The 576,716-nt window shown below is 48.7% G+C and overlaps 2 protein-coding genes across 12 annotated transcripts; both read right to left on the bottom strand.

The window, feature by feature from the left end:
* Nucleotides 1–123,802: 123,802 nt before the first annotated feature.
* LOC143824183 (uncharacterized) lies at nucleotides 123,803–388,225 on the bottom strand. 5 transcript variants are annotated; one of them, XR_013226721.1, is made up of 9 exons: nucleotides 388,008–388,225; nucleotides 373,792–373,934; nucleotides 359,062–359,265; nucleotides 234,374–234,498; nucleotides 183,568–183,711; nucleotides 179,401–179,513; nucleotides 144,905–145,058; nucleotides 141,396–143,535; nucleotides 123,837–123,920 (listed from the first exon to the last, which is right to left on the bottom strand). XR_013226721.1 is itself a non-coding variant. In XM_077311141.1 (2 exons), the coding sequence occupies exon 1, from the start codon at nucleotides 128,833–128,835 to the stop codon at nucleotides 127,075–127,077; it is 1,761 nt and encodes a 586-aa protein (XP_077167256.1). In that variant the 5' UTR covers nucleotides 128,836–128,888; the 3' UTR covers nucleotides 123,803–123,920; nucleotides 127,034–127,074. The 5 variants fall into 5 exon arrangements, 1 of the variants encoding a protein (XP_077167256.1); XR_013226722.1 differs by lacking the exon at nucleotides 388,008–388,225 and having other exon boundaries at nucleotides 373,792–373,935; XR_013226724.1 differs by lacking the exons at nucleotides 359,062–359,265; nucleotides 373,792–373,934; nucleotides 388,008–388,225 and adding an exon at nucleotides 327,555–327,752.
* Nucleotides 388,226–467,500: 79,275 nt separating this feature from the next.
* Nucleotides 467,501–576,417, bottom strand: WSCD1 (WSC domain containing 1). Of its 7 annotated transcripts, none has more exons than XM_077311079.1 (9): nucleotides 576,286–576,417; nucleotides 533,138–533,821; nucleotides 514,865–514,979; nucleotides 512,710–512,894; nucleotides 486,910–487,031; nucleotides 479,604–479,781; nucleotides 472,492–472,656; nucleotides 469,363–469,563; nucleotides 467,501–468,323 (listed from the first exon to the last, which is right to left on the bottom strand). In XM_077311079.1, the coding sequence occupies exons 2-9, from the start codon at nucleotides 533,556–533,558 to the stop codon at nucleotides 467,971–467,973; spliced, it is 1,740 nt and encodes a 579-aa protein (XP_077167194.1). In that variant the 5' UTR covers nucleotides 533,559–533,821; nucleotides 576,286–576,417; the 3' UTR covers nucleotides 467,501–467,970. The 7 variants fall into 7 exon arrangements, with proteins under 7 accessions (XP_077167194.1, XP_077167193.1, XP_077167195.1 ...); XM_077311078.1 differs by lacking the exon at nucleotides 576,286–576,417 and adding an exon at nucleotides 575,912–576,070; XM_077311080.1 differs by lacking the exons at nucleotides 469,363–469,563; nucleotides 576,286–576,417 and adding an exon at nucleotides 575,912–576,070.
* Between the last annotated feature and the right edge of the window lie 299 nt (nucleotides 576,418–576,716).

The following is a 576,716-nucleotide window of genomic DNA, read 5'->3' as shown; positions in this document are numbered from 1 at the left end:
AACTCCTTCGCTTGCCTCTCTGCCCCTCCTGGTCCCCAGTGGGTGGGTTGTCAAGGAGGGCTTGTGACCTGTATGCCAGCAACGGGGAAGGCAGTGTCTGGGAGAGCTAAACCTTTCGGCTCACTGTGTGCTCTTTCGGGAAGTGGGAAGGGGAGCGGGCTGAGGTGGAAGGGGCCCTGAGTTCTCAGACTGGCCTTGTAGACTTGTTGTCTGTTTCTTCAGCAGACTGAGGAAGCTTGCAGATCGAGGCCATCCAAAGAGGAGGAGAGCTGATCGGGAGAGGAGGGCCACGTGCGAAGAGACGGGGGAGCATCCAGAAGGCAAGTTCTTCCGCGGAAGCGGAAGGGCTTGCTAAGCAGGGGGCACCAGGCGACCCGAAGCCTGGCGTGATGCCACGCCTGAAGCTCCTGATGACGTTGGCTGGCAGAAGCTGGCGGCAGTCGGCCGGGGGGTGGGGGTGGGCATCAGTGGCAGGTAGCTGGGGGGAGGGGGTTGCGTAGGGATGCAGAGTGAGAGTGTGAGTGAGCGAGTGAGTGAGTGCAACCCTGCGTGCCCATCCGTTCCGACGGACAGGGACCAAACGCCCATTCGTTTCGACGGACAGGGCTTGAGTGCCCATCTGCTGCGGCGGACAGGGCTTGAGCGCTCCTCTGTCTGGACGGACAGGGCTTGCGAGCCCATCCGTTCGCAGGGACAGAGTTTGAGTGCCAGTCCACACAGATGAACGGAGCACAGTGCCCGACCCTTCAGATGGCCGGAGCACGGGTGCACGTCCCCTGAAGTGGACGCAGCTGGGGTGCCCGTCCCTTCGCAGGGACGGAGCCGGGGGCCTCGTCCCTTCGTGTGGACTGAGGTGGGGTGCCCGTTCTTTCTGGTGGACAGAACGTGTGTGTGTGTGTGTGTGTCAGTGTGTGTGTGTGTGTGTGTGGACGGAGAGTGAATGCGAGGGGTAGGCATGGGCACCAAGCGGCTCACCAACTGAAGTTCATGACGATTTTTAGCCTGCCGTCACAAACTTCCATGAACTTTTCAAGAATTGGTGGCGGTTCGTGTTTTGAGCAGAGAGCAGGGCTTTAAAGGCACTCAGGGCCGTCCCCTTAAACCTCTGCTTTCTTTTTTTGTCCCGTGCCGCTGTTTTTCGCGGCCTCCCCGGGGACGGGAACGCAGGGGCCGAAAGGGACTCCGAGACGTTTCTTTTTTTACTGGACCGTTTTGGTTCAGTAAAGAGAGAAATGCTACAGCTTGCATATTACAGGACTACTATTCCAAGATAGGGAAAAAACAACAAAACACACACACATCAGGCTGCCATTTCCCTATGCTTCTCTTCTTCTTGTACATCTCCCTAACGCCGTAGATGACATACTGATGCTTCTTCCCCCCAGGCTTACATAGCCAGTCTGAAAGTCCAGGATTTCTCTCCACCTCCTTCCCCCCCGCCCCAATCTGATCTCCTATGGGACTCCGCTTTCTTCTGGATTGCAAAGTTCTTGCCTTTTGCTTCAAGAACGCAAGTGTTGCTGGTGTCCCGTATTCTAACGCTTTGTCTAATCAGTCAGTAGTAGCTGGTCAGGATTCTGTTTTCCATCTTGTTGCATGAAGGATCCTAGCAGCTGCTTTTGCCATGGATTGAACAAAGTAGCTAGACGTGTGGAGGAGTTTTCTTGTTCTGTTTCCTTATGTCCATATTGTATACTGTGCTAATTGCCCTTTCAATCTCTTTTGCCTCTCCTCATGAATCATATTCCAGCATTCCCAGGCTTTCTAGCAAGTCCTCCAGATGCGAAAAAACCATGCATCTGTCTCCTGCCGTTCCCAGCATTGGCTGATAGGAGTTCTTGCCATTCCTGCTCTACCTTGGGAAGCAGCAAGCTACCTAAAAAGCATCTTATCCCCGTTTTCTGTTAACATCTGACATTCAGTGTCCCCACAATGACTCCCACTGGGCCAGGCTTCTCTTCTTTCCAAGGGTTCAAGCCCATTGTGGCGCGCAGTCTTTAACTTGTCAACTTCTGGAGTCACCCTGCAATAACGATATGTTTTGAATGGCCCGCTAGCAAATGAGAATAAGCAGGCCTCCTACAGTCACTGGTTATTCCCTTGTAGAGCCTGCTGGAGGTTAAATTAGCCAAGCTACAGTCTTCCCTTCAGCCTTAATAATTTGCCGTTCCTTCCCCTCTCCAAAATTACACTGTCTCATTCTGTTTTTTTTCTTTTGAAGTTTGCGTATCGAAGGCATTGGCCAAAGCGATGGGCTTGGTCTCTTTTGACACTGAAACGATATGTTTAGCAAGCAGTCTCAAGCTTTACTCTTTATTTTTCCTCTGGATCATTCTCAGCAGTTTTTTTTTTAAAATCCTCAGTCCTTATGAATGGCTTCCTTAGGGTCCATTCTCTCTGTTTTCACACTGCTACCTTCCTTGAGGGTCCGGAATCCAGTCCGTACTCTCAACCGGTGCTGCCGCTGGTTTGTAGGACTTCATATGCGAAGCTGCAAGGCAACTCCTAGTCCTCTTCGGCCCCTTATTTCTCCTCCCGACGCACCGTTCGGATTGCGGTTCCGTCCCTAGTTCAGCCAGGAACCTAACCGCATATCCCTGGTTGGTGCCCATGCCTAGGGGTGGTTTGAGTGGGGCAGGGAGTGGTGTGAATGGAGTGGTGTGTGTGTGTGTGTGTGTGTGTGTGTGAGGAGGGGCTCCCTTAGTTAAGGTATGAAGGGGAGGTAGTGCACAGGTTGAAATAGATGTACTCGGGCTTGCAGCCACCAGTTGATGCTGGCCAACCGAAGGCAGTGGAGGAGCCTGGAGGATGCCGGTGGAGGGAAGGGCAGGAGCCGTCCCTGCTTACCACGGGTTTTCCTTGTAGGGATACCCCGGGGGAGTTTTGATGAGGTTCTCCTGCAAGCCCTCAAGGGAGTCGTGGCCACTGAAAGAGGTGAGCGATGTTCCCCAACTCCTTCGCTTGCCTCTCTGCCCCTCCTGGTCCCCAGTGGGTGGGTTGGGCAAGGAGGGCTTGTGACCTGTATGCCAGCAACGGGGAAGGCAGTGTCTGGGAGAGCTAAACCTTTCGGCTCACTGTGTGCTCTTTCGGGAAGTGGGAAGGGGAGCGGGCTGAGGTGGAAGGGGCCCTGAGTTCTCAGACTGGCCTTGTAGACTTGTTGTCTGTTTCTTCAGCAGACTGAGGAAGCTTGCAGATCGAGGCCATCCAAAGAGGAGGAGAGCTGATCGGGAGAGGAGGGCCACGTGCGAAGAGACGGGGGAGCATCCAGAAGGCAAGTTCTTCCGCGGAAGCGGAAGGGCTTGCTAAGCAGGGGGCACCAGGCGACCCGAAGCCTGGCGTGATGCCACGCCTGAAGCTCCTGATGACGTTGGCTGGCAGAAGCTGGCGGCAGTCGGCCGGGGGGTGGGGGTGGGCATCAGTGGCAGGTAGCTGGGGGGAGGGGGTTGCGTAGGGATGCAGAGTGAGAGTGTGAGTGAGCGAGTGAGTGAGTGCAACCCTGCGTGCCCATCCGTTCCGACGGACAGGGACCAAACGCCCATTCGTTTCGACGGACAGGGCTTGAGTGCCCATCTGCTGCGGCGGACAGGGCTTGAGCGCTCCTCTGTCTGGACGGACAGGGCTTGCGAGCCCATCCGTTCGCAGGGACAGAGTTTGAGTGCCAGTCCACACAGATGAACGGAGCACAGTGCCCGACCCTTCAGATGGCCGGAGCACGGGTGCACGTCCCCTGAAGTGGACGCAGCTGGGGTGCCCGTCCCTTCGCAGGGACGGAGCCGGGGGCCTCGTCCCTTCGTGTGGACTGAGGTGGGGTGCCCGTTCTTTCTGGTGGACAGAACGTGTGTGTGTGTGTGTGTCAGTGTGTGTGTGTGTGTGGACGGAGAGTGAATGCGAGGGGTAGGCATGGGCACCAAGCGGCTCACCAACTGAAGTTCATGACGATTTTTAGCCTGCCGTCACAAACTTCCATGAACTTTTCAAGAATTGGTGGCGGTTCGTGTTTTGAGCAGAGAGCAGGGCTTTAAAGGCACTCAGGGCCGTCCCCTTAAACCTCTGCTTTCTTTTTTTGTCCCGTGCCGCTGTTTTTCGCGGCCTCCCCGGGGACGGGAACGCAGGGGCCGAAAGGGACTCTGAGCCCTTTTCTTTTTTTACTGGACCGTTTTGGTTCAGTAAAGAGAGAAATGCTACAGCTTGCATATTACAGGACTACTATTCCAAGATAATGAGCCTCTTGTGGCGCAGAGTGGTAAGGCAGCCGTCTGAAAGCTTTGCCCATTGAGGCTGGGAGTTCGATCCCAGCAGCCGGCTCAAGGTTGACTCAGCCTTCCATCCTTCCGAGGTCGGTAAAATGAGTACCCAGCTTGCTGGGGGGTAAATGGTAATGAGTGGGGAAGGCACTGGCAAACCACCCCGTATTGAGTCTGCCATGAAAACGCTGGAGGGCGTCACCCCAAGGGTCAGACATGACTCAGTGCTTGCACAGGGGATACCTTTACCTTTTTTTACTATTCCAAGATAGGGAAAAAACAACAAAACACACACACATCAGGCTGCCATTTCCCTATGCTTCTCTTCTTCTTGTACATCTCCCTAACGCCGTAGATGACATACTGATGCTTCTTCCCCCCAGGCTTACATAGCCAGTCTGAAAGTCCAGGATTTCTCTCCACCTCCTTCCCCCCCGCCCCAATCTGATCTCCTATGGGACTCCGCTTTCTTCTGGATTGCAAAGTTCTTGCCTTTTGCTTCAAGAACGCAAGTGTTGCTGGTGTCCCGTATTCTAACGCTTTGTCTAATCAGTCAGTAGTAGCTGGTCAGGATTCTGTTTTCCATCTTGTTGCATGAAGGATCCTAGCAGCTGCTTTTGCCATGGATTGAACAAAGTAGCTAGACGTGTGGAGGAGTTTTCTTGTTCTGTTTCCTTATGTCCATATTGTATACTGTGCTAATTGCCCTTTCAATCTCTTTTGCCTCTCCTCATGAATCATATTCCAGCATTCCCAGGCTTTCTAGCAAGTCCTCCAGATGCGAAAAAACCATGCATCTGTCTCCTGCCGTTCCCAGCATTGGCTGATAGGAGTTCTTGCCATTCCTGCTCTACCTTGGGAAGCAGCAAGCTACCTAAAAAGCATCTTATCCCCGTTTTCTGTTAACATCTGACATTCAGTGTCCCCACAATGACTCCCACTGGGCCAGGCTTCTCTTCTTTCCAAGGGTTCAAGCCCATTGTGGCGCGCAGTCTTTAACTTGTCAACTTCTGGAGTCACCCTGCAATAACGATATGTTTTGAATGGCCCGCTAGCAAATGAGAATAAGCAGGCCTCCTACAGTCACTGGTTATTCCCTTGTAGAGCCTGCTGGAGGTTAAATTAGCCAAGCTACAGTCTTCCCTTCAGCCTTAATAATTTGCCGTTCCTTCCCCTCTCCAAAATTACACTGTCTCATTCTGTTTTTTTTCTTTTGAAGTTTGCGTATCGAAGGCATTGGCCAAAGCGATGGGCTTGGTCTCTTTTGACACTGAAACGATATGTTTAGCAAGCAGTCTCAAGCTTTACTCTTTATTTTTCCTCTGGATCATTCTCAGCAGTTTTTTTTTTTTAAATCCTCAGTCCTTATGAATGGCTTCCTTAGGGTCCATTCTCTCTGTTTTCACACTGCTACCTTCCTTGAGGGTCCGGAATCCAGTCCGTACTCTCAACCGGTGCTGCCGCTGGTTTGTAGGACTTCATATGCGAAGCTGCAAGGCAACTCCTAGTCCTCTTCGGCCCCTTATTTCTCCTCCCGACGCACCGTTCGGATTGCGGTTCCGTCCCTAGTTCAGCCAGGAACCTAACCGCATATCCCTGGTTGGTGCCCATGCCTAGGGGTGGTTTGAGTGGGGCAGGGAGTGGTGTGAATGGAGTGGTGTGTGTGTGTGTGTGTGTGTGTGTGTGTGAGGAGGGGCTCCCTTAGTTAAGGTATGAAGGGGAGGTAGTGCACAGGTTGAAATAGATGTACTCGGGCTTGCAGCCACCAGTTGATGCTGGCCAACCGAAGGCAGTGGAGGAGCCTGGAGGATGCCGGTGGAGGGAAGGGCAGGAGCCGTCCCTGCTTACCACGGGTTTTCCTTGTAGGGATACCCCGGGGGAGTTTTGATGAGGTTCTCCTGCAAGCCCTCAAGGGAGTCGTGGCCACTGAAAGAGGTGAGCGATGTTCCCCAACTCCTTCGCTTGCCTCTCTGCCCCTCCTGGTCCCCAGTGGGTGGGTTGGGCAAGGAGGGCTTGTGACCTGTATGCCAGCAACGGGGAAGGCAGTGTCTGGGAGAGCTAAACCTTTCGGCTCACTGTGTGCTCTTTCGGGAAGTGGGAAGGGGAGCGGGCTGAGGTGGAAGGGGCCCTGAGTTCTCAGACTGGCCTTGTAGACTTGTTGTCTGTTTCTTCAGCAGACTGAGGAAGCTTGCAGATCGAGGCCATCCAAAGAGGAGGAGAGCTGATCGGGAGAGGAGGGCCACGTGCGAAGAGACGGGGGAGCATCCAGAAGGCAAGTTCTTCCGCGGAAGCGGAAGGGCTTGCTAAGCAGGGGGCACCAGGCGACCCGAAGCCTGGCGTGATGCCACGCCTGAAGCTCCTGATGACGTTGGCTGGCAGAAGCTGGCGGCAGTCGGCCGGGGGGTGGGGGTGGGCATCAGTGGCAGGTAGCTGGGGGGAGGGGGTTGCGTAGGGATGCAGAGTGAGAGTGTGAGTGAGCGAGTGAGTGAGTGCAACCCTGCGTGCCCATCCGTTCCGACGGACAGGGACCAAACGCCCATTCGTTTCGACGGACAGGGCTTGAGTGCCCATCTGCTGCGGCGGACAGGGCTTGAGCGCTCCTCTGTCTGGACGGACAGGGCTTGCGAGCCCATCCGTTCGCAGGGACAGAGTTTGAGTGCCAGTCCACACAGATGAACGGAGCACAGTGCCCGACCCTTCAGATGGCCGGAGCACGGGTGCACGTCCCCTGAAGTGGACGCAGCTGGGGTGCCCGTCCCTTCGCAGGGACGGAGCCGGGGGCCTCGTCCCTTCGTGTGGACTGAGGTGGGGTGCCCGTTCTTTCTGGTGGACAGAACGTGTGTGTGTGTGTGTGTCAGTGTGTGTGTGTGTGTGGACGGAGAGTGAATGCGAGGGGTAGGCATGGGCACCAAGCGGCTCACCAACTGAAGTTCATGACGATTTTTAGCCTGCCGTCACAAACTTCCATGAACTTTTCAAGAATTGGTGGCGGTTCGTGTTTTGAGCAGAGAGCAGGGCTTTAAAGGCACTCAGGGCCGTCCCCTTAAACCTCTGCTTTCTTTTTTTGTCCCGTGCCGCTGTTTTTCGCGGCCTCCCCGGGGACGGGAACGCAGGGGCCGAAAGGGACTCCGAGCCCTTTTCTTTTTTTACTGGACCGTTTTGGTTCAGTAAAGAGAGAAATGCTACAGCTTGCATATTACAGGACTACTATTCCAAGATAATGAGCCTCTTGTGGCGCAGAGTGGTAAGGCAGCCGTCTGAAAGCTTTGCCCATTGAGGCTGGGAGTTCGATCCCAGCAGCCGGCTCAAGGTTGACTCAGCCTTCCATCCTTCCGAGGTCGGTAAAATGAGTACCCAGCTTGCTGGGGGGTAAATGGTAATGAGTGGGGAAGGCACTGGCAAACCACCCCGTATTGAGTCTGCCATGAAAACGCTGGAGGGCGTCACCCCAAGGGTCAGACATGACTCAGTGCTTGCACAGGGGATACCTTTACCTTTTTTTACTATTCCAAGATAGGGAAAAAACAACAAAACACACACACATCAGGCTGCCATTTCCCTATGCTTCTCTTCTTCTTGTACATCTCCCTAACGCCGTAGATGACATACTGATGCTTCTTCCCCCCAGGCTTACATAGCCAGTCTGAAAGTCCAGGATTTCTCTCCACCTCCTTCCCCCCCGCCCCAATCTGATCTCCTATGGGACTCCGCTTTCTTCTGGATTGCAAAGTTCTTGCCTTTTGCTTCAAGAACGCAAGTGTTGCTGGTGTCCCGTATTCTAACGCTTTGTCTAATCAGTCAGTAGTAGCTGGTCAGGATTCTGTTTTCCATCTTGTTGCATGAAGGATCCTAGCAGCTGCTTTTGCCATGGATTGAACAAAGTAGCTAGACGTGTGGAGGAGTTTTCTTGTTCTGTTTCCTTATGTCCATATTGTATACTGTGCTAATTGCCCTTTCAATCTCTTTTGCCTCTCCTCATGAATCATATTCCAGCATTCCCAGGCTTTCTAGCAAGTCCTCCAGATGCGAAAAAACCATGCATCTGTCTCCTGCCGTTCCCAGCATTGGCTGATAGGAGTTCTTGCCATTCCTGCTCTACCTTGGGAAGCAGCAAGCTACCTAAAAAGCATCTTATCCCCGTTTTCTGTTAACATCTGACATTCAGTGTCCCCACAATGACTCCCACTGGGCCAGGCTTCTCTTCTTTCCAAGGGTTCAAGCCCATTGTGGCGCGCAGTCTTTAACTTGTCAACTTCTGGAGTCACCCTGCAATAACGATATGTTTTGAATGGCCCGCTAGCAAATGAGAATAAGCAGGCCTCCTACAGTCACTGGTTATTCCCTTGTAGAGCCTGCTGGAGGTTAAATTAGCCAAGCTACAGTCTTCCCTTCAGCCTTAATAATTTGCCGTTCCTTCCCCTCTCCAAAATTACACTGTCTCATTCTGTTTTTTTTCTTTTGAAGTTTGCGTATCGAAGGCATTGGCCAAAGCGATGGGCTTGGTCTCTTTTGACACTGAAACGATATGTTTAGCAAGCAGTCTCAAGCTTTACTCTTTATTTTTCCTCTGGATCATTCTCAGCAGTTTTTTTTTTTAAATCCTCAGTCCTTATGAATGGCTTCCTTAGGGTCCATTCTCTCTGTTTTCACACTGCTACCTTCCTTGAGGGTCCGGAATCCAGTCCGTACTCTCAACCGGTGCTGCCGCTGGTTTGTAGGACTTCATATGCGAAGCTGCAAGGCAACTCCTAGTCCTCTTCGGCCCCTTATTTCTCCTCCCGACGCACCGTTCGGATTGCGGTTCCGTCCCTAGTTCAGCCAGGAACCTAACCGCATATCCCTGGTTGGTGCCCATGCCTAGGGGTGGTTTGAGTGGGGCAGGGAGTGGTGTGAATGGAGTGGTGTGTGTGTGTGTGTGTGTGTGTGTGTGAGGAGGGGCTCCCTTAGTTAAGGTATGAAGGGGAGGTAGTGCACAGGTTGAAATAGATGTACTCGGGCTTGCAGCCACCAGTTGATGCTGGCCAACCGAAGGCAGTGGAGGAGCCTGGAGGATGCCGGTGGAGGGAAGGGCAGGAGCCGTCCCTGCTTACCACGGGTTTTCCTTGTAGGGATACCCCGGGGGAGTTTTGATGAGGTTCTCCTGCAAGCCCTCAAGGGAGTCGTGGCCACTGAAAGAGGTGAGCGATGTTCCCCAACTCCTTCGCTTGCCTCTCTGCCCCTCCTGGTCCCCAGTGGGTGGGTTGGGCAAGGAGGGCTTGTGACCTGTATGCCAGCAACGGGGAAGGCAGTGTCTGGGAGAGCTAAACCTTTCGGCTCACTGTGTGCTCTTTCGGGAAGTGGGAAGGGGAGCGGGCTGAGGTGGAAGGGGCCCTGAGTTCTCAGACTGGCCTTGTAGACTTGTTGTCTGTTTCTTCAGCAGACTGAGGAAGCTTGCAGATCGAGGCCATCCAAAGAGGAGGAGAGCTGATCGGGAGAGGAGGGCCACGTGCGAAGAGACGGGGGAGCATCCAGAAGGCAAGTTCTTCCGCGGAAGCGGAAGGGCTTGCTAAGCAGGGGGCACCAGGCGACCCGAAGCCTGGCGTGATGCCACGCCTGAAGCTCCTGATGACGTTGGCTGGCAGAAGCTGGCGGCAGTCGGCCGGGGGGTGGGGGTGGGCATCAGTGGCAGGTAGCTGGGGGGAGGGGGTTGCGTAGGGATGCAGAGTGAGAGTGTGAGTGAGCGAGTGAGTGAGTGCAACCCTGCGTGCCCATCCGTTCCGACGGACAGGGACCAAACGCCCATTCGTTTCGACGGACAGGGCTTGAGTGCCCATCTGCTGCGGCGGACAGGGCTTGAGCGCTCCTCTGTCTGGACGGACAGGGCTTGCGAGCCCATCCGTTCGCAGGGACAGAGTTTGAGTGCCAGTCCACACAGATGAACGGAGCACAGTGCCCGACCCTTCAGATGGCCGGAGCACGGGTGCACGTCCCCTGAAGTGGACGCAGCTGGGGTGCCCGTCCCTTCGCAGGGACGGAGCCGGGGGCCTCGTCCCTTCGTGTGGACTGAGGTGGGGTGCCCGTTCTTTCTGGTGGACAGAACGTGTGTGTGTGTGTGTGTCAGTGTGTGTGTGTGTGTGGACGGAGAGTGAATGCGAGGGGTAGGCATGGGCACCAAGCGGCTCACCAACTGAAGTTCATGACGATTTTTAGCCTGCCGTCACAAACTTCCATGAACTTTTCAAGAATTGGTGGCGGTTCGTGTTTTGAGCAGAGAGCAGGGCTTTAAAGGCACTCAGGGCCGTCCCCTTAAACCTCTGCTTTCTTTTTTTGTCCCGTGCCGCTGTTTTTCGCGGCCTCCCCGGGGACGGGAACGCAGGGGCCGAAAGGGACTCCGAGCCCTTTTCTTTTTTTACTGGACCGTTTTGGTTCAGTAAAGAGAGAAATGCTACAGCTTGCATATTACAGGACTACTATTCCAAGATAATGAGCCTCTTGTGGCGCAGAGTGGTAAGGCAGCCGTCTGAAAGCTTTGCCCATTGAGGCTGGGAGTTCGATCCCAGCAGCCGGCTCAAGGTTGACTCAGCCTTCCATCCTTCCGAGGTCGGTAAAATGAGTACCCAGCTTGCTGGGGGGTAAATGGTAATGAGTGGGGAAGGCACTGGCAAACCACCCCGTATTGAGTCTGCCATGAAAACGCTGGAGGGCGTCACCCCAAGGGTCAGACATGACTCAGTGCTTGCACAGGGGATACCTTTACCTTTTTTTACTATTCCAAGATAGGGAAAAAACAACAAAACACACACACATCAGGCTGCCATTTCCCTATGCTTCTCTTCTTCTTGTACATCTCCCTAACGCCGTAGATGACATACTGATGCTTCTTCCCCCCAGGCTTACATAGCCAGTCTGAAAGTCCAGGATTTCTCTCCACCTCCTTCCCCCCCGCCCCAATCTGATCTCCTATGGGACTCCGCTTTCTTCTGGATTGCAAAGTTCTTGCCTTTTGCTTCAAGAACGCAAGTGTTGCTGGTGTCCCGTATTCTAACGCTTTGTCTAATCAGTCAGTAGTAGCTGGTCAGGATTCTGTTTTCCATCTTGTTGCATGAAGGATCCTAGCAGCTGCTTTTGCCATGGATTGAACAAAGTAGCTAGACGTGTGGAGGAGTTTTCTTGTTCTGTTTCCTTATGTCCATATTGTATACTGTGCTAATTGCCCTTTCAATCTCTTTTGCCTCTCCTCATGAATCATATTCCAGCATTCCCAGGCTTTCTAGCAAGTCCTCCAGATGCGAAAAAACCATGCATCTGTCTCCTGCCGTTCCCAGCATTGGCTGATAGGAGTTCTTGCCATTCCTGCTCTACCTTGGGAAGCAGCAAGCTACCTAAAAAGCATCTTATCCCCGTTTTCTGTTAACATCTGACATTCAGTGTCCCCACAATGACTCCCACTGGGCCAGGCTTCTCTTCTTTCCAAGGCTTCAAGCCCATTGTGGCGCGCAGTCTTTAACTTGTCAACTTCTGGAGTCACCCTGCAATAACGATATGTTTTGAATGGCCCGCTAGCAAATGAGAATAAGCAGGCCTCCTACAGTCACTGGTTATTCCCTTGTAGAGCCTGCTGGAGGTTAAATTAGCCAAGCTAGTCTTCCCTTCAGCCTTAATAATTTGCCGTTCCTTCCCCTCTCCAAAATTACACTGTCTCATTCTGTTTTTTTTCTTTTGAAGTTTGCGTATCGAAGGCATTGGCCAAAGCGATGGGCTTGGTCTCTTTTGACACTGAAACGATATGTTTAGCAAGCAGTCTCAAGCTTTACTCTTGATCTTTCCTCTGGATCATTCTCAGCAGTTTTTTTTTTTAAATCCTCAGTCCTTATGAATGGCTTCCTTAGGGTCCATTCTCTCTGTTTTCACACTGCTTCCTTCCTTGAGGGTCCGGAATCCAGTCCGTACTCTCAACCGGTGCTGCCGCTGGTTTGTAGGACTTCATATGCGAAGCTGCAAGGCAACTCCTAGTCCTCTTCGGCCCCTTATTTCTCCTCCCGACGCACCGTTCGGATTGCGGTTCCGTCCCTAGTTCAGACAGGAACCTAACCGCATATCCCTGGTTGGTGCCCATGCCTAGGGGATGGTTTGAGTGGGGCAGGGAGTGGTGTGTGTGTGTGTGTGTGTGTGAGGAGGGGCTCCCTTAGTTAAGGTATGAAGGGGAGGTAGTGCACAGGTTGAAATAGATGTACTCGGGCTTGCAGCCGCCAGTTGATGCTGGCCAACCGAAGGCAGTGGAGGAGCCTGGAGGATGCCGGTGGAGGGAAGGGCAGGAGCCGTCCCTGCTTACCACGGGTTTTCCTTGTAGGGATACCCCGGGGGAGTTTTGATGAGGTTCTCCTGCAAGCCCTCAAGGGAGTCGTGGCCACTGAAAGAGGTGAGCGATGTTCCCCAACTCCTTCGCTTGCCTCTCTGCCCCTCCTGGTCCCCAGTGGGTGGGTTGGGCAAGGAGGGCTTGTGACCTGTATGCCAGCAACGGGGAAGGCAGTGTCTGGGAGAGCTAAACCTTTCGGCTCACTGTGTGCTCTTTCGGGAAGTGGGAAGGGGAGCGGGCTGAGGTGGAAGGGGCCCTGAGTTCTCAGACTGGCCTTGTAGACTTGTTGTCTGTTTCTTCAGCAGACTGAGGAAGCTTGCAGATCGAGGCCATCCAAAGAGGAGGAGAGCTGATCGGGAGAGGAGGGCCACGTGCGAAGAGACGGGGGAGCATCCAGAAGGCAAGTTCTTCCGCGGAAGCGGAAGGGCTTGCTAAGCAGGGGGCACCAGGCGACCCGAAGCCTGGCGTGATGCCACGCCTGAAGCTCCTGATGACGTTGGCTGGCAGAAGCTGGCGGCAGTCGGCCGGGGGGTGGGGGTGGGCATCAGTGGCAGGTAGCTGGGGGGAGGGGGTTGCGTAGGGATGCAGAGTGAGAGTGTGAGTGAGCGAGTGAGTGAGTGCAACCCTGCGTGCCCATCCGTTCCGACGGACAGGGACCAAACGCCCATTCGTTTCGACGGACAGGGCTTGAGTGCCCATCTGCTGCGGCGGACAGGGCTTGAGCGCTCCTCTGTCTGGACGGACAGGGCTTGCGAGCCCATCCGTTCGCAGGGACAGAGTTTGAGTGCCAGTCCACACAGATGAACGGAGCACAGTGCCCGACCCTTCAGATGGCCGGAGCACGGGTGCACGTCCCCTGAAGTGGACGCAGCTGGGGTGCCCGTCCCTTCGCAGGGACGGAGCCGGGGGCCTCGTCCCTTCGTGTGGACTGAGGTGGGGTGCCCGTTCTTTCTGGTGGACAGAACGTGTGTGTGTGTGTGTGTCAGTGTGTGTGTGTGTGTGGACGGAGAGTGAATGCGAGGGGTAGGCATGGGCACCAAGCGGCTCACCAACTGAAGTTCATGACGATTTTTAGCCTGCCGTCACAAACTTCCATGAACTTTTCAAGAATTGGTGGCGGTTCGTGTTTTGAGCAGAGAGCAGGGCTTTAAAGGCACTCAGGGCCGTCCCCTTAAACCTCTGCTTTCTTTTTTTGTCCCGTGCCGCTGTTTTTCGCGGCCTCCCCGGGGACGGGAACGCAGGGGCCGAAAGGGACTCCGAGCCCTTTTCTTTTTTTACTGGTCCGTTTTGGTTCAGTAAAGAGAGAAATGCTACAGCTTGCATATTACAGGACTACTATTCCAAGATAGGGAAAAAACAACAAAACACACACACATCAGGCTGCCATTTCCCTATGCTTCTCTTCTTCTTGTACATCTCCCTAACGCCGTAGATGACATACTGATGCTTCTTCCCCCCAGGCTTACATAGCCAGTCTGAAAGTCCAGGATTTCTCTCCACCTCCTTCCCCCCCGCCCCAATCTGATCTCCTATGGGACTCCGCTTTCTTCTGGATTGCAAAGTTCTTGCCTTTTGCTTCAAGAACGCAAGTGTTGCTGGTGTCCCGTATTCTAACGCTTTGTCTAATCAGTCAGTAGTAGCTGGTCAGGATTCTGTTTTCCATCTTGTTGCATGAAGGATCCTAGCAGCTGCTTTTGCCATGGATTGAACAAAGTAGCTAGACGTGTGGAGGAGTTTTCTTGTTCTGTTTCCTTATGTCCATATTGTATACTGTGCTAATTGCCCTTTCAATCTCTTTTGCCTCTCCTCATGAATCATATTCCAGCATTCCCAGGCTTTCTAGCAAGTCCTCCAGATGCGAAAAAACCATGCATCTGTCTCCTGCCGTTCCCAGCATTGGCTGATAGGAGTTCTTGCCATTCCTGCTCTACCTTGGGAAGCAGCAAGCTACCTAAAAAGCATCTTATCCCCGTTTTCTGTTAACATCTGACATTCAGTGTCCCCACAATGACTCCCACTGGGCCAGGCTTCTCTTCTTTCCAAGGCTTCAAGCCCATTGTGGCGCGCAGTCTTTAACTTGTCAACTTCTGGAGTCACCCTGCAATAACGATATGTTTTGAATGGCCCGCTAGCAAATGAGAATAAGCAGGCCTCCTACAGTCACTGGTTATTCCCTTATAGAGCCTGCTGGAGGTTGAATTAGCCAAGCTACAGTCTTCCCTTCAGCCTTAATAATTTGCCGTTCCTTCCCCTCTCCAAAATTACACTGTCTCATTCTGTTTTTTTTCTTTTGAAGTTTGCGTATCGAAGGCATTGGCCAAAGCGATGGGCTTGGTCTCTTTTGACACTGAAACGATATGTTTAGCAAGCAGTCTCAAGCTTTACTCTTGATCTTTCCTCTGGATCATTCTCAGCAGTTTTTTTTTTTAAATCCTCAGTCCTTATGAATGGCTTCCTTAGGGTCCATTCTCTCTGTTTTCACACTGCTTCCTTCCTTGAGGGTCCGGAATCCAGTCCGTACTCTCAACCGGTGCTGCCGCTGGTTTGTAGGACTTCATATGCGAAGCTGCAAGGCAACTCCTAGTCCTCTTCGGCCCCTTATTTCTCCTCCCGACGCGCCGTTCGGATTGCGGTTCCGTCCCTAGTTCAGCCAGGAACCTAACCGCATATCCCTGGTTGGTGCCCATGCCTAGGGGATGGTTTGAGTGGGGCAGGGAGTGGTGTGTGTGTGTGTGTGTGTGTGTGAGGAGGGGCTCCCTTAGTTAAGGTATGAAGGGGAGGTAGTGCACAGGTTGAAATAGATGTACTCGGGTGTGCAGCCGCCAGTTGATGCTGGCCAACCGAAGGCAGTGGAGGAGCCTGGAGGATGCCGGTGGAGGGAAGGGCAGGAGCCGTCCCTGCTTACCACGGGTTTTCCTTGTAGGGATACCCCGGGGGAGTTTTGATGAGGTTCTCCTGCAAGCCCTCAAGGGAGTCGTGGCCACTGAAAGAGGTGAGCGATGTTCCCCAACTCCTTCGCTTGCCTCTCTGCCCCTCTCGGTCCCCAGTGGGTGGGTTGGGCAAGGAGGGCTTGTGACCTGTATGCCAGCAACGGGGAAGTCAGGCTGTATACTGTCGATTTTGAGCCTGCTGTCACCAATTTAAAGGTATTCAAGCTGAAGCATTTCTCACCGGTTGCCGGTGGAGGGAAGGGCAGGAGCCGTCCCTGCTTACCACATGTTTTCCTTGTAGGGATCTCCCGGGGGAGTTTTGATGAAGTGAGCCCACAAGTCCTCAAGGGAGTCTTGACCGTGAAAAGAGGTGAGCGGCGTTCCCCCAACTCCTGTGCTTGCATCTCTGCCGCTTCTGATCCCCCTTGGGTTGGTTGGCCAAGGAGGGCTTGTGACCTGCGAGCTCTGCATCCCAGGCATGGGGAAGGAAGTTATCTGGGATAGCCACACATTGGGCTCACTGTGTGCTCTTTCGGGCAGTTTGAAGGGAAGTGGTCCAGGATGGAGTTCTCAGACTGGCCTTTTGCACTTGTTCTCTGTTTCTTCAGCAGACTGAGGAACCTTGCCGACCCAGTGGAGGAGCCTGGGGGATGCCGGTGGAGGGCAGGGTAGGGGCCGTCCCTGCTTATGGCCAGTTTTCCTTGCAGAGATTTCCTGGGGTGCGTTTTGATGAAGTGCACCTGCAAGCCTTCAAGGGAGTCGTGACCGTGAAAAGAGGACAAGGCTTGATTGCTCCTCTGCGACTTCCATGAACTTTCCAGGAATTGGTGGTGGTTCATATTTATAGCAGAGAGCAGAGGTTGAAAGGCACTCAGGGACGTCCTCTTAAACCTCGGCTTTGTTTTTTGCCCTGTTCCACTGCTTACAGAGCCAGTCTGTCATTTGAGCATTTCTCTCTATCTTCTCCCCCCCTAACACGGCCCATCTGATTTCCTGTTGGAATCCACTTCCTGATTGCTAAATTGTTATATTTGGCTTTACGTATGCGAGTGTTTCCAGCGTCCCATATTCCAATACTTTGTCTAACCCATCAGAATTACCTGGCCAGGCTTCTGTTTTCCATCTTGTTGCATGAAGGACCCTAGAATAGATGCTTTTGAATTATGGTGGTGGAGACGAATGCTGCAACTACCATGGACAGCCAAAGTCTCCAACAAGGTCGTTTTGGAGAGGAGCAGGTCAACTGTGTCCTTGGAAGGGAACATATTATGGTTATATCTCACTTACTTTGGACACCTCATGCGATCAGAGTCGCTGGAAAAATCACTAATGCTCGGCATGTGCGGGTGGCAAAAGGAAATGTGGTCGCCAAAGGATCTTCTGGCTCGCCTTTTTGCCATCCAGTCTGGCACCCCCGGTGCGTGCATCCCCCGCAACCAATAAGTCTTATCCCGGACCCCCACTTCTGATTCGTCCTCAGAAGAAGAAAACTCAACCACCAAGAGATCCCCTGCCTGCTGAGAAGGTGCGCGCGCTCGCTTTTTCCCGCGCGGCTGGCGCGATGCATATTTGACGAGTTGTCTAAGGCCTTCCACCACAGCCTCCACACCCGACGGTTGTCTCTCTCCACGAGCCACCTGGCCCTCCTCTGATGCCGCCACCGAGCTTGCTGTTCCCGCGTCCAGAGCCGCCCCTGCAGTATCGGGAAGATTCGCCTGGCCTGCCTGTGCCAGCCCAGCCAGCAGAGCCGCCCCGGCCACCAGGGTCGGTTCCGCAGCCGCAGAGCTCCCCAATGGAGTGCGGCCTGAGCCCCCGGACCCCCCCGGGTCACTAGCGGGGGGCAGCGACATGAAGGGGTGCCCCCCGAGCGTGAGAGCAGACTGTCTGCCAACTGCCCCGCCAGCCGCTGGACCCTCCAGCCCAGCCGCCGGGCACCCATACGATGGTGCACCCACTGACTGACCGAAGGGGCCCACCGGGCCGGTGAATGGCAAAGCAGCAGTGGACTCCCCATACCCTGCGGCCCATCCGCTGCTGCCACACACTGGGCCCCCCCCCCGTGGAACCCCTGTACTGCCCCGTTCATGAGCCCCATGGGTGCTCCCTGGAATTGATAAGCCATGGCCGGGGGCATATGCACCCCCCCGTAAGGGGAAAATGCTCCTGTAAATAGCGCCGGCGAGGGCCAGTAAGCATTACCTTGCCCTGGCCATGTGGCGAACTGCTGTGGGGCCGTTCCTTGACCGAGTCTCCCCAGCCCAAAATTCCCAACCCAAGCAGGTTGTGCTGCGGTCCCAACCTGTGCCAGACCTGTTGAACCCGCTGCTGGACTCTGCCACCCCAGAGAACCAGGGGCCCGGGCCGATGTCCCTGCCAGGGCGGGGCCCTGTAAAGGAGGAAATGCACCATCCCCCCCAGCCTGGGCCCGGGCCTCTGGCCCAGCAAGATTAGAAGAGCCTGGTGATGGCAGAGAACTCCCCTCCCTCGCCTCTGGCTGGGAAGTACCCACAGCCGTTTCCCTCTCCCCCCAGCGCCGCTGGCCTTGAGCCCAGCTCCACTGGATGGCCCGGGCACGTTCCTGGAGGCCCCTTGTAGAGCGCGGGCCCGGTGAACTGCCCCCTGTGTGGCGTGTCCCCCGACTCCCGCCTCCCCCGAAAGGGGGGAGGGGTTGCCAGGTGCAGCTGCCGGCTCAACTGAGGGAAGGTTCGGAGCCCGACGAGCTGCCACGGTGTTACGCCGCTTCCTCGCCGGCGCCATTCCACTTGCGCGAGAGAGGGAGAGATGAGAAATGAGGCAAAAACAAAAACTCGCCCGAGTACAGTGACTAACCTCCTCGGCGCACAGACCCTCCGCGTCTTCCGGGTTGGGTGTCGCGGAAAAATGCCGCCTCAACAGCGACCCGAAAGTGAAGCTCCCGTTCGCTCACAGCCGCAGCCCTCCAGCCGTCCGCCTTCATCCGTGCCGCCGTTAAGCAAGCGAGCTGCCGCTAAAAGACTCCGCTGAAGCGCGCCAGATGCCGAGCTCGAGCAGTCAGGAGAGAGAAAACTGTGTGAGAGTCCAAGGAGCCGAGCGCCAAAGAGGAAGGTCCGACCAGCGGCTCCCTGTTAAATAGGCCTAGGCCCCGCCCTTCCCCCGCAGGTACCCCACTCCTGCCAAGGGCGGGATGGGGGGCGAGGCAGGCCCAGCTGAGTCAGCACCACGTGGCCCGGTCCGGCCGCTGCGTTAATGCCGGGCTGCCGGCAAACCAGCAGCCTTCCTTTTACTTAAATGTAATGAATGCAATGCTCCACTAGGAGTAAAGCCAAAGCAGCCATGGGAATGTGCAAGTAGAACAGGCTCATCAAAGGAGAAAGGTGTTGCAAAGTCACTCTGTGATATTCTGAGCTCAAGTTGTTTAGAAGACCCATAGCCCTGTTGGGGTGACTCTTGACTAAGCTTTATTATAGTTTAAACCCTAACTGGGAGATTAGAGTTGATGGCCAGTTGTTTTAATTGAGAGCCCTAGTATTCTGCCCTAGCTGTCCATGCCCAGTGGCAGCTGTGCCGGAGGAGCCGGGGCTGCAAAGCCTAGCCGGAACAAAGTCAAGTCCAGTCCGTGTTGCAAGGATTTAGATAAGCACAGTGCAGGGCAATACAGAGAGCAGTTGAAACAGAGCCAAGGTCAAAGTCTAGACAGCAGATATTCAAACAAAGCCAGTCCATATGCGTCGTCAAAACCAGTGCCGGGAGTCAGAGGAACCAAGAGAAGCCAGAGATAGTCAGTCCAATTTCCCAGAAGAGTAGTCCAGCCAATGCCAGGAGTCACAGGAGCCGAAGGGAGTCAGACGAAATGCAGGAATTCAAAACCGGTCTGGAGGGTGTCTGCATAAATTGCATCCACACAGAAGTCTGTTGCTGTTTCTCTTAAATGCAGCCCAGCTAATTCACTGCACCTGGGCAATGACTCACTTCGTTCTCCCCCAAAGTGCTTCCAGCTGGGTCCCATCTACATTGACAGCTCGCCTGCAGCCTCCGGCTCTTTCAGCGTTCTGCCAACCCCACCCTATGGCATTGCCTGAGTCGTTCGGGCGATTCTTCGGAGTCTGATGCAGACTACTGCTGCTGTGTCAGGGTCCACGATCTCTCCTGAGCCGGTCCCAGCTGATTGGAGCAGCCCTCCCCAGCGTCCGCATCAGACTCCCCTGATTCTTAAGCCCGATCAGAGTCAGCTGCTGGGTCCTGTTGCTCTGGCCACTCGCGAGGTGGCAGCGGGGCCGTGACACCTAGAGGTTTTCACACCTATTTGGAACTTTTCTGTTTTTGTCTAACTGGTCCAAGTGTGGCATGGAGCAAGTCTCTGGCTTGAGGATAATCCCCACAGGCAGTTCACAGCCCAGTGGGAACAGTCTTTGGATGGAACTTCCCCATCCCTTGGAGCTAGAGGCCAGTAGATATATATTGTTCAAACTGAAGTGAAGAACAAGAGGGAAGAGGTTATTACTAAGGGTTAATGTTTTCAAATGGCCATAGATTTATGAGTGCTAAAATGGTGTTATTTTAGATCATATAATTATGGAAGGACTATATCCTCAGCATATACCAGTTGGTAAGACTTGATCCTCTAGTATTTTTATCTTGACCATTAAAAAGCAAGCTTTTGTTCAGTTCAGTTAGTTTTATTACGGTCATACACCAGCACAAGATGATACAAAAACATCCACTAAAACCAGGAATTAAAACATCTTAAAACCTAACGATACAAAATAGAATAATAATAATAAGGTACGTAAATACAGCTGTCCAGTTCCCTTGAAACAGACCATTCTATTATGAATTTTGATCGCTGGAGCACAGAACTTGGCAACTCTATAGGTTGTATCATTATCTATATCTGTAAGCAGCAGAGAAATATAAAATTCTCCTGAACGTCCTGGGAATCTGCCTAGCAGTGGAAGAATTAGACTAATTTGAATGTCATTATAAAATCGACATTGAATGAGAACATGTCCCATGGTTTCTATATGTCCAGAGCTCAGGTACATTTCCTTTCGGTATAGGGTATTTTCCTAAATGGTGTTATTTTAGATGATATAATTAGTGAAGGACTAGATAATCAGCATATACCAGTTGGTAAGACTTGGTCCTTTAGTATTTTTATCTTGACCGTTAAAAAGCAAGCTTTTGATTTATACTCATATTTTAATTTGTAGGATATCTAAAGGAATACCATTTGATGACTTTATGTCTTTATGCCCATTAAATAGTTATAGGAAGTATGTAATGTTTCAAATTGGAATAACCATTTTGTAAAGAAAAATATTTCTGTAAAGAATTAATTGGTGATAGGAATGCTAATAAGAAACAACCACTGATGAAAATGCCACACTGAAAATGGTACAAATCTGGAGGCCATTTTGGTTGTTTGTTTACGATTAAATAAGAGATAAGATAAATTGTATTTTTATTTTGATTCATTGTTAAATTGTTCAACTGTTAATTATAGCCTAGGGTAGTTTCTTTCTTCTCCTGTTTTATCAATGGGCAGGCATAAATAAATGAATAAAAGCATACATAAAATACAGGAAGAGACATGTTAAATATACCGTTGGCTCCTTGACGTACAGGGATATAATATGTTAACTATGTAGGACACTGAAGACCTTAATCGATTCTATGGACCAGAAGGCCAGATGAAATTCTTGGAGGCCTCTTGTGTTTTCAAAGCAGGCCCTGGTCCAGAGGAGCCCTTACAGCGTCCAGGGAGGGTCCAAAGGGACCCCGGCCTTTCTCCAAAGGAGTCCTCTACATAAGGCCTGAAGGGAGGAGGGGTGCAGAATCCTGAGCAAAAGCAGCCATTGGTCCCAGAGGAGGGGAGATTCCACCAATAGAAGTCCTTGGAACCTTCTGTATGAATCAACTTTCTATGTATATAGATGCATTTCTTTAAGGGGAGATTATGCACAGTAGTACTGGGAACTCCTAGGGTTTCCAAACATTCATTTATACCCTTCCTGTCTCCCCAGAAGAGACCCCCAGAGGCATTCATCATTCTCTTTTCCTCCATTTCACCTTCACAACAACCCTGTGAGGCAAGTTGGGCTAAGTGAGTAGGCCTGACTCAAGATGACCCAGCCAGTTCCTATGGCATTCTGGGGATTTGAACCTGCGATTCTCAGGTCCTAGGCCAACACTCTCACCACTGGCCAGAGCAGAAAATATTCTTTTTTGTTGAGTGCTACCGGCTCAAGTGATTTGTTGAGTGGCATCAATGTTGTGTTTGTAGGAAGAGTTTAAATATGCAGAGAGCACCAGGCTACTAAAAAGAAGGAAATAGTTTATTGCGAAGAGAAGCAACTTTGTAAAGAAACACAAGAGTCCTATGTCTAACTGATCGCTTTGTCTACAACCATTCTGTCCCTTCTTTTCTGGAGGCAAGCAGAGAGCAAGTGTGCTCAAGGTGCTTAAGTTTGCACTGACTGCTTCAGTGACTCCGTCCAGCCACCTCATTCTCTGTCGTCCGCTTCTTCTTTTGCCTTCAATCGCTCCCAGCATTAGGCTCTTCTCCAGGGAGTCCTTCCTTCTCATGAGGTGGCCAAAGTATTTGAGTTTCATCTTCAGGATCTGGCCTTCTAAGGAGCAGTCAGGGCTGATCTCCTCTAGGACTGACCGGTTTGTTCTCGTTGCAGTCCAAGGGACTCGCAAGAGTCTTCTCCAGCACCAGAGTTCAAAAGCCTCAATTCTTTGATGCTCGGCCTTCCTTATGGTCCAACTTTTGCAGCCATACATTGCAACTGGGAAGACCATAGCCTTGACTAGACGCACTTTTGTTGGCAGGGTGATGTCTCTGCGCTAGAAAAAGGTTTATCTGAAACAATGATTGAACAAATATTCGTTGCAACTGGTGTGTTTGTGTTTTAAAAATACAGTTCTTAAAGGGAAAGGGGCTTTTCGGAAGCACAAACACAACAGTCCATTGGCTGTCCTGTTTGATTGACGGCCAGGGGCGGGAAGAAGCGCAGAAAAATATTGCTTCCTTTGTTGCGATTGCAGTGAGACTGGAAACCTGTGGGGAATGAATACAACGCTACTGGGACTTCAATATTCCACTAAAATTAAAGGTATGAGGAATGACAAAATTCTACTATTAAATCTAGCGTTTCTGCATACTGAAAACATTTGGCAACATTGGCCCTTGTGCAGAAAGCCCCCAGGTTTTCACAAAAGGACAGGTGCTGAGGTTGGAGACACGGGCAGCTGACTGAACCTCCACCGTATTGTTTTTAATGGGAACTCGCTCGATGCCTCTCCTTTTGGAACAGAGCTGGCTCACCAGTAAGGGTGCCGTGGGTTCCTGCAGTCTAGGGAGCCATGAGGGGGAAGGAGGTCTGCACCTTTAAAGGGAACAACCCTTTAGGGACTCTATCAGCTGATCATGATAGCCACGCGGCCACTCCTCCAGTTTGGGGAAGAATTCAGAGGGAGCATCAGCGCAGCTCTCATTACGAACTATCAGCTGCCCTTGCCACTCCCTGTCAATCCCTCCCCTATGCACCCCTTCACAGGAGGCTTCACTTGCTTTGCTTTGTTCAGCTCCCGGGCTGCTCCCTGGAAATCACTCCCCCCCACCTTTGAAGTCAGCTTTGTGAAGGTGGGTGGGAGGGATTAAAGGGGACCGGCTGGCGGCTGAACGTCTGATAATAGGGTTAGGGATGTTCCCTTAAAGTAGGTAGGGTAGGGAATAAAATCAATTGGGAGGGGGAGCTGTCATTACCAGCTGTTTGGCATGCACTCTTCCCTCCCGCCTTATCAGTTACTGTCCAGGAAAGTGAGGGCAGTTATATGGCCTATTTGAAGCTGAATCGCTGAATCTGGATTCGGCCCCCCTGTTTTGGATCTTTCGGGTGCAGAGTGTTGTCCGTTTGGCAAGGCCGAACCAAAAAGTACCCCAGTCGGCATTGATTCAGGAACTTCTTAGGTTGTCCGAGCTGGGGTTGGTCGTTTACTCCCACCTTGGGGCTGGTAGTTTAACAGCCACTTCTGTTTCTTAGGGCTGGGAGGGGCATAATTCCTGAACCCCAGCAGTAAAAGCAGAAGCTGGATCTGCGGCGCCATTCTTTCTCCTCCTGAGAGAGGCATGGGCACATTTCCCCAACCTGCATGGCCTCCCTGGTTCCTCTGGGGCATTATCCAGCGATGGGTTGGGGAGGGAGGCTGGAAACGGAGCCTGCCTCCCCATGTGACCCCGTCCACCTATCCAGGCACACTTCCTGTCTTCTAAGCAGACCTCCTGTCTCAAGCAGGGGCCGGTCAGGGAATGCAGGGAAGCAGGGTCCTCCTCCATGTCGGCTTCCTCCGGAAACTCCCGTCCCCAGGAGGTCAGCCAGGCTCCCTGGTAAAGCCAAATGGGCAGGAGGAGTCTGGGCTGAAGACTGCCAAGGTGGATTTGTCTGGGTGGGCAGGGGTCTGCAGGGCACCTGAGGCCTGGAGAGAATCTCCACTCCACTGTCCGCTGGGCACCAGGTGGTGGTGGGGGGCTCTTGCCCCCTCTTGCCAGGGAAGGTGGAGGGACCGGAGAAGGTCTGACACACCCTTTCCCTCCCCTGACGTGGAGCTAAGTGTGCAGTCAGCCTTATTACTTGGAGAAGTGCAGCCCGTCCCATGGATCGCTTGGGGATCGTGTCCTGGGGTGAGGTGGGGACAAAATAACAAGGGGAACAAAATCTAGATGCGCAACTTACTTTTTAAGATGCTGGGCAGCCATCAGATGCAAAATATATACAAATATACAAATAAATAAATATACAAATAAATAAACAATTATTATTGTTGTTGTTGTTGTTGTTGTATCCCACCTCCCCCCGAAGGCTCGAGGCGGCTTACATAACCCCATCCCCTAAAAAACATAAAATAACAATAAGTTCCAATAAATTTACAGTAGTTGGTAACCAATTGGTCACAGTGGCAACAATGATGGCTTAATCTTACTCATTTAGTCTCCGCATCCTCAACTACGGGAGGGGGGGTGACACTCTCTACGGCCAGTTTGTGAGGGGGGGCTGATCTTCTTACCACCCGGCCTCAACTATAAGCCTGGCGGAAGAGCTCCGTCTTGCAGGCCCTGCGGAATGATGACAATTCTCACAGGGCCCTCAGCTCTTCCGAGAGCTCATTCCACCAGGTTGGGGCCAGGACCGAGAAGGCCCTGGCCCTGGTCGAGGCCAGGCGGGCTTCCTTGGGGCCGGGAACGACCAGTAGGTTAGCCCCCGCAGAGAGTAAATCCCTGCTGGGGGCGTAGGGCGATAGGTGGTCCCTCATATATGCTGGGCCTAAACCACGGATGGCCTTGAAGGTCAAAACCAAAACCTTGAACCTGATCCGGAAGGCGACCGGTAACCAGTGCAGCTGCCTCAGAACTGGCTGGATGTGAGCCCTCCATGGTGTAGCTGTGAGCACCCTAGCAGCCGCATTTTGGACGAGTTGCAGTTTCCGGATCAAGCCCAGAGGCAGGCCAGTGTAGAGCGAGTTACAGAAATCTAGTCCGGAGGTGACAAACAAATACAAACAAATACAAATATATATAAATATATACAAATACACACAAATAAATATAAGGATAAAATAAATAAATATTTAAAAATAAATAAAAAGAATAAATAACTAACTAAATAATTAATTAATAAAATAAAGAAATTAAAGAAATGGATACATTTAAATAAGAACGAAATAAATGATAAACAAACAAAAAACATATTTTTCCGCAATCTTTCTTCAGCCTCCACAACACTCCTCCAAGGCTCCTCCAACAACCCACCAAGCCCCCTCCGGGGGGCTGCAGCCCAGGGCACCAGCAGGGGGTGACGTCACAAAGGAGACCTTGTCCCCACCAGTCCCCCAGGTCACAATGGTCCCCACCCTCAGGTCAGGGTCCACACCCTCTGATGCCCTTGAGGAGAGACGGCAGGGAAGAAGAGCAGATGAAGGAAAACATTTTTCGCTCTTGAAAAGCTCATGTTTTTAAAGCCGCTGCACCATGTTTTCAAAACAGAGCAAAAAATGTTAAATGGGCACGGCCAATTTTGTGAGCAAAAAAGTCACCATCCAGAGCAAGACGAGAATCCACCGATCCAAATCCAAATCATTTCTTGGCATATGAAAACTGTGTTACAGGTGGAAGTGGAATAAATGGACAGAAAAGCAAAATTAAGTAAAAGACACAGTGAATACATAAAGCCCTCCTAGGAATTGATAAGAATACAATAAAATTGTCCTGAAAAGCAGTCGGGATGGAGTTTAATGGCGCCTCGCAAAAATCTGGCGTTATTCCTCTGATGATGTTCTACAGAAGGAGAGAAAACTTTAGATGGCCGGGAGGTCCTTGCTTATGGGTCAAATTGGGCTCAAACATTTTCTAGGAAGCTGCAACTATGTCCTCTCTTTCCAGACCCAAATATTGTTGAAGGGGCAGGGAGCGAAGAAACACAACTTTGACTTTTTCAAGAATAGAACTTTATTAACAATGAGGTTCTTCTTAAATAAAAGGGGATTCAATGGCTTGTTGTGAGGCAGACATTCATTCATTCATTCATTCATTCATTCATTCATTCATTCATTCATTTATCTATCGCCCTCCCCGGGGGCTCAGGGCAGTTTACATAATAACATAAGAACAATACATGGAACAGTCTATAAAACATTTGGGTAACTGTACAATAATAACTGATAATTGTAAACATATAACATTATAATTGTATAACCAATAAACAATACAACGTTGCAACATACAAACAGGTCCAGAGTGTATAGGTGGTGTCCTGAGGGGGGGTGGGGAGCAGGGGCCCTTTGGTCGCTGTTGGTTATATATATCTGGTCTCAACCGAATGCCTGGCAGAAGAGCTCCTCCTTGCAGGCCCTGCAGAACTGTTTAAGGGCCCTGATCTCCCCTGGGAGCTCGTTCCACCAGGTGGGGGCCAGAACAGAGAATGCTCTGGCCCTGGTTGAGACCAGGCGGACTTCTTTAGGGCCAGAGACCTTTAGCTGGTTGGTAGCAGTGGACCTCAGGGCTCTTTTGGGGGCGTAGGCAGGGACGCTGGGTACACTGGGTACACTGGGCCTGACCGCGTATGGCCTTGAAGGTAATTACCAGAATCTTTAGTCTGATCCGGAATTCAACTGACAACCATTGCAGTTGTTGGAGAATGGGCCAGATGTGGGACCTCCACGGTGTTGCAGTGAGGATCCTGGCCGCTGCATTTTGAACCAGCTGGGTCAAGACTAAGGGCAGGCTTGCGGAGAGTGAGTTACAAAAGTCCAGTCTAGAGGTGACCGTCGCATGGATCACTGTGGCTAGGTGTTCTGGGGCCAGGTAGGGCACTAGTAGCTTGGCTTGGCGGAGGTGGTAGAAAGCCAGCCGCGCTACCTTTGTGATCTGGGCTTCCATTGTGAGGGAAGTATCCAGAATCACACCTAGGTTCCTGGCGGAGTCAGCCATAGAGAGATGCACACCATCCAGGGCAGGCAGGCGCGCTTCCTCGCATGGTCCCTTCCTACCCAGCCACAGGACCTCCGTCTTTGAAGGATTGAGCTTCAGACGACTCTGCTTGAGCCATCTCGTCACTGCTTCTAGACAACTGGCTAATGCTTCTGGGGGAAGCATTTCCACACAGAACGTCATCCTTTTTCCTCTGGGAAAGCCTCACAGCCTTGATCTGGAGGAGAAAAATAGGAGGAATAAGAAATGTGCAGTTTTTAGTTGGGAGACCTCTAAGGATTTGGGGACGAGTTCCTCCAAAATGCATCAGGGGGTCAGGACACAGAGGCAGACAATGGCAAATGGCCGCCCAAGGCCCCCTGCCTGGCTGCCAGACCATCTCAGTTTCTTGGAACCAAAGGAGGGCCAACCTTTGTATGGGAGACCTCCAAAGACCTGGGTGCGAGTTCCTCCCAAATGCATCAGGGGGTCAGGACACGGAGGCAGACAATGGCAAATGGCCGCCCAAGGACCCTTGCCTGGCTGCCAGACAATATGAGTATCTTAGAAGCCAATCACGACCAACCCTGGTGTGCATTTCGACAGTAGACCTCCAAGGATTTGGGTGCAAGTTCCTCCCACATACGGTATCATGAATTGGAGGCAGACAATGGCAAATCACCGCTCAAGGTCCCTTGCCTGCCTGCCAGAAAGCCTCACAGCCTTGATCTGGAGGAGGAAAATGGGAGGAAGAAATGTGCAGAATGCAGAAACAGGATGCAAACTGGAGGGGCTTCAGTTCAGTGATAACCAGAATCAGAAGAGGCCTTAGTCGTTCAAAAGCAGTGGAGAAAAATGTGGTGAATCAGGAGTGTCTGCAGAAGAGCCCCATCAGGCTTATCGCAAGAAGGCGGGGCACCTCCTGAGGGTGTCCGACTGGACGGGCCAAAGGGGGGCAACAGTGGGAGGGCTCTGGGCCTCCTGATGGCCCCTGGGTTTTGGCCACTCTAGGACACAGAGAGTTAGACTAGCCTCCCCCATGGAGGCTGGCATCCCTCCTCAGAAGAGCCCTAGAAGTCTCCTGGGGCCAGACAGAGAGCTGGGTCTCACTCTGCCATCGCAGAACCGCAAACTTGCAGGGGGGAAATATGAGGGAAGGAATATGTCATGGAATCCAAACTCCCGAAAGAACAGAAACACACCTGTCACGTTAAGGAGGCCACTGGATTCTGTGGCTGTTGGGGTGTCCCTTGGGAACTACAGCGATACTCCCGAACTTTCGAGGCCTTGATTTGTGGAAAGCTGTGGGAGGGAGGGAGGGCAGACGTGGACTGGGGGGGGGCAAGCCAGTGTTATGGACCATGCAGTGTAAAATTTACAAGACCACAACAAAGACAGCTAAGCTGCAAGAGGATTTTATTTATGTTTGCAAGCATGGAGAGAAAGCTAATTGGTGCATTCTCTGAAGTCTGCATCAGTGCAGCTCATTTTTAAGACCTTGATACGTCATCATGAGGTATCCTGACGCTCACTCCCTCACTGTCCCTTTGACCAATCAGGTCAACGACGAAGGGAGTACAATCTGACCTATCACGGATGGCTATATATCTTATTACAATTTTCTCACTCTTTGTTTCAAAGAATACATTCCTTTATATGGAGGGATGCTACTTTCAGGAGCTATCTGCTTTTGACAAACTCAAGGTTACTTTGAGAGACAAAGAAATAACTATACACATAGTGCCACAATGAACTCAAGATACATTCTGACTGACCTAAAAATAAACTATAGACAGACTGTGTCTAAAGTGTGTTCCACAAATCTGTATTTGTGTTCTCAATTGTGTTCCACAAATCTATATAACCTATATCACCAGCCCCAAAAGGCCCCTCCCTCCCTTTAATCCCCCGAAAAAGGAGGACCATGCAACGAAATGCCCAGGAGCCACTTCTGGAGAACCACGAGCAAGAATATTGAGCGTGACTTAGCTGCGGTGGCTACAGAGCCTTAGGCCTCAGCTGGTGGCACCAGCAGCAGCCACCCCCTACCGGGACCTGTCAGGACCTGGTGACAACATGCAACAGCGCCAGACTTTTCACGGGGAGAGCACAAGAGAGAGAGGGAAGGGGAGAAGCTCAAGACAGACAAACAGGGCAAGGAAGGCAGGCTAGGAGTGGGAAGAAGGAGAAAAAGAAAGGGGTGAGGGCGCAATCTGAAACATTTTTAGGCTTTATTACGTTGCTAATGTTCTCTTTTGATAATATTCTGTTTACATTGGAAGCTTCCTTGAGTTCCCTGAGGCAGAAAGGTGGCTCACAAATGTTTTAAATCCTTATCCATGTTTCCTCTATATATTTGTGAAACAGCCTGGGAGGTGGAAAGTCTCCAGCAGTCCGAGTTGGAGTATGGCCAATCAGGGTGCAGCCAGCAATGCATGCTCCACCCTGACTGGCCCTGTCCCTACAGCTCTTGGCCTCCCTCCCTGGACGCTAGCCACGTTCCTCTCAGCTGCGCCAGAGACAGAGGCAGACATACAGAGCCCTGCCAGACCGAACATGAGCCAGCCCTGCTTCTCTCCTAAGCATGAGCCCTGATTACCTGCAGTGAGAGGGGGAGAGAGACACACTCGTCCAAAATAGCACAATGGTTACAAATTGAAATCGCTACAGTTTTGCCATTATGCACAACGTCGTTGACAATCTGCAACACTTCTGAAAACAATCCGCAAAAAGCGCTTCGTTGTAGTGATCTCAGGGAAATCCCAAAAAGTGGATTCACCCTCCGGAAAGCACTACACTCCTGCAACCAATCTGCAACACTAGCGGGAAAGTTCTGTGCGTTACCATTGTTGCGGTTTCTGCAAAGTCCCTCCCCCTGGCTCTCTCCTCTGATCTTCCGGCGAAGCGATCGCCATTTTTTTTCTCTGAGCGAGCGGAGATCATCGCACCGGCAAGCCTTCGTTTACCCAGCGAGGCTTCCCCGGCTGCAGTCCCTCTGTTTAAAGTCACCAAGCACAGACAACACAGAGGCCCGTTTGCTGGTTTATTTTCCCTTTATTTTTCACACTATTTTCGGCCGAAAATCGCGCCCGTGAGGGGGGGTATTTTTTTTTCACTCGGGGGGAGAGTGGCAATGATGAAATGGCAGCTCAAACACCACCTGCTAGCTGGATGGGTCTCTGTTGCAACGAATCAACGCAGATTCGTTGCAACATGTGTGTGTTTTTTTTTTAAACCTTCCTTAAAGGGAAAGGGGCTGTTTGGGAGCATGATAACGGCCGCCCATTGGCTGCTTGACGGCCAGGGGCGGGACACAGCTCGGCAGTATCTCTTCCTGGCTAGCGATTTTTGCCGAGACCGGAAACCTGTGGGAAACGATAGAAACGCAACTGGATTCCACTACAAAGGCAGGTATGCATAATGACGAATTCCACTATTTACAGTAGCGATTTTTCATTCCGCAAACAATTTGCAACATGGATTCCGGTGCGGAATGGCCCACAGAAAGAGGTCTGCACCTCCCGGTGCCCCCTGGGTCCTAGCGCCCTTTGCATTCCTGGTTGAAATGGCCGTTCTTGCTAGTCAAATAATGAAATGGGGGCAGTCCAGGATCCATAGAGTGGAAGCAGCAGGGAAGGAGGATACAGTGTCAAACGGGAGGATGGGGTTGCATCTGTGTCAAAACCTGAAAGTTGAAGCCCAGGAAGTTCAGCTCATCTCCAGGCAGTTGAGCTAAAGGGAAAGCTCTTCCCCCTCATAAGGAATACAGGCAGCCAGAGATACCCCTCTGCTAGCACGGTGGTGTCTGCATTTCTGAGGCCAGAGGTCTGCTGCTGGTGACTGAAGTCCCTGTTGTTGTCTGCAAGGCCAAGTCATTGCCTCATAAAAGTGGATCCCTAGTTCCCCCTGAAGTCTCACTACCTACTCTCCTGTAATGATAACTGTACTTGAAATTCTGGGCCACTTATGCCTTTGATTTGGTAGGATCTTCCTGGAAAATCCTGATTTTTATTTACCAGGCCAAGCTTGAGAAAAGTCACTTCAGTTCCTATGTCTCTCCAGCCATTTACGTTTCACCTTTGACAGTTTCAGAATGTAAATATTCTTTACTTAGATCTCCCTGCACTTTCCAGACTCGCAGGAACCATGCTGCTTTGTCTGTCTTTCTGTCCATGCCCCAAAATACAAACAGTTGCTGGGAAGGGCTGGCCAAAGCCCATAACCCAGGCGGGACCCACCCGCATCACTCCGCCTGCAAACCTCTACCATTGTCTCTACTCTCGCTGCTCATCTCCAGATGATAATGATCAGCTCGGCAGGCAAAAATGGCTACTTGGGAGGGTGGATTCTGAGGCATCGTACCATTTTAAGGCCCTCCTCCAAATCTCTAGGAATATTTCCAATCCAGGGGTAGCTAACCTCCAGGTGAGGCCTAGAGAGCTCCTGGAATTGCTGCTCATCTCCAGATGATAAAGATCAGATTCCCAGATATAAATGGCTGCTTGGGTGGGCGGACAGGGTTGTTGTGCAGAAGAAACATCTAAGGACTCCCACACAGGTTGTTGTGGAGATGAAACCCTTGAGGCCTACTGCACAGGGTTGTTGTGCAGATGAAACAGGAGGGGAAAGAACATCTGCAACAGCATCCGGTTTCATCTGCACAACAACCTTGCACAGAGAGTTGTGGAGAAGAGACATGCACGGCTTGGCTGCATCTGCCCTTGAGCGTCGAGGGGGGCCACAGCAGTATTTTAAGTGAGAAGGAGCTTTTCTGTGGCCTCCCTGTCAGCCATCGGTTAGGCAGGAGGGGAAAGCTTTTGCCCCTCAAAGCCAGTTCTCTAGATTAGAGGCTGCCGCTGTTACCCACGACACCACGCTGGCTGTGCAGGACCCCAGCTGACAGAGTGGGAAATGCCAGCCTTAAATCCCCTGTGTAGCTTATGAGTTTCGAAAAAGCAGGATGGGAAGAGATGAGGTTTTTGGGGAAACCAACAGTATCTCCCTGCTTCTTCTTCAACCTTGCACTTGAGAGCCAGCTTGGTGTCGTGGTTAGGAGTGCGGACTTCTAGTCTGGCAAGCCGGCTTTGATTCCCTGCTCCCTCCCAAGCGACCTTGGGATTGCCACAGCACTGATAAGGCTTTTCTGACCAAGCAGGAATATCCGGGCTCTCTCAGCCTCACCCTCCTCACAGGGTGTCTGTTGTGGAGAGAGGAAAGGGAAGGCGACTGGAAGCCGCTGTGAGACTCCTTTGGGTAGAGAAAAGCGGCATCTAAGAATCAAGTCTTCTTCTTCTTCAGTAATCTCAGGGCTCTCTCATCCTCACCAGGCACGAACTGGGGTGATAAGACCAGGATGCTCCTCCCCCTCAAATGGCTGCTCCCCCTCTGTTCTTGACAATCTTTTGACATTCCTCTGTCATTTATGAGGTCGATGTCAGCAGCGCTTTTATGCAGTGTTCTTATGAGATCAAGGCTCAGTGGATGTCATCAGATAGTATTTGCACCGCCATTGGATTCAAATCTTTATTATTAGAATGTTTTTCTTGAATCTATATGTATGGTTTTTTGGCCTTAAAGTAGCCCACCTAGCCTCAACCAGGGCCAGAGCCTTCTTGGTCGTGGCTCCCACCTGGTGGAATGAGCTCCCGGAGGAGTTCAGGGCCCTGACAGAGCTAAAACAGTTCCGCAGGGCCTGCAAAAGGGTGCTGTTCCTCCAGGCATCTTGTTGAGACCAGGCGTAACCAACAACATCTGCAGGGGCCCTGCTCCCTCCCTCCCTCCTAAATAGTCCACCCACGCGTTCTGCTCTGGACCTGTCCACATTGTTATAGTTTGCACCTGTGTTACAGTTTAATGTTCGTATTATTACTGTTGTACATAAGTTGTTATGAAAACTATGGTCTCTGTACCGTTTCTATGTTTTATGTAAACCGCCCTGAGCCTCAGGGGAGGGCGGTATATAAATATAAATAAATAGAATTAAATAAACCACCACAACCCAGTATTTCTGGGAGTAACGGTATATGTGATTATAAATAAATACCAATAATACTACTACTAATAAACACAGGCAGGGAGACGCCGGCGAAATGGGGAACAAGTTAGTCCTTTGTTGCTGCAGCCTAGTTCTTGCCTAGCAAAGAGGTAGAGACCTTTCTGGTGAGTCGAGGCGTTCCAAGACCCTCGGACCCTCTCCATTGGAGCATGATAAGCACCTGATCCCCATGGCTTGCACACTTCACCAGAGCATTGAACGTCCTCAAGGCAGACCTGCGCCAAAAGCCAAACCTTCTGTTCACGAGACCCTTGGGTGTGTTGCAGGGAGCTGCAGGGGCTTCACCAGTGTGCTGCAGGGAGATACAGAGGCCAGGCATTCTGCCAGGGGATGAAGGCCTGAAAGTTCTGCTCTATTGCACACATTGGCATAGGATGCTGAGTCTGGTGAGGGATAATTGGGGAAACGCCCCATGAGAGATGCTAGAAACCTTAGAAACTGGAGGGGAAGAGACACTGAAGAGAAGACGGCATTTGGGAACCTTTATACAGAATCAGTTCAACTCCTGGAAGGGGCAGAGAAGGCAGGGCAAATAAAGGAAGAGGCAGGGAGCGCAGGGCAAGTAATGGAAGAGGCAGAGGAGGCAGTGAGGGGTGGGTTGCCTGGAAGGGAAGAGCTCGAGGCCCGCTCTGAGCACATGAATGGGACCAAAATCGCCCAAAATCCAAACGGAAATCGCATTCTGTGTAGAGGGCAGGGACTGAATCGATCTGGGGTTGGAATAAAAGCTCCGTGCAGTTTACACCTAGGTGGTCCAGAGCACCAGCCCCCTGGTTATATGGAAAACTCAAGTTTCTTGAGCTATTTACAACCAGACAGATCAATGCACACTCCCTCCAGCCCACCCCGTGGACTCCAGCCACAGCAGGAACTTAAAGGGACGAGTCAACTCTCTCCCTCCACTGCCTGCTGAAGAGGGCAGAGGCTCCTGGGGACCCCTGCCTGCCTGCCTGCCAGGCTCCCTGCCCACCGGCTTGGTGGCTGCTTCTCCTGGGGTCAGGCCAGGCCCTGTCCCTCTGCCCTCTCTGCAGAGCAGATCTGCCCCCTTCTCCCTTGGGGACCCTGTAGAGACTGCCCCCCCCCTCCCAGGAGGTCTGGAGCCTAAATACCCACAGGCTCCTCCCCCTGGTGGAGCCTGATTCCTCCCTTCCCATTGGGGCATGTGACCCTCTCCCTTCCCTGAGGCTCCTGGGAAGTGTAGGCAATCACAGCCTATCTCCCCCCCCCCCCGCCCAGCACCCTTTTGAACCTGCAGACCCAGGGCAGCCATTTTAGGGCACCCATCCCCCTCCAGGCCTCCTTTGGCCCAATGGTGCTTCCTTTAGGAAGAGCGTCTGCACTGCAAAGCCCACCCCTGCAAGGAAGCCTTGCTGGTCTTCCAGGGGCCTGATGGGACTCCATTTTGCCCAGCATGGTGGCTGTTATGCAGCAGATCCACGTTGGGGCCTTCTGTGTGAGACGGAAGGAAAGGCGTTTCTTCTCAAGGCTTTCGGGAGCCAGACTGCCCACTTCTCTCCCGGTAGTCTCCTGCCTTGTCCTGTCTCAGCCTCTCTGCCCTGTGGCTGGCCATGCAGAGGAACTTTCTGGGCCCTGTAGAAGGGGAAACTGGACTGGAGGGAACTTCCCTGGCCTACCCAGCAGGGCTGATACTCTTATGAAGGCCTTGGCCTCTCTGCCCTGTGGCTGGCCCTGCAGAGGAACTGGCTGGCTCCTGGGTGAGACGGGAGGCTGGACTGGAGGGACCCTCCCTGGCCTGACCCAGCAGGGCTCTTCTGAGGGTCTCCTCAGGGGAAGGCCTCGGCCTCTCTGCCCTGTGGCTGGCCCTGCAGAGGAACTGGCTGGCCCCTGGGTGAGACGGGAGGCTGGACAGGAGGGACCCTCCCTGGCCTGACCCAGCAGGGCTCTCCTGATGGCCTTATGAAGCCCTCAGCCTCTCTGCCCTGTGGCCGGCCCTGAGGAGGAACTGGCTGGCCCCTGTGTGAGATGAGAGGCTGGACTGGAGGTACCCTCCATGGCCTGACCCAGCAGGGCTCTTCTGAGGGTCTTCTCAGGGGAAGGCCTCGGCCTCTCTGCCCTGTGGCTGGCCCTGCAGAGGAACAGGCTGGCCCCTGGGTGAGATGGGAGGCTGGACTGGAGGGGCCCTCCCTGGCCTGACCCAGCAGGGCTCTTCTGAGGGTCTCCTCAAGGGAAGGCCTCGGCCTCTCTGCCCTGTGGCTGGCCCTGCAGAGGAACTGGCTGGCCCCTGGGTGAGACGGGAGGCTGGACTGGAGGGACCCTCCCTTGCCTGACCCAGCAGGGCTCTCCTGATGGCCTTATGAAGCCCTCAGCCTCTCTGCCCTGTGGCCGGCCCTGAGGAGGAACTGGCTGGCCCCTGTGTGAGATGAGAGGCTGGACTGGAGAGACCCTCCCTGGCCTGACCCAGCAGGTCTCTTCTGCGGGTCTTCTCAATGCCCTGTGGTTGGCCCTGCAGAGAAACTGGCTGGCCCCTGGGTGAGACGGGAGGCTGGACTGGAGGGATCCTCCCTGGCCTGACCTAGCAGGGCTCTTCTGAAGGTCTCAGGGGAAGGCCTTGGCCTCTCTGCCCTGTGGCTGGCCCTGCAGAGGAACTGGCTGTCCCCAGGGGAGAGGGAAGGCTGGACTGGAGGGACCCTCCCTTGCCTGACCCAGCAGGGCTCTCCTGATGGCCTTATGAAGCCCTCAGCCTCTCTGCCCTGTGGCCGGCCCTGAGGAGGAACTGGCTGGCCCCTGTGTGAGATGAGAGGCTGGACTGGAGAGACCCTCCCTGGCCTGACCCAGCAGGGCTCTTCTGCGGGTCTTCTCAGGGGGAGGCCTTGGCCTCCCTGCCCTGTGGCTGGCCCTGCAGAGGAACTGGCTGGCCCCTGGGTGAGACGGGAGGCTGGACTGGAGGGACCCTCCCTGGCCTGACCCAGCAGGGCTCTTCTGAGGGTCTTCTCAGGGGAAGGCCTCGGCCTCTCTGCCCTGTGGCTGGCCCTGCAGAGGAACTGGCTGTCCCCTGGGGGAGAGGGAAGGCTGGACTGGAGGGACCCTCCCTTGCCTGACCCAGCAGGACTCTCCTGATGGCCTTATGAAGCCCTCGGCCTCTCTGCCCTGTGGCCGGCCCTGAGGAGGAACTGGCTGGCCCCTGTGTGAGATGAGAGGCTGGACTGGAGAGACCCTCCCTGGCCTGACCCAGCAGGTCTCTTCTGCGGGTCTTCTCAATGCCCTGTGGTTGGCCCTGCAGAGAAACTGGCTGGCCCCTGGGTGAGACGGGAGGCTGGACTGGAGGGATCCTCCCTGGCCTGACCTAGCAGGGCTCTTCTGAAGGTCTCAGGGGAAGGCCTTGGCCTCTCTGCCCTGTGGCTGGCCCTGCAGAGGAACTGGCTGTCCCCAGGGGAGAGGGAAGGCTGGACTGGAGGGACCCTCCCTTGCCTGACCCAGCAGGACTCTCCTGATGGCTTTATGAAGCCCTCGGCCTCTCTGCCCTGTGGCCGGCCCTGAGGAGGAACTGGCTGGCCCCTGTGTGAGATGAGAGGCTGGACTGGAGACACCCTCCCTGGCCTGACTCAGCAGGGCTCTTCTGCGGGTCTTCTCAGGGGGAGGCCTTGGCCTCTCTGCCCTGTGGCTGGCCCTGCAGAGGAACTGGCTGGCCCCTGGGGATGAGGGGAGGCTGGACTGGAGGGACCCTCCCTGGCCTGACCCAGCAGGGCTCTTCTGAAGGTCTTCTCAGGGGAAAGCCTCGGCCTCTCTGCCCTGTGGCTGGCCCTGCAGAGGAACTGGCTGTCCCCTGGGGGAGAGGGAAGGCTGGACTGGAGGGACCCTCCCTTGCCTGACCCAGCAGGACTCTCCTGATGGCCTTATGAAGCCCTCGGCCTCTCTGCCCTGTGGCCGGCCCTGAGGAGGAACTAGCTGGCCCCTGTGTGAGATGAGAGGCTGGACTGGAGAGACCCTCCCTGGCCTGACCCAGCAGGGCTCTTCTGCGGGTCTTCTCAGGGGGAGGCCTTGGCCCTGCAGAGGAACTGGTTGGCCCCTGGGTGAGACGGGAGGCTGGACTGGAGGGACCGTCCCTCGCCTGACCCAGCAGGGCTCTCCTGATGGCCGTATGAAGGCCTCGGCCTCTCTGCCCTGTGGCTGGCCCTGCAGAGGAACTGGCTGGCCCCTGGGTGAGACGGGAGGCTGGACTGGAGGGACCCTCCCCTGGCCTGACCCAGCAGGGCTCTTCTGAGGGTCTTCTCAGGGGAAGGCCTCGGCCTCTCTGCCCTGTGGCTCGCCCTGCAGAGGAACTGGCTGGCCCCTGGGTGAGACGGGAGGCTGGACTGGAGGGACCGTCCCTCGCCTGACCCAGCAGGGCTCTTCTGAGGGTCTTCTCAGGGGAAGGCCTCGGCCTCTCTGCCCTGTGGCTGGCCCTGCAGAGGAACTGGCTGGCCCCTGGGTGAGACGGGAGGCTGGACTGGAGGGACCGTCCCTCGCCTGACCCAGCAGGGCTCTTCTGAGGGTCTTCTCAGGGGAAGGCCTCGGCCTCTCTGCCCTGTGGCTGGCCCTATGGAGGAACTGGCTGGCCCCTGGGTGAGACGGGAGGCTGGACTGGAGGGACCCTTCCTGGTCTGACCCAGCAGGACTCTCCTGATGGCCGTATGAAGGCCTCGGCCTCTCTGCACTGTGTCTGGCCCTGCAGAGGAACTGGCTGGCCCCTGGGTGAGATGGGAGGCTGGACTGGAGAGACCCTCCCCTGGCCTGACCCAGCAGGGCTCTTCTGAGGGTCTTCTCAGGGGAAGGCCTCGGCCTCTCTGCCCTGTGGCTGGCCCTGCAGAGGAACTGGCTGGCCCCTGGGTGAGACGGGAGGCTGGACTGGAGGGACCCTTCCTGGTCTGACCCAGCAGGGCTCTTCTGAGGGTCTTCTCAGGGGAAGGCCTCGGCCTCTCTGCCCTGTGGCTGGCCCTGCAGAGGAGCTGGCTGGCCCCTGGGTGAGACGGGAGGCTGGACTGGAGGGACCCTTCTTGGTCAGACCCAGCAGGGCTCTTCTGAGGGTCTTCTCAATGCCCTGTGGTTGGCCCTGCAGAGAAACTGGCTGGCCCCTGGGTGAGACGGGAGGCTGGACTGGAGGGATCCTCCCTGGCCTGACCTAGCAGGGCTCTTCTGAAGGTCTCAGGGGAAGGCCTTGGCCTCTCTGCCCTGTGGCTGGCCCTGCAGAGGAACTGGCTGTCCCCAGGGGAGAGGGAAGGCTGGACTGGAGGGACCCTCCCTTGCCTGACCCAGCAGGACTCTCCTGATGGCTTTATGAAGCCCTCGGCCTCTCTGCCCTGTGGCCGGCCCTGAGGAGGAACTGGCTGGCCCCTGTGTGAGATGAGAGGCTGGACTGGAGACACCCTCCCTGGCCTGACTCAGCAGGGCTCTTCTGCGGGTCTTCTCAGGGGGAGGCCTTGGCCTCTCTGCCCTGTGGCTGGCCCTGCAGAGGAACTGGCTGGCCCCTGGGGATGAGGGGAGGCTGGACTGGAGGGACCCTCCCTGGCCTGACCCAGCAGGGCTCTTCTGAAGGTCTTCTCAGGGGAAAGCCTCGGCCTCTCTGCCCTGTGGCTGGCCCTGCAGAGGAACTGGCTGTCCCCTGGGGGAGAGGGAAGGCTGGACTGGAGGGACCCTCCCTTGCCTGACCCAGCAGGACTCTCCTGATGGCCTTATGAAGCCCTCGGCCTCTCTGCCCTGTGGCCGGCCCTGAGGAGGAACTAGCTGGCCCCTGTGTGAGATGAGAGGCTGGACTGGAGAGACCCTCCCTGGCCTGACCCAGCAGGGCTCTTCTGCGGGTCTTCTCAGGGGGAGGCCTTGGCCCTGCAGAGGAACTGGTTGGCCCCTGGGTGAGACGGGAGGCTGGACTGGAGGGACCGTCCCTCGCCTGACCCAGCAGGGCTCTCCTGATGGCCGTATGAAGGCCTCGGCCTCTCTGCCCTGTGGCTGGCCCTGCAGAGGAACTGGCTGGCCCCTGGGTGAGACGGGAGGCTGGACTGGAGGGACCCTCCCCTGGCCTGACCCAGCAGGGCTCTTCTGAGGGTCTTCTCAGGGGAAGGCCTCGGCCTCTCTGCCCTGTGGCTCGCCCTGCAGAGGAACTGGCTGGCCCCTGGGTGAGACGGGAGGCTGGACTGGAGGGACCGTCCCTCGCCTGACCCAGCAGGGCTCTTCTGAGGGTCTTCTCAGGGGAAGGCCTCGGCCTCTCTGCCCTGTGGCTGGCCCTGCAGAGGAACTGGCTGGCCCCTGGGTGAGACGGGAGGCTGGACTGGAGGGACCGTCCCTCGCCTGACCCAGCAGGGCTCTTCTGAGGGTCTTCTCAGGGGAAGGCCTCGGCCTCTCTGCCCTGTGGCTGGCCCTATGGAGGAACTGGCTGGCCCCTGGGTGAGACGGGAGGCTGGACTGGAGGGACCCTTCCTGGTCTGACCCAGCAGGACTCTCCTGATGGCCGTATGAAGGCCTCGGCCTCTCTGCACTGTGTCTGGCCCTGCAGAGGAACTGGCTGGCCCCTGGGTGAGATGGGAGGCTGGACTGGAGAGACCCTCCCCTGGCCTGACCCAGCAGGGCTCTTCTGAGGGTCTTCTCAGGGGAAGGCCTCGGCCTCTCTGCCCTGTGGCTGGCCCTGCAGAGGAACTGGCTGGCCCCTGGGTGAGACGGGAGGCTGGACTGGAGGGACCCTTCCTGGTCTGACCCAGCAGGGCTCTTCTGAGGGTCTTCTCAGGGGAAGGCCTCGGCCTCTCTGCCCTGTGGCTGGCCCTGCAGAGGAGCTGGCTGGCCCCTGGGTGAGACGGGAGGCTGGACTGGAGGGACCCTTCTTGGTCAGACCCAGCAGGGCTCTTCTGAGGGTCTTCTCAGGGGAAGGCCTCAGCCTCTCTGCCCTGTAGCTGGCCCTATGGAGGAACTGGCTGGCCCCTGGGTGAGACGGGAGGCTGGACTGGAGGGACCCTTCCTGGTCTGACCCAGCAGGACTCTCCTGATGGCCGTATGAAGGCCTCGGCCTCTCTTCCCTGTGGCTGGCCCTGCAGAGGAACTGGCTGGCCCCTGGGTGAGATGGGAGGCTGGACTGGAGGGACCCTTCCTGGTCAGACCCAGCAGGGCTCTTCTGAGGGTCTTCTCAGGGGAAGGCCTCGGCCTCTCTGCCCTGTGGCTGGCCCTGCAGAGGAACTAGTTGGCCCCTGGGTGAGACGGGAGTCTGGACTGGAGGGACCCTCCCCTGGCCTGACCCAGCAGGGCTCTTCTGAGGGTCTTCTCAGGGGAAGGCCTCGGCCTCTCTGCCCTGTGGCTGGCCCTGCAGAGGAACTGGCTGGCCCCTGTGTGAGACAGGAGGTTGGAGTGGAGGGACCCTCTCTGCCATTACCCAGCAGGGCTCTTCTGAGCTCCTTCTCAGGGGAAGTCCTCTGTCCCTTTGTAACAAAATCATGTCTTCCTTTTCCTGCTTTCCAGGAGTGCCAGGATCTAAGCATCCCCTTCCACCTGCTCACCGGGGCCGACAAAGATGTCTTGTCCCCCTTTGTGGCCAGGCACAGAATTGGCGGGGTAGTGACCGATTTTGCCCGTGTTCCCAGGCAGTGGCTGCAAGATGTCAGCAACAGGCTCCCAACAGATTTACCATTGGTTCAGGTAGGAGAAGGAGGACAAAAAGACCTGTTTTTTCATACCCTGGCTTTCTCAACCCGAAGGAGTCTCAAAACAGCTTGCAAGCCCCTTTCCCTGCCTCTCCCTGCAACAGACACCTTGTGAGGGAGGTGGGGCTGAGAGAGCCCTAGGAGAACAATGCCTAGCCCAGCTCGCTGCAGAACAGAACTGGTGCAGTGGGATTGCCACTGTATGAACATTTTGTTAAATTTTTTCTTACCACCCATTGTTCACTGCTGTGCATATATCACCTGACATGTCCACTCTTAGCTTCATGCATCTAAAGATTCCCGTAAGACTCACTTGTTGTTGTTAGGTGCGAAGTCGTGACCGACCCATCGCAACCCCATGGACAATGATCCTCCAGGCCTTCCTGTCCTCTACCATTCCCCGGAGTCCATTTAAGTTTGCACCTACTGCTTCAGTGACTCCATCTTTTCTTTGGACTTGTCTAGCGGCTGGTAATGGACTCAATTATCTGTACAGGCTGTCTTCTGATAACTATAGCGAGGAGCATTGGGATATATATTGCCTGCTACCTGTCAAGCGTTGTAAGAACTCACAACAAGCTTCTTTATTAAAGAAAGCGTTTATTGAGAAGTTACTTCATACACCTAAGCTAAAAAAGTCAAATCTGCCTGAGGACAGATTTGCCTTCCCTTATCAAGGCAGTTCTCCCGCCTAAAACCTGAAAGTTCCCAAGGGAGGGGGAAAGGAGTCAACAGGTGCCATAAAACACAGTGTTACAATTCGCACGTCCTTGGTCTTCTCCGGAGACAAGATAAGATGTTATAGTTACAAAAGGCAGACCCGGCCAAGAGGTTCAAAAGACAAATAATTCACAGCTCTCTGAGATAACAGGGCGCACAACATAGTTTCAGTTTCAAGCAAGCATGCATGCATAATATATGGGCCTGGGGCCTAAAGTACAAAGCAAGGAAAAGGTTAAACAAATAATCATGGAGAGACTCATGCTAACTCATGGCAGGATTCAGCAGCAATCCTGACATTCCTCCCCATTAAAATTAGCCCCCACCCCTCACCCCGCATCAACAGGTCGAGGGCACAGCGGGAAGGCTCGATGGAAAGCACGAAGCAAGCAAGGGGCTTTTACATCATTTGCCTCCACCCACTCCCGTTCCCTCGAGGGGAAATCCTTCCAGTCCACTAGGTATTGAAGCCGCCCTTTATGAATGCGGGAGTCCAAGATTTGGTTGACCTCGTAGTGGATGTCTTTGTCAATAAAGACTGGAACAGGCTTTGAGTGCGGAGGGTGCCAGGCGTCCGGCAGGGGGGCTCGTTGCAGCAAGCTGGAATGAAAAACCGGATGCACATTCCTGTAAGTTTTGGGTAGCTCCAATTCAACAGTTACAGCATTGATCACTCTGGTAACAGGGAAAGGTCCCACGAATTTGGGTCCCAATTTGTGGGATTTTTGCTGACAACGCAGGAGAGGTAGACCTGGTCTACCTTTTTGTGGAGAGGTAGACCTGGTCACCCACAACCCATGCTGGAGCGGGAGCACGGCGTTTGTCTGCATGGGATTTATAAGAACGTTTAGCCTCTTCCAGGCTGGAGACAATCGACGGCCAGGCTTCACAAATGTCTTTAGCCCATTTAGTCACATCAGGGGCCTGGGGGGAAACTAGCTCCCAGGTGGGAGCCGCGAGTAAGTCCGTTCCATAGACCACCTTGAACGGGGACACCCCAGTGGACGCATGAACCCCGTTATTATAGGCAAACTCAGCCAAAGGCAGGAGGGAGACCCAATCGTTCTGCTGATGGTTAATAAAGCAGCGCAAGTACTGTTCCAGTATTTGATTCACTCGTTCAGTCTGCCCATTGGATTCTGGATGGTAGCCTGAAGTAAGGGCCTGCTCCACGCCCAGCAATCGCAAAAACTCCCGCCAGAACATAGCAACGAACTGGGGGCCCCGATCCGAGAGCAATCTCCTAGGGATACCATGTAGTCTAAAAACGTGTGTAATGAACATGGAGGCAAGTTTGGATGCTGAGGGCAATCCTACGCAGGGGATGAAGTGAGCCTGTTTCGAAAAACATCCACCACGACCCAAATCACGCTTTTTCCCTGGCTTAGGGGCAAATCTGTTATAAAATCCATTGTCACGTCGGACCAGGGACAGGAGGGGGTGGGCAGGGGCTGCAGTAACCCCCGTTTTCTGCCCCCCAACGGTTTGGAAGCGAGGCAGGTGGGGCACCCTTGCACATATTTCTCTACTCCCCCCTCAGGGATGGCCACCAGTAGTGTCTCCTGACCAAGTGCAGAGTTTTCACAAAACCAAAGTGCCCTGCGGTCTTTGCATCGTGGCACAACTTCAAAACCTCCCCCCGCACCGCGGCGGGGACGTAAAGGCGCTCGTCTTTGAAAAACAGGCCCCCCTTGTCGACCAGAGTGGGCCGAAGCAAGGTAAACTCCCCGTCCTATAGAACCTCCTTCTGGACCCACCCACCAGGTACTGAACTGCCCCTTTTTGTTTGGCTGCGAGTTACGGCAGCCAACCCCAATTGAGCGGGCATGAACACCGTGTCCACCAATGGGTCTCGTTTGCTGTTGTACTGCGGCAAGCGCGAAAGGGCGTCTGCTAAGAAGTTCAGTTTGCCAGGCAGATGCTTGAGGGAGAAGTTGAACCGGGAGAAAAACTCTGCCCACCACATCTGTTTCGCGGACAAGGAGCGGGGTTGTTTGAGTGCTTGCAGGTTTTTGTGATCCGTCCAAACCACGAACGGAACCGGAGACCCCTCCAGCCAATGCCTCCAGGTAGCGAGGGCCAGTTTTACCGTCGCTGCTTCCTTTTCCCAAATCGCCCAGTTGCGTTCGGGACCCGAAAACTTCTTAGATAAATAGGCAAGCGGGTGCAATTTCCCGTCCTCCCCTTCCTGGAGGATCACGGCCCCCATGGCTACATCCAAAGAGTCTACTTGCACCGTAAATTGCTTGGCTGGGTCAGGGTGGGCTAGCACCGGTTCAGACGTAAACAGGCGCTTCAGTTTCTCAAACGCCTCCTGGCAGAGCGGAGACCACTAGAGTGGGGTGCTCGGCCGACCCGCCGCTTTTCCCCCTTCCTTGGTTTTTAACAAGTCCGTTAGGGGCAGGGCCACTTTGGCAAAGTTGGGGATGAATGTTCTGTAAAAATTGGCGAACCCCAAGAAACTCTGGAGTTGTCTCCGAGTCTTGGGCGGCAACCAGGCCAATAGATCCCTTACTTTCCCCAGGTCAATTTCAATCCCTGCCTTGGAGACTCTGAACCCCAGGAACTCCACTGCCTCCCGATGGAACTCACATTTCGACAGTTTGGCAAACAACTGGTGCTTCCGCAACCGACTGAGCACCTCCTGGACTAATTTCACGTGCTCAGCAGGCTTGTCTGAATACACCAAAATGTCATCAATGTACACCAACACCCCCTGGTACAGCAAATCATGCATAATTTCATTTATCATATTCATGAACACGCCCGGAGCGCCGGCGAGGCCGAACGGCATGATAGTGTACTCAAATTGGCCCAGGGGGGTGTTGAACGCCGTCAGGTACTCGTGCCCCCTCTTTATACGGACCCGGTAGTAAGCTTCCCTCAGGTCTAATTTTGTAAAAATCCTCGCCTTTCCCAAGTGCCCCAGCAAGTCTTTGATGAGCGGCAAGGGGTAGGCGTTGCAGGTGGAAACGGCATTCAACCCACGATAGTCCGTACAAAGGCGGAGGGAACCGTCCTTCTTTTTCACAAAGAGGACCGGGGCCGCCAAGGAGGAGGTGGCCGGCTGAATGAAACCTCTAGCCAGGTTTTTGTCCAAGAAATCCCTGAGCTCCTTCATCTCCCGTGGGCTCATGGAGTACAATTGGGCTTTGGGCAAGGGCTCTCCCTTTTTTAGTTCGACTGCACAGTCTGTCTTGCGATGGGGAGGCAGCTGATTACATTCCGCTTCCGCGAAAACATCCTCAAACCCTCGATACTCCTTAGGGAGCGTTGGCACTCCAGCCCCCGCCACCGCCGCCATGACCAGCCCGTCCGGGCCCGTTAGGGGCCATTGGTGCTGTTTGCATCCCGGAGAAGAAAATTTTACGATCCCTTTCTTCCATTTCACTGTGGGGTCATGCTCCCTTAGCCAGTCCAGACCCAACACGCAGGGAAAAGCGGAGTGGGGGGCTACCAAGGGCTGAATCTGCTCCCAATGTTTGTCAATGTCCAAGTCCATGGGGAGCGTTTTTACTGTCGCCTCCCCTCCCGGGGCGCACTCCCCATCCAGCTGGGTAATGGGTAGGGGCTCCCTCAAAGGCACCTTCCCCACCCCCAAAATCTCGGCCAACACGGGGCTTACCAAGGTTTTGGTGCAGCCCGAGTCCACAATACAGCGCACCCCCACCTGTTTCCCCAAGTTGGGTTCCGTGAGGGTGGCAGGCAAAAGAACCAAAGGAGAGTCACTCACCGAGCGTTTGCCCCTGCCTGGGACCTGCTGGCGAGGCGCCTTTACAGCAGGTCATCTTCGTTTCCCGACGGCTCCTCAGATTGCTGTCCTTCTTCCTGGCTGCTGTCTCCGGAGTCTCCTGCAGCAGGCACCCCTCCGGCCGGGGCCAGAAGAGACTTGACGGACTTCTTAGGAGCCGGTTTCTTTGTGGCTGATCCCCGAGCAGGTGCGCTACTCGCCGGCTTGGTCTCGGTCGGACTGGTGCTTCCTCCCTTCGTGGGGCACTTGGCGAGGAAATGGCCTGTCTGGCCGCAGCCCAGGCACAATCCTTTCTCGAAACGGCGGGTCCGTTTGCTGGGATCCACTCTGGGTTTAGGCTTGGTCTTCTTGGGGGTTGAGGTCTTTGCTCCCGCCTTTTCCTTGCCTCCGCTGAACTCCACCGCATGGAGCAGCCGGCTTTCCATCTCTCCAGCCAGGTGCATCCATCCCATCACGGTCGCTGGGTTGTCTATCAGGAGGCACTTGCTAGCCAGGTTCCCGGAGAGTCCCCCCACAAAGGCGTTCACCCTCTGTGGTTCCGTCCAGTCTGGAACTGCTGCAGACAGCTTCCGGAACTCCCGCGCGTACTCCGCTACCGTCTTCGACCCTTGTTTGAGTGCCTTGAGTTCCTTTTCGGACATTTCTTTCTCGAACGGCTCCACGTACATCAGGCGCATGGTTCTGATGAAATGGTTGTAGTTACGCACTGCTCTCGGGTTGTAACGGTAAAGATCCATGAACCACTTGGCTGCTTCTCCTTCCAAGCATTCACCCACGAACCTGATGCGCTCTGCGTCATCTTGGAACGTGAAACCCGTGTCCATCATATAGGCTTGCAGGTGGACCAGGAATCCTGGGAAGGCCGTCGAGTCGCCAGAGAAACGAGCCTTGAATTTGTAAGTGCTCCGCATTTCCACTCCGCGGAGGTGCGGGGGTAGACGGCCAGGGCCCCAATCCCCCAGCGCTCTCGCATCTCGGGGACGCGGGCGCATCCCGCGCCTGACGCCCGCAGCCGCTCCAGCCGCCACTGCTCCTCCCGCAGCACCCGCCGCCGCGGCTCCACTGGCTGCCACCACTGCTCCAGCCACCGCCGCTGCTCTTGCTGCTCCAGCTCCCTCTGCTCTCGCCGCGGCCTCTCCTCGAGCCTTCGCCTAGAGCGCCTCTCTCCTGGCGGCTGCGGCGGCTTCCAAGTCGCCGTAGTCTTCCTCCTCGTCCAGGAGGTGCGCAGCTGCTTCTGCGGCCGCCAGCACCACAATTTCGGCCTCGGCCCCGGCGCCCTCAGCTGTCGCCATGCGTTCTTGCAGGGTTGGAAGTCCCGCCGACCGTGGCCGCTCACCCCTCGGGGCTCCACCTGCATCTCTCGCAAGAGGCGTCGCGCTTCACGCTGTGATTCCGGCGCCAGTTCTCCCGACACCGCCTGCAACCAGTCGGTCATCCGGCTGATCCGTTGCTGCAGCTCCTGCACCTCTAGGGTCGCCACCATCCCTCGGTCTGGGACCCCCGCGGGCAGCTTGTCTGGCCACAGCTCGTCCCCGGTCAAGCGGTCATATTTCGACAACCGTCTGCGCTCAGTGATGTGCCTCTCCAGGAAATCTGAAGCCCCCGGGGTTGCTTCGCCCAGAGCTCTGGCCATCCCCGAGCCAAAAGAGCCAGATGCACCCAGCTCGTCCTGGGCGTAGTCTCCGTACAGGTCCTCGTCCTGCTCACCATAATTGTTGCCTTCGTCCTGCATTTGGGCAAGTGAAAGGTGTTGTGAGATTTGACTTAATGTCAAGCGTTGTAAGAACTCACAACAAGCTTCTTTATTAAAGAAAGCGTTTATTGAGAAGTTACTTCATACACCTAAGCTAAAAAAGTCTAATCTGCCTGAGGACAGATTTGCCTTCCCTTATCAAGGCAGTTCTCCCGCCTAAAACTTGAAAGTTCCCAAGGGAGGGGGAAAGGAGTCAACAGGTGCCATAAAACACAGTGTTACAATTCGCACGTCCTTGGTCTTCTCCGGAGACAAGATAAGATGTTATGGTTACAAAAGGCAGACCCGGCCAAGAGGTTCAAAAGACAAATAATTCACAGCTCTCTGAGATAACAGGGCGCACAACATAGTTTCAGTTTCAAGCAAGCATGCAAGCATAATATATGGGTCTGGGGCCTCAAGAACAAAGAAGGAAAAAAGGTTAAACAAATAATCATGGAGGGACTCATGCTAACTCATGGCAGGATTCAGCAGCAATCCTGACATTGCCTGGTGACCTGCTTGAACTTTATGCATGAGGATGCTCCAGGCCTGGCACAAGCTGTATGCTCAGCTAGCCCAAGTGGGCATACAGCTTGCTGTAAGGAGTTGGGTATTCATGCATAGAAAGCGGTCTTTGGGACGCAGCTTGATTTTCTTTTTGCTGACGTCTGTAACTTGCATAAAGCAGATTGCACGAGGGAAGTTGTTTCTCTGAAAGCAAAAATCTGTTTCTATATGCAGAAGCAGTACTTTGGTTCTTTGCCCATTAAGTCAGTTCGAAAAAAATACTAAAGAGATAGTACAATCTGTACTGAACCTGAACATCACTTTAGACAGAATATGCTGCTGTAGTCACACCTTGATTCTAAGGAACATAAATCTATGTTATTGAAGTCTCTGGTTACTTCAAGCATGCATATTCAGGATGCAGGATTTAGGCAAATCTAGCTCAGGGAAGCTGGGTTTCCAGAAGTCTGTCCCAGATGGAGCACAAATAAATGCTTCCTTCCACACTAATAGATGAAGAAACTGGCAGTGTCTTTATTTTTAAAGATATCTATTGCAAACAAGCATTTTTGGGAGGGGAACAGATTTCCGCTTTGAAATAGCTGAAGGTGGACAAACCAATCCATATTTCAAAGTTTATTGAATGTGATGGGGGAAATAAAATCCAATCTGTAAATGTGGTTTCTGGAAAACTAGTGGATTTAATGGGCTTAGTATTATATTAAAGGAAGAACAGAACTCTGATCTTTTCACCCCATGCATTTTTGGAGTGATACCCAGAAACATATATATTTTTTGCTCATATAAAGAACATGATTAAAAGCATCTGTACTTGTAGAGGTTCTGTCCTGATTTGGCCCTGGAAGTCCAAAATTCTGAACTTGACTTTCTCTCATGCAGATGAGAACATCAGAAATTTTATGTTAGACATATCATTGAGCATAGATCGTGCACATTTGGGATCAATGTTGCCAGTGTTGCCAGATTCTTTTAGGAGAGCTTGGGAGAGGTGGAGTAAACGGTTGCGTGAGCTTCTTCAAGGGAAAGTGTGAAGTCAGAGAAAAGGACTACACCATTGTTGTCAATGGTGTTTCATCAGACTGGAGGGAGGTGAGTAGTGGGGTACCTCAGGGCTCGGTGCTCAGTCCGGTACTTTTTAACATATTTATTAATGATCTAGATGAGGGGGTGGAAGGACTACTCATCAAGTTTGCAGATGACACCAAATTGGGAGGACTGGCAAATACTCCAGAAGATAGAGACAGAGTTCAATGAGATCTGAATACAATGGAAAAATGGGCAAATGAGAACAAGATGCAATTTAATAAAGATAAGTGTAGGGTTCTGCATCTGGGTCAGAAAAATGAAAAGCATGCCTACTGGATGGGGGATACGCTTCTAGGTAACACTGTGTGTGAACGAGACCTTGGGGTACTTGTGGACTGTAAACTAAACATGAGCAGGCAGTGTGATGCAGCGGTAAAAAAGGCAAATGCCATTTTGGGCTGTATCAACAGGGGCATCACATCAAAATCACAAGATGTCATAGTCCCGTTGTATACGGCACTGGTCAGACCACACCTGGAGTACTGTGTGCAGTTCTGGAGGCCTCACTTCAAGAAGGACATAGATAAAATTGAAAGGGTACAGAGGAGAGCGACGAGGATGATCTGGGGCCAAGGGACCAAGCCTTATGAAGATAGGTTGAGGGACTTGGAAATGTTCAGCCTGGAGAAAAGGAGGTTGAGAGGGGATATGATAGCCCTCCTTAAGTATTTGAAAGGTTGTCACTTGGAGGAGGACAGGATGCTGTTCCCATTGGCTGCAGAGGAAAGGACATGCAGTAATGGGTTTAAATTACAAGTACAACGATATAGGCTAGATATCAGGAAAAATAATTTCAGTCAGAGTAGTTCAGCAGTGGAATAGGCTGCCTAAGGAGGTGGTGAGCTCCCCCTCACTGGCAGTCTTCAAGCAAAGGTTGGATACACACTTCTCTTGGATGCTTTAGGATGCTTTGGGCTGATCCTGCATTGGGCAGGGGGTTGGACTAGATGGCCTGTATGGCCCCTTCCAACTCTATGATTCTATGATTCTAATCTGTCTCTGATCCCTGAACCTTTAGCAGACATTGCCCCCTTATGTTCAAGCTGTCAGTTTCTCAGACAACAAAATTTATTTAATTTTGGATATAAGCTTTCATAGGCATGCACACTTTATCACGCTTCCTTACACACTAAAATTATTAGTGAACAAAAGTGCAGTTGGTTTACTTCATAATAAAGGACATCCAAATTTGGGATCTGTAAAGAAATGTTGGAGGGGAGAAACATCTCATAATCCAGATATTCCTCTTCACCAATTATAAATTCTCAAAAGTCTAAAGCAGATAATACTCTGCCAATACCTATTTAATTAATTCTTTAAGTGTCTTCAATGTTCTGTGTTCCCTGGAACATATTGAGTCCTCCGGAGCTTTTATTTTTGCTTAATTCCTCCCCTCCCCCCTCCTTGCTGCCTATTGATTAATTTACAAATTAACATTTCTTGGGATTCCAAGGGACTAACCCTGAGCATGTAAAACTTCCTGCCTTATCTGTGGGTCATCTGGTCATGTTGCTTCTATTATTCGGTTAGGGAACTGGTCACCTTACTATTAGGAGTGGTGGCCACATCAGCTTGCAGGTAAATTGTTTCATGTAACGGAAACGAAAAAACTGCAATAGTGGAAGGAAACAGTCACCTGTTATATATTGCCTGAGGATCAAGAGTGCTATGAGTAACATTAATTTTCCTTTTTTCAGTCAAACCGGCCACCTGCTAACTGAATCTACTCGCCAAGTTAAAACAAACGCAGAAGACAAGAAATCATTTGACCTAGTCTCACGCATGTTGTGTTTTAAAATCAGTTAGCATTTTACTTAACGTAGTCATCGAATCGGTCTTCCAAAGGTTATTACGAAGTGGGCATTAAGACCTTGAATGCTAGTGCCAACAGCTGGTGTACAAAATAAATCACATATTTACTTTGTGATGATCCCCACCTAAATACGTTTACAAGAAACTTTGGTCGCTAACATTCTTGAAGCGATTAAAACATTTCCTGCTGAAAATAGCGATTGGGTGGCTTCACTGATTCATTTCAACATATGTCCACAGTCATTCATTCATTCATTCATTCATTCATTCACTCATTCATTCAGATTTCTATACCGCCTATTTCTTTGCAGCTCTGGGCGGTTTACATTGAACATTATATAACTTACGAGGAACATTATACAGATTGTAACATCAAAACAACTTTCATAAACCATCAAAGATTACAAAACCATATAATATAAACAACAATTAACAGTAACATTGGAAGGTTAATTCAGTCATGGGCGGGCGTCTGGGGGGACCAGCAGGTGTTCAGAGTCGGTCGGCCTCAAGCGAATGCCTGGTGGAAGAGCTCCCTCTTGCAGGCCCTGCGGAACCGTGGAAGTTCAGGCAGGGCCCTGATCTCTTTGGGGAGCTCGTTCCACCAGGTGGGGGCCGGGACCAAGAAGCCCGATGCACTTCTCTGGGGACAGGGATCCACAGCCAGTTGGAGGTGGCGGAGCATAAGACTCTTTTGGGGTATAGGCAGGGAGGCAGTCTCTCAAATACACTGTTAGTAAGTAGGTTGAATAATCAAGGTTTTGAGACCTGTAAAACCACTTAATATAGAAATATATGTTCAGTATTTTGACGATTGTGTGCTTGTGTTCCAGATAACAAAATGTACCACTTTCAGGCAGAGGATGAGCAAGAATACATTGCTTAAGTGTATTTAATATGGTCCTGAAAGTAGAATGAGGATATCGTCCTTCTTCTTGGGAGTAGAACTGCTTAGTGAGTTGCCTGGGAGACTAAAATAACCAGGAAGAAAAGCACTCATTTCAATGCTAGACCGTTTCTGCACTGGAGGCTTTGTGCCGGGCTGCAGGCTGGAGTTTGTTTGGGGGCAGGTTGACCCGCCTGTTCCTGCTCCCGCATAGGGGAGAAATTGTCCCAGTGGGCCTTCTCCGCCCCAGGGTTGAGCTTCCACATGAGAGCCGGGGCAGCAAAATTCCCAGTATGGAAATGGTCCCAGTGTTTTTGACTGCATGTAGATCTGGTGGTTTTCCTGTTTTCTTGCCCAGTTGTAGCCTCCCATTCCACTTGCAGTGCTGCCGGTCTTCAGTAGTCTTTTCACAGTTTTGGAGGACTGTCACCAGAAGAAGGAGAGCACTGGAAAGTGACAGACCAACCGTCTTCTTTGCAGTATGCTTGATTTTGATGTCAGACCAGTGGTCTATCTAGAGCTGATTCCGCATGGCAGCAGCCACACTGGGCTGCAACCAGTGCGGTGCTTCAGAGCATTATTCTCTGCAGCTTTCTGCGTCCCCATGGGGGACACATTTCAGCGCAGGGTCTGTTCCAGCGCTGAAATGTATCCTCCCAAGAAACACAGTGGTGGCGGATAGGTTCCTCCATGCAGGGGGGTGGTTCACTGGGGAGGGAGGTTGCAGAAAGGTTTCCACCAAAATAAAAAAAATGAATGCCCCTACACCCACTGCACAGTGAAATGCTGCGAAGCTGACCATGGCATTCCCCTCCCCCAAGCCGCCATAGGATGGGGAGGAGCTGGGCCTGGAAGCCACGTGGGCTTGCCCTGTTGGCCTCCCACATTCCCTTGGTCTGGGGCAAATGAAGGCCCAATCCACAGCAGGCCTGGGAGGGGGCCAGACCAGCAGCTGTGTCCTGTGGAAGTGAGGATTAGCCCTGCTTGCATATGAGTGCCCTTTTGGCCTTTTCTGCCTGTGCGGAATCAGCCTAGTCCAGCATCCTCACACAGTGGCCAAAACCTTCCACTAGAGGTCCAACAGAGCACAGAGGCCAGGTCCTTCCCATGATTAGAAGGTAAGAAGAGTCCAGCATCCTGTATCACACAGTAGCCAATTTGTTCCTCTGGCTAAGACCTTCGCCTGATGTTGCCTCCTGGCTCTGAGGTTGAGAGGCTTTGAATGTAGAGGTTCCCCTTGGACACCATAGCAAATAGCCGTTGATAGACTTATCCTCCATGAATCTATCTAATGCACTTTTAAAGCTGTCTATGTCTTTGCCATCATAAGGACATAATAAGAGAGCTGCTGGATCGGACCATTGGTCCATCTAGTCTAGCATCCTGTCTTGCACAGTGGCCTCCAGTTCCTCTGGAGGGAAAACAACAGGGCATAAAAGCCAAACCCTTCCCTTGATGTTACCTCCTGGCTCTGGAATTCAGTGGTATAAGGACTCTGAATGTGGAGGTTCCCATCAGTCACCATGTCTTGTAGCCATTGATAGACTTAGATACAAGTTGTTGGTCTTTATTGTTATAACGATTTCTGTGAGGAATGGGTTAATGTCCTTGCAAGTGAGGACTGGATAAGGGTTATTCAATAGATTTTCTTTCTTTCCCACATCCCTTTGGCCTGATAGTAGAGTGGTTAAGAGTGGTGGCTTCTAATCTGGCAAGCCAGATTGGGTTCCCCGCTCCTCTACATTCAGCCAGTTGGGTGACCTTGGGCTCATTACAGCCCTGATAGTGCTGTTCTGACTGAGCAGTCCTTTCAGGGCTCTCTCAGGCCCATGATGCACGGAGGGGTGGAATGGCGTCCCCTAAAATCACCGATCACGCACGGCGCCAGCTGCAACCGGCCGCAGATTCGGCGCATGCCGCTGAAAAAGCCGCGTGAGCAAAACGCATAATAAAGCGGAGCTTCCGGGTGACCAGGGTGCAACCAGAAGCAGCGCCGGGGTCGCCGCGTGCATAATCGGTTACTCTGGCTTTTGCCGCCGTTGCATCCCATTCCGTGCGTAAGCGGTTTGCTTCGCTTCTTCCCCCTCCACGTTTTCCATGTGACTCGAAATCGCCGTTTCGGCGGCCGTGCATAATGGGCCTCAGTCTCACCTCCCTCACAGAGAGTCTGTTGTGGGGAGAGGAAGAGAAGGCATTTTTAACCTGCTTTGAGATATATATAAATCAACTCTTCTTCTTCTGATATATTGATCAGTGTATGTAGTTTTTGCTGTTGTGGGGAAACATTCATCTGAGGCCAGAGGTCACAATAGATCGCATTATGTACTTTGCCCTTCAGAATTTAGTACTGGCTACCCAGACTTTGGATGAGAAGGGTCTTGTACAGCTGAAGGCTTGCCCCCCCCCCAAAAAAAAACTGTTTCTGAGTCGTACCAAGTTCTTCTCCTTATACTAGTCAATCAGCAATGTATTATATAAAACATGAATCATGGAGCTCAAACATACTTGCAGTAGATCTTTTTTATTTTTCTTGTTAAAAATCATGTTCTTTCTTGGCTTAGTGTGAAATGAGTCATGCCTCTTCTTGTGATTTGTAGGCATAATTTGATCAGCGGTTCAGTTCTGGCAGGATAATTTCTGCCCGCTTATTGAAGTTGATTTAATTGATTAATTGATAGGCTGCTCCTCTCCAAGAGTGGCTCAATCATTAATATTAAATATTAATCATTGAATATTTTACAAAATGTATAGTCTGCCTTTTTGCCATCACAAGGGCCACAAAGTCAGCTCACAAATCACGGAATAATTTACAGAACAAATTACAGAATAAAGAAGAAAATTGCATTTTAAAGCAATTAAAAGTTAATCACCCACAAAAATGATCCTTAAAACAATTAAAAACAGAGCGAAAATACATATGACCAAATAAAAACAGCAATTAGTTCATGGTTCAGGAAGGACGGGTCACTAAAAGAACGCCAAACAAAACAAAAAAAATCTTCAGACATTGGCAGAAGATGGCACAGGAGACAAATGTATCTCCTTGGGGAGAGAGTTCCACAGCTTTGATGCCATGACTGACAAGGCCTTCTTCTTAGTCACCACCTGCTTAACCTCAGGTTTAGGCCAGGTTTCTAAGAGAATAGGTGGGTGTTCAGGGATGTTAGTCCCAGACCATATATAGCTCTGAAGATCAATCCCAGCACCTCCAGGTGTGTCCGGAAATAAATTGGAAGCCAGTGTCACTGACCACCCTTGTGTTAGAATCTTCCTAGGCAGGTACCTGGAGAATTAGCTTGACATTGTAACACCTGGCTACTGCTTCTTCCTTTGCCTTTACTCTTCTCTCTTATAGTTCTTCTCCATAATAATAGGACATAAAAATAGGTCTTCACACGGTGGGATGCCTTGGGTGATTTCCTCTCCATGTCCCTTTGCTCTGAAGGCAAAACCAGTCTTGAAAGAACAGTTTTGTCCCTTCTAAACAGTTCACTGTCATACAGAGAGCGGGGGCTGCAATAATTTATCTTGCCTGCAGTAAGCTTGTCCATCCTTCGCTCCCAGGCAGGTTTCATGTATGAGCGGTCCTGCACATTATGACCGTGCTAAACAGAAGGCCTTATCTGCTTGCCCCAGCCCCTGGATACTGAACAAACATGGATAGATGTGGGAGATTCTGAGCACTTTATGCATTTCTCATACAGCTCGGGAGCAGCATAGTCTTGTGGTGGAGGCAGGGAGTGGCAGTTCCTTCTCCCGTTAGCTGCAGCACGAGAAAACTCAGTAATGCTGCTTGGCTTCAGTGCTGGGTGTAAACTGCACGGAGCTTTTATTCCAACCCCAGATCGATTCAGTCCCTGCCCTCTACACAGAAGTCGATTTCAGTTTGGATTTTGGGCGATTTTAATTTTCCTTCTGCAGCAAGAAGGATTGATCCGGAGTGACCCTACCTTTATTGAGCAATATCTTGGAGTGCTGAAAATCCTGAATAAAGAAAGCTCCGTGGTAGAGAACCTCTGATAGGCTACACCTGGTCATGTGACACGCTTGCCTTAAAGGAGACGCCCCTAACTTCTCTCAACTTCTGTCTGTCCTGGATTTTTCCTCCTTCCTCTGCCTTTTTCGATCCTCTCCCCCCCCCCCCCCCAAGAAAAGAAAGAGGCTCCCTGCCTGGCTCCTCTCCCCCCCACTTCAAGAAAAGAAAGAAAGAGCCCCCGCCCACCTTCTGAGCCTCCCTAACCACGTGCAGAAGACTTTCCTGTTTCAAAGGGGAGGAGGGGGAAGAGGAAGACCTGAGTTCAAAGCGATCTGAATTCAGCAGGATTGACAATGGAATAAACAAAGTAAGTGCAGACTCTGCCCTGCTTAGAACATTGTTTAATGCTGTCAGATACTCAATTGGATTCCTTAAGCTTGCAAACAGAACTGTGATGCCTGCTATAAATTAATGAAAACTAATGACACTTTTCCCATCGTAGAAGTTTGAACAAGCATTACAAATTGTGGCAGTGCTGTTCGTTCAAATGCATTTTTTGTTTCAAGCAATTACTTACAGATTAATCTTATAGCATCTTGTATCTCTATGAGACGTTGTTAATTTGGTTTGCTGTGTACTTGATATATTGGCTGGCAACAAACGTCTCTATCACCGTTCTAAACATGTCAGGATCGGCCTCATAAAGTAATACACTAGCTGAAGAGTAGATATTAAAATAAAATATATGTTTGCTTGGCTGACTCACCAGATTCTTAGTAATAAATCTTAATCACATTTGCAGATGCTGTTTTAAGGATCAAGTCTCAGTCCTCTGTGTACAAAGTGGGCAAACGGTCATCTAGTCAGAAGTTGCCGTCTGCTGTTTGATTATTTCTAAGGAAATAGTCTAAAAGAAAATTTCAGTTATAGGATTTGAGCTCAAATTCAAAAGGATATTTTCTTACGAGTCCCACTGTGCCTGTGAAAGTTTGTTTACCAGTTTCCTTCCGAAGGCTTTCTCTGTGTGTCAAACACCCGACAAATGTGACCTTTTTACTGCTTTTTGCAGTATTCCAGTAATGTGGATAGTGGGTAGGCATGTTTCCTCGCTTGGACCCTTCTCGCCCAGCCACAGGACCTCCATCTTCAGAGGGTGGAACTTCAGACCACTCTGCTTCCAGACAGCTGGCTAATACTTCAGGGGGGGAATCAGGATGGCCATCCATCAGGAGGAAGAGCTGGGTGCCATCAGCATATTGATGATATCCCAGTCCAAACGTGTGCACCAGTTGGGCAAGAGGGCACATAAAGATGTTGAATAAAATTGGAGAGAGAATGGCTCCCTGAGGGACTCCACAAGCCAGTTGGTGGTGGCTCGATGATCTCTCTTCAATAGCTACTCTCTGTCTACGATCCTGGAGAACGGAGATCAGCCACTGAAGGGCTGCCCCTCATATTCCAGCATCAGTGAGGCTGATCAGGGGATCTGATAGCCATCTTCAAGTATTTAAAAGGGTGCCATATAGAGGATGGAGCAGAGTTTTTCTCTCTGTCCCTGGAGGGACGGACCAGAACCAATGGGATGAAATTAATTAAAAAGAGATTCCATCTAAACACCCAGAAGAAGTTCCTGACAGTTAGAACAATTTCTCAGTAGAACAGGCTTCCTCAGGAGGTGATTGGTTGTCCATCTTCGGACAGTTTTTAAACAAAGGCTGGATAGCCATCTGGCAGAGAGGCTGATTCTGTGAAGGTTCAAGGGGGAGGCAGATGACTGTGGATGAGCAATAAGGGTTGTGAGTGTCCTGCATAGTGCATGGGGTTGGACTAGATGACCCAGGAGGTCCTTTCCAACTCTATGATTCTATGGTGAGCCTACAGCCATGGTGGATTCCACTGGTACAGAGGAAACTGGTGTAGGAGATGTAAAAGAGAGAAGGGCATGGAAAACAGGGCAGGGAAGGAGGGAGGCCCACAGCTGTCCTTCATTTCCCTTTTGCTCACCCACAGGTACCATTTTGCAGGTCCTGTGGGATTTGACTCTTGTCACCTCTCTTGAGGACGTCTGTAAAGCTGCAGAACGGGTATCATTTCCAGGCCTTTTAAGTTCATTGTCCCAAGTCTTTATTATCAGCACACCCCCTCTTATCCTGCTGCAGCTCCCTCCGACCCTTGTCTTTCCTAGACTGCAGTATTGGGGACATAACCATACATCTAAAACCTTTGTATTTTTATACCAGATGGGTATCCGTATTGACAAACAGCAAAGGAGAAGCTTTAAGCATGGCTTTACGTGGAGAGGAAAGTGTGGGCGAAAATAGTTTAAAGGACCTTACAAAAACTATTATCGATGACATACACAGATTACCTGGAAATGACAGTTGCTGTGATTGTGGATCATCAGGTATTTATGTACATTCAGTGTCTTTTAGGGCAGGGGTAGTCAACCTGTGGTCCTCCAGATGTTCACGGACGACAATTCCCATGAGCAAACGCTGGCAAGGGCTCATGGGAATTGTAGTCCATGGACATCTGGAGGACCACAGGTTGACTACCCCTGTTTTAGGGGACACCATTGCCAAGAGTTTTCACATAGATTCAGTATAATAGGACGCCTTACTCGGACTGGGGGCATGTGGGTTCAAATCCCCATTCTGCCATGAAGTTTAACAGAAATGAACATGTGAATCTGCCTTTTAATGAATCAATCCACTGGAGAACTTGGGTTAGTCACTCTCTGTGAGCCTATTCTACCTCGCAGGGTTGCTTTGAGGTTAAAATGGCAGAGTGGCAAACCAGATATTCTATTCTGAGCTTGCTGGGAGAAGAGCAGGATAAAATTAGATTGGTGGTATCAATAGTTATTTGGGCACAACGAAATAGCCACCCAAGCAATTATTTTAAAATAGTACATTCTTTTTTATCCTCTGCTTTCCCCCCACTCTTCAGATCCAACATGGCTTTCAACTAACTTGGGCATTTTAACCTGTATAGAGTGTTCTGCAATTCACAGAGAAATGGGTGTTCGTATTTCTCGAATCCAGTCTTTAGAGCTAGAGAAATTTGGAACATCTGAACTTTCGGTAAGCAATACTTTAAAATGGCTATATTTAGAACACAAGTTCTGTCTGTTACCACTAATGGTAATAATAGTGTCTTTTTTCCAGTATCAATTTGCGTGCTTTTTAAAAGGATCTTGATTCCATGGTTGTCTAATGTGAAGTTATTAGCAACATTACATTGCATTTCTTAAGAAAAGGGTGTTTCACGAGTCTCTTGCAGTTCTGTGGGTCGGCCTGTATCATAAGACGTTAAACAGGCATTAAGTTTCAGAATGCGGCTTTAAAAATCCTGTACCAAAAGCAAGCTCCTAATGACGCCATCTTTTGTCTCTTTCACAGCTGGCTATGAATATAGGAATCTTTAGTTTTAATTTAATTATGGAGTCGAATTTACCAACTCCTTCTCCAAAACCTATTCCATCAAGTAACATGTGCGTAACAAGATAAACATTACTCAGTAAAAGCTTTGTTACTCATCAGTCATGTGGGGTGGATGTTACCTGCTAATCAGGTGTTCTGGATCCTTGAGAAGAAGAACAACAACAACATGCTGATGAAGACTAAACAAAGCAGTCTTTATTGAAGCTCCAGTGTACAACCAGGGACTATGGAGCCAAAACAAACCCCGATACTATGCTCGTTTTCCAAGAAGAGCTCTTCATCAGTGGCTCTAAATATCAGTCAGTCAATAACCTTTTATTGGCATAAAATATGTATAAGACATATAAAAATAGGGTTTAAAATTTCAACAAAATAGTAAAATGGGGTTACATAACCAAACAGATCTTAAAATGATTAAATAAACTATAAAAGATAACATAAAAGGTAGGCAGCATATTATAAAAGCATCTTAGTTAAAACTCTGGCAACTAAAATGGTTACCTCTGGGTCTTTGTCAGAGAGCAGAAATTGCAAGGTCATAGCTTTACTTACAGAAGGCTTCTTTCCCAGCAAAGCAACAAAGCTGTCATCCCGACACTGCTCATATAAGGGGCAATCTAACAAAATGTGTGAGACAGATTCTGGTTTCGAGAGGAAGAGATGTATTTCGGAGCCAGGAATGGCGACGAAGGGCAATAGCAGAGGCCATGGATTGGGCCGCAATATCTGCCGCATGCTTGCCTGATACCCTGTTTGGAAGTTTTGATTGCCTCGGCTTGGATCATGCAGGCGAGACTTTGTTGCTCTTCGGGAATCAGCTCGATATACTTCGAGAAACTCTCCCACAGGCAAAGCTGATAGGCGCCTATGATGGCCTGGTAATTGGCTATACGAAAACTGAGCACCAAGGAAGAATAGACCTTCCGTCCCAACGTATCCAAGCACCTGCTTTCTCTATCTATCGGGGAGGAATGCTAGCCAGGCTTGCGTTTCAACTGCATATCATCTATAATGGAAGACGTGGCAGACGGATGGATGGAAAGATATTCTGAAGAGTCGGGCTTCACCCTGTACAAGGATTCAATTTTCTTTGGTGCTGGTTGTACCGAAGCAGGTTTGTCCCAGATAGGGACCGTCAGATCTTTGAAACCCTGGATAATAGGCAGGGCAATATTCGACAGGGTATTAGAATAGAGTCTGCTCAGGATCTTGTCCAGGTCAAGGGCTTTGGCTATTCTTAGGAGCTGCTCTCCATACATTCTGTAGTCCTCAGTAGGCGAAGCTGAGGTAGGGTCTGCCAAGGCTTCGTCGGGGGACGGATCCGACGTGGAGTCTGGGCTGGTGGGAATCGGAATGGACTGGGGCCCAAACGAACCCGACAGAACAGCCAACATCATGGCCGAAGCACTGTCAGGGAAGTCCAAAACAGGATCCTCCTCCTCGGCCATAGGCTGGTCCCATTGGCCGACATATACCGGTGAATGCCCCACAGGGACCTGGGTCAACGGTCTCCATTGAGCTGGGGGAGCAGAGACTGATTGAGGCAACGCAACCAAGGATCCATTGTCCTGCACATCCAAGGAATAGGACTGTGTTAAAGGCTCTCGCAACGGAGGCGTAGAGGACCGACGAACGGAACCCATGGATCCGTGTTTCGGAACCGAAGGCTTGTCCTTATGCTTAGACTTTTTTGCCTTTTTAACAGGGGGATCGGCCGAGGCGCCCCGTTCCGAAGGTGGTAAAGCCAGTGCCGAAGCTACATTAGGAACCTCAGACGCCACTGGGGGTCTCTTAGGAGGTTTTGGGCAGCCTCTTGACGGCTCCATGGCAGAACGGACAGAGGAAGGTCTGGATCCAAGGACGGATGGCACCTTCGATGGTGCCCGAGATGGAGTCGGCTCAGACTGGGTCCGTACAGGAGGGTCTGCCAAAAGGGTCTTCTCCCAAAGCGCCGCCTTGAGCCTCGCAGCTCTGTCAGAGCGGGCCTTCGGAGTAAACTTCTGACAAATTGTACACGAAGGTACGGAGTGGCCCTCACCCAGACAAATAAGGCAATGGTCGTGCTTGTCCGTTACCGGCATCTTCACAGCACACTGGCTGCACTTCTTAAAAATAGCCTTAGAAGCCATTCTGAAGAAAAAAATCGCTGACGCAGTAAGAAAAAGATGAGGAGACTAGCAAAGGACGTCCACTAATCGCGGCGGCGAAAAGAGAACTGAGGAGGGTGTCCTCGTGATCGGTGCGCGGGAAACCCGCCGCATACGTGGTAGCGTTGCGGAGTGCCCTCTTTGGAGACTTTTAGCTAGGGAAAGTTCCGAGCGGCAGGCCTGCGCGTGCACAGTCCCAATGTGGGACAGCACTTGTTGTTGTTGTTATGTGCGAAGTCGTGTCCGACCCATCGCGACCCCATGGACAATGATCCTCCAGGCCTTCCTGTCCTCTACCATTCCCCGGAGTCCATTTAAATTTGCACCTACTGCTTCAGTTACTCCATCCAGCCACCTCATTCTCTGTCGTCCCCTTCTTCTTTTGCCCTCGATCGCTCCCAGCATTAGGCTCTTCTCCAGGGAGTCCTTCCTTCTCATGAGATGGCCAAAGTATTTGAGTTTCATCTTCAGGATCTGGCCTTCTAAAGAGCAGTCAGGGTTGATCTCCTCTAGGACTGACCGGTTTGTTCGCCTTGCAGTCCAAGGGACTCGCAGGAGTCTTCTCCAGCACCAGAGTTCAAAAGCCTCAATTCTTTGACGCTCGGCCTTCCTTATGGTCCAACTTTTGCAGGCATACATTGCAACTGGGAAGACCATAGCCTTGACTAAACGCACTTTTGTTGGCAGGGTGATGTCTCTGCTTTTTAGGATGCTGTCTAGATTTGCCATAGCTTTCCTCCCCAGGAACAAGCGTCTTTTAATTTCTTTGCTGCAGTCCCCATCTGCAGTGATCTTGGAGCCCAGGAAAATAAAATCTGTCACTATCTCCATTTCTTCCCCATCTATTTGCCAGGAATTGAGAGGGACAGCACTACAAGATGGAAAATGAACTGGTTGGTCACTCTGAGGCAGGGTGGTATAGACGTTGAAGAATGAATGAATGAATGAATGAATGAATGAATGTATGTCTCAGAGGACTCAGAGGCTCATAAAAGCTACTGCTACTGCCTTGTTACCTGACCATCCATGCATTTTATCCAGCCCTTCCCCGAAGGCTCAGAGTGGGTAACAACATATGCAATTCACAATATTAAAATTTTACAATCTAAATAAAAAGCTCAGTTTAAATCATCAAAATACAAATGCCTAAAAATACAAAATAGGATCAAAGCCATAGTACTGGTGGTGTCTTTTCTTCTCATAGAATCATAGAGTTGGAAGGGGCCATACAGGCCATCTAGTCCAACCCCCTGCTCAACGCAGGATCAGCCCAGAGCATCCTAAAGCATCCAAGAAAAGTGTGTATCCAACCTTTGCTTGAAGACTGCCAGTGAGGGGGAGCTCACCACCTCCTTAGGTAGCCTATTCCACTGCTGAACTAGGAAATAGAGAGAGAGAGACGGGGGGAGAGAGAGAGAGAGAGAGAGAGAGAGAGAGAGAGACGGAAACACTATAAATATAATTCATCAGGTGATGTTTCAAGTGGATCAACCAATGCAGAGATGATATAAATATGATAATAAATAAATTATCTGTCATGGCGGACTAATACTGTTTTCCCGCTTTGATTCTAGTGGTAACTTGGGTAAACAGACAGTGTTGGGAAATACTGTTCTGCACTACTGCAGTATCTATAATCAGCCTGAATGTTTGAAGCTGCTTTTGAAGGGCAAGCCAAGTATTGATATAGGTGAGCAAATTGGCTTCTATGGGATGTTTTTGATTTTTTTAATGCAATACAGGACGTTTCTTAAAGGGACATTGACTTTCAGTGGGCACTGTAGAGCAGGGGTAGTCAACCTGTGGTCCTCCAGATGTCCATGGACTACAATTCCCATGAGCCCCTGCCAGCAAATGGGAATTGTAGTCCATGGACATCTGGGGGACCACAGGTCGACTACCCCTGCTGTAGAGCTCATTGCAGAAGCCATGTCATCCAAAAGAAACATTTTCAGGTTGGATCACAAGCTTGAAGCACTTAAAAATCTCTCTCGGGTATTAATAAATACCTTCTTCCTTTGGGCAAATCTCTTGGTGATCTCTGATCTCCATTTTTTCATATTTAAAAATTCAGCTTTGATGATACAGAGCCACTAGTTTGTCTTTGATGTTAGCTTGTTAAAACGATCCCCATTTTACTCTCACTTTCCCAGGAAGTGAAAATCCAGGGCAGCCTCTGCAAGGTCGATTTTATTTGTACATGTTTTTTTTTAAAAGGGGTTTCAAATGTCCCCCTGAAAATCCAGACATTTGCAGATTTACACACAGAGGAACGGTCCGCAGTGCCTCAGGACAGAATCAGCACTGTTCCCAAATACATGATTCTCAGAACACTCCATTGGCACTGGTCAGACCACACCTGGAGTACTGTGTGCAGTTCTGGAGGCCTCACTTCAAGAAGGACGTAGATAAAATTGAAAGGGTACAGAGGAGAGCGACGAAGATGATCTGGGGCCAAGGGACCAAGCCCTATGAAGATAGGTTGAGGGACTTGGGAATGTTCAGCCTGGAGAAAAGGAGGTTGAGAGGGGACATGATAGCCCTCTTTAAGTATTTGAAAGGTTGTCACTTGGAGGAGGGCAGGATGCTGTTTCTGTTGGCTGCAGAGGAGAGGACACGCAGTAATGGTTTTAAACTACAAGTATACAACGATACAGGCTAGATATCAGGAAATTTTTTTTCACAGTCAGAGTAGTTCAGCAGTGGAATAGGCTGCCTAAGGTGGTGGTGAGCTCCCCCTCACTGGCAGTCTTCAAGCAAAGGTTGGATACACACTTTCCTTGGATGCTTTAGGATGCTTAGGGCTGATCCTGCGTTGAGCAGGGGGTTGGACTAGATGGCCTGTATGGCCCCTTCCAACTCTATGATTCTATGATTTCTCCCCCCCCCCATCCCTACTCGTCTACATGCCCCAGAAGACAAATCTCGTATTGTATGCTGCTCCTAAACATGTGCACCTACCATCCTTGATTTCCTTTTTTGGCCATCCCAAAGGAGTGTTCTTTGTCTTTTGAAAACATCATTTTAAATTATGGTCAATTCACAACATTTGCATTCCTCTTGTTGATCGGTAGTTTTAATTTCTGAATACGTTGGAGCTGCAAAGAATCAGATAATACAACCAAATTATTCTGGGGAAACATTGGCCTGTGGTTAACCATAGTTGGACCTTCCTTTCATCTTATTCCTTTTCGTTAGCTTTTCAGACTATTGCATTCCGTTAGCATTTTGCAGCACAGTTTGAATAACCGTTTTAACTTACTTAAATGTACTAGTAAGCCGAACTGGAGAGACAGCCCTGGATGTGGCTAAGCAACTGAAAGCAACCAAGTGTGAAGACTTGGTAAGAAAAAACAGCATTGTACTCCTTTGTTATCTGTGCTGCATGATTCATTTTACGGTTCTTGTGTTTTCAGATGTCAGATTTTCTGGCTGGCCATTTGATTTATGACTGGTTTGGAAATGCTGTTGTGTGTGTCATTTTTGATTTTTGATTTTGTATTTCTTTTTTGTTGACGTTGGAAGCTGCCTTATGAATCCACGTGGGCTTAGAGAGCAGGATATCAGTTGATTCTGGATACCCAAGTCAATGGCACACAGGATGCTGTTGGGGAGCTGTGTGCTCCCCTACTTCCCACAGCGTGGTGGCTCTGTCGTGTGCCCTCTGCGTCTCCTTCAATTTTCCTTGCTGCCGTGTTCTAAGAAAAGCTGGGGGGGGGGGGTTACCGTCTGGGCAGTCTTCATATCAGTGCCGTTTCTTCTGCCCCAGGCCCCAAGGCAGCCATTTTAGAAGAGAAGATTTTTAAAAAGAAGGCTTTTTAAAATGGACAGTTCACCTATTGGTATAGCTGTCTACTAGTTCCTCTGAACTGCCGCTATTGCGAAAAAGAACCCATTTCTTTGTGGCGATAATGCCTTTCCACCTATATCTCCACAACAACAGAGTTCTTTGCTTAAATCCTGGGTGGGAATTCAGAGGGCCTAGCAAAAAAATCATTAGAATGATATGTCACTTGCCAGTGTAAAAGAAAGGAAATAAGAAGACCTCGGTGATGTGGGGCATCTGCCCTGGGGGGCCTGGGGCAGGAACAAATGAGGAATCAGCCATCTGGAAGCTCCGTTGCCGTTGTGCTGCGTCAACAACGGCAATGGCAGTAGGGAAAGCTCTCAAGCCCATCCCCACATAGAAACCATGTTAGGTTATGGTTGTGGAATTAAGGTGATATACAGATAGCTCGTCTGCAGGGCAATTCAGCATCGGTTCTGTATTCCTGCACTATTCCCAGGGGCCCCCTCACCCCTCCCAGCTGCATTTCAGGAAGCAAAGCAGGCTGTAATAGGAAGGGGGAGGGAGGGAGGGGGGGAGGGAGGCTTCATGCCATCAGGGCAGCTCTGCTCCCAGCGCTTAGGATTCAGACTGGTATATCTAGCCCCTTAAACACATAATTCTGAAGCTTCATTTGTGAAGGAGTATGAGGACCATTAGGTAATGGCCACCTGCCATGTATTAGTTCCCCAGCAGCTTAGCAGCTCTTATAATACTCACCCCAGTGGTCTGGCAGCACAGAACCTTCCCAAAATGAGAAGCTAGCTTTCCGTGCTCTTTAGAAGTTTTAGAGGTTGAGCTATGTTTCAGCGTAAGGTTCCTGATTTATTCATAGGATTACCTGGGTGGACCCTCTAGGCCTCTTGTGTACAGCCAGGCGACCCATACATTAAATGTGGAAAAAGAAAGTAGTTGGTACCGTGACTAGTTGGTACCGTGACTCTCGAGTCTGTCGTTGTTTAACTTGTAAAATGGTTCTGGCCGGGAGTCCCATGAGATGAGAGCCTCCTGCCCCTCCCCTCCCCATTTTCAAGAGCTGAAACATTGAAAGGGATTTTAAAAGTTTGTACAAGGCTCTAAACCGGCGCCATATACCCATGGTGGACTCGGGGACACGGTATTGTCTAGTTTTCCTGTAGGATGTAATTAGCGATAGACGAGTTCCCCAATGCTCTGATCGTCATGAATGGCAGTAGGCGACACGCATGCACTTGTGGCTGAATGTCTTCAAATGCCTGTCAGTAGAACAGATGATCAGTGCTAAGTGGTGGGATGGGCTAATGGGGCACAAGAAGAATGTTTAAAAGCAGGGATGGATCTTTAAAAATGTAAGGATTGGATTTAAGGCATCAAAACAGCTAGAGTCTTTAAAGCACCATCCTAATAACTCGGGCTAAGCAGCTCCGTGTGCCTAATGGTGTCAAATGTTATTGTTTCTTGGTGTTTATACATCGGTGAGTCATGTTAATGTTTTTGTTCCAGAGAGCCTTTCAATAACGAAATGGAAGGATGAGTCCCAGTGCACCTTGGAAGTGTTTGTTTTGACGCTATGCCATGTTGCTGTGTGGTTTTGTGGATTGTAAACCGTTATAGTGGCTGAGTTAAGTAGTACGGTGATGCATCAATAAACTAATGGATGTGTCATCCTTCTTGAGCCCCTGTGAGAAAGGCGGACTCTAAATAAAGTCCAAATAGTCTGTTCTACTCTCCTTCCTCATGTGAATCCATGCCACCATTAGAATCTTCATTAGAAGAAATGGTGAAGGAAACGGTTCCCTCCACTATTTTTGCTCCAGTCCAAGACATTCTTCTAAGTACTCCAACTACTCCTAATCTCCTAGACAACGTGAACGTTGGTGTTCCTGACAATAGGTTTCAACTTATGCAACTTCAACAGGACATAGAACTGGATTCTCACACTTTGCACAAACTATACTTAGAGAGGGACGTTCAAACTCAGGACCACTCAAAACACCTAGCACAAGAAATCTATGAAATAGGAATACAGGACACTGCCTCACAAGAACTGACCAGAGCACAACATCCTAGTGCAAATGAAAGCATGGCAGCAGTCCCCTCAGAGGATCTCAGCCTTCAGCCTCTAGAATCCGCGTCTATGTGACACCAGGATAGTTTATCCAATCCGAGACCATGTCCTGTTGACACCATTCTGAATCTAATCTCTTGGAACATTGCGGGGTGGAACCATAAACTGGGTGATTCAGACTCTCTTCTTCTTCCAAAAATATGATTTGGTTTTTCTGCAAGAAACTTGGTCCGAGGTCAAACCCTCACTCCCCGGCTATGCTTCTTTTCACCTTCCGGCTGAAAAAGCCATCCAGGGCAGAAACAAGGCGGGTCTTGTAACATTTGTCAAATTGAACCTTCTTGGATCCATAACCCTTCTTAGGGCCTGTCCACCACTAGCCCAGGCTTTGCTGTTAAGAACTGATCCCCCCTCAATATTGATAAACGCATACATTTCGCCAGCCAAAAATCCAGAAGGACTCTTGAAGAGGGAACATTTAATAAACTATCCTGCTTCTAACTTTATACTGGTGGGTGACTTTAATGCACGCATAGGTCACAAATCTCTTGCTGTTCCCCCTATTACGTTTATTGATTCTAGCTCAAATAGCGCCTCCGGACCATTCCTGGATCTCTGTAGTAAATTCAACTTAAAAATTCTAAACGGGTTGGTCAGGTTTCCTAGCTTAAACTATTACACTCATTATTCTAGTTTAGGGCATAGTGTTATTGACTACGTGTGCGCCTCCAAGGAATTTGTAAATAATATATTCAACTTAGAAGTCGGTTACAGGACAGAAAGCGATCACATGCCCTTGTTGTTATCTTTCCGGGCTAAGCTTTCCCTAGTACCACTCATCGCTATACCATCCACTGCTAAAGACTACAGTCTGCTGAAAAAAATTTTCTGGTCCCCAAAGGTTGTCTTACAGATCAAATCTTTTTTAAAGAATCCATCTATTAGTTCAATAAGGGATCAAATATGTAAAACAAACGTCTCTGATTTCTCTATTCATCTCTATGATGATATAATAGATTCACTGACCCAATTTGGGAAAGTATCTACTAAGCCTTCAAACTTTCCATCCTCATGGTTTGACAAAGATTGTCTATTGAAAAAAAGAGAAGGGCTCTTTTCAAAGTAGCGGTCAACTCAGGGCTAAAGAAAGACTGCTCAGTTCTCCGCTAACAAAACTACGTACCAAACTGTACTTAAAGCAAAAAAAGAACCTTTCTTCCAAAAACGTTGGTTAACACTCCATAACGCACTGAATTCTCCTAATAGTCGACTATTTTGGAAAACGATAGCCAAGTTTTTGGGCAACAAATCCCCCACAGCCCCGCTGATTTCACCCCATATCTGGGAAGAGCATTTTCTAAATGTATTTTCTCCTCCCCTCCAGCCTGATAACCAGTCCTCTTCTATCGATTTTTCCTCTCTACCTCACTGGGCACCGGTTGAAGTGGAAGAGACCTATGAGTTGATAAGATCTCTAAAGCCCCATAAATCACCCGGGCCTGATGGCATCCCGCCAGAGCTCATCAATGATAATGCTCACTGGTGGGCCCCTATCCTGGCAAAGGTATTTTCTGCAACTGACTCTACTGGTCAAATTAGCAAATCATGGTTAAACTCCATCATTTTGCTGTTTTACAAAAAAGGAGAAGTTACCCGGCCTACGAATTACCGCCCTATACGCTTACTCTCTATAATTGGTAAACTCTACAGTAAGCACCTGTCCTTGAAACTATCTAACTGGGTACTCAGCAAGAACATTATAGGGCCTGAGCAAATTGGCATTAAAAAAGGCTGTTCAACATTAGACCATTGCGCTGTCCTATCCTTTTTATGTGACAAGTATATAAAGCCTCCAAGAGGCAAACTATTTGTAGCATTCATAGATTTGAAGATGGCATTTGGCTCTATCCTTAGATCGTCTTTGTGGAGCAAACTTGCCAGTCTCAATATTGACCCTCGCCTCTTATTTCTGCTAAAGAGTTTGCACTCTAATAACTTTTGTCAAATAAAATTTTCCCAACAGGGTAATCTAACAAATAAAATACCTGTAAGAATGGGTGTCAAGCAGGGCTGTATTTTGGCACCTCAGTTATTTAATCTATTCCTACATTACCTCCCTGTGTATCTGGAGGTGAATGGTCATCCGCCAATGTTAGGGTCAAGACCTACCCCCTACTATTGTATGCTGATGACACAGTGTTATTATCCAGAACAAGAATTGGTCTTAAGCGCTATCTTAACAAATTTACTGAGTACTGTCGGGAAAACAATTTAAAAATTAACTTTGAAAAGACCAAAATAATGGTTTTTTCAAAAAGGCACTATAAATATTCATGGATAATTGGCGGAAATAACATCGAACAGGTCTATCAGTTTAAATACCTTGGAATCACGTTAAATTTCAACAACAAATGGCTCATGCACAAGAAGAAAGTTAGGAGTTCCATGAAAGGCCCGTTGGCTCTATTAACAAAATTTTACTCTCAAAAGGGCAATCACGACCTCTATGCAGCGCTGAAAGTATATAAGGCTAAAATGGTTCCACAGCTGCTCTACGGGATACCAATCTGGATCGAAGCATTTAATCATGATCTAGAAACACTTCCTGCCTCCTTCCTCAGGTCATTATTCCAAGTCCCTAGAAATGTGGCTAATGACATCTTAATTGCTGAACTGGGCCAACAGAGACTTGAAACCAGAGCCTGGTCTCTTACCTTTAGGTACTGGATCAGTTTTCATTTTAAGGCTCATTCAAATAATCTTTTAGCTGCCCTGCTAAGCGATCCCCATAACTCCAATTGGTCTCATAGACTCTCTAACAAACTCCTCTCATTGGGCTTAGACATACATTCTTTGATGGACCATGAGGAGAAAAGTATTTATAAGTGTATAGTAAGGAGACTAGAGGACAGTGAATATCAATCCTTACTGTCATTTACTTCTCCATCTTGCTCTCCCCGTGTATGGAATATTGTCCGGCTATATAAAGTTATCCCCCCTACCTGACTATCATTGAAGCCTTCTCTGACAGGAAAGCACTCTTATTTGCTTGGCTGAACTCTTTCCCCTCTAATGTTCTTTTAGGAAGGTTTAACCGCATTCATTTAGTGGAGAGACTATGTTTTCGCGGCTGTATGGTCCCTGATCTCCTTCCGCATATTATGTTCTGCCCTAAATTTTCTCTATACCGCCAGGGGGTATCCGACATTCTATCTTCCTTTCAATTCCATAGTAACAAACCGGCTGCGATCAATAAATTACTTGATAGCAAGGATCCTGAGCAGATCGCCCGCATTGCAAAATTTTTAGCAAAGGTTTTTAGAATTAATTCCTTTTTTTTAACAAAATTGAGTAACTCTGTCTGATTCTTATAATTGTACTATTTTGTATCTCCATACCTGTATTGTTCTTTATGCCAATAAAGGCTTTTGTATCTCTGCAAAGTCCAAATATCCATTCAGGGACTTCAGGGAAATGGTGAGAGCAAACGATAAATGGTATTAATTTACCAGGTGCTACTTGAAGTCTTGAGAAATTTATATGCAGGTCAAGAAGCAACAGTGAGAATTGAACATGGAATCACGGATTGGTTCAAAATTGAGAAAGGAGTTCGGCAAGGCTGTATACTGTCGCCTTGCCTATTTAACTTGTATGCGGAGCACATCATGAGAAAGGCAGGATTAGAGGAGTCACAAATTGGGATCAAGATTGCAGGGAGAAATATCAACAACCTCAGATATGCAGATGATACCACTCTAATGGCAGAAAGTGAAGAGGAACTAAAGAGCCTGTTGATGCGGGTGAAGGAGGAGAGTGCAAAAGTTGGCTTGAAACTCAACATCAAGAAAACAAAGATCATGGCAGCCGGCCCTCTCAATTCCTGGCAAATAGATGGGGAAGAAATGGAGATAGTGACAGATTTTATTTTCCTCGGCTCCAAGATCACTGCAGATGGGGACTGCAGCAAAGAAATTAAAAGACGCTTGCTCCTAGGGAGGAAAGCTATGGCAAATCTAGACAGCATCCTAAAAAGCAGAGACATCACCCTACCAACAAAAGTGCGTTTAGTCAAGGCTATGGTATTCCCAGTTGCAATGTATGGCTGCGAAAGTTGGACCATAAGGAAGGCCGAGCGTCAAAGAATTGAGGCTTTTGAACTCTGGTGCTGGAGAAGACTCTTGCGAGTCCCTTGGACTGCAAGGCGAACAAACCGGTCAGTCCTAGAGGAGATCAGCCCTGACTGCTCTTTAGAAGGCCAGATCCTGAAGATGAAACTCAAATACTTTGGCCACCTCATGAGAAGGAAGGACTCCCTGGAGAAGAGCCTAATGCTGGGAGTGATCGAGGGCAAAAGAAGAAGGGGACGACAGAGAATGAGGTGGATGGATGGAGTCACTGAAGCAGTAGGTGCAAACTTAAAAGGACTCCAGGGAATGGTAGAGGACAGGAAGGCCTGGAGGATCATTGTCCATGGGGTCGCGATGGGTCGGACACGACTTCGCACATAACAACAACAACAACAACTTGAAGTCCTGCTGTTTGCAAACTGGCATGTGCACTGAATAAGAGCATGACATATTATTCAGGTTTTCTGAATTTCGATTGTTCCGTGGGCACCGATGGTTTTATAAAACACACAGAGGACAAATTTTGTAATTTTGTTTACTGGCAACTAATTACCGGGCCCTGACCTGGCTAGGCTGATCTCATCAGATCTGGGAAGGTCAGTAGGCTCAGTCCCGGCTAGTCTATGGATGGGAAACCACCAAGGGATATCAGGGTCATGTCACGGAGCCGGCCTTTTAGAATTCTATCCCTGCCTTTAGAACTGTCTTTCTCAGATGTGGTAATGCCACTCTGGGCAGCTTCATAGCCTGGTCATCTCTACGCATCCATCTCAGGAATTGGGAATCTTAATAAAACAGCACCAGTGCCATTTTTATTAAGAACTTTGGGGAGCACTTGGCAGGAGAATAAGGGGGTGGGGGTGGGGGTGGTACTTAACCTCCACAGAACTCTTTACATATTTTGGACCATAGCTAGGAAAAGCTTTTTCTCTAGTCTTTCTCCTGCAGCCTCAGACTTCATCCCCACAAAGTGTGTGGTAGCTGAATACTGAAGGGAATTGTCTTTTGTGCCTTAAGATGGCCTGCGACTGACAATACGCTGACCCATAGACTGCAGAATCTCCCCGATTCATTTTGCTGCTACTATTAGATTTGCACATGTATTGCAAAGCTATTTCCGCCATTGGACAACAAAGTTCTTGAGTACTCCAAAGGCATATGTATCAGTTTGGCGTGTGCGTTAATACGATTTTCCAAATAGGACCGTTTCCTCTTTGAATAGCTGTGAGGATACTACCAAGCTCAAAGGCAGAATGTTTTCTCTGAAAGAAGAGATTTTCATCACAAATTTTCCCTCCCATTCTACTTGAGGAAGTCCTGTATAGCAGTGTTCCGCTACCTTTTTATCACCGGGGACCACTCAACGCCGGGGACCGCTCAGCGGGGACCACTCAACACCTTTTACTGAGGCCTGGGGGGGGGGTAGTTTACTCCTCTACTCTCAACCACTGCCCTAACGCTCTCTGATCGCTATGGTAATGTTTAAACATCCCTTCAAAATAAGATACAGACACGCCACAACAATGAAGTGTGTTGTAAAGGGCTGGGGAGGATGAAGTAAAGGGCCGGGGAGGGGGGGAGAAGGCATCCTTCGGGGCCCAACCCCAATTAGTCGAAGGACCACATGTGGTCCGCGGCCCACAGGTTGGGGATCGCTACTGTATAGTAGGGGTAGTCAACCTGTGGTCCTCCAGATGTCCATGGACTGCAATTCCCATGAGCCCCTGCCAGCAAATGCTGTATAGGACACAATCCAAAATTACTTATTAATGTTTATTAATTACTTATTAATGCAATAAGAACATTATTGGTTGGAGCTTGGCTATTCCAAGCCTGGAGGGGTCAGCCTACCATGATCCCAGAAGGCTTGCTAATTTGCATTACCCTGCAAGGAACAGTAGGAGGCGTGACCTAACCAGTGTGGAGGACTTCACCCCACTGAAGAGAAGAAACCTTCAGGTAGGTCAATGTTTCATTCCCTCAGTCAAGCTCTGGGCCTTCTCTCTCCTGCTGAGGGCCAGACTGATTGAGGTGGGGCTTTCGCAACTAATAAAATGGGAGCAATTTACTGCTCATACTGGGTAACCGGCCTAAATCCTATACTGTTTAATGGCAATTCTTAAAACAAAAGAAGGACATGGGTTACATGAGCTGTTTGTGGCTTCCCTTTAAAAAAGAGATACACACCAAGGCTTCGCCGAGCTCTGTCTCCCCCCACTGCCTCTCTGTGACTCCCTGTGGTTTGGTCTCCCTTGGAAACCCGAGTAATCACCTGCCTAAGGGAGGGAGGGAGGGAGGGAAGGGAAGGTGCTTGCGTTTTATATATGCCAACACCTGTGTGCAACTTCAGTTCTGCCTATGGCTTTGTTGGATGTCTACGCTTCTGAATTAAGAGACTTTCTGAAATAGAAGTTTGCTTGTCTGGAAGTCAAGCACTCTGACATCATTACTTTAAAGAAATCTAAGAAAGCTTTGAAAGATTATTTATTTGTTTATTTATTTATTTATTTGTTTATTTATTTTTATTTTTATGCTGTTCTTCCCTGTGGCTCTGGGCGGTTTATTTATTTCCTATTGTGGGGCGAGGAAAGGAAAGGAGAATTTCCTCTCCCCTATAAGTACGCCCCATTGTTTAATGTGCCTTTGTCTCTGCCAAGATGATTGCTCAATGAGTCTTGGCCCACTTTAGGTTCTGTAGTATTTCTGTTCAATAAAGGACGGAAAGTTGATGATAAGGGGGCTGCCAAAAGGAGAGAAACAATAAATAGTGTGGGGAGGGGGATAGAGGGCAAAAGAAGAGTCCCATGCAAGTGATGGCTGGTTGCCTATTATGCAAGTAGACATGGCCCAGTGGCCATTACCTCACAGTCCCCCCCCCCAAAAAATCTTCCAGGTGGAGGAAAAGAAGGAAAACTGAAGACAGAGCAGATAAACGTACATTGGATGGTGATTAGGAAAAAAGGCTGTCATTTTCCAATCCTGTGGCCACTGTTGAGTTTACCAAATTTGCTGGCATATTGAGTGTAGCACTTTTACTGCATCGTCTTTTAATATTTTGAATAGTTCAACTGGAATGCTGTCACCTCCACTAGCTTTATTGTTGCTCAGACTTCCTAAGGCCCATTAGACTTCACATTCCAGGATGTTTGGCTCCAGGTCAGTGACTACCGCCTCGTGGTTATCAGGGATGTTAAGCTCGCTCTTGTATAGTTCTTCTGTATAATTTTGCCACCTTTTATAAATCTCTTATGCTTCTGTTAGGTCCCTACCATTTTGGTCCTTTATCATACCCATCTTTGCATGAAATGTTCTCTTCATATCTCCAATTTCTCTGGTCCTCCCTATTCTATTGTTTTCTTCTATTTGTTTGCACTGTTCATTTAAGAAGGCATTCTTATTTCTTCTAGCCATTCTCTGGAATTCAGCATTCAGTTGGGTGTATCTTTCTCTTTCTCCCTTGCCTTTCACTTCCCTTCTCTCCTCAACTATCTGTAAAGCTTCCTCAGCCATTTTGCTTTCTTGCATTTCTTTTTCTTTAGGATGGTTTTAGTTGCTACCTCTTGTTGTGCACCTCCATCCATAGTTCTTCGGGCACTCTATTTGTCACCTCTACTGTATATTCGTCAGGGTTATGATTTAGTTCAAAACTGAGTGGCCTAGTGCTTTTCCCTGCTTTCTTCAATTTGAGCCTAAATTTTGCAACAAGAAGCTGATGATCTGAACCACAATCAGCTCCTGGTCTTGTTTTCACTGACTGTATAGAACTTCTCCATCTTAGGCTGCAGATCACATGGTCAATCTGATTTTTGTGTTGACCGTCTGGTAATGTCCATGTGTAGAGTCGTCTCTTAGGCTGTTGTAAAAGAGTGTTTGCTATGACCACTGTATTCTCTTGACAAAATTCTACCAGCCTGTGCCCTGCTTCATTTTGTACTCCAAGGCCAAAATTGCCTGTTATCTCGGTAATCTTTTGGCTTCCTACTTTAGCGTTCCAATCCAGTCAGTCAGTCAGTCAGTCAGTAACCTTTTATTGGCATAAAATGTATAAGACATATAAAAATAGGGTTTAAAATTTCAACAAAATAGTAAAATGGGGTTACATAACCAAACAGATCTTAAAATGATTAAATAAACTATAAAAGATAAAATACAAGGTAGGCAGCATATTATAAAAGCATCTTAGTTAAAACTCTGGCAACTAAAATGGTTATCTCTGGGTCTTTGTCAGAGAGCAGAAATTGCAAGGTCATAGATTTACTTACAGAAGGCTTGTTTCCCAGCAAGGCAACAAAGCTGTCATCCCGACACTGCTCATATAAGGGGCAATCTAACAAAATGTGTGAGACAGAGTCAGGGCAACCAGAACCACACGGACAGAGTCTCTTTCTCCATCTTAGCGGACCATCTAATCCGTTTCAAACAAGATTCAGTGGGAACTGCTGGTAGAGATTCACTGGGACTGCAAACATCTATCCCAGTATGATCCCAGTTTAGAGTCAGTGGAAGGTGGTCACTCTCAGTACGTGACTCTATAGAGAAAGAAGAAATATTTTGGAAGCAGTTAAAAGTGCATAATCCATAATCAATCACACTCTGTCCTCGAGGGGACGTGAATGTGAAATCTGAAGATGTGGGAAACTTGCTTTGACCATTTAATATCAGAAAATTGTGCTCTATACAGAATTCAGTTAATTTGATCCCTGCCTCGTTAATGACACTGTCCTTAGAGTTCCTCAAAGGCCAAATGGAGGGTAGTAAGTCCTCATCATCTTCCCCAAACCCCAACCTTGCAAAGATATCATTATTATTAGTGCCAATTCGAGCATTAAAATCTCCTAAAATAATGAATTGTGCTGAGGAGTGGTCCTTATATATTGAAAATATAAAATTAGAAAATTTGGCCCAGTTTTGGTTGAGAGTCAAATAATTCTGGGCAGGAGGGAGGTAAACATTAATTATTATTAGTGAGGAATTATTCCAATGCAATAGGATGGCCATAGCTAAATTTTGGCAGCAGCCTAAAATAGAAGGGTTAGCAACAGAGTCAATCTTCAGCAAGGTGGAAATGCCCGCTTTGTAACGTCCCTTGGGCTCATTTTATAGGCTGGTAAGTTAAATGATGTAAATCCCTTGAGATGAATTTTTTCTTGAAACCAAGTTTCCTGGAGGAGAATACAATCAAAGGAGGTTAAGAATTCTGCAAAATCAGAGTCTCCGGATTTGTTTTTCCATCCAGCGATGTTCCAGGATGTTATCCGAAGTCTAGGATGGGAATGGTCTCCAAATAGTCAATCATTTCTTGCAGCTGGTTCTTCAGGTTGCGTCCACTGGGGAGAAGGATCAGAGTTGGTCTGAGTGAGCTCCTCCCCTTCTGGGGTCTTATGATCTTCCTGGAGAGATTTTGCTTGTGGAGATTTTCCTTCCATGTTTGCATTAGTCTTTGGCGTATTATGGGATGAGGTGGAAGGTGAAGAATCTAACAACAGCTTCTTTTCTTCACTCATCTTATGAAGTTCCCTGGATGCAACGTGTGGTGTTTTATTTACTAATTCTGAAAATTCCTGGGCCAGAGATTTAGTATTGGATTGGTTGTTTTGTCTTTGGCTCAGCAAAGTACTAAGAATTATTCGTGAGTCCAACTCAAAATCTTCTCTGTGATCTGTTGGCTGTGATGAGGCCATGGGTCTTTCTATTCTCTTTCCTTGAGGATTTGCTTCAAGTTCATCTCTTGACCCCCTCGGTTTATTTTTTTCTTCCATTTCCGGGCCTTTAAATGGGTCTGGTTTCCTCAGACTCACCTCCATTGCTGAACAGAAGGTGGATTCTAAAGCTGGCATTGAGTCAGGAGTTACTGGTCTCCCTTCACTTGTGTTTAGGGAGAGATCTAAGTCTATTTGGCTTTCTTTGTAGCTGCTATTCTTTGCTCTTAAAGTCTGAATAGTCTGTACAGGTGATAGGCTTAAATTCCTTGAACTTTTACTTAGATTTATTCTTGTACTCCGTTGATTTGTCAGCTTTGACTTCTTTAGATTTCCTTTTTGTAGGGAGGTTATTACTCCTTTCCTCCTACATATGTTGCTATTTGGTAGCATTTTAGAAGTAGATAGTTCCTTCTCTCCTGTCTTCAGTGCTGCAGGCCTTGTGTTCATGCCTCTTAGTTGTTTTTGAGGATCCTTCAGCTTACACAATGGGGGGCATTCACTGTCTGCAAAGACCCTTGTAGGAGTGATTTGGAAGTTCTTTAGATGCCCTCGCCTTCTCAAGAGTAGAGAGGGGAAGTTATTAGATGTAAAAGTGATGATTAGCCTCTTGAGGAAGTCATTACTTGGAAGCCAATGAATGTTTACAATCTCCTGTTTAACACGATTGTTGTTCAAAAGTTGGATAAGGGAGCGTTCTACAGTTGCTCTGCTGTCCCATCTGCCAGCATTTACTCTTAATTTGCCAATGAGCAGGGCCACCTTTCTTAGTTGAAGGCTGCGAGTATTTTTGTTGTTCTGCTTGCCAAGTATAGCAGGAGAATGCTTCAGCTCAGAGATACATTTTCCCAGGTGAGTTTCCTTTATAGTAGTTTTTGATGTTTTATTAAGCATTACTGAGCAATTACTGTCCCGAGTGGATAGTCTTGCTTTTGACTCTCCTGGGGAGTGAATCAGCATTTTTTCAGTGAGAAAGGTCAGAGTTGTTTTAACCTTCTCAAGATTTATATTTATCAAATCCAATTTTATATACAAGTTTACCAACGTCTCTGAGACTAAGGTAGTTTGTTTGGCTAACAGTTCCAAGTCACTTGTTTTTTCCACCGGACTTGTTAGCTTCAATATTTCTCCGGGTGTTGTAAGTGGCTCTAAAGGAGTCGTCTCTCCCCTTCCGTGCTCCTTTCCCTGACGAGTGCATTCTTGGTCTTTTCCTTGCCTAGGACTCAAGACAATCCCCCATGATGGGAATAGTTTTATTTAATCGCCATAATTATGACAGTTATTTTCTAAGGAGTTTTAATGGGGAATTTTAATGGTTTTAATGTGTTGATTTGTATTGAAACATTGTAAACCGCTGCTAGCCAGTTTCTGAAAGCGGCGGTCATACAAATCGAATAAATGATGATGCTGATGATGATAATATGTTTTTCTCTACCTGAAGGAGTCTCAAAGCAGCTTACATTTGCCTTCCCTTTCCTCTCCCCACAACAGACACCCTGTGAGGTGGGTGAGGCTGAGAGATCCCTGACATTACTGAAGAAGAAGAACAGTTGGTTCTTATATGCCGCTTTTCTCTACCTGAAGGAGTTTCAAAGCGCCTTACAGTCGCCGTCCCTTCCTCTCCCCACAACAGACACCCTGTGAGGTGGGTGAGGCTGAGAGAGACCTGGTGGTACCGCTTAGTCAGAACAGGTTTCTCAGTCCTGTGGCGAGCTCAAGGTCACCCAGCTGGTGTCTCAGAGTGGCTTACAATCGCCTTCCCTTTCCTCTCCCCACAGCAGATACCTTGTGAGGGAGGTGAGGCTGAGAGAGCTCTGACAGGACTGCTCTGTGAGAACAACTCTAACAGGGCTCTAGCCCAAGGTCACCCAAATGCCTGCATGGGGAGGGGCAGGGAATCCAACCTGGCTTGCCAGATTAGCAGCTGCTGCTCTTAACCACTTCATCAAGCTGGCTCAATACCTTAGAACCAGAGTTATAGAGAAACACACTTGAATGTTCACAGGCCATTGAGAAGGCTACAGTGAAATCTCCTACACAATCACAACGTCAATCGGCCATCCTTGTGGTGAAACTTTTTGTGTCTCGTGACTAGTGGGGTGAGTGTCTCCCTGAGACCACCAGAGGGCGCAGAAGAGTCGGGGACTTCCTAATAAGGAAGAAAAGGCGCACTTTCCCCAGGCCCGAGGTGGCTGGCCGGGAGAAGCCCTTTCCCCTCAGGAGAGGCAGCCCTCTTGGCCTAAGAACTGGGCCTGGGAATGTAGCTTAGGGGAGGCATCCTGCCACTCATGGCGTCCTTTGGCCTCCCTCAGGGGAATGGGAAGATGCCAGAGACCCCAGCAGGAGCAGCAGCCCACTTGGCCTAAGAACTGGGGCTGGGAATGTAGCTGAGGGGAGGCATCCTGCTGCTCATGGCGTCCTTTGGCCTCCCTCAGGGGAATGGGAAGATGCCAGAGACCCCAACAGGAGCAGCAGCCCTCTTGGCCTAAGAACTGGGCCTGGGAATGTAGCTGAGGGGAGGCATCCTGCTGCTCATGGCGTCCTTTGGCCTCCCTCTGGAGAATGGGAAGTTGCCAGGGACCCCAGCAAGAGCCGCAGCCCTCTTGGCCTAAGAACTGGGGCTGGGAATGTAGCTGAGGGGAGGCATCCTGCCACTCATGGCGTCCTTTAGCCTCCCTCAGGGGAATGGGAAGATGCCAGAGACCCCAGCAGGAGCAGCAGCCCACTTGGCCTAAGAACTGGGGCTGGGAATGTAGCTGAGGGGAGGCATCCTGCTGCTCATGGCGTCCTTTGGCCTCCCTCAGGGGAATGGGAAGATGCCAGAGACCCCAACAGGAGCAGCAGCCCTCTTGGCCTAAGAACTGGGCCTGGGAATGTAGCTGAGGGGAGGCATCCTGCTGCTCATGGCGTCCTTTGGCCTCCCTCTGGAGAATGGGAAGTTGCCAGGGACCCCAGCAAGAGCCGCAGCCCTCTTGGCCTAAGAACTGGGGCTGGGAATGTAGCTGAGGGGAGGCATCCTGCCGCTCATGGCGTCCTTTGGCCTCCCTCAGGGGAATGGGAAGATGCCAGAGACCCCAACAGGAGCAGCAGCCCTCTTGGCCTAAGAACTGGGCCTGGGAATGTAGCTGAGGGGCGGCATCCTGCCGCTCATGGCGTCCTTTGGCCTCCCTCTGGAGAATGGGAAGATGCCAGAGACCCCAGCAGGAGCAGCAGCCCTCTTGGCCTAAGAACTGGGCCTGGGAATGTAGCTGAGGGGAGGCATCCTGCTGCTCATGGCATCCTTTGGCCTCCCTCAGGGGAATGGGAAGATGCCAGAGACCCCAGCAGGAGCAGCAGCCCTCTTGGCCTAAGAACTGGGCCTAGGAATGTAGCTGAGGGGAGGCATCCTGCTGCTCATGGCGTCCTTTGGCCTCCCTCTGGAGAATGGGAAGATGCCAGAGACCCCAGCAGGAGCAGCAGCCCTCTTGGCCTAAGAACTGGGCCTGCGAATGTAGCTGAGGGGAGGCATCCTGCCGCTCATGGCGTCCTTTGGCCTCCCTCAGGGGAATGGGAAGATGCCAGAGACCCCAGCAGGAGCAGCAGCCCTCTTGGCCTAAGAACTGGGCCTGGGAATGTAGCTGAGGGGAGGCATCCTGCTGCTCATGGTGTCCTTTGGCCAACCTCAGGGGAATGGGAAGATGCCAGAGACCCCAGCAGGAGCAGCAGCCCTCTTGGCCTAAGAACTGGGCCTGGGAATGTAGCTGAGGGGAGGCATCCTGCCGCTCATGGAGTCCTTTGGCCACCCTCAGGGGAATGGGAAGATGCCAGAGACCCCAGCAGGAGCAGCAGCCCTCTTGGCCTAAGAACTGGGCCTGGGAATGTAGCTGAGGGGAGGCATCCTGCCGCTCAGGGCGTCCTTTGGCCTCCCTCTGGAGAATGGGAAGTTGCCAGGTACCCCAGCAGGAGCAGCAGCCCGCTTGGCCTAAGAACTGGGCCTGGGAATGTAGCTGAGGGGAGTCTTCCTGCTGCTCATGGCGTCCTTTGGCGTCCCTCTGGAGAATGGGAAGACGCCAGAGACCCCAGCAGGAGCAGCAGCCCTCTTGGCCTAAGAACTGGGCCTGGGAATGTAGCTGAGGGGAGGCATCCTGCCGCTCATGGCGTCCTTTGGCCTCCCTCTGGAGAATGGGAAGATGCCAGAGACCCCAGCAGGAGCAGCAGCCCTCTTGGCCTAAGAACTGGGCCTGGGAATGTAGCTTAGGGGAGGCATCCTGCCGCTCATGGCGTCCTTTGGCCTCCCTCAGGGGAATGGGAAGATGCCAGAGACCCCAGCAGGAGCAGCAGCCCTCTTGGCCTAAGAACTGCTCCTGGGAATGTAGCTGAGGGGAGGCATCCTGCCGCTCATGGAGTCCTTTGGCCACCCTCAGGGGAATGGGAAGATGCCAGAGACCCCAGCAGGAGCAGCAGCCCTCTTGGCCTAAGAACTGGGCCTGGGAATGTTGCTGAGGGGAGGCATCCTGCCGCTCAGGGCGTCCTTTGGCCTCCCTCTGGAGAATGGGAAGTTGCCAGGTACCCCAGCAGGAGCAGCAGCCCGCTTGGCCTAAGAACTGGGCCTGGGAATGTAGCTGAGGGGAGTCTTCCTGCTGCTCATGGCGTCCTTTGGCCTCCCTCTGGAGAATGGGAAGATGCCAGAGACCCCAGCAGGAGCAGCAGCCCTCTTGGCCTAAGAACTGGGCCTGGGAAATGTAGCTGAGGGGAGGCATCCTGCCGCTCATGGCGTCCTTTGGCCTCCCTCTGGAGAATGGGAAGATGCCAGAGACCCCAGCAGGAGCAGCAGCCCTCTTGGCCTAAGAACTGGGCCTGGGAATGTAGCTGAGGGGAGGCATCCTGCTGCTCATGGCGTCCTTTGGCCTCCCTCAGGGGAATGGGAAGATGCCAGAGACCCCAGCAGGAGTAGCAGCCCTCTTGGCCTAAGAACTGGGCCTGGGAATGTAGCTTAGGGGAGGCATCCTGCCGCTCATGGCGTCCTTTGGCCTCCCTCTGGAGAATGGAACGATGCCAGAGACCCCAGCAGGAGCAGCAGCCCTCTTGGCCTAAGAACTGGGGCTGGGAATGTAGCTGAGGGGCGGCATCCTACCGCTCATGGCGTCCTTTGGCCTCCCTCAGGGGAATGGGAAGATGCCAGAGACCCCAGCAGGAGCAGCAGCCCTCTTGGCCTAAGAACTGGGGCTGGGAAAGTAGCTGAGGGGAGGCATCCTGCCGCTCATGGCGTCCTTTGGCGTCCCTCTGGAGAATGGGAAGATGCCAGAGACCCCAGCAGGAGCAGCAGCCCTCTTGGCCTAAGAACTGGGACTGGGAATGTAGCTGAGGGGAGGCATCCTGCCGCTCATGGCGTCCTTTGGCCTCCCTCTGGAGAATGGGAAGATGCCAGAGACCCCAGCAGGAGCAGCAGCCCTCTTGGCCTAAGAACTGGGCCTGCGAATGTAGCTGAGGGGAGGCATCCTGCCGCTCATGGCGTCCTTTGGCCTCCCTCAGGGGAATGGGAAGATGCCAGAGACCCCAGCAGGAGCAGCAGCCCTCTTGGCCTAAGAACTGGGCCTGGGAATGTAGCTGAGGGGAGGCATCCTGCTGCTCATGGTGTCCTTTGGCCAACCTCAGGGGAATGGGAAGATGCCAGAGACCCCAACAGGAGCAGCAGCCCTCTTGGCCTAAGAACTGGGGCTGGGAATGTAGCTTAAGGGAGGCATCCTGCTGCTCATGGCGTCCTTTGGCGTCCCTCTGGAGAATGGGAAGATGCCAGAGACCCCAGCAGGAGCAGCAGCCCTCTTGGCCTAAGAATTGGGCCTGGGAATGTAGCTGAGGGGAGGCATCCTGCCGCTCATGGCGTCCTTTGGCCTCCCTCTGGAGAATGGGAAGATGCCAGAGACCCCAGCAGGAGCAGCAGCCCTCTTGGCCTAAGAACTGGGCCTGGGAATGTAGCTTAGGGGAGGCATCCTGCCGCTCATGGCGTCCTTTGGCCTCCGTCAGGGGAATGGGAAGATGCCAGAGACCCCAGCAGGAGCAGCAGCCCTCTTGGCCTAAGAACTGCTCTTGGGAATGTAGCTGAGGGGAGGCATCCTGCCGCTCATGGAGTCCTTTGGCCACCCTCAGGGGAATGGGAAGATGCCAGAGACCCCAGCAGGAGCAGCAGCCCTCTTGGCCTAAGAACTGGGCCTGGGAATGTAGCTGAGGGGAGGCATCCTGCCGCTCAGGGCGTCCTTTGGCCTCCCTCTGGAGAATGTGAAGTTGCCAGGTACCCCAGCAGGAGCAGCAGCCCGCTTGGCCTAAGAACTGGGCCTGGGAATGTAGCTGAGGGGAGTCTTCCTGCTGCTCATGGCGTCCTTTGGCGTCCCTCTGGAGAATGGGAAGATGCCAGAGACCCCAGCAGGAGCAGCAGCCCTCTTGGCCTAAGAACTGGGCCTGGGAATGTAGCTGAGGGGAGGCATCCTGCCGCTCATGGCGTCCTTTGGCCTCCCTCTGGAGAATGGGAAGATGCCAGAGACCCCAGCAGGAGCAGCAGCCCTCTTGGCCTAAGAACTGGGCCTGGGAATGTAGCTTAGGGGAGGCATCCTGCCGCTCATGGCGTCCTTTGGCCTCCCTCAGGGGAATGGGAAGATGCCAGAGACCCCAGCAGGAGCAGCAGCCCTCTTGGCCTAAGAACTGGGCCTGGGAATGTAGCTGAGGGGAGGCATCCTGCCGCTCAGGGCGTCCTTTGGCCTCCCTCTGGAGAATGGGAAGTTGCCAGGTACCCCAGCAGGAGCAGCAGCCCGCTTGGCCTAAGAACTGGGCCTGGGAATGTAGCTGAGGGGAGTCTTCCTGCTGCTCATGGCGTCCTTTGGCCTCCCTCTGGAGAATGGGAAGATGCCAGAGACCCCAGCAGGAGCAGCAGCCCTCTTGGCCTAAGAACTGGGCCTGGGAAATGTAGCTGAGGGGAGGCATGCTGCCGCTCATGGCGTCCTTTGGCCTCCCTCTGGAGAATGGGAAGATGCCAGAGACCCCAGCAGGAGCAGCAGCCCTCTTGGCCTAAGAACTGGGCCTGGGAATGTAGCTGAGGGGAGGCATCCTGCTGCTCATGGCGTCCTTTGGCCTCCCTCAGGGGAATGGGAAGATGCCAGAGACCCCAGCAGGAGTAGCAGCCCTCTTGGCCTAAGAACTGGGGCTGGGAATGTAGCTGAGGGGAGGCATCCTGCCGCTCATGGCGTCCTTTGGCCTCCCTCTGGAGAATGGGAAGATGCCAGAGACCCCAGCAGGAGCACCAGCCCTCTTGGCCTAAGAACTGAGCCTGCGAATGTAGCAGAGGGGAGGCATCCTGCCGCTCATGGCGTCCTTTGGCCTCCCTCTGGAGAATGGGAAGATGCCAGAGACCCCAGCAGGAGCAGCAGCCCTCTTGGCCTAAGAACTGGGCCTGGGAATGTAGCTGAGGGGAGGCATCCTGCCGCTCATGGCGTCCTTTGGCCTCCCTCAGGGGAATGGGAAGATGCTAGAGACCCCAGCAGGAGCAGCAGCCCTCTTGGCCTAAGAACTGGGCCTGCGAATGTAGCTGAGGGGAGGCATCCTGCCGCTCATGGCGTCCTTTGGCCTCCCTCAGGGGAATGGGAAGATGCCAGAGACCCCAGCAGGAGCAGCAGCCCTCTTGGCCTAAGAACTGGGCCTGGGAATGTAGCTGAGGGGAGGCATCCTGCTGCTCATGGTGTCCTTTGGCCAACCTCAGGGGAATGGGAAGATGCCAGAGACCCCAACAGGAGCAGCAGCCCTCTTGGCCTAAGAACTGGGGCTGGGAATGTAGCTTAAGGGAGGCATCCTGCTGCTCATGGCGTCCTTTGGCGTCCCTCTGGAGAATGGGAAGATGCCAGAGACCCCAGCAGGAGCAGCAGCCCTCTTGGCCTAAGAACTGGGCCTGGGAATGTAGCTGAGGGGAGGCATCCTGCCGCTCATGGCGTCCTTTGGCCTCCCTCTGGAGAATGGGAAGATGCCAGAGACCCCAGCAGGAGCAGCAGCCCTCTTGGCCTAAGAACTGGGCCTGGGAATGTAGCTGAGGGGAGGCGTCCTGCCGCTCATGGCGTCCTTTGGCCTCCCTCAGGGGAATGGGAAGATGCCAGAGACCCCAGCAGGAGCAGCAGCCCTCTTGGCCTAAGAACTGGGCCTGGGAATGTAGCTGAGGGGAGGCATCCTGCCGCTCAGGGCGTCCTTTGGCCTCCCTCTGGAGAATGGGAAGTTGCCAGGTACCCCAGCAGGAGCAGCAGCCCGCTTGGCCTAAGAACTGGGCCTGGGAATGTAGCTGAGGGGAGTCTTCCTGCTGCTCATGGCGTCCTTTGGCCTCCCTCTGGAGAATGGGAAGATGCCAGAGACCCCAGCAGGAGCAGCAGCCCTCTTGGCCTAAGAACTGGGCCTGGGAATGTAGCTGAGGGGAGGCATCCTGCCGCTCATGGCGTCCTTTGGCCTCCCTCTGGAGAATGGGAAGATGCCAGAGACCCCAGCAGGAGCAGCAGCCCTCTTGGCCTAAGAACTGGGCCTGGGAATTTAGCTGAGGGGAGGCATCCTGCCGCTCATGGTGTCCTTTGGCCTCCCTCAGGGGAATGGGAAGATGCCAGAGACCCCAGCAGGAGCAGCAGCCCTCTTGGCCTAAGAACTGGGCCTGGGAATGTAGCTGAGGGGAGGCATCCTGCCGCTCATGGCGTCCTTTGGCCTCCCTCTGGAGAATGGGAAGATGCCAGAGACCCCAGCAGGAGCAGCAGCCCTCTTGGCCTAAGAACTGGGCCTGGGAATGTAGCTGAGGGGAGGCATCCTGCTGCTCATGGCGTCCTTTGGCCTCCCTCAGGGGAATGGGAAGATGCCAGAGACCCCAGCAGGAGTAGCAGCCCTCTTGGCCTAAGAACTGGGGCTGGGAATGCAGCTGAGGGGAGGCATCCTGCCGCTCATGGCGTCCTTTGGCCTCCCTCTGGAGAATGGGAAGATGCCAGAGACCCCAGCAGGAGCACCAGCCCTCTTGGCCTAAGAACTGAGCCTGCGAATGTAGCAGAGGGGAGGCATCCTGCCGCTCATGGCGTCCTTTGGCCTCCCTCTGGAGAATGGGAAGATGCCAGAGACCCCAGCAGGAGCAGCAGCCCTCTTGGCCTAAGAACTGGGCCTGGGAATGTAGCTGAGGGGAGGCATCCTGCCGCTCATGGCGTCCTTTGGCCTCCCTCAGGGGAATGGGAAGATGCCAGAGACCCCAGCAGGAGCAGCAGCCCTCTTGGCCTAAGAACTGGGCCTGCGAATGTAGCTGAGGGGAGGCATCCTGCCGCTCATGGCGTCCTTTGGCCTCCCTCAGGGGAATGGGAAGATGCCAGAGACCCCAGCAGGAGCAGCAGCCCTCTTGGCCTAAGAACTGGGCCTGGGAATGTAGCTGAGGGGAGGCATCCTGCTGCTCATGGTGTCCTTTGGCCAACCTCAGGGGAATGGGAAGATGCCAGAGACCCCAGCAGGAGCAGCAGCCCTCTTGGCCTAAGAACTGGGCCTGGGAATGTAGCTGAGGGGAGGCATCCTGCCGCTCATGGCGTCCTTTGGCCTCCCTCTGGAGAATGGGAAGATGCCAGAGACCCCAGCAGGAGCAGCAGCCCTCTTGGCCTAAGAACTGGGCCTGGGAATGTAGCTGAGGGGAGGCATCCTGCCGCTCATGGTGTCCTTTGGCCTCCCTCAGGGGAATGGGAAGATGCCAGAGACCCCAGCAGGAGCAGCAGCCCTCTTGGCCTAAGAACTGGGCCTGGGAATGTAGCTGAGGGGAGGCATCCTGCCGCTCATGGTGTCCTTTGGCCTCCCTCAGGGGAATGGGAAGATGCCAGAGACCCCAGCAGGAGCAGCAGCCCTCTTGGCCTAAGAACTGGGCCTGGGAATGTAGCTGAGGGGAGGCATCCTGCCGCTCATGGCGTCCTTTGGCCTCCCTCAGGGGAATGGGAAGATGCCAGAGACCCCAGCAGGAGCAGCAGCCATCTTGGCCTTAGAACTGGGGCTGGGAATGTAGCTGAGGGGAGGCATCCTGCCGCTCATGGCGTCCTTTGGCCTCCCTCAGGGGAATGGGAAGTTGCCAGAGACCCCAGCAGGAGCAGCAGCCCTCTTGGCCTTAGAACTGGGGCTGGGAATGTAGCTGAGGGGAGGCATCCTGCCGCTCATGGCGTCCTTTGGCCTCCCTCATGGGAATGGGAAGATGCCAGAGACCCCAGCAGGAGCAGCAGCCCTCTTGGCCTAAGAACTGCGCCTGGGAATGTAGCTGAGGGGAGGCATCCTGCCGCTCATGGCGTCCTTTGGCCTCCCTCTGGAGAATGGGAAGATGCCAGAGACCCCAACAGGAGCAGCAGCCCTCTTGGCCTAAGAACTGGGCCTGGGAATGTAGCTGAGGGGAGGCATCCTGCCGCTCATGGCGTCCTTTGGCCTCCCTCTGGAGAATGGGAAGATGCCAGAGACCCAAGCAGGAGCAGCAGCCCTCTTGGCCTAAGAACTGAGCCTGGGAATGTAGCTGAGGGGAGGCATCCTGCCGCTCATGGCGTCCTTTGGCCTCCCTCTGGAGAATGGGAAGTTGCCAGAGACCCCAGCAGGAGCAGCAGCCCTCTTGGCCTAAGAACTGGGCCTGGGAATGTAGCTGAGGGGAGGCATCCTGCCGCTCATGGCGTCCTTTGGCCTCCCTCTGGAGAATGGAAAGATGCTAGAGACCCCAGCAGGAGCAGCAGCCCTCTTGGCCTAAGAACTGGGCCTGGGAATGTAGCTGAGGGGAGGCATCCTGCCGCTAATGGCGTCCTTTGGCCTCCCTCAGGGGAATGGGAAGATGCCAGAGACCCCAGCAGGAGGAGCAGCCCTCTTGGCCTAAGAACTGCGCCTGGGAATGTAGCTGAGGGGAGGCATCCTGCCGCTCATGGCGTCCTTTGGCCTCCCTCTGGAGAATGGGAAGATGCCAGAGACCCCAGCAGGAGCAGCAGCCCTCTTGGCCTAAGAACTGGGCCTGGGAATGTAGCTGAGGGGAGGCATCCTGCCGCTCATGGCGTCCTTTGGCCTCCCTCTGGAGAATGGGAAGATGCCAGAGACCCCAGCAGGAGCAGCAGCCCTCTTGGCCTAAGAACTGAGCCTGGGAATGTAGCTGAGGGGAGGCATCCTGCCGCTCATGGCGTCCTTTGGCCTCCCTCTGGAGAATGGGAAGTTGCCAGAGACCCCAGCAGGAGCAGCAGCCCTCTTGGCCTAAGAACTGGGCCTGGGAATGTAGCTGAGGGGAGGCATCCTGCCGCTCATGGCGTCCTTTGGCCTCCCTCTGGAGAATGGGAAGATGCCAGAGACCCCAGCAGGAGCAGCAGCCCTCTTGGCCTAAGAACTGGGCCTGGGAATGTAGCTGAGGGTAGGCATCCTGCCTCTCATGGCGTCCTTTGGCCTCCCTCAGGGAAATGGGAAGATGCCAGAGACCCCAGCAGGAGCAGCAGCCCTCTTGGCCTAAGAACTGGGCCTGGGAATGTAGCTGAGGGGAGGCATCCTGCCGCTCATGGCGTCCTTTGGCCTCCCTCTGGAGAATGGGAAGATGCCAGAGACCCCAGCAGGAGCAGCAGCCCTCTTGGCCTAAGAACTGGGCCTGGGAATGTAGCTTAGGGGAGGCATCCTGCCGCTCATGGCGTCCTTTGGCCTCCCTCAGGGGAATGGGAAGATGCCAGAGACCCCAGCAGGAGCAGCAGCCCTCTTGGCCTAAGAACTGCTCCTGGGAATGTAGCTGAGGGGAGGCATCCTGCCGCTCATGGCGTTCTTTGGCCCCCCTCAGGTGAATGGGAAGATGCCAGAGACCCCAGCAGGAACAGCAGCCCTCTTGGCCTAAGAACTGGGCCTGGGAATGTAGCTGAGGGGAGGCATCCTGCCGCTCATGGCGTCCTTTGGCCTCCCTCTGGAGAATGGGAAGTTGCCAGGTACCCCAGCAGGAGCAGCAGCCCGCTTGGCCTAAGAACTGGGCCTGGGAATGTAGCTGAGAGGAGTCTTCCTGCCGCTCATGGCGTTCTTTGGCCTCCCTCAGGGGAATGGGAAGATGCCAGAGACCCCAGCAGGAGCAGCAGCCCTCTTGGCCTAAGAACTGCGCCTGGGAATGTAGCTGAGGGGAGGCATCCTGCTGCTCATGGCGTCCTTTGGCCTCCCTCTGGAGAATGGGAAGTTGCCAGGGACCCCAGCAAGAGCCGCAGCCCTCTTGGCCTAAGAACTGGGCCTGGGAATGTAGCTGAGGGGAGGCATCCTGCCGCTCATGGCGTCCTTTGGCCTCCCTCTGGAGAATGGGAAGATGCCAGAGACCCCAACAGGAGCAGCAGCCCTCTTGGCCTAAGAACTGGGGCTGGCAATGTAGCTGAGGGGAGGCATCCTGCCGCTCATGGCGTCCTTTGGCCTCCCTCTGGAGAATGGGAAGATGCCTGAGACCCCAGCAGGAGCAGCAGCCCTCTTAGCCTCAGAACTGGGCCTGGGAATGTAGCTGAGGGGAGGCATCCTGCCGCTCATGGCGTCCTTTGGCCTCCCTCTGGAGAATGGGAAGATGCCAGAGACCCCAGCAGGAGCAGCAGCCCTCTTGGCCTAAGAACTGGGCCTGGGAATGTAGCTTAGGGGAGGCATCCTGCCGCTCATGGCGTCCTTTGGCCTCCCTCAGGGGAATGGGAAAATGCCAGAGACCCCAGCAGGAGCAGCAGCCCTCTTGGCCTAAGAACTGCTCCTGGGAATGTAGCTGAGGGGAGGCATCCTGCCGCTCATGGCGTTCTTTGGCCACCCTCAGGTGAATGGGAAGATGCCAGAGACCCCAGCAGGAACAGCAGCCCTCTTGGCCTAAGAACTGGGCCTGGGAATGTAGCTGAGGGGAGGCATCCTGCCGCTCATGGCGTCCTTTGGCCTCCCTCTGGAGAATGGGAAGTTGCCAGGTACCCCAGCAGGAGCAGCAGCCCGCTTGGCCTAAGAACTGGGTCTGGGAATGTAGCTGAGAGGAGTCTTCCTGCCGCTCATGGCGTCCTTTGGCCTCCCTCAGGGGAATGGGAAGATGCCAGAGACCCCAGCAGGAGCAGCAGCCCTCTTGGCCTAAGAACTGCGCCTGGGAATGTAGCTGAGGGGAGGCATCCTGCTGCTCATGGCGTCCTTTGGCCTCCCTCTGGAGAATGGGAAGTTGCCAGGGACCCCAGCAAGAGCCGCAGCCCTCTTGGCCTAAGAACTGGGCCTGGGAATGTAGCTGAGGGGAGGCATCCTGCCGCTCATGGCGTCCTTTGGCCTCCCTCTGGAGAATGGGAAGATGCCAGAGACCCCAACAGGAGCAGCAGCCCTCTTGGCCTAAGAACTGGGGCTGGCAATGTAGCTGAGGGGAGGCATCCTGCCGCTCATGGCGTCCTTTGGCCTCCCTCTGGAGAATGGGAAGATGCCTGAGACCCCAGCAGGAGCAGCAGCCCTCTTGGCCTCAGAACTGGGCCTGGGAATGTAGCTGAGGGGAGGCATCCTGCCGCTCATGGCGTCCTTTGGCCTCCCTCTGGAGAATGGGAAGATGCCAGAGACCCCAGCAGGAGCAGCAGCCCTCTTGGCCTAAGAACTGGGCCTGGGAATGTAGCTTAGGGGAGGCATCCTGCCGCTCATGGCGTCCTTTGGCCTCCCTCAGGGGAATGGGAAGATGCCAGAGACCCCAGCAGGAGCAGCAGCCCTCTTGGCCTAAGAACTGCTCCTGGGAATGTAGCTGAGGGGAGGCATCCTGCCGCTCATGGCGTTCTTTGGCCACCCTCAGGTGAATGGGAAGATGCCAGAGACCCCAGCAGGAACAGCAGCCCTCTTGGCCTAAGAACTGGGCCTGGGAATGTAGCTGAGGGGAGGCATCCTGCCGCTCATGGCGTCCTTTGGCCTCCCTCTGGAGAATGGGAAGTTGCCAGGTACCCCAGCAGGAGCAGCAGCCCGCTTGGCCTAAGAACTGGGCCTGGGAATGTAGCTGAGAGGAGTCTTCCTGCCGCTCATGGCGTCCTTTGGCCTCCCTCAGGGGAATGGGAAGATGCCAGAGACCCCAGCAGGAGCAGCAGCCCTCTTGGCCTAAGAACTGCGCCTGGGAATGTAGCTGAGGGGAGGCATCCTGCCGCTCATGGCGTCCTTTGGCCACCCTCAGGTGAATGGGAAGATGCCAGAGACCCCAACAGGAGCAGCAGCCCTCTTGGCCTAAGAACTGGGGCTGGCAATGTAGCTGAGGGGAGGCATCCTGCCGCTCATGGCGTCCTTTGGCCTCCCTCTGGAGAATGGGAAGATGCCTGAGACCCCAGCAGGAGCAGCAGCCCTCTTGGCCTCAGAACTGGGCCTGGGAATGTAGCTGAGGGGAGGCATCCTGCCGCTCATGGCGTCCTTTGGCCTCCCTCTGGAGAATGGGAAGATGCCAGAGACCCCAGCAGGAGCAGCAGCCCTCTTGGCCTAAGAACTGGGCCTGGGAATGTAGCTTAGGGGAGGCATCCTGCCGCTCATGGCGTCCTTTGGCCTCCCTCAGGGGAATGGGAAGATGCCAGAGACCCCAGCAGGAGCAGCAGCCCTCTTGGCCTAAGAACTGCTCCTGGGAATGTAGCTGAGGGGAGGCATCCTGCCGCTCATGGCGTTCTTTGGCCACCCTCAGGTGAATGGGAAGATGCCAGAGACCCCAGCAGGAACAGCAGCCCTCTTGGCCTAAGAACTGGGCCTGGGAATGTAGCTGAGGGGAGGCATCCTGCCGCTCATGGCGTCCTTTGGCCTCCCTCTGGAGAATGGGAAGTTGCCAGGTACCCCAGCAGGAGCAGCAGCCCGCTTGGCCTAAGAACTGGGCCTGGGAATGTAGCTGAGAGGAGTCTTCCTGCCGCTCATGGCGTTCTTTGGCCTCCCTCAGGGGAATGGGAAGATGCCAGAGACCCCAGCAGGAGCAGCAGCCCTCTTGGCCTAAGAACTGCGCCTGGGAATGTAGCTGAGGGGAGGCATCCTGCTGCTCATGGCGTCCTTTGGCCTCCCTCTGGAGAATGGGAAGTTGCCAGGGACCCCAGCAAGAGCCGCAGCCCTCTTGGCCTCAGAACTGGGCCTGGGAATGTAGTTGAGGGGAGGCATCCTGCCGCTCATGGCGTCCTGGTGAAATCTACTGACTATTTCCCAAACCAGTTTCATGCCTTTTTACTTAAATACCAAGGACACGTACCTTGGAGCGTGCTGAGCAGCAGCAGCAGAAGGCTCTAGCCTTTGCAGGAAGGCTCTGAGCCTGCCCATTTTGCTGCCTCTTTTGATGCTGCTGGGCAGGCTCTGGTGTAGTATGGGGGAAAGGGCACTCAGGGGAGACCCATTGCTCTCCCTCTGCTCCATACCTTCCTGTTTAGGTTCCTTCCCTTGTCCCCTGCCACCAGAACAAGAACTTCTGGCCGTGTTCCCGCCAACACAGCCCCCCTTAACCTGTCGAGAAACATTGCCATGCAACCAAATGTCTAATCCCCAGGTAGACAAATGCCACAATTATCTCTGTACAATGCCACAAGTGATACATGAATGTCCCCATGCTGTGCCACAAGACGCCAGTTCTGGACCATCGAAGATCTGACAGTGGCATTGATCTTCCGAACTGATCTGCTCACGTTTCTCCCCACCACAGCCCCTTGCCATGACCTCCGCTCCACCATGCAGGACCAGTGTCAGGATCAGCCCCTGTTCTTTGCCATGATTTCTGTCTGATGAACCTGTGTGACTTTCCATAGAAGTTTTTTTGTGAGTTTTGTCAGCACTTGTAAAAGGTAAAGGTAAAGGTATCCCCTGTGCAAGCACCGAGTCATGTCTGACCCTTGGGGTGATGCCCTCTAGCGTTTTCATGGCAGACTCAATACGGGGTGGTTTGCCAGTGCCTTCCCCAGTCATTACTGTTTACCCACCAGCAAGCTGTGTACTCATTTTACCGACCTCGGAAGGATGGAAGGCTGCATTGGGACCTGCATTGGGCAGCTTCAGTCCGGCGCCCCAGTTCTTCCTGGAAAAGCATGTCACCAAACGGCGCAGGTTGTCCAAATACGACCGGCCAACAGGACAAGAGTACTGGCCTGAAGTACTGCCGAAAGGGGTTCCGGACCGCGGAACCACGGCAGTGCTCGAAGTCATCATGGATCTCAGAGACCAGATGAGCCGTGTGGGAGACTGGCTGACTTTGGGGACCGGTGAATTGGGACCGGAGTCCCAAAGAGCGGTGCGCCGTCTTCTCCGAGAGTTGCAGGCGGCCTCCACCAGGCCGGGAGGGAGACCGCTTATTGCCCTTCCAGCTCCGCCGCCTCGCGGAGCGCAAGCCGAGGCGACAGGCGCGGTCAGGGCTGGAGCTGGAGCCGGGACAGGAGGGGCCGGGGAAGCCGCGGAACCACTGTCCTTGGAAAATGAGGAGCCTCAAGATCCTGAGCTGGCGCAGAAGGGGGACAGAAAGGCCCCCGCCCGGGCAAGCAAGGAGCTGCAGCCGAGGACGGTGACCAGGGCTAGGGAGCTGGAGCCGGGGATGGCGCGGGATGGGCAAGGAGACGCCGAGGCGGCTGCCCCTGGGCCCCTGTGCCTGATCGTGACTGGATGATCGCACAGGGGGGCAGATTGCCTCCACAGCTAAAAGGAGCACAGATCAGACGGCTCTATCGATTCAAGACTCGCTTCACCGGCGACCCCGAAACCTTCCCAGGATTCCTCGTCCACCTCCAGGCATACATGATGGACATGGGATTCACTTTCCGAGACGACGCAGAGCGCATCCAGTTCGTGGGCGACTGCATGGATGGAGAGGCGGCCAAGTGGTTTATCAATTTGTACCGGTACAATCCCAAAGCAGTGCGGAGCTACGATCATTTCATGCAAGCCATGCGAGAGATGTTCGTGGACCCGTTCGAGTGTGAGACGGCCGAAAATCAGCTGAAGTCGATCAAGCAGGGATTGAAGTCGGTGGCCCAGTACTCGAGAGAATTCCGGAAGTTGGTTGCCTCGGTACCCAGCTGGACCGAACACCAGCGGATGCACGCCTTCCGTGAGGGGCTGAACGAGACCCTGGCCCGCAAGTGACTGCATGTAGATGACCCGAGAACGGTGATGGGTTGGGTCCACCTGGCCGGGGAAGTGGAGCAGCGCCTGAGAGTGGCGGCGGAACTAGGGGGAGGCAAGAACAAGCCACCCCATAAGACCTCCACCCCCAAGAAGGCCCCAGCGGCCAAGTCTTCAAAAAGAGTGGACGCAGAGGAGCGAGCTTGTAGCCGAGAGAAGGGGCTGTGTCTGGGCTGTGGCCAGTCGGGCCACTTCCTTGCCCAGTGCCCTGCCAAGAGGCCACCGCTGCCGGCGGGGGGCAAGGCAATCAGTGAACCCATCGCGTCTACCGGTACAGCGGCTGCTGGCGCTGCAAAACGGAAGGGGGCAACCAAGAAAACCGTGCATTCCCTGCTGGCACCATTGAGCGGGACTGCGGCTGCAGCCAGTTCCAGTGACAGCAGGATGGGCGAGTAACCTAGCTCCAGCGAGCAGTCGGGAAACGAAGGCAACCTGCTGTGAGGAAGCCCCGCTAGCAGGTCCCAGGCAGGGGCAAATGTTCGCCTGCTGAAACGTGCCCCGCCTCCGGATGCTTGGCACCCTCCGTCTGCAGCGCCCATCCCCATTTCCGTCGGTAAGGACACGCACTACGAAGTCAACAAAATTCTGGATTATCGGCGCAAAGGCAAACTGCAATATCTGGTTGATTGGAAAGACTTCCCCATGGGGGACAGGGAATGGGTGGAGGCCTCCGATATCAAGGCTCCCAGACTCCTACAGGCTTTTCACAGGGAATTCCTGCAGTGCCCACGGCCTAGAGACAATGGATGAGGAAAAGGTGTTTTTGGGTTGGAGAGATGTCAGGCTCAGCCCGTCTTCTCTGCCATGATTTCTGTCTGATGAACCTGTGTGACTCCATCTTGCCTATTGAATATTTTGCTTTGTCCTTGTGACCCATGTATTCTCCCTGTTCCCTTGTAACCATGCCTTGTAGTTGTCTCCTTTGATTTGCCTGCTTTGATCCCTGCCTGTTCACACTGCATATTTCCCCCCTCACTGTGAAACGTTTTTACAAGGATCCTGCGGTTCCTGCGAAAGGCTTATCAGCTAGCCTGCGGCGCCGGCTTGACCAAGGCCGCGTGAATTTCAACACATCTGGCAGGAAGCCTGGGATGGGACCTGGGAGAGGGGGCATCCCCTGCCATGGGAACACTCAAGTTTTGGGTGGGAGAATTGTATTGATGCTTGTTGTTCTTGTGTTGGGTAGATTTGACTTCGAACGTTATAGTGACTAGAGCTAACTTCCATTAAAGCTTTCTTTCCATAGAAGTTTTGTTGTGAGTTTTGTCAGCACTTGACAACCAGATGAAAGTAGTCCGCAGCAGTCTCTGTTGCAGCACAGATCAGTCAGACAAGATTGATATTTTTTAATGCACTTGCTTGGTCCGTGGCAAATCGTTGTTCCCCAGATGTATAATCTGCATCACAGGAGGACCCTCTCAACGCACCGCTTCTGCAACCTGTTCCACTTGGGCAGGTCACCACATTCCTCTACGACCGGTCCTTGAGATGGTAAGGCAATCTCCCAGGCCCGATGAGGCCCCCATCTGGAGCTGCAAGTCTTCTCTCCAGCACATAACTGTGGCCAAAAACATGTACAGAAAGCCATTTTGAATGTGCTCTAAAACAACAGTTAGTATCCGGCTTCGGCTGCATGCAAGTCCTAAATGCACCAGTGGCACTGCCCCATAATTTCCTGTTCCGTTGCCCCTTCCCTAAAAGCCTGGGTGACTGCCCCTATCCAAAAAGAATGGGTTCTGTACCGGGCTCCTGTACCGGCCCACAGGATGGCCACGAATTGATACCGTGATAAACACGTTACATCCTCATGGATAAACAACATCCCTGCAATGACCAGGCACCTGGCTACATTATCCTGCAGGACCCGGTCTGGGCATGGGGTTGCTTGTCCCAACCTCTTTAAGCAGGTGGTTGTCCTCTTGCCCCTATGATCAATCTTACAGCGATGTACCAATATATGACTGGAGAAGGCACTGGGAAGGCCACCCTGAATTGAGTCTGCCATGAAAATGCTGGAGGACATCACCTATGAAGGACTTGGGAGGGACTTGGGAATGTTCAGCCTGGAGAAAAGGAGGTTGAGAGGGGACATGATAGCCCTCTTTAAGTATTTGAAAGGTTGTCATTTAGAGGAGGGTAGGATGCTGTTCCCATTGGCTGCAGAGGAAAGGACACACAGTAATGGGTTTAAACTACAAGTACAACGATATAGGCTAGATATCAGGAAATAAATTTTCACAGTCAGAGTAGTTCAGCAGTGGAATAGGCTGCCTAAGGAGGTGGTGAGCTCCCCTCACTGGCATTCTTCAAGCAAAGGTTTGATACTCACTTTTCTTGGATGCTTTAGGATGCTTTCGGCTGATCCTGCGTTGAGCAGGGAGTTGGACTAGATGGCCTGTATGGATACCTTTCCCTATATCATCCATAAAGGCCACGTTGTCCCTAGTCTCCCTGGATGGGGCTAATATGTCCCTACTCCTAAAAGCTCCAAATGCCAGTGTGAATGCAGCCTCAAAAACACGTGCCTTTTAGCTGTTATGGCATACCCTTCCCGGGTTCCCCAAGACCGGCTGTAATAGAGACTGGGAAACAGGCCATCTCAGATCCCTGTGTGAAGGCTCAGACCTCGCTCAACCAGCAACCGCTCATTTTGCTAAGAAGAATCTCCCCGGATCCCAAGCTCCCAGAACGTTGTTAAAGAAAGTACGACCCTGCAATGCAAATCTTCAGGGTCCCTGATGTGTTACGCTGCCCCACAAGTGTGCCACATATCGGAGCACTAATGGTTCTGACATTGGCCAAGCCGAGTGGTGCCTGGCTGTCTTCATGAAGCCCATGAAGACCCAGCCGCTCCTTCATAAGACTAGCAGGTGGAGACTGCCAGCGATCCCAACACAATCTGGAGGATCATTCTTCTCCAAGGGACCACCTCTCAGCTGGGAATTCTTCTGGAACGGCATTCGCCCCTGGGCCAAGCACAAAAATCTTTCTGTCTGGGAACGAGATAGGGCGTCTTCTATCTCATTGTCCACACTGGGAATGTTACCCATCAAAACAAAGCAGTGCCAGCTGCCTTATGCTGCATGACTCACTTTGATTTTGAGGTCTGCTAGTTGACCACATGTACCACCACTTGATTATCGCACCAGAACTGGACTTAAACCTGTCCTGTCATAACACAACCACTACCACGATTGGAAAAAAGTTCCAAAAAAGTCAAGTCCCTGCGGACCCCTCAGCCCAATACACAGGCCACTTATTTCATTAACCCCGATTCATGCCCCATCACCTGTCTGTTTTCTCCCGGACTCCTCCAGGGCAGGTGTAATAAGATCGTAAATTTCTGGGTTGGTTCCGGTCCGCCCTGTGCATACCAAAGCTGTCCTCAGTGCGGCATCCTTATTTTGTTGTTGTTAGGTGCAAAGTCGTGTCTGACCCATTGTGACCCCATGGACAATGATCCTCCAGACCTTCCTGTCCTCTACCAGTCCCCGGAGTCCATTTAAGTTCACACCAACTGCTCCAGCCACCTCATTCTCTGTCGTCCCCTTCTTCTTTTGCCCTCGATCGCTCCCAGCATTAGGCTCTTCTCCAGGGAGTCCTTCCTTCTCATGGGGAGGCCAAAGTATCTGAACTTCATCTTCAGGATCTGGCTTTCTAAGTAGCAGTCAGGGCTGATCTCTAGGACTGACCGGTTTGTTCGCCTTGGAGTCCAAGGGACTCGCAAGAGTCTTCTCTAGCACCAGAGGTCATCTAGTTCAACCCCCTGCACTATGCGGGGCACTCATATCCCAATTTCTCATCTACTGTAACCTGCCATCCCTTTGCCTTTACAGAATCAGCCGCTCCGTCAGATGGCTATCTAGCCTCTGTTTAAAAATGTCCAAAGATGGAGAACCTACCATCACCCAAGGAAGCCTGTTCCACTGAGAAACCACTCTAAGTGTCAGGAACATCTTCTAGATGTTTTTGATGGAATTACTTTTGAATTAATTTCATCCCATCCATTCTGGTCTGTCCCTCTTGGGCAAGAGAGAACAATTCTGCTCCATCCTCCCTATGGCACCCTTTTAAATACTTGAAGATGGTTATCAGATTCTCCTCTCAGTTGTCTCGTCTCTAGGCTAAAGAAACCAAGTGTCTTGCCAGGTCAAAGTGGCAAATGGTTCTTTTATTAGGATTTGAAAACAATAGGCACACCAGCGTAAAGGTAGATTGGTTGTGGTTTATTACTTACTAGTTTCAAAGCCCATTTCTAAAAATGGCCAGGCGTGCAGGCCGCTCCGTCGGGCAGTCGGGCAGGCTTGTAGCGGGGAGGCCCCGGCTGCGTGCGACTGCTGGGGGCTCCCTTGGGCGTCAGGCCAGCGGCTAAGGGAGCAACTGCGAGCCGCGCGGGGCTGGGAATCGGAGGGACTAATCCGATTGGTCCCTCCGATTGTCTGTTCGGAGGAAGGGTCCAATCCGGACCCTTCCTCATCACGGACACATCCCGCCCTAGAACCCCTTAGCCTTTTATTTAGTCCGTGGTGCCCGTGGCACCACGGGCGGTTTAAAGATAATTAGCAGGCAATTGCAATATAGGTGTTGCAATTTCACAGCAATCATACATACCTAATGAGACAGGTTCTAATTTCTAATCAGCCACTGGAAGCCCAGTCAGCAGCAGAAATATGGATCCCTGGCCTGAGGTGTGCAGCATCCAGCGCTAGATCTGTACTGAGCTTCCAGCATCCAGCTAACACTGACTTTTTAAGCTCAAGCTAAAAATCTAAACAAGGGGGGGTCTTTTACTACCCATCATGTAATGTACAAAGGCATCACCCTTTTCTCACATCATAAATACTTACATTTTTACATATAATCGCTTTAATATACAGAATACATGTCAAAGCAATAGGATAACAATGGCAAATAAAAACACCCTAACTGGGTGCCAGGCCAAATTTAAAATGTTGATCATGGTGGGGGTCCATCCGGAGAAAATATCCCACCAATGATGAGTGGTCATCCCCTCAATTTCAGGGGCATGTGCTGCCCACTTCTTATATTGTGGTTCCATTCTAGAGACATTATGTGCAGTACTAACATGATACATGTGCCTTTGAGAGGCTTCCATATGCTTCATGTATCTGACGAGCTCCAATCAGGTTAATATAAAAGAAACTATAACTATAGTTGTCATAAAATATCCTCTCAATCTACCAATTTAGGGACTACAATTATTAATATCTGGCCAACTTTTTTGTGTGATCCACCTTTGTTTTTCAAAATGTTGAAAGGTAACATTCCATTTCATAGTCCAATTCAAAATTATTCTGATTCCAAGCTATAGACAAATACAATTGATAGCCTGATTGCATCCAGGCTCCATTCCCAGTTACATTCATATAGTTGCCCGTAGTGCCTGGAAGCCATCTCTTCTGGGTCTGGACTGGTTTCTCACACAAGGATAAGGTGGTCACATTTTCTTCATTGTAAGTTGGCTGGTAAAACATCCAGAAAGTCATCCACAGCATTACTCCCCACCACTCCATTTTACTTGAATCACATAAGTAAAGGGAGAAAAGTAATCATTTTCAGTTCCAGCTCACAAGTGGCAACAAACAGCTGGTAAAAGGGGAATTGCTTCATTTAAGTGTTTAATACTCATTTGGTGCCAAGGAAACTTTAAGATTTCTTCTGGAATGCTTCCCTGGATTGCAGTTCCATTGGGAGTCAGTGCTGTGTTAGGGCCTATCCAGAGCCCTTCCTGTCAAGCGCTAGAAGAACTCACAACGAACTTCTGTAAGGAGAAAGCTTTATTGGAAGTTTACTTCAGTCACTATAACTAGCAAAGTCAAATCTGCCTTACAATACAAAAGCAAGCCCTTTTCAAGACAATTCTCCTGCCCAAAACTTGAAGGTTCCCAGGGCGGAGCGCTCCAGGTGCCCGGCTGGGCAATTAGCCAGGGAGTGTTACTTCTGGGGCGTCCTTGGACCACTTGGTGCCCACTGACAAGATAACTGTTATTGTTACATTGAGGAGACCTAGCTGGCCGGGTTCAAAAGACAAACAGTTCACAACGAGCACAGCAAATCATGATAACAAGTGAACAGCAGACAGGTTTCGATTTCAGGCAGACAGCTAATATAATGGGCCAGGGTTACATAGGGGCCCAGCAATAAACCAAGTTAAGAAAACATGGAGAAACTCAGGTTAGAACTAAAACATGGCAGAGAACAGGAACTGATCCTGACACTTCCCACTCAGGTTGACTTGACAAGTTAACGGAAATTAGAGCTGGTAATTCTCGGGGCCATTCCGCACCAGGATCTATGTTGCAAATTGGTTTCGGAACAAAAAAATGCATTTTAAATAGTGGAATTCGTCGTTATGCATACCTGCCTTTGTAGTGGAATCCAGTTGCGTTTCTATTGTTTCCCACAGGTTTCCGGTCTCAGCAAAAATCGCTATCCAGGAAGCAATATTTGCCAAGCCCTGGCCATCAATCAAACGAGCAGCCAATGGGTGGCCGTTATCATGCTCCCGAAAAGCCCCTTTCCCTTTAAGGCAGGTTTTAAAAAAAAAACAACACACACACGTTTCAACGAATCTGTGTTGATTCGTTGCAACGGAGAGACCCATCTAGCTAGCAGGTGGCGTGTGAGCTGCTGTTTCATCATTGCCACGCTCCCCCTGAGTGAAAAAAAAATCTCCCCCCCGTGCACGGGTGCAATTTTTGGCCGAAAATAAAGGGAAAAATAAAGGGAAAATAAACCAGCAAACGGGGCTGTGTGGTGCTTGGTGACTTAAAACAGCTCTGGGGAGGAACTGCAGCCAGGGAAGCCTCGCTGGGTAAACGAAGGCTCACCGGTTCGTTGATCTCCGCTCGCTCCGAGAAAAAAAAATGGTGATCGCTTCACCGGAAGATCAGAGGAGAGAGCCAGGGGGAGGGACTTTGCAGAAACCGCAACAATGGTAACGCACAGAACTTTTCCGCTAGTGTTGCAGATTGGTTGCAGGAGTGTAGCGCTTTCCGGAGGGTGAATCCACTTTTTGGGATTTCCCTGAAAGCGCTACAACGAAGCGCTTTTTGTGTATCGGTTTCAGGAGTGTGGCAGATTGTCTACGACATTGTGCATAACTGCATTTTTGTAGCGATTTCAATTTGCCACACTCCTGCTACAAAGAATCTGCGGAATGGACCTAGGTACCTTCCTTGAGCTTTTGACACCCATCCCCATGAAACTCTCCAGTGTTTGATCCATAGGGGAGCTCCATGATCTCACCCAACCAAGTTCCAGGTCCATACATCACTGGTATTTGCCACAACAGTACTTTGATCTAAGAAGTGTTACAACATGGGGATTTCAGCATCGGTTTCTGAGGCATCCATTTGTGGCCATAGTGGGGGTGCTTTCTGTAGAGACATAAATACTATTACTCTCTCCGTTTTAATTTTGCAACATCCAAACAAATTGGAGAAGTATTATTGTCTAATAATATCGAATAGGTGGCTCCAGGTCCTTTACATAGAATCATAGAATCATAGAGTTGGAAGGGGCCATACAGGCCATCTAGTCCAACCCCCTGCTCAACGCAGGATTAGCCCTAAGCATCCTAAAGCATCCAAGAAAAGTGTGTCTCCAACCTTTGCTTGAAGACTTCCAGTGAGGGGGAGCTCACCACCTCCTTAGGCAGCCTATTCCACTGCTGAACTACTCTGACTGTGAAAAACATTTTCCTGATATCTAGCCTATATCGTTGTACTTGAAGTTTAAATCCATTACTGCGTGTCCTCTCCTCTGCAGCCAACAGTAACAGCATCCTGCCCTCCTCCAAGTGACAACCTTTCAAATACTTAAAGAGGGCTATCATTTCCCCTCTCAACCTCCTTTTCTCCAGGCTGAACATTCCCAAGTCCCTCAACCTATCTTCATAGGGCTTGGTCCCTTGGCCCCAGATCATCTTCGTCGCTCTCCTCTGTACCCTTTCAATTTTATCGACATCCTTCTTGAAGTGAGGCCTCCAGAACTGCACACAGTACTCCAGGTGGTCTGACCAGTGCCATATACAATGGAACTATGACATCTTGTGATTTTGATATGATGCCCCTGTTGATACAGCCCAAAATGGCATTTGCCTTTTTTACCGCTGCATCACACTGCCTGCTCACATTTAGTTTACAATCCACAAGTACCCCAAGGTCTCGTTCACACACAGTGCTACCTAGAAGCGTATTCCCCATCCAGTAGGCATGCTTTTCATTTTTCTGACCCAGATGCAGAACTTTACACTGATCTTTATTAAATTGCATTATCCACTTAACTATCTGAAAATCCAGATTGCAGTCTTATCCATCAGAACATCATGGGGAACCTTGTCAAAAGCTTTACTAAAATCCAAGTAAATGACATCAACCAAATTTCCCCGATCCAGCAAACCTGTTACTTGGTCAAAAAAGGAAACTAGGTTGGTCTGGCAGGACCTGTTGGAGACAAATCCATGCTGACTTCCTTGGATCACCAAATTGTCCTCCAGATGTTTGCAGATTGCTCCCTTTAATATCTGCTCCATTATCTTCCCCACAACAGAGGTCAGACTCACTGTTCTGTAGTTTCCTGGGTCATCCTTCCTCCCTTTTTTGAAGATAGGAATAACGTTTGCTCTTTTCCAGTCCTCCGGGACATCTCCAGTCCTTAAAGAGGTTCCGAAGATGATGGACAAGGGCTGTGCAAGTTCTCTGGAAAGTTCTTTGAGTACTCTCGGGTGCATTTCAATTGGACCAGGGGATTTGAACTCATCCAGTGCAGCTAAATGCCTCTCGACAACCTCTCTATCCATGTTAATCTGCCACCCAGACACTATCCTTTGGCTACGGCCATCTATAAAGGTAAAGGTAAAGGTAAAGGTATCCCCTGTGCAAGCACCGAGTCATGTCTGACCCTTGGGGTGACGCCCTCTAGCGTTTTCTTGGCAGACTCAATACGGGGTGGTTTGCCAGTGCCTTCCCCAGTCATTACCGTTTACCCCCCAGCAAGCTGGGTACTCATTTTACCGACCTCGGAAGGATGGAAGGCTGAGTCAACCTTGAGCCGGCTGCTGGGATTGAACTCCCAACCTCATGGGCAGACAGATTCAGACAGCATATCGCTGCCTTACCACTCTGCGCCACAAGAGGCTCTTACGGCCATCTATAGATGTGCCTAAACACATTGACCTGTGGGAAAAAACAGATGTAAAATAGGCACTAAGCCTTTCTGCTTTCTCTGCATCTTTCATTAGAGTTTGTCCATCCGCACCCAACAGTGGGCCTATTGCCTCCTTTACTTTACATAACCTCACATAACTGAAAAATCTTTTCTTGTTACAATGGGCTTCCCTGGCCAATCTTAGCTCACTCTCAGCTGTGGCCTTTCTTATGATTGATCTACAGTGCCTAGTAATCTATGGGTACTCTTCTTTAGAGCTCTGTCCTTCCCTCCATTTCCTGAACATTTTCCTTTTCTTTCTTAGTTCCTCTTGAAGTTCTCTGTTCATCCAAATAGGCTTCTTAGAGCTCCTGCAGTGTGTTCTTCTTTCTGGGATAGTCATTGATTGAGCATGCAATAGCTCTTCTTTGAGTAGCGCCCACTCTTCACATGCTCCCTTCCCTTCCAGCATTCTCGTCCATGGTATGACACTCATCATGTCTCTGAGTTTATTAAAGTTTGCCCTACGAAAATCCAACATCCGCGTCTGGCTACAAGCTTCCTTGGCTCCCCATCTCAAAAGGAATTCTATGAGGACATGGTCACTTCCCCCTAGGGTTCCCACCTCCTTCACCTCATCCACCAACTCTTGCCTGTTGGTCAGTATTTTTTTTAAATAATTTTATTATTTATTATTATATGAAGCATTTACAGAAAAGTAAGAGAAAAAAAAGCAACCAGCTGATATGGTTTGCCATTCTCTTTTAACATACATATTCAGTTCCCATCACATATTATTCCTAATCTAGAAGTTTTTACCATTTTTCTTAGTAAAATGATTGTTAATACATATGAGAATATGATCTGTTATAAGAATATTTTCTGTTATTATCTTAAGTGATATAAGGTCAGTCCATAAATTGGCCCTGACCTAAGAGTTGGCCCTGACCTAAGAGTTACTGCTGCCGTCTTGTTAATACATATGAAGTATAGTTTGTCATCCTCTTTTAGCATACATATTGGCATACATATTCAGTTCCCATTACATATTGATCCTGATCTAGAAGTTATAACCACCTTTCTTAGCAGAATAGTTGTTGATACATATGAGATTATAATCTATTATAAGAATATATTATGTTGGTCAGTATTAAGTCCAGTATGGCTGAACCTCTTGTGGGTTCATCTACCATTTGATAAATGAAATTGTCAGCCAGGTGTCGTGGTTCGGTCCTTGGTGGCTTGGGAACGGGACCGAACCCCGCCATCAGAGGCGCCCGCGATCACGGAGGTAGGGCAGGGTGATCATAGGCAAGCCGGCAGCTGGGCGCCCCACCCGATCGTTGAGGTGGCAATGGCCGCTAAAGAACCTCAATGTCCCCCTCCACCTTTTGACAAGGGCCCGGAGATGGCCCTTTGTTCCAGGAAAATGGGCCATCAGGAACCCCGGAAAACCTCGCATATGTGCATGAGTCATGATTGTATCAGCATGTTCCCTCCGCAAGTACTGGGTGGGGCAATACAGCCTAAGGAGGTGGGTTTTGTATAAAAGGGAGCTTCCACCTGGAGTTCGGTGGAAGCTCTTACTCCACACCAGCGAACTCCACGTTGCTGAAATAAAGCTTGTTCCTGTTGTATCGTTCACCAGGCCTGGCGTGACGTTTTCTTCAAAGGGGCACCCTGGTTTTTCAGTTAGCAAGCGGGTTCCCGACACCAGGCAGGTCAGAAAGTTGCATGATTGAGGACGCTTCGCAGAGTTTGTTTCCCAGCACACATCTGGGAAATTGAAGTCACCCATGATGACAAGGTCCTGCCGCTTGGATATTTTCTCAAGCTGCTCACAAAGTGCAGCATCCACATCCTCTCGTTGGTCAGGCAGTCGGTAGCTGACACCAACCACCACACTGTTTGTTTTCCCCTCGCTTATTTTCACCCAGGTGCTTTCCACTGTAGATATGCTCTCCTTCACTAGAATTTCCTGACAGGTAAGCCCTTTCCTCACATACAGTGCCACTCCTCCACCTCTTCGATCTATTCTGTTTTTTCTGAACAGTTCATATCCATCCACCATTACATTCCAGTCATGAGAATCATTCCACCAAGTTTCTGTGATGCCTACTAGATCATACCTTTCCATCAGCATGAGAAGTTCCAGCTCTTCCTTTTTATTGCTCATGCTTCGGGCATTAGTATAAAGACGTCTGAATCCTTTTACTTTTGGTTCCCTATGAGCTGGAGTTGGGCTGCCTCCAATCGTTTTCCTTCCATACACTCCCTATGTTGATCGTCTCCTTCCCCTAGTGGCTTTAGTTTAAAGCTCTCCTGATGAATCTCCCCAGGTTCCTGCCAAACACATTCTTCCCCAGTTTCGATAAGTGCAGTCCATCAGGTGCTAGTAGGCCTTCCTCAAGAAAGCCTATCCCATGGTCCCAGAAACCAAATCTCTCCTGCCGGCACCAACTACGCAGCCAGTGATTCACCTCCATTATCTTCCTCTCCCGACGCATTCCTCTTCCCTTGACAGGCAAGATTGAAGAGAATACCACTTGTGCCCCCATTTGCTTGAGCTTCCTCCCCAGATCTTGATAGTCTTTTTTAATAGGAGCGATGGTATTCAGGGACATCTCATTCGTTCCCACATGGACCATCACAAATGGGTAGCGATCCGTAGATTTGAGGAGTTTGAGGAGTTTGGGCAGCCTTTCTGAAACATCTTTAATTTTCGCCCCTGGCAAGCAACACACCTCTCGGATTAGGGGGTCGGGCCCAGCCACATGGCGATCCATTCCTCTTAGCAGGGAGTCTCCAATTACCAGTACTCTCCTTTTTTTTTCTTCTCAACTCCATTTCCTTCTGTCCCCGTGGCCTCTTCCCTTTGTCTTAGAGTTTGTTTTGGGACCTCTTCCCTTGTTGACCCTTGCACCTCCTCTGCAAGGGCCTGAAATCTATTCTGGAGCTCCAAAGGCCCCGAGAACTGTCTCGCCCTTCGTCGTTCAGTCTTTTAACTGATAACTTCTCCTGACCTATCTGGTTGGTTGGGATACACAACCCATACCTTTTGTCCCGATGTCAGGTCAGTGTCCGTAGATCCAAACCTTTTGTCCCCTCTACTTGTAGGCTGGGATGGACCTATTATCTCTTGGATGACTTGTAGGCTAATTTTCATAGATATATAGAATCATAGAGTTGGAAGGGACTATACAGGCCATCTAGTCCAACCCCCTGCTCAATGCAGGATCAGCCCAAAGCTGATTTTCCCACAGATGAGCTGTGCTATGCGCTGCCCTGCTGAAAGAATCACATCTTGAACACCAGTATTATGCAAAAGTACTTTCACTTCCCCTTGGTAGTCAGCATCCACTACCCCTCCTAATATGATACCTTTAAGGGTGAGCCCAGATAGTGGTGCAATCCGCCCATAGGTGCCTTGGGGAGCGGTGATCCCTATGCCTAAGGGTACTGTCACCCGCCCTCCAGCAGGCATCACTACTTCCTCAGGTGTAGTGAGATTGCCCCAGAACTGTCAGGTGTGGCTCTGGGTGGTAGCTTACCATAAGGGTGAGTCTTCCAGAACTTCAGGTGTTTTACTGGTGTTGGGCCCACTAGCCCAATCATGTGCTGTAAAGGCGTTTGACTTGCACTTAGAGGATGACTACTTAATTCAAATTCTGCTTGCTCCAAAACTTTCCCCCATCCATTTAGAGTGTGGGTAGGGGTTAATTGCTTAATTTTCTCTTTTAGAAAACCATTTAGCTATTCAATTAGCCCAGCGGCCTGGGGATGATGTGAAATATGATAAACCCAGTGGATATTCCACTCATTGGCCCAATCTCTGACCTCTCCCCCTGTAAAAGAGCTTGTCCCATCTGTTTGAAGTGATAGAGGGGGCCCATAGCGACGAACCAACATCTCTAAGCCCCTTTGTTGAGTTGCCCTAGCACATGGGTATGTTAAAAGATATCCTGAATAAGTGTCCACCATTGTTAACACATATTACCATCTTCCAAACTTTGGTAAAGGCCCTATATAATCCAGTTGCCAAATCTGGCCTGGACCACTTCCACGATGTAACTTCCCCATCAGGGTTTTAGACAATGGCATTTTCTTCACGTGCGAACATATTTGACAGTTGACAGTTACTGTGGCAGCAGCATCTATAGAACATGGAATACCTCTGCATAATGCCCATTCTTTGGTTGCCTTGGCCCCCAAATATTCAGCTTTTTCATGTGCCCACTGTGCCAACACCAGCACTTCCTCCTCCTGTGTCTGGTCAGGCACTGTGGCTTGCACCTTTGCTAACTGGTCTGCAGCCTGATTGTACAAAGCTGCTGGTGTACCAGGCATATGCCCATCCACACACCCAATGTGTATCGCAATGCTTGGGAGCAGTTTTTCTAATTGTATCCATAGCTCCTGTCCCCACAAAGGACGATTATGGATGCAAAATCCATCTTTTTTCCATTTAGGGAACCAGACAGTTAACCTTTGTACACAGCCCATGAGTCAGTGTATATGTATACACGATCTGATTTTTGTTCTACAGCATGTTCAGTCACCATTACCACTGCCATAAGCTCTGCATATGGGCTGGATTTACCATCCCCTCCCCTGGTTAGAGTAATTTGTTTCTTTGGGTTGATAGTTGCTGCGCACCACACCCTTTCATTTCCTTTATACCAAGCAGATCCATCAGTAAACCAAGTCTCATGGTGATTTACTTCTTCATAAGAGGGAGTCTCATGCACTACAGATGTTTCAAGCTCCAAAACTGAGCTTTCCAATATTTCTTCCCCTGTTGGGGTTACAGCTAAAACTTGTTCTTGTAAGGCACTCACCCCTGTTCTGGCTCTTTCTGCAATGTACCACTTCCACTTAATTTTAGAGGACTGTTGAGCCCTCCCTACTCGGGGGCTATTCATCGGGGAGATTCATCGCTTACTAGATTGTCCCACTTTTGGAGGCAATATGGGGGTACCTGGCAAATTGTACTTATGTTGAAATTTAAAAATATACATTACAATACTATTTTTGTGTTCTATGTGTTCTATGAAACTTTTTGTTGCTCCATGTAGACCAAATTTTTAATCACGAACCCCTCCAGTCAATGGTGTCCCGCTTTACCAATGTTAAAATGGGATCACCTTACTTTTACCCAAGTCATAATGGGTATGGCAGGTCTCAATACTCATAGAATCATAGAATCATAGAATCATAGAGTTGGAAGGGGCCATACAGGCCATCTAGTCCAACCCCCTGCTGAACGCAGGATTAGCCCTAAGCATCCTAAAGCATCCAAGAAAAGAAGTTCTCTGTTCATCCAAATAAATTGCATCTTGTTCTCATTTGCCCATTTTTCCATTGTGTTCAGATCTCGTTGAACTCTGTCAATATCTTCCGGAGTATTTGCCAGTCCTCCCAATTTGGTGTCATCTGCAAACTTGATGAGTAGTCCCTCCACCCCCTCATCTAGATCATTAATAAATATGTTAAAAAGTACCGGGCCAAGCACCGAGCCCTGAGGTACCCGGCTACTCACCTCTCTCCAGTCTGATGAAACACCATTGACAACAACTCTTTGAGTGCGGTTCTCTAACCAATTCCCTATCCACCTGACTATCTGAAAATCCAGATTGCAGTCCTTCAATTTATCCATCAGAACATCATGGGGAACCTTGTCAAAAGCTTTACTAAAATCCAAGTAAATGACATCAACCGAATTTCTCCGATCCAGCAAACCTGTTACTTGGTCAAAAAAGGAAACCAGGTTGGTCTGGCAGGACCTGTTGGAGACAAATCCATGCTGACTTCCTTGGATCACCAAATTGTCCTCCAGATGTTTGCAGATTGCTCCCTTTAATATCTGCTCCATTATCTTCCCCACAACAGAGGTCAGACTCACTGGTCTGTAGTTTCCCGGGTCATCCTTCCTCTCTTTTTTGAAGATCGGAATAACATTTGCTCTCTTGCAGTCCTCCGGGACATCTCCAGTCCTTAAAGAGGTTCCGAAGATGATGGACAAGGGCTGTGCAAGTTCTCTGGAAAGTTCTTTGAGTACTCTCGGGTGCATTTCATCCGGACCAGGGGATTTGAACTCATCCAGTGCAGCTAAATGCCTCTCGACAACCTCTCTATCCATGTTAACCTGCCACCCAGACACTGTCCTTTGGCTATGGCCATCTCTAGATGTGCCTAAACACTTTGACCTGTGGGAAAAAACAGATGTAAAATAGACACTAAGCCTTTCTGCTTTCTCTGCATCTTCCGTTAGAGTTTGTCCATCCGCACTCAACAGTGGGCCTATTGCCTCCTTTACTTTACGTTTGCTCCTCACATAACTGAAAAATCTTTTCTTGTTACAATGGGCTTCCCTGGCCAATCGTATCTCACTCTCAGCTTTGGCCTTTCTGATGATTGATCTACAGTGTCTAGTAACCTGTAGGTACTCTTCTTTAGAGCTCTGTCCTTCCCTCCATTTCCTGAACATTTTCCTTTTCTTTCTTAGTTCCTCTTGAAGTTCTCTGTTCATCCAAATAGGCTTCTTAGAGCTCCTGCAGTGTGTTCTTCTTTCTGGGATAGTCATTGATTGAGCACGCAATAGCTCCTGTTTGAGTAGCGCCCACCCTTCACATGCTTCCTTCCCTTCCAGCATTCTCGTCCATGGTATGACACTCATCATGTCTCTGAGTTTATTAAAGTTTGCCCTACGAAAATCCAAAATCCGCGTCTGGCTACAAGCTTCCTTGGCTCCCCATCTCAAAAGGAATTCTATGAGGACATGGTCACTTCCCCCTAGGGTCCCCACCTCCTTCACCTCATCCACCAACTCTTGCCTGCTGGTCAGTATTAAGTCCAGTATGGCTGAACCTCTTGTGGGTTCATCTACCATTTGATAAATGAAATTGTCAGCCAGGCAGGTCAGAAAGTTGCATGACTGAGGACGCTTCGCAGAGTTTGTTTCCCAGCACACATCTGGGAAATTGAAGTCACCCATTGAAGGTCCTGCCGCTTGGATATTTTCTCAAGCTGCTCACAAAGTGCAGCATCCACATCTTCTCGTTGGTCAGGCGGTCGGTAGCAGACACCAACCACCACACTGTTTGTTTTCCCCTCGCTTATTTTCACCCAGATGCTTTCCACTGTAGATATGCTCTCCTTCACTAGAATTTCCTGACAGGTAAGCCCTTTCCTCACATACAGTGCCACTCCGCCACCTCTTCGATCTATTCTGTTTTTTCTGAACAGTTCATATCCATCCACCATTACATTCCAGTCATGAGAATCATTCCACCAAGTTTCTGTGATGCCTACTAGATCATACCTTTCCATCAGCATGAGAAGTTCCAGCTCTTCCTTTTTATTGCCCATGCTTCGGGCGTTAGTATAAAGACATCTGAATCCTTTTACTTTTGGTTCCCTATGAGCTGGCCTTGCCGGTTGGGCTGCCTCCGATCGTTTTCCTTCCATACACTCCCTATGTTGATCGTCTCCTTCCCCTAGTGGCTTCAGTTTAAAGCTCTCCTGATGAATCTCCCCAGGTTCCTGCCAAACACATTCTTCCCCAGTTTCGATAAGTGCAGTCCATCAGGTGCTAGTAGGCCTTCCTCAAGAAAGCCTATCCCATGGTCCCAGAAACCAAATCTCTCCTGCCGGCACCAACTATGCAGCCAGTGATTCACCTCCATTATCTTCCTCTCCCGACGCATTCCTCTTCCCTTGACAGGCAAGATTGAAGAGAATACCACTTGTGCCCCCATTTGCTTGAGCTTCCTCCCCAGATCTTGATAATCTTTTTTAATAGGAGCGATGGTATTCAGGGACATGTCATTCGTTCCCACATGGACCATCACAAATGGGTAGCGATCCGTAGATTTGAGGAGTTTGGGCAGCCGTTCTGAAACATCTTTAATTTTCGCCCCTGGCAAGCAACACACCTCTCGGGTTAGGGGGTCGGGCCCAGCCACATGGCGATCCATTCCTCTTAGCAGGGAGTCTCCAATTACCAGTACTCTCCTTTTTTTTTTTCTCAACTCCATTTCCTTCTGTCCCCGTGGCCTCTTCCCTTTGTCTTGGACTTTGTTTTGGGACGTCTTCCCTCGTTGACCCTTGCACCTCCTCTGCAAGGGCCTGAAATCTATTCTGGAGCTCCAAAGGCCCTGAGAACTGTCTCGATCTTCGCCGTTGAGTCTTTTTCCGAACTGTCTGCAGAGGCTCCCTATTGTGGTCAATCTCCTTATCCTCTTCAGGACTAGTTGTATTGCCTTTATTCCGAGTTGCAGGGCTCTGGTCTATGAACTCCTCCCCTTCCTTACTTTGGGTCAGAGTAATAATTCTGTTTTCTAATCCCCTAATCTTTTCTTCCAAAAGTCTTACCAGCTTACACTTGGGGCAGCTGTAGTCCATCTTGTCTTCTGGGAGGAAGGCAATCATGTCACACTCACTGCAGATGATGGGATGAGTGTCCTGGAGTTCCATTGTAATGTCTAGGCAGTGCAAGTACTAGGGAAATATAATCTACTGATTCTAATTGCTCAGCCAAGAACCCCTTTGGCTCGCGCCTCTGGCGAGGAGCAGCCCTTTTTAAGCCTCCCAACAATTACCCAGCAATCACCTCGCCCAGGCAGCACAATAGCCTCACCTGGTCAGCAGCAACTCTCCCCAGTAGCTCTCTCCACGTGCTCTCAGTTGTCTGAGCTCTGCCTCTGGTGAGGAGCAGCCCTTTTTAAGCCTCCCAACAATTACCCAGCAATCACCTCGCCCAGGCAGCACAATAGCCTCACCTGGTCAGCAGCAACTCTCCCCAGTAGCTCTCTCCACGTGCTCTCAGTTGTCTGAGCTCTGCCTCTGGTGAGGAGCAGCCCTTTTTAAGCCTCCCAACAATTACCCAGCAATCACCTCGCCCAGGCAGCACAATAGCCTCACCTGGTCAGCAGCAACTCTCCCCAGTAGCTCTCTCCACGTGCTCTCAGTTGTCTGAGCTCTCTACTGACTCTTGTCCTGTTATTCTTTCTGTGTCCACAAGAGCCCAATAGAATGCTAAAAATTGCTTTTCAAAAGGAGTGTACTCAACATTAGGCAATTTGCGAGACCAAAATCCCAAAGGGATCCGTTTCCTTCATGAACCCTTCTGCCACAAGCTCCACACAGCGATTTTCTCATTTGCTGAGACCTGTAATTCAAAAGGTTGCCCTTTTTCATAAGGTCGCAAAGGCATAGCTGTTGCAACTGCAGCTTTTGCATCAGATAAGGCTTTTTGCTGCAACACTCCCCACTCCAAGTGGGCTTTCTTACGTGTCCCATTGTAAAGGGGCCGCAAAATCTGAGCCAAATGTGGAACGTGTTGTCTCCAGTAGCCCATCAATCCCACTATACGTTGGGCTTCAGTCTTTGAAGCAGGAACTTGCAAAGCAGAAATTACATTCAAAACCTTTTCAGGAATATGTCTCACTGGTCCAGCCCAAACCACCCCTAGGAACTGCTCTTGCTGGGCATGTCTTTGAATCTTTTTGGGATTGATTTCCCACCCCCTTGACTTCAGGTGTTCACTCAGTGTGGCCAACCCTTGTTGCACTTTTTCCTCTCTTGGCCCTGATAACATAATATCATCAATGAAATGTGCAACGTACAAGGCAGGACTCAGAGTGACCTGCTTCAAATCTCTTGCCCTGTACCATGGCATAGTGCTGGGCTATGCACATAACCCTGAAGCAATACCTGAAATGTGTACTGTCTTCCCTCCCAGGTGAATGCAAACTGATCCTGGGAATCTTGATCAATGCCAATTGAAAAGAATGCCTGTGCCAAATCAATGACAGCATGCCATTTTCCAGCATGCTCCTCAATATTTTCCAATACAGTTACTATATCAGGAACAGCTGTGGCTAAGGGTGGGGCATGCTTGTTCAAGTGCCGATAATCCACTGTCATTCTCCATGTCCCATCTGGCTTTTTCAAAGGCCATACAAGGGAATTAAAAGGAGAAACTGCTGGTCTGATAACCCCTACTTCCAGCAATCCTTATGTAGTTTGAGATATTATCTCATGTCCTCCTGGCAGGCGATACTGTTTGATATTTACAGGCTTAGGAGGAGGAGGAGGAGGAATTTTTATTGGGGTCCATTTTGCTCTCCCCACTATTATAGCCCGTACTCCAAAAGCAAATCTCCCCAATGGGGTGTAAAACTCTTTCCCATATAGCAAATCAATTCCAATAATATACTCATGTACTCGAGAAATTAAAACGGTTGCCATAAAAGGAACTGATTTTCCAAAGGCCAATTGCAATTGTACTCGTGTTGTGCACTCCTCTCCATTTCCATATGCATTAATATATACAGCCTCCCTCTTGTGTATATTAGGGTTGCCATATATTAGGGTCACTTCGGTCATTGTATCCAAAAGAGCCAGTACATGTTGTATATTAGTCTGAGACCAATAAATTGTTAAAGGCACATGGGGACGCTGGTCTCCAGGGATAGCAGTCTCTATTAGCCTTACCACTGGAGTCTTACCACACCCCTAATCAATAGGATTTGGTATTTCCCATCCAGTCCCATCATAAGCTGCCAATAAAGGATACAATGGCTCAGGTGGGGCAGATGGAACAGTTCCCCTCACTTTGGGACTTTCTTTTTTTTCTTTTCTTTGCCAGCACATTTTTGTTTCCATAATGCATACATTTCTGCAGTAGGAATGCCATCTATGTCTTCCCTAGGCACCCCCCTTTCCAAAAGTTCCAAAAACATTTCTCTCCGAGTTACTTTATTCTGGAAGGGCTTCCTGTCTGCTGTAGGATTCCTTTGCTACACAGTGTGTGAGGTTTGGAATTATTTCCTCTTGAAACATCCCCTAATTGCCCTATTAACATCACAACGTCCCCTGTTGGTGTTCCTTGAGCAGGACCCAATAAAACTAACAATGGGCCACACATGTGTGACGGAGCTCCTTTCATTAACCGAGCTCTCATGCCGGCTGTGAGATTCCCAGTGTCAGGTCCTGCAAATCCCTGCTGATCAATTCCAGATTGCATAGCCATCCCTCTTCCTCCATAGTATGCCAGGGAGGCACATGCTCCTCCCAGTCCATAGCAGCCGGATATTGGCCTTGTATTGCCGATACACACCATTCAAACAAAGAAGCAGTTGCTTGCATGTTTGGTGTACGAAGACACTGATTTAACAGAGTGTCTTTCGTTAACGCCCCCAATTTAACGAATTCTTCCCCTGTACAATAACCACTGACTTAATCCTTCCCCAGATTTCTGTTTATTGATTTTTGCAATCTCAGCTAATTCCTGCTGGGTGTAATCCCTCACCACTCTAGTGGCCTGTGCAACCTGCACATTTCCAGGAGGGCCTTTTGTCTTATTTGTTGCTGCCACTACCCAGGCAGACTCATTTTCCTCCTCTTCTCCCTCTGTCAATTCAGACGCCTCCTCGTCTGAATCCCAGATAACTCCATTCCTCATATCAAGATTCCAGTCTTGAGATGTAATAAGAGCCCTAACTTTGAGAGGGTTCAGAATTTGCCCTCTCTTTGCGTGCTTGCGATGCTTCAGTTTTGCGAACCGAACAGCCTGCTCTGCCCTCTGCTAAATCACCTTTTGTCTGAGCACTTTCCAGCAGCGCCTCCCTTAAAACAGCCTGTTGATCTTTAAGGACAGCTGTTTCTTCAGATTGCTGTTGTACTATCTTCTGAGTGACTTCTAAATCCTCCCTCACTTTACAGAGCGCAGTTAAAAGAATCCATCCACATTCCAAAACTACCTTCTGCTCCCTTTTCCTATCTCCTATTCCTGTCAGCTGAAGGCATTTCACCACAGCTGTAGGCGTCGGACCACCAATCTCAGCCATCTCAGATTCCCAGGACACCGGCGGGGTTAGCCGGTTCAAGACATGAGCTATAGGCTCCCACTGGCAAGTAGACCAACCTGGGAGGAAGCTCTGGCCATCCTCCTGCTCATTAGGCTTTCCTTTCCACCAGGGCATTGTTTCCAAATCCTGCCAACTACACCAATTTTCTTGCCAGGTCAAAGTGGCAAAGGGTTCTTTTATTATGATTTGAAAACTATAGGCACACCAGTGTAAAGGTAGATTGGTTGTGGTTTATTACTTATAATTAGCAGGCAGTTGCAATACAAAGTGGACTCATACAAAATGGAGGGAACAGATCTATGTGATGTGAGAAAGGACAAAAGCCTGTCACTATCTCCTCGTAACAATATCTTTCGCGTGATTTTCCCATACACCAAGCTCCCCCAACCTTTCTTCATACGTCTTGGTCTCCAAATCTCTCACCATCTTTGTTGCCCTTCTCTGGACACATTCAAGTTTGTCAACACCCCTCTTCAACTGGGATGCGCCAAATCGAACACAGGACTCCAAGTGAGGCCAAACCAGAGCAGAGTAAAGCAGTACCATCTGGACACGATACTCCATTTGATACAGCCCAAAATCCCATTACCGTTTTAGCCACCGAGTCACACTGCTGACTCATGTTCAATGTATGGTCTACTAAAACTCCTAGATCCTTTTCGCACATGCTACTGCCAAGACAAGTCTCCCCCATCTTATACTGGTGTATTTGGTTTATCCTACCTAAATGCAGAACTTTACGGCTCGAGCCGTCACTTCGTCTTCAGTACTGGAACTCTCCGCCCCATAGATGTTGAGCTCTGACTGGACTCAGAATTTGGCGACCTGCCCACCCCAGAGCTGCTAGCCATGGCATAGGCATAACCCTGCCAATAAGCTACAGAATTCTTGCTAGGCCCAGCTTCAATCCGGGGGAACAATACTAAGTTCAAACTAGTAGAAGCTGTTTCTTCTTCATCCCCCACTTTCTGCCAGACCTCCATCTGAACCACACCTCTCAGTCCTCTCCTGCATGGTGGCCTGCCTAGCCCCAGGAGTGTGTGCTGAGGCCCCATCTCCAGCCACCCTGATGGCTGATCGACCGGACCCAGGACTCCCGTTCCCCGCGCATTCCCTGTTGGCCCTCCCCAGGGGATCTGCACTAGGCCGGGCCCTCTCCCCCTCCTCCCCATGCCATGTAATAGCAGCCCTGGTCTGCAAATGTCTTAGGGCCCTAGGGTGTGGATATGTTCCCAAAGCCCAGTCGGGGCCCGTCTCTCCTCCCCCCCGCAGCCAGGGGGGGAAAGAGGAGAAAGAAAACAGTGGCCCATTCCGCACAAGGACCAATGTTGCCAATTGGTTCCTGAAAGCAGAAACGCTATTTTTAATAGTGCAATCTCGAGTTACACATGCCTGCCTTTGTAGTGGAATCCAGTAGTGTTTCATTCGTTTCCCACAGGTTTCCTGTCTCGCTAAAAATCGCTAGAAAGGAAGCAATTTTTTCTGTGCTGTGTCCCGCCCCTGGCCATTAATCAAACGAACAGCCAATGGGCGGCCGTTATCATGCTCCCGAAAAGCCCCTTTCCCTTTAAGAACAGGTTTTTTAAAAAAAAGAAAAAAAAACGTTGCAACAAATATGCCTTGATTCCTTGATTCCTTGCTTCCTCCTAATGTAGAGACACATCTAGCTGGCAGATGCCGTGTGAGCTGGCGATTCATCGTTGCCACGCTCCCCCGAGTGAAAAGAAAAATCCCCCCCCCTGCACAGGCGCGATTTTCGGCCGAAAATAAAGTGAACTTGCAAACGGGGCTGTATTGTGCTTGGTGACTTAGGGGAGCTTTAAAGCACTTCTGTGGAGGGACTATAGCCGGAGAAGCCTCGCTGGGTGAATGCTCGCCGGTTCGTTGCTTTCTGCTCGCTCCGAGAAAAAAAAATGGCAATCGCTTTGCCGGAAGTTCGGAGGAGAGAGCCAGGGGGAGGGACTTGGCTGGAACCGCAACAATGGGAACGCACAGGTCTTTTTCACTACTGTTGCAGATTGTTTGCAAGAGTGTAGCGCTTTTCGGAAGGTGAATCCACTTTTCTGGATTTCCCTTTAAGCGCTACAATGAATAGCTTTTTGCGGATCGGTTTCAGGAGTGTGTCAGATTGTATGCGACATCATGCATAACTGCAAATTAGTAGCGTTTACAATTTGGAAGCCTTTTGAAACATTGAAGTCGTGCAGAATGGACCAGTGAATCCCAAGCACCCCAAAGCACCTGCAGATCCCACCCACAGAAACCCAAGGAATAGTTAGGTTTAAAAATAAGAAGTAAAGTGAAGTCAAGAGTAATTAAAAGTGAGAAGAAGAAGAAGAAGAAGAAGAAGAAGAAGAAGAAGAAGAAGAAGAAGAAGAAGAGTGAGGAAGCAAGAGGACAAAACGGTTAAGAACCATTCAATCATTCCAGTGAAGAAGATTGTCCAAGGTTCAGTGCAGCGTCAGCCAGCCAGCCAGGCCCAGCACCCTCTCCGGGAGTCAGACTCAACGATTTTCCCCTATCAGAGCAGCAAATCAGCGATTTTCATACCGCCCCTCCTTACGGTTTTGGGCAGCTTACATAAAACATTTTGGAACATTTACATAAAACACTATCAAAATCAATATAACAGTATAACAATAACAACAACACACCAACTAGAACAACTAGAACAGAACTTCAACAATAACTTTGACACTCCCTCAGAAGGGTCTAGTCTGCACACAATAGATAATGCACTTTCAATGCACTTTAGAAGTAGATTTTCCTGTTCCGCACAGGGCAATCCAGCTGCCAAAGCACATTGAAAGTGCATTATCCTATGTCTGCAGAATGGGCCCAGGTTCGATCTCTCAGTCTGGGGGGCACCTGTAAGGTCAGTCGGCCTCAAGCAAATGCCTGGTGGAAGAGCTCCTTTTGCAGGCCCTGTGTCAAGTCTTTATTATTATAGAATCATAGAATTGGAAGGGGGCACATAGGCCATCTAGTCCAACCCCCTGCTCAACGCAGGATCAGCCCTAAGCATCCTAAAGCATCCAAGAAAAGTGTATCCAACCTTTGCTTGAAGACTGCCAGTGAGGGGGAGCTCACCACCTCCTTAGGCAGCCTATTCCACTGCTGAACTACGCTGATTGTGAAAATTTTTTTCCTGATATCTAGCCTACATCGTTGTACTTGAAGTTTAAACCCATTACTGCATGTCCTCTCCTCTGCAGCCAACGGAAACAGCATCCTGCCCTCCTCCAAGTGACAACCTTTCAAATACTTAAAGAGGGCTATCATGTCCCCTCTCAACCTCCTTTTCTCCAGGCTGAACATTCCCCAGTCCCTCAACCTATCTTCATAGGGCTTGGTCCCTTGGCCCCAGATCATCTTCGTCGCTTTCCTCTGTACCCTTTCAATTTTATTGACGTCCTTCTTGAAGTGAGGCCTCCAGAACTGCACACAGTACTCCAGGTGTGGTCTGACCAGTGCCGTATACAATGGGACTATGACACCTTGCGATTTTGATGTGATGCCCCTGTTGATACAGCCCAAAATGGCATTTGCCTTTTTTACCGCTGCATCACACTGCCTGCTCATTTTTAGTTTACAATCCACAAGTACCCCAAGGTCTTGTTCACATACAGTGTTACCTAGAAGCGTATCCCCCATCCAGTAGGCATGCTTTTCATTTTTCTGACCCAGATGCAGAACTTTACACTTATCTTTATTAAATTGCATCTTGTTCTCATTTGCCCATTTTTCCATTGTGTTGAGATCTCGTTGAACTCTGTCTCTATCTTCCGGAGTATTTGCCAGTCCTCCCAATTTGGTGTCATCTGCAAACTTGATGAGTAGTCCCTCCACCCCCTCATCTAGATCATTAATAAATATGTTAAAAAGTACCGAGCCGAGCACCGAGCCCTGAGGTACCCCACTACTCACCTCCCTCCAGTCTGATGAAACACCATTGACAAGAACGCTTTGAGTGCGGTTCTCTAACCAATTCCCTATCCACTTAACTATCTGAAAATCCAGATTGCAGTCCTTCAATTTATTCATCAGAACATATTGGGGAACCTTGTCAAAAGCTTTACTAAAATCCAAGTAAATGACATCAACCGAATTTCCCCGATCCAGCAAACCTGTTACTTGGTCAAAAAAGGAAACCAGGTTGGTCTGGCAGGACCTGTTGGAGACAAATCCATGCTGACTTCCTTGGATCACCAAATTGTCCTCCAGATGTTTGCAGATCACTCCCTTTAATATCTGCTCCATTATCTTCCCCACAACAGAGGTCAGACTCACTGGTCTGTAGTTTCCTGGGTCAGAAGCCAAAGAAGGTTGGTGGCTTGTTCCGGGGCCAGGCGCACCCCTGTGACTGCGAGGAAGCGCCTGGGCCCGGCAGAAGCCTGGAAACGGCGGCGGAGGGAGGGCGAGGCTTCTGCCCTGCCCAGGAGCACCTTCGCATCTGTGAAGGAGTGCCTGCGCCTGGGAGAAGGCGGGAAAAGGGCGGCGAAGGGCGGGCGAGGCTTCTGCCTGGCCCAGGCGCTCCTCCATGGCCGGGCCCAGCAGAAGCCGGAAGAACGGCAAGGGTGGGCGGGCGACGCTTCTGCCTGGCCCGGGCGCTCCTCCATGGCCGGGCCCAGCAGAAGCCGGGAGAACGGCAAGGGTGAGCAGGCAAGGTTTCTGCTGGGGCCGGGCGTTCCTTCGCTGCCGCAAAGGAGCACCCGGGTCCGGCAGAAGCCGGGAGAACAGCATGGGTGGGCGGGAGAGGCTTTAAAGATGGGCGGGGTTTAAAGATTTAAAAACATTCCAGCTATAAGAATCATTCTGACTTTAAAACTCACAAGCATTATCTCAGGCCCTGTAGAATTGTGGAAGTTCCGGCAGGGCCCTGATCTCTTCGGGAGCTCCTTCCACCAGGTGGGGGCCAGGACTGAGAAGGCCCTGGCCTTGTTGAGGTCCGACGTGCCTCTTTAAGGCCAGGGATCTGCAGCCAGTTGGAGGTGGCAGAACATAGAGCTCTTCTGGGGGGTATATATCTCTTGGTCATGCGCCATTCACCATTTACATAGATTTCAGAACTAGGGGAAAAACCCCAAATTATTGAGACCCATCCTAAGGAATTCTACCTAGACTCCTGCTAGCCTATCAATGGACCTTAGTTTCAGAAAGGTGAATGTTGATCAGATGCCAGTTACTAAATCTATGATGATGAATATCTAAAGAGTCTTTAAAGACTTAAGTAATCTTTACAAGGATTTCAACTGGACTCCTCCCCCATTTTAACCCATTTCCTCTTAAAAACTTATGTTTAAGGTGCCATAGGAGTTTTTCTTCCTTTCCTTGACCCAAAGATTCGAGTCAGTGATAGCAACATTTCGCAAGTGTGTGAAGCTGTCAACACATTTTTGTGGTGGAAATGAAGTTCCTTACTGCCTGAAAAGTGTCACCTGAACTGTGTGAACCTAAACAGAGTTAGACCCTTGTGAGTGGACAGAAGTTTGTTACTTTACTTCCGTGTACACAGCAGTGTCAGCACAACCACAAAGGCAATTCTTCCAGGATGGTTATTCAATATTCTCATAACTGGAGGGGGAAAAAAGATGATGCCAGCCATGAAAAGGAAAAAGTAACTTTATTACCACTGGAGAAACAGATTAAAATTATACTTTTTTTGTACAGATATTTGTTTGGTTAAATACGCAGGATATATGGCAGTAACTTCCCTTTATATATTTTATACAGTGCAATCATATAGAATGTGTGTGTATAAATAAATAAATGTGTATGTGTATTAAAATAATTTCTTTAAAAAGTAGCATGTAAGTATAATATATTTTTTAATTTACAGTTTTTTTGTATTAAGGTTTTATTTTTACTCTTTTCCTTATTTCAGTCTTTGAAGTCTGCAAGTTTACTGAAAAAAAGTTGTCAAAAGAATAAGATAAGTGCCAATGAAACAGTAAGATAATACCTGTTTATGATCTAACATAGGGGAGTATAAAAACCCTGGAATAAACTGTAAAAAAATGCCTTTTTAAAGTTACATACATTATGCCACAGTCAACACCCTTCTGACATATAAAAAATCTTTGTTGCTTCTTTCAAAGGACACGCTGGGCCCGCCCAACAACATAGATGAACAAGAGGGAATCCTGCTTGGACAAAAAAATGGTTACTGAACTTAACAGAGTCTGTGGATTTATGAGCAAATTTGTCAATGGGTACACAATGTTATGAAAACATAATTCTGATTTCCATTGAGCCACAGTTCAGATATCATCAGGATTCAGCATCCCAATGATCATTCCAATCTCATCCCCCCCCCCCCAGCAAATGCTGGATTCCTTGTTTTTGCTGTGATTAGGGCATGAATGTGGCTAAGTAACAATCCAGGAGTCAGTTAGGAAATCCATGTTCATCAGATAGGTAGAACCCTTGTAACTGCAGTTAACAGGCAAAGTTCAACTCATGGGCTCAGATTCTCGCTTGAAGGTTCAGAAGTTACCATAGTTAGCAGACCAGCCCTCCACTCAGAGCACTGACTGTAGGAAATGGAATTAATAGACAATTTCACATTTTTCATAACTGACCCAAGATCATTGTTTCATCTAACCAATGCTATCTTGACTATCAGGGTTGGTCTTTTTGGATGGATTCTGGATTTTTTCCAGCCCTTTGTTCCTGGAAATGACGGAGAACAAAAACGTGCTAAAATTCTGAATTCATGGTTGGGTCTCTGCCTGAATGACTGTCAGCTAGCATGGGAAATGGTCCCCCCAATACGTAGATAGGAATTTGCTAAAGAATTTGAGGGGAAATGCTACATTCACTTCTATGAGGGGCTTGGCAAGTCCACATTTTTCTAAAGGTTAACAACGTGTTTGTGAATTGTGTGTTACTACAATCCACCCTTCATTGTGCTTAGCACATGTGAACCATAATGTGATTGGTTATGACTCAATTCTTCAAATTTTCTACTTAAGGAGGGCATTTTGAACTTGGATGCACAACAGTTTATTGGCAACAGAATTATTTCCACCTGCAAAATCAATTGAGCCACACTCAGATATTGAATCCCAATGAAGTTTTCAGCCCCCGACCATTTGCAAGCATCTTTCAGGCTGCATACATAGTTATTCATTCATAAAAAGACCATCAGCAAGGTTTTGTGAAATCTTTCTGGGGAGAAAGTTGGAGCTGCAGAATTATTGGAGTTGTCATACTTTAAAGGCTCTTTGTCTAAACTGGTACATATGTTCTGGACATAGTGGGCATAGTAGAAATCAAGGACATAACTAGTTAATTTGCTGTTGTTATATTCTGAAGTAGTCCTTCAGGGAATTAGTACATTTGGATCCAATTTATCTTTTTCTGTCCTTTTTATTAATTGAATGGCTTGAGACTTTGATTCGTATCAAAGCTATTACAATGTTAGAATCATAGAATTATTGAATCAATGCAGGATCAGCTTAAAGCATCTAGGATAAGTATCTGTCCAGCTGCTGCTTAAAGATTGCCAGTAAGGGGAACTCATAACCTTCGTAGGCAGCTCATCCCTCTGCTGAACTACTGTGACTGTGAATTCCCCACCCTGGTATCTAGCTGGTATCATTCTACATGTAGTTTAAACCCATTACTGCAGGTCCTATCCTATGCTGACAACAGGAACCTTTCCCTGCCTTCCGCTAAGTGACAACATTTCAAATATTTAAAGACAGCAATCATGTCCCTTCTCAACATTTCTACAGGGTGAAGATTCCCAAGTCCCTCAGCCTTTCCTGATAGGGCTTGGTCCCCAGGCCCTGGATCATCACTCTCCTCTGAACTCTCTCAATTTTGTTCATATCCTTTGTGAAGTAAGGCCTCCAGAACTCCACAGTGTGGTATACAGTGGAACTACAACACCTTGTGATTTTGATGTGCTGTCTCTGTTGATACAACTCAAAACTGCATTTCCCTCCTTACCACCATATCATACTGTCTCCTCATATTTAGCTTACAAGTACCCCAAGATCACGGTCACATACACAGATACCCAGAAGTGTATCTCCCATCCAGGATGCATGCTTCTCATGTTTGTGGCCCAATTTGGTGTCATCTGCAAATTTAATGAACAGTTCCCCTATCCCTTATCCAGGTCATTGATAAAAATGTTGAAAGCTACCAGAACCAGTAATGACCCCTGTGGAATTACGCTGCTCACCTCCCTCCAATTTGATGAAATACCACTGACAATCACACTTTGGGTGTGGCTTTCTAGCCAGTTCCCTATCCATCTAACCACCCAAAAATCCAGTCTACAGTTCTCCAATTTACCCATCAGAACATCATGGGGAACCTTGTCAAAAGCCTTACTAATATTTAGGTAAACAACATCCATTGAGTTTCCATGATCTAATAAATCCATGACTTGGTCAAAGAAAGAAACCAGGTTGGTCTGGCAGGACCTGGAGACAAATCCATGCTGACTTCCCTGGATAAGCAAATTGTTCTTCAGATAATTGCAGATCACCCTTTAACATCTGCTCTATTATGTTCCCTGAAATTGAGGTCAAACTCACTGGCTTGTAGTTTCCCAGGTCATCTCTCCTCCCTTTTTTGAAGATTGGGATAACATTCGCTCTCCTCTTCTGATGGTGATGATGGTGGTGGTGGTGGTGGTACTACTACTACTACTACTACTACTACTACTACTTGTCAGACGCACAGGAAACTCACAACAAAACTTATTCAAAAGAAAATAGTTTTATTGATTAGCACTATACGCATTGGACTGAAAGTCAAATCTGACTCGAAGCCAGATTTGCCTCAGCTTATCAATACATTTCTCCCGCCCAAAACTTGACAGTTCCCAAGGAGGGGGGTTAGTGAGAAAAGACATATGTGAAACAACAACAGGATTCCAAACTCCCATCCTTGAGAGAATTGACAACAACCCTGTGTGCCCATAACAAGATAAGGTTAGAATAACATCACTATTCTATTTTATTGCTACAAACTACAAGGTCGGGGCTAACAGGCGCCAGGTTCAATTAAGCAATATAACTGACATGGAGGAACTCAGGCTAATTTATGACAGAGATTCTACAATCCTGACATCCCTCCGCATTAAAACTAACTTCACTCCTCCATCTAGCCGGCATCTACTGGGCGAGGACAATCCGGGAATGCCCGATGGAAAGCCCGGAGGAGGCGGGGTGCCTTCACATTCCTTGCCTCCACCCACTCTTTGTCCCCCGAGGGGAAATCTTTCCAATCGACCAGATATTGAAGGCGACCCTTGTGCAAACGAGAGTCTAAAATTTGGTTGACTTCATAGTGGGTGTCTTTATCGATGAAAATTGGCACAGGCTGGTCTGGAGGAGGGTGCCACTCGTCAGGGACCGGAGCTCTCCGCAGCAGGCTGGAATGAAAAACCGGATGCACATTCCTATAAGTCTTTGGTAAAGCTAGCTCAACAGTCACAGTATTAATCAGTTTTATCACTTTAAATGGCCCCACGTATTTAGGGCCAAGTTTCTTTGACTTCTGTTGGCACCTCAGGTTCTTAGTAGACAAATAGGCCAGGTCTCCCACTTTCCAGTCAGGTGCAGGTACTCTTTTCTTATCCGCTTGAGCTTTATAGGCTTGTTTTGCCTCCTTGAGGCTAGCTACAATTTCTGGCCAACCTGTACTGATGGTGGCTGCCCATTTATTTATGTCAGGAGCCTCGGTGGAGTGGAGCTCCCAGGTGGGGGCTGTTGCTAAATCAGTCCCATACACTACTTTGAAAGGTGATACCCCAGTTGAGGCGTGAACCCCATTGTTGTAGGCAAATTCAGCCATCGGTAATAAAGAGACCCAATTGTCCTGCTGGTGATTGATGAAACAACGTAAGTACTGTTCCAGGATTTGGTTTACCCTTTCGGTCTGGCCATTTGATTCAGGGTGATAGCCCGAAGTGAGGGCTTGCTCCACCCCCAAAAGTCTCAGGAGTTCCCTCCAAAACTTAGAAACGAACTGGGGGCCCCGATCCGTCAGGACACGTGTCGGGATCCCGTGCAGACGTACCACGTGTTCAATGAAAAGAGAAGCCAATTTTGGTGCTGAAGGCACCCCCGTGCAGGGAATGAAGTGAGCCTGTTTGGAAAAAGCATCCACTACCACCCATATAACGGTGTTCCCATGGCTGGGAGGGAGGTCCGTAATAAAGTCCATAGTGACATCTGTCCATGGACGAGAGGGGGTGGGCTGTGGTTGCAATAGCCCCTTTTTCTTGCCTCCAACCGGTTTTGAGGCAATACAAACAGGGCATCCCTGCACATATTTCTCCACATCTTTGCGCAGGGACGGCCACCAATATTGTCTCCTGACTAGGTGCAAAGTTTTTACAAAACCAAAGTGTCCAGCAGTTTTTGCGTCGTGGCAAAGTTTCAAAACTTTTCCCCTGGCCGCCACAGGAACAAAGAGTCTCTCGCCCTTAAAAAAGAGCCCCCCCTTCTCAGTCAGATCAGGGCGGAGGGAGCAAAACTCCGGATCTTGTGACATCCCCTTCTGGACCCAGCCCCCTGGGATGGGCGTATCAGTCTTTACGTGGCTGCGCGTCACAGCGGCCATCCCTAGTTGGGCGGGAGTGAAAACGGTGTCCACCAATGGGTCTCGTTTGCTGTTGTACTGGGGCAGGCGCGATAATGCATCTGCCAAAAAGTTCATTTTACCCGGCAGATGCTTTAGGGAGAAGTTGAAACGGGCGAAAAACTCTGCCCATCTCATTTGCTTGGCGGAAAGCGATCGGGGCTGCTTAAGTGCCTGAAGGTTTTTATGATCCGTCCAGACTACAAATGGGATCGCGGATCCTTCTAGCCAATGCCTCCAGGTGGAAAGGGCCAATTTTACTGCAGCCGCCTCTTTTTCCCAAATTGCCCAATTTCGCTCTGCCCCTGAAAATTTCTTTGACAGATAGGCCAGCGGGTGTAACTTTCCGTCCTCCCCCTCTTGGAGGATCACGGCCCCCATTGCTACGTCCGAGGAGTCTACTTGTACAGTAAATTGCTTAGAAGGGTCAGCATGGGCCAGTACGGGTTCGGACGTAAACAATAACTTTAGTTTGTCGAATGCGTTTTGACAGGGGGGAGTCCACAGAAGGGGCGTCCCCGGGCGGCTCGCCGTTTTTCCCCCTTGTTTGGTTTTCAACAAGTCAGTGAGGGGCAGCGCCACTTTGGCAAAATTGGGGATGAAAGTCCTGTAAAAATTAGCGAACCCTAAGAAACTTTGCAGTTGCCTCCTGGTGCGGGGAGGTTCCCAAGCCAGCAAGTCACGCACCTTGCCAGGGTCCATCTCAATCCCCGCTTGGGAGACACGGAACCCCAGAAACTCCACCGCATCGCGGTGGAACTCACATTTAGACAGTTTAGCAAACAATTGGTGCTTTCGCAAGCGGTTGAGCACTTCGCGTACCAGATCAGCATGACTCTCAACATTCTCAGAATACACAAGAATATCATCAATGTAAACCAACACCCCTTGGTACAATAAATCATGCATAATTTCATTAATCATATTCATGAACACGCCCGGAGCGCCGGCGAGGCCGAACGGCATTACGGTGTACTCAAATTGCCCCAGGGGGGTGTTAAAAGCCGTTAGATATTCGTGCCCCTTCTTGATCCGAACTCGGTAATAGGCTTCCCTCAAATCCAATTTTGTAAAAATTCGTGCCTTCCCCAAGTGGCCCAACAAGTCTTTTATCAGGGGGAGCGGGTAGGCATTGCAGGTGGAGACCGCATTCAACCCACGGTAGTCAGTACACAAACGTAGCGAACCGTCCTTCTTTTTTACAAAAAGGACCGGGGCCGCCAATGAAGATGTGGCCGGTCTAATAAAACCCCTCGCCAAGTTCTTATCCAAAAATTCCCTAAGCTCCGCCATTTCCCGGGGGCTCATGGAATAAAGTTTGGCTTTGGGGAGTGGTTCCCCTTTCTTTAATTCAATGGCACAGTCAGTTTTACGGTGGGGGGGCAGTTGGTTGCACTCCACCTCCGCGAACACATCAGCAAAGTCTCGATACTCAGGAGGGAGCGCTGTCCCCCCCGATCCCAAAGCGGCCACAACCCCCGTCAGTGGGGAATCCCGCGGTCGAGCGTGCTGCTCGCAGGCGGGAGAGGTAAAGTCCACGGTCCCTTCTTTCCACTTCACTAGGGGGTCATGTTCCTTCAGCCAATCCAACCCTAACACACAAGGGAAGGCAGAATGAGGGGCTACCAAAGGCTGGATTTGCTCCCAATGTTTTTTTATGTCCAAGTCCATTGGGCGCGTTTTCGCCGTGGCCTCCCCTCCGGGAGCACATTTCCCATCCAATTGGGTGATGGGCAAGGGATCCCTCAGCGGCACCTTTCCCACCCCCAAAGTCTCGGCCAGTGCTGGGCTCACTAGGGATTGGGTGCACCCTGAGTCCACGATACACCGGACTCCCACTGTTTTCCCCGACTTGGGGTTGGAGAGCTTGGCAGGTAGGAGTAGTAAGGGGGAATCACTCACCACGCGTTTGCCCCTGTTGGCGGCCTGCTGGCGGGGCGCCTTTACAGCAGACCGTCCTCGTTTCCCGACTGCTCCTCGGCTTGATCCTCGTCCTCCAGCCCGCTTCCCTCCTCCGAGTCGTCCACTGCTGGCACGGCAGTCACCGGCGCCAGGAGAGACTTGGCACTTTTCTTGGGAGTGGGTTTCTTGGCAGGCTGGGCTTTCGGTGGGGCGCTGCTCACGGCCCTCGGGGTCGCTGTTGCTTTTGAGGGGCAGTTTGCGAGAAAGTGCCCCGCTTGGCCACAACCCAAGCACAGCCCTTTTTCCATGCGCCGGGAGCGCTCAGACGGCTCCAACTTGGCTCGGGGCTTGGTTTTCGCCGGGGTGGAAGTTTTCGCCACGGTTTTGCCTGCCAGGACTTGCACCATCGAAGCTCGCTCCAATCGATTTTCCATCTCCCCAGCCAATTGGACCCAACCTTCGACTGTAAGCGGGTCTTCCAGGAGGAGGCATTTGTCTGCCAGAGTAGGATTGAGGCCCCCCACAAACGACAGCACACGTTGGGGCTCCGTCCAGTCCGGCACCGAGGAAGCCAGCTCTTTAAACTCCCTGGCGTACTCGACCACTGACAACTTCCCTTGCCGGTGAGCCCTGAGTTTCTTCTCCGCGGTCTCTCGCTCGAACGGTTCCACGTACATCTGGCGCAGGGCTCTCATGAAATGGTTGTAGTCACGAATGGCTTGGGGGTGATAGCGGTACAAGTCCACAAACCACTTGGCTGCTTTGCCTTCTAGGGCTTGGCCCACGAAGCGCACTTTCTCAGCATCATCCTGGAAAGTGAACCCCATTTCCATCATGTAGGCCTGGAGGTGCACCAGAAACGTAGGAAAATCGGAGGGGTCTCCGGAAAACTTAGCCTTGAATTTATAGGTGCTCCGCATCTCCACACCCCGGAGGTGGGCTGGTAGGCGCCCCGGGCCCCAATCCGCCGGTGCCGGGGCCGGTGCTGGGGGTCTTGCACTGCGGCCGATGCCTCGTCCTCTCCCCGCCGCCGCTCTTGCTCGTTCCGCCACCCGGGCTGCCTCCGCTGCTCGCGCTGCCGCTCGCGCCGCTTCGCGCGCCGCTGCTGCCGCCGCCGCCTCGGCTCCCGCAACGTCCGCTGCCGCCGCCGCTGCTGCCGCCGCCGCTGCGTCCTCGCCTCCGTCCGCGCCGTCTCCTCCTGCTCCATCGCCGCCCGCGCCGCCTTCGTCCTCTCGCTCCTCGCCCTCGCCTTCTTGTTCGCGTTGCTCTCTCGCTCGAGCCTCTGCCTCCGCCTCGATCTCCAGCTGCGCCCTGGCCCTGGCCAACGCCTCAGCATCCGCTGCCGCTTGCGTGTCCGCCATGCCGTGCTCCCGCAGTGCAAGCCCACCACTCACTCGTCGCAGGCTGGTATCGTGCGCACCACCACCACGCACTTCCTTCAGCAGGCGTTGCGTTCGGCGCTTCTCCTCCGGATCCAACCGACCCGAAAGATCCTGCAGCCAGTTAGTCACCCTGTCCAGCTTGTACTGCAAGTCCTGTGTCTCACCCACAGGCTCCAGCGCGTAGCTAGGCAGTCCCAGGTGCTCCGGCCACCTCTCGTCCCCAGTAGGGCGGTCGTATTTTGACAATCGCCTGCGCTGGGTGACGTGTCGTTCCAAAAATTCCTCGGGCCCCGGGGTTGTCCCCGAGATTGCCCGCATCATGCCCGAGCTGTGCGGGCCGGCACTCGCGCCGTCGCCCTGGGAGAGGTCCCAATCCAGGCCCTCTCCCTGCTCAGAAAAAGTATGTCCCTCGCCCTGCATTTTGCAGGTGAAAGGAGTTGTGAGATTTGACTTGATGTCAGACGCACAGGAAACTCACAACAAAACTTATTCAAAAGAAAATAGTTTTATTGATTAGCACTATACGCATTGGACTGAAAGTCAAATCTGACTCGAAGCCAGATTTGCCTCAGCTTATCAATACATTTCTCCCGCCCAAAACTTGACAGTTCCCAAGGAGGGGGGTTAGTGAGAAAAGACATATGTGAAACAACAACAGGATTCCAAACTCCCATCCTTGAGAGAATTGACAACAACCCTGTGTGCCCATAACAAGATAAGGTTAGAATAACATCACTATTCTATTTTATTGCTACAAACTACAAGGTCGGGGCTAACAGGCGCCAGGTTCAATTAAGCAATATAACTGACATGGAGGAACTCAGGCTAATTTATGACAGAGATTCTACAATCCTGACACTACTACTACTACTACTACTACTAGTAGTAGTAATAGTAGTAGTAGTAGTAGTAGTAGTAGTAGTAGTAGTAGTAGAAGAAGAAGAAGAAGTAGAAGAAGGAGTTCGTTCTTATATGCCACTTTTCGCTACCTGAAGGAGGCTCAAAGCGGCTTACAGTCGCCTTCCCTTTTCTCTCCCCACAACAGATACCCTGTGAGGTGGGTGAGGCTGAGAGAGCCCTGAGATTACTGAAGAAGAGGAAGAAGAAGAGTTCTTATATGCCACTTTTCTCTACCTGAAGGAGGCTCACAGCGGCTTACAGTCGCCTTCCTTTTCCTCTCCCCACAACAGACACCCTATGATGTGGGTGAGGCTGAGAGAGCGCTGATATCACTGCTCGGTCAGAACAGTTTTATCAGTTCTGTGGTGAGCCTAAGGTCACCCAGCTGGCTGCATGTGGGGGAGTGCAGAATTGAACCCGGCATGCCTGATGGGGGACCCATCCTCCCTAGTCTGGAACCACTTCCAAATAGTGGAGAAGACCAGTTTTGCAGAGTGCCAGGTCTGTAGGCAACCGGCCAGTCGAGGGAGAGAACCCCGTCATTTCTCAACAACTGCCTTCAGGAACCACGTGAAGAGGCACCACCAGGCACTGCTACTTTGGGGGGAGAGACAGGCTGCCACTGGCGTGCCCACGCAGGCACCACCAGCCAGCTGCAGGAAGGAGACCTGTGACCTCCACCTTCAGAGCAACTCTCATAGAGGTGTGGAGGGGGGGGGATGGCACCAGTGTGCCTATCGGGGAAGTGGCCACAGGACCCAAAGGCACGAACAGCAAACTAGCAATGCTGATGCCATTGAATGGGCACCCCTTCTCCCTGGCAAATGATTAGCTGTTCCACAGACTCTGCCATCGCATGTCAACCTGGAACCAGCCTCCTAGTGGCATGATGATGAGCAGGACAGTGTTTGCCGTCTCCTAATAGGGCAGCCAGGCCTCATGTGGAGGCAGGCATGTCCCGAGCTTCTGGAACCATGCACTTCATGTCAGACATATGGACAGCGTGTCATGTGCACAATGTGTACATTTCACTGACTGCATTGGTGGGACCTCCAAGAGGTCCAGGGTGGGCCCAATAGTTTTAGGCAGGATCAGGGCTGCAGGGCTGGCTATCACTTTGCTGCACATCGAACCCTTCAATGGGTGGCACACAGCAGAAAACCTCAGGCGTACCATATTGAGGATGTTGGAGAGCTGGGTAGGCAGAGGGAGAGTGACCAAGGGATTTTGGGTGATAGATAGGGCCCTGAACATGAAGAAGGTGGCCAAGGACTTGGCCCTGACGAATATCACTTGTGTGGCCTCACCTGGTGGTTCAGGATGTCCTTGGGGTAGGTTCCACACAGGAATCCATCTTATCTGCTGAGATCTGTGGGTTCTGGCTTCTCACCGTAAAGTGGCAGAAGATCGTGGCTCACTTCAACCACAGCTCGATGGACTTCCATTGTCTGCAGGAGAGGCAGGTCCTGATGGAGGTGCCACAACACTGCCTCACTGGAGACATTAGCACGTGTTGGAACTCCTCTCATGCCATGTTTGCACACTTGGTGGAGCAGAGGCGTGCCCTCAATGCCCATGACACAGGGATTTTTGATGCTGAGACATGGATCACTGACCCAGAATGGGAGATCCTTTTCCAGACTGTGGAGGTTCTTGGCCCCTTCAAGATCTTCACAGAAATGCTTTTGTCTGACATTGTAAGTTTGGGTCTGGTCTTCTCCATGGTCCACAAGGTGTGCGAGGCAATGGCTCCCTTTGCAAACTCAGGCCTAGGACACACAGGCAGGGTTCCAGCCATGCATGGACATGCACAAAGGCTCCAAAGAGGTTTCGAGGAATGCTTTGGGCCCCTCTGCAAGGCAAACTCATACAGGGTTGCAGCTATGTGTGATCCCCGTGTCAAGGGCAGTATCACAGAGAGGGAGAAGAGCTTCTCTGAATGGTGTGCACTGCTCATTCGGAGGGTTGTGTGGCGGATGTCCAAAGAGGCAAGGTTGGCAGCCGAGGTGGGGGGGGGGGAAGAAATCAGTATGGCTGCTTCTCCTTCCTCACCTGCCCCGAGGACAGCCCCTTCAAGAGGCTGGAGCAGGAGGACTTCTTGCTGGGGTTTCTGCATCCTTCTTCTTCCTTTGGGGGCATGAGGGACTTGAGAGAGGTAAAATATTTCTTTTTGGAGGTAAAATATTTTTATTAAATTATCTCCATTCTACAAAACACTATATATACAACTGATTGAGAGAGGATACTGTGACTGTGATGCTGAAGGTCTAACTCTGGGATCCCAGGGACCCCAGAGACGTCGTCCTGTGAAGTGCTGGGCCCTGTGGGAGGCAGTCTGGCCGGCCCTCTCCTGCATGCTCAGGATCTTCCCTTCGTGCCCTCTGACAAGCATCCAAAGCAGCTGACATTGTCTGCACACATCGCTCCTACCTGAAGCCTGAAAATGTCCAGCAGTTGACCTTTCTCAAGATCAACTTGCCAGCTTTTGGCTTCCCAGGACTGGACTATGAGGAGGACTGAGGTGAGCCCAGAACTGCTGTGACTGCATCCCCTCGGAGTCTGTCCTAGGTTGCGGGGTTGAGAAATGCTCTCCCCACACTTAAAATCCTGCAGACAGAGGTGGCAGGGCCATCACTGCCCATTTTGATTGGCTGCCCTACCAAATCCACACTACCAATCTCAAAACAAGTCACTGCAGAGAACCAGAGGGTCCTAACAATCAAATTTAGCCCCCCACATTCACCAAAAGCCCCCCCCCCATGGAAAAACCTCTCAATCCTTAGAGCTCATGCAAAATACAAGAAGAGACCATCAGCTCTGAGGGAGTCCCAAGAGTTATGGACGCTATCAGAGCCAGGCATGCGGGTAGTGGGGGGTGGAGGACTATGATGAGTGGTTAAAGAAGAGCTGGGTTTGATTCTCCAGTGGTCAATCGGCGGACAGCTGGGAGACCTTGTCTAACTCCCGTCAGAACTGCTTTCACACAACAATTCTGACAGCTCTCTCAGACCCACCAACCATTCAGGGTGTCTGGTGTGGGGAGAGAAAGAAGGCAACTGTAAGCCACTTTGAGCCTCCTTTAGATAGTGAAAAGCAGGGTATAAAATCAACTAGTCTTCCTCTTAACTGTTTTTTTTGTTGCTGTTGGAGGAGACTGGAAAGGAGAACCTGTGATGATGGAAGTGTAGATTCAGTGCTTAGGCCACCCAGAACTCCTCCACTGGGAGATTCCCACTCCTACCTTGCCAGTAGCAGGCATCGCCTCTTCTCTCTATCTCCTGTGGTGTTTGGTGGGCCTCCAGGTTCCCCCTGGAGGCTGGCATCCCTTAGCTTCTAGTTGTGCTGCAAGATTCCTCCCCCCATCATCTTCTCCTCTCCAGGGGAACACAGGTGAGCTCTGTGTGGACTGTGGTGCGCTTCCAGTGGGTCTCCAGGAGGCTGGCACCCAAGCATTGCTGGGATAGCCAGCCACAGCCCTCCCTTGCTGCTCTGGCATGGATCCCTTTTCTCCAGGGGAGGTGATGGGAACTGCTCTCTTTGTGAAGATGAGCTGTAATTCCTGTTTATTCCCATCATCTCCTGCATGCTAAACCTTTGGGAGTGAGAGTCCCCTCCCTGCTTTGGCAATTTTCAGGCTTCCCTCTTCTCAGTGGCCTGGGAGCTGGGGGTTTGAGTTAGAAGCTCCAAACTTTCTGTGTTGTTGGGGGGGGGGGCTGGAAAGGAGAACCTGTGATGATGGGAGCTTCAGAAGCCTCTTCTTTGATGAGCCCCCAAGTTTCAAGAAGATTGGAGTAGAGGGTCCAATTCCAGGGGCTCCCAGAGAGGGTGGCCCATCCTACCTCCACTGTTTCCAATGGTGAGAAAAACAGACTCTCTGTTCTGCTCATGAATTTCCATCATTAATGGCTGTTACTTTCCCCATTTGCACACCCTAATTCTCTCTCAGAGCTCTCTTGGCCACACCTATCTCAAAGGGTGATCTATTTGGGGAGGGGGAGAGAAGGCCGCTTTGAGACTCCATTGGGGTATAAAAACCAACTCTTCTTCTACAAAAGGTAACACTCCTTCCTGTTAAGATAGATTCAGGTGGGCAGCCATGTTGGTCTGAAGGAGTACAACAGAAATTGAGTACAATCAGGCATCTTTAAGACCAACAAAGATTTATTCGAGGCGTGAACTTTTGAATGCAAGCACTCTTCCTCAGAAAAAATGGGACAAGGATCATGAGAGTACAAACATAGAGGGAAAAGGCAAGTTAGTGGCTAAGGTGCTATTGGATTCAATTTTTGTTATACTCCTTCTCATTGTCTAATAGAAAATCTTGTTTTATCCAGTTCACTAGGCAGGCTAATGGCAAATTATTTATTTCAAAGATTTTTTAAAATGAAGGAATGCTCAAGAACAGTTTCCTCACCTGCAGTCTGAATGGATACAGTACGCTCTAATCACCCAGGGCCTCTAACCTGGCACCAGGAAGGACTCCAACAGAAATGAAGATAAATTCCAAGAGTTGAACATAATTGGCATTTTAAAGCCAATGATCCTACTTTATCCTAAATGTTTTCTCAGAGACTCACAAAGCATCTTTGCACCCCTTCTTCGTATGGCTTTGATCTATTAGGTCAGGGGCTCCCCCTCGGCATGGCACTGTGCATCTGCTGCTGGCAGCGCCCCGCAGCGGGCAGCAGGAAGTCAGGGGCGCTGGCAGGAAAGCAAGCGGAGCAGGGGCTCAGGCAGCGGCAGCGACGTCCCCCGGCAAAAGACTACCCCTCCCCCTGGGCCTCAGTAAAATTGTCAAGTGTTGACTAGTCCCCAGTGATAAAAAGGTGTATTAGGTTATTTCTTTTCCGTGTTCCCTTCTCCCACTGCAGTGCCCCAACTCCATGCTGTTTCTGGAATCATTAGAGGGACCACAACGAACTGCAATAGGCAAATACATTATGCCTCCACGGAACAGTGGGATATAAATGCAAAAATAAATACATAAAACAAACAGACATAATTCTGCATTCAAAACTTACCATTACTCCAAGACTGCATATTCACATTTTTGACCTCTCCCAGGAAGGCCAGACTAGTTACACCAATATGGTTAGAACATGGCTCCACTGGGAAGGTGGTGAAATAACCAATTTTTTTGAAACTATGCATATTATTAAGCAGAAGATTCCAACATTTTTGAGCCTGAGGGAACCTTTGGTATTCTGACACAGGATACGGGGCACAAGCACAAGAATGGCCACCAAAGGAGGTGGAGCCAATCGTAAAATGATTGCCACAGGATCAACCACATCATGGTTTCACATAATCCTCTAAGCGGCACTTCAGTATTTCAGGCAAAAGCTCTGCTTAACAGAGTGCCTTTTAAAATTAACATTAAACATTTTCTTGCTTACAAAAAAAACTATAAAAACTAACTAAAAATGAACTAAGTAAAAAATTAAAAGTAATTCAGTGAAGATCCTCGTGCTGTGGATGTCAAAACCATGATTGATGTGTTTTATCATGTAACCTGGTTCTCGTCACTATCACCCTCCTGTCAGTATATTGTTTGTGCTTTCCGGTTCCCCCTTGATCCTTTAGCTAGCCATCCTGCCTCAGACCTTAGCTGTGAATGCCCATCCTTCCTACCACATTCCCCCAACTGGGAATTGCCTGAGAAACCCTATCTCAAAGACACTGTGCACTGAAGACCGTCCATTTTGTCAACGACTGTTTGCGCCCAAACTGTTTGGCACTGGGAGGAGCAGTGGGCATCAGGTAGGTAAGAAGGTATCAGTCTTAGGAAGGACCCCATGATGATCTAATTGTTATTTCTTCAATAAAGACCTTTCTTCCTCCAAATAAAACCTGATAATTGGGAGTAATCAGATTTTCTAACAGATTGCAGGACGAGTAGTCTTAACCTTTCCTTTGCTTTGCCCCCTGTTTAAAACATTTGGGGAATGGCAGGAATGATCTTGGGTGCCACAAGATCCATGAGCACCACACAATATTGAATATTGATAATAACAATAATAACATGTATGACTGGGAACAGGAATGCAAAGAGTGAAAGATAAAATCAGTTTGTTATCGGGCACCCACTGGTTAAAATTAAACCATAATACCAAGAGCCTAGCATCACCTATATTAAATGACCTTGGTTAAAAACTGTGAGGCCCAAGACAGCACAACCTGGGTTGCCAAAACAACTGTTACTCCACTTACATAATGATCAAGCCCAGTCCTTTCTTAAACAAAGGTCCATGGATATCAGCAGGCCACAGTACCTTGATAGAATCCCAGTCAGACTTCCGACTTCCAGTTGAGATTAGGAACAGGCTGGAATGTGAAGTCAAATGGGCCTTAGGAAGTTTGAGCAACAATAAAGCTAGTGGTGGTGACAGCATTCCAGTTGAACTATTCAAAATCTTAAAAGACGATGCAGTAAAAGTGCTACACTCAATATGCCAGCAAATTTGGAAAACTCAACAATGGCCACAGGATTGGAAAAGGTCAGTTTACATTCCAGTCCCAAAGATGGGCAATGCCAAAGAATGTTCAAACTACCGCACCATTGCACTCATTTCTCATGCTAGCAAAGTTATGCTCAAAATCCTACAAGCTAGGCTCCAGCAATATGTGGACCAAGAGCTTCCAGAAGTACAGGCAGGATTCCGAAGAGGCAGAGGAACTAGAGATCAAATTGCCACATATGCTGGATCATGGAGAAAGCTAGGGAGTTCCAGAAGAACATCTATTTCTGCTTCATTGACTATGCTAAAGCCTTTAGAATCACAGAATCATAGAATCATAGTTGGAAGGGGCCATACAGGCCATCTAGTCCAACCCCCTGCTCAACGCAGGATCAGCCCAAAGCATCCTAAAGCATCCAAGAAAAGTGTGTATCCAACCTTTGCTTGAAGACTGCCAGTGAGGGGGAGCTCACAACCTCCTTAGGCAGCCTATTCCAGTACTGAACTACTCTGACTGTGAAAATTGTTTTCCTGATATCTAGCCTATATTGTTGTACTTGTAGTTTAAACCCATTATTGCGCGTCCTTTCCTCTGCAGCCAACGGAAACAGCATCCTGCCCTCCTCCAAGTGATTGTGTGGAGCACAAGAAATTGTGGCACGTTCTTAAAGAGATGGGAATACCAGAGCATCTTATTTGTCTCTTGTCAAAACCCATATGCAGGTCAAGAAGCAACAGTGAGAACCGGGCATGGAATCACTGATTGGTTCAAAATTGAGAAAGGAGTTCGGCAATGCTGTATACTGTCGCCTTGCTTATTTAACTTGTATGCGGAGCACATCATGAGAAAGACGGAGTTAGATGAGTCACAAATTGGGATCAAGATTGCAGGGAGAAATATCAACAACCTCAGATATGCAGATGAATCCACTCTAATGGCAGAAAGTGAAGAGGAACTAAAGAGCCTGTTGATGCGGGTGAAGGAGGAGCGTGCAAAAGTTGGTTTGAAACTCAAAATCAAGAAAACAAAGATCATGGCATCCGGCCCTCTCAATTCCTGGCAAATAGATGGGGAAGAAATGGAGATAGTGACAGATTTTATTTTCCTGGGTTCCAAGATCACTGCAGATGGGGACTGCAGCAAAGAAATTAAAAGACGCTTGCTCCTAGTGAGGAAAGTTATGGCAAATCTAGACAGCATCCTAAAAAGCAGAGATCACCCTGCCAACAAAAGTGCGTTTGGTCAAGGCTATGGTATTTCCAGTTGCAATGTATGGCTGTGAGAGTTGGACCATAAGGAAGGCCGAGCGTCAAAGAATTGAGGCTTTTGAACTCTGGTGCTGGAGAAGACTCTTGCGAGTCCATTGGACTGCAAGGCGAACAAACCGGTCAGTCCTAGAGGAGATCAGCCCTGCCTGCTCCTTAGAAGGCCAGATCCTGAAGATGAAACTCAAATACTTTGGCCACCTCATGAGAAGGAAGGACTCCCTGGAGAAGAGCCTAATGCTGGGAGCGATTGAGGGCAAAAGAAGAAGGGGACGACAGAGAATGAGGTGGCTGGATGGAGTCACTGAAGCAGTCGGTGCAAACTTAAATGGACTCCGGGGAATGGTAGAGGACAGGAAGGCCTGGAGGATCATTGTCCATGGGGTCCCAATGGGTCGGACACGACTTCACACCTAACAACAACAAGTAAAGAAACGTCTCATTGACAAAAAAGTCAAATAACTTTACACACTGCCAAATTTTGTGCAGCTGCCATTAAATTGTCTAGTAATTACTGAAGCCAGAAAGTTTCCTCTTCGAGATGTGTATTTCAGATCGCTTCAGGCTGAAAGTCACCCGAAAATGGCTTATAGAGGAGCCTAGGCAATCACTGTCATGCCTTTTGCAGATGCTTTGCAATGAGGGCTTGCAGCACGCTAAGCTTGCTGCAATGCAAGGCAAAATTGCAGTGGCAAATGGGGGGGTGGAGGCTGGGGGGGTTATCCTATAGGGCGGCAGGTTTGGGGGCAAAAACACCTCTCAGCCAATCACAGAAGGTTTTCCCGTTCTGAAAATCTTCTGTGCAAGGCCCAGAGAGATATAAAGCTAAGGGGGTCTTATCTGACTCTCCTTGGCTGCTGCCTTGGTGACCTGCTATTGGCTGCTCTGGTGAGAGTCTTCTGACTCCCAGAGAGTGGGCTGGCTGGCTGCTGCAGCACTGCACTGAACTCTGGAGGATCCATCATCATCATTGCTGGAGAAGGTTTGTTTGGCTGAGTTTGGCTGACTCTCCTTTTTTCTCGTATTTCTTTTCTTGCTCTGAACTAACTTTTTATTTTTAAACTCACTACTCTCTGGGTTTCTATGGGGGGGGGTGCTTCAGGTGGGGTGCTTGGGATTCTCTGAGGCGGTTTTCTTCTATTTTCCTTTAGGTTTTTTGGAGGTGGGTTCTGCCTGTTTAATCTGCTTTGTTGTGGGATTTTTGGGGGTGCTGTTACTGTTTAAAGTGTAATCTGGAGTTTTTGTTTTTGCCGGTGGGGAACCTGTTGTTTGGTGTACTGGGGTCTATTTCTGGTTGCGGGTGGGCCTTTATATTTTTGGAGGTGAATTTTTTGTGGGGTTGGAGTTCTGGCTGTTTTAGTATTTCGTATTTGTATTTGTAGTATTTGTAGGCTAGGCTAGTTTGGTGTCATTTCAGTAGGTCTCCAGTTTCCCCCTGGAAGCTGGCATCCCTTGAGAGTCCTGGGGTGCTGCAAGATTCCCCCTCCACACACAGCCTTTTTAGTAACACCTGTCCCCTCTTCCCCTATCCCTGCTGTGGTGCTGGGAGGGCCTCCAGGTCGTACCTGGAGGTCTGGCAATGCTAGAGAGTCCTGAAGTGTTGCTCCCCGCACACACACACACACACTCTGTGACTAAGAGGCAGGCAGCATCTCCTCCCCTGCTGTGGTCTCACCTGGAGGCTGGCACCCAAGCATTGCTGGGATAGCCAGCCACAGCCCTCCCCCGCTGCTCTGGCATGGATCCCTTTTCTCCAGGGGAGGTGATGGGAACTGCTCTCTGTGTGAAGATGAGAAGCAAACCCTGTTTATTCCCATCATCTCCTGCCTGGAGGGTGGCATTTGACCTTAGTGAGAGACTCCCAAAGAGTAAGTTCCTGCCTTCTTCATGGCCAGGGTGGGGGTGGGGCTTGAGTTAGAGGCTCCAAATTTTCGGGGTGTCTGCCAGTGCGACTTCTGCTCGGCCCGGTACTTTTTAACATATTTATTAATGATCTAGATGAGGGGGTGGAGGGACTACTCATCAAGTTTGCAGATGACACCAAATTGGGAGGACTGGCAAATACTCCGGAAGATAGAGACAGAGTTCAACGAGATCTGAACACAATGGAAAAATGGGCAAATGAGAACAAGATGCAGTTTAATAAAGATAAGTATAAAGTTCTGCATCTGGGTGAGAAAAATGAAAAGCATGCCTACTGGATGGGGGATACGCTTCTAGGTAACACTGTGTGTGAACGAGACGTTGGAGTACTTGTGGATTGTAAACTAAACATGAGCAGGCAGTGTGATGCAGCGGTAAAAAAGGCAAATGCCATTTTGGGCTGTATCAACAGGGGCATCACATCAAAATCACAAGATGTCATAGTCCCATTGTATACGGCACTGGTCAGACCACACCTGGAGTACTGTGTGCAGTTCTGGAGGCCTCACTTCAAGAAGGACGTAGATAAAATTGAAAGGGTACAGAGGAGAGCGACGAAGATGATCTGGGGCCAAGGGACCAAGCCCTATGAAGATAGGTTGAGCGACTTGGGAATGTTCAGCCTGGAGAAAAGGAGGTTGAGAGGGGACATGATAGCCCTCTTTAAGTATTTGAAAGGTTGTCACTTGGAGGAGGGCAGGATGCTGTTTCTGCTGGCTGCAGAGGAGAGGACACGCAGTAATGGGTTTAAACTTCAAGTACAACGATATAGGCTAGATATCAGGAAAAAGTTTTTCACAGTCAGAGTAGTTCAGCAGTGGAATAGGCTGCCTAAGGAGGTGGTGAGCTCCCCCTCACTGGAAGTCTTCAAGCAAAGGTTGGATACACACTTTTCTTGGATGCTTTAGGATGCTTAGGGCTAGTCCTGCGTTGAGCAGGGGGTTGGACTAGATGGCCTGTATGGCCCCTTCCAACTCTATGATTCTATGATTCTCTGAAGAGGGAGTCCCCAATCTAGCCCCATTATATCTAGAGATTCTTTTCCTCATCATAGAATTGGGCCAGATGGGGACACCATCTTTGGGTGCTCCTAGAATTGGATCCCCTGGTTCAAATTCCTTGAACCTTCAAGGTATTCAGAGGACATGTTCTGGCAGATACCCTGATGTTTTGGAGACTCTAACTCAACCTCCCACCCCCAGGCCATGGAGGAGGTGGGAACTTGCAGTTTGCCATTGATTTCAGTGGTACCTACTGCTTTTTATGGCCAAAACCCTTTGAAGAGCTCCAAAACAATTTGGCTGGCCCCAAATCCAAAACAGCTATTTCAGACAGGGTTTAAGTGGACCAGAACGGTCCTATTTCTTCTTTAACTGGATAGCATGCTGACTCATTATTTAAGCAATGCTGTTCCATGATGAGATTTAACCCCAACGTGTTTAATATTTTTGATTTCAAATGCCCCCCCCCCGTATTCAAATATCTATTTTTGTATTCATTTGATATTTTAACTTTGCATTTGAACTTTGATCTGAAACCATAAATAAACGTTGCCGTTGTTGTATAATTGGAATAAGAGTCCACTGGTTCATTGATTGGGCCTATCAAATCTATGACAAGTTCACCAGTCAAGGAGAGAAGGTTGCAGAACTCTGTTGCCCAGCCTATTTTATATTATCCTTTCCAGGCCAGGTCAAGGGTAACTGTGGTTCAGAGTCTGAGGGCCTCCATGGCAGGCACCATCCTCAGCATCACCAGGGAAAAGGAGCAGGTAGGCAGTCGGTGACACACTGGAAAGACGCTGCCAGGGCAGTCTGATTCCCACCCATACAGAGGCAGCTGCCTGCATTCCAATGCCTGGGCCTTAGTGTTAATTCATAAGGATACATACCTTGGGTATTAGGAAAACATTATGAGCATACGAAGCTGCCATTTGGGAATAGGTCTCCCAGGCTTCAAACAGAAATGTCATTCGCACTGCCTGCTAATCAGGATCCTGTGAGATGCTGGGGATTGAATCTGAAATGTCATCTAGCCAAATCTCCACCACTGTGCTATATAAACTATGCACACATGAAGCTGAGTAGAATTACATCCTCTGGTATTTAAAAATAAAAATTTCAAAAGGGAGACTTGTGTGCAATTCTGTTTAGGATGTATATTATTATTATTATTATTATTGGATTTTTTGCCTACCACTCCCAGACAGGCTGGCTCATACATACAAAATTCAGAATAATACAATCCCCAATTAAAACTCCCATTAAAACCCCATAAAATTACAGGAAAAAAAACGTATGGCGGAAATAGTAACACTCTATCTTAGCAGCCCCTACTAACAGCTGGAGTGACAACCAAGCACGCCAGTGGACCAGTGTGGAAGCACATCTTCCAGGGGGGAGCCCCATCTGATCTGCTAGCCCTAGCACTCACCTCAACCGTGGGCCTGGCGGAAGAGCTCCATTTTGCACTGTCTCTATGAACAGGCACTGTAGAATCACTTGTTTGTACATTCAGATGTCTGGGCAGGCCTAATGAGAGTAAATACCTCTGATTAACTAGACAACGTATGCACTTTCAGGTATTTATTGTACTGTATTTTTCTATATGATTCCCAGTCTTTTATAACATATCTACAAATGCAGTAGTCAGCTTGGTGAGGCAGTACAGAGAGAAACTGCTAAATCCCTTTTTAGTTCTCCCAATTTAAATTAACATTTCTGTAGAATGCTCTTCCTTGTGAAATTTGAGTGATCCCATCTTTATAATTTATCAAAAGTAGAATAAACCTTTGTTTAGTTTAGATGCATCAATTTATGTTCTTATGCATGTTTGTAGATATTATTTAAACATTTTAAATGTAACTTTTAAGATTATCACCTTTATTCGGATATAACACTTTTTATCTTGAGCGTCGTTTGTTTAGGGGAACCTAAACTGTTAGAAAGAAGACAAAGATATTCATAAAAGCAATTTTCTGGTAGTTGCCCTCCAATGATGGTAACTATTCCCTGGGTCTAGGAAGTGCGGTGGGGATCTATTATAGAAGGCTGTTGAATCATGGTTTTCCAGGGGGTTTAACAGTTTTAGAGGCATTGATGTTTACATCCTTATGTTCTTGGGTTGGTTTACATTTATTGGTGCTGGCTTTGGAGCAGAAAGCCATAGTATCAATCTTATAAATAAATAAACAAACAAACAAACAAATAAATAAATACTTTTGATTGATTTAATTTGGCAGCTGTTTGGGAGACTTTCTTTTATATAGAAAGGCAGGGTCTAAATATTTCAAATATACGATGACTTTGTGGCAATCTCGATTGGAAAAAAACAGGAGAAGGTTATATATGAACATTGTCCCCATTTCTATGCCTGCATTTAATTTTTAAAAATGCACTCACAGATCTGTATTGGCTCGGTAACCCTTACTTTAAAATAAGGCTTTTTGACATCCACTGTGGCAAACAAAAATACATGTTTTGATGCATACTTACATTAACTGTTCTGATTAGACTGCTACCAATCCAAAATATAGTTCCCCTCAGATCCATACAAAGACTGTTATGAACAGTTAAAATGTAGTATCTAAAATGATGTATCTTCTTCTTATGAAACTGTCAGCAGCTATCAACCGTGTCTGGAAATATTTCTAAACTATACATGTGAATGCCATTGGTAAGTGAAAAGGAAACCAGCTGAACATTTGACCAATATAGTGTAGGAAGACTTTGTATTGGCATTTCAACAAACCCAGCATTACCCCCTGATGGAAAAGTAGTCAGAGAATAGGTGATAATAAAAAAACAGAAACAAAACAGGCACAGCCTTATGAGCAAAAAAATACTTTCACCTGAATAAATTCACCTTTGAGCATCCTGCAAACACACTCCCCCCCCCCACACACACACGTTTCCCCCTAGGCCTGAGAGGCAGATTAAAAACCTGTTGCCAACACTGAAGGTAGGAGAAGTTGAACACGTGGTGTTTTTAACTTGCTGTGGCTACGTGGGCATCAATTTCCTGGGAAAGTCAGGCCACTAGAAAAAGGCTCTTGACCCTGCCCTGGCCCATTAGACAAACTAACCACACACAGTTGTCAAGTTCTGTTAAGTTTTCCTGGAGGAAATCTCCCTCCTTCCCTTTTACTGTCACCAAGCTGAAGAAATCGTTCAGGGCTCTTATACTTTTTTTATTATTGCATTAAGAAACAAAAAACCCATTAAAGCATTAAGTCAGCCCTTGTATGTCCCTGCCAAAGAGAATAGAGTTGATTTACAAGACATCATATGCCTTAGGTCCTTTGCCGATCCATTCTTCTTTGCCATCTCCCTCTCTCTCTCTCTCTTGTGTGCGGTTTTCAATTTTGCCCATTAAAAGTTGATCAGGGAGAAAGATCACCTGGTGGCATGCGCATGCATGGGTAGTTTTGATTCACAGTGTTATGGCTACTCCATGCCACTTCGGAGGATCTGATTGGCTGCAATTAACATGACGCTGATAATAAAGGCCATAGCAAAAGCACATATTAAGCTCTTCCGTACACATGTCTGTCTGTTCTGTTTCTGGGAATGCACTAGAGGCAAGAGAGAAAGCATTGATAAAGCATTATACAACAAGAACCTTTCTGTTTCTTTCAAAGATCTGCAACCTATCTTTCCACCATACTCAAAGCAGTTTTTTCTAGGTTGAGTCATATCAGCAAATAACTGAGTTGAAAGCTATTAGCGATTTGGATGATGCAATGGATCAAATTTGCGATGACACTGAATTGGGTGGGGTGGATAATACCCTGGAGGAAAGGAATACCATTCAAGGAGATCTGGATAGATTGGAAAATTAGGCCATAGCCCACAAAACTAATGTTAACAGGAAGAAGTATAAAGTATTACATCTGGGTAATAAAAATGTGATGCATAAATATAAGATGGGGATACCTGGCTTTATAGTACACGTGAAAAGGATTTAGTTCTGGTGGACAATTTGTATATGAATCAACAGTGTTAAGAAGACAAATGTGATATTAGGCTGCATTGCTAGAAGCAAAGAATCTAGCAAGGGAAGTTATAATACCAATCTGTTCTGCACTGGTTAGACTTTATTTGGTATTCCATTTCTGAGCACGGCAGTTCAAGTAGGATATTGACAAGCTGGAATGTGTTCAGAGAAGGGCAACTAGAATGGTTGCGGGGTTAGAACCAAAGCCTTACAGGGAGAGGTTGAGAGAGTTGGGTCTGTGTAGTTTGGAGAAGAGGAGGGCAAGGGGGGATAGATAGCTATGTTTAACTATGTAAAAGTTAGGCATGTTGAAGAGGGGGCCAACTTGTTTACTGCAGTTTTCGAGACAAGGACTAGGAGCCATGGATTCAAATTATGGGAAAGGAGGTTCCACTTAAATATCAGAAAGCATTTTCTGACAGTGAGGGCTGTTAATAGAGGGAATATGCTGCCTTGGAGGGTGGTGGAATCACCTTAATTGGAAGTTTTTGGGAGGAGATTGGATGAACACCTGTTGGGAGTGTCTCTGGTGGGAGGCTGGACTGGATGGCCCTCTGGGGTCTCTTCCAGTCCTGTGTGATTCTGAATGTGAAGCTGGCTACATGGGGGTAACATGCCATGGACCAGGCTGACTCTGACCCTTAGGAAATGGAGAGAACTAAACCTGCCCACTGTTTGTGGGAGAGGCCTCGCTTGCCCCACTTTTCACAAGGCATAGAGACGAGTCAACCCCAACCGCACTACAAAAAACTGCATTCCATCCCATTGGCCAGGGATCTACATCTTCCCAGTTTTATAACTCATGTCTCTTGTGTTCCTTCTGGAGTTCAGGGGCAGGTACCTGTTTGCTTGTAATTTCAGCTCTATGGGTTTTAGTGTACAAGCCCAGAAGTACATACATAAAATGAGGGAGAAGAGCTGTTCTTGGAAAGGTAAGAGGCCCTCACCTTCAAATTCTGTTTGACAGTTGCCAGAGTTCTCATTTAAACTCTCCTCTTCATTGATGATAATGTTTTCAATGTCTTTCATCGTTAGGTGATCCCGAAATGCATGGTAGAGGATGTGTTTTAGCTCTTCCAATGTTATCCGTTGCATGTCAAACTAAAGAGGAAATCGGAGAGGAGAGTGATCAATTAAATTTGTTTTGAAAAAGCATATATAAAATAACTATGAGGTTTTTACAATGTCTCATCCCTGCTATTTTGACTTGAAAATCCTTGCTTCTAGTTTGTTTTCTCTTTATGAGAAATGAACCTGATCCTTTTTTGACACCAGGTTTCATGTCTGATTTTTCTCCTTGTAAAATGTATATACTCCCCATTGTGATCATCACATCATTATCGTATTTAGGGAACATCAGAATTGGTCACGTATTACCTTGTTATCTCTGCATTATATTTTATTGATGTAATGTTATTGTTCAACATTGTATCTGCACACTTCGTTATATCTAATGTGCTATATTTATTCAGATTTATTTTGAAAACCATTAAAATGTACATGAAACTTTTCCCTCTCCTGGGGAGTCTGGGAGGCTTGATTTCGACTTTAGCAGCCCCTTGCTTTGCACTCCGATTCCCTCCCCACCTTTGCATTCCTTAAGAAATTTATGGCAGGATGGCATTTCAGCCATCCTCCCCCCCCCCACACACACACACACTCCCTGCCTTATCAGTCAACGTCCTTGGTTCACAGGGGAAAGACAAATGGACAGCGGGAGGCCTCCTAGCATGGGGGTGGGGTGGGGGTGGGCTAGGTGTCTCCAGAGTTCACACCTAAATCGATCAAAGGCCCCTTGTCTCTGTCAATTTACATTCCTGCCATGTCCTGAGATTCCTGCCATGCTTTGTGGATACTTTCTATAAAGACTTTTGTTTTCCTGTCTACTCCCTGGAGTTATCTGGACTGAGTCAAAAGAAGGGTCCTGCGTCTGCTACAGAGTCCTGGATTCCTGACCCTGCACATCTTTCAACCATAATCTTAAATTATCCATATTTTGCTAGTTCACAGGTCCATTCCGCACGATTTCAGTGTTGCAAAAGGCTTGCAAATTGTAAACTCTACTAATTTGCAGTTCTGCAAGACATCACACACAATCTGCCACACTCCTGAAACAGTCCTGCAAAAAGCGATTCATTGTAGAGCTTAAAGGGAAATCCAGAAAAGTGGATTCACCCTCCAAAAAGCGCTACACTCTTGCAAACAATCTGCAACAGTAGCAAAAAAGACCTGTGCATTCCCATTGTTGCGGTTCCAGCCAAGTCCCTCCCCCTGGCACTCTCCTCCAAACTTCTGCGGAAGTGATCGCCATTTTTTTTTCTCGGAGTGAGAAAAAAAGCAACCAACCAGCGAGGCTTCATTCACCCAGCGAGGCTTCTCCAGCTACAGTCCCTCCACTGAAGTGCTTTAAAGCTCCCCTAAGTCCCCAAGCACAACACAGCCCCGTTTGCAAGTTCCCTTTATTTTCGGCCGAAAATCGCGCCTGTGCGGGGGGGGGATTTTTTTTTTTTAACTGTTCTTAAAGGGAAAGGGGCTTTTCGGGAGCATGATAACAGTCGCCCATTGGCTGTTCGTTTGATTGACGGCCAGGGGCGGGACAAAGCACAGAAAACATCGCTTCCTTTCTAGCGACTTTTGCGAGACTGGAAACCTGTGGGAAACGATTGAAACGCTACTGGATTCCACTACAAAGGCAGGTATGCGTAATGCCGAGATTGCACTTTTAAAAATAGTGTTTCCGCTTTCAGGAACCAATCGGCAACATTGGTCCTTGTGCGGAATGGGCCACAGTTTCACCCATGTGTAAATTTCTTTCACTTTCATCAGACAGCCATTAAATTAGGGCCTTTCTTCCTTCCATAGCCAAAAAGGCTGTGGTGATAATATGTAAAGCTACTGCATAAAGATTTTAGGCAGGTCAACTATGCAATTGAACAGTAAGGACTCTCTGATGTATAGGAAATCTCTTCAATCTGACTGATGTAATTTCTATCACTTGTTTCCAATGAGTTGCCTGTTTACATATCCACTTCCCTGCCTCACAAAAACAGTCAGAGTGACTCCATACATTTCATAAATCCTTTCTCACCTGAAAGAGATTGCATGTCATCAGATTGTCTCTATAAAAGAAGCAAATTCTAAAGGTGGATTCATATTCCTATTCAGATTTCTGTAATCCTAGTCCTAGTTCACTGCTTTATAGATCCCTTATTAATATAGATTGTATGTAATTTGAAGAAGAAGAAGAGTTGGTTCTTATATGCCGCATTTCTCTACCCGAAGGAGGCTCAAAGCAGCTTACAGTCGCCTTCCCTTTCCTCTCCCTACAACAGACACCTGTGAGGTGGGTGAGGCTGAAAGAGCCCTGAAATTTCTGCTCGGTCAGAACAGATTTACCAGTGCTGTGGCGAGCTCAAGGTCACCCAGCTGGCTCCATATGGCTGAGTGCAGAATTGAACCCACCTCCACACTCCTAATCACTGCACCAAACTGGCTCTCAATGAGGACTCTTACAGTTATAAAGGTAAAGGTATCCCCTGTGCAAGCACCAGGTCATGTCTGGCCCTTGGGGTGAGGCCCTCAGCGTTTTCATGGCAGACTCAATACAGGGTGGTTTGCCAGTACTTTCCCCAGTCATTACCGTTTACCCCACAGCAAGCTGAGCACTCATTTTACTGACCTCGGCAGGATGGAAGGCTGAGTCAACCTTGAGCCGGCTGCTGGGATTGAACTCCCAACCTCATGGACAGACAGCTTCAGACAGCATTTCTGCTGCTTACCACTCTGCGCCACAAGAGGCTTACAGTCATACAGGAATCATAATCCCCGTGGAGTGTACCTGTTCTCAAGATAAAGCCAGATACAGCCACAGAATCTACTACTAAAACTGAAGCCTCTATTTGGCTATCCTGCAGGAAGACACCACAGATGGCATGAAGGGAGAGCCGAGACAGGAGGTCACTTGGGAATGGCAAGGCAGCCTGGCAACCTCAGTTCCCAGAAAGTCAGGGATAGCGAGGGTCCTGAGCACCCCATCCTGGAGTGGGAGTGTGATCCTGTGACATGCCATGGAATGAAGGGGCCTATGGAACTCAACCCAGTATGATGAGGATGCCCACGGATGGCCATAAGGAGGGGGCCCACGGCCAGATGGACATGGAAACTGGGGCCGCCAAAGACATGGCTGACATGACAGCCCAGCAAAACCAGGCAATGGATTTGCTGGCGGGTGTAATCACACAGAAAGGTAAAAAGGTCCAGCGAGTTGGCCACCAATTCCTAACATTCAGAAAATCGATCCCAGAAAAATGGGATGCAGAGGGCCAGTGTGATGGATCTGATTCAGAGGATTTGGAAGTGGAAACATCAACTACAAATCCCACCCCACCTGGAGCCACCCAGACTACCCAGGCCTCTGCAGGAACTGAGGTGATAGCCTCCTGGTTGTCATGGAGAGATGAGGGGGCACCCCTTCCTCCAGGGCCTGATCTTGAGATGCAAAGAGAGAAGCACGAGTTCCAGGTGATTTTTGATGGCTCCCCAGGCAAGTTGGCACATTTCCTGATTCAACTGTGTGGATACATGATAGACTGTGGCGATCATTTCATTGATGGTGCAGAGCAAGTTTGATTTGTTGGAGATTTCCTGGAAGGTGAAACTGTGGAGTGGTATGTGGGCTTGATTGAATTCGAAGCCCCTGAGCTCTTGGACAATATACAAGCATTCTGCAACCACATCAAAGACACACTGGGTGGAGACTTGGCCCAAGAGGAATTGTGCAGCCTATACCAGGGCCCCAAAATGGTTCCCCAGTATGCTGGAGAATTTTGATGCCTATCGGCGCGGGTCATGAAGTAGACTGAGGCCAACAGAGTCCAGGCATTTCATGATTGGCTCTGCAGAGACTTTCTGCAGCAATTCCTGGGTCAGGTGCACCCAGTAACTCTGATGGGATGGAGAGCTCAGACAACTGAGAGCACCTGGAGAGAGCTACTGGGGAGTATTGCTGCAGACCAGGTGAGGCTATTGTGCTGCTGAGTGAGCTGATTGCTGGGAGGATTAAAAAGGGCTGCTCCTTGCCAGAGGCAGAGCTCAGGCAACTGAGAGAACGTGGAGAGAGCTACTGGGGAGTGTTGCTGCTCACCAGGTGAGGCTATTGTGCTGCTGAGTGAGCTGATTGCTGGGTGATCGCTGGGAGGATTAAAAACGGCTGTTCCTTGCCAGAGGCGCGAGCCGAAGGGCGCGAGACAAAGGGCTCTTGGCCTGTGGCTCTTAGCCTGGGGTTCTTGGCCTAGCAATTAGAATCAGTAGATTATATTTCCCTAGTAGTTGCACTGCCTACAAGTTACAATGGACACTCATCCCATCATCTGCAGTGAGTGTGACATGATTGCCTTCCTCTCAGAAGACAAGATGGACTACATCTGCCCCAAATGTAAGCTGGTAAGACTTTTGGAGGAAAGGATTAGGGGATTAGAAGACAGCATTATTACTCTGACCCAAAGTAAGAAAGGGGAGCAGTTCATAGACCAGAGCTGTGCAATTCGGAATAAAGAGGATACAACCAGTCCTGGATAAGGGGATTGACCTCATTACGGAGCCTCTGCAGACAGTTTGGAAAAAGACTCAATGGCGTAGAGCGAGACGGTTTGTGGGGCCTTTGGAGCTCCAGAATAGATTTCAGGCCCTTGCAGAGGAGGTGCAAGTGTCAATGAGGAAAGAGTACCCAACACAAAGTCTAAGACAAAGTGAAGAGACCACGGGGACAGAAGGAAATGGAGTTGAGAAGAAAAAAAGAAGAAGAGTACTGGTAATTGGACACTCCCTGCTAAGAGGAATGGATTGCCATGTGGCTGGGCCCGACCCCCTAACCCGAGAGGTGTGTTGCTTGCCAGGGGCGAAAATTAAAGACGTTTCAGAACGGCTGCCCAAACTCCTCAAATCTACTGATCACTACCCATTTGTGATGGTCCATGTGGGAACGAACGGCATGTCCTTGAATACCATCGTTCCTATTAAAAAAGCCTATCAAGATCTGGGGAGGAAGCTCAAGCAAATGGGGGCACAAGTGGTATTCTCTTCAATCTTGCCTGTCAAGGGAAGAGGAATGCATCGGGAGAGGAAGATAATGGAGGTGAATCAGTGGCTGCGTAGTTGGTGCTGGCAGGAGAGATTAGGTTTCTGGGACCATGGGATAGGCTTTCTTGAGGAAGGCCTACTAGCACCTGATGGACTGCACTTATCGAAGCTGGGGAAGACTGTGTTTGGCAGGAACCTGGGGAGATTCATCAGGAGAGCTTTAAACTGAAGCCACAAAGGGAAGGAGATGATCAACATAGGGAGTGTAAGGAAGGAGACCAATCGGGGGCAGCCCAACCGGCAAGGCCAGCTCATAGGGAACCAAAAGTAAAAGGATTCAAATGTCTTTATATTAATGCCCGAAGCATGGGCAATAAGAAGGAAGACCTGGAACTTCTCATGCTGATGGAATGGTATGATCTAGTAGGCATCACAGAAACTTGGTGGAATGATTCTCATGACTGGAATGTAATGGTGGATGGATATGAACTGTTCAGAAAAAACAGAATAAACACCTCGAAGAGGTGGAGGAGTGGCACTGTATATGAGGAAAGGGCTTACCTGTCAGGAAATTCTAGTGAAGGAGAGTATATCTACAGTGGAAAGCATCTGGGTGAAAATAAGCGAGGGGAAAACAAACAGTGTGGTGGTTGGTGTCTGCTACCGACCGCCTGACCAACGAGAGGATGTGGATGCTGCACTTTGTGAGCAGCTTGAGAAAATATCCAAGCAGCAGGACCTTGTCATCATGGGTGACTTCAATTTCCCAGATGTGTGCTGGGAAACAAACTCTGCAAAGCGTCCTCAGTCATGCAACTTTCTGACCTGCCTGGCTGACAATTTCATTTATCAAATGGTAGAGGAACCCACAAGAGGTTCAGCCATACTGGACTTAATACTGACCAACAGGCAAAAGTTGGTGGATGAGGTGAAGGAGGTGGGGACCCTAGGGGGAAGTGACCATGTCCTCATAGAATTCCTTCTGAGATGGGGAGGCAAGGAAGCTTGTAGCCAGACACGGATGTTGGATTTTCGTAGGGCAAACTTTAATAAACTCAGAGACATGATGAGTGTCATACCATGGACGAGAATGCTGGAAGGGAAGGGAGCATGTGAAGGGTGGGCGCTACTCAAACTACTATTGCATGCTCAATCAATGACTATCCCAGAAAAAAGAAAACACTGAGGAGCTCTAAGAAGCCTATTTGGATGAACAGAAAACTTCAAGAGGAACTAAGAAAGACAAGGGAGATGTTCAGGAAATGGACGGAAGGACAGAGCTCTAAAGAAGAGTACCTACAGCTTACTAGGCACTGTAGATCAATCATAAGCCAAAGCTGAGAGTGAGCTAAGATTGGCCAGGGAAGCCCACTGTAACAAGAAAAGATTTTTTAAGTTATGTGAGGAGCAAACGTAAAGTAAAGGAGGCAATAGGCTCGCTGTTGGGTGCAGATGGACAAACTCTAACGGAAGATGCAGAGAAAGCAGAAAGGTTTAGTGCCTATTTTACATCTGTTTTTTTCCCACAGGTCAAAGGGTTTAGGCACATCTAGAGATAGCAGTAGCCATCTAGAGATAGCAGTAGCCAAAGGATAGTGTCTGGGTGGCAGGTTGACATGGACAGAGAGGTTGTTGAGAGGCATTTAGCTGCACTGGATGAGTTCAAATTCCGTGGGCCGGATGAAATGCACCCGAGAGTGCTTAAAGAACTTTCCGGAGAACTTGCAGAACCCTTGTCCATCATCTTCGGGACCTCCTTAAGGACTGGAGATGTCCCGGAGGACTGGAAGAGAGCCAATGTTATTCCGATCTTCAAAAAAGGGAGGAAGGAAGACCCGGGAAATTACAGACCATTGAGTCTGACCTCTGTTGTGGGGAAGATAATGGAGCAGATATTAAAGGGAGTGATCTGCAAACATCTGGAGTACAATATGGTGATCCAAGGAAGTCAGCATGGATTTGTCTCCAACAGGTCCTGTCAGACCAACCTTGTTTCCTTTTTTGACCTAGTAACAGGTTTACTGGATCATGGATCATGATGTTCTGATGGATAAATTGAAGGACTGGAATCTGGATTTTCAGATAGTTAGGTGGATAGGGAATTGGTTGGAGAACCACACTCAAAGAGTCCTTGTCAATGCTGTTTCATCAGACTGGAGGGAGGTGAGTAGCGGGGTACCTCAGGGCTCGGTGCTTGGCCTGGTACTTTTTAACATATCTTTAAACCGCCCGTGACGCTGCGGGCGCCACGGACTAAATAAATGGCTAAGGGGTTCTAAGGCGGGATTTGTCCGTGATGAGGAAGGGTCCGGATTGGACCCTTCCTCCGGACGGACAATCGGAGGGACCAATCGGCAGGTGCGCAGCACCTCCCGATTGGTTCCTCCGATTCCCAGCCCCAGCAACTGCGAGCCGCGCGCAGTGCGGCTCGCAGTTGCTCCCTTTGCCGCTGGCCTGGCGCATCGGAGGCTTCGCGCCTCTCGCCGCATCAGGCCGCCGCCAATGGGAGCCCCCGGCAGTCACACCGAACGCGGCTGCTGGGGGCTCCCTGCCTTGCGGCCTGATGCGACAAGATGCGCGAAGCGCCTCTCGCCGCGTCAGGCCGCTGCCCAACGGAGCCCCCGGCAGTCGCGCGGAGCGCGGCTACCGGGGACTCCCTGCCCAGCGGCCTAACGCGGTGAGAGATGCGAAGCGCCTCTCGCCACGTCAGCCCGCCGCCCGAGCAAGCCGCCGCCAGTCGGAGCTCTACAACACCCGCCCGCAACTCAACATGGCCGCTGCGAGCACGCCGAGGAGCCGAGGACACACTGCTGCCGCCGCCCGCCCTCGACGACGCCTCCTCACTAAGGTGCCCTTCCTTTCTGCGCTGCCCTGTCCCTCACTCTCCTCCACATTCTAGCGCCCATTGTATTTCGTTTACAATGGGCTCTTTTCCTAGTTTATTAATGATCTAGATGAGGGGATGGAGGGACTACTCATCAAGTTTGCAGATGACACCAAATTGGGAGGACTGGCAAATACTTCGGAAGATAGAGACAGAGTTCAACGAGATCTGAACACAATGGAAAAATGGGCAAATGAGAACAAGATGCAATTTAATAAAGATAAGTGTAAAGTTCTGCATCTGGGTCATAAAAATGAAAAGCATGCCTACTGGATGGGGGATACGCTTCTAGGTAGCACTGTGTGTGAACGAGACCTTGGGGTACTTGTGGATTGTAAACTAAACATGAGCAGGCAGTGTGATGCAGCGGTAAAAAAGGCAAATGCCATTTTGGACTGTATCAACAGAGGCATCACATCAAAATCACAAGATGTCATAGTCCCATTGTATACGGCACTGGTCAGACCACACTTGGAGTACTGTGTGCAGTTCTGGAGGCCTCACTTCAAGAAGGACGTAGATAAAATTGAAAGGGTACAGAGGAGAGCGACGAGGATGATCTGGGGCCAAGGGACCAAGCTCTATGAAGATAGATTGAGGGACTTGGGAATGTTCAGCCTGGAGAAAAGGAGGTTGAGAGGGGACATGATAGCCCTCTTTAAGTATTTGAAAGGTTGTCACTTGGAGGAGGGCAAGATGCTGTTTCTGTTGGCTGCAGATGAGAGGACACGCAGTAATGGGTTTAAACTTCAAGTACAACGATATAGGCTAGATATCAGGAAAACATTTTTCATAGTCAGAGTAGTTCAGCAGTGGAATAGGCTGCCTAAGGAGGTGGTGAGCTCCCCCTCACTGGCAGTCTTCAAGCAAAGGTTGGATACACACTTTTCTTGGATGCTTTAGGATGCTTAGGGCTAATCCTCCGTTGAGCAGGGGGTTGGACTAGATGGCCTGTATGGCCCCTTCCAACTCTATGATTCTATGATTCTAAGCACATGAGCACAAAATCTGTGACTCCTCGGTGACTCCCTCCTCCTTGCGGGGTTGGGCCCACCTGCCACATGTTGCTGCCACTCTGGAACTGCTGGGTGAAATGCACTCACTGGATGTGGTCCTCTACTTTCCCAGCAAGCCAGATTCACCCCAACAGGGACTGGGGGTTGTCAGGGACTGGAGGGCCCAAGTCAAGACTCTCTGGGCTTAGTCCCTCCTGAAAAAACTGTGCCTTCTCCTCATTGGTCGAGGCATGCTTCTTGCTCACCAGACACCTGAACTCCTCTGCGTATTTAGTCATGGACCAGGACCTTGCCTAAGACTCTGTAGCAGGAAGTGGGCATGGGTGGCTAGCATCAGGACCTCAGAGAACAGCCACAATGCTCTCATAAAGAAGTCATAACTCCCCAACTCAGAAACCTCCATGTTCTGGAGGTCTACCAACCAGTCTGCCATCGCCCCCCCTAAGTAGGAGCCCACATAGCCAACACGAACTTCCTCCATTGCAGACATCACCCTGCGTTTGTCCATAAAGGATGCCACCTACATCATGAAGTACACCAACTTCCCCGGAGTCCCATTGAAATGGCTACAAAGTTTCTCAAACTACGGAGGGACCAGTGCCAGGACTGGAGGCCCTTTCAGCACCCCCAGTTTGTGGAGTGAGTGTCAGTCAGGGGGTCTGTGAGCCTCAGTTACTCAACCATCGCAGCCTTTGGTAGCCTTCGGAGAACTGCTTGCCTCATCTACTTCAGGTCCTCGACCTCTCATTGGAGTTGTGTGGCTTCCCTTTACCTGGCTGTGGCCGGCTGACCAACCGGCTTGTCCCTTGCCCCATAGTCAGCATAGAGTGCAAACAATGGGTACTCTCGGCACTGACAATGTGTGGTCAAGCATTGGGGTGGCCCTCTCCGTGAGGGTGAGCCCACCAGCCATCATGCTGGTGTCTGCTTCCTGGCTCCTTGTGGAGTTCAGGCAGCTACCGTCACAATCTGTGCCACTCCTGCAGCCTCTGCAGCCTTCCATGCTGCCTCCTCCTTCTGCTTTCTTCAGTCAAGTAGTTCAGAGTCCCACCGGACCTATTGATGCGAACGGGGTCTGAAAAGTGAGTTTGAGCAATCTGTCAGGATTCTTCCCCCTGAAGACACCAACAAGACTCATGACTGTGAAATCAGACTTCTTTGTTGGGTAGCATTGGAGCAGCAATGTACACACTCTTTGCTTTAACTGAGGAAGGACTCTATATTACATTTGGAGTCCTAATCTCTATTCCCCACAAGGCATAGCTTTGCCCTGAGCTGCAGTTGGTCAGCAGGGTGTTGATCTCTCGGGCTGTGGGTGGGGGGTGGTCGTTTCCCAGGGCAGATGTCTTCAGTCGATAGCAGGAGTGGCCCAGGTGCCAGGCCATCTGTGAGAACGAGAACTACCAAAAGCGAGGGGCCCGGCAAGTGGTTAACTGACCAGGTGATATGAGCTATGTGTAAGAATCTCAGGACTGAATGGCTGCTGGCATACTCTAAACAAAAGGGGGTTTAAGAATACAAATCAAATAGAATCACATTAATCATGGCAAATGCCACAGAAATGTTCATACTGCCATTCTGTTTTTTCCTGCCAATTCTATTAGAAATGAAGTTTGAAATACTTTCTTACCTAACAGTACATTAACATTATGATACTAACCAAGTTGATTCAGAAACAACTCATACCATCAAACTTAAAGGTAAAGGTATCCCCTGTGCAAGCACCGGGTCATGTGTAACCCTTGGGGTGACGCCCTCCAGCGTTTTCATGGCAGACTCAATATGGGGTGGTTTGCCAGTGCCTTCCCCAGTCATTACCGTTTACCCCCCAGCAGCAAGCTGGGTACTCATTTGAACGACCTCGGCAGGATGGAAGGCTGAGTCAACCTTGAGCCGGCTGCTGGGATTGAACTCCCAGCCTCATGGGCAGAGCTTTCAGACTGCACGTCTGCTGCCTTACCACTCTGCGCCACAAGAGGCTCTTACCATCAAACTTACTCCGTAGCAAATTTTCTCTCTAATACATTATCTTAATCTTAAATCCTAAATCTTTTTGACCTTGATTCCTAGACAGGAGTAAAATCTTACCAAGCTTGATGTAAATTGATTCATTCTGCCAAGCGGAGATAAATGAAGATTAAATGTTTCAGAGCTCCCTGCTTGGCTACAGGCAAAACTCTTTTTGTGTAGCCAAATCAGTAATCAGTAATGATATAGAGAGAAGGACAAAAACAACAACAAAATCACAGGGAATGGCCTACATGCAGAAATTGTCCACTACAATGATTAGATAATTATGAATAGGATGGAAGGGCACTGCACCAAATCCTGGACAAGCCTTCACATCAGCTTGAGGGCCCCCCAAGGAAGCAAGTTTACTCATGTTTGCTGCAACTTGCTATTCTTTCCGATCTTTCCCATCTCTGTATTACCAGTTGTTGGTTATACTTTAGTAAAACACTGCAACAACAACAAAAGCAGTCTTCTTGATGCAGTTACCTTTATGCGTGCATGTGTACATCAGCAAAGCACCAAATGAGATGTCTGATATAGCCATACATGCAATCATTTTAACCTGCAGATACAGCAAACTTTGTACCCTTCAGTTTGAGAAAACATTTTAGAATTTCTCCTTGTTAAATAATACATCAGCAGAAAAATGAAATTCTGCAATACTACAGAGTTGCCGCTCCTATTCTTAGATATCCTTATTCCTAAATAAACCCATGTTGGTGAGGAAGAAACACTTTGAGCCAGTGCTGAAAAACTCAAAGCAAACCATGGTTGTTAATCTAGACAGATTAGATGGATTTGTGTAGTTTTACTTAGAGGTATTGGTTTTGCTGGCTAGATAGGAAGAGAAGCAATGTATCTGAGAGTACCAGATGCTGAAGAAGAATCACAGGGAAAAGGGTGTGTGGCCAAGATGTCGTCCTGAGAGGATTGCAGTGCAATCACTGAAGCCTGACAGGGGCCAACTGTGGAAGCAATTGGCAGAAAAGAGGAGGGGTATGCAAACCCCACCTCACCTTTCTACCCAGGAAGTCCTAGGGAACTCTTGGGGCCGTCTCCAATCCTTTAGGGAGTATCTCTCCCCGGATTACAGGCTGTCAGCATTTCGGGTCAAGAGGACGACCGCCATATTCTATCTTGGACTTTCTTTCTTTCTTTCTTTCTTTCTTTCTTTCTTTCTTTCTTTCTTTCTTTCTTTCTTTCTTTCTTTCTTTCTTTCTTTCTTAAAGAATCTGCTTTAACCCTCCACTACAATTGACTGCAAATGAATGCTGTGAACTGAGGGGAGGACATCTGCTAAATTCCAAGCCATCAATTAACGCACAGAGACTGCAAGTATTTCTCCGTTTTTTTGTTTCTCTTCCCCCCCCCTTTTGCTCTGCCTGAAGCCACCTCGTTATGTGGCAGGCTAATTCTCTTTCCTAAGCAGAAGAAGGACTTAAATCAACTCAATTTAATTAGCAATAGCTCTTACTGCAATTGTTTTGGTTTTCGGAGATAAGAGATAAGAGCCGTGAATGGGAAGATCTCACGAGAATTCTGCTCCAGTACAAGAATATCTGCTTTACTGACTTCAATACGTCACATACCAGTGCCAGGAACGTCGGAGGACAAAACAGACTTTTGCTCTCGCCTAGGACTGTATAGGACCTCTACTGGCCATTTGCAAAACTGTCTGAAGTTGGTTGCTGATTTACAAGCCTAAAACATGTCTATGTTAAAAAGAATGGCTCATCTAATAGAGAAACAAACCCAAGATTTGAAAGCATTTACAGAAGGATTGCTTAAAAATATTTTCAAGGAGATCCAAGACGGCAAGGAAGAAGTCTCTAACAGGAATGATGGATCAATAACAGTGGCTGATGATAGCTCTAAACAAGGTGGAAAACCATCAGCAGAAGAGAAATTTGAAATTTTGGAGATGGAAAAGAGGATGTCGTAGCCTTGCAGCCCAGATAAGGACACCCTTCTTAAAAAGACATACAGCCATTTCAAAGCAACCAATCAAAAGATATATGGATCTGCAGTGAAAGTAATCGATTTAAAGGAGCTTTTCGGGGGGGAAATTGTATTGATATTGGAGTCCAGGAGGTGCAACTGCCTCAAGGTTCATCGATGCATGCTCTGCGGGAAAGAGTACAACTGCACTTTCTACGCCAAAGGCCAACTGGACAAAACATAAGTCTACGGGAACAACAAGATGCAGCAAGCCTCAATATGAGACCCCCTTAAGAAGACCGGGGAAGGGAAAGGAGAAGCAGTGGTTGAAATTCTTTCTCTTTTTTTTCTTTTTTTCTGTAGGCACCTAGGCAAATATAAAACGGGGCTTTTCCCCCTTTATTTCTTCTTTATTAGTGTATTGCCATAGGGCCAAAGCTCATACTGTTCTGCAAAAAATGTTTAATGTTAAGCATTTAACTCAAATCTGAAAATATACCTGTCAGGATGGCTCTTAGAATGTGTCAAGTATAAAATGTTTTATAGATGTATGTGACACTAAAAGTGACTGTAAATATTACTAAAAACTATGTTAACAAACTTTCGAAATGTGGTAACAAAGTAGGCTTCTTTTCCTATATATGGCGGAAATGTGAAAAAGCTTATAAGTTGGGGGCAAAAGTCTATACCATTGTGTAGTCGACATGGGGTCTCAGATTTCCTATGTAAGCTGAATCTGTATTAAGGGAAAGGAGAAGCAATGACTGAAATCCTCTCATTATTCTCTTGTACATTTTCAAGGCAATGTCACGAAAAAGTGGGGCTTTTCCCCTTCTTTCTTTTCTTTTTTATTAGGGTATTGTTACAGGGTATTGTTACAATGCTTAATGGTAAGCATTTAATTTAAATCTGGAAATATCTGTCAGAATGGCTCTTAGACTGTATCAAGCAGCTAACGTGGGGTCTAAGATCTTCTAAGTAAGCTCAATCTGTATTATTAAATATATCCCCGCAGTGACTCCCAGTCTAAACTTAAAACATAACTAAAAGGAGGCACCTAATGGAGGAGGTGTAAACGTAACCAATGAAGACTTTATTTTACCATTTTTTGTATTAACAACTTATACTGTCTCTTTTTTATAGAAGACTGGGGAAGGGAAAGGAGAAGCAATGCTTGAAATCTTTTTTATTTTTCTTCTGTACAACTAAGTAGGCCTCTTTTCCTAAATGTGGTAGAAATGTGGATGGCTCTTAGACTGTGTTAAGTATAAATTGTTTTATAGGTGTTATGGGACACCAAAAAAGACCGTTAAAATTGTTAACTATGTAAACAAATGCTGGAAAGGTGGTAACAAAGTAGGCTTCTCTTCTTAAACGTGGTGGAAATGTGAAAAAGTTTATAAGCTTTGGGCAAAAGTTCATACCATTGTGTAGTTAATGTGGGGTCTTAGATTTCCAAACGAAGACTATATTTTACTATTCTCTGTATTAATAACTTATATTGTCTCTATTCTATATTTCTATCTTTATGAAAATAAAATATATATAGTAAAAAAAAGAATCCCAGGGAAGAGAAATTGCATGTGTGTTTTGCTTTGGAGATCACAGGTTGAACCATTGGTTCAATTAAATATTGTTCTTTTTCATTTTGAAGAGAAGAAGGGGACCAAATTTTGAAGAGAAGGGGACCAAATTCCCAGTTGTGCTAAGCCTTATTTGGTAGCGTAAGCAGAAATGTCTTTGCCCCTTCCCCCAAGGAGAAAATAAAATAATAATTTCTTTGTTTCTAAATTTACAACATTTGTGTAACAGAGCAATTTTGTCTGTTTATCAGAGCCAGGAAAAATGAAGTGAGCACTCTTTTGTAAGCCTCTTATAAAACTTTTGTAAGCCTCTTATAAAAAAGTGAGAGCACTTTCTGCCTCCTGAATTCAGTTCTGAGCGTCTGTCAAATGGAAAAGACAGGAGAAGCAAGGAAATATCAGATAGGAAAAAAGCAGGATGAAAGGAAGAACAGCTGTGCAAACTTTATTCTATAGAGGAGGGTTCTTTCTTAGAAAGAACTCATGGAGCACTTTTTGGAGAGCAATTGGGAGAGATGAGAAAGGTGTTTCACCAATTAGAGGAGAACTCAATAAAACAGGACAGCAGATGGAATAATGTTACCCAGAGGTATTGAAAGATAAGGAGATGTTCTGTCCTTCTGATTCTCAGAAATCATAGAATTATAGAATCATAGAATCATAGAGTTGGAAGGGGCCATACAGGCCATCTAGTCCAACCCCCTGCTCAATGCAGGATCAGCCCAGAGCATCCTAAAGCATCCAAGAAAAGTGTGTATCCAACCTTTGCTTGAAGACTGCCAGTGAGGGGGAGCTCACCACCTCCTTAGGCAGCCTATTCCACTGCTGAACTACTCTGACTGTGAAAAATCTTTTCCTGATATCTAGCCTATATCGTTGTACTTGAAGCTGAAACCCATTACTGCGTGTCCTCTCCTCTGCAGCCAACGGAAACAGCATCTTGCCCTCCTCCAAGTGACAACCTTTCAAATACTTAAAGAGGGCTATCATGTCCCCTCTCAACCTCCTTTTCTCCAGGCTGAACATTCCCAAGTCCCTCAACCTATCTTCATAGGGCTTGGTCCCTTGGCCCCAGATCATCTTCGTCGCTCTCCTCTGTACCCTTTCAATTTTATCTACGTCCTTCTTGAAGTGAGGCCTCCAGAACTGCACACAGTACTCCAGGTGTGGTCTGACCAGTGCCGAATACAATGGGACTATGACATCTTGTGATTTTGATGTGATGCCTCCGTTGATACAGCCCAAAATGGCATTCGCCTTTTTTACCGCTGCATCACACTGCCTGCTCATGTTTAGTTTACAATCCACAAGTACCCCAAGGTCTCGTTCACACACAGTGTTACCTAGAAGCGTATCCCCCATCCAGTAGTCATGCTTTTCATTTTTCTGACCCAGATGCAGAACTTTACACTTATCTTTATTAAATTGCATCTTGTTCTCATTTGCCCATTTTTCCATTGTGTTCAGATCTCGTTGAACTCTGTCTCTATCTTCCAAAGTATTTGCCATCCTTCCAATTTGGTGTCATTTGCAAACTTGATGAGTAGTCCCTCCAACCCCTCATCTAGATCAATAATAAATATGTTAAAAAGTACCGGGCCGAGCACCGAGCCCTGAGGTACCCTGCTACTCACCTCCCTCCAGTCTGATGAAACACCATTGACAACAACTCTTTGAGTGCAGTTCTCTAACCAATTCCCTATCCACCTATCTGAAAATCCAGATTGCAGTCCTTCAATTTATCCATCAGAACAACATGGGGAACCTTATCAAAAGCTTGCAGGTGTTTGCAGATCGCTCCCTTTAATATCTGCTCCATTCTCTTCCCCACAACAGAGGTCAGACTCACTGGTCTGTAGTTTCCCGGGTCATCCTTCCTCCCTTTTTTGAAGATCAGAATAACGTTTGCTCTCTTCCAGTCCTCCGGGACATCTCCAGTCCTTAAAGAGGTTCCGAAGATGATGGACAAGGGCTGTGCAAGTTCTCTGGATAGTTCTTTGAGTACTCTCGGGTGCATTTCATCCGGACCAGGGGATTTGAACTCATCCAGTGCAGCTAAATGCCTCTCAACAACCTCTCTATCTATGTTAACCTGCCACCCAGACACTATCTCTTGGCTACTGCCATCTCTAGATGTGCCTAAACCCTTTGACCTGTGGGAAAAAACAGATGTAAAATAGGCACTAAGCCTTTCTACTTTCTCTGCAACCTCCGTTAGAGTTTGTCCATCCGCACCCAACAGTGGGCCTATTACCTCCTTTACTTTACGTTTGCTCCTCACATAACTGAAAAATCTTTTCTTGTTACAATGGGCTTCCCTGGCCAATCTTAGCTCACTCTCAGCTTTGGCCTTTCTTATGATTGATCTACAGTGCCTAGTAACCTGTAGGTACTCTTCTTTAGAGCTCTGTCCTTCCCTCCATTTCCTGAACATTTTCCTTTTCTTTCTTAGTTCCTCTTGAAGTTTTCTGTTCATCCAAATAGGCTTCTTAGAGCTCCTGCAGTGTTTTCATCTTTCTGGGATAGTCATTGATTGAGCATGCAATAGCTCTTGTTTGAGTAGCGCCCACCCTTCACATGCTCCCTTCCCTTCCAGCATTCTCGTCCATGGTATGACACTCATCATGTCTCTGAGTTTATTAAAGTTTGCCCTACAAAAATCCAACATCCGCGTCTGGCTACAAGCTTCCTTGCCTCCCCATCTCAAAAGGAATTCTATGAGGACATGGTCACTTCCCCCTAGGGTCCCCACCTCCTTCACCTCATTCACCAACTCTTGCCTGTTGGTCAGTATTAAGTCCAGTATGGCTGAACCTCTTGTGGGTATCTCTACCATTTGATAAATGAAATTGTCAGCCAGGCAGTTATGGAAAATGGCTTCCAGGATCTGGCTGTAGATTGGGACTCTGGCCCACAGGAACAAGAGCTATTCCTCCAAGTCCCCTGAAGCTCAGAAGATGTTTTCACAGGACTTGCTCTTCTGTTCCCCAACCTATTAGGACAAGGAGACACATGCTGGCAATTGGGGATTCCCTACTGAGAGGAGGAGAAGCCAAAGTGTGTCAACTGGATTTGTCTCGAGAGGTATGTGTCTACCTGGCAGGAGAATCAAGGATGTTACAGGAAGGGTAGAAAGACTTGTAAAGTCCAAGGACAGTTATTCCTTCCTGCTCATTCATGTGGGAACCAGTGTGGTGTGAAGCATATGAAATGAGACTACGTCACCTTGGGGGGAAAAGTGAAGGATTTGGGAGCACAGCTTGTATTTTCATCAGTTTTTCCTGTTAATGACAGAGGCTTAGAAAGGGAAAGAAAAATTATGCAGATAAATGACTGGCTACATCATTAGTGACATCAGGAAAGGTTTCAGTTTTTAGATCATGGATCACTCTACCATGATGAGGCTCTTCTATCAGGAGATGGTTTGGACCTCACGAAGGTGGGGAAAAATTTTATTGAGAAGAGTCTTGTGGACCTGGTGAGGAGGGCTTTAAACTAAGTCCAATGGGGGAGAGAGACGTGCATTCAAAGCCTGGTTCAATGATGATAACTGTAGATGGGAACACTGCAGATTTAAAGGGGACGCCACAGATGCAGGGAACTATTAATTTACAGGAAAATTCAAAAACTAAAACCCTGGGATAGTTGTAAGAAGGATTATGTTGTCGCTACACTAATGCACAGAGTATGGGAAACAAGCAGGAAGAACTAGAAATCCTAATAAAAGAAGAGGACTATGATCTAATAGGTATTACAGAAACCTGGTGGTATAGGTTGAGATTAATTACAAAGAATTTTTGGCTAAAGAACTGGAAGAAGTTCCTGACAGAGCAGATCTTCAGTGGAACAGGCTGTCATGACCATGCCATCTTCTCCAGGGCTCCACTGGAGATTTTTAGCCAATATGCCCTGCTCTGGAATTCTCTGGAATCGATCTGCATTTCCGAGCCTTGCTTGTTGTAAGAACCATCTGTTGGAATGCAGCCTTTGAAGTCAGTCTCTGAGTGATGTGTAAATTAACCCCTTTCCTGGAATCTGCAAGATCGCCTGTTTGTTTATTTGCCTTTGTTCAAAGACAGCATCCTCTGTGCTAAAAGTAGATAGCTCCCAGAATCTGCAGCTCAACTGGAGATTTCAGATGTTGAACATTATAGCTTGAAATATATTTTTTTTCCTTTTGGTCTTTTGATAATATTGGTTGTATGACTCTCCAAATGCTTAGATTCTGTCCCTGTCTGTAATGTTTGGAAACCACTGGCCTTGGTCTTGTGCCAATCCCAGGAGTGCTAGCTGCCTGCCTGTTTTGAAAACTATGATAGTCCTGAATGTGGGAAAGCTTCTAGCCAGGATGAGAATGATGACTCTCAAGGCCTGTTATGTCTCAGGGGATCATTGTTTGTACTAAACGTGAGAATGCATAAATGGCGTGAAACCCTGATGTAGCCATGACGTGTAACTTAGTAGATTTGCCTGTGATTTAGGTAGAGTTTGCTATAGTATAAAAACACATGTATTTATGTATGCCTTTGGTCTCTGACATAAACCCCCTGCTCATGTTTACTCATCTAGCTCCTGTGTGGATTTTACAATAAAGCTTAAGTTTGGATTTTTTAAATCTCCTTGGCTTTGTCGGTTTAGTCATGGTTCATGACACAGGCTTCCTCGGCAGGTGGTGGGTTCTCCTCCTTTGGACATTTTAAAGCAGAAGCTAGACAGTCATCTGACAGGTTTTATGAACTTAGGCAGATGGTGAGTTGGGTGGGCAGGAAGGGATGGGGCAGTCTTTATCTCTTGTGGTCTTTCCTTACATATCCAAAGAATTGCCAATCGCCACTGTGGATGGTAAGCAACTTTCCTCCAGGCCCGGCTGGATTCTGGAGGTTTTTGGTGGAGGGATCACTGGGCATGAAATTGGGGTCACTGTGGGTGGGCAGGTAGTTACGAGTTCCTGCACTGTGCAGGAGGTCTAGATGACCCTGGAGGGACCTTCAAACTCTATGACTCTATGATTCTATTTGTTGAGGGGTGGATCTGGGTTTACCTGCGGGGGCAAGGAACAGTGCCACTGGGCATCCCCCTGATTTATGCTTTCTCTTCTTGTCCTTGTCTCAGCTATGTGGAGCTGGTGGTTGGGTACCTCCTGCAGCTACTGACTTCCCTGCATTGAAGGCCTTCCTCAAGCACTCCACAAGGCACTCCACCCAGAAGCTTTGCATCCCAGGCACAGCCTCTGCTGTCAGCAGCGTCCGCTCTCCAATGACTGAGAGGTTTCATCCTGGACATGGCAGTCTTCTGGCCCCCTCTGGCCTTGGACTTAGATTTCCTAGCCTGAGTGCTGCTTTGCTAGCTTCACCTGTTGGGCCTGATTCTCCACCTCATTGGCCAGACATACCCAGCCCATCAGGGTGTGAGGATTGTTTTGCATGAGAGACCATTGAAGAATCTCAGGGTTCACACTCTCTTGGAAAAATTGGACATTGGTTGCCTTGGTCCAATCCTGGACTTTACTTGCAAGGTGGCAAAACTCCCCATCGTACTAGGCCATAGGCAAGATCTGTTGCTTAAGACATTGCAGTTGTTCCTTAGCCCTCTCCTCCTAGAGAGGGTCTTCAAAGTGTTTCTGCAAAATCAAAATCCCCCAGCTTTAAGGCATCAATATTAGCCAATCTGCAGTCTCTACCTCCAGGCAGATCCCCACATACTGCACTCAAGGGTCAGCCTATAAGAAGCCAGATGGTGATGGAGCATTGCAGTTACCAAACCTCCGCGCCAGCTGAGCTAGAGGACACATAAAATTTTTAAATAAGATAGGCGAGAGGACTGCTCCTTGTGTGACTCATACTTTTTAACATATGAGCTCGTGTCGGTTGGATATTCTATCTCCTATCACTACCCTCTGTCTGCGGCCCCGAGGAAGGAATTCAGCCATTTGAGGGCCGTTCCCCATATTCCGGTGTCGGCTAGGTGGTTTGCTAGGAGCTCGTGATTTACTCTGTCAAACGCTGCCGATAGGTCTAATAGTATGAGCAGCGCTGACCCACCTCGGTCTAGCTGGCGTCGGAAGTCATCCGTCAGGGTTACTAGCGCTGTCTCTACCCCATGTCCAGGCCGGAAGCCCGACTGGATTGGGTCAAGGGCTGAAGTTTCCTCGAGGAATGCTGATATTTGGTCCGCAGCAGCCCTTTCAACTACCTTCCCCAGGAATGCTAGGTATGAAACGGGGTGATAGTTGTCAAGCTCATTTCGAGACCAGAGATGGTTTCTTGAGCAATGGCATACTACTGCCTCTTTTAATCTTTCCGGGAATTCTTGTGTTATTTCCCGGAAGGGGGCTCCTATTCTTATGTCTGTTGTTTTTAGGGGCCATGAAGGGCAGGGGTCGAGTGGGCATGTGGTTGCCTGGTTGCTGCTAGCATCTTGTCCACTTCAGTTAGTGTAAGCTGTCTGAAGTGACTCATTGTTCTCTCCAAAATGGCCAAGGGGCCTCTAGTTCACAAAGTTGGAGGGAGGTCATGGCGGAGCCTCGAAATTTTGTCTGCAAAGTGACTCGCAAATGCCTCACAGCTAATGTCCAATTGGCTATTATTTTGGCACCCTTCATCGAGGATGGTGAGGGATCGGACTATTTTGAATAATTGTGCTGGGCGTGGGTGCGCAGACGCGATGTTAGTCTAGTAAAAGTTATGTTTCACTGATTTCACCGCCATTTCATAGGTTCTTAACTGCATTCTATAAGATGTTCTCGATTCTTTGCCATGAGACTTCCGCCAAACTTGCTCTAGTCGTCTCAGTTCCCGTTTCTTCTGGCAGAGCTCCTCAGTGTACCATGGAGCCTGCTTGAGATGGGGGTGGAGAGGACGTTTGGGGGCTATCGTCAATAGCTGCCAGCATTTTGTCATGCCAGTCGCTGACCAGTCCATCTAGAGAAGTGCCGAGAGGCATTGGGTCCCGCAGAGCATTCAGGAATCCAATTGGATCCATAAGTCTCTGCGGGCGAGCTGAAATGTGCTTGGCACCCAATTGAGGGGGAGGTGGCAATCTGAGCCGGGTCTTCAGGGTACAGTGGTCCGACCATGGCATGGCAGTAGTCGTGACAGGATCCACCCTCAGCCCTGCACCAAAAATCAGGTCCAGGGTGTGACCTGCTTGGTGGGTAAGGCCAACAACAAATTGTGAGAGCCCTAGCATCACTATGGCTGATGCCAGATACAGCCCACTGCCAGAGGGCGGCAGTTCCACATGAACATTAAAGTCCCCCAGAATTAGTAGTCTAGGGAAGGAGCCCTAGTAGCCTGTAATGTCCTGGTGGCGGACGCCTCTAGCAGGGCTGGCAGGGCATCTGGAGGTACACTGGGTGTGTGGTACACCAACCAGATGGCCACACTCTCAGTTGTGCCCCATCCAAGACCCACACACACAGTTCCTGGGATTGTTAACGCAGGGAGAGCCCTGAAGGAGATGTTTTTTTGGATCAGGATTTCCACTCCTCCTCCCCGCCCCATGGTCTGTGACTGATGGAGGACAGAGAACCTGGCAGGGGCCAGCTCTTTGAGTTCTTATTTATTACATTGATTTATTTGTACCTCAGGGCTTGGGGTACCTCAGGGCTCGTTGCTCGGCCCGGTACTTTTTAACATATTTATTAATGATCTAGATGAGGGGTTGGAGGTAACACTGTGTGTGAACGAGAGCTTGGGGTACTTGTGGATTGTAAACTAAACATGAGCAGGCAGTGTGATGCAGCGGTAAAAAAGGCAAATGCCATTTTGAGCTGTATCAACAGGGGCATCAAATCAAAATCACAAGATGTCATAGTCCCATTGTATTCGGCACTGGTCAGACCACACCTGGAGTACTGTGTGCAGTTCTGGAAGCCTCACTTCAAGAAGGACATAGTTAAAATTGAAAGGGTACAGAGGAGAGCGATGAGGATGATCTGGGGCCAAGGGACCAAGCCCTATGAAGATAGGTTGAGGGACTTGGGAATGTTCAGCCTGGAGAAAAGGAGGTTGAGAGGGGACATGATAGCCCTCTTTAAGTATTTGAAAGGTTGTCACTTGGAGGAGGGCAGGATGCTGTTTCTGTTGGCTGCAGAGGAGAGGACACGCAGTAATGTGTTGAGCAGGGGGTTGGACTAGAGGGCCTGTTTGGCCCCTTCCAACTCTATGATTCTGTGATTCTGTGATTTGCTAGCATTAAAGCCCGTTGTAGCTGTCAACACAAAGGGCACTAGCATGGTGGGATGGTGGAACATCCTGTATGGAAGCTTTGTTGCCTCTGACTTGTTGAAAGAAAACATGAGAGATGAAGAGAGAGAGAGAAAGAGAGAGAAAGAAAGAAGAAGAGACAGAAATATAAACAGAAAGAGAGAGAAAGGAGAGAGACAGAATGAAAGACATAGAAGAAGAGGGAGAGAAATAAAAACGTAGAGAGGGGGGGAGATAGAGAGATAGAAAGAGTAAGAAAAAGTGAAATAAAGAAACTGAGAGATAATGAAAAGGGGGAGACAGGTATATAAAGAAAGAGAGAGAGAGAGGAGAAAGTTAGAATGGGATAGAAAGGAAAGAGACAGAGGAGACAGAGAAAAATGTAACAGAGAGAGGGAAGAAAAGAGAGAGAGAAAGGAAGAGAGAAAGAACAGGAGATAAAAAGTAAGAGTCAGATAGAGAGGTGGAAATAAACAGAGTGAGAAAGTGTGGGGGAGAAGTGAGAGAGTAAAAAAAGAGAGAGAAAGATAGATATATCGAGGTAGAGCAAGGAAATGAGAGACAAAAAGAGAGGGCAGCTCATGCCAGAAAGAGCTGCTGCGTCTGCAGCAGGGCTTGGCAGGGCTTTTTTTGGGGGGGGGGGATCTCCGCTCCTGCCCCCCCCCCCAGGGCTGAGAAGGTGTGGCGTGGTGCATGCAGAGCATGGCAGGGCTTGTCGGGTCAGGGGGAGCCGGTGGTGGACTCCACTTGGCCACAGGCAGACCTGCTCTGGAAGGGGCTGCCATGGGCCGGGAAGCTGTGGTGGGCTGTGGGAGGGCTTTTCAGCCCAGGGGGGAGCACAGCCCACCCTTCTGCCTGCATTCACCGGTGGGCCGAAAAGCCCTTGTGTGGCCTCCTGCGACCACACCTCTCCCCCAACCTGACTGGGTTACAGACACAGAGATCTGCTGCTGTCTAGGGAACAAGGCAAGTGAAAGGGCACTGAAAGGGCACTGGGATACTAGTATGGTAGAATCATAGAATCATAGAGAGTTGGAAGGGACCTCCTGGGTCATCTAGTCCAACCCCCTGCACTATGCAGGACACCCCCAAACCTGTCACTCATCCACTGTAACCTGCCACCCCTTTGAGCCTTCACAGAATCAGGAACTTCTTCTGTCAGGAACTTCTTCTGGATGTTTAGATGGAATTTCTTTGGAATTAATTTCATCCCATTGGTTCTGATCCATCCCTCTGGGGCAAGAGAGGACAATTCTGCTCCATCCTCCATATGGCACCCTTTTAAATACTTGAAGAAAGGGTAGAGAGGAGGGGGGAAAGGGAAAAAACAAAACAAATTACACCCCCACAAATCATAATTAATTTGACCTATGTATAACTATTAACCCAAATAAATTATAGAATAATAGAATCATAGTGTTGGGCCATACAGGCCATCTAGTCCAACCCCCTGCTCAACGCAGGATCAGCCCTAAACATCCTAAAGCATCCAAGAAAAGTGTGTATCCAGCCTTTGCTTGAAGACTGCCAGTGAGGGGGAGCTCACCACCTGCTTAGGCAGCCTATTCCACTGCTGAACTACTCTGACTGTGAAAAGTTTTTTTCCTGATATCCAGCCTATATCGTTGTACTTGTAGTTTAAACCCATTACTGTGCGTCATCTCCTCTGCAGCAACAGAAACAGCATCCTGCCCTCCTCCGACAACCTTTCAAATACTTAAAGAGGGCTATCATGTCCCCTCTCACGTTATCCACATCACCACACAGTTCAAATCCTCAGTACAGTGCAAAACATACCAACACCTCCTCCACCCACCTAAATCAGGAAGTTAAACAACTTAGAGATGTCAAAAAAGATTATTAGAGCCAACCCGCACTGGGGGAAAAGCATACAGAGAAAAATAATACTAACACACCAAATCTACACAGAGAAAGACGAATCTACAGGGAGGAAAACAAACAAGCTGACTCAAGTTCCTATTGTTAAGAGTGTTACATATTCAAAATAAGATGTCTATTATATTGTACTGTTTTGATGATAGTTCCAGGGAAACCACCCTGAGCATTGTCACATACAATGTTTAAGCACTGAATGGGCACTTTAGGAATCTTAGCATTTCATAGCATAACCAAAGTGGACAGTTCAACCACTACTCCATCAATCCCACCTTGTGGGACTTTCTGTCCCATAGGGACAAAGAAAACGTCCCAAACTTCTCTTACTCTTAGGTGTTGACTAAAAAGGATTACCCTGAGGAGTAGGTGGCACCAGTCAAAACCCTGACATGGGGGCTATTATTTATGGACAGCAACCTTTATTTAGCCGAAAGATAGCAGGCAAGCCTTGGAATGCCTAGCAAATCATGATACCTATTGTTATGAGCAATAATAAAATCAAAAACAAAGATTTTAACCAAGTCAGTCCAGGAAGCCAGCTGGTCAGCCAAGACAAATCGAGTCCACTGGACATCTGAATAGCGTCTACCATTTCTTGTAGTTTCTTAATCTTTACTTCTGCTTTAGCACTGTTGTTACTTAGGTTAAAACAACACATGGCTTTGAAGGAAGAGCATCCCAAGCCATGCTGCAGCAAAAGACAGTCAATCGCGGCCCTGATTTGCATCTTTTACACTCCTTACTGTCAGGGTCAGTCCCTGCTCTCTACCATGTTTCAGTTCAGTCAACCTAAGAGACTCCATCTTGGTGTGTGTTGTTCTTGCTAACTTTTCCGTGTAACCAGAATGCTTCTGCCTGTACTTTTCCTTTGATTCCCCCCTTCTTTGATCCTTGCATATTCACACTGCATAGTTTCCCCGCTGTGAAACAGTGTTGCCTAGTTCCTGTAAACATCTTATCTGCTAGCCTGGGGCGCCGGCCTGACCAAGGTCGTGCTAACTTTGGCACCTTGGGAGGAAGCCTGGGATGGCACCTGGGTGAGAGAGGACCCCTCTCCTTGGGAACAGTTCGGGTTTCGGCGGGAGAATTGTATTGATAACTGCCTGCGCTTCTGATATCGAACAGTCTTGACTGTTCAGATCTAACTTCCAAGTAAAGCTTTCTTCCTATAGAAGCCTGTTTGTGAGTTTTGTCTGCTCTTGACACTTACATCCAAATTCAAGGCATATATGGCTTGGGAGGTGTAATTCAAGCTTTTTGCTAAAGCACAGGTTAAAGCATTGATGTTGGCATTTTTAATCACTTCCCTGATTGTTCCAATTATCGAGAGTACCAAGGCAATGTATTCTCCTTTGGTAAGCAAGGAAAAATTAGAGTCACAGTCTGAAGAGAGTGGGAGTGTGGAGCGCTTAAAGCGTCCCTTGAAGTTTGGGTCGGGACTGGGCAGCACCACGGTGAGCCTCCCTATTGCACAGGGCCCCCCTGTGGCATTTGCTGGGGCAGAGGAAAGACTTGCAATTTGGGAATGCACTTCAGAGGATTCTTCAACAATGTAAGCATAGGTGGTAACTAGTACTTTACTATTAGAGTCTGGGAACCCCATATAAAAGAAAGACATTTGCCTAAACACTCTATAAACCAAGCTCCAGAGAAAGACCAAAAGTGAGTGAGGGCAATAGCTGCTTCTGAATAGGTGAACCAAATGCTTGGCACATATGAAACAAGGGAGCTCAGACACAAATGGAATGCAAATAGAACAAAATATAAATGAAGCAGAAACCTTTAAATATTTCAATCAAGGATTCAAAGAGGTTCATATGACAGTGTTTATTATTGTTGTTGTTGTTGTTGTTATTACATTTATTTCCTGCCACTCCCTAAGAGGCTCGTGGTGGGTAACAACAGTCTTCACCCCATTAAAATACCCATTAAAAGATTTTAAAAATTCCAACATGATGGAAAAACAATCTCATTCCCTCCCCCTGCTACCAGAGCAGCAGGGAGAATGGAGAGGAGTGAAGTCACTTCCAATCCCAGGGGAGGGGCGATGGCTCTAGTTCGCTGACCCCAGCCTCAACCATAGGCCTGGTGGAAGAGCTCCCTCTTGCAGGCCCTGCGGAAAGCTGGAAAATCCTGCAGGGCCCACAGTTCACCTGGGAGCTCATTCCACCAGGTAGGGGCCAGGACCGAAAAGGCTGAGGCTAGGCGTGTTTCCCTAGGGCCAGGAACGACCAAATAATTCTCACCCGCAGAGCGTAAAGCCCTGTGGGAGGCATAGGGCGACAGGCAGTTCCTCAGGTATGTGGGTCCCAACACTCAGGTATGTGGGTTTGCAGTATTGATGACTCTTACACACTTTTCTTAATAAGCCTGTACACAAAACACTTTCCACTCTGGCATATGAACCTGGATAAATGACAAACTTAAAACAATTACTAGATAAAAATACAATTACTGTAACATAAGAGGCATACAAAAATATTCCATGCCAACCCCCCTTCATGAAATAATACGCATAGTCTTCTCTACACCAAGCTGGCTTTCTATACCAAACTGGCTACCTCCTTCCCCAGCTTTTAATCTGTGGCTGGTGAAGGACAGAAAACCTGAGTGGGGACAGGTGTCCCAGGCCAACCAGAGCTGTAAAGAATCCAAATAAATAAATAAAATAAATAAATTTCACTCTCCGATGCCCAGGTCTCTGTCATGCATTCCAGGTCCACATAGGGTGGTGGTCTTATTGTGCATGAACCTGGCATTACACAGCACCACTGTTGGGGAAAGTTTGTTTTTCCTGGCGCATCCACCATCGTATCTCAATATGACAGACGAGGCGTGAATATTTCCATATTTCTCACTTGGTTTAACCTGCCTCCTCCCATTGCCATAGCTCCCACATTCCCCAGCCACTGGGATCCCAGGCGCTTGCTGGTCTCCCTATTATCCAGCCTTCCTAGTCAGACCCTCCTGACACCTTCCCACCTTCCCATCACACTGCTGACAGCCTCTCCTCCCTTGCCATCACCGGCAGTATATTGGGAAAACAGAACAAATAGAACCAAACAATTTAACAGTATCCTAATCAATTAGTAATTAGTTATTTAATCCATTAGGAAAATCCCAAACCAACAACTCTGATCTTCCTGTAATTTCAGGAGTTCTCAGGTTGAAGATTTGATTAATTAACTCTAATCTCATTCTCATTTTGCTGTTCGATCAGAGAGGGTGAGTTTCTAAATTGAGGGAGGAGGCCAATTTCCTGATGCTGTGCCCAGTCATGTTACAAGTTTAGTTCATATTTGGCCAGCCAGAAATTCTGCTGATGGATCTCTTTGCCTTGAGTGCAAATCCCTTATCGTAGGTTGAATAATGAGCTGTTGAAATTCTCCTGCAGGGAAGCCAGCACAAATGCCTCTTGGGTCTAGTGGCTAGGGGCTACCTATTGGTCCACCATAGGGTTGTCAATTGGTCCCTACTGGACTGATTGAGTTGGTAAATTGCAGGCTGGTGTTCTCTAGGTGGAGCAGTTCCACCATGGCCTCGGGGGGGGGGGGGTCTGGGCCTGATGCCAAAACTGCCTGCAAGAAAAAATTGCAGCCAGCTTGCAGCAGACAGCCCAAAATCTACACAGACATGCTCTCCTCTGACATGGCAGGTCTGGGTCGGGTCATGCTTACAATCCACAAGGCTCATGAAGACTTAACCTCCTTTCTAGATCCAGCTGTAGGACATGCAAGCATGCCTCCCGCAGTGAACATGCTGGTGAGAGGGCTGCAAACATGTCTCCAGACCCACCCATCATGCATCAGGTCTACATATTGGTGAGCATATATGACCCATCCATCAAGGCCAGGACTTGACCTGAGGACTGGCATCCCTATGCAGAAGGGAGGAACAAGAACAGCAGAAAACAGGAACCTGGTCCATGAAGAGACTGAACTCTGTGAGAAATGGGCAAGTGGAAAAGACAGGGACTCTGACTGGTACCTGGCTATTGCATTTCCTTGGATAGGGAGAGGCTTAAAATGTTAAGGGGATAAACTCAGCAAATCCCCAGTGCAGTATAGAAAATTTCAGCAGAATGTTAAACATGGATTGCGATTCACATCTTATACAACTGGTAAAATTGAAACATGCTGAAAAAACAGGAAGAAAAGGAAGCTGGAACCCTCCTCTCAATACTATTTCCTGTCAACAACCTGACCCAATTTACCAGTTGAAGGAAATTACCATTCCTGCAAGAAGAATAAGAATAAGAGTTGGTTCTTATATGCCACTTTTCTCTACCAGAAAGAATCTCTAAGTGACTTACATTTGCCTTCCCTTTCCTCTCCCCACAACAGACAGCCTGTGAGGGAGGTGAGGCTGAGAGAGCCCTTGTCATGGCCCCGTCTCCAGAGGGTGCCTCTGCACCACTGCCTGAGCTCATTCTGCCAGCTCCCTCGGAGGAAGAAGTGGAGGAGCTGGAGCAAAGCAGCAGGGTGCTGCTTAGAGAGGCAAGTCCCAATAGGGAGCCACAACCAGGTCCCAGCCAGACAAGCACCATGCCCTCTGCACCAGCATTACCTCCGCCTGCAGCAACACCCTTGAACAGCCCAGACTCATCTCCAGAGCGCAGGAGGGAATGCAGGAGGACAACGTTGGCAACACGCAGGAAAAGTGCTTGGCTTAGACTACAGCAACAGGCCAGGTGCAGCCACTTGGTGTGACAGCTCAGCTTGTTCTTAAGCACAGCAGAAGTGCTTCCCAGTGTGGCGTCAACCTTGTGCACATGTCCACCCGTTGCCTTGACTGGTTTCCTGCTATCCGACGCTTCAGCGAAGCTCCTTTTGACTGATTCCCGGCTTGACCTTGATAAAGATAAACGACAACTCTTTCGGTTCTCCTTTGGACTTCGTCAGCTAACAATTCCTGATAAGACCCGGACTGGACTTTTGACTACTCTCTGGTACGCGCTTTGAACTTGCCTGACTCGGTAACCATGCTTGCCCTTGCACTAGCCCTGCATGTGCCCGGCTAGGGCAGTACAGCCCTGATATTACTGAGGAAGAAGAGTTGGTTCTTATATGCCGCTTTTCTCTACACGAAGGAGTCTCAAAGCGGCTTACAATCGCCTTCTCTTTCCTCTCCCCACAACAGACACCCTGTGAGGTAGGTGAGGTTGAGGGAGCCTTTATATTACTGCTCGGTCAGAACAGCTTTGTCAGTGCTGTGACTAGCCCAAGGTCACCCAGCTGGCTAAATGTGAGGGTGGGGAGCGGGGAATCAAATCCAGCTCACCAGATTAGAAGTCCATGCTCCTAACCATTGCACCAAGAACCTTTTCAGAAATCCTTGAGCTTTCCTCGGTTTCCACAGCGAGTCTTTTCTCTTGAGAATGATGGATTTAAGGCCAATTGGGTGTGCTCATATTTTTATCTGTCATGAGCAGCAAGATGACAGATTCATTTCCCCACTCTCTCCCCAACTCGTCCCTGCATTTCATGGATGGTTCTTTGCTGCTGACTGGGCCTTCCTTGTCCTCTACTGTAGTTGCTGCAGATGATGTGATTCAAGAAAGCTCGTATCACGTCATTGCACTCAGAGATCGTCTCTTGCCCAAACTAATTTTTACCCACCATGACTCTTTATTCAAAGCTGGACTAATACCAAAGTCCTGGGAGAGAGGCTGCCTTTTTCGAAAACATTCATGTTTCATTGGTCAGGTTTATGCCCTTGCCTTAGGTTTCAGCCCGTGAATGAGGTACTCAAGAAGTCAGAAAGCAGTGAGAGATAATTCTATGTGGGCACCAAGGTTCCCAACATGGCCCTGGCAATCACTGGGAGAGGAGGGCAGAGTTGGAGGAGCTGGGTGGGACGAGGGGGGACTGATCTCTGTCATATAGAGATCAGTTGTCCAATCAGGTTCAATCATCGTACTTAGGAGTTGGCAAGCCTAGATTTCCATCAGCCAGAAGCTTTCGTTAGCTCTTTTTCCAACCCAATAAATTTCTGTACACAGAAATCCCCCTGCCTACCAATTGTTGCTCTATCCCCTTGGCTTTGGGAGAGCTTTCTGTTCATATATAACTCAGGTGTGATTACATTTCGTAGAGCTACGATGGTTAGTCTGTGGCAAAAATTCTATTTGAAAATGCCATAAGGCTTGATTTAACTGTCACATGGGGAGGCAAGAAGAACGTTGCCAAGTGATCCTGCATGCACCAAAATATGTTCTAAGATGTGCTGCTATGTGTCCAATGGGGTTACATATCCAACATTGTTTGTGTTTGTATCCTGTTTGTGTTATGATTGTTTATTGTTATACTGTGTTGTGTTTGGTTGCAATTGTTGGTTATTGGTGTACATGTTCTACAGACTGTTTTATGTATGGTTCTCTGTTATAATGTAAACCGCCCTGAGCCTCCGGGGAGGGCGGTATAAAAGTATGATAAATAAAATAAATAAATAAACATTGGTCTGCTGGCACACCTGAGCACCTGGCATTTTAAGTGCCATGAGAGACTGGTGAGATGAGACCCAGAGCATGTGAAAAACCTCAAGGGTACAGAGGCCGGCTTGAGCCTACAATTCCCTCCACATAGTGGGGGAGCTGCGCGTTTTGCCTTTCTGAGACAATGTTGAATGTGTTGGTATTCCATCGGTCTTAATTTTATGTTGTGTGCCCATGTATCTGACACCTCGTACATATTGCACAAGCACCACATACTCCAATCATGTGTAATATATTCACAATAGGCCTCCCATTTATCTGCCTGGGGAAGAGAATGACTAATTCCCAACCTATATTTCCTGCCTCTCAAGAATTGAGGAGTAAAAAACAACCTCCACATAATGGTGCTCTAGGAACTTCCCTTGATCTTCATGGTGAAAACCACAGAGACTAGGGGAGCCAGTTTAGAGTGCACCCAGAAGAGGCATCACATACCCCACTCCTCAAGCTCCATGCTCCCCATAAACTTCACCAAAATCTCTCAGCAATTGCTAAGACTGTGTTGGGAACTCTATCCTACAATAAGGCTAAGGTACATTGAATCTGACAATCCAGTAAAGTTGTGACTCTGCTGCAATAGTGGTCAACATGTTGCCTTGTTGCAAGGCTGCCATTCCTACAAATAGAAAACCTCTTGAAAGCTCATTTAAAATTGGGAGCAAATTACCTGGGCTGAGAGAACCCGGCCATTTGCAAGCAGCGTAAACTGCATTTTCCAGTTCTGCTCTTTGTGTGAGGCTAAGAGGCAGGTGCTCAAAAAAGTTCTGAACATGCAGCAGTGTCAGAATTCTAGACTTGTAGAAAACTTCTATTTTGGAAAGTTTCTTTATTCTCAAGCAAAAGCGTCCAACATCAGGAAATAGGCAGAACTGGGGTTACAAGCAGGGAATCACAAATATAATCTAAACACCGCCCGCGGCGCCACGGGCACCGCGGACTAAATAATTCGCTAAGGGGTAATGAGGCGGGATCTGTCCGTGATGAGGAAGGGTCCGGATTGGACCCTTCCTCTGGACAGACAATCAGAGGGACTAATCGGCAGGCGCTTTGCGCCTGCCGATTGGTCCCTCTGATTCCCAGCCCCAGCAACTGCGAGTCGCGCACAGCGCGGCTCACAGTTGCTCCAAGCCTGATGCGGCGAGAGATGCGAAGCGCCTCTCGCCGCATCAGGCCGCTACCCGAGGGAGCCCCTGGCGGGAGCAGCGCACCTACCAGGGGCTCCCTCCCCGGCGGCCTGACGTGGCGAGAGGTGCAAAGCGCCTCTCGCCGCTTCAGGCCGCCACCAGACAGAGCCCCCGGCAGCCTCCACAGCCGCCGCGGGCCTCCCTGCCGCCGCCGCGGACAGCCGCTCCCCGCGCACGGAGCCGCCGCAGACAGCCGTCGCCGCGGGACACCATGCTGGGTAAGTTCCTAGTGCCCGCTGTATCCCTCTTACAGCAGGCTATCTTTCTAGTAAATAAATAAAGGTAAAGGTATCCCCTGTGCAAGCACCGAGTCATGTCTGACCCTTGGGGTGATGCCCTCCAGCGTTTTCATGGCAGACTCAATACGGGGTGGTTTGCCAGTGCCTTCCCCAATAAATAAATAAATATATCTAAAACACTAGTAATTAAGCCCACTGCAGTTTAAATACAGCGGGCGCTAGCGGGCCTACGGAGTTTGTCTGGGCGGCTGTGTGGCTTGGCGGCGGCCGGGCGCGTAGCGGAGGCCATGGATGGGCCGGCCTGAGACCCTCCCCCATTGGCTGGCGGCTCACCAAGGTCTCCCACCGGCGCGGGCCCTACCTGATTCTGTCAGACGAGGGGTCGGGCGGGGTCGCGGAGCGGGCAGAGGACAAGGAGCGGCGGCCATTGAAGATCCTGCTGCTGGTCGCCGGGGAGAGCAGCAAGTCCACCTTCGTGAAGGACACGCGGCGGCGGCCATTGGGGGCGGCTCGGCCAGTGCCGGCAGCTGGTGGAGCCTGGGCGGCCAGCGGGGCGCGCGAAGCAGTTGGCATGGTTGTCGCGGCTGGCGTCGCGGCCACTGGGGCGGAGGAAAGCGGCGGCGGCTCGGCCGCTGTAGCGGATGTCACTTGAGCCTGTGCCGCGACGGCGGGTAGAAGGAATCTGCGTGGGGCGGTGGCAAGGCAGCTGGGGTTGGCGCCGGGGTTGACCAATCCGTGCGGCTTGCAATTGTTCCTTGCCGTCGGACTGACAATCGAAGGACCCAATTGGCAGGTGTTTTGCGCCTGCCGATTGGCCCCTTTGATTGTCAGTCCGGGGGAAGGGGCCTATCGGCACCCTTCCTCATCCTGGACAGGGCCCGCCCTCGGGGCCCTGACTGCTTTATTTAATCCGCTCCGCTCGGAGCAGTTAAAGATAAGAACATCCCCTCCCCTTCCTCCCCTGGGGATGACTTGGGTTTCAGGATGAGACAAAATGTTCAGCTCATCAGGGTGCCAGGCACAGGGCAAGCAAACTAAGGCAAAGGGAGTCCAGCCTCCCCACTGCATGTTGTGGGAAGCAGAGGCAATAACGAAGTACAGGGCCTTGAGGAGTGAGAGGAGCCAGCATAGCATAGACCAGACAAAATGGACAGCTTCATACACCAGTCACTGAAACCAATTAAACTCATGGCAGAAAACCTGGGATTCTGACACAGAGTTAACAAACAGCTACCATCTGCTGACTCAATGGCAGAAGCCCAAGCATATCCCAGGCTAAGGATCCTGCCTGAGTAGCCATTTTGACAGCCTGATGCTAATGGGGAAAAAACAGTATCTCGGCAGAACAGAGATTTTCTTGACGCCAGGGATGCTGCAAGAACCCACAAAGTCACACTTCTGATGCAGAGACCATTGTTCTGTGGCGGCCAGCAATGATCTCAAACTTTCCTTAGGCCTGGTTGTATATGGTTTACTGAGTAAGATCATGTGAGAGCTTGGGAAAGCTGGTAAGTGAATGGTGGTGTACAGATGCATGTACACCACGAATGGAGCAATGGGAAAGTGGAAAAATAAAAAGAGAGATTGTGAGCCGGGGCACAGAGGATGGGAAGGGAAGGGAGCCCTGACCCACCAAGGACTGCAAACCTGTTCTCATGCATATTCTCTTTTCCTGTCAGCCATATCACGTATAACTTTTCTATTTGTATAGCCATATAACTTTCTAAACGAATGCTTTGTGCTCTATTTACTTCACTCTGTAAGCATCCTGCTTCCTCACAAGAACACAAGCACCTTTCCCAACTTGAAAGCAACCTTTGTTTTTCATCAGAATACCAAGGGAAGAAATATATATCCTGAGTTGCTTATGTCTGTTTGCCAAGCACAGTTTTCTGAAAGTCTCACCACCTACCTGCCAGAATATGCTGTCAATTGTGTTTCCCAGAAAACCATCCCGCCCTTCTGATGAAACCAGTTTTGGTCCAAGGATTGTCATGAATTCATCAAAATCAACTTGACCATCTCCTGGAAAGGAAGAAAAAAGAATGAGTAATAATAACTTTGTTGATAGCTAACTGGAAGATGATTTATTTACATAAAGACATGGAGAGGGGAGAACAGGGTCTCTTATGATAACGTAAGTTAAGACAGCATCAGAATTCAGTTTTTAAAAAAAATAAAGTCTCTTTAAGTCTCTTCATAGAATGCCTACAACTCAAATCCAATTGAACTTCATCAGAAATAAAATGGGCTTCCAGCATTTCCTTTAAAAAGAAAAGCACCCAATCAGAGTCCACTGAATAGTCGAAGTATATTAAATTTGCCTGGATTTTGTTAATAGAATTTTTGTAGAACAAGATTGTGGTAAATGGTTTCCTTCCCATCTCAGAATGGTGACGTAAACCCTGGGATCAAGCAAAAATGGCTAAAAGGAGTAAATAAAACTAATCAATGTTAATAAACAACTGGAAGCATTCTTGTTGAGCCAGCAAACTTTAATTTTATAAATTATTTGAATATTATTTAATTTAGGATGTGCTCAATTGTGTGAATATTGTCATCTGTGTATTAGAATAATGGAATAATAGAGTTGGAAGGGACCTCCTGGCCCATCTAGTTCACCTCTTTCACTATGCAGGACACTCACAACCCTGCTACACTCTGTAACCTGCCACCTCCTCAAAATTTCACAAAATCAACCTCTCCATCAGATGGCTATCTGGCCTCTGTTTAAAAATTTCCAAAGATGGAGAACTCAGCACTTCCTGAGGAAGCCTGTTCCACTGAGAAGCTGTTCTGTCAGGAACTTCTTCCGGATGCAAGAATTAATAGAAAAAATCGGCCAAATGACTGAGAAAATAGTGGATACAAACAGAAAAGTGGGAAAGATAGACCAAGACCTTGGCAATATTAAGAAGGAAAGAGCAAAGGTTACAGATATGGAGCAGGACATTAAGCAGATTGTAGAGGATTTTAAAGCTATAAATGACAAACTAAACCAACTGAAAGAACATATTGAGGATTTGGAAGAAGGTTGACAATGAAAGATTGATGCTAGAAATTAAACAGAAGGAAAAATTAGAGCCCTGGAAGAGACAGAAAATGAAGATATTCATGGCAAGATCACTCAGCTTTTGGCCCAGAAGTTAACCAAAGAAGAGAAAGATTTTGACATTGAGATTGATGAGATTTTCGAGTGAAGTCTAGAGTGGTGAAAGAGAAAAATTTACCAAGGGATATTTTGGTTAGGTTTACTTGAAAGTCAATGAGAGATACTGTTATTCATGCTCATTAATAAGTATCCCCTCTAATCCCTCATCCAAATCACTTATAAATATGTTGAACAACACAGGCCCCAGGACAGACCCTTGGGGTACTCCACTTGTCACTCTTCTCCAAGGAGATGCTGCAGCATTAACAAGTATCCTCTGGGTACGATTTGTCAACCAGTTATTGATCCACCTGACAGAATTAGGATCCATACCACATTTTATCGACTTGTGAACAAGAATATCTTGTGGAACCTTATCAGAAGCTTTACTGAAATCCAGATAAACTATGTCCACGGCATTCCCCTGATCCAGCAAGGTAGCCACTTACTCGAAAACAGAGATACGGTTGGTCTGACATGACTTGTTCTTGCGAAACCCATGCTGAGTTACATGTATCAACCAGGCTCATGCCCATGAGAACTCCATGAGTGGGGCCTTCCCAGTCCTGAGTAATTTGCTGCCCCACTCCTATTGAACCTTCTCCCACTGCTATATCTCCCTTCGCTCAGAATCATTGGAATTTGTGTCCTGGTGAAGCCCCACCCCAAGGCCTGTTCCCCTGTCCATCTGCAGAACTTCCACCCACTGCCAGCCAGTGGTAGCAGAGGACAGTTATAAGGGTGCAGTCGGGCCAACCGATTCTTACCTAATCTAATCTAACTATAATTAGCTAACTAAAGTACCCCCGCCCTGATTTCCACCCTAACCAAGCCTTCCCTCTACCCTCCCCCACTATCTAACAGCTAATTACAACAGATTCTATCCACTGGGATCTCGCTCCTTGGCGACTCTCCACAGCTACCCAACAGAGGCAGTTCTAGTCTACCAAGCTAATTAAAGAAAGGGGAAGAGAAAAAGGAACACCCCCAATCCCTCTTGGGGGCCAGGAGGTAGGGACAGCACTGAATCAGTGACGACATCTCCCTCTGTTGTTGATCAGTCTCGCTCCAGGTCTCCCAACCTCCAGTAGATGGCACTGGAGTCCCAGTCTGAACTGGTTGCAATAGCTGAGATCAAAGTCTGAATGGGAGAGATTCTTCCCTCCATTCCTGGTCTGGTGCTCCAAGAGCAAAGCTGAGTTAAAGCACCCCACCATCTATCTAGGCAAGACACCCCTCTCGCCCTACACCGTTCTTTACCATTACCAGGCGCTTTCCCAGACTGTTGCTCCTTCCTCAATCCACAGCAGTCCTTCACACTTCCTCAAATCCACTCTATGGCTTCGGCCCCACCCCAACAGCACTCTGCCACCCCACTAGTCAGTGTGATGGAGCTACACAGAAAACCGCCAAAGAGCTCTCTTCTTCTCAGCCCTGCCCATGCTCTGCCACTGCATGAGTCAGCGGTTTGGGGTCCACTAAAGAAAGTGCAGAAGAGCCAGGCTCCTAAGCTCTTCCCCTCAAAGCAGATTCAAAGCAGATGTCAGGGGGGCCCATTCATCTGAAGCAAGAGTAAGGGGGGGGGAGCAAGGGTTCTGGGATACTCACCCATTGTAACTGCTCTTCCTCACAACCAATCTCCACTTGTGTCTCTGCCACCTCATCCCATACACCGGAGGCTTCTCCCAGCCTTCCAGACACCTGGCCGAGGATAGAACCGTGGCAGGTCTCTCTCTTTTGCTTCCTTCGTCCCAAGTACCCGCTTCCACCTTCGTCCCTCTCCATGTCAGCTGTTCAGCCACTTTCCTCAGCTCCAGCCCCCTTTCAAAGGGGCAAGAAAGTTCTTGGAGCTGCATCCCTTTGTGTTATCCGCGCAGTACATTAATGCTCCGAGACCCGGTGCAATATATTCCCCGAGGACCGAGAAAATGCATCAAGAAGAGCATCAATCTGAGCCTTAAGGGCAAAATGGTCTTACTTTGGCACCCTAATCGTACTGGGAAATTTTGATTCCCTTGAAGTCCCCCAGAACCAATAGCCTGGGGATCTGCAAGGTCCACCCTGCTACCAGCTTCAGGAAATGTGATGGGGCATTTTTTTCCATGTTCGGTGGTCAGTACAAACTCTCCACCATATCCCACACAAGGCCAAGGGTCTCAATTTCTGGGATCATTGGAATGGGCTGCCCCCGACTCCCTCCCCAAAAGATTTGCCAGTTGTTTGGAAGCAGTGACATTCTGTCTCAGGTAAAGTAGTCTGAAATTCAACTCCTTCAAGATGGAGGTCCTGTGGTTTGGTAGGAAGGGAACAGATTGGGAAGGGTTATTACTCACGCTGGACGGGGTACAACTGGAGACCTTTCACTTGGCCAGGAACTTGGATGTGATTCTGGATGTCTCCCTTTCAGTGGAGGCACAGGTCACAAGAGCAGCCCAGCTGGTGTTTTTCCAGCTGTGCCAGACACAGCTACTAGTTCCCTATCTGTCCTGAGGCCACAGTGATCCAATCAATGGTCATCTCCAGACTAGATTTATGTAACTCGCTTTATGTGGTCCGTCCCCTAAGCTTGATCTGGAAAACAAAGCTGCCAGGGTCCTCACTGGCACACCATGGAGAGTCCAAACCCAGCTGGTGCTGAGGCAGCTGCATTGATTACCAGTTGAATACCAGATCAGGTTTAAGGTTATGGTTTTGACTTTTTAGGCCATTAGTGGTGTGGGACCAAGTTATTTGAGGGACTGTCTTATTTCCCATGATCCCTGCAGGGCATTACACTCTGTGGATGTGAATAGGTTGGAAACCACTAGGGCCTTTTTGGCCTTTGTCCCTGCCTGGTGGAATAAGCATAGAAATAAATAGATGATGATGAAGACAGACAGACAGACAGACAGACAGACAGACAGACAGATAAAGAGGAACCAAACTCACCATCCATGTCAAGGCGTTGCATGATAATTGCTAATTCCACTTCACTAGGCATATAGCCCAAAGAGCGCATAGCCATCCCCAGTTCCTGTTTCGAGATGAAGCCATTGCCGTCACGATCCAGCACTCGAAAAGCTTCACGAATCTCTGCACATAAAAGGATTGTTTTCTTTAGTACATCAACATATTTATAAATGATTTGGGTGAGGGATTAGAGTGGGTACTTATTAAATTTGCAGATGATACTAAACTGGGAGGGGTAGCAAACACAACCGAAGACAGCAACAGAATACAGGATGATCTTGATAGGCTCGAGAAGTGGGCTAAACTGAATAAAATGAAGTTCAATAGGGACAAATGTAAAGTTCTGCATTGAGGTAGGAAAAACCAAATACACCAATATAGGATGGGGGAGACTTGTCTTGGCAGTAGCATGTGTGAAAAGGATCTAGGAGTCTTAGTAGACCACACATTGAACATGAGTCAGCAGTGTGACTCAGTGGCTAAAAAGGCAAATGGGATGGAGGAGACTTGTCTAGGCAAAAACATGTAGCGGGACAGGATCCCAGGGTTCATGACAGTAAACACTGATGAAATTACTCCCCAATGCCCTCTCCACACTCTCCTCAAACTGGCTCAGTGGTATTCGACAGAGCTTTGTGAGGGGAAGAGGGAAGTGTGTTGGCTAGAGTAGATGTAGGGGGACTCACAATGGCCTATTATGCACGGCCGCTGAAACGGCGGCATGGAGAACGAGGAGGAGGAAGAAGCGAAGCAAACTGCTTAGGCACAGGATGGAATGCAACGGTGGCAAAACCCAGAGTATCCGATTATGCACGCGGCTACTCTGGAGCCGCTTCTGGTTGTGCCCTGGTCCCGGGAAGCTCCACTTTCTTCCAAATCTCGCTAACGCGGCTTTTTTGACGGCATACATTGACTCTGCGCCCGGTTGCCGCCTGCAGCGTGCATAATGGGTGATTTTAGCCGTCGCCATTCCACCCTGAATGCGGCCCTTCCACTCCGTGCATAATAGGCCAATGAGGCTACAAGACCATCATACTGCACACTTCTGGGGGTGTATGAAATGGCAGTGAAAATGGCTAAATGGGTAACGGGCAAAGTTTAGTCTGCCCACGAAGACTTATGGAATCTGATGGATTCCAGAATGCTCTTCAGGTCCCGTTGCCCTCCGGCATCTCAAAGGAGACCTTGGTGAAGGACTGGCAGTCCTGCCTGTTGGCCACCAGCGACAAGATTGCTCCAGAGTGTCCTCTTTGCCTTTGCCTCAAAAAAGCTCCTTGGTTCTCCTTGGAGCTTCAGGAGAGGAAGAGGGAGGTTAGACACCTAGAGCGAGTGTTGCAGAAGATTCGTAACAAAGTGACAAGGATATCTCATTGCGCGCTTATGTGGCCATATAACATGGCAGTGAAAGTTGTGAAACGAGAGTATTTCACTATGGAAATCATGTCCACTAGCTCTCGCCCGGCACAATTGTTTAGGGTAGTTCACTCAAATAGTAGTGAATTGGAATTAGGCTGTGAGGCTTTAGTGAGCTTTTTTGCAGATAAAGTCTCGTTGCTCTGCCATGACCTTACTGCCACAGTTGATACAGATTGCAAACTGGAGGCTCCATGGCCATCAAGGGGGATTAGGTTTGGTGGCTTCAGGTGGCTCTCTTTATCTGAAGTGGACAAATTGTTGGGATCAGTGAGGGCAACCACTTGCCCCCTTGATCCCTGTCCGTCGTGGTTGGTCAAATCGGGCGACCAGTGGATAGCCGTTCCTATGAGAGATATTGTCAACCTCTCCCTTACATCAGGTGTTTCCTCAGAGGCTCAAGGCAGCCATGGTTCGTCCTCTTCTGAAGAAACCATTGCTGGATCTGCAGGTCACAGGCCGCTACTGCTTGGTATCACATCTTGCGTTGTTGGGTAAGTTAGTTGAAAGGGCTGCTGTGGACCATCTCCTGGCATTTTTTGATAAAATTAAGGCCCTGGATCCACACCAGTCTGGCTTCTGTCCTAGCCACTGGGTGGAGACGGTGTTGGTCGCCTTGATGGAGGATCTCCAGTGCCAACTGGATAGAGACAGGTCCATCATTTTCCTATTGTTTGATCTTTTGGTCGCAATTGATGTGGTCAGCCATGAGATATTGCTACACCACCTAGCTGACACAGGGATTGGAGGTATCGCCCTGGAGTGGCTAACCTCCTCTCTTGAGAACATATCACAGAGGGTGGAGACTTATTGGATCCCTTTGCACTCCCTTGTGCAGTATCCAAGGGGGCACTACTATCCCCTAACCGTTTAAACATCTTTATGCATCCTCTGGCCCAGTTGATAAGGAGCTATGGGCTAGGATGTTATCAGTATGCAGATGACACCCAGCTCTATCTCTTGATAGACGACCAACTGGATCTCCCCCCAGAAACACTCGCCGGTTGTTTGGAAGTATTAGCTAGATGGATTAGGAAGAATCGTGTGAAACTAACCCCCCCCTCCCCCCAAGATGGAGGTCCTATGGCTGGGTAGAAGGGATCAGGATCAGGAAATACGGCTTCCCGGCCTGGATGGAGTGAGGAGCCATTGGCACTTACAGCCAGGAATTTGGGGTGATTTTTGATGTTAGCTTATTGATGGAAGCTCAGATAAGCAAGTTGGCCCAGATGGCATTTTTCCTGTCCTCGGAACAACACTGTCCTGGCCACTGTGATCCATGCAATGGAGAGCAACAAACACACTTCCTGCTTGAACTGGAGTTGGGTCTCAGCTCAGGTCCTGTCATTCAGATTGTCAATCCCCCTCCCCCACAAGGCAATGCTTTACCTTGAGCTGCAGATGGTAGGCATGGCAACAGTGGGGGGCTGGTCATTCATCAGAAAGATGGTAGAAAAAGTCCAAGGGGTCATGAATTACAAAAAGGTGTGCAATGAAAGGGGCAAAGTAACTGACCAAGAGATGGGAGCTGTGTGTAAGATCCCCAAGACTAAATGGCTGCCAGCTTACTCTAAACAAAAGGGGGTGTAACAATATACCAAATGTTGCAACCTAGTATCCATCCTAGAGGCAAATCAAAGCAAAATAACATCAAACAGTATCACATTAAACATGGCAAATCCTACAGGGTTTTGACATATAAGAGCCTTCTCTTTCCCAGATTTAAACCCTAGAGGATGCTCTTCGTTTCTATCTCAGCTTGATCTCTTGTTGTACCATGCTGGGGTACTAATAAAAATCTTAAATAACTTTCAGTCTTTGCAAAACCGTGGATTTAACACCAGAAGACTCAAAGTCCTTTTCAAGGGTCCAGTAGCACCTTTAAGACCTTTAAGACCAACAAGGATTTATTCAAGACGTGATTTCACAGTCTGTTGCATGGGGGGGGGGCAGTTGGTCACACTCTTTTTTCTGAGAAGGCTTCCAGCAAATTGTGGTAGTAGGGGGGTATGTCCCCCGTGCCCTCCCCGTACAACCCCATTACACAGAGCCAAGGGTTGAATAGCGGGGACTAAGCAGCCTGCCATGGCCTTAGGCAGGGCACCCGCCTCTCCCTCAAGCCAGAAGTGGAGGCAGCAGCTGGGTTGGATGAAGTTCAGTTTTTTCTCATCCCACTCCATCCCCGGGTGATGGGTGACCATCCAGTCTATCCCCAATAGAATGGAGAAGCCAGTCTGGGGCAATGGAGAGTGAGATACATTCCCAGTGGGGACCAATATTCAGGGCTAGGGGCTCCGTGGCATGGTTGATGGCTTTGCCCCCCCACAGGGGCCCCAGTGACTTGCCGCATTACAATTGGTCATTCCAGGGGCTCCCTCCACATGCCCAGGGCCTCGGAGAGATCTGGCCTAATCAGGGAGGTGGAGCACCTTGAGTCAACGCAAACCTGGATCTCAATCTGGGAGCCCATGTCCTCGATGATCAGAACTGCTGGTAATAGAATCCCGCTGGGGGGTGCCAGGGTTCCAAAGAGTAGGGCCTGCCAAGAGGTGACCCGCTGGCAGGCCATCAGCGTTTCCCAAACCGCCAGAGTGTGGAGAGTCCAGATGATCAGCCTTGTTGGGGGCCCCCCAGTCTCTTCTGGCAGGCACACTGGAACGAGCATCCCCCGGGCCTTGCTCCCCTTGGGAGAAAGACGCTCCGTGGCCCCAGGCTTATCAGTCCCAGGCTTGTTCTTGGCCTGGTTAAGGCCCCAGTCAGGGGTAGGCTGAAGGGAAGCAGCCTCCTGCCTTGTGAAGTCCAGGCGGCAGGATACCGCCCCCTTGATGGGTTGCTGTTGATGACAATTTGGTTGTTGGAGGGGGCTTTGAAGTGGCGATCTCCACCAGCAACGCCGTGCCACCCTGGTTGCCCCCTGCCGTAGCTTCTCAGTCTCCTCGATGGAGAGGCGGACCCGTGGAACTCCCGAACCCTCTCCCGGAGAGTGTTGATTTCGTCCCATTTATCTTCCATGAATCAGAACGTCCAGTTGAACACCTTGGCTGTAGACCACCTGCTTTCGTCCTCTACCCAGAGGACTCATGTCGAAGGGGTTTTTCAACTCCTCTTCAGGAGTCCGAGGTAGTTCCAGGTCCAGCAACAATCTAAGGGTCTCACCCTCTTTGAGCTGGTTGTGCTCAGACTCCCCCTCTGGGGCGTGAGTTGGCTGACCCACCACCAAAGTCTATAAACCCGGGCCCATCCATTCCATTCCAGAGCAGCTTCCCAGTGGGGGATGGGTAGACAGGTCCCAGGCCCCCTCAGGGTGAGGAGCAAAAAGCGCAGGCGATTGGCGTTCCTCCAGGGATGTGGGGTCGTTCCAAGGGCAGTCGGGTGAAGAGGGTAGGGTTGCCTCTGCAACCCCCTCGGCCCCAGCTGAGGCTTGATCTGCCGAACGTGGTGGGATCAGTGGCGCGTCCTCACGTGGTCATTGGGTCTTGAGATCTGTCCCTGAGTCCCCTCCCAGCACCGCTGCCATGGCTGAGCGAGGCACTCAGTACTGAGGATTAACAGGGAGTTGTAGGGTCTCTGCCAACTTGTCAGTAACCATGCAGAAGACACCTGAGTCAAGGCCTTGCAAAGCCAGTCCCTCAGACCACAGGGTTTGTGAAATCCAAAGGGAAGCTTTATCCAAAAGACTAATACAAAGGCATCTACAGGCAAAGTTCAGTGAACAAACTTCTTGGCAGAGACAAAGGATCAATAGCCCCCCCCCCAAGGGGTACTTATACAGGAGACCAAATAAAGGAGGGGAAAAGAGGGGTACACAGGCAGGAAAATACAATGGTTCTCAGAAGGGCCATCAGGTCCTTGCTTTGATCTAAAATGTTACTAGTCTTGAGACTTCACGGCTTCTAGCAAGGCCATTAAGAGCAAGATGATATAAGGTATTCTGGTTAGACGCAAAGGGAGGACAGGAACCAACAGGCGATTTATGGCTTTATGACAACTGCCCAAGAGGCCCCAGGAGAATCCAGGTGAAACTCGGGTCAGGAACCAGGGTTCATGACAATAACAAGATGAGAAAAATAGAATGCTAATTTATCAGATGGTGCATTCAGTGCTAGAAATTCAATATCTAATATTCTGCGTTTTATAGTTATACTAGGAAAAGAGCCCATTGTAAACAAAATACAATGGGCGCTAGAATGTGGGGGAGACGGAGGGACAGGGTAGCGCGCGGAAAGGAAGGGCACCTTAGTGATGAGGCGTCTTCGAGGGCGGGCGGCGGCGGGATGTCCTAGGCTCCTCGGCGTGTCCGCGGCGGCCATGTCGAGTTGCAGGCGGGTCTTTGAGAGCTCCGACTGGCGGGGGCTCGCTCGGGCGGTGGGCTGACGCGACGAGAGGGGCAGGCTGGGGGCTCCCTTGCAGCCGGCCTGACGCGTCGGAGGCGCGACGCGCCAGGCCAGCGGCAAAGGGAGCAACTGTGAGCCGCGCTGTGCGCGGCTCGCAGTTGCTGGGGCTGGGAATCGGAGGGACCAATCGGCAGGCGCTGCGTGCCTGCCAATTGGTCCCTCCGATTGTCCATCCGGAGGAAGGGTCCAATCCGGACCCTTCCTCATCACGGACACATCCCGCCTTAGAACCCCTTAGCCATTTATTTAGTCCGTGGCGCCCGCGGCGCCACGGGCGGTTTAAAGATATATCAACTAGGAACAAAGCCCATTTTTAAGAATGGGCATGTGGAGGGCGGGGGAGAAGGCAGTGGGGGCGGGCAGGCGCAGCGCAGAAAGCCTGAGGGCCCGGCAGGCTCCAGGCCGGGTCCGGAGCCTCCTGCAAGGCAAATGATTCATTGCAGCATCCTTGCCCATCCTGTCAACAAATATAGTAAGAAAGAGGGTCCAAAGCTCTTTGCAGCTTTTCTGGACCTTAAGGGGGGCTTTGATTCTATCCCTAGAGATCTTCTCTGGGATAAGCTGTTAAAGATGGCGATAGATAAAAGGCTCCTACATCTTATAAGGAAACTCTATTCTTCTACCTGTTGCCAAGTCAAACTCACCCCCCTTGGGAGTCTTAAAATACTCCTAAAATACAAATCAACAAAGGGGTAAAACAAGGATGCATTTTGGCTCCCCTCCTATTTAACCTTTTTATAAATGACCTTGCTCTGTCCTTATCCCCCAATTCTGGCCATAGCTCAAAAACTGGTTCTCTTCACATCCCACTGCTTTTATGCGCAGATGATGCGGTAGTGCTGTCCCATTCACAGATTGGCTTAAAACGCTTACTGGTTCGATTCCTGGACTTCTGTGAAGTAAACAAACCTGCTCTGAACTTTGAGAAGTCAAAAATTGTGGTTTCTGGAAAGCCTTGGAAGCCTCTTAAATGGAATGTAAGAGGTAACATTGAACAAGTTAAAAGCTTCAAATACCTGGGAATATTTTTTCACCATAATGCAAATTGGGCTACACAGAGGAAATATGCAATCACATCTGCAAAACCGAGTGCCCTGGCAATCACACGTTTCTTCTACACCAGTGGAAACCAGTACGTGCCAGCAGCCCTCAAAATATTCAATGGGAAACTAAATGCCCAACTGCTCTATGGCATCCCTATTTGGATCAACTCTTTTAACCAAGCAGATCCCGCATTCAGCTAGGTTGTGCCCCTGTGGACAATGCTGTATAGAATCAATTACACGCGTTTTCTTCCATTGTCCATTTTATTCTTCGATCCAAGCCAAATTTCTTAACTCACTGCTGTGTAAAAGAGACCTGCATTCGGATGAACGAAAGACTCAGTTTTGACATCCCAGAACCCTGATATAATTGAACCAGTAGCAAAGTTTTTACATCTTGCCATGAGAGATCGTGAATGTATTATGTCTAAAGCATGATCTCTGCCTTTGTTCTCACTAGCAGTGGATCCTTTTGCACTTTCCCTTCTTATATTGTACTTTTATATGCTATTAAAGGCTTGTTGTTGTTGTTGTTGTTGTTGTTGAATACCCACACATGCCATGGAAACTGGGTGACCTTGGGACAGTCATACCCTCTCCACTTAACCTACCTCACATGGTTACTGTAAGGATAAAATGGAGGAGAGGAGAATGATATAAGTTGCTTTGGGTACGCATTGTGGAAAAAGGTGGGGTTTAAATTAATTAAATTAAAAAAAAAAACACCCTTGTACATTCAGCTCCAAATAGCTCAGCTCCACAAACACAGTGCAAATGAAACTAGATTCAATCTGATACAAAAAAGACTTGGGAATTTTTATCAGTAGTAATAACATCCAGCAGCTGGCAGGCTAATATGTCAAGATTATTTTAAAGATGTACGGAAAATTGGAGTTTGTGGCAGCAACTACTGGGATGAGCCAATTGCCCTAATTCTTGGGATTAAAATGTTTATAAGGGCTCTGCTTGATCAGAGGAAAGTCTCTTGTTTCCCAGCCTGTCCCCAGTCAGGTGCCAAGCTACCGATAATCAAATACAAGAATAAACAGGGATGGCAACAAACTGGAGGAATAAATGTCCTACCCCTTTAACAAATGCTTACTATATAGAAATAGCCACTTGTAGTTTTCCAACCTTTTCTCTTAGAAGGTTTGAACTGAGCAAAACCTGCACTCTGAGTTTTAAGTTTTTCTCAATGGGCAGAGAATGTGTGTGTGTGTGTGGGGGGGGGATCAGTTCAATTGTTTTTTCAGTCGCACTTCAAACACCTTAATTCTAGCTAGAGATAATTGTTCAATCTCCCTCCCCCGCCTCCAATCAGGGGACAGAGATTTGGAGGAATTAAGTACTAGAAGAGCTTCAGAAAGAAAATTCTGGAAAGACTTCTTTAAACCAGCCTGTCCTGGTCAGCGGATGGGGAAAAAGAAACGATAAAACCCCAAGGAAGAAGAAGGAAGGTTCTCTTTGGTGCTGATTTCATTGGAGCAGACAGAACCCTTAACTGAAGTCTGGAGGTGGCAACCACAGGCTTTTGCTTTACATTGTTCTCCTGGCTCAGAAAGACATCTCCTATATCTTATCAGTAGAAGTTGTTGAGTTCTGAGCTGGTACTCATTTATTTAACATGGTTAGGGTGTCTGTTTTTTCATATATTTCCTGCAATGCTTCAGCAATCAGTCTGTGATACTAATACATTTTAAATAGAGGTGTCCCCATTAACTTCCTGAAAAAGGTTCATGGGTTCATTAAACCCATGTGAGGGGGGCATATCATTAAAAAATGTACAAGAGTCCAAAGGATTATGGCCTCCTGCCAAACTGCTGACCTCTTCCACAAAGAGGGGGTCCTCAATACTGTTATTACTCTCCTGCAGAGCTTGAAAGCTATTAATATCATTAATTTTTAACATCCTTACATTTACTTAGGGGGGGGTGGCATGGGAGAATCTTCAAAAGGGAACTCTTTGCTTAGACATAATAAGTGAATCAATCTTAAAAACCCACACAAATTAATTAGTAACACGGAAAAGATCTTGGGAGGCAACTGAAAGGAAAGTGGGCAAAAGTGGTTTTCTCTTTGATCCTGCCCCTAAGGGGAAGAGACTACCCTCCTTGAGCAACTTAACTGCATATACGGGAACACGACCTTGTAATTCTTGACTTCATTTCCCAGACAGTAGAGAAGGCATCCAGAGGATCTGCTATTATAGACTTGATTCTCATCAACAGGGATGAATTGGTAGCTGAGGTGGATGTAGAGGCCACACTTGGTAGTAGTGACCATGTGACTTTGGAATTTACAATTGAGGGAAAGAGAAAATCTTTAAGTAGTTGGATGTATAGACTGGACTTCAGGAAAGCAGATATTAACAGACTTAAAGGTATGTTAGGTAGAGTTCTGCAGTCAGAAAGACTTAAAGAGATGGGAGTCCAAGAGGTGTTTAAAAACTAAGCTTATACGCGAGTATATAGCATAGATGCTTTCGAATTATGGTGTTGTAGATGAATGCTGTGAATACCACGGACAGCCAAAGTTACCAACAAGATAGTTTTAGAGAGGAGCAAACCAACTATGTCATTAGAAGGCAAGATATTATGGCTAAAGCTCACTGACTTTGGACACATCATGCGATCAAACTCATTGGAGAAATCATTAATGCTCGGCATGGTCAGTGGCCAAAGGAAACGCTGGCTTGACATGATCAAAGCCAACACAGGGATGGCCATGAACCAACTAATAAAAAGCAGTTATTGACAGTGGCACATGGTAAAAATTTTCCTATAGAATTGACTGAACTGATAACATCATCATCATGAACATTTATGAATCCAAATGGTTATCTCAATGCCCTGCAGGACCCAATGTTTCTAAGTGGAATGTGAGATGAGAAAGTCAGTGTCAGGAATCAGGCTGAGCCAAGCCTGCAGAGTTCGTGATAAAGACACATCCGAGATCCAACAGTCAGTTGAAATCCAAAGAGAGCTGTATTGAACCGAGTCCACAGAATGCTAAAGCAAGCCAAGATCTTCCTAAGCAAAGATCTTGATAATAACAAAGAGCAATAGGCAATACAAAGCAGATTTAGGGTCCTCTCCATAAGGGAGGGGCACTAAGGCATTCTGGCGGGAGAGCGAGAGGGCACCAAAGGTGCCGGGGTCCACAGGATAGCCAGATGGCCAGGAATCTAATCTATATTGCTACAGCTTTGTTGAGACTAGGCTGTCCAAGTAAGGCCACTAAATGAAGATTGATAAAACAATCGGAAGAGACTCCCACTGTGAAAGAAAGGGAGTCTTGGAGCCTGGGGACAGATTTACAGGTTTACACCCCTCGACCTGGCCAGGCTCGTAGGAAACAAAACTAACGGGCATGAATCGAGGTTCATGACAATCAATAACTGATAAAATTGGATGCTGACCACCTTTAATGTGATCGCTTTCCAGCACCCTGTCTTCTTCTGACCTAAGCCAGCCCCTTGGTATATAGAGAAGTTGTGCCAAAGTAAGCTGGAGGTGAGACGGCTAAAGTGAGTTTGGAAAAGAATTTGCGACAAAGAACTGAGAACATGAGAGCTTATAAGATGGTTAAAGTGGAAACAGAATTCTATGCCACCTCCATGATGTCTGTGAGCTCATCCCCAGCTCAATTGTTTAGAGTAGAATCATAGAATCATAGAGTTGGAAGGGGCCATACAGGCCATCTAGTCCAACCCCCTGCTCAATGCAGGATCAGCCCTAAGCATCCTAAAGCATCCAAGAAAAGTGTGTATCCAACCTTTGCTTGAAGACTGCCAGTGAGGGGGAGCTCACCACCTCCTTAGGCAGCCTATTCCATTGCTGAACTACTATGACTGTGAAAAATTTTTTCCTGATATCTAACCTATATCGTTGTAGTTTAAACCCATTGCTGCGTGTCCTTTCCTCTGCAGCCAATGGAAACAGCATCCTGCCCTCCTCCAAATGAAACCTTTCAAATACTTAACCTTTCATGTCCCCTCTCAACCTCCTTTTCTCCAGGCTGAACATTCCCAAGTCCCTCAACCTATCTTCATAGGGCTTGGTCCCTTGGCCCCAGATCATCCTCGTCACTCTCCTCTGTACCCTTTCAATTTTATCTACGTCCTTCTTGAAGTAAGGCCTCCAGAACTGCACACAGTACTCCAGCTGTGACCTCCTGGGTGACCTCCTGGGTCATCTAATATAACCCCTGCATTATGCAGGACACTCACATCCCAATCGCTCATCCACTCTAACCTGCCACCCCCTTGAACCTTCACATAATCAGCCTCTGTGTCAGATGGCTACCCAGCCTCTGTTTAAAACTTTCCACACATGGAGAACCCACCACCTCCCAAGGAAGCCTGCTCCCCTGAGAAACCTCTCTAACTCTCAGGAACATCTTCCGGATGTTTAGATGGAATTTCTTTTAAACTAATTTCATCCCATTCGTTCTGGTCTGGGGCAAGAGAGAAGAATTCGGCTCCATCCTCTACATGGCAGCCATTTAAATACCTGAAGATGGTTATCAGATCCCCTCTCAGTCGTCTCCTCTCTAGGCTAAACAGACCAAGCTCCCCCAACCTTTCTTCATACGTCTTGGTCTCCAAACCCCTCACCATCTTTGTTGCCCTCCTCTGGACACGTTCCAGTTTGTCAACATCCCTCTTCAACTGGGGTTCCCAAAACTGAACACAGGACTCCAAGTGATACAGCCCCGAATACCATCTGCCTTTTTAGCCACCGAGTCACACTGCTGACTCATGTTCAATGTATGGTCTACTAAGACTCCTAGATCCTTTTTCCACATACTACTTCCAAGACAAGTCTCCCCAGTCCTGTATTGGTGTAAATGGTTTTACCTACCAGTTTGGTGTTGTGGTTAGGAGTGCAGACTTCTAATCTGGCAAGCCAGATTCGATTCTGCACTCCCGCACATGCAGCCAGCTGGGTGACCTCGTGCTCGCCACAGGGCTGATAAAGCTTTTCTGACCGAGCAGTGATATCAGGGCTCTCTCAGCCTCACCCACCCCACAGGGTGTCTGTTGTGGGGAGAGGAATGGGAAGGTGACTGTAAGCCGCTTTGAGCCTCCTTTGAGTAGAGAAAGGTGGCATATATGAACCAACTCTTCTTCTTCTTCTTCTTAATGCAGAACATTACATTTCTCCCTATTGAATTCATTCAGTATAGCCCAGTTCTTGAGCCTAACAAGATCATCCTTTATTCTAATGCCGTCCTCAGTTTTTTAGACTTGTATTAAAGAACTGATTTGTATAATGTTTTATATCGTGAATGCCATTAAAGGTTTTGTATTGTATTGTATTGTATTGTATTGTATTCTAATGCTGTCTTCGGTTGTGTTTCCTCCCCCTCCCAGTTTAGTATCGTCTGCAAATTTAATAAGTGCCCCCTCTATTCCCTTATCCAAATCATTTATAAATATGTTGCACAACACAGTTATCAGGACAGATCCCTGGGGCACTCCACTTGTCACTCTTCTCCAAGAGGATGCTGAAACATTAACAAGTACCCTTTGGGTATAATCTGTCAACCAGTTATCATAGAATCATAGAATCATAGAGCTCATCCCCAGCTCAACTGTTTAGAGTAGAATCATAGAATCATAGAGTTGGAAGGGGCCATACAGGCCATCTAGTCCAACCCCCTGCTCAATGCAGGATCAGCCCTAAGCATCCTAAAGCATCCAAGAAAAGTGTGTATCCAACCTTTGCTTGAAGACTGCCAGTGAGGGGGAGCTCACCACCTCCTTAGGCAGCCTATTCCACTGCTGAACTACTCTGACTGTGAAAATTTTTTTCCTGATATCTAGCCTATATCGTTGTACTTGAAGTTTAAACCCATTACTGCGTGTCCTCTCCTCTGCAGCCAACAGAAACAGCATCCCGCAATCCTCCAAGTGACAACCTTTCAAATACTTAAAGAGGGCTATCATGTCCCCTCTCAACCTCCTTTTCTCCAGGCTGAACATTCCCAAGTCCCTCAACCTATCTTCATAGGGCTTGGTACCTTGGCCCCAGATCATCTTCGTCACTCTCTTCTGTACCCTTTCAATTTTATGCCTTCCTCAAGAAAGCCTATCCCATGGTCCCAGAAACCAAATCTCTCCTGCCGGCACCAACTACGCAGCCAGTGATTCACCTCCATTATCTTCCTCTCCTGACGCATTCCTCTTCCCTTGACAGGCAAGATTGAAGAGAATACCACTTGTGCCCCCATTTGCTTGAGCTTCCTCCCCAGATCTTGATAATCTTTTTTAATAGGAGCGATGGTATTCAGGGACATGTCATTTGTTCCCACATGGACCATCACAAATGGGTAGCGATCCGTAGATTTGAGGAGTTTGGGCAGCCGTTCTGAAACATCTTTAATTTTTGCCCCTGGCAAGCAACACACCTCTCGGGTTAGGGGGTCGGGCCCAGCCACATGGCGATCCATTCCTCTTAGCAGGGAGTCTCCAATTACCAGTACTCTCCTTTTTTTTGTCTTCTCAACTCCATTTCCTTCTGTCCCCGTGGCCTCTTCCCTTTGTCTTGGACATTGTTTTGGGGCCTCTTCCCTTGTTGACCCTTGCACCTCCTCTGCAAGGGCCTGAAATCTGTTCTGGAGCTCTTGTCTCGCTCTTCGCCGTTGAGTCTTTTTCCGAACTGTCTGCAGAGGCTCCCTATTGTGGTCAATCTCCTTATCCTCTTCAGGACTAGTTGTATTGTCTTTATTCCGAGTTGCAGGGCTCTGGTTTATGAACTCCTCCCCTTTCTTATTTTGGGTCAGAGTAATAATTCTGTTTTCTAATCCCCTAATCTTTTCCTCCAAAAGTCTTACCAGTTTACACTTGGGGCAGCTGTGGTCCATCTTGTCTTCTGGGAGGAAGGCAATCATGTCACACTCACTGCAGATGATGGGATGAGTGTCCTGGAGGTCCATTGTAATGTCTAGGCAGTGCAAGTACTAAGGAAATATAATCTACTGATATAATCTACTGATTCGAATTGCTTGGCCAAGAACCCCAGGCTAAGAGCCACAGGCCAAGAGCCCTTCGTCTCTCGCCCTGGCGAGGAGTAGCCCTTTTTAATCCTCCCAACAATTACCCAGCAATCACCTTACCCAGGCAGCACAATAGCCTCACCTGGTCAGCAGCAACTATCCCCAGTAGCTCTCTCCACGTGCTCTCAGTTGTCTGATCCACCTGACAGAACAAGCCCCTCATACTGACATCGTAGACCATGATCCAGAAATCTAAACCTTTCCCGACAATACCAGTGAGGTCGCCAGTCATTTACTTGCATGATTTTTCTCTCTCTTCCTAAGCTACGGCCACTTACAGGAACGACTGATGAAAACATAACCTGTGCTCCCACGTTCTTTACCTTCCCCCCCAGATCCAGAGTCTTTCTTAATATGTTCCATGCTCTGCTGGGCAGTATTATTTATTCCTACATGCATGAGAAGGAAGGGGAAGTGATCTGTGGGCTTGATGAGCCTGTCCAGCCGTTCTGTCACATCCTTGATGTGTGCACCATGTAGGCAGCAGACCTCTCGAGACAACAAGTCTGGTCTGCACACCTCTGCACCTCTCAGCAGACCTCTACACCTCTCAGCAGGGAATGCCCCATTACTAATACCTGTTTCTTTGTACCCTTGGGAGCCGAACTAAAACTCTCATCTGTGTGGGACTGTGATCTGTTTCCTGAGCTTCGTGGGGCCAGTGGGGGAGAAGACCTAGAACTGTCACCTGTGGGAGCCTGTGACTTTTTTCCTGGTTTACATCGGGCCTTGCTCTTCATGGGGGATTGCACATGCTCCTGTGTTCCTCAGTCAACCTCTTCAGGCAGATCTAGGAACTGATAGCTGAGCATCGATGGGGCAGACCTTCTCCTTATTCTTCTACTCCTATGTGTAACATCCTTCCATTTATTACCCCCCTGTGTTAGGTGCTCCTGATTTTGTTTTGATAGATTTCCCTCCTGCTGCAATGTATTCAACCAGTGTTTCTCTAACCAGGTAGGCAGCAGACATCTTGAGACAACAAGTCCGGTCTACACACTTTGGCCTCTACGCCTCTCAGCCGGGCATCCCCAATTACCAGTACCTGTTTCCTTGTACACTTTGGAGCAGAAGACCTGGAACTCTCACCTGTGGGGGCCCCCAAATTGTTTTCTGGCCTTCATGGGTGCTTGGGGAATTTCTTTTGCTCCTAGGTTCATCATCAGGCAACACCTGGAATCAATTACTGAGTATCTCCTTAGTCTTCTACTCCTATGTGTAACAGCCTTCCATTCATTAACCTCCTGTGATAGGTGTTCCTGTGTTTCTTGTGATAGCTTTCCCCCCTCCTGCACTTGCTCTCTCAAGAGTGCTTCATGAGTTCTGCCCAAGAACTCTTCACTCTCCTTTATATTTTGCAGTGTAGTCAAGCATTCCTCTCATACCCGTACCTTCTCCTCCAGCAGAGCCACTAATTTACACTTCCTGCATGTGTAAGAGCCATCCCCCTGAGGTAAGGAGACAAATTTGCCACAAATGGTATATTTTGCTCCCTCGGCTCCCTCAGATGTCATGCCACTTTGATCCATCCAAAATGCTTCCTGAACCTTCCTGCACTTCTCTGCAACCTTTAGTTTGCTCCGCAAGCAAACAGCCAATGGCCAAGAGCCCTTCAGCTCAGCGGAAGCCTTTTCTAGTGCACAGGGCAGTTACAACAGCCAGCCCCTCCCCTCTGTACACTCAACACAACAATCAGACAAGGAAAGGGTACAGAGGAGAGCGACAAAGATGATCTGGGGCCAAGGGACCAAGCCCTATGAAGATAGGTTGAGGGACTTGGGAATGTTCAGCCTGGAGAAAAGGAGGTTGAGAGGGGACATGATAGCCATCTTTAAGTATTTGAAAGGTTGTCACTTGGAGGAGGGCAGGATGATGTTTCCGTTGGCTGCAGAGGAAAGGACATGCAGTAATGGGTTTATACTACAGGTACAACGATATAGGCTAGATATCAGGAAGAAATTTTTCACAGAGTAGTTCAGCAGTGGAATAGGCTGTTCTAAGGAGGTGGTGAGCTCCCCCTCACTGGCAGTCTTCAAGCAAAGGTTGGATACACACTTTTCTTGGATGCTTTAGGATGCTTAGGGCTGATCCTGCGTTGAGCAGGGGGTTGGACTAGATGGCCTGTATGGCCCCTTCCAACTCTATGATTCTATGATTCTCCTGGCACAGCCCAAATTCCCATTTGCCTTTTTAGCTACCGAGTGACACTGCTGACTCATGTTCAATGCATGGTGTACTAAGACCCCTAGATCCGTTTCACACATACTACTGCCAAGATAAGTCTCACCCATCATATAGTCATGCATTTGATTTTTCCTACTTAAATGCAGAACTTTATATTTTTTATTATTACAATTCATTTTAGCCCAGTTTTCCAGCCTATCAAGATCATCCTGTATCCTGATTCTATCTCCTGGTATGTTTGCTACCCCTTCCAGTTTAGTATCATCTCTTCCAGCAGCACTCAAACTCTTCCAAGCTAAGGCAATTGCTCAAATGCCGTACGGGTCCTTTTTAGGGCCACCAACCTCTTGCTTTGCTCCACTTGAGCGGGTTCAAACAACATTTCTTAGAGCGTTACTTCAGGTTCCTAGAGACAGGGTTTCCAAAATTCAAAGCAAAAGCAGTAACTTCATCCATCTCCCTATGGTTAAAGGCCACAGCTGGTTTACTTCCTTCAATCCTCTGTGACAATTTTAAATCCCAGTGGCTGTTGGTCACCGAGAGGGAAATTATAAAATTAGGCTTTTCCTCACTTTCACTACTAGGGTTGGGGTACGATCAGGCGAAAATTGTAGTGAAACAAAGGATTGAGGACACAGAGCGTCAAACTGACCTTTCTCGCTCCCCTAGGTATGGTGCACCACCGTGTTCCAGATATATTCAAGCATCTGCAGACTATCGCTCCTATTTGGAAACAAAATACTCTAGGAGAGCATTCACACTAGCTAGGTGCTCTGCGTTACCTTCTGCCATGCTGGTGGGTCGCTTCAAGAAAACCCCATTAGCTGACAGACTCTGCCCCTGTAATTCCGGGGAGACAGAGTCAATCGAACACGTCCTCTTAAGGTGCCCTACTTTTAGCTCTGCAAGAAATAAATTCATCCTCCCATTACTCAGGAATTCCTCCACCAGCTCAAACAAAGAAAAAGTAAAATTCCTCCTGTGGAATAGTAGGGGCCATATTATTAAGCAGGTTGCCAAATTTTGTGCGCATGTGCTTAGAATCATAGAATCATAGAGTTGGAAGGGGCCATACAGGCCATCCAGTCCAACCCCCTGCTCAACGCAGGATCAGCCCTAAGCATCCTAAAGCATCCAAGAAAAGTGTGTATCCAACCTTTGCTTGAAGACTCCTTAGGCAGCCTATTCCACTGCTGAACTACTCTGACTGTGAAATTTTTTTCCCTGGTATCTAGCCTATATTGTTGTACTTGAAGTTTTAACCCATTACTGCGTGCCCTCTCCTCTGCAGCCAACAGAAACAGCATCCTGCCCTCATCCAAGTGACAACCTTTCAAATACTTAAAGAGGGCTATCATGTCCCCTCTCAACCTCCTTTTCTCCAGACTGAACATTCCCAAATCAACCTATCTTCATAGGGCTTGGTGCCTTGGCCTCAGATCATCCTCGTCGCTCTCCTCTGTACCCTTTCAATTTTATCTACGTCCTTCTTGAAGTGAGGCCTCCAGAACTGCACACAGTACTCCAGGTGTGGTCTGACCAGTGCCGTATATAATGGGACTATGACATCTTGTGATTTTGATGTGATGCCCCTGTTGATACAGTCCAAAATGGCATTTGCCTTTTTTACCGCTGCATCACACTGCCTGCTCACGTTTAGTTTACAATCCACAAGTACCCCAAGCTCTCGTTCACACACAGTGTTACCTAGAAGCGTGTCCCCCATCATGGGAAAGACAACTTAAGCTTAAGTGAAGATTTTTAGAGGTATTTTACTATGCATTTTTTATAATGTATGCAGCAATTATACAATTTTATATATTTTAAATTTTGTACTGGCTCCCAGATTTTGCAATTTTCTACTCTGAAATGTCTTTTCTCGCTATCTGTTTTATCTGGCCACAGTGCTGTATTTAATAAATTTGAATTTGAATTTGAGTATCATCTGGGGAGTAATCCTTGCTGCTGGAGTAGAGTCTTGGCAGTGTTTTGACTGCTGAGTGGAAGGAGTACTGGGAAAGTTGGGCCAGCCTGGCCCCAGCAGGCACTCCACATCCCACCCCCCTCCAGAAGGCATGCATAGGAAGCAGCTTATTCCCCTCCCCATCTCCTCTGATTGGAAAGAGGTCAGGAGGCCATGGCAACATACAAGCAGAGGGGTATGCTCTCCGGCTGCCTCCTCTTCCACCCAGCAAACTTCTGAAACTGGCAGGAAATTGGCGGCAAAGAGCTGATCCCTTATTAGCCCTTCCTGGCTGAGGGTTCCCTACTTTTTGGGATAAATTACCAGGGTGGGGCATTCCTTGCTGAGGACCATTTCCTATTGGGGGAATATTTTCATGTGGGGCCAATCAGGTAGGGAATGAATTGTCAACTAGAACTTTATTATATTTAAAATAGTAAACAATACTCTTTATAAACTGTCCTTCCCAATGTCAAACCTCTCATCCTCAGCCCCCCCAAACAACAGCCTCCCAGTAGTGCCTCAGAGGAGCTATCCATGGGGAGCCTGCTGTAATGGCCTTGGATCTCACCTGCCCGGGGCTCAACCAAATGCCTGGTGGAAGAGTTCCATCTTGCAGGCCCTGCAGAACTGTGAAGGCTAGAACATTCTTTGTTGTTGTTGTTAGGTGCGAAGTCGTGTCCGACCCATCGCGACCCCATGGACAATGATCCTCCAGGCCTTCCTGTCCTCTACCATTCCCCGGAGTCCACCGGCTGCTTCAGTGACTCCATCCAGCCACCACATTCTCTGTCGTCCCCTTCTTCTTTTGCCCTCAATCACTCTCAGCATTAGGCTCTTCCCAGGGAGTCCTTCCTTCTCATGAGATGGGCAAAGTATTTGAGTTTCATCTTCAGGATCTGGCCTTCTAAGGAGCAGTCAGGGCTGATCTCCTCTAGGACTGACCGGTTTGTTTGCCTTGCAGTCCAAGGGACTCGCAAGAGTCTTCTCCAGCACCAGAGTTCAAAAGCCTCAATTCTTTGATGCTCGGCCTTCCTTATGGTCCAACTTTTGCAGCCATACATTGCAACTGGGAATACCATAGCCTTGACCAAACGCACTTTTGTTGGCAGGGTGATGTCTCTGCTTTTTAGGATGCTGACTAGATTTGCCATAGCTTTCCTCCCCAGGAGTAAGCGTCTTTTAATTTCTTTGCTGCAGTCCCCATCTGCAGTGATCTTGGAGCTCAGGAAAATAAAATCCGTCACTATCTCCATTTCTTCCCCATCTATTTGCCAGGAATTGAGAGGGTCGGATGCCATGATCTTTGTTTTCTTGATGTTAATTTTCAAGCCAACTTTTGCACTCTCCTCCTTCACCCGCATCAACAGGCTCTTTTGTTCCTCTTCACTTTCTGCCATTAGAGTGGTATCATCTGCATATCTGAGGTTGTTGATATTTCTAAAACATAAAGAACATTCTAAAACCCAATTTTTTCTCTCTAACTAATTAATCTTTTCCTCCTACCTTGACTCCCACCCACCAAATCCCCTCAATATGGTTCCCCAAGGCCACTAAGCAACCTCAGGAAACACATCTCCCCCTGACCTCTAGCAGTATTTCAGGGATCAAAGTCCATTGATTTCAGCGGTGAAGGATATTAAAGTTTCTATTTAGGATAGTTGGATCAAAATCTTCATATTCTACATTGTCTGGGAGTAATTCTCTGATCTTCTTTTGTGTTATAATCACCTTGGCCAGTAGGTGGTGGTATGGCTCCATTTTTGTTCCCCGGATTGTAGTTTACAGGCAAGAACTATCTGTTAAGTCAAACTTTATTGCTCTAGGCCACCACAAGGTCAAACACACAGTAAAACTGTTCAGAACAGTAGATTAGTTCAAACAAACACAGATCTATCATGGTAATCAACTAAAAATTATATTTAAACCATATATCAGCTCACATGTAGAGTCCCACAGGAAGCAGTCCTCTCTCCTGTTTTATTTAACATCTTCATGCGCCCTCTGGCTCAGCTGGTGCGGAGTTCTGGGCTGGGTTGTCACCAATATGCAGATGACACTCAGCTCTTCCTCCTGATGGATGGATTTCCCCCCCCCCCCCGAAACCTTAGCCAGATGCCTGGAAGAAGTGATGAAATGGCTCAAGCAGAGTTGTCTGAAGCTCAACCCTTCAGAGATGGAGGTCTTGTGGCTGGGCAAGAATGAGGAAGCGCGCCTACCCAACCTGGATGGAGTGCGTCTAACAGTAACCAATTCCGCCAGAAAAATGGGCAAATGAGAACAAGATGCAATTTAATAAAGATAAGTGTAAAGTTCTGCGTCTGGGTCAGAAAAATGAAAAGCATGCCTACTGGATGGGGGATACGCTTCTAGGTAACAGTGTGTGTGAATGAGACCTTGGATGCTTTAGTATGCTTAGGGCTGATCCTTAGGGTTGGACTAGATGGCCTGTATGGCCCCATCCAACTCTATGATTCTATGATTAAACCTGGGGGTGATCCTTGATGCCTCCCTTTCCATGGAGGCACAGGGCACAAGAGTAACGCGGAAGGCCTTCTACCACCTACGCCAAGCCAAGCTACTAGCGCCATTCTTGGCCCTAGAACACCTGGCCACAGTGATCCATGCGATGGTCACCTCTAGACTAGATTTCTGCGACTCGCTTCACGCAGGCCTGCCCTTATCCTTGATCCGGAAAATGCAATTGGTCCAGAACGCAGTGGCCAGGATTCTCACCAATACACTGTGGAGATCTCACATCCGGCCTGTAGTTCAGCAACTCAACCGGCTTCCAATTGAATTCCAGATCAAGCTTAAGGTTTTGGTTTTTACCTTCAAGGCCATATGCGGTCTGGGCCCATTACGCTCTCCCAATGCCAACTGGCTAGTGATCCCTGGCCCCAAAGAAGTACGTTGGTCTTCAACGAGGGCCAGAACTTTTACTTTCCTGGCCCCCACCTGGTGGAACGAGCTCCCTGAAGAGATCAGGGCCCTGTCCGAACTCCCAAAATTCCGCAGGGCCTGCAAGAGGGAGCTCCTCCACCAGGCATTTGCCTGAGACCGTCAACAGTTTCCCCCTCAGATATCCCTTCATGGCCTGAACCAGTCTGTCCTCTGGGGGGCCTTGGCTGGGTTCCGTTCCTGTTGTATTGTTTATCACTGAAATTGCACTATTGGGTTGTTGTTGCTGTTATTGTATTTGTTTATGTACTAATTCGTTCTATGAATCCCCCATGTTGTATGTAAACCGCCCTGAGCCATATGGAAGGGCGGTATAGAAATCAAATAAATAAACAAACAAACAACCACATTCATGAGCTCCTGGAGGGGATCAGGGCCCTGATGGAACAAAAAGAGTTCCGCAGGGACTGCAAAGGGGAGCTCTTCCACCAGGCATTTGGTTAAGGCTGAGCAATCAGCAACATCTACGGGGCCCCTCCCACAAATCCACGAGTGTTCTGCTCTTGGCCTATTTGCATTGTTATAGTTGTTACCTCTGTTATAGTTGTAATGTTAGTATTATTCTTGTTATGAAAAACTAAGTTCCATGTACCATTTTGTACGTTTTATGTAAACTACCCTGAGCCTCAGGGGAGGATGATATATAAATACAATGAATGAATGAATGAATGAATGAATGAATGAAGGAATGAATGAATGAATGAATGAATGAATGACTGGTTGAAGTAGTGGGCACACTTGGTAGCAGTGACCATGTGCTTTTGGAATTTTCGATCGTGGGAAAGAGAAAGCCTTTACGTACTCGTACATATAGACGCTTCTAGGTAACACTGTGTGTGAACGAGACCTTGATATCAGGGGGAAAAAATTCACAGAGTAGTTCAGCAGTGGAATAGGCTGCCTAAGGAGGTGGTGAGCTCCCCCTCACTGGCAGTCTTCAAGCAAAGGCTGGATACACACTTTTCTTGGATGCTTTAGGATGCTTTGGTCTGATCCTGCATTGAGCAGGGGGTTGGACTAGATGGCCTGTATGGCACCTTCCATGATTCTATGATTCTAACTGAAGACAGCAACAGAATATAGGATGATCTTGATAGGTTTGAGAAGTGGGCTAAACTGAATAAAATGAAGTTCATTAGGGACAAATGTAAAGTTCAGCATTTAGGTAGGAAAAACCAAATACACCAGTATAAGATGGGGGAGCCTTGTCTTGGCAGTAGCATGTGCGAAAAGGATCTAGGAGTCTTAGTAGACCATACATTGAACATGAGTCAGCAGTGTGCCTCAGTGGCTAAAAAGGCAAATGGGATTTTGGGCTGTATCAAATGGAGTATCGTGTCCAGATCTCGGGAGGTGATGGTACTGCTTTACTATGCTCTGGTTCGGCCTCACTTGGAGTACTTTGTAGGTTGTACAACAGGAGAGTGTTCAGAGGAGGGCAACAAAGATGGTGAGGGGTTTGGAGACCAAGACGTATGAAGAACGGTTGGGGGAGCTTGGTCTGTTTAGCCTAGAGAGGAGACGACTGAGAAGGGATCTGATAACCATCTTCAAATATTTAGTGTGCCATATGGAGGATGGAGCCGAATTGTTCTCTCTTGGCCCAGAGGGACAGACCAGAACGAATGGGATGAAATTAATTCAAAAGAAATTCCGTCTAAACATCCGGAAGAAGTTCCTGACAATTAGAGCGGTTTCTCAGTGGAACAGGCTTCTTCAGGAGGTAGTGGGTTCTCCATCTTTGGAAATTTTTAAAAAGAGGCTAGATAGTCATCTGACGGAGAGGCTGATTCTGTGAAGGCAAAGGGGTCACAGGTTACAATAGATGAGCGATTGGGATGTGAGTGTTCTGCATAGTGCAGGGGGTTGGACTAGATGTCCCATGAGGTCCCTTCCAACTGTATTATTCTATGATTCTATGTGCTACCCTTCAAACCTTCATCCCATCCCCAGAGAAGGAGGAATGAGGGCAAGGGGGAACTGACGCTGATCCTTTGCAGTACCAGATTGATTAACAACAAGACCTCAACCTTGTGGGATTATTTCACAAGGCATAGAATCATAGAATCATAGAACCATAGAGTTGGAAGGGGCCATACAGGCCATCTAGTCCAACCCCGTGCTCAATGCAGGATCAGCCCTAAGCATCCCAAAGCATCCAAGAAAAGTGTGTATCCAGCCTTTGCTTGAAGACTGCCAGTGAGGGGGAGCTCACCACCTCCTTAGGCAGCCTATTCCACTGCTGAACTACTCTGTGAATTTTCCCCCCCTGATATCTAGCCTATATCATTGTAGTTTAAACCCCCTTGCCCATTTTTCCATTGTGTTCAGATCTCGTTGAACTCTGTCTCTATCTTCCGGAGTATTTGCCCATCCTCCCAATTTGGTGTCATCTGCAAACTTGATGAGTAGTCCCTCCACCGCCTCATCTAGATCATTTATAAATATGTTAAAAAGTACCGGGCCGATCCCTGAGCCCTGAGGTACCCCGCTACTCACCTCTTTCCAGTCTGATGAAACACCATTGACAACAACTCTTTGTGTGTGGTTCTCTATCCAATTCTCTATCCACTTAACTATCTGAAAATCCAGATTGCAGTCCTTCAACTTATCCATCAGAGCATCATGGGGAACCTTGTCAAAAGCTTTACTAAAATCCAAGTAAATGACATCAACTGAATTTCCATGATCCAGCAAACCAGTTACTTGGTCAAAAAAGGAAACCTGGTTCGTCTGGCAGGACCTGTTAGAGAAAAATCCATGCTGATTTCCTTGGATCACCAAATTGTCCTCCAGATATTTGCAGATCATAGAATCATAGAATCATTGAGTCGAAAGGGGCCATACAGGCCATCTAGTCCAACCCTCTGCTCAACGCAGGATCAGCCCAGAGCATCCTAAAGCATCCAAGAAAAGTGTGTATCTAACCTTTGCTTGAAGACTGCCAGTGAGGGGGAGCTCACCACCTCCTTAGGCAGCCTATTCCACTGCTGAACTACTCTGACTGTGATTTTTTCCCCCCTGATATCTAGCTTAAAAGGTAAAGGTAAAGGTATCCCCTGTGTAAGCACTGGGTCATGTTTGACCCTTGGGGTGACGCCCACTAGCGTTTTAATGGCAGACTCAATACAGGGTGGTTTGCCAGTGCCTTCCCCAGTCATTCAAGCTGGGTCCTCATTTTACCGACCTCGGAAGGATGGAAGGCTGAGTCAAACTTGAGCCGGCTGCTGGGATCGAACTCCCAGCCTCATAGGCAGAGCTTTCAGACAGCTGCCTACCACTCTGCGCCACAAGAGGCTCTGATATCTAGCTTATATCGTTGTAATTGAAGTTTAAACCCATTACTGCGTGTTCTCTCCTCTGCAGCCAACAGAAACAGCATCCTGCCCTCCTCCAAGTGACAACCTTTCGAATACTTAATCGCTCCCTTTAATATCTGCTCCATTATCTTCCCCACAACAGAGGTCAGACTCACTGGTCTGTAGTTTCCTGGGTCATTCTTCCTCCGTTTTTTGAAGATCAGGATAACGTTTGCTCTCTTCCAGTCCTCTGGGACATCTCCAGTCCTTAAAGAGGTCCCGAAGATGATGGACAAGGGCTGTGCAAGTTCTCTGGAAAGTTCTTTGAGCACTCTCGGGTGCATTTCATCCGGACCAGGGGATTTGAACTCATCCAGTGCAGCTAAATGCCTCTCGACAACCTCTCTATCCATGTTAACCTGCCACCCAGACACTATCCTTTGGCTACGGCCATCTCTAGATGTGCCTAAACCCCTTGACCTGTGGGAAAAAACAGATGAAAAATAGGCACTAAGCCTTTCTGCTTTCTCTGCATCTTCCGTTAGAGTTTGTCCATCCGCACCCAACAATGCCTCCTTTACTTTACGTTTGCTCCTCACATAACTGAAAAATCTTTTCTTGTTACAATGAGCTTCCCTAGCCAATCTTAGCTCACTCTCAGCTTTGGCCTTTCTGATGATTGATCTACAGTGCCTAGTAACCTGTAGGTACTCTTCTTAAGAGCTCTGTCCTTCACTCCATTTCCCTCAATTTCCTTTTTCTTTCTTAGTTCCTCTTGATTTGGTTTCTGGGACCATGGGATAGGCTTTCTTGAGGAAGGCCTACTAGCACCTGATGGACCTGATGGACTGCACTTATCGAAATGCTATCTTATCGATTCAGATGTCTTTATACTAACGCCCGAAGCATGGGCAATAAAAAGGAAGAGCTGGAACTTCTCATTCTGATGGAAAGGTATGATCTAGTAGGCATCACAGAAACTTGGTGGAATGATTCTGAATAGATTGAAGAGGTGGAGGAGTGGCACTGTATGTGAGGAAAGGGCTTACCTGTCAGGAAATTCTAGTGAAGGAGAGCATATCTACAGTGGAAAGCATCTGGGTGAAAATAAGCGAGGGGAAAACAAACAGTGTGGTGGTTGGTGTCTGCTACCGATCGCCTGACCAACAAGAGGATGTGGATGCTGCACTTGGTGAGCAGCTTGAGAAAATATCCAAGCTGCAGGACCTTATCATCATGGGTGACTTCAATTTCCCAGATGTGTGCTGGGAAACAAACTCTGTGAAGCGTCCTCAGTCACGCAAGTTTCTGACCTGCCTGGCTGACAATTTCATTTATCAAATGGTAGATGAACCCACAAGAGGTTCAGCCATACTGGACTTAATACTGACCAACAGGCAAGAGTTGGTGGATGAGGTGAAGGAGTTGGGGACCCTAGGGGGAAGTGACCATGTCCTCATAGAATTCCTTTTGAGATGGGGAGGCAAGGAAGCTTGTAGCCAGACGCGGATGTTGGATTTTCATAGAGCAAACTTTAATAAACTCAGAGACATGATGAGTGTCATACCATGGACGAGAATGCTGGAAGGGAAGGGAGCATGTGAAGGGTGGACGCTACTCAAACAGGAGCTATTGCATGCTCAATCAATGACTATCCCAGAAAGACGAAAACACTGCAGGAGCTCTAAGAAGCCTATTTGGATGAACAGAGAACCAAGAGGAACTAAGAAAGAAAAGGAAAATGTTCAGGAAATGGAGGGAAGGGCAGAGCTCTAAAGAAGAGTACCTACAGGTTACTAGGCACTGTAGATCAATCATAAGAAAGGCCAAAGCTGAGAGTGAGCTAAGATTGGCCAGGGAAGCCCATAGTAACAAGAAAAGATTTTTCAGTTATGTGAGGAGCAAACGTAAAGTAAAGGAGGCAATAGGCCCACTGTTGAGTGCGGATGGACAAACTCTAACGGAAGATGCAGAGAAAACAGAAAGGCTTAGTGCCTATTTTACATCTGTTCTTCCCCACAGGTCAAAATGTTTAGGCCAGGGGTAGTCAAACTGCGGCCCTCCAGATGTCCATGGACTACAATTCCCAGGAGCCGCCTGCCAGCATTTGCTGTCAGGGGGCTCCTGGGAATTGTAGTCCATGGACATCTGGAGGGCCGCAGTTTGACTACCCCTGGTTTAGGCACATCTAGAGATGGCCATAGCCAAAGGACAGTGTCTGGGTGGCAGGTTAACATGGATAGAGAGGTTGTCGAGAGGCATTTAGCTGCACTGGATGAGTTCAAATCCCCTGGTCCGGATGAAATGCACCCGAGAGTACTCAAAGAACTTTCCAGAGAACTTGCACAGCCCTTGTCCATCATCTTCGGAACCTCTTTAAGGACTGGAGATGTCCCGGAGGACTGGAAGAGAGCAAACGTTATTCCGATCTTCAAAAAAGGGAGGAAGGATGACCCGGGAAACTACAGATCAGTGAGTCTGACCTCTGTTGTGGGGAAGATAATGGAGCAGATATTAAAGGGAGCGATCTGCAAACATCTGGAGGATAATTTGGCAATCCAAGGAAGTCAGCATGGATTTGTCTCCAACAGGTCCTGCCAGACCAACCTGGTTTCCTTTTTTGACCAAGTAACAGGTTTGCTGGATCGGGGAAATTCGGTAGCTGTCATTTACTTGGATTTTAGTAAAGCTTTTTACAAGGTTCCCCAATATGTTCTGATGGATAAATTGAAGGACTGCAATCTGGATTTTCAGATAGTCAGGTGGATAGGGAATTGGTTAGAGAACCGCACTCAAAGAGTTGTTGTCAATGGTGTTTCATCAGACTGGAGAGAGGTGAGTAGTGGGGTACCTCAGGGCTCGGTGCTCGGCCCGGTACTTTATAACATATTTATTAATGATCTAGATGAGGGGGTGGAGGGACTACTCATCAAGTTTACAGATGACACCAAATTGGGAGGACTGGAAAATACTCCGGAAGATAGAGACAGAGTTCAACGAGATCTGAACACAATGGAAAAATGGGCAAATGAGAACAAGATGCAATTTAATAAAGATAAGTGTAAAGTTCTGCATCTGGGTCAGAAAAATGAAAAGCATGCCTACTGGATGGGGGATACGCATCTAGGTAACACTGTGTGTGAACGAGACTTTGGGGTACTTGTGGATTGTAAACTAAACGTGAGCAGGCAGTGTGATGCAGCGGTAAAAAAGGCAAATGCCATTTTGGACTGTATCAAGAGAGGCATCACATCAGAATCACAAGATGTCATAGTCCCATTGTATATGGCACTGGTCAGACCACACTTGGAGTACTGTGTGCAGTTCTGGAGGCCTCACTTCAAGAAGGACGTAGATAAAATTGAAAGGGTACAGAGGAGAGCGACGAGGATGATCTGGGGCCAAGGGACCAAGCACTATGAAGATAGGTTGAGGGACTTGGGAATGTTCAGCCTGGAGAAAAGGAGGTTGAGAGGGGACATGATAGCCCTCTTTAAGTATTTGAAAGGTTGTCACTTGGAGGAGGGCAGGATGCTGTTTCTGTTGGCTGCAGATGAGAGGACACGCAGTAATGGGTTTAAACTTCAAGTACAACGATATAGGCTAGATATCAGGAAAACATTTTTCACAGTCAGAGTAGTTCAGCAGTGGAATATGCTGCCTAAGCAGGTGATGAGCTCCCCCTCACTGGCAGTCTTCAAGCAAAGGTTGGATACACACTTTTCTTGGATGCTTTAGGATGCTTAGGGCTGATCCTGCGTTGAGCAGGGGGTTGGACTAGATGGCCTGTATGGCCCCTTCCAACTCTATGATTCTTTGATTCTATGAATAGGCTGCCTAAGGAGGTGGTGAGCTCCCCCTCACTTGCAGTCCTCAAGCAAAGGTTGGATACACACTTTTCTTGGATGCTTTAGGATGCTTTGGTCTGATCCTGCGTTGAGCAGGGGGTTGGACTACATGGACTGTATGGCACCTTCCATGATTCTATGATTCTAACTGAAGACAGCAACAGAATACAGGATGATCTTGATAGGCTTGAGAAGTGGGCTAAACTGAATAAAATGAAGTTCATTAGGGACAAATGTAAAGTTCAGCATTTAGGTAGGAAAAACCAAATACACCAGTATAAGATGGGGGAGACTTGTCTTGGCAGTAGCATGTGCGAAAATATGGCCTGTATGGCCCCTTCCAACTCTATGATTCTTTGATTCTATGATTCTATGATTGATTGAGCTTGCAATAGCTCTTGTTTGAGTAGCGCCCACCCTTCACATGCTCCGTTCCCTTCCAGCATTCTCATCCATGGTATGACACTCATCATGTCTCTGAGTTTATTAAAGTTTGCCCTACGAAAATCCAAAATTTGCGTCTGGCTACAAGCTTCCTTGGCTCCCCATCTCAAAAGGAATTCTATGAGGACATGGTCACTTCCCCCTAGGGTCCCCACCTCCTTCACCTAATCCACCAACATGAGGCAGACCTGGCTTGTATGACTGATACTTGGGTAAGGTAAAGTGAGACAGTTGCCCTGAAAGACCTCACCACAGCCAGGTGCCCAGTTCTGCACCAGCCTTGGCTCCATAGCAGTGACATGTACCATCTGTGGAATGTTTGTCTTCTTATCTCAGGGGGACCTTATTTATTTATTTGTTTGTTTGTTTGTTTGTTTATTTATTTATTTATTTATTTATTTATATTTTTATGCCGCCCTTCCCTACTGCTCTGGACGGTTTACATAAAACATTTTGGAACATGGGGGTTTGACTAGATGACCCATGAGGTCAATTCCCTGTATTATTCTATGACTTGAATTTAAGTCCACTGTTGCTGAAATACAGCAGGCGCTAGAACAGAGCGGCTGGGTGCGGGTGAGGATGCTGTTTTTCAGCAGTAGCTATGCCTGTGGCAGGCCATCCTCTGGCTGCACTCACTAGGACTGTGACCAGCAGTGCCATCATGCTTCCCGCTGGGCTCCCGCGGGGCTCGGAGGCAGGTCTGAGGGCCTGGGGAAGGTTCGGGTGGCTGGGGCGCTCCTAGTCATGCAGGTGGCTGGAGGCGGGGGTGGGAGCAGGGTTGTTGGGTCCCTGTTGCGGCAGGCATGCGGGAAGCCTCACCTGGCTGGCAGCTCTATCTGCGTGTGGGCAGCTTTGCGGAGCGCAGGGAGCAGGCCTGGCATGTGCCCGACATATTGAGCATTCTGGCAGGGCAGCTCCGGGATAATTGGGCAAGCTCCAGCGGTAGGCTTCACGGGGTGGGGCGGGGCATGGCGCAGTGGTAGGGCAGCTTCCATGCAGGGCCGGCAATGGGAGCAGGGCTGGCGGGGCGTCGTCATGGCGGGCATGCTGGCAGGGGCATGGGAAGCCTCAGGCGGGCAACGCGCTCTGGCCGTGAAGCTCTCTTACACCCCCTCCTGGACCAGCTTCTCAGCTTCGTAACCAGGGCAGGAGCTGGGCTGGTGCATCATTGACCTGCTGGCCCAGCTGCGTCCCCAGCCACGAAGCCCTCTCCCCCCCTCCTGGGCCAGCTTCCTGGCTTCACGGCCAGGGCAGGAGCTGGCACAGCTCTGGCGCCATGCACAAATCCCCCTCTCCTCCCCATTGCGGCCCAGTTTCCCAGGGCCTCTGGGCCTAACTTTCCTCTCGGCAGCCAGCACAGGAATGGCCACCGTGAGGTGAAGGTGGCCGACGTTCGGGGGTGGGCAGGTTGGGAGGTGCTTCATGCCTCCGAACTGGTCAGTCCGGGGCCAGGGGCCAATCATTGCCCCCCCCATCCCAGACAGCACCCACCCCTGAAGCCCTTACTTTTTTATTTATACCGCTCCCGCGGAGTGGTTTAAAGATTCTATGATTGAATGAATGAATGAATGAATGAATGAATTAGATGCTTACAGAATTTGCCATAAGGCCATCTCAAGTCTTTCTTGTAGCCAATACAAAGGTGTCAACTCTTTGTGCCACAAATGGATCCGTAGCAGAAAACAAATGTTTTAATTGATCATGAATTGAAGAAAATGCCCCTGGAATAATTTTATTTAGAAATTAGACATAATCCACATGATCTAATCAACAGGGGTGTTCCCAGATGGTCTGAAGGAGTCTGTGTTTCATCGTCTATTGAAGAAACCACTGCTGGACCTCTGGGACATGGCTAGTTGCCACCCTGTTTTGCATCTTATGTTTCTGGGATAGATGGTTGAAGGGGCAGCAGCAGGCCAGCTGCCAGCATTCCTAGAGGACACCTGGAGAAGGAAGAAAGCTGACCTGGATCACTACTAGTTCAATAAATTATTCTTTATTAATTGATACTGAGAGCCAGAATGAGGTCTGGATTTTCTCTTTGTTTACAGGGTAACCATTTTGCTCCATGGCTCCCAACACTATCAAAGAAATATGCAAACACTATAAAATACATCCATTCACATAAGCATTGTAACAAATAAATTATTTGGTTGGTACCTTGTTTGTAATCACCAAGTAATTTTGTTAGTATATTTTGTCTTTCCGTGATATTTACGAATGAAAATAAGGCGAAAAACAGGTTTAGTTACATCAAAGGGTCAACTATCAAAAAATTACCTTTTTCATATAAATATAAGAATTGGTTCTAGTGGAAGTTGGAGGATCCTGATCAGCAACCCTCTCTAAGATGGGCGGAGACATGGCACTTGGATAGCTCGAATACTTCAAGCTCCTGTTCCACTGAGGGTCAATCGCTGCTGTGATTGAAAGAATTGGGTTTTGGGTACGCTAACCCACCCACTATCTACCCAGGAATTCCTTGTGAATCTCTGGGGCCTCTCTGTTCCACAGGGAAATTAATATCCCATGGAACACAAGTTCAGTGTGCATAGAGTCCAGCAAGTGCCGCACGCCATTTTAAAACTTTTTTCTTTCTCTTCAACTCTGTAATCTACAAAGCTCTTTATTTTAATCTACAAAGCTAACTGGATATTTCCCTGCAAGACTTTCGACTCACCACAGCTCCGGAGTGAAAACAACTGGCAGACATCAGATCGAGCCTACAAACAGTGAGTGGGGGTTTCCCCCGGCACCTCCTCCCCTGGAACAAACTCCCGGCGTGGAAAGCTGCTTTCTTTAATTTAAGCAAGCTAGAGTGACAGGAAGATAAGTGAGAGGAGGTAGAGTGTTTGCTAATACAACTAGAACGTCCCCCTATAAACTGGAGATTGAAATGTAGATACAAGGGTCTCGCGAGAGCTGCTTGCCAGAACGAGAACTCAGGCTTGGGAAAGCTTCAACAGGCCATTAAAGCGATGGACGACAGCTGGTGAAGAAAATAGTTTCGGTTTCCCATTGACAGCTTCAGGGACTAGAGTGTGCAAAGAGGGGCGCCTGATAGGTTAAGGTGCAGGTGCAGATAACCTGGACAAGCCCCCCATCTGTTGCTGTTGAAACGCTGCAGACAAGAAGGGTTGAAGAAGCGAAGCGGAGTAAAGTTAGAACATCAAGGAGGCACTGCAGGATTGGAGGGTAGAACACTGGTGTAACTATTTTTCTATAACTTGGCTATAAAGTATATTGGGTATACCGTTATATATGTTGATTTAATAGTGTTTTGTAATAACAGAGTTTTAAAAGTGACACATACCAGGTGACGTAACCACTTGCCAATTAATATAATTTGTATTCAATGTATGTCTGGAAATAAAGATAGACAACTTCCCAAAGCTGATAGATCACCAAAAAAGAAATTAAAGGTTGATGTGACAGCCTTCTGGAGACGAAAGAAGGATATGTCAATAGCTGCCAAAGCAAAAAAAAAATAAGGAAAAAGAAAAAGAACTAGAAAGATTGAAACGGCAACAACAAGTCCAAGAAGAACTGGAAGAAACCTCAGAAGAAGAAAGCATAGATATGGAAAAAATACCCCACCTCCTGGAGAAACAAAGCAAGGATTTAAAAGCTTACACAGAAGAAGCACTTAAACAACAATCTAAAGAACTCTCTAAAGAAATACAAGACATTAAGAAAGAACTCTCAGATAGTATAGACGGAATAAAAACACTTGTAGATGGAAACATAAAACAACTAAAAGAACACAACGATAAAATTGAAAAACTGGAAGGCTGGAGAGTAGGAGCAGATGACAAGTTTGAAATCCTGCAGTCAGAAGTGAGAAGTAGGAATGTGAAGATCAGAGGGGCCCGGGAATCTTTTGGCAAGGAAGATTTAAAGAAAGAACTTACTGAGGTGATTGGTGCATACTTGGAGGAAGAAGAGGTGAAAATTGAGAAAGCTTACAGAGTAAATTCCAGAGGAGCCAAGAGAAACAACCAGCCAAGAGATATTCTCATTGGCTTTGAATCTAAGTCAGTAAAGAACACACTCCAAGGAAAGCATAGAGAAGATCCATTCACCCTTGAAGACCAAGAAGTTAAGATTTTTCAAGACCTACCATCAGAGATACTACAAAAAAGGGCGCGATTTCACTTCCTACGGCAAATTCTGATTGGACAAAACATTAGATACTTCTGGAAAATTCCATTCGCATTGGAAGTTATTTTACCAACAGGAAGAAGGATCATAAAAACACTACAACAAGCACAAGAATTAGCAGATACCCTAGCCGAAGGTTCTGCGCTGGCAGAAGAACAGAGAAAACAGTCAAGCCAACAAGAACACAAGGGAGTAGCAAGAAAAGGTACTGGGACCAGAAAGTAAAAATGGAGCTTTTGAAGATTGTCTCTGTTAAGGTTAATGGATTAAATTCACCGAACAAAAGATCGAAAGTTTTTAATCAATCAAGGAAACTAAAATGTGATATAATATGTCTACAAGAAACTCACATTGCACAAAGACATCAAAATTTATTGAAAAACAAAGGACTAGGGAAAGAGTGTATTGTATCAGCAAAAGAAAAGAAAAGAGGGGTGGTGACGTATATTGTAAACCCCAATATAAATGCAAAGACTATATCCGAGGACCCAGACGGACGTTTTTCTATCATAAAGATTAAGCTCCCTGACGGCCAAAATTTTGTCTTGGTGAATTTATATGCACCAAATAATGCTAAAGAGATGTTTTATAGGGATTTTTTCTTGTCCAATTCGGACTTACTGGAAAATGAGGTAATAATAATCGGAGACTTCAACGCAGTCCAAGATCCATATTGGGACAAATCTTCAAGGAAAACAGGCTCAACATTTCCACCCTCCGCAAGATCTAACTTTAAACATCTGGCTCTAGTGGACGTCTGAAGAGAACATCATCCAAAATCGTGCCAATATACATTCTATTCAAACAGACATGATGCTTATTCAAGACTGGATCAATGTTGGGTGTCAAAACAAATGCTACACAAACTGAGAACTTCAGAGATACTACCAAACACCTTTGCAGACCACAACCCATTACAAATAGAGCTATGTGTGAAAAGAGTCGGAATAAGAAGGTGGAAAATGAATAATTATCTTCTGGAGGACCCAAAGGTCCAGCAGATTTGTGAAGCAAGTCTACAAGAGTTCTTCCAACTAAATGTCACCCCAGACTCTTCATTGGCCACGGTGTGGGACGCCAGCAAAGCATATATGAGAGGCATATTTTTACGACTAAACACTACAATAAGGAAAAGAAAGGAAAAGACTCTGAGTGAAATAAAAGAAAAATTGCAACAGACAGAAAGGCAACACCAAGAACATCAAACTAGAGGATTAGCAAAACAAATAAAATTATTAAGAATACTGAGAGACAACCTAGAGGCGGAGGAAATGAGGAAGAAACTTGATTATCTCAAACAAAAAAACTTTGAATGGGCAGATAAACCGGGAAGATGGCTAGCTCAAAGACTGCGGAAGAGCTATCAGAAGCATAGCATCACAAAGTTAACACATGAAGGCCTGAATTATAATAATGAAGCAGAAATTCATTCATGTCTTTCCCAATTTTTTCAGAATATATATACAAAAAAGAAACAAAATATAGACCCTGGAACATTTTGCCAAAAAATATCAATGAGCATATTCACAGATCATCACAGGAAAATTCTTAATCAAAGAATTACAATGCAAGAAATAAATGATGCAAAAATGGCAACAAAAGCTCAAAAAGCCCCACAGCCAGACGGATTGAGTGCAATATATTACAAGAAGATGAGCCATGTTGTCTCTCCACATTTACTTCAACTATTGAATGGGATTATAGACAATCCTGGAAAATCCCTCCCAAAATCATGGCAACAGGCCTCAATAACACTTATTCATAAAGAAGGAGGAGATACGAACTCACCCAACTCGTATAGACCCATTTCTCTGCTAAACGTGGACTATAAAATCTTGGCAAAAATCTTAGCAGAAAGACTGAAAAAATGTATCGGAGACGTTATACACCAAGATCAAACTGGATTTATGCCAAGAAGACTAATGAGGAACAACATAAGATTCGTTCTGAATGTGGCAGACTATGTGCAGGCTGCTTTCATATTCTTGGATGCGGAGAAAGCTTTTGATAACGTTAGTTGGGACTTCCTGTTTGAAACACTGAAAGCAACCGATTGTGGTGGTACCTTTCTGGAATTTATCAGACAAATATACTCTGAACAAGAAGCTAGAATATTAATAAATGGAATACTCACAAAACAATCCATCAAAATAGGTAAAGGCACCAGACAAGGATGCCCTTTGTCTCCACTGTTATTCAATCTGGTACTAGAAATGTTGACAACTAAGATAAGAGCTACAGAGGAGATCATGGGAATCAAAATCGATGATCAGGAATTTAAACTAAAATGTTATGCAGATGAGTTTGTATTGTTACGAATCCAAAAGCGTCAATTCCTCCTCTCCTGGAACTACTGAAAGACTTTGGGCACTACTCAGGGTATAGAATAAATAAGGATAAAACAAAAATTGTTCTACAGGTAACCACAGATCTTGACGTGCAAAATATTAACCGAAAAACTGGATGTGAGACAAATCTCAAATGGGTGAAATATCTGGGAATTTACCTAGACAAAGACTTCCGAGAACTCTTCACTGGTAACTATGAAAGACTATGGAAGACTATGCAACTGGATATCAAAAGATGGAACGAATCAAAACTGTCCTGGTCGGCTCGAATGGCCACGGTCAAGATGAACTTGTTGCCTAAATTTAACTTTTTGTTCCAAATGTTACCAATAGAGATCCAGGAGAAAACGCTGACAAAATGGCAATCAGAGATCAATAAATTTATCTGGAGCGGAAAAAGGCCAAGGGTTGCTTTTAAAATACTTCAAGATGTGAAGGAGAGAGGAGGTCAAGGTGTCCCTAATCTAAAACTATATAAAGACGCAGCAGCAATTACATATATAGTGGACTGGATTCAGGAACCACATTCAAGAGAATTGGTATTTGAAAGAAAAACCTTGGGTAATAGCTTCCATGAAAGACTACGGCCAGCAGGAAAACAAAAACAAAAAGCAGCAGCAAACACCTGGATTAGGGGGCTCTTGAACGTATGGTCAAGATATAATAAGAGACTATCCCCAGCACCATCAATATTGAAATCGCCAATTGAGGCATACTTTGGGAAAGCTCAACAGAAAAAGCTGACTTGTCTCCAGTACAAAGACTTAATATCAAAGACCGGCAAGTTCAAGGATATACAAACAATAAAGAAAGAAGGAGTAGAAATTCAATGGTTAGAGTATAACCAATTAATATCTAGATTTAAAGCAGAGTTTCAGCAACTGTTAAATCTAGAGGCTCCAATACCAGAGTTTGAAAACTTAGTAATCCAAGACAAACCACACTTACAGGGCCAAATATACAAATTGTTATTAAGGTATGAGACAGAAACGGAACGGGTCAAGCCATGTATGATCAAATGGATGCAAAATATTGAGACTAATGTGACAATGGAACAATGGGAGCTAGTATGGTCTAGAATACCAAAGTATACTAATAGTCAAATACTTAAAGAAAATTGGTATAAAATGTTTTACAGGTGGTATGTAACACCAAAAGTGATCGCCAAAAACTGTAATAATAAATGCTGGAAATGTGATGATAAAATAGGCTCTTTTTTTCATATGTGGTGGAGATGTGAAAAATTTTATAAGTTCTGGGCAAAAATACACACTATTATGCAGAAAATGTGGGGTCTTAGATTTCCTATGAAAGCTGAAGCTATGTTATTAAGTGTTCCTCCGCAGTGCCTCCCAACCCACACACAAAGTTTATTCTTCTACGCGACGACAGCAGCAAGACTAGAATTGGCCAAGAAATGGAAAACGCAAGAACTACCCTCGATAGAAGACTGGCTGAATAAACTAGCTGACTTTGCCAAGATGGCTAAACTGACACTGATAGTTAATGGAAGAACAGAAGAGGCTTTTCAAGAACAATGGAGCCCTTACCTGAACTATCTTTAACCCTCCCCCCGCTCCGGAGGAGCGGGAGGAATAAAGGAGTAAGGGCAAGTGGGGAGGAGTTAGGGCGGGCCCTGTCCAGGATAAAAACTCGGAGGGCCCAATCAGGAGCCGCGAAGCGGCTCCTGATTGGGCCCTCCGAGTGTCACTCGAGGGCCAAGCAGCCAATGGGGAGCCGCGCAAAGCGCGGCTCCCCATTGGCTGGTTGGCCCAGCCTCGCCTGGGCCAGCCGGGGAGTTGCCGCTCAGAGGAAGAAGCCTTCCCCAGCGGTAAGTCCTCCGGCCGGCTTCCCCTCGCCCAGGGAGCCTTCTGCCAGGCCCTGGGGCAGGCTTGCCTGCCCTTGGGCCCGCCAGAAGGCCACAAAGCCCACTCCCGAAGTCCCGAGCCTTCTGCCAGGCCCTGGAGCAGCCGAGCCTGCCCCTGGGCCCAGCAGTAGGCCGCGGAGCCCGCCACCCCCGTCCCGAGCCTTCTGCCGGGCCCTGGGGCAGCCGAGCCTGCCCCTGGGCCCGGCAGTAGGCCGCAAAGCCTGCCGCCCCCGTCCCGAGCCTTCTGCCGGGCCCTGGGGCAGCCGAGCCTGCCCCTGGGCCCAGCAGAAGTTCCCAAGGCCACCTACCTTACTCTGTTCCTCCCTTCCTCCCAGCATTCCCTTTCTCCTTCCCTTCCTCCCAGCATTCCTTTTGTTTTTCCCTTTCTCCCTTCTTCCCTCTCTTCCATCTGCCTCTTTCTGGCTACCTGTTTCTCTCCCTCTTCTTCTGTCTCTCTCTTCCTCCCTTTCTTTCTGTCTTTCTGTCTCTCTTTCTCCTTTTCCTCCTTCCTTCACCCCATCCCTCCACCCATCCATCATCCTAGGGCCCGCTGTATTTTGCCCACAGCGGGCTTAATATCTAGTCTAAGAAAATAATACAAAAGGGGATTGAAACGGGGAACTAAATGTATTAAATGAAGAGCATAACCTTTCTCTTTTCTGTATTAATAATGTAGATTACATGTATTCTATTATCTTTAATCTTGGAAAATAAAAATAAAAATCTTAAAAAAAAAAAGCAACCCTCTCTGTATCTTGTGGGTTCTCAAATTGTTTCCAAACCAGTTAGTTTAAATACATTCCACACAGATTTTTCAACAAGCTATAGGTGTAGCTCATTAATCTGAATTAAAATACAAGTTAAAGACCCAGTTTAAAGAAAACATGTTAGATCCCAAGAGGTGTTAAGACCCGAAGTTTTAGGAGAAAAAATGCAACGTGCTTCCCTTTGTAACACAGAGCAGGATACATTGATTATCTGATGTGCAGGAGTCTGAGAAGTGTCTAATGCAAAGAACTTCAGGTCCTCTGCAGTGCGCTTATTCATGGACTTCTCATTGGCCCATTATGCACGGCCGCCGAAACGGCGATTTCGGGTCACGTGGAAAACGCGGAGGGGGAAGACGCGACGCATACCGGTTATGCACGGGGCGGGGCGCGACGGCGGCAAAACCCAGAGTAACCGATTATGCACGCGCCGATCCGGGCGCCGCTTCTGGTTGCGCCCCGCTCACCCGGAAGCTGCGCTTTCTTCCGCGTTTCACTGACGCGGCTTTTTCGGCGGCATGCACCGAAGCTGCAGCCGGTTGCAGCCGGCTCCGTGCGTTATCCGTGATTTTAGTCGCCGCCATTCCACCCCGAATGTGCGCTAAAACCCCCGTGCATAATGGGTCATTGAGAGGAGACTCCCTGATATTGCTTTTGATCCATGTCAAATGCCCCAAAATATGGACCTTTAGGAGCCTTGAAGAAATTCCAATGTATAGGGGCTTGCAGGGACACTTAATGCAGTAAATAACATTTTTGGTTATAAATTAATGAATGACTTACAAACAACCTTAAAATTGCTACGGGGGCTCTTGAATTCCTTAATTTCCAACATCTGTCTATTTATTGATTGATCAATCAATTGGATTTGTATACCGCCTCTCTCAGCAAGCTGACTCAGCAGCTCATAACAACATTGCATAAAAAATATATCCAATACAATATTTATTTATTTATTTATTATATTTATATACCGCCCTCTCCAGAGGCTCAGGGTGGTTTACATGGAACATATGAATAATACATTAAAATCTATAACATGAATAGCTGTACAATAATATTAATTATAGTTGTAACATTATAAACAGTATAAACAATGCAACAGTGCAAACAGGCTAGAGCATTCTGGTGGAGTTCTGAGAGGGAGGGGAGCAGGGGCCCTTCAGTTGCTGTTGATTACGTCTGGTCTCAATCAAATGCCTGGCAGAAGAGCTCCTTCTTGCAGGCCCTGTGGAACAGTTTAAAGTCAGTCAGGGCCCTGATCTCCTCCGGTAGCTCGTTCCACCAGGTGGTGGCCAGAACAGAGAAGGCTCTGACCCTGGTTGAGGCCAGGCGGAAGGGCCAGGGACCATTAGCTGGTTGGTGGTGGAGCATAGAGCTCTTTTGGGGGCATAGTCAAGGAGGCGGTCCCTCAGGTTCACTGACCGCGTATGGCCTTGAAGGTTATTATTATTATTATTATTATTATTATTATTATTATTATTATTATTATTATATTTATACCCCGCCTCCCCCCGAAGGCTCGAGGCAGCTTACATAACCCCGTCCCCTAAAACCATAAAATGACAATAAAATCCAATAATTTGCAGTAATGGCAACAGCGATGGCGTAATCTACTCATTGCTCTCCGCATCCTCAACTACAGGAGGGGGGTGACGCTCTCTACCGCCAGTTTGTGAGGGGGGAGCTGATCTTCTTTCCGCCCGGCCTCAGTTATAAGCCTGGCGGAAGAGCTCCGTCTTGCAGGCCCTGTGGAATGCTGGTAATTCCCGCAGGGCCCTCAGCTCTTCCGGGAGCTCATTCCACCAGGTTGGGGCCAGGACCGAAAAGGCCCTGGCCCTAGTTGAGGCCAGGCGGGCTTCCTTGGGGCCGGGAATGACCAGTAGGTTAGCCCCCACAGAGCGTAAAGCCCTGCGGGGGATATAGGGCAAAAGGCGGTCCCTCATATATGCTGGGCCTAGACCACGGATGGCCTTGAAGGTCAAAACCAAAACCTTGAACCTGATCCGGAAGGTGACCGGTAACCAATGCAGCTGCCTCAGAACTGGCTGGATGTGAGCCCTCCATGGTGTAGCTGTGAGGACTCTAGCAGCCGCATTTTGGACAAGTTGCAGTTTCCGGATCAAGCCCAGAGGCAGGCCGGTGTAGAGCGAGTTACAGAAATCTAGTCTAGAGGTGACTGCCGCATGGATCACTGTGGCCAGGTGTTCGGAGGACAGATAGGGCGCTAGTAGCCGAGCCTGGCGAAGATGGAAAAATGCCCGGTTAGCTACCTGTTTAACCTAATTACCAGAACCTTTAGTCTGATCTGGAATTCAACTGGCAATCACTACAGTTGGTGGAGAATGGATTGTTTGACTATCGGATTCTCTGGACTTTGACCTTGGGACTGCTCGACTGCTCTGCACTGTACTTGTTTAACTCCCGGTGACTTGGACTGAACTCTGACTCAGCCAGAGCAGAGTCAGAGTTCAGTCCAAGTCACCGGGAGTTAAACAAGTACAGTGCAGAGCAGTCGAGCAGTCCCAAGGTCAAAGTCCAGAGAATCCGATAGTCAAACAATCCAATTCACTTTACCAATGCCAGAGTCAAGAGCAAAGCTAGGGGTCAGTTGAGCCACAGATCAATCAGACGTTCACGGGAGCAGAACCGCTCTGGAGGGTAGTTGCATAAATTCCATCCACGCCAAAGAGTCGCTTCTGTCTTCCTAAATGCAGCCCAGCTAATTAGCTGCACCTTGGGGATGACTTACCCATCCTCCCCAGAGCTAACCCAGCTGGCCCCCATCTATTCTGGCAGCGTGCTGCCAACCCCACCCTACAGCTTCGTCTGAGTTGCTCGGGTGATCCATCCGAATCTGATTCAGACTCCTGCTGTGGCAGTGTCCACGATCTCTCATATGCCGGGCCCAGCTGACTGGAGCAGCCCTCCCCAGCGTCCCTGTCAGAATCCCTTGTTTCTTCAGCCTCTTCAGCCAGAGCTGACTCAGCTGCTGGCTCCAGTTGCTCTGGCAACCCCTGGGAGATGGGAGGCGGCAGTGAGGGCATGACATCATGCTAGGATAGATCAGTGGACCTTTGCCCTTCTCAAAAGAGGCATATATTTTTAAAGGAACTGAAGGAATCCCCTGCTCCCTGTGGGCTTATAGTCATGGGAGAAAAACATGAGTGCCCCCTTCCGCTGGTGAAACACCTAGACTGGCCAGCAGTCCAGGGAGGTTCCTTAGCTGAAGCACAGCTGCAGAATTGTATATGCTGGTTCAGCAACAGATCATCCTACCATGTCTATGACCCACCCAGGACAGGCAATGCAGCCACCCGGGTTCATGAGTCCTTTGTCCTTCAGGGCAGAGCACGTCCTCACTCTAGCCAGTCAGCCAAAGTTGAAGATCTTAAGGCCATTTTAGAGTTTGAGCTGCTTGATTGTCCTCTCACTGTGTATACCAACTCTGACTGGACAGCCAAAGCAGCCTCCATTTGGCTCCCAATTTAGCTCAACAATGATTGAAAACCCCCCGATAGGAAACTGATTGTTCATCTGGAGAAATGGTTACAAATAGCCAAACTAATCAAAGCCAGAACAGGGCATATTCAGGTGACTCATGTGAAAGAGCATCAGACATTTGTCTGTGGAACAACCAGGCAGACACCCTAGCCAAAGAAGCCACATGACAGGGCCTGGAGACAGCACATTCTCCTCATTCCCCTGCGCCAGTTCACCCAGTCACCACTAGGCAACAGAAACGCCCACAGACCCCACTTGTAGATCTAGCCAGTCTTCTAGCAGGAGATTCACAGATGAGTGAACTAGCACAAGCTGCCAAAGATCAGGCTGGTAGATATAAAATGAGAGAAAAGGAAGGAATGTTTTGGGCACAAAACTCTTCTCAGGAGCTTCTTCGGATAGTCCCCCTAGAGGTATGGCCAGACCTAATACATTTTGCCCACAAACAGGGGCATCATGGTAAAGAGGCAACCTTAGAAAGAGTAAGAGAAATAGGTTGGTGGCTGGCTATGCACCACGTCATCGAGCAGTGGGTAAATAACTGCCTCACTTGTGACATGGTTAACATGGATCCCTCCAGTCCTAAAACCTCAATCCGACACTAGACAATTGAGGGACCCAGAGCCTGTCTTTAGATTGATTTTATAGGTCCTCTCCCTGTCATTTCAAGGGGAAACAAACATTGACCGTCATTGATCCCTTTAGCAAGTGGGTTGAAGCCTTCCCATATGAGACCGACACCACTGCCACTATGGTATGCCCTCTGTTCAACAATATCATAGCTACACTACATCAACTCCGATGCCATGCAGCCTAGAGTACAGAATCTGATGCACTTCATAATGGGTGTTCTCATCCACAAACACAGGGATAGGATCCTCAGGGGAAGGATGCCATTGGTCCGGTGTCGGGGCTCGCCATGACAAACTGGAGGGGAAAAGGGTGAACATTCTTGTAAGTCTTAGGCAAGTCCAGTTCCACAGCCACCTTGTTCACCACTGTAGATTCTTTAAAAGGACCCACAAAACACGGACTCAGGTTTGTGGAAGGCTGCTGACAGTGCAAATGCCTTGTAGACAAATACACCATGACCCCTTCCTTCCCAGGGGGAGCCAGGCTGCGGCGCTTATCATCATGGCATTTATAGTCCTCCTAGGCCGTTTCCAAGGACTTGACAATGTCTGGCCAAGCAGCCTGGAGGAGCTCGGAAAAGGAGAGTGTTATCTCAGGAGCTGACTCAGGAGCTGACTGCCAGCTCCGCCCTCTGCTGAGTAGGCCTTTGTGCTATAAAAGGGTCTTGCTTGCCAGAGGCACACACCTTTGGCACACACAGTACTAAAAAAACCCAAAAGGACTCTTGGGTTCTGGATCAAACCAGAATACTCTATACGGAGCCAAGAGCAAGAGCTAAAGGACTCTTGGCTGTTGGCTTTTCACCTGAGGATCAAGCTGAAGGGTTCAGTGAAGTGTAGGATTGTTTGTGAAGAATTTCAAATGAATCAAAGTGGCATGAAGGTTGAAGAAGGTTGCATAGTGACATGTACCATCTGCGGAATGTTTGTCTTTTTACCTCAGGGGGACAATTTTTACAAATGCAGCAAGTGCAAATTAGTGGCTCTGCTGGAGGAGAAGGTCCGGGGATTGGATAAATGATTGAATACACTGCAGGAGGAGGGAAATCTATCAAAACAAAATCAGGACCACCTAACACAGGAGGGTAATAAATGAAAGGATGTTACACATAGGAGTAGAAGAATAAGGAGAAGGTCTGCCCCACTGATGCTCAGCAATTGGTTCCAGGATCTGCCTGAAGAGGTTGATTCAGGAAAACAGGAGCATATGCAATTCCCCATGAAGAGCAAGCCCCAATGTAGACCAGAAGAAAGTCACAAGCCACCACAGGTGACAGTTCTAGGTCTTCTCACCCCACGAAGCTCACTTCACACTTCACAGATGAGAGTTTTAGGTCTGCTTCCAAGGGTACAAAGAGTGAGACATAAATTCAGAACTTGGTGTGATGGCAAGAACTGAAGATTAGAAGATTGCAAATCTACAGGGAATGTTACGTAAGCAGGGATCTACTAGCTTACAAGGAAGTTCAAAAAACCAATACCATGAGTGACACAAAGGATGGATTACCATGTCTCTAAACTAATGCACAGAATATGGGAAACAAGCAGGAGGAACTAGTAGTCCCAGCCAAGGTCATTCCTCACCTACTATATGGCATCGACATTTGGGGCTGGAAAGAACAAATAACTAACAGCCCATTCAGAACTTTTTCTTCAGATGTATCCAAAAGGCTCTCCCAAAAGGGTCTCCTGCAGACCTGATGAAGGCAGAGCTTGGTTTCCCCTCACTCAAAGCCCGTGCCCACTTAGCTATTTTGAAATCTTGGAAGAAAGATATCACAACCAAATCAGAATCTTTAAGCCATCAAAGTTTTAAGCTCTTATTGAGCAAAGACAGGACTCGGTCTGACTTCTTTAGCTCCATTCTTTCATGCCAGTTTGGTGTAGTGGTTAGGAGTGCGGACTTCTAATCTGGCGAGCCAGGTTGGATTCTGCACTCCCCCACATGCAACCAGCTGGGTGACCTTGGGCTCGCCACGGCACTGATAAAACTGTTCTGACTGAGCAGGAATATCAGGGCTCTCTCAGCCTCACCCACCCCACAGGGTGTCTGTTGTGGGGAGAGGAATGGGAAGACGACTGTAAGCCGCTTTGAGCCTCCTTCGGGTAGGGAAAAGCGGCATATAAGAACCAACTCTTCTTCTTCTTCTTCTTCTTCTTCTTCTTCTTCTTCTTCTTCATGCTATACCATACCAGACGACTTACTGCATACATCAGCCAATATTTCTGATGTACGTGATTGGGTGCTCAAAGCTGATTCACTGATTGATCACTCCTCAATTCTGCTATCACAATTAGCCCCATGGTATAAAACAATTTAAAAAGACCACTCTAGAGCATCATATTTAGTAAACATAACAACACGCAATCTTAGAATGGCCCTAACATCTTTGCAGTTTGAAATGATGCCATCAGTCATGCTCTCTGGGCGATATCTCCGAATACCCACAGCCCAACGCCTGTGTATATGTGGAAATTCATCTGTGGTGGACCTGCCCCACTATGTTTTGGCTTGTCCTCTGTACTCCGAACCCAGGGGCAAATTCCTTGCCAAGTTATTACCGAACTCATACCCCATTTCTGATTCTGACAAAATCACCTATCTGTTATCAGATGTCGACCCCTATATCTCATATAGGGTGGCACTTTTCACTCTGGCTGCCAGGAAGATTTGAGCCAAAGCATTTTTACAGGAGCCTCCACCTTGATACACCATTTTTAAAAAATCATTGTAACTCAATATCCCATGTTTACAATTTTATGTATGCCATATTGGAGAAATATTGTTTTATTCGAATTTGTACCATATTGTTTTAATTAACGGCCTTTGGCTATATATAATAAACGTTTTTATATTGTATCATATCGTTAACTAGTAGTCCTAATAGAGGAAGAGGGCTATAACCTAATAGGAATCACAGAAACTTGGTGGGATAATATGACTGGAATACTAGAATCGAGGGGTACAATCTATTCAAAATGGATAGACAAGAAAAGAAGGGGGGAGGTGTAGCAATATACGTTAAGACTCTTTATACTTCTGGTACCTGAGCATGAAAGTTCAGTTGAGTGCATTTGGGTAAATATAAAAGGAGTAGGAAATGAGAGTGGTATTATTGTGGGGGTCTGCTATAGACCACCAAGCCAGTCAAGAAGACTTGAATGAGATACTGCTAGACCAAATTACACAATTTTGAAAAAAGGGAGAAACAGTGGTCATGGGTGACTTCATTTACCCAGATATCTGCTAAAAATACAAACTCCATTAATTTCTTAACTTCCCTTGGTGACAGCTTCATTTCCCAGAAAGTAGAGAGGGGAACCAGGGGTTCTGCTAATTTAGACTTGATTCTTATCAATAGTGAAGAACTGGTAGATGAGGTGAAAGTAGTGGGCACACAAGGTGGTCGTGACCAAGTGCTTTTGGAATTTTCAATTGTGGGAAAAAGAAAACCTTTACATAGTCGGACGTATAGACTGGACTTCAGGAAAACTGATTTTAACGGACTTAACAGTATGTTGGGTAGAGTCCTGTGGTCAGAAAGAATTAAAGAGATGGGGGTCCAAGAGGGCTGGGAGTTTCTTAAAAGTGAAATACTGAAGGCTGAATCACAAACAATTCCCTTGAGAAGAAAACATGGAAGGAGCCTAAGGAAGCCAAGGTGGCTCCGTAAGCAATTGTCAAAAGATTTGAGGAATAAAAAAGTGTCATTTAGGAAATGGAAGGAAGGCCTTATTACCAAGGATGAGTATAAACAAATAACCAATAATTGTAGGGAGAGTGTTAGAAAAGCTAAAGCTCAATTTGAGCTTAGGCTAGCAAGAAATGCTAAACATAGCAAAAAAGGCTTCTTTAATTATATTTCAAGTAAGAAAAAGAGTAGGGACATGGTAGGACCACTGCGAGGACAAGAAAGTGAAATCATAACAGGTGATGAAGAGAGGGCTGAACTGCTCAACTCCTCAGTCTTCTCTTGTGAGGGAAATAGTGATCAATGTGGCAAAAACGTAACACAACAGGGGGATGGGAATGCTGGCCTAGGATCACTGATGATTGGAGGTGGGCAAATGTTGTCCGGATCTTCAAGAAAGGGAAAAAGGAAGATCCAGGTAATTATTGACCCTTCAGCTTAACATCTGTAGCTGGCAAAATTTTGGAACAAATAATCAAACACTCGGTCCTTGAGCAGCTGGAACAGAGAGCTGTGATTTCTCAGTACGGTTTTCGCAAGAACAAATCATGTCAGACCAACCTTATCTCTTTTTTTGAGAAAGTGACTACCTTGCTGGATCAGGGGAATGCTGTGGACATAGTTTAAGGTTCACATGATATTCTTGTTGACAAGTTGGTAAAATGCAGTATGGATCCTAATTTTGTCTGGTGGATCGATAACTGCTTGATAGATCATACCCAGAGGGTACTTGTTAATGGTTCAGCATCCTCTTGGAGGACAGTGACAAGTGGACAGGTCACTTTTGTTGCGTGAGTCTATTGACAGAGTGTTAACTGATGCAAAAAATTGAAAGAATATAGGCTATAGTCAAGACCACTCCTACCACGGGTTGTACAAAAAGTAAAATCGTTTAGACCAGGAAATTGATCGAGGCCATTTGAAACAAGCAGATTGTATGCCAAACAGTATTCAATCAGTTTGAGATCTGCCCTATTCAGTGTAACATCCATGGATGACTGGTTGAAGGAAAATAGAAAAGGTATGATCTTAAGTGACAATCCTCAGTGAGGAAGCTAGGACTAACTTAGAAGTGCCTATGTGAGCACTGAAGTCTCACTAAGTGGGCCGTGGGAAATTGGCCTTGGGTTGTTAGAGTGAATTCTGAAAGTTTGGACCTGTTATAATTCAATTCACTCTCAGTTGTAACTGGGGGTAAATATGTATTAATCAGGATGATATGGTAGTCCGCAGAGAGCAATAGCAGAATGGCTATAGCAATCGAGGGACAAGATCCTAAAAATGAACTATTGAGTACTGAATTGGCTTTAACAAGACATGCTAACCCAGCTCTACAACAACCTTTGTGATGAACTTTGGTTGCAGGAGAAAGATAAACAATGAAATCTTTGAAGTTGGGAGCATCAACCAACCAGGTTTCTTGAGAATGTTTTCTTCTATTAAACGGACCCATCTCAGCAGGGTCACCCGGTTCACTGGTCCCAGGCACTGCCACAGCAACTCTATGCGTAGACCTTCTCAGAAAAACCACAATTTAGTTGCCTCGTTCCACTCATAAACTTTGGCTAAGAGACGAAGAAATCCAATGGCATACTGGGAGACAGCTTTAGTTCCCTGTCTTAGGCTCCAGAGTTGCTCCCAGGCCACATCTGCTTGCAGTGGATCCTCAAAGTGGTTGTGTCAGGCTTGCATGAATAACTCATGATCCAGTAGTTACGGGGCTTCCAGCCCCACATTATTGTTATTTGTTATTTGTTATTTGTTATTTGTTATTTGTTATTTGTTATTTGTTATTTGTTATTTGTTATTTGTTATTTGTTATTTGTTATTTGTTATTAAGATTTTTATCCCACCACTCTCCGAAGACTCGTGGCAGGTTACATAAAGACGAATTAAAACCCCATAAAAATGAATCACAACCTCATTACAATTAAAACCATAATGGTTTTATAAACATACCATTCAGCTGCTTACTTTTCTCTTAGCCTTGTCAGTGAATAGGTATCCACAGTCGATCATGTAACCGTGCACTTGGACCCAAAAACAAGCCAACTTGTTGGCAGAACCATCGAAAACAGCATGAAGTTTTTGGGTCTCCCTCTGCTGAGCCAGCAGTGAGACCGGAGGCTCCTGGGGCACCCCCATCCATCCTGCTCCCGACAGCGCATATTGGCCTTCTCCAACGTCCTGGTTCCTGGGCCCTATCCTGATGTGATCACCTGTGTTTTGAAGTACCCAGCTTCCGCAGTCAACTTCCCATTGCCCTTCCCTGGAGCAGCTTCTGAGGAGTCCATTTCTGAGTCAGAACAGGACTCCTTGTCCCATTCCTCAGGAAGCTTCCTCTCCTCATCGAACAGGAACCACCGACCAGCCGCTTGTACCGTCTTGCCTTTTCCTAAGCACATTGAAGCCCGTAGATCTGTGGTGGTTTCCAGCTTCTCTTGCAGAACCAGCACATTGTGACCCACCATCTTCTCTATATCCTGGCAACTCTTGGCTCCTGCAGATGACCAGCAATTGGGGTCCTCATCATACCGGTCACAGCCCAGGTGCATCGATGCTCTGTTACATACTAAGACGTCCTTGGCCCACACCAGGACGGTGTGCTCGGTGCCTTCACTGTCCCTGGCAAACGTGGCACAGCGTGCTTCTTCTTTTTCTTCTTCTTATCCCTATCGGGTCCCTGAGTGGAGGCTCCAAAGCAGCATCAGCCATTGTGGTTTCTGGGGCCTTTTCCTCCATCTGCCTGGTGAGAACAAGGAAGCACTCCCAAGGAGTTCTGACTAATTGTGGGAGACTTTGAATTCTCAATAAGTAAACTCCTTGAAGTAAAGTTTATTTATGAGAAATACTATCTTCTACATTGAAGACATAGTCAGAACTGATTCACAAGGCATAGGGTAGGCAATATAGGGGCTCCCCCTCCCTTGGGAACTCAAACTAGCCACAGTTCAAAGGAGTCATAACAAAGAGATAACAGTCTGGGCTTCAAGGGATGGGAAGACATGAGGAAATTGGAGAAAACTAAAAGGGAGGAGGTGAGGAATGTTTAGTGAGGTTGGGATGCATAAAATACAACAGCAGGAAATTAACCTTGGGGTGTCAAGCGAAGGCATCTGGGTTACATCAGGCACAAAGGCCAGGCTAGCTGAACATTCTAACTTACAGAAAAATATAATAATGGCAGAAACACATGGGGGTTTCTGACACCAACCAGGCCACTGTGATCCATGCAATGGAAACCTCCAGACTAGACTACTGGAGTATATAGCAACTTGATATATGCAGGGCTACCCTTGTACTTGATCTGGAAGCTTCAATTGGTCAAGACTGCAGCAGCTAGGATCCTCACAGTAAACAGATGGAAAGAACATATTCAAGCTCTCCCAGCTGCACTGGCTCCAGACTGAGGAATAAACCAGGTTCAAGGTGTTGGTTCCTACCATTAAAGCCCTAAACAGTTAGGAACATTCATATCTACAGGTTTGCCTCTTTCCCTATGCCCCTCAGAGGAGCCTCATTGAGTATACAAAACCTGCTCAAATCCCTAGCCCTTGAGAAATCAAACTGGCTGCAACGGGAGCCAGGACTTTCTCAGCCCTAGCACCAGCCTTCTGGAATGCTCTGCCAATGAGGATCAGGTCCGTGAGGGATTTAAAACTGTTCCACAGTGCCTGTAAGACAGAGCTATTCCACCAGGCCTATGGCTGAGATCTACAAAATACCATCACCATCTGGCCTCCCTACAAACACACAAGGCATACAGATATGATAGGATAATTACATGTATGCTATTAAATGAACAACTGTAATACTTTACCCCCCCCCCCCACACACACACACACACTGAAATAGAAATGATGCACTTCTAGGATTTTAAATGTTTGTTTTAAATGTTACAATATTAGCTATGTTTTATTGTAAATAACTAAATAGAAGGGATGAGAACATGTCCGACAAGTACCATCTCAGCTTTACCCCAACTGCATGGCATACCTGGCGTCAGGTTTTCCTGAAGGGTTTGGGATCCCTTTCACAGGACCCAGGGTGACCACAGACTGTCCACGAGGGACAGGCCCAAGGACCTTGCCAACAAAACTGGAAAGGAACACAAGGTGAGGTAGGTCACCAGGCCTTTCTCTGTGCCTCGTAGGGTGTGTTGAATGAGTGCTACGCATAAGGGTTCTCTTCAGTGTGCTAACCCAAAATGAGGAGTGAGGTGAGACCACTGAGTACCAAAGGAAAGTTTATTTGGCTCAGCAAAAGGAAGAAGTGTCTAAAGCAAGAGACACAACAATTCTTCAACACAACAAAGATAAGCATTCATTTTTGTACATTCCATTTTATGCCTCCCCATGTCTTTTTGTGATTGGTTACAATATTATCTAAGAGCCTCTTGTGGCGCAGAGTGGTAAGGCAGCGACATGCTGTCTGAAGCTGTCTGTCCAAGAGGCTGGGAGTTCGCTCCCAGCAGCCGGCTCAAGGTTGACTCAGCCTTCCATCCTTCCGAGGTCGGTACAATGAGTACCCAGCTTGCTGCTGGGGGGGGGGGGGGTAAACGGTAATGACTGGGGAAGGCACTGGCAAACCACCCCATATTGAGTCTGCCATGAAAACGCTGGAGGGCGTCACCCCAAGGGTAAGACATGACTCGGTGCTTGCACGGGGGATACCTTTACCTTTACAATATTATCGCATAGCAAAAAATCCACTACACATGCATGAGTTTTGCGTAACAATAGCTATTTCCTGTTTGGTAATTGGTCTCAGATGTTTCCCCTCGATATATAAGAAGAAGGAAGTATGACGTGCTATCTGTTCTGCGGTGGGAAGAGAAACATACTCCCAGCCATGCAGAACACAAGCAACTCAAAATGTGAGGGTAAGCAAGGAGCGGCATTTCCCAGAGGGTACTGCCTCTCCTATTTCATATCCATTTTAAAAGAAATATGTTTATTTAGATACTAGCCGCAAAGCCCGTTCCTAAGAATGAGCTTTGAAAGGGATTGTTTGTATTATATTATATTTATTAATATGGGGCAATCAACTTTGAAAAATATTTATGATTTATGAAACAATCATTTCACTATTATTATTTCAATCCCTTTAGCTCCCCCTATGTATTTTTAACAACCTGCCTTGTAAAAAAAAAGGTTCCCATTCCCATCACTTCTCCCACAGGAAAGGAAGGTCTCCTTCTTACCATCCAGCTCCTCCACAGAGATGTTGGCCAACTGCTCGCTGTCGCTGCCAGCAGAGAGAGATCGGTTCAGGTAGTTTCCTTTGTACAACAAGCCAGCTGTGACATGATGGAATGGCATCTTCTCCCTAATGGCAGAAGCACAGGGATACAGGAGGTCTCATTCTCAGCCTTGTCAAAACTTTATCTCAAAATGCCCAAAGCAGAATGCATCCTGAAGTAGATGAGAGCCAACATCTGGTCTCTGGCCAAATATCCACACCCCTCTGACATCACATTTAAAGGGAACACTCTGTGGCAAGTCCAAGGGCTAAAGGGCACAATCTTTTTTTGGTTAGCTGAGTTTGGGTCCCTGGAAGCCTCAGTCTTCTGCTATCAGCTGAATAGCCCTGATGCGGCATAATCTGTAGAACTTTGGAGCTGCATATGTTCTGGTTATCCCAAGCATAGCATGCGTTCTGGATATCCCACATATCTTCCAAATGGAGATGCAAAGTGCCTTACGAAAAGGATAAATTACAGGCTTCTGTGTAAACAAGGGAGTTTAGGACCTACTACTTGGTACTACTACATTCTTTCCATACAAGTTAGCTAATCACACATGGAATCCCATTGCTACTCTCTCTCTCTTTCTTTACACATACCTTATTGCCAAGCCCTTGCTGAGGCCTCAATAAGCAGACATGCTGTGGAAAGAGTATTCCGTCTAAACATGAGGGAGAAGTTCCTGACAGTTAGAGTGGTTTCTCAGTGGAACAGGCTTCCTCGGGAGGTGGTGGGTTCTCAATCTCTGGGGATTTATAAACAGAGGCTGGAGAGCCATCTGACGAAGAGGCTGATTCTGTGAAGGCTCAAGGGCATGGCAGGTGACACTGGATGAGCGATAGAGTTGTGAGTGTCTTGCATAGTGCAGGGGGTTGGACTAGATGACCCATGAGGTACCTTCCAACTCCATAATTCTATGATTCTATGATGTGATCTATGTGTAAGAATCCCAGGGCTGCATGATTGCTGGCTACCCCTAAACAAAACAGTTTGGACATTATTCTATGATTCTATAGCACTTCCTTCACCACAAGTATATTAATAATGCAAATGTTGATGATTTTAAGACTGTGAGTGACCAGCTAAATAGTGCATCTAAACAGAGGGGTTATCCTGAAATAGTTATTAACAGGGCACGAGCTAAAGCAGCAGCTTGGTGTAGTGGTTAGGAGTGCAGACTTCTAATCTGGCTAGCTGGGTTCGATTCTGCATTTCCCCACATGCAGCCTGGTGGGTGACCTTGGACTCGCCACAGGGCTGATAAAGCTGTTCTGACTGAGCAGTGATATCAGGGCTCTCTCAGCCTCACCCACCTCACAGGCTGTCTGTTTTGGGGAGAGGAAAAGGGAGGCAATTGGAAACCGCTTTGAAATTCCTTTGGGTAGAGAAAAGCGGCATCTAAGAACCAACTCTTCTTCTTCTTCAGTAATCTCAGGGCTCTATCAGCCTCACCCACCTCACAGGGTGTCTGTTTTGGGGAGAGGAAAGGGAAGGCGACTGGAAGCCCCTTTGAGCCTCCTTCGGGTAGAGAAAAGCAGCATATAAGAACCAACTCTTCTTCTTCTTCAGTAATCTCAGGGCTCTATCAGCCTCACCCACCTCACAGGCTGTCTGTTTTGGGGAGAGGAAAAGGGAGGCAAATGGAAGCCGCTTTGAGACTCCTTCAGGTAGAGAAAAGCGGCATCTAAGAACCAACTCTTCTTTTTCATCACCACGGCAAGAGCTGCTTCAGTATAAGCAGAGACCTCCTGTGAATGCAATTATATGTTTGTTCAGATTTTCTAATCATGCCAACAGGATGAGAAGTATAATTAACAAACATTGGCATTGGCATCTCATAAAGGAAATAAGAGGTTGTGAGAACAAACCAGTAATAGCTTGGCAAAGGGGACGTAACATCAAAGAACTGTTAACACCTTCTGACAGGAAGCAAGGAGAAGACTTTGAACGATTATCAAAAGGAAAATTTCCATGTGGCACTTGTGGAGTCATTAAATTGTTGTTAAAAGTTAATTAATTTTTATGTCCCAGTAATGGGTATTGGAACCTGGAACGTCAGATCCATGAAACAAGACAAGCTGGACGTGGTTAAACAAGAGATGACAAGACTGAATATCGACATTTTAGGAATCAGTGAACTCAAATGGACAGGAATGGGTGAATTTAATTCAGATGACCATCAGGTATACTACTGTGGACCAGAATCTTGCAGAAGAAATGGAGTAGCCTTCATAATCAATAAGAGAGTAGGAAAAGCAGTCTTGGGATGCAACCCCCAAAATGACAGAATGATCTCAGTTCGAATCCAAGGCAAACCATTCAACATCACAGTAATCCAGGTCTATGCCCCAACCACTGCTGCTGAAGAGGATGAAGTTGACCAGTTCTATGAAGCAACACAACACCTTCTAGAAGCAACGCCAAAAAATGATGTGCTTATCATCATGGGGGATTGGAATGCTAAAGTAGGAAGCCAAAAGATTACTGGGATAACAGGCAATTTTGGCCTTGGAGTACAAAATGAAGCAGGGCACAGGCTGGTAGAATTTTGTCAAGAGAATACAATGGTCATAGCAAACACTCTTTTCCAACAACCCAGGAGATGACTCTACATATGGACATCACCAGACGGTCAACACAGAAATCAGATTGACTATGTGCTCTGCAGCCAAAGATGGAGAAGTTCTATACAGTCAGTTAAAAACAAGACCAGGAGCTGATTGTGGTTCAAATCATCAACTTCTTGTTGCAAAATTTAGGCTTAAATGGAAGTAAGTAGGGAAAAGCACTAGGCCACTCAGGTATGAACTAAATAATATCCTCGACGAATATACAGTAGAGGTGACAAATAAATTTAAGGAATTAGATCTGATAGACAGAGTGCCTGAAGAACTATGGACGGAGGTTTGCAACATTGTACAAGAGGTAGCAATTAAAACCATCCCAAAGAAAAAGAAATGCAAGAAATCAAAATGGCTGTCTGAGGAAGCTTTACAAATAGCTAAGGAGAGAAGGGAAGTGAAAGGCAAGGAAGAAAGAGAAAGATACACCCAATTGAATGCAGAATTCCAGAGAAAAGCTAGAAGAGATAAGAATGCCTTCTTAAATGAACAGTGCAAACAAAAAGAAGAAAACAATAGAATGGGGAGGACCAGAGATCTTTTCAAGAAAATTGGAGATATGAAGAGAACGTTTCATGCAAAGATGGGTATGATAAGGGACCAAAATGGTAGGGACCTCACAGAACCAGATTAAAAAAAGATGGCAAAATTATACAGAAGAACTATAGAAGAGCGGGCTTAACATCCCTGATAACCACAAAAGGGTAGTTACTGACCTGGAGCCAGACATCCTGGAATGTGAAGTCAAATGGGCCTTAGGAGGTCTGAGCAACAATAAAGCATTAATGGTGACAGCATTAATAGAATCATACAATCATAGAATCATAGAGTTGGAAGGGGCCATACAGGCCATATAGTCCAACCCCCTGATCAATGCAGGATCAAACCCAAGGCATCCTAAAGCATCCAAGAAAAGTGTGTATCCAACCTTTGCTTGAAGACTGCCAGTGAGGGGGAGATCACCACCTCCTTAGGCAGCCTATTCCACTGCAGAATTACTCTGACTGTGAAAAATTTTTTCCTGATATCTAGCCTATATCGTTGTACTTGAAGTTTAAACCCATTACTGCGTGTCCTCTCCTCTGCAGCCAAATGAAACAGCATCCTGCCCTCCTCCAAGTGACAACCTTTCAAATACTTAAAGAGGGCTATCATGTCCCCTCTCAACCTCCTTTTCTCCAGGCTGAACATTCCCAAGTCCCTCAACCTATCTTCATAGGGCTTAGTCCCTTGGCCCCAGATAATCTTCGTCGCTCTCCTCTGTACCCTTTCAATTTTATTTACGTCCTTTTTGAAGTGAGGCTCCAGAACTGCACACAGTGCTCCAGGTGTGGTCTGACCAGTGCCGTATACAATGGGACTATGACATCCTGTGATTTTTATGTGATGCCCCTGTTGATACAGCCCAAAATGGCATTTGCCTTTTTTACCGCTGCATCACACTGCCTGCTCATGTTTAGTTTACAATCCACAAGTACCCCAAGGTCTCGTTCACACACAGTGTTACCTAAAAGCGTATCCCCCATCCAGTAGGCATGCTTTTCATTTTTCTGACCTAGATGCAGAACTTTACACTTATCTTTATTAAATTGCATCTTGTTCTCATTTGCCCATTTTTCCATTGTGTTGAGATCTCGTTGAACTCTGTCTCTATCTTCTGGAGTATTTGCCAGTCCTCTCAATTTGGTGTCATCTGCAAACTTGATGAGTAGTCCCTCCAACCCCTCACCAAATTATTTATAAATATGTTAAAAAGTACCGGGCCGAGCACCGAGCCCTGAGGTACCCCGCTACTCACCTCTCTCCAGTCTGATGAAACACCATTGACAACAACTCTTTGAGTGCGGTTCTCTAACCAATTCCCTATCCACTTAACTATCTAAAAATCCAGATTGCAGTCCTTCAACTTATCCATCAGAACATCATGGGGAACCTTGTCAAAAGCTTTACTAAAATCCAAGTAAATGACATCAACCGAATTTCCCCGATCCAGCAAACCTGTTACTTGGTCAAAAAAGGAAACCAGGTTGGTCTGGCAGGACCTGTTGGAGACAAATACATGGTGGCTTCCTTGGATCACCAAATTGTCCTCCAGATGTTTGCAGATCGCTCCCTTTAATATCTGCTCCATTATCTTCCCCGCAACAGTGGTCTGTAGTTTCCCGGGTCATCCTTCCTCCCTTTTTTGAAGATCGGAATAACGTTTGCTCTCTTCCAGTCCTCCAGGACATCTCCAGTCCTTAAAGAGGTTCCGAAGATGATGGACAACGGCTGTGCAAGTTCTCTTGAAAGTTCTTTGAGTACTCTCGGGTGCATTTCATCCGGACCAGGGGATTTTAACTCATCCAGTGCAGCTAAATGCCTCTCGACAACCTCTCTATCCATGTTAACCTGCCACCCAGACACTATCCTTTGGCTACGGCCATCTCTAGATGTACCTAAACACTTTGACCTGTGGGAAAAAACAGATGTAAAATAGGCACTAAGCCTTTCTGCTTTCTCTGCATCCTCCGTTCGAGTTTGTCTATCCGCACCCAACAGTGGGCCTATTGCCTCCTTTACTTTACGTTTGCTCCTCACATAACTGAAAAATCTTTTCTTGTTACTATGAGCTTCCCTGGCCAATCTTAGCTCACTCTCAGCTTTGGCCTTTCTTATGATTGATCTACAGTGCCTAGTAACCTGTAGGTACTCTTCTTTAGAGCTCTGCCCTTCCCTCCATTTCCTGAACATTTTCCTTTTCTTTCTTAGTTCCTCTTGAAGTTCTCTGTTCATCCAAATAGGCTTCTTAGAGCTCCTGCAGTGTTTTCGTCTTTCTGGGATAGTCATTGATTGAGCATGCAATAGCTCCTGTTTGAGTAGCGCCCACCATTCACATGCTCCCTTCCCTTCCAGCATTCTCGTCCATGGTATGACACTCATCATGTCTCTGAGTTTATTAAAGTTTGCCCTATGAAAATCCAACATCCGCGTCTGGCTACAAGCTTCCTTGGCTCCCCATCTCAAAGGGAATTCTATGAGGACATGGTCACTTCCCCCTAGGGTCCCCACCTCTTTCACCTCATCCACCAACTCTTGCCTGTTGGTCAGTATTAAGTCCAGTATGGCTGAACCTCTTGTGGGTTCATCTACCATTTGATAAATGAAATTGTCAGCCAGGCAGGTCAGAAACTTGCGTGACTGAGGACGCTTCACAGAGTTTGTTTCCCAGCACACATCTGGGAAATTGAAGTCACCCATGATGATAAGGTCCTGCAGCTTGGATATTTTCTCAAGCTGCTCACCAAGTGCAGCATCCACATCCTCTTGTTGGTCAGGCGATCGGTAGCAGACACCAACCACCACACTGTTTGTTTTCCCCTCGCTTATTTTCACCCAGATGCTTTCCACTGTAGATATGCTCTCCTTCACTAGAATTTCCTGACAGGTAAGCCCTTTCCTCACATACAGTGCCACTCCTCCACCTCTTCGATCTATTCTGTTTTTTCTGAACAGTTCATATCCATCCACCATTACATTCCAGTCATGAGAATCATTCCACCAAGTTTCTGTGATGCCTACTAGATCATACCTTTCCAGTTGAACTATTCAAAATCTTAAACGATGCAGTAAAAGTGCCAGCAAATATGGCAGCAAATTTGGAAAACTCAACAATGGCCACAGGATTGGAAAAGGTCAGTTTACATTCCAATCCCGAAGAAGGGCAATGCCAAACAATGTTCAAACTACCGCATCATTGCACTCATTTCTCATGCTAGCAAAGTTATGCTCAAAATCCTACAAGCTAGGCTCCAGCAATATGTGGACCGAGAACTTCCAGAAGTACAGGCAGGATTTCGAAGAGGCAGAGGAACTAGAGATCAAATTGCCAACATACGCTGGATCATGGAGAAAGCTAGGGAGTTCCAGAAGAACGTCTACTTCTGCTTCATTGACTATGCTAAAGCCTTTAATTGTGTGGAACACAACAAATTGTGGCAAATTCCTAAAGAGATGGGAATACCAGAGCATCTTATTAGTCTTTTGAGAAACTTATATGCTGGTCAAGAAGCAACAGTGAGAACTGAACATGGAATCACTGATTGGTTCAAAATTGAGAAAGGAGTTCGGCAAGGCTGTATACTGTCGCCTTGACTATTTAACTTGTATGCAGAGCACATCATAAGAAAGGCGGGATTAGAGGAGTCACAAATTGGGATCAAGATTGCAGGGGGAAATATCAACAACCTCAAATATGCAGATGATACCACTCTAATGGCAGAAAGTGAAGAGGAACTAAAGAGCCTGTTGATGCGGGTGAAGGAGGAGAGTGCAAAAGTTGGCTTGAAACTCAACATCAAGAAAACAAAGATCATGGCATCCGGCCCTCTCAATTCCTGGCAAATAGATGGGGAAGAAATGGAAATAGTGACAGATTTTATTTTCCTGGGCTCCAAGATCACTGCAGATGGGGACTGCAGCAAAGAAATTAAAAGATGCTTGCTCCTGGGGAGGAAAGCTATGGCAAATCTAGACAGCATCCTAAAAAGCAGAGACATCACGCTGCCAACAAAAGTGCGTTTAGTCAAGGCTATGGTCTTCCCAGTTGCAATGTATGGCTGTGAAAGTTGGACCATAAGGAACGCTGAGCGTCAAAGAATTGAGGCTTTTGAACTCTGGTGCTGGAGTAGACTCTTGCGAGTCCCTTGGACTGCAAGGCGAACAAACCGGTCAGTCCTAGAGGAGATCAAAAAGACATCCACCAGAGGATTTGAAGCTCTTTGGTATTGAACATGTTCAGATTCAAGGACATCAATGCTTGAATGTGAATAAATTACTGTGAATAAACATTTTTATGCACCCTCTGGACCAGCTCATTTGGAGTTTTGGGCTGGGTTGTTATCAATGTGCAGATGACATCCAGCTTTATCTCCTCACGGCCAGCCGGCTGGCCAGACTCCCCCCCCGGAACCATCTGCCAGATGTTTGGAAGCTGTAGTGAGATAGCTAAAGCAATCACCTGAAACTCATCCCTTCCAAGATGGAGGTCCTATGGCTAGGGAGGAAGAAGGTGGGACAGGAAGCACGTCTATCCACTCTGCCAGGGACGCATCTGAACACCACAGTCCTGGCCAGAAACTTGGGGGTGACACCTCGCTGTCTATGGAGATACAGGTTATGAAGATAGCCTATCAGACATTTTACCATCCTCGTAAGGTCAGGCTTCTAATGCCCTACCTGTCTTCAGAGCACCTAACCATGAAGATCCATGTGATGGCCATCTCCATAATTGACTTCTGTAACTGTGGGTTAGGGGACTTTGATGCATATATGCAAGTGCTGAGAGAGCCCTTTTATGATCCATGCTAAAAGGAAAAGACTCGGGCTCACTGCAGTGCCTTAAGCAGGGATCTTGGTCCATGACTCACTATGCCAGGGAGTTCCACTGCCTCATGAGAAAGGCACATGATTGGACCAAAAGTCATGAAAGTGCACTTCTTTCAAGAATGACTGAACCCTGAGATTCTTCAATGGTCCCTGATGCAAGGCAACCTCAAATGCTTATGAGGTGGAGGTGGAAAATCAGGTTCAGCAAGTGAAGCTGATGGAGCAGCACCAGAGCTGGGGCCCAAGACCCCAGAACCCAGGGGGAGCACCAAAAGTCAAACCACACCGGGCTAGAAAAGTGGAGACTATGGAGATGTAGCATTGCTATCAGCAGGGATTATGCCTGGAGGTGGAACGTGAAGTTAAGGGGCACTTTTTAGTCTACTGCCCCAAGAAGCCTTCCGCCCAAAACCAATGAATGCAGCTAAGGTAAACAGCATAGCCAGACAGAAAACTGGAAAACAGCACAGCCAGACAAAGGACCGACGGAGCAAGCACAAGTCCAGCAGATGCCCTACCACCCTCCTGCCAGCACCTGTGAACGCATCAAGCTCTACCACCCCCGAAGGATCAGGCTCTAAGAAGGAACGCCATTCCAGCCGTCCCAGTGGGAAATGAGGAGGGGCTGCCATGAAGCACACCCACCAGTAAGTCAAGGAAAGAGGCCCCTCCTCAATGGTGACTATAATGGCACCCCTCTTAGGGTCAGTGACTTTGAGAAGCCCATAACAGGGGGCCAGTGTGTTTTTGCATGGAATAATAGACTCTGGTTATAGCCACAGAATAATCAACCTTGCTGTGGAAGCAGGCCTGGGACTTGAACTTAGAGAACTTAAAAGTGCCATCCTGTTTGAACAAATGGGTGGAAAACCTGCAAGTGTGTGTGTGTGTGTGTGTGTGCGTGCACGTGTGTGTGTGCGTGTGTTTCCCATAAAATTAAGATGATGGAGTTGGGTATGAAGAGCCATTGGGAGAGTCTCCAGTTGGTTGTGGTACCGGTTGTGAATGTTTCCTAGTCTTAGAATTGAACTGGCTGGAAAGCCACAATCTGGTCAGTGACTGAACAGGTCATGGTATTTTATGGCCCAGGAAGCAGATCCCATTGGGGGCAAAACAGAACTACCACCATGGCAGTGTTTGGAAGCCAAGCATGCCAAGCAGAGGGGAAGGCTTGAGCAACAGTGGCGCTGGATCAGTGAGAGCACCTTCCTAAAGAGTATTGAGAATGGCAGGAGGTATTTCTGCAAAGAGAAGGAATGCAATATATTATCATCATCCCACCCCCCACCCCCAGCGGCCAGTAAAAATGAATATGTAATTGAGCTGAAGCTCAGAGAGCTTTTATTCAAAGCATAAAAATATCAAAAAACTCTCTAAGATTTGGTAATACAGAGGTAGTTACCTACAACCCACCTCCGACACTGATGCTCTGCAATGCCTGAATGCTCTGCGGGACCCAATGCCTCCCGGCACTTCTCTAGATGGACTGATCAGTGATTGGCATGACAGAATGCTGGCAGCCATTGATGAGAGTCTCAAGCGGGCTCCATGGTATATGGAGGAGCTCCGGCAGAAGAAACGGGAACTGAGACGGCTAGAGCAAGTCCCGGAGGACTGGAAGAGAGCAAATGTTATTCTGATCTTCAAAAAAGGGAGGAAGGATGACCCGGGGAACTACAGACCAGTGAGTCTGACCTCTGTTGTGGGGAAGAGAATGGAGCAGATATTAAAGGGAGCGATCTGCAAACATCTGGAGGACAATTTGGTGATCCAAGGAAGTCAGCATGGATTTGTCTCCAACAGGTCCTGTCAGACCACTGATTTCCTTTTTTGACCAAGTAACACGTTTGCTGGATCGGGGAAATTCGGTTGATGTCGTTTACTTGGATTTTAGTAAAGCTTTTGACAAGGTTCCCCACGATGTTCTGATGGATAAGTTGAAGGACTGCAATCTGGATTTTCAGATAGTCAGGTAGATAGGGAATTGGTTAGAGCAGCGGTCCCCAACCTTCTAGTAGTCGGGGAATGCCTCCGAGGGGGGGAGAGAGCAGTTGTCGCACATGCACGTTTTTGCCACTAGGTGGCGCTAACACGCATGCGCAGAGCTGCCGCACATGTGCGTTTTCGCCAGCAGGGGGCGCAAACACGCATGCGCGGCAGCTCCCCGCGTGCGCGTTTGCGTCTCTGGTGTGCCGGCGGCCGTGCCTGCTTCTTCCCCCCTCTCGCTGCGGGGGGGGGGGGAGGAAGGCGCGGCCGCTGGCGGCCTGGTACCATGGCCTTTGCGGCCCGGTACCGTGCCGCGGACTGGGGGTTGAGGACCCCTGGGTTAGAGAATCAAACTCAGAGTTGTTGTCAATGGTGTTTCATCAGACTGGAGAGAGGTGAATAGCGGGGTACCTTAGGGCTCGGTGCTTGGTCTGGTACTTTTCAACATATCTTTAAATGTCCCACGGCGCGGGGCGCCGCGGACGAAATAAAACAGTAAGGGCTGGTGGGGAAGAGTTAGGGCGGGCTCTGTCCGGGATAAAAACTCAGAGGAGCGAATCAGGAGCCACGAAGCGGCTCCTGATTCGCTCCTCTGAGTGGCACTCCAGGGCCAAGTGTCCAATTGGGAGGCGTGCAAAGCTCCCAGCTGCCGCACCACAGACTCCACTCCGCCCGAGCCGCCATCCTGCACGGATGGCTGCCAGGGAGGAGCCTCGCCCCACTTCCCTGGGCTTCAGGAAAATCGCTTTCCCTCCGCCCATGGAATGCCCTTCCCTCGCAATCGCCCGCGAACGTCCTCCGCCTCGCCGCCGCCCCCACCAGCGCACCCTTCCTACCCGCACCCCAGACAGCCCTCCCTGCCCTCCACCCCCATCCCCGATGTCCTGTCACGGCTGCCGCCGCCCGCACACTTCCCCCCCAAACTCAACCCCACCCCACTTGTGCCTCGTCGCTTCCCCCACTGTCCCCGAGGATCCCCGCCGCAGACGCCCCGAGCCCCGAACTCCTAGCCCCCCTTACCCAGTTGCCATCCTTTCACACACTTTGCTGCAGACGCTGCGGCCCACGCAGACGCTGCGGCCGAAGATGCTGACACAGTGGGCGAAGACAGGCGGCTGCCCCCGATCCGCGATGGCTCCCGAGATGACGACGATGCCTGCGAGCTGCACCAGCAAGCCACGGCCAAGCCGCCGACCACGCTGCAACATGGCTGCTCCCTCAGGTATGCCTCGCCCTGCCCTGTACACTGTCCTCCCTTCCTAAACCTCCCTTCCCCTCTTCCTCCCTCTGTCCCCGGGACCCCTCACTTACTCCGGCCTGCTCCTCCAGGCCCACTTCCAGGGACCCCTGCCAGCACCCCATGGGAAGCCGCACGGCCTGCTAGCGCCCATTGTATTCCCACTACAATAGGCTTTATTCCTAGTTTATCAACAGGGGCATCACATCAAAATCACAAGTTGTCATAGTCCCATTGTATACGGCACTGGTCAGACCACACCTGGAGTACTGTGTGCAGTTCTGGAGGCCTCACTTCAAGAAGGACGTAGATAAAATTGAAAGGGTACAGAGGAGAGCGACGAAGATGATCTGGGGCCAAGGGACCAAGCCCTATGAAGATAGGTTGAGGGACTTGGGAATGTTCAGCCTGGAGAAAAGGAGGTTGAGAGGGGACATGATAGCCCTCTTTAAGTATTTGAAAGGTTGTCACTTGGAGGAGGGCAGGATGCTGTTTCTGCTGGCTGCAGAGGAGAGGACACGCAGTAATGGGTTTAAACTTCAAGTACAACGATATAGGCTAGATATCAGGAAAAAGTTTTTCACAGTCAGAGTAGTTCAGCAGTGGAATAGGCTGCCTAAGGAGGTGGTGAGCTCCCCCTCACTGGCAGTCTTCAAGCAAGAGTTGGAGACACACTTTTCTTGGATGCTTTAGGATGCTTTGGGGTGATCCTGCGTTGAGCAGGGGGTTGGACTAGATGGCCTGTATGGCCCCTTCCAACTCTATGATTCTATGATTCTAGGCTTGGAGGAAGATTCGCAACAAAGAATCGAGAACATCTTATAGAATGCAGTTAAGAACCTATGAGATGGCGGTGAAGTCAGTGAAATTAAACTTTTACTCGACTAGCATCGCGTCTGTGCCCGGCACAATTATTTAGGATAGTCCGATCTCTTACCACCCTTGATGAAGGACGCCAAAATAATAGCCAATTGGACATTAGCTGTGAGGCATTTGCGAGTCACTTCGCAGACAAAATCTCGAGGCCTCGCCATGACCTTCCTTCAACTTTAGACACAGAAAGTGAACTAGAGGCCCCTTGGCCGTCTTTGGAGAGGACAATGAGTCACTTCAGATGACTCTCACTAAATGAAGGGGACAGGATGCTAACAGCAATGAGGCCAACCACTTGCCCAGTAGACCCATGCCTATCATGGCTTCTAAAAACAACAGACAGAAGAATCGGAGCCCCTCTTTGGGAAATAATTAATTTCTCCCTCTCAACGGGAGAATTCCCAGAGGGATTAAAAGAGGCACTGGTTTGCCCGTTACTCAAAAAGCCATCCTTGGCCACACAGGAGCCCAACAACTATCGCCCCGTTTCGCACTTAGCATTTCTGGGGAAGTTGGCTGAAAGGGCTGCTGTGGACCAAATATCAGCATTCCTGGAAGAAACTTCAGCCCTTTACCCATTTCAGTCGGGCTTCCGGCCTGGACTTGGGGTGGAGATAGTGCTAGTCACGTTGACGGACGACCTTCGATGCCAGCTAGACCGTGGAGTGTCAGTGCTGCTCATACTATTAGACCTATCAGCAGCGTTTGACATAGCAGATCACGAGCTCCTACCTCACCGCCTCGCCGACACCAGAATACGGGGAATGACCCACAAATGGCAGAATTCCTTCCTCCGGGGCCGTGGACAAAGGGCAGTGATAGGAGAGAGAATATCTAACCAACACCAGCTCACATGTGGAGTCCCACAAGGAGCAGTCCTCTTTCCTATCTTATTTAACATCTTTATGCGCCCTCTGGCTCAGCTGGTGTGGAGGTTTGGGCTGGGCTGCCACCAATATGCGGATGACACCCAGCTCTTCCTCCTGATGGATGAGGTCCTATGCTTGGGTAGGAAGGGAACATGGGAGGAAGCGCATATGCCCACCCTGGACGGTGTGCAGCTCTCACCAACGCACTCTGCCAGGAACCTGGGCATGATCCTGGATGCTTCCCTTACAATGGAGGCCCAGGTCATAAAGGAAGCGAGTCTGGCGTTCTACCACCTCCGCCAAGCCAAGCTGTTAGCGCCCTACCTGGACCCAGAGAGATCCACGCGACAGTCACCTCTAGACTGGACTTCTGCAACTCGCTCTACGCAGGCCTCCCCTCATCCTTGATCCGGAAACTAAAACTGGTGCAGAATGCTGCGGCCAGGATTCTCACTAAAACATCATGGAGATCCAACATCCGGCCAGCACTCCAACAACTTGGCTGGCTCCCAGTTGAATTCTGGATTATGCTTAAGGTTCTGGTAATCACCTTTAAGGCCGTATACGGTTTGGGCCTGGTGTACTTGAGAGAGCGCCTCCCTGCCTATACCCCCAAAGGAGCCTTGCATTCTGCCACCTCCATCTGGCTGCGGATCCCTGGCCCCAAACAAGCACGTCGGTCCTCAACAAGGGCCAGAGCCTCCTTGGTCCTGGCCCCCACCTGGTGGAACGAGCTCCCTGAGGAGATCAGAGCCCTGCCCGAACTTCCACAGTTCCGCAGGGCCTGCAAGAGGGAGCTCTTCCACCAGGCAGTCGCTTGAGGCTGACTGGCTCGGATCACCTGCTGGTCCCCCCCCCGACGCCCCCCCGCATGACTCACCCAATGTTACTGTTAATTGTTATTTATATTATAAATGTGGTTTTGTAATCTTTTGATGCTTTATTGAAAGTTGTTTTGATGTTATAGTCTGTATAATGTTCCATGTAAGTTAAATAATGTTCAGTATAAACTGCTCAGAGCTGCAAAGAAATGGGCGGTATAGAAATCTGAATAAATAAATAATAAAATACATGTCAAAAATTGTATTGTTTACTTTTCTATACAGGCGTCTTCCCCCCCCCCCTTCTGCCCTCTCCCCACTTACCTCTTGCTTCCCTGACCTTTCTGGTCACTTAACTCTCTCTCTCTCTCTCTCTCACACACACACACACACACACACACACACACACACACACACATGGAGACGCAAACTCCTTCCCACCCACCGCCCTCGGCCTTTCACCCTTTCCTCGTGGTTCCCCAACATCCTCCCTGGTCCCTCCCCCTCCCCCTCTCAGAAACTCACACACACACTGTTTCCAATGCTTATTTTTTGGAGTGGGCATTATGTAAAATATTTTTTTTGTTTTGTCAGTCAATCAGTCAGTAACCTTTTATTGGCATAAAATATATATAAGACATATAAAAATAGGGTTTAAAATAATAATAATAATAATAATAATAATAATAACAACAATAATAATAATAATAATAATAAAAAATAGGCCATGGGGTTACATAACCAAACAGATCTTAAAATTATTAAATAAACTATAAAATATAACATACAAGGTAGGCAGCATATTATAAAAGCATCTAAGTTAAAACTCTGGCAACTAAAATGGTTATCTCTGGGTCTTTGTCAGAGAGCAGAAATTGCAAGGTCATAGATTTACTTACAGAAGGCTTCTTTCCCAGCAAAGCAACAAAGCTGTCATCCCGACACTGCTCATATAAGGGGCAATCTAACAAAATGTGTGAGACAGAGTCAGGGCAGCCAGAACCACACGGACAGAGTCTCGCATGGTATGGGATACGGTGGAATCTTCCCACTAAGACCTTTGAAGGGAAAGCATTCATTCGTGCCAGGAGAAAAGCTCTTCTCAGGGGTGGGACATCAAGAAGATGCAAATATGTAGGCATAATATTTCTCTGCATAGTGATGCCAAAGAATGCTGGTGAGCAGACTCGAGCTTGGGTAGGTATGAGTTCCTGCTGCTCATGGTCTAATATTCTCTGTTTAATAATCCGGAAGATACATTTTTCAGAGGTAATTGATGCCAATGGAGACTAATTTTTGTTCAATAGCCTGGAACAATCGAAATTTAAGAGGGTCACTTTTTAGACAAGTTAAAAGGCTGCCAGTTTCTATTCTAAAAAATAGTCTGACCCCAAATTTAAAAGTAGCTATCCATGCCCTTGTCTCTACCCTAATTTGGCCAAATTCTGCGCAAATGGCATGGTAGGAGACACAATTGGGAACCCCTGCAATTTGCCTATAGAAAGCAGATTGAACACCCTCAATAGATTTATTAAAGGCAGGAACCCATAAGGGGCATCCAAACAGGAGCTGGGACATCACTTTGGCATTAAAATTTTTAATTGCTGCAGGAATAAATTGGTTACCTTTCGCAGAGGAAAAGAACTGTTTTATCAAGGAAGATGAGGATTTGGCCAGATTGATAGCTCGTTGGCAGTGGGAGCACCAGTTCTGGTTATATTGGAAGATAACACCGAGATACTTAAATGTTTTGACTTGTTCTATTGAAGTGCCTCCAATAGACTAAGTCATTGCATGCCAGCTCTTAGAGAAAACCAAAACTTTTGTTTTATCATAGTTAATTACTAACTTATTATCTTGGCAATATTGGTAAAAGGTGGATAAGTATCGTTGTAAGCCAACCCTTGAATATGAGAGTATTGTAGTATTGTCGGCATACAACAACAAAGGAATATGCTGGGAACCAAGTTTTGGGGGATGACCATTAATAGGTTTCAGTTTTTGCGCTAAATCATTAATGAATAAATTAAACAACAAGGGGGCCAGAATACAGCCTTGCTTAACTCCAATGGTTGTTGAGATCTTAGAGGTTAAGTCTCCCTTTGAAGAATACCGGACTTGACAGGAGGTAGACACAAAGTTTTTGGATGAGAAACACAAGTCCATTCCATACCCATTAATCACAATTTATTCCAGAGCATATCCCTATCTATCTTATCAAAGGTACTTTTAAGGTCTATAAAAGCTGTGTATAGCCTCTTACCATTTTGGGACGTATATTTCTCGGCCAGGCATGAGAGAGTTAAACAATGATCTATAGTAGAGTTACCCTGCAAGAAACCAATCTGTTCAGGACCTATAATTCTTTGAGAGCGAGCCCAATCAGTTAGGCACCGTTCAGGATGTTTTGCATAAATCTTACCTATGATTGATAATAAACTAATAGGTCTAAAATTATTAGGGTCATTAAGGTCACCATTTCTAAACATGGGAACAATAATTGAATTCAACCAAGAACTTGGGACAATCCCATGTAAGTCAATTAAGGTAAATAAGTTGGCCAAGGGTGGAGCCCACCATTTAGGGTTGTTTTTTAGAAGTTCAGCTGATAGGGCATCCTGGCCTGGGGCTTTGCCTATCTTAAGGTTCAGAATTAGTTCCTCTACTTCATCAGGCAAAACTGGGGACCATCTAGGGACATTAGTTGGGATGGAGTCATTCAGCAGATTTTCTGGAGCTGCTGGGATATTAAATAGAGCAGAAAAATGATCAACCCAAACTTGGGGGACAATAATAAGTTCTAAATTACCAGTCTTCCCACTCAAGGGTCCCCTTACAGCTGACCAGAATGCTTTGGAATTTTTGGATTTAACGATATCAAATAGGCGGGCCCAATTATCATGAGAATAAAGCCGTTTTTTCTCTCGGATAAGATCATTATACTGTTTTTTTTTTGTTCAAAGTAACTGTGGATAATGGTCTGATCCTTTGACGATTGAGCCTGTCTAAATAGCTCTCTCAGGTTTTTTTTTGAGATATGACATTCTTGGTCAAACCAGGAAAAATTGCTGCCTGTGTTACAGACTGGTTGTGCTTTAAAGCCGCAAAGGTCAACTATCTGAGAATACAGCTCTACAGCAGTCATAGGTGAGCTTGAGTTAATTAAAGTCTCCCAAAGTTCTATCATTCTTTCAGATTCCAAAAGGGATGTAATCTCTTTCTCTATCTTAGCGGACCATCTAATCCGTTTCAAACAAGATTCAGTGGGAGCTGCTGGTAGAGATACACTGGGACTGGAAACATCTATCCCAGTATGATCCCAGTTTAGAGTCAGTGGAAGGTGGTCACTCTCAGTACGTGACTCTATAGAGAAAGAAGAAATATTTTGGAAGCAGTTAAAAGTGCATAAGCCGTAATCAATCACACTCTGCCCTCGAGGGGACGTGAATGTGAAATCTGCAGATGTGGTAGTATCATCATTTGATGATATTGTCATATTGACAAACAATCGTCTAGACCAGGGGTAGTCAACCTGTGGTCCTCCAGATGTCCATGGACTACAATTCCCATGAGCACCTGCCAGAGTTTGCTAATTGTAGTCCATTAACATCTGGAGGACCACAAGTTGACTACCCCTAGATGACTTGCTGTGAACGCTACAAGCAATAAATAGAAGGAACAGGCTTTGTACAACAATCCTTGTAGAAATTGTTTAACAAACGTCTTTCCCACCACTCCCCGCTGGCCTCTATCCCCTTACCCACTTCCCTGACATCCCTGGACCCTTCCCTTTCAGACATGCAAACACAAACTTCTTACCCCCCCCTGTTCTCTACCCCGTTGCCCCATCTCCTTGACCTCCTCCCCTCCGCCCTCCCTTTCTCTCAGACACACACTCCTTCCCCCTACTCCCCACTGGCCTGGACCACCTTACCTCATTTTCGTGACCCATTCCTTGGTCCTTCCCCCTCACCCTTCCCCAGACATAGAGTGCTTCCAACAACTCCTCCCCTTTCCCTCTTGGCTCCCCACTCTCCTCCCTGTTCCCTCTCCCTCTTTCTCAGACACACTGACACAAACTCCTTCCGCCACACTCCCCCCTGCCCTCTCAGTTCCCTGACCTCCTCCCTGTTCCCTCCCCGTCTTCTCTCTCAGACACACACACACACAATTTCCTTTCTCCCACTCTCCCCTCCCTCACTTAGAATCATAGAGTTGTAAGGGGCCATACAGGCCATCTAGTCCAACCCCCTGCTCTACGGAGGATCAGCCCAAAGCATCCTAAAGCAGGATGCTTAGGGCTCTGGCAGGGGTTCATGGGAATTGTAGTCCATGGACATCTGAAGTACCACAGGTTGACTACCCCTGGTCTAGACTTCTCTGACCTCCCTGATTTCTTGCCCTCCTCTATCTCAGCCACACACACGTGCAGACACAAATTACTTTCTCCCCCTGTCCCTTGCCCTCTCCCCCCCTTACCTGTCGCTTCCCTGACTTCCTCCCTGGCCCCTCCCCCCTCCCTCAACATACACCCAGATTCTCTTCCCCCGCCCACTTCTCCTCCCCCTCCCCATCTCCTTAGCTCTTGTAGCAGTATGTGTCAGTGGCAGCATTGGCCCAGCCACCTTCTGTGCCACCCCCAGACTTTTCTGGTGCTTTCCTTGGGGCAGGACTATGGACCCATTTCCATCCCAGTGGGCATGCCAGAAGATGTGTTCCACATTTATAAGCATCCCACTGTTTTGTTAATCATTGGTTGCCAGTTGCTGTCTGGATCTGGTTCAAGGTTTTGGTATTAATCTTTAAGGCCTTACGTGGGTTGGGACCCACATATCTGAGGGACCGCCTATCGCCCTATGCCCCCCCAGGGCCTTACGCACTGTGATTGATAATTTACTGGTTGTTCTGAGTCCCAAAGTAGCATGCCTGGCCTCAGCCAGGGCCTTTTCGGTCCTGGTCCTGACCTAGTAGAATGAGCTCCCAGGTGAGCTGGGGGCCTTGTGGCCCCTTTCAGTGTTTCGCAGGGCCTGCAAAATGGAGCTGTTCTGCCAGGTCTATGGTTGAGGCAGTGGGGGGAAGATTGATGGGCCCCCCTGGTGTCTAGCTACAACTTTGGGGTATCTTTTCTTTCCTGCCTCCTCCCTCTGGAGGTAATAGTAGGAATTGGGGATGGGTGGGGCTTCGCCATGTTGCTGGGTTGTCGGTTTCTGTATTGGTATTTCTTGTCCATTTTAATGGGCATTTAATGGGAGTTTTAACTGGACACCTGTAACCCACCATGAGCCACCCACTGCAGAGGGACCAAGGATTTCCATAGACCGGGCTGAGGATCCTTCAGTTAATTTTTATTTAAGCTACAGCTCATTAGTTTCAGACAATTAGACACTAGGTTAAAGGTCAAGGTACCCACTGTGCAAGCATCGGGTCATGTCTGACCCTTGGGGTGACGCCCTCCAGCGTTTTCTTGGCAGACTCAATACAGGGTGGTTTGCCAGGGCCTTCCCCAGTCATTACAGTTTACCCCCCAGCAAGCTGGGTACTCATTTTACCGACCTCGGAAGGATGGAAGGCTGAGTCAACCTTGAGCCGGCTGCTGGGATCGAACTCCCAGCCTCATGGGCAGAGCTTTCAGACTGCATGCCTGCTGCCTTACCACTCTGCGCCACAAGAGGCTCTTTAGACACTAGGACTTCAGCCAAATTAGGGTGCCCAACAGCCCCAATACATAAGATTTTATACGGGTAAGGAATTCACACAAAATTAAGTTACATCTCAGTTGTCCACTTTGGCCCAATTACTGATAAGACTTTCCAATGAGTTCAGGTAGTATTTCATAAAATTATAATATTCTATCATGCCCCTCGGGGGGTAGAGAGAAAAACTGGGCAAAGCTTGACATGAAGTCAAGATGCTACTGTCCCCTTATCATAGCCAAGGTACAGCTTCTATAAACAGGGGTGTTCAAACTAGCTGTTCACAAAGATTCTGGAACACCAAGCTGCAGATGGTGAGCAAAGGGTTCTAGTGACGCACTCAGACTAAATACATACTGATACGGTGAAATTCTGAAATATAGTACTGAAGCATAGAATCTTATAATACTGAAAGATGGAATCTAAAACATAAAACCTGATAAAATTCATCAGATGCATAAATGGTTTTTCAATATATGTTGTATATACCTATAGTGGCATAAAAATATAGCTACAAAAGTATATAAAAATAGAAAAATACAGAAATAGAAAAGTAGATCTTACAATTCATGTGGTTACTCCTTCCTTCCTTCCTTCCTTCCTTCCTTCCTTCCTTCCTTCCTTCCTTCCTTCCTTCCTTCCTTCCTTCCTTCCTTCCTTCCTTCCCCCTTGAACCCCTGAGTTACTTTTCATGAACTGCAGAAGTTCCTTCAGGCTCTCCCCTGAAAGAACGGTTTGGGATTCCAAGGGTCCTCATGGGAATTCCTTCCATGAGCTCTTTCGAAGCCCTGCAGCACTGCTTGGGGAATGGCTCTGCTGGGTAAAGTGTTCTGCAGGCAAGATACCATCAGTGGCAGGCACAGTATACAAAAACAACACAAAATTCCAATTAGTATTTTTCTAATATAAAAATGAAAATAAAGATCTGAACCACGAAAAATCTGGTAACCAATTTGCCAGCCAACTAAACCAGTTCTTCACGTTATCAGATGGATCTCTTGCTAAGTTTCAAGCATTACTCATGATATGCTTGGTCCTTTCACACACTTGAGGGTATCAGATGAAAATGCAATGTTGTTGTTGTTAGGTGCGAAGTCGTGTCCGACCCATTGGGACCCCATGGACAATGATCCTCCAGGCCTTCCTGTCCTCTACCATTCCCCGGAGTCCGTTTAAGTCTGCGCCTACTGCTTCAGTGACTCCATCCAGCCACCTCATTCTCTGTCGTCCCCTTCTTCTTTTGCCCTCAATCGCTCCCAGCATTAGGCTCTTCTCCAGGGAGTCCTTCCTTCTCATGAGGTGGCCAAAGTATTTGAGTTTCATCTTCAGGATCTGGCCTTCTAAAGAGCAGTCAGGGCTGATCTCCTCTAGGACTGACCGGTTTGTTCGCCTTGCAGTCCAAGGGACTCGCAAGAGTCTTCTCCAGCACCAGAGTTCAAAAGCCTCAATTCTTTGACGCTCGGCCTTCCTTATAGTCCAACTTTCGCAGCCATATATTGCAACTGGGAAGACCATAGCCTTGACTAAACACACTTTTGTTGGCAGGGTGATGTCTCTGCTTTTTAGGGTGCTGTCTAGATTTGCCATAGCTTTCCTCCCCAGGAGCAAGCGTCTTTTAATTTCTTTGCTGCAGTCCCCATCTGCAGTGATCTTGGAGCCCAGGAAAATGAAATCTGTCACTATTTGCCAGGAGAAAATGCAATACTTTTGTCCAACTAGGACATGTTCCACCCTTAGCTGCTAAAATAATGTCCAGAGCCATTCTATTTCGTGTCACCATCTGACCCCCTCCTCTTGGGAACACTTGGGTTTCGGTGGGAGAATCGTATTGATAACTGATGGCTCTTCTGATATCGAACAGTCTTGACTTCGAATGTTAAAGCGTTCAGATCTACTTCCAATTAAATCTTTCTTACTATAGAAGTTTGTTTGTGCGTTTTGTCTGCTCTTCACAGCAGAAGTTAAAATAGCTGGAAACCTGCCAGCAGCGGGGGCACATATCCCACATGGGCTGGTGCTCCTTGGTGCCCCTCTTGGTCCTCAATCCAGAGGCTCCCAAGGGCAAAAATCTACTGTCCATCCTACTGGCCCCTTCTTGGTCTTGTGGGTGCCTTTCCTACCCCCTCAGCCTCCATTTGGATTTTCTTGTTAGTGCTTAATGAATCTGACCCAATGGCGCACATGGTTGCACTGCGGGAAAGATGAATTCTGACAATTTGTGAGTTCTCTGTCGAGGTCTCAATAAGCAGACTCATTGTGGGAAAATAATCTCTTTATTGTAGAAAGCAAATGAACAGAGAACAAGACTTTTCCTTGCCAGAATTAAAATACCAAACTACAAGCATATTTTTTGTCCCCCTGCAGTCCTTCCCTCCAATTCAAATCTTAGTGTGCTCAAAGCATGTCAGTTCTCATTTTCCCAGGCCAATTTCCCCAACCTTAAAGTATGTGCTAACTCCCAAACATGACTTGTCATTACTTCTTGAGTCCCTTCTAGAGGGTCTGGGTATTTTAGAGGGGCTCATTGCATGTGTTAACTGTTTTCACGTTTTTTAACTGAATGCTGATTTTAACAATGAGGTTGACTACAAATAAAAAAAATTATTATCTGTTCCACTTTATAGTTCTGGTAAGGCCTTGGAGGAGGAGCGTGTCTCATGGCTTAAGTGCCACTCAGTGCTTAACACCCACTCATGGCACCTGCCCCACCCCCGAATGCCTCCTCCTCCAACCGGCTTACCTGTCTGTCCAGCGGCCAGCCAATCACCTTCCATCCCTCACCCCTGACCACCCCTTCCTCCTTTCACTTCCTTCCGAGGTTTGGAGGCTGCAGATCCCTGCTACGTGAGAGCTGCCCCTGCCAGCCCCTGCCAGTGAGTTCCATAACAGGTGTCTGCAGCCTTTCCAGGTCCTGTGTCAAGCACTGACAAAACTAACAACAAAACTTCTGTAAGAAGAAAGCTTTAATTGGAAGTAGCTCAGATCACTGTAACGTTAGAAGTCAAATCTGTTCGATACAAGAACAGCAGGCACTTATCAATACTTTTCTCCCGCCCAAAACTTGAGCGTTCCCAAGGGAGGCGGGAACCCCTCACACAGGTGTCCATCCAGGCTTCCTGCCAAAGGTGTCGAAGTTAGCGTGGCGTTGGTCAGGCCAGCACCTCAGGCTAGCTGATAAGCTGTTTACAGGAACCACAGGAACCATGCAACAATGTTTTCACAGGAGGGGGGAAAATATGCAGTGTGAAAAGGCAAGGATCAAAGCGGGGATATCAAAGGGAAACTACGAGCAGGGGTTTTGGTTACATGGGAACTTTGTGGCTACACAGGCTACAGGGACAGAGCACACACACAGCAACCAATATGGAGTCAGACAGGTTCACTGGACAGTAATCATGGCAGAGAACAGGGAATGATCCTGACATCCTGGGGGGAAGGGGAGGCCATGTACAGAGTTCTTCCTTTCCACTCCCCCAAACCCAATCAAGCACCCATTGTATTCCTGAATGCAACAGGCTTGGCCCCTAGTCTTTAATCCACTCCTGCGGCGGGACGGCGGAGTGGATTAAATAAAAGAGTAAGGGCTGTCGGGGAGGAGTTCGGGTGGGCCCTGTCCAGGATAAAAACTCTGAGGGCCCAGCCAGGGCCAAGCCTGGCCAGCCCCGCCACTGTTCCATCTTCGGAAAGCAGCAGTCCCTGCTCCTTTCCCACCCTCGGGGACCATGGGCATTGCTGCAGGAACGACGTCCCTGAGGCTGCGGGAGGCGCAAAGCACCTCCCGATCTGCCCCCCCACTTCGCCCGCGTCCCACAGGCCACAACCTTGCCAGCCGCCCTTGCAGCTCCTGCCATCGATGCCGCCCCCACCAGGCTCCAGGTAGGACGGCCACCGGCTGGCACGCTCCTCCACCCGTTGGGTCCACCCACTGAGCCCACAGAACCAATGCCACCAACTGCCCAGCTTCCCTAGCGCCCGCTGTATTCCCATTACAGCAGGCTTATTTTCTAGATACTAATAAAATAATAGCACAGATCAGCAAGATGATAAACACTTGCAAGTGAGCTGTGAGAAACCATTGCTTAATTAGATAGAGGTTAAGTACAGGTCAAAGGGAACATCATTTAGCCAGGGCATAAAACAGGTTAAGCAGAATATGACATTTAAAACAGGTCAAGTGGCATTACATGACAAGATCATAATACATGATCCTGACAGTTATATCAAATGAACCAACTCAACCAGGAACAACAACAACAAAAAGATTGTAGAATATCAAGGAAGGCTTGGACAAAGTTCTGTAGGGAAGATTGTACCCCTCATTCTCCCTTCCTTTTGCTCAACGGCAGTAAAAGACATCTCCCAAATATGCTTTTTGAAATACCTTTTGTCAATGAGGATAGGCAATAATTCTAACCAATATAAACTCAGGTGAATTAAAAATTGCATCTGACAACTCTACCCTTTCCCCTGATTATTTTTATAATTGCATTTTTATACTGTCCTTCCAAGGCGCTCTTCATGATAGCAATAAAATTCCAATGGGGGATTAGCCACAGTGTGAGAATTGCTCCCCGTCCTTCTGGCTTTGTTAATCTGTTCTATGACCTCACTGACTGGGTATTTTAGATCCAAAAAGGTTTGTTGGAGATCACTTAGATGGGAATCTCTGTCTCGCATGCATTGGATGAAAAGGTCATAATTCCGAACCTTGGCTTGGGCGTACTTGTAGAGGCTGATGAACCATTTTGTGGCCTCGCCATCCATACAGTCACCTGCAAAGTGAACTCGATCGGCGTCATCTCGGAACATGTGGCCAAACTCCACCATGTAGCCCTGGAGTTGGATCAGGAAACCATGGAACTCCTCGGGCTCTCCGTTGAAGCAGGTGCAGAACCGGCGATGACAGCACCCCTCCGCGGCCGCTGCTGGGGCTGGGGCAGCCTGCCCCGCCTGCGCATGCCCCAGTGGCTGGTTCAGGGCTGCTTGGTCAGCCAGCATCTGGTTCGCCTGCAGCAGTGCGACCAGGGGTTCCCCCTCTCCTCCGGCTGTAGCGTCCACCTCTCACGCTGCCCGTCTCGGGACCGCCAGTCCGTTGACTCCCTCCAAGATCAGTGTTGGGCGTCTCAGTTCAGCCAAGAAGAAACGGGGATCCCGCCATAGGTCCTCATCCTCCACCGCAAGCCACTCTCACCTACGGTCCATTCGATCCAGGAGTTCCAGGTTCTCCAGGAGGATCGCCGTCTCCTGATCGGACTCTACGCCTCAGCACTGGTCTCCACTAGACCCCTGCCGGGTCGTTGTTTCTGGAGAAGGGTTTGTGGTCCGTGACATGCCTCTCCAATTAAAAGTTTCCCCCCAGGCTGTCCAGGGTGGTTGCCAATCCCGATCTGACGACGGTCCGGGTGGCTGTCCCGGGGGGGTCTCCACAGCTGCACTGCTGGTGGCCTGCTCAGTTCCCCTTTCGGGGGCTGCCGCTCCATCCGGTAGTAGCTGGTCCTGGGTTGTATCCTCTCCGTGGTCCGACATCTCAGCCCGGAGAAAGACAGTTGTGAGATTCGACTAACTGTCAAAGGCAGACAGACTCACAACTCGGCTTCTGGATTAATAGAAAGCTTTATTGGAAGTAGATCTGAACACTTCAACGTCTGTAGTCGATTCTAATCAATACATGGCAAGCAATGTATTGCATCAATGCATCCTTCCCGCCCAAATGCCCCCTCATTCCCCGGGTAGAATTACCCCCCCCCCCTCTCACAAGTGCCATCCTGGGCTTCCTGCCAGACCGTCTCTGGCCCGGCTGGCCTTGGGGGACCGGCACCCTCCCTTTCAGATAACAAAGCACAGAGCAGCATTTGCAAGGAAGAGACACGGCATGCAAGGATGCACAGAGCAGTGTGAAACAGTTCAGGGTTGTAAAAAGGGTTACAAAAGGTTCTTCAAACACACACATCAAGCCAACATGGAGCCTCTCTGGCCAACCACAAATCATGGCAGAGATCAGAGCAGCTGATCCTGACAGTCTTAAAGGTGCTACTGGACTCTGATTTTATTGCAACATGGTACCATCGTAGAGGTGAGAAATCTGATTGAACAGAATCATATTAAACATGGCAAAACCTCTCCCCTCTTCACAGTGATCCATATTGGGCAGCCTTGCATGTATGCTTCTATATCCCTTTGCAAGGTGAGCCACAAGAACTGCCGTCTCAGTAGATGAAAGGTTTTCAGGAACCCAAAATGCCTTTCTGCCCAGCTGTTATGGCACAGTTGTAGAACCTGCTGCCTCCTCAGAACAGGCAAGTACTCTAACTCAGTGGTCCCCAATCCCCAGTCCGGGGACCAGTACCGGTCTGTGGATCAGTCAGTACTGGGCCACGGCTCCTCGTCCTCCTCCCTGGCTGCTGCCTCAGGTGCTGCCCTGCCACTCTGCCACCGGCTCACCTTTGATGCTCTCCAGCAGCCACCATGGCTGGGGCTCCCCCTTGGTATGGCACTGCGCAGCTGCTGCTGGCAACACCCCCCCCCCCAGCAGTTGGTGGGAAGTCAGGGGTGCTGGCAGGAAAGCAAGTGGAGCAGGGGCTCAGGCTGCCGCGACATCCCTCAGCAAAAGACTAGCCCCCCTCCCGGGCCTCAGTAAAATTGTCAAGCATTGACCGGTCCCCGGTGATAAAAAAAAGGTTGGGGACCACTGCTCTAACTCATCCATGAGAAACTTATCCTCACGGCTTATCAGTTTGTACTTCAACAGTTTCCACTCCTTGTATCCTGTCCCCACATCCCCCAGCTTGTTGGGTTCCCACTTCCTGCTAGGTCCACTGCTGTTGAATTCCCTTCATCCAGCTAGTGAGTCTAACTGCAGGTCATTGCTGCCAGTCCCATCTGTTTTGGGGAGAGGATCATGTTAACCACTGGGTCCAGGTGACTTTCATGTTGTGAGAGATAGAACAGGGCATCTGTCAGAAAGTTCCATTCACCAGGTAGATGTTTGAGATTAAAATTGAACCGGGAGCAAAACTCCGCCCACCTGATCTGTTTGCCATTGAGTTTCCAAAGCTGCTCTTGCACTTGCAAGTTTTTATGGTCAGTTCAAACCAAAAAAGGAACAAGCCCCTCCTTGAGCCTGGGTCATCAAATTGATGGGGCCAGACTAATGGCTGCGGCTTCCTTCTCCCAAATTACCCAGTTGCGCTCCATATCATTAAACATGCAGAAGAGGTATGCCACTGGGTGGAGGTTCCCATCTTGCCCCCAGTGCAACAACATGGGCCCCATTGCCACATCACTCAAGTCTACTTGTACGACCAACTGCTCCACAGTGTTGACAAACCATAGCATTGGTTCAGAGATAAGAAAGCGTTTCAGATTATCAAATGCTCTTTCACATTCCTTAGTCCAATTCAGCTTTGCCTCTGGTTTGCGAGCCCCCTTTCCTCCATTCTTAGTCTTCAGTAAGTCTATCAGAGGCAGGGGAATGTGGGCAAAGTTTACTATGAAGTCACAAGAGAAATTGGTGAAGCCTAAGAAACTTTGTGGCGACACATCTTCATGGTTGTGCCCACCCCAATGCATCACAGACTTTTGCTGGGTCCATCTCTAAACTGCATGATGAGATGCAACATCCAAGAAAGTCTATCTGTTCCTGACAGAACTCGCATTTGGACAGCTTTGCATGCAGTTGCTATGTGTGCAACCGCTTGAGCAGCTAGCACACCAAGCACACATGTTCATTGAGGGTCTCAGTATAAATCAACACGTCATCCAGAAAAAACAGCACTCCCTTAAGCAATAGGTCATGAAGGACCTCATTGATGAGGTTCATAAAGACATTTGGTGTACTGCTAAGCCTAAATGGCATGTAAAGGTACTTGAACTGTCCCAAGGAGATGTTAAAAACTGCCTTTCATTTATTACATCTCCCTCAGTATACCTCCCTCAGTTCTAATTTGGTAAAAATGTGTCCTTTACTCAAGTGTCCAAGCAAGTCTTTTATGGGGGGGGGGGGTGTAGGTGTTCATGGTGGACACTGTATTAAGACCCCTGTAGTCCATGCATAGTGTAAGAATCCTCTCCTCCTTTTTTGCAAAGAGCACTGGGGCAGTGATGCTGGAGGTGGCCAGATGGATGAAACATATATTTCAAACATATAGTTGGTTTATGCTAAGGCTAGCTAAATAGGAAATGGGAGGAAAAGTGTCAACCAATTAGGGTATGAGTCTGAAGTAACTGCAGGGATGTCCTGTACTGTGGGAACAGAAGGTTTTCTATCTCACATTGTACAATATTTATTTAGATTGTTCCTAAGCCACCTGCCCTTTCCTTGCTTCATACGTTTATATGACTTCATTCTGCCTCACACAGTTTTAATTCTCATTCCAAACAAATTCTGTTTTAATCCAACTTTACTCCAACTTAATTTAAGGGAAAGACCCAAAGCAAATCATATACTTCCACAGGGATTATTTCATATCAGAGAGAACTGTAACTCTGTCCCACTGCCAAATGCATCCTGGGTCTATCACAGCTCCAGGAACGTCCCCCCTAAATTATAACAGTCCCTTTTCAGAGAATCTGCTGTTTTAGGATGCTACCTGAAGCCCGACTCCAAAATGTGCTTATTTTGGAAAGTGTTTTATGTAGGGTGATGCTAAGTTGCACCTCTTCTGCCTGGCCTGTTGCTATTAGGGTCACAGGAAAAGCTTAGATTCATGGAAGCCATTAATTTATGGCATATTGGGCTTAATCTTGGCATGTTCATAACACTCCCCCCCCACCCCTCCACCCCAAAGTTTAAAGCACGTACTAACACCAAACATGACTTGGCATTCCTAAGAGGACAGATCAATCCCACAAGATCAAGATGCATATATATATCAACATCTTCAACTGCTGAACCAGTTGCTCATCTTCATCAATCCTCATGTTCAACTATTCAAGGAATCTCCAGCTTCACTCCCACCTTTACCAATGGGACAAGGGGGGGAGGAAGTTTTTCAAACTGTATTGTCTGTATTCCAAATTGTATTGTGCCCCGTATTTCAACTCACTGTCTATTGCATTGTGCCTGTATCAGTTTTAAATAGTTTGCTAGTTTATGTATATAAGTTTAGCTAAATTGCTTAGCTTTACTTTGTTCTTATTGCATTGCTTATTAGAAGCCATTGCTTAGTTCATTGTCTAACTTTTTAGTTTCTACCACTTTCTGCCTGCTTCATAGTAATTGCTTGATATTCATTGCCAGCATTTTTAGGATTGCCTAGTGCTCACATTCTAAAATATTGCTCAGGTATTGCCCAGTTTCCTGCCTGCATAGAATTTGGTTTTCACTGCATTTGCTTTTTGTCTGTTGTTTGCTAGACTGCTTCGCTCAACGTATTAGTTTGCATTGGTTCATTGCTTTATTCATATGGTGGAAACCCTCACGCTTAGCTAGTTCATAGTTCATGTATGTTACATTTAGTTTTGAGTGGTTGTGGTAAAGAGGAACGGCAACTTCACAGCTTTCCTTAAGTCACCTAACCCCCTCCTAAATGTGTTTTGTTTTTAATTTGGCTTAAGTTTTTGTAGTGGCAGAAGATGGCCCCACTTTTCTCTCTGAATTTCTAGTCTGAATTTCAATCTTTGCTGCCACTAACGCATTATACATTGGTCTGTAGTGAATAAATTGGACATATAATTCACTACAGAAGGGGGGGAATGTTACACATGGCAGGATCCCTGCCTTATGCCTTGGCACACTGTACTTCTTAACCAATAGCGCAGCGCGACAGTCTAGACTTGGGAGCAAGCTAGACACAGGACAGACCAAGTCACTCTGGCAGGGCAATGTCAGAGCAGACTCCATCTTGGGAACCCGGACAAGCCCAGGCTTGTTCTCAGCTACAGGTTTGGAAATCCAGGTGCCTCCATGCCCTACTCTCGACCACGCCCCCCATTGTATTTCTAAGTGAGTGGACTGGTTTCCTCCTGTTTGCCTAAGGGCTCCTAGGAAAATCCTTTGTCTTCCAACATTTTTCACACTTGGCCCCTCTGCCAGGGGATATTTCCTTCCCACACCCTGCCAGCTAGACCTGATGGCTTTCTTCCTCAGAGCCATTAATACCCTTATCCAAATCCATTTACGGCCATCCCCCCACTTGGCCAGGTATTGTCCTAATCTCCGGGGACCCTGGAAACTTCCAGCACATGCTTACCTGAGCCTTGTCACATAGCCCCCTTCCCAAAATCCTATAAAAACTGTGCCTTCACACAGCCACTCTGAGTGTCTTCCAACCCGGGACCTCCCACGTTGGTTCGTGCTTCTTCCTCTGACCCACCACTCCTCGGACAGGTAACTATCAAGCCTTCCACTCTTCCTCCCCCTTCTCTATATGACTGCTTGTATGTGTGTTAGCTATTTGTGTCTTTTTGTTATTTTCCTTTCAATAAAAGCTTATATTACTATTTTACCATTTAAATCTGTGTTTGCCTTGAGTTCCTACGGGTGTAATCAACCCTCATAGACATAGGTAACGATCCGATAAACGCTAAGTTACCCCCCTCTCGCAGCATTTGGGCTAATCTTCCCCACAAGCCAAAAGATACGTGTTTTTAGGACACGTGTCCACTCAATTTGGGTAACAACCCCCATCAAGAGGCTCTTAAGTTCCTCTTCGCTTTCATCCATTAGAATGGTATCATCTGCATATCTGAGGTTGTTGATATTTCTCCCTGCAATCTTGATTCCAATTTGTGAATCATCTAACACCGCCTTTCTCATGATGTGTTCCGCATACAAATTAAATAGGCAAGGTGACAGTATACAGCCTTGCCGAACCCCTTACTCAATTTTGAACCAATCAGTGATTCCATGCTCAGTTCTCACTGTTGCTTCTTGACCTGCATATAGGTTTCTCAAGAGACAGATAAGATGCTCTGCTATTCCCATCTCCTTAAGAACTTGCATTTGCAAAAAGGATTTAGGAGTCTTAGTAGACCATACATTGAACAGGAATCAACAGTGTGACTTGGTGGCTAAAAGGGCAAATGGGATTTTGGGCTGTATCAAACGAAGTATATCCAGATCACGGGAAGTGATGATACTACTTTACTCTGCTTTGGTTCGGCGTCACTTGGAGTACTGTGTTCAGTTTTGGGCATCCCAGTTGAAGAGGGATGTAGACAAACTGGAGCATGTCCAGAGGAGGGCAACAAAGATGATGACAGGTTTGGAGACTAAGACTTATGAGGAAAGATTGGGGGAACTTGGTCTGTTTAGCCTTGAGAGGAGACAAATGAGAGGGATTCGATAGCCATCCTCAAATATTTAAAATGCTGCCATATAAACAATGGAGCAGAGTAGTTTTCTCTTGCCCCGGAAGGACAGACCAGAACTAATAGGATGAAATAAATTCAAAAGAAATTCCATCTCAACATCCGGAAGAAGTTCCTGACACTTAGAGTGGTTTCTCAGTGGAATAGGCTTCCCCGGGAGGTGGTAGTTTCTCTGTCTTTGGAAATTTTTAAGCAGAGGCTGGAGAGCCATCTGACAGAGAGGCTGATTCTATGAAAGTTTAAGGGGGTGGCAGGTTACAGAGGTTGAGCAATAGGGTTGTGTGTGTCCTGCATAGTGCAGGGGATTGGACTAGATGACCCATGAGGTCCCTTCCCAACTCTATGATTCTATTATTCTATGATTCTAATACACTACACTCAATATGCTACATTCAATATGCCAGCAAATTTGGAAAACTCAACAATGGCAACAGGATTAGAAAAGGTCAGTTTACATTCCAATCCCGAAGAAGGGCAATGCCAAAGAATGTTCAAAATACCACATCATTGCACTAATTTCTCATACTAGCAAAGTTATGCTCAAAATTGTACAAGCTAGGCTCCAGCAATGTGTGGACCGAGAACTTCCAGAAGGACAGGCAGGATTTCGAAGAGGCAGAGGAACTAGAGATCAAATTGCCAACATACGCTGGTTCATGGGGAAAGCTAGGGAGTTCCAGAAGAACATCTACTTCTGCTTCATTGACTATGCTAAAGACTTTGATTGTGTGGAGAACAACAAATTGTGGCAAGTTCTTAAAGAGATGGGAATACCAGAGCAGGGAGAAATATCAACAACCTAAAGAGACTATTGATGTGGGTTAAGGAGGAGAGTGCAAAAATTGGCTTGAAACTCAACATCAAGAAAACAAAGATCATGGCATCCGGCCCTCTCAATTCCTGGCAAATAGATGGGGAAGAAATGGAGATAGTGACAGATTTTATTTTCCCGGGCTCCAAGATCAATGCAGATGGAGACTGTAGCAAAGAAATTAAAAGACGCTTGCTCCTGGGGAGGAAAGCTATAGCATCCTAAAAAGCAGAGACATCACCCTGCCAACAAAAGTGTGTAGCACTTTTACTGCATCATCTTTTGAATAGTTCAACTGAAATGCTGTCACCACCACTGGCTTTATTGTTGCTCAGACTTCCTAAGGCCCATTTGACTTCACATTCCAGGATGTCTGGCTCCAGGTCAATAACTACCCCATTGTGGTTATCAGGGATGTTAAGCTCGCTCTTCTATGGTTCTTCTGTTTAATTCTGCCACCTTTTTAAATCTCTTCTGCTTCTGTGAGGTCCCTACCATTTTGATCCCTTATCATACCCATCTTTGCATGAAACGTTCTCTTAATATCTCCAGTATTCTTGAAAAGATCTCTGGTCCTCCCAATTCTATTGTTTTCTTCTATTTGTTTGCACTGTTTGTTTAAGAAGGTATTATTATCTCTTCGTGCTTTTCTCTGGAATTCTGCATTCAATTTGGTATATCTTTCTCTTTCTCCCTTGCCTTTCACTTCCCTTCTCTCCTTAGCTATTTGTAAAGCTTCCTCAGACAGCCATTTTGATTTCTTGCATTTCTTTTTCTTTGGGATGGTTTTAGTTGCTACCTCCTTTAGTTGCTACAATGTTCCATAGATCTTCAGGCACTCTGTCTATTTGTCACCACTACTGTATATTCGTCGGGGATATGATTTAGATCAGTGGTCCGCAACCTTTTGGCTGCCACGGACCGCTGCTCCAGAGTGGGGGGAGAGGGCGGCCCGGGGGCCCGCGCATGCGCGGCAGCCCCAGCAAATACGCGCGTGTGCGGCAGTCCGCACATGCACGTTTGCGCCGCCGACATGCTGGCGGCCGTGGCTCCCCCCCCGGCCCCTCCGGGCCACCAGCAATTTTACTGAGGCCTGGGGGGGGGTAGTCTTTTGCCGAGGGACATTGCCACCGCTGCTTGAGCCCCTACTCTGCTTGCTTTCCCGCCGGTGCCCCTGACTTCCCAACGCCCGCTGGGGGGCACAGCCAGCAGTAGCTGCGCACTGCCACGCTGAGGGGGAACCCCAGCAATGGCGGCCGCTGGAGAGTACCAAAGATGAGCTGGTGGCAGAGTGGCAGGGCAGCCCCCAAGGCAGCAGCCAGGGACGAGGACGGGAAGAGCCACAGCCCGGTACTGTCTGATCTACGGACAGGTACCGGTCCCCGGACCGGGGGTTGGGGACCACTGCTGTATAGAACTTCTCCATCTTTGGCTGCAGATCTGTTATGTAACCCCATAGCCTATTTTATTATTTTATTTTTTTGTTGTAATTTTAAACCCTACTTTTATATGTCTTATACATATTTTATTCCAATAAAATGTTACTGAGTGACTGACTGGCTGCAGAGCACATAGTCAATCTGATTTCTGTGTTGACAGTCTGGTGATGACCATGTGTAGAGTCATCTCTTGGGTTGTTGGAAAATAGTGTTTCCTATGACCATTGAATTCTCTTGACAATATTCTACCAGTCTGTGCCCTGCTTCAATTTGTTCTCCAAGGCCAAACTTGCCTGTTATCCCAGTTCTCTTTTGGCTTTCTACTTAAGCATTCCAATCTCCCATGATGATAATCACATCATTTTTTGGTGCTGCTTCTAATAGGAGTTGTGGGGCTTCATAGAACTGGTCAACTTCATCCTCTTCAAAAGCAGTGGTTGGGGCATAGACCTGGATCACTGTGATGGTTTGCCTTGGATTCGAACTGAGATCATTCTGTCTGCTCTCTCCTACATTATTTAACATCTTTATGCACCCTCTGGCTCAACTGGTACGGAGCTATGGGCTGGGTTGCCACCAGTATGCTGATGACACCCAGCTCTTTCTCCTCATGGATGGCCACCCGGACTCCCCCCCAGATCCATTTGCCAGATTTTTGGAAGCCGTAGCTGGATGGCTTGAGCACAGTCGCCTGAAACTCAACCCTTCCAAGACGGAGGTTCTGTGGTTGGGCCGTAGGGGGGCAGAACAGGAAGCGCGCTTACCCTTTCTGGCCGGGACGCAACTTAATATCACATCTCAGGCCAGGAATTTAGGGGTGACCATCGATGCCTCACTAACACTCGAGGCACAGGTTAAACAGGTAGCTAGCCGGCCATTTTTCCATCTTCGCCAGGCTCGGCTACTAGCACCCTATCTGTCCTCAGAACACCTGGCCACAGTGATCCATGCGACGGTCACCTCTAGACTAGATTTCTGTAACTCGCTCTACACCGGCCTGCCTCTGGGCTTGATCCGGAAACTGCAACTCGTCCAAAATGCGGCTGCTAGAGTCCTCACAGCTACACCATGGAGGGCTCACATCCAGCCAGTTCTGAGGCAGCTGCATTGGTTACCGGTCGCCTTCCGGATCAGGTTCAAGGTTTTGGTTTTGACCTTCAAGGCCATCCATGGTCTAAGCCCAGCATATATGAGGGACCGCCTTTTGCCCTATATCCCCCGCAGGGCTTTACGCTCTGCGGGGGCTAACCTACTGGTCGTTCCCGGCCCCAAGGAAGCCCGCCTGGCCTAGACTAGGGCCAGGGCCTTTTTGGTCCTGGCCCCAACCTGGTGGAATGAGCTCCCAGAAGAGCTGAGGGCCCTGCGGGAATTACCAGCATTCCGCAGGGCCTGTAAGACGGAGCTCTTCCGCCAGGCTTATAACTGAGGCCAGTCGGAAAGAAGATCACCCCCCCCTCACAAACTGGCGGTAGAGAGCGTCACCCCCCGCCGTAGATGAGGATGCGGAGAGCAAATGAGTAGATTACGCCATCGCTGTTACAACTACTGTAAATCATTGGTTTTTATTGTCATTTTATGGTTTTAGGGGACTGGGTTATGTAAGCCGCCTCGAGCCTTCGGGGGAAGGCGGGGTATAAATATAAATATAAATATAAATATAAATATAAATATAAATATAAATATAAATATAAATATAAATATAAATATAAATATAAATATAAATATAAATATAAATATAAATATAAATATAAATATAAATATAAATATAAATATAAATATAAATATAAATATAAATATAAATATAATAATTTTGGGGATTGTATCCCAAGACTGCTTTTCCTATTGTCTTATTGATTATGAAGGCTACTCCATAACTTCTGGGAGATTCTTGTCCACAGTAGTATACATGATGGTCATCTGAATTAAATTCACCCATTCCTGTACATTTTAGTTCACTGATTCCTAAAATGTCGATGTTCAGTGTCATTTCTTGTTTAACCTTGTCCAGCTTGCCTTGATTCATGGATGTGATGTTCCAGGTTCCTATGGAACAAAAATCTTTACAGCATCGGACTGCCTTTTCGCCACCAGCTACTTCCACAACTGAGCGTCCTTTCGGCTTTGGCCCAGCCGCTTCATTCATTCTGGCACTACTCGTACTAGCCATCTGCTCACCCCAAGAGCATATTGGACACCTTCCGACCTGAGGCCGCCTTGGCCGCCCACGGAGCATGGGGGAGCAGGCCAAGATTCCCCCAGCTCCCAGGCTGCGCCCTGACCTCGCCGCCTAGTCACCAGCCCCAGAGGCCTGAGCAGAGCTGAACTGTTCCGCACCAACGCGCTGCAGTCCCACCTGCCCACCTGAGTGGCTGCCTGGGTCCAGGCGCGTGGCTGCTTGGGAGCTCATTGGGGGGTGGGGCCACCGCTAGCCTGCCGCATGCAGCTTCCTGGAGTGCAGCTGCCTGCAGCTCTACGCCTTCCGCCATCCAGCTGCCCGCCCTCCACTGCCTCCTCGCACCAGGTACCAGGTACGCCCCGCGGAAAGTGCCAGCCACCCAACGAGACGGCATGAGGTGAGGCAGAGCGGTGCGAGGTGGGGCGAGGCAGCCAGCCCTAGGGAGACTGAGGTGGCGGCGGTGGCAGAGGAGCCGCGCAGCGGGCAAACCAGGATGGGGCAGGTAGTCAGGCGGCTGCCTCCACCCCACTCCCTGCTTTGCTCTGCCCAGCTGGCCGGTCGGCCAGAGAGGAGGCAGCTGCCGGCCTGGCTGCCACGTCAGGGAGACCACGGAGGCCATGTCTCTCAGGCAGGGCAGGGCGGAGGCAAGGCAGCCAGTCCATCCCTGCAGGCGGCAACCAGGGCCAAGGGAGCACAGGTGGTAGAAGAACCGCAAAGCGGCCCAGCCTGAATGGGGCGGGCGGCCTGGCAGCTGCCTCCGCCCCGCTCCCCGCTCTGCTCCACCCACCTGGCCAGAGAGGAGGCGGCAGCCGGGGCCAGGGGAGCCAAAGGCGGCAGCGGAGGAGGAGGAACCGCAAAGCAGGCAGGCTGCGGCCCCATCGGTCAGACTAAGTGGCACAACAAGATTGGAAACAATGGATGGTGAGGCAGAAGGGACCTTCCCTGGTCCTCTTGAGAGGGATTCTGAACGAAAACAACTTGCTAGCATCTTTTTCTGAGCATTAGAGCCACACTGTTCAGATCACAAACCCAGCTTCACTACGGAGGTGTGAGCAGTTGCTAGGGGAGATGAGTGGAGATGCTTTTTTTTGGGGGGGGGGGGAGAATCCAACAAGGATCGATAAAAGGAGCCAAAAGAGAAATCAACCCAGAGTGGAAGGGAAAGGAGACAGCAAACGAATAAGGAGGAAAGAAATGATTGCAAGGGTTCTCTTTTGAAAATTCAAAATTACCATAGGGTGTTCTAATATTGTTTTATAGCTAAAGGGTGGTGACTCTGGGCTCTGGAGTCATTTGTACTATGGCTGCATTTGTTAGATTAGTCCCTTTCAACCTTTAGACAGTGGAGGAGCTCCTGGAATAATTTTTCAGACATTCATGCCCATTGGGCAGACTAAGTAAGTGGCATGTGCTTTTTGAATCCACCATATACCATAGCTAGTAGTAGAGAAAGCATATACAAAAGGCTGCCAGTCATGGTCAGTATTAGCCAAGTGGACTATTTGACTGAATGGTGATACATATGCAAGTATTCAAAGTAGCCCTGTTTAAGAAGGCTTAATAGGAATTTGCTCCTAGTAGGTGCCATGAAAACAATGTTTTCCTTGACCAGGAAAGAAAAACAAAACAAGGAAATTTAATTTTGACAGCAAAAGGGAGACGATATATGGTTGGCAACTTTCCCCCTCTATTTATGGTTGGCAACTTTCCCCCTCTGTTTTACTGTCAATTGGGCATTAAATAAATATACTAGGTAAGTGGAAACTGTACTCAGGCAGTAGTGTCCAGCTGTTTAAATATTGTTATATGTAGCACAGCTTTGCTAAGTGTGCATGGGGATTGAGGGAGAGAAATTGTTGCCATAGCTGACTTTTGCTTTGTGAGAACATCTGTAACCGCTTTTGCGGAGCGGTACAAATAAAGCCCTAAGGGCAAGTTGGGAGGAGAAAGGGGTGGGCTCCGTCCATGATAAAAACTCGGAGGGGCGAATCAGGAGCCGCGAAGCAGCTCCTGATTCGCCCCCCCGAGTGTCACTCACCGCCCAAGGAGACTATGGGGAGGCGCGCAAGCTGGCAGGAGAGCTGGCAGGAGAGGGGCCGCCCTCTGCCCTTTCCCCCTTCTATCCCTTTCAAAGCCCATTTTGAAACTAGTATAATAGTATAATAATAAACTTGTAGACAAAGAATTTCCTTCCACACTTGCTTTCTGTCATTCAGAACAGACATACTGTCATGAGTTATGTTGGTCATGGGTCCAATTTGATGGAGAAAAATGAAGTTTTAATTCTTAAAAATTGATGCAATAATGTAGATCAGTAGTCCCCAACCTTTTTATCACCGGGGACCTGTCAACGCTTGACAATTTTACTGAGGCCCGGGGGGGGGGGTAGTCTTTCACCGAGGGACGTCATCGCCGCCTGAGCCCCTGCTCCGCTTGCTTTCCCGCCAGTGCCCCTGACTTCCCACCGCCCACTGAGGGGCGCTGCCAGCAGCAGCTGCGCAATGCCACGCCGAGGGGGAGCCCCAGCCATGGCAGGGCAGCCCCTGAGGCATTGGCCAGGGAGGAGGACGAGAAGGAGCCGCGGCCCAATACCAACTGATCTACGGACCGGTCCCAGTCCACGGACCGGGGGTTGGGGACCACTGATATAGATGATTTTCTATTAAAATATCTCAAGAAGTGAAGGGCAAGCAGTGAATGATGTTGCCTCCTGTCAATTTATATAAGCTGATGATGACTATGTTGGCCTGATGATTCCGTTGCTATTGACCCTTTCTGCATGCACTGCTTGTTCTCTATTCTCACTAAATTTGAGTTGGTATGGCTTAATTTGAATGATGTGCATGCACTCTGTGCCTTTGTGTTTTTTTTTTAATTTCTATGTGGATTCCTGGAATATAGACTCTGCATTACAATCAGAAGGACTGCAGCTAGTTTACTGAGGAAGGGGTTGATCATCCTATTTGCATGAATCTTGTGGCGCAGAGTGGTAAAGCAGCTGACATGCTGTCTGAAGCTCTGACCATGAGTGAGTGACAGTTTTGTCTCCAAGCTGTGCAGGCTTGACGGGTTATTCCAGAACTCCAGGCGACACCTGGAGGTTGGCAACTTCCGGCCAATGGTGTCCCTCTTTAACAATCTTAAAATCTGCTCACCTTATAATAAGGCCTTCCTTCCATTTCCTAAAAGGCTTTTTTTAATTCCTCAAATCATTTTGGCTTCCTTAGTCTCCTTCCATCTTTTCTTCACAAGGGAATTGTTTATGATTGAGCCTTCAATATTTCACTTTGATGAAACACCCAGCTCTCTTAGACGCCCATCTCTTTAAGTCTTTCTGACCACGGCACTCTACACAACATACCTTTAGGTCTGTTAAATTCGGCTTTCATGAAGTCCAGCCTATACTTACGACTATATAAATGTTTTCTCTTTCCCACAGTTGAAAATTCCAAAAGCACATGGTCACTGCTACCAAGTGTGCCCACTACTTTAAGGCCATACGCGGTCTGGGCCCAGTGTCTCTGAGAGACCGCCTCCCTGCCTATACCCCCAGAAGAGCTCTACGCTCCGCCACCTCCAACTGGCTGCGGATCCCTGGCCCTAAAGAGGCACGCCGGACTCCAACAAGGGCCAGGGCCTTTTCAGTCCTGGCCCCCACCTGATGGAATGAGCTCCCCGAAGAGATCAGGGCCCTGCTGGAACTTCCACAATTCCGCAGGGCCTGCAAAAAGGAGCTCTTCCACCAGGCATTCGCTTGAGGCCGACCGACCCATAACATCTACAGGTCCCCCCCCCCCCCCGACTGAGAGGTCGAACCTGCTGAGGGAGTGTCAAAGTTATTGTTGTCGAAATATTGTTCTAGTTCTAGTTGCTATGTTATTGTTGTTATATTGTTATATTGATACTGATACTGTTCAATGTAAATGTTCTGAAATGTTTTCTTTAAACTGTCCAGAGCCGTAGGGAACGGCAGTATTAAAATCTAAAAATCTAAATAAATAAATAGATAAATACATACATACATACATACATAAACAAATAAACAAATACTTCTACCTTGTCTACTAGTTCTACCCTCTTCTTTCTGGGAAATGAAGCTGTCAGCAAGACAAGTGAAGTTTGCATTAACGGAGTTTGCATTTTTAGAAGAGTTGGTCCTCCAACAGATACCTGGGTAATTGAAGTCACCCATGATCACTGTTTTCCCCTCTTCGAAAATTGTGTAATTTCACCTAGCAGTATCTCATTCAAGTCCTCTGACTGGCTTGGTGGTCTATAGAAGATACACACATAAAGGGTGTCACAGAACAGCTGGACAGGCTCATCAAGCTGATGATTATCCATTTCTTCTCCAACCCCGCTAAAAATACAAGCTTGTCTTGCTGACAGCTGACAGCTTCATTTCCCAGAAAATAGAGAGGGTAACCAGGGGCTCTGCTACTTTAGACTTGATTCTCATCTGTACGGAATAACTGGTAGATGACGTTGGTCTGACCTTTTCTCTTTTTTGCTGGATCAGGGGAATGCCGTGGACATAGTTTATCTGGATTTCAGTTGAGTGTTTTATAAGATTCCACATGATATTCTTGTTGACAAGTTGGTAATGGATCCTAATTCTGTCAGGTGTATTGATAACTGGTTTACAGATTGTACTCAAAGGGTACTTGTAAATGGTTCAGCATCTTCTTGAAAAGAGTGACAAGTGGAGTACCCCAGGGATCTGTCCTGGAGGCTGCGTTGTTCAACATATTTATAAATGATTTGGATGACGGATTAGTTGTTGTTGTTATGTGCGAAGTCGTGTCCGACCCATCGCGACCCCATGGACAATGATCCTCCAGGCCTTCCTGTCCTCTACCATTCCCTGGAGTTCTTTTAAGTTTGCACCTACTGCTTCAGTGACTCCATCCATCCACCTCATTCTCTGTCGTCCCCTTCTTCTTTTGCCCTCGATCACTCCCAGCATTAGGCTCTTCTCCAGGGAGTCCTTCCTTCTCATGAGGTGGCCAAAGTATTTGAGTTTCATCTTCAGGATCTGGCCTTCTAAAGAGCAGTCAGGGCTGATCTCCTCTAGGACTGACCGGTTTGTTCGCCTTGCAGTCCAAGGGACTCGCAAGAGTCTTCTCCAGCACCAGAGTTCAAAAGCCTCAATTCTTTGACGCTCGGCCTTCCTTATGGTCCAACTTTCGCAGCCATACATTGCAACTGGGAATACCATAGCCTTGACTAAACGCACTTTTGTTGGTAGGGTGATGTCTCTGCTTTTTAGGATGCTGTCTAGATTTGCCATAGCTTTCCTCCCTAGGAGTAAGCGTCTTTTAATTTCTTTGCTGCAGTCCCCATCTGCAGTGATCTTGGAGCCCAGGAAAATAAAATCTGTCACTATCTCCATTTCTTGCCCATCTATTTGCCAGGAATTGAGAGGGCCGGCTGCCATGAATGTTCAATAGGGACAAATGTAAATTCTCAGTTAGGTAAAGGTAAAGGTAAAGGTATCCCCTGTGCAAGCACCGAGTCATGTCTGACCCTTGGGGTGACGCCCTCCAGCGTCTTCATGGCAGACTCAATACGGGGTGGTTTGCCAGTGCCTTCCCCAGTCATCACCGTTTACCCCCCAGCAAGCTGGGTACTCATTTTACCGACCTCGGAAGGATGGAAGGCTGAGTCAACCTTGAGCCGGCTGCTGGGATTGAACTCCCAACCTCATGGGCAAAGCTTTCAGACGGCTGCCTTATCACTCTGCGCCACAAGAGGCTCTCAGTTAGGTAGGAAAAACCAAATTCACCAGTATAGGATGGGGGAGACTTGTCTTGGCAGTAGCATGTGCGAAAAGGATCTCGGAGTCTTAGTAGACAATACATTGAACATGAGTCAACAGTGTGACTCAATTGCTAAAAAGGGAAATGGTATTTTGGGCTGTATCAAACGGATTATCGTGTCCAGTTCACAGGAGGTGACGGTACCGTTGTATTCTGCTCTGGTTCGGCCTCACCTGGAGTACTGTGTTCAGTTTTGGTCACCCCAATTGAAGAGGAATAAAGACTAACTACAGGCTGCCATACAGAGGATAGAGCAGAGTTGTTCTCTCTTGTCCCAGAGGGACAGACCAGAACCAATGGGATGAAATTAATTCAAAAGAAATTCCATCTCAACTTCCAGAAAAAGTTCCTGACAGAGCGGTTTCTCAGTGGAACTGGCTTCCTCGGGAGGTGGTGGGTTCTCCATCTTTGGAAATTTTTAAACAGAGGCTGGATAGTCATCTGACGGAGAGGATGATTCTGTGACGGCTTAAGGGGGCGACCGGTTACAATGGATGAACAATAAGTTTGTGTATTTCATAGTGCAGGGGGTTGGACTAGATGACCCATGAGGTCCCTTCCAACTCTATTATTCCATGATTCTATGAATGTGAAGCCCTTGAAATAATTTTGCAGACTTCAAGGAGACCCGGAAGTAATGTCAGCTGGCCCCATCCCCTGCCACGTCCTCAGAAGTAATGTTGTTGCCCATACCCTTAGCCCTCTTTTGTCCCCTCCCCCTACCTTTACTACTATCATGGTGGCTGTGCCTCATGTAGTCCAGGAAGTAGAGTAGAAACTGAGAAGACAGCTCAGCCCCCCCCCCCCATACCATGCCACTTCAGAGCTCCCATGGACCCCCTTCAGAAATCCCTTGGTTGGGAATCCGTGTATGACAGGGCAAGGTCATAACACACAATCCCAATAATTAAATCAAATGAGCCAACACAACCAAGAAAAAAGCAAAACAGGATGAGAAAAATCAAGGAAGGTGCTGCAGGGAAGATGGAGCAAGGGGGACACACTAGGGCCCATTATGCACGGCCGCCGAAACGGCGAATTTGGGTCACATCGAAAAAGCGGAGGGGGAAGACGCGACGCATACCGGTTATACACGGGGCGGGGCGCGACGGCGGCAACACCCAGAGTAACTGATTATGCACGCGCCGATCCGGGTGCCGCTTCTGGTTGCGCCCCGCTCACCCGGAAGCTGCGCTTTCTTCCGCGTTTCACTGACGCGGCTTTTTCGGCGGCATGCACCGAAGCTGCAGCCGGTTGCAGCCGGCTCCATGCGTTATCCGTGATTTTAGTCGCCGCCATTCCACCCCGAATGTGCGCTAAAACCCCCGTGCATAATGGGTCATTGAGAATCAGTTCTCACATTTAACTCTTTGTGTGACAGTCCCCTGGACTGTCTGATTTCTCTATAAGCACGCCTGGTGGGATTTCTGGCCCTGTCATGTTTAGCAGATGTGTGAGTTCAGCAGCAGAGTAGTCAAGTCACATCAGATTTCATTGCCTGTAGCCATCGGCCATCAGAATATAAACAGAAGCAGAGTAAGGAAGTCAGGGCATTAATTTCTCCGTGCCCCTGAAAAGGTAAGCAAACTTTCCACAAACACATCTACATAAATGGGATATTTATTTAAAAGAGGATAAAAAATAAAGCAATTGTAAAGACAGAATGCCAGCTGGTCATTAGTCAGCCCTTGGCACAGGAGGCCTCCTTGGAATCTGGCTCTATCAATTTCGGTCCAAACGTCACCAGTAAACAGCATGAGGCACGACTCCTGGAGAGAGATCATACCGAAGGTTCATCTCCTGATAACAAACCTCCCAAACCTGACTCATTGTCAAGGGCAGACAGACTAACAACTTGCTTCTGGCTTAATAGAAAGCTTTATTGATAGCAGATCAGCACCCCTCAACGCTCTGGCCAATTCACAGACAACAGCCACTTTGACCAGTTCTTTCCCGCCCAAAGTGGCCCAGCTCCCAGAGAGCAGAAGCCCCCCTCCCACAGGCGCCACCCTGGGCTCCCTTCCAGACATTAGCCAGGCTGTCGCGGCCTTGGGTGTTGGACAGTTCCTCCATTCCCTGTAACACAGAACAGAACAGCAATTGCTAGTCTAAATTACAGCTTGAAGCGGGCAGCTCCGGGTTACACAGAGATCCTTAAAACAACAATAAACCAAAATGATGTTACACAGGTCATTGATCACAAATCATGGCAGAGATCAGACGCCTGATCCTGACAGTCATCAGCACTGCCGAAAAGCCAATAGCGCACCTGAAGCATGCACGCTATTCTAACAAAGGAGCCAAAAGCAATGGCAAGAAATTAAAGAGAGATGCAGTGCTCATCTACAGGCACACTATTTCAAGGAACTAGAAGGAGAAGAAGAAGGGAGATCTTCAGAGGGACCTCTTTTGGCAAGGAGGACTTGCCCAGCCCTTACGCTGTGCTCTCCCCTGGGGTTTTGACTTGGGATAGCTGTCCTGATTTCCCCCCACGACTGTACAGGGAGAGTGGAAACTTCCCACCAGATTTTTTTTCTTTTTTGGGTTGTCAATCGTTATTATGTGGCGCAAACTCCCTCTCAACTTCCAGCACCATTTTTTCACATTGGAGTGTCCCCTACAAACCCAAAAGCTTTTTATAAAATAAAAAAGCAATATTGCAATATAATAAAAATATTTTTTTAAAGCCTGTGCCATTGCAATATAATTAAAAATATTCATGCTTCCGGAAGCTCTCCCTTGGCTCCACAGCACATCTCTGACAGGAGCCGTGCAGTGAAGGGCTGCAGGGCACATTGTTTTATGTTTTAGAAGAGGTTATTGCGTTATTTGCAATAACTCTCTCCGAAAAATAAAAGTGCACCCTGCAGCTCTCCCATGGCTCCATAGCATAGCTATGATCAGAGTTGGGATGTGGAGCCATGGCTCCTGGTCAGCAAGGCAGAGCCATAGGGAGCATTTAACAAATGACTTAGGAGTTATTGCACAATAATGCCATAACGCCTTACAAATTAAAAAATACTTCCCATAGCTCCGCAATGCAACTCCAGATCGGTGAGATGGCAGTGGTACATCATCAAAAAAGGGTGAGGGCAAAGCAAGCTTCCATTTCCTTCCCCTTCCAGAGGGCCAGACCCGAGCAGTGCTGGGATGACTGGTACTGTGCTTCACATATGGAATTGGAGACACATGGAGAGAGTGGCTGGCCACACTTCTGCTCTGTGATCTGGGGCATTGCTAGGAATTGGCTGCGCTGAGTCTGGCACAAGTCTTACCTGCCACCTTGGAGCTCCCTCCTTCTTGCCCTTTTTGATGGTCTACTAGCTGGCAGGCCAACTCTCTAAGGCCCTTAATGCATGGCGCCAGATTCCGCGCGCTGGCGCTGTGCTGTTGCATTGTGCCCCGCCATTTCCCATGAACACACCGGAGCAGGGCATGCTGGGTTGCCGCGGCGTAGCACGCGCGCGCGCTTTATGCCTGGGCTAGGCGGCGCCGTACGAGATATGTACAGCAGCGCGGGCGGGGAAGGTGGGGAGGGGCCGGGGGGAGCGTGGGGGGCTCTGTGCCGTCCCTTAAGGGACACTGCAGGTCAAGGCTGGGCGGCCCGACAAGCCCGGCGCTGCCGATTATGCACAGTGCTGGGCCGCCGCAGCCCTGGTTTACTCGCTTAACACGGGTCTTCCTGGAGCCCGGGAGGCGCCTACACTCGCGGCGACAGCGTGCGTTCTCGGTGATTTTAGCCGAAGCGCTGCTGCCGCGAGTGCGGGCCTCATGGCCCGTGTTGGGGGCCTCCCCTCCCCGGCGTGATGGGATGTGAATGTGCCCTTCAATGAGCTTTCGTTTCCATTTTTTGCCATCCCATTGAAGGAAGATCCCTAAGCCAGTCTCAGGGCCCCTCTGTCCTCTTCAGAGGAGACAGATTCGTGCTGTGGAACTTCTTCTGGATGTTTAGCCAAAAATTCTTTTGAATTAATATCAACCCATTGGTTCTGGTCCAACCCTCTGGGACAACAGAAAACAACTCTGATCTACATGAGACCCCTTCAAGTATTTGAAGATGGTGATCAGGTCACCTCTTAGTTGTCTTCTCTCCAGGCTAAATCGGCCAAGCTCCCTCAGTCTTTCCTCATATGACTTGGTCTCCAAAACCCTGACATGACTTGTTCTTGCAAAACCCGAGCTGAGTCTTGGAAATCACAGCTCTCTGTTCCAGCTGCTCAAGGTCTAACTAATGATTTGTTTCAAGTATTTTCCAGTTACAGATGTCAAGCTGACGGGTCGGTAGTTACCCAGATCCTCCTATCTCCCTTTCTTGAAATGGGGACAACAATCACCCACCTCCAATCATCTGGCACCCCACCTGTTCTCCAAGAAGTGTCAAAAATAATGGACAGAGGAGAAATATCACCTCACATGATTTGGACATGATACTTCTTTTAATACAGCCCCATATCCCATTTGCCTTTTTAGCCACTGAGTCACACTGCTGACTCATGTATGTTCTATTAAGACCCACAGGTCCTTTTCACACGTACTACTGCCAAGACAATTCTCACTCATCCTATAGTGATATATTTGATTTTTCCTACCTTAATAAAGAACATAATACTTATCACTATTGAAATTCTTTTTATTCATTTTAGCCCAGTGTTCTAACATATCAAGATCATCCTGTATCCTGATTCAGTCTTCTGTTGTATTTGCTACCCCTCCCAGTTTAGTATCATTTGCAAATTTACTAAGCACCCCCTCTATTCCATCCTTATCATTTATGAATATGTTGAACAGCACAGGGCTCAGAACAGATCCCTGGGGCACTCCACTTGTCACTCTAATCCAGGAAACTGAGGAACCATTTACAAGCACCCTTTGGGTGCAATGTATCAACCAGTTCTTGAGACAGCTAACAGTAATAGGATCCATACCACATTTTGCCAATTTGTCAATAAGAATTTCACAGAATCATAGAATCCAGGGTGACCTACTCCAACCCCATAAACATTGCAGGAACTAGAAGAAGAAGAAGAAGAAGAAGAAGAAGAAGAAGAAGAAGAAGAAGAAGAAGAAGAGTTGGTTCTTATATGCCGCTTTTTCCTTCCCGAAGGAGGCTCAAAGCGGCTTACAGTTGCCTTCCCATTCCTCTCCCCACAACAGACACCCTGTGGGGTGGGTGAGGCTGAGAGAGCCCTGATATCACTGCTCAGTCAGAACAGTTTTATCAGTGCCATGGCGAGCCCAAGGTCACCCAGCTGGTTGCTTGTGGGGGAGTGCAGAATCGAACCCGGCATGCCAGATTAGAAGTCCATACTCCTAACCACTACCCACCCAGTGTGACCTCAATTTCATGCCCAAGTGATCACCTCACCACAAAAAACATCCAGAATTCAGCCCGGCCTGCAGAGAATTCACATACCATCCAACAGTGAATATCAGCAATTCCCTGGGAATGCAAGGAAGAGCCACAAGAGACAAACCCTGGCACATCCCTTCCTGCCCACCCAATCACAATCTGCCTAACTTCATAAAATCAGCATTTCTGTTAGATGACTATCTAGCCTCGGCTTAAAAACTTCCAAAGAAGGAGATCCCACCACCTGCCAAGGAAGCCTGTTCCACTGAGGAACCGCTCTATCAGGAACTTCTTCCAGATGCTTAGCCGAAAATACTTTTAAAATAGTATCAACCTATTGTTTCTGGCCTAAATGTCTGGAGCAACAGAAAACAATTCTGCTGTAAACAGACCAAGCTCCTTCAACCTTTTCTCATACATCTTTGTCTCCAAAGAGAGCCATACATTGAACATGAGTCCATAGTGTGGGCTGTACCAAACACAATATCAATATCATGTCCTAATCACGGGAGGTTATGGTACTGCTGTACTCTGCTCTGGTTCGGGCTCACTTGGAATACTTTGTTCAGTTTTTGGCAACCCAGTTGATGAGGGATGTAGACCAACTGGAATGTGTCCAGAGGAGAGCAACAAAGATGGTGAAGGGTTTGGAGACCAAGGCGTATGAAGAAAGGTTGGGGGAGCTTGGTCTGTTTAGCCTGGAGAGGAGACGACTGAGAGGGGATCTGATAACCATCTTCAAGTATTTAAAAGGCTGCCATATAGAGGATGGAGCCGAGTTGTTCTCTCTTGCCCCAGAGGGCCAGACCAGAACGAATGGGATGAAATTAAAGAGCCAGTTTGGTGTAGCGTTTAGGAGTGCGGACTTCTAATCTGGCATGCCGGTTTCGATTCTGCGCTCCCCCACATGCAGCCAGCTGGGTGACCTTGGGCTCGCCACGGCACTGATAAAACTGTTCTGAACGAGCAGTGATATCAACGCTGTCTCAGCCTCACCCACCCCACAGAGTGTCTGTTGTGGGGAGAGGAAGGGAAGGCGACTGTAAGCCGCTTTGAGACTCCTTCGGGTAGAGAAAGGCGGCATATAAGAACCAACTTCTTCAAACCCCTCATCATCTTCGTAGCCCTCCTCTGGAAACACTTCAGTTTCTCTACATCTTTCTTTATGGTACTCTGAGGTCTTACCAGAACAAAGTAAAGCCTCATGTAATCTAGACAGTATAGTTCTTTTAATAAAAACTAAAATCCCGTTTGTCTTTTAACTACTGAGGCATGCTGCTGACTCATGTTCAGTGTCTTATCTACTAAGTACCCCAGATGCTTTTCACACGTACTACTGCCAAGACAAGTCTCCCCCATCCTATAGTGATGCATATTTTTCCTACCTAAATGAAGAACTTTACATTTATCACTATTGAAATTATTTTTATTCATTTTAGCTCAATTTTCTAGCTTTCATGTGGAACCTTATCAAAAGCCTTACTGAAATCCAGATAAACTATGTCCACAGTATTCCCCTGATCCAGCAAGGTAGTAACTTTCTCAAAAAAAAGAGATTAGGTTAGTCTGACATTACTTGTTCTTGAGAAAGCCATGCTGACTCTTAGCAATTACAGCCATCGGCCCTAATTGCTCAATGACTGACTGTTTGATGATTTTTTTCTAAAATTTTGTCAGCTATAGACGTCAAACTGATGGGTCGGTAGTTATTCATATCCTCCTTTTTTCCCATCCTCAGGGCAGGGACAACATTTGCCAGCCTCTAATCTTCTGGCAATTCACCTGTTCTCCAAGAATTGTCAAAAATAATGGACACTCAGAAATTACATCTGCAAGTTATTTTAGTACCCTTAGATGCCATTCATCTGTCCCAGAGGATGTTTCATGTAAAGAAACTAGGTGTTTATGGACTAACCCTACTGTGATTCCGGGCCACAACTCCACATGCAGCCAGCTGAGCAACCTTGGGCTCGCCACAGCACTGAGAAAGCTGTTCTGACTGAGCAGTAATCTCAGGGCTCTCTCAGCCTCACCCACCCTACAGGGTGTCTGTTGTGGGGAGAGGAAAGGGAAGGTGACTGTAAGCCGCTTTGAGCCTCCTTCGGGTAGAAAAAAGTGGCATATAAGAACCAACTCTTCTTCTTCAGTAATCTCAGGGCTCTCTCAGCCTCCCCTCCCTCACAAGGTGTCTGTGGTGGGGAGAGGAAAGGGAAGGTGATTGGAAGCCGCTTTGAGACTCCTTTGGGTAGAGAAAAGTGGCATATAAGAACCAAATCTTCTTCCTCAGTAATCTCAGGGCTCTCTCAGCCTCCCCTCCCTCACAGGGTGTCTGTTGTGGGGAGAGGAAAGCGAAGGCGATTGGAAGCCGCTTTGAGACTCCTTCAGGTAGAGAAAAGCGGCATATAAGTAACAACTCTTCTTCTTCTTCTTCTTCTTCCAGACCAATGACAACCGTGGTTGATAAGCGCATGCACCATCAGGTGGCCCAGAACCAGGACTCAGGAGTCCCCTGTAGTAACTGCAGTGCCTGGTGGACTGTAAGGAATTCCCGGAGGGGGAGAAGTGTCAAAGCCCTGTGGCATTTGCCTTATTTAATGTTTGATTTTATTACTTGCTTCTGCCTTGGCTTTGGCTTCTGGGGTGACCATGTGGAATCGGAACCGAGACAACTCATCCTCTACACTCTACACTGACTGTCGGGAATGGGATGAGCCAGTGTGTCAGGCGTTGAAAGAACTCACAACTAGCTTCTTAATAATAAGAAAGCTTTATTGAGAAGCACTACAAACATCAAGACTGGCGAAGTCAAATCTGACTTGAAGGCAGATTTGCTTCTTCTTATCAATACAATTCTCCCGCCCAAAACTTGAAAGTTCCCAAGGGAGGGGAGAAGGAGAGAGGAGACACATGCAATTAAAAACAGTGATACATTCTCATGGCCTTGACTGTTGTCCACGGTTGATAGCGAAACCAGGCCCAGCCGAGAGGCCCCAACAAGTGATAAGAGTTACAACAACATATATTTCACTTTCTACTAGTTAGCATGATTACAGGGCCTGGAGCAACCAGGCGCCAAGCAATATAACTGTCATGGAAGAACTCAGGCTAATTTATGGCAGAGATTCTAACAATCCTGACACAGTGGGCCCACTGTCCACAGCTGGGGACAGGAAGCTGCACAACGCTGGCAAGAGGCCAAGTACCTGAGAGAAAAGCTGCTAGTGCTGCTTCCGAGGCTACTGGAGGCAGTCCCGCCCCAGAAACTGGGGCCACCAGAACCACCAAATGACCTCCCCGCCCCACAGAGGTCATGGGTGACTTCAATTACCCAGCTATATGTTAGAAGACCAATTCTCCAGGCCCCACCTGGAGTCTGGCATCCGAAGAAAGGAGCCCTATTCTCCAGGGGGAACTCATCTTTATGGTCTTGAGATGAACTGTAATTCCAGGGGATCCTCAGGGCCCACCTGCACGCTGGCATCTCAAGAAAGTAGCCATATTCTCCAGGCAAAACCAGACAAAAGGATTACAACTATAAAATAATGTAATGATTGGGGGCGACTGCAACATGAGGAACTGTATTAAAGGGACATGGCATTAGGAAGGTTGAGAACCACTGATTTAAAGTGTCTGTAGGCATTGAAGAAACTGGGAAAGAAATATGTGGGTTGATTCACAAGCACCTGGGTGGACAATCCAGCCTCTGGGGAACTTGCTTTACCAGCCTTTCCGCATTGTCCATGCTGTATTCCATTCTAGCCTCTTGAAAAAATCTCCAACCCCGGACCTCTGGCACCCTACTCATCATAACCCTATTCCCACTTTTGTCCATGAACCCACACATTTTGAAATCAAGGACAGTCTTGACAACCACTGCCGCCATGGGATGCTACAATACTTAGTTGACTGGAATGACCTCCTCGGGGTTGGAGAATTGGAGGGGGTGGGCGCAGCGCATGTCCGGGCCCCTTGAGTGCATTACACCGTTACCCCAACACACCTGCCCCAGAGTGATGGGTAGGGGGCCTTGTGGTGGTGGTGATGGTGGAGAGGGGGGGGGGTACATCAAAACCCTGTGGTATTTGCCATGATTAATGTAATTCTGTTTTGCCCCATTGCTGGGCCCAATTCATGACCACTGTTGCCATGCTGACCATCTGCTACTCAAAGCAAAGTGTTACCTTGTGTGTGTATGGGGGGGGGGGGGTTGCCAATCTAAAAGCAATATAGGATCTCAGCTGAGGGCCCTTCCTCAGTGTTCAACAGAGAGTGTCTTTGTTGCTACTTCAATGCTGCCTAATGAAGAAGTCTGAATTTACAATCACAAGTCTTGCTGGTGTCTCCGATAGGCAATCCTCACAAGAGGAAGGTGGTGGATGCAGCCCATATATGCGCTTTCAGGCTGGTTTGGGACTTCCATGCCACTTTTTTGAGTTTCAAAATTTTATCTCAATTCTGTTTGGACTGATTTTATTATTTCCTGTTTTGTTCATGTATCTATTATGAAGAAGGCACACAGTTCGTATCTTAAACTTCATTATTATTATAGTTGCTGTTGGCAGAATTTTTGTAAATCTGATGTTAGCCACCCAGGATTCTGATGGATGGGCTAGGGGGGGGGGGGGGACACAGCATACAAATCCTTTGAAGAAATAAACATCCAAGGACAGGTGGAAGGCCTCCTGCCTGCTTCTATGCCTTCTCCTGCTGATGCTGAATCTGAACATTTGCATCAAATAAGAAGATTGCAGTTCTTCTTTGATCAAATAATTAAACAGTGGCATAATTTGCTTTACTTGCATGTGTACGAATTTTTCAGTGAAAAGCTGTTCAAGGGCCCTTGTCTCAGAAGTATCTGGAAACACAGACAGACCAATTCTGAGTCTTCCGACTTTCCTAGGCAGATCTTCAGAAAGTAAACAGCAGGCAGCATTCTTCCAGCAATTCAAACACATCTGTATTCCAGAATGCCCTTTTGTGTATCAGGGAAGATAAGTACCACACTATATGGAGTTCAGCATCCTGTTTCACCCAGTGGCCAACATTGCCCAAAACACCAAGGCCTTCTTTTGAGACAGACTCCTGGTATTCAGAGGTCTGTTTTTATATGGTGGTTACCTTTACACACTGTCACAGAACAGGCCCCTTCACCTTTGCAAGCCCCGTTTCACCTTGCCCAGCTCGTTTTCTGGCTGGTTGCCCATTCCAGGAGGGCTGCAAATGCATAACAAGCTGCCATCACCTGGTTGCAGCCCAGAGCTGTCTGCTGGAAGGACCAGGACTCCCACCTGCCCCTTTCATTTCTGAGGCTTCACCTCTGTGTCTCCCACAGCTCAGCACATGAGCACTGTGGGGACAATTTCCTGCAGGGAGCAACCCCCCCCCCCGCCAGAGGAGTAACTGCTTGCCAAGCACCTTTCCTGGAGCTTGGGTCTTCTCCTTGCATTGGGCTAACGTTTTTGAGATGGGAGAGCTTGATGTGGTCAGCGAACTTCTGCCAGCTTCAAATTTATAAAAGATTTATTAGGAGAGAGCTGTTGGGATTCATACCTTTGTTAACCAGGAAATCCTCTTGAGCCTTCACATAATCAGCCTCTCCGTCAGATGGCTATCTAGCCTCCATTTAAAAATACACAAAGATGGAGAACCCATCACCTCTTGAGGTAGTTCCACTAAGAAACTGCTCTAACTGTCAGGAACTTCTTCCTGATGTTTAAACGGAATTTAGTTTAAAGAAGAAGAAGAAGAAGAGTTGGTTCTTATATGCCGCTTTTCCCTACCCGAAGGAGGCTCAAAGCGGCTTACAGTCGCCTTCCCTTTCCTCTCCCCACAACAGACACCCTGTGAGGGAGGGGAGGCTGAGAGAGCCCTGAGATTACTGAAGAAGAAGAAGAGTTGGTTCTTATGTGCCACTTTTCTCTACCCAAAGGAGGCTCAAAGTGGCTTACAGTCACCTTCCCTTCCTCTCCCCACAACAGACACTCTGTGGGGTGGGTGAGGCTGAGACAGCGTTGATATCACTGCTCGTTCAGAACAGTTTTATCAGTGCCGTGGCGAGCCCAAGGTCACCCAGCTGGCTGCATGTGGGGGAGCGCAGAATCGAAACCGGCATGCCAGATTAGAAGTCCGCACTCCTAAACGCTACACCAAACTGGCTCTTTAATTTCATCCCATTCGTTCTGGTCTGGCCCTCTGGGGCAAGAGAGAACAACTCGGCTCCATCCTCTATATGGCAGCCTTTTAAATACTTGAAGATGGTTATCAGATCCCCTCTCAGTCGTCTCCTCTCCAGGCTAAACAGACCAAGCTCCCCCAACCTTTCTTCATACGCCTTGGTCTCCAAACCCTTCACCATCTTTGTTGCTCTCCTCTGGACACATTCCAGTTGGTCTACATCCCTCATCAACTGGGTTGCCAAAAACTGAACAAAGTATTCCAAGTGAGCCCGAACCAGAGCAGAGTACAGCAGTACCATAACCTCCCGTGATTAGGACATGATATTGTGTTTGGTACAGCCCACACTATGGACTCATGTTCAATGTATGGTCTACTAAGACACCTAGATCCTTTTGGCACATGCTACTTCTAAGACAAGTCTCCCCCATTCTATACTCGTGAATTTGGTTTTTCCTACCTAAAGGCAGAACTTTACATTTGTCCCTACTGAACTTCATTTTATTCAGTTTAGCCCACTTCTCGAGCCTATCAAGATCATCCTGTATTCTGATTCTGTATTCGGTTGTGTTTGCTACTCCTCCCAATGTAGTATTGTCTGCAAATTTAATATGTATTTCCTCTAATTCCTCATCTAAATAATTTATAAATATGTTGAACAACACAGGCTCTAGGACAGATCCTTGGGATACTCCACTTGTCACTCTTTTCCAAGAGGATGTTGAACCATTAACAAGTAACCTCTGGGTACGATCTGTTAGCCAGTTACCAAACTACCTGATAGAATTAGGATCTATACCGCATTTTACCAACTTGTCAACAAGAATATCATGTGGAACCTTTTCAAAAGCTTTAATGAAATCCAGATAAATTATGTATACGGCTTTCCCCTCATCCAGCAAGGTAGTCACTTTCTCGAAAAGAGATAAGGGTGGTCTGAAATGACTTGTTCTTGCGAAACCTATGCTGAGTCTTAGAAATCACAGCTCTCAGTTCCAGCTGGTCAAAGATCGAGTGTTTGATGATTTGTTCCAAAATTTTGCCAGCTACAGATGTCAGGCTGACAGGTCGATAATTACCCGGATCTTCCTTTTTCCCTTTCTTGAAGATGAGCACAACATTTTCCCACCTCCAATCATCCAGCACCTCACCTGTTCACCAAGAAGTGTCAAAAATAATGGACAGAGGTTCAGAGATTACATCTGCAAGTACCCTTGGATGCAGTTCATCTGGCCCAGAAGACTTTGTTTCATTTAAAGAAAGTAGGTGTGTGTGTACTGCTCCAACAGTTATCCTAGGCCACCATTCCCATCCCCCGTGTTGTGTTATGTTTTTTGCCACACTGAGCACTATTTCCCTCACAAGAGAAAACTGAGGAGAAATAGGAGTTAAGCAGTTCAGCCCTCTCTTCATCATCTGTTAGAATTTCACTTCCTTGTCCTCGCAGTGGTCCTATGGTGTCCCTACTCTTTTTCTGAAGTCCAGTCTTTACGTACGACTACATGAAGGTTTTCTCTTTCACACAATTGAAAATTCCAAAAGCATTTGGTCACTACTACCAGGTGTACCCACTACTTCCAACTCATCTACCAGTTTTTCTCTATTGATGAGAATCAAGTCAAAAATAGCAGTTTCTGTGATTCCTATTAGGTCATAGCCCCCTTCCTCTATTAAGACTGCTAGTTCTTCCTGCTTGTTTCCCATACTCTGTGCATTAGTGTAGAGATATCGTAATCGATCGTTTGTGTGCCTCAAGGTTTTGTTTTTTGAACTTCCTTGTAAGCTAGTAGATCCCTGCTTACGTAACATTCCCTGTAGATTTGCGATCTTCTCATCTTCAGTTCTTGCCATCACACCAAGTTCTGAATTTACATCTCACTCCCCCTTTGTGTTTAGTTTAAAGCCCTCTTCACCAGGCATGCAAGGGTTCTCCCAAAAACACTTCGTCCGTCCCTTGTGAGCTGCACACCGTCTCCTGATAATAGCCCCTCATACTGACATCGTAGACCATGACCCAGAAATCCAAACCGTTCCCGAGGACACCAGTGACGTAGCCAGTCATTTCCTTGCATGATTTTTCTCTTTCTTTCTATGCCTCAGCCACTTACAGGAAGGACTGATGAAAACACAACCTGTGCTCCCAGGTCCTTTACCTTTCCCCCCAGATCCACAAAGTCTTTCTTAATATGTTCCATGCTCTGCAGAGCAGTATTACTTGTTCCTACACTGATGAGAAGGGTGGGATAATGATCTGTGGGCTTGATGAGCATGTCCAGCCGTTCTGTGACATCCTTGATGGGTGCACCACGTAGGCAGCAGACCTCTTGAGACAACAAGTCTGGTCTACACACTTCGGCCTCTCCGCAGGGAATCCCCAATTACCAGTACCCATTTCTTTGTACCCCTGGAAGCAGAACAAAAACTCTTTCTTGTGGGGGACTGTGAAGTGTTTCCTGAGCTTTGTGGGGTTGGTGGGGGAGAAGACCTAGAATTCTCACCTGTGGGGGACTGTGACTTCTTTCCTGGTCTATGTTGCGGCTTGCTCTTCATGGGGAATTGCACATGCTCCTGTATTCCTGAATTAACCTATTCAATCAGATCTTGGAACCAATTGCTGAGTATCAGTGGGTCAGACCTTCTCCTTATTCTTCTATTCCTATGTGTAACATTCTTCCATTTATTACCCTCCTGTATTAGGTGCTCCTGATTTTGTTTTGATAGATTTCCCTCCTTCTGCAGTGTATTCAATCATTTCTCCAATCCCTGGGCCTTCTTCTCCAGCAGAGCCACTAATTTACACTTGCTGCATTTGTAAAAATTGTCCCCCTGAGGTAAGAAGACAAACATTCCACATATGGTACATGTCACTGCACGAGCTTCTTCGGTCTTCATGCCACTTTGATTCATCTGAAATGCTCCACAGTCCCTCACTTCACTGAACACTTCGGCTTGATCCTCCAGCGAAGAGCCAACAGCCAGGAGTCCTTTAGCGCTTGCTCTGGGCTCCTAACAGAGTATCCTGGTTTGATCCAGACCCCAAGAGTACTTTGGGTTTTGTTAGTATCACATATGCCTTTGGCAAGCAAGAGCCTTTTATATCAAAAAGACCAACTCAGCAGAGAGCGGAGATAGCAGTCCTCCTTCTCTCACCTCCTCCAAGTACCTCTTGTATTGTCACCTCCCCCCACACTTTCCTCCTTTCATCTCTTCTGCATTCATCTCCATTCCTCTCTGGAATGCTACCTTGGGCCTATCTCGTAATTGTCAATCTTTGAAGTCTTCACCTGGGGGAGCAGGGTAGGGATGAGGGGTTATATACTTTGCCTCCTTGTCTTGGAATCAGAATAAAAAATCTGAAGGGACAGAGAAGCAAAGAAGGAGGGAGGTGTAGCAATATATGTTAAGAATCTTTATACTTGTGAAGTACCTCTTTGTCTTTGCCTCAATTTCAACAAAGTATTGTTGGGTATGCTTGCTTGCTCTTAATAAATGAAATCTTTTGCACCCAGTCAAAGGTTTGCTTTTCTAAGCAATTGAAGATCCTTACATCTATGAAACTCAGACTCCTAAATCAGCTTGTTTATCCTCTCCTGCAGTATTTTCAGCTCTGTTTTTGTGACATGACTACCAGTACTACCAGAAATACTACTATTTCAAATGAACAGAATCTCTAACTCAGATAGAGATGGTGTTTGAAAGGCACTTCTGAGACTTTGAGTCTTATTGATGGAAACCCAAGAAAGCTTCTTCTACTGCTGAGCTAGTACTTTAGGAGTGTCCTCTGGAGGCTATATCTGTTGTGTGATATCTGAGCCAGGACCTTACAATGCATGCCCTTTAAAAAAAAAAAAAACCTTCACTAGTACAAAATTTAGTACAAAATCTTCCTTCTTGTTTCCAAAAGAACCCATCAGCAAATGCAAACTCCTCAAGGTCACTTCAATGTTCTTGTCAAACGTCTTGCCAAAACACATACAAATGCTACACAATGCAAACTTCCAAGTGTGCTGGCTGCCAGAAGGACAAAGATTAGGCTCTGATGCAATTGGTGATATGCCAGAGGGGATAGCTGAAAGTGTGTCTCAAGCCATTCTATGGCCCATAATGCAGTGTACTTTAAAGCACAGCACAGAGGTGACTGTGTGAAGGCACAAGCTCTCTAAGTGGAGGGACTTGGAGGCACAGATGTGAAAAGGCAGCCAGTTCTATCTTGATTGATTGCTGGTTGCTTCAGTTGGTTTTAACTATATTCTCAGATTTTACTTTGCTTGTTTGTTTCCTGGCAGTTATTTATCAAAGCAAAATCAAGCATTCCATAATCTAGAAGAGGGAAAGAAGCCAACCAACTGAAGGAAGAGAAAACAGGGTTGCACTTACCTGTTACTGATGTTCACTGAGTGCCTTCCGTGCAGCCTCCCACTGGGGCCACATGCTTGCCGCTGGAGATGGACTTCTAGCAAAAAGTCTCAAGGGCACTTTTCACAGGAGAGGAGTGACTTATTCTGGCCAAAACAGTCACATGCTTTCACAGAGCTGCACCCCTTCCCTCAGTTCTGTTTGAGCCACTTGAAGCCCAGGAAGGGAAGGCTCACAGTGGGGCAAGAGAGAGGGAATATGTGCTTGCCCGAAAGACACTTGATGGATGTCATTTATATGTATTATATAGATTATATTATATATATTATATATATATCATATTTGATGTTTTGTGAAGTCCACACTGGGATATTAGTGAGCTGCTTACTTGGAGGCGGGGTAATATTTTCCTATTGGTCACTGGAAAAAGTTACACTGCACTGTTTTCCCCACTGGCTGCTCTGTTCTGGCTTGCAGGTCCAGTGCATAACGCTTCCTGAGATGTTGGCTAAGGGCCAGGTCGCTGCTCTGTGAATCTCCAGAAGCAGGACTCCATTGGTGGATGCTGCAGACAAAGCTGGAGCTCCTGTGGGAAGGGCCTGGATAGCTAGACTGGCCAGGGCAGAGGAGAACTGCATGGCTGGGACAACCCACCTAGAAACGGTTCCTACTCCTGTTCATCCCAGCATAACAAGATTAAATGACATTTTGGATCTCTTCAAATGAAACAATACAGCGCCTCTTAAATATAAAGAGTGTAATTCTCTTCAGGAGGGGCAGGGAAAATGGGTAATATCATCTCCTCAGACATGTGAAACTTTGAAACCACCTTGGGCATAAACTGAAGGCTAGGCCTCAGAACCATGCTCCTTCCAAAAATCCTTGGAATCATAGAATCCTAGAGTTGGAAGGGGCCATACGGGCCATCTAGTCCAACCCCCTGCTCAACGCAGGATCAGCCCTAAGCATCCTAAAGCATCCAAGAAAAGTGTGTATCCAAGTGTGAATCAGAACCAAAAATCAGAAGGGAAGGACAAGAAAAGAAAGGGGGAGGAGTAGCAATATATGTTAAGAATCTTTATACTTGTGAAGAAATACAAGTAACTGAAAGTTCAGTTGAGTGTGTTTGGGTAAATATAAAAGGAGTACAACAAAACCAGAGGCCAGGGGCACTTTTAAGACCAGCAAAGATTTATTCAAGCGCTCTTCCTCAGACTTCCATCATGACAGTGGGAATATATAAACAAAATGATAATTTCTTTAAATGGGCAAACTGTCACAACATCCAAAAACAGCCATATGAAAATTCTTTGCTAAAACAGCCAATCAGTCCCCTCGAATTCAGTTGTGGTTCACAAAATATATAGGAGAAATAAAACTGTCTATGTTAGTGATTAATGGCTTTCTCCTTACCATTTGTTGCTGGCCTCATCCGTCTCCACCCAAGTGTGAAACATCCCTGAAAGTGAAAAGCTGTGCTGGCAACTACCTTGTCCTGAGACCAGAGAGTTAAATTCACAATTACATGACATATTACTAGTATCACCTTACAGGTACTAGAGCTTGCAACAAACCCAAATGCCAACTTTGCTGCCACATACACTACAATGCTACAAATACTGGACCTAACATCACCTACACCATCAAAGGCTTATTCACTTGATCATCTTCCAACATTGTATGTGCCATCAAATGCCAACAATGCCCCTCTGTTCTCTCTACACAGGGCAAACAGGTCAAACCCTCCACCAAAGGATTAATGGTCACAGGATGACATCAAAAAACACAAAATTGAAAAAAACTGTAGTGGAACACTTCAGCTTTCCAGGGCATTCAACAAGGGACCTGAAAGTAGCTGTTTTATTGCAGAAATGCGAGCTATTACAGCCCTCAAAACAATGAAAAGTGGAACAGGCTTCCTCGGGAGGTGGTGGGTTCTCCATCTTTGGAAGTTTTTAAACAGAGGCTAGGTAGCCATCTGACATAGAGGCTGATTCTTTGAAGGCAAAGGGGTGGCAGGTTACAGCAATTGGGACGTGAGTGTCCTGCATAGGGCAGGGGGTTGGACTAGATAACCCAGGTGGTCCCCTCCAACTCTATGATTCTATGATTCTAATGACATACCCTGGACTCAACAAGGATATAGGTTTTTTTATCTCACTATGCATACTAACCTTGTTTGACTCATGTATCTACATTCCTCACAATTTATTTTATTTGGGATTATGTGACTGTAAGGTGATGTAATTTTGAATTTAATTCTCTGGTCTCAGGACAAGATATTTGACAACACAGCTTTTCACTTTCAGGGATGTTTCACACTTGGGTGGAGACGGATGAGGCCAGCAACAAATGGTAAAGAGAAAGCCATTAATCACTAACATAGAAAGTTTTATTTCTCCTGTGTTTTTGTGAACTCCAAATGAATTCGAGAGGACTGATTGTCTATTTTAGCAAAGAATTATCATATGGCTGTTTTTGGATGTTGTGACTGGGGTTCGAAGCTTCGGCGTCCGAAGCAGCCGTTTGCGATTGAAGCAGCCAAAGCCGCTTCACGAGGGGGGGGGGAGGTGCGTACACTGACGCGCCGGTTGGTGCACAGATGCAGGAGCAGAGCTCTGCATGTGCTATAGACCAGTGGTCCCCAACCTTTTTATCACCGGGGACCAGTCAATGCTTGACAATTTTACTGAGGCCCGGGGGAGGGGGTAGTCTTTTGACGGGGGACGTTACCACCGCCGCCTGAGCCCCTGCTCCGTTTGCTTTCCCACCGGCGCCCCTGACTTCCCGCTGCCCACTGGGGGGCACTGCCATCAGCAGCTGCGCAGTGCCACACCGAGGGGGAGCCCCAGCCATGGTGGCTGCTGGAGAGCACCAAAGGTGAGCCGGCGGCGGAGTGGCAGGGCAGCCCCCAAGGCAGCAGCCGGGGAGGAGGACGAGGAGGAGCCGCGGCCCGGTACTAACCGGTCCGCGGACTGGTACCGGTCTTTGGACCGGGGGTTGGGGACCACTGCTATAGACCACCAAACCAGTCAGAGGATTTGAATGAGATATTCCTAGGCCAAATTACACAATTCTCAAAGGGAGGGAGGGAAACAGTGGTCATGGATGACTTCAATAACCCAGATATCTGTTGGAAGACCAACTCTGCTTAAAATACAAACTCCGTTGATTTCTTAACTTGTCTTGCTGACAGCTTCATTTCCAAGGAAGTAGAGAGGGGAACCAGGTTTGCTATTTCAGACTTTATTCTCATCAATAGGGAAGAACTGGTAGATGAGGTTGAAGTAGTGGGCACACTTGGCATACCATGTGATTTTGGAATTTGTAATTTTGGGAAAGAGAAAACATTGCATAGTCAGATGTATAGACTGGACTCGAAGAAAGCAGATTTTAGACTTAAAAGCATGTTGGTTAGAGTCCCGTGGTTAGAAAGACTTAAAGAGGGCTGGGAGTTTCTTAAAAGTGAAATACTGAATCCTCAACCACAAATAATTCCCTTGAGAAGAAAAGACGGAAGGAGCCTAAAGAGGCCTAAGCAGTTGTCAAATGATTTGAGGAATAAAAAAGGGTTACAACAGAATATGCCTGCAAGGTAAACCTTGATGGAAGCATAGGCCCTTGGACTTGTAAGAAACTGAAAACTGAAAGCGTGCCAGGTAGGTATCCTTGAGGGACTGTTCCTGATTGGAGGACTGGGATCGACTCAAGACGTTTGTCTCTCTATTGTGCAACCCTGAAGGTAAATTGCCTGCAGAATGGCTGGTGTCTCCGCGCCCACAGCCACGTCAATTTGGCTCTGTGGCAGAACTGATGCGAGCCCTTGCCTTCCTGTTGGTTTGTGTAGAACATCAAAGTTATATTGCCTGTCTGAATGAGTATCAACTGGGCTCAAAGGATCTCTGAAGAGCAGGCCAAGCCATTCCTAACTCACTGATAGGCAGAGTCATCTAGAATCAGGACCAGGCCCCTTGGGTGGAGAGAGCCTGGCACTGAGAGAGGCACCTGTGGCTAGGTATGCTGCAATGGGCCAAAGGGCAGGCCCTGCTGTAGATTCCCACAGTGGGCCCACCAGGCAAGGAATCTGAGAAACATTCGGGGGACAGAAAGCCATGTGTGTTGTGCATGATGTGAGGGTCAAAACGGGGAAAGAAACAATAGTTGGGAGGGGACATATTAATTTATTGTCAGCCTCTTAGCCTGCCGTCCCTTGGGAAGCTCAGGGTGGGCTACAAAATGTAAAAGTACAGTCTAGCATCTAAAATCTGAACAATAAATTACTTATAAAATAATGCTTCAATATACCTACACTAGATGGGGTACAGCTGAAGACCTCGCTCTGTACTAGGAATTTGGGAGTGATTCTGGAGACCTCATTTGAGGCTCAGTTCACCAAGGTAGCTCAACTGGTGTTCTTCCACCACTGTCATAGAATCATAGAATCATAGAGTTGGAAGGGGCCATACAGGCCATCTAGTCCAACCCCCTGCTCAACAGAGGATCAGCCCTAAGCATCCTAAAGCATCCAAGAAAAGTGTGTATCCAACCATTGCTTGAAGACTGCCAGTGAGGGGGAGCTCACCACCTCCTTAGGCAGCCTATTCCACTGCTGAACTACTCTGACTGTGAAAATATTTTTCCTGATATCTAGCCTATATCGTAGTACTTGGAGTTTAAAACCATTACTACGTGTCCTCTCCTCTGCTGCCAACGGAAACAGCATCCTGCCCTCCTCCAAGTGACAACCTTTCAAATACTTAAAGAGGGCTAACATGTCCCCTCTCAATCTCCATTTCTCCAGGCTGAACATTCCCAAGTCCCTCAACCTATCTTCATAGGGCTTGATCCCATGGCCCCAGATCATCTTCATCGCTCTCCTCTGTACCCTTTGAATTTTATCTATATCCTTCTTGAAGTGAGGCCTCCAGAACTGCACACAGTACTCCAGGTGTGGTCTGACCAGTGCCATATACAATGTAACTATGACATCTTGTGATTTTGATGTGATGCCCCTGTTGATACAGCCCAAAATGGCAATCGCCTTTTTTACCGCTGCCTGCTCACGTTTAGTTTACAATCCATAAGTACCCCATAAGTACCCTAACTCTAACCCTAACTTGATGAGTAGTCCATCCACCCCCTCATCTAGATCATTAATAAATATGTTAAAAAGTACCGACCCCTGAGGTACCCCGCTACTCACCTCTCTCCAGTCTGATGAAACACCATTGACAACAACTCTTTGAGTGCGGTTTTCTAACCAATTCCCTATCCACCTAACTATCTGAAAATCCAGATTGCAGTCCTTCAATTTATCCATCAGAACATCATGGGGAAGCTTATCAAAAGCTTTACTAAAATCCAAGTGAATGAAATCAGCCGAATTTCCACGATCAAGCAAACCTGTTACTTGGTCAAAAAAGGAAACCAGGTTGGTCTGGTAGGACCCGTTGGAGACAAATCCATGCTGACTTCCTTGGATTAGCAAATTATCCTCCAGATGTTTGCAGATCGCTCCCTTTAATATCTGCTTCATTATCTTCCCCACAACAGAGGTCAGACTCACTGGTCTGTAGTTTCCCGGGTCATCCTTCCTCCCTTTTTTGAAGATCAGAATAACGTTTACTCTCTTCCAGTCCTCCAGGACATCTCCAGTCCTTAAAGGGGTCCCGAAGATGATGGACAAGGGCTGTGCAAGTTCTCTGGAAAGTTCTTTGAGCACTCTCGGGTGCATTTCATCCGGCCCAGGGATTTGAACTCATCCAGTGCAGCTAAATGCCTCTCGACAACCTCTCTATCCATGTTAACCTGCCACCCAGACACTATCCTTTGGCTACGGCCATCTCTAGATTTGCCTAAACCCCTTGACCTGTGGGAAAAAACAGATGTAAAATAGGCACTAAGCCTTTCTGCTTTCTCTGCATCCTCCATTAAAGTTTGTCCATCCGCACCCAACAGTGGGCCTATTGCCTCCTTTACTTTATTTGCTCCTCACGTAACAGAAAATTATTTTCTTGTTACAATGGGCTTCCCTGGCCAGTCTTAGCTCACTCTCAGCTTTGGCCTTTCTGATGATTGATCTACAGTGCCTAGTAACCTGTAGGTACTCTTCTTTAGAGCTCTGTCCTTCCCTCCATTTCCTGAACATTTTCCTTTTCTTTCTTAGTTCCTCTTGAAGTTCTCTGTTCATCCAAATAGGCTTCTTAGAGCTCCTGCAATGTTCTCGTCTTTCTGGGATAGTCATTGATTGAGCATGCAATAGCTCTTGTTTGAGTAGCGCCCACCCTTCACATGCTCCCTTCCCTTCCAGCATTCTCGTCCATGGTATGACACTCATCATGTCTCTGAGTTTATTAAAGTTTGCCCTACAAACATCCAACATCCACGTCTGGCTACAAGTTTCCTTGGCTCCCCATCTGAAAAGGAATTCTATGAGGACATGGTCACTTCCCCCTAGGGTCCCCACCTCCTTCATCTACCATTTGATAAATGAAATTGTCAGCCAGGCAGGTCAGAAAGTTGCATGACTGAGGACGTTTTGCAGAGTTTGTTTCCCAGCACACATCCAGGAAATTGAAGTCACCCATGATGACAAGGTCCTGCCGCTTGGATATTTTCTCAAGCTGCTCACAAAGTGCAGCATCCACATCCTCTCGTTGGTCAGGCAGTCGGTAGCAGACACCAACCACCACACTGTTTGTTTTCCCTTCGCTTATTTTCACCCAGATGCTTTCCACTGTAGATATGCTCTCCTTCACTAGAATTTCCCGACAGATAAGCCCTTTGCTCACATACAGTGCCATTCCTCCACCTCTTCGATCTATTCTGCTTTTTCCGAACAGTTCATATCCATCCACCATTACATTCCAGTCATGAGAATCATTCCACCAAGTTTCTGTGATGCCTACTAGATCATACCTTTCCATCAGCATGAGAAGTTCCAGCTCTTCCTTCTTATTTCCCATGCTTCGAGCGTTAGTATAAAGACATCTGACTGAATCCTTTTACTTTTGGTTCCCTATGAGCTGGCCTTGCCAGTTGGGCTGCCCCCGATTGTTCTCCTTCTTTACACTCCCTATGCTGAACGTCTCCTTCCTCTTGTGGCTTCAGTTTAAAGCTTTCCTGATGAATCTCCCCAGGTTCCTGCCAAACACATTCTTCCCCAGCTTCGATAAGTGCAGTCCATCAGGTGCTAGTAGGCCTTCCTCAAGAAAGCCTATCCCATGGTCCCAGAAATCAAATCTCTCCTGCTGGCACCAACTACACAGCCACTGATTCACCTCCATTATCTTCCTCTCCCAAAGCATTCCTCTTCCCTTGACAGGCAAGACTGAAGAGAATACCACTTGTGCCCCCATTTGCTTGAGCTTCCTCCTCAGATCTTGATAGTCTTTTTTAATAGTATTCATGGACATGTCATTCATTCCTACATGGACCATCACAAATGGATAGCGATCCGTAGATTTGAGGAGATTGGGCAGCCGTTCTGAAACATCTTTAATTTTCGCCCCTGGCAAGCAACACACCTCTCGGGTTAGGGGGTTGGCTGATTGTGAAAAGTTTTTTTCCTGATATCTAGCCTATATCGTACTTGTAGTTTAAACCCATTACTGCGTGTCCTCTCCTCTGCAGCCAACAGAAACAGCATCCTGCCCTCCTCCAAGTGACAACCTTTCAAATACTTAGAGGGCTATCATGTCCCCTCTCAACCTCCTTTTCTGCAGGTTGAACATTCCCAAGTCCCTCAACCTATCTTCATAGGGCTTGGTCCCTTGGCCCCAGATCATCTTCGTCGCTCTCCTCTGTACCCTTTCAATTTTATCTACGTCCTTCTTGAAGTGAGGCCTCCAGAACTGCACACAGTACTCCAGGTGTGGTCTGATCAGTGCCGTATACATTGGGACTATGACATCTTGTGATTTTGATGTGGTGCCCCTGTTGATACAGCCCAAAATGGCATTTGCCTTTTTTACCGCTGCATCACACTGCCTGCTCACGTTTAGTTTACAATCCACAAGTACCCCAAGGTCTCGTTCACACAGTGTTACCTAGAAGTGTATCCCCCATCCAGTAGGTATGCTTTTCATTTTTCTGACCCAGATGCAGAACTTTACACTTATCTTTATTAAATTGCATCTTCTTCTCATTTGCCCATTTTTCCATTGTGTTCAGATCTCGTTGAACTCTGTCTCTATCTTCCGGAGTATTTGCCAGTCCTCCCAATTTGGTGTCATCTGCAAACTTGATGAGTAGTCCCTCCACCCCCTCATCTAGATCATTAATAAATATGTTAAAAAGTACCGGGCCGAGCACCGAGCCCTGAGGTACCCCGCTACTCACCTCTCTCCAGTCTGATGAAACACCATTGACAACAACTCTTTGAGTGCGGTTCTCTAACCAATTCCCTATCCACCTGACTATCTGAAAATCCAGATTGCAGTCCTTCAATTTATCCATCAGAACATCATGGGGAACCTTGTCAAAAGCTTTACTAAAATCCAAGTAAATGACATCAACCAAATTTCCACGATCCAGCAAACCTGTTACTTGGTCAAAAAAGGAAACCAGGTTGGTCTGGCAGGACCTGTTGGAGACAAATCCATGCTGACTTCCTTGGATCACGAAATTGCCCTCCAGATGTTTGCAGATCACTCCCTTTAATATCTGCTCCATCATCTTCCCCACAACAGAGGTCAGACTCACTGGTCTGTAGTTTCCCGGGTCATCCTTCCTCCCTTTTTTGAAGATCGGAATAACTTTTGTAACGTTAGATACATACATACATACATACATACATACATGCATGCATGCATGCATGCATACATACATACATACATACATACATCTCCACCCCCTCCCCATATTCATAGCCCTCTTCTGGGCCTCCTCCGCTTTCTCAACACAGTACTCCAAGTGAGGTCTTACCAGAGCAAAGCGGTAACATCACCTTGCATGATCTGGACATGATACTTCTTCTAATAAAGCTCAAAATCCCATTTGCCTTTTTAGCCACCAAGTCACAATGCTGACTCATTTTCACTGTATGGTCTACTAAGACTCCTCAAATCCTTTTCACATTTACTACTGGAAGACAAGTCTCAGATTTCTTTATTTGGTAGCACTGGAGTAACAACATGCACAATTGGGCTTGAGCTGAGGATGGGTCCTCAGTTCAGATTCTATATTGGAGTATTCTATTTTGGAGTACCACCCCCACTCCAAACACAAGTCAATGTTTTGCCTTGAGTTGCAGATGGTTGGCATGGTAGTGGTGGCGACCGGTCAGTGGTAGGGAAAGCCCAGTGGAGACAGGAATTACAAAGGATGTGAAAGGCAAGGAACCCAGTGGAGGGGGGGGGGCGATAACTGATCAGGACATGTGAGCTAAGTGTGAGAATCCCAGGATTAAAGGGCTGCCAGCTAACTCTAAACAAAAGGGGCTTGAACAATACAACAAATGTTGCAACATGCACCATCCTAGAGGCAAGGAATCAAAGTAAACAGGAACGTTAAACTTGGTAAATCCCACAGGGTTTTGACAGTCTCAGATCAAAAATTGGGGTGTTTCATCACTGTATCAAGCTATTACTTAAGAGAATTATGAGTATTCAGAAAATTACTGTATTATCTTTAACCGCTCCTAGCGGAGCGGATTAAATAATTGGTTAAGGGCCTCGAGGGTGGGCCCTGTCCGTGATGAGGAAGGGTGCCAATAGGGCCCTTCCCCTGGACTGGCAATTGGAGGGCTCAATCGGCAGGCGCGCAGCGCCCGCCAATTTGGCCCTCCAATTGTCAGTCCGGCGGCAAGGGACCAATTGCAAGCCGCACACAGTGCGGCTCGCAATTGGTCCCTTGCCGCTGGACTGACGAATTGGGAGGCACAAAGCGCATCCCGGTCTGCCCCCCATCGACTGCGCTCGCGCCCGCCTGCTGCCCGCCATTTCCTCCCTTGCCGTTGACACTGCTCCGCCGCTGCCTGCCCCCGCGCCTCACTGCTGGGCCCCTCGCTACCGCCCCGCGCACCCGCCCTGGCCAAACACTCCGCGTCGCCGCTCCCGCCAACCACCCAGGCCAAACACTCGCCATCGCTGCTCCCGCCGGCCACCCCAGCTACACACTCCGGCCACCCATCCGACACCACCGGTGACGACCACCCCGCCCACCCGCCGACCGAAGCTCGCGCGGCCGCGCCGGAGGAGTTGCGCCGAGCTGCACCGAGCCCCGCAGCTGGCTCCTGCCCTCCACGCCGCCTGCCGCCAGTTTCTCCCAAACCTTCCTCACAATGGTAGGCCGCGGCCGGGGGGGGCACTCGCCGCCGCAGCCTCACAGGCCGCTCACCGCCCGGCCTCAGGTCCCTGCTATAGCCGCGCTGCACTGCGAAACTCCCCAGCCCCGCTAGCGCCCGCTGTCTTCTGATTACAGCGGGCTTGATTCCTAGTAAGAATATAAATTATAGTCTAAAATTAGGGTTTAAAATCCAACAATCATAACACGATTCATCAACCCAGAGTGACACTGGGGGCAGAGACCGAGTGGAGATTCTCAAAATCAGCAGCATTGACATGAGGCTCTTCTCCTCCCTATCCAACCCAGCAGGAAAGACCAACAATTAAAATAGCACCAAGGGAGTTACTTTTCAAAATCTATCCTGCTGCACTGCCAACAGCAGAAGCTTGGAAACACAAAGTTCCCTCTTGACTGCTGCAGATGGCAGGAAGGAAGCTGATGGCAGATTCCAGCACATTCTGCAGCAAGAGAAAACAGAAGTGCAAGAAGGCATGGGTGGGCATGTTCACATGACGCTCACATCTCTTGAACAGACCACTGTTTGTACCAAAGTATCACAAAGGCCGGCAGGACTCCTCCACCACTGCCTCCTCATTCTGAGATGTGAGAAGCCCAACAAGAAGAGAAAGTGAAGGCAGACATAATCTCCCGGGGGGGGGGGGGGGAGAGGGGACCAATGGAATAGGAGTTGCTACTAAGCTGTCGGCTCTCTCCCACAGGAGGCCAATGGCAGAGGGCAGCATCCTACGACCCCAGAAGCAGAACATGAAGATTTTCTGTGTTCCTCTCTGTTACTGTTTCTGGCCTCTTGTCAAAGGCAGACAGACTCACCACTCGGCTTCTGGATTAATAGGAAGCTTTATTGGAAGGAGATCTGAACACTCCAACGTCTGTAGTCGATTCTAATCAATACATGGCAAGCAATGTATTGCATCAATGCATCCTTCCCGCCCAAATGCCCCCTCATTCCCCGGGTAGAATTACCCCCCCCCCTCTCACAAGTGCCATCCTGGGCTTCCTGCCAGACCGTCTCTGGCCCGGCTGGCCTTGGGGGACCGGCACCCTCCCTTTCAGATAACAAAGCACAGAGCAGCATTTGCAAGGAAGAGTCACGGCATGCAAGGATGCACAGAGCAGTGTGAAACAGTTCAGGGTTGTAAAAGGGCTACAAAAGGTTCTTCAAACACACACATCAAGCCAACATGGAGCCTCTCTGGCCAACCACAAATCATGGCAGCGATCAGAGGGGCTGAGCCTGACACCTCTAGAAGACCACCTGCAGGGTTGCAGGCTCTACACAGAGCAGGGTTTCATGAAACCCTGGGGTTTCTTGACAGCCCTGGATGCGTTTCCTGAATAGGTGGGAGTTCGTTAATTTTTAATATTTCTAAACAATTGTTAAATATTTATCAGCCCCCCCCCCCCCGCTCTCAGAATGGCCAGTGATGGGCCTGGGAAGAGTGGGAAGGGGAGGGGCCTCAGGTGGGCGTGTCCACAGCTCTGCTTCCCAACCATATTCTGCATGGTCACATCATTTCTGGGGTTTCTCAAAGCCTGAAGAATGTTTCAGGGGTTTCTCAATGAGAAAGAAGTTGAGAAAGGTGGACATGGAGAAACAGACAGGTGGGCCAAAGGGAGCAGGATGGGCAAGATGGTGGTGTTGAAGGGGGACTCCTCCATCCTCTTCCGTAAAGGCACCTCCTCTCAGGAGAGAGGGCCACTTCACCCCCTTCTCCCTCCTCAGTCCGGTCCACAGAGCTGTGCTGGCTGGCTCCTCCAAAGCAATATAAAAAATGACCTTTCCAGGCACTGAAGGGGCTGTGGAAATTGAGGGGGATGTAGGAAAACTGCCACTGACAGATAAATGTTAGAGAAACACATGTGGGATGAAGGGAGTTGAAACATTTTGTCTTCCACTGACTGCATTGCAAGGATTATGTTCAAAAGACTTTTATCGTAGTGGGGAACGTTGCCTCAGTTTTCACTTTCAGTGTGATTGGCTTGAACACACATGAGCTGTCTTCAAACCAAATGTCTCAATGTGCAGCTCATGTATTCAACCCACTTTGGCTGTATTAATGGTCAATATGGGTACAGTATTTTAGGCTGAACATGCACTGAGCAGATGGCTTATATGCCCCCTACCAACTCTTTGATTGTATTTTTAGGTTCACATACACACATACCCCAATGTTCTACATATCGTGAATCTATTCAGAAGAAGAAGAAGAGTTGGTTCTTATTTGCCGCTTTTCTCTATCTGAAGGAGTCTCAAAGCAACTTACATTTGCCTTCCCTTTCCTCTCCCCACAGCAGAAGCACTATGAGGGTGAGAGCAAATAAGAAGAGTTGGCACTTATATGCCACTTTTCTCTGCCTAAAGGAGTCTCAAAGCGGCGTCCAATCGTCTTCCCTTTCCTCTCCCCACAACAGATGCCCTGTGAGGGAGGAGAGGCTGAGAGAGCCCTGAGATCACTGAAAAATTGGTTCTTACATACCATTTTTCTCTACATGATGGAGTCTCAAAGCGGCTTCCAATCGCCTTTCCTTTCCTCTCCCCATAACAGACACCCTGTGAGGTAGGTGGGGCTGAGAGAGAAGAAGAAGAAGAATTGGTTCTTATATGCCACTTTCCTCTACCTAAAGGAGTCTCAAAGCGGCTTACGTTTGCCTTCCTTTTCCTCTCCCCAAAACAGACACCCAGTGATTTAGGTGGGGTTGAGAGAGCAGAAGTAGTGTTGGTTCTTATAGGCCGCTTTTCTCTAACCGAAGGAGTCTCAAAGCAGCTTCCAATCACCTTCCTTTCCTCTCCTCACGACAGACACCTTGTAAGGGAGGTGAGGCTGAGAGTCCTGATATTACTGAAGTAGAAGAAGAGTTGATTCATAGATGCCACTTTTCTCTACCCAAAGGAATTTCAAAGCGGTTTACACTCACCTTCCCATTCCTCTCCCCACAACAGACACCCTGTGAGGTGGGTGAGGCTGAGAGAGCCCTGATATCACTGCTCAGTCAGAACAGCTTTATCAGTGCCATGGTGAGCCCAAGATCACCCAGCTGTTTGCATGTGGGGGAGCACAGAATAAAACCCAACCCACCAGATTAGAAATCCATGCTCCTAAACACTACACCAACCTGAAAATGTGCAATAATCAAGCCCGGGATATGCTAGCAGATTAGATCATTGAAAATGAATCTGCCTTTGATCCACTGAGCATAAAAAACGAACAAGCACCATCAAAAATCAAAGTGGCTCTTTTGTGACTTGAGGATTTAATTAGAGAGCCCGTTCATGTGAAACAGAAGGCATTTAGTGCACTGATTAGTTTGTATTGTTGAAAAGGTGTGCCAAATAGTGCTGCTTTGATTTTTCGTGGTGCATGATCGGGATTTTTTGCATGCAGCATTTTCCACCACGGTTCCATTGCATTTTGGTTTATGTAATGTCTGATCCATCAAGTGCTGCCTGACCGTGGTTCTTCAAGGTCTCACAGGCAAGTCTTCTGTTACCCAAACTTGCTGGTGATGGCGGTGATTGAATTGGGAACCTTGTGCAATCAGTGCTGGTGCTCTATCGCTGAGCCACAGCCCCACCCTTAAAGCTGGAATCACAAGCTTGCTTCTACTAAGGAAGGCCACGGGTCAATTAAGGTCAAGACTGTCTCCTCAGAGAGGCTGCGGTTCTCCAGGATCTCAGGCAGAGCTCTTTCCCATCACCTACTGTCTGATGGTATTGGTTCTTTTACTGGAAATGCCAAGGCTTGAAACTGGGACCTTCTGTGCATCCAGAAGCTACTTGCTTATTGATTGATTGATTTAATTTGATTTGATTCCCACCTCTCTCAGACTAGCTGGCTCGTGGTGGATTACAGAGTAACTCCCCCCCCCACGCACAATAAAACCCCAATTAAAAGCCACCTTTACAGCCCCCTGACTGCAAAACAAGTAAAACTCCCAGCCCCTTCCCCTCCCATCAGCTCAACACCTTGGGAGATGTTAATAGGGATTAGCCTGATGGTCTGGCTAGGAGGGGCCCACAGATCCTCTCTGCACTGGTGTCAGAAACCCTTGTGTCTTTCTGCCAAGAATTATTCTTGCCTTCATACTTTTGCCTTAATGCTTTGATGTAACCCAGAGGCAGTAGCTTGCTTTTCTAATGACGACACCTTTCTACATGAAGGCTTGCTTATTTAGAATAGAAGAATCTCACAGTTAGCTAGAACTCACTTTCAGAGTGTCCCTCCATACATCCACCATGATGCTGGAGAATGGAGCTTCAGAAACTCAAGCAGATGAAGCCACAATGGGATGCGAGGGAGAGGCACCTACTGGAATCTATACCGCCGAGGAGGATGGCCAGTCTGAGACCCTGGAGATGCCAAGCTGCTCCACCTCAACGAATGCTATGGGTGGAAGGGGCCCCAGCTATACTGGTATGTCACAAAACAGCAGGTGAGATGGCTCCTGATGGGGTATAAGGTTGAAACTGGTGCCCTGTCCACTGCAGGGGTGCAGAACTGTCCAGATGTGGAGACCGTGATTGGTCAAGAGGTGATCGGGATGCAAGGGAAGCTAGAAGTGGTAATGGAGTTGTTGGCTGCACTGCACAACAGGTAGGTGAAGGCATCGAAGAGGCTGGCCGGTGCTTTGCCCAAATGGAGGGGCGTTTCTCCAAGGGGGTGGGGGTGCGGATACGCACTGAACAGAACTCCTGAACTTAGACATTGAGGAACACTGGGAGCAGATCCAGGAGCAGCCTTCCCTTTTGTGCTGGGGCTAGATTGGCTTTGGAAACATGACTCCAGTGTACACTGGAAGGCTCAGGGACTGACATTCAATGACCCCAGCTGCTGGGACCATTGCTGGGCAGTGGCCCCATGCAACAGACAGTGTTACGAGGTTGAACACGTGGGGGTGGGTCAGGAGGTTTGAGCCACCCTTCTTGAGGGGTACTGGAATTGCACGAGGTTTTCGAAGAGTGGGAATGTAACAAGCTGCCACCCATTGTAAGACTGACTGTGCAACTGAATTGAAACCCGGGGAGCCCAAGGCAAACATTAACTCAATGAGTCTCTGGAAATTGACCCAGTTGTGGAGCTTCTTAGACAAGAATCTTGCCCAAGAATTTATTCGTCTGGCCATGTCCCACATGTTTGTGAAAAAGAAAGACGGCTCGTTATGCTTGTGCACGGATTATCAAGGGTGTCCACCTCGAACATCTACCCTCTCCCACTGATAAAAGACCTCTTGGTAAGGTTGGGGAAGGGAAAGATATTAATGAAATTAGACCTGCCAGAAGCTAATTACCGGGTGCAGATCAAACAAGGACATGAGCACCTAACTGCCTCTAACACCCCTTGGGGACAATTTGATGTCTCATAATGCCGTTTGGTTTATCCAGCATGCCGGGGGTGTTCATGAATTTAATTAATGAGGTGCTGTATGATTTACTTTACAAAGGGGCCTTGGTTTACCTTGATGACAATTTGTTATATTCAGAGTCAGTCAAAGATCATGTGAAACTAGTGCAGGAAGTGTTAAAGAGGTTTGGGGCATATCACCTGTATGCCAAACTGTCCACCTGGGAATTCTATAAAGAATGTTTAGATTTTTGGGGTTACACAGTATCACTGCAAGAGTTGAGGATCCCAATAAAGTGGGATCCCAATAAAGTAAAAGACCTGTTGAGTTGGGCCCCACTCAGCACACCTGGTCGCAGTGGCAGTTTTCTAGGTTTTCCAAACCTTTATAGAACCTTCATCCCCAATTATGCCCATGAAGTCTTTCCCCTCACTGACTTGTTAAATTCAAAGGGAGAGGGGGCAAGTGGGGAGCGACCGGGGGCACATCTCAAATGGTCCCCCAAGTGCCAATAGATGTTTGAAGAGTTAAAGAGACTGTTTACATCCAAGGCCATTCTACGTCACGCCTACCTGACATAGCCCTTCACCGTCCAAGTCGATTCTAGTAATGAAGCAATGGGGGCTGTGATCCTCCAGAAAGGGGAGGATGGGCAGCACCTTCCCCTGGCTTACATTTCAAAGAAATTCACTGAAACTGAATGGAATTCGGCAATTTGGGGAAAAGAGAGGGCAGCCATAAAATAAGCATTTTCCGCCTGGCAACCTTGGCTGGAGGGCTCTCCTGTACCGTGTGGACAGGATCATACGAGGTGTGGACGGATCATAAGAATCTACAGGTGCTGCGGAAGCCACATAAATTAACTGCCAAGCAGATTAGGTAGGCATAATTTTTCCTCACAATTTTCATTTACTCTGAAGCTCTGTGCAGTTCTGGAGCCTCACTTCAAGAAGGACGTAGATAAAATTGAAAGGGTACAGAGGAGAGCGACGAAGATGATCTGGGGCCAAGGGACCAAGCCCTATGAAGATAGGTTGAGGGACTTGGGAATGTTCAGCTTGGAGAAAAGGAGGTTGAGAGGGGACATGATAGCCCTCTTTAAGTATTTCAAAGGTTGTCACTTGGAGGAGGGCAAGATGCTGTTTCTGTTGGCTGCAGAGGAGAGGACACGCAGTAATGGGTTTAAACTTCAAGTACAAAAATATAGGCTAGATATCAGGAAAAAGTTTTTCACAATCAGAGTAGTTCAGCAGTGGAATAGGCTGCCTAAGGAGGTGGTGAGCTCCCCCTCACTGGCAGTCTTCAAGCAAAGGTTGGATACACACTTTTCTTGGATGCTTTAGGATGCTTAGGGCTAATCCTGCGTTGAGCAGGGGGTTGGACTAGATGGCCTGTGTGGCCCCTTCCAACTCTATGATTCTATGATTCTATGATACCCTTCTAAATTGTGGGAATTCTGGCGGTGATGCTTTGATGTGTGGGAGAGTGCCATTTCTCTCTCCAGCCTTGGAGCAGGAGCACCGGTTGTATCTTTCTGGTCTAGCTACACAGGTGGCATCTGCAGTTTCATGCCCAAATGGGCAGGTCAGTGAAAGTAGGAAGTTGGAGGTTAAAACAGAGTAGTGAATTCTGGATCATTAGCCTTAACAAAGGTTTTGAGATGTAAGGATCATTGAATCTTCAACAAATTCTCTTTATTGGGAGCAATCAGTTAGATTCTCACATATTGCTAAGACTCTGTTGTTAACAGATGTCTCGCAAGCTGGGGCCCTGTTTTGTGGGGCTGTTTACTGTTTCCCATCTTATTAATGAGGTAACAATAGAGCTTTCTCTAACTAAGAGTTATAAGTATGATCATCCTGTGTTCCATTGTCCCATGCTCCTGAACTGGACAAATGGCACTTAGGTCATGACGCTCCTATTCCTGTGTATGTGGATGAACACACCCACTATGAGGTCAAACAAATCTTGGACCCCAGGATACTCAGGGGCAAACTCCATTATTACTCAGCCTATCCCCTGAAACCTACCCTGTTGTCTATCGCAGCATGACACTGATCTTCGGAAGGATGTCAGAATCCTGTGGTTTCTGCCATTATTTAGGATTTTTCTGTAACTAGGTTATGTAGAGCAGCGGTACCCAACCCCTGGTCTGGGAACTGGTACCAGTCCATAGATCAGTTGGTACTGGGCCGCGGCCACCATGACTGGGGCTCCTCCTCGTCTTGGCACTGTGCAGATGCTGCTGGCAGCGCCCCCCAGCGGGTGGCGGGAAGTCAGGGGCGCTGGTGGGAAAGCAAGCGGAGCAGGGGCTCAGGTGGCGGCGACGCCCCAGGGCTACCCCCCCCCCCCCGGGTCCCCAGTAAAATTGTCAAGCGTTGACTGGTCCCCGGTGACAAAAAGTTTGGGGACCACTGGTGTAGAGTATTCACCCCTGTGTGTGAGATGGGGGCAGCTTGTCTCCTTTACTTTGTTTTATTACCCTGGTGTTCCTTCCTGCATTTCCATTCCCTCCCCTCTTCCTCACCCCTAAGCTCCGGTCCTTTCCCCCTCTCTTGAAGCTGAATGTCTCATGTGCGTGTTAAGACTGTTTGATGTTCCCACATTCTTGCAGGATTTCCGCGGTGGGGGGGGGCGGGTTTCAATTTCGACAATGCCTTGATGAGAATATTTTCTTACTTAATAAAGAAATCCTTGACTTTCTGCCAATAGTTTGCTTTTCTGAGTAATCAAAGATCATCACAGTGGAAAACAAGCAGGAAAAACTAGATGTCCTAATAAAGGAAGGGGAATTTGATCTAATAAGCATTACAGAAATCTGGTGGGCTAATGCTCACAACTGGAACAATAAGATAGAAAAGAACAATTTATTTAATAGGGACAAACAAATAAGGGAGAGGAGCAGCATCATATGTTAACAATATATACTTGTGAGGAAATATATGTGTCTGAGCATGAGATTTCAGCTGAAATTCGATGGGTAATCATGGGGGTCTGCTATAGACTATCAGGCCAGGCAGAGGACTTGGATGAGATGCTCCTAGACCAGATTATAAAGTTCTCAGAGAGTGGTCATAGGAGATTTCAATTACCCAGATATCTGTTGGAAGACTAGCTGTACTAAAAATGAAAAGTCCAATAAATTCTTGAGTTCTTCTTGAGAGCAAGTTTGGTGTAGTGGTTAGGAGTGCGGAATTCTAATCTGGCATGCCGGGTTCAATTATTCACTCCCCCACATGCAGCCTTGGGCTTGCCACAGCAGTGAGAACCAACTCTTCTTCTCCTCCTCCTCCTCCTCCTCCTCCTCTTGCTGACAACTTCATTTCCCAGAAAGTTGAAGGGGCAACCGAGGGGTCTGCTGTTTTAGACTTGATTCTCACTAATGGGGAAGAACTTATGTTGTTGTTGTTAGGTGCAAAGTCATGTCCGACCCATCGCGACAATGATCTTCCAGGCCTTTCTGTCCTCTACCATTCCCCGGAATCCATTTAAAGAAGAACTTATAGACAAGGTAAAAGTTGTGGGTGACCTTGGCAGTAGTGACCGTGTGATTTTGGACTTTATAATCTTGGGGAAGAGAAAACCTGTATGTAGTCCCACACACATGCTAGACTTCAGGAGAGCATATTTTAATAAACTTAAAGTTATGTTGAGTAGGATCCTGTGGTCAGAAAAACTTAAGGAGATGTAATTCCAAGAAGATTGGGAGTTTTTCAAAAGGGGAATATTGAAGGCACAATCACAGACAGTTCCCTTGAGAAGGAAAACTGGGAGGAACCTAAAAAAAACAGGATGGCTTCATAAAAAGCTTTCAAAAGAATTCAGCAATAAGAAAACTCGTTTAGGAAACCAAAGAAGGACCTTATAACCAAGGAGGAATATAAACAAATAACCAATGCTTATAGGGAAAGTGTTAGGAAAGCTAAAGCTCAGTATGAGCTTAGGCTAGCAAGAAATTTGTTGTTGTTGTTAGGTGCAAAGTCGTGTCCGACCCATCGCGACCCCATGGACAATGATCCTCCAGGCCTTCCTGTCCTCTACCATTCCCCGGAGTCCATTTAAGTTTGCAAGAAATGCTACAAACAAAAAAGGGTTCTTTAGTCTATTCAAAGTAAGAAAAAGAACAGGGATATAGTAGGACCATTGCAGGGACAAGAAAGTAAAATTGTAACAGGTGATGGAGACAGGGCTGCTCAATTCTGCCTTCTCCTCAGTCTTCTCTTGTGAAGGAAATCATGCTGAAGGTGGCAAAATCATTTCAGATGATGTGGAATGGGAGACCCAGCATAGGATCACTGTAGGGAGGTAGGCTCCAGCAATATGTGGATTGAGAACTTCCAGAAGTACAGGCAGGATTTCGAAGAGGCAGAGGAACTCTTGATGTGGGTGAAGGAGGAGAGTACAAACGTTGGCTTGAAACTCAACATCAGGAAAATAAAGATCATGGCATCCGGCCCGCTCAATTCCTGGCAAATAGACGAGGAAGAAATGGAGGTAGTGACAGATTTTATTTTCCTGTGCTCCAAGATAACTGCAGATGGGAACTGCAGCAAAGAAATTAAGAGACGCTTGCTCCTGGGGAGGAAAGCTATGGGATATCTGGACAGCATCCTAAAAAGCAGAGACATCACCCTGCCAGCAAAAGTGCATCTAGTCAAGGCTATGGTCTTCCCAGTTACAATGTATGGCTGTGAAAGTTGGACCATAAGGAAGGCCGAGCATCAAAGAATTGAGGCTTTTGAACTCTGGTGCTGGAGAAGACTCTTGCAAGTCCTGTGGATTGCAAGGCGAACAAACCGGTCAGTCCTAGAGGATATCAGCCCTGCCTGCTCCTTAGAAGGCCAGATCCTGAAGATGAAACTCAAGTACTTTGGCCACCTCATGAGAAGGAAGGACTCCCTGGAGAAGAGCCTAATGCTGGGAGCGATTGAGGGCAAAAGAAGAAGGGGATGACAGAGAATGAGGTGGCTGGATGGAGTCACTGAAGCAATCGGTGTGAACTTAAATGGACTCTGGGGAATGGTAGAGGACAGGAAGGCCTGGAGGATCATTGTCCATGGGGTCACGATGGGTCGGACATGACTTTCCAACTAACAACAACAAGGGAGGTCCATAAACAGCTAGTTTCTTTAAATGAAACCAAATCCTCGGGGACAGATAATTGAGTCAAAAGGTACTAAAAACTTACAAATTGTCGTGGTTCGGTCCTTGGTGGCTTGGGAACCGGACCGAACCCCGCCATCAGAGGCGCCCGCGATCACGGAGGTAGGGCATGGTGATCATAGGCAAGCCGGCAGCTGGGCGCCCCACCCGATCGTTGAGGTGGCAATGGCCGCTAAAGAACCTCAATGTCCCCCTCCACCTTTTGACAAGGGCCCGGAGATGGCCCTTTGTTCCAGGAAAATGGGCCATCAGGAACCCCGGAAAACCTCGCATATGTGCATGAGTCATGATTGTATCAGCATGTTCCCTCCGCAAGTACTGGGTGGGGCAATACAGCCTAAGGAGGTGGGTTTTGTATAAAAGGGAGCTTCCACCTGGAGTTCGGTGGAAGCTCTTACTCCATACCAGCGGACTCCACGTTGCTGAAATAAAGCTTGTTCCTGTTGTATCGTTCACCAGGCCTGGCGTGACGTTTTCTTCAAAGGGGCACCCTGTTTTTTCAGTTAGCAAGCGGGTTCCCGACATCGTAAGAGCTTCCCACCGAACTCCAGGGTCGGCATCGCATCCGAGCGCTTATCGGGACGGATCCAGAGATGGCGTTTTCAAGCAACGGGGCGGTCTCGACCCCCACGAACCCCGGGAACATGAGTTTAATGTCCCCGGGAGATTTCCTCCGAAAATCGGGGGGCCAGGAGCAGCTGTCCGGGACCCCGAGACCCTCGGCAGCGGCGGCCAAGGGAAGGCGCCGGGCCATGGGGTTCCCAAGCACGGCGGGGAGCGCGCCGAGGTCTGGGGGGTTGGCCCCAACCTGGGACACCCAGCTGAGGCAGGCGCTTCGCCCGGTAGGACCTGAGGAATCCCTAGAGGACCTGCGGCGGGCCATGGCGGACTTGGCCAGGCGCTTGCAGGCAGCTGAAGCCCGTGAGCAAGCTCGGGCCGGGCCCGGAGGGACTGGTAATACAACGGCGGAGGGGATCGCGTCGAGTGAGGACGTCTCCAGCGACGAGGACGAGCCCGGCACTGGTGAGCGGGCCCCGGACCCCGACCCGGAGCAGTTTTCAGTCCCGAGTAGGCGAGACGGCCAGCGGAGAGGCGAGACAGCAGAGGATCTCGGGGGAGCGGGTGAGCCGACGGGGCGGCGAGAGCCGGACCAACGCAGGAGCGACGTGCAAGGCAGGGAGCGGCACGGCGTCGTTGGGCAAGTTGGTAGCCGGTGGAGCGGAGCAGGACGAGACGGCGGACGCCGAGAATCCCGGATCCGGAGGGGGTCGGACTACTCTCCAAAACGTTCCCCCCCAGAGCTTAAGGCGCGTTTCGACGGGACGCCGGACGACCTCCCGCAGTTCCTCCTCCACGCGCTGACGCATGCCCGGAGGTATGGAGACCGGTATGAGGACTCCGAGGACTTGGTCTGGGGGGTGGCCTCGTGTCTCCAGGGCAAGGCGGGTCAGTGGTACCTAGGGTTGGCCGAGCGCGGCGACCCGGCAACTCGGGACCTGCAGGACTTCGTGGTCGCGCTCCGCCGACGATTCCAGGACCCCCAGGCTGAGGACAAGGCAAAGAGTCGGATCAAGGGACTTCGACAGGGTACTAGGGGGGTTATGGACTATATAGACATTTTCCGGAGGGAAGCAGGCAAGGTGTTCTCCTGGAACGAGGAGACCCAAATCGAGTACTTCCGGGAGGGCCTTAACCCGAAGCTCAGGGAATGGGCCGTGATCAAGGGGACGGAAGAAGATCTGTCTACACTGGAGGGGTGGTGTTTTGTGGTCGCCAAGCTGGAAGCCAGCCTGGGTTGGGCCGCCGCACCCCCCCGGGAGGCCAAAGGCGGGTCAGCCGAGGCGCCGAGACCGGGCCCCGACAACTCTCGCCCCAAACGACCCCCGAACCCCGAGCGGGAAAGGAGACGCCGGGAAGGTCTGTGCCTGAAATGCGGGGGGTCAGGACATTTCGCAGCAGCGTGCCAACGGCAAGGGGGGGAGGACCGCGGGCTCTCCCAGGGGGGAGGTGCGACACGCCCCCAGCAGGCACGCCGGGCGGAGGACCTCCGCAACGAACCGGGAAGCGCCCAGGCGACGGAAAACGGCCAGGACCTGCTGTAGACGGCGCCGGGCAGCAGGTCCCGCGGTGCGAGGGAAAACCCCTACAGCATGAGGCGCGACCTCCGAACGTGGTAATTTTAGAGCTCCGGAACCCGGAGAACGGACTAAGTTGGGTGGGGGAGGCTCTTTTGGACTCTGGATGCGACCACAGCATGGTCCACCCCCAGATAGCCCGGGCTTTGGGGCTACCGAAGCGCATTCGGAAGGTTCCCCTGGTTTTCGTCCAGATGGACGGCAGCCCGATTCAGGGGGGACCTTTCGGGGAGGAGGTGGGTCCTATCGCCATCCACATAGGGGACCACCAAGAGCTGCGGTGGCTGATCCAGGTCCCCGTAGCGGGATATCGGGCGGTGTTGGGCCTGGATTGGCTGAAGGAACACAACCCCGTGGTGGACTGGCGGGCGGGGACCCTGAAGTTCGACTTGACGGTGGGTGCACGGCATCGGGTCCCCCACGAGAATTCCAGCCACAAGAGGACGGCGGCGCGTCCCAGGGGAGCGGCGGCGGCGCAGCAGGAGATACCAGAGCCCGAGGTCCCGCCAGAGTACCGAGACCTCGCAGCCGTTTTCAGCGAGCGGGAAGCGGACGAGCTACCCCCACACCGCCGCACGGACTGCGCTATCAACATCCCAGAGGGGGCGGTACTACCCAAAGGGCGCATCTACAAGATGAGTGAGGGTGAGCTCAAGGACCTCCGGGAGTTTTTGGGTAAAAATCTGGCCCGAGGTTTCATCCGGCCTGCTTCCAGTCCCATGGGAGCTCCAGTCTTGTTCGTCCGGAAAAAGGATGGGTCCCGACGGCTGTGCCAGGACTACCGGGGCCTCAACGCCATCGCAGCGGGGAACGCTTACCCCCTCCCGCTGATCCCGGATTTGCTGGCCCGGCTGGGCAAAGGGACTCTGTTCACTAAGCTGGACCTAAGGGAGGCGTACTACCGGGTACGCATCCGGGAGGGGGATGAGTGGAAAACAGCTTTTAACTGTCAATTGGGACAATTCGAATTTAAAGTGATGCCGTTCGGTTTAAGCGGGGCACCTGGGGTTTTCATGAGTCTAATTAATGAGGTGTTGCAGGACCTTCTGTTTCAGGGGGTGGTTGTTTATTTGGATGACGTCCTGATCTACAGCCAAGATCCCCAAGAGCACGTGACCCTGGTGAGGGAGGTGTTAAAGCGCCTGCTGGCAAACCACCTATACGTGAAGCTGGCTAAGTGCGAATTCCACCGTCCCTCCCTGGACTATTTGGGCTACCGCATCTCAGCCCAGGGCATAGCTATGGACCCCGAGAAGGTGCAGGCGGTGCTGGCCTGGGAAAGGCCCCGCACCCGGAAACAGCTACAAAGCTTCCTGGGGTTTGCTAACTTTTTTAGAGGCTTCATCCCCAGATACTCCTCCGTAGTGGCTCCCCTCACGGACTTGCTAGGTACCAAGGGGAGAGGTCCTCGCGCCACGCGGCCCAGCGCAGCGCTCGGCTGGAATGAGAAATCGGAGGCAGCGTTCCTGGCCCTCAAGCAAGCTTTCGCGTCTGAGCCCACGCTACTGCACGTCGACCCAACCCAGCCGATGGTGGTACAAGTCGACGCCAGCGACGCAGCAGCCGGGGCGGTTCTCCTGCAGCGAGACAAGGCGGGACAGCTGAGGCCGGCGGCCTACCTCTCACGAAAATTCGCCGAAACGGAGCGGAACTGGTCTACCTGGGAGAAGGAGGCGTTTGCGATTAAGTTCGCCCTCACCGAATGGCGGCATTGGCTGGAGGAAACAGAGGAGCCGTTCGAGGTCTGGACAGATCACAAGAATCTGGAGGCGCTCCGGCAACCGCGATCCCTGAACGCCAAGCAGATGAGGTGGGCGGAGTTCTTTTCGCGGTACAATTTCAAGCTTGGTCACATCCCCGGCAAAGAGAATTTCCTCGCGGACGCCCTCTCCCGTCTGCCGCATTATGGGGAGGGGTACGCTCCCTGCACCAGGTCCGTGTTTGGTGAGGAGCAGCTGGGACGGGGGGTCGTCACTAGGCGTCGGGCCAGGGAGGAATGGGAGCCCGACCCGGCGACCGCCCCGCTCCGAGACCGCCTAGTGGCAGCCTACGGGACAGACGAGGAGCTGGCTGAGCTCCGGGACTCTTTGATTTTGGACTCCGGTCTCTGGCGGAGGGGGGAGGCTGTCTACGTCCCGGAAGGGCTACGACGGGAAGCCCTCAGCCTCTGCCACGATGCTAAGACCGCCGGGCACTTCGGTTTCGTAAAATCCTGGAAGTTGGCCCGGCGGCGGTTTTGGTGGCCCAGTCTGCGGCGGGACACAAAAGCTTACGTCAGTGGTTGTCCTGTCTGCCTGACCTGCAAGCCGGGGGTTGGCAAGCCGAAAGGTCTGCTGCACCCGCTCGAGGTCCCGACCCGGCCGTGGTCAGTGATCTCCATGGACTTTATAACAGACTTGCCTCCCAGCAAGGGGAAAACGGTGATCTGGGTGGTGGTAGATCTATTTTCCAAACAGGCCCATTTCATTCCTTGCGCCAGTGTCCCCAGTGCTTCACAGTTGGCTCGGATGTTCCTGGATCACGTGTTCCGACTGCACGGGCTGCCGGACAAGGTGATTTCCGATCGGGGCTCACAATTCGTGTCCCGGTTTTGGCAAGCTTTCCTGCGCTTGTTAGACATCGAGCAAGGGCTGAGCTCCGCTTACCACCCCCAGACGGACGGGCAGACCGAGCGGGTTAATCAAGTACTGGAGCAGTACTTGCGGTGTTTCGGTTCCTATCATCAAGACACCTGGGTGCCCCTGCTCCCCCTGGCCGAGTTCGCGTACAACAACGCAGACCACAGCAGCACGGAGATGTCGCCTTTTGCCGTCGTCTACGGGACAGACCTGAGACACTTCCCGGAGCTTGGAGAGGTCCCCGCCCGGGAATCGGCCGACCTTCGCGAGTGGGGGAAGCGTGCCGGGAGCTGCTGGAAGTCGCTGCAGGAGCAGCTCCACAAAGTCAAGGCAGCGCAGAAAGAGGACGCCGACCGGAAGAGACGACCAGCTGAGGAGATCCGACCGGGGGATCGAGTTTACCTTTCCACCCGGAACCTACGGTTGAATTTGCCCAGCAAGAAGCTAGGCCCTCGGTTTTTGGGGCCTTTCGAGGTCTTGGCCCCGATCAACGAAGTTTCGGTCAAGCTCAAGCTCCCCAAGAACCCCCGGCACATCCATCCCGTCTTTCACGTGAGCCTTCTAAAAAAAACTCCGGACGGTGACGTTTGGCACCCCGTGTTTTCCCCGCCAGCGCCCGAGGTCCTGCCGGGGGGGGAGCACCACGAGGTGGCGGATATCCTGGACTCTAGACTCCACAGGGGGAAGTTGCAGTACCTCGTGGAATGGAAGGACTTCGCTTTGGGGGACCGGGAATGGGTCTGGGCAGCGGACGTCCTTGCGCCCCGACTCACTGAACGTTTCCACAAGCGGTATCCTGGCCGTCCCGGGGGGTTGGAGAATGGACCTTTGGGGGGGCAGAATGTCGTGGTTCGGTCCTTGGTGGCTTGGGAACCGGACCGAACCCCGCCATCAGAGGCGCCCGCGATCACGGAGGTAGGGCATGGTGATCATAGGCAAGCCGGCAGCTGGGCGCCCCACCCGATCGTTGAGGTGGCAATGGCCGCTAAAGAACCTCAATGTCCCCCTCCACCTTTTGACAAGGGCCCGGAGATGGCCCTTTGTTCCAGGAAAATGGGCCATCAGGAACCCCGGAAAACCTCGCATATGTGCATGAGTCATGATTGTATCAGCATGTTCCCTCCGCAAGTACTGGGTGGGGCAATACAGCCTAAGGAGGTGGGTTTTGTATAAAAGGGAGCTTCCACCTGGAGTTCGGTGGAAGCTCTTACTCCATACCAGCGGACTCCACGTTGCTGAAATAAAGCTTGTTCCTGTTGTATCGTTCACCAGGCCTGGCGTGACGTTTTCTTCAAAGGGGCACCCTGTTTTTTCAGTTAGCAAGCGGGTTCCCGACACAAATGTAAATTCTGAGCCTTTGTCCATTCTTTCGCACAATTCTTGGAGAACAAACGAAGTGCCAGAAGATTGGAGGTGGGCAAGTGTCCATATCTTCAAGAAGGAGGAAAAGGAGGATCCGGGTAACTACTGACCTGTCAGCTTGATGTCTATTCTTGGCATTTAGAAAAAAACCAATCGGTCCTGAGGCAGCTAGAGTGGATTGCTGTAATTACTAAGAGTCAGCATGGCTTTCTCAAAAAGAAGTCATGTCAGACTAACCTTATAGCTTTTTTTTGAGAATTTACTACCTTGCTAGATCTGGGGAATGCCATGGACATAGTTTACCTTGATTTCAGAAAGGCTTTTGATAAGGTTCCACATGATATTCTTATTGACAAGATCATAAAATGAGGTATGGATCATATAACTGGTTGACATATTACACCCAAAAAGTGATTGTAAATGGTTCGTCATCTTCTTAGAGAGGAATGAGGAGTGGAGTTCCCCAAGGATCTGTCGTGGGACCTGTGTTGTTCAGCATATTTATAAATGATTTAGATGAAGGATTAGAGGGGATACTTATTAAATTTGCAGATGATACTAAATTGGGAGGAGTAGAAAAAACACTAGAAGACAGAATCAGGATAAAGAATGACCTTGACACGCTGGAAAATTGGGCTAAAATGAATTTTAATAGTGATAAATGTAAAGTTCTGCATTTAGGTAGGAAATATCAAATGCATCACTATAGGATGCATTAGACTTAGTAGTATGTGGGGAAAGGATCTGGGGGTCTTAGTAGACCAGACACTGAACATGAGTCAGCAGTGTCATTCATTAGCTAAAAAGGCAAACGGGCTGTATTAAAAGAAGTATAGAGTTCAGATCACACGAGGTGATGTTACCATTTTGTTCCGCTCTGATTAGACCTCACTTGGAGTCCTGTGCTCAGTTTTGGGTACCACAACAGAAGAAAGATGTAGAGAAACTGGAGCATATCGAGAGGAGGGCTACAAAGATGGTGGTGGGCTTGGTGATGAAGTCATATGAGGAAAGGTTGAGGGAGATTGGTCTGTTTAGCCTGGAGAGATGATGACTACGAGGTGATATGGTCACTGTCTTCAAGTATTTGAAGGGCTGTCATATAGAAGATGGAGCAGAGTTGTTTTCTGTTGCCCTAGAGCATTGGTTCTCAACCTAATGCTGTGACCCTTTAATACAGTTCCTCATGTTGTGGTAACCCCCAACCATAAAACTATGCAAGGGTTCTTTCACAGAAATTAAACCAAAACTGACCAATGGCGTAAAGATCCATTGTTCATGATTGTATATAAATTGGTTATTTTCCGAGGGCGCTGCTGGAGTGACAACAATGGTAGTGCCCTCCAGCCAAGCTTCTCGCCCTGCCACGACCCCTGCGAAAGGGTCATAGCATCCCTAAAGGGGTCCCAACATCCAGGTTGAAAACCACTGCCCTAGAGGGTCAGACCAGAACCAATGGGTTGAAATTAATGTAAAAAAGAATTCTGTTAAACATTTGGATCAAGTTCCTGACTGTTAGAGCGGTTCCTCAGTGGAACAGGCTTCCTTGGGAGGTGGTGGGTTTTCCTTCTTTGGAAGCTTTTAATCAGAGGTGAGATAGTCATCTGGCAGGAATGCCGATTTTTTGAACTTATACAGATAGTTAGTGGACAGGCAGGTAGTTGTGAGTTCCTGCATTGTGCAGGGGTTTGGACTAGATCAGTGATCCCCAGCCCTCGGTCCGAGGACCGGTTGGTACCGGGCTGCGGCTCCTCCTCATCCTTCTCCCCAGCTGCTGCCTCGGGGGCTGCCCTGCCACTCTGCTGCCAGCTCACCTTTGGTGCTCTCCAGTGGCCACCATGGCTGGGGCTCCCCCTTGGTGTGGTCCTGAGAAGCTGCTGCTAGCAGCGCCCCCCAATGGGCAGCGGGAAGTCAGGGGCGCCGGAGGGAAAGCAAGCGGAGTAGGGGTTCAGTTGGTGGTGGCGACGTCCCTCGGCAAAAGACTACCCCCTTCCCCGGGCCTCAGTAAAATTGTCAAGCATTAACCGGTCCCCGGTGATAAAAAGGTTGGGAAGCACTGGACTAGATGACCCTGTAGGTCCCTTCCCATCCTATGATTCTATGAGAGGAAATGGGAGCTGAGATGACTAGAATGAGTTTGGAGGAAGACTCATGATAAAACTTTGAGAACATCTTATAGGACACTTATGAGTATGAGTATTGCCCCCAGTAGACTCATGATTGTAAAATCAAACTTCTTTACTAGTTAGCATTGGAGTAGCAACAGACACACTCTTTGCTTGAACTGAGGAAGGGCCCTCGGTTCAGGTCCTATATTGGATTTGGATCGTCAACCCCCCATTCCTCCCCCAAGGTAATGCTTTCCCTTGAAATGCACATGGTCAGAATGGCAACATTGGGGGTTGGCCACTTATCAGAAGGTCATAGGGCTAGCCCACCAACTGGGCTGGCTCCAGGGAATACAGATTACAAAAGGCGAGGAATGTAAGGGGCCAGGTGAGTTATGGGTAGGATTCCCTGGACTAAATGGCTGCTGGCTTACTGTAAACAAAAGAGGTTAGAACAAAACAACAAACACTGCCACATGGAACCTGCTGCAGGGGTGAGGCATGAAATCAAAACGGATCACATGATGATGTCATCTGTTCAGTTGTGTCCGACTTTTGGATATTCATGTGTTTTTTCAAGAATCCACCGTAAATTTGCAATGTGGTCTCGGGTGCCACTACCATGTTGAAAACCAGCCTGGCCATCCGGTAGCTGAGCGTCAAGCGTTAATTTGAGACGGTTCTGGATGATCTTCAATAAGATTTTACTTGCATGGGAGATCAGGGCTATAGTTGGATAGTGTGAGCAGATGCGAGCATCACCTTTCTTTAGTAATGGGATAAAAATGGACCTTTTCCAGGCTATTGGCTATGTGCCAGTTTCCCAGACTTTTTGGTGGGAAAGATCTGCTGGTGGGGCAGATGTTATCTATGCCAGGAGCCTAATTATTTGGGAGCTGTTTCAGAGCCCAGATTAGAAATGAGATGGCACTAAAAACTGCACAGTGTGACTTCTACACAGTCTCCGTTGTGTCCACTAACTCAGTGGTCCCCAACCTTTTTATCACCGGGGACCGGTCAAGGCTTGATAATTTTACTGGCCTCAGAAGGGCGGCGGTGGGGTGGCGGCGGCGGCAGTGGAGGTGGTAGTGGGGGCGGCAGGCAGGCCCTCCCTCCTCCTTCCCTCCCTGACTGGCCTCAAGAAGAGCGGCGGCGGCCCAGGAAGAGCCCGGTGGACGGGCCCAGGAGGAGGCAGGAAGGCGCGGAGGAAAAGGCCGCTCAAGCAGGCGGCAGCAGAGCTGGCCGGGAAGCCATGCCCCGGAGCCCAGGCGCCTGCACGGGGGCCTCCTGAGCTCAGGCTACCTGCTGGGATGTCTGCTGGGCTGCCACGCAGTGAGCGGCCAAACAAATTTTAAAAAATTTAAAAAAAAATTTTTAATTGGAGAACGTCACGGGACATTTTGAAAACGCCGCGGGACGCGGGGCAAATGCCCCAAATGTGGGACTGTCCTGCCAAAGGCGGGACTTCTGGCCACCTTATGGTTGGGGCCAGTGACCACTTAACATCTCATGGGGGCCTCCACAAAAAAATCAACATGAAGTTGATCTGATGGGGATGATGCTAGAATAATAGTACAGTGTTTGATGTTGCTGGATACAGATGCTGATTTTAAGCAATTTTAAAATGTTTTAATTGTTTTTACCCATATTACTGTTATTGAACATGATGTACACGACCCTGAGCCAGTTTGCCAGAAGGGTAGTATATATATAGTACAGATAATATAAATAAGTAAAATCCCTGGTCACAAAGACTTCCACCTGGCCTCAACCACAGCCCAGGCATTTTGGCTAGTGGGACCAGCTGCTGCCTGATAGAGCGATTACAGCTCTTCAGACTTGATGACAATACGACTGCTGTGCTACTGGAGTCCTGGGAGGTTCTCAAAGGCAGTAACATCTCAAGCATAAAGGGTTATCAACAGCATGCGTGGCCTGGACGTCTCCCACAATTACAACTCCAGAAGACGTCCTGTGACACCGCCCCCAGGCTGAGTTCCCCCCACCCCCAGATCTCTAGGGATTTCCCATTCTGCTGATGGCGATCCACAAGGAAGTGAGCCTCACTGCATGTTTCTGGTGTTAATGATACATGGCCTCTACAATATACAATTTTGATCCTGACTTTGAGAACGTCTTACAGACGTTTCTCTCAGGTATGAAGAAATTATTCATTCATTCAATCATTCCTTGGATACCACACCTTATTTGTTGACACAATAACAAAAAATAACAAAAATTTGTTAAACATTTATTGAGTGTTATGACCATAAAATCATGCTGACCCCTCCTCCCAATCCCAAAATGGTCACTGGGCCAAGAGAAGAGGGGAAGGCGAGGTATCCGGGTGAGGGTGTCCACAGCCACGCTCCCCAGGCCTATTCTGCAGAATCACATAACTTCTGGGGTTTCTCAAAGCTTGAAGAATGCTTCTGGGGTTTCTCAAAGGGAAAAAAGTTGAGAAAGACGGGTCTACTCTATAGAAGACCAACCGGAAGTTCCTTTGAAATCATCTCCTGAAACAAAAGGAAGTTTAATGTAATCCCTTGCTTCTTTAGGCTGCCTGTCTCAGTTTGCACATCAACAGGAGAAACATGCAAAGGGCTCAGGTTGTCATCTGCTGGTCATTGCCCTGCTGAAATTCGCCCAGCTGGCATCAACCAGAGCCCACCTGGCCATTCCAACCAGAGCTCACATCCTAAGGAACGGAAATCTCTGAAGAGGGGAAACAGACACCATATAGAATCATAGAATCATAGAATCATAGAATCATAGCGTTGGAAGGGGCCATTCAGGCCATCTAGTCCAACCCCCTGCTCAACGCAGGATTAGCCCTAAGCATCCTAAAGCATCCAAGAAAAGTGTGTATCCAACCTTTGCTTGAAGACTTCCAGTGAGGGGGCGCTCACCACCTCCTTAGGCAGCCTATTCCACTGCTGAACTACTCTGACTGTGAAAAACCTTTTCCTGATATTTAGCCTATATCGTTGTACTTGAAGTTTAAACCCATTACTGCGTGTCCTCTCCTCTGCAGCCAACAGAAACAGCATCCTGCCCTCCTCCAAGTGACAACCTTTCAAATACTTAAAGAGGGCTATCATGTCCCCTCTCAACCTCCTTTTCTCCAGGCTGAACATTCCCAAGTCCCTCAACCTATCTTCATAGGGCTTGGTCCCTTGGCCCCAGATCATCTTCGTTGCTCTCCTCTGTACCCTTTCAATTTTATCGATGTCCTTCTTGAAGTGAGGCCTCCAGAACTGCACACAGTACTCCAGGTGTGGTCTGACCAGTGCCGTATACAATGGGACTATGACATCTTGTGATGCCACTCAGAGTGGACAGAAAGAGGTTTCTTGCAATTGTGGAAACATAAGCCACCTGGAGCCCCAAAGAAAATGTAGAAGTGCTTTACTAAATAAAGAGAAGAATAGGCATCTGAATATGGCTCTCGCATATCCTGAACAGATACTCTAACCGTGGCATGACACTGGATCACCCCCTCAACGGCAGGATGTTGTCATTCAGAGCATAAGTTCCTTCTTCCCCGTCATACACAGCTTGGCATAAAATACCACTGAACTAATCTACAGGCTTGCTGGATTTTTTTTACTAATGCTTTTAGAAAATTAACATGCTGTCATAAGTCAATTTTTAAAAGCCACTTTGAGATGCATTAAAGCCATTATACATTTTTTAAACCAAACACACATTATAAAAAGAACTTTGCAGTACTCAAAACTAAGAAGGCAAAATTATTTACAGATGTACTATCCAACAAAAATTCCAGTAAAATGAAAGTAATCAAAATACTTAGTTGAAGTAAAAGGTACCAAGCCACATAGCAAGCAGCTCAGAATCATAGAGTTGGAAGGGACCTCCAGGGTCATGTAGTCCAACCCCCTGCAGAATACAGGAAATTCACAATTATCTGCCCACCCACACTGGCCCAGATGATGATCCCCCAAACCAGAATCCTTGGCCAGTCTGACCTGGAGGAAATTTGCCTCCCAACCCCAATCAGCATTTCCCTGGGCATGTCAGAAAGGACCACCGATATGGCCAAGCACTTCTGCCCACTCCCTCACATATCTGCCTAAGTTCACAGATAAACATAGTTGCAATGTAACTTTGACTGGTATAATGCAGTGTAGTTCAGAATAGTAAAAATAAGTTGTTGTTGTTGTTTTTCTGGTCTGTGAACAGAGATAGTCAAAACCTCTTCTTCCAAGAAGATGGTACCCCAAGATGCTTCCATGCTTGAGAGGACAGGCAAGGGGCCCATTATTCTCTTAACGGAGACACGTTTATTGTACACCAAATGTTTCCCTGGCAATTCAATCTCAAGTGAATACAAACAAATCCAAGTTGCTTTCCCCCCCATTTATCTCTGGAATCTGTTAACCATTTTCATTATGCTGTATGTTAATTTACTCTCACACTCTTCCTATGCGTTTGAACTGGTTACTTTAATTCCATGACCTTGGATCTGAGGAAGTATGCCTGAACACGAAAGGTCATACCTTAAATAAAACTCTCTTGGTCTTAAAGGTGCCTGACTGGGCACTAAATTTCACCTAGAGCAGCGGTTCTCAACCTGTGGGTCGCGACCCATTTGGGGGTCGAACGATGTTTTCACAGGGGTCACACTCTGCCTCCTCCCTCTCCCTGCCCTGAGCCCAGCCATGCCGGGCACACGTCTGTGGGCGGTGCCCGTGGCCAGTCCTGCGTTTGTGCTGACGCAAACACGGCCCTGAAGCTGCCGGGAAAGGAAGGAAGGAAGGAAGGAAGGAAGGAAGGAAGGAAGGAAGGAAGGAAGGAAGGAAGGAAGGAAGGAAGGAAGGAAGGAAGGAAGGAAGGAAGGAAGTGCTGGGGAGGGGAAGGGGGAGGAGGGCCAGGACTTCCCGCTCACCAGCTGGTGGTGCTGCCTCACCTGCGGAGACACGTTGCTGGGTCCCAGCCAGACTTGCATCAAGGTAAGCCTTGCAGGAGGCCGCCCTGTGCCTGCCCCGCTGGTGGGGAGAGTGGCCGCAGCTGGAGGGGCCGCTGTCGGAGTACCCAAGCAACCCCCAACCTCCCCACCTTCAGGCGCACAAAAGAGGAGCACTTCCTCCCAGCAGTGGCCTTGAAGGGGGCGCCTTCACAGGCGGGGGTGGGGTGCATGCCCTGTTGGGGGCAAGAGGCTTCCTGAAAAAGAGAGTGTTTGTGTGTGTGTGTGTGTGTGTGTGTGTGTGTGTGTGGGTTCGCGGCATTAGGAAGGTTGAGAACCACGGATCTAGAGAAACTGCATCATCCTCAAACTCTGGTTTCTCCAGGAACACAACAGAATGCACTGGAAGAAAAGCTGTGGGCTCCACTGCGACCCCTCCCCAAATGCCACTCTCCTGAGCAAGATTTCCCACCGAGAATGCCCAGCCAGGGTGCCTGTTGAGGACCTCCAGGTTTATCTCAGCTTCAGTGTGATCCAGCCATGAGCAAGGGGTTGGACGAAATGGCTTCTATGGCCCCAAGGCTCTTTGCGCATAATGTCAGAGTGCTGCACCAGGGGTGGCGCTCTGGGAGAGCAAGAGGGAGAAGGAACACAGGTCTGGAGAACCAGAAATGTTCTCCTCCTGCTGTGTTCCCAAGGCGTCCTTGCCTTCCGACTGAGCTAGAGAGACCCAGACTGCCCCCATCTTTGCTCCTCAGCTCCCTTCCTTTCTTTCCCCTGCTGTTTGGAGATGGCAGCCCTGAGGATTTCTGGTTCTTATAACCCTTCCACGTGTTAAATGGCCTGAATGCTCTCCTATCCCAGGGTCTGCTGAGAAGGCAAATATTTGGACTGCAAAGCACTTTGCTCTGCTGCGCAGAGTAAAACTATCTTAAAGAGCCACTCTGAAGTGGCCGCCGTTGGCTCCGGAAACTTTCATTCATGGTTTCTGTTGCATGTGGCTGCCCCAGACTCACCCCTTCACCTCTGGCCCAGACTAGGCTGATCCTGTCAGATCTAAGCAAGGCCAACCCTAGCTAGGACTTGGATGGGAGACCTCCAAGGATTTGCGGGCTGGTTCTTCCATGGAGAATGAGGGAGTCAGGAAATGGCAAGCGACCCACAAAAGTGCTTTGCCTGGCGGCCAGAGGATCCTTGGATTTCCTGGCAATGCTGCGTGTGCCGGAAGATCTCTGGGGTGGGTCATCCTCTGGCCGGCCCACCCGGTCGGTCAAGTCTCTGCCGAGCAGAGCAGCTAAGGCCTCACGGGGGCCACGAGGGGAATTCGTGGCAGAGGCAGAAGCCTGGCTGGGGACTGACTCACAGCTGAGCGACTTCCACGTCCACGCAGGAACACACTGAATCATGTGATACCCTGGAGAAGCGTGGGTGGGTGTGCATGAGGGTTGCGCACACTGTATGTGCCCAGGATGTGGGAGGGGGGAAATGCCAGGTAGCATTAACCTCTCTTTGGCCACATCCTTGAGAAGGAGCCCCAGACCAAGGGGGGGGGGGGACGGCCACACCGGACTTGCAGACGTCTCTGCACATACCTTGAAAGCACCGGGTCAGTCCCAAGCCCCCCCCCCCCATTGTTTATTGAAGGGGCAAACCTCACGATCTGCTCCCGGCCCGGCATTTGGCATCCAGGAAAACCCGGCAGCCATCAGGATCGCAGAGAGATCAACATGATGCGGTCGCCGCTAACAGAAGTGCCGCGATGGGGCATCCTGGAGCGCACAACTTAAGGAGGTGGCTGAAGATTTCCTTGCGGGGCGGGGGCTGGCACCCCCCCCCCTCATTCCTCGCCCACCTGCAGGCCTCGGCCAACGGGCGCCTCCCCCGGGGCTCTCGCGTGCCCACCCCCACCCCCAACGCCGGACGGGGCTGCGGGGACCCGCGCGCCCCCACGACACTTCCCCGGCACCAAGAGGGAGGGAGGGAGGGAGGGAGGGAGGGGGGAGGCCTGGCGAGCGACCCGCGGCCCCTTGCCCCCCCCCCTCGACGGACCGCGCGCCTCGCCTCCTCGGCCCCTGGAGCGGGCGGGCGGGCGGGCGGGATGCCTACCTGGCGCCGGTCGCTCAAGGCCCGAGCGGCGGCTGCGTCCGGGGAACGAGCCCGCGCCCTGCCAGCCCCACGGCCGCCGCTGGGCGAATCGCGCATCCTCCGGCCCGCCCGCCCGCCGGAGCCCCCGGGAAGGCCCTCCCCCTCCCCTCCCCCCCCCTCCCCCGACTCACCTTCCCGGCCGCTCCGGGGCTCCCGGCGCTCGCGGCCGCCGCCTACAGCGCGCCTTCCAGGGGACGGGCACGGGGACTCGGCTCCGCGCAGGGGCGCCCTCGGCCGGCACGCTGCAGCAGCAGGTGGCCGTCCCCGGGAGCCCTCCCCGCCCCGGCCTCGCTGGCTCGCGGGCGGGCGGGTGGGCGGGCGGCCCCGGCACCACTGAGCCCCCTCCTCCTGCCCCCGCCAGCCCCGCCAGCAGGAGACGGGCAGCCGGGCAACTGCAGAGAGAGGCGCGCCGCGCGCCGCCCAGGAGGGCCGGGGGGGGGGGGGCCCGGGCCGCCTCGAGTGCTCAGCACCTGTGCAGGGCCCGGCCTGGCCACCTGCCCTCACGCTCACCTCCCTCACAGGGCTGTGGTGAGGAGAAAATGGAGGCGAAGCACATCATGTCAGCCCCTTTGGGTGGCAGGGGGCCTGGGGACCAAGGCCTGGGAGGAAAGGCTGAGGGGCAGGGGGGCTCTCTTGAAGGGTCGCAAGGCCTGTTTAGCCATGCAGCCCTTGTGGCATGTGCCTCTTCCTGCCTCTCCGTGGGCCAGGGCTGTAGCCTCTCTCCTCCCCCCTTCCCACTGTGGGGGACCCTCCAGCCCCACTCTGGCTGCTCTCCCCCCAGTTGAGCCCCATGGGCCCAGCACGTCCTTAGACCACTCCTGGCTAGGAGGAGACAGGGAGCAGAGGCTGGGATCGGCAGTCTTGGCTTCCACTAGATATCAGGGGGGAAATCTCATAGAGAAGTTCAGCAGGGGGAGGGGCCACCTCAGGAGGTGGGGAGCTCCCCCTCACTGATGCTTTTTAGGCAGCGGCTGGACAGATCCTTCTCCTGGATGCCCGAGGCTGATCCTACATCGACTAGATGGCCGGTACTCTAGGATTCTATAATTCTATAAAACAATGAAATAATGTATACAGTTTCAGGTATAAGCTCAAGAACGTCTGGCACCTTATCCCGGTGTACATTTTTAGAAAGAAAGAAAGAAAGAAAGAAAGAAAGAAAGAAAGAAAGAAAGAAAGAAAGAAAGAAAGAAAGAAAGAAAGAAAGAAAGAAAGAAAGAAACTTCTGCAGTTGAGATGGCACCTTTGGAAGCCCTGTTTTGGGTGGCCCCACCATCTATAGCCAGTTGGGGGTAGTCCAGGCAAAGGACGGCCTTCTCAGGCACAGCCCCTCCCTTCCAAGGGACCAAGCCCTATGAAGATAGGTTGAGGGGAATGTTCAGCCTGGAGAAAAGGAGGTTGAGAGGGGATATGATAGCCCTCTTTAAGTATTTGAAAGGTTGTCACTTGGAGGAGGGCAGGATGCTTTTTCCGTAGGCTGCAGAGGAGAGGACACGCAGTAATGTGTTTAAACTTCAAGTACAACAATATAGGCTAGATATCAGGAAAAAAATGTTCACAGTCAGAGTAGTTCAGCAGTGGAATAGGCTGCCTATGGAGGTGGTGAGCTCCCCCTCACTGGCAGTCTTCAAGCAAAGGCTGGATACACACTTTTCTTGAATGCTTTAGGATGCTCTGGGCTGATCCTGCGTTGAGCAGGGGGTTGGACTAGATGGCCTGTATGTCCCCCTCCAACTCTATGGGCCGTTCCGCATTTGTCCAAAATAGCACAATGGTTACTAATTGAAATCACTACAGTTTTGCCGTTATGCACAACATCGTTGACAATCTGCAACACTCCTGAAACCGATCCGCAAAAAGCGCTTCTTTGTAGCGCTTTCAGGGAAATCCCAAAAAATGGATTCATCCTCCGGAAAGCGCTACACTCCTGCAACCAATCTGCAACACTAGCGGGAAAGTTCTGCGCGTTACCATTGTTGCGGTTTCTGCAAAGTCTGGTTTTTCACCAACAGGTGGAGACTGGCTTGGTTCAGCATTCCGTGATCAATGTTTCAACTACTGGTTTTATGTTTTCAATTTACTTTAATGATGAGTGTTGGGGCTGATTTTAAAATGTAATTATATCATAAATGTTTAAAATTGTTAGCTATTTCACAGGCTCTTGTAAGGAAAGAAAGGCAAAATACAAAAGACAATAAATAATTCTGTTCCAGCGTTAACTGTTCCACGTTGTTTTATGCCGCTTTTCTCTACCTGAAGGAGTCTCAAAGCAGCTTCCACTTGCCTTTCCTTTCCTCTCCCCACAACAGACACCCTGCGAGGGAGGGGAGGCCGAGAGAGCCCTGAGATTACTGAAGAAGAAGAGTTGGTTCTTAGATGCCGCTTTTCTCTACCTGAAGGAGGCTCAAAGCGGCTTACAGTCACCTCCCCTTTCCTCTCCCCACAACAGACACTCTGTGAGGGAGTTGGGGCTGAGAGACGCCTGATACGAAAAGAAGAAGAAGAAGAAGAAGAAGTTGGTTCTCATATGCCACTTCTCTCTACCTGAAGGAGTCTCAAAGTGGCTTACATTCACCTCTCCTTTCCTCTCCCCACAACAGACACCCTATGAGGGTGGTAAGGTCATCTGTTAACCATTTCTAACCATTACCTAACAGTTATAGGATTCATACTACATTTTACCAATTTGCTTTCAGAATATCATGTGGAACCTTATAAAAAGCCTTTCTAAAATCAAGGTAAACTATGTCTACAGCACTATGTCTACAGCATGGTCTAGCAAGGTAGAAACTTTCTCAAAGAATCATAGAATAATAGAATAATAGAGATGGAAGGTACCTCATGGGTCATCTAGTCCACCCTCCTGCACTATGCAGGACACTCACATCCCAATCACTCATCCACTGTCATCTGCCACCGCCTTGAGCCTTCACAGAATCAGCCTCTCTCAGATGGCTATCTAGCCTCTGTTTAAACATTTCTGAAGATGGAGAACCCACCACCTCCCAAGGAAGCCTGTTCCACTGAGAAACCGCTCTAACTGTCAGGAACTTCTTCCTGATGTTTAGATGGAATTTCTTTTGAATTAATTTCATCCCATTCATTCTGGTCTGTCCCTCTGGGGCAAGAGAGAACAACTCTGCTCCATCCTCAATATGGCACCCTTTTAAATACTTGAAGATGGTTATCAGATCCCCTCTCAGTGGTCTCCTCTCTAGGCTAAACAGATCAAGCTCCCCCAACCTTTCTTCATACGTCTTGGTCTCCAAACCCCTCATCATCTTTGCTGCCCTCCTCTGGACATGCTCCAGTTTGTCAACATCCCTCTTCAACTGGGGTGGCCAAAACTGAACACAGGACTCCAAGTGAGGCCGAACCAAAGCAGAGTAAAGTGGTACCAAAGAAAGTGATAAGGTTATTCTGACAGGATTTGTTCTTTAGAAAGCCATGCTGACTCTTAGTAATTACAGCAATCTGCTCTATCTATTTCAGGACCGACTGATTGATGATGTTTTTTTTAAAGTAATGCCAGCTATAGACATCAAGCTGACAGGTTGGTAGTTACCTGGATCCTCCTTTTCCCCTTCTTGAAGATATGGACACTTGCCCACCTCCAATCTTCTGGCACTTCATCTGTTCCCCAAGAATTGTGAGAAATAATGGACAAAGGCTCAGAATTTACATTTGTAAGTTCTTTTAGTACCCTTTGACACAATTCATCTGTCCCATAGGATTTGGTTTCATTTAAAGAAACTAACTGTTTATGGACCTTCCTACAGTGATCCTATGCTGCGTCTCCCATTCCACATCATCTGAAATGATTTTGCCACCTTCAGCATAGAATCATAGAATCATAGAATCATAGAATCATAGAGTTGGAAGGGGCCATACAGGCCATCTAGTCCAACCCCCTGCTCAACGCAGGATCAGCCCTAAGCATCCTAAAGCATCCAAGAAAAGTGTGTATCCAACCTTTGCTTGAAGACTGCCAGTGAGGGGGAGCTCACCACCTCCTTAGGCAGCCTATTCCACTGCTGAACTACTCTGACTGTGAACATTCTTTTCCTGATATCTAGCCTATATCGTTGTACTTGTAGTTTAAACCCATTACCGGGTGTCCTCTCCTCTGCAGCCAATGGGAACAGCATCCTGTCCTCCTCCAAATGACAACCTTTCAAATACTTAAAGAGGGCTATCATGTCCCCTCTCAACCTCCTTTTCTCCAGGCTGAACATTCCTCATTTGCTCTCCTGAAGCATGATTTCCCTCACAAAAGACTGAGGAGAAGGCGGAATTGAGCGGTTCAGCCCCCTCTTCATCACCTGTTACAATTTCACTTTCTTGTCCCCGCAATTGCCCTACCATATGCCTTTTCTTTTTCTTACTTCGAATAGAACTAAAGAACCCATTTTTGTTGTTTGTAGCATTTCTTGCTACAAACCAGTCAGTCCTAGAGGATATCAGTCCTGACTGCTCCTGAAAATTACTATTTTATTATTATTAATTGGATTTATTTCCCGCCACTCCCTGTAGGCTCGTGGCGGGTCACAATAGTCTTATCCGCATTAAAATACCCATTAAAAGACTTTAAAACAATCCCAACATGGCGGAAGCTCTCATTATTCCCACCCCTGCTATCAGAGCGGCAGGGAGGGTGGGGAGGAGATCTAACTTACTAGGTCTGGAGGGGGGATGCTGGCACTCATTCGCTGACCCTGGCCTCAACCAAAAACCTGGAGGAAGAGCTCCATCTTGCAGGCCCTGCGGAAAGCTGGTAAGTCCTGCAGGGCGCACAGCTCACCCAGGAGTTCATTCCACCAGGTAGGGGCCAGGACCGAAAAGGCCCTGGCCTTGGTCGAGGCCAGGCGCGCTTCTCTAGGGCCAGGAACGATCAGGAGATTCTGCCCCGCTGAGCGTAAAGCCCTGCGGGGGATATAGGGCGGTAGGCAGTCCCTCAGGAATGTGGGTCCCAACCCGCGTAGAGCCTTAAAGGTCAAAACCAGAACCTTGAACCTGATCCAGGCAGCAATTGGCAACCAATGCAACTGCCTCAGCACAGGCTGGATATGGGCCTTCCAAGGTGTTCCAGTGAGGACCCGAGCAGCTGCGTTTTGCACTAGCTGGAGTTTCCAGATCAGAGACAAGGGTAGGCCGGCGTAGAGCGAGTTACAGAAATCTATTCTGGAGGTGACTGTCGCATGGATCACTGTAGCCAAGTGGTCAGGGGACAGGTAGGGCACTAGTAGTCGGGCCTGGCGAAGATAGAAAAACGCCTGACCCGCTACTCTCTTGACCTGAGCCTCCATAGTCAGGGAGGTATCGATGGTCACCCCCAGATTCCTGGCCTGGGGCGCGATGGTAAGTTGTGCTCCTGCCAGGGTGGGTAGGCACGCTGCCTGGTCCTGCCCTCTGCCTCCCAGCCACAGGACCTCCGTCTTCGAGGGGTTGAGTTTAAGGCGACTCTGCTCGAACCATTCAGTCACTGCTTCCAAACATCTGGCGAATGGTTCTGGGGGGGGGAGTCTGGGCGGCCGTCCATGAGGAGAGAGAGATGGGTGTCATCAGCGTACTGGTGGAAACCCAGCCCAAAACTCCGTACCAGTTGGGCCAGAGGGCGCATAATGATGTTGAATAATGTGGGGGAGAGGACTGTGCCCTGCGGTACCCCACAAGGGAGTCTGTAGGGACGCGAGAACTCTTCCCCCACCGCAACCCTCTGGGTCCGGTTCTGGAGAAAGGAGCGTATTCAGCGCAAGGCTGTGCTCCGTATCCCCATGCCAGCGAGGCGATGGATCAGAAGGTTGTGATCCATGATGTCAAAGGCCGCTGATAGGTCCAAAAGGACCAACACGGCCGACCCACCTCTGTCCAGCTGGTGACGAAGATCATCCAAAAGGGCGACCAACACCATCTCCACCCCGTGGCCAGGACGGAAGCCCGACTGATATGGATCGAGTGCCAAAGTTTCCTCCAAGAATGCCAAGAGCTGGTCAGCTGCAGCCCTCTCCACCACCTTGCCCAGGAACGCCAGATGCGATACTGGGCGGTAGTTGGCAGGGTCCTGCGGGTCCAGCGTTGATTTTTTTAGGAGAGGGCTGTCCCCTTTAGCCACTCAGGAAACTCCCCCAAACTTAGGGAGAAGTTGATGATGTCTCTGAGCTGGCCTCCTATCCCCTGGCCGCCTCCCTTGAGGAGCCAGGGAGGGGAAGGGGCAAGGGGGCAAGTGGTCGCCCTGACCGAGCTCAGCAACTTGTCCACTTCGGGAAGAAAGAGCCGCCTGAAGCCATCAAACCTCACTACCAAAGGCAGCGAACAGGTCTCCATTTACTGTACTAATTGTGGCGGGAAGGTCATGGCAGAGTGACAAGACTTTATCCGCAAAATAGCTCACGAATGCCTCGCAGCCGATTTCCAATTGTCTACTATTTTGGTGCCCCTCAAGGGCGGTGAGTGATCTAACTACCCTGAATAATTGGGCCGGGTGAGAGCTTGCAGACGCAATTTCCGTGGCAAAAAACTCTCGTTTAGCCACTTTCACCGCCATCTCATACGCCCTCATAAGTGTGCGATAAGATGTTCTTGTAACCTCGTCACAAGTCTTCCGCCACACTTGCTCCAGTCATCTCGCTTCCCTTTTCTTCTCCCGGAGTCCCCCGGTATACCAGGGGGCCCATTTGAATCGGGGGCAGAGAGGACGTTTAGCGGTGATTTCATCTATAGTAGCCGTTAGGCGGGACTGCCAGTCCTCCACCACTAGTGAGTCGCCAGGAGGCATCGGGTCCAGCAGAGCATTCCGGAATCCAATCGGATCCATAAGTCTCCGCGGGCGGGCATCCTGGTATCCTGAGCCGAGCCCACAGGGCGTAGTGGTCTGACCATGGCACAGCCAAGGCTGCATCCAGAACCACCTCTATCCCAGCACCAAAAAACAGATCGAGTGTGTGGCTGGCGTGATGGGTAGGGCCGGTAACAAATTGCGAGAGCCCCAGCGTTGCCATGGAAGACACCAGGTCTCCGCCAAGTCCTGAGGACGGCGCGTCCGCATGAACATTGAAGTCACCCAGGATTAAAAGCCTGGGAAACTGCAGCGCCCAGGCGGCCGCCGCCTCCAGCAGTCAGGGCAGGGCATCTGGCGGAGCGTTGGGCAGATGGTAAACTAGCCAGATGGCCAAGCTCTCGAGCGCGCCCCATCCAATACCGACACACTCCACTCCCCCGATTTCCAGCCCTGGGAGAGCCCTGTAGGCGAAAGCCTCCCGGACCAGGATGGCCATCTTGGATTGCCAAGATGAAATGCAAATACTTTGGCTACCTCATGAGAAGGCCTCCCTGGAGAAGAGCCTGGGAGCGATTGAGGGCAAAAGAAGGAGGGGACGACAGAGAATGAGGTGGCTGGATGGAGTCACTGAAGCAGTTGGTGTGAACTTAAATGGACTCCGGGGAATGGTAGAGGACAGGAAGGCCTGGGGGATCATTGTCCTTGGGGTCGCAATGGGTCAGACACGACTTCGCATCTAACAAGCATTTCTTGCTAACCTAAGCTAATATTGAGCTTTAGCTTTCCTAACACTTTCCCTATAAGCCTTGGTTATTTGTTTATATTCCTCCTTGGTTGTAAGGTCCTTCTTTGGTTTCCTAAACGAGTTTTCTTATTGCTGAATTCTTTTGAAAGCTTTTTATGAAGCCATCCTGTTTTTTTTAGGTTCCTCCCAGTTTTCCTTCTCAAGGGAACTGTCTGTGATTGTGCCTTCAATATTCCCCTTTTGAAAAACTCCCAATCTTCTTGGACTTCCATCTCCTTAAGTTTTTCTGACCACTAAGCCTTCAAACTATCCATCCTCATGGTTTGACAAAGAATGTCTATTGAAAAAAAGAGAATTAAGGGCTCTTTTCAAAGTAGCAGTCAACTCAGGGCTAAAGAAAGACTTTGCTCAGTTCTCCGCTAACAAAATTACGTTCCAAACTTTACTTAAAGCAAAAAAAGAATCTTTCTTTCAAAAACATTGGACAACACTTCATAATGCACTGAACTCTCCCAATAGTTGACTGTTTTGGAAAACGATAGCCAAGTTTTTGGGCAACAAACCCCCCACAGCCCCACCGATTCCACCCCATATCTGGGAAGAGCATTTTCTAAATGTATTTTCTCCTCCCCTCCAGCTCGATACCCAGTCCTCCTCTATTGATTTTTCTTCTCTACCTCACTGGGCACCGGTTGAAGTGGAAGAGACCTATGAGTTGATATGATCTCTAAAGCCCCATAAATCGCCCGGGCCTGATGGCATCCCACCAGAGCTCATCACTGATAATGCCCACTGGTGGGCCCCTATCCTGGCAAAGGTATTTTCTGCAACTGACTCTACTGGTCAAATTCCCGAAGCATGGTTAAACTCCATCATTTTGCCGTTTTACAAAAAAGGAGAAGTTACCCGGCCTATGAATTACTGCCCTATACGCTTACTCTCTATAATCGGTAAACTCTACAGTAAGTACCTGTCCTTGAAACCATCTAACTGGGTACTCAGCAAGAACATTATAGGGCCTGAGCAAATTGGCTTTAAAAAAGGCTGTTCAACATTAGACCATTGCGCCGTTCTATCCTTCCTATGTGACAAGTATATAAAGCCTCCAAGAGGCAAACTATTTGTAGCATTCATAGATTTGAAGATAGCTTTTGACTCTATCCTTAGATCGTCTCTGTGGAGCAAACTTGCCAGTCTCAATATTGACCTTCGCCTCTTATCCTTGCTAAAAAGTTTGCACTCCAATAACTTTTGTCAAATAAAATTTTCCCAGCAGGGTAATCTAACAAACAAAATACCTGTAAGGATGGGTGTTAAGCAGGGCTGTATTTTGGCACCTCAGTTATTTAACCTATTCCTACATGACCTCCCTGTGTATCTGGAGGAGGTGAATGGTCATCCGCCTATGTTAGGGTCAAGACCTACCCCCCTACTATTGTATGCTGATAACACAGTGTTATTATCCAGAACAAGAATTGGTCTTAAGCGTTATCTTAATAAATTTACTGAGTACTGTCGGGAAAACAATTTAAAAATTAACTTTGAAAAGACCAAAATAATGTTTTTTTTCAAAAAGGCACTATAAATATTCATGGATAATTGGCGGAAATAACATCTAACAGGTTTATCATTTTAAATACCTTAGAATCACTTTAAATTTCAATAACAAATGGCTCATGCACAAGAAGAAAGTTAGGAGTTCCATGAAAGGCCCGTTGGCTTTATTAACAAAATTTTACTCTCAAAAGGGCAATCACGACCTCTATGCAGCACTGAAAATATATAAGGCCAAAATGGTTCCACAGCTGCTTTATGGGATACCAATCTGGATCGAAGCATTTAATCATGATCTAGAAACACTTCCTGCCTCCTTCCTCAGGTCATTATTCCAAGTCCCTAGAAATGTGGCTAATGACATCTTAATTGCTGAACTGGGACAACAGAGACTTGAAACCAGAGCCTGGTCTCTTACCTTTAGATACTGGATCAATTTTCATTTTAGGGCTCATTCAAATAATCTTTTAGCTGCCCTGCTAAGCGATCCCCATAACTCCAATTGGTCTCATAGACTCTCTAACAAACTCCTCTCATTGGGCTTAGACATACATTCTTTGATGGATCTCGAGGAGAAAGGTATATATAAGTGTATAGTAAGGAGACTAGAAGACATTGAATATCAATCTGCTGGCTGCAGAGGAGAGGACACGCAGTAATGGGTTTAAACTTCAAGTACAACGATATAGGCTAGATATCAGGAAAAAGTTTTTCACAGTCAGAGTAGTTCAGCAGTGGAATAGGCTGCCTAAGGAGGTGGTGAGCGCCCCCTCACTGGAAGTCTTCAAGCAAAGGTTGGATACACACTTTTCTTGGATGCTTTAGGATGCTTAGGGCTAATCCTGCGTTGAGCAGGGGGTTGGACTAGATGGCCTGTATGGCCCCTTCCAACTCTATGATTCTATGATTCTATGATTAATCCTTACTGTCATTCACATCTCCATCTTGCTCTCCCCGTGTATGGAATATTGTCCCGCTATATAAAGTTATCCCCCCTACCTGACTAGTATTGAAGCTTTCTCTGACAGGAAAGCACTCTTATTTGTTCGGCTGAACTCTTTCCCCTCCAATGTTCTTTTAGGAAGGTTTAACCGCATTCCTTTAGCGGAGAGACTATGTTTTCACGGCTGTATGGTCCCTGATCTCCTTCCGCATATTATTATGTTTTGCCCTACGTTTTCCTTATAACGCCAGGGGATATCCGATATTCTATCTTCCCTTCAATTCCATAGTAACAAAACGGCAGCGATCAATAAACTACTTGATAGTAAGGATCCCGAGCGGATCGCCCGCATTGCAAAATTTTTAACAAAGGTTTTTAGTATTAACTCCTTGTTTTTAACAAAATTGAGTAACTCTGTCTGATTCTTATAATTGTACCATTTTGTATCTCCATACCTGTATTGTTCTTTATGCCAATAAAGGCTTTTGTATCTCTCTCTCTCACAGGAGTCTACCCAACATAACTTTAAGTTTTTAAAATTTGCTCTCCTGAAGTCCAGCATGTGTGTGTGACTACATATAAGTTTTCTCTTCCCCAAGATTATTAAGTCCACAATCACATGGTCACAACTTCCAAGTGTATTCACAGCTTTTACCTCGCCAACCACATCTTCTCTATCTGTGAGAATCAAGTCTAAAATAGCAGACCCCCTGGTTGCCCCTTCCACTTTCTGGGAAATGAAATTGTCAGCTTCATGGTACATGTCTAAATGGACAGGTCAGTGATTGGCATGACCGAATGCAGGCTGCCACTGATGAGATAGCTCCTCGATGTCCCTATTTATAGAATCATAGAATCAGAATCATAGAATCATAGAGTTGGAAGGGGCCATATAGTTGGAAGGGGCCATATAGGCCATCTAGAGTTGGAAGGGGCCATATAGGCCATCTAGGCCCCAGGATCAGCCCAAAGCATCCTAAAGCATCCAAGAAAAGTGTGTATCCAACCTTTGCTTGAAGACTGCCAGTGAGGGGGAGCTCACCACCTCCTTAGGCAGCCTATTCCACTGCTGAACTACTCTGACTGTGAAAATTTTTTCCTGATAGCTAGCCTATATCGTTGTACTTGTAGTTTAAACCCATTACTGTATGTCCTCTCCTCTGCAGCCAACGGAAACAGCATCCTGCCCTCCTCCAAGTGACAACCTTTCAAATACTTAAAGAGGCCTTTTTTACCGCTGCATCACACTGCCTGCTCATGTTTAGCTTACAATCCACAAGTACCCCAAGGTCTCGTTCACACACAGGGCCATTCCGCACGACTTTAATGTAGCAGAAGGCTTGTAAATTGTAAACGCTACTAATTTGCAGTTCCGCAAAACGACACACACAATCTGCCACACTCCTGAAACAATCCCGCCAAAAATGATTCGTTGTAGCGCTTAAAGGGTAATCGGGAAAAGTGGATTCACCCTCCAAAAAGTGCTACACTCTTGCAAACAATCTGCAACCGTAGCGAGAAAGACCTGTGCATTCCCATTGTTGCGGTTCCAACAAAGTCCCTCCCCCTGGCTCTCTCCTCCGAACTTCCAGTGAAGCGATCGTCATTTTTTTTTCCGGAGCGAGCAGAAAGCAACGAACCAGCGAGCCTTCATTCACCCAGCGAGGCTTCTCCGGCTACAGTCCCTCCACAGAAGTGCTTTAAAGCTCCCCTAAGTCCCCAAGCACAACACAGCCCCGTTTGCAAGTTCCCTTTATTTTCGGCCGAAAATCGCGCCTGTACAGAGGGGGGGATTTTTCTTTTCACTCGGGGGAGCATGGTAACGACGAATCGCCAGCTCACACGCCAGCTGCCAGCTAGATGGGTCTCTACGTTAGGAAGAATCAAGGTATATTCGTTGCAACGTGTTTTTTTTTAACCTGTTCTTAAAGGGAAAGGGGCTTTCCCGAGGCATGATAACAACCGCGCATTGGCTGTACGTTTGATTGACGGCCAGGGGCGGTACAAAGCACAGAAAAAATCGCTTCTTGTCTAGCGATTTTTGCGAGACCGGAAACCTGTGGGAAATGAATGAAACGCTACTGAATTCCACTAAAAAAGCAGGTATGCGTAACGCTGAGATTGCACTTTTAAAAATAGCGTTTCCGCTTTGCGGGACCAATTGGCAACATTGGTCCTTGTGCGGAAAGGCCCACAGTGTTACCTAGAAGCATATCCCCCATCCAGTAGGCATGTTTTTCATTTTTCTGACCCAGATGCAGAACTTTACACTTATTTTTATTACATTGCATCTTGTTCTATTTAATAGGATTCTTATGAAAGCATGGAAGTCTTTTAGTCGACTTCCATCGCATCCATGAACTCATTCTCAGCACAGTTGTTTAGGATAGTTCAGTCACTTGCTGCCCTGAAGGAAGGGCACCAAAATAGCCGCCAATCCAAGATCAGCTGTGAGGCATTTGTGAGTTACTTCACAGATAAAATCTCGAGACTCTGCCATGACCTCTCACAAACCTTGGACACAGAAAGTGAACTAGAGTTTGCTGGCAGAGGCTCATGGGAATTGTAGTCCATGGCCATCTGGAGGACTACACAGTCACAGTAGTTCAGCAGTGGAATAGGCTGCCTAAGGAAGTGGTGAGCTCCCCCTCACTGGCAGTCTTCAAGCAAAGGTTGGATGCACACTTTTCTTGGATGCTTTAGGATGCTTAGGGCTGATCCTGCATTGAGCAGGGTGTTGGACTAGATGGCCTGTATGGCCTCTTCCAACTCTATGATTCTATGATTCTAGGTGGTCCTGCAGGTACACAGGACCCAGACTGCATAACGCATACCCAGATCTGAATACACATTCAAATGCAGATGAATGCACATTTCTGTGACTTCTAGTGTATACTCCAACTTTTAATCCACCCCCCCAAAAAAAAATACCTAGTTGATACCAATATTTTTTCTACCAAAAATAAGTTGCATAGAGCCAAACAGAAGGTAAGCCATCTCTACTAGCAGAACTATGTGATTGATTTTGGGAATTAAACGATTATTGCCATATCCCCCTAGTGGAGGTGGTCCACACTGTCGTTTAATAGTCACTCAGCTGCCCAGAATATTTGAATCAGTGCCAGCACTTATTATTTTGTATCCTGGGGGGAAATTCTGGAATTTTCCCTGGGCCAAGTCAGATTTCTGCTCTTTTGCACCTGAGAAGCAGCCAGTAGGAATGCTCCAAGTTTCAACCCCAATATGTCCAAAGGTTACATGATATGAGGCGATGACCCAAAATGTTCAGAATTAGTTCATGCTCCAGCACTTCACGTTTGTGGCAAGCAGATTTGTATTAGAATTTTGCAAAACTGTAGATGTGCAGAGACGATGCCAGTTCAAACCAGTTTGCAGGCACTAGTATCACAAGGGACTACTTAGATGAACACCGAAGGGCAGAATTTCATTTTTAAAACCACATTGTTTTTAACAGATATGATTTATATGACTTTATCACTATTGAAACAATTATCTGCTGAGTGGTGCAGTTACAAATCAAGAACAAAGGGGGGCAGTAGAAGTCAACTAGGCTACATAGAGCACCCATACAGGAAAAGTAAATAGCATTGCATTATATTGTTGGGAAGGAAAAAAAGTACAGCAACAGGCCCAACTGCCACCAAAAAACCTATTGCTGAATATCATTCCCAACCAGCAGACAGGATGTGAGCCAAACTGGTGGGTACCTGAGCATCTATAGACAGGAGTATCAAGTGGAAGAGGTGCTGCTTATTTTCGTTAAATAATTTGAAAGTCATCAAAATTTAGGAAGCAGAAAAAGGCAGGAGAGAGAGATAAAAGGAACGGGTGGGAATGTGGTTGTGAGTTTCCTGCATTCTGCAGGGGGTTGGACTAGAGATCTCTTCCAACTCTATGATTCTGACATTCTAATGAGATCACAGCGACCATGTCAAAGAACTATTCATGTGGAAACACATCTACCGGCATGCTCCCTGTAACAAAAATGATTGCAGATGTGATATCCGTTTGTCCTGCCCCTGTGTGAGCCAGACAGGCAGGGGAAAGAAGGAGTGCTCCAGTAGGAGGATTGAAGATGCCGGTGGTGGCTTGGAAGCATCCTGATAGTGCTCTGTAGAAAGCTCTCCTCAAGATTATTTTACAAACAGCAAGCTCCAACTAATTGTGCCTCCAAACAATAGCTATCTCAGACAACAACCATCTCAGACAACTACTATTTGGGTTTGTTGCTGCTGTTTGTGGAAGTTTTGCCAGCTAATTAGTGTATTGTGGCTTGCAAATAATAGCTTGCCTCCTTTTCTCAGCTGTTTTTTGGAGGAGTCATTTTCCCCTCAAGGCCATCCCCCCCCCCCTTGATTCCTCTTATTTTGCGTGACCCAGTGAGACTGCTTGAAGAAGAAGAAGATTTGGTTCTTAGATGCTGTTTTTCCGTACAAGAAGGAGGCTCAAAGTGGCTTACAGTCGCCTTCCCTTTCCTCTCCCCGCAATTGCTGAATTAGTATGCCCTGTTGTCCCCATTTTTCCAGACTGTTGATTTTTGGGGACTGAATGAGGATTTACTCAGTGGTTGCAGGTCATTTGAAAATTTAGAATTATTTGGGAACGTTATTTTGATTTTAACCATCGGTTTTACTGTTTTACTGTTCACTATTATTGACTGTTTTATTGGTACTGATTGTTTTATTGCTCTGAACTTTTTTGCTCCGTTGTTCCACTGCTTCAATACTGCTTAAGTTCCCCAGCAATTTAATAGTGTAAATAACATGAAATTTTGAGGAGGATAGACTTCGGCATCTGAATAATTGAGGTTATATATTTAAGACATGAGAGCCAACAAGCTCAAGAATAGAAGGATTTGATATTTTTCTCAGCTTTCAGATTCTAAGCCAGGGGTAGTCAAACTGCGGCCCTCCAGATGTCCATGGATTACAATTCCCGTGAGCCCCTGCCAGCGAATGCCACAGTTTGACTACCCCTGCTCTAAGCAATCTAAAATTGAAGATTTTTTCCAGCACAGTATAAGATGACTGTATCTTTAACAGTCAGTCCGAGTTTGAAATTTTATCTAATTCTCCCCTTGAATCTGAGAAGACACATCCATTTTTGGAGGGGAGTCCATGAGTAGAGGAGGACTGTTTCCGTGCAGATGGGCCGTTTTTCACAGGTTCACACTCCATTGGCTGGAAGATTGAAATTTCATCTCTGGAGCTCTGTATCTTATCAGGGAGTAACTTGGGCGGAGGGAAAACAGCTGGAGTGCTTGGTGATGTGGATGTTTGGTTGCAGTTTGTTGGTGGGGATAGGTTTTGAACTGCTGAGACTTCGTGAATTTTCAAAAGTTCCAACCTGAGACATTCTAGTCTGTTTGTGATGGCTAGACGTTCTGATGTTGGGAGGGTCGAAAAGGAGTTGATAAGGCCCTCTTCAAAGGAGTTTTCAAGGTGAAGATCTCCAGAACTTGAGAGTAGGCAGTCTGGTTGGCCAGGCCGTCTAGAAGGGTCCTGTTGTAATGTGTTATTTGATGTTTCCTCAGGAAGCTTTTCTGCTGGTATAGTGGTTTTCTGGCGAGGAGGATTTGAAAACAAAGCAGTTGTTACAGTATTAGTGAAGACTCGAATGGGGAAAACTCCTTTAGGACCCAGGATAGATTTCTGTCTTAGGAGTAGAGAAGGTATCCTTGGACTATTGAAGGTGAGCATAATTCTCTGTGCCTGATTTGCATAGTTAAGGAATTCTGTTGAGATTAGGTCTATAGGGAAGTGCCTCTCTATGATTAGGGTTCTCAGATGTTTGATAGCCAGGTGCTTAGAATTCCAAGGGGGGACCCACCCCTTGTACCGGCAGATAACCAGGCAGACTTTACATGGTTGTAAAATCAGGTGTTGGAGTTTTCTTTTGTCTTCTGACTGCCTTGTGTAAGGATTCTCACAGGTCCTTGTGGTTGAACCAGAAGGATAATAAGATGGCTGGGGGAGAGGCCCATTAGAGGCTAATTTGGACTCCCTCAGGGTGACTAGCCTTGAGACTGTCTGGGTAAGTTTTTCGAGTAGATAGCCATTCCTTTTCAACGCGCAGAAAATACTCTCCACTGTTCTTGCAGTCAGCTCCAAGAGTTCTCCTGCAAGGTTTTCTGTGCCTCCTTTACTGTCAGCTTCTAGGAGTGAATTGTTTGGATTTAAGTTTAGGTTTTCTTCAGTTTCTGCCAGAGGAGTAAAACGGTTCTTGGTGGGAATGCTAAATGTTGAGGCATTGCTGGTCACAAAGTAATCCCCTATTCTCGTCTGTTTTTGAGCTGGCAAGTTTAAATCCTCTTCACACCTGCGTTTTACTCCCATTCCCATATGATGAGTGGCAGCAGAGATACTTGGACAATTAGTTAAAGGAACAGGTAAGCAGACAAGCAAAAAATTGCTCCAAGCTGAAAACAATTTTTTGTAACTTTGTAGTTCTGTAAAACAGTGGTTGTTGAAGAAAAAAAATTCTCCCCTTTTATACTAAAGCTGCCTATTGGAGAGCTTGAAGTTAGGCTGCGATTTATGGCCCTCTGCTAAGGAGGCACTCCTTGATAAGCGCTGCTCTTCCGTGGTTGGTATAATTAACAAAATAAGATTGAGGAATGCCTTCAGTTTAGAGTAGCACAAGATAGCACAAGATAGCACACAGCCACAGACCTTCAGGAAACTTCAATTAGCAGAGTAAAATAACAGAATAAAATATAACTTGCGGAGCGGGATAGCCGGTGTTTCTATCTGGACGCCATCTTGCCGTCGTTTCTCGGCTACTAGCGCCCTATCTGTCCTCTGAACACTTGGCCAAAGTGATCCATGCAACAGTCACCTCCAGAATAGATTTCTGTAACTCGCTCTACACTGGCCTGCCTCTGGGCTTGATCCGGAAACTGCAACTGGTGCAAAATGTGGCTGCTAGGGTCCTCAAGGGACATCATGGAGGGCCCATATCCAGCCAGTGCTGAGGCAGCTGCATTGGCTGCCAGTTGTCTTCTGGATCAGGTTCAAGGTTTTGGTTTTGACCTTTAGGGCCATACGCAGTCTGGGCCCAGCATATCTGAGGGACCGTCTGTCTTCTTATGCCCCCCGCAGGCCTTTAGGCTCTGTGGGTTCTAATTTATTGGTCATTCCTGGCCCTAGGGAGGTCTGCCTGGCTGCGACCAGGGCCACGGCCTTTTCGGTCCTGGCTCTGACCTTGTGAAATGAGCTCCTGGAGGAGCTGTGGGCCCAATGGAAGCTTCCGGCATTCTGTAGGGCCTGTAAAACGGAGCTCTTCCACCAAGTCTATGTTTGAGGCCGGGCGGCAGGGAAGATCAGGGCCCCCCCTCTTAAGAATGGCAGTAGCGATGTCTACCAACACCCTCTACACCTCCCCCTCTAGATGCAGAAGCTCTGAGTTTAGGCTTAGGAGGAACTGTTTTTCGCCACAGTGCTTGGTCTATTGGTTTTGTATTACTTGTATTTTGGGGTTTTTATCGGTTTTATCGGTTCTAATGGGATATTGGGTTTTTTTAGTCGACAGATGGAGGTGTACCACCCCTCCACTCTGCCATCTTAATCCCTTGCACCTCTTTTCGCTCCTCCTGCCCCTCCAAGGACATGGTGTGTCCTCCCTGAGCTCCTCACAGGAGGTGGCTCGGGAGAGTCCTGATGCTGCTAGTCAGTCTGGGGGGTAGTCAGTCTGGGGGGACCCCAACCTCCCTAGTCTGGAAGCCCTTCCGTCTTGCAGAGTGCCAGGTCTGTAGGCAACCGGTCAGTCGAGGGAGGGAACCCCGTCATTTTTCGACAATTGCCTTCAGGAACCACCTGAAGAGGCACCACCAGGCGCTGCTACTTTGTGGGGAGAGACAGGCTGGCACTGGCGTGCCCACGCAGGCACCACCAGCCAGCTGCAGGAAGGAGAGACATCCTGTGACCTCCACCTCCAGAACTCTCACAGAGCATCCACAGGTGGTGCAGGGATGCCAAGCAACTCTCACAGAGGGGGAGGGGTCTGTCAGCAGTGTGCCTAAAGGGGGGGGGGGTTGCCACAGCACTCAAGGGCACAAATCGCAAACTGGTGACACTGATGGCAGTGGGTGGGTACCCCTTCTACCTGGTGGACGACAAGGTGTTCCACAGACTCTGCCATCGCTTGTCAACCTGGCACCAGCCTCCTAGTGGCACAATGATGATGAGAACAGTGTTGTCCTCTCTTATTACGGCAGCCAGGTTCCACATGGAGGCAGAGATATCCCGAGCTTCTGGGACTGTGCACTTCATGTTGGACATTTGGATGGCATGCCATGTGCATGATGCAAACATTTAGCTGATTGTGCATTGGTGTGACATCTGAGAGGCTCTGGATGGGTTGGACAGTGTTAGGCAGGATCAGAGCTTCTGGGCTGGCTACTCCCATGCCTTGCAGCACATCAAACCCTTCAATGACCATTTATGCCCTGGGAACTTCACCGCCTCAGCTCCCACCGTGCAGGAGCACAAATCGAGGGTGGATGAGGTGCACCAGGCCAAATGCTCCCCCGTGTGGGTGCAGGAAGAGGTGGGGCAACCTGCCACAACTAATACGCAAGCCTGCAGCACATCATGAAACCTCCATGTTTCATGTTTCATAAACAGTCAATGTGTGGCACATGGCAGACAACATCAGGCACTCCATATTGAGGATGTTGGAAGGCTAGGCAGGCAGGGGGAGGTTCACCAAGGAATTCTTGTTGACAGATGGTGCCCTGAACATAATGAGGAGGCCAAGGACTTGTGCCTGAAGAACATCTGGCAGTCTTCAAGCAAAGGTTGCATACACACTTTTCTTGGATGCTTTTCTTGGATGCTCTGGGCTGATCCTGCGTTGAGCAGGGGGTTGGACTAGATGGCCTGTATGGCCCCTTCCAACTCTATGATTCTATGATTCTATGATTCTATCTCCCGTGTGGCCCACCTTCTCCACCTGGTGGTTAAGGATACCCTTGGGGTGGGTTACGCACAGGACACCACCTTGCCCACCAAGATCCATGACTTCCGATTTCTCACCACTACGAGCCGTAGGATTGTGGCTGAATTCAACCGCAGCTCAATGGACTTCCATAGTCTGTAGGAGAGGCAGGTCCTGATGGGCGTGCCACAGCACTGCCTCATCGGAGACGTCAGCACGTGCTGGAACTCCACTCGTGCCATGTTTGCCATGCTTCCACTCTTGGTGGGGTGGAGAAGAACCCTCAATGCACGGAGAATTTGATGCTGAGACACGGATCACTGATTCAGAGTGGAAGATCCTTGCCTAGACTGTGGAGGTTCTTGGCCCTTGAAGACCTTGACAGAAATGCTCTCAGCTGACGTGGCAAGTTTGGGCCTGGTCTCCACCATGGTCCACAAGGCTTGTGAGGTAATGGCCCCCTTTGCAGACCCAGGCCTGCAACATGCAGATCTACTTACACCAAGGCTCCAAAGTGTTTGCAAGGAATGTTTTGGCGCTCTCTGCAAGGCGAACCCATAGTGGGTTGCAGCCATGTGTGATCCCCGCATCAAGGGCTGCATCACCAAAAGGGCATTTCTGAATGGTGTGCACTGCTCATTCAGAGGGTTGTGTGGTGGATGTCTGAAGAGGGAAGGTTGGCAGCCGAGGCTGGTGGTGGTGGTGGGAAACAGCACGGCCACTGCTTCTTCCCCACCTGCCTTTTTGGCCGCCCCTATCCTGAGGACAGCCGCTTCAAGAGGCCGTAGCAGGAGCACTTCTTGCTGGGGGATCTTCAACCTGCTTCTTCTTCTTCCGGGGCATGAGGGATTCAAGGGAAAACACTGTGTCTGCAATGGTGAAAGCTTACCTCTTGGAGTCCCAGGGTTAGGCGAGGATCTGTCCTGTGAGGGGTTTTCATATGCAGCCAACATTGTCTGCATGCCTCGCTCCCACCTGAAACCCCAAAATGTCCACCAGTTGACCATTCTCAAGATCAACTTGCCAGCTTTTGGCTTCCCAGGACTGGACTATGAGGAGGACTGAGGTGAGCCCAGAACTGCTGTGACTGCAACCCCTCGGAGTCGGTCCTAGGTTGCGGGGTTGAGAAATGCTCTCCCCACACTTAAAATCCTGCAGACAGAGGTGGCAGGGCCATCACTGCCCATTTTGATTGGCTGCCCCCCCCCCAAATCAAGTCACTGCAGAGAAGTAGAGGGTTCTAGAGATCAAATCTACCCCCACATTTGCCAAAAGCTCCCCCAAAAGGAAAAACCTCTCCTCATTCACCGAGCCTTAGAGCTCATGTAATCACCAGCTCTCGGGGGGGGGGGGATGCAGGAGTTACGGATATTATCAGTGAGGGTAGTGGTGGGTGAATGACTATGATGAACAGTTGGTATAGTAGTTAAAGGTATGTGATCTTTATACTAACGCCCGAAGCATGGGCAATAAAAAGGAAGAGCTGGAACTTCTCATGCTGATGGAAAGGTATGATCTAGTAGGCATCACAGAAACTTGGTGGAATGATTCTCATGACTGGAATGTAATGGTGGATGGATATGAACTGTTCAGAAAAAACAGAATAGATCGAAGAGGTGGAGGAGTGGCACTGTATGTGAGGAAAGGGCTTACCTGTTAGGAAATTCTAGTGAAGGAGAGCATATCTACAGTGGAAAGCATCTGGGTGAAAATAAGCGAGGGGAAAACAAACAGTGTGGTGGTTGGTGTCTGCTACCGACCGCCTGACCAACAAGAGGATGTGGATGCTGCACTTTGTGAGCAGCTTGAGAAAATATCCAAGCGGCAGGACCTTGTCATCATGGGTGACTTCAATTTCCCAGATGTGTGCTGGGAAACAAACTCTGTGAAGCGTCCTCAGTCATGCAACTTTCTGACCTGCCTGGCTGACAATTTCATTTATCAAATGGTAGATGAACCCACAAGAGGTTCAGCCATACTGGACTTAATACTGACCAACAGGCAAGAGTTGGTGGATGAGGTGAAGGAGGTGGGGACCCTAGGGGGAAGTGACCATGTCCTCATAGAATTCCTTTTGAGATGGGGAGCCAAGGAAGCTTGTAGCCAGACGCGGATTTTGGATTTTCGTAGGGCAAACTTTAATAAACTCAAAGACATGATGAGTGTCATACCATGGACGAGAATGCTGGAAGGGAAGGGAGCATGTGAAGGGTGGACGCTACTCAAACAGGAGCTATTGCATGCTCAATCAATGACTATCCCAGAAATACGAAAATACTGCAGGAGCTCTAAGAAGCCTATTTGGATGAACAGAGAACTTCAAGAGGAACTAAGAAAGAAAAGGAAAATGTTCAGGAAATGGAGGGAAGGACAGAGCTCTAAAGAAGAGTACCTACAGGTTACTAGGCACTGTAGATCAATCATCAGAAAGGCCAAAGCTGAGAGTGAGCTAAGATTGGCCAGGGAAGCCCATTGTAACAAGAAAAGATTTTTCAGTTATGTGAGGAGCAAACGTAAAGTAAAGGAGGCAATAGGCCCACTGTTGGGTGCGGATGGACAAACTCTAACGGAAGATGCAGAGAAAGCAGAAAGGCTTAGTGCCTATTTTACATCTGTTTTTTCCCACACGTCAAAGTGTTTAGGCACATCTAGAGATGGCCGTAGCCAAAGGATAGTGTCTGGGTGGCAGGTTAACATGGATAGAGAGGTTGTCGAGAGGCATTTAGCTGCACTGGATGAGTTCAAATCCCCTGGTCTGGATGAAATGCACCCGAGAGTACTCAAAGAACTTTCCAGAGAACTTGCACAGCCCTTGTCCATCATCTTCAGAACCTCTTTAAGGACTGGAGATGTCCCGGAGGACTGGAAAAGAGCAAACGTTATTCCGATCTTCAAAAAAGGGAGGAAGGATGACCCAGGAAACTACAGACCAGTGAGTCTAACCTCTGTTGTGGGGAAGATAATGGAGCAGATATTAAAGGGAGCGATCTGCAAACATCTGGAGGACAATTTGGTGATCCAAGGAAGTCAGCATGGATTTGTCTCCAACAGGTCCTGCCAGACCAACCTGGTTTCCTTTTTTGACCAAGTAACAGGTTTGCTGGATCGGGGAAATTCGGTTGATGTCATTTACTTGGATTTTAGTAAAGCTTTTGACAAGGTTCCCCATGATGTTCTGATGGATAAGTTGAAGGACTGCAATCTGGATTTTCAGATAGTTAGGTGGATAGGGAACTGGTGAGAGAACCGCACTCAAAGAGTTGTTGTCAATGGTGTTTCATCAGACTGCAGAGAGGTGAGTAGCGGGGTACCTCAGGGCTCGGTGCTTGGCCTGGTACTTTTTAACATATTTATTAATGATCTAGATGAGGGGGTGGAGGGACTATTCATCAAGTTTGCAGATGACACCAAGTTGGGAGGACTGGCAAATACCCCGGAAGAATGAGACAGAGTTCAACGAGATCTGAACACAATGGAAAAATGGGCAAATGAGAACAAGATGCAATTTAATAAAGATAAGTGTAAAGTTCTGCATCTGGGTCAGAAAAATGAAAAGCATGCCTACTGGATGGGGGATACGCTTCTAGGTAGCACTGTGTGTGAACGAGACCTTGGGGTACTTGTGGATTGTAAACTAAACATGAGCAGGCAGCGTGATGCAGCGGTAAAAAAGGCAAATGCCATTTTGGGCTGTATCAACAGGGGCATCACATCAAAATCACAAGATGTCATAGTCCCATTGTATACGACACTGGTCAGACCACACCTGGAGTACTGTGTGCAGTTCTGGAGGCCTCACTTCAAGAAGGACGTCGATAAAATTGAAAGGGTACAGAGGAGAGCGACGAAGATGATCTGGGGCCAAGGGACCAAGCCCTATGAAGATAGGTTGAGGGACTTGGGAATGTTCAGCCTGGAGAAAAGGAGGTTGAGAGGGGATATGATAGCCCTCTTTAAGTATTTGAAAGGTTGTCACTTGGAGGAGGGCAGGATGCTGTTTCTGCTGGCTGCAGATGAGAGGACACGCAGTAATGGGTTTAAACTTCAAGTACAACAATATAGGCTAGATATCAGGAAAAAGATTTTCACAGTCAGAGTAGTTCAGCAGTGGAATAGGCTGCCTAAGGAGGTGGTGAGCTCCCCCTCACTGGAAGTCTTCAAGCTAAGGTTGGATACACACTTTTCTTGGATGCTTTAGGATGCTTAGGGCTAATCCTGCGTTGAGCAGGGGGTTGGACTAGATCGCCTATATGGCCCCTTCCAACTCTATGATTCTATGATTCTATGATTCTATTTTAAAAAGTACCGGGCCGAGCACCAAGCCCTGAGGTATCCCGCTACTCACCTCTCTCCAGTCTGATGAAACACCATTGACAACACTTATCTTTATTAAATTGCATCTTGTTCTCATTTGCCCATTTTTGCATTGTGTTCAGATCTCGTTGAACTCTCTCGTCTCTATCTTCCGGAGTATTTGCAAGTCCTCCCAATTTGGGACAGATTTATTAATGATCTAGATGAGGGGGTGGAGGGACTACTCATCAAGTTTGCAGATGACACCAAATTGGGAATGTTCAGCCTGGAGAAAAGGAGGTTGAGAGGGGACATGATAGCCCTCTTCTGTTGACTGCAGAGGAAAGGACACGCAGTAATGGGTTTAAACTTCAAGTACAATGATATAGGCTAGATATCAGGAAAAAAAAATTGACAGTCAGAGTAGTTCAGCAGTGGAATAGGCTGCCTAAGGAGGTGGTGAACTGCCCCTCACTGGCAGTCTTCAAGCAAAGGTTGGATACACACTTTTCTTGGATGCTTTAGGATGCTTAGGGCTGATCCTGCATTGAGCAGGGGGTTGGACTAGATGGCCTGTGCGACCCCTTCCAACTCTAGATTTATATTCCCCCACTCCCTGCAGGCTCGTGGTGGGTAACAATAGTTTAACCCATTAAAATACCCATTAAAAGACTTTAAAAAATCCCAACATGGCAGAAAAACAATTAAAAGATACCACTCTTAACTATCACACAACGCTACACTTGAAACGCAGGTGTACTCCAGATGTAGTCTGTTCAAGGCAGTGTGTGATCATCACTGATGTGATGAGTCAAGATTCTTGCCTTAAGGTGTTTTACTAATCTGCAGCAGTGCATCTGCATGTCAGCAGCATCACACTGCACAAAAAGAATGTAGATACACTCCTATATAAGATCACGTAAGGCTGATTTTCTTTAGCAGTCTTTACAGATGTGCATCAGTGACTCTGGACGGGGAAGAGAGGCAGAAATGGAAGCCTTGGCAAAGTCAGAATCAAAACTGTTTTGTGAACTCAGAATGTTGGAGGAACAGAACATGGTGCAGCGTGAGCTTTGTAATTAAGAAAATGAACCAAAGGGGACAAGTAAGACTTTTGGAGGAAAGGATTAGGGCATTAGAAGACAGCATTATTACTTTAACCCAAAGGAAGAAAGGGGAGGGGTTCATAGACCAGAGCCCTGCAACTCGGAATAAAGAGGATACAACCAGTCCTGAAGAGGATAAGGAAATTGACCATATTACGGAGCCTCTGCAGACAGTTCGGAAAAAGACTCAACAGCGTAGAGCGAGACAGTTCTCAGGGCCTTTGGAGCTCCAGAATAGATTTCAGGCCCTTGCAGAGGAGTTGCAAGTGTCAACGAGGGAAGAGGTCCCAAAACAAAGTCTAAGACAAAGGGAAGAGGCCACGGGGATAGAAGGAAATGGTATTGAAACGAAAAAAAGGAGAGTACTGGTAATTGGAGACTCCCTGCTAAGAGGAATGGATCGCCATGTGGCTGCGCCCGACCCCCTAACCCGAGAGGTGTGTTGCTTGCCAGGGGCGAAAATTAAAGACATCTCAGAACGGCTGCCCAAACTCCTCAAATCTACAGATTGCTACCCATTTGTGATGGTCCATGTGGGAACGAATGACATGTCCCTGAATACCATTGCTGAATACCATCGGTGGAGACAGCATAGTGGTGGTGACATAGTGGTGGTGAAAGCTAGTGGTGGTGACAGCATTCCAGTTGAACTATTCAAAATCTTAAAGGACGAGGCAGTAAAAGTGCTACACTCAATATGCCAGCAAATCTGGAAAACTCAACAATGGCCACAGGATTGGAAAAGGTCGGTTTACATTCCAATCCCAAGGAAGGGTAATGCCAATGAATGTTCAAACTACCGCACCATTGCACTCATTTCTCATGCTAGCAAAGTTATGCTCAAAATCCTACAAGCTAGGCTCCAGCAATATATGGATCGAGAACTTCCAGAAGTACAGGCAGGATTTCGAAGAGGTAGAGGAACTAGAGATCAAATTGCCAACATATGCTGGATCATGGAGAAAGCTAGGGAGTTCCAGAAGAACATGTACTTCTGCTTCATTGACTATGCTAAAGCCTTTGATTGTGTGGAGCCAAAAAATTGTGGCAAGTTCTTAAAGAGATGGGAATACCAGAGCATCTTATTTGTCTCTTGAGAAACTTATATGCAGGTCAAGAAGCAACAGTGAGAACTGAACATGGAATCACTCATTGGTTCAAAATTGAGAAAGGAGTTCGGCAAGGCTGTATACTGTTGCCTTGCCTATTTAACTTGTATGCGGAGCACATCATGAGAAAGGCAGGATTAGAGGAGTCACAAACTGGGATCAAGATTGCAGGGAGAAATATGAACAACTTCAGATATGCAGATGATACCACTCTAATGGCAGAAAGTGAAGAGGAACTAAAGAGCCTGTTGATGCGGGTGAAGGAGGAGAGTGCAAAAGTTGGCTTGAAACTCAACATCAAGAAAACAAAGATCATGGCATCCGGCCCTCTCAATTCCTGGCAAATAGATGGGGAAGAAATGGAGATAGTGACAGATTTTATTTTCCTGGGCTCCAAGATCACTGCAGATGGGGACTGCAGCAAAGAAATTAAAAGACGCTTACTCCTGGGGAGGAAAGCTATGACAAATCTAGACAGCATCCTAAAAAGTAGAAACATCAACCTGCCAACAAAAGTGCGTTTAGTCAAGGCTATGGTCTTCCCAGTTGCAATGTATGGCTGCGAACGTTGGACCATAAGGAAGGCCGAGCGTCAAAGAATTGAGGCTTTTGAACTCTGGTGCTGGAGAAGACTCTTGCGAGTCCCTTGGACTGCAAGGCGAACAAACCGGTCAGTCCTAGAGGAGATCAGCCCTGACTGCTCCTTAGAAGGCCAGATCCTGAAGATGAAATTCAAATACTTTGGCCACCTCATGAGAAGGAGGGACTCCCTGGAGAAGAGCCTAATGCTGGGAGCGACTGAGGGGAAAAGAAGAAGGGGAGGACAGAGAATGAGGTGGCTGGATGGAGTCACTGAAGCAGTAGGTGCAAACTTAAATGGACTCCGGGGAATGGTAGAGGACAGGAAGGCCTGGAGGATCATTGTCCACGGGGTCACGATGGGTCGGACACGACTTCACACCTAACAACAACAACAATCCCTGCATTCCAGTACATCAGTTGGGTGCATATCAAGCTGCTTTCTCCTTGAAAACACAGATAGAGAAAATTGCATCCTTCTGCTTGACTAGAAGGGGCAGCAGCTCTGTTTAAGACATGGCGCTGCAAATTCTAACAGCTATTTCTGGCAAATGAGAGAGGGTGGGTGCGTGTGTAAAGGGGGGAGGGTTGAGCATCTCTGAAAAGGTCTCTTCTCGGGCTATCAAGAATTGCTTACTCCCTCAAGCCATCCTCAAACTCTGCTAGGAATAAAGTGATACTGCAGGCTGTCTTTGGACACTGCGATCCTTGAACTGACTGGACTCATTCCAACTTATCTCCTCTACTGTGAATTGACCATAGTGGTCCAATATTTGACATTCCCATTAATGATTCAATGAAAGCATCTGACACTGTTCCAAATGGCATTCCTAGTTGACCCCAGTGAGCACTGATGAAATTGTAGAACTAATTAAAGTCATTTATTATTATAGAAACATATATTACAGAATTATAGAAACATATTTGGAAGGTCATCTAGTCCAACCTCCTGCACAATGCAGGAACTCACAACTACCTGCCTGCTCACAGTGACCCCAATTTCATGGCCAAATCATCCCCCCCCCCCAAAACTCCAGAATCCAGCCTGGCCTGGAGGAAATTCACCTCCCATCCCACAGTGGCAATCAGCACTTCCCTGGTTGTGAAAGGAAGGGCCACAAGAGACAAGCACTGGCACATCCCTTCCTGCCCACCCAACTCACAATTTGTCTAAATTCACAAGATCAGCATTTTTGTCACCTCTGTTTTAAAAACTTCCAAAGGAGGAGAACCTCCCACCTCCCAGGGAAGCCTGTTCCACTGAGGAACTGCTCTGTCAGGTACTTCTTCCAGATGTTTAGAGGAACATTCTTTTGGATTAATTTCAACCCACTAGTTCTGGTCTGACCCTCTGGGGCAACAGAAAACAAGTCTGCTCTACATGACAGTCCTTCAAGTACTTGGAGGTGGTTATCCTATCACCTCTTAGTCATCATCTCTCCGTGATAAACAGAGCAAGCTCCCTCAGCCTTTCCTCATTCAACTTGGACTCCAAACCCCTCCCCATCTAATTGCCAACCTGCAAAGGCAACGTGCCAGGGATTTGTGAATAGAAACTGGCATCATTCTCCCTTTTGGCAGCTAAGCAAGGAAACTTCCCATGCTGAGCAGCCAAAGAACGCTGGGCCCTGAAGAGATGGGGAGGGGGGGGCTCATTAGGCCCCTAAAGACAGATGGGGAAAGAAGGAGCAAAACAGGTGCTATTGGGAAGGGAGTTGGAAGGAGCAAGATATTTCCTTCCCCACTGCCAGCCTCTGTGTTCAGTTCTGGAGAAAGGAGAGCAGCCACTGAGGAGCAGCCCCACGTATTCCAGGTCCACAGCTCATTGTCCTGCATAGTGCAGGGGGTTGGACTAGAAGGCCCAGGAAGTGCCTTCCAGCTCTATGATTCTAACCACATCAAACACGGCTGACAGATCTAATATCATGAGGAGGGCTGAGCAGCCTGAATCCAGCTGGCGCCAGAGATCATCTGTCAAGGCGATCAACACCGTCTCTACCCCGTGGCCAGCACGGAGGCCAGACTGATATGGGTCAAGTATAGAAGGTTCTTCCAAGAAGGCTAGGAGCTGATCCACAATGCAAGGGGTGCGACTGGGTGGTAGTCGGCTGGGTCCTGCAGATCAAGCGATTTTTTTTCCCAGTAAAGGGTGAACCACCGCCTCCTTCAATGCCCCTGGGAACTCACCAGATGATAGAGAGGGGTTGATAATATCCCATAGTATTGAGTAACCAAGATAGAGTAACCATATTTGAGTAACCAAGATTTATTTTGGTTTCTGTGGGTGGGGTGGGGTGGGGTGGGGTGGGTTTTGGGGGTACTGTTGTCTCAGTGTTTCTTCTTTTATCTGAGGGGCAGCATTGTTTGCCTTTTCTTCTTGGGGTTTTGTTTCTGTAGATTTTTACAGTTCTTCCTTTCAATGTTTTGTTCTGGGGGGCACTGTGGCCCCCAGTTTGTAGTAGGTTGCCAACTTTGGGTACTATTATTCTGCTCTGGTTTGCTGGCTTGGGGGGGGGTACTGTTTGGTACTCCTGCCAGAGCTGTTCTCCGAAAGCAGTTCTGTCAGTGCTCTCTCACGGTGTCTGGCATTAAGAGAGGAAGGGAAAGCAATTGTAAGCTGCTTTGAGACTCCTTTGGTTAGTGAAAATCAGGGTAACAAAACCAGCAGCTATTCATCCTCTTGACTTGTCTGTATTTGTTGGGAGGGAGGCTGGATGGGAGAGCCAGTGATGACTGAGCATGAATTAAGCGCTTAGGCCACCCTGTAAATTTACCAGTAGTTTCTGCATTTCCCACCCTCGGCTCATGTGCAAGTCAATAAGTTTGTCCAAATTTTGTGGTAAAATTAAGTCCTTTGGCTTATATGCGGGTCGGCTTATAGGCATGTATATACGGTACCTAAAGTGACAGATTGGCAGGACAAAATGGTCGAATTAACAAGTTTAACAGGAGACCTTCCGAAGAATTCCGAGACCGCTGGCACTTCTATATGGATTATGTCAACAAGTAGTTTTTAGGATTGTATTAGGTAAAAGGTAAAAGTATCCCCTGTGCAAGCACCGAGTCATGTCTGACCCTTGGGGTGACGCCATCCAGCGTTTTCATGGCAGACTCAATACGGGGTGGTTTGCCAGTGCCTTCCCCAGTCATGACCGTTTACCCCCCAGCAAGCTGGGTACTCATTTTACCGACCTCGGAAGGATGGAAGGCTGAGTCAACCTTGAGCCGGCTGCTGGGATCAAACTCCCAGCCTCATGGGCAGAGCTTTCAGACTGCATGACTGCTGCCTTACCACTCTGCGCCACAAGAGGCTCTTTGTATTAGGTAAGAGGACTAATTAGAGTTTGTAACAATCTTCTTGTTTTTCCTTCCTTTTTATGCTCTTTCTTTCTTTCTTGTAAATAAATAAAATGCATATTAAAAAGAAGGGTATTGTTGTGACAGGATTAGAACTATAGTATAATGGAGCAGCCCAGGAATATTTCTTTGCTAGCCTATTGCAATGTCTGTTCTGCATATCACCTTCCATATCACTGCACTGTCATCTCCCTTTGTCACTCAGTTTGAGCATCAAGGCCTGCTATGCCTTAGGCCAGAGGTGGGCAAACTGTGGCCTTCCAGATGTCCATGGACTACAATTCCCATGATCCTGGACATCTGGAGCCACAGTTTGCCCACCCCTGCCTTAGGGAGTTTTTATTGCTTTAAGACTGTTTCTTTTCATTGTTCTCCAACATTGTTACCTTAACCCTACTGCATAATTTCTGGCAAGTCTCGACCGTTTGTTAGAGTTCATTTTTATATTTTGTAATTCACCTTGAGTCTCAGGAAGAATGGGCAACTAAATAAATATATAATTATATAATTAATAAATAAATACATAAAGCACAACAAGTTAAGTTTTGCTTTGATCTTGTAGTTGGTTGCATAGAAGAAAGTTATAGCTTAGTGGCACATTTAACACCAACACCAATGATTCTAACACAGTTTTATTCAAGGTGTAAGCTGTGTGCACACATACTTCCTCAGACACAATCATAGAATCATAGAATCATAGAATCTTAGAGTTGGAAGGGGCCATACAGGCCATCTAGTCCAACCCCCTGCTCAACGCAGGATCAGCCCTAAGCATCCTAAAGCATCCAAGAAAAGTGTGTATCCAACCTTTGCTTGAAGACTGCCAGTGAGGGGGAGCTCACCACCTCCTTAGGCAGCCTATTCCACTGCTGAACTAATGAAATGGGAATTTTCCATTTCATGCATATCTTGGCAGAGGGTGAACAATAAATTAGTAGACAGATGCAAGGGCCCTACAGGAATAACAAGCTAAGTTTATAAGACTGTCATTGTTTGGCCTCAACTCTGGAGGAGGAGCATAATAAAAAGAAATACATATGTCACAATTGGAGATTAATGGACAGATGCATCCATAATTGTAGAATGGAGAGTAACTGCCATTGTGCAGGTAATAAGCATGTAATTTAGCCCTGGTGTTTAGTTATATGCAGGACCTCCAAACACAGTATTTCCTTTAGGAATGAGTAAACTTTCCTGGTTCTGGAGAAGACTCTTGCTAGTCCCTTGGACCAGTGGTCCCCAACCTGCAGTCCGCAGCCCGGTGCCGGGCCACAAAGGCCTTGGCGCCGGGCCGCGGCTTCTACCCTCCCCCGCCCGAAGCTAGAAACTCGCCAGGCCGCGAGCAAATTGGCCGTCAAAGCGGCCGATTAGCTTGCGGCCCAGCAAGCTTCTTGTTTCAGGCGGGGGAGGGAAGAGAAGCTTGCTTTGGCGGCCAATTTGCTGGTGGCCCTGAGGGGCCGGGAGGTGAAGCCGCGGTCGTCGGCATGGCAGCGGCGCAAATGTGCATGCGCGGACTGCCACGCACGCGTGTTTGCGCCCCTGCCAGGCACAAACGCACGTGCGCAGCAAGCACAAACGCATGTGTGCTGGGGCTGCCGCGCGTGCGCGGGCTCCCGGGCCACCCTCTCCCCACTCTCCGGAGCAGCGGACCGTGGCAGCCAAAAGGTTGCGGACCGCTGCCTTGGACTGCAAGGTGAACAAACCGGTCAGTCCTAGAGGAGATCAGCCCTGACTGCTCCTTAGAAGGCCAGATCCTCAAATATTTTGGCCACCTCATGAGAAGGAAGGACTCCCTGGAGAAGAGCCTAATGCTGGGAGCGATCGAGGGCATGGGGTCATGATGGGTCAGACATGACTTTGCACCTAACAACAAACTTTCCTTATTTACTTTCTTTTGAAATATATTTCTATTCTTTTTATCAATTCAGTTATCCATTTTGATTTTTTAAATTTGCCTTGCTTACACCTGTAATACTAATTATATACAGCATTTATATGGAAATTAGACATTCAATATGGGTCATCTATGTATATATGCTGCTGAATAATTTATGCACAACACTAAAAATACATACATATAATGCAGGTTTTCTGCTTGAGAAAACAAACCGGAAAAAAATCAGGCATGAAAAAGTTAAAACCATCCTTCATCCCCAGCTAGAAAGTTGGCTGCCTTAAGTTGTATCAGTTAGGAACCAAAGGGAAAAAGCACTCACCAACTGGCAAACTCCAAGGACTGGCTTCTCTCCAGAGGTTCTGGGGTCGTCTCCTTTATTCCAGGAGACTCTGTCCGTTGGTCTTCTTCTGGCTTGGGCTGGCCCTCTTCATGTTGTGCCGTCAGCCCCATTGGACAGAAGAAATAGTGGTTCCTGAGAGAAGTGTAGGCATATCAGGTGGACATCACAGGCAATGATGCAACTCTGCAAAAGGTTGACAGGAACTTAACTACATAGGTTTTGCCACATCAGAATGTATTTAAATTTATGAGCATTAGACTCAATTGATAGAAACCAGTTGAGGGCCAAACTGCTTTTCAATATTTACATCAATGATATAGTACAAAGACTATCGGGAACAGAATTTGTACCCCCTTCTGTTGGTCAGCAAAAGGTTTCTCTTCTGCTTTATGCAGATGACATGGTCCTGGTTTCCCTTACAAGAGTTGGTCTGAAAAAGCTACTTAACAACTTGGGTACTTATTGTAAGGAAGAGTCCCTCTCCATCAACTATGCAAAAACAAAAGTTATGGATTTTAGGAAAAGACCTAAAACATTTCTTTGGAGTATACACAATATTCCTATAGAACAGTGCAGTACATTTAAATATCTTGGAATCATTTACAGTGAGACCCTAAACTGGAAAGCCCATCTTGCAATTACAAAGGCCTCTGGTTTAAAAATCATAGGAGCCATTATGAGATTTTACTACACCAGGGGAGGGTTGGCTAGTTGACCCAGCTCTAAAGCTCTTTGCAGACAAGGTCATTCCTCACCTACTATATGGCATTGACATCTGGGGCTGGAAAGAACAAATAACTAACAGCCTGGAGCCCATTCAGAACTTTTTCTTCAGCTGTATCCTGACTCTTTCAAAAGGGTCTCCTGCAGCCCTGATGAGGACAGAGATTGGTTTCCCCTCACTCAAAGCCCGTACCCACTTAGCTATTCTGAAATCTTGGAAGAAAGACATAACAACTAAATCAGATTCTTTAAGCCATCAAAGTTTTAAGCTTTTATGGAGCAAAGACAGGACTCAATATGTCTGATGCACGTGATTGGGTGCTCAAAGCTGATTCATTGATTGATTACTCTTCAATTCTGCTATCACAATCAGCCCCATGGTATAAAACAATTTAAAAAGACCATTCTAGAGCTTCATTTTTAGTAAACATAATACGCTATCTTAGAATGGCCCTAACATCTTTGCAGTTTGAAATGATGCCATCAGCCATGCTCTCTGGGCGATATCTCCAAATACCCATAGCCCAACACCTGTGTATATGTGGAAATTCATCCTTGGAGGACCTGCCCCACTATGTTTTGGCTTGTCCCCTGTACTCTGAACACAGGGGCAAATTCCTTGCCAAGTTACTACCGAATTCATACTCCTGATTTTGACAAACTATCTCTAGTTCCTCTGCCTCTTCGAAATCCTGCCAGTACTTCTGGAAGTTCTCGGTCCACATATTTCTGGAGCCTAGCCTGTAGGATTTTGAGCATAACTTTGCTAGCATGAGAAATGAGTGCAATGATGCGGTAGTTTGAACACTCTTTGGCATTGCCCTTCTTTAGGATTGGAATGTAAACTGACCTTTTCCAATCCTGTGGCCACTGTTAAGTTTTCCAAATTTGCTGGCATATTGAGTGTAGCACTTTTACCTCATCGTCTTTTAAGATTTTGAATAGTTCAACTGGAATGCTGTCACCTCCACTAGCTTTATTGTTGCTCAGACTTTCTAAGGCCCATTTGATTTCAAATTCCAAGATGTCTGGCTCCAGGTCTGTGACTATCCCATCGTGGTTGTCCGGGATGTTAAGCTCGCTCTTGTATAGTTCCTCTGTATAATTTTGCCACCTTTTAAAAATCTCTTCTGCTTCTATTGGGTCCCTGCCATTTTGGTCCATTATCATACCCATCTTTGCATGAAATGTTCTCTTCATATCTCCAGTTTTCTTGAAGAGATCTCTGGTCCTCCCCATTCTATTGTTTCCTTCTATTTGTTTGCACTGTTCATTAAAGAAGGCATTCTTATCTCTTCTAGCTATTCTCTGGAATTCTGCATTCAATTAGGTATATCTTTCTCTTTCTCCCTTGCCTTTCACTTCCCTTCTCTCCTCAGCTATTTATAAAGCTTCCTCAGACAGCCATTTTGATTTCTTGCTTTTCTTTTTCTTTGGGATGGTTTTAGTTGCTACCTCTTGTACAATGTTGCGAACCTCCATCCATAGTTCTTCAGGCACTCTGTCAATCAGATCTAATTTCTTAAATCTATTTGTCACCTCTACTATATATTCGTCAGGGATATGATTTCGTTCATACCTGAGTAGCCTACTGCTTTCCCCTACATTCTTCAATTTAAGCCTCAATTTTGCAACTAGAAGCTGATGGTCGGAACCACAATCAGCTCCTGGTCTTATTTATGATCCAACCCTATAAGTACAAAGCCATTTTTTTTTTAAACTGGTAACTTAAAGTATGTTTTAAATACTGACTATGATGTCAGACTTTTAACATTTTTATAGCATTGGCAGTTTTCCTGCTTTTTGGATTGTCTTGGTTTTAACTGCATGTATTTGGGTTTTGGTCTGAATGACCGTGAATAAATATTGATTGATTGATTGAGCTCCTGGTCTTGTCTTTACTGACTGTATAGAACTTTTCCATCTTTGGCTGCAGAGCACATAGTCAATCTGATTTCTGTGTTGACTGTCTGGTGTTGTCCATGTGTAGAGTCATCTCTTGGGTTGTAGGAAAAGAGTATTTGCTATGACCATTGTATTCTCTTGTGCCCTGCTTCATTTTGTAGGGACCTTCATAAACTTGCCTGTTATCCCGGTTTTCTTTTGGCTTCCTATTTTAGCATTCCAATCCCCCATGATGATAAGCACATCATTGTTTGGCGTTGCTTCTAGAAGGTGTTGTAGGGCTTCATAGAACTGGTCAACTTCATCCTCTTCAGCAGCAGTGGTTGGGGCATAGACCTGGATCACTGTGATGTTGAATGGTTTGCCTTGGATTCAAACTGAGATCATTCTGTCATTTTCGGGATTGTATCCCAAGACTGCTTTTCCTATTCTCTTATTGATTATGAAGGCTACTCCATTTCTTCTGCGAGATTCTTGTCCACAGTAGTATACCTGATGGTCATCTGAATTAAATTCAACCATTCCTGTCTGTTTTAGTTCACGGATTCCTAAAATGTCGATGTTCAGTCTTGTCATCTCTTGTTTAATCACGTCCAGCTTGTCTTGATTCATGGATCTGACGTTCCAGGTTCCTATGGAATAAAAATCTTTACAGCATCGGACTGTCTTTTCGCCACTAGTTAACTCCACAACTGAGCGTCCTTTCGGCTTTGGCCCAGTCACTTCATTCATTCTGGTGCTACTCGTACTAGCCATCTGCCCATCCCCAGTAGCATATTGGACAACCTCCGGCCTGAGTGTCAAGAATCAGGCTGAGCCCAGCCTGCAGAGCTCATGATAAAGTCACATCCAAGATCCAACAGTCAGTTGAAATCCAAAGAGAGCTTTATTGAACAGAGTCTACAGAATACTAAAGCGAGCCAAGATAGTCGTAAGCAAAAGATCTTGATAATAACAAAGAACAATAGTCAGTGCAGAACAGATATAGGGTCCTCTCCATAAGGGAGGGGCACAAAGGCATTTCGGCTGGAGAGCGAGAGGGCACCAGAGGTGCCGGGGTTCACAGGATTGCCAGATGGCCAGGAATCTAATCTATATAGTTACAGCTTTGTTGAGACTAGGCTGTCTAAGCAAGGCCCTAAAGTGAGATTGATAAAGCAATGGAAGAAAACTGCTGCTGGGAAAGAAGGGGAGTCATGGATCCTGAAGACAGATTTACAGGTTTACAACCCTTGACCTTGCCAGCCTTCCAGAAATGAAACTAACGGGCATGAATCAAGGTTCATGACACTGAGGGACTCATCTTCTGGCATCATATCGTTTTGCCTTTTGGAACTGTCCATTGGGTTTTCATGGCAAAGATACTGGAGTGGTTTGCCATTTCCTTCTCTAGTTTGATCACCTTTTGTCAGAGTTCTCTGCTATGATCTGTCCGTCTTGGGTGCCCCTGCACGGCATAGCTTATAGCTTCACTGAGCTACGCAAGCCCCTTTGCCACGACAAGGCAGTGATCCTTGAAGGGGACTGATATGATAACCATCTTCAAATACTTGAGGGGCTCTCATATTGAAGGTGGAGCAGAGTTGTTTTCTGTAGCCCCAGAGGGGTAGACCAGAACCAGTGGGTTGAAATTATTTCAAAAGAATTTTTGTCTAAACATCCAGAAGGAGATCCTGACAGAGCCATTCCTCGGTTGAACAAGCTTCCTTGGGAGGTGGTGAGTTCTTTAGAATGGTTTTGTCAGATGCTAGATAGTCATCTGACAGAAATGGGAATTTTATCAACTTAAAACAAAAAGACCTGGCAGCCATGAAAGCCAATCAAGAAGAAACCTATCCCTGCCCACTGTGACTCCTCAAAGGAGGTAGGCAGTGGATAGGAGGTCAGCTCAGGGATATTATCAATCTCTCCCTGAGCTTCTAAAGGGGGTAGTGGTATACGGTAAAAATAAGGAAGTTAAGAAACAGATCAACACAGTCAGGAGGATACAGGGTGAAAACTGGCTAGAAGACAAAAGAGACAGTAACAGGATACCATTTGTGGTTATATATAGGTCTCAGCTCAAAACAGTTCAGCATATCATCGGTGACTTACAATCTCTACAGGATAATGACAGTTCTCTTTCCCAAGTACTGGGGGGGGGGGGGTTAAACCTTTTCTTGCACACAGACAATGCTTCAATCTCAAACAACTCTTCACCCACAACAATGCGACATCTAAGCTGAAGATGGACACTGGTACCAGAGCTTGCAACAAACCCAGATGCCAACTTTGCTGCCACAATAACACAATTGGTGTACCTAACAACATCAGCTACACCATCAAAGGTTTATTCACATGCTCATGTTGTAACATTGTAAATGCTATTAAATGTCAACAATGCTCTCTGTTCTCTACATAGGGCAAACAGGTTGAATTCCCCACCAAAGAATTAATGGACAGATTTGACATCAAAAAACATAGGACTGAGAAACATGTAGGAGAACCCTTCAGCCTTCCAGGACATTCAATGAGGGACATCAAAGTAACTGTTTTATTGCAAAGAAACTTCAGACTGAAAAGGGAGATTGCAGAGATGCAAGTTATTCCAACTCTCAAAACAATGGCATCTCCAGGACTCAGCTGGGATATTGGTTTCTTATCTCACTACAAGTGCTAACCTCATTCAACTCTTATATCTACATTCCTTACAATTCCCTCTTCATTTCATTTGGGACAATGGGACGGTAAGTGATGTAAGTATTATGTAATGTGTGTAGCCGTCGGTTTTATTTCAGTGGACAGTTGAGCCGGTGGGGAACTAGGTGATCCACTTTTATTAGGCAATGACTTGGCCTTGCAGACAACAACAGGGACTGCAGTTGCCTGGCTTCAGAAGGGCAAACATCACCAGCCAAGCAACAGACTGTGCTAGCCAAGGGGTGTCTGGGGACACATGCATTCCTTTTGAAGGGAAGCATGTGAGGGGGGAGATCTTTCCCTTCAGCCTAACTGCCTGGAGATGAGCTGTATTTCCAGGGGATTTTCAGACCCCACCTGGAGGCTGGCATCCCTAAACTTTAGTGGGATACGATACAGATTCACCCCTCCAAAGCAGCTATGTTTGCCTGGAGAGCTGATCTTTATAGTCTGGAGATAAGCAGGCATTCCAGCAAATTTCCTGGAGGTTGGCTGTCACTGGTCTGGAAATATTCCTTGAGGTTTAGAAGCTGGGGCTCAAAAGAATGTAATGCCCCCGCAGCCACCTATAACCCCCTGACAATTTCAGGTCAAGAAAACAGAGAGGAAGGCAGGTTGCCAGATTGGTGTTGGTTCATGTTTTGGAATTCCACACTACCAAGGTGTGCATAAACTTGACTAGTGTCAAGACTGCTGTGCACAGAAAGAATGAATGCCAGCTTCCAAATGAGGCACTAAACCCCCTCCAAAGCAAGAACTAGGGTCCGTTGCATTACAGAATGTAATGGGTTTTACTACTAGTACAACGCCCTTCAAAGATTGCTGCCTTGCCGTGGCAAGGGGGCTTGCGTAGCTCAGTGAAGCTATGAGCTATGCTGTGCAGGGCCACCCAAGACGGATAGGTCATAGCTGAGAGCTCTGACAAAAGGTGATCCACTGGAGAAGGAAATGGCAAACCACTCCAGTATCTTTGCCATGAAAACTCTATGGACAGGTTCAAAAGGCAAAACGATATGACGCCAGAAGATGAACCCCTCAGGTCGGAAGGTGTCCAATATGCTACTGGGGATGAGCAGACGGCTAGTACGAGTAGCACCAGAATGAATGAAGCGACTGGGCCAAAGCTGAAAGGTATACTACTGTGGACAAGAATCTCGCAGAAGAAATGGATTAGCCTTCATAATCAATAAGAGAGTAGGAAAAGCAGTCTTGGGATACAATCCCGAAAATGACAGAATGATCTCAGTTCGAATCCAAGGCAAACCATTCAACATCACAGTGATCCAGGTCTATGCCGCAACCACTGCTGCTGAAGAGGATGAAGTTGACCAGTTCTATGAAGCAACACAACACCTTCTAGAAGCAACGTCAAAAAATGATGTGCTTATCATCATGGGGGATTGGAATGCTAAAATAGGAAGCCAAAAGAAAACCGGGATAATAGGCAAGTTTGGCCTTGGAGTACAAAATGAAGCAGGGCACAGGCTGGTAGAATTTTGTCAAGAGAATACAATGGTCATAGCAAACACTCTTTTCCAACAACCAAAGAGACGACTCTACACATGGACATCACGAGACGCTCAACACAGAAATCAGATTGACTATGTGCTCTGCAGCCAAAGATGGAGAAGTTCTATACAGTCAATAAATACAAGACCAGGAGCTGATTGTGGTTCAGATCATCAGCTTCTTGTTGCAAAATTTAGGCTTAAATTGAAGAAAGTAGGGAAAAGCACTAGGCCACTCAGGTATGAACTAAATCATATCCCTGACGAATATATAGTAGAGGTGACAAATAGACAGAGTGCCTGAAGAACTAGGAAATGGTATTGAAACGAAAAAAAAGGAGAGTACTGGTAATTGGAGACTCCCTGCTAAGAGGAATGGATCGCCATGTGGCTGCGCCCGACCCCCTAACCCGAGAGGTGTGTTGCTTGCCAGGGGCGAAAATTAAAGACATCTCAGAACGGCTGCCCAAACTCCTCAAATCTACAGATTGCTACCCATTTGTGATGGTCCATGTGGGAACGAATGACATGTCCCTGAATACCATCGCTGAATACCATCGGTGGAGACAGCATAGTGGTGGTGAAAGCTAGTGGTGGTGACAGCATTCCAGTTGAACTATTCAAAATCTTAAAGGACGAGGCAGTAAAAGTGCTACACTCAATATGCCAGCAAATCTGGAAAACTCAACAATGGCCACAGGATTGGAAAAGGTCGGTTTACATTCCAATCCCAAGGAAGGGTAATGCCAATGAATGTTCAAACTACCGCACCATTGCACTCATTTCTCATGCTAGCAAAGTTATGCTCAAAATCCTACAAGCTAGGCTCCAGCAATATGTGGACCGAGAACTTCCAGAAGTACAGGCAGGATTTCGAAGAGGCAGAGGAACTAGAGATCAAATTGCCAACATACGCTGGATCATGGAGAAAGCTAGGGAGTTCCAGAAGAACATCTACTTCTGTTTCACTGACTATGCTAAAGCCTTTGATTGTGTGGAGCACAAGAAATTGTGGCAAGTTCTTAAAGAGATGGGAATACCGGAGCATCTTATTTGTCTCTTGAGAAACTTATATGCAGGTCAAGAAGCAACAGTGAGAACTGAACATGAAATCACTGATTGGTTCAAAATTGAGAAAGCAGTTTGGCAAGGCTGTATACTGTCACCTTGCCTATTTAACTTGTATGTGGAGCACATCATGAGAAAGGCGGGATTAGAGGAGTAACAAATTAGGATCAAGATTGCAAGGAGAAATATCAACAACCTCAGATATGCAGATGATACCACTCTAATGGTAGAAAGTGAAGAGGAACTAAAGAGCCTGTTGATGCGGGTGAAGGAGGAGAGTGCAAAAGTTGGCTTGAAACTCAACATAGAAAACAAAAATCATGGCATCCGGCCCTCTCAATTCCTGGCAAACAGATGGGAAAGAACTGAAGATAGTGAGAGATTTTATTTTTATGGGCTCCAAGATCACTGCAGATGGGGACTGCAGCAAAGAAATTGTGGATTGTGATGATTTTATGTCTGGGACTGAGCTGGAACTAATGCAGGGTGCTGCTTCAGTGCAGAGTGGGCTTTCTCGGGACACACTGGTGGATCCACCTTGGACATCGACTCATCCAGATCCACCAGGGGCAGAGATGGGGCTCATGTGTGTGTGGGGGGAGTTCTTCCTTGATGATTCTGAAACCTCAGCTACTGGAGTCAATGGAACAGAGGGGCACTTCTCAGACTGTTCTGCAAAGAGCAGGACAACTTGATTTCAGACACAAAGAGGATGACTTTGATATGGTTTTCTCCTTTTTAAACAGTACCCCTTGCTCCACTGTGAGGGTAGAGTCCTTTACAGGCCTGGAGAGCTAGAAAATTCTCTCCCAACTGGCTAGCACTTGCATAGTCCCAAATGAGGACCACAGAATCACAGAATCATATTGTTGGAAGGGGCCATACAGGCCATCTAGTCCAACCCCCTGCTCAACGCAGGATCAGCCCTAAGCATCCTAAAGCATCCAAGAAAAGTGTGTATCCAACCTTTGCTTGAAGACTGCCAGTGAGGGGGAGCTCACCACCTCCTTAGGCAGCCTATTCCACTGCTGAACTACTCTGACTGTGAAAATTCTTTTCCTGATATCTAGCCTATATCGTTGTACTTGTAGTTTAAACCCATTACTCCGTGTCCTTTCCTCTGCAGCCAATGGGAACAGCATCCTGCCCTCCTCCAAATGACAACCTTTCAAATACTTAAAGAGGGCTATCATGTTCCCTCTCAACCTCCTTTTCTCCAGGCTGAACATTCCCAAGTCCCTCAACCTATCTTCATAGGGCTTGGTCCCTTGGCCCAAGATCATTTTTGTCACTCTCCTCTGTACCCTTTCAATTTTATCTACATCCTTCTTGAAGTGAGGCCTCCAGAACTGCACACAGTACTCCAAGTGTGGTCTGACCAGTGCTGTATACAATGGGACTATGACATCTTGTGATTTGGAAGTGAATTCAAAGATACACAGTCAATTACTACAGAAATCAACAGTGATCTGCATAAGGACAGTAAACTGCAATAAGAACAAATGATTTTTTTCCAAAGGTCCATGCAACCCAATCCAATTAAACCATAAGCAAACACTTAGAATCATAGAATCATAGAGTTCAAAGGGACCTCCAGGGCCATCTAATCCAACCCCCTGCATAATGCAGGAACTCACAACTACATGCAAAAACCAGACTGAGATTGCTTTTTTGCAGTGTTTTATTACAGCATGTAGTACTGCAAAGCCTGAGCTGCAACTTTCAGAGAGTGGAATGTATAACCAGGGACAACAAAGCATTCCTGATATGTGTGACAGAGGTCTACACCTGATTAACAAATTTTTTTTAGATCAATGAGTCATCAGTGGCAGAAGGCTTTCAGATCGGGGTGCCTAAGGAACTCAAGTGAGAAATGGTTGGTTATTCAGATGAAGTGTCTCACTGCTCATCAATTGTTTGTCAGTTTATTTATTTATGCATTTAAATACCGCCCTCCCTTGCAGTTCAGAGCAGTTTACAGGGAACATGAGTTGTGTAACACTACAATATAAATTCAGTAATTATACATTAACAGTAAAGTAACATCAACAATAACAATAACCATGACATTAGCAACAGTAAACATTTTCCATTTCCAACAGTTAATATTTTGCTCACAACCTGGCAGAGTGGGTCTGTCAGAATGAGAGGGTGGTTCTGTAGCCCCATAGATTTTGTCACTGACCTCAGCCAAATGCCTGGTAGAAGATAGTGAATGACTTAGCCCCGGTTGAGGCCAAGTACGCTTCCTTAGGGTCAGGGATCAGTAGGCAGTTGGCGTTGGCTGAATATAGTGCTCTTTGAGGGGCATAGGCAGTGAGGCAGTCTCTCAGGTACACTGGACCCAAACCAGAGATGGCCTTAAAGGCCATTACCAAGACCTTAGACTTGATCAAGGATTCAACTGGTAGCCATTGTAGTTGTTGGAGCACAGGGCAGATGTGGGCCCTCCAAGGTGTTCCTGTGAAAACCCCAGCTTCTGCATTATGGATCAGTTGTGGTTTCCACATCAGGGATAAGGGAAAGCCCATGTAGAGCTAAAGATTCTGTGGGTGAAGCTGGATGGCCACCCATCAAGAGGAAGAGCTGGGTGTCATCTGCTTATTGATGGCTTCCTTATTATTAAATTGGCTGCTTTACTCCAGATCTAAACAAGGCCAGAATGAACAGAATTGCTGGGAAGGTCCAGGAAACAAGAGAACATTCTACCTAAAGGCTGTGCCAGATAAACTCATGGGAAACATTCCTAGCTGTGACAGTCTAGACAGAATTACACATAGGGCTCCCAACAGTGCCCCAGCAAATGCCAGGAGATTTGGGAAGTGTAGCAGGGGGGAGATTTCACAGGCAGGTGATCCTCTAACCACCTGAGAGCATCTAAGTTGAAGCCAGTTTTTCCCTGCTTCCTATTTGGAGAAACACAGTATGTGACCAAGTCCTGGTTCTATGCACACCTAAAGGAAAGTTATTCATGGAGATCTTTGTGTCCTGCATCAGCTCACATTTTTCTCCCTCCTCCATTTCTTCTCACCACAATGACCTTGAGAGGGAGACTAAGCTGAGAGAGTGTGGCTGGCCCCCAATCACCCCATACTGGTCCATGGCATAGTGGTGATTCCAACATGTGTCTCTCAGATCCCTGCCCAACACCCTAACTTGTGCACACTGCTCAACCCACAGAGCAGCTTTCAGCATGTGACACACAGCTTTGCATTCATAACATCTCATCCCCCCCGTCTCCTCCCATTCTTCATAAGTAATCTCGGGGCACACAGAATTTACTGAGGCACCTCCACCCTGTTCTAATGTTCAAGATGTTCTCCTGCAATCAGCTGCAAGACACTGCAGGTCCTTGAGCCTCCTGGTGTGCATTTGGCCTATACCATCTACTCAGTGCACTTCCAGCTCTGAGCTCACATTCTTCCTTTATATTCGCAAATGTTTCCAAACCCCTCATCAATTAAGATGCAAGCACTGATAATAAACATTAGCCCCAGAGGTCACCTTTCATAAAACCCTGTCAAAGCTGACCTCACAATGTTGGCATTTCCAAACAATTTCAAAAACTCATTAGAACGTCTAACACCCACCACAGAGGGCTGCAACTCAATTCTCCCCAGCCCATTTTAATTTACAGGAAGGTAAATCTATAACATCCTTCCATCCTTTCATTGTTATTTGGATTTAGGAGCAAAATCTTCCTTGTGATAAAAGTATCAAAGATGTTAGTACCCAGCTCTGAAATCAGCTGAATTCCTCTTCCATCAGTACTTCCTTGTTCACACCACCTGAACTAGCAACCTGAACAACTTGAGACTGGCTTGTAAGATGGGACATCATATCTCTTCACAGACATTACATCTCACTGTACAACCCCAGGGAGAACACACAACACACAATTCTCCAGAGATGTCCACATCTATTGTGTCTGACAGGGTTTTGGGATGAAAATTCCTGCAATACCCTTTCTGGACAAAACGGCAATCGTGCATGTATGCTTGATCAAATATAACGCCTGGAAGGGGTTCATGTTCTCTGACAAGCAGGAGTCTCTAAATCTATATTAGAGAGCTGATCATGGAGAACTGCTGGGCAGCAGAACCTTCCCTCCTCCAAGCGCCAGGCGCATCTCCCAGCCAGCTGACCCCCTGTCCTCTCTATCTGGGGAAAGACAGAGCAAAGAACCCAGCAAGGAGAGAATGGCCTGGAGGAACTATAGTGGCAGGCAGGAAAGTGTCTGAATTTCTCATTCCTTCTGTTTCATCCCTTGAAGCCCTGAGATAATTTGCATCTCCCATGTGCACAGAAGTCTTTATATACTAGGAACCAACCTAAAATCTTAAAAGATGAGGCAGTAAAAGTGCTACACTCAATATGCCACCAAATTTGGAAAACTCAACAATGGCCACAGGATTGGAAAAGGTCAGTTTACATTCCAATCCCAAAGAAGGGCAATGCCAAAGAATGTTCAAACTACCGCACCATTGCACATTTCTCATGCTAGCAAAGTTATGCTCAAAATCCTACAAGCTAGGTTCCAGCAATATGTGGACCATGAACCTCCAGACGTACAGGCAGGATTTCGAAGATGCAGAGGAACTAGAGATCAAATTGCCAACATACGCTGGAGAAAGCTAGGGAGTACCAGAAGAACATCTACTTCTGCTTCATTGACTATGCTAAAGCCTTTGATTGTGTGGAGAAAGAATTAAAGGAAGAATGAAAGGACAAGAGAGAAAAAGAGGGGCAAGGAAGAAGGGAGGGAGAAAGAGAAAGAAGGGAAGGGAGAGAGATTGAAAGAGTGAAAGAAAGGGAGAGGGATGGAGGAAGGAAGGAAGGAAGGAGAAGCATCTAAAGGCCACCCTGGACTCTATGGGGCCAGCGGGAGGCATTTTCTCCATCTTCCATGGCCCAACTGGTAGGCGAGGGTTGTGTGGCAGAATGCCAAAGGGAGCTGGTGGGTCATCTTTTCTGTGTCTCCTGTCCCCGCGACTCAGAAGAGTGCAAAGGCCATGCTCGATCCCATGGCGTGGCTAGACCCTTTCCCCCACTCTCAGGATTCCAGGTGGGTCAGTGTCCTGGAACTGGACAGTAGGACGAGCCTCGTCCTCCCTCCCAGCCACCCCGCTCTCTGGCCCAGTTTACCTTTGGAATGTGGGCCTGCAAAGGAGGCTGGCTCTTCTTCCAGCAGGAAGAAGGAGGTGAAGAGGAGGCTTGGGGGGGGGGGAAGACCCACCATTGGCCCTCCCTGAGAGAGTGGTCACTCCTGAGTGCCAATTAGGTAGGGTGTGAGTTGTCTGTCATGTAACTCAAACTTTATTATGGTTAATTATTTTGGCTGGAATCCTGTGGGAAATCTCTGGCAGGAGGCGTATTCATAGACTTGACAGCTTGTGTTAGGAGAGTCCTGCTACAGATTTCGGGGGTGGACCCTGGGGAAAGCGGGGTCTTGGGAGGGGAGAGACCTCTGCAGGGACAACTGCCATACAGTCCACCTTCCACAGCAGCCCTTTTCTCCAGGGGAAGTGACCTCTGTTGTAATTTTAAAAGAACTTCAGCCACCCCCTTGAGGCCGGCAGCCCTATATGTCCCCTCGCGATGCATATCCTGAACACCCCCTTGCTTCTGCTGCAGTCTAAAATGTACCTGACACTGCTGCTCCTGGGAGACAGAGCATCTCCCCATGCTCCCCTGGGAGGGTGAGGGAAGGAGCCCCCTAACCGGAGACCAGAAAGTGGACCTCATGAGATGCTGGGCAGCCACAGAGACGCCTGCACAGAGGGGCCAAGAAGAGGTTGGGGACTGGCCCCTCTGGAGACAGGCAAGTCAGAAGGGGTTCACAGAGGTGGTGGCGGAGGCAGTGGAAGCAGGGGGTGGCAGCAGCCTCCAGGGTGCTGATTGAGGCAAGTTTCTAAAGCCACAGCTAAATGTTCCTGTGGGATATTTGCTGGAGAAGCCAAGGCAGCTTGGGAACTGCAAGGCCAGCAATGCTGCTGCCTCCTTGCTCTTTACGTGACGAGCTCTGACCTGAGAAGTGTTCTGGGTGGGAGGGGCCAATCGAATAGAGACCCTTCTCCAGCTAGCCATGGGTGACAGTTTTACTGGTTGTCCTCCCTCTTGTTCTTAGTCATCTGGATAGGAAGGTGTGCATTGTGAAAGGTCCTGCTCCCATGGGTGCCCTTTCCATTCGGCCACACTCTCACAGCGGCCGTGTCCCCTGCCACGTGCCCAGTGGGCTTTTGGATCCCTTGGTAAAAACAGTAATTGCTCTTACACAAAGCCACAATAATATTATTATGCTACATCACTATAGACCTCCTTGGACTTCTGAATTCTCAGTTTTCATTTCTTTGCAAAAAAAAAAAAAAGATGGCCAGCTTAACTGAGACTTGGGTGGGTGAAGATTTGGTCTTTAGTGCAGGGCTTGATCTGAACAGCTCAGTTATTTGTGAAGCAGTGCCACAATCAGACCACTTCCAAATAAAAGCCACTTGGGGGGTGGCCCTTCGCATCTGGGGGGGGGGGCAATGAGTATATTTATGCTTGCCTGCAGACACCAATGGCTGCTCCCAGCAGTCTCCAAAATGCACAAGGATTTTTCGGATTGGAGGGAGGCGAGTCGTGGGGTGCACAGAGCTTGCTACTGGCCTGGAAGTTTTCAATGATTTTATCCATGAGACGGTAGACAGACTACTCACTAAAACTGGACAAGCCAACACCCCAGAAGAGCATTCAATGGGATCTGAACATGCTGGGAAAGTGGCCAAATGGGAGCAGTAAGGAGAAGAGTTCTAGGTCTGGGTCACAGAATGAGAAGCATACATACCGGATGGGAGGTTTCCAGACTGGCCATTATCCAGATGTCTGGAAGCAGTGAAGGGCCGGCTCAGGCAGGGCCATCTGAACCTCAGTCTGTGGTTTGGCAGGAGGAATCCTGGTGAGGAAGCATGACTGTCCTATTTGGATGGGCTGCAACAATTAGAAGCAAAATTGGCATGAACTCCAGTACCTCCCTCTCCTTGGCGGAACAGGTCACAAGAGTAGCACAGCAAGTGCTCTTACACTTGTGCTAAGATAAGCTACTAGCACCCTACCAGCCCCCAGAACAACGGGCCACAGGGATCCAGGTGATGGTCGCCTCTAGGCTGGACTTCTGCAACTCACTCTATGCAGGCCTCCTGCAAGGATTACCCTCCGTGGACAACAGCAAGACTTCTGGATGTAAAATCAGACTTCTTTATTGGGTAGCATTGGTGCAGCAACATATAGACTCTTTGCTTTTGGAGGACCACTTTCCACAAGGCATAGCTTTGCCTTGAGTTGCCGGTGGTCAGTATGGGAGCGGCTCCTGAGCACATGGATGGGGGCTACCAGTCACTTATCAGAAGAGATCATAAAGAAGAGAGAGGAACAGCCCAGTGTCAGGATTGTTGCTGAACCCTGCCGTGAGTTAGCATGAGTTTCTCCATCTTTGTTTACCTTGTCTTTTCTCTGCTTTGTTCTTGGGGCCCCAGGCCCATATATTATGCTTGCATGCTTGAAACTGAAACTATGTTGCTGCATCCTGTTATCTCGGGGAGCTGTGAATTATTTGTCTTTTGAACCTCCCGGCTGGGTCTGCCTTTTGTAACCATAACATCTTATCTTGTCCGGAGACGACCAAGGACGTGTGAGTTGTAACATTATGGTTTATGGCACCTGGCGCCTCATTCCCCCCTCCCCTGGGAACTCTCAAGTTTTAGGCGGGAGAACTGTATTGATAAGGGGAGGCAAATCTGTCCTCAGGCAGATTTGACTTCTTTAGCTTAGGTGTATGAAGTAACTTCTCAATAAATGCTTTCTTTAATAAAGAAGCTTGTTGTGAGTTCTTGCAACGCTTGACACCCAGGTTCTGGGCTGGCCTGAGGAGACAGGAATTACAAGGGTGTGACAGGCATGTGGCCGAGCAAGGGGACAAGGTGACCCGGGTGAGGGATTAGAGGGGATTCTTATTAAATTTGCAGACGATACTAAACTGGGAGGGGTAGCAAACACAACTGAAGACAGCAACAGAATACAGGGTGATCTTGATAGGCTGGAGAAGTGAGCTAAACTGAATAAAATGAAGTTCAATAGGGACAATTGTAAAGTTCTGCATTTAGGTAGGAAAAAACAAATACACCAATATAGGATGGGGGAGACTTGTCTTGGCAGTAGCATGTGTGAAAAGGATCTAGGAGTCTTAGTAGACCACACATTGAACATGAGTCAGCAGTGTGACGCGGTGGCTAAAAAGGCAAATGGGATTTTGGGCTGTATCAAACGGAGTATCGTGTCCAGATCACGGGAGGTGATGGTACCGCTTTACTCTGCTCTGGTTCGGCCTCACTTGGAGTCCTGTGTTCAGTTTTGGGCACCCCAGTTGAAGAGGGATGTTGACAAACTGGAGCGTGTCCAGAGGAGGGCAACAAAGATGGTGAGGGGTTTGGAGACCAAGACGTATGAGGAAAGGTTGGGGGAGCTTGGTGTGTTTAGCCTGGAGAGGAGACGACTGAGAGGGGATCTGATAACCATCTTCAAGTATTCAAAAGGCTGCCATATAGAGGATGGAGCAGAGTTGTTATCTCTTGCCCCAGAGGGATGGATCAGAACCAATGGGATGTAATTAATTCAAAAGAAATTCTGTCTAAACATCAGGAAGAAGTTCCTGACAGTTCAGTTTCTCAGTGGAACAGGCTTCCTCAGGAGGTAGTAGGTTCTCCATCTTTGGAAATTATTAAGCAGAGGCTGGAGAGCCACCTGACAGAGAGGCTGATTCTGTGAAGGTTCAAGGGGGTGGCAGGTTACAGGGCATGAGCGAGAGGGTTGTGAGTGTTCTGCATATTGCAAGGGGTTGGACTTGATGACATATGAGGTCCCTTCCAACTTTATGATTCTACTAGTTTCAAAGCCCATTTATAAAAATGGGCTTTGAAAGGGGAGAAGGGGGAAGGGTAATTGACACGCTCCCACGCACCCACGCCCTCTCCCAGAGGCCCCCCTGAAATGTGGCTCCGTGCTCCTCCCTCCCAAGCTGAGAAAGAACCGCTAGGGGGGAAGAAAGGCATGAAAGCCGCAGGCCGCGAAAGCAACACCCCGCCCTGGCTTCCTGCTTGGGCTCCGAGGCCAGCAACCACACCCCAGCAGAGCCCTTCCGCCTCGGCTTGCCGTACCCCGGGAGGAGGAGGAGGAGGAGCACAGTGGCTCGCCTCCGCCCCTTCCCCGGAGACCTTCCCCACCCGGCCCGAAGGCAAACAGGGCTCGCCGGGCGAGGGTGGAAACCAGAGGGCTGTCCCAGGCAGGCCGGAGGGCGCCCTGCGCGCTCGTCGCACAGCAGCCTCGGCCCTCCCCGACCCGCCTCAAGCGCTCCTCGCACCTTCCACTTTGACCCGGCTGAGAGCAATTGAACGCCGCTCCTCACTGTTCTTCGTAGGCAGGGCTGCGCATGCGCATGCGCCTGCTGCCCTGCCCCCTCCCCGAGGCTTTTCTTCGGCTGTTGGCTGGCTCGGGGGACAGCGCTGCTGCTGCTGCTGCTGCTGCTGCTGGGGCTCGGGGGTCCGGCTGCGGGAAGGCAGCTCGGACTCCGGCTGTTCTGCGGCTGTTGGCTGCCTTCGGGGTTGGCTGCCTTCGCTGCTGCTGGTGCTGCTGGGGCTCGGGAGTCCGGCTGCGGGAAGGCAGTTTGGACTCCGTTGCGGGCGGCTTCTCGCCGCGCCGTGGGTGGAGGTGGAGGAGCGTGGGCGAGGAGGTCAGGCAGCACGGAGGAGACGCGGCCTCGGAGAGGCGCCTGCTGACCAGCCCCTCCCCCGACGCTTTCCTGCTGCTTTTCTTCGGCCGTTGGCTGCCTTGGGGGACGCCGCCGCCGCCGCTGCTGCTGGGCCTGGGGGGTGCAGCTGCGGAAAGGCAGGTTGGACTCCGTTGCCAGTGGCCTGATGCGGCGGCAGGCGCTTCGTGCCTCCCGACGCATCAGGCCGCCGGCAAGGAGCAACCGTGAGCCGCGCTGCGCGCGGCTCGCGGTTGCTGGGACTGGGAATCGGAGGGATCAATCGGCAGGCGCTGCGCGCCTGCCAATTGGTCCCTCCGATTGTCTGTCCAGAGGAAGGGTCCAATTTGGACCCTTCCTCATCACGGACACATCCCGCCCTAGAACCCCTTAGCGTTTTATATAGTCCGTGGCGCCCGCGGCGCCACGGGCGGTTTAAAGATGATGAATAAATCATGGCCCTCAGCCAGGAATGGCCCACCCAGGTAGTTTAGAACCAATTAGGTAGGAGCTTTTGACAAGGAAAGGCTAATAAGGAATCAGCTGTCTCTCTCCAACTTCCTTCCCGTTTCAGAAGTTTGCTGGGGAAAAGAGGAGCTGGCCTCAGAGCATGGCCTGTTGCCAGTATGTTGCCCTGGCCTCGTGGCTTCTTTCTCTTCAGAGGTCATGGGGGGTGGGTGAGCCACCTTATGGTGCAGCCTCTGCTCTACTTCTGGATGAGGGACTGTGGCAGGCTCAGAAACTTGCCCCTGCTGCCGTTTGGGACCCAGAACAGCCAGAGAAAGCCTCTGTGCTGTGAATGTTTATATATGAGTAAGCAATTTGAGGTTTGCAATTTGCAGCCTGAAAAGGGAGGAATGCTTTAGGGGTGGGACTGGGAAGATTTAGACTTTTCCTTTCCATATGGATAACACCTTGGTCTTGCTGCAATCTTTCCAAGACCATGACAACAAAGGAAATTTGAGACCAGTGGCATGGAAGATGGAAAACTTTAGATGGGGCATAAAAGCACCATGAGGACGTGTGGAGGGGGAGATGCTGTTTCCCAGCAGCACCTTCCCAGTAGAAGAAGAGTTCATTTTATATCCTGCTTTTCACTGCCCAAAGGAGTCTCAGAGTGGCTTACAAATACCTTTCCCTTCCTCTTGCCACAACAGACACTCTGTGAGGTCGGTGAGGCGGAGAGTTCTGAGAGAAACTGCCATGAGAACTGTTTCTAACAGGACTGTGACTAGCACAAGGTCCCCCAGCATGTGGAGGATCAGGGAATCTAATCCATCTTGCCAAATTAGAAGCTGCTGCTCTGAACCACTACACCAAGCTGTACAAATTGCCATTGCCTTAAAGAGATGCAGCCAGAGCACAGGCACAAGAAGCTGTTGCAGGAGGATTGCTGTAAGTTGTTTCTCTCTCTCTCTCACTGTGTGTGTGTGTAGAGGGGAGTGCTACATAGTCTTCCCCCATTGGTCCCCATCCCAAGCGGTTCTTTCTCCCAGGCGAACTGATCTCTGCAGTCTGGACAGGAGCTTTGATTCTGGGGGCTCTCCAGGTCCCCCCTGGGGGCTGGCATCCCGGAAAAGGGGCAGGCATGCCAGCCTCCATCTGGGACCTGGTGATCCCACTTGTGGGGTTTCTCAAAGTCTGAAGAATATTTCAGGGGTTTATTAATGGTAAAAAAAGTTGAGAAAGCTGACAGAGGCAATAATAGAGAAATCCTCTGTAAGCTCTTTGCCAACCAATGGTTTCATGTTTGGTTGTAACATACAACTGTTTTTCCTTTACTTAGATATTGAACTGAACTAAAGAATGTACAGACTGAAAGGTTTTCAGTTCTTCAAGCAAATTTTGCTATCAATTTATTTTCATTGAAGGAAGGAGCAGTGACAAGCTTATGAATTATTTGATGTTTATTGTTATTAGCAATTACTGCCACACAACATTTCTCCTTGTTTTGCACCTGGAGCCTGGCATCTCTCCACCTCCATGGGATCCACAGCCAGAGAGTCCCCCCTCCCAAGTAGCCCTTTTCTCTAGGGGGACTGATCTCTGTTGCCTGAAAATGACCTGCAATTCCAGCAAATCCCCAGGTCCCTACTGGAGACTGGAAACCTGCAACCTGCATAGATTTGGCAAGATGGCGGCGTGCCCAGACGCTGGGAATTAGAGCTCCCGCCTGGTCTGGGCTATGAGAGTTTTTAAGTTCAGGGGGTGCTGCTCCGACGCAGGTTTGGGGGCTCAGGAGTCAGCCCCTACCCCCTCCCCCCTTTTTACCACAGGATTGGACCCCTTGCAGCCTAATAGGAGGAGAAAAAGGAGGAGAAAAACAGGTAGAAAAAGAGGGGGGGAAGAGCGGCCCAAAGCACCGGTCCATCACCGGGCTCGCGTATGGTCGCCTCCCAGCATAAGACATCGTGTCTGGGGGAAGGGAGCCAACGCGAGCCCCGAGGTGCAATGGAGAGAGGCCGCACGGGGGGCACCAACTGAAGACCTACCCCCCCGCGGATTGCTACTATCCATCGGGAGCTATATATCCTCAACGTACCCCCCTCCGACAAGGGAACAAAACAGCAAACTAGACCGCTGGCCTACCTGGAAGAGCGCCTCGATAGCGCGGGGCGCTGGGGCTGGCTTGGTTCCCTGCCTGCTCTTCGTTGCCGGTTCATTACTGGCCCTTGGGCTCGGCTCACTGGGGGCTCTACTCCGGGACCCCTGGAAGCAGCGAGCGGTGAGTGGAAACGGGGCGCAATGGCGCTTGGGGCCTTGGAGGCGACGAGCGGCGGCGGGGCGCGACGGCGGCGACGGCGGGAGCCATTGCCTGGGGCCTGGGCTCGACCGGGGGGCTCGGGAGCGGTGCGCGTGCCCTGCGGCTGAAGATCCTGCGGCCGAAAAATCCATCGACTGGCGAAGGACAGCTTCCAGAGGGCTCCTGCTGCCAACGGCGCTTGGAATCTGCCCCCCCCACCCTTCCATCTCCATCGGTGGGGCTGCTGCCTCGAAGAGAGCACGGAGAGCGGAGATATCAGTGCTCTCCCTTTAAGACCAAGATTGGAAATGAAGATTGGCCTTGGCCACCATCTAGTGGAGACTGGAGGAATTACAAGGATTTACTTGTTTTACTGAAAATCGCCCTCTGCTCCACCTGGTGGCCAAAGGGCGAATACCAACTACTACTTCTTTCCTTTTTATTTTTTATTTTTTATTTTATTTTTTTTTTTCTGGTTTTGTCCTTTCTCTACCTGTGGCTGTCTGGGGTAGCCCCCCCCTTCTTGGTAATAGGGTGGGTTAGTGGGGTTAAGGATAGGGTTTCGACCAGAGAGATTAGATGCTAGGGAAACTTAGCAGTGCTGGGAAGTGAACTAAAGGGCTGGGAGAACCCCTTGCAGGCGGGATCCCACCCTGCAGTATAGCTTGGTCCCACCAGCTGCTAGGTAGAATAGGGTGGGGGAGGGAGGGTTGGGTGGTTAGTAAAATAGGGTAGGGTGGGTTAGGGTGGGATTAGTGCAGCCGGGTGGGAGTACAGATAGGAGATTAATTGATTATCTCTCTGGGAGCAAGGGGTATGGAGAGGGAGGCCCAAACTGAGAGGGGGGGTTATGCTGGGGCCGGGATCTCGACGATCATGGGCCAGGGGCGCTATAGCGAGGGGAGGAGGTTGGACAAGAGAAGGGGTGGGAGCACTGGTGTCCTGTATAGGGCCCGGTCATGGAGACATGGTCGGCGCCCTGGGTGTGCTCGATCCCCTTCTAACCTCCGGCCCATCCCCAGGAATGTGAGGGAGGAGGCTAGGGTAAAGGATCCGACATTGGTCTTGTGCAACGCAAGGTCGATTAAGAACAAAGCCTCGACTCTGCAACATTTTATTGCAGAGTCGAAGGCGGACCTTGCTTGCGTGACCGAGACCTGGGTGAGGGAAGGTGAGACAGTGGCCCTGAGAGAACTGGCCCCACCAGGTTACTCGGTCCTCCACCAATCTCGGACCCACAAAAGGGGAGGGGGGGTGGCCATTGTGGTCCGGGAGGTTCTCACCCACAGGGCTCTCCCGGCGCCGGAAATCGAGGGGGTGGAGTGTGTCGGTATTGGATGGGACTCGGTCGAGAGTTTGGCTATCTGGTTGGTATACCGTCCGCCCAACGCGCCGCCAGATGTCCTGCCCCGCCTGCTGGAGGCGGCGGCCGCCTGGGCGTTGCAGTACCCCAGGCTTCTGATCCTGGGTGACTTCAATGTCCACGCGGATGCGCCCTCTCCAGTCCATGGCGGAGACCTGGTGTCATCCATGGCAACACTAGGACTTTCGCAATTTGTTGCTGGGCCCACCCATCATGCCAGACACACACTCGACCTGATTTTCGGCGCTGGGATAGAAGTGGATCTGGATACAGCTTTGGCTGTGCCGTGGTCAGACCACTATGCCCTGCGGGCCCGGCTCAGGATACCACCCCCCCCCCCAGTTGGGCGGCGGGCGCATTTTAGTCCGCCCGCGGAGACTTATGGATCCAATAGGATTCCGGAATGCTCTGCGGGACCCGATGCCTCCTGGCGACTCACTGGCGGCCCTGGTGGAGGACTGGCAGTCCCGCCTATCGGCTGCCATAGATGAGATCGCCCCTAAATGTCTTCTCTGCCCTCGACTCAAATGGGCACCCTGGTATAACAGGGAGCTTCGGGAGAGAAAAAGGGAAGTGAGACGACTAGAGCGAGTGTGGCGGAAGACTCGCGACGAAGCTACGAGAACATCTCATCGCACGCTTATGAGGGCGTATGAGATGGCGGTGAAAGTGGCAAAACGGGAATTTTTTGCCGCGGAAATCGCGTCCGCGAGCTCTCGCCCGGCCCAACTATTTAGAACAGTTAGATCCCTTACCGCCCTTGAGGGGCGCCAAAATAGTAGAAAATTAGAACTAGGCTGTGAGGCTTTAATGAGCCATTTTGCGGACAAAGTCTCGTCGCTCCGCCGCGCTCTTCCCGCCACAGTTAATACAGTAAATGAACTGGAGACCTGTTGGCCGCCTTTGGAGGTGACGTTCGATGGCTTCAGACGGCTCTCTCTACCCGAAGTGGACGAGTTGCTAGGTTCGGTCAGGGCGACCACGTGCCCCCTCGACCCCTGTCCGTCATGGCTCCTCAAAGGAGGGGGCCAGAAGATAGGAGGCCAGCTCAGGGATATTGTCAATCTCTCCCTGGATTCCGGGGAGTTCCCTGAGCAGTTAAGGGAGGCAGTGGTCCGCCCTCTCCTGAAAAGATCTATGCTGGACCCGCGAGACCCAGACAGCTACCGCCCAGTATCGCACTTAGCGTTCCTGGGCAAGGTGGTCGAAAGGGCCGCGGCAGACCAGCTCCTGGCATTCTTGGAAGAAACTTCGGCACTCGATCCATATCAGTCTGGCTTCCGACCTGGCCACGGGGTGGAGACGGTGCTGGTCGCCCTGCTGGATGATCTCCGTCGCCAGCTGGATAGAGGCGGGTCGGCAGTGCTGGTTCTTCTGGACCTGTCGGCCGCTTTTGACACCGTGGACCACGAATTGTTGGTCCACCGCCTCGCCGAAACGGGGATACGGGGCACAGCTTTACGCTGGATACGCTCCTTTCTCCAGGACCGGACCCAGAGGGTAGCAGTGGGGGATGAGTTCTCGCGCTCCTACAGACTTCCATGTGGAGTCCCACAGGGCGCGGTCCTCTCCCCCACATTATTTAACGTCTTTATGCGCCCTCTGGCCCAGCTGGTGCGGAGTTTTGGACTGGGTTGCCACCAGTACGCTGATGACACCCAGCTCTATCTCCTTATGGACGGCCGCCCGGACTCTCCCCCGGAACCATTTGCCAGATGTTTGGAAGCGGTGACAGAATGGTTCGAGCAGAGTCGTCTGAAACTCAACCCCTCCAAGACGGAGGTCCTGTGGCTGGGACGCAGGGGGCAGGATCAGGAAGCGCGCTTGCCCACCCTGGGAGGGGCGCATCTTACCATCGCGTCCCAGGCCAGGAATTTGGGCGTGATCATTGATGCCTCCCTAACTTTGGAGGCACAGATCAAAAGAGTAGCAGGCCAGGCATTCTTCCAACTTCGCCAGGCCCGACTACTAGCGCCCTACCTGTCCCCTGAACACCTGGCCACGGTGATCCATGCAACGGTCACCTCCAGAATAGATTTCTGTAACTCGCTCTACGCGGGCCTTCCCTTGTCCTTGATCCGGAAACTTCAGCTAGTGCAGAACGCAGCTGCCAGGGTCCTCACTGGTACACCTTGGAGGGCCCATATCCAGCCAGTGCTGAGGCAGCTGCACTGGTTGCCAATTGCTGCCCGGATCCGGTTCAAGGTTTTGGTTTTAACCTTCAAGGCTCTACGCGAGTTGGGACCCACATACCTGAGGGACCGCTTATCGCCCTATGCCCCCCGTAGAGCTTTACATTCTGCGGGAGAAAATCTATTGGTCGTCCCCGGCCCTAGGGAAGCACGCCTGGCCTCGACCAGGGCCAGGGCCTTCTCGGTCCTGGCCCCTGCCTGGTGGAATGAGCTCCCGGGAGAACTGCGAGCCCTGCGGGACCTTCCATCGTTCCGCAGGGCCTGCAAGACGGAGCTCTTCCGCCAGGTTTACGGTTGAGACCAGGCTTAACACCTACGCCCCCCCGGGACCTGAGGATTGGGATTAGACATGAGTACCATCAGTATCCCCTCTCCACTTGCTAAGGGGAATGGGTAGTTGATTAGCCGCTCTTGCCAGGTAGTCATTAATATTGACATGTTAATTGGTTTTTAATGTATTTTATGGGGTTATATTGTTGTAACCCGCCACGAGCCGCAAGGGAGTGGCGGGAAATAAATTCAATAATAATAATAATAATAATAATAATAACCTCTCTGGGACACAGTGCCACAAAGTCCCCCCCCCCAAGCAAGCCTGTTCATGCCCAGGAGCCTGGAGATGAGTTGTCATTGAAGATTCCCCCCTCCAAAACAGCCATTTCCCCCTGGGGAATATAATCTGCAGATGACTCCAATTCTAGGGGATTTAAAGGCAACACCTGGAGGTTGGTGACCCTTGGTTGATGGGGGGTTGACCCCCACTTGAGGTTTGAGGAGGGGCGCAAGACTCCAATGGTAGGAAGGAGCTTTGGCCACGTAGCCAACCCTCAGGGAGGCCACAGTTCAGGTGTGCATCCTAGCGCCCTTTGTTTCCCTGGGTGCAATGGGCCTTGCTTTTAGGATCTTTAATCCACTCCTGCAGAGCAGATTAAATAATGGAGTAAGGGCTCTTGGGGAGGAGTTAGGGCGGCCTCTGTCTGGGATAAAAACTCGGAGGAGCGAATCAGGAGCCATGAAGTGGCTCCTGATTCGCTCCTCCGAGTGGCACTCCAGGGCCAAGTGTCCAATTGGGAGGGGCGCAAAGCGCGCCTCCCTGTTGGACACTTGGCCCGTCTCCCAGCCGCCGGGCCACAGACTCCACTCCACCCGAGCTGCCATCCTGCACGGATGGCCGCCAGGGAGGAGCCTCACCCCACTTTCCTGGGCTTCGGGAACATCGCTTTCCCTCCACCCATGGAATGCCCTTCCCCGCCAACCGCATGCAATCGTCCTCCACCTGCCCGCCCTGTGATGAACCCACCCTTCCCACCCGCACCCCTCCCTGCCCTCCACCCCTGTCCCCGACGTCCTGCCACGGCTGCCGCCGCACACACAGTTCCTCCCCGCTTCCCCGCCTGTCCCCGAGCTTAACCGCTGCCGCCGCACCCACGCCCCTCGACTAGCCCCCCTTACCCGCTTCCCCTCCTCTCCTACACTTCGCCGCTGCCGCTGCAAAGATGGCTGCACAGATGACGAGGGCAAAGGCGGGCCGCCGCCCACGCACCAAGATGGCTGCCGACACGACGAGCCGCCCCAACACGCCAAGGCCTCCCTTCGCACGTCCTCCTGCCGCCCAACGCCACAACGAGGATGTCACCGAGCCTCCGCCCACACCCCAAAATGGCCTTTCCCTCAGGTACGCCTCACACTGCCCTCTACGCTGTCCTCCCTTCCTAAACCTGACCTCGCCTCTTCCTCGCTCTGTCGCCAGGACCCCTCGCTTACTTTGCCCTGCTTCCCGGGACCCCTGCCAGCACCCCACGGAAAGCCACACCACCTGCTAGCGCCCCTTGTATTCCCACTACAATGGGCTTTATTCCTAGTAATCTATAAAACTGTATTGTTATATATTTTACAGACATGAATGTGAAGAAGTTATAAATCCTATTAGAACAGAAAAACTAGTTACTATGAGGTATGCTGCTACATAAGACACTGAAAATGTTTGAATGTAATTAAATACTGAATTTAATTTTACTTACCGTATTTGCCGGCATATAAGATGACTGGGCGTATAAGACGACCCCCCAACATTTCCACTCAAAATATAGAGTTTGTTACATTACATTACAGTACTATGGGCCACTATGGGCAGCTGTGTCTATCCCAACGGAAGTGCACCCGGCGTATAGGAGGACCCCCCCCACTTGGAGGCATGTTTTTCAGGGGGGAAAAGTAGTCTTATACGCCAGCAAATACTGTACATATTAGAGGCAAGGCCTGTTGTACCCATCTGCAGATGTCAGCCCCCAGGTGGGACCGAGACTCCCAGAATCTAAGCTCCTCTCCTGACTGCAGAGATCAGTTCCCCTGGAGGAAAGGGCTGATTGGGAGGGGGCCACAGGGCATGCTCTGAGTCCAGTTCCTCCCATGTCCTCTGAGGTGAAAGAGGCCAGAGCAACTTACTGGCAGCAGGCAGGGCATACTTTGAAACTGGCTGGGAGTTGGAGGTGGAGAGCTGAACACCTTTTTAGCCCTTCCTGGCTGAGGGCTACCTCCTGATTGGGGCTAATCTTCCAGGATGAGCCATTCCTGGCTGAGGGCCAGCTACTATTAGGAGAATATTTCGGGGGGGGGGGTCAATCAGGTAGAGAGTGAGTTGTGTGCATGCAATTTTGACTGATTGGCTCTCATTGACAGAGTGCTGTCTCACAATACAATACAATACAAAACTTTTAATGGCATTCACAATATAAAACAATATACAATCAGTTCTGTAATAAAACTCTAAAAAATTGTGAGGGAAGTTACAAAAGGCAAGGGAGCGGCAAATACAAAAAGATGAAACCAGTTATGTTTACTTCTTTACCCTATGGGACATTACTATAGATAAAAACTTGGCTACAGTGCTCTCTCTAATGGCGGCATATCCCCAGGGAGGGCCAATCAGGTAGGGAGTGAGCTGTCTATTTGAGCCTTATTATGATTAGTGATACATAGTCACTGAAAAGTCCCTCAAAAAGGAGGTATCCAATTGGAACTCATTTTGACGATGTACATCGTATGACTGATTCACTTTGTTGGATTGAAGCTGTTTGCCATCATAGGTTTTGTTGAATTTCTCTTGGATCTTGACTGATGGGTCATTTGTAGTTTGGTGTAGTGGTTAGGAGTGTGGACTTCTAATCTGGCATGCCAGGTTCGATTCTGCACTCCCCACATGCAGCCAGCTGGATGACCTTGAGCTCGCCACAGCACTGATAAAACTGTTCTGACTGAGCAGGAATATGAGGGCTCTCTCAGTCTGACCTACCTCACAGGGTGTCTTTTGTGGGGAGAGGAAAGGGAAGGCGACTGTAAGCCCCTTTGAGACTCCTTCGGGCAGAGAAAAGTGGCCTATAAGAACCAACTCTGCTTCTTCAGTAATCTCAGGCCTCTCTCAGCCTCCCCTCCCTCACAGGGTGTCTGTTGTGAAGAGAGGAAGGGGAAGGCCGCTTTGAGCCTCCTTTGGGTAGAGAAAAGCGGCATCTAAGAACCAACTCTTCTTCTTCCTGGGTCAGCTAGGGCAAGGGTAGTCAACCTGTGGTCCTCCAGATGTCGATGGACTACAATTCCCATGAGCCCCTGCCAGCCCAGTACTTGCAGGCCTTCAGAAAGCTATGCTCTGATGGATTTTCCTTTTATAGCATTAAGCACTGTTTCAGAATGAAATATGACACTAACACAGTGCATTGTTATATTCTAAACATTTCCCCCTAGGAAATCAGGGAAGGTCTAGGTGACAAAATTGCAATTCTTTCACTCCTACCATAAATTATTGATCAGATTGATTTGTCAAAAAAAAAAAGTCTATCCACATAGAAGAATCGCCACTTTTAATCCCCTCCTCCTGCTTTCACATCAACCCACTGAGATTCCTGAGCCCACTAAGCACTTTTAATGAAGCCTCAAGAATCTTAACGTGGCACCGAAGTCCAGAACTGTCAGACAACATCGTCCATCTCAAAGGAACCACTCAGCTCTGGGGCAATCTGCATGAAGATTTCACTCCATTAGGAAAACTGGGGGGCGGGCAGAGCCACCCGTAGCTGCAGGGTCGGTCAGGTGCCTTCAGCCACGGAACTGGGATCAAGAGGTAATTTGTAAGGAGTTAATCAAATCCATTCTGGTTATGAGGCAGTGAGTATTATATTACTATGCATATACAATATATAATATACAAGTATTACGTTATTCATTTCTGTAGAAAATGCAGCCAGCACTTTCATGAATACCCGTCTGTTCCGGGATTCCTTGAAAACAAGCCACAGGAGTCTGAGCTCAATATGCAGCAAAACGCCAGTCACTATACATCTCTCTAAACAGCACAAGTACATTTAGTGTTTGGAGACATTCCTGCTGCACCAGGGTCAGAGAAACCACCAAGGCCTGAAGACTTGCCTTTAAGGAAAGGAACGCATCAGCGCAGTGCATGGAAGCTGTACTACCAGGGTGACTGGCAGTCACATTTAACATGAAGCCTCCATATTCAGAAGCAGTATACCAGCCGTTCACAAAGGTTTGGGCTTAACAAGGGCATGACAAACATCCTGTTCTTTGTTTTTCCCACCCCGGTACTAATCTAGCAAGGTGTGTTCTTCCAGTATGTTTAATGGTGCTCTCAGCTTCAGCCCACGGGTGAGTGGCATGTCTCAAAGTAAATGGAAACTGGAAATTGTTAAGCTTATTCCTTAAGGGCAAATGCAGAAAATGAGATCCTCCAAATTATAGATCAAGTGGGCACTGTTCCAAGTGATGTAAGTAAGAAATATAAGAAAGGCAGTGAAAAGAGATAAATCTAACATTTCTATCTAGCTCAAAATGAAGATCAAGAATGGGAATAAGCATTGCATTAACCCCCCTCCCCCATACATCCCATCCCTGTCATGTACTTGAAACGCTTCTGCCATGAAGCCCCCTCCCCCCCCATTTCAGAAAGAAGGCTTACCTAATGAAGATCTCAAGGAAGGCTCTTGGGGGGGGAGGGGTCCATAGCTGATGCTTAGTCAGAAAAAGCCAGTGCAACTTGCAAAGACAAGATATAGTGCAAGCTTAATTAAACAAATCTAGGTCTTCTCTTGCTGCCTTATTTGTGCATTGCCAATGGCATTTACACGGCTCTCCCTCCCATCTGCTTCAACTGCTCCCCGGAGAGCCATCCCCAGATACTTCAGCCCATGAAGCCTCCAAAACTCAAACCCTGTCGACAACGAACCAATAACTGTGTAGGGAGCAAAACGAGGAGTTATTCAGCAGCAGGGCCAGCAACAAATGGTAAATCAATAAGATGGAGTGAAGGATATGGATGCTTATGCTCTAAGCAAAGATGCTGACTAGGGAAGTGGAGGATGCTGCATCTCCAGAGCACAGAGGGGGAAAAAGGGTGCCAGCCTCAAGCTGCAAGCCCAGCTTGATAACAAGAGCTTCCCCTCTGCTTTGTTTTTAACTGATCCTCCGGAAACACTGTGGCCCCGATGGAGCTCTGGATTTCTGAGCTGATGTCATTTTAAAGAATTGCACCTTGGAAGTTTTGAACTGAAGAATTTCTGATTAAAACCAAATGGCAGATAAGTTACCACACTAAATGAGAAAAATCTAAAACGGGGTCTATGGGTCAGGGCCTCATGTGGGGCACCTCATGTGTGCCCCCTTCCCATTGCCATTTGGAAAGGCCTACTGTTGCTGATAGACAGCAAGGGTGGTCGCTCTTGGCATATTTAGAGAAAAGCAGGATGGCAAGGTGGATTATCCAAGACTTAGAGAGGATTCTTCTGTATTATGTGCTATGCAGAAGAAGAAGAGGTGGTTCTTACAAGCCACTCTTCTCTGCCCGAAGGAGTCTCAAAGCTGCTTCCAATCGCCTTCCCTTTCCTCTCCCCACAACAGACACCCCATGAGGTGGGTGAAGCTGAGAGAGCCCTGGGATTATTGAAGGAGAAGGAGGAAGAAGAGGAAGAAGAAGAGGAAGAGGAAGAAGAGGAGGAGGAGGAGTTGGTTCTTATATGCCACTTTTCTCTACCCAAAGGAGTCTCAAAGCAGCTTATAGTCGCCTTCCCTTTCCCCTCCCCACAACAGACACCCTGTGGGGTGGGTGAGGCTGAGAGAGCCCTGAGATCACTGAAGAAGAGTTGGTTCTTATATGCCACTTTTCACTACCCGAAGGAGTCTCCTGTGCGTCTTGGGTGGCCCTGCATGGCATAGCTCATAGCTTCACTGAGCTACGCAAGCCCCTTCACCACGGCAAGGCAGTGATCCTTGAAGGGGGAGAACATAATACACTGGTTAAAAACCGGTACAAGTTTGGTGCAGAGGGTGGCTGTGTCTGGGGTTTTTTGTGAAATGCTGATCACATTGTGGGGGACAGAATCTACAAATTACTGGATGGATGAGAGGGGTGTTGTAAATAATATGTAAGATTGTTTCTGTAAAAAAAATCAGAGTTGTTTTTGGTTGGTGTAATCTGAATCTTGTACAGTTGGAGTTAGATATTTAAAAGATTTGTATATAAAAGAGTCTTATATGTTTTGAAAAATCAGCTTTATATATGGTGTTATGTAGAATGGAGACAATTTAATTAAAATATTTTAACCTTCTTCTCCTCCTTCTTATGGTTCGAAGCAGGTTCTTCTGAACCTGGACCGGTCTGGATTTTTTAGGTAGTGCACATGCCTAGGTGGAGCAGAGTTGTTTACTGTTGACCTGGATGGGTGGACCGGAACCATTGGGTTGAAATTAATTCAAATGAATTTTTGCCTAAACAATTGGAAGAAGTTCCTGACAGGGTGGTTCCTTAGTGGAACAGGCTTTCTCAGGAGGTGGTGGGTTCTCCTTCTTTGGAAGTTTGTGAGCAGAGGCTAAAAGAAGAAGAAGTGTTGGTTCTTATATGCCACTTTTCCCTACCCAAAGGAGTCTCAAAGCGGCTTACAGTCACCTTCCCATTCCTCTTCCCACAACAGACACCCTGTGGGGTGGGTGAGGCTGAGAGAGCACTGCCAGGTCAGAACAGATTTATCAGTGCCGTGGCGAGCCCAAGGTCACCCAGCTGGCTGCATGTGGGGGAGTGCAGAATCGAACCCGGCATGCTAGATTACAAGTCCGTACTCCTAACCACTACACCAAACTGGCTAGGTAGTCATTGGACAGAAATGCTGATTTTCTTAACTTAGGCAGATTTTGAGTGGGTGGGTAGGAAGGGATGTGCCAGGGTTTGTCTCTTGTGGCCCTTTGCATACCCAGGAAATTGCTTATCACCACTGTGGCATGGTAGGTGAATTTTCACCAGGCCAGGCTGGATTCTGGAGGTTTTTTTGGAGGGGTCACTTGGGCATGAAATTGGGGCCTCCATGGGTAGGCAGGTAGTTGTAAGTCCCTGCATTGTGCAGGGGGTTGGACCATGTGACCCTGGAGTTCCCTTCCTACTCTATGATTCTATGATTCTATTGAACAACCAGATAATTTCCAGAAACATGGGTACAGTAATACACAAAGAAGGGCATAGATAGCATACTTCCCCAATCTTATAGACCAATATCCTTGTTGAATGTAGATTACAACATTTTTGCTATGATTATAGTGGAAAGGTTTAAAAGGTGTATTGATGATGTAATCCACATTGACCAGACAGTTTCTCAGTCCTTTGTCCGTCTCGGGGGGGGGGGGTGACAATCCGGGTCCTTCAGGGCACTCCCAGCACCAACAATCCATGGTGTTGGTTTTATTGGCCAGAGATGGGCCATGGTCAAGTTTTGGCCATCTATTTGGGGTACTATCTGCCAAGCCTGCTTGAGGTGGTGGCCACTTGGGGGCTGTAGTTTCCGAAATCTGTAGTTTGGGGGACTTCAATGTTCATGTGGACCTCCCATCCTCAGGCTCAGACCCAGACCTCGTTTCATCCATGGAGACACGGATTTTTTTACAAATTGTTGCTGGTCTTACCGATCAAGCAGGCCACACCCTGCATTTGATCTTTGATGAAGAATTGGTCAGTTCCCTGTGCCCGAAGGCCCACCTCAGAATGCTTCCTCGTCCCTGTTTTGGTGGAGGGCATATTTTAGCCCATCTGCAGATATTTATGGATCCTCAGGATTCCCTGAATGCTCCGCAGGATCCGATGCCTCCTGGTGCCTCATTAGGTGACAAGGTCATTGGGCAGAGTACGTGTGGGGGCCACCTCAGAGGTAAAAGGGGCTCAGCTGCGGGCCTCGCCAGCTAATGCCGCTTATTTTTTGAGGCTGCCTGCGCTCTCCTGAGGGTGGGGGCAGCCTCACAGGACGACCAGTGAGGGCAGCTGATGAGGCCCAGAGCCGAGCCCCATTGGCCAAAGTTGTTTTTCCTCCAAGGCTGCCGACACTTTCCTGAGGGGGTCAGCATCCTTGGAGGACAGGCAGCGGCTGGGCACTGAATGGGGCACGGCTCTGGGATTTGCCGCTTGTTCCTTGAGGCTGCCTGTGCTCTTCCCTTGGTTGGGGCCAACAATGAGCCACATCATACAAGTTGGCCCCCTGAGATGGACAGCCCTGAAATAAATGGGTTATTTCACAGGCAATTTATTTAGACATCAAAGCAGTAATGGAATTGAGCTATTTTAAGTGTATTTTATGGCTTTTAACCAAATTGTGTTACTCTATTGTTATTGCTATTGTTAATTTAATTGTTATGCTTTAATTATTATGTTGTTAACCACCCTGAGCCAGCTTACCAGTTGGGGTGGTCATAGAAAAAATAGTTATAAATAAGCAATAAATAAATTGATCCCTGTAGTCTGCAGTTGAGGTATAATTCTGGGGATTCCGAGACCCACCTGGAGACTGGCTTCCCTCGCCCCAGATATGGCACACCTTCCGCAAACCCTTGAATACACACAGAAAGAATCTTGATGCCACTGTAAGTGCGAGAACATCAGGCTTTTGGGGGGCACACCCATGCAAAGGCCATCTGTGGAAAGTGGAAGATGAGCTGAAGAAATGATCTTCCCACCCCATGTCACATTCCCCATTGTTCACGGGTAAAACACGATCCACATTTGAAAGGTCCCAGGCCTCCCTTCCAGCTGTATCCCCTCATGGACTCTGGGATTTCTGACTCTCGAGTCTTATTGACCACCGTGTGTATTGGCATCCTATTTGCTGTCAATCAGGCTCTCCCCAGCCGCAGCCAATCTGGGTTCATTCCCGGTGTACTGGGCTCTCCTCTGCCCTCCTTCCCTACTTCACATGGCTTAGCAGCCAAGTCTGTCTCCAAGAGACTAGTCTTGTAGGAGAGACCCTGGTTTATAACATACTATCCCGTTTCTAGTGCGTCCGGGGACAATCTGGAACAACTGTTCCAAGACCACCATTTCTACAATCATTCCCCCTTCAGTTCTAGGGTTCAACAACCAGGTGGTTGACTATTGACTAATACTGAAGGGCTTAGATGAGGCTGGAGGGTCAAGGCTTGGAACTTTGACCAGTAGGTTTTGTGCGATACCTTGAACCAGTCAAAATTCACATTCTTCAAACTGTCATAATTGGCAAATTCATCCTTAAGAAGGTCCTTCCCCGGTGAGATAATGCCCAATTATAAATGACCATTGCCCTTTGGACATTTCACAGCCTCTGTAGTACATTTGAAAGTGTCTAAGTAGGCTTCAGAAGACAAAGAAGAGTTGGTACATATATACCACTTTTATCTACCTGAAGGAGTCTCATAGTGGCTTACATTCATAGAATCATAGAATAATAGAGTTGGAAGGTACCTCATGGGCCATCTAATCCAACCCCCTGCACTATGCAGGACACTCTCAACCCTATCGCTCATCCACTGTCACCTGCCACCCCCTTGAACCTTCACAGAATCAGCCTCTCCGTCAGATGGCTCTCCAGCCTCTGTTTAAAAATCTCCAAAGATGGAGAACCCACCACCTCTCAAGGAAGCCTGTTCCACTGAGAAACCGCTCTGTCAGAAACTTCTTTTTAATGTTTAGACGAAATTTCATTGGAATAAATTTCATTCTATTGGTTCTGGTCCGTCCCTCCAGGGCAAGAGAGAACAATTCTGCTCCATCCTCCTTTTAAATACTTGAAGATGGTTATCAAATCCCCTCTCAGTCATCTCCTCTCCTGACTAAACATACCAAGCTCCCCCAATCTTTCTTCATACGTCTTGGTCTTCAAACCCCTCACCATCTTTGTTGCCCTCCTTTGGACACACTGCAGTTTGTCTACATCTCTCTTCAACTGAGGAGCCCAAAACGGAACACAGAACTCCAAGTGAGGCCGAACCAGAGCAGAGTAAAGAGGTACCATCACCTCCCGTGATCTGGACGTGATACTCCATTTGATACAGCCCAAAATCCCATTGGCCTTTTTAGTCACTGAGTCACACTGCTGACTCATGTTCGATGTATGGTCTTCTAAGACTCCTAAATCCTTTTCGCACATGCTACTGCCAAGACAAGTCCCCCCCATCTTATATTGGTGTATTTGGTTTTTCCTACCTAAATGCAGTACTTTACATTTCTCCCTATTGAACATTTTATTCAGTTTAGCCCGCTTCTCGAGCCTATCAAGATCATCCTGTATTCTGATTATGTCTTTTGTTGTGTTTGCTACTCCTCCCAGTCTGTCTGTCTGTCTGTCTGTCTGTCTGTCTGTCTGTCTGTCTGTCTATCTATCTATATCCATCTATCCATTTATTTATTTATTTATTTATTTATTTATTTATTTATTTATTTATTTATTTATTTATTTATTTATTTATTTATTTATTTATTTATTTATTTATTTATTTATTTATATATAGTCGGATTTATATATCTCCGTTCGCCAAAAGGTCTCATGGCGGTTCACAATAAAATACAAAATCAAAGTAAAATCACATAAATCCCATAAATACCCCATTATTACAATAAAAAGATGGCATTCTAATCTATCTTTCCCCACTTTCCCCGCTTGTTCAGAGAGAGGTCGGACGTTAGTTCCGTAAGAGAGAGAGGAGAGAGAGACTGGCCAATGGATTAGGGATCTTGGATGGAACCCGGGCTCTGCCCTGGCCTCAACCGTATGCTTGGCGGAAGAGCTCCGTCTTACAGGCCCTGCGGAAGGATGGTAGTTCCGACAGGGCCCTTAGCTCCTCCGGGAGCTCATTCCACCAGGTTGAGGCCAGGACCGAAAAGGCCCTGGCCCTGGTCGAGGGCAGGCAAACATCCCAGGGGCCTGGGACAGTCAGTAGATTCATACCCGCAGAGCGGAGAGCCCTGTGAGGGGCATAAGCAACCAAACTGTCCCACAGGTAAGTAGGACCCAAGCCGCGTATGGCCTTAAAGGTTAATACCAACACCTTAAACTTGGCCCGGAAACAGACTGGTAACCAATGAAGATGACAGAGTACCGGCTGAATATGGGCCCTCCAAGGTGTCCTAGTGAGGAGCCTAGCTGCTGCATTTTGTACCAGCTGTAACTTCCAGATCAGAGTCAAGGGTAGGCCTGCGTAGAGCGAGTTACAGTAGTCTAGTCTGGAAGTGACCGTTGCATGGATTACAGTGGCTAGGTGTTCCGAGGACAGGTAGGGTGCTAGTAGCCGGGCCTGGCAAAGATGGAAAAAAGCCGTCTGGGCTACTTTCGTGACTTGAGCCTCCATAGACAGGGAGGCATCAAAAGTCACTCCCAAGTTCCTGACCACTGGTGTAGATGTTAATTGTACTACATTCAGGCATGGGAGGTGCGCTTCCTGATCCTGCCCTCTTCTGCTCAGCCACAGGACCTCCGTCTTGGAGGGGTTGAGTTTCAGGCGACTCTGCCTGAGCCATCCAGCCACTGCTTCCAAACAACTGGCGAATGTATCTGGGGGGGAGTCCGCCCAGCCGGCCAGGAGATAGAGCTGGGTGTCATCCGCATATTGGTGGCACCCAATATACAGCAAAGTTGTTCCAGGTGGCCACAAACATCAACAGCATCGAAGGCAAACTAGACAGATAGGGTAGGTCTGTCACTAGCTACTAGCCATGGTGACTGAAGGTCACCTCCACATTCAGAGGCAAGAAACCTCTGAACACCGGTTCCAGGAGGCAGCACCAGGGGACTGCCTCAGTCTCTATGCCAGCCATTCTTGACGCCCAGCAGACACAGAGGAAGGCAGAAGCGGCAGAGACACGCTCCGCAAGTAACCCCCTAGTTAAGTGCTTTTATTGTTCTTTTATTGTTTTAAACATGTTTCATTTTGTCTTATTAACTGCTGCACTCAGCTTTTAAACCAAGTAGCCTCCACAAATTGTGATAAGCTGCAGCAAATTAACAATTAGCAGCTACACCTGCTTATATTGCCTGACCTTGGACTTCCACAGCTTCTTACATAAGAACAGTTAAAACAGTAGCTGGGACAGCTGTGGGTTTGGAGTGGATGTGTAAGGAAAGGGAAAACACCAGAGGTGAAGTAACTTAAAATGGGGGTGCATAAATGAGCAAGAGATACCGAGTCTGAGGATCATTTTCTCCCTGCCTCTAAACAATCAAAGATGAGAGACTGTTTTGTAGCAACAGGCTCCTTACACAAATCCCTGCCTCCAATCATTTTGCACCTTTGGCAGATGTTCTGGAAGATTCCCCTGGAAACTCTGCTTTGGATATTGCTAGAGGAGAGGTTGACATAAATTTGGAGAACTCAGACCCCCCTCCAGATGATGGGAGCGTGAAGGGGGTTGATGATGCACCGGCTGACTTGCTCTTACTGACTGCAAAAACAATAGACTATATCTGCAAAGTACTGTCTTCATTGCATGCGAAAGTGGACAACCTAATTGCTAGGGTCTCTGACTTAGATGGTAAGAGCTTCAAATTCAAAGGGCCATTCCACACCAGGATCTATGTGGCAAATTGGTTGCGGGACGAAAAAACGACATTTTAAATTGTGGAATTCGTCGTTATGCATACCTGGCTTTGTAGTGGAATCCAGTTGTGTTTCTATCGTTTCCCACAGGTTTCTGGTCTCGGCAAAAATCGCTAGCCAGGAAGCGATATTGCCAAGCTCGTCCCGCCCCTGGCTGTCAAGCAGGCGGCGTTATCATGATCCCAAAAAGCCCCCTTTCCTTTAAGGAAGTTTAAAAAACACACACACACATGTTGCAAAGAATCTGCGTTGATTCGTTGCAACGGAGAGGCCCATCTAGGTAGCAGGTGGTTTTTGAGCTGCCGTTTCATCGTTGCCACGCTCCCCCCGAGTGAAAAAATAAAAATTAACCCCCCCCCCGGCATGGGCGCGATTTTCGGCCGAAAATACAGTGAAAAATAAAGGGAAAATAAACCAGCCAACGGGGCTGTGTGTTGCTTTGTGCTTGGTGACTTAAAACAGCTCTGCAGCCAGGGAAGCCTCGCTGGGTAAACGAAGGCTCGTCAGTGCGTTGATCTCCGCTCGCTCGGAGAAAAAAAAATGGCGATTGCTTCGCCGGAAGATCAGAGGAGAGAGCTAGGGGGAGGGACTTTGCAGAAACCGCAACAATGGTAACGCACAGAACTTTCCCGCTAGTGTTGCAGATTGATTGCAAGAGTGTAGCGCTTTCTGGAGGGTGAATCCACTTTTTGGGATTTCCCTGAAAGCGCTACAACGAAGCGCTTTTTGTGGATCGGTTTCAGGAGTGTTGCAGATTGTCAATGATGTTGTGCATAACAGCAAAACAGTAGCAATTTCAATTTGTAACCATTGTGCTATTTTGGACGAGTGCGGAATGGCCCAAAGAGTCCACCCTACATAAAGAGCCTTCACTAGGTACAACTACTGCCCCACAACAAGGTGCTTTTGCTTTAAAAATCACCAATACTCCCTCACGGCTGCATGACAGAGGAAGTGAAGCTACCTACCACCTGGTTTTGCAACCACACAAGGTCAGCCTAACTGTTTGTAGCTTTAAAGGCAACATTCCTCTTGGAGATCCAAGCTACTTGTTAAAAGACACCTGAGAGCCCTTTTGGGTGATCAAGTGAAACATGCTGACCTAATTGCAGCGGAAACGCTACACAATCCCAATCACACACTAAGGGTTTTACTATCATTCAGCAGCCCCAAAGTACCATCCCTGCTGCTTTGTAACAAACCCCTTCTAAGTGCAAAGGGGGTCTTTCCAGCGCATGTTTTTAATAATACAACCCTTTTGCCTTTATTTCCTAATTTTTAATCTTTGAGACAGCACAAGCGTATCGAGTCTTCTGAGAAGAGGAAAGAAAGAAAAGAAAAAAACCCAACTGCCTCAACTGACCTGATCAGCTGGATAGATGTGCCTCCTGGTTTAAAGACCTCCTCGGATCTTTAATCAGATAACGACATCTTAGAGGGAAAATTGTTGGGCTCCTTTAAAGGCTTATCCCCCATGGATCAGCAACTGATCACAGACAGGCTGGAGTACCTGAGAACCAGCTTACTGAAAAGCACAGCCAGCACAACTCCCTTATCTACTCCGTCAGCCCACCCATCAAATATGGATGCGCCTAATCCTGACCCCAACATGACTATAATTGCCCCTCATAACAAGGATTCACCAACAGAAATAGCGCCTGAGAGAAATAAACATCTAGGACCACCAACCAATGCTCTTACGACTCAGGGGGAGGGAAACTGCCATAAAAGGGTCAATATCGAGACAGCACATAGACACAATTGTCCAGGAAAGGGTAATGGCAGTGTTTTCTTTGACCCTAACAAATCTCTTGAGCAGCTAATTGAAACTGATTGACTCTTAAAGGTCCCCTCCCAGCAATCAAGATCCTCTCCTGAAATGTTGCTGGTTGGAAAAGTAAGGTGAATGATCCAGATTTCAAATGTTTCGTCAAAGGTTTTGCTGTGGTTCTATTACAGGAGACATGGTCACATTATGAAATTAGCTTAGAAGGGTATGAATCCCATTCAGTATTAGCCTACAAGTCCAAGTCCAAGGGGCGCTACAGAGCAGGATTAACCCTCTTATGCTCCCAACAGGCAAGCATAGAACTCACTATCTGTTTGCAATCCCATTGCTCAGGCCTTCTTCCTAAAATTTTCCAACATAGCTTTAATAGTAATTAATGCTTATTTCCCTCCTTGCCCGGACCAGCAAAACTTGCACTTCCACTGGAGCCGCTTCACGATATTTGTTGAGGAGCTTGAAGCAAAATTCCCCTTGACTGAAATGCTGCTTGCAGGAGATTTCAATGCAAGGATAGGCAACGAGGGCTCTGCACTCTCAAGGGCACTGGGCTTGGGCCCAGATGAACCCCTACCCAATTGTCTTTCTGATACAAGGCATTCCAAAGACTCTCACATAAATGATGCCGGAATCTCATTGGCCAAATGTTGCATATGTTTCGACAGATTGATACTAAATGGCTCGTTCCCCCAAGATCATCCTGGGGAATTCACATTTGCCTCTGGGAGAGGTAGCAGTGTGATTGACTATCTATTGTTTTCCCCTGCTTTGAAAGACCAATTAGAGGTATTTTGTATTGGAGACAGCACTTACAGCAATCACCTCCCACTGATATTGACCATCAAGACGTCTTCTCCCCTAAGGTCATCTCCACCAATTATGGGCTCTGAAAATGTCCAAGGTACTCTATGTAAGATCCCATGGTCACAAAGCACTGCTAGAAAGATCAAACATCTATTTACTGCCAGTACTTTAACTACATTTAACTCCATACTCAACATCAATGATAATCCCTCTGAGGTTATAAAAAATTACAATAATATAATCACTCGTATTCATCAGCTATTTAGCCCCCTATCAAACTCACAGAAAATAACCCAAAGAAGAACCCTAAATCCCTGGTTTGATGATGAATGCTGCAAATTAAAATCTCAAATCTGTGCCATTTATTGTGATTATAGGGAATCCAGTGCTAAACTTATGCCTGCAGAATATTTCCATTTGAAAAATCAATTATATCAACGAACAAAGAAAAAGCAGTGATTATATTAAAAAACAATTACCAGGCTACAATTACCAACAATACAAGACAATTCTGGGTCCTAGTTTCAGGAGCCTTTCATGAGAAATCTTCTTTAACAAACTTCATCCCCTCCCTTACTTGGTATGAATATTTCTTAAACCTATTCCATGAGGACAGAGTAAGCTCCTGTAGCCTCTCCGAGATCAACCTGTCAGATATCCCAGACTGGGCCCCAGGGATGCCTGATGAAGTCAGGGCTTGTATTTATCAACTAAAGTCTAGAAAAGCACCAGGACCTGATGCGATCCCTCCTGAGCTGCTTAAAACCTTCCTAGACTGGTGGGCTCCTCTCTTGGCTGCTCTCTTTACTGTAATTAATAAAACAGTCTTAATGCCTGACTCATGGACAAATGCAAACCTTGTTCCAGTATTTAAAAAGGGTGACCGCTTGTTCCCAACCAATTATAGACTCATCAGCCTTCTCTCTATTGTTGGGAAGCTATATGCCAAACTCCTATCAAACAAACTTACCTTGTGGTTGACTAAGGAAAAGATTCTAGGCCCTGAGCAGGTTGGATTCTGTCAAGGGAAATCCTCCCTTGATCATTGCACCATCCTTGCCCACCTTGTCAACAAATATAGTAAGAAAGAGGGTCCATAGCTCTTTGCAGCTTTTCTGGACCTTAAGGGGGCCTTTGATTCTATCCCTAGAGATCCTCTCTGGGATAAGCTGTTAAAGATGAAGATAGATAAAAGGCTCCCATATCTTATAAGGAAACTCACCCCCCTTGGGAGTCTTACTCCTAAAATACCAATCAACAAAGGGGTAAAACAAGGATGCATTTGGGCTCCCCTCCTATTTAACCTTTTTATAAATGACCTTGTTCTGTCCTTATCCCCCAATTCTGGCCATAGCCCAAAAATTGGTTCTCTTCACATCCCACTGCTTTTATACGCAGATGATGCGGTAGTGCTGTCCCATTCACAGATTGCCTTAAAACGCTTACTGGTTCAATTCCTGGACTAGTTGCGGATGGCTCTTGGGTTGTAACGGTACAAGTCCATGAACCATTTTGCTGCCTTTCCCTCCAGGGCCTCTCCCACGAAGCGCACGCGCTCGGCATCATCATGAAAGGTGAACCCCATGTCCATCATGTAGGCTTGGAGGTGCACCAGGAACGAAGGAAAAGTTGCGGGGTCCCCCGAAAATTTGGCCTTGAATTTGTAGGTGCTCCGCATTTCCACTCCTCGGAGGTGGGGAGGCAGTCGACCCTGGCCCCAATCCGCCGGGGCCCTCGCACCACGGCCGATGCCTCGACCAACTCCTGCCGCCGCCCTCGCCTCCGCCGCGGCCCGCGCCGCCTCCGCGGCTCGCGCTGCTGCTGCCGCCGCCTCTCGCGCCGCCGCTGCCACCGCTGCCTCCGCTCCCGCAACGTCCGCTGCTGCCGCCGCCGCTCCATCCGCTGCTCCAGCGCCTTCGGCTGCTCCGGCTCCTTCAGCCGCACCCGCACCACCTGCGCCCTCGAGACCGCCGTCTTCTTCCTCCCTTTGCGCTCTCGCCAAGGCTGCGGCCTCGGCCTCCGCTGCCGCCTGCATCGCTGCGTCCTCGCGTTCTCACAGGGTGGGCAGACCTCCTGATCTCCGACCACTGGGTTCGTGGGCACCTCCGTGCACCTCCCGCAGCAGGCGTCGCGTCTCGCGTTGCTCCTCTGGATCCAACCGACCCGAGAGGTCCTGTAGCCAATTGGTCCAGCTTGTGCTGCAGGTCACGCATCTCACCGGTGGGCTCCAGCCCGTAGCTAGGCGTTCCTAGCTGATCCGGCCACTGCTCATCCCCCGTCAGGCGGTCATACTTCGATAAACGCCTGCGCTCGGTGATGTGCCTTTCCAAAAAGTCGGCAGGCCCAGGAGTCGCTCCCTCCACGGCTCTGAGCATGGCCGAGCTGTACGGACCCACACCGGCTCCGTCGCTCTGGGAGAGGTCCCAATCCAGGCCCTCTCCTTGTTCTGTATAGGTATTTCCTTCGTCCTGCATGTTGGCAGGCAAAAGGAGTTGTGAGATTTGACTTAATGTCAAACGTACAGAAAACTCACAACAGGCTTCTTAATGAAAGTAAGCTTTATTGGAAAGTACTATACGCTAGGGACTGAAAAGTCAAATCTGACCAGAGTTCAGATTTGCCTCTGCTTATCAATACAAGTCTCCCGCCCAAAACTTGACAGTTCCCAAGGGAGGGGAGACAAGAGAAAAGACATATGTGTAAAGAAAACAGGAATTCATTCTCACAACCTTGAGGAGGTGACAACAATCCCGAGAGCCCACAACAAGATAAGGTTAACATAACAAAACTATTCACTTTTATAGGTAGCAAGACTACAGGGCCTGGAGCAAGCAGGCGCCAAGCGATATAAAGCAATATAACTGACATGGAGGAACTCAAGCTAATTTATGACAGAGATTCTACAATCCTGACACTGTGAAGTAAACAAACCTGCTCTGAACTTTGAGAAGTCAAAAATTGTGGTTTTTGGAAAGCCTTGGAAGCCTCTTAAACGTAATGTAAGAGGTAACAACATTGAACAGAAGCTTCAAATACCTGGGAATATTTTTTCACCAGAGACCACATTGCGTGTAGCTGAATTTTTAATGGCTGTTTATCAAACTAGAATTAAGATGTTTTAATCAGTTGATTTTACTGTATTATAGTCTATAATATTAGCTTATTTTACTCTATTATAATTTTACCCTGCTTGGCTGTACTTGCCTCTTATTGTTATGCCAATAAAGGTTATATATAATATATAATAAATAATAATTTTTTCACCATAATGCAAATTGGGCTACACAGAGGAAATATACAATCACACCTGCAAAAAGGAGTGCCCTGGCAATTACACGTTTCTTCTACACCAGTGGAAACCAGTACGTGCCAGCAGCCCTCAAAGTATTCAATGGGAAACTAAATGCGCATGTCGCGCATGCGTGATTTCGGCCGAGCATCGCACATGTGCGCATGCGCGGCCAGGCCGCACATACACGATGCATAGCGCGGCCCTGATTCCCTCTCCCCCCCTCCCACAGTAAGAAGCTTCCCGGGCCGCAAGCTTGGTCCCCGGGGAAGTTTTTTACTGCGAGGGGGGGCGGGGAGAGGGAACTGCGGCCCGGCGCCCTGGCCTTCGCGGCCCAGCACCGGGCCGCGGACCGCAGGTTGGGGACCACTGGCATAGAGTATTCATGTTAGCCAGTCAGTCAGTCAGTCAGTCAGTCAGTCAGTCAGTCAGTCAGTCAGTCAGTCAGTCTGACCTTTTATTGGCATATAACTAATGCTCTACCTTTTGCTGTTCTATATGGGAGATTTCAACAGATCCCGTATTCAGCTAGGTTGTGCCCCTGTAGACAATGCTGCATAGAATCAATTACACACGTTTTCTTCCATTGTCCATTTTATTCTTCGATCCGAGCCAAATTTCTTAACTCACTGCTGTGTAAAAGAGACCTGCATTCGGATGAACGAAAGACTCAGTTTCTTTTGACATCCCAGAACCCTGATATAATTGAACCAGTAGCAAAGTTTTTACATCTTGCCATGAGAGAACGTGAATATATTATGTCTAAAGCATGATCTCTGCCTTTGTTCTCACTAGCAGTGGATCCTTTTGCACTTTCCCTTCTTATATTGTACTTTTATATGCTATTAAAGGCTTGTTGTTGTTGGTGGTGGTGGTGGCACCCTAGCCCATAACCCCGAACTAACTGGGCCAGAGGGCGCATGTAGATGTTGAACAAGGTAGGGGAGAGTACCGCCCCCTGCAGAACCCCACAGGGGAGCTCACAGGGATACGAAAGTTCATTCCCACTGCTACCCTCTGCGTCCAGTTCTGAAGGAAGGAGACCAGCCATTGCAGTGCAGTCCCCCTAATTCCGGTCCCGGTGAGGCGGTGAACCAATAGCTCGTGGTCGACCACATCAAATGCGGCTGACAGATCTAATAACATGAGAATGGCGGACCCGCCTTGATCCAGCTGGCATCGGATATCATTCGTCAGAGCGACCAGTGCGGTCTCCACCCCATGGCCAGGACGGAAACCAGACTGGTATGGGTCGAGGGCCGAAGTTTCCTCCAAGAAAACTAGGAACTGGTCTGCTGCAGCCCGCTCTACTACCTTCCCTAGAAACGCAAGATTCGAGACAGGGTGGTAGCTGGCGGGGTCCTGCCCGTCCAGTGATGTTTTTTTCAGCAGAGGGTGAACCACGGATTCCTTAAGCTCCCCGGGGAACTCTCCAGATGTCAAAGAGAGGTTGATAATCTCCCTCAGTATCATCTGCAAATTTAATAAGTATCCACTCTAAACCCTCATCCAAATCATCTTAACACCGCCCGTGGCGCCACGGGCGCCACGGACTAAATAAAACGGTAAGGCGTTCTGAGGCGGGATGTGTCCGGGATGAGGAAGGGTCCAGATTGGACCCTTCCTCTGGACAGACAATCGGAGAGACCAATCGGCAGGCGCGAAGCGCCTGCCGATTGGTCCCTCCGATTCCCAGCCCCGAGCAATAGCGAGCCGCGCGGCTCGCAGTTGCTTCTTTGCCGCCGGCCTGACGCCCCGAGAGGCCAGCACGCATGGCCACAACAGAAACCTCCGGGGAAACACCAACATAAAAAAAAAATAAACAGACGAAAAGCGCCATTCCCTGGCGCGCCTCGCATTAAGCAGCCGGCCTGGGGGCTCCCAGCCCACATGGCCGCTAAGGAGACCTCCCGGGAAACACCAACATAAAAAAAAAAAAAAGGCCGGCCGCTAGGGAGCCCCCGGCCTGACGCCCCGAGAGGCCAGCCCGCATGGCCCCAACAGAAACCTCCGGGGAGACACCGACATAAAAAAAAAAAAACAGACGAAAAGCCCCATTCCTTAGCGCGCCTCGCATTAAGCCGCCGGCCTGGGGGCTCCCAGCCCACATGGCCGCTAAGGAAACTTCCGAGGAGAAACAGACATACAAAAAAAAACAAAAACGAAACGCACCATTCCCTGGCACGCCTCGCATTAAGCAGCCGGCCTGGGGGCTCCCAGCCCGCATGGCCGCAATGGAAACCTCCGGGGAGACACCGACATAAAAAAAAAAAAAAAAAAAAACCCGAAAAGCAACATTACCTGGCTCGCCGTCTATGCAGTGGTCCCCAACCTGCGGGCCGCGGCCTGGCGCCGGGTCGCGAAGGCCATGGCGCCGGGCCGCAGCTCCCTCTCCCCGCCCCCCCCCCGCAGTAAAAAACTTCCCAGGCCGCAAGCTTGCGGCCCGGGAAGCTACTTACTGCGAGAGGGCGGGGAGAGGGAATCAGGGCCGGGCCGCGCCCGCGCGGCCCGATCCGCGGGCGCGACTCGCGGGCGCGGCCCGATCCGTGGGCGTGGCCCGCGGGCGCGGCCCGATCCGTGGGCGTGGCTCGCGGGCGCGGCCCGATCCGCGGGCGTGGCTCGCGGGCGCGGCCCGATCCGCGGGCGTGGCTTCCGGGCGCGGCCCGATCCGCGGGCGTGGCTTCCGGGCGCGGCCCGATCCGCGGGCGTGGCTTCCGGGCGCGGCCCGATCCGCGGGCGTGGCTTCCGGGCGCGGCCATCCGTGGGCGTGGCTTCCGGGCGCGGCCCGATCCGAGCCGGGTGCGGCTCGATGCGCGGGCGCGGCCGCCACCAACAACGGGCTGAGCGTCTCCAGACTCCAGTAACCAGCTCTCTCCTGCCCTCCAGCCCGGCTGCCTCTGCTTCCTGCCTTGCACACGCACTCCGGTAAGCCACGGGCCGGGGGGCGGGCCAGGATTACTCGCTGCCGCCTCCCCAGATGGCCAACACCTGTCCTCGGTGCTCTGGCCCCGCTGGCACCTCTACCTCCACAGCCTCCCTAGAGCCCGCTGTATTTGGATTACAGCGGGCTTATTTTCTAGTTTATAAATATGTTTAACAACACATGCCCCAGGACAGATCACTCCAATTGTCACACTTCTTCAAGTGGATGCTGAACCATCAACAAGTACCCTTTGGGTATGATCTGTCAATTAGTTATTGATCCACCTGCAGAATTAGGATCCACACTGCATTTTTACCAACTTGTGAACAAGAATATCATGTGGAAACTTATCAAATGCTTTACAGAAATCCAGATGAACTATGTCCATGGCATTCCCCTGATCATAGAATCATAGAATCATAGAATCATAGAATCATAGAATCATAGAATCATAGAATCATAGAATCATAGAATCATAGAATCATAGAATCATAGAATCATAGAATCATAGGGTTGGAAGGGGCCATACAGGCCATCTAGTCCAACCCCCTGCTCAACGCAGGATCAGCCCTAAGCATCCTAAAGCATCCAAGAAAAGTGTGTATCCAACCTTTGCTTGAAGACTTCCAGTGAGGGGGAGCTCACCACCTCCTTAGGCAGCCTATTCCACTGCTGAACTACTCTGACTGTGAAAAACTTTTTCCTGATATCTAGCCTATATCGTTGTACTTGAAGCTTAAACCCATTACTGCGTGTCCTCTCCTCTGCAGCCAGCAGAAACAGCATCCTGCCCTCCTCCAAGTGACAACCTTTCAAATACTTAAAGAGGGCTATCATGTCCCCTCTCAACCTCCTTTTCTCCAGGCTGAACATTCCCAAGTCCCTCAACCTAACTTCATAGGGCTTGGTCCCTTGGCCCCAGATCATCTTCGTAACTCTCCTCTGTACCCTTTCAATTTTATCGACGTCCTTCTTGAAGTGAGGCCTCCAGAACTGCACACAGTACTCCAGGTGTGGTCTAACCAGTGCCGTATACAATGGGACTATGACATCTTGTGATTTTGATGATCTTGTGATACAGCCCAAAATGGCATTTGCCTTTTTTACCGCTGCATCACACTGCCTGCTCATGTTTAGTTTACAATCCACAAGTACCCCAAGGTCTTGTTCACACACAGTGCTACCTAGAAGCGTATCCCCCATCCAGTAGTCATGCTTTTCATTTTTCTGACCCAGATGCAGAACTTTACACTTATCTTTATTAAATTGCATCTTGTTCTCATTTGCCCATTTTACCATTGTGTTCAGATCTCGTTGAACTCTGTCTCTATCTTCCCGAGTATTTGCCAGTCCTCCCAATTTGGTGTCTGCAAACTTGATGAATAGTCCCTCCACCCCTTCATCTAGATCATTAATAAATATGTTAAAAAGTACCGGGCCGAGCACCGAGCCCTGAGGTACCCCGCTACTCACCTCTCTCCAGTCTGATGCACAGAAAGCAGAAAGGCTTAGTGCCTATTTTACATCTGTTTTTTCCCACAGGTCAAAGTGTTTAGGCACATCTAGAGATGGCCCTAGCCAAAGGACAGTGTCTGGGTGGCAGGTTAACATGGATAGAGAGGTTGTCGAGAGGCATTTAGCTGCACTGGATGAGTTCATATCCCCTGGTCCGGATGAAATGCACCCGAGAGTACTCAAAGAACTTTCCAGAGAACTTGCACAGCCCTTGTCCATCATCTTCGGTACCTTTTTAAGGACTGGAGATGTCCCAGAGGACTGGAAGAGAGCAAATGTTATTCCGATCTTCAAAAAAGGGAGGAAGGATGACCCGGGAAACTACAGACCAGTGAGTCTGACCTCTGTTGTGGGGAAGATAATGGAGCAGATATTAAAGGGAGCGATCTGCAAACATCTGGAGGACAATTTGGTGATCCAAGGAAGTCAGCATGGATTTGTCTCCAACAGGTCCTGCCAGACCAACCTGGTTTCCTTTTTTGACCAAGTAACAGGTTTGCTGGATCGGGGAAATTCGGTTGATGTCATTTACTTGGATTTTGGTAAAGCTTTTGACAAGGTTCCCCATGATGTTCTGATGGATAAATTGAAGGACTGCAATCTGGATTTTCAGATAGTCAGGTGGATAGGGAATTGGTTAGAGAACCGCACTCAAAGAGTTGTTGTCAATGGTGTTTCATCAGACTGGAGAGAGGTGAGTAGCGGGGTACCTCAGGGCTCGGTGCTTGGCCCGGTACTTTTTAACATATTTATTAATGATCTAGATGAGGGGGTGGAGGGACTACTCATCAAGTTTGCAGATGACACCAAATTGGGAGGACTGGCAAATACTCCGGAAGATAGAGACAGAGTTCAACGAGATCTGAACACAATGGAAAAATGGGCAAATGAGAACAAGATGCAATTTAATAAAGATAAGTGTAAAGTTCTGCATCTGGGTCAGAAAAATGAAAAGCATGACTACTGGATGGGGGATACGCTTCTAGGTAACACTGTGTGTGAACGAGACCTTGGGGTACTTGTGGATTGTAAACTAAACATGAGCAGGCAGTGTGATGCAGCGGTAAAAAAGGCAAATGCCATTTTGGGCTGCATCAACAGAGGCATCACATCAAAATCACAAGATGTCATAGTCCCATTGTATACGGCACTAGTCAGACCACACTTGGAGTACTGTGTGCAGTTCTGGAGGCCTCACTTCAAGAAGGACGTAGATAAAATTGAAAGGGTACAGAGGAGAGCGACGAAGATGATCTGGGGCCAAGGGACCAAGCCCTATGAAGATAGGTTGAGGGACTTGGGAATGTTCAGCTTGGAGAAAAGGAGGTTGAGAGGGGACATGATAGCCCTCTTTAAGTATTTGAAAGGTTGTCACTTGGAGGAGGGCAGGATGCTGTTTCTGTTGGCTGCAGAGGAGATGACACGCAGTAATGGGTTTAAACTTCAAGTACAAAAATATAGGCTAGATATCAGGAAAAAGTTTTTCACAATCAGAGTAGTTCAGCAGTGGAATAGGCTGCCTAAGGAGGTGGTGAGCTCCCCCTCACTGGAAGTCTTCAAGCAAAGGCTGGATACACACTTTTCTTGGATGCTTTAGGATGCTTAGGGCTAATCCTGCGTTGAGCAGGGGGTTGGACTAGATGGCCTGTATGGCCCCTTCCAACTCTATGATTCTATGATTCTATGATTCTATGATTCTATGATTCTATGATGAAACACCATTGACAACAACTCTTTGAGTGTGGTTCTCTAACCAATTCCCTATCCATCTAACTATCTGAAAATCCAGATTGCAGTCCTTCAACTTATCCATCAGAACATCATGGGGAACCTTGTCAAAAGCTTTACTAAAATCCAAGTAAATGATCCAGCAAGGTAGTCACTTTCTCGAACAAAGAGATAAAGTTGGTCTGACATGACCCTTGCTGAGTCTTAGAAATCACAGCTCTCTGTTCCAGCTGCTCAAGGACTGACTGATGATTTGTCAACCTGATGGGTAGATAGTTACCAGGATCCTCTTTTTTCCCTTTCATTTGCCCGCCTCCAATCATCTGCCATCTCACCTGTTCTCCAAGAAGACTTTGTTTCATTTAAAGAAACTAGGTGTTTGTGGACTGCTGCACAGTGATCCTACACTACCATTCCTGTCCCCTGTGTTGTGTTATGTTTTTGCCACATTGATCACTATTTCCCTCCCAAGAGAAGACTGAGGAGAAATAGGACTTAAGCAGTTCAGCCCTCTCTTCATCATCATCTGTTATATTTTCACTATGTTGTCCTAGCAGTGGTCCTATCATGTCCCTAGTCTTTTTCTTACTTGAAATATAACTAAAGAAGCCTTTTTTGCTATGTTTAACACTTATTGCTGTCAGAGGTAGGCAGACTCACAACAAGGCTTCTGGTTTAATAGAAAGCTTTAATTGGAAGTAGTTCTGATCACTCTAACATCTGAAGTCATCTGTTCAATATCGAAAAGTAAGCAGTTATTTATTCATTTATTTATTTGTTTGTTTGTTTGTTTGTTTATTTATTTTTATACCGCCCTTCCCTACAGATCTGGGCAGTTTACATAAAACATTTTTGAACATTCACATAGAACATTCAATGCAATTCTCCCACCCAAACGGTCCCCAGTTCCCAGGGAGGAATATTCCCCCCCACATCGGGTGCCATCCTGGGCTTCCTGCCAGACCGTCTCTGGCTCTGCAGACTTGGTTGAATTGGCGCCTCTCTTTGTAGATAAGATGTTTACAGGGGTACTTGCAACAGAGTATCACAGCAGGGGAGAATGCAGTGTGAAAAAGCACAGGGCCATCAAAGGGAAGCAGAGGTACAAAGAGTTACTACAGAGTCATAGAAGGCACAAGGGGTTTACACACACACAAAGATAGAGACTCTCTGGTCAACCTGCAAACAAGGCAGAGAACAGGGATCCTGACAGTACCATAAAACACAGCTAGCAGAAATAACACAGGATTGTGAAAACCAAGCCTAGGCCATAAAAGGAATATAAAAGGTTATACCAACAACATACTACCAGGGCAAAATGGGGTTACTTCAGCTATCAATAAATCATGGCAGAGATCAGAGGAGCTGATCCTGACATTCTGCCCCCCTGACATCAATTTCCCCCCACACACAAGTAATAATTATCAAACAGTTCTATACCTAAACAAAAGGAAAAGCAAAGGAGTCATAATGACACTTCTAACATCCCTATGCATAGAACTATGATGAATGATACACAATACAATGTTCTTAACACCTCATAAACAATTTTTCCCTTATCCAGGAAAACATAAAGTACAACAGTCAGAATTCAGTAAAAAAAACATTGCATGAGTCTTTTGGCAGGCTTGAGATCTGGGATTGGTCCAGGTTTCGCAGCACAACTGTCCATGTAGCATCATCACCATGGAAACTGAGAGGAGCAGAGGGTGCGTTCTGTCCTGTCAGACGTTGCAAGGACTCACAAACAACTTCTTAGAAATAGAAAGTTTAATGAGAAGTACTTCATACACCTAGACTAGAGAAGTCAAATCTGCCTGAAGACAGATTGGCTTCTCCTTATCAATACAATTCTCCCGCCCAAAACTTGAAAGTTCCCAAGGGAGGGGAGGAAGAAAGAGGAGACAAATGCAATTAAAAACAGTGTTACTTTCACATGTCCTTGGCTGTCTTCAGGCTTAGATAAGGTGTTATGGTTAGCAGAACCAGACCCAGCCGAGAGGCCTCACGGAAAAGCACATTCAGAGATAATGGCTACAACAACATAGTTTACCTTTTAACGAGCATGCATGATATAGGGCCTGGAGCTCCCAGGCACCAAGCAATCTAACTGTCATGGAGAAACTCAGGCTAATTTATGACAGGGTTTTCTATCAAACCTGACATCCCTCCGCACTAAAACAGACTCCCCCATTACCCCGCATCCACTGGCCGTGGGCACAATGGGAAGGCACGATGGAATGCCTGGAGAAGGTGGGGGGCTTTCACCTTCCCCGCATCAACCCACTCCCTTTCCCCCGAAGGGAAGTCTTTCCAATCCACCAAGTACTGGAGCCGGCCCTTGTGCACACGAGAGTCCAAGATCTGGTTGACTTCGTAGTGGGTGTCCTTGTCAATAAAGACAGGCACAGGAGTTGAGAGCGGAGGGTGCCACACGTCCGGCAAGGGGGCTCGCCGCAGCAAGCTGGAATGAAAAACCGGATGCACATTCCTGTAAGTCTTTGGCAAACCCAATTCAACAGTTACATCATTGATCACTTTTACAATGGGAAAAGGTCCCACAAATTTAGGACCCAATTTTTTAGACTTTTGCTGACAGCGTAGGTTTTTCGTGGAGAGGTAGGCGAGGTCCCCTAATTTCCAGGCGGGTGCAGGCGCACGTTTTTTGTCTGCCTGGGACTTGTACGCTTGTTTAGCTTCCTCGAGGCTAGAGACAATGTCTGGCCAAGCTGCACTAATATTTTTTGCCCATTTAGTGACATCAGGGGTTTCAGTGGAAACCAGTTCCCAGGTGGGTGCAGCAATTAGGTCAGTTCCGTACACCACCTTAAAGGGAGATACTCCGGTGGAAGCATGCACCCCGTTGTTGTAAGCAAACTCAGCCAGGGGCAGGAGGGTGACCCAATCACTCTGTTGGTGGTTAATGAAACAACGTAGATATTGTTCAAGAATTTGGTTCACCCGTTCCGTTTGTCCATTGGACTCAGGGTGGTAGCCAGAGGTCAGGGCTTGTTCCACCCCCAGCAACTTCAATAGCTCCCGCCAGAACTTGGCAACGAACTGGGGGCTACGATCCGTGAGCAATCTCCTAGGAATACCATGTAGTCGGACTATGTGAGTCACAAACATAGAAGCCAGTTTGGCCGCCGAGGGCAGACCCACACAGGGGATGAAGTGAGCTTGCTTCGAAAACGCATCTACCACCACCCAAACCACAGTTTTACCCTGGCTGGGAGGCAGGTCCGTGATAAAGTCCATAGTCACATCGGACCAGGGGCAGGAGGGGGTGGGCAGGGGCTGCAGCAACCCTCGTTTCTTTCCTCCTGGGGGTTTGGAAACAAGGCAGGTGGGGCAGCCTTGCACATATTTCTCCACATCCCCTCTAAATGTTGGCCACCAGTAGTGTCTTCTGACCAGGTGCAGAGTTTTCACGAAGCCAAAATGCCCTGCAGTCTTTGCATCGCGGCACAATTTCAAAACTTCCCCGCGCGCCGCTGCCGGGACGTAGAGGCGCTCACCTTTGAAAAACAGGCCCCCCTTGTCGACTAGGGCGGGGCGAAGGGAAACGAATTCAGTGTCTTGTAGGACCTCCTTCTGAACCCACCCCCCGGGGACCGGGCTTCCCCCTTTTGTTTGACTACGCGTCACGGCAGCCAACCCCAGCTGGGCGGGTGTGAACACCGTGTCCACCAATGGGTCTCGTTTGCTGTTGTACTGAGGCAAGCGAGAAGGGGCGTCTGCCAAAAAATTCATTTTGCCTGGCAGATGCTTGAGAGAAAAGTTGAACCGGGAGAAAAACTCCGCCCACCGCATTTGCTTGGCTGACAAGGAGCGAGGCTGCTTGAGCGCTTGGAGATTTTTATGGTCCGTCCAAACCACAAACGGAACGGAAGACCCTTCTAGCCAATGCCTCCATGTAGCAAGAGCCAATTTCACTGCAGCTGCCTCTTTTTCCCAAATTGCCCAGTTGCGCTCTGCCCCCGTAAACTTTTTAGACAGATAGGCTAGGGGGTGCAGCTTCCCATCTTCCCCCTCTTGCAGGATCACGGCCCCCATTGCCACATCCGACGAATCTACTTGCACCGTGAATTGCTTGGATGGGTCAGCATGCGCCAACACCGGTTCAGACGTAAAAAGGCGTTTTAAACTTTCAAAAGCCTCCTGGCAAAGGGGGGACCACTGGAGCGGGGCGCCAGGCCGATTCGCCGCTTTACCCCCCTCTTTTGTTTTTAACAAGTCAGTCAAAGGCAATGCCACCTTGGCAAAATTGAGGATAAACGTTCTATAAAAGTTCACGAAGCCTAAGAAACTTTGAAGTTGCCTCCTTGTCCTGGGTGGTTCCCAGGCCAATAAATCCCGCACTTTGCCTGGGTCCATTTCGATCCCAGCCCTGGACACCCGGAATCCAAGAAACTCCACCGCCTCCCGGTGGAACTCGCATTTCGATAATTTGGCAAACAGTTGGTGCTTCCGCAGCCGGCTGAGCACCTCCCGGACCAATTTCGCGTGTTTCTCCAGGTTGTCAGAATACACCAAAATATCATCTATGTAGACCAGCACCCCCTGATACAACAAATCATGCATAATTTCATTTATCATGTTCATAAACACGCACGGAGCGCCGGCGAGGCCGAACGGCATGACAGTGTATTCGAATTGGCCCAAGGGGGTGTTGAATGCCGTCAGGTACTCGTGCCCCTTTTTTATGCGGAACCTGTAGTAAGCTTCCCTCAGGTCCAATTTTGTAAAAATCTGGGCCCTCCCCAAATGTCCCAACAAATCCTTAATCAATGGCAACGGGTAGGCATTGCAGGTGGAAACAGCATTCAGCCCCCGGTAATCTGTGCAGAGGCAAAGGGACCCATCCTTCTTTTTCACGAAAAGTACTGGGGCGGCCAGGGGGGAAGTGGCCGGTCTAATAAAGCCCCTGGCTAAATTTTTGTCCAGGAACTCCCTGAGCTCCTTCATTTCTCTCGGGCTCATAGAGTACAATTTGGCCTTAGGAATCGGCTCTCCCTCTTTTAGCTCAATTGCACAGTCTGTCTTGCGATGGGGAGGCAACTGATTGCATTCAGTCTCAGCAAACACATCCTCAAACTCACGATACTCCTGTGGGAGGGTTAGTGCCCCCGCCTCCACCACCGCGGCCAACGTCTGGCAGCCCGGGGCGGGTAGGGGTCGTACGTGCTGCTTGCAACCCAGGGACGAAAATTTTACTGTCCCCTTCTTCCACTTCACCGTGGGGTCATGTTCGCGCAACCAGTCCAGCCCCAACACACACGGGAATGCGGAATGAGGTGCCACCAGGGGTTGGATCTGCTCCCAATGTTTATCAATGTCCAAGTCCATCGGGAGCGTCTTCACTGTAGCCTCCCCCCCTGGGGCACATTTCCCATCCAACTGAGTGATGGGTAGGGGCTCCCTCAGAGGCACCTTCCCCACCCCCAAAGTCTCGGCCAGTGCTGGGCTTACCAGGGTTTTGGTACAGCCCGAGTCCACTATGCAACGTACTCCCAATTTTTTCCCCGAACTGGGTTCAGTGAGAGTGGCGGGTAAGAGAACCAGGGGAGAGTCACTCACCGCGCGTTTGCCCCTGCCGGAGACCTGCTGGCGGGGAGCCTTTACAGCAGGTCGTCGTCGTTTCCCGACTGCTCTCCAGACTGCAGTTCCTCCTCTTGGCTACTGCCACTAGATTCCTCCACCACAGTCGCTGCTCCAGCCGGGGCGAGAAGGGACTTGGCGGTCTTCTTTGGGGCCATCTTCTTGGTTGTCGAGGCTTTGGCTGGTGCTCCGCCCGTCGGTTTGGTGCTCGCTGAACTTCCCGCACCAGTTTTGGCCGGACACTGGGCAAGGAAATGGCCAGCCTGGCCGCAGCCCAAACATAATCCTTTCTCCATGCGCCGCGTGCGCTCGCTGGGATCCAGTTTAGCTTTAGGCTTGGGTTTCTTCGGTGTGGAGGTCTTCCCCCCCATTTTTTCCACGATTCCTTTGTACTCAGCGGCCCGTTCAAGACGGCTTTCCATCTCTCCCGCCAGCTGTACCCAACCCAACATGGTCAACGGGTCATCTAGGAGGAGGCACTTGCTGGACAGGTTTCCGGAGAGGCCTCCCACGAAGGCATGCACCCTCTGGGGTTCCGTCCAATCCAGAACAGCCGATGATAATTTTTTGAATTCTCGGGCATACTCGGCCACAGTCATTGTCCCTTGTTTTAGGGCCTTGAGTTTCTTCTCCACCGTCTCTTTCTCAAAGGGCTCCACGTACATCAAGCGCATGGTTCTCAGGAAGTGATTGTAGTTGCGAACGGCTCTCGGGTTGTAACGGTAGAGATCCATGAACCACTTCCCCGCCTCTCCCTCTAGGCACTCTCCCACGAAACGAATGCGCTTGGCATCATCATGGAAAGTAAAACCCATGTCCATCATGTAAGCTTGGAGGTGGACCAGGAAAGAAGGAAAAGCTGACGAGTCACCCGAGAAACGGGCCTTAAACTTGTAGGTGCTCCGCATTTCAACCCCCCTCAGATGGGGAGGCAGGCGACCCGGACCCCAATCCATCGGAGCCCGCGCTCCACGGGGTCGTGGGCGCACTCCGCGACCGACTCCAGCCGCCGCTCCAGCCGCCGCCGCCACTACAGCCGCCGCTGCCGCTACGCCACCAGCCGCTGCCGCTCCGTCGGCAGCCGCTGCTGCTGCTGCACCTTGTACTCCAACAGCTCTGGCTCCATCAGCCGGCACCTGGACCAAAGCCCGACCCAGCACCAGGGGTCCCGCGCCTCTCCCGGCAGCAGCCGCCCCGAGGTCATCTTCTTCTTCTTCTTCGCCCTCTGAATGCGCTGCTGCCCTCGCCGTCGCCAGGGCTGCAGCCTCGGCCTCGGCCACGGCATCCATCGCCGCCATCTCGTGCTCCCTCAGGGTTGGAAGGTCTCCCACCCTCTTCCTGTTCAGTATAGATATTACCTTCGTCCTGCATGTTGGCAGGCGAAAGGTGTTGTGAGATTTGACTTAATGTCAGACGTTGCAAGGACTCACAAACAACTTCTTAGAAATAGAAAGTTTAATGAGAAGTACTTCATACACCTAGACTAGAGAAGTCAAATCTGCCTGAGGACAGATTTGCTTCTCCATATCAATACAATTCTCCCGCCCAAAACTTGAAAGTTTCCAAGGGAGGGGAGGAAGAAAGAGGAGACAAATGCAATTAAAAACAGTGTTACTTTCACATGTCCTTGGCTGTCTTCAGGCTTAGATAAGGTGTTATGGTTAGCAGAACCAGACCCAGCCGAGAGGCCTCACGGAAAAGCACATTCAGAGATAATGGCTACAACAACATAGTTTACCTTTTAACGAGCATGCATGATATAGGGCCTGGAGCTCCCAGGCACCAAGCAATCTAACTGTCATGGAGAAACTCAGGCTAATTTATGACAGGGTTTTCTATCAAACCTGACATGTCCCAGTTCAAAGTTCATTTTTAAATTCCAAATCTCTGCCTTTCTCTGGGGGGACCCCACCTTTGGCAGGGCAGGAATTCACCCCCTAGGTCCCATAATACCACAAAATCTGAGTCCAGCAGCACCATTTCCACCTCCCACGAGTTCCTCAATAGGCCCCAATCCACAGAATGTACAGAACCCACACCCTCTCCAATTTCTCTTTGCAGAAATGAACAGTCTGGATAAGGGGGGGATGCATTTTGAGTTTCAACAAGGAGCAAGGAACAAACATCAGGCCACAACATCGTCCCTTCCCCCTTTTCATTTGAACCGGAACATGTAGAGGCATCTGCAGGGGTCCGTGCTTCTGTAGTAAAAACCTTGTTCTTCTCGAGAACACGCAGCCACAGACGCCCAGGCGGGGAGCAACCGAAGATGGCTGGGCAGCCCTCCCCCCCGAAGAGTCAGGAAACAAGGCTCTGTAGGCATGCATTGCTGGTGGTTTGGCTGGGGGGAAACAAAATCCCTCTGAGTAGATGCTGGTGGCGTATGGCCTCATCAGGGGCGCATCCAACCCCTGACAGGGGGGCTCTCACCCTTAGAAGACTCTCCCTCCCTCCCTCCGCCCGCCCTGCCGGGGTCTTGTCATGGAACATGAAGCAATATTCATTCCCACGGGGAGGCAAAGTGCTGGCCTCCTGGTGCTCAGGTGGACTTTTCAAACAGGGCCATCGGTCGGGCCAGAGACTCACCCGGGTGGGCAGAAGGCTCCGGCCTCCAGGCAACGCATCCTCCCCCGTGCCTGGGCCATTCTCGGACAGTTCATTTGTAATCCAACCGGGCAGTGCAACAGCAATGCTTTCGTCTAGCACTCTCCACTGGATAGAAAGGTCCCCTGTTTGGAACCCTTTCCATTCCGCCTTGTTCTGGGCCCTGGGCGCTGGATCTGAGCCACCCGGCCTGCCCCAGAGCCCACTTCTAGCCATGAGGTTCAGTCTTTGGCCTGGGGAAACAGCAGTGCTCAGGATTCCCCTGAATGTGGGCAATCTCCTCCCTCCTCCCAGGGCAGCAGTGGCCTGGCCTGGGCACCAGGCTTTCCTTAAGGGGGCCACCTCTATCAGGGCATGACAAGACGGGGTGCCACTCACCAATCTCCCGGGGGTGGAGTCCCCACGGCAATCAGTGGGCATCGCCCGCAAAGTTTCACACTTTTCCAAGTTCTCCAGGATCACCCCCCCCCCCGCCTTCTCTTTCTTCTCAGGAATGCACAATGGGAGAGCTGCTTTGAGAGCAGAGGTGGCTCCTGCTGGCCAGCCCATTTCAGCCATGGAGCACGGGGTTCTCCAGGCTTCCACTGGTGCTTTTCCATGAGGACCGGCACTCTCCTCTGCCCCTGTCGCCAATTCCACGGGATTAGCCTTCCCCGCTCTCCTCCTTGCTGCTAAAATCCCATTTAGCTTTTGGGTCGAGCGACAGCCATGCCATGGCTCCTCCTCTCCTGAGCTCGAAAAATCCCAGCCGGCCCGAGGAATACTGGACCAGCAGGCATGTTTGGGAAGCACTCCCGGCATAGCAGGGACCCCCTTTCTGTGCAACCACTTGCTGATTTTCCGGCGTTGGGATCCAACAATGCGTGCCGGTACACAGTGAGCTTTACGGGCCGCTGTGCTGTTCCCAGGGAAGGCTCCTGCCTTCCCCTCTTTAAAAGGTGGTTTGGGAACCATTCTCCAAAGATTGGAAGAACGGTTGTGAGTCTTGACTTACTGTCAGAGGCAGACAGACTCACAACAAGGCTTCTGGTCTAATAGAAAGCTTTAATTGGAAGTAGTTCTGATCACTCTAACATCTGAAGTCAAGACTGTTCAATATCGAAAAAGCAAGCAGTTATCAATGCAACTCTCCCGCCCAAACAGTCCCCAGTTCCCAGGGAGTACTATTCCCCCCCACCACACACACACCAGGTGCCATCCTGGGCTTCCTACCAGACCGTCTCTGGCTCTGCAGACTTGGTTGAATTGGCGCCTCGCTTTGTAGATAAAATGTTTACAGGGGTACTTGCAACAGAGTATCACAGCAGGGGAAAATGCAGTGTGAAAAAGCACAGGGCCATCAAAGGGAAGCAGAGGTACAAAGAGTTACTACAGAGTCATTGAAGGCACAAGGGGTTTTGTTGTTGTTATGTGCGAAGTCGTGTCCGACCCATCGCGACCCCATGGACAATGATCCTCCAGGCCTTCCTGTCCTCTACCATTCCCCGGAGTCCATTTAAGTTTGCACCGACTGCTTCAGTGACTCCATCCAGCCACCTCATTCTCTGTCATCCCCTTCTTCTTTTGCCCTCAATCGCTCCCAGCATTAGGCTCTTCTCCAGGGAGTCCTTCCTTCTCATGAGGTGGCCAAAGTATTTGAGTTTCATCTTCAGGATCTGGCCTTCTAAAGAGCAGTCAGGGCTGATCTCCTCTAGGACTGACCGGTTTGTTCGCCTTGCAGTCCAAGGGACTCGCAAGAGTCTTCTCCAGCACCAGAGTTCAAAAGCCTCAATTCTTTGACGCTCGGCCTTCCTTATGGTCCAACTTTCGCAGCCATACATTGCAACTGGGAATACCATAGCCTTGACTAAACGCACTTTTGTTGGCAAGGTGATGTCTCTGCTTTTTAGGATGCTGTCTAGATTTGCCATAGCTTTCCTCCCCAGGAGCAAGCGTCTTTTAATTTCTTTGCTGCAGTCCCCATCTGCAGTGATCTTGGAGCCCAGGAAAATAAAATCTGTCACTATCTCCATTTCTTCCCCATCTATTTGCCAGGAATTGAGAGGGCCGGATGCCATGATCTTTGTTTTCTTGATGTTGAGTTTCAAGGCAACTTTTGCACTCTCCTCCTTCACCCGCATCAACAGGCTCTTTAGTTCCTCTTCACTTTCTGCCATTAGAGTGGTATCATCTGCATATCTGAGGTTGTTGATATTTCTCCCTGCAATCTTGATCCCAATTTGTGACTCCTCTAATCCCGCATTTCTCATGATGTGCTCCGCATACAAGTTAAATAGGCAAGGCGACAGTATACAGCCTTGCCGAACTCCTTTCTCAATTTTGAACCAGTCAGTGATCCCATGTTCAGTTCTCACTGTTGCTTCTTGACCTGCATATAAATTTCTCAAGAGACAAATAAGATGCTCTGGTATTCCCATCTTTTTAAGAACTTGCCACAATTTGTTGTGCTCCACACAATCAAAGGCTTTAGCATAGTCAATGAAGCAGAAGTATACGTTCTTCTGGTACTCCCTAGCTTTCTCCATGATCCAGCGTATGTTTGCAATTTGATCTCTAGTTCCTCTGCCTCTTCGAAATCCTGCCTGTACTTCTGGAAGTTCTCGGTCCACATATTGCTGGAGCCTAGCTTGTAGGATTTTGAGCATAACTTTGCTAGCATGAGAAATGAGTGCAATGGTGCGGTAGTTTGAACATTCTTTGGCATTGCCCTTCTTTGGGATTGGAATGTAAACTGACCTTTTCCAATCATGTGGCCATTGTTGAGTTTTCCAAATTTGCTGGCATATTGAGTGTAGCACTTTTACTGCATCGTCCTTTAAGATTTTGAATAATTCAACTGGAATGCTGTCACCACCACTAGCTTTATTGTTGCTCAGACTTCCTAAGGCACATTTGACTTCACATTCCAGGATGTCTGGCTCCAGGTCAGTAACTACCCCATTGTGGTTATCAGGGATGTTAAGCTCGCTCTTGTATAGTTGTTCTGTATAATTTTGCCACCTTTGTTTAATCTCTTCTGCTTCTGTGAGGTCCCTACCATTTTGGTCCCTTATCATACCCAACTTTGCATGAAACGTTCTCTTCATATCTCCAATTTTCTTGAAAAGATCTCTGGTCCTCCCCATTCTATTGTTTTCTTCTATTTGTTTGCACTGTTCATTTAAGAAGGCATTCTTATCTCTTCTAGCTTTTCTCTGGAATTCTGCATTCAATTGGGTGTATCTTTCTCTTTCTCCCTTGCCTTTCACTTCCCTTCTCTCCTTAGCTATTTGTAAAGCTTCCTCAGACAGCCATTTTGATTTCTTGCATTTCTTTTTCTTTGGGATGGTTTTAGTTGCTACCTCTTGTACAATATTGCGAACCTCCGTCCATAGTTCTTCAGGCACTCTATCTATCAGATCTAATTCCTTAAATCTATTTGTCACCTCTACTGTGTATTCTTCGGGATATGATTTAGTTCATACCTGAGTGGCCTAGTGCTTTTCCCTACTTTCTTCAATTTAAGCCTAAATTTTGCAACAAGAAGCTCATGATCTGAACCACAATCAGCTCCTGGTCTTGTTTTTATTGACTGGATAGAACTTTTCCATCTTTGGCTGCAGAGCACATAGTCAATCTGATTTCTGTGTTGACCGTCTGGTGATGTCCATGTGTAGAATCGTCTCTTGGATTGTTGGAAAAGAGTGTTTGCTATGACCATTGTATTTTCTTGACAAAATTCTACCAGCCTGTGCCCTGCTTCATTTTGTACTCCAAGGCCAAACTTGCCTGTTATCCCGGTTATCTTTTGGCTTCCTACTTTAGCATTCCAATCCCCCATGATGATAAGCACATCATTTTTTGGCGTTGCTTCTAGAAGGTGTTGTAGGGCTTCATAGAACTGAACAACTTCATCCTCTTCCGCAGCAGTGGTTGGGGCATAGACCTGGATCACTGTGATGTTGAATGGTTGGCCTTGGATTCGAACTGAGATCATTCTGTCATTTTGGGGATTGTATCCCAAGACTGCTTTTCCTACTCTCTTATTGATTATGAAGGCTACTCCATTTCTTCTGCGAGATTCTTGTCCACAGTAGTATACCTGATGGTCATCTGAATTAAATTCACCCATTCCTGTCCATTTTAGTTCACTGATTCCTAAAATGTCGATGTTCAGTCTTGTCATTTCTTGTTTGACCACGTCCAGCTTGCCTTGATTCATGGATCTGACGTTCCAGGTTCCTATGGAATAAAAATCTTTACAGCATCGGACTGTCTTTTCGCCACCAGTTACTTCCACAACTGAGCGTCCTTTCGGCTTTGGTCCAGCCGCTTCATTCATTCTGGCACTACTCGTACTAGCCGTCTGCTCATCCCCAGTAGCATATTGGACACCTTCCGACCTGAGGGGCTCATCTTCCGGCGTCATATCGTTATGCCTATTGGAACTGTCCATAGAGTTTTCATGGCAAAGATACTGGAGTGGTTTGCCATTTCCTTCTCCAGTGGATCACCTTTTGTCAGAGCTCTCAGCTATGACCTGTCCGTCTTGGGTGGCCCTGCACGGTATAGCTCATAGCTTCACTGAACTACGCAAGCCCCCTTGCCACAACAAGGCAGCGATCCTTGAAGGGGGTACAAGGGGTTTACACACACACAAAGATGGAGACTCTCTGGTCAACCTGCTAACAAGGCAGAGAACAGGGATCCTGACAGTACCATAAAACACAGCTAGCAGAAATAACACAGGATTGTGAAAACCAGGCCTAGGCCATAAAAGGAATAGAAAAGGTTATACCAACAACATACTACCAGGGCAAAATGGGGTTGTTTAAGCTATCAATAAATCATGGCAGAGATCAGAGGAGCTGATCCTGACTATTGCTAGCCTAAGCTTATATTGAGCTTTAGCTTTTCTAACACTCCCCCTACAATAATAATAATAAGGCCTTCCTTCCATTTCCCAAATGACTCTTTTTTCTTCCTCAAATCTTTTGACAGTTGTTTATGGAGCCACCTTGTCTTCTTTAGGCTCCTTCCAGCTTTTCTTCTCAAGGGATTTTTTTTTTATTGAGTCTTCAGTATTTCACTTTTAAGAAACTCCCAGCATTTTGTACTCCCATCTCTTTAAGTCTTTCTGACCAAGGGACTCTACTCAACATAACTTTAAGTTTGTTAAAATCTGCTTTCCTGAATTCCAGTCTATACGTACGACTATATAAAGGTTTTCTTTTCCCCACAATTGAAAATTCCAAAAGCACATGGTCACTGTTACCAAGTGTGTCCACTACTTCCACCTCATCCACCAGTTCTACCCTACTGATGAGAATCAAGTCTGAAATAGCAGAGCCCCTGGTTCCCCCTCTACTTTCTGGGAAATGAAGCTGTTGGCAAGACAGGTTAAGAAATTAATAGAGTTTGTATTTTTAGCAGAGTTGGTCTTCCAACTGATATATGGGTAATTAAAATCACCCATGACCACCCTTTTTCAAAATTGTGTAATTTGGTCTTGCAGTATCTCATTCAAGTCCTCTGACTAGCTTGGTGGTCTATAGCAGAACCCCACAATAATATCACTCTCCTTTCCTACTCCTTTTATATTTACCCAAATACACTCAACTGAACTTTCATGCTCAGGTACCTGTATTTCTCCACAAGTATAAAGATTCTTAACATCTATTGCTACACCTCTCCCCTTCTTTTCTTGTCTGTCCTTTCTGAATTCACCTTCCCTTTCCTCTTCCCACAAAAGTCACAATGCATGTGTGGATAGGCTGAGAGAGCCCTGATATTCCTGCTGGGTCAGATCAGCTGTATCAGTGGTGTGGTGAGATTAAGGTCATCCTGCTGGCTTCATGTGGGATTGTGCATAATCAAACCCAGCTCACCAGATTATAAATCTGCTCTCCTAACCAGTACACCAAGCTGGTTGTCTTCAGTGTCATCCTCTGGGCTCAGTTTTGCCAGTGAGGGCCATGGCACCCTACCGAGGTGTACGGCTGCTCCTTTCCCTCCCATGATACCTTGCTACTCTTGCAGCCCTTCTACCCACCTCTGGAGATCTTAAATCATACTGTCTTGCTCTGTCATTCCACAATCTTCTGCCACACCTGGGACTGATTGTTGACCAACCACCAGCCAAACTGGGCAAAATCCATCATGAATTCTTCAGACATATTTCTGTTCCATGACTGACTCTTGGGAAGACGTTTTGGAGTATGCTTTGTAACTGATAGAGTGATTGCTAATTCTGACTTTGCTGATCTATGACCGTAATATAGATCTGTCTGTCTGTCTGAACCCAAACTCCCTGTCTTAATGCTTCTCCCAGTTCTGTGATAGTGGTGGAATACCACAGGGGAGGTGTCCATCGGGGAAGGGTTGTTATGCAGGGTGTAGTTCTACATGGAGGATTAACTTGCCCACATTCTCCACCAATATGATATAGGGAGATTCCGCCCCTTGGCCTTTGCCCCCCTCTGCTGTCTTGTCAGCACCCCTTGTTCCTTCATGGAGATCTGAGAGTCAGTGTTCCATTTATATTTGTTGGTTATCACATATCTTGTGACCTTCCCTATACTGTCTGTCTGTTTGCTCTAACCACCACCACCCTCATGGATCTCTGTATTTTTACATCCTTGTCAAGCCCCACCCACTCTTCTCGTTGGAGTCCCCACCATTCTTCCTCCTGCCTCAAAGCCTGGGTGTCACCTGTTTCCTGTTTGGTCTCAGCTGCTGGTAAGTACACCTTTATCTACAGGCATCAAGCCCCTTTCTTTGCTTGCCCTTCACTGACTGGAGCCCTAAAAAGGTAAAGGTATCCCCTGTGCAAGCACCGAGTCATGTCTGACCCTTGGGGTGACGCCCTCCAGCGTTTTCATGGCAGACTCAATACGGGGTGGTTTGCCAGTGCCTTTCCCAGTCATGACCGTTTACCCCCCAGCAAGCTGGGTACTCATTTTACCGACCTCAGAAGAATGGAAGGCTGAGTCAACCTTGAGCCGGCTGCTGGGATCGAACTCCCAGCCTCATGGGCAAAGCTTTCAGACGGCTGCCTTACCACTCTGCGCCACAAGAGGCTCTTGACTGGAGCCCTAGGGGCTGGGTAACTCTCTGCCTTCCCTGGGCTTTTCACGCAGTATCACTGAGACTTCCCATCCACTTTCTGCTTCTCCATCTCCAATTCTTCCAGATACATCTATTTCCCAAGCATCCTGCCTCCCTGACTTTCTACCCTTATGATTCTTGCCTCCCTATGCCCCTTTTACATTTTGCCTCTCCCCACTGTGGCCTGGTCCTGCTGGGATGGGTGCTGTGGCATGTCCAGGGCAGTTCCCCTGACACTGCTTTTCATTCTGCTTGCTGCCACTGGTGGTCTGTTGCCTCACCTGCTACCAAAGTCTGGGGACAGGATTGTCTTCACACCCCAGTCTCAGGTGACTGTTCCCATCTCACGACACACTTGCTGATTTTTCAGTATTATTTCCTAATTAACATCTACTCAACCACCTTGGGGAAGGCACTGGCAAACCACCCCGTATTGAGTCTGTCATGAAAACGCTAGAGGGTGTCACCCCAAGGGTCAGACATGACTCGGTGCTTGCACAGGGGATACCTTTACCTTTACAACCACCTATTTTATGGCTCCTTCCATTCTATTACATTTTACTGTACATCTTTAAACCCAAAGACCAGCCTAGTTTTTTGGGGTATAACACACGTTCTGTAGAGAAATTGCTGCTGATAATTTTAATCTTGAATTTTAATTGGTTTGTTACTTATTTTAAATTAATTTTAAATCCAAATGTTTGTTTTATTATTGTATTTTAGCCACTAATTGTACACTGCCCTGAGCCAGCCCGCCAGGAGGGCAGCCTAAAAAGCAAAGAAATAAATAAATGGATAACCAAAAGGGGTTCAGGAAAAGTTGCAAATATTCATATTATGAAAGTCCACATTTCTGAGCATGGGCGGTAGAACCAATGACCTCTACAGTCTCAGGAAGAGTGAAGAGCAAATTAAGCAACTGGTTAGGCAGCTGGAGCACTAGTGAGCATGCTTGAACAGAATCCTGGGCAGCACATTCTTGTATTTCCCTGTGTGATGACGGTGGCCTTACTTTGTCACTGTTGCATCTGCACAGTGCTGGAGAAGTCTGGAATTCCTCCTGAAGTAGGCCCAGAAAATGTAAATGCTTGCACGTAGGGATGGCTTGGGTGCCAAATACAGCTTCCTATGCCCGACATAACCAACATTTTTCTTACAGTTTGGTCTCCAGATGTGATCAAAGGTATTCATAATTATTTAGAAAAATTATAATTGGTGAAGAACTAAAGACTAGTTGCTTGGAAGTGTGCAGCCTTCCACAACAATGCTGTACACTGGATGCGTATGATCTTTCCTTGCGGATTGTACAGCTGAATCTGTAAGGTAAGAAATGCCCCACTGAAGGTCACCATGAGAACCCTCCCTAAGAAACTATTTATTTATTTGTTTGCTTGTTTGTTTAAATTTCTATACCACCCATTTCTTTGCATCTCTGGGCGGTTTACACTGAACATTCTATAAGTTACATGGAACATTATACAGACTAACATCAAAACAACTTTCATAAAGCATCAAAAAGATTACAAAACCACATCTGTTCCCTCTTAATAAAACAGTAAGGAGTGTTGGGGTGGGCTGTGTCCATGATCAAAACTCCCGGATTGGCCCCGTGGCCCCGGACTGACAAGCGGAGGGACCAATCGGAAACAGAGGAGCCAATTGGAAGGTGCAAAGCGCCTTCCGAATGGGCCCTCACCAGGACAGACCAGAGTTCCAGGGCCATCTGGAGACATGGCTGCCAGTCTGCTCCTGAGCACCATAGGCAGAGGAGGTCAGCAGGGCTGCCAAGGAAGGCTTGAACAGGCTGCACCAGCCCTTTTCACCCCAAGGCTGTCCTGTCCAACTGCAAATGGCCTCAGAACCCTAACAGAGCTGGCAGAGGCTGCAGAGTGCGCTCCCTCCCCCTCCCTCCCTTCAGGCCTCCTGCGAAGGAACCTCTGACAGGCCCTGACTGAGGGGAGGGAGGCCTTTCCTAGAGCAACGCAGGGGAGCCTGAGGGCCTTCCTTTTGAGGGCAGGGAACTTTCCCCTCCTGCGAAACAGTTGGCTGACAGGGAGGCCACAGAAAAGCCCCTTCTCACTTAAAATATCGCTCTGGCTGGGGGTTAGACACAGCCTTTCTTCTTTGCAATTCTCTGCAGATTTGAGGCCACTGCACAGCGTTATTCTGCAGAGGAAACTGGCTCTTTTGTCTCCTGTTTAATCTGCACAACAACCCTGTGCAGTAGGCCTCAAGTCTTTCAATTCAACAACAAACTGTGTGGGAGGCCTTAAATGTTTCTTCTTTACCACAACCCTTTCCAAAGTAGCCCTTTCTGCCTGGGGAGCTGATCTTTATAGTCTGCAGGTGATCTGTAATTCCGGAAGCTCTCCAGGCCCCACCTGGAGGTTGGCTACCCCTGGGTTTGGAGGTGGGACTTCAAAATCGTACAGTGCCTCAGAGTCCAGCCTTCAAAGGAGCCATTTTTGCCTGCAGTTGGTATGGAGTGGTGCAGGTGTGTCCCTCCTGGCCTATGGGCTATGGCCAGCCCTTACCAGCAACTGTTTGTATTCTGGGGCGCAGACAGGCAGACCAGCATCAGTCCTGTGAGTCTGGAAAGTGCAGGAAGATCTAAATAAATATTTAAAGCCTGAAACTGTAAATCATGAACAAGTAAATGGCTGGATTGCTGGATTGCAAGAGGGCTTGCAGTAAATGGAGCCCTATGCATCTATGAATACAGATGTGCTTGCTGGTTGTAATTACAGATGAAAGGAAACCAAAGGAGCGGAGGTGAGGGGAAGAATTAAGGAAGGAGTTAGATTGACCCAGCTGAGCCCGAAGCCAACTCTCCAAGGCTGCCCTGGACACAGGATATGACAATATTCTGTCCTGAGTTCCTTGGACAGGGAATCATTTTAGAAAGAAAAATGAAAAATTCTATTGTTTGCCCCCAAAGAGCTGGTGTCACAATATATGGGGATTGCCTGCATTGCTTGGACCACTGTTAATCATGGGGTTCCTCTATTGCTTCTGGTGTTTACTTTGCCACATACATGGAATGTAAAAAAATGGTTTCTTTTAGGAGTTCTCTACCATAGTACACAGTTGTTCTAAAAAGGTAAAGGTAAAGGTATCCCCTGTGCAAGCACTGGCCCTTGGGGGGACTTTCATCTCTCCCCGTGAATTATCTATACGCGGTCAGGGCCCAGTGTACCTGAGGGACCGCCTCCCCCGCCTATGCCCCCCAAAGAGCTCTGCGCTCCACTGCCACCAACCAGTTAAGGAACCTGGCCCTAAAGAAGTCCACCTGGTCTCAACCAGGGCCAGAGCATTTTCTGTTGTGGCCCCCACCTGGTGGAACGAGCTCCCAGAGGAGATCAGGGCCCTGACGGAGCTTAAACAGTTCCGCAGAGCCTGCAAAAAGGAGCTCTTCCGCCAGGCATTTGGCTGAGACCAGACACAATCAACAATGACTGGAAGGCCCCTGCTCCCCCCCCTGCCCCCCCTCAGAAGTCCACCAACATGCTCTGGACCAGTTTGTATTGTTGCATTGTTGTATTGCCTATATTATTTATACTATTACATTGTTATACGGTTATTATTGTAAAATTATTCACATGTTTATAGATTGTTCTATGTACTGTTGTTGTTCTTATGTAAACCACCCTGAGCCCCCGGGGAGGGTGGTATATAAATATAAAAAATAAAATAAAAAAATAAAATCTGCAACCTAGTCTACGGTCCCAAAGTTTGCTACTGCATCCACCCAAATGTGAACAGGTTGCCTTAAGGACTTGCATCCTTCACAAATAGAAACTATGCCACCTGGGATCTGATAGTTAAGCACACACTCCTGAGTTCAGTTCTGGCTATATTACCTCTATTCAGTTTATTTAAAGACCCCACAATGGTAACTGTTTAATGAATCATTCCCCCAAAGAATAATTTTTCATCTTTTTGGCATTAGGAAGTTCATGTAGCTACTGTGGGTCTCATTCGATCTCCTAAATAGCTGCTATCTTATAATGATCAAGAAGTAAGGTAAAGGTATCCCCTGTGCAAGCACCAGGTCATGTCTGGCCCTTGGGGTGACGCCCTCCAGCGTTTTCATGGCAGACTCAATACGGGGTGGTTTGCCATTCCCTTCCCCAGTCATTACCGTTTACCCCCCAGCAAGCCGGGTACTCATTTTACCGACCTCGGAAGGATGGAAGGCTGAGTCAACGAGCTGGCTGCTGGGATTGAACTCCCAGCCTCATGGGCAGAGCTTCAGACTGCATGTCTGCTGCCTTACCACTCTATGCCACAAGAGGCTGTCAAGAAGTAGAAGAAGAAATAAAAGTGGGTAGGGCATATGAGGACATATTTTGTCTTTGCTACTGCTGAAACCAGCAGAGTCAAGTCCTCCCAAAAGCTTGAAACCACTCAGCTGAATAATGTAACATTTATAGTTGCCTGATCATGCATGAACTCTCCTCCTCATTGAGGTGGCAGGACCCTCACACAGCAACAAGAAGGGCTACAAGAGCACTCTGGAATGAATGACTCAGGGCAATGCTTTCAATGTATGGTTGTGTAGATCAGTGGTCCCCAACCTTTTTATCACTGGGGACCGGTCAACGCTTGACAATTTTACTGAGGCCCGGGGGGGGGGGTAGTGTTTTGCTGAGGGACGTCACCACCAGCTGAGCCCCTGCTCCATTTGCTTTCCCGCCGCCCCCCCCTGACTTCCCGCCACCCATTGGGGGTGCTGCCAGCAGCAGCTGTGCAGTGCCACGCCAAGGGGGAGCCCCAGCCATGGCGGCCTCCGGAGAGCACCAAAGGTGAGCTGGCAGCAGAGTGGCAGGGCAGCCACCGAGGCAGCAGCCGGGGAGGAGGACGAGGAGGAACCTTGGCCCGGTACGAACTGATCCACAGACCGGGGGTTGGGGACTGCTGGTGTAGATCACTATGAGTTTTGTTGTTAAATAGAAAAAAGAAAGTCAAATTATCCTCATTTAATTCAGCTCCAAGGAGTCCCATCAGAAGACATTCCCAGTTCAGAACCTTGGGAGCTGAAAACCTGCATAAGCTTCCCAAATGAATAGAGACCTGGTTTGATCACAGCCATCCAAAAACTCTATTTACAATCACACCTTAGGTTTCAAATGCTTCATGCTAAAGAGCCAGCAGGGGGTTAAACAAACTGGAGTCAGCTGACTCGTTTTATCTGCATAAAACCAAAGCTAAACAGGTGCAATAGTTGGGGTGGGTGGGGGGGGTATGAATGCACACACCAGTATGGATGTATGCATGCATGCATGGGGCTTGGTGTGACTCCCTCCCCCTCCCCTCCTCCATTGCAGCCAGGTTAAAGGCAACTTGCTTAGTTCCAGAGAAAGCGAAATACTGCAGCAAAGCTCAAAAGACAGACATCTTACCTTATGGGGAAAAGAAAGCAGCTTGACTTAATTAGAAGGCACCTGTGGGGAATTTTGAGCTAGCTGCTGGCTGCAGTGATTGAAGGGGCTGCTGGCATTCATAAAGGGACCCTGGTGGTATTGCTAAAAATAGATTTGGACGGTCTTAAAGGAGCTGAAACGCTGTCTAGAATGAGGGAGGGTAATCTTAAAGGCACAGAGGAGGTTTCCAAAAGTGGAAAAAGGAAGAGAAGCAATTCTCAGCCCTGGGATTAATCAACATGGATAATACTGTCCTGAGACATCGCAGATCAGGGAGAGGAATTAGCCAACACAAATGACTTCTGCTATGTATGTGCTCCTGGTAACAATTCTGCTGAGAACTGGGATTGGGTTCTGAAGTCGTAGGAGGAAAGGCTGTTTAGCCTGGAGAGGAGGAGACGAAGAGATTATATGATCACCATCTTCAAATATTTGAGGGGCTGTCAGAGAAGATGGATCAGAGTTGTTTTCTGTTGCCCCAGAAGGTCGGACCAGAACCAATGGGTTAAAATTAATTCAAAAGAATTTTCAGCCAAACATCTGGAAGACGTTTCTGACAGAGCGGTTCCTCGGTGGAAAAGGCTTCCTCGGGAGGTGGTGGGTTCTCCTTCTTTGGAAGGCTAGACCGTCATCTGACAGAAATGCTGGTTTTATGAACTCAGCCAGATTGTGAATGGGTGGGCAGGAGGGATTGTGTAGGTGCTTGGATCTTGTGGTCCTTCCTTCCATACCCAGGGAATTGCTGATCACCACTGTGGGATGGTAGGTGAATTATCTCCAGGCCAGGCTGGATTCTGAATACTGGTGTTGGGGCTGGGGAGCATTTGTGCATGAGATTGGGGTCACTGTGGGTGGGCAGCATTGTGCAGGGGGTTGGACTAGATGACCCTGGAGATCCCTTCCAACTCTATGAGTCTCTAATGTGTTAACATATGCTAACCTATTTAAAAGTCAGCTGTGCTAGGTAGCTTGCCAATGGCTACCTTTGTTGGGCAGATTCACCCTGACTCCTCACATGGGCAGTGATTGTGTCAGTCTTGTTCATCTTTGCCTGGGCATATATTGTGCAAATACCCTCCCTGCTCCCTGATGTGCCAGACTACCAAGATTGGAATTATGTCGCTCAGCACCAAGTCCCCCTTTTTGTGTGGTGACGTGGAAGGAATATTAAGGAATTTTTGGAGTGCTCTGCAACATGTCAGCATGGACTGGCTAGCACTTTACCTAAAGGCAACTTTTTCTGTGGATCTTGTTGAGCATGTAAATACATGCTAAAAATCAAGGTGTTTGTGCATGCCTTCAATGGACATAAAATCATTATAAATGGTTATGTTAATTTTGGCACAAAATATTTAATTTATGGGATTTTATGGCCGTGCCAATGCTTATATGTGGGCATGACATCTAGACCCCCCCAAGATCAGAATACTCAAGCACTTGTCCCATTTAAAACTCCACATACATGACGCTCCAAATTGGGAGGACTGGCAAATACTCCGGAAGATAGAGACAGAGTTCAACGAGATCTGAACACAATGGAAAAATGGGCAAATGAGAACAAGATGCAATTTAATAAAGATAAGTGTAAAGTTCTGCATCTGGGTCAGAAAAATGCAAAGCATGCCTACTGGATGGGGGATATGCTTCTAGGTAGCACTGTGTGTGAACGAGACCTTGGGGTACTTGTGGATTGTAAACTAAACATGAGCAGGCAGTGTGATGCAGCGGTAAAAAAGGCAAATGCCATTTTGGGCTGTATCAACAGAGGCATCACATCAAAATCACAAGATGTCATAGTCCCATTGTATACGGCACTGGTCAGACCACACCTGGAGTACTGTGTGCAGTTCTGGAGGCCTCACTTCAAGAAGGACATCGATAAAATTGAAAGGGTACAGAGGAGAGCGACGAAGATGATCTGGGGCCAAGGGACCAAGCCCTATGAAGATAGGTTGAGGGACTTGGGAATGTTCAGCCTGGAGAAAAGGAGGTTGAGAGGGGACATGATAGCCCTCTTTAAGTATTTGAAAGGTTGTCACTTGGAGGAGGGCAGGATGCTGTTTCTGCTGGCTGCAGAGGAAAGGACACGCAGTAATGGGTTTAAACTTCAAGTACAACGATATAGGCTAGATATCAGGAAAATGTTTTTCACAGTCAGAGTAGTTCAGCAGTGGAATAGGCTGCCTAAGGAGGTGGTGAGCGCCCCCTCACTGGAAGTCTTCAAGCAAAGGTTGGATGCACACTTTTCTTGGATGCTTTAGGATGCTTAGGGCTAATCCTGCGTTGAGCAGGGGGTTGGACTAGATGGCCTGTATGGCCCCTTCCAACTCTATGATTCTATGATTCTATGATTCTATGATTCCATTGCAAGGCCCCTTTGAGGACAGTTTGCATGATCTGGAGGACTTGTTTGTTGGAGGGGCTTGAAGCTAACAACATTCCCCTCAAAGGTGACATGGACATTAGCAAACAGCTCTTACAGCAGGAGAGTTCTTATAATTTTACTTTGGACACATTAACACCCAATGGGTTGGACACAAACTGAGATTTGTTATGTCATTTGTAGCACTGTCTCTTTAAATTATTTGAATTCACCTGTTGAATTCTGGATCAGGCTTAAGGTGCTGGTTATCACCTTTAAGGCCATATGCGGTCTAGGCCCAGTATATCTGAGGGACCGCCTCTCCACCTACACTCCTCAGAGAGCCCTGCGCTCTACTACATCCAACCTACTGGTGGTCCCTGGCCCAAGGAAGCCCGCTTGACCTCAACCAGGGCCAGAGCTTTCTCCATTCTGGTCCCCACCTGGTGGAACGAGCTCCCAGAGGAGATCAGGGCCCTGACAGAACCACAGGGCTTGCAAAAGGGAGCTCCTCCGCCAGGCATTTGGTTGAGGTCGACCAAACCACCGCTTCAAGTTGGCCCTCAAGCTCCCCCCTCTACGACCAACATTAATCAGTTGCCCACAGGGTCCAGTAAGAGTTGAGCTGAGGCCCTTACAATTTCTATTTTATATATCATTGTTATTGACTTGCAGGTGGGCATTCTACTCAGAAAGGAGACGCTCACTCCAAGTAACATTTGGCAAAACAGGCCACAACTTTTATTAACACAACCAAAACACTAACATTGTGTTGGCCAGCAAGGGGATAGGGAGCCTGACCCTGGCCCGAAGGCCCTTTTCCCTGACCCCAAAGCCCCTGGAGAACCCGCCATAATCCCCCTGGATCTGCAGGGCTCCCTGCTGTGAGGTTTTTGACCCATGGAGTGGATGCCTGTGATGCCTCAGGAGGTGTGGACCTCCCTGGGCCCATCCCAGGTCATCCACTTCTGGATCCCGCTGAGCTACCCAGCTGGGTAATCTCAACCCCATTTTGCCCCTCACTCCTGAGGCGGCATTACTTCTAGGGAGTCCCTTCTTCTTTCTAGACTCCCTGACCCATCTTCAGGCTCCATCCCCTTGCCATCCTTGCCACCAGAGGAGGGACTGCCGTCCTTCCTCCCGCCAACACCACCTAACTGTGCCCATGCTCTAACTGTGGCCCTTATGCTATACAACCATAAGTCCAATCCCCAATTGGACAATGAACCCCATCCGCTTGGTACAGTGCAGAAATGTTCTTGTCGATATCTCCATGGACCGCTACCAAGCATCCTCTGTCCCTCATCCAGGATGCCACTGCTGCATTAATTTTTCGCAGGGAACGGTTCACACTGTTAGTGTCCCTTGCCCCATGCCAAGTACGACGTCCCACCATCTGGGACCATATCAAGGCGATGTTAGGCCATCTCCACTGCAAGATCTCCAAATCTCTCAGCATCATTTGCTTTAAGCATAGACGACTTTCAGCCGGCAGGTCATTACCCCCCAGGTGAATCACCACCGCTTCCGGAGGTCCTGTCTTGTGCACTGCAGCAGCAAACATGTCCAGGAGAGCCGACCACCACAGGCCTCTGTGTCCAGACCAATGTACCGAGATAGCATCTCCCAGGCCCAGGTTCGTGCCCCAACCAGAACTGGCCACGTAGGCATGTGCCCAGTGGACGAAGCTGTGTCCCAGGACCAGCACTTGGCGAGCCACACATTAATGCTTTTCCCTGCCTGGACGTACGTATCCACGGTACGCCCTTGACTTCCACCGCCCCAGTCCCATGATCTGTTCAGGGGATGCACCGTCCGTGAAAGCCTGGGTGGCCACCCCTATCTGAAAGGAATGCGTGCCATACCACCTAGGGTCCTGTCCCACTCCCCTCAGGCTAGCTCGCAGAATGGCCACAAATTGAAAACGTGAAAGGCTGGACCCGTCTGCGTGAATAAATAATTCCAGGCACAGCCGGCCTACATGCCAGAAAGGTCTCCAGGCAAGCCACGGGGCATGGCCCAGTCCCTGCCCGTCTGGGCAAACGCAGCAACGTCCCCCTCCCTTGCTGGTCCGTCTTTGACCGTCGCAACCAAATCCGGGCTCCCCTCTTGCCCACCTCAATGTCCTCCCTTCCAAGGGACACGTTGCCCGTTGGTGCCCTGGTTGGCGCCAGAAACTTGCTGGAGTGTAATGCCCCATAGTAGGCCAGTGTAAAAGCAGAAACCGCTAACGTGGCTTCATACGTGTTGTAACATATCGCCCCCAACTGATCCACTAGCCTTTTCAGCAAAGGTAAAGTAATGGGCCTTCTCTCATCCATGCCCTTGGGGTCCCCCTGCTTCCACCCTTCTACTGCCCTGCGGGCGATGAACGAAGATCCCAAGACCCCCACAGTTTGCTAAAAAAGGAAAGCCCAGACAGGTGGACCCGCATAGTGCTGGGTGACCTCCCCAAGCGATGCTAGATACTGGAGAGCCAGTGTCTTGTCCATTGGCCAGGCCTCCTGATGGCCCGCCACCCTGGCGCATCATATAAAGTTCCTGGCCGCTCCCTCGTATGCTCGCCGTGTCGCAGGAGCCAGAGATCCTAGTGCTCCCTGGAGTATCTACAGCTTGCTTGGAAACTCGTCCGGAAGACGGTTGGCCCCTGGTGCCAACTGGAAAAATTTTTCTTTCTGCAATCAGGAGAGGGCATCTGCCAGCTCATTCTGCACTCCTGCCACGTGCTGAGCTTTAAATGAAATGTTAGAAACCAGGCAGTCCAGAACCAGGTGGCGAACCAGCCTCATCACCCTGGCAGAGGTTGATGACTGCCTGTTAACCACTTCCACAACTGCCTGGTTATCACACCAAAATTGGACCTTCCTGTTGGAAAAACCCTTTTCCACAGTGCCACTGCCACTACTATTGGGAATAGCTCCAGGAAGGTGAGGTCCCGCCACACCTCTGGGCTCCAACGCTCGGGCCATTTCTCAGCACACCAATGATGGGCAAAGAATACCCCAAACCCCAAGCTGCCTGCAGCATCCGAGTGTAGCTGCAGTGTTTCACCAAGGGCTAATGGTGTCTGCCAGATAGAGACCCCGTTGTATTGCTGCAGGAATACCTGCCATACCCTGAGGTCCTCCTTTTTGGCCCTAGAGACCCTGATGTGGTGTCTGGGGCCCGGCACCCCAGCCGTGGACCTAGCTAGCCGGGCACAAAAGGCCCTACCCGGTGCCACTACCTTGCAGGCAAAGTTGAGATGGCCCAACAGTGCCTGCACCTCCCGCAGTGTACTCTTGGACTTGCCCAGCATGTCTGACAGAAGGCCTCGAAGAGTGCATAGCTTGTCCTCTGGCGTGCCGGCCACGGAATCTAATTGGATCCCCAGAAAGGTAAGAGACGTAGCCGGGTCCTCCGTCTTTTCTGTTGCTAATGGGACCCCCAGGTCTTGGGCTACCTCCTGGAAGACTTGCAGCCGGTCCTGGCACTCCCTGGTGCCCGCTGCCCCCGCAAAAAGAAAATCATCCAGGTAGTGGGTGGAAGCCTTGAAGCCCCCCCCCTGGCCTTGACCGCCCACTCCACAAATGTGCTAAAAGCTTCGAATACAGCGCAAGCGATAGAGCAGCCCATTGGCATCGCCCTGTCAACGTACCAGCTGCCCTGGAATTTGAACCCCAGGAGGCAATAATCCCCGGGGTTAACTGGCAGGAGGCGAAATGCCGACTGGACGTCGCACTTCGCCATCAGTGCTCCCGGCCCACAAGCGTGCACAATGGCCACAGCTTGATCAAAGGAAGCATACCTTACGGAACACAACTCCGGGGCTATGTGGTCATTCACCGATGACCCCTTAGGGTAAGACAGGTAGTGAATTAGCCTGTATTAACCTGTAACCTGGGCCCTCTGCTTGTCAGTCCAGGGGAAGGGGCCTATCGGCACCCTTCCTCATCCCGGACAGGGCCTGTCCTCGGGGCCCTTACTGTTTTATTTCTTCCGCTCCGCCAGGAGCGGTTAAAGATAATGTTACTGCTGTTACTGTTACCTGATACCATGTGTTAATTGTATCCTCCCTGTTTTCTGTAAATTGCCCTGAGCCCTCGGGGAGGGCGGTATATAAATATAATAATTTGTTGTTGGCACAACTGCCCTTTAACGCTGCAGTTACATGTAAGATCTTATGGTGAACGAGGCTTCAAAGCTCGTCCGTAAGGATGAGCTTTGAAGGGGATGGGGCACCCCCAGCCCATCTGCCTCCCTGCTGAGTCCCTGGGCTTCCTGCAAGCCTTGGAGCAGGCCCGCCGCATCAGGGATGTGGCGGCCTGTTCCGAGGCCCGCCGGGAAGCGTCCCCCGGCTGAAGAAGAAGAAGAGTTAGTTCTTATATGCCACTTTTCTCTACCCAAAGGAGTCTCAAAGCAGCTTACATTTGCCTTTCTTGTCCCCACAACAGACACCCTGTGAGGGAGGAGAGGCTGAGAAAGCCCTTGGCAGTTTCAGCAATACCCCCGAGTTTCCGAGACAAGTGGTGTGGAGAAGGTGGAGTCTGATGACGTCCTCTCCCCCATACACAGGTAGCTGAGTGGGGGCCCCACCGCTGAGCCTGAGAACAACAACCCAGCCACAGGCAGAAAGACCAGTACAGCTGCCGGTCAGGAAAAGCGACTTAAAAAAAATGGCATTAAAAGCCAACAGCAATACTGAAATCTATTTTCCCCTCCTGCCTCTGTCCACTTGGGCATGAAAATCCGCTTACACCTGCAGGAGAGCAGTCATATTCAATTTGGCTTTGGAATCCTCCTTGCAGTTTTGAGGCAACAGCCAAAGTACTCCCCCAAAGAGTGTTCCAATGCGGTAATATTTCTGGAGGAAGATATAATGAAATCTGTAGTTCTTGCAGTGCTCATAATTGGCAACATCCAAGAGAAATGTTGTTACTTGGGAGAAATCTGGAGCATTTCTACTGCAGTAGCCTTCTCAAGGTCCTTGGGGGACTGGACAAGGCCAGGAGGAATCAGCCAAATGACCGAAGTCACACTACCTCAAGGTTTCCAGGGCTGATTCAGGAACACAGAGTACTTGGTTAAGTCCATATTTTAAAAGGGTAACCTTTCTGTTCCCTGACCTGGATAGGCTAGGCTAATCTGACCTTGTCAGATCTCAGACACTAGGCATGGTTGGCCCAGCTAGTATTTGGATGGGAGCCTCCAAGGAATGCCAGAGTCAGGATGTAGAAGTCAGCAATGGCAACAAACATCTCTGGCCTTGCAAATCCTATGGAGACACAAGAAGTCAAAAGTGACTTAATAGCGCTTTTCACCATCAGCCCTTTTCTTATTTGGGATGGGGGAGAATCAGAGCTCCCTGATACCTGGAGGGCCTTTTCATAGAATCATAGATTTGGAAGGGACCTCCTGCGTCATCTAGTCCAACCCCCTGCATGATGCAGGACACCCACAACCCTATCGCTCATCCACTGTAACCTGCCACCCCCCCCCCTTGAATCTTCACAGAATCCACCTTTCTGTTAGATGTTTAAAACATTCCAAAGATGGAGAACCCACCACCTTCTGAGGAAGACTGTTCCACTAAGAAACCGCTTTAACTGTCAGGAACTTCTTCCAGGTGTTTAGACAGAATTTCTTTTGACTTAATTTCATCCCATTGGATCTGGTCCGTCCCTTTGGAGCAAGAGAGAACAACTCTTCTCCATCTTCTATATGGCACTCTTTTAAATACCTGAAGGGGGGTGGAGCATTGGCAGGGACCTCATTCCTCCCCCCTGTCGAAACCCACATGTATTTCTGCCATGATTTAGTAGTCTGTAGTCCTGTTCTGATTTATTATCTTGCCATTCCCAGGCCTAGCTGACACCCAAGGATGAATTTCCTTTGTAGTTTCCCAAGCATGCCGGATGCCCCAACATTCCTCACCTCCCTCCCCCCTCCCACATCTGTTTGTTCTCCCTTCTTCCCCATATTCCCCATCTCATAGGTTATATGGGGCGGATGGGGAGTCGAGGAGTGGCCAATTATGGCCATGCAATTGCAAATGCCTTTCCTTTTTGTATGCAGCTGAGCTGCTGCCTTGCACAAAGGGGGGGAGTTAAATTGGGGGAGTCAGCAAGACTGGAGGTAACTGGCAGGGTACCGCAGGTCCAGCAATTTTTTTTCCATAAAGATTACACCATTGCCTCCTTGTGTCCTTCGGGGAACTCTCCAGATGTTAGGGAGAGGTTGATAATCTCCCTCAAAGGGCCTCCTATCTGCTGGTTGCCTGATTTGAGCAACCAGGAAGGAAAATGTTCCAAGGGGAAAGTGGTCACTCTCTCTGGACCTAGCAACCTGTCCCCTTAGGTTAATGCGAGCGATGCCATCAAACACTAATCCCCATGATGGCCACAGAGCTTCCATTTCACTAACTGTATCAATCATGGCAGGTAGAGAGCCAGATTGGTGTAGTGATTGGGAGGGCAGACTTCTAATCTGGTGAGCCGGGTCTGAATCTACGCTCCCCACATGCAGCCAGCTGGGTGACCTTGGTTAGCCACAGCACTGAGAAAACTGACTAAGCAGGAATATCAGGGCTCTCTCAGTTTCTCCCACCTCACAGGGTCTGTTATGGGGAGAGGAAAGGAAAGGTAATTGTAAGCCACTTTGAGACTCCACTTTGCTCTGGTTCGGCCTCACTTGGAGTCCTGTGTTCAGTTTTGGGCCCCCCAGTTGAAGAGGGATGTTGACAAACTGGAACGTGTCCAGAGGAGGGCTACAAAGGTGGTGAGGGGTTTGGAGACCAAGACATATGAAGAACGGTTGAGGGAGCTTGGTCTATTTAGCCTGGAGAGGAGACGACTGAGAGGGGATCTGATAATCATCTTCAAGCAGTGGTCCCCAACCTTTTTATCACTGCGGACCGGTCAATACTTGTCAATTTTACTGAGGCCTATGGGGGGGTAGACTTTTGCAGAGGGACGACACCCCCACTGCCTGAGCCCCTGCTCCACTTGCTTTGCTGCGGGCAACCCTGCCAGCAGCAGCTGTGCAGTGCCATGCCAAGGGGGAGCCCCAGCCATGGTGGCCGCTGGAGAGTACCAAAGGTGAGCTGGCGGCAGAGTGGCAGGGCAGCTGCTGAAACAGCCACTGGGGAGGAGGATGAAGAGGAGCCGCAGCTGGTACCGACTGATCTACGGACCGGCACCGATCCCCAGACCGGGGGTTGGGGACCACTGTCTTCAAGTATTTTAAAAGGTGCCATGTAGAGGATTTTCTCTCTTGCTCCAGAGGAACAGACCAGAATGAATGGGGTGAAATTAATTCAAAAGAAATTCCATCCGGAAGAAGTTCCTGACACGGTTTCTCAGAGGAACAGGCTTCCCCATCTTTGGGGAGGTTCTCCATCTTTGGAAATTTTTAAACAGGGGCTGGATAGCCATCTGACGGAGAGGCTGATTCTGTGAAGGTTCAAGGGGGTGGCGGGTTACAGTAGATGAGCAATAGGGATGTGAGTGTCCTGCATAGTGCAGGGGATTGGACTAGATGACCCAGGCGGTCCCTTCCAACTATATTAATCAAGCCCGCTGTAATAAAAATACAGTGGGCGCTAGGCAAGGGAGCCCCCGGCAGCCTCCCGACGCATCAGGCAGCTGGCAAGGGAGCAACTGCCAGCCACGCGGAGTTCCCTTGTCGGCAGGGCGGGAATCGGCCGGGCCAATTGGCAGGAGCTTCTTCTTCTTCTTCTTCTTCTTCTTCTTCTTCTTCTTCTTCTTCTTCTTCTTTGGTTGTAGCGAAGTGACAGAACTTTGCCCACAAAATAGCTCGATAATGCCGCACAGCCCAAATCCAATTCCCTTATCACTTTATGCCCTTCCTCGAGGGCAGTTAGAGACCTAATTACTCTAAATAATTGTGCCTGGCGACATTTTGCAGACATGATTTCTGTGGCTTAGAAGTCACATTTCACTACTTTCACCACATTCTCATACGCCTTGATAAGTGTGCAATGAAATGTCCTTGCCGGCTCATCACAAGTCTTCCTCAACATTTGCTCAAGCAGTCTCACCTCCTTCTTCCTTTCCTGAAGCTCCTGGGTATACCATGGTGCCTGTTTGAGGCAAAGGTAGAGAGGGCGCCTAGGAGTAATCTTGTCAATAGCAGCCAGGTGTGTTTGCCAGTCCTCCACCAAAACCATTAACGTGACACCAGAGGGCATCAGATCCCGCAGAGCAGTGGTCCTCAACCATTTTGTCACCGAGGACCGGACAACGCTTGACAATTTTACTTAGGCCTGGGAGGGGCATAGTATTTTGCTGAGGGACGCCGCTGCGCCGTATGAGCCCTTGCTTCACTTGCTTTCCCGCCAGAACCCCTGACTTCCTGCCACCCTCTGGGGGCGCTGCCAGCAGCAGCTCTGCAATACCACACCGAGGGGGAGCCCCAGCCATGGCGGCTGCCGGAGAGCACCAAAGGTGAGTTGGCGGCAGAGTGGCAGGGCAGCTCCCGAGGCAGCAGCTGAGGAGGAGGACAAGGAAGAGCCGTGGCCTGGTACCAACTGATCCACGGACCGGTCCCAGTCTCTGGACCGGGGGCTGAGGACCACTGCCGCAGAGCATTTAGGAATCTCTCTAAATCCATAAGGCACTATGGGCAGACCGAAATCTGTCCATCATCCAAATGGGGAGGGGGTGGTATCCTCAGTCAACCCTTCAGGGTGTAGTGGTCTGACCATAGAACAACGTTATTCACCGACAGACCTAACACTACACCTCAACCAAAGATCAAGTTGAGGGGTGTGACCAGCCTGATGAATGGGACCAGTAACAAATTGCAAGACCCCATTGTCTCCAGGGCAGACACTTCAATCCCTGAAGATAGTGCATCCATGTTGACATTGAAAGGCCAAAGCTGAAAGTGAGATAAGATTGGCCAGGGAAGCCCATTGTAACAAGAAAAGTTATGTGAGGAGCAAACGTAAAGTAAAGGAGGCAATAGGCCCACTGTTGGGTGTGGATGGACAAACTCTAACGAAAGATGCAGAGAAAGCAGAAAGGCTTAGTGCCTATTTTACATCTGTTTTTTCCAACAGGTCAAAGTGTTTAGGCACATCTAGAGATGGCCGTAGCCAAAGGATAGTGTCTGGGTGGCAGGTTAACATGGATAGAGAGGTTGTCGAGAGGCATTTAGCTGCACTGGATGAGTTCAAATCCCCTGGTCCGGATGAAATGCACCCGAGAGTACTCAAAGAACTTTCCAGAGAACTTGCACAGCCCTTGTCCATCATCTTCGGAACCTCTTTAAGGACTGGAGATGTCCCGGAGGACTGGAAAAGAGCAAATGTTATTCCGATCTTCAAAAAAGGGAGGAAGGATGACCCGGGAAAATACAGACCAGTGAGTCTGACCTCTGTTGTGGGGAAGATAATGGAGCAGATATTAAAGGGAGCGATCTGCAAACATCTGGAGGACAATTTGGTGATCCAAGGAAGTCAGCATTGATTTGTCTCCAACAGGTCCTGCCAGACCAACCTAGTTTCCTTTTTTATCCAAGTAACAGGTTTGCTGGATCGGGGAAATTCGATTGATGTCATTTACTTGGATTTTAGTAAAGCTTTTGACAAGGTTCCCCATGATGTTCTGATGGATAAGATGAAGGACTGCAATCTGGATTTTCAGATAGTTAGGTGGATAGGGAATTGGTTAGAGAACTGCACTCAAAGAGTTGTTGTCAATGGTGTTTCATCAGACTGGAGAGAGGTGAGTAGCCGGGTACCTCAGGGCTTGGTGCTCGGCCCGGTACTTTTTAACATATTTATTAATGATCTAGATGAGGGGGTGGAGGGACTACTCATCAAGTTTGCAGATGACACCAAATTGGGAGGACTGGCAAATACTCCAGAAGATAGAGACGAGATCTGAACGAGATCTGAACACAATGGAAAAATGGACAAATGAGAACAAGATGCAATTTAATAAAGATAAGTGTAAAGTTTTGCATCTGGGTCAGAAAAATGAAAAGTATGCCTACTGGATGGGGGATACGCTTCTAGGTAGCACTGTGTGTGAACGAGACCTTGGGGTACTTGGGGATTGTAAACTAAACATGAGCAGGCAGTGTGATGCAGCGGTAAAAAAGGCTAATGCCATTTTGGGCTGTATGAACAGGGGCATCACATCAAAATCACAAGATGTCATAGTCCCATTGTATACGGCACTGGTCAGACCACACCTGGAGTACTGTGTGCAGTTCTGGAGGCCTCACTTCAAGAAGGACGTCGATAAAATTGAAAGGGTACAGAGGAGAGCGACGACGATGATCTGGGGCCAAGGGGCCAAGCCCTATGAAGATAGGTTGAGGGACTTGGGAATGTTCAGCCTGGAGAAAAGGAGGTTGAGAGGGGACATGACAGCCCTCTTTAAGTATTTGAAAGGTTGTCACTTGGAGGAGGGCAGGATGCTGTTTCTGCTGGCTGCAGAGAAGAGGACACACAGTAATGTGTTTAAACTTCAAGTACAACGATATAGGCTAGATATCAGGAAAAAGTTTTTCACAGTCAGAGTAATTCAGCAGTGGAATAGGCTGCCTAAGGAGGTGGTGAGCTCCCCCTCACTGGAAGTCTTCAAGCAAAGGTTGGATACACACTTTTCTTGGATGCTTTAGGATGCTTAGGGTTAATCCTGCATTGAGCAGGGGGTTGGACTAGATGGCCTGTATGGCCCCTTCCAACTCTATGATTCTATGATTCTATGACATTGAAGTCACCCCAAACCCAAAACGTAGGGTGCTGCCAAGAAGCCACCACCTCTAGCAGGCCCAGTTGGGAATCCAGAGAGGCAGTGGGTGATTGGTACACTAACAAGATAACTATGTTCTTGACCGACTCCCACTCTAGACCAACATACTCTGTCCCTGGAATCGATGGCACAGGGAGAGTCCTGAAGGAGAAAGAATCTCTTACCAGGATTGCGAAGCCCTCCCCTCCCCCGCAGCCAGAGATGATGCAGGACTGAAAACCCAGGTGGTGCCAAATTTTTCAATGCGACTGTCTCGCCCTCATGCACCCAGGTTTCGGACATGCTGGTCAGGCCCGCCTCATGCCTTGCGACATAGTCCCGCAAGGTTGAAGACCTGTTGTTGATTGTCCTGGCATTGCAGAGTATCGGTTCTGGCTTCTCGTTCATTTTAGATGTGACCCCAATTGTCTAATTTCCCTTATGCTATCTGAACATGAGTCATCTACTTGGTTAAGACACACTGTGGGAAAAATTAGATCTATAGGAATCTCTTTAAACTCCTTGTATCTGGTATCTGAAAAGACTGCATTTGATTCAATTAAACGCAGACTGTTAGACATAGAACTGCAGGAACTTAGCAGTAAAGCTAGAAACGTTTGTTCGCCATTGAGCTTGGGGATCTCATCAAGCTCTGAGCCCCTAGCTCCGTACTTCTACCATCTAATCATCCCACAACAGCGTAGAGCATTCATGTTAGCTAGAACTAGTGCTCTACCTTCTGCTGTGCTATATGGGAGATCTCAACAGATCCCACATTCAGCTAGGTTGTGCCCCTATGGACAATGCTGTATAGAATCAATTACACACATTTTCTTCCATTGCCCATTTTATTCCTCAATCCGAGCTAAATTTCTTAACTTGCTGCTGTATAAAAGAGAACTGCATTTGGATGAACGTAACATTCAGTTTCTTTTGACATCCCAGAACCCTGATATAATTGAACCAGTAGCAAAGTTTTTATATCTTGCCATGAGAAATCATGAATGTATTATGTCTTCCTCTAAAGCATGATCTTTGCCTTTGTTTTCTCTAGTAGTGGATTCTTTTGCACTTTCCCTTCTTATATTGTACTTTTATATGCTATTAAGGGCTTTTTTTTGTATGATATTACCTTGTGGGGGATCCCATGTAAACTGTATACATGTTGGACAAACAGGGATGCCAGTTTTTGGGGCATGGAGAGAGAGGAACAGGGAACAAAATGGGTTTGTTTTGAAAACAGATCCACAGCCACCCCTAAAATGAACTTGTCCTGGCTACCGCACCAGATGGTGGGTTTTTACAAAACCAAAGTGACCTGCTGACCATGAATCATGGCGCAATTTCAAAACCTCAGGACCAGGGTCTGTGGGCATGTAAAGCTAATCCCTTTTGCAAAAGAGCCCCTCCTGCTCCCCCAAGCTTGGCCATAGTGTGGGAAATTAAGTATCCCTCCCCAAATTCTTTGGAGCCATATAGTGGGGGGACTGAGTTGCAGAGTCAGCCCTGGCCCCTTGGTCTTTTCCCATTATGATTGCCAAACCCAGGTGGGTGGACCTGAACATAGAATCCACTACCATGTCTGCTTTGCTGGAGAAGGAGAGACATGGCATCAGCCAGAAAATTTTGCTTTCCCGAGAGGTGCTTAAGAGAGAAGGAGAACTGGGAAAAGAATTCCACCCACCTAACCTGCTTGGCCGAAAGTTTCCTCAGTTGGTGCAGAGTTCCAACGGGGACCTCAAACAGGCACGGAGAACTCTCCAGCCAGTGACATCACATTGTGAAAGCTATCTTGTCTGCCTCTTTTTGCCAGATGGTCGAATTTCTCTGTGTCATTAAACTTTTTTGACAGGTATGCGCATGGGTGCAACTGCCCCTCCTCCCCCTGCTGCAACTCATAGCCCCCATACCCACATCACTTGCATCGACTTGCAGCACAAAGGGCTGGGAGGGGTTGGCATGGCAGAGGATGGGCTTGGTGGTAAAGAGCTGCTTAAGCTCCTTCAATGCCTGCTGGCCCTCTGCTGACCACTAGAGTTGAGCCTTGGGCTGTTTTGCCCTGCTCCTCCCCCCTTGGTCATTAGCAGGTCTGTATGGGGAAGGATGACCTATGCAAATTTGGGAATAAAGAAATGGTAGAAGTTTGTGAATACGAGGAAGCTTTGAAGTTATCACCGCATATGTGGTGAGTCCTAGCTCAGTAATTCATGGATTTTGCTTGGGTCAATGCTTACTGCATCAAGGGACACCCAATAGCACCTCCCATATCAGTTGTACATGCTTGTTGCTCTTTTTTGAGTATGTTAAGATATCATCATGGAAAGCCAAGACCCCCTTGTACAACAAATTGTGCAAGAACTCGTTGATGAGATTCATGAACACTCCCGGAGTGTTGGAGATTCTAAACAGCATAAGGAGGTATTGAAACCTAAGACAGCTGGGAGCACGTGGAGAGAGCTGCTGGGGAGAGTTGCTGCTGCTGACCAGGTGAGGCTAGTCTGGTGCTGAGTGAGGTGATTGCTGGGTGATTGCTGGGAGGATTAAAAAGGGCTGCTCCTTGCCAGAGGCAGAGCTCAGAGAGCTGGGAGAATGTGAAGAGAGAGCTGCTGGGGAGAGCTGCTGCTGCTGACCAGCTGAGACTATTGTGGTGCTGAGTGAGGGTGATTGCTGGGAGGATTAAAAAGGGTTGCTCCTCGCCAGAGGCGTGAGCCGAAGGGCTCTTGGCCTGGGGTTCTTAGCCTAGCAATTAGAATCTGTAGATTATATTTTCCTAGTAGTTGCACTGCCTAGAAGTTACAATGGACCTCCAGGACACTCATCCAGGACACTCATCCCATTATCTGCAATGAGTGTGACATGATTGCCTTCCTCCCTGAAGACAAGATGGACTATATATGCCCCAAGTGTAAGCTGGTAAGACATTTGGAGGAAAGGATTAGGGGTTTGGAAGAGAGGATTATTACTCTGACAGAAATTAAGAGAGGGGAGGAGTTCATAGACAGGAGCTGTGCAACTCTGAATAAAGAGGATACAACCAGTCCTGAAGAGGATATGGGGATTGACCTCCTTACGGAGCCTCTGTAGACAGTTAGGAAAAAGACTCAAAGGCGTAGAGCGAGACAGTTCTCGGGGCCTCTGGAGCTCCAGAATAGATTTCAGGCCCTTGCAGAGGAGGTGCAAGTGTCAACGAGGGAAGAGGTCCCAAAACAAAGTCCAAGACAGAGTGAAGAGGCCGCAGGGATAGAAGGAAATGGTGTTGAGAAAAAAAGGAGAGTACTGGTAATTGGAGACTCCCTGCTAAGAGGAATTGATCATCATGTGGCTGGGCCTGACCCCCTAACCCCAGAGGTGTGTTGCTTGCCAGGGGCGAAAATTAAAGACATTTCAGAATGGCTGCTCAAACTCCTCAAATCTACGGATCGCTAACCATTTGTGATGGTCCATGTGGGAACGAATGACATGTCCCTGAATACCATCGTTCCTATTAAAACAGACTATCAAGATCTAGGGAGGAAGCTCAGGCAAATGGGGGCACAAGTGGTATTCACTTCAAATTTGCCAGTCAAGGAAAGAGAAATGCATGGGGAGAGGAAGATAATGGAGGTGAATCAGTGGCTGTGTAGTTGGTGCCGGCAGGAGGGATTTGGTTTCTGGGACCATGGGACAGGCTTTCTTGAAGAAGGCCTACTAACACCTGATGGACTGCACTTGTCAAAGTTGGGGAAGAATGTGTTTGGCAGGAACCTGGGGAGATTCACCAGGAGAGCTTTAAACTGAAGCCACAAGGGGAAGGAGACTTTCAACATAGGGAGTGTAAGGAAGGAGACCGATCGGGGGCAGCCCAACCAGGAAGGCCAGCTCATAGGGAACCAAAAGAAAAAGGATTCAGATGCCTTTATACTAACACCCGAAGCATGGGCAATAAGAAGTAAGAGATGGAACTTCTCATGCTGATGGAAAGGTATGATGTAGTAGGCATCAGAGATACTTGGTGGAATGATTCTCATGACTGGAATGTAACAGTGGATGGATATGAACTTTTCAGAAAAAACAGAATAGATCGAAGAGGTGGAAGAGTAACACTGTAGGTGAGGAAAGGGCTTACCTGTCAGGAAATTCTAGTGAAGGAGAGTATATCTACAGTGGAAAGCATCTGGGTGAAAATAAGTGAGGGGAAAACAAACAGTGTGGTGGTTGGTGTCTGCTACCGACTGCCTGACCAATGAGAGGATGTGGATGCTGCACTTTGTGAGCAGCGCGGGAAAATATCCAAGCAGCAGGACCTTGTAATCATGGGTGACTTCAATTTCCCGGATGTGTGCTGGGAAACAAACTCTGCGACACATCCTCAGTCATGCAACTTTCTGACCTGCCTGGCTGACAATTTCATTTATCAAGTGGTAGATGAACCCACAAGAGGTTCAACCATACTGGACTTAATACTGACCAACAGGCAGGAGTTGGTGGATGAGGTGAAGGATGTGAGGACCCTAGGGGGAAGTGACCATGTCTTCATAGAATTCCTTTTGAGATGGGGGGGGGCAAGGAAGCTTGTAGCCAGACGTGGGTGTTGGATTTTCGTGGGGCAAACTTTAATAAGCTCAGAGACATGATGAGTGTCATACCATGGATATGAAGGGAGCATGCGAAGGGTGGGCGCTACTCAAACAAGAGCTATTTCGTGCTCAATCCATGACTATCCCAGAAGCTCTAAGAAGCCTATTTGGATGAACAGAGAACTTCAAGAGGAACTAAGAAAGAAAAGAGAAATGTTCAGGAAATGGAGGGAAGGACAGAGCTCTAAAGAAGAGTACCTACAGGTTACTAGGCACTTTAGATCAATCATCAGAAAGACCAAAGCTGAGATTGGCCAGGGAAGCCCATTGTAACAAGAAAGGATTTTTCAGTTATGTGAGGAGCAAACACAAAGTAAAGGAGGTAATAGGCCCACTGTTGGGTGCAGATGGACAAACTCTAACGGAGGAGGGAGGAAGGAGAAAGATGCAGTGTCCAGAATACTGAAGGAAGGAAGGAAGGAAGGAAGGAAGGAAGGAAGGAAGGAAGGAAGGAAGGAAGGAAGGAAGGAAGGAAGGAAGGAAGGAAGGAAGGAAGGAAGGAAGGCAGGCATAGATGTATGAGTGGATGGAAGAAAGGCATAGAGAAAGGGGGAAAGAGAGAGGTAGAGAGAGAGAGAGAAGGGGATAAAGGGATAAAGGAGATAAATGGGTGGATGGATGGAAGGAAGGAAGGAAGGAAGGAAGTTAGAAGATAAAGGGATGGATGGGAGAGAGAAAGGAGATTAAGGGATGGATGGATGGAAGGATAGAAGGAAGGAAGGAAGAAAGAGAAAGTGAGAGAAAGGCAGAGAGAGAGAGAGGGACGGAAGGAAGGGATGGATGGAAGGAAGGAAGGAAGGAAGGAAGAAAGAAAGAAAGAAAGAAAGAAAGAAAGAAAGAAAGAAAGAAAGAAAGAAAGAAAGAAAGAAAGGAGAAGGAAAGGGATGGGTGGATGGAAGGAAGGAAGGAAGAAGGCAGGAAAGAAATAAAAAGGAGAAAGTAGATTAAGGATGGATGGTTGGAAGGGAGGAAGAAGTGGAGAAAGAAAGGGATGGGAAGCCCCCCACACCCGGCCCCCTCTGCGGCGACACCCCTGCCTCCGTGGAGCGTTGAATCCTTTACTCTTAGTGTCACCAGTGAACTGTTGGCAACGATGGGTGGAGCATTCCTTGCCAACCTCCCGGTGGTGGCTGGAGATCTGGGATTACAGCTGATCTCCAGGTGACAGAGATCATAGAATCATAGAATCATAGAGTTGGAAGGGGCCGTACAGGCCATCTAGTCCAACCCCCTGCTCAATGCAGGATTAACCCTAAGCATCCTAAAGCATCCAAGAAAAGTGTGTATCCAACCTTTGCTTGAAGACTTCCAGTGAGGGGGAGCTCACCACCTCCTTAGGCAGCCTATTCCACTGCTGAATTACTCTGACTGTGAAAAACTTTTTCCTGATATCTAGCCTATATCGTTGTACTTGAAGTTTAAACACATTACTGTGTGTCCTCTTCTCTGCAGCCAGCAGAAACAGCATCCTGCCCTCCTCCAAGTGACAACCTTTCAAATACTTAAAGAGGGCTGTCATGTCCCCTCTCAACCTCCTTTTCTCCAGGCTGAACATTCCCAAGTCCCTCAACCTATCTTCATAGGGCTTGGCCCCTTGGCCCCAGATCATCGTCGTCGCTCTCCTCTGTACCCTTTCAATTTTATCGACGTCCTTCTTGAAGTGAGGCCTCCAGAACTGCACACAGTACTCCAGGTGTGGTCTGACCAGTGCCGTATACAATGGGACTATGACATCTTGTGATTTTGATGTGATGCCTCTGTTGATACAGCCCAAAATGGCATTAGCCTTTTTTACCGCTGCATCACTCTGCCTGCTCATGTTTAGTTTACAATCCACAAGTACCCCAAGGTCTCGTTCATACACAGTGCTACCTAGAAGCGTATCCCCCGTCCAGTAGGCATGCTTTTCATTTTTCTGACCCAGAGGCAGAACTTTACACTTATCTTTATTAAATTGCATCTTGTTCTCATTTGCCCATTTTTCCATTGTGTTCAGATCTCGTTGAACTCTGTCTCTATCTTCCGGAGTATTTGCCAGTCCTCCCAATTTGGTGTCATCTGCAAACTTGATGAGTAGTCCCTCCACCCCCTCATCTAGATCATTAATAAATATGTTAAAAAGTACCGGGCCGAGCACCAAGCCCTGAGGTACCCCGCTACTCACCTCTCTCCAGTCTGATGAAACACCATTGACAACAACTCTTTGAGTGCGGTTCTCTAACCAATTCCCTATCCACCTAACTATCTGAAAATCCAGATTGCAGTCCTTCAACTTATCCATCAGAACATCATGGGGAACCTTGTCAAAAGCTTTACTAAAATCCAAGTAAATGACATCTACCGAATTTCCCCGATCCAGCAAACCTGTTACTTGGTCAAAAAAGGAAACTAGGTTGGTCTGGCAGGACCTGTTGGAGACAAATCCATGCTGACTTCCTTGGATCACCAAATTGTCCTCCAGATGTTTGCAGATCACTCCCTTTAATATCTGCTCCATTATCTTCCCCACAACAGAGGTCAGACTCACTGGTCTGCAGTTTCCCGGGTCATCCTTCCTCCCTTTTTTGAAGATCGGAATAACGTTTGCTCTTTTCCAGTCCTCCGGGACATCTCCAGTCCTTAAAGAGGTTCCGAAGATGATGGACAAGGGCTGTGCAAGTTCTCTGGAAAGTTCTTTGAGTACTCTCGGGTGCATTTCATCTGGACCAGGGGATTTGAACTCATCCAGTGCAGCTAAATGCCTCTCGGCAACCTCTCTATCCATGTTAACCTGCCACCCAGACACTATCCTTTGGCTACGGCCATCTCTAGATGTGCCTAAACACTTTGACCTGTGGGAAAAAACAGATGTAAAATAGGCACTAAGCCTTTCTGCTTTCTCTGCATCTTTCGTTAGAGTTTGTCCGTCTGCACCCAACAGTGGGCCTATTGCCTCCTTTACTTTACGTTTGCTCCTCACATAACTGAAAAATCTTTTCTTGTTACAATGGGCTTCCCTGGCCAATCTTAGCTCACTCTCAGCTTTGGCCTTTCTGATGATTGATCTACAGTGCCTAGTAACCTGTAGGTACTCTTCTTTAGAGCTCTGTCCTTCCCTCCATTTCCTGAACATTTTCCTTTTCTTTCTTAGTTCCTCTTGAAGTTCTCTGTTCATCCAAATAGGCTTCTTAGAGCTCCTGCAGATAAGTTCCCCAGGAAACAATGGGCACTTTGGAAGGGGGACCCTGCCCTTCTCATGCTGTACCTCCAAAACCTCCAGATATTTTCCCACCTGGAGCTGGCAGCCTTCTCCATAGGGCAGAAACCCTGCCTAGTCCAACGCTAAAGGGAGAATAGGGGCGTCCTTCATAGTCTCCCCCACTCACCTCAGCTGTTCCATCCTACAGCATAGAACTACTTCCACCACGCCCGAGAGCTTTCTCCCTTGCAGAGGGAACTCCACTTTGCCCTGTCCGTGCTGTGGCCCCCTGATTTCTCTCTCCGACCCCAACCACTGGTGCTTCTGCAAGGCTTGCTGTGGCTGGAGACCACCCCACTTCCCAACAGTCGGGCTTTAATTGCTTCAGAGTGGGGGGCTGCTAAAGCTAAGCAGTGTAGATGGCGCCCCTCTTGTCCATCCCCTGGCAAGGGAAGAACCCGGCAATGTGTTTGTGGCGGGAGGGCAGGACTCCTCTCGCCACCCCTTCCAGTTCTTTCCTAAAGCTTCCTTGGTGCCCTGGGGAGGGAGTAGGCATGCAGCCTCTCCCACCCTACTCTCCATCCCCAAACTACCAGCAGCGACCTCCCTGCATGGGTCCGCGCTGCTGCCTCCATGCTCTGGTCCTGGTTTGGCTGCTGCACCACGAGGTTCAGCGTGGGATCCTGACGCCACTCCGGAGCACGCAGGGCCGCCTTGGGCCAAGGCGTTCACGCCGCCGTAGGTTCACTCGCTCCCCCCACTGGTCGTTCAGTGGCACCAAGACTCAGCGGGAAGCCTGCAGCCACAAGCGGGCAGAGGCTCCCCAAAGTCTCCCGCTGGCCAAACCGAGCCGCTTGGCCTGTCTCCTGTAGCTGCTCCCCACTCCTGGAATGAGATGAGCTGGAACCAAACCTTGTCTCAAAGTTATCTCACCACCTGTGAGTCTTTGGGCTTCAGGGAGGGAGAGTGGTGGTTGGTTACTCTTTGTTCCAAGGCATCGTAACCTAGGCAACTCCCCAGCCCTTTTATTACGGACAGGCTTTGAAGGGGCCGGGGCACCCCCCACCTGCCCCCCTTTGCAGCGACCCCCCTGCCTCCTCGCAGGCCTCGGAGCCTGCTCTGAGGTCCGGGGGAAGCCTTCCTTAGCTGCCCCCCTCCCCGGCTTCCCCCTGGGCCTCGGAGCTCTGAGGGCCACACGGAAGGCTCCCCCACCCCACACGCCTTCCGATTGGCCCCTTGGCCACGGACAGACTTTCGGAGGGGGCAATCGGAAGGTGAATTGCCTTCCCACTGGCCCCTCCAATTGTCAGTCCAGGGCCAAGGTGCCAATCCGCAGATTTCGATCCCGGACTGACCCAACAGCCACCCCCCTTACTATTTTATTTATACCGCGTAGCGTGCAGTATACAGATTATTATTATTATTATTATTATTATTATTATTATTATTATTATTATTATTATATTTATTATTATTATTATTATTAAATTTCTAGTCTGCCTTCCTCCGTGGACTTGGCAGATAATGGAACTCTATTAAACCACATAAAACTCCCCATCTGATGACATAATGTAGCCTGAAGGGGGCACAGTGTTCTTAAGAGACCTGGCCTCATCCAAAGACCTGGCGGAAGACCTCCATCTTACAGGCCCTGCGGAACTTTGGTAGCTCCATCAGGGGCTTCAGCTTTCCTGGGAGCTCATTCCACGAAGGCCAAAAAGGCCCTGGCCCAGGAATACCTCTTTGGGATCAGGGACCACCAGCAGATTAGTACCCACAGAGCGAGGAGCCCTGGGGGGGGCATAAGTGGACAATCGGTCCCTCAGATAGGCAGGGCCCAAGCCACAGATGGCCTTAAAGGTCAAAACCAAAACCTTGGACTCGATCCGGAAACAGACTGCTAACCAGTGTAGCTGCCTCTGGACAGGCTGGATTTGAGTCCTCCAAGCTGAGCCAGTTGAGTCCTCCAAGCTGAGAACCCTTGCAGTTATATTCTGCACCAGCTGGAGTTTCCATGTCAAGGACAAGGGTAGGCCAGAGTAGAGCAAGTTAGAGAAGTTCAACCTAGAGGTGACCATCACCCACTGTGGCCAAACAGTCCAGAGGCAGGTAGTAGCCTCACCTGGCAAAGATGGTAAAATGTTGTGTGTGCTACTCCTGTGACTTGAACCTCAATCGATAGGGAGGCATCCAGGATCACCCCCAAATTCCTTGCTGTGAGTGAGATGCTAACTTGAGCCCCTGCACAGATGGGGAGGTGTGCTTCCTGCCCTGCCATTTTCCTGTTCAGCCACAGGACCTCCTTCTTGGAGGGATTGAGTTTCAAGTGGCTCTGCTCTAATCATCCAGCTTCAGCTTCCAAACATCTGGCAAATGTATCCAGGAGGGAGTCCAGGTGACCATCCGTGAGTAGATAGAGCTGGATGTCATCTGCATATTGATGGCAACCCAGCCCATAACTCTGGACCAGCTGTCCAAGATAGTGTGGGGGAGAGTACTGCATCCTGTGGGACCCTATAAGGGAATCCATGTGGGCATGACAGAGTCTTCCCCACTGCCACCCTCTGTGTCCCGTTACAGAAAAAAGAGCACAGCCATTGAAGGGCAACTCCCTGAATCCTTGCTAAATCCTCTCTCTCTGTCGGCAAGAGAAGTTCAAGCTCTTCCTTCTTATTGTCCAGGCTTTGGGCGCTGGTGTGCAGGCCCCTAAAGGCTCTTATGTCTGCTTCCATGTGACCTAGCATTCCCAGGTGAGTCAGTGCTGCTCTCCTGCACTAGAATCCCATTGGCATACTTAGGACAGGGGTCCCCACTGTGTGCCTGTGAGTACCACAACACCCACTAGCACTTCAGAAAGCTGATAAAGCCAGGTAGGGACCTGTGAGTGAAGTCATCGAAGGAAGCCTGGTTCTGGGGCAGCCCCTCTTCCCCCCTCATTTCACAGGATTGTTGTCAGGCTGAGAGGCGAGAGGAGGGCAGGGAAAGAAGGTGGCAGGTGAGCCATCCTCCCCAAAACCAAAGTGTTTTACAAAGTGTTTAGCTGTCCCATTTCAGCAACTGACAACCCAAGAAAGTAACTGAAAGGAAAGAAAAGAGTGGAGGAATGGATTTTGAGAGCTTGGCTTGGAAGATGCATTCAAATCCATGCAGCTAACACAGAAGATAGATACAAAGGAGAAAAACTAATTAGAAGCCTTGGTTAAATAATCCAGAATCTAATCCCCACCTCAATCCTCCCCTCCCTCGTTTTGTCAAGAGAAGGAGCAGAAAGCACCCTCTGTCACTGGGGCGTAGTTTCAGGATATGCTTCCGGCTTCTCCTATTCCTCCAGTTTGTGAGGAGCTCTTTGTAACTGCTGTGATTTCTCTTTTGCACAAGAGGAGCTGCAGGAAGGGCCCTGAGCCTTGCCAGAGGATGCCCAGGGAACCCTTGACTGAGCGGGGGGGGGGGGGGGGGGGGCTGGAATCCTGTGGATTCCCTCCTGTCCCTCCCTCCTCCCACCTTCCCTGCAGTTCTGGGCTCACTTGTCCACAAGGATTTGAGAAACTGAAGAGCAAGGATAGGCAAAGGTCCATAATGGCTGTGATTCAGCGCTTGAGCAGACACATGGACAGCTGGCTGATTTTCTGCTCTTAGGAGAAAAGGACATCACAGAGGTCAAATGCCTGACTCCAGCTGTAAGACCCCCTGGAAAAAAAGCTGGAACAGAAGATTGTCTACAGACCTTTGTTTGGCATATTCCTCTGCAATAAAATGTTGATACATCTGTTCTCACTGTTTGACCAGAGTCCGAATTGCTGGAAGGAAGAATATACATCTTACTTGACCCTGTGGTGAATGGAAATTCAGACCAAGAGTCTGCCATTTATCTTCAAGAAGAACTGTCAATTAAATTGACAAGGAAAATTTGCAGCAACTGGAAGAAGGAAAGCTATGTATTTATGCAAGAACTTTATGTTTTTCTTATATATTATACTAAATAAAGGTAAAGGTAAAGGTAAAGGTATCCCCTGTGCAAGCACCGGGTCATCTCTGACCCTTGGGGTGACGCCCTCCAGCGTTTTCATGGCAGACTCAATACGGGGTAGTTTGCCAGTGCCTTCCCCAGTCATTACTGTTTACCCCCCAGCAAGCTGGGTACTCATTTTACCGACCTCGGAAGGATGGAAGGCTGAGTCAACCTTGAGCCGGCTGCTGGGATTGAACTCCCAGCCTCATGGGCAAAGCTTTCAGATGGCTGCCTTACCACTCTGCACCAAAAGAGGCTCTTATTATACTAAATACCAACCGGCTAATGGTCCCTGGCCCTAAAGAAGTCCGCCTGGTCTCGTCCAGGGCCAGAGCCTTCTCTGTTCTGACCCTCACCTGGTGGAATGAGCTTAAACAGTTCTGCAGGGCCTGCAAAAAGGAGCTCTTCTGCCAAGATTTGGTTGAGACCAGGCACAACCAACAACGAATGAAGGGCCCCCACTCTCCCCCCTTCCTCCCAGAACTCCATCAGAGATCTGGATCTGTTGTGCCATGGAACTGTTGCATTGTTGTACTGTTATATTGTTACTAGAATTAAAGCCCATTTTAATAAGGAATGAAATGGGTGCTAGGACCCCCATCCCAGGGGAGGCCTTCGCAGGGCGAAGGCTTCCCGGGGGATAGGATGGCGGGGCCACCTGGCCGCAACGGGGGGCGTTTTGGTGGCCAACGCGTCTGTGAGGTGGCGAGGCTGCTCCTGGGGATGGCAGAAGGCTGGCGATGACCCCCACCCCCCAGCAGCATCTCAGAGCCTTCTGCCGGCCCCAGCAGAAGGACGGGAGCCACCCCTACCCCCCGGCATCGACCCAGAGGCTTCTGCCATCCCTGGGAGCAGCCTGGCTATGGCGAGTGTGCTCCTGGGGTGGGCAGGAAGCTTGCGGGGCCCCCCGGCAGCGTCCTGGAGGCTTCTGCCAGCCCCGGGAGAAGCCTCGTCGCGGCGAGGCTGCTCCCGGGGCCGGCAGAAGGCTGGAGCCCCCCCACCCCGCCACGGCAGCATCCTGGAGCCTTCTACCATCCTCGGCCCCGGCCTCGGCCCAGAGCCGGGAGAATTAAAGTGGTGAGGCTCTTCCCGGGGATGGGAGCAGGCCACGCCCCCCCACCCGGCCGAGGCTTGCCATCTTCTCCCAGCTCCGGGAAGAGCCTCGCTGCGGCCCGCCCCCCCACCCCCTGCCCCCCCAACAGTCCCCCCCCCACCTGGCTGAGATTTGCTGCCTTCTCCCAGTACTGGGAAGAGCCTCGACGTGGCGAGGCTCTTCCCAGGGCCGGGATCAGGCCAGGCCCACACCCCCCACCCGGCCGGGACCTGCGGGCCTCTCCCGGCCCCATGGCTGGGGATTCTCCTGGCCGCTAATGCTCCTGCATCCAGGAGAAGCCGGAGAGGCCCCGTCCCCACCCCAGAGCATGGCTGGGGCTTCTCCCGGGCTGCTGGAGTGGCCTCGAGGGCCCAATCAGGAGCCTCTTCGCAGCTCCTGATTGGGCCCTCCAAGTTTTTATCTGGACAGGGCCCACCCTAACTCCTCCCAGGCAGCCCTTACTCGATTATTTATTCCATGGCGCCCTGCGCTGCAGAGTGGTTTAAAGATACTGTTACAACAACTGTTATTATTGTATGATTATTAACGAAGATTGTTTCATGTATTGTTTATAAGTTTAATGTAAACCGTCCTGAGCCTCCGGGGAGGGCAGTATATAAATAAATAAATAAATAAACATTTTTTGCTAATGGACTCTGCAAGAACAGAAATTAAATTTGTATTTTAAGAAAGCTTACATGGTCGAAAGAGTTTCCATTTAAAACTGGATTTTTCTATAGGTAAGGAGAGTTTAAAATTTGCTCCTTGATTTGTGAAAAAACACTACCATCTTCTGGATAGAAATAGTTATAACACTTGCAGTGACACTCAGCTGATGTTTAATCAGAGGCTGCAATTACAGACTACTTCCAGAAATTCTTTAACCAACTATGATTCTAGAGCAACAACTTGATACAAGATTGAATAAATTAGAAGAAAACTTGCAGCAGAAAAATAACAATTTGAAAACACAGGTCAAAGACAAAGGCTTGAAAATAATCTTAAACTGCAGGATCATTTACCAGCATTAATGGGGTCCCTTTCCCAGGTAGAAAGCCTTTTTTTAAAAAAAAGGACAACTTAACTGACACTCAAGGAGATTTATGTGGCAAAATACTTGGGTACATGATCAAAGCACACAAGAGCATGCATACACATTCCTAAGAAATAAAACAAAGGGAAATGGGGAGATGCAGAGTAGGGCTGGGTGATATTTGCCTGTTCCAGAAGAGCTGCAGGAGACCTACATGTGACCAGCAGGATGAGCAAAGAGTTAAGGTGTACTGATTACTGGACACACCATATTGAGGCTGAGACCTACTTTTATTCCCAAAAATCTATCCTGGGGTAAAGGGCTATGCTCTAGAAGCCCAAATGATAGCTTGTTGTGTTTATTCCTGACAATTGAAAGTTTCTCAAGAGAAGGCATTACCTGTTAAATACTGGCAGATAACTTAAAAATAGTTTGGCTGAATCTTGATGTGCTTTAATCAGGCCAGGACAATCCCAGGTCTGGCCCTATTCAGGCCCTCACTTGTCTGTGACAAGGGATTGCAGATAATTCCCTTTTTGCCCCAGGTGCTGATGGGGCCCTGGGGAGGGGAAGAGTCAGGCCATCTTGACCTTGTTCCTCCCCACCCATGACCACGACTACAGTGCCCTGGAAGGGACAAAAAATACCCCAGGAGACTTCACTGCACTATACAGTGTTGCAGAGCCTCCTGGGGCATTTTTTATTTTTAAGAATATGGTACAGCATTCTCAAAAATTAAACCAGCCCCTGCTGCCCTGCACCATGATGGGAACTCACCACCCTGGCTGCCTTGTCCAGAGGCACAAATCCCAGGCAGACCAGGTCCCATTCTGCACACCTAGGATAATGCACTTTCAAAGTGCTTTTGCAGCTGGATTTTCCTGTGCAGAACAGGATAATCTTCTTCTAAAGTGCATTGAAAGTGCATTATGCAATGTGTGTAGAATAGGCCTAGGTGCAGCAGAAACAATGCCTGGTATAGTGCCACCTGTGTAGAATGGGACTGAGAAGCTCTTGATGATGATGATTAGGGATGGGCGATTCGGATTCGGAAACGCCCGAATCGGCCGAATCGGGGCCGATTCGGGCGTTTCCGAGCCAGGAACGGTCCGAATTGGACCTCTGGCTCCCCCTAGCGGTCCGAATCGCCGAGATTCGGCGATTCGGACCGCCGAATCGATTCGGCCCGAATCGATTCGGCTTGAGTCGGAGGCTTCAGGCAGCCGTTGCCTGAAGCCTCCCTGGCTGTCTGGAATGTTTTTTTTTTTTACTGAATTTTTTTTGGCGACTAAAATTGCGGCGGGGGGGAGGGGGGAGTGAGTGGCCAACCAGAATGCCTGTAGCTTTTTAGCTCAGGCATTCTGGCCACTCACAAAGGGGTTTTTATTTTTTAAATCCCCTTGCTTTGTAGCCTGCCCAGGAGGAGGCTACTTAAAGCAAGGGGCTGCTTGCTGGAGCTCACTTTGAGCTCTGGCTGGCTGGCTGGCTGTGTGCTGCTCCTAAGCTCCTGCTTGGTAGAGCGGCCGGCCTGCCTGCTGCCTTCTGGACTCCTGGACTGGTGGACTTCTCTGGACCTGGCCTGTGTGGACTGCGCTGGAGAAGACAGCAATAGTTTGTTTGAGGGGTTTTTTTCTTCTGCTTTTCTATTTTTCTCTATTTTCCCCCCTCTCTCTCTCCCTCTCTCTCTCTCCTCTTTTCAAAAGTTTTTTGCCTTTGGGTTTCTGTGGGTGGGAGCCTGGGGGGGGGGGTTGGGGGAATTGTGTTTGCTGTTCATTGTGTTAACTGTTTGCTGTGTTGTTTTTTGTTAAAGTATTTTGGGGGTGGGGTTCCTTTAGTTTAAAAAAAAAAAGAGAGAGAGAGGGAGGAAGAGAGAGAGAGAGAACAGGAAAACTCCATAGAAGTTAGGTCAGCTAAAAAAACTAAACAGGTAGCTGGTGGGAGGGTTTTATAAGTTTCAAGGTTTCCTTAGAAACAAGTGTTAGGGCAGTTAGTGGTAGGGCCTCAAATTTCCCTGTAAACCCAAGAAGTAACTGAGCATTTCTCAGTGGGTGCCCAGGAGGAGTTTGTTGTTGTGCGTGCGCCAATTTGTCTTTTTGCTGCTGCCAGGGCTGTTCTCCCAGAACAGCTCTGTCAGGGCTCTCTCAGGATGTGGCCTGAGTAGAGCAGTTGGGTTAGAGGTGGTTTAAGGCGGTGGCCTGTTAGGTTGTTGGATTCCCCACCAGTGTCCACTGTGCCGTGTGTGGACTTCTGGGGGGGGGGGAATGTGTCTTTTTGCTGCTGCCAGGGCTGTTCTCCCAGAACAGCTCTGCCAGGGCTCTCTCAGGATGTGGCCTGAGTAGAGCAGTTGGATTTGTGGTGTTTGAGGGCGGTGGCCCAAGCGTAGGAAGGGAAAGGTGAGTGGAAGCTGCTTTGATACACCTTTGGGTTGTGAAAAGCAAGTCTTCCTCTTGTTTTGTATTTGTTAGAGGGGGGAGGCTGGATGGGAGAGCCAGTGATGAGTCCACAGCATGGATGGAGCATCCAGATTCGCCTCTGAGCCCCTCCATTTGCTTTATGAGGCTCTCCAGGGTTAGTGCGTAGGCGCCGTGAAGCTTTACAGCTTCACTGGGGGTTTCTGGGGGGATCTCCAGGTCTCCCCTGGAGGTTGACATCCCTGAGCCACTAGTGTTCCTAGAGGTGCAGGGATATCCCCCCCACAGGCCAGTGCAGGGCCCCCCTCTCCTCTGCAGGGGAACCCAGGTGAGAACTCAGTGGACCTTATTGGTTCTGCAGTTCTCACCTGGAGGCTGCTTAGGCTGCCAGCCACAGGTTCCCCTGCACCTGGGAGAGAGAGTCCCTTCCTGGCCTCTGTTTGGAGCCAATGCAAGTCAATGTCTCCATTGACTTGCATTGGCAAGCCTTCCCCCACCTTTCCCGGGGGCTGGGAGGGAGAGGGTGCAAGTTGCACCCCTGAAACTTCTTGGGGATCTCAGGGAGGGTCTTCCCTGAGTCCCCTGAAACTTTCAAGAAGATTGGAACACGGAGTCCAATGCTACGGGCTCCCAAAGAGGGTGCCCCTATCCGCTCCATGGGTTACAATGGAGCGTCAGGTTCTCTAGGCTGAACATGTTTCTCCATAGACTTCTATGGGGGATGTTCCTTGGGAGCCCCCAGGATGGGACCCCCTGGTGCAATCTTCCTGAAACTTTCAGGGGATGGAGGGAAGACCCCCCCCAGAGATCCCCTGCACGTTTCATGAAGATTGGACCAAGGGGTCCCCATCCTATGGGCTCCCAAAATCGTGAGAAAAAAATGATTTCAGCAGGTAAATTGCCAATTTCCTTGTTCTGTAATCATTTTTTTCTCATCTCTGACCTTGCTTGCGTGACCGAGACCTGGGTGAGGGAAGGCGAGTCAGCGGCCCTGAAAGAACTAGCCCCACCAGGATACTTGGTCCTTCACCAATCTCGGACCCACAAGAGGAGAGGGGTGGTAATTGTGGTCCAGGAGGTCCTCACCTGCAGGGCTCTCCAGGTGCCGGAAATCAGTGGTGGAGTGGAGTGTGTCGGTATTGGATGGGACTCAGTCGAGAGTGTGGCTATCTGGTTGGTATACTGTCCGCCCAGATGTCCTGCCCCGCTTGCTGGAGGCGGCGGCCGTCTGGGCGTTGCAGTACCCCAGGCTTCTGATCCTGGGCGACTTCAACGTCCACACGGACGCGCCCCCTTCAGTCCATGCTGATGACCTGGTGTCATCCATGGCGACACTGGGGCTTTCGCAATTTGTTGCCGGGCCCACCCATCACGCCGGCCACACACTCAACCTGATTTTCGGCGCTGGGATAGAGGTGGATCTGGATACAGCTCTAGCTGTGCCGTGATCAGACCACTATGCCCTGTGGGCCCGGCTCAGGATACCACCACCCCCAGTTGGGCGGCGGGCGCATTCTAGCCCACCCGCGGAGACTTATGGATCCAATTGGATTCCGGAATGCTCTGCAGGACCCGATGCCTCCTGGCGACTCACTAGCGGCTTTGGTGGCGGAAGGGCAATCCTGCCAGACAGCTGCTATAGATGAGATCGGCCCTAAAGGTCCTCTCTGCCCTCGACTCAAACGGGCTCCCCGGTACACTGGGGAGCTACGGGAGAAGAAAAGGGAAGTGAGACGACTGGAGCGAGTGTGGTGGAAGACACGCGAAGAAGCTACAAGAACATCTTATCGCACGTTTATGAGGGCATATGAGATGGCGGCGAAAGTGGCAAAACGTGAATTTTTTGCCACGGAAATCGCGTCCGCAAGCTCTCGCCCGGCCCAATTATTTAGGATAGTTAGATCCCTTACCGCCCTTGAGGGGCACCAAAATAATAGCAAATTGGAACTCGGCCGTGAGGCATTTGCGAGCTATTTTGCGGACAAAATCTTGTCTCTCCGTCGCGATCTTCCCACCACAGTTAATCCAGTAAACGAACTGGAGGCCTGTTGGCTGCCTTTGGAGGTGACGTTTGATGGATTCAGACGGCTCTCTTTATCCGAAGTGGACACGTTGCTAGGCTCGGTTAGGGTGACCACCTTGACCCCTGTCCATCATGGCTCCTCAAAGGAGGCGGCCAGAAGATAGGAGGCCAGCTCAGGGACATTATCAACCTCTCCCTGGAGTCCGGGGAGTTCCCTGAGCAGCTGAAGGGGGCAGTGGTTCACCCTCTCATGAAGAAATCTACGCTGGATCCGCGGGACCCCGCCAGCTATCGCCCAGTGTTGCACTTAGCGTTTCTGGGCAAGATGGTTGAAAGGGCCGCAGCAGACCAGCTCCTGGCATTCTTGGAAGAAACTTCGGCACTCGATCCATATCAGTCTGGCTTTCGACCTGACCACGGGGTGGAGACGGTGCTGGTCGCCCTGTTGGATGACCTCTGTTGCCAGCTGGATAAGGGCGGGTCAGCCGTGCTGGTTCTTCTGGACCTGTCGGACGCTTTTGACATTGTGGACCATGAGCTGTTGGTCCACCGCCTTGCCGGCACGGGGATATGTGGTACAGCGTTACGCTGGATACGCTCCTTTCTCCAGGACTGGACCCAGAGGGTTGCAGTGGGGGATGAGTTCTTGTGTCCCTATAGACTCCCTTGTGGGGTCCCTCAGGGCGCGGTCCTCTCCCCCACATTATTCAACATCTTTATGTACCCTCTGGCCCAGCTGGTACGGAGTTTTGGACTGGGTTGCCACCAGTACGCTGATGACACCCAGCTCTATCTCCTCATGGACGGCCACCCGGACTCCCTCCCGGAACCATTTGCCAGATGTTTGGAAGCAGTGACAGAATGGTTCGTGCAGAGTCGCCTGAAACTCAACCCCTCCAAGACGGAGGTCCTGTGGCTGGGACGTAGGGTGTAGGACCAGGAAGCGCGCTTACGGCACTGGTCAGACCACACCTGGAGTACTGTGTGCAGTTCTGGAGGCCTCACTTCAAGAAGGACGTCGATAAAATTGAAAGGGTACAGAGGAGAGTGACGAAGATGATCTGGGGCCAAGGGACCAAGCCCTATGAAGATAGGTTGAGGGACTTGGGAATGTTCAGCCTGGAGAAAAGGAGGTTGAGAGGGGACATGATAGCCCTCTTTAAGTATTTGAAAGGTTGTCACTTGGAGGAGGGCAGGATGCTCTTTCTGCTGGCTGCAGAGGAGAGGACACACAGTAATGGGTTTAAACTTCAAGTACAACGATATAGGCTAGATATCAGGAAAAAGTTTTTCACAGTCAGAGTAGTTCAGCAGTGAAATAGGCTGCCTAAGGAGGTGGTGAGCTCCCCCTCACTGGAAGTCTTCAAGCAAAGGTTGGATACACACTTTTCTTGGATGCTTTAGGATGCTTAGGGCTAATCCTGCGTTGAGCAGGGGGTTGGACTAGATGGCCTGTATGGCCCCTTCCAACTCTATGATTCTATGATTCTATGATTCTATGATTACCCACCCTGACAGGGACGCAACTCACCATCACGTCCCAGGCCAGGAACTTGGGTGTGACCATTGACGCCTCCCTGACTTTGGAGACGCAGGTCGAAAAAGTAGCGGGCCAGGCATTTTTCCACCTTCGCCAGGCCCGACTACTAGTGCCCTACCTGTCCCCCAAACACTTAGCCACAGTGATCCATGCAACGGTCACCTCCAGAATAGATTTCTGTAACTCGCTCTACGCGGGCCTTCCCTTGTCCTTGATCCGGAAACTTCAGCTAGTGCAAAACGCAGCTGCTAGGGTCCTCACTGGCACATCTTGGAGGGCCCGCATCCAGCCAGTGCTGAGGCAGCTGCACTGGTTGCCAATTGCTGCCTGGATCCGGTTCAAGGTTCTGGTTCTAACCTTCAAGGCTTTACGCAAGTTGGGACCCACATACTTGAGGGACCGCCTATCGCCCTATGCCCCCCGCAGGGCCTTGCGCTCTCCAGGTGAAAATCTGTTGGTCTTTCCCGGCCCTAGGGAAGCACGCCTGGCCTCAACCAGGGCCAGGGCCTTTTCGGTCCTGGCCCCGACTGGTGGAATGAGCTCCCGGGACAGCTGCGGGCCCTGAGGGATCTTTCAACGTTCTGCATGGCCTGCAAGACGGAGCTGTTCCGCCAGGTTTATGGTTGAGGCTGGGACTGATAATAGATCTATGCCCCCCCGGGGACTTGGGTTCTGGACCCGAAGCAAAACATCATCAGGACCCCCTCTCCACCCGCTAGTAGTGGGAGGGAGGGGGGGAAGTTGAGCTGCCGTTCTTGCCATGCCGGTAATATTGGCAATGTTATTATTGTTTTTATGGGGTTTTAATGGGGATTGTGATATTGTTACCCGCCACGAGCCACAAGGGAGTGGCGGGATATAAATATAATAATAATAATAATAATAATAATAATAATAATAATAATAATCTCTAAGCAAATAAAACAAAGTTTCCAAGATATGGAGGAGTAGCTGGCCAGTAATAAATAGCTTGATATAATGCATCCCTATATCTAAACACCTCTGCCTCTGGAATATCTAAATCCAAATTAATTCAGATTAAGAGATTATACATCTGGGTTTGTTTGTTTTTTGCAGGGGGGGCAAATTAAAACTAGGAGAAGCTTCCCAGCTCTGAATTGGTAATGTTGGAGTTAAAAGACAAACACAGCTCCTCAAATTACAACATGCTTGATTTATAACAAGTTCAGTTCTTATACAATGGTGAGGTTCTGTCATATTTCCAGTTGAGTACAGAAATCCTTGGTTGATGTTAATGGACTTGGTTTTTAACTTAGAGCCATTTCGCACATTGAAAAAAATAGCCAGCGCCATTGTGTAATGCTATAAAAAATTGCGCCTCTGGCCATTTCTCACTTCACCTCCTGGCTCTCCTGGCTCTCTCACTCTCCTCTGCCACCTTCGTGCGCTTCTTGGCACTCCTCATGCCTGCTTGAAATGGTGGAGGAGAGGGAAATGCTATACACGTGACTCTCCTTTTCTGTCAATCAAGCCAGGCAGCCAATTACCTTTCTCCTTGTTTTAAAGGGACTGTGATGCAAGCTAATTTTTTTAAAAAAACTTCTCCATTGCTATGCCTATGCATCTAAACATAGATGCATAGTGTTTACTTTACTGCCACCCCTTTAGGAAATATGAGCCTTGAAGCTTTAACAAAGTAACCTTGTTCCCAATTTTTTTGGGGGGGAGGGGGTGTTAGAGAGGCATGCTTTGTGTGTTAACTGGTAGGGATTTTTTTTTTTTTGCTCTGCTTGGATGATTTAACGTGTATACATTGCTCCAGGCAGTTTGCTTAAAAAAAAAAGCCCTATCCACAGGAAAAGGGAGGGGGAAGCGGGTGCAAGGGAGCGCTGGGGGCAGAGACAGTGCTACTTCACCACACCTTTCCTTAGCATGTGTTTGCTGGTTGTTCTCCTCTCGCTCACGCTACAACTAGCACTTTAAAAAGGAGGATTTAGCTGCCGGTTTGCTGCTGGGATGCTGGATGCTAACGAAGTCGTGTAAAATGCCAAAAAAAGAATGGTGTCAGAAAAGGTAAGCCTTTCACTATATTTTCTGGGTACAGAATAATGTTTAATAATGTTATTGTGGTTTTTCCTGTGTTTTGATGTGGGTTAATGACTGTAAATAAATGAATGAATGGATTCCAAGTTTAGAACATGAGGATTTTTTCAGTGAAGGAAAAAGACAAAATGTGGGTGAGACTAACCTTGGCCGCTTGTTGACACCCACAGAGGGCTGGCTGAAGGTGGACATGAGCGTCCCAGTGGCCTGCAATAGCGTGTGCTGCGTGTGTGCAGCATGCATCGTGTCGGGACAAGGCGGAACTTATGTCACATCTAAAGGCGCCATGAGTGCAGGTCCCAGAATTCTTTGCCCAGGATGCCGTGGAATGCAGCTTGCTCTCCATGGCGGCTGGGTCCAGTGCAAGGCCTGCCCCTTCCCTGCTCGCATGTTGTTGCGGGCAGTTGGTTTATGGGCCTCCTGGGAAGAAGAGAACGGGAGTGAGCTTGTGCAGTGCAGCTTCCTGGAGGTGCACTGTGCTGGTGGGCCATTGGGTGCTTGCGAGACTTTGCCCCTTCCTTGCTCACCTCCTCCTGCATGCTTCTCAACCCCTCCACCTGGGCAGCCTGATGAACTGGCTGGGTGGTGCCTCTCCCCCTCGCTTTTGGCTGGTGGGGCCAGAGGCTTGGAGTGGCACTTCCCCACCTTGCTCCTGTGAGTGCGTGGAAGCAACGTGCGTCCTGCAGCAACCTGAGGGAGGGCTGGTGGGCGCGGCGCCAGCTCTGCTAGGGGGAAGTTTGCTGGGAGGGTAGGAAGGCCAGCACAAGGTGCACAAGGAAGCCCACCCCCATCCATTGAGGCTTGCTAGGCTGGTGGCAGAGTATATTCTGGGGGGGGTGGTGGTGGCAGATTGGCACCCCCCCTTTTTCTTTTTGTTCAGTGTGCAGGGCTGGGAGGGATCTGGAAGGCTGGCTTGAATGCCCCCTCCACATTACCAGACAGCTCCCCCCAGCCCGTTTGCCTGATTCAGCAATAGAAGAAGAAGTGTTGGTTCTTATATGCTGCTTTTGTTTGCCCGGAAGAGTCTCGGGGCAGCTTGCATTCCCTCCCCTTTCCTCTCCCTGTGGCGGACGCCCTGTGGGGTGGGTGGGGCTGGGAGGGCCCTGATGTCGCCGCTCACTTGGAGCAGCTTGGTCAGTGCTGTGTTGAGCCCAGGGTTGCCCAGCTGGTTGCAGAGTTGTACCCAGCTCGCCAGATTGGAAGGCTGTGCTTCTGCCCACTCCTCCAGTGTGTGTAATGCAGTGTGTGTGTAAGAGCTGGGATCCCTGTCTTGTGGACACAGGGTGGGTTTCTCACCTCCAAGCACGGGTCTTGTCAACTCCCTCCCTTCCCCACACCCTGCAGCACTGGTGCTGAGGGATCCTGGTGCGGAGTTGGACTCGGCTCACCCGACTGGAAGTCCGCACTCCTGGCCACTATGCCAAGCTAGCTCCACATGTCAGCCCCAACCATTGGAGAACTAAGACTAGCCTGATCTCACTTTCTGGGGGATGATCTCTGGAGCCTTCGGGATGGGAGTCCAGGCCAGACCTAGTGTGGGAGGGCCATTTGCATCGCTGGTGTGCCATGCTGGACCTGGTTTTCTGTTGCAGCAGAAATGGTCAAGATGGCACAATTGCCGCTTCACTGGCTCAGTATCATGGCTGGCTGGGACCAGTGACATTGGGTCACAAGGCTGAATTGGCCGGCCCCGTCATTCAGCTGTGGAGTCCTGACCTCTGGCCACTGGTCTCTTGCACCCTGCCCCTTCCCGAAAATCTCTCTGCAATGTGCTGTGGGGAAATGCACGATGAGCGCTGGCGGGGTAGGTAAAAATTTTCCAGGGTGGTGGTGACTCCTGAGTGAGCACTCTGGGTTTGGCCTACCTCAGGGCACCTGCAGGAGGCTCCATGGTGGAAAGCCAACGTTTTCTAAGATTTGGCATTCCAGGGGTTATTTCCTTGGCGCTGGAGAACCTCCGGTAAAAGGCGCTTAGGGTTGGTGGGGTGTGACAATAAGCAGCTGCTCTTAGGATGCTAAGATTGGTCCCCCAAAGATAAGTAAGTCACTCCAGGGTCGACTGGAGAGCTGGAAGCATCTGAGTATTTGTGGGATTTGGGCAGTTCTCCATCACAGAGGCTGTACATCATAGCATCTTCCACCCACCTGGCAACGTGGCAGCCTGAACATCAGCCACTAGTCAATGGTGTCAATTATCGAGTGGTGCTGTCCCAACAGAGGGACGAACAGTTCACCCAGGGCTTCAGGAGTTACTCAGGGACAGTTCAGCCTATCAAGACTAGCCCTATGAGCACAGTTTCAGGTCCAAGGCACCGTTGTGGGGCCCAGGGGAGTCGGCCTCCCAGCACATGGATTTTGGAGTGCACAGAGGCATCTTGGCTGATGACAAGTCTGTTAGCCCAGTTCATACACTGCAGCTCACATGTTGGAGCTTAGGCCATGGCGGAGTTCACCTCTATAGTGGCGGGGGATATTGGAGACAAAGAGTTCTTTGCACCACCAGCACCCCCACTCAGTTTGCTAGGTGGTTTGCCCTGGGCAGGGCTGGTGCGAGCACATCGCAGGGTTTTTATACTGATTGGTTGGGGAAGGAGAGCAGTCTGCCCAGGGTCCTGACTCAACCTGGATGAAGGTATTCAGATGTACGTTGCAAATCATATGGATGTTGCCTTCCTGGCTACTTCCCAGGAGTTGCCAGTGCTTCCTCCAGTGGGCCATAGATTCAGGTTCTGGCATGTGATGGCCTGGGAAATGTACAGAGCCTGATGTCTGTGTCTGTATCTGAATTGTTCCAGGTTGGATGTCTGTGGGACTGCTGGTGCTCCTCATGGGGCAGTGGATCGCATACTGACGGGGCCGGGTATGCTGCAAGCTCAGCTAGGGTCTCAGAGACAACCATTGGTTGTTTCCTCCAATGATTTTGAAACTTATCCTAGAAGTTTTCAATATTTCAACCAACTCAAAGCTGTAATCAAAATTCTATGCATGTAACACCGGCCTTCAGCTCGCAGGTATGGGAGAGCTCTGTCCAGACACCACTGGCTCTCCTGAGGCTGTTGTAGTTTACCAGTGAGATGATGCCACAACGGTGACGCCTGGCTTCCAGACTGTCAACTAATATCAGATCCTTGGGCAGTTTTTGGTGGGAGAAATTGCCCTGAAACAAGGGGAGGGCACCAGTCTTAAATTGGGAGGTGACTGGCAGGTTCATGGGTATGGATAGCCTGCAGAGGGCTCCTCCTCATGAGGCTAGCGTCTGTTATTCAGACGAGGTGCAGTGAGCATTGCACGGTACGTTATTGGCCCTGCTGGAATGGCTGAGTTCTGGAGGGTCGGCGGGAACGGGGTCGTATGGCCTCGTTCTGTGGCGGGTTTGCATGGGATGGAGCCTGTAGGCAGGGAGTCCGGTGGCTGATCTGACTCCCTGGGGTTCGGGGCCTCGCCAAGAGGTGGCACATACATGAACACGGCTGACCCTGCTGGGCGGCCAGGGGCTCATTTGCCCGGTGGACATAGGTTGCTTCCATCAGGCAGACTCCAGTAGGCAAGGGGACCTGCTCTCCACCCTGGGAATGGTGCGGGTCCCCAGGGCACCTCTGGACTCTGGGTGTTGGTGCAGTCCGCTGACTGGTAGGTCAGGCTCCCTTTCCCATGCTGTGCCAACCCCCCCTCCCCGTGGGGAGGTAATAAAGCTGTGGACTTGTTTATACCCTCCTGCAAGTCAAAGAAACCAATTATCTGCTATTTTAAATGATTAGTTAAAAGTATTTATCAGTCTGAATTTTAAACAAACGAACAACAACAACAAAAACCCAGAAAAAAATGTACACATCTGAATTACCAAAACTGCTAGAAAATCTCTAGGTACTCTTGATAAGGGAATGCCAGTCTGCATTTAGGACAAGGACAACGGGCTGTTTTGTTGCTTCCTGGAATTAGCAGTGTGCAGAAGTGTTACCATTTGTAGCCATTTATAGCACAGAAGACAACAGAGGCAGGTGCTAATAGCTTTCGCCTTGGTTTATAACCCAATTTCCATCCTTCATTGCTTGCTGTTCATACCACTTAGTGTACCCCTGAAGAGTATCTAAGTGTCGCAAATTTGCATTCATCAGCAGACTGTACACAAGCCTCGCCTTTTTTTACTGCTACAAAAATCTAGTCTTTTTTATTGTTAGGATTTTTTTTTAATGCAGCTTGCCTGCAATAAGCCATCATCTGGGCAAATATTCTTTTGGCAGCCCAGAAAAGTTTCTGTCCCATAGAGCTTTGTCCACAATCACAATATATTTATTGATCAAGTCCTTCATTTCCTTTGTGAATGGTTCAAATCTTTTCTGCCTGACTCCTGAACGCTTGAAATTCCCATCGCGGTTGTTTTCCACACAGAGCAGCCGGTCCTCGGTCACACTGATGTTCAGAAAGGCTACCATTTTGTGGAGCTGGGGCAGGAGGTTCTGTTTCAAGTCTTCATAGTGAACAACAAGGAGATGTTTCCCGTACTTCAGCCAGTCGAGGACGTGAGAAGCCCACCATGAGGCATAACTGCTTACAAAATCCGGCCACTCTGCATGAGGCAAAAGAAAAAGAAGCAGACTTAGAGCTCTCTTGTCCTTTAGGAGGACGGACCAAAGAAATGAGGCTGAACAGAGAGAGGGTTTTGCAGGGGACTTTCCCCACAGACAGCTGCCTGGGACCTCACTTGCTCTTTCTTCAGCATCAGGTGAAAACATATTTTAGAATGGGGGGGGGAGGCTTTCTCTTAGTGTTATCTATTGGAGTTCTTGTTAGGGTCCTTGCTGGAAAAATGAGATTTTTCAGCAAACAAAAAAGGACTGGGCGAGCAAATGTTTTGTATCTTGTCTTTTGATGTAGGTTTACCGGTTGGTTGGTTGGTTGGTTTGTCAAGTTACAGCTGTCTATTTTCACATAAACATGATGCTTATGTTTAACATGCAATTGATCTGTACTAAAACATCCCATTTTGTCCCATTATACAAACACATAAACACATATATTATGTATAGCCACACAAATATTATTGAGTCATAAGTGAGGAAAATTTTTCAGTATCAGGAAACAAAAGTAAAGAATTGTGCAAGGAGGAAATTGAGAATTTCCATATCAAACTATCAGGAATGAGAAATTCCAAATGATAGGAAAGGGGGCTTTGTGAGGGGGTTGGGTTCTGAAGTATTCTCCAAAGGTCCTAAATTCTCAAGCTGTTGCATTTGTTTGCCTTGTTGTCCACCATTCTGCGAGACCCATGTCTCCTGCTCGGCAGGAATTCTGCTGAGATTGGCATTAGGCCACTAGAAGCCAAATTTGACATTCTGGTAGAATTGAGGGGAAACAGAGCTTTTGGGATGACCGGGTTAGCAGGAGGAAGAAGGGGCCCCTGAACTAAGCTGGACAAAACCTTCATAGCCCCACATGGCCAAAATTGGGATCCCCCTTTGGCAGTCCAGAAAAAGGGCAGTGACTTCAGGTGGGCAATTTGATAGTCAAGAAATACCAGAAGGGGAATTGCCTTTATCATTTTCATACTTCTAAGACCTTTTCTATTTCTCGACTTGAGGAAAAAGGTAAATCCTGGATATTTTTACCTTTGCTTTCCCAGTTCCGGTCTGTAGCATGCCCGAGGTGGCCAGCACATTTCCGATTAAATTCTGCCACAAGCGACTTGTAGGGATTCCGTATCAACAAGATGGCTGAATCAAACATTTCAATTTCCTTTTGGCCACTCTCATGTGTTTTAACACAAATAGTCCTCCTACTTCTCCAGTGATCTTTTTCCCCTTTAAAACCTGTGTTTTTAAATATACATGGATATGGTTATGACGGGCCGTAGGCACATGGCTCTGTTGCAGTCCTGTTGGCCAAGGTCTCCTATGACGGGTCGTAATCATGGCCTTGGCAAAACTCCCTTACTCCTCCCCAGCCCCAGTGAAGGCCCTTCTCCCCGGGTGCCCTGCCATCCCACCTCCCAACGCAGCACCCGCAGAGCCCGCAAAGCACAGCGTGGATTCGCAGAGTCCGCCGGAGTCCAGGGGGGTGGCGTGGCGTGGCGTGGCGTGGCTCCTCCTGTGGGCCTGGCGCATGACTAGCAGCTGGGCAGGCTGCAGAACCCTCCTCTTCCCGCCAATGCCACGTGTTGGTCAATGAAGCAGCGGCTACAAAGGCTTAGGGTTGCCAGATCCAGGTCAGGAGACCCCTGGAGATTTGGGCATGGTGCCTCATGGGTGACCTTGAGCTTGCCACGGCACTGAGAAAGCTGTTCTGACCAAGCAGGAATATCAGGGATCTGTCAGCCTCACCCACCTCACTGGGTGTCTGTTGTGGGGAGAGGAATGGGAAGGCGATGGTAAAACACTTTGAGACTCCTTCGGGTAGAGAAAAGTGGCATATAAGAACCAACTCTTCTTCTTCATATCAGGGCTCTCTCAGCCTCACCTCCCTCATGGGGTGTCTGTTGTGGGGAGAGGAAAGGGAAGGTGAATGTAAGCCGCTTTGAGATTCCGTTGGGTAGAAAAAAGCGGCATATAAGAACCAATTCTTCTTTTCTTCTTCTGAGCAATGGCCTCTAACCTGGAGAACTGGGGAGTTGGATTTCCAACTCCTCCTCCTCCATACACAGAAAACTGGGTGACCTTGGGCCAGTGACAGTTCTCTTGGAGCTTTCTCAGAACTGCCTACATCACAGGTGTCTATTGTGGGGAGAGGAAGGGAAAGGTGCTTTGGGGATTGCCCTTCCCCAGCTGCAAAGGTTCAGTTCTTTGGCACACTTTGAGAGAGTGCAGAATAAGCTTTACCTTAGAATCCTGAAGGCAGCTTCAAGGAGGCTTAAAGAATCATGTTTAATTGCTCATATTTACATCCATATACTATACTCTCTGATTTGATCTCTTATCAGGTCAGGGTCACAAAAGCGTACAGAGCAATATGGTTCTTACATGCTGCTAGAACAGAGCCATTGCAATGCGATGCAAATTGCAATGGAGACAACAAGACGACAAGACAGAGCAACCTGTATGACTGAGCAGAAAGGCTCAGCTTCTCTCCCAGAGTGAAGAGGAAGTGGGCAGTCCCAACTGGAACAAAGATCTCTGGTTTCTCAGGGGAGAAACCAGTTTAAACCAATGTAAACTAGTTTCTTGGTAGAGTCTGCAGTTCCTGAACTGCAACCAGTTGTCTCTGCTGAGTATACGATCAGGACCTTGAAGTGTAGAACGACCTGCTCTTCAGGATAGGCCTGGACCAAATAAATGGCTGATTGTATTCCAACCAGAACTGTGACAGTCCCACTGAAAGAACAGAGGTTGGCCACTGCCAGGTAGACTGGGAATGGGGAGTAGCCCACAAGTGGGCCTGAATCACTTCCCAAAGAAGGCAGAGAGGGAAGGAAGGGAGAAGAACTTAGCCAGGGTTGGCTGGCCATCCTTCTTCCCCACAAGAGGCAAGGCTGAGTTAATCCTAAAATCACAGAGTTGGAGAGGAAACCTACAGGACATTTAGTCCAGTCCTCTGCTCAATGCAGGATCAGCATCCAGGATAAATGTCTGTCCTGCCACTGCTTAAAGCCTGCCATTGATTGGGGGTAGGGTTGTGCGTAGTGGCACCCAAACTGGCCGTTCCAGGCCGACGCAGCCAGCAACGCGATGCCGGGGGGGGGGGGTGGGGGAACATCCGACAATCCATTTCTTTTCCTCTTTTTAGGAATCTGGAGGTTCTGCCAAAGTTCAGCATGTCACTCTGAAGCAGGCTCTGTCTTCCGAAATCTCCCGCTCAACCCTCAACAGGGGCAGCAGAAATCACAATGAGCAATGAAAGCGGAAGTCTTCTTTTGAGAGGGAAGAAGCGCATCATAGGAATCAATGGCTATATTTACAAAAGGGAATTGTGGAAAAAGAAAATGTATGCGCCCACAAGATGCGTCTGCAGAGGGCTGCCTGAGTCACCGCTACATAGACAGTGAAGGCACCTGGGAACTGCAGGTCAGAAAAGGCAGTCAAAAAGGCTCACCTTCCAGGTCAGCTGGGTGACCCGTGAATTGTCCTCTACTGTTGAATCTGCAGCAGGATTTTTCTTTCTACCTGTTCCATTTTTATCCCAGTCTTCGTCCCAGAAGCTCTGGGTGACCTCCAAGGATCCAGCCTGCCTCCCATTTTATGCCAGCAGCAACCCCTGAGGAAGGGGGCCAGCAGAGGGAGAGGTTTGCAGAGGATCCCTTCATGGGTGGGTGAAGACCATTCTCCAGCCCACAACCTTCTGCCAGCACAGAGGCTCTTCCCTCCACCAGCCCAGCTGCTTCCCTGGTAGCCACTGGGGCAGTGAGTCAGAACTCCGTCCTCTGCCCTCTCCACCTCTGGCCTTTCTCCCACTAGGCTGCAGCAGCATCCTGGGCACCAGGGGCTAAGAGCCGTATGGAGACCCCGAGAAGCTCTGGGGAAGCTGCAGTCACCAAGGCTTCAGCAGGATTCATTATAGTCACCAGGGAGGGGAGGGGAGGGGAGGGGAGACATTCCTCCCAATGCCAACAAGTGATAGCTGCTATAGTCATTGGAGCAGCCAGATTGGGGGTGGAGGGTGGGGGGAATCGTGGATCAGAAGACTTCCTAATGACTTAGGAGTGGGGAAAGGTCATTCTCCAGTGTGGCTGACAATTGCCAGTTCAATTCAAAAGAGAACCTGGGGGAGTTTGCGGTTACACTAAGTTGGATTAACCAGTGCAGTACCTTTATTGTACAGGGTCCCATCAAAGTAGTAGCTCCCCGTGTAGAATCCTGTAGCATGTTCTATTAGGTGGCGTGCCCAGGTGTTTCCAGCTCCAGGGAAGCTTGACAGAGCAACAAACGCTTTGGATTTTGTAGGGAGAAACCTCCGGTCAGTACATCGGGTGTCTGTAACCAAGTACAGTTGCTGTTTCATTAGTCAATTCATACTGAATGCTAAGGCATCAGGTGGCTTTCTGCTCAACACTATTAAATCCTATCTGAGTGTAGTAGGCTCAATACAGACATACATTGAGAAGAGTCATAGTCACTGGACACTAACCTACATGTAGCAGAGGGGTGAGATCATGCTGTTCTACCCTACCCAAGGGCTAACGGTTTCACTTTCAGCGCCACTGGATGCTCATTCATTGCACTAATGTTTGAAAAGACCATTACATACATTACATACATTCTGGTCCCTGCGAGAGACTTCAAATTCTGAATAAGTAAACTCCTTGAAGTAATGTTTCTTTATTAGAAATACAAGTACCTTCTACACTGAATAGTCAGAACTGAGTCACAGAACACAGGACAAGCAATATAGGGGCTCTCCCCTCCCCTGGGAACTCAAACCAGCACAGGTCAAAGGAGTCATAAACGAGAGATAACAGTCTGGGCTTCAAGGGATGGGTAGATGTGGAAAAACTGGGACTAAAAGGGAGGAGGTGAGGAAAGTTTGGGGAGGTTGGGATGCATAAAATACAACAGCAGGAAATCAACCTTGGGGCTCAAGCAAAGGCATCTGTGTTATATCAGGTCACAAAGTCCAGGCTAGCTATCTAATCTAACTTACAGCAAAATATAATCATGGCAGAAACACATGGGGGGTTCTGACATTCTGTCCCCCCCCCAGGGTCCTCCCTTGAACTAACTCCCCTCCTAACTAACAGGCTTCCTCGGAAGGCGGTGGGTTCTCCATCTTTGGAAATTTTTAAACAGGCTGGATAGCCATCTGACGGAGAGGCTGATTCTGTGAAGGCAAAGGGGTGGCAGGTTACAGTATTTGTACCATATTGTTTTTAATTATGTTTTGTAATGGCCTTTGGCTATACACAATAAATGTTATCGTATCGTACAGTAGATGAGTGATTGGGATGTGAGTGTACTGCATAGTGCAGGGGGTTGGACTAGATGACCCAGGAGGTCCCTTCTATCATTCTATGATTCTAGTAGAAGTACCGGCTTTTATAGATAAGCCTCATGGAACGTGCTCTAGTTTAGGGGCTGGTACATGTTCAGCCTCCATCCACTCTTTGTCCCCCATGGGAAACATTTTCTAATCAACAGGGTGCTGAAGCTTTCCTTGGTGCAGTCTGGAGTCCAGAATCTCTGATGCACTTCATAATGGGTGTTCTCATTCACAAATACAGGGATTAGGATCCTCAGGGGAAGGATCCAGTGCTGGTCCAGTGCTGGAGCCCATCATAACAAACGGGAGGGGGAGACATGATGAACATTCTTATAAGTCTTAGGCAAGTCCAGTTCCACAGCCACCTTGTTCACCACTGTAGATTCTTTAAAAGGACCCACAAAACACGGACTCAGGTTTGTGGAAGGCTGCTGACAGTGCAAATGCCTTGTAGACAAATACACCATGCCCCCTTCCTTCCCAGGGGGAGCCAGGCTGCGGCACATCATCATGGCATTTATAGTCCTCCTTGGCCGTTTCCAAGGACTTGGCAATGTCTTGCCAGGTAGCCTGAATCTGGGCTGCCCACTTTTTCAGGTCTGGGGTGCTCTTGGGTTTTGGGGTCCAGGTGGGGGCAGCCAACAGATTAGTGCCCTAAACCAAGCAGGGAGATCTCTGTGCTCGCATGGGTCCCATTATTGTATGCAAACCCATCTGCTAATAGTTAGTAAAACATTTCAAGTATTGCTCCAAGATCTGATTGACCCTTTCAGTCTGTCTTTCGGTTGGCCTGAGGGGAGGGCTTGTCCCACCCCTAAGAGCTTTACAAGCTCCCACCAGAACTTGGCAATAAACGATCAGCTTCTGTTGGACAAACCATGCATGGGTGTCCTGTGGAATTTGCATACTTGTTGTACAAACAAGAGTCTAATTTCTGGGCAGTGGGTATTGTTGAGCGTGGAATAAAAGGAGCTTGCCTCAAGAATGCATCCAGCCCACCCCCAGACGACTGTCTTCACCTGGCTAGGGGGAAGGTCCGTAACAGAGTCCATGGTGATGACTCTCTAGGGAGAATGCCATCAGCATTCTCAGGGGCTGAAGCAAACCCTTCAGTTATCCCACTGCCCTTCTGGCAGCGTGGCAGGTAGGACGCCCCTTCACATAAGCTTCCACGGCTTTGCGCAGTGACAGCCACCAAGAGTGCCTGCGCAATAAATGTAACTTAAAAAAAAAAATCCAAAATGGCCCTCTGGTTTTGAATCATGGCTCAGTTTGAGTATGTCTCAGTGGGTAGCTGCGAGTAGATAGAGGTGATACCCCTTGTAAAACAACCCCTCCTTTTCTTGCAAGTCCTGGCAGACCATAGCAAATTCTCCCAAGTCCTTCTGCATTCAAACCCACAACAACAGATCTACTGGCCACAATGTGCTTGGGAAAAGGCAAGAAGGTACAAGCGGCCAGGCAGCGGCTCCTGCTCAATGCAGGGACGAAACATCCAAGGGAATCCGACTCCTCTGAAGCTGAACCTGCCAGTCCAGGGAAGGGCAGCAGGAAGTCAGCTGCAGAAGCTGAGTCCTCCACAATGCCACTCATCACAGCGTGCTTCTCCTTTTTCTTCTTATCTCTATCGGGTCCCTGAGTGGAGGCTCCAAAGCAGCATCAGCCATTGTGGTTTCTGGGGCCTTTTCCTCCATCTGCCTGGTGAGAACAAGGAAGCACTCCCAAGGAGTTCTGACTAATTGTGGGAGACTTTGAATTCTAAATAAGTAAACTCCTTGAAGTAAAGGACTGCAATCTGGATTTTCAGATAGGTGGATAGGGAATTGGTTAGAGAAAAGCACTCAAAGAGTTGTTGTCAATGGTGTTTCATCAGACTGGAGAGAGGTGAGTAGCGGGGTACCTCTGGGCTCGGTGCTCGGTCCGGTACTTTTAAACATATTTATTAATGATCTAGATGAGGGGGTGGAGGGACTACTCATCAAGTTTGCAGATGACACCAAATTGGGAGGACTGGCAAATACTCCGGAAGATAGAGACAGAGTTCAACGAGATCTGAACACAATGGAAAAATGGGCAAATGAGCAATTTGATAAAGATGTGTAAAGTTCTGCATCTGGGTCAGAAAAATGAAAAGCATGCCTACTGGATGGGGGATACGCTTCTAGGTAACGCTGTGTGTGAACAAGACCTTGGGGTACTTGTGGATTGTAAACTAAACATGAGCAGGCAGTGTGATGCAGCGGTAAAAAAGGCAAATGCCATCTTGGGCTATATCAACAGGGGCATCACATCAAAATCACAAGATGTCATAGTCCCATTGTATACGGCACTGGTCAGACCACACCTGGAGTACTGTGTGCAGTTCTGGAGGTCTCACTTCAAGAAGGACGTAGATAAAATTGAAAGGGTACAGAGGAGAGCGACAAGGATGATCTGGGGCCAAGGGACGAAGCCCTAAGAAGATAGGTTGAGGGACTTGGGAATGTTCAGCTTGGAGAAAAGGAGGTTGAGAGGGGACATGATAGCCCTCTTTAAGTATTTGAAAGGTTGTCATTTGGAGGAGGTCAGGATGCAGAGGAAAGGACATGCAGTAATGGGTTTAAACTACGAGTACAATGATATAGGCTAACTATCAGGAACTAAATTTTCACAGTCAGAGTAGTTCAGCAGTGGAATAGGCTGCCAAAGAGGTGGTGAGCTCCCCCTCACTGGCAGTCTTCAAGCAAAGGTTGGATACACACTTTTCTTGGATGCTTTAGGATGCTTTGGGATGATCCTGCATTGAGCAGGGGCTTGGACTAGATGGCTCTATGATTCTATGATTCTATGATTCTAACTGGAGGGAAAAAAGGGACACAGAACATGAGAGACTGATGGTGGAGAATAAGCCCTACATAAAAGATGAAGATATTTAAGATTATCCAATTCTTTGCAGCTAAGTAAAAAGTTCTTTTTGTTTTAATTTTTGCTTGATATGCTTAGTAAAGGCATTAGTTGTTTTTTTTTTTCTTGGAAAGTAAATAGGGAACTGGTACCATATTGTTTGCCTTCAAGAGATCCATATAGTTATAGAAGCCAAGAAACATTTGGCAAACAAAAAGGGATGAAATTTATAGCTGACTATGACTCTGGAAAAAAATGGAATAGTTATTTATGTTAAAGAAGAATTGAAAACTAATTTTGTGACGGTAGATAGAATGGGAAGAAATTGAAATATTATTGAAGGATAAAGTTTTGGTAGTAGGCCTATATAACTCAAGTGGAGAAAGGGGTTTTTGCCCCTAGAATTAAAAAAATATTATCAAGGAGTTGTTGTATTCAGAGATAATTATGTTAGATGGTACGAACGGAGTGTGGCCGATTCCCCACAGGAGGAAAAACCCAGGCGGGCACTCATATGAAAGCAGGGCTAATCATGGGCCCATTCCGCACAAGGTTCAATGTGGCAAATTGCTTTCGGAAAGAAAAAACGGAATTGTAAATAGTGGAATTCGGCATGACGCATACCTGCCTTTGTAGTGGAATCCAGTTGCGTTTCAATTGTTTCCCACAGGTTTCTGGTCTCGGCAAAAATCGCTAAAAAGGAAGTGATTTTTGCCGTGCTTTGTCCTGCCCCTGGCCGGCAATCAAGCGAGCAGCAATGGGTAGTTGTTACCATGCTCCGGAAAAGCCCCTTTGCCTTTAAGAACAGGTTTAAAAAAAAAGAAAAACACCCGTTGCAACAAATATGCCTTGATTCCTTGATTCCTTGCTTCCTCCTAATGTAGAGACCCATCTAGCTGGCAGATGCCGTGTGAGCTGGCGATTCATCGTTGCCACGCTCCCCCGAGTGAACCCCCCCCTTGCACGGGCGCGATTTTCGGCCGAAAATAAAGGGAAATTGCAAATGGGGCTGTGTTGTGCTTGGTGACTTGAGGCGAGCTTTAAAGCAGCTCTGTGGAGGGACTGCAGCCAGAGAAGCCTCGCTGGGTGAATGAAGGCTCACTGGTTCGTTGCTCTCTGCTCACTCAGAGAGAAAAAAATGGCGATCGCTTCGCCGGAAGTTCAGAGGAGAGAGCCAGGGGGAGGGACTTTGCTGAAACCACAACAATGGGAATGCACAGGTCTTTTTCGCTAGTGTTGCAGATTGCTTACAAGAGTGTAGTGCTTTCCAGAGTGTGAATCCACCTTTTGGGATTTCCCTGGAAGCGTTACAACGAAGCGCTTTTAGCGGGACTGTTTCAGGAGTTTGGCAGATTGTGTACGACGTCGTGCATAACTGCATATTAGTAGCGATTACAATTTGCCACACTCCTGTTACATTAAACTTGTGCGGAATGGACCATGATGTTGCTGCTGGGCCAGTCCTTCCGGGGCCTGGTGCATGTTAGGCTGCTGTTGCCCCACTTTAATTTTCCATGTTCTCTGAAGTGCTCCGGGGCCAATGGGGCCTAGCCTGGCAAAGGCGACAACTCAGAGGGGACAAAAATGCCCCACTCAGCTCTACGGTGCTTTGCGGTGTCATGGGTCCAAATGGGGCATTTTTTGGAAGGAAGGTGGGATTGTGTTCATAGAATCATAGAATCATAGAGTTGGAAGGGGCCATACAGGCCATCTAGTCCAACCCCCTGCTCAATGCAGGATCAGCCCAAAGCATCCTAAAGCATCCAAGAAAAGTGTGTATCCAACCTTTGCTTGAAGACTGCCAGTGAGGGGGAGCTCAGCACCTCCTTAGGCAGCCTAAACCCATTACTGCGTGTCCTCTCCTCTGCAGCCAATGGGAACAGCATCCTGCCCTCCTCCAAGTGACAACCTTTCAAATACTTAAAGAGGGCTATCATGTCCCCTCTCAACCTCCTTTTCTCCAGGCTGAACATTCCCAAGTCCCTCAACCTATCTTCATAGGGCTTGGTCCCTTGGCCCCATATCATCTTCGTCGCTCTCCACTGTACCCTTTCAATTTTATCTATGTCTTTCTTGAAGTGAGGTCTCCAGAACTGCACACAGTACTCCAGGTGTTCTCTCACAAACCACCTTCCTGCAACCCCCCCCCCTCCATGGCGGAATCTTTCCACTGTGGCAGTGTCCCCCACAAGGACACACTTCAGTGGTAGACTGGGTCCACAGCTGAAAAGTGTCCCCTGTGGAGACATAGAAAGCTGCAGACTAGGTCCGCTACAGGAATGTGTCCCCCAGGGAAGTCGGTCACAAGTTTGAGGCCTCTAGCTTGCACAGGATCTGCACTAGACCCTGCTGAAGCTTCACCCAACATTTCCCCAAAAGCATAACTTGGGGGACCATAACTTGCATCCCCCCTTCAAGGATCGTTGCCTTGCCGTGGCAAGGGGGCTTGCATAGCTCAGTGAAACTATGAGCTATGCCGTGCAGGGCCACCCAAGACGGACAGGTCATAGCTGAGAGCTCTGACAAAAGGTGATCCACTGGAGAAGGAAATGGCAAACCACTCCAGTATCTCTGCCATGAAAACCCAATGGACAGTTCCAAAAGGCAAAACGATATGACGCCAGAAGATGAGCCCCTCAGGTCGGAAGGTGTCCAATATGCTACTGGGGATGAGCAGACGGCTAGTACGAGTAGCGCCAGAATGAATGAAGTGGCTGGGCCAAAGCCGAAAGGACGCTCAGTTGTGGAAGTAACTGGTGGCGAAAAGACAGTCCGATGCTGTAAAGACTTTTTTCCCATAGGAACCTGGAACGTCAGATCCATGAATCAAGGCAAGCTGGACATGGTTAAACAAGAAATGACAAGACTGAACATCAACATTTTAGGAATTAGTGAACTAAAATGTACAGGAGTGGGTGAATTTAATTCAGATGACCAACAGGTATACTACTGTGGGCAAGAATCTCTCAGAAGAAATGAGAAGGAGAGGGGAGATGCCACTTTGAGACTCCTTAGAGAACAGTGGTGTGCAAGTGGGGTAGGCCTTGTATGTGCATCTTACCTTGGACAGGAGTTTGGTAGGCGAGGCCATAGTCCTCCCTGCTGGGCATTTCTGCTGTGCCACTCACATTCTGCAGCCTTCTGCAGAGTGACCTGTCTGAGCTGTTATGGAGTGGGAAGTGAACCGTAGGGTAGCCACAGTGGCAAAAAGGTCCGCGGATGACCGCCAGGGGAAATTCCTAGGAAAGGAGAAAGGGGAGCAGTGAAAATAATGTTAAATTCAAGGAGATAACAAACTTCAACATACTTAAGGTAGAACTTGAAAGCGAGACCCACCAGTTCAATTTGGACATCCCTGTTTTGAGCTGCTTTCTCAGCTGCAGAATTTACACTTTATTTCTAGACATTTCATGGTTTCTTACAAAGACACATTCTAAATTTTAATTTGGCATAAAAGGGGGATAAAACAAATGAGCTTGGAGACAACCAACAGATCTACATGCTCAATGTTCATCTGCCCTTGAGGACAACCCGGAAGCTGCAAGTGATTCTGAATATAGGAGCCCATTCATGGACCGGGCCTAACAGGTAAGCACAAGTCTCCAGTGTTTTAAAGCAGTGGTCCCCAACCTTTCTTTCACCGGGGACCGGTCAACACTTGAAAATGTTACTGAGGCCCGTGGGGGGTAGTCTTATGTCGAGGGATGTTGCCACCCCCGCTTGAGCCCCTGCTCCGCTTTCTTTCCCTCCAGCGCCCCTGACTGCCCGCCGCCCGCTGGGGGGCACTGCTAGCAGGAGCTGTGCAGTGCCATGCCAAGGGGGAGCCCCAGCCATGGCAGCTGCTGGAGAGCACCAAAGGTGAGCTGGCGGCAGAGTGGCAGGGCAGCCCCTGAGGCAGCAGCCGAGGAGGAAGACAAGGAGGAGTCACGGACCAGTACCAGTCCCCGTACCGGGAGTTGGGGACACTGCTTTAAAGCACTGACAGGGGCAGCCTGTTCTCTTTTGAGCTGAAGTGAATCCATATATTTGTTTATTAACAGAGTCCTAATGGAGCTGATCTAATCCAGGAGCCTGTTCCACACAGTCCTAGAATCATAGAATTGGGAGGGGACTTCCAGGGTCATCTAGTCCAACCCCCTGCACAATGCTGCCCACCCATGGTAACCCATGGTAATCCCAATTTCATGCCCAAATTATCCCCCCACACCAAAAATCTCCAGAATCCAGCCTGGCCTACCACCCCACAGTGGCAATTAGCAATTCCCTGGCCACAAGAGATAAACCCTGGCACATCCCTTCCTGCCCATCCGCTCACTATCTGTCTAAGTTAGCTATCTGCTATCTGCTTAGGGCTGATCCTGTGTTGAGCAGGGGGTTGGACTAGATGGCCTGTATGGCCCCTTCCAACTCTATGATTCTATGATTCTAAGTTCATAAAATCAGCATTTCTGTCAGATGGCTATCTAGCCTCTGCTTAAAAAACTTCCAAAGGAGGAAAACCCACCACCTCCTGTTCCACTGAGGAACCGCTCTAACTGTCAGGAACTTCTTCTGGATGTTTACCCAATTTAAAAAAAATTAATTTCATCCCATTGGTTCTGGTACAAGCTTCTGGGGCAACAGAATACAACTCTGCTCCATCCTTTATGTGACAGCCCTTCAAGTATTTGAAGATGGTTATCAGATCACCTCTTAGTCGCCTTCTCTCCAGACTTAGCAGACCAAGCTCCCTCAACCTTTCTTCATACAACTTCATCTCCAAACCTCGCACCACTTTTGCTGCCCTCCTCTGGATGTGCTCCAGTTAAGCCAACATCCTTCTTGAGTAGTGGTGCCCATTTGTGGTCCCTCAGGGAGCTATACTCTCCAATGCTATTTAATATCTACATTCCCTCACCCAGCTGATTCAGGGTTTCAGGCTAGGTTGTCACACTCTACTTCCCCTACATCTTTCTTCATTGGTGGTGCCCAAAACTGAGCACAGTGCTCCAAGTGAGGTCTAACCAGAGTGGAGTAAAGTGGTAACATCACCTTGCATGACCTGGACACTGGTCAACCAGTTGCCTTGAAGGGTAAGCAAACACCGTATGGAGTACCAAAAGCTCAAGACTTTCCTCAATGTTGCCTCTTACTATTCAGAGGTTGGCTGACTTTGAAAGTGGTGGCATAATCAGCTTAGTCGGCATAGCTAGCAAGGACTGATGGGCCTATTCTCTATGAATCTGCAGAATCCTCGACCTCTGCTGATGGCAGTGGAGAGAACCATCAAGTTAGAGCTGACTTAGGGTGACCCTGAAAGGTTTTCTAATCAAGAAATGACTACCTCTACATAGCAAGCCTCCTCTTCCTTGGTGGTCTCACATCCAAATACTAAGCAGGGCCAATCCTGTGTAGACTTTGTTGAAGAAAATCTCGTTATTGAAGTAACAAAAGTGCTACAATTTCTCCACCCTTTGCTAACACTTAACACCTAGGAATTGTTGCTCCTTCATAACCTTCAGCCCTCAGCTCCCCCTGCCTGCCCATTATGGCACCCAGTGTGGGGAGAGAGCCAGGGAAACCAGCAGACTGTTGCAGCGGCCGAGAGAGTTGTCAAAAACTGAAGGAAACTCGTGGCACACGTCCTCTAGGGATGAGGCCTGGAGCCTGTAGACACCGCTGATGGTGATCCCAAAAAGCTCCACTCAGTCAGGGCCAAGGCGTCTGGTGCCATTCCCCTAGGCTGTGTAGGCGGTTTTCTGCGTGAAACTTATCTTCGCTGAGTTATGACTGGGCAGATGTGGCGGCTGGAGTCGAGCAGCATACACAGGCAGAGTGCTCCTTTTTGCTGCAGGCATGGCACAGCACATCGTGGAATAGGCACATGTGCTCCACATGCGCTGAGCCCTGCATCTGGCACAGGATCTAGCAGAGGACGCCTGGTGGTGGCACTGACAAGCAGCAGTAGCACATTGCGTGTGGTTGATGTCAGCCTCGTCTTCCGCAGAAGACCCGCGGTCCTCATAGTGGACAGCCTAGTGGTGTCGTGCTCAGCAGCGTTGGGGAAGGCTGTTTCCTCTGACGGCTTGTGCGCTGCGAGTGGCAGTCTCAGTGGCAATGGCTTCTGCTAAGGCAGCCTTTAAAGGGAGGTCCTTCTTAGCCAAGAGATGATGTTGTGTTTCTAAGGCTGCAGACCAGGCAGTCCTGCAACATTTCTTCCAAGTCCATGAATTTGCAGCCATGAGCCATGTTGTGGAGGGCAGCAACAAAAACAGCAATAATCGCTCCCTCTTGTTGGATGTGTTGGGAAAACAGCTGGTGATCTCTCTTGGCTGGGTGTTGAAGTGTTCTCTCAGTGGCTGAAGGATCTTGTTCAGGTTGGTGGTATCAATATCATCTGGTGCACAGAGATCTTGGAGGAGGTTGTAGGTGGCTGGTCCACAAATACTGAGGAACACAGCCTCTTACTGTAGTTGATGGTGTTGGTTATGAGGTAATGGCAGATGTGCCGCTTATTGGATGCAGTGCTGGGGTAAAAATGCTCCATTTGGCCCATGGTGGCCATGGCTTGGGTGTAAAACTGAGCTTTTCTCTAGGCAGTGCATCAGCCGAGCAGTTGGGCCCTTCCCTGAAGGCCAGGCAGTGAGCAGAAGCGGTGGATTGTCCCTTCTAGCTGGCAGGGCCCTGCCCCAGTGATCACTTACCAGGGTTCCGTAGCTAGCATTGTGAGGCCACATTCAACCACAGTGTCACATCAGAGGTGGACATGGACACCGGCAGTGATCTGAGTTCTTCATTGTGACCTCAGCATAGTACAAGCAGAACTGAGAACTGACCCAAATAACTCCAAAACACCCCAACATATATACACAAGCTGTACACTAGATCTTCTTGCCAGTGCAGTCTATCGGCCAGTTTCCCTTTAAGCTGCTGGATCTGGCAGATGGTATCTACCTGGGCATTGGCAGTTCCGTGCTGGCTAGGATCCTGTCTCAGACCTCAACAGGGCTACAGACACAACACGGTTAGTGCTCCGAATTGCTGAGCAGAATACTAGCCTTGAATAGCCTTCCAGGCAGGACTCTTTCAGCCCACCTAGAAGTGGAATCTCTGTGCATCGACATCCCACATGAGGAGGGATTACAAGACACAAGAAGCACAATTTCTGCCAATCCCACAGCTAGCCTTGCCACCAAACACCTTGCCACATTTTGTTCTCACGCACAACTACATCAAATTTGGTAACAACTTGTCCTTTCCGATTAATAGTACTATCCTGGGCACCCACGGTGTGCTGCCAGGTTCAGAGCCAGTTTGGAGCACTGCTTCTGGAACTCCTGCCCACTCACATTTCTCTACATCACACTGATGACATTGTTATTCTCTGAAGAAAATCCGAATACTGTGAAATACTAACAATAAGTGGAGATTCCAATACGTAGCAAATAACATTAATAAGCAAACTGGGTCACAAAGGAGAGGTACAATACGCTAATTACCATAGCATAGCCCAAAGTCCAGGACCTCCCAAGTGAGCTAGAATCATAGAATAGAATCATAGAATCATAGAATCATAGAGTTGGAAGGGGCCATACAGGCCATCTAGTCCAACCCCCTGCTCAATGCAGGATTAGCCCTAAGCATCCTAAAGCATCCAAGAAAAGTGTGTATCCAACCTTTGCTTGAAGACTTCCAGTGAGGGGGCGCTCACCACTTCCTTAGGCAGCCTATTCCACTGCTGAACTACTCTGACTGTGAAAAACTTTTTCCTGATATCTAGCATATATCGTTGTACTTGAAGTTTAAACCCATTACTGCGTGTCCTTTCCTCTGCAGCCAGCAGAAACAGCATCCTGCCCTCCTCCAAGTGACAACCTTTCAAATACTTAAAGAGGGCTATCATGTCCCCTCTCAACCTCCTTTTCTCCAGGCTGAACATTCCCAAGTCCCTCAACCTATCTTCATAGGGCTTGGTCCCTTGGCCCCAGATCATCTTCGTCGCTCTCCTCTGTACCCTTTCAATTTTATCTACGTCCTTCTTGAAGTGAGGCCTCCAGAACTGCACACAGTACTCCAGGTGTGGTCTGACCAGTGCCGTATACAATGGGACTATGACATCTTGTGATTTTGATGTGATGCTTCTGTTGATACAGCCCAAAATGGCATTTGCCTTTTTTACTGCTGCATCACACTGCCTGCTCATGTTTAGTTTACAATCCACAAGTACCCCAAGGTCTCGTTCACACACAGTGCTACCTAGAAGCGTATCCCCCATCCAGTAGGCATGCTTTTCATTTTTCTGACCCAGATGCAGAACTTTACACTTATCTTTATTAAATTGCATCTTGTTCTCATTTGCCCATTTTTCCATTGTGTTCAGATCTCGTTGAACTCTGTCTCTATCTTCCGGAGTATTTGCCAGTCCTCCCAATTTGGTGTCATCTGCAGACTTGATGAGTAGTCCCTCCACCCCCTCATCTAGATCATTAATAAATATGTTAAAAAGTACCGGGCCGAGCACCGAACCCTGAGGTACCCCGCTACTCACCTCTCTCCAGTCTGATGAAACACCATTGACAACAACTCTTTGAGTGCGGTTCTCTAACCAATTCCCTATCCACCTAACAATCTGAAAATCCAGATTGCAGTCCTTCAGCTCACTCACTACAGGAAAAGCCTTCAAAGATTCACTCATAGCAGATTCTTTTATTTATTTAATTTAATTTACTTAATTACTTATTGGTTTATAGGCTGCCCCTCTGCAGATAGAAGGTCTCCATGGAGTCATGGGGACAATAACAGGTCCGGCATATCACAGCTTTGCATAAGAATATTCAAAAGCATGCTGTTTGGTCTAAACTTTGATCTAGTGCTACAACCCCATACATTTTTAAAAGATTTTTCGTTTTCCTCAAATCTGACGTGTTCCAGTTAATGCAAAGGTCTGTCTTGTCTATCCATGTCTCCCATCTCTGGATTTAGATATCCACAGACATAGCAATGAGAAGTATTAGGTATATTGATACTCTTTTATTCAAATATTAGCTTCAAAACCCATCCCTAAGAACGGGCCTTGAAAGTGTCCTCTCCCCTGGCCCCTGGCCAGGCAGCTTAAGGTGGCTTTGGGCTGCAGCTCGCAGCCGGATCAAGTGGGGCAGGCGGGGGTTGACCAGCTTGTTAGCAGGCCCGGGACAGAGCTCCATAGCAGGCCCAGCCTAGAAGGCCAGGAGGCCCTCGTTAGCTGGCCCTGCTTAGCAGGCCCTCCACCACGACCCTTTGCTCAGGGCCCTCTCAATCTACCTGCTGCTGGCTCCAGGCACTGAGGAGTGTCTGAGAGCAAAGAGGCTTGAGTCCAGGGACAGAGGGAGGGAGATGCAGGGGCAGGGCCAATCAGGGTGCAGCCAGCTTCCCTGATTGGCCCTATTCCAGCTTGGACAGCAGGACATGTTCCACCCCCCAGGCTGTTTCACAAATATATAGAGAAACCGTGGATAAGGATGTGATAGGTGTTATGAGTAGCTTTGAATAGTCAAACTTGTGTTCTGAGAAGTGGGATGTAGGGACATAGCAAGAAACTGAAGAGAAAGGCAATAGATAGTTGGCTTCCAAACTGGCTAAAAGAGAGAGAAGAAATGAAAATGCATCTGGATGGGAGGAGGAGATGGATGAAGGCAGAACTCCCTCCCTTCACTATTTGATCCTCTGGATGTGGCTATCAAGACAGACTCTGGAAGCAGAAAGCCCCACTAATGGACAGTTTTCAATTACTATTATGTGCACATTGATAAAGCAATATTACACACTTCAGGCAGAGTCTCATGGCGGGCTGCCAACATCCAGAATTATATCATATCTCCAGGCTCTTCCTCCACAGAAAATGGCTGCTTTGGAAGGTGGCAGCGTTATACTTTGCTGAGGCCCCTCCCCAGGCTCCACCCTCAACAGTCCAGTAATCTGGTGTCAGCTGCTTTAGTGCCTTGCATAGCCCATTAACCTGCTGAGACAAAATAAATCAAGGTCTGGTGAGTGCCTAAGTTAAATTCTTCCTCTGAGCTCTTCCACACCCCTTAGCCTCTAATGGAAAGAAGTGACAGTCACAGTATATTTATATGGTTTAATGAAATAGTGCCTACAAATGAACCTATAAAACCAACAGCAAAGCACCGAGAATTCAAACCAATGGGAAAAAAACCATGAATATGAAAAGAAAAGAAAAGTAGAACATCCACTCAACCCACTGCAGGTGCATTTGCCATCACAGACACTCATTGCTCCGGGCTGCACTTTATCCTTTGCTTTTAATAGGAGATTCCAGAGACACAAGGATATCTTTGTATGGTGCCCAAAACTTGAAAGAAAGATGGGAAAATAAAGAAATCTCCTCTTACTTTCTTGGAGCAAAATTCAGAGCACATCTCCACCGTCAAATTGGAGTGCATCATAGCAGCTGGAAAGGTGTTTGTTAAATTCTCAGGCACTCGAAAGCATCCTCGATAGATAATATTTCGCCCTATGAGGATAGGAAATAGGTTTCTTTTGTGAAAACAGCAACTATAGTGGCCTCCTGTTATCCCAGGCAATGATACAGGTTTCACATACAGACACCAAAATGCAGCACTGGGAAATAATAACCAGTATTGGGAAAGACAGGCACTGAGGAAATGTACTCTGAAGCCTGCGGAGCCAAAAGGAATGCACAACTTCTAGCAAGGCCCTGCCTATTTAACGGTGGTTCAGTGCAGCACTAAGAATGCTAAATTCCATGGGTGGAGGGCAAGGCTGGTGTCTGCAGCAGCCAGTTTTTGTTTGAGTCCAGCTCTCTTCTCAATTTTTCCTTGAAAAACTTGGACAGGTCTGCTAAAATCTACAAAGCGTCTCATGATGAGCATCAACAGAGAGGTAGAATTTCAATGAGGGAGTCACATTCCATTGTATGTGTGTTTCCTTAGTACCACCCCCCCATACACACACACACACAAACACAGAGCACCTTTTTTATTTCATTCTTTTCTGAGCCAGACAGAATATTAAAATCTTCACAAGCTAGAAAAAATTCCTGTTGTGTCAATAAGAGAGCTTAAAGTACATGATGCCAGTCACAGTCCATGCAGATTCACCAGGATTCCCACTGTCACAGAGAGACAAAATTGGGAGAAAACTGGGGCAATCTTTTCAAATCATGATCCCTGATATTCTTTTGAAAAATTTGGAACATAAGCAAACTAAAGAAGAAATACATAAGATACTAAAGAAGGTATACATAAGGTAAAGTAAAATAGAATGACTGTAGTTACCAGCCATTTAAATCTAACAACTTGGTACATCAGCTGTTAGGTTTAAATGGCTGCAAACTATTTCATGTGTCAGTTTCAGCCTAACAGCTACATAACAACATCCACTGTTAGGTAAAATGGCTGCAAACTATTTAATCCCTCCATTTCACTTCCTCTTGTTTTGGGGTTAAATGGCTCACAGTCATTACACCATAGCAGGGGGATTCAGTGGTAGATGTAAATGACATTGATCCATTTAAGTCTCCATTTTGCATACACACACACACACACACACACACACACACACACACACACACACACACACACTCCTGAGAAGGGGAAAATGGAGGGCTTAAATGAAACATTACAGCCTAACAGTGGGGTGGTCACACTGTCCACTGTTAGGTTTAAAGGACTGTCATCCATTTAATCCCTCAGTTTCAGCCTTCTGATTTTCCAGGCCATTAACCATCCCTTTAAGAAGCCTGTTTTATTTGTTTATGCCTTGTATGACTTTCCAGAGGTCTCAGGGCAGCTCACATCAACCTGTTCATCATTTAATCTATTAGCCAAGATGGTTGAAATGATCTTATAGCCAATATTCAGAAGCTAGTCTGTAAAATGAGACATTATAAAGATATTTCCCATCATTTTAAACCAAAGCCATGTTCACACTTCCTTTTGGTTTTCTTCCTCTGAAATGGCTCACAGCGATTAGGAAACTTTAAAACATTTTCTCAATATTCCCTCTTCATTTTGCTCCTGTAACTCATAGTGTTTGTATTACCTGGGCTACTCTCAATTTTCTGTAGCTTGTCCTTTATTCTTGATCATCTTTTCTATTTCCCCAACACTGGCAGATTTCTCTTTTAAAATATCCTTTAAATGTTTATTAAATCTGACCGGAACAGATTTTGCGTCTCTCCCAGAGTGGGCACGGTTCCCCTATCGGTTAGGGTCTGGGGATAAGGAGAACAGCAGGTCAGTCTGTACGGGGCTGGGATCGGCCTATTTGTCCACCCCCATGAATACTATTCCAAGCTCCTGTACTGGTTGAGTGGCAAAACAAGCAATATACAACAGACCACATCACAATGAATCTAATTAACCTAATGACGATGATAATGGGAAGAAGAAGACAGCTTCTGGCTAAATGAGACGTACAAGGAAAGGTTGGGGGAGATTGGTCTGTTTAGCCTGGAGAGAAGACAACGAAGAGGTGATATGATATCCATCTTCAAATACTTGAAAGTCTGTCATATAGAAGATGGAGCAGGCAGGTAGTTGTGAGTTCCTACATTGTGCAAGGGGCTGGACTAGATGACTCTGGAAGACCCTTCCAACTCTATGAGTCGATGATTCTATATTTTATTGATGAACTTGTGTACATTGATAATATGGATGGGAAAACAAGAAAATTAACAGGGATGTTAAATAATAGGGATGATAAAAGCTAACGGACTCTTGGCTTATGGATCAAGCCAGAAGACTCTGTAAGTATTCCAGAGTTTGCAGAAAGAGGCTGCTTCTTCCTGCAATGGATCAAAGAAGTGATGGACCTGAGGCATGATTTGCATTGTCTGTGGCATATTTGTTTTTTGTTTTTACCTCAGGGTAACTTTAAACACACCTGCACCAAGTGCAAGTTAGTAGCACTCCTGGAGGCGAAGGTACAGAAGCTAGAAGAATGCGTTTCCACAGTTTATTCTTAAAAGGAGGGTGACAAGTTCTTAGAAAGAACTCATGGGACACTTTTTGGAGGACAATTGGAAGAGGTAGGGAAAGTGTCTCACAAATTAGAGAACCCAATATAAGAGAAAAGCGGCTGCAAGAACATTACACAGAGGTGTTGAAAAATAGGGAAATATTCTGCCCCTGTGTCACTCAGAAATCATTTCCAGGATCTGCCTGTAGATAATGACTCTGGACCACAGGAACAAAGGCTATTTACTCAACTCCCCCGAAGCACAGAAGATGTTGCACAGGCCCCTGTGGTTGAGAGGACTACCTCTTCTGCTCCCCCATGTGTTAGAACTAGGAGATGCCTGCTAGTAATGGGGGATTCCCTACTGAGAAAGTATTTCTACCGGACTTCTCGTCTCAGGAGGTCTGCTGTCTCCCTGGCACAAGAATCAGGGATGTCACGGAAAGGGTGGAAGGCCTTGTGAAGCCCAAGGACAGAGATCCCTTCCTGCTCAGTCATGGGGGAACAAAAGATACTGCCGGGGCAGAGTGGAGCAGATGAAACAAGACTACGTGGCCGGGGGGGGGGGGAGTGAAGGCCTTGGGAAGTCCTTCCTGTTAATGGCTGAGGCTTAAAAAGGAAAAGGAAAAAATAATGCAGATAAATGACTGGCCACGTCATTGGTTTCATTGGGAACTTGGGGGGGGGGGGGTTGGACGATGGGTTGCACTACAGTGATGAGACTCTTGCTTGGGGGAGATGGTCTGCACATTACAAAGGTGGGGGAAATGTCCCTGTGAAGCGTCTTGCGGGCCTGGTGAGGAGCGCTTTAAACTGAGTGCATGCAATGGTGGAGGGGGACATACATTCCAAGCCGTGTTTGATGATGATAACTGTAGATGGAAGCACTGCAGAGTTAAAGGAATGGAACAAATGCAGGCAACTATTAACTTACAGGGAAGTTCAAAAATTAAAAAGATCACACACAAAGGGTGCTTGTAAATGGTTCATCATCTTCTGGGAGAGGAGTGATGAGTGGAGTACCTCAGGGATCTGTCATGGGCCCTGCATTGTTCAAAATTTTCATAAATTATTTGGATGAAGAAATAGATGGGGTGGGTATTAAATCTGCAGTAGTTACTAAATTGGGAGGGGTAGCAAACACACCAGAAGACAGAATCAGGATACAGGATGCTCTTGAGAGGCTGGAAAACTAGACTAAAATCAAGTGCATCAGTATAGGATGGGTGAGACGTGTCTTGGCAGTAGTATATATGAAAAGGATTTGGGGGTCTTAGTAGACCATACACTGAACATGAGTTACCAGTGAGACTCAGTAGCTAAAAAGGCAAATGGGTTTTGGGCCTGTATTAGAAGAAGTTTGCTGGATCGTGGAAATTCGATAGATGTCGTTTACTTGGATTTTAGTAAAGCTTTTGATAAGGTTCCCCATGATGTTCTGATGGATACATTGAAGGACTGCAATCTGGATTTTCAGATAGTTAGGTGGATAGGGAATTGGTTAGAGAACCGCACTCAAAGAGTTGTTGTCAATGGTGTTTCATCAGACTGGAGAGAGGTGAGTAGCGGGTTACCTCAGGGCTCGGTGCTTGGCCCGGTACTTTTTAACATATTTATTAATGATCTAGATGAGGGGGTGGAGGGACTACTCATCAAGTTTGCAGATGACACCAAATTGGGAGGACTGGCAAATACTTCGGAAGATAGAGACAGAGTTCAACGAGATCTGAACACAATGGAAAAATGGGCAAATGAGAACAAGATGCAATTTAATAAAGATAAGTGTAAAGTTCTGCATCTGGGTCAGAAAAATGAAAAGCATGCCTACTGGATGGGGGATACGCATCTAGGTAACACGGTGTGTGAACGAGACCTTGGGGTACTTGTGGATTGTAAACTAAACATGAGCAGGCAGTGTGATGCAGCGGTAAAAAAGGCAAATGCCAATTTGGGCTGTATCAACAGGGGCATCACATCAAAATCACAAGTTGTCATAGTCCCATTGTATTCGGCACTGGTCAGACCACACCTGGAGTACTGTGTGCAGTTCTGGAGGCCTCACTTCAAGAAGGACGTAGGTAAAATTGAAAGGGTACAGAGGAGAGCGACGAGAATGATCTGGGGCCAAGGGCCCAAGCCCTATGAAGATAGGTTGAGGGACTTGGGAATGTTCAGCCTGGAGAAAAGGAGGTTGAGAGGGGACATGATAGCTATCTTTAAGTATTTGAAAGGTTGTCATTTGGAGGAGGGCAGGATGCTGTTTCCGTTGGCTGCAGAGGAAAGGACACGCAGTAATGGGTTTAAACTACAAGTACAACAATATAGGCTAGATATCAGGAAAAAGTTTTTCACAGTTAGAGTAGTTCAGCAGTGGAATAGGCTGCCTAAGGAAGTGGTGAGCTCCCCCTCACTGGCAGTCTTCAAGCAAAGATTGGATACACACTTTTCTTGGATGCTTTAGGATGCTTAGGGCTGATCCTACGTTGAGCAGGGGGTTGGACTAGATGGCCTGTATGGCCCATTCTAACTCTATGATTCTATGATTCTATCACACAAGGTGATTTTATAACAGAAGAAGAAGAAGAAGAAGAAGAAGAAGAAGAAGAAGAAGAAGAAGAAGAAGAAGAAGAAGAAGAAGAAGAAGAAGAAGAAGAAGAAGAAGAAGAAGAAGAAGAGTTGGTTCTTACATACTGCTTTTCTCTACCCGATGGAGTCTCAAAGTGGCTTCCAGTCGCCTTCCCTTTCCTCTACCCACAACAGACACCCTGTGAGGTAGATAAAAGAGCTCTGATATTACTGCTTGTTCAGAACAGCTTTATCAGTGCCGTGGTGAGCCCAGAGTCTCCAAACTGGCTGCCTGTGGGGGAGGAGTGAGGAATCAAACCCAACTTGCCAGATTAGAAGTCCATGCTCCTAACCACTACACCAAGCTGTCTCTACACCAAGCTGTCTCTTTGGGCACCACAACTGAAGATAGATGTAGAGAACTGAAGCATGTCCAGAGGAGGACTACAAAGTTGGGTGGGGTTTGGAGACCAAGACGTATGAGGAAAGATTGAGGGAGTTTGTCTGTTTAGCCAGGATAGAAGGTGATATGATAACCATCTTCAAATACTTGAAGGGCTCTCATAAGGAAGATGGAGCAGAGTTGTTTTCCGCCACAGCCCTTTCCACTATCTTCCCTAGAATGCTATGTGCAAGATGGGTCGATAGTTGCCAGGCTCTCGTGTAGAGATAGGTTGATTATTTCCCAGAGGGGGCCCCTTATTCTTACGTCAGGTGTTTTTAGGAACCATGATGGGCAGGGGTCTGATGGGCAAGTGGTTGGCCTCACTGCTGTTACAATCCTGTCCATTTCAGTCAGCATGAGTCATTTAAAGTTCTCTCCAAAGATGGCCTCTAGTTAACTTTGTGTGTCTAAGGTCGGAGGAATGGCATGGCAGAGTGTCCTGATTTTGTCTGCAAAATGACTCGCAAATGCCTTACAGCTGATATCCAGTTGACTCCTGTTTGGTGCCCTTCTTCCAGGGTAGTGAGAGATCAAACCATCCTAAACAATTGGGCCGGGCATGAGTCGGCAGATGCGATGGTAGTCAAGTAAAAGTTGTGTTTTACTGACTTCACCGCCATCTCATAGGCCTTCATTTGCACTGTATAAGATGTTCTCGCGGCACCTAGCTGGTAATGTCCTATATAGAACTCTTTGGTTCTCTGATTCTTCCCAGCTTGAGGTCCTGGGCTAGCTACATTTATATTTACTCTTATGTCAATAACTAAAGAAAAACCAAAGTGACAAGATTGAGGATCAAATGGCCCCATATACCACCAATGGTATGCAGGCATTGATGACACATTGACAAGAATCATTTCACAAAGCAGAAATACACAACATAATTTATTTGTTTATTTGATTTATTACCCGCCACTATTGAACAATATGGCTCACAACAAGTTACAACATATGAGATCCTCACAGATAAGATTTTAAAACATTAAAACCCTAACATAGTCTGATGGCAAGAATAATAAATAGTACAAAATCCAACCCCTCCCTCCTCCCTCCCCCCTCCAGTACCTCAGGGTGTCAACTTTCAAAGTATAGAGTGCAGTAAAGTAGAGGAGCCCCCAGATCTTCTGCACCCTGGCCTCAACAAAAGACCTGGTGGAAGAGTTCCATCTTGCATGTTCTGCAGAACCTACTCAGGTCCATCAGGTCCCTTAGCTCTTCTGGGAGCTCATTCCAACAGGCAGGGGCCAGGGCTGAAAAGGCCCTGATTGAGGCCAGGCAAATGTACAGGTGGTTGGACTATATGACCATGGAGGTCCCTTCCAACTCTATGATTCTAGTTACCCCGGGCCGAGGACACATAAGGACTTGAAGGTCAATACCAACACATCCTGATCCAATATACTACTGGCCACTAATGTAGCTGCCTTAGCACAGACTGGATAGGGACTCTCCAAGGTGAGCTGGTGAGAATCCTTGCAGCTGCATTTTGCACCAGTTGTACCTTCCAGGAACAAGGGGAGGCCTGCATGTAGCGAATTACAGAAATCCACTCTGGAGATGACCGCTGCCTGGATCACTTTGGCAATGTCATCTTAGGACAGATAGGGCCCTGGTAGCTGCACTTGGAAATGGTGGTAGAATGCCAGCTAATCTACTCTGGTAACCTGGGCCTCCATATTCAGGGAGCTGTCCAGCATCAGTCCCTCATTCCTGGCCATGGGTGCAATCTCCAGTTGCACACTATCCAGGGTGGGTAGACATGTTTCCTGATCTGGTTCTTTCCTACCAAACCCCAGGACCCCCATCTTGGAGGGGCCGAGTTTCAGCCATCAAGAAGTATGCAGATCCAAGAGGGCCCCAGCTGTGTGGTTCCCACAACTATGGGCCTAGTCAATACATGTACTGCCCTTCAAATCTCCATCCCATCCCCAGACTTGTGGGAGAGACAGCCAAGGTGGAACTGACTCCAATGTTTTGCAATACCATGTCTATTAACAACAATTCCTCAACCTCCATAGAATCATAGAATTATAGAATAATAGAGTTGGAAGGTACCTCATGGGTCATCTAGTCCAACCCCCTGCACTATGCAGGACACTCACAACACTATCGCTCATCCACTATAACCTGCCACCCCCTTGAGCCTTCACAGTATCAGCCTCTCTGTCAGATGGCTATCTAGCCTCTGCTTAAACATTTCCAAAGATGGAGAACCCACCACCTCCCGAGGAAGCCTGTTCCACTAAGAAACGGCTCTAACTGTCAGGAACTTCTTCTGGAGGTTTAGATGGAATTTCTTTTGAATTAATTTCACCCTATTCGTTCTGGTCTGTCCCTTCTGCACCATCCTCTATATGGCACCCTTTAAAATACTTGAAGATGGTTATCAGATCCTCTCTCAGTCGTCTCCTCTCTAGGCTAAACAGACTAAGCTCCCCCAACCTTTCTTTCTACGTGTTGGTCTCCAAACCCCTCACCATCTTTGCTGCCCTCCTCTGGACATGCTCCAATTTGTCAACATCCCTCTTCAACTGGGGGGCCCCAAAACTGAACACAGGACTCCAAGTGAGGCCAAACCAGGGCAGAGTAGAGCGGTACCATCACCTCCCGTGATCTGGATACGATACTCTGTTTGATACAGCCCAAAATCCAATTTGCCTTTTTAGCCACTGAGTCACACTGCTGACTCATGTTCAATGTATAGTCTATTAAGACTCCTAGATCCTTTTCGCACATGCTACTGCCAAGACAAGTCTCCCCCATCTTATATTGGTGTTAGGACTACTTTGCAAGGCACAAGGTAGACCTGTTGTACATGACTGAGAGCAAAACTGTCCCTCTGAAATATCTAGCCCCGCCTGGCTCTCAGTCCTTCATCAGCCTCAGCATTGTGGGAGGGGAGGGGGGTGGCGATTCATGTCTGGGAGGTTTACTCCTACAGGGTTCTCCCAGCACCATCAATTCTGGGGGTAGAATGTGTTGGCTTAGGGTGGGAGTTGGTCAAGAACTTGGCCATCTGGTTAGAATACTGTTCACCCACTGCACCACCAGATGCCCTATCAGGCCTCCTGGGGATGGCAGCTGCCTGGGAACTCCAGTTTTCCAGGCTTATTATCCTGGGTGACTTCAATGTCCACATGGATACAACATGCCTGTTGTTGGGCCTGGGCCTGGTGTTGGCCATGGTGATGCTGGGAGTGGCAGAGCGACAAGACTTTATCCGCGAAATGGCTCGCAAATGCCTCACAGCTGATGGTCAAATTCCTACTATTTTGGCGCCCATCTTCCAGGGCGGTAAGAGATCTAACAACCCTAAATAGTTGAGCTGGGCGAGAGCTAGCGGATGCAATTTCCGCGGCAAAGAAGTCACGTTTAGCCGCTTTCACTGCCATCTCATACGCCCTCATAAACGTGCGATGAGATGTTCTTGTAGCCTTGTCACGGGCCTTCCGCCACACTCGCTCTAGTCGTCTCAATTCCCTCTTCTTCTCCCGGAGCTCCCCAGTGTACCAGGGTGCCCGTTTGAGTCGAGGGCAGAGAAGACGTCTAGGAGCAATCTCGTCTATGGCAGCCGACAGGCGGGACTGCCAGTCCTCCACCATGGCCGTTAACGAGATGCCAGGAGTTTTCGGGTCCCGCAGAGCATTCTGGAAACCAATAGGATCCATGAGTCTCCTTGGGCGGGCAAAAATGCACCCGCCGCCCAACTGGGGAGGGGGTGGGGTCTTGATCCGAGCCCGCAGGGCATAATGGTCTGACCATGGTATGGCCCAAGCTGTATCCAGAACCACCTCTATCCCTGCCCCAGAGATCAGGTCGAGGGTGTGGCTGGCCTGATGGGTGGGCCCAGCAACAAATTGCGAGAGCCCCAGCGTCGCCATGGCCGACACTAGGTCCGAGCCAAGTCCTGGGGGCAGCACATCCGCATGGACATTGAAGTCCCCCAAGATTATAAGCCTGGGGTACTGCAAGGCCCAGGCGGCTATCGCCTCCAGCAGGCTCGGCAGGACATCTGGTTGGGCGTTGGGCGGACAGTATACCAACCAGATGGCCAAGCTCTCGACCGAGTCCAACCCAATACCAACGCACTGCACTCCCCTGATGTCTGGGGCTGGGGGAGCCCTGTAGGAGAAATCCTCCCGGACCAAGATTGCCACCCCCCCTCCCCTCCTATGGACCCGGGATTGGTGCAGGACTGCAAACCCTGGGGGGGCAAGTTCCTTTAAGGCGACCGTTTCGCCACCCCTCGCCCAGGTCTCAGTCACGCACGCAAGGTCGGCCCCAGACTTCGCGAAAAATTGTTGCAGAGTCGAGGCCTTGTTGTTGATTGACCTTGCATTGCACAGGACCAAGACCGGGTCCACCCTTGCCTCCTCCCCCGTATATCTGGGGATGGGACGGAGGTTAGAAGGGCAGCGAGCATGCCTCGGGCCTCTGCCGTGTAACCACGGCTTGGCCCAAGGACTAACACAAGTGTTCTCTGACTTTCTATTGTCTAACCTCCTCCCCCAGCCATATCGCCCTCGACCCATTATGGACCCATTATGGACCCATTAGCGAGGTTTTTTGTGGATAAAATCTTGTCACTCCACCAAGATCGTCCTTCTATGTCAGATATGGAATGTGAACTGCAAGCTCCGTGGCTGTCGCGAGGGATGTTGTTCAATGGCTTCAGGAAGCTCTCTTTAACCAAAGTAGACAAGTTACTGGGCTCAGTGAGGGCAACCATCTGCCCCCTGGAGCCCCATCCATTGTGCTTGCTCTAATCAGGTGACCGTCGGATAGGAGGACCCTTGAGGGACATTGTCAATCTCTCCCTGACCTCAGGAGAATTCCCGGAAGGGCTTAAGGAGGCAGTGGTTCATCCCTTTCTGAAAAAAAAAACATGGCTGGATCTGTGGGACCTTTTTCAGCTACTGCTCAGTCTCACATCTTGTGTTTCTGGGAAAGGTGATTGAAAGGCCTATATTAAAAAGCCAATATTGCAGCTGGAAGCTGGGAGTCTTGGGCATGTTGAATCTCCTTTCTGGGCTGCTTCTATCAAAGGGTATGGGGGGAGCTGAAAAGATGTGGAGACACAGCCCATTGGTCAGGATGCCTACGCCTTGCATAAAACAGCCAGAGTACGTTTTAAAAGAAACAAGGTAATTGTTGAGGATATAGATGAACAATGGCAGGTGGACTTGGTGGATATGCAAAAATATTCTAAATAAATATTCTAAATGGAGGGCTCAAAATCATTTTAATGGTAATAGACATCCTATCAAAATTTGCGTGGGCAGTGGCCCTGGATGATCACAGTGCTTCTGAGGTGCCTGCAGTTTTTTAAAACATCCTTAGTGAATGTTCCCCATGGACTTTGCAAAGAGAAGGGAAAGAAGTTCTAAATAAACAAATGGCCACCATGTTAACGCAACACGGGGTCCGGCACTTCATCGCCAACCAAGACGTGTAGGCTGCGGTCATGGAGAGGTTTAACAGAACGCTGAGGGCCAAGATGTGGCACTATTTGATAGCCAGTAACACTTTTAAGTACAGGGCTGTCCTACCCGAGCTGGTCAACAGCGACCACCACAGCTGCCACAAAACTATCCAGACACGGCCGGTAGATGTGAAACCTTCCAATGTATCCACCGTGTGGAGGCGTGCGCATGGCCCGGCCTTGGGCTCCCCTTCAAGAACCTACATTTCTGTTCAGAAAGGGAGACCATGTGTGGGTCTCCAGGACAAAATCCGAGTTTGAGAAGAGTTATGAACAAACTTTCACCAACGAAACGTTTATTATAGAAGACGTGATCCGGAGGATCGGCCGACCTGTCCATCGGCTGACAGGTTTTGACAGCGAACCCATCGTAGGAACTTTTTATTCAGAGGGGCTGAAGAAAGGGACCAATTGGAAATACAGAATATACAGGATTGAGGAAATTATCCAAACCCAAACAAACAAGAAAAAGAAGTTTTTTCTTAGTCAAATGGAGAGGGTAGCCTCCTAAATTTAACAGCTGGGTGGCTGCTGAAGATATGGCAGAACAGGAAAGAAATTTTCCTTAGTTGGGGATGGCTGAGGATGGGCTTTATGTGTCCCTCCTTAGCAATGGCTCTTTGGATTTCCAGAAAACACCAGTGCTTCGTTCATAGTGTGCCTGTTTAAACCTCTGGATTTGCGTAGGGAGTGGAAGGTGGGGGTGGTCCCCACACTTGGTACACTCTTGCTAAATCACAGTTGTCCCAAATTTATGATGATGAGGAGTCTAAGATGATCATCTGTGGCAGGGATATTATGTTATGCGACCCCTGAGCTGGTTGACTCTTTATGACTTTCTGTTATAACCTTTTCACTTATAACCATAGAGAAGACTACTACATCACTGTACCTCGTGATTTCTTTTTTTCTTCTGAGTCCACATTGAGGAATCCCCGGTTCTATACTTGATAGAGGGATATTATGTTGACATTCACCAATTCATAGAAGCCATGAATGCTCTTATGACGAAAGAGCCACAACCACACCCCAGCATGCTTTTCTTGGATGTCAAGACAATTGGAAAAATCAGACCGAAGGAGCAGGAAAGTTACCCCATGGGACACCATGAAAATGAGGGGGCGGGGGAGATCAGACTAATTACTCTTGCTCATCGTGTGAACAATTAGCTCACTTGCCAGTGCCTCCTGTTGGAAAAGCGGTCAGAAAATCACTATTTTCCACCAAGATGACTGGTGGGTTTAATTCATTGACCAGTATACGGATATTAATATAGACCATCAGTTAGTGGAGAATGCAGGGGCACTGCTTTTACGCTGCGTTCCCATATGGGGACCACACACAACTTTACTACAGTCATCTTTTGATATGGGAAAGGCATCATGGAGCTGCACATATGACAGTGTAAAAATGTCGACTGTGAAAGATTATGGGGATCCTTCAGGGTTTAGGGATTATGACCAATCCTAACTTGGTAACGGACTCCCTGGATTTCATGTATGCGGGGGGGGGGGATTTTCCACAGCCTTTCTGAATGGCCACACCACTTATTAGGAATGTGTGGGCATCCCCATGCCACACCTCAAAACAGTGGCATGCAATATCGCTCAAGATGTTGTGAGCTGCGTGACTCACAGTGTTATGAACAAACTCACACCCCAGAAAGGGTTGGGGGTCATGAATCTCAAAAGGAGGTGCAGAGTTAAAATGAAGGCAGTCAGCATGCACAACGGGCTGCCGGACCCCCCCAGAAGATCCTGCATGGACAGTACGAAGCAGAGAGCCGCGAGGAAGAGCAAAGCGAAGAACCACCAGAAGAAAAAGAGCCAATGTCTCAGCGGGGGGGGGGGGGGCTTTCCTTCCCTGTCGTTCAGACCGGAGGGCATAAAGCCTTTAGTGCCCTGGCAGGGGTCTGTGTGAGCAACCAAGACCACCTGTCTCTGGGGCAGCCACCCAACATGTTGCCTCACAACATGAGAACTGCTTAGAGATTCGACCACTATGGGCTTTTTCCTCACCACGCTCTTCTGATGCTGTGTCAACAGAGAGATGCCTTTTAAATACGTTGAAGAAATTTTGGCTCTTGGGGCCAAGGGGTGAGTGACAATAATTTCCCCACCTGCTCGCCTCCAGCTACTTGGCTGCAAAACAATTTTGTTGGGAACAAACCCGATTGCCTGAATTCAGAGTAATGCCTTGGCTTTCAAGCATGCCTCTTCCAATGAGGGCCTGTAGCCAGGAGTCTTGGACCCTCCGAGACTGTTAGATACAGGCGCAACGGGGCTTTGCTTGTGAACTCGACAGAGTAAACCTCAAAAGAGGCTTGCGGACTCTTCTCTACATTACTCCCCTCCCACCTAAAAGCAAACAGCTCCTGTTATCTATCCCCCATAGTCACCACGCCCACCCCTTCCTGAATGGCTACATGTGGCATGCTTGGATCGCACTGCCGGAACCCAGGGGCCTTTGGTTTTTAAAATTATTTCACAAAGAGCACGGCTTGGCTTTAGAATAGTTTTTATTTTATACATCTCCTAGCGTAACACGTGATCTTTTCTTTTTGTACAGATTCTTAATGTTTAGACTTTATTTATGTACTAGCTTCAAAACCCATTCCTAAGAACGGGCCCTGAAAAGGTCCCCTCCCCTGGCCCCTTGCCAGGCAGCTTAAGGTGGCTTTGGGCCACAGCTCGCAGCCGGATCAAGTGGGGCGGGCGGGGGGCGGGCAGCTTGTGAGCAGGGCCGGGACAGAGCTCCTCAGCAGGCCGGGAGGCCCTCGTCAGCAGGCCCAGCCTAGCAGGCCAAGAGGCCCTCGTTAGCAACCCCTCCAGTACGACCCTTTGCCCAAGACCCTCTCACCTGCTGCTCGCTCCAGACACTGAGGCGTCTGAGAACAAAGAGGCTAGAGTCCAAGGACGGAGGGCGGGAGCCACAGGGGCAGGGCCAACCAGGGCAAAGCTGGCTGCTTGGCCCTATTCCAACTTGGACAGCCGGACACGTCCCACTCCCTAGGCTGTTTCATAAATATATAAAGGAGCATCAATGGATAAGGATCGGCATCAGATGTATATTGACAAAGACTTATGACTGTGGTATGTTTTTTTCAGAAAACAGTCAACCTGAAAGTGGTCAACCAGATGGCATTTCTGAAACAAGGCTTGCAATCGCTGTTAGGGCTTGCGACTCATGTGTATGCCCGCAACAAGATTGCTCAGAGTGGCAATGTGCTTCTCATTCATGCAAAAACACTGCAAAGAGCATGCCAAGACTGTTAAAATGTAGAGAACTGGAGCCCTGTTGAGATGCTGACAGACAGGGCCATTCCGCACAAGGGCCAATGTTGCCAATTGCTTTCACAAAGCGGAAACGCTATTTAAATAGTGGAATCTCGGTGTTCCGCATACCTTCATTTGTAGTGGAATCCAGTAGCATTTCATTCATTCCCCACAGGTTTCTGGTCTCACAGGAATCGCTAGAAAGGAAGCGATTTTTTTCTGTGCTTGGTCCCGCCCCTGGCCGTCAATCAGATGGAACAGCCAATGGGCAGTTGTTATCATGCTCCCGAAAAGCCCCTTTCCCTTTAAGCACAGTTTAAAAAAAACAAAAAACACACATTTCAACGAATATGCCTTAATTCTTCGTAATGTAGAGACCCATCTAGCTGGCATGTGAGCTGGCCATTCATCGTTAACACACTCCCCCGAGTGGGGAAACCCCCCCCCTGCACGGGTGTGATTTTTGGCCGAAATTAAAGGGAACTGGAGAACAGGGGGCTGTGTTGTGCTTGGGGACTTAGGGGAGCTTTAAAGCACTTCTGTGGAGGGACTGTAGCCGGAGAAGCCTTGCTGGGTGAATGAAGCCTCGCTGGTTCGTTGCTTTCCCCATTTGCTCTGAGGGGAAAATATGGATATTGCTTTGCCGGTAGTTTGGAGGAGAGAGCCAGGGGGAGGGACTTTGTTGCAACCGCTACATTGAGAACACACTTGTCTTTTTTGCAAGTGTTGCAGGTTGTTGGCAAGGGTGTAGCAATTTTCGGAGAGTGAATCCACTTTTCCCGATACCCTGGAAATCACTACAACGAAGCGATTTAGGCGCTAGTGTTGCAGGAGCGTTGCAGATTGCTCACGACATCATGCGGAACGTAGTTTTAGTGGTGAAAACAAAATGTAAGACTAGTGCTATATTATAGTCTTGCGGAATGGCCCACATATTTGAAGTACTCACCATAAATTTCATCTGATCAGGTCAGATGAATATGACTTTGCTGTCCTGGTTCATCAAACACGCATCCCTCACATGGTGTGTGACAAAGATCATGGAAACAGCAGTTCCATGCCCCATGCGCCACAGCCATGACAAGTTTGTTCATGCCCAAGCACAAATGCTGCCTTTCTAGAGGAGGGAACTCTTCTTCACCCCCCCCCCCCACATATTCTTGCAGGACTCTGTCAATTGGGAATGGTTCCCCATGGTTCCTCTCATAGAGGCGAGCGCATAGACATGTGACATACCACTTCGATTTGATCATAAGTGAGCCGCCCAACCCTGTGCCCCACTGATGTGGCTCTGCTCGCCACTCAGCCTCCCTGAGAAGTCTGTGGGCTCTAGAACCTTCCTAGAGCGAGAGAGCGAGAGAGCAACGATGGTCCTACCTCTCAGGGTTGGTGTGCGCCCCCGATGGATGAGCGCATATCCCTCACTCCAGTGGCCGCTGGATGCATCGCCTAATGGACTGGGGCTTGTGGGGCTTGTGTTGAAAGGAGCCTGGGGAAGGCAGGAAATGACCTTTGCCTCTCGGTGGCCGTTCTATCATCCCTTTCTCCCCTGAGCTGCACTGCGAGGCTGCCTGCTCCCATGGGTCAGGGGAATGAGGCGCTTGCCCTTACAGCCCCACACATGACGCGGGGGAAACTTGAATGGGGGAGAACATAAATAAAACAGGCTTTGGTAACAGACTCTTTTTTTTGACTAAACGCTTGGATTTTTCAAAAAGGACAAGGAATTGCAGAGAAAACTTTTTAGGCATTTTAGTTTTACTTTTTTTGTTGGTGGTTTGGTAGTGAATATGCAGAGTATTTGGGACAACAGAGAATATTTGTGTAAACGTCTTTCTCTTCTAAAATGGCTGCTGAATGGGTTGAGCTGTAAGATTTCTTCCTCAAAACAAAAAGGCCTGCAAATGTCTCTGGCTATTATTTGCAAAGTTTTGCTTTGGATCGCCAGCTGTAGGATCTCCCTTGTGGAGCGGAGACTGCAACAAATGTGTATTTCCTGCCAGAGGCTCATGAGAGAGGGGAGAGATCTTTCCCCGCGTTTCTGGGAGAAAAGGCTGGGGAACCACGTTTTGGGAGCAAAGGGGCTTTTGTTTGCAAGGAAAGTTCTCGCTGGAGGGACAGCTGATTTCTGCAGCTCCTCTGCAGAGGGAGTGGGAAGAGAGAAAAACCGCTTCAGCCCACCTTAAAAGATCTTAGGGTTTTCTGCACCCTGTAAGTATAGTGACATGCGGACCTAATGTAGTTGTTAGGTGGGGAGGGGCTTGGAAGTGCAATGAAATTTAGCGCTTTACCATTCAGCTGGCATGCTGCTGTTTTTACTGATGTGCGGAAATGCTCTCAGAATTCCTTCTGGCTATGCCTTACGGTCTCCACACATGCTGCTCCACTTAAGTACATTAAGCATTTTCAAAATCCCCACTGCCAGTATGCATAGCCGCTCAGCCCATTATGCCCGCCTGAGCCCTTTTTCAAAAGCACTGCACCCCCTCCCCCCGCCCTCGCAGTCCCCCCCACCCCCGCCCCACAGGCCCACCCTGGAGCACCCCCCATTGGCTCCCTCCTAAGCCCCGCCTCCCCCAAGCTCATATTGGTCAGGAAATGGTTGGATTCGGAACTGATGGCGACAAACACCATTCCATGGTCATAGAATCATAGAATCATAGAGTTGGAAGGGGCCATACAGGCCATCTACTCCAACCCCCTGCTCAACACAGGATCAGCCCAGAGAATCCTAAAGCATCCAAGAAAAGTGTGTATCCAATCTTAGCTTGAAGACTGCCAGTGAGGGGGAGCTCACCACCTCCTTAGGCAGCCTATTCCACTGCTGAACTACTCTGACTGTGAACATTTTTTTCCTGATATCTAGCCTATATCGTTGTACTTGTAGTTTAAACCCATTACTGTGTGTCCTTTCCTCTGTAGCCAACGGAAACAGCATCCTGCCCTCCTCCAAATGACAACCTTTCAAATACTTAAAGATGGCTATCATGTCCGCTCTCAACCTCCTTTTCTCCAGGCTGAACATTCCCAAGTCCCTCAATCTATATTCATAGGGCTTGGGCCCTTGGCCCCAGATCATTCTCGTCGCTCTCCTCTGTACCCTTTCAATTTTATCTACGTCCTTCTTGAAGTGAGGCCTCCAGAACTGCACACAGTACTCCAGGTGTGGTCTGACCAGTGCCGTATACAACGGGACAATGACATCTTGTGATTTTGATGTGATGCCCCTGTTGATACAGCCCAAGATGGCATTTGCCTTTTTTACCGCTGCATCACACTGCCTGCTCATGTTTAGTTTACAGTCCACAAGTACCCCAAGGTCTCGTTCCCACAGTATGTTACCTAGAAGCGTATCCCCCATCCAGTAGGCATGTTTTTCATTTTTCTGACCCAGATGCAGAACTTTACACTTATCTTTATTAAATTGCATCTTGTTCTCATTTGCCCATTTTTCCATTGTGTTCAGATCTCGTTGAACTCTGTCTCTATCTTCCGAAGTATTTGCCAGTCCTCCCAATTTGGTGTCATCTGCAAACTTGATGAGTAGTCCTTCCACCCCCTCATCTAGATCATTAATAAATATGTTTAAAAGTACCGGACCGAGCACCGAGCCCTGAGGTACCCCGCTACTCACCTCCCTCCAGTCTGGTGAAACACCATTGACAACAACTCTTTGAGTGTGGTTCTCTAACCAATTCCCTATCCACCTGACTATCTGAAAATCCAGATTGCAGTCCTTCAACCTATCCATCAGAACATCATGGGGAACCTTGTCAAAAGCTTTACTAAAATCCAAGTAAATGACATCAACCGAATTTCCCCGATCCAGCAAACCTGTCACTTGGTCAGAAAAGGAAACCAGGTTGGTCTGGCAGGACCTGTTGGAGACAAATCCATGCTGACTTCCTTGGATCACCCAATTGTCCTCCAGATGTTTGCAGATCGCTCCCTTTAATATTTAATAGTGGTCAACCCGCTATGCCCTGAAAGCTCAGCTTAGGTTGCCACCTCTCCCTCAGTGGGTGCCAAGCACAGCTCAGCTTGCCCGTGGAGACTTATGGATCCCATTGGATTCCTGAATGCTCTGTGGGACCCAATGCCTCCCAGTTCTCAGCAGGAACTGAAACGACTAGAGCGAGTCTGGAGGAAGACTCGCCATGAAGCAGCAAGAAGAACTTATAGAATATTTACAAAAGCCTATGGGATGGCGGTAAAGTCAGTAAAAGGCAACTTTTCCTCAATTTCCATTGTGTTCATGAACTCACGCCCACTGCAATTGTGTAGGGTAGTCCAGTCACTCACTGCCCTGGAGGAAAGGGAACCAACACAACAGCCAATTTGAAATTAGCTGTGAGGCATTTGCGAGCTACTTTGCGGAGGATAAAATCTCGACACCCAGCTCTTTCTCCTGATGGATGGCTGCCCAGATTCTCCTCCAGAAGCCTGAGCCAGTTGTCTGGAAGCAGTGATGGGATGGCTCCAGCAGTGAGTGTTTAGTCGGAATTTCTGTTGAATTAATTTCATCCCATTGGTTCTGGTCTGTCCCTCTGGGGCAAGAGGAAACAACTCTGTTCCATCCTTTATATGGCAGCCTTTTAAATACTTGAAGTTGGTTATCAGATCCCCTCTCAGCCGTCTCCTCTGCAGGCTAAACAGACCAAGCTCCCCCAACCTTTCCTCATAGGTAGCATTGCTGGCATTCTTCTATGTAGGCCAAGCCAAACCCCTAACAAACTACTTAGACCCAGGACACCTGGCCACAGTGATCCACGCGATGGTCACCTCTAGACTGGACTTCTGCAACTCGCTCTATGTAGGCCTGCCCTTTCCCTTGATCTGGAAACTGCAACTGATCCAGAATGCAGCAGCCGGGCTTCCCATGAGAACACCTTGGAGGACCCCCATGTGGCCCATCCCCCAACAGTTGCACTGGTTCCCAATTGAATCCTGGATCAAGCTGTATATCCCTCCACCTGAAAACACAATGAGAACCAAAGGAGATTGTGCAACACCTCCATAACTTCCCATCACTTTGTGACAAACAGGAACTGTCATTGGCAGGCAGGCGGGAGTGACTGTCCAGCCTCATGAGGTTCCCATTTGTGTTTCCTACACTCCCCACCCTCGGTTGCCTCTCATTTCATGCCAGAGTTGCTGGGAGGACTTTGCTTTCTGAGCTGCTCCAAGGTGTGCCCAAAAGCTTGAGGCATAAGCTTGATTCAGACAAACTTCAGCACAGGCACTGGCTCGCCATGCACTGCCTTGTGCCCATCCCTCAGTTTCACTTTGAAAAGCCCTCCCCCTTTCTAGGCTATTGCAAAACAACCCCGATTTTTTTTCTCTGAGCTTTGGAGAAATAGGAGGGGTCACTTTGGCCACTGTCCCATCTCCCTTTGAATGCTAATTCAGCTAACCAGGAAATGAGTCCTCCTAGCCTCTTCCACTGCTTGGAAGCAGGTATTTGGGAGGGGGGAGAGCTTCCCAGAATGCCCCAGAGTGGGCGGACACAGAAGGCAATTTTAACCCCCTTGACCCAGAGGGAGCTGTCTTTTGCCTGCCGACCACCCAAGAAGGAGATGGCTCAGGTTTGAGAGGAGGTGACCAGCCACCTTGGACCATGCGGGTGGCCAGGTGAGCTGATGAATAAACAACAGAAACTTGTAACCTCATAGGAAAGGTGCCTGCTCTATTTTTAACCTCACATGGGTTTAGGAGATAGAAAGGAGGATGGTGGTCTTTTCCTTAAATCTGTGCTGTGCTAAAGATATGCTTATAAACCTTGTTCTTTTAATAAATCCTTTATAAATTTGAAGTTGGCAGTGGTTGTGTGGTCCATATGGCAGCCCCCCATCTCAGAAAGGTTAGTCCAGTACCAGGGGAAGCCCCAAAGCTCAGAGCGCAGGGCAGTCTTGCCAAAGGGTTACAAAGTGGTTCTGTGCCATGTGCAGAAGATTGATGAATGTGCAAAACATTCTTGCTGCCATGATGCCCAGTAGCCTGAGGAAGTGGGTGGATCCCTGGAACTGGCACCAACATAGAGATCCACCAACATACTAACAGCTGTGAAGGCTGAGCACTTCAAGGGCGCCATCTGCCGGGTACACACCCCTCCACTGGGGGTGAAGGAGGCTCTGTGTTGAGTAGCACACTCAAGGCCACTTGGGATGCTGCCTCCCCCCCCCCCCAAGATGCATTGCTTGCTCGAGACCAGCTGGGGTCCTGCCCCCACTTCTCATGCTGCATCACTGCCTGGCATGAGCAGGGAGATGAGGTGGCAGAGAGGTGGGAGGTGGGCAACGCAGGTTCAAATGAAGGGGTAGGGGGTCTGATAATGCTCACACTCCTTCTAACCTGCATCTCCTCTCAAGACATGGAGGCAGTGGAGCTAGGAGTAAAAGCCATTGGTGTCATACAGCACCAGGTCCAAAAATAACCAGACCTCCTCTTCACAGCTTCTTCTTAGAGCAGAATATGGACCTTAAGTGCATGATGAAACCTGGGTATGGGAGGGTGAAAATATTGACCTGGAAGAGTTGGCAACTCCTCTACCAACCCCAGACAAAATGCTGGGGGTGGGAGTTGCAATACTTGTCCATGGATCATTTTCCTTTTGGGCATTCCCCATCCCAATGATTGCAGGAACCGAATGGTCTTAAAGGTGCTTGATTGGACTCAATTTTTGTTGTGCTCCTTCAGACCCACATGGGTTGGTCTGGGGTGGGATATGTGGGATGTAGTGTGGGATGCTGGTGTGGGATGTAGTGGAGAGTATGGGTATCTGTCTGGTGTACCAACTGCTTAATGCACCAAGAAGAAGAAGAAGAAGAAGAAGAAGAAGAAGAAGAAGAAGAAGAAGAAGAAGAGTTGGTTCTTATATGCCACTTTTCCCTACCCAAAGGATAGAATCATAAAATCATAGAATCATAGAGTTGGAAGGGGCCATACAGGCCATCTAGTCCAACCCCCTGCTCAACGCAGGATCAGCCCTAAGCATCCTAAAGCATCCAAGAAAAGTGTATCCAACCTTTGCTTGAAGACTGCCAGTGAGGGGGAGCTCACCACCTCCTTAGGCAGCCTATTCCACTGCTGAAGGAGGCTCAAAACGGCTTACAGTCGCCTTCCCATTCCTCTCCCAGCAGATTCCCTGCCAAATTCCTTGGAGATGGTATCTGGGGAGTCCCCTGCAGTTCCTCTTAGTTACATTCACTTCAGCAGCCATGCAGAGAAGACTGGTATCATGCAAAAATTGGACCTAGTAACTTCCATGTCAATACTAGGACTCTCCCAATTTGTTATTGGTCTCAAACATCAAGCTGGCCATGCCCTGGATTTGATCTTTGGGATGGGGATACATATTGGTCTGGTACAATCTGCTAGAGTGCCATGCTTGGGCCATTGTACCCTTAAGGCTCAGATCAATATTCTGCTTTGTCCTTGTATAGGTGGAGATGATATTTTTGCTCACCCAAGGAGACTCATGGATCCAGTTGGTTTGTAGAATACTCTGAGGGATCCAGTATCCCCGATGTTGTGTTCATGGATCTGCTAAGGACCAAGCTTCCAGTCAAAGATGGGTTCTAAGCAGACATGTAATTGACCGTTGTGCCCATAGATCCCATCTGCCAGATCAAATCGATTTAAATCTGAAACTGACCAATACTGTACACTGGCGAGAAGATCCATTGTCTGCCCTGTATATATATGTTGGGGTTTCCGGAGGGTTGGTTGGTTCCATTTGGTTCTTGTAAGGCAAAGTAAAGGTAAAGGTATCCCCTGTGCAAGCATTGGGTCATCTCTGACCCTTGGGGTGACGCCCTCCAGCGTTTTCATGCCAGACTCAATATGGGGTGGTTTGCCAGTGCCTTCCCCAGTCATTACCGTTTACCCCCCAGCAAGCTGGGTACTCACCAGTACCACCTGGGTACTCTTGTACCACCATGTTAAGGTCCTATTGAAGGGCTGATTGAACTCCCAGTGTCCTGGCTTGCTTTGAACCCATGGGTGGCATAGCCTTCTCTTCAAGGCCATTGGCAAGATCACTCCCCGATGCCCTCTCCATTCCTGTCCCAAACCAGCCCCCTTGGAGTTACTCAAAAGGAAAGAGGAACTAAGATGGCTAGAGTGATTTCAGTGGGGCTGGCAAATGTAAAAGTGAAATAAAAATTGTGATAAAGCGTCAAGAACATATTATAAGATGCTTCCAAATGTTCATGAGATGGCAGGAAAGCTCCAAAAAGGGCTTACTTTGAGGCCACTATTGCCTGCACAAAATCATTCAAAACAATTCAGTCTCTGACATCCATAACCAAAGAATCATCCAAAATTATGCAACTAGACATTAGCTGAGAAGCTTTTCTCAGGATTTTTGTGAAGAAATCTTGTCACTCCACCGAGATGTATCTGTTGATTTTGATATAGTTAAGGAACTGGAGGCCCCTTAACCATCACAGGGTCCTTCCTACTTTGGGCCACCTCAGTATGCTATCCTTGGCCAATCGGGACCATTTTGGCTTGAGACCTATTCAGCCAACCACATGCCCACCTCAACCTGTTTCCCTCATAGCTGGTGGTGAGGACATTTGGGCACCATTCTAGGAGATTAACAATCTATCCCCAGTTTCAGGGATTTTACCACGGTGTTTAAAGGTGGCTCTGGTTAGGCCCTTTTAAAAATGGTGCCTGGGCCCATCCAACACAGCCAACCACTGCCATTTCTTGGTGAGGAAGATGAGTCTGTGGTCATGGAACAGCTGCAGTTTAGGGAAAACAGCATTCCATTCCAGTCACTTTTCCAGCCTGGCCATGGGACTCTGGCTCTAGGCAGGTCAGCACTGCTGTTCTTGCTGGAGTCAACACTGGCATTAGACACTGTTGATATCATGCTACTAGCCCAACGTTTAGCTGACATGGGGATTCAAGAAGTTTCTTTTCTCCAAGGTTGAGAACAAAGGGTTGCACTAGGAAAGAGAACCTCCCAGTGGCAGGCTCTGCTTTGCAGAGTTCTACAGGGAACTTTAACATCTGCATGTGCCCTCTTGTGCAACTGGCCCAGAGACTCAGACTGGTTTTCATCAGTGCACTGATGACACCCAGCTATTTCTGTTGATGGACAGCCACGTGTCCACACCCCCAGATCCTTTAGCCACATCCCTAGATTCTAGGGCTTGGAACATCATTGGGTCCCCGCCCCCTTTTCTCTGGATGATTTCCATCTCAGTCCATTACAGATAACAGAGCCTAGCATCCATTCTGAAACATCTGGTAGAAACATCTTGTTCAATCTATGGGGGGTTATATTGTGGGTTTTAACTGGGATTTAATGTAGTACTATTGTAATGGATTTATTTTTATTGAAAGTTGCCACAAGCCGGCATGGACAAGAGTGGCAGCCAATAAATCTCAATGAATGAATGAATGAATGAACGAACGAACGAATGAACAAACAAACGAACAAATGAACAAACGAATGAATGAACTAAAGCAGAGTTGGCTGAAGTTAAATACAGCTATGATAGAGGTCCTCTGGTCAGACTGGCATGCCATGGGTAAGGCTATGTAACTGACATCCCTTGATTGGGTCTTATTGACATCTTTGATCACTATCGAGAGCCTGGGAATGATTCTGGATGCCTCCTTATCTATGGAGGCCTAGTTAATAAAATCACAGAACCATAGAGTTCCAAGGGACTATACAAACCATTTAGTCCAACCCTACTCTCTGTTCAATGCAGGATCAGAATAAAACATTCATGATAAGTATCTGTCCAGCTGAGGCTTATAGACTGACAGTAAGGAAGAGCTCCCTACCTCCTTAGGCCACCAATTCCACTGCTGAACTACTCTGATGTGAATTTCCCCCCCCCTGATATCTAGCCAGAACTGTTATATATGTCGTTTAAACCCACTATTGTGAGTCTTTTCCTCTGTTGCCAACAGGAACGCACTCTGCCCTTCTCTGACAACCTTCCAAATACTTAAAGACAGCCATCCTGTCTACTCTCAACCTCCTCTTCTCCAGGGTTTCCTCATATGGCTTGGTCCCCAGGGCTCGGATCATCCTCATTGTGTTCCTCTTGGGCGTTAATTTTTAACGCTCTAAACAATCTGAGATCACCATATTTGCAGAGCTGTCTCTTCCACTTTGACCTTCCCACCCCACCCCACCCCACCCCTGTCAAGAGTGATATGATCTAGTAATCAGAATTTGCTCAGGGTCCTTGGTCTGAAATACCTAAGGCTGACCTTAGCCAAGGGTAGCCCTGGCCTCAGCCTGGTGGCATGCACTACCTAATGAGACCAGGCACTGTGGGACATTAGACAGTTCCACAGGGCCTGCAAGACTGAGCTGAGGCCTAGAAATAACATTAAAGTATGCTAGCCTCCCTTCCTAAAAATCTACCTGTCAGACTCTCCAGGAACTTTATATGCCACCCCCCCCCCCCACCACCACCACCAGTTCAGTTTAGTTAGTATAACTCCCTGTGAGGAGGAGTTTGCTTGTGGTTTTCTGGTTTTTAATATTTTAAACTTAAATTTAAAATATTGTAATTTTGATTGTAGTTACATTATATTGTATTTTGATGGTGTTGAATTTTGTTGTGATCTGCCCTGAGCTGCTTGGGAAGGGCAGAACACAAGTGAAAAATGAAATTAACAACCAAACCCCAGCAGGGATGAGCGGTTCACAATCAGGAATAAATGCATATGCTTTGATTTTAATAAGTTCCGTGCCTTTCCTTCTAACTGCCAACAGCCAACAGAAGGGAGGGCATGAAGCCAAGCTGAGGGTATATTTGGCATTCTGATCCCATACTTCATAGAAGGGATTCTGTTATTAACAGCCAGCAGTGTTTCTTAAGTTTTGGAGGGCTCCTATTTGGGGTTTCCATGGCTGAATAATTCTATCCCCTGTTGCTCTGAAGTTTTGTAAATCTTCAGTTGACTGGAGACAGTCTGTTTGGAAATATATCCATTCACAAACTACCACAAGCAGCATGGAAGTTTATGAAATATTTGTGCCAATCTCTCTGCTACAAACTTTACTTTGTGAGCCATGAATGAGCCAAAATTAATCAAGAACTTTAGTTTGTGAGCTGGTTTATTTGCTTTCTTAATGAAGACTTGTCCTCAGATTCTCACTCTGTCTCAAGTCTCACTAAGTGGGTGTGGGACATTCACTTTCTCTCCAAGTAGCTCACAGATGGCTGTGAGGATGATATGGAGGGTATGAGAACTACATAGGCTTCAAGATCCCTAGAGGAAAAGTGGGACACAAAATGTGGTAGACAATGCCATCCGTCAAAGAAGTCCCCTGCAGTTTCTGGGTCCAGTATACTAAGTATCCCCTCAATGGATGGATCACCAGTTACACATCTCATGCACCCATGCTAGGATCAGATATTACACAGCCCATCCCCGTGAGGCAGTGCCTTGCTTCACTTACATCGTTTGGGTCCGGCCCATGGTTCCTCCACCCGGAAAACTGAAAGCCTGTTCACTCCTCCACAGATGGCTCCTTTTTCTCCTTTACATTCATTGTTGCACTCTTCCTGTTTTGCTACAACCAAGGGTAATTTGTTTCCACAGTAGCATTCTGCTCCATATTCCAAACCAGCATAAATATAAGCCCTATACATTACCAAAACAAAACATACATACAACCCTCAAAAATCGTAAAACTCAGCAATTCTTACCACAGGATTTGGTTCTAATCAGTAAAGTACTAGTCAACGTTCTCAGGCCACACTATGCACCGTCAACAAGACTATTCTGGGGCAGGGCAGGGCATTTACATCCGGAAGGTCCCTGGTTTAAGGGCCTGAATACAAAGTGTCCAACGGGCAAGTTCCTACACTGGGAATGCAGGGAGCAGTTTAGAGCAGGACCCCAGTACACAGTCATGTCCCAGCCCTGAAATCTCCCTGAAAAGGCACGGTTTGCTCTGATGTGAAACCTGTCTGTACTCCACCTATATATGTGGGTCCTGCGGCAGGGAAAGTAGTGCCCGCCCAGACCACTCCAGACCAGCAAAAGCACAGGGAGGGATTTATAGACACCTGTCCACGACTTCCCCAATCCAAATTGGGCCCCTGGGAACAGCGTTCCTCATAGGGAACTCACAGATCCATAGTCCATGAGGCAGGCTCCGGTACAAGCCAAGACCCTTGCAGCATGTAGTGAGAGGTAAATCTCTGCTCTTTCTGGTTACCACGTATCAGAAAACAGAGAGGGGAGAGCTGCTATCTGCCGGAATAGAAAGTGAACAGTCCAGTGTCCATAAAACAGAAAGAAACAGCATAAGGGAAAGGCAAATCCAAAAGGCAGAGCTAACGAAGAAGGAAACTGCTGGGGGAGAACTCTGCTTGTCCTTACTGGGTGATGTTATTAACCTCTCTGCCATGAAAAGCTTCAACTGCCCATTTCTGCCCATTCAAGGGACAGGGCAATTTTTTTTCTCCAGGCCTGATGGCAGTCCTGTCCGGTATAATCTGTTACAACAATTCAATTATTGTTTACGCACAGACACAGCACTCTGTAAGACCTTGAAGAAAGGTTTCAAAAATGGCAATTTCATACGCTCCTGTTTGTCCATTAATTCATAGTGGGCCATAAACCAGCCACAGAATGCAAAGCTCTCGGTCCAATTTCCACGGGGCCTGAAAACAGCACTCTTCTGCCAGGCCGACTGACGTGGCCTGGCCCTCCCTACTCTCCTTGGCTCCCCCTGTTTTACACCATCCTAGTCCGGGGAACGGGTGGAGGAGCATGAGAGCGTGGGGGGGGGGGAGAGACTGGTGATAATTGCGCTTTGATTGTCAAAAGCTCCAAGCTCACGTGCGGGGAGGGGCAGTGTATAAATTAAATCAATAAATGAATCAAATGCTTTCCCTGCACAAAGTTCAATACCAGGCATGTCTGGCTTCAAGTCTCTTTGCCCAGGAACTGCTGGTAGTCAGAGTCGACAGTGCTAAAGCTGGTCCTCGAATAAAAAAGAATTAAGGGATGAGATGTTCCACTCGTGTGCTTTTGAAATAATATTACAAAATGATCAATTAGCCCCAAAATGGGTTGATAGTAACCCTGCCTACATGCTACAGTGAACACCTGTGCTGTAAGAAATAACATGTTCACTTAACAAATGAAGCCAGGTTTCTGTGGAATTTGTATCCCATGTACGGCTGGATGTGTGTTGACTGGAATGTGAGAGTGACTCACCACCAGTATGAGGAGCCATCAAGATCACACTGTCCATGAACGGGAGGGCATGTGGCTCAGCAGCCTGGAGCATACTTCAGAGCTCTGGACTAGGCCCTGGGCGGCTCTGATTCAACTGTACTCAGCTGTGCAGCTTTCTGGACCAGGCAAACATTCTCAAGCTACTCAACCTCACAGGGTTGTTGTGAGAATAAAAGGGGGAGAAAATAGGAGCGCTTTCTGACAATTACAATAATTTCTTAGAGGAAGGCTGGAATAAAGTCATAATAAATAAATAAATAGCTGGATTAGTAACATCCCTCATTGTATGTAATGAAACAAATGTTACGAAGATTAGTACATGCATTTCATTCACTTTTGAGAACTTAAAAAAAGCCTTTTACCGTTCTGCGCAAGCTTCTTGGCAGTGAGAAACAGTCATTTTCCTGAAGTCGTAAAACACAGCCCCTTTCAAAGTCCTCTCTCTGGCATCGTCACCAAAGCATCCGATGTAAGTGCCTCGAGCCCATGAAAACAACAGGACAGTTAGGAAGAGTCGTGTCAAGAGGACCACTTGAGTGGCTGTCTAAGAAGCTTCTTCCCCCAAAGGGTCCTCTGCCCTATTGCTCCTCAGCACGTTCAGTACAGAAGGAGCTTCTCAGCTATGGTGGAATAATAAAAGCTGCATCTTGCTATTCAGGGCAGAACTAGACATTACAGGGTGTTATTTGGCTCCTGTTCTTTTCCCCTTCTTTTGCTACAGCTAATAGGAAATTGTTCGCTCATCACTCATAATAGGAGAAGAAGAGTTGTTTCTTACATGCCACTTTTCTATCCCAGGAGGAGTCTCAAAGCTTCTGATAACCACCTTCCCTTTCCTCTCCCCACAACAGACCCCCTGTGAGGGAGGCGAGGCTGAGAGAGCCCTGAGATTCCTGCTGGGTCAGAACAGCTTTCTCAGTGTGTGGCGAGCCCAAGGTCACCCAGCTGGCTGCATGTGGGGGAACAGGGAATCAAACCCTGCTCACCAGATAAGAATTCGGCATTCCTATCCACTACACCACACTGGCAAAACAGGCCACCCGTGGACAAGGCAGAAATCAATACGCTTGTAAGACCCTCAAGGAGAGGAAAACATTCGCTTCTTTAAGGCCCAGAGTGCTCATAAAGCCCTGGGGTTCGATCCTGTGCAAATTTTCTGCTTTCACGAGCACCCTGGGCATAGCAGAAACACAAACTTGTGTTAAATTGCACTTATTATATCACCCCTTGTATTTCTCCTTTTACAACCAATTTCCAGGCAATAAAATCTCTAGCAGAATTCTCCACCAAAAGACTTTAGAAAGGGGGAGGGGGGGCAGCAGGGCTTTTGCCACAGGAGAGCAAATTGGTTGTGTGAGGGTTTTTTTTTTAAAGATTGTTACCATAGCAGCTGTATGACTTTAAGCTGCATGAGTGTGATAAAATATTTTAAAGCAACATATTCATTAAAAAAGACCTTTTAAATTAATTTTAAAAAGCCAGATGGTGAGTGGGTGGGCAGAAAGGGATGTGCCAGTATTTCTTGTGGCTTTTCCTTGCATATCCAGGGAATTGCTGATGACCATTGTGGGATGGGAGGTGAATTTCCTCCAGGCCAGCTGGATTCTGGAGATTTTTGGTGGAGCAGGGAATCACTTCGGCATGAAATTGGGATCATGGTGGGGAGGCAAGCAGCTGTGAGGTTTGACTATATTACCCTGGAGGTCCCTTTCAACTCTATGATTCTATGGTACTTTCCTGATTTGGTAAAACTTGAATAATCCAAATCACTGATTTATTATAACAATTCAACTTTGGTCAGTTTAGGAAACTCAAACTGATCTGGCAGAATCAGCCACCAGACAGCTGAACCAGCTGCAAAGAAAAGCCTCTTTGAGGATCAGCTGTTTGGCAGCCCTGGAGGCATTTAAAGGCTGCATCCAGCCCTTCCTGCACAACCCAGGCTGTGTGGGGAGGGCAGTAGACAGGATTGGGGTCTGCTGAGCTGGCCCTAGCAGGATTATGGAGACCAGGTGCAGAGCTGACATGTCAGCTCCACCCACTTCTGATCCTGGTTTACTGCTGGCTCCAACATCCTTGAAGTGGCCAGGAACTGGGCTCACGTGTCATATCTCTCCGCTCCTCCCCCCATCCTACCCTGCAGCCCGCCCCAGCAAGATCAGGGAAGATCGGGGTGTGGCTTAAGATGGCGTTCTGAAAGGATTGCAGTGCAATCTCTGAAGCCTGACAGAGGGTCAATTGTGGAAGCAATTGGCAGAAAAGAGGAGGGGTACGCAAACCCCACCACACCTTTCTACCCAGGAAGCTCTAGGGAATTCTTGGGGCCGTCTCCAATCCTTTAGGGAGTATATCTCCCTGGATTACAGGCTGTCAGTGTTTCGGGTCAAGAGGACGTCTGCCATATTCTGGACTTTTCTTTCTTTCTTCCTTCAAGAATTTACTTTGACCCTCTACTACGATTTACTGCAAATGAATGTTGTGAACTGAGGGGAGGACATCTGCCAAATTCCAAGATATCAAGACATCAATTAACGCACAGAGACGCAAGTATTTCTCTGTTTCTCTTCCCCCCCCCCTTTTTGCTCTGCCTGAAGCCACCTCGATATGAGGCAGGCTAATTCTCTTCCCTAAGCAGAAGAAGGACTTAAATCAACTCAAACTCATTAGTAATAGCTTTTACTGCATTTGTTTTGGTTTTCGGAGATAAGAGATAAGAGCCGTGGGTGGGAGGATCTCGCGAGAATTCTGTTCCAGTACGAGACACTGCTTTATTGACCTCAATACGTCACACGTCAGTGCCAGGAACGTCAGAGATCAAAACAGACTGTTGCTTTCGCTTAGGACTCTGTAGGACCTCTACTGGCTATTTGCAAAATTGCCTGAGATTAGTTGACTTGCAAGCCTAAAACATGTCTATGCTAAAAAGAATGGCTCATCTAATAGAGAAACAAACCCAAGATCTGAAAGCATTTACAGAAGGCTTGCTTAAAAATATTTTCAAGGAGATCCAAGACGGCAAGGAAGAAGTCTCTAACAGGAATGATGGATCAATAACAGTGGCTGATGATAGCTCTAAACAAGGTGGAAAATTATCAGCAGAAGAGAAATTTGAAACTATGGAGATGGAAAAGGGGATGTCGGAGCCTTGCAGCCTAGATAAGGACACCCTTCTTAAAAAGACATACAGCCACTCCAAAGCAACAGTACATAAGAACCAATCAAAAGATATATGGATCTGCTGTGAAAGTAATCGATTTAAAGGAGCTTCTCGGAAAAAAAACTGTACTGATATTGGAGACCAGGAGGTACAACTGCCTCAAGATTCACCGATGTATACTCCGAGGGAATGACTACAACTGCACTTTCTATGCCAAAGGCCAACTGGACAGAACACAAGTCAACGGGAACAACAAGATGCAGCAAGCCTCGATATGAGACCCCCTTAAGAAGACTGGGGAACGGAAAGGAGAAGCAGTGGCTGAAATTCTTTCTCTCCTTTTTCGTTTCTTCTGTAGCCACATAGGCAATATAATCAGTTAAGAAGTTAATGTGGGGTCTAAGATCTTCTAAGTAAGCTGAATCTGTATTATTAAATCTATCTTCGCAGTGTTCAGTTGGTCAGGCTGTTCAGTTCTGCCAGTTGAATCAGCCGAATAAGCTGAATTGATCCATGCTTCTCTGGTTCAGCCATTTAGAACTAATGGGGATTGTGATTTGGATTGGATATGCCTGAAATAAAAACACCCAAATCAGAACTGATTCTGAGCTGAATCAACCCCCTAATTGCAGCCACTCCAGTGTCACAGCCCGCAGGAGCACCCACCCTGCTATAAGGCTGGAATAGCTGCAAGTCTTTTCCGCAGTCCATTTCGCTCCCCTCCATTTGTAAGGAAGGGAACTGGCAAAATGGACCGCTAAAATGGCTGCCAGCCACTTAAATCTAGCTTCTTCATGAATCAGTCCATTAGCTGTTCCATTTAAAGGGCTGGCAGCCATTCAAACCTTCCGTTTTGCTTCTCCCCTTACCATTGGAGGGATGCAGAAGGGAGTAAGGGACCCCGGAATTGGCTTGTAGTCAAGGCCACTTCTACTCTTAGGGGTAGAAGCCTGGATTTGAGCGAGAGCTGGATTTGAGCGAGAAGGGAACATTTCTCCTACCCAGGGGTGAGCAGTTCAGCTCAGTTTGGCCGCCTCAGTGATCACCGAAGCCTGCTAGCAGACTCAGGCTCCCATGATTGCTGAGGTGGCTGAACCATGCTGAAGGGCTCACCCCTACCACGCTGATTCTGGAGACTTCGATTGCTCCTGGTGCTTCAAAATGCCACACCGTGGAGTGACGTCTGAGTCCAAAGCATTTAAAGGGACCAAGACCCATTTAAATGACTTGGTGCTCCTGGGATCTGAGTGGGTCAGGAAAACATGTCCCCTCTTCACTCACCTGGCTCCTCCAAGGTTTCTGGTACCAACGGCATTGAAGTACCTGGGACCAGAAGTGGTCTCTGGGAGTGAATTAGTGGGATATATAAGGTACTCTCATATGCTCAGTATTACAGGGAGGGGACCAGTCTCAGTTGAAGGATATGTGCTTTGTGCCTAGAATGGCACAACCCTTGACATCTCCAACTGTCGGAGGTGCCTGAAGGTCTGTATCAGAATCCCCCAGTATTCTGCCATGATGTTTGTGATGGATCCATTTATTGTCCTGCCTTGTCAGCCTGAGATGCATCTCAGTTTCTGAGCTGCTTGGTACCCCAAGGACAAGCATGTTTTTGGTTCCCATAGCTTAGCTCATCCTGCCCAGCCTCCCTGTCTGCCTTGGTATTGTTAGATTGCACCAAATGTTTGGGCTCCCTTGAAATACAGACCATGACTATCCCAAGGGAGGGGAAATGAGCTGTGTTTGGGATTATCAGAGGAGTCTTTCCCTAGATTGGCCATTCCTAGAATCATAGAGTTGGAAGGGAACTCATGGGTCATCTAATCCAATCCCCTGCACATTGCAGGACACTCACAATCCTATCACTCATCCACTGTCACCTGCCACCCCCCTGAATCTTCACAGAATCAGCCTGACAGATGGCTATCCAATCTCTGTTTAAAAATTTTCCAAAGATGGAGAACCCACCATCTCCTGAGGAAGCTTGTTGTACTGAGAACCCACTCTGTTAGGAACTTCTTCCGGAGGTTTAGATGGAATTTCTTCTTAATTAATTTCTTCCCATTGGTTCTGATCCGTCCCTCCAGGGCAAGAGAAAACAATTCTTCTCCATCTTCCATATGGCATCCTTATTGGGATATTAGGATTAATGTTATCAATGTTTTAATGGGATTTTATGGGTTATGCTGTTTTTACTGTTTTATTCGGTAAACCGCCTCAAGGTGAAATTGTCAAGAGAGGCTGGGTATAAATTCAAATATAAACAAACAAACAAACAATGCAGAGCCACTTTCCTTTGCAGAAGAGGCCTTCCCGCTCCTCCACGTTCGAATGCAGCCTGGTCCATATGGCATTGCTGCCCAAATCCTTTTGGAGCCAACCCATTTTTTTGGGTTGGTGGAAGGCCTGCCAATTCATGTGATCAGTCCAGACCTCAAACGGGACTGGGGAAAGAAGAGGGAGGGGAAATGGCTAGAGAGGGTGTGGCAGAAAACTCTTGATGGTGGTGAAGGTGGCAAGATGGGACTTTTTTGCTACTGAAATCGTGTCTGCAAGCTCCTGTCCGGATCAATTATTTATGGTGATTCATTTCTTGAGGAACGGCATCAATTAGTAGGAATTCAGATTTAGGCTGTGAGGCTTTTGCAAGCTTTTTTGCAGATAAAGTCTTGTTACTTTGCCATGAACTCCCTGTCACATTTAATACAGAAAGGGAACTGGAAGACTGTTGGCTGTCTTAGAGGCAGTGGTCCCCATCCTTTTCATCACCAGGGACCGGTCAAAATTTGACAATTTTACTGAGCCCCGGGGGGGGGGGGAGGGATAGTCTTTTGCCAAGGGACGTCGCCATCACCTGAGCCCCTGCTCCGCTTGCTTTCCCACCGGCGTCCCTGACTTCCCGCCGCCCGCTGCGGGGCACTGCCAGCAGCAGCTGTGGAGTGGCAGGGCAGCCCCCGAGGCAGCAGCCGGGGAGGAAGATGAGGAGAAGCCGCGTTCCGGTACCAACTGATCCACGGCCCGGTAGAATCATAGAATCATAGAGTTGGAAGGGGCCATACAGGCCATCTAGTCCAACCCCCTGCTCAACGCAGGATTAGCCCTAAGCATCCTAAAGCATCCAAGAAAAGTGTGTATCCAACCTTTGCTTGAAGACTGCCAGTGAAGGGGAGCTCACCACCTCCTTAGGCAGCCTATTCCACTGCTGAACTTCTCGGATGGTGAAATATCTAGCCTATATTGTTATCCTGATATCTAGCCTATATTGTTGTACTTGTAGTTTAAACCCATTACTGCGTGTCCTCTCCTCTGCAGCCAGCAGAAACAGCATCCTGCCCTCCTCCAAGTGACAACCTTTCAAATACTTAAAGAGGGCTATCATGTCCCCTCTCAACCTCCTTTTCTCCAGGCTGAACATTCCCAAGTCCCTCAAACTATATTCATAGGGCTTGGTCCCTTGGCCCCAGATCATCTTCGTCGCTCTCCTCTGTACCCTTTCAATTTTATCTACGTCCTTCTTGAAGTGAGGCCTCCAGAACTGCACACAGTACTCCAGGTGTGGTCTGACCAGTGCCGTATACAATGGGACTATGACATCTTGTGATTTTGATGTGATGTCCCTGTTGATACAGCCCAAAATGGCATTTGCCTTTTTTACCGCTGCATCACACTGCCTGCTCATGTTTAGTTTACAGTCCACAAGTACCCCAAGGTCTCGTTCACACAGTATCCCCCATCCAGTAGGCATGCTTTTCATTTTTCTGACCCAGATGCAGAACTTTACACTTATTTTTATTAAATTGCATCTTGTTCTCATTTGCCCATTTTTCCATTGTGTTCAGATCTCGTTGAACTCTGTCTCTAGCTTCCGAAGTATTTGCTAGTCCTCCCAATTTGGTGTCATCTGCAAACTTGATGAGTAGTCCCTCCACCCCCGCATCTAGATCATTAATAAATATGTTAAAAAGTACCGGGCCGAGCACCGAGCCCTGAGGTACCCCGCTATTCACCTCTCTCCAGTCTGATGAAACACCATTGACAACAACTCTTTGAGTGCGGTTCTCTAACCAATTCCCTATCCACCTGACTATCTGAAAATCCAGATTGTAGTCCTTCAACTTATCCATCAGAACATCATGGGGAACCTTGTCAAAAGCTTTACTAAAATCCAAGTAAACGACATCAACCGAATTTCCACGATCCAGCAAACCTGTAACTTGTACTGGTCCCCGGCCTGGGGGTTGGGAACCACTGCTTGGAGGTGATGTTTGATAGTTTCAGGCAGCTCTCTTTAACCAAAGTGGACAAGTTCCTGGGTTCGGTGAGGGCTACCACTTGCTCTCTTGAACCCTGCCTGTCTTGGTGTCGTGGTTAGGAGTGAGGACTTCTAATTTGGCAAGCTGGGTTTGATTCTACACTCCCCCACATGCAGCCTGCTTGGTGACCTTGGGCTCACCACCGTACTGATAAAGCTGTTCTGACTGAGCAGGAATATCAGGGCTCTCTCTTTGGGTAGAGAAAAGCAGCATATAAGAACCAACTCTTCTTCTTCCTCAATAATATCACGGCTCTGTCAGCCTTATCTCCCTCACAGGGTGTCTGTTTTGGGGAGAGGAAAGGGGATGTGACTGGAAGCTGCTTTGAGACTCCTTCGGGTAGAGAAAAGCAGCATATAAGAACCAAATCTTTTTCTTGGCTCCTCAAAGGAGGTGGCCAACAGATAGGTGGTCAGCTTTCCCTTTCTACTGGGGAATTCCCTGCCCTGCTCAAAGTGGCAGTAGTTTGCCCGCTTCTCAAAAAACCATCGCTGGACCCGCAGGACCCTGCCAACTACCGCTCCATCTTGCATTTAGCGTTTCTGGGTAAGGTGGTTGAACGGGCCACTGTGGACCAGCTCCTGGCATTCTTGGAAGAAACTGTGGCCCTCAACCCTTACCACTCTGGCTTCCGTCCTGGCCATGGGTGGAGACAGTGTTGGTCACTCATTTGTGATCATTGTCCATGGGGTCGCAATGGGTCGGACACGACTTCGCACCTAACAACAACAATTGTAGAAGGGAACACTGCAGATTTTAAGAGACTGGCACATATGCAGGGAACTATTAATTTACAGGAAAGTTTAACAACTAAATCCCTGGGGTACTAAAATGAAGGATTATGTCTGTAAACTACTGCACAGAGTAAGGGAAACAAGCATAAAGAGTCCATTTAAGTTTGCACCGACTGCTTCAGTGACTCCATCCAGCCACCTCATTCTCTGTCGTCCCCTTCTTCTTTTGCCCTCGATCGCTCCCAGCATTAGGCTCTTCTCCAGGGAGTCCTTCCTTCTCATGAGGTGGCCAAAGTATTTGAGTTTCAGTGTCAGGATCTGGCCTTCTAAGGAGTAGTCCAGGCAGATCTCCTGTAGGACTGACTGGTTTGTTCGCCTTGCAGTCCAAAGGACTCGCAAGAGTCTTCTCCAGCACCAGAGTTCAAAAGCCTCATTTCTTTGACACTCGGCCTTCCTTATGGTCCAACTTTCACAGCCATACATTGCAGCTGGGAATGCCATAGCCTTGACTAAACACACTTTTGTTGGCAGGGTGATGTCTCTGCTTTTTAGGATGCTGTTTAGATTTGCCATAGCTTTCCTCCCCAGGAGCAAGCGTCTTTTAATTTCTTTGCTGCAGTCCCCATCTGCAGTGATCTTGGAGCCCAGGAAAATAAAATCCGTCACTATCTCCATTTCTTCCCCATCTATTTGCCAGGAATTGAGAGGGCCGGATGCCATGATTTTTGTTTTCTTGATGTTGAGTTTCAAGCCAACTTTTGCACTCTCCTCCTTCACCCGCATCAACAGGCTCTTTAGTTCCTCTTCACTTTCTGCAATTAGAGTGGTATCATCTACATATCTGAGGTTGTTTATATTTCTCCCTGCAATCTTGATCCCAATTTGTGACTCCTCTAATCCCGTCTTTCTCATGATGTGCTCTGCATACGTTAAATAGGCAAGGTGACAGTATGCAGACTTGCCAAACTCCTTTCTCAATTTTGAACCAATCAGTGATTCCATGCTCAGTTCTCACTGTTGCTTCTTGACCTGCATATAAGTTTCTCAAGAGACAAATAAGATGCTCTGGTATTCCCATCTCTTTTAAGAACTTGCCACAATTTGTTGTGCTCCACACAATTAAAGGCTTTAGCATAGTCAATGAAGCAGAAGTAGATGTTCTTCTGGAACTCCCTAGCTTTCTCCATGATCCAGCATATGTTGGAAATTTTATCTCTAGTTACTCTGCCTCTTTGAAATCCTGCCTGTACTTCTGAAAGTTCACAGTCCACATATTGCTGGAGACTAGCTTGTAGGATTTTGAGCATAACTTTGCTAGCATGAGAAATGTGCAATGGTGCGGTAATTTGAACATTCTTTGGCATTGCCCTTCTTTGGGATTGGATTGTAAACTGACCTTTTCCAATCCTGTGGCCATTGTTGAGTTCTCCACATTTGCTGGCATATTGAGTGTAGCACTTTTACTGCATCATCTTTTAAGTTTTTGAATAGTTCAACTGGAATGCTGTCATCACCACTAGCTTTATTGTTCCTACGGCCCATTTGACTTCACATTCTAGGATGTCTGGCTCCAGGTCAGTAACTACCCCTCCCACAATAGTGGTGATCAGCAATTCCCTGGTTAAGCAAGGAAGGGCCATAAGAGACAAACACTGGCACATCCCTTCCTGCCCACCCACTCACAGTCTGCCTAAGTTCATAAAATCAGCATTTCTGTCAGATCTGTCTAACCTCTGCTTTAAAACTTTTATTAATTAATCAATCTATCAGTCAATTAATTATTGTACTTCTATTCTGCGGCTCCCAGAACTGGCTCACAAACAATATCAATAAAATAAAATCTCCCTAAAACAGTAAAACTATATAAAATATAAATACAAATACAAAGATGGTGGAAGTATAAGAATTCCTCCCCATATACTGGGCATTGATGTTTATATGTATGTAGTGGCTGGGAGATGGAAACAGACCCCTGGCATAGTCTCCCACCAGAGTAGAAGCCAGGAGCCAGGGAGGGGGGGAGGACCAAATCTAATACCCTAGGGTGCCCACCTGGCCTGAATCAAATGCCTGGTGCAAGCGCCCCATTTTGCAGGCCCTGCAGAACTCAGAGTGTCCCAACTGGGCCTGCAGCTTGTCCGGGAGCTCATTCCACCAGGTAGGGGCCAGGATCGAAAAGGCCCTGGCCCTGGTCAAGGCCAGGTGTGCTTCCCGAGGCCCCGGGATCTTCAGCAGATTCATAGCCACAGAACAAAGGGCTCTGCAGAGAGCATAAGGAGGCAGATGGTCACAAAGGTAAGTATAGCCTAAGCGCATAAGGCCTTGAATGTCAAAGCCAATACCTTGAACCGGATCTGGAAGCAAACTGGTCACCAATGAAGTTGTTTCAGTAGCAGCTAAACACGAGTCCTCCAGGAAGATGTGGTCAGGACCCATGCCACTGCATTTTGTACCAATTGCAATTTCCGGATAAGGGACAAAGGTCGGCCCACATAGAGTGAGTTACAGAAATCCACCCTGGAAGTGACTGTTGTATGGCCAGTGTGGCCAGGTGTTCTGGGGACAAGTAGGGTGCTAGTAGCCGAGCTTGGCACAGATGGAGAAACGCCGTACAAGCTAGTGATCTGAGCCTCCATAGACAGGGGGGCATAGAAAATCACTCCCAAAGCCCTGGCTTGTTGTACACATGACAATTGCAGCCCATCCAGGCAGGGAAGGTGCGCTTTCTGGTCTTGCCCCTTCCTTCCCAGCCAGAGGAACTCCGTCTTGGAGGGATTGAGGTACATAACGGCCCAGACTGGACATTGTCCTTGCTCTGGTGTGGACTCAGGCGAGGCTCTGCAGCCCAGGCACCTCCCACTCAGTTGCCACTGGGCATGACCTGATAGGGCAGCACACCTTGCACCCACACCACCATCCTAGAGGCTGGAACTAAGAGCCAGCAACTCCAGCCAGGATGGACCAAGCCACAGCTGCAAACTTGGCTGCCTGCAACCAGTTGCTGGAGCAACTGGTGACTAATCTGAATGCTCAAAACCAAGCCTTAGAGACCCAGGTGCAGCAACTTACCACTGCAGTATTGGGGCTTCAGCCCATGGTCCTTTGCCCTCCTGCCTGCTCAAGGCTCCAGATAAGTATGAGGGGTGACAGGAAGGTTTTTCCATGTTCCTGGCACAAGTTAAAATGTTTATCAGTGCTAGCCCATGGGAATTCCCCACAAAACAGGCCAAGGTCAGCTTCACCATCAGCCTGGTTAAAGGGCCAGCTGCCCGGTGGGCTACACAAGTTCTGATTGCTGATGCTCCTGAGCTGTCCAATTTCCAGGCTTTTGTGGCCAAGATGGAAGAAGCTTTTGGGGATGCACAGAAGGTGATCTGGGCCAGCCGATGTCTTCAGCATCTGCACCAGGTGACAAGATTCATGTAGGACTACACTGCAGAGATCCAGATCCTGACACAGGACCTGGATTGGAATGAACTTGCTTTGGTAGATCGGTTAGTGGGAGGACTGGCAGAGGTGTCCTGGATGAGCTGGTTCACATAGATAGGTCATGCCGCATGAGTAACCAGGTACAGCTGTGCTATCACATCGACAACAGGCTGGAAGAACACTGCCTCACCTGGTCTGGAACCCGTCCCCATGGCCATGGAAATCTCTCTCTGCCCTGCTCCACCACATCCCAAGGCACCACTCCCTGAATATGAGGGAACCAATGCAACTAGGTAGTATGTGGCCTCGGTTGAACCCCAGTGAAAAGCAGCATCGCCACACACAGAACCTGTGCCTGTACTGTGGGGGTGCAGGTCATTATGTGGGTCAGTGTCCTGAAAAGACCAAGCCGGTGGGAAACAGCTGCTCCCAGGCGACCTCGGCCCTTTCTGCCTGAGAGGAACCATTGGGCCTGCCCCAGGTTTGATATACCTACTGCTGCCTGTGCATCTGCAATTGCCACAGGGGCAGTAGCTTCTTGTCCACACCTTGGTAGACTTGGGGGCCACCTGTTCCTACACTGACACCACCTTCCAGTGCCAGAAATCTGTACCTATTGCCAAAAAACAGGTCCCGGCCAAAGTGGAAGCCATTGAGACTGGTTGGGTGAAGTGGGAGACACAGCCATTGTTCCTCCAGGTACAACAGCATACTGAGACAATGGTGTTCAATATGGCTCACATGCCTCGTTTTCCATTAGTGCTTGGAATGGACTGGCAAGCCAAGCATAACCCCCGCATTCACTGGGTAAAGATGGACCTGTGCTTTACCCGGGACTGCCTCCATGCTACTCACCCCCCTGCTCTGGCCACCATTGAAGGGCTTCCGCCTGAATACCAGGACTTTGTGGATGTCTTTGATGAAAAAGGGGCAGACCAGCTCCCTCCACACTGGCCCTACAATTGCGGCATTGATTTGAAACCTGAAGCCCGACTTCCTGTCAAACAGCTGTGTCCTCTGTCAGAACCCGAACACCAGGCCCTCCGGGACTTCCTGGATAAGAATTTACAGTGAGGGTTTATTCATCCCTCCACTGGTCCCACCTTCGCTCCAGTCCTGTTCATGAAAAATAAGGAGGGGGACTTACACATGTGCCACTCAATGATATCACCATCAAGGACTGCTACCCATTGCCCCTCATCTCCGACCTCCTGGAATAAATTCAGGGAGCCCGCATGTTGACCAAGCTGGACCTGCATGGAGCTTACAACCTCCTACGGATCCATGCTGGGGATGAGTGGAAGACTGCCTTTGGGACCTGGTATGGCCAATTCGAGTACCGGGTGATGCCTTTTGGGCTCTGCAATACATCTGCTGTGTTCCAGCATTTCATTAATGATGTCTCCCGGGATTTGCTGGACCGTTTTATCATGATTTGCCTCAATGACATCTTGGTGTTTTCCCGTCAGCCAGAGCTACATGCTGGCCACGTCCAACAGGTCTGGCAATGGCTATGAGACCATGGCTTGTTTGCCAAATTCTCGGGATGTCATCGATTTTTTGGGACATTGGCTGTCCACACAGGAGGTCTAGATGGATCCTGCCAATGTACAGGCTATTGTCCAGTGGGAGGCACCCCAGACCCAGAAGCAGTTGGTTCATGGGCTTTGCCGACTACTACCAGACATTCCTGCCTCAATACGCGGAGATGGTGCAGCCTCTGACTCAGCTCCTGAGCACCAAATAACTCTTCCAGTGGAACCCAAAGGCCAAGCAAGCCTTCCAGTGGCTCAAGCAATGCTTCACCTCCAAGCCGTGCCTTGCCCACCCCAACCCAGAGAAGCCATTCATCGTGGAGGTCACTGCCTCTAGCACCGCCTTGGGGGCACTTCTCCTGCAGCCGGGCTCTGAAGGCAGCCCTCCAAGTATTATTCTTGGCAGTTCATGGCAGCTGAGAGAAACTATGCAATCTGGGAGTGGGAACTGCTGGCCATAAAATCTGCCTTCGAGATGTGGTGCCACCATCTGGAGGGGGCCAAGCACCCAGTACTGGTACGAATAGACCACTGGAACCTACAGACGGCCCGATGCCTCAACCAGCAGCAAATAAGGTGGGCTCTGTTCTTTTTCCTGGTTTAACTTACGGATCGAACAAGAGGGCAGATGCCCTGTCCCACCGGCCACAATACACAGCTGACATTGCGGGAGCTCTAAGAAGCCTATTTGGATGAACAGATAACTTCAAGAGGAACTAAGAAAGAAAAGGAAAATGGTCAGAAAATGGAGGGAAGGACAGAGCTCTAAAGAAGAGTACCTATAGGTTACTAGACACTGTAGATCAATCATCAGAAAGGCCAAAGCTGAGAGTGAGCTAAGATGGGCCAGGGAAGCCCATTGTAACAAGAAAAGATTTTTCAGTTATGTGAGGAGCAAACGTAAAGTAAAGGAGGCAATAGGCCCACTGTTGGGTGCAGACGGACAAACTCTAACGAAAGATGCAGAGAAAGCAGAAAGGCTTAGTGCCTATTTTACATCTGTTTTTCTCCCACAGGTCAAAGAGTTTAGGCACATCTAGAGATGGAAGTAGCCAAAGGATAGTGTCTGGGTGGCAGGCTGACATGGATAGAGAGGTTGTCGAGAGGCATTTAGCTGCACTGGATGAGTTCAAATCCCCTGAGCTGGATGAAATGCACCCGAGAGTGCTCAAAGAACTTTCCGGAAATCTTGCAGAACCCTTGTCCATCATCTTCGGGACCTCTTTAAGGACTGGAGATGTCCCGGAAGACTGGAAGAGAACAAATGTTTTTCCAATCTTCATAAAAGGGAGGAAGGATGACCCGGGAAACTACAGACCAGTGAGTCTGACCTCTGTTATGGGGAATATAATGGAGCAGATATTAAAGGGAGTGATCTGCAAACATCTGGAGGACAATTTGGTGATCCAAGGAAGTCAGCATGGATTTGTCTCCAACAGGTCCTGTCAGACCAACCTGATTTCCTTTTTTGACCAAGTAACAGGTTTGCTAGATCGTAGAAATTCAGTTGATGTCGTTTACTTGGATTTTAGTAAAGCTTTTGATAAGGTTCCCCATGATGTTCTGATGGATAAATTGAAGGACTGCAATCTGGATTTTCAGACAGTTAGGTAGATAGGGAATTGGTTAGAGAACCGCACTCAGGGAGTTCTTGTCAATGGTGTTTCATCAGACTGGAGGGAGGTGAGTAGGGGGGTACCTCAGGGCTCGGTGCTCAGCCCGGTACTTTTTAACATATTTATTAATGATCTAGATGAGGGGGTGGAGGGACTACTCATCAGGTTTGCAGATGACACCAAATTGGGAGGACTGGCAGATACTTCGGAAGATAGTATGAAAATGGGCAAATGAGAACAAGATGCAATTTAATAAAGATAAGTGTAAAGCCTCACAGCCTAAATTCAATTTACTATTATTTTGGCAGCCTTCCTTGAGGGCAGTCAATATCCAAACTACCCTACATAATTGGGCAGGGTGAGAACTCACCACCTCCTGAGGAAGCCTGTTCCACTGCTCTGTCAGGAATTTCTTCTGGATGTTTAGCTGAAAATCATCTCTTAGACCGATTATGTGTTCCATTGCAGCGGGGTGGGATACCCCGCTGTTCCCCACATTTGCATGAGGGGGGGCTACCCCCGCATATGCTATCTGGCCTGTTGTAATGGCTGTGTGCATGCAATGTGGGGCTGAAAGTGCTGGGTGCGGTCCGCAGCAGCGATGGGGAGAGGAGCAGGGGTCACAGAGCCCCTACTACTTCCTGATGCGGGAGCAGCATGCCACCCTCCCACCACGGTGGGGGTGAGGAGATGCCCAGTTCAGCTCCAAAGCTCTGTGGAGCTGAGAGGGACTTAAGGGATCACTGCAGGAATGCTGTAGGTAAACGCTAGAGGGCGTCACCCCAAGGGTCAGACATAGGGTTGCGCGATTCGGCTGCTTCGGCGGCCGTTCCCGCCGGGCGCAGCCAATGCCGTGCCGCGGGGGGGGGGGGAGAGCGGTGCCGGCAGCAGCGTGACAGCAGGCGCAACCACGCAGGCGTGGAATTCCGTGCCTGCGTGGTTGCGCCCGCTGTCACGCCGCTGCCGGCACCGCCCTCCCCCGCAGCGGCGCGACGCTGGCTGCGCCTGGCGGGAACGGTCGCTTCAGCGGCCGAACCGCACAACCCTAATCAGACATGACTCGGTGCTTGCACAGGGGATGCTTTTACCTTTACCTTTACCACATTGTACCTACTTGTCAATTAGAATATAATGTGGAACCTTATCAAAAGCCTTACTGAAATCAAGGTAAATTATGTCCATAGCATTCCCTTGATCTAGCAAACTAGTAACTTTCTCAAAAAAAAAAAAAAAGATCAGGTTAGTCTGACACGACATGTTCTTGAGAAAGCCATGCTGACTCTTAGAAATTACAGCCATCGGCTCTAGCTGCTCAAGGACCGATTATTTGATGATATATTCTAAAATTTCACCTACTATAGATGTCGAGCTGATGGGTCGGTGATTAACCAGATCCACCTTTTTCCCCTTCTTGAAGATGGGACATTTGCTGGCTTCAATTATTCTGGCACTTCACCTGCTCTCCAATAATTTTAAAAAAATAATGGACATTGACTCAGAATGTCCACCTGAAAGTTGTTTTAGTACCCTTTTATGCAATTTATCTGGCCCAGAGGGTTTGGTTTCATTTAAAGAAACTAGGTGTTTATGGACTACCCCTACAGTGATCCTAGTCCACAACACCCATCCCTCAATTCTCTTTTTGTGAGCTCATCACCTGTTGCAATGTCACTTTCTTGTCCCTGCAACAGTCCTACTGTGACCCTACTCTTTTTCTTACTTTGAATACAACTAAAGAACCTTTTCTTGTTGTTTTTAGCATTTCTTGCTAGCCTAAGCTCACACTAACCTTTCTAACACTCTCCCCACAAGCATTGTTTTATATTCCTCCTTCATTATAAGGTCCTCCTTCCACTTCCTAAACGAGTCTTTTTATTATTCATTTTTTTGAAAGCTGTTTATGGAGCCATCCTGGTTCCTCCCGGTTTTCCTTCTCAAGGGAATTGTCTGCAATTGTGCCTTGAGTATTTCACTTTTGAGAAACTCCCAACCTTCTTGGACTTACATCTTGTTAAGGTTTTCTGACCATGGTAACTTTAAATTCTGACCCAACATAATTTTAAATTTATTAAAATTTGCTCTTGTGTAATCCAGCCTGCATGTGTGACTACGTACAGCTTTTCTCTTCCCCAAGATCACAAATGTAAAGTTCTTCATTTATGCAGGAAAAAATCAAATGTATCACCATAGGATGTGTGAGGCTTGTCTTGGCAGTAGGACGTGTGAAAAGGATCTGGTGTTTTTAGTAGATCATACACTGTACACAAGTTAGCACTGAGACTTGGTGGCAAAAAGGCATTGTGGGGTTTTGGGTTGTATTAAAAAAAGTACAGTGTCCACGCACTGTGATGTTACCAATTTACTCCGTTCTGGTAAGAAGTCCTGTGTTCAGTTTTGGGCTCCACAACTGCAGGATGTAGACAAACCAGAGGAGGGCAATAAAGATAGTGAGGGGTTTGGGACCAGGTCGTATGAGGAAAGGTTGAGGGAGCTTGTTCTGTTTAACCAGGAGAGAAGAGCTGATACTATAACCAACTTCAAACACCTGTCATATAGAAGATGTAGAGTTGTTTTATGTTGCCCCAGAGGTTCAGAACAGAAACAATGGGTCAAAAGTAATTCAATAGCATTTTTGTCTAAACATAGAATCATAGAATCACAGATTCTATTTTAACCCTAGGCTAGACATGTGGAAAAAGTTCCTTGAGAGGCAGTGAGTTCTCCTCCTTTGGAAGTTTTAAAGCAGAGGCTACACAGACATCTGACAGAAATCTTGATTTTCTGAACTTGGGCAGATGGTGAGTGGGTGGGCAGGAAGGGATGTGCCAGGGTTTGTCTCTTGTGGCCCTTCCTTGGATACCCAGGGAACTGCTGATTGCCACTGTGGGATGGGAGGTGAATCCCCTCCAGGCCAGGCTGGATTCTGGGGATTTTTGGTGGGACATGGATTTAGAGTCACCGTGGGAGGGCAGGTATTTGTGAGTTCCTGCATTGCACAGGTGGTTAGACTAGATGAACCTGGAGGTCTCTTCCAACTCTATGATTCTATCATATAAAAAGATATTTCCACTATTTGTTTAGCTTGTGTGAACATGCAACTACTAATTTATTTCCCACTTGGGTTTTGTCCCCAGTCTTCAGTTTGGCTGTCGCCTGCACAATATTCCTGTCATAGCTGATCTTTTCAGGCCCCCCCCTTGCAAGAACTGATTTAAATGGCTTCTGGAAAGGGGGGCTTGTGCTCCACAAAGTTTGCAACACAGTGAACTCAATTCTTATGATCCTCCTGACCTGGCTTTCCCACTCAGCTATTATGTCCTCACACTTCAATGTCCTTCCACTGACAACAACTAATACAATTGTTAAAAAGTGTAGCACACAGCAGAGAACAACTCATGCTACTATTCATGTAAAGTTAAGAGTAGCAAAATTATCCAAATAACATGGAACATAACAGGAATAAAATCCAACTACATCTGGAGAGGGATTTCCATAAATGAGGAATCGTCATAATCATTAAGTATCTCTCTCCAAGTGTTTTCTGAAGTTGAGGGAAACCCAGAGAAGGTACCTAAAGCGTGTTGTCCCTCATTTGTGTTGCACTCTGCAAGATCTGTAGTGTGCATGATTCACGAGAATAGGAAGCGTTTTTAGCTCAGTTGAAGACTTCCGGCTCCTTTGAACAAACTGCCATCCCTGCTTGTCTCCTCAAGAGGCAGAAGGAATGCAGAACAGAACAAAGTTGTTTCTCTCTTCACGATACAACTATTAAGCCCCCCTAGGGCTCTGCTCCTCTTTACCCTTTGATAATTTGTCCTCAATTTTACCTCCCCCAGAGAAAAGCCTCTTACCTCTGCTTCCAGATGCTGGCTTCCCTACTTTCACCCCTGCATCCTGCACTGGCTCTTGTTCATTTATGAACCTGAGAAACCACCTCCTTCGTAACTGCCTCAGCTCTGAATTGCGAGACATCAACCAGCGTGGCCCAGACGTCTGATCTGGCGTTGGCACAGGGAGCTGCTCCTTGCTCCCCAGGAGGCTTAAGGGAGACTGTGGTGGTGCTCTGCTGTCTGTAATCCTGGCACTGTGCAGGACATCGGCGATAACGAGGGGCTGGTTTCCAGAAGTCCCACGAGAACTTTGCTGGAACACCAAGCGAGAGCGCTGCAGAAGCAAAAGACTGCCAGCCATCAGGTAAGCCGCTGTGAGGGAAAAAAGCAGACACTGGGTCCTACGAAGAAACTTCTGTGGTCTGAAGAAAGCTTTGGCCATGCCCCCACTGTGAAATGGGCTCTTTCACACCTCAGGAATGGCCTTGAAGCCTTCTGCTAAGTCCTCCCATTGGTTCATCTCTTTATCTTAGAATTTTCACTCTCAGAAACATTTTCTTCTACAAACATATTAAAGTACATCTCCATTGTTCTTTGTTTGCAGAAAGCTCTGTGACTTGAGGAGGTCCATCCTTGGGCAGCTGGACACCGCAGGCAACGTCTTCTTCGCAGCCTGTTGCACTTCACCCACCAAAGGCCCCCAATCTGCAATATTAGAGCCAAAATTGGTTGAATTCCAGCGAACAAGCATTTGTTATCATGACACGTGTCTCTCTTTAGCTGAATGCCCCTCCATCATTCTATAGTTTAAAGACAAAATTCCAAAGAGGGGGCAATGACAGATCTTCAGCTGTGTCGGTCCTCCCTCAAACAGACGATTCTCACTGAGAATGTGTCGGAAGACAGCAAGAGCTCTCTTGACTGCCACAATCTAGACACTTTCACAGGCCGTTGGTTTCTTTTTATATATTTGGCAAATTTGTAGCATGTTTTTCAGTTATAAATAACAGAACAAAATTAAGACTTGCAATAATCAAATTACTATTCTGCTTATAAGAATATAGTCTAAAAAGCACAAACAACAAGCAACAGCACAAAAGGATGAGACCAGTGAACCCTCCTGGTCAGTTTGCATGGATTCAGGCAAGGCTGCTTATCTCCAGGAGCCCCAGCTGGTCTCCAAATGGCAGAAATCAGATCCTCTAGAGAAAAACTGCTGCTCTGGAGGTGGGTGGATTTTTGTTTTTCAGGGGAAAGATATTAATGCATCACATTCCTGACAGAACTGGGAATCCCCAGGGGATAGACTGGATCTAGGAAGTACTTTTAGTCTGGGTAGAGTTCATTAGCAAGTCCATTGTCCTGTGTTTGTCTGAAGTCCATTAGAACAGGGGTAGTCAACCTGTGGTCCTCTAGATGACCATAGACTACAATTCCCATGAGCCCCTGCCAGCATTTGCTGGCAAGGGCTCATGGGAATTGTATTCCATGAACATCTGGAGGACCACAGGTTGACTACCCCTACATTAGAAAGTCCATTAGTCAACATCTTGCCTGTCTCATGTCAAGTCCCAAGGTTTTTTATTCTGGTGTTTTTTTTAAAGCTGATAGCCAGGCTTTATTTATTTTCAACCTCTCTTCTTTTTTAATTGAATTTGTATTGGTGTTTGTGAAATTCAGTGGTTTCCCTGTATACACTAATACTCCACATTTTGGCATGGAATGATTCCCATCTTGTCATATCTACCACTGGACAAGCCACCTGCAGTTACTGAAAACCCACAATGACTGATTATGCACAGGGCAGATAGTCTGGAGGGTGTCAGCAGGTCAGCAGAGCCAATCCCCAAGTATGTCTGACACTGCTGCCATCCCGCCCAGGCCCGGTGCAACGCCCCAAATGGCTCGCAGTATGAATACGCGGAAACTCCTGTGTTCCCTGTAATACTGCAGGTGCTATCTGCAGCCCTCCTGGGCCAGCCCCATGCATAACAGGGCCACCCCCCTGACCTACAGTGTCCTTACAGGGACACCACATGCCCCTGCCAGCTCTACAGAGTCATGGAACTGGACAGGGCGTTCCCCCACCCCTACCTTGGCAGGAGAGGGGCTGCAGTTGACAGCAGCAGGCCTCAGGCTTCAGAAGGGCAGATATCACCAGACAAGGAACCAAGAGGTGTCTGGGGCCACATGTATTCCCTTTGAAGGGATGCATGTGAGGGGAGAGAGCTTTCCCTTCAGCCTCACTGCCCAGAGATGAGCTGGACTCCCAGGGGATTCTCAGACCCCACCTGGAGGCCGGCATCCCATCCTTCAACCTCAGGGGGATTCAATTCTGCACAGTCAGCCCTTCAAAGCAGCCCTTTTTCCCTGGGGAGCTGATCTTTATAGTCTGGAGATAAGCAGCAATTTCAGGAGAAGTCCAGGCCACACCTGGAGGTTGGCTGTCCCTGAACATTTTATCATCAGTAAAAAAAATGGAGACAGAAGGAGCAGGGTGGACACCTGTGTACTGTGACTACCCCATGTGTATTAGGGCAGGGGGACATTTCGGTAAATGTGGCCTAATTCACACAAGAAGGGAAATGACGCAGAACTGGGAGGAATTGGTTGCCATGTAATCTTCCCCTAAGAAGAGTCTCCAGTCTGATTTTCCCTTCACATATCTGAGGACATGGCTCTGGAAAGCTCATCTGTAACCACTATGTCACAATTCCCAAAGGTCAGTCCTCTCCCACACTCAACGAACATTCCACACCACAGGTTCTTGACACCCATCTCTCCACACCCATGCCCTCATTTGCCACCATGCCACCACAACCTCCCACACAACACACATGACAACCCCATGCCCTTACAGACTGGACAAGCCCTCCCCTTCCTCTTCCCACTGCCAAGCTCTAGCGTCCATTGTATTCCTGGAGACAAAGGGCTTTGCCCCTAGTTCTGCATAAGTTCATAAAATCAGCATTTCTCTGAGATGGTTATTTAGCCTCTGCTTATAAACTTCCAAAGATGGAAAACTCACCACCTCCTAAGGAAGCCTGTCCCACTGAGGAACCCCTCTACCTGTCAGGAACTTCTGGATGTTTAGCTGAAAATTATTTGGAATTAATTTCTGGTCTGCCTCTCTGGGGCTATGGAAAAGAACTCTGCTCCATCCTCTATTTAACAGCCCCTCAAATATCTGAAGATAGATAGCATATCCCCTCTTCTTCTCTCCAAGCTAAACAGACCAAGCTCCCTCAACCTTTCCTCATATGACTTGATCTCCAAACCCCTCACGGTCTTCATAGGTCTCCTCTGGACATGTTCCAGTTTGTCAACATCCCTCTTCAACTGGGGTGCCCAAAACTGAACACAGGACTCCAAGTGAGGCCGAACCAGAGCAAAGTAAAGCGGTACCATCACCTCCCGTGATCTGGACACGATACTCCTTTTGATACAGCCCAAAATCCCATGTGCCTTTTTAGCCACTGAGTCACACTGTTGACTCATGTTCAGTGTATGATTTTCATTGCTTAAAGAATCAAAAGGAAGATATGGTATGTTTGTTAGAGGGACGTATTAGGAAAAAATAGTAACTTGTTAATTAATAAATTACTAGGTAATTAAATTATAGCTTCAAATAATGTTAAAAAGAATGGCATTGTGATCCATTATTATCTCCACAAAAATTATTGAGGATGACAGAGAAAGGTATTTAGGGATGAAAATTATCTTTCCAGGTAAGAAGACAACGCTGTTAGTAACATATGCTCTAAATGAGGCCCTGATGGTCTCCCACCAGAAATCTTTCAAAGATTTGCCAACTACTAGGCCAGGTCATCTTCAGTTCTGCTATCACAATCAGCCCCATGGTATAAAACAATTAAAAAAGACCACTCTAGAGCATCATATTTAGTAAACATAACAACACGCAATCTTAGAATGGCCCTAACATCTTTGCAGTTTGAAACTATGCCATCAGCCATGCTCTCTGGGCGATATCTCCGAATACCCACAGCCCAACGCCTGTGCATATGTGGAAATCCATCTGTGGAGGACCTGCCCCACTATGTTTTGGCTCGTCCCCTGTACCCAGGGGCAAATTCCTTGCCAAGTTACTACCAAACTCACACCCCACTTCTGATTTTGATAAAGTTGCCTGTTAACAGATGTTGACCCCTATATCTCATATCAGGTGGCCGTTTTCACTCTGGCCGGCAGGAAGATCCGAGCCAAAGCTGTTTTACAGGTGCCCCACCTTGATACACCGTGTTTCTTTTAAATTGTAACTCAGTAGCCCTCGTCTACAATTTTACGTATGCAATATTGGAGAAATATTGTTTTATCCATATTTGTACCTTATTGTTTTTAATTATGTTTTGTAATGGCCTTTGGCTAAACACAATAAATGTTATCGTATTGTATCGTATCGTAAAGTTGGTGCACCCCTCTCTCGGCAGGGGCTAATAGGAATTTTAGTCCATGGGCATCTGGAGGACCACAGGTTGACTACCCGTGCGCGAGAGCATAGGGAAGAATAAGGGAGGAAAGGAAGGTTGAAGAAGAAGAAGAAGAAGAAGAAGAAGAAGAGGAAGAGGAAGAGGAAGAGGAAGAGGAAGAGGAAGAGGAAGAGGAAGAGGAAGAGGAAGAGGAAGAGGAAGAGGAAGAGGAAGAGGAAGAGTTGACTCTTATATGCCGCTTTTCTCTACCCAAAGGAGGCTCAAATTGGCTTACAGTCGCCTTCCCATTCCTCTCCCCACAACAGACGGAAGGAGGGATGGGATTGAGAAAGGGAAGGAGGGAAGGAGGGATGGGATTGAGAAAGGAGGGAAAGGGGTGGGTGAAGGGAGTAATAGAAGGAATAGAGGAAGGAAGTCAGGAAATGTGTTAGAGAGGAAGAGAGCACGTGAGAGGGAGAAAGAGACAGGCAGGAAGTAGATGGAGAAGTAGAGGAAGTCAGGAAGGAAAGAAGGAAGGAAGGAAAGAAGGAAGGCGGGCAGGGAGGTAGGTGGACCTGGGGGGGACATGGGTGTGTGTGAAGGGGGTGAGTCGCGAGGGGGGGCGAATCGAGAGGGGGAGTTGGGGGGAAAGACAGAGAGATAGAGGAAGCAAGGGAGAAAGAAGGAAGGCAGCCTGGGAGGTAGGTGGACTTTGAGGGGAGTGGGGGAAAAGGAGGGGGTATTTGAAGGGTCCATGGGGGGGAGTCGCGAGGAGGGGCAATTTGGGAGGGGGAGTAGGGGGAGGGGCAGGAGAAGGCTCTTTGCGGTGGTGGGGGGATGGCGCGGCCTTCTGGCGGACCCAGAGGCACCCTCTCAGATCATTGTCCATGGGATTGCGATGGGTCAGACACAACTTCACACCTAACAACACCATACTGCAGAAGCGGCCCGCTTTATTTTGCAAGTCCTTTTCCACCTTGCCCACCATTTTGGCTAGATGCCATCTCCTACGGGGGATATGTAGGCAAAAGCATCTCTCTGGGTGACTCAGGGCTACCACTGGTCATTAAATGAGATCTCTGCCCTGAGAGGACCAGACTCCCGGCTTCCCTCCCTTTAGACCAAGACCCAGCCTTCAGACCACCCTCTGCCCACAAGGTTGTCTCTTAAGTGTAGGGGAGCAGCTGCTGGACAAGCTCCCTCTCTTTCTCTGGAGTAGCGTTTCTGAGTTGGGAGAGCATGACGTGGACCAGAGAACCGTTACCAGCTTCAAATCAATAAAGCATTTATTAAAAGATGCTAAGCAAAGAGTCAAAAGAAACTGGGCAAAACAGAATCCTTCTGTCTCTCTGCTAAAGCCTACCCTCTCTGATGTGAACCATTAATTAGCCACCTGTCATAACTGGATCCAAGTTCCTATTGCAGCCGGCAGCCACCCAATCCAAAATGGCGGCTCATCCCTTTCCCCAGTCAGGGCAGCCTCCCACTTCGAGGGTCAGCAGGCAGAAGAGAGGGCTTCCTCTGGTCAACAAGGAGCGATTCCCTCTCGCCCCTCCCAAATCTTTCTGGGAACAAGAAGGCCCACGCCTGTCCACAGATGTCCAAGTGATTCTGGGAACAAGATCCCTGCTTCCTGGCTCGACCAATGAACCTTTGAAGGGAGGTGATCAAATGATGAACATGGCCCCTCCCCCCTCTCAACAACCAAGTAATGACAAACCTCAGCAGCACGATATTCATCCATTTTACCAACAGGCAGAGATTTCTGTGCATTCCTACACTGCACTTAGAAAGCCCCCCCCCCCCTCTCAGCCTTTGGAACATTGTCAGATATTTTTAAGTTCCTTGAAGGCCTCAGAGGGCTCTTTGTTAGCATGATCTCTACAGTGGTGGGATTGTTCTGAAAAGTGAAAGGCAGTTTTGTGCTCCAGGTAACCTTTAACCCTGTACAACAAATGGAAGCTGGCCTCTGGCCAAAGTGTGTGCAGGCTGCCAAGGAATGGCTTTTCCATGGTGGGAGGGGGCGCGTGAACATGGAGTGAGAAAAAGTTAGGATTCTCGTTTAGTCAATGCAAGGTGAAGGTGGTGCTTGTCTGGTTATTTTGCAATCTGCCTTTTATATTTATTCATTTCACTCCTGATAAGGGACCATCCAAAGACTATGTGCTACTCTAAAATATTATTATCTTTAACACTTTTTGCTCCCTTTTATATTTCGGAAACAGCCTCCTGGGAGGAGAGTGTCCGGGGCCCTGTCTGTCCACTGCATCTGGCCCTGTTCATCCGGGACTTCCCACCTGATTGGCCAGCGACCATATGGCCCATCCCCCACAAAGCCCGCAAGGCCAGCAGCCGCCATTTGGCCATTTGGCCACTGGACATGGCCAGAGACAGAGGTCAGAGTCAGGAGGACCCATCTGGAGAGTGGGGCACTGAGGGGCCCCCTGCCTGCCTGCTGCTGCCCTCGCGGCCACAAGACCTCTGCTGGCTGGAGTGGGTCCTGAGGCACTGCCTGCTGCTCTGGGTCGGGGGCCGAGGGACTGCTTGCTGCCCCTCAGAGCCTTCAGCCCCACTTCTCTCAGAGGGTGTCTGTTATGGGGAGAGGGAGAAAAGGCGATTCTAAACTCCTTGGAGACAACTGAGGCCTGCTGGGTGACTGTGGGCCATCCGAGTTCTTACAGAGGTCTCAGCTACGGTTTCCAGATTGTCCCATGTTTGGAGGGACATCTGGGGGCACCGGGCAGATTGTACTTATGTTGAAATTTAAAAATACATAGAATCATAGAATCATAGAGTTGGAAGGGGCCATACAGGCCATCTAGTCCAACCCCCTGCTCAACGCAGGATCAGCCCAAAGCATCCTAAAGCATCCAAGAAAAGTGTGTATCCAACCTCTGCTTGAAGACTGCCAGTGAGGGGGAGCTCACCACCTCCTTAGGCAGCCTATTCCACTGCTGAACTACTCTGACTGTGAAATTTTTTATCTGATATCTAGCCTATATCGTTGTACTTGTAGTTTAAACCCATTACTGCGTGTCCTCTCCTCTGCAGCTAACAGGAACAGCATCTTGCCCTGCTCCAAGTGGCAACCTTTCAAATACTTAAAGAGGGCTATCATGTCCCCTCTCAACCTCCTTTTCTCCAGGCTGAACATTCCCAAGTCCCTCAACCTATATTCATAGGGCTTGGTCCCTTGGCCCCAGATCATCTTCGTCGCTCTCCTCTGTACCCTTTCAATTTTATCTACGTCCTTCTTGAAGTGAGGCCTCCAGAACTGCACACAGTACTCCAGGTGTGGTCTGACCAGTGCCATATACAATGGGACTATGACATCTTGTGATTTTGATGTGATGCCCCAGTTGATACAGTATCACACTGCCTGCTCATGTTTAGTTTACAATCCACAACTACCCCAAGGTCTCGTCCACACACAGTGTTACCTAGACGTGGATCCCCCATCCAGTAATCCAGGTGTGGTCTGACCAGTGCCGTATACTAGCGATCCCCAACCTGTGGGCAGCGGACCACATGTGGTCCTTCGACTAATTGGAGGTGGGCCCGGAAGGACGCCTTCTCCCCCCCCCCAGACCTTTACTTCATCCCCCCCAGCCCTTTACAACACACTTCATTGTTGTGGCATGTCTGTATCTTATTTTGTAGGGATGTTTAAACATTACCATAGTGATCAGAGAGCGCTAGAGCAGTGGTTGAGAGTAGAGGAGTAAACTACCCCCCCCCAACCGGGCCTCAGTAAAAGGTGTTGAGTGGTCCCTGGTGAGTGATCCCCAGCGTTGAGTGGTCCCCGGTGATATAAAGGTTGGAGACCACTGTATACAATGGGACTATGACATCTTGTGATTTTGATGTGATGCCCCTGTTGATACAGCCCAAAATGGCATTTGCCTTTTTTACCGCTGCATCACACTGCCTGCTCATGTTTAATTTACAATCCACAAGTACCCCAAGGTCTCGTTCACACACAGTGAACATGATGACAAGGTCCCGCCGCTTGGATATTTTCTCAAGCTGCTCACAAAGTGCAGCATCCACATCCTCTTGTTGGTCAGGTGGTCGGTAGCAGACACCAACCACCACACTGTTTGTTTTCCCCTCGCTTATTTTCACCCAGATGCTTTCCACTGTAGATATACTCTCCTTCACTAGAATTTCCTGACAGGTAAGCCCTTTCCTCATGTACAGTGCCACTCCTCCACCTCTTTGATCTATTCTGTTTTTTCTGAACAGTTCATATCCATCCACTATTACATTCCAGTCATGAGAATCATTCCACCAAGTTTCTGTGATTCATAGGAACCTGGAACGTCAGATCCATGAATCAAGGCAAGCTGGACATGGTCAAGCAAGACATGACAAGACTGAACATCGATATTTTTGGAATCAATAAACTAAAATGGACAGGAATTAGTGAATTTAATTCAGATGACCATCAGATATACTATTGTGGGCAATAGGAGGTGGGACTTAGCATAGGAGTTAGGGTTGACATCCTCTCTCAAGGGGGTCACATGGAGAGGGAGGGTTGCCCAGGAGAGAAGGCAGATTCTGGGGCCGGAATCCGAATGATCATGGGCCAGGGGCACTATGGCTGGGGGAGGAGGTTGGACAAGAGAAGGGGTTGGGAGCACTGGTGTCCCTTATAGGATCCGGCCATGGAGACATGGCCGGCACCCTGGGTGTGCTTGATCCCCTTCTAACCTCCATCCCATCCCCAGGGATATGAGGGTGGATGCTAGGGAGGGTCCGATCTTGGTCCTGTGCAATGCAAGGTCGATTAAGAACAAGGCCTCTACTCTGTAGCACTTCTTTGCAGAGTCGGGAGCTGACTTTGCTTCTGTGACTGAGACCTGGGTGAGGGAGGGTGAGTCGGTGGCCTTGAAAGAACTGCTCCCCCCCAGGATACTTGGTCCTACACCAATCTCAGACCCACAAGAGGGGAGGGGGGTGGCAATTCTGGTCCGGGAGACTCTCGCCTACAGGGCTCTCCCGATGCCAGAAATCAGTGGAGTGGAGTGTGTCGGTATTGGGTGGGACTCGGTCAAGAGCGCAGCCATCTGGCTGATATACCGTCCGTCCAACTTGCTACCAGATGCCCTGCCCTGCCTGCTGGAGGTGGCCGCTGCCTTGGGGTTGTAGTTCCCTAGTTCCTGGGTGAGTTCAATGTCCACATGGATTCACCCTCTTCAGGACTTGGTGGGGACCTGGTGTCTTTCATGGTGACACTAGGGCTCTCACAATTTGTTGCCGGGCCCACTCATCACGCCAGCCACACACTTGACCGGTAGCCAGGATAGAGGTGGTTCTGGAGCCAACTTTGGCTGTGCCATGGTCAGACCACTATGCCCTGCGGGCCCGGCTCAGGATACCACCCCCTCCCCAGTTGGGCGGTGGGCGTATTCTTGACTGCCCGCAGAGACTTGGATCCAAATGGTTTCCGGAATGCTCTGCGGGATCTGGCAGCATTAGAGGACTTGCAGTCCCATCTGACAGCCACTATAGACGAGATCGCCCCTAAGCATCCTCTCTGCCCTTGACTCAAACGGGCCCCCTGGTAAATGGGGGTGCTCCAGGAGAAGAACAGGGAGGTGAGATGACTAGAGTGAGTGTGGCGGAGGACTAGTGACGAAGCTGCAAGAACATCTTATTGCATGCTTATGAGGGCGTATGAGATGGTGGTGAAAGTGGCAAAGTGAGAGGTCTTCGCCATGGAAATCGCGTCCGCAAGCTCTCACCCGGCCCAATTATTTAGGCTAGTTAGATCCCTTACCGCCCTTCACGGGTGCCAAAATATTAGTCAATTAGAATTTGGCTGCGAGGCATTAGCAAGCTTTTTTGCAGATAAAGTCTTGTCGTTTCGCCGTGACCTTCCTGCCACAATTAATACAGAAAATAAAAGTAGCCGGCCAGGCGTTTTTCCATCTTTGCCAAGAGCGACTACCAGCGCCCTACCTGTCCCCCGAACACCTGGCCACCGTGATCCCTCAGAATAGATTTCTGTAACTTGCTCTATGCGGGCCTTCCCTTGTCTTTGATCCGGAAACTTCAGCTAGTGCAAAACATAGCTGCTAGGGTCCTCACGGCAACACCTTGGAGGGCCCACATCCAGCCTGTGCTGAGGCAGCTGCAGTGGATGCCAATTGCTGCCCGGATCCGGTTCAAGGTTTTGGTCTTAACCTTCAAGGCTTTACGCGGGCTGGGACCCACATACCTGAGAGACCGCCTATCGCCCTGTGCCCCCTGCAGGGCTCTGTGCTCTGCAGGTGAGAATCTCCTGGTCATTCCCAGCCCTAGGGAAGCATGCCTAGCCTCGACCACGGCCAGGGCCAGTGCCTTTTCGGTCCTGGCACCCACCTGGTGGAATGAGCTCCCAGAAGAGCTGCGGGCCCTGCAGGATCTTCCAGCGTTCTGCAGGGCCTGCAAGATGGAGCGCTTCTGCCAGGTGTAGGTTGAGGCTGGGGCTACCATGGTACATCGACTGCTCTCCTCTGGGCTTCTTCTCGAACATCGTTGACCTCCTTCTCCGCCCCCCCTTTAGGAACGGGGGTAGGAAGGGGATTTTTTTTGCTCCGCCATGTTGTGATGGTTTTAAGTCTTTTAATGGGAGTTTTAATGGGGTTTTAAGACATTTTCCTGGGCTTCAAGATCACTGCAGATGGGGACTGCAGCAAAGAAATTAAAAGACGCTTGCTCCTGGGGAGGAAAGCTATGGCAAATCTAGACAGCATCCTAAAAAGCAGAGACATCACCCTGCCAACAAAAGTGTGTCTAGTCAAGGCTATGGTATTCCCAGATGCAATTATGGCTGTGAAAGTTGGACCATAAGGAAGGCCGAACATCAAAGAATTGAGGCTTTTGAACTCTGGTCCCTTGGACTGCAAGGCGAACAAACCGGTCAGTCCTAGAGGAGATCAGCCCTGACTGCTCCTTAGAAGGCCAGATCCTGAAGATGAAACTCAAATACTTTGGCCACCTCATGAAAAGGAAGGACTCCCTGGGAAGAGCCTAATGTTGGGAGTGATCGAGGGCAAAAGAAAAAGGGGACGACAGAGAATGAGGTGGCTGGATGGAGTCACTGAAGCAGTCGGGGCAAACTTAAATGGACTCCGGGGAATGGTAGAGGACAGGAAGGCCTGGAGGATCATTGTACATGGGGTCGCGATGGGTTGGACACGACTTTGCACCTAACAACAACAATAACAAAGACATTGTAACCCACCACGAGCAATTTGGGAGTGGTGGGAAATTAATTGAAATAATAATCATAATAATCATAATAATGAAGGGGCAAGAATATTCAGCTTGCATTTGACTGGCATGATGCTACATTTAAAGGGAGCAGAAATCCCTTAATATTTTGGGGGTCTGATACACCCAAACTAAAAAAAAAAAAATCAACTCTGTATGTGTGTTTGTTTTTGTTCATGCCTAACTAGTTTGCCTCCCATACTATTTCTAGGTGTCCCTTGTTGCCAAAAAGCAGCATATCTGAGAGAGGCAAGGCAGAGAGAGGCACTGCGATTAGTGGAGAGTTTAGTCTGAATCCAACCTTAAAGGGGAAATAGAGGACTAAAGAGGACACATCCATTCTAGATACCTCTTGGCCTAGGTCCACTCTCAAAAGCTTCAGCATTATTAGTTCAGGGTTCATTTTACTCATACTGTATAATGCACTTTCAATCCACTTGAAAAGTAGATTTTCCTGTTTTGCATAGGGAAATTCAGTGCATTATCCAATGTGTGCAGGCTAGACCAAAAATAGCTTTAACTTGACCCTGACCTCTAGTAAAAATCAACAGCAGAGACGAGAGCAAAATGTTGGGTGGCCATAAGCAGAACTTCAAAACATCCCCCTCCTTTCCTAAGGAAGAGAAACAAGCAGATCCGTCACTTAAAAGGAGTCTGTAATAATGCGTTTACCTTGCTGAGTAGTCCCACCTTGTTGAAAGGAATTAAATGGCTGCGAAATAAGAGGCTTGTTTTGTGTCCATTTCCACTCCCCCTTCCAAAGAACAAATGGAATGAATTCCATATTGTTGTTGGAGAAGTGCCAGATTCCATTAGTGAAATTTAACACTGTTCCAGAGACCAACATAAATTATCTTCGCATGGATGTATGATTGAAACAGTTGTCGTTAAAGTGCATTGGAGTCCAAAAACACTCACTTGGAGTGACAGCTGTAGTGTGTGACCTGTAAAAAAAATTAAGTGTCTCTTTTCACAAGGAAATACATCATTGCCATTATCCGAAAACATTACATTTGACTTTTTTTTTTATTATTTATTATTAATTCTCCTTATAGGCCACTGCTGCCAGAATCAGCAGGCCCATGGCAGCTCACAATAAGACAATAAACAATAAAACAATCCTAAAAACCCCTTCCCACCCTCTCTAGTCCTCACACCCCAATCCCCAGCCACCCATACTAGCTGACCAAAATTACCCTGTCAGCCCAGGCAATGTGATAGGTCACAGGTCACAGTTACTAATGCCAAGGGCCACCGGAGGAGAGGCCAGTTCTTCCATACCCAGCCTCAACCAGATGTCTGGCGGAAGAGCACCCTCTTGCAGGCCCTGCAGAACTGTAAAAGTTCTGTCAGGACCCCCAGCTCTTCCAAGAGCTCATTCCACCAGGCAGCGGACAGGGATGATAAGGCCCTAGCCCTGGTCAAGGCCAGGCAAATCTCACGAGGGCCAGGAACCTCCAACCAAAGAGCACAAGGCACTGCAGGAGGATAAATGGTCCCTCAAATAAATTGGGGCCAGACCATGAATGGCCTCGAAGGTCAAAACAAAAGCCTTGAACTTGATCCAGTATACAACTGGCAGCCAATCAGCTACCTCAGCATTGGCTGAATATGGGTCCTCCATGGAAGACTCTAGCAGTTGCATTTTGCACCAGCTGAAGTTTCCAGGTCAAGGACAAAGGAAGTCCAGCATATAGTGAATTACAGTAGTCTAGTCTGGAAATGACCACCACATGGATCACTGTGGCAAGGTGTTCTTGGGTCAGGTAGGGTGTAAGTAGCTGAGCTTGTCAAAGACGGGCTACCTTAGTGACCTTGGCAAAGACCACCTGGGCTACCTTAGGGACCTGGGCCTCCATAGACAAGGAGGTCCAATTGCATTCTATCCAAGGTTGTCAAACATGCTTCCAACTCCATCCCCTTCCTACCAAACCACAGGATCTCCGTCTTGGCAGGGTTGAGTTTCAGCTGGCTTTTCTTGAGCCAAACCATTGCTGCTTCCAAACAACTGGCATGTCATTTGGAGGGGAAGTCGTGGTAGCCGTCCATCAAGAGATAGAGCTGGGTGTTATCAGGATACTGATGACAGCCCAGTCTAAAGCTCCAGACCAGTTCGACCAGAGGGCACATGAAGATGCTGAACAAGGTAGGGGAGAGTTCTGCCCCTGCAGAACACCACAGGGGAGATGAAAAGAATGTGACTGCTCTTCCCCCACTGCTACCCTCTGTGTCCTGTTCCGGAGAAAGAAGACCAACCACTGAAGGGCTGTCCCCCAAATTCTGTTCCTGGCAAAGCAGCGCATCAGCAATTCTGGGTGACAATGTCAAATGCTGCTGACATGTCTAACAGCATCAGAAGATGCTGTTCCAACCTACTTTCATCCAACTGGTGCTGGAGATAATCTGTCATGGAGACCAGCACCATCTCCCCCCTCCCCCATGGCCAGGTTGGAAGCCAGATTGGAAAGGATCAAGAGCCAAAGTATCTTCCAAGTATACTAAGAATTGGTCTGCTATAGTCCTTTCAATCACCTTGTCTAGAAACAGTAAATGCTAGACTGGACAGTTACTGGCCAGGGTCCAGGGGTCCAGAGATGGCTTTTTCAGTAACAGGCAAACCACTGCCTCCTTGAGCCTCTCCAGGAACTCTCCTAAAGTAAATGACAGGTTGATCTCCCTGTCCTCTGGTTCCCTGATTTGAAGAGCCAAGAAGGGCAGGGATCAAGGGGGGAGGTGGTTGTCCTTGTTGAACTCAGCAGCTTGTCCACTTCAGTTAAAGAAAGCCAGTTGAAGCCACCAAATGAATCCCCCTGAGGTGGCATAGGGGTCTCCAGCTCCCTCTCTGTATCAAACATGGGTGGAAAGTTGTGGCTGAGCGCTGAGACTTTATCTGTGAAATAGCTCACCACTACTTCAAAACCAATATTCAATTGAGTAAAATTTAAGTGTACTTCCTTGAGGATGGTAAGAGATCAAACTACCATAAATAGAGGCTGCATAAAACTCCCATTTGCCAGCCTTCACCACGATCTCATATGCTGTCATAAGCATGGAATAAGATGTTCTTGTGGCTTTGTCATGAGATTTCTTCCACATTCGCTCTAGCTGTCCCAGTTACCTCTTCATCTCATGAAGCTCCGCCTCAAAATACTAAGGTGCTAGCTTGAGGTGAGGGTGGAGAGGACCTCGGGGAGTGAAGACATCAAAGGCAACAGGAGAGCAGGCATTCCAATTTCCCATCAAATCCACTAATGACTCACCAGAAGACATCAGGGTCCTGCAGAGCATTCAAGAATCCATCCAGATCCATAAGTCTCCACAGGCAGGCTAAAATAAACCTGCTGCCCAAACAGAGCAGGGTGGGATTTGGATCCAGACCTTCATGGCATGGTGATCTGACCATGGGATAGGGTTAACTGCCATCAGATCCAACTCTAACCCTGTGCTGAAGATTAGATTGAGAATGTGGCCAGCCTGATGGGTAGGACCGGCATCAAATTACAAGAACCCCAGTCTCGCCATAGTTGACACCAGGTCTGAGACATGTCCTGGAGACAGTGAATCAGCATGGACATTGAAGTCCCCTAAGAACAGAAGTGTGGGTAACTATAATATCCAGGCAGTCACAACGTCCAGCCGAACACAAATGGTACACCAACCAGATGGCCAAATTCTCAACTGAGTCCCATCCTAGGCCAACGCACTCCACTCCTGGGATTGATGGTGCCAGGAGAAATCTTGGACCACTATTGCCATCACCACCCCTGCTTAAGGCCTGAAACTGATGGACTGAAAACCCAAGTGGAGCAAGATCTTTCAAGGCGACAGTCCCGCATTCTCTCACCCAGGTCTCACTCACGTACACCAGGCTAACCCTGTATTTGGCAGAATACTCACACAGAACTGAGGTCTTGTTGTTAATTAACCTGGCATTGCACAGAGTCAATGTTGGTGCCACCCTAGCCTTCTCCACAGTGTATCTCAGGATGGGATGGAGATTGGAAGGGTTGTGAGCATTCCCATATATCCCAGGCCTTCTATTGTCTAAGCTCCTCCCACCATTATACCTCCCTTCACCCACTATTGTCAGGATCTCCCTCCTCTACAACTGTCAACATATGGACACTTACTAGTCATCACAACCACCTCCTCTAGCACCCTGGCAAATCCCCTCAACTAACAATTACCCTAGACTCAAAATATGCTAACAATATTAATACCCGACCAATCCACTAACTAACAACTGCTGCTAACAACAAAACTATGCTATCTCTGGGATTCGCCCAGATCCCTCCAACCGGTGCCATTCCAAGTGATCTTCAAAGTAACTAGGCTAAAAAATAACCCTATCCTATAAGATTTAGAACAATTTTGTGGGAAAGAAACATTTTTTGCGAGTTCATTCATTATTGCCTTTTTCTTCTGCCAGTTTTCCTTGAGGACAAATGTATTGAACATTGGAAAATGTTTCAGTACTTAACCAAAATAGAATTTGGCTCCACCCTGCCTTCTGGATATAGACATTCATTTTTTCTCCCTGCACTGTTTTTCAGGGAAGGGAAAGCCTGGATTAATATGATAAGTAGAACCCTTTGAAGCAAGCTAAAAGCAAGCGAGGAAGACTGGGCTGAGGGCCCTGCTTTGTTTTAACATTACATCCTGTCGGGCAGGGACCGAGGTTTCCTGAATCCCTGTAGACTATTTCACTCCATCCAGTAACAAAAATAAAGGTTTCCTTTGCCTTAACTGTAGGTTTAAAAATGGGGCCACCAGCAAAAAGTGATGTAGGAAAAATGTATACATTTTAAAGATCATAGAATCATAGAATTGGAACGGACCGCATGGGTCATCTAGTCCAACCCCCTGCACTATGCAGGACACTCAGAACCCTATTGCTCATCTAATGTCACCTGCCACGCCCTTGAGCCGTCACAGAATCAGCCTCCCCGTCAGATGGCTCTCCAGCCTCTGCTTTAAAATCTCCAAAGATGGAGAACCCACCACCTCCCGAGGAAGCTGTTCCACTGAGAACTGCTCTGTCAGGAACTTCTTCCAGATGTTTAGATGGAATTTCTTTTGAATTAATTTCATCCCATTCGTTCTGGTCTATCCCTCTGGGGCAAGAGAGAACAACTCTGCTCCATCCTCTATATGGCACCCTTCTAAATACTTAGAGATGGTTCTCAGATCCCCTCTCAGTCATCTCCTCTCCAGGCTAAACAGACCAAACTCCCCCAGCCTTTCTTCATATGTCTTGGTCTCCAAACCCCTCACCATCTTTGTTGCCCTCCTCTAGACACGTTCTAGTTTGTCAACATCCCTCTTCAACTGGGGTGCTCAAAACTGAACACAGGACTCCAAGTGAGGCCAAACCAGGGCAGAGTACAGAACAGTTTAAATGAATGCACCATTCTGAATGGCCCAGTGGGAACTGAGCTGCTTTTTTCACTTAGATTGGAATGTTATTAAGGATGGGATGCTGAAGGCTTTCTCCCAAATAAATAGTGAGTCCTGTTTGAGACCTTAATCTGGTACGCAGAGGGATGGTGGAACGTTTTCTATGAGACATGCATTCAAATTCTGCATCCTGCATTATAGGATTTTATGAGCTTTTAAGAACACGGATGGGCACAATTGCATGGATACAGTTTTGCAAAGCAAGGGCAAGACCTTGATCTGATTATAAATATGACTGCCTCAAGGGTCCTTTTTGTGTGGTATTTTACTTTTTTACTTATTTTATTTTTATCCACCTTTTTCTCCAATGAGCTCAAGGAAGTGGGATTGATACTGGCCTATGAGGCAGGAGAGGCCAAGAATCAGTGACTGGCCCAGGAACAACACTGATTCCAGCTGCAAGACTCATCTGTTCCAGGGGCCCTTGGGTGGGGGGAGGGTAAACGTTCCTGCAGGCTGGCTGTGTTTTAATTCTGTCTTGACTTTTAATTGTTGGACATTTATGATTTCTGCATCTTCACCTGTGGTTTGCAGAAGTAAGGCAGGTATACATATTTAAATGCATGAACAAACAAGATCCCTCATCCTTCATGATCGAGAGGGGATTCAATCCTAGATCTCCCAGTTCCCCGGATAGCATCCTAACCATTGCACACCAGTGGCTTCTAAAATGACCTTTCCCAACATTTAACACAAAGAAGCTCTTGACACACCAAAAGAGTTGCAATAAAACCACCTGAAGCATCCCAGGAAGATAGTTTTCTGCAAGGTTTTGCATATGTGCAGATTGCCAAAGTGTGTGCTGGTGTGTGCGTGTGATGAAATGCCCCCATTGCTATTGCAAAAGGACAGGTTTTTTTCCTCCAGCCCCTGTTCATCTTTCCTTTCACATAATTGACCTGGCCATGAAGAGGTACCTAGAAGGGATGGGGGAGAAAGAGATTCTTTTCCCTAGAATTCCTAGATGAAGGGCTTCCTGTGGGAGGGGCAGGAGAGGTTAGAATTGTAGAATCACAGAATCATAGAGTTGGAAGGGGCCATACAGGCCATCTAGTCCAACCCCCTGCTCAACGCAGGATCAGCCCTAAGCATCCTAAAGCATCCAAGAAAAGTGTGTATCCAACCTTTGCTTGAAGACTGCCAGTGAGGGGGAGCTCACCACCTCCTTAGGCAGCCTATTCCACTGCTGAACTACTCTGAATATGAATTTTTTCCCCCTGATATCTAGCCTATATCATTGTACTTGTAGTTTAAACCCATTACTGCGTGTCCTTTCCTCTGCAGCCAATGGGAACAGCATCCGGCCCTTCTCCAAATGACAACCTTTCAAATACTTAAAGAGGACTATCATGTCCCCTCTCAACCTCCTTTTCTCCAGGCTGCATATTCCCAAGTCCCTCAACCTATCTTCATAGGGCTTGGTCCCTTGGCCCCAGATCATCTTCGTCGCTCTCCTCTGTACCCTTTCAATTTTATCTACGTCCTTCTTGAAGTGAGGCCTCCAGAACTGCACACAGTACTCCAGGAGTGGTCTGACCAGTGCCGTATACAATGGGACTATGACATCTTGTGATTTTGATGTGATGCCCCAGTTGATACAGCCCAAAATGGCATTCGCCTTTTTTACTGCTGCATCACACTGCCTGCTCATGTTTAGTTTACAATCCACAAGTACCCCAATGTCTCGGTCACACACAGTGTTACCTAGAAGTGGATCCCCCATCCACTAGGCATGCTTTCCATTTTTCTTTTTTTTCTTTTTTTTAAAATAATTTTATTGTTTATTATTATATAAAGCATTTACAGAGAAATTGTGAAGAAAAAGCGACCAGTTGATATGGTTTGCCATCTCTTTTAACATAGATATTTAGTTCCCATCACATATTATTCCTAATCTAGAAGTTTTTACCATTTTTCTTAGCCAAGTGATTGTTAATACATATGAGAGTATGATCTGTTATAAGAATACATTCTGTTATTATCTTAAATGATATTAGGTCAGTCTCCTTCATAAATTGGCCCTGACCCAAGAATTACTACTCCCGTCTTGTTAATGCCTATGAAATATGGTTTGTCATCCTCTTTTAGCATACATATTGACATACATATTCAATTCCCATCGCATCTTAATCCTGATCTAGGAGTTATTACCATCTTTCTTAACAAAGTAGTTGTTGATACATAGGAGGGTATAATCTATTATAAGGATATATTCTATTATTGTCTTAGATAATATAAAGTCAGTTCCCTTCATATACTGGACCTGTCCTAAAGGTTACTGCTGCTATTTTTCCCAGAGGAAGCCAGGAGAATACTCCATTGTTCAGCTCATCTTTCAGGTGGTCGCAGAAAATGAAATTGTGTTTTTTTCCATAGTAGAGTGTTTCTGATTGTCCTTCTGTCAGGGCCAAAGAAATCTCTTACTTGATTCTTGCTTGTAGTCGCCTTTGAGGAGGCTCTGAATCCTTTGTCAATCTGGATCTCTTCCTCTGGTCGCACAGGAATATCTCCTGATAGCTTCCTAGTTACTGTCGCTTTTGAATAGACTCTTTTTATTTTGCTGATCCAAATCATTTCCTGCTCTGAATAGACTTCCAGGTTTTCGGTACTTTCCTTCCTTGAATCTGTTTTCCCAGGTTCTTCAAAGGTACTTTGGGTTTTTACATCTCTGGCACTCTCTCCCTCCAGTTGATTAACTTCCAGACATTGAAGTTTCACTTGATTTATTGTTATCTGAGCTACGTCATCAGCTGGTCTCTCCGGACCTTGGGCTCCATCCAAAAGCTCCCTCTTAGTCCCACGAATTTCCTTTTCCAGCTTATTGACTGCTTTCAGTATCTCTGAGTTTCCTTTGCATAACAAATGAAAAAGCTGTGCCTTAGTTAATTCTTCCATAGTTCTAGGCAGACACAAACTATAAACAGAAAGTCTCGTGAGGTCTCGCGGGAGCACGAGCGATCCCAAATTATCAGTTTGTCGATCTCCGTATCAAGTCAAATTCACCCACTGAACTTTCACCAATAAATCTTCAAAGCACTCTCTTTGTTTGGTTAATGGGTATAATTAGCTGGGAGTCTCTCACTCCGCGAAAGAAGGAATTCGCTTGTGAATTGGTTGGGGGGGGGAGGGAAGAGCTTGTGGGAGAAGAGAGAGAAAAGCCAGAAAGCTTTCAATTCTTACTGTTGCAGATTCCAGCTTCTGTCAGCTTCTTCTCCTGTCGATCTGGTAAATGATGGTCTGGGAAGAATGTAAAGTCAGCTGGTCGTTTCAAGCTTGTAAAGTTGTTTGCGACAAAGACGCCATCGTGACCTTGAGCACAGGCCGCTATTAATCCGGGGAGTTCGGTCCTCCTATCTCCCCACGGATCTGTAGGACCCTCAGGATGCCGTTCCCGGTTCCTGGGGCGACCGGTGAGCAGATTTGCGTATCTGCTCAGGTCAGCCAGGTGCAGAAGCTCCTGACCCTCGGCATGGCTTAAGAGCTGAACAGAAGTCCAGCTTTTTTATGGTGCCATCTTCAGTCGTCTCATGCTTTCCATTTTTCTGACCCAGATGCAGAACTTTACACTTATCTTTGTTAAATTGCATCTTGTTCTCATTTGCCCATGTTTCCATTGTGTTCAGATCTCGTTGAACTCTGTCTTTATCTTCCGGAGTATTTGCCAGCCCTCCCAATTTGGTGTCATCTGCAAACTTGATGAGTAGTCCTTCCGCCCCCTCATCTAGATTATCTTTAACCACTCCTGCGGTATTAAATAAAAGGGTAAGGCCACATGGGGAGGAGTAAGGGTGAGCCCTTTCCAGGATAAAACCTCAGAGGGCCCAATCATCTTTAACCGCTCCTGCGGTATTAAATAAAAGGGTAAGGCCACCTGGGGAGGAGTTAGGGCGGGCCCTGTCCAGGATAAAAACTCAGAGGGCCCGATCAGGAGCCACGAAGCGGCTCCTGATTGGGCCCTCCAAGTTTCCATCCAGAGCCAAGCAGCCAATGGGGAGGCACGCAAAGTGCCTTCCTATTGGCCCCTCACCAGGACAGATCAAAATTCCATTCACCCAGCCCAGTCTGGCTGCCAGTCTGCTCCTGACCACAATGAGAGGAGGTCAGTAGGGCTGCCAAGGGGGATGAGAACAGAGGCTACGCCAGCCCTTTTTGCCCCAAGGCTGTCCTAACGGTCATGTCCAATGTAAATTGCCTCAGAACCCTGACAGAGCTGGCAGGAGGCTGCAGAGTGCTCCCCCTCCCTCCCCCTCCCTTCAGGCATGCTGCGAAGGAGCGTCTGACAGGCCCTGACTGAGGGAAGGAGGCCTTTCCAAGAGCAATGCAGGGGAGCCTTAGGGGCCTTCCTTTTGGGGGGGGGACTTCTGCCAAATAGTTGCCTGACAGGGAGGCCACAGAAAAGCCCCTTCTCACTTAAAATACTGCTCTGCCCGGAGGTTAGACACAGCCAAGCCATGTGTCTTTCTTCTTTGCAATTCTCTGCAGATTTGAGGTCACTGCACAGTGTTATTCTGCAGAGGAAATTGGCTCTTTTGACTCCTGTTTCATCTGCACAACAACCCTTAAATGTTTCTTCTCTACCACAACCCTGTCCAAAGTAGCCCTTTCTGCCTGGGGAGCTGATCTTTATACTCTGCAGGTGAGCTGTAATACCAGGAGCTCTCCAGGCCACACCTATAGGCTGGCTACCCCTGGGTTGGAGATATTCCTGGAGGTTTGGAGGTGGGACTTCAAAATCATACAATGCCAGAGTCCAGCCTTCAAATGAGCCATTTTTGCTTGAAGTTGGTAGGGAGTGGTGCAGGAGTGTCCCTTTTGGCCAGCCCTTACCAGCAACTGTTTGTATTCTGGGGCGCAGACAGGCAGACCAGCATCAGTCCTGTGAGTCTGGAAAGTGCAGGAAGATCTAAATAAATATTTACAGCCTGAAACTGTAAATAGAGAACAAGTAAATGTCTGGAGACACATGGTAACTGAATGACTTATTGGCCTGGCAAATAATCTTGGCCTGGCAAATAAAAAAACCAGTATAAAAAACCTTACTAAGGTCAAGACTGCTGTGCACAGAGAGTCTTCCTCTCAGGGTTGCCAGCTTCCCTGTGAGGCTCGCTATCCCACCTCCCTCATGTGGAGTCTGCTATGGGGAGAGAAAGGGAAGACGATTGGAAAATGCTTTGAGACACCTGAGGCCTGCTGGGCCACTGCGGCCCATTCCCAGTTCTCTCAGATCTCTCACAACCCCACATACCTCACAGGTTGACTATTGTGGAGAGACGAATGGAAAAGGTGTTTGTAAACCGCTTTGAGACTCCTTTGGGTAGTAAGCAATAGGGTACAAAAATCCGTTCTTCTAAGGAGCAACCATGAAAGAAGCATGTGGGCACATAACATTTTACCAACAGTGAAAACATGGGAGACAGAAGAAACAGGGTGGACACCTGTGTACTGTGACTACCCCATGTGTATTAGGGCAGAGGGACATTTCGGTGAATGTGGCCTAATTCGCACAAGAAGGGAAATGACGCAGAACTGGGAGTAATTGGTAGCCATGTAATCTTCCCCTAAGAAGAGTCTCCAGTCTGATTTTCCCTTCACATATCTGAGGACATGGCTCTGGAAAGCTCATCTGTAACCACTATGCCAAAATTCCCAAAGGTAAGTTCTCTCCCACACTCAACGAACATTCCACACCACAGGTTCTTGACACCCATATCTCCACACCCATACCCTCATTTGCCACCATGCCACCACAACCTCCCACACAACACACACATTCAACTCCATGCCCTTGCAGACTGGACAACTCCTCCCCTTCCTCTTCCCACTGCCAAGCTCTAGCGCCCGTTGTATTCTTGGATACAACGGGCATTGCCCCTAGTTAATAAATATGTTAAAAAGTACCAGACCGAGCACTGAGCCCTGAGGTACACCGCCACTCACCTCCCTCCAGTCTGATGAAACACCACTGACAACTCTTTGTGTACAGTTCTCTAACCAATTTCCTATCCACCTAACTATCTGAAAATCCAGATTGCAGTCCTTCAATTTATCCATCAGAACATCATGGGGAACCTTATCAAAAGCTTTACTAAAATCCAAGTAAACGACATCAACCGAATTTCCACGATCCAGCAAACCTGTCACTTGGTCAAAAAAGGAAACCAGGTTGGTCTGGCAGGACCTATTGGAGACAAATCCATGCTGACTTCCTTGGATCACCAAATTGTCCTCCAGATGTTTGCAGATTGCTCCCTTTAATATCTGCTCCATTATCTTCCCAACAACAGAGGTCAGACTCACTGGTCTGTAGTTTCCCGGGTCATCCTTCCTCCCTTTTTTGAAGATCGGAATAACGTTTGCTCTCTTTTAGTCCTCCGGGACATCTCCAGTCCTTAAAAAGGTCCTGAAGATGATGGACAAGGGTTGTGCAAGTTCTCCGGAAAGTTCTTTGAGCACTCTCGGGTGCATTTCATCCCGCCCAGGGGATTTGAACTCATCCAGTGCAGCTAAATGCCTCTCAACAACCTCTCTGTCCATGACAACCTGCCACCCAGACACTATCTCTTGGCTACTTCCATCTCTAGATGTGCCTAAACCCTTTGACCTGTGGGAAAAAACAGATGTAAAATTGGCACTGAGCCGATCTGATCTTAATCAGATCAGGTTATCTGATCCTGAGCACAGGAAGGAAGGAGTCTTTGTCTTGGGGGGCTTTGGCGGGTGGTCTTTGCCTGCTGATCCTCAGGGAAGGATCCTGCTCTTGGGAGAAGAGGGGAGCGGCCATCTTGGACATGTGAGCAAGGCAAAGAGACTTTGGAACCTCTTTAAGCAAAGGGGCCTGCCCTGCACTTAACACCAGATAGGGTATGTCTAGCAGAGGGACAGAAGGACTGCGTTTCATCCAGTTTCTTTTGGTTTCTTTTGCTTAATTCTGTGCTGTGCTTGTTTTTTACACCGTTTTTTTTCTGTGCTTGTTTTTTACACCGGTTCTCTTAATAAATCTGTTATAAATTAGAGGTGGGCCATGGTTCTCTGATACACGTAGAACTCCCCCACCTCAGAAGACCCAGAGGGTCAAGGGAAGAGGAATGCATCAGGAGAGGAAGATAATGGAGGTGAATCACTGGCTGCGTACTTGGTGCCGGCAGGAGAGATTTGGTTTCTGGGACCATGGGATAGGCTTTCTTGAGGAAGGCCTACTAGCACCTGATGGACTGCACATATCGAAACTGGGGAAGAATGTGTTTGGCAGGAACCTGGGGAGATTCATCAGGAGAGCTTTAAACTAAAGCCACTAGGGGAAGGAGACGATCAACATAGGGAGTATATGGAAGGAAAACGATCGGAGGCAGCCCAACCAGCAAGGCCAGCTCATAGGGAACCAAAAGTAAAAGGATTCAGATGCCTTTATACTAACGCCCGAAGCATGGGCAATAAGACTGGAATGTAATGGTGGATGGATATGAACTGTTCAGAAAAAACAGAATAGATCGAAGAGGTGGAGGAGTGGCACTGTATGTGAGGAAAGGGCTTACCTGTCAGGAAATTCTAGTGAAGGAGAGCATATCTACAGTGGAAAGCAACTGGGTGAAAATAAACGAGGGGAAAACAAACAGTGTGGTGGTTGGTGTCTGCTACCGACCGCCTGACCAACGAGAGGATGTGGATGCTGCACTTTGTGAGCAGCTTGAGAAAATATCCAAGCGGCAGGACATTGTCATCATGGGTGACTTCAATTTCCCAGATGTGTACTGGGAAACAAACTCTGTGAAGCGTCCTCAGTCATGCAACTTTCTGACCTGCCTGGCTGACAATTTCATTTATCAAATGGTAGATGAACCCACAAGAGGTTCAGCCATACTGGACTTAATACTGACCAACAGGCAAGAGTTGGTGGATGAGGTGAAGGAGGTGGGGAAGTGACCATGTCCTCATAGAATTCCTTTTGAGTTGGGGAGCCAAGGAAGCTTGTAGCCAGACGCGGATGTTGGATTTTCGTAGGGCAAACTTTAATAAACTCAGAGACATGATGAGTGTCATACCATGAACGAGAATGCTGGAAGGGAAGGGAGCATGTGAAGGGTGGGCGCTACTCAAACAAGAGCTATTGCATGCTTAATCAATGACTATCACAGAAAGACAAAAACACTGCAGGAGCTCTAAGAAGCCTATTTGGATGAACAGAGAACTTCAAGAGGAACTAAGAAAGAAAAAGGAAATGTTCAGGAAATGGAGGGAAGGACAGAGCTCTAAAGAAGAGTATCTACAGGTTACTAGGCACTGTAGATCAATCATCAGAAAGGCCAAAGCTGAGAGTGAGCTAAGATTGGCCAGGGAAGCCCACTGTAACAAGAAAAGATTTTTCAGTTATGTGAGGAGCAAGCGTAAAGTAAAGGAGGCAATAGGCCCACTGTTGGGTGCGGATGGAGAAACTCTAACGGAAGATGCAGAGAAAGCAGAAAGGCTTAGTGCCTATTTTTCATCTGTTTTTTCCCACGGGTCAAGGGGTTTAGGCACATCTAGAGATGTCAGTAGCCAAAGGATAGTGTCTGGGTGGCAGGTTGACATGGATAGAGAGGTTGTCGAGAGGCCAGTAACCTTTTATTGGCATAAACTATGTATAAGACATATAAAAATAGGGTTTAAAATTTCAACAAAATAATAAAATAGGCCATGGGGTTACATAACCAAACAGATCTTAAAATGATTAAATAAACTATAAAAGATAACATAAAAGGTAAGCAGCATATTATAAAAGCATCTTAGTTAAAACTCTGGCAACTAAAATGGTTACCTCTGGGTCTTTGTCAGAGAGCAGAAATTGCAAGGTCATAGATTTACTTACAGAAGGCTTGTTTCCCAGCAAGGCAACAAAGCTGTCATCCCGACACTGCTCATATAAGGGGCAATCTAACAAAATGTGTGAGACAGAGTCAGGGCAACCAGAACCACACGGACAGAGTCTCGCATGGTATGGGATACGGTGGAATCTTCCCCCTAAGACCTTTGAGGGGAAAGCATTCATTCGTGCCAGGAGAAAAGCTCTTCTCAGGGGTGGGACATCAAGAAGATGCAAATATGTAGGCATAATATGTCTCTGCATAGTGATGCCAAAGAATGCTGGTGAGCAGACTCGAGGCTGGGTAGGTATGAGTTCCTGCTGCTCATGGTCTAGTATTCTCTGTTTAATAATCCGGAAGATACATTTTTCTTCCAGAGGTAGTAGGGAGTTCAGATTGATGCCAATGGAGACTAATTTTTGTTCAATAGCCTTGAACAAAAATCTTATTCCCACCCCCACCAGGGGGGGACAATGGCTCTCATTTGCTGACCGCAGCCTCAACCGAAAGCCGGGCGGAAGAGCTCCGTTTTACAGGCCCTGCGGAAAGCTGACAAATCCCACAGGGCCTGCAGCTCACCCGGGAGCTCATTCCACCAGATAGGGGCCAGGACCAAAAAGGCCCTGGCCCTGGTTGAGGCTAGACGCATTTCCTTAGAGCTGGGAATGACCAGTAAGTTCTCACCCTCAGAGTGTAAGTCCCTGTGAGGGGGCTAGGGCAACAGGCGGTCCTTCTGTATGTGGGTCCCAATCCACGTAAGGTCTTAAAGGTTAAAACCAAAACCTTGAACCGAATCCAGGCAGCAATTGGCATCCAATGCAGCTGCCTCAGCACAGGCTGGATGTGGGCCCTCCAAGGTGTGCCAGTGAGGACCCTAGCAGCTGCATTTTGCACTAGCTGTAGTTTCAGGATCAAGGACAAGGGTAGGCCCGTGTAGAGCGAGTTACAGAAATCTATTCAGGAGGTGACTGTTGCATGGATCACTGTGGCCAAGTGATCAGGGAACAGGTAGGGCGCTAGTAGCCGGGCCTGGCGAAGATGGAAGAATGCCTGGCTCGCTACTGTCTTGACCTGTGCCTCCATAGTCAGGGAGGCATCAATGGTCACACCCAGATTCCTGGCCTGGCGCGCAATGGTGAGTTGCGCTCCTGCCAGGGTGGGTAAATGCTCTGCCTGATCCCGCCCCTTTCCTTCCAGCCACAGGACCTCCGTTTTGGCGGGGTTGAGTTTCAGATGACTCTGCTTGAACCATTCAGTCTCCGCTTTCAAACATTTGGTGAATGGTTCGGGAGGGGAGTCTGGGTGGCCACCCATAAGGAGATAGAGCAGGGTGTCCTCAGCGTACTGAACCCAGCCCAAAGCTCCATACCAGCTGGGCCAGAGGGCGCATGAAGATGTTGAACAATGTGGGCGAGAGGACCGCGCCCTGAGGGACCCCACAAGGGAGTCTATAGGATCACGAGAACTCCTCTCCCACTGCAACCCTCTGGGTCCGGTTCTGGAGAAAGGAGCGTATCCAGCGCAAGGCTCTGCTCTGTATTCCTGGGCCAGCGAGGCGGTGGATCAGTAACTTGTGATCCACGATGTCAAAAGCTGCCGACAGGTCCAAGAGGACCAGCATGGCTGACCTGCCTCTATCCTAGTGGTGATGGAGGTCATCCAAAAGGGCGACCAACACTGTCTCCACCCCGTGGCCAGGACGGAAGCCCTACTGATATGGATCGAGTGCCGAAGTTTCCTCCAAGAATGCCAGGAGCTGGTCTGCCACGGCCCTTTCCACCACCTTGCCCAGGAACGCCAAATGTGACACAGGGTCCTGCAGCAGATTCAGCTACAGAAACACACTGTTGACTCATGTTCAATAGATGGTCTACTAAGACCCCCAGATCCTTTTCACACTTACTACTGCCAACACAAGTCTCACCCATCCTATAGTGATGCGCATGATTTTCCCTACCTAAATGCAGAACGTTATATTTTTCACTATTAAAATTCATTTTATCCATTTTAGCCCAGTTTTCCAGCCTGTCAAGATCATCCTGTGTCCTGATTCTGTCTTCTGGTGTGTTTGCTACCCCTCCCAGTTTTTTATTTATTTTATTTATTTATTTTTCAGTTTGTATACTGCCACTGCTCCAGTGGTCTTGCAGCTGTTCACAGAAATAAATCATTAAAATACAATAAAAACCTATAAAATCCTCCCTTACAACAAAGGCAGCAAGCTGTCAGATACCCTTCTAATCACTCCCGATCTTATCCCTCCTCGTTCAGCTGGAGATTTAGTATCATCTGCAAATTCAATAAGCACCCCCTCTGTTCCTTCCTCCAAGAGACAGCAGAAATTGTTCTCTGTGCTTTTCTCTTTATAACTGCATTTAGAGTTTAACACCAAGTCATCCAATAATTTTCATGGCAGAACAGGGATCTGAACCCAACCTGAATCCACCATTCTAATGATGAAGACACTATGGATTTATCCCTGATTTTATTATTGCATCCAGACCAAGCCCCTTCACACACACACACACACACACGCACACACACACACACATGCACACACACACACACACACATGCACACTTGGGCATGCTTCAGGGAGCCCTGGAAGTGGGTGGGGAGAGGACAGGGAGAGGTGCTTTCTTCTCCCATTCCCAGGCTGTTCCCACTGGATGAGGTCAGCAGGTGAACTCCCCTGGTGTAGATTTATCACAATGTTTAAAAAAAAAAGCAGGCATCTAAATATCAGCTGTTTAAAGAGCACAGACTTTTTTGTGTGTTTTCTTAATGTTTTTATTTCATTTGAGAGCTGTTTCATGGGATTTTTACAAGGTAGACTTCCAGGTCTTTCCTTTACCCTCCCTATTTATCGGGATTGGATATCAGAAACTAAAAAGGCCTAGAAAAGCTGATTACAAAAATCAGTGAAGAAAGCAAAAAGGTTGGCCTTTTCCTAAACATTAAAAAGGCAAAAATAATAACTATAGCAGAAACCAGACATGTCACAGTAGCAAATGATGGTGAAGAGATTGAAAGCATTCAATAATTCATTTTTCTTGGTTCACAAATGGATCAGAGTGGTGGCTGCAGTATGGAACTTAAATGGCGAACTGCTCTGGGTTGCTCAGCAATGATCAGCTTGAACCAATCAAGGAAAAGCAAGGACAGAAGCCAGGCTGCCAAGTGTAGGTTAGCCCGATCTGTCATATTTCCAATAACTAGGGCCATTCCGCACAAGGACCAATGTTGCCAATTGCTTTCACAAAGCGGAAACGCTATTTTAAAAAGTGGAATCTCGGCGTTCCGCATACCTTCATTTGTAGTGGAGTCCAGTAGCGTTTCATTCGTTCCCCACAGGTTTCCAGTCTCACAGGAATCGCTAGAAAGGAAGCGATTTTTTTCTGTGCTTGGTCCCGCCCCTGGCCGTCAATCAGATGGAACAGCCAATGGGCAGTTGTTATCATGCTCCCGAAAAGCCCCTTTCCCTTTAAACACAGGTTTAAAAACATACACACATGTTGCAACGAATATGCGTTGATTCGTTGCAACGAAGAGACCCATCTAGCTGGCGTGTGAGCTGGCGATTCATCGTTACCACGCTCCCCCGAGTGGAAAAAAGATCCCCCCCCTCACGGGTGTGATTTTTGGCCGAAATTAAAGGGAACTGGCGAACAGGGAGCTGGGTTGTGCTTGGGGACTTAGGGTAGCTTTAAAGCTTTAAAGCATTTCTGTGGAGGGAGTGTAGCCAGAGAAGCCTCGCTGGGTGAATGAAGCCTTGCTGGTTCGTTGCTTTCCCCAATCTGAGGGAAAAAAATGGCAATCGCTTCACCAGAAGTTCGGAGGAGAGAGCCAGGGGGAGGGACTTTGTTGCAGCCGCTACATTGAGAACGCACAGGTCTTTTTTGCAAGTGTTGCAGGTTGTCGGCAAGAGTGTAGCTATTTTCTGAGGGTGAATCTACTTTTCCCGATACCCCGGAAATCACTACAACAAAGCGATTTTGGCGCTAGAGTTGCAGGAGTGTTGCAGATTGCTCACGATGTCATGTGGAACGCAGTTTTAATGGCGAAAACAAAATGTAAGACTAGTGTTATATTAAAGTCGTGCAGAATGGCCCCCACTTATGACTGTGAAACTTGGATGATGAAAAAAATCGGACAAGAAAGAGTTGATTAATTTGAGCTCCGGGGCTGGAGAAGTCTTCTGCAGATTTCATGGACAGCAAAAGACACAAATAAGGAAATACTAGTGCGCATAAGGCCTGATATATCACTGGAAGGCAAAATCACAAAGCTCCGGCTCACTTATTCTGGCCAGATTCAACTCAATGGAAAGAGCAATTATGCTAGGATTGGTCAGTGGTAAAAAGAAACCAGGCCAACAGAGAACACAATGGTTAGCTATAATCAAAATGGACACTGGCCAGAACATTCAATTAAAAGAAGTGGTGCAAAATGGTACAAAATATGGGGACAATTGAGCCATAGGATCATCAAAAGTCAGACATGACTGAATACAGCTGTGGAACTTAGGTCCATTCCACACAACCTCCAATGTAGCTAATTCTGAGCCTATCGAAATGCACTGCAATTAATAGCGGCAGGTCTCGGTAACGCACACAGCCATTTTTCTCGGAAAAAGGCTCTCCCACTAGCGCTGTTCTTATAACGCACAAGTTTCCGGTCTTGCCAGAATCGCAACAAAGGAGGCAATATTTTTCCGCCCCTGGCTGTCAATCAAACAGAGCAGCCAATGAACTGTTGTGTTTGTGCTTCCCTTTAAAAACTGATTTTTAAAAACCCGGAAACACCTGTAGCAACGCATATTTGTTCATTCGATGTATTAGAAAGACCTTTTTTGCTGCCATAGGAGCTGGTGCTTAATCGTTTACACACTCTCAAAGTTAAACCCCCCCCCCCCCCGGTGCAATTTCTGGCCAGACTTACAGGCAGTGTTGAACAGGGGGCTGTATTGTGCTCAGAAACTTCACAGACAATTGCTTGTGGAAGGATTTCAGCCAAAGAAGCATCTCTTATTCATTGTTTTTGCTGGTTTAAGGGGGGGGGAATGGCGATTGTGATGCTGGAAGATCGGGTGTGAGAGGTTAGGGAAGGGACATTCTTGCTACCACTATATGTCGTGGTTCGGTCCTTGGTGGCTTGGGAACCGGACCGAACCCCGCCATCAGAGGCGCCCGCGATCACGGAGGTAGGGCATGGTGATCATAGGCAAGCCGGCAGCTGGGCGCCCCACCCGATCGTTGAGGTGGCAATGGCCGCTAAAGAACCTCAATGTCCCCCTCCACCTTTTGACAAGGGCCCGGAGATGGCCCTTTGTTCCAGGAAAATGGGCCATCAGGAACCCCGGAAAACCTCGCATATGTGCATGAGTCATGATTGTATCAGCATGTTCCCTCCGCAAGTACTGGGTGGGGCAATACAGCCTAAGGAGGTGGGTTTTGTATAAAAGGGAGCTTCCACCTGGAGTTCGGTGGAAGCTCTTACTCCATACCAGCGGACTCCACGTTGCTGAAATAAAGCTTGTTCCTGTTGTATCGTTCACCAGGCCTGGCGTGACGTTTTCTTCAAAGGGGCACCCTGTTTTTTCAGTTAGCAAGCGGGTCCACGACATCGTAAGAGCTTCCCACCGAACTCCAGGGTCGGCATCGCATCCGAGCGCTTATCGGGACGGATCCAGAGATGGCGTTTTCAAGCAACGGGGCGGTCTCGACCCCCACGAACCCCGGGAACATGAGTTTAATGTCCCCGGGAGATTTCCTCCGAAAATCGGGGGGCCAGGAGCAGCTGTCCGGGACCCCGAGACCCTCGGCAGCGGCGGCCAAGGGAAGGCGCCGGGCCATGGGGTTCCCAAGCACGGCGGGGAGCGCGCCGAGGTCTGGGGGGTTGGCCCCAACCTGGGACACCCAGCTGAGGCAGGCGCTTCGCCCGGTAGGACCTGAGGAATCCCTAGAGGACCTGCGGCGGGCCATGGCGGACTTGGCCAGGCGCTTGCAGGCAGCTGAAGCCCGTGAGCAAGCTCGGGCCGGGCCCGGAGGGACTGGTAATACAACGGCGGAGGGGATCGCGTCGAGTGAGGACGTCTCCAGCGACGAGGACGAGCCCGGCACTGGTGAGCGGGCCCCGGACCCCGACCCGGAGCAGTTTTCAGTCCCGAGTAGGCGAGACGGCCAGCGGAGAGGCGAGACAGCAGAGGATCTCGGGGGAGCGGGTGAGCCGACGGGGCGGCGAGAGCCGGACCAACGCAGGAGCGACGTGCAAGGCAGGGAGCGGCACGGCGTCGTTGGGCAAGTTGGTAGCCGGTGGAGCGGAGCAGGACGAGACGGCGGACGCCGAGAATCCCGGATCCGGAGGGGGTCGGACTACTCTCCAAAACGTTCCCCCCCAGAGCTTAAGGCGCGTTTCGACGGGACGCCGGACGACCTCCCGCAGTTCCTCCTCCACGCGCTGACGCATGCCCGGAGGTATGGAGACCGGTATGAGGACTCCGAGGACTTGGTCTGGGGGGTGGCCTCGTGTCTCCAGGGCAAGGCGGGTCAGTGGTACCTAGGGTTGGCCGAGCGCGGCGACCCGGCAACTCGGGACCTGCAGGACTTCGTGGTCGCGCTCCGCCGACGATTCCAGGACCCCCAGGCTGAGGACAAGGCAAAGAGTCGGATCAAGGGACTTCGACAGGGTACTAGGGGGGTTATGGACTATATAGACATTTTCCGGAGGGAAGCAGGCAAGGTGTTCTCCTGGAACGAGGAGACCCAAATCGAGTACTTCCGGGAGGGCCTTAACCCGAAGCTCAGGGAATGGGCCGTGATCAAGGGGACGGAAGAAGATCTGTCTACACTGGAGGGGTGGTGTTTTGTGGTCGCCAAGCTGGAAGCCAGCCTGGGTTGGGCCGCCGCACCCCCCCGGGAGGCCAAAGGCGGGTCAGCCGAGGCGCCGAGACCGGGCCCCGACAACTCTCGCCCCAAACGACCCCCGAACCCCGAGCGGGAAAGGAGACGCCGGGAAGGTCTGTGCCTGAAATGCGGGGGGTCAGGACATTTCGCAGCAGCGTGCCAACGGCAAGGGGGGGAGGACCGCGGGCTCTCCCAGGGGGGAGGTGCGACACGCCCCCAGCAGGCACGCCGGGCGGAGGACCTCCGCAACGAACCGGGAAGCGCCCAGGCGACGGGAAACGGCCAGGACCTGCTGTAGACGGCGCCGGGCAGCAGGTCCCGCGGTGCGAGGGAAAACCCCTACAGCATGAGGCGCGACCTCCGAACGTGGTAATTTTAGAGCTCCGGAACCCGGAGAACGGACTAAGTTGGGTGGGGGAGGCTCTTTTGGACTCTGGATGCGACCACAGCATGGTCCACCCCCAGATAGCCCGGGCTTTGGGGCTACCGAAGCGCATTCGGAAGGTTCCCCTGGTTTTCGTCCAGATGGACGGCAGCCCGATTCAGGGGGGACCTTTCGGGGAGGAGGTGGGTCCTATCGCCATCCACATAGGGGACCACCAAGAGCTGCGGTGGCTGATCCAGGTCCCCGTAGCGGGATATCGGGCGGTGTTGGGCCTGGATTGGCTGAAGGAACACAACCCCGTGGTGGACTGGCGGGCGGGGACCCTGAAGTTCGACTTGACGGTGGGTGCACGGCATCGGGTCCCCCACGAGAATTCCAGCCACAAGAGGACGGCGGCGCGTCCCAGGGGAGCGGCGGCGGCGCAGCAGGAGATACCAGAGCCCGAGGTCCCGCCAGAGTACCGAGGCCTCGCAGCCGTTTTCAGCGAGCGGGAAGCGGACGAGCTACCCCCACACCGCCGCACGGACTGCGCTATCAACATCCCAGAGGGGGCGGTACTACCCAAAGGGCGCATCTACAAGATGAGTGAGGGTGAGCTCAAGGACCTCCGGGAGTTTTTGGGTAAAAATCTGGCCCGAGGTTTCATCCGGCCCGCTTCCAGTCCCATGGGAGCTCCAGTCTTGTTCGTCCGGAAAAAGGATGGGTCCCGACGGCTGTGCCAGGACTACCGGGGCCTCAACGCCATCGCAGCGGGGAACGCTTACCCCCTCCCGCTGATCCCGGATTTGCTGGCCCGGCTGGGCAAAGGGACTCTGTTCACTAAGCTGGACCTAAGGGAGGCGTACTACCGGGTACGCATCCGGGAGGGGGATGAGTGGAAAACAGCGTTTAACTGTCAATTGGGACAATTCGAATTTAAAGTGATGCCGTTCGGTTTAAGCGGGGCACCTGGGGTTTTCATGAGTCTAATTAATGAGGTGTTGCAGGACCTTCTGTTTCAGGGGGTGGTTGTTTATTTGGATGACGTCCTGATCTACAGCCAAGATCCCCAAGAGCACGTGACCCTGGTGAGGGAGGTGTTAAAGCGCCTGCTGGCAAACCACCTATACGTGAAGCTGGCTAAGTGCGAATTCCACCGTCCCTCCCTGGACTATTTGGGCTACCGCATCTCAGCCCAGGGCATAGCTATGGACCCCGAGAAGGTGCAGGCGGTGCTGGCCTGGGAAAGGCCCCGCACCCGGAAACAGCTACAAAGCTTCCTGGGGTTTGCTAACTTTTTTAGAGGCTTCATCCCCAGATACTCCTCCGTAGTGGCTCCCCTCACGGACTTGCTAGGTACCAAGGGGAGAGGTCCTCGCGCCACGCGGCCCAGCGCAGCGCTCGGCTGGAATGAGAAATCGGAGGCAGCGTTCCTGGCCCTCAAGCAAGCTTTCGCGTCTGAGCCCACGCTACTGCACGTCGACCCAACCCAGCCGATGGTGGTACAAGTCGACGCCAGCGACGCAGCAGCCGGGGCGGTTCTCCTGCAGCGAGACAAGGCGGGACAGCTGAGGCCGGCGGCCTACCTCTCACGAAAATTCGCCGAAACGGAGCGGAACTGGTCTACCTGGGAGAAGGAGGCGTTTGCGATTAAGTTCGCCCTCACCGAATGGCGGCATTGGCTGGAGGAAACAGAGGAGCCGTTCGAGGTCTGGACAGATCACAAGAATCTGGAGGCGCTCCGGCAACCGCGATCCCTGAACGCCAAGCAGATGAGGTGGGCGGAGTTCTTTTCGCGGTACAATTTCAAGCTTGGTCACATCCCCGGCAAAGAGAATTTCCTCGCGGACGCCCTCTCCCGTCTGCCGCATTATGGGGAGGGGTACGCTCCCTGCACCAGGTCCGTGTTTGGTGAGGAGCAGCTGGGACGGGGGGTCGTCACTAGGCGTCGGGCCAGGGAGGAATGGGAGCCCGACCCGGCGACCGCCCCGCTCCGAGACCGCCTAGTGGCAGCCTACGGGACAGACGAGGAGCTGGCTGAGCTCCGGGACTCTTTGATTTTGGACTCCGGTCTCTGGCGGAGGGGGGAGGCTGTCTACGTCCCGGAAGGGCTACGACGGGAAGCCCTCAGCCTCTGCCACGATGCTAAGACCGCCGGGCACTTCGGTTTCGTAAAATCCTGGAAGTTGGCCCGGCGGCGGTTTTGGTGGCCCAGTCTGCGGCGGGACACAAAAGCTTACGTCAGTGGTTGTCCTGTCTGCCTGACCTGCAAGCCGGGGGTTGGCAAGCCGAAAGGTCTGCTGCACCCGCTCGAGGTCCCGACCCGGCCGTGGTCAGTGATCTCCATGGACTTTATAACAGACTTGCCTCCCAGCAAGGGGAAAACGGTGATCTGGGTGGTGGTAGATCTATTTTCCAAACAGGCCCATTTCATTCCTTGCGCCAGTGTCCCCAGTGCTTCACAATTGGCTCGGATGTTCCTGGATCACGTGTTCCGACTGCACGGGCTGCCGGACAAGGTGATTTCCGATCGGGGCTCACAATTCGTGTCCCGGTTTTGGCAAGCTTTCCTGCGCCTGTTAGACATCGAGCAAGGGCTGAGCTCCGCTTACCACCCCCAGACGGACGGGCAGACCGAGCGGGTTAATCAAGTACTGGAGCAGTACTTGCGGTGTTTCGGTTCCTATCATCAAGACACCTGGGTGCCCCTGCTCCCCCTGGCCGAGTTCGCGTACAACAACGCAGACCACAGCAGCACGGAGATGTCGCCTTTTGCCGTCGTCTACGGGACAGACCTGAGACACTTCCCGGAGCTTGGAGAGGTCCCCGCCCGGGAATCGGCCGACCTTCGCGAGTGGGGGAAGCGTGCCGGGAGCTGCTGGAAGTCACTGCAGGAGCAGCTCCACAAAGTCAAGGCAGCGCAGAAAGAGGACGCCGACCGGAAGAGACGACCAGCTGAAGAGATCCGACCGGGGGATCGAGTTTACCTTTCCACCCGGAACCTACGGTTGAATTTGCCCAGCAAGAAGCTAGGCCCTCGGTTTTTGGGGCCTTTCGAGGTCTTGGCCCCGATCAACGAAGTTTCGGTCAAGCTCAAGCTCCCCAAGAACCTCCGGCACATCCATCCCGTCTTTCACGTGAGCCTTCTAAAAAAAACTCCGGACGGTGACGTTTGGCACCCCGTGTTTTCCCCGCCAGCGCCCGAGGTCCTGCCGGGGGGGGAGCACCACGAGGTGGCGGATATCCTGGACTCTAGACTCCACAGGGGGAAGTTGCAGTACCTCGTGGAATGGAAGGACTTCGCTTTGGGGGACCGGGAATGGGTCTGGGCAGCGGACGTCCTTGCGCCCCGACTCACTGAACGTTTCCACAAGCGGTATCCTGGCCGTCCCGGGGGGTTGGAGAATGGACCTTTGGGGGGGCAGAATGTCGTGGTTCGGTCCTTGGTGGCTTGGGAACCGGACCGAACCCCGCCATCAGAGGCGCCCGCGATCACGGAGGTAGGGCATGGTGATCATAGGCAAGCCGGCAGCTGGGCGCCCCACCCGATCGTTGAGGTGGCAATGGCCGCTAAAGAACCTCAATGTCCCCCTCCACCTTTTGACAAGGGCCCGGAGATGGCCCTTTGTTCCAGGAAAATGGGCCATCAGGAACCCCGGAAAACCTCGCATATGTGCATGAGTCATGATTGTATCAGCATGTTCCCTCCGCAAGTACTGGGTGGGGCAATACAGCCTAAGGAGGTGGGTTTTGTATAAAAGGGAGCTTCCACCTGGAGTTCGGTGGAAGCTCTTACTCCATACCAGCGGACTCCACGTTGCTGAAATAAAGCTTGTTCCTGTTGTATCGTTCACCAGGCCTGGCGTGACGTTTTCTTCAAAGGGGCACCCTGTTTTTTCAGTTAGCAAGCGGGTCCACGACACTATATTGAGAACGCACATGTCTTTTTCGGATGTGTTGCAGGTTGTTCTCAAGAGTCAAGCGTTTTTTTTAGGGGGAATCCACTTTTGTGGTCCATTCCGCACAGCTTTAATGTTGCTGAAGTCTTACCATTGTGTAACGCTATTTTTTTAACATTACACATGACGTCGTACACAATCTACAACACTCCTGCAAAAATTGGTTCATTGCAGCGCTTTTCGATAGCGCTCAGAATTAGCTACATTGGTGGTTGTGCGGAATGGACCTGTGGAGTCCCCAAAAAGCACCACAATCAAGCGATTGCTGCAGGAGTGTTGCAGATTTTGTACGACGTTGTGCATAATGTTTAAAAAATAGCATTATACAATGGCAACAAAAAATAGCATTATACTTCAGCAACATTAACACTGTGCGGAATGGACCTTAAAGTACCCCAAAACCTATTGAGATGGATTTAAATTAAACAGGAAAAGATCAATGGTCACCTGAGACCATGGCTTAGTAGATACAGTGTTGGACATCTGGGAGTCCCCCGTTTCTACCATGGAAACTCACTGGGTAACCATGGGCCCATCACAGACCTTCAGCCTGGTCATCCCCTCAGGGTTGTTGTAGTGAAAAAATGGAGGAGGGGGAAACAATGCTCTAAGCTGTTTTGAGTCCTAACTGTGGAGGAAAGAGGGATCTCCATGTAAATGCATCCTCCTCCTTGAAGTGCTCCAGATGTTCCCAATTCAATCCACTCCTATTCAAGAATACCTCTATGCATCTCAGGTCTTCCTTTGGCTATTACTGAGAGCAGTTCAGAGGACAGCCAGGGTGGTCTGTACTCCCAAATAAAATGAGGCTGTGCCCTTGAGCACAAAGGATTACACTCTCTTTCTTGGAGGTCTGTATTCTGATGCAGAACACTGAAGTATGCAGAGCTCCATGCACAAATCAAGAGAATTAAGTGCACATTAGAAGCACTGGAATATGGAGCTGGATTCAATAGCTTGTGGCAGAAACAGAAACGAATCAGGCCATTGAACCAAAACTGGTGATGGAGATCAAGTTTGTCATGACGATGTTCTCTGAGTGACTTCAGGCCCTCCAAGATCCACTGATCCCAGAAGGCATTGAGGGTCTCAGATCTTCGCTGCCTGGCCCCACTCCACTCCATCTTTATCTCCAAAAAGTGGTGGGATTGAGGGGCCCTTGTGGACTAATAACCGCAGTGGGAAAGGGGGTGAATTGGCCTTTCCTGTGATCTCAGAAAGAAGGCAGCCAATTTGTCCTCTTCCCTCTTCTCACTGCAAACCCCTTTATGGGGGTTTCCACAATCAGAAACGGCTGGTGGGAAATGAGGGGAAATCAGGGTCCAACCCTGAGACAAATGAGGCTTTCATTAGGAGGAAGCCCACCATAGCCGGCCAACCCCCCACCCCACCCCTCAATGTCTCCCTATCCTCTTCTCTTCTCTAATGTCCCAAATTTAGCTGATGGCAGAAATAAGAGCCCCAGCATGGTGATGGCCCAGCTCAAGGTTCAGCAGGAAGTTTCCTGGGTCTCCAGCTGCTTTCTTAGGACAGGACAGGGGGAGGGTGCTTCATTGCGGTCTTCAGAGGATGGACAAAATCAGCAGAGAGAAATGGAGAGCTGCAAAGGTGTCTCCTGTTTGTTCCTCTTTCCCTCTGCCCTTGTCCCACCTGCAAAGTGATCTTTCCTGAGCCTGGAAAAGTCTTGTTCCCTGGTAGTTGGCTCTTTGGACCACTCCCACTTCTCTAGGAGAAAGCAAGGAGCAAGGGAGTCCAAAGGACCATAAGAAGGAGATTGTGCTTCAGATGTCTCCTTCATGCCCTTTCTTTCCAAGTGCTTCAAATACTCCTTTCTGCACTCTATTCTCAGTTGAAATAATGCAAAAAGCAAGCTGAGCAGAGATGGCTGGGTGGGTTTCAGTGTTGGCATATATCTCTAACTTGGGTCAACCAGGGCCTGTGGGCCAAGCCCTATGAGGACAGGAGAAGAGGAGGTTGAGAAGGGATACAACCTGCTCTCTTTAAGTATTTGAAAGGTTGTCTCTAGGCGGAGGGCAGGGAGCAGTTCCTGCTGGCAGAAGTGGAGAGGACTAAACTACATGTAGAACACTGCCAGCTAGATTTCAGAAAAAACTTTTTCACAGTCACAGTAGATCAGCAGTGGAATTGACTGCCTAAGGAGGGGGTGAGCACCCCCTCCCTGAAAGTCTTCAATCAGTGGCTGATCCTGCATTGAGATGGCCTGTTTGGCCCCTTCCAACTCTATGATTCTACACTTAGGAGGCAAAGTGAGCAGCTATAGGCAAGAATCAACTGCCTAAAGGGGAGGTGAGCTCCCCCTCACTGGCGGCCTTCATTTATGCTAGAGCAGGGGTGGCCAAACTGTGACACTCCAGATGTCCATAGAGCCATAGTGTGGCCACCCTGTCCTTGAGGATGGAATGGGAAGGAGGAAGAGGAGGAGCAAAGACTGCATTGGCTAGAAGAAGCCATTGTACTTGATCTATGGAGCAGGCCCCCAAAGCCACTGGTGCATTTACTAGTTGCATCTCCACCCAGGATAGGCTCCCAGGTTTGTGACCCCTCGTTAGAACATAGACAGCACCTGGTCACATCTGAGCAGTGGTCCATCCATTCCAGTATCCCATCCTGCATGGTGGCCAACCAGCTTCTTAGGAGAGTCTACAGGGCATAGAGGCCAAGACCTTCCCTTGATGCTACCAATTCAAGCTGGTTGTCAGGGACTGGCCGTCTCTCGCTGTGGAGGTTCCCTTTGGTCATCATGGCTAGTAGAAATCTGCACTGGAGCAACTTGTTATGGACCTCTCTAGATCGAGGCCTCCCTCATTAAAACTGTTGTGCAGAAAACCTGCTGCTGTTACTGCAGCATCTCTGGCTCTCTTTTCCCCTTCCCCATATTTAAGAATTCTTAGTCCCACTGAGAGGCTGCATCAGTATCAGAAAAACGAATGACAAATCCAACAACAGACATCTGCTGGTCCATTCTGTTTCTTACAGTGGCCACCCAGAAGCAGGGCAGGAAGGCGATACCCGACCGCTCTGTCGCCTCACCCTTTATGGCATTCCGAGGAGCCCGGGGGCAGCCAGGGATGGGCCTCCTCCCTGTAAACGTGTGGGCTCCCACTTCACAGCCATCTAGACGAGTGCTCCTTCTGACCTCATATGCCCAGAGTGGTGCAGGGATGAGATTGCTGCAGTGTTGCTGGAGGCCCTGGGTGCAAATTCCTGCCTGCCAGGAAGCTTTGCTCTCAGCCTCACCTACCGCCCAGAGCTGTAATGAGGAGAAAAGGGAGGAGAAAGACACGCCTCCCGCCCTGCACGCCTTGGGAAGAGATGGGAAGGAGGGACAGACATGGCCCTCTTGTGGCACTGAAGGCCACTGGCTCATTATATTGGGTTTGTGTTTGCCTCCTTCATTTTCTGCTGATGATGGCTACTCCTGAGTTTTGGGAGAGGGAGAAGAAGTTCCCCCCTGCTGTCTCTGCACCACGCTTGGTGTGGTCATTCTTTTGCATATTCTCCTAATTCCTAAGGAAAACAGCCCCTCTCTAAACCTGCTTCATTTGTCCCATACCTCCCTCCCCCACCAGGGAAACATGATTTTAGTCATCCTAACTAGAGGGTGACTATTTTCATCCTAAGGGCCTCTTGTGGCACAGAGTGGTAAGGCAGCAGACATGCAGCCTGAAGCTCTGACCATGAGGCTGGGAGTTCAATCCCAGCAGCTGGCTCAAGGTTGACTCAGCCTTCCATCCTTCCGAGGTCAGTAAAATGAGTACCCAGCTTGCTGGGGGGTAAACGGTACTGACTGGGGAAAGCACTGGCAAACCACCCCGTATTGAGTCTGCCATGAAAACGCTGGAGGGCGTCACCCCAAGGGTCAGACATGACTCGGTGCTTGCACAGGGGATACCTTTACCATAACCTATTTTCATCCTGGTCCGTTTCGTCTCACGTTCAGGGCAAGTATTCCCAGTCCCCCCCTCCTGTTGCAACCTTTAAATGTATAAAATCTCTACTTCTGAGAGGTGGTGTGGAATCCACTTTCCATGGGAGTGGCTGGAGAAAATGAAGCCTCAGAGATCCTGGGCAGGGGCAGCAAAGCAAAGGAGACAGAGGCAACACTCGTGGTTCAGAGAGGGACCCAGGGGCAGGAGGCCTCTGAGGCTTCCCAGGCATATGCTATGGTGGTCCAGGAGCTTGTTTCCCCCCCCCCCCAGCTCCCTTTCCCCTTTGCATAGTAGGGCATAGGCAGATAGTCTGGATTTTAAAGTGCCTTCAATTGAATGTAAGAAGGGTGATAGACCAATGGGGGAAATAAACATTCCGGGGAGCTGAGGGGGACCCTGAAGGCTGTGGCCTTCCATCAGGAGAGAAGAAAACAGGTTAGCAGAGCACCCCTTGCTGAGGACTGAATGCTGCTGGCCACCTCTCCCTCTGCCATGCTCAGGCCACCGGTCTGGACACTCATCCCTCTCCAGAGTCACTGGTTCCATCTGGGAAAATTGGACGGGAGAGGACTTTGGCTGCAGGGTCAAGATGAACCAGGACTGTCCAGCAGCAGCAGCAGCTACATCAGAGGTTTGACGGACTCCTTTCCTGAAAAGTTGGTTTGCCAACCCGTCTTCACTGAAATACAATAAATCTGAGGCTGTTTGCTTGAGGAAACAGGAATGGCTGAAGCAAAGAAATGCATCAGGGTGGAATTATAATCTTCTCTTGGTCTATTTCTGTAGGTCAGAGACAAATTACCAGCTTATGGGGTAAAGAGACACACTACCATGGGATGTGGAGAAATACATGTATGCGTAGAGATGTATTTTGGCAAATATATTCTGGTTTCTGCAGATTTTGTTTTCTATTTTTTAATTAAAAACAGGAGGAAGAAGGAGATTCTGCCTGCTTGTAGCCTGGGAAATAAAACCTCCCAAAGCAAACCTGTTTCTCACTCTGCATGCTGGGTCCTTGGGAGCCCAAAGGTTTCATCTCTCATCATTTTTGCAAACCAATGTGGCTGTGAGGCTACAGGCATCAGGAAGTTTCCCCCAACAGACTGCCCCAGGAAGGGGCTCTGCCTCGCAGGCGTGTCTCGGGACCTGCCTGATTGAACAGTATAAAGAGCATCATTCCTCGGCATTTTTCCAGAAGCTGTCTGGGGCTTGGGAAAACTGCAAGGTCCACCATGTGAAAGACGAAACAGATGCTATTCATAAAGTCGCAGGAGATGATTGTGCATGTCAGGAAGGAGGGGCAAAGAGCACCGGGCTTTCTGGAGCGCACACCAGTAACAATGGCCCTCGCACAAAAATCTAGGCTCTCCCCCTCCCATCTTTCAAAATTAGGCAAATCCAAGCTGTTCTAGGAAGCACCTCTCGATCTCTCGTTTCACAATACGGCTGACACCCCCCCCCCCCCATTTCAGATGTCATTTGAATAAAATCGATACCTGCTGTTGCAAATAGCTTGGCTGCTGCAGCGGAGGGAGGGGAAAGGGGGAGAAAGTTATCTGGTTCCTGTTCAGGTGATGACGGATGGCTGGCAGACACTCCACCATTTGTTGAGAAGAACCAAAGAAATACTCACCTCTGGTTTGTCAAAAGCTGCAGAAACAGCTCCAGAGAAAAGTCCTGGGTGAGCCAAGGTGGTATCACATCTTGGGGAGCAGATAAATCCGTCTCTTGGTGCCCTTCGCAGCTAATCCTCCTTCTGCCACCCAGATTTCAGTCAACAGAAGCCGTAATCTTCCCGCATCCTCCCTCCCTCCCTCCCCCCTCCCTCCCTCCCTCCCCCTGGCTGTTCTGCTTGTCTCCAAGCGCTGCACTTGAATACCTCCAGCTGTTTATATCAGTAACTAACCAAGCCGTAAGAGAGCAGACTCGTTCTGCACATGCCCATTGCGGGCCAGCCTTTGGCACTGCAAAAAACCCCAGAGCTCTCCAGGGTCCTAAATGACTCACCGGCCACGGCTCACCAGCGCATCAGCACCGGATGCAAAATGTCACTGGCATTGATTTCAGCCTCCAAGGAAGCCGTCAGCGGCTGATGTGTCTGCTTCTTCCTTGTCAGGCTCAGGAACAGGGAGTGAGCTTGGTGGGGGACGGCATCCACCTGGATGGCTTTGATTGGTCTGATGGTGGATCGGGGGAGGGGGAGATTTGGGCAGCTGTTCTGATTTCCTCCTTTGGAGACCAGTTTCTCCAGTCGTCCAGAAAGTGTCCAGCAGCTCTTGGGGGTTTCTGCAAAGCTCTCAGAGCAGCAACAGCTTTACCCGAAAGTAGAAATTAGAAATCTGTGCCGACTCCTCAAAGGCAGCCTGCCAAGGTCAGGTTCATTTGGTAGTTTGAGCATGAGCACTCTTGGGCGTGCAACTGGACGCATTTGTGCAAAA

Source organism: Paroedura picta, chromosome 15, assembly GCF_049243985.1.
Source record: "Paroedura picta isolate Pp20150507F chromosome 15, Ppicta_v3.0, whole genome shotgun sequence".
Lineage (NCBI taxonomy): Eukaryota > Metazoa > Chordata > Lepidosauria > Squamata > Gekkonidae > Paroedura > Paroedura picta.
This window is presented reverse-complemented; position numbering and strand designations above follow the sequence as displayed.

Excerpts from the sequence above, each read along its gene's own strand:
- LOC143824183 (XM_077311141.1), bottom strand. The coding sequence starts at position 128,835 with ATGCAGGGCGAGGGACATACTTTTTCTGAGCAGGGAGAGGGCCTGGAT.
- WSCD1 (XM_077311079.1), bottom strand. The coding sequence starts at position 533,558 with ATGGCCAAAGCTTTCTTCAGACCACAGAAGTTTCTTCGTAGGACCCAG. Across the intron at positions 472,657-479,603 it reads CTACCAAACTCCTGTCCAAG|ACACCCGATGTACTGACCGG; the intron begins GTAAGATGCACA and ends ACTTGGTTACAG. Across the intron at positions 469,564-472,491 it reads TGGGACCCTGTACAATAAAG|GTTTTAAAGGGGAAAAAGAT; the intron begins GTACTGCACTGG and ends TTAAAAACACAG.